This window comes from Megascapheus bottae, chromosome 1 (assembly GCF_031878675.1).
Source record: "Megascapheus bottae isolate mThoBot1 chromosome 1, mThoBot2.hap1, whole genome shotgun sequence".
NCBI lineage: Eukaryota > Metazoa > Chordata > Mammalia > Rodentia > Geomyidae > Megascapheus > Megascapheus bottae.
In genome coordinates this window covers 3,163,562-3,707,979 of record NC_143509.1, presented here as the reverse complement: position 1 = coordinate 3,707,979, position 544,418 = coordinate 3,163,562, and the positions used below count along the sequence as shown (strand labels likewise).

Sequence of the window (544,418 nt, the reverse complement as noted above, 5' to 3'; positions counted from 1 at the left end):
GTTAGCCTGAGACAGCAGCTCTGCTTCAGAACAAAACAAGAAGGCATGAGCTGAGGGACTGGCATGTGTCATCCTCTCTCCTCAGCAAGCTGAGATCTGAGGATTGAGGCTCCAGGCCAACCTGAGCAGGAAAATGCCTGAGATGCTGCTCTCTAAATGACCAGCAAAACAGCCAGAAGTGGTGCTGTGGCTCACATGGTAGAGCTCCAGCCTTGAGCAAGATAGTTTCGTGACAGCGCCCAGGCTTGTACAGTCAAGCCCCAGGATCGACACCCCACAAAGATGAAAATATACAACAGGGAAACCCAGAGCCTTGGCAGCACACATCTGAAATCCCAGCACTAGGGAGGCTGAGATAGGGGATCATGGATTGGGAATGAGCCTAGGCTACATATCCAGCCCTGTGTCACAAGTAAACAAGTCAATAAATTAATTTCACATCTCTGCCTAGATGGGTCTCTTCCAAGAGCAGACCGCCTGACTTTCCCCAAACTGAAAACAAGCAAAGACTTCTCAGTGTTGAACAGTATCTACTCAGAGCAACCAAAACAAGAACTCAATGTCTGTCAACACCCTGGTTACGGGGACCATTGGTTCTGATGGAGACCAGAAGGTTTAGCTTCTCCAACTTTTCTTCCTCTTGTTTAGTTTGTGTGGTACTGAGGAATCGAACACAGGGATTCATGTGGGATAGGCAAGCACTCTACCACTAGGCCACACTCCCAGCTCCCTCCTCCTTCTCTTCTTTTTTTTTTCCTTCTCTTTTTCTACCTCCTCCTTCTCCTTTTTTGACCTTTGAGACCCTTGTCTCCAATTAGCCAGCAAAAAGTATTGAAGTAGAGGTGTGGCTCAAATGGTAGAATCCTAACCTTGATAAAAATAAAGCCTAGGAAGAACATGAGGTCCCAAGCGCATTCCCCAGTACTTACATTTTAGTAGGGTTAGTTACATAGCTGATACATGAAAGAATTAAGAGATAATTAAAGGGTTGGGGTTGGGATGTAGCTCAAGTGATAGGGTGTCTGGCTAGCAAGTGCCAGGCCATCAGTTCAATCCCAGTTAAAAAAATAATGTAAAAAAATAGTAATACTTACGTTGGCTGAGCATGGTGGTATATGGTTATAATGTCAGTAGGTGGACAGGAAGATGGTGAGATAATGAGTATGAAGCCAACCTGGCATACGGCTAGATGCTAGCTCAAAAAAAAAAAAAGACATAAAATAAACAAATGAATCTGGGTGCTGGTGGCTCACATCTGTAATCCTAGCAACTCGATGAAGCTGAGGTCCGATGATCCAGGTTCAAAGTCAGACTGGGCAGGACAGTCCAGGCAACTCTTTTGTGTGGGGGTGGGTGGGTTGTGGGGCTTGAATTCAGGGTTTGAGTGCTACCCCTGAGCCTCTTTGCGCTCAAGGCTAGCTCTCTATCACTTGAGCCACAAGTCCACCTCCACATTTCTTGATGGTTAATTTGTGATGAGTCTCACAGTCTTTCTTGCCCGGGTTGGCTTCAAACTGTGATCCTCCAATCTCAGCTTCCTGGGTAGCTGGAATTACAGGCATGAGCCACCAGCATGTGGCTGCGACTCTTGTCTCTAATTACCAACCAAATAAAAGTGAGCCTTGAGCACAAAAGTTCAGGGACAGCAATCATCAATCACAATAGAAATAAAAAGTAAGGCAAGGTACCAATGCCTCATGCCTAAAACCCTAGCTACTCTGGAAGCTGAGATCGGAGGATCACAGCTCAAAGCCAGCCAGAGCAAGAAAGTCCATGAGACTCCTATTTCCAATGAACCCCCAGAAAACCAGAAGTGGCACAGTGGTTCAAAGTAGTAGCATGCTAGCCTTGAACATAAAACCTCAGGATGAGCATGCTCGACACCCAAGCCTCATGACCAAAATTAATAAATGAATAAGGACAAATGAATAAAGAAATGAGTGCAAGTCAAAATGAGCATGCAATGGCTTGAGTCTACCTCATCCATACAGCACTTTGGCCCCGCTTTCCACTGCTAGCACTACCAAACGTAAAGAATGGAAAAGAAGCTTGTTATGGGCAATGGCAACAATACACCCATCTGACAGGGTGGGAAACTGAGGCCCAGAGACCAGCTGTGCTGCCTCCCCCAGATGTTCCAGCCCCTCAGGGAGGTCTAACTGGAAACACCTGGCTAGCAGCCACAGTCTCCCCCACATCTCTGTTGTGGTTGCCCTGGAAACTGCAGCCAATGGAGGCGCCCATGCAAATGAACCCTGGCGGACAATAGGCATGCAATATGCAAATGAGCGTGGGCAGCCAATAGACATGCAATATGCAAATGAGCACAGGCAGCCAATGGGGCATTACCCGCGCTAAGGCCTGAGGTAAGTGGACAGACACATGCAAATGAGCCCCAAGGCTGGTCGTGGGTTACCTCAATGGGAAACTTCTCCTGGGGTTTGGCAGTTACCCACACACTGAGCCAAAAAACAAAGCCGCAGCAGGTGTGTGAACCGTTGGTGGGGGAGGGGAGCCTAGGCAGGCCCCCTTCCACATGCCCTGCAATCTTATTCTTGCAGGGGTAGTCTCCCCAATATGCAACCCTGAACCCTAGGTTTTGCATAAGGGTGCAGAGAACCAGAAAAGGCCACACTGGGGGAAAAAGGGGGAGTCCTTCAGAGTTTAGTGTTGCACCCTCTAAGTTGCTGTGAAATCCACAGCCCTCAAAGACCCTCTGGGATCTGTCAGTCTGATGTTGGCCCTACTTTCCTGGGGACAAAGGTCACAGCAATAACCTTTGACCCACTGGAAATGGAGGGTTGCATCAACCTTTGACCTCCACTCAAACTTATGCCAAAATGGTCAAACTCTGAGCCTCGGTGTGTAGGTGTCCAGGTCACCACTTGAATTCTATTGAAATTTACTGTCCGCCTGCCTGGAGGTTGGCCTAGTGGTAGAGTGCTTGCCTAGCATGCAGTAAGACCCGGGTTCAATTCCTCGGTATCACATACATGGAAAAAAGCCAGAAGGGTGCTGAAGCTCAGTTGGTAGAGGTCTAACCTTGAGAAAGCCCAAGGACAGTGCTCAGGCCCTGAGTTTGAGCACCAGGATTGGACAAAAAAAAAATTATTGTCCACATGGAAAAATGCCTTTTCTTTTCTTTCGTTTTGTTTTGTTGCTTGGGCCTGAGTGCTGTCCCTGAGCTTTTTTGCTCAAGGCTAACACTCTATAACTTTGAGCCACTGCTTCACTTGTGGTTTTTTTTTGAGTGGTTAATTGGAGATTTGAGTCTCAAGGGGACTTTTCTGCCCGGACTGGCTCAGATCTGAGCCTCCTGAGTAGCTAGGATTACAGGTGTGAGACATTGGCACCTGGCCTTGGAAAACTGTTCAGTGATCTTGTGCTGTGGACCTACTGTGTGTCAGGCACCCAGCTTAGCCATAGTGCCTAGCAGTGAGAAAAGCAGACTACTGTGCTGCAGGAGCTAATGTGTTAGTGAGAGGGACCGGCAAAACAGGACAGGGCTGAACATGATAGCTATACCTGAAATCCTAGGATTTGAGATGCAGAAAAAAGAGAAAAGAGAAAAAGGATGGCCTATGGGTACAGTGCACAGAGCCTTGGGTTCAAGTCCTCTTAACCACATAAATAGAAAAAGCTGGAAGTGGGGCCGGGAGTTTGGCCTAGTGGTTAAAGTGCTTGCCTAGCATGCACGAAGACCCAGGTTTGATTCCTTGGTACCACATACATAGAAAAAAGCCCGAAATGGTGCTGAGGCTCAAGTGGTAGAGCTCTAGCCTTGAGAAAGTCCAAGGACAGTGCTCAGGCCCTGAGTTCAAGCCCCAGGACTGGCAAAAAAAAAAAGACAGCTGGAAATTGTGTGTGTGTGTGTGTGTGTGTGTGTGTGTGTGTGTGTGTGTGTGCGCGCGCCACTACTAGGAATTGAACTCAGGGCCTGAATGCTTTCCTTTAACTTTTTCAGCCAAGGCTGGTATTCTATCACTTGAGCCACAGCTGGCTTTGAACTGAGATCCTCAGATCTCAGCTTCCTGAGTAGCTAAGATTACAGGAATGAGCCATTGACACCCAGCAAGAGCTGGCATTTATTTATTTATTTTTAACTTTTTTTTTTTGCCAGTCCTGGGCTTGAGCTCAGGGCCTGAGCCCTGTCCTTGGACTTTCTCAAGGCTAGAGCTCTACCACTTGAGCCTCAGCACCACTTCCGGCTTTTTTGTATGTATATGGTACCAAGGAATCGAACCCGGGTCTTCGTGCATGCTAGGCAAGCACTTTAACCACTAGGCCAAACTCCCCGCCCCTTATTTTTAACTTTTAACCCAGCATTCACAAGGCCCTTGGTTCAATTCCTAACACCAAAGAAAAGACACACTCTCTCTCCTTTCCCCACTCCCTCTCCCTAACACACACAATTGGGAGCAGAGCGAACAAGGCAGAAGGAACTTAAGACCTGTACAAAGGCCCTGAGGTTGAAACATGATGGGAGGAGGCAGGTGTGCATTTTAGCCACAGGGTGTTAGAGACAGAGGTGGGAAGCAGAGATCCTGTGGGTGTAAAAGAAACTAGGAGACATGATCTAAGGGAGGTATTTACAAACGCCTGCAGGGGAAACAGACTCGAGCTGCGAGCTCCATAAGGGAGGGGAAGGGAATAACCCACTTACAGGCCAGTATTCCACTCACAACTTTCCCCAAGACATCCAGCCAACAAAGGGCAGTCTCTGGATTTATCCCTGTGTGTACACTAGCGTTGCAGGTAGAGAAAGGAAGAGAAGGGAAGGGAAGGAAAGGGAAGGGAAGGGAAGGGAAAGAAACCCCGGCACTGTGTTCAAGCCCTGATACTGGCGCACACACACACACACACACACACACACACACACACACACACACACACACAGAGTCATTTAAGTAGATATTTCTGGTGCCAGTCACCTTGAAAGAATGGAAGCTCTGAGACCTGAGATCTTGCAACAAGATAATGAAGGAATTTCACTGGAGAGCATTTGTGGAGCGCCATCGAGGCTGGACACTGGGGCTGTGGCTGAGACAGGAAGAAGGAAATCTGACGTGGTTTTGGAGCTCTGAGGGAAGAGCGCTAGCTAGCTTCCCAAACCCCAGGCTCTTGGCTCCATCCCCAGCTCTGGATGTGGGCAGCGGGGGACTTCAGGAAATCAGGCTGAGTATGGCAGCGCATACCTGTAATCCTAGCCCTCAAGAGGCAGAGGCAGGATCATGAGCTGGAGGCCTCAGAAGGAGAGAGAGAGAGAGAGAGAGAGAGGAAGGAAAGAAGAAATGATGAGGCTAGGAGTGTGGCCTAGTGGTCAAGGGCTTGCCTAGCAAGCACGAAGCCCTGGGTTCGATTCCTCGGTGCCACATAAGCAGAAAAAGTCAGAAATGGTGTATGGCTAAAGTGGTAGAGCTCCATCTTTGAGCAAAAGAAGCTCTGAGTTCAAGTCCCAGGACTGGCCAAAAAGAAGAGAGAGAGAGAGGAGAGAGGAGAGAGGGAGAGAGGAGGGAGAGAAAGAGGAGGGAGGGGGAGAGAGAGAGAGAGAGAGCAGCAGGCAGGACCCGGCCGGAGTTTGACCTAGTGGTTAAAGTGCTTGCTTATTATGCACTAAGACCCAGGTTCGATTCCTAGGTACCACATACATAGAAAAAAGCCAGAAGTGGTGCTGAGGCTCAAGTGGTAGAGTTCTAGCCTTGAGAAAGTCCAAGGACAGGGCTCAGACTCTGAGTTCAAGCCCAGGACTGGCAAAAAACAAAACAAACAAACAAACAAAAATGATCCACCAACAAACAAAAAAACCCCAGCAGGATCCTATCTGAAACCACAAATAGTGCAAGAAGGATGAAGGATGGGGGCGTTGCTCAAGTGGTAGAACACCTGCCTAGCAAGGACCTAGGCAATGAGTTTAAGGGCCAGTACAATAAAAAACACACAAAAAAACCCCAAAAAGTACCAAGTGCCAGTGACTCACACCTGTAACCCTAGCTACTCAAGAGGCTGAGATCTGAGCATCATGGTTCAAAGTCAGTCTGGGCAGTTCTGGGGATTGAACTTAACACCTGAGCCTTGGGCTTTATCCTCAAATGTAGCACTCTATCCCTTGAGCCTCAGCACCACTTCCGGCTTTTCTGTGTATGTGGTACCAAGGAATCGAACCCAGGTCTTCATGCATGCTAGGCAAGCACTCTACCACTAGGCCAAACTCCCAGCCTCTTCATAAGAGTCTTATTTCCAATGAACCACCAGAAAACCAGAAATGGCGCTGTTGTTCAAATGGTAGACCGCTAGCCTTGAACACAAAAGCTCAGGGAAGCTGGGCAAGGTGGCTCATACCTGTAATCATAGCTGCTCAGGAAATCTGAGGATTAGGGTTCAAAGCCAGCTCAGGCAATAGAAAGCCCAGAGACACTTATCTCCAATTAACACTAGAAAACAGGAAGTGGGACAGAGCTCAAGCCAGAGTTCAGGATCCATGATCCCACCCCCCCCCAAAAAAAGTAAAAAGTAAAAAAAAAAAAGGCAACAAATGGGCTGGGAGCATAGCCTAGTGGTAGAGTGCCTGCCTCAAGCACTCAGTACCACATACACAGAAAAAGCTGGAAGTGGTGCTGTGGCTCAAGTGGTAGAGCTGTAGTGTTTTTTTTTTTTTTTTTGCCAGTCCTGGGCTTGAGCTCAGGACCTGAGCACTGTCCTTGGCTTTTCTCAAGGCTAGAGCTCTACCACTTGAGCCTCAGCACCACTTCCAGCTTTTATGCTATGTATGTGGGTACCAAGGAATCGAACCCGGGTCTTCGTGCATGCTAGGCAAGCACTCTGCCACTAGGCCAAACTCCCTGCCCCTAGAGCTGTAGTTTTGAGGAAAGCCTAAGGACAGTGTCCAGGCCCTGAATTCAAGTCCCAGGGCTCCCCGCCCCCCCCCCCAAATAAAGGGCCCAGAGTGTGGTCTAATGGTAGAGTGCTTGCCTAGCATGCACAAAGATCAGGGTTCAATTCCTCGGTACCACATACAAAGAAAAATGAAGTGGTGCTGAGGCTCAAGTGGTAGAACTCTAGTCTTGAAAAAGTCCAAGGACAGTGCTCAGGCCCTGAGCTCAAGCCCGGGACTGGCGAAAATAAATTAATTAAATGTAAAAAAGAAAAAGAAAAAAAGCAACGAATGTGCTGGATAAGATGTAGAGAAAGAAAGAGGAACTGGCACATTTGGAGAACACAAATTCATACAGCTATTATGGAAAACAATATGGAAGTTCCTCAAAAAGCTAAGAATAGAACTGCCATATGATTCAGCCATACCAATCCTAGCCATATAACCAAAGGAAATGAAACCAACACATGAAAGAAATATCTTAGCAGCCTGTAGCAGTACATGCCTGTAATCCCAGCTACTTCAGAGGCTACGATGAGAGAATCACGATCCAAGAGCCAGGAGTGAGGGTGTGTGTGTGTGTGTGTGTGTGTGTGTGTGTGTGTGTGTGTGTGTATGTAGAGCTTGAACTCAGAGCTTGGGTGGTATCCTTGAGATTTTGTTCAATGCTAGTGCTCTACTACAGCTCCACTTCTGGTTTTCTGGTGGCTCATTCGAGGTAAGAGTTTCACAAAGATTTTCCTGTCTGTGCTGGCTTTGAACTTTGATCCTCAGATCTCTGTGTCTTGCGTAGCTAGGATGACAGGTGTGAGTCAACTGTCACTTAGCCATGTGAGAGCATTTACTAGGACTGTGTATAAAAGACAGAGCATGAAAAGCACTGGAGGAGTGCTTCAAGTGCTAAGAATTAAAATCCCAATAACTCCAAGAAGTTAACGACCAAAAATACCATTTATATTAGCCACAGTAGTAACCTAGTTGAAGAGTCCAATAAGATGAATAAATAAAGAAAATGTGGGGCGGGGAGTTTGGCCTAGTGGTAGAGTGCTTGCCTAGCATGCACAAAGACCTGGGCTCGATTCCTTGGTACCACATACTTAGAAAAAGCCAGAAGTGGTGCTGAGACTCAAGTGGTAAAGCTCTAGCCTTGAGAAAGTCCAAGGACAGTGCTCAGGCCCTGAGCTCAAGCCCAGGACTGGCAAAAAAAAAAAAAAAAAAAAGAAAGAAAAAGAAAAAGAAAATGTGAAGCTGGATGTAGGTGGCTCATATCTATAATTCTAGCTGCTCAGGAGGCTAAAATTTGAGAATCACAGTTCAAAGCCAGCCAGGGCAAGAAAGTCTATGAGATTCTTACTTTTAACTAATGACCAAAAAAGCTGAAGCAGAGCTGTAGCTCAGTGGTAGAATGTTAACCTCAAACAGAAAAAGATCAGGGATAGCACTGAGGCCCTGAGTTCAAGCCTTGGGACTGGCACAGAAAGGAAGAAAGGAAGGGGAAGGAAGGAGGGAGGGAGGGAAGAAGGGAGGGAGGAAGGAGAAAAAGGATAGAGGCCTAATGGGGCACCTACCTGTAATCCTAGCTATTCAGGAGGCTGAGATCTGAGGATTGCAATTCACAGCCAGCCCAGGCAGACAAATCCATAAGACTCTTAGCTCTAATTACTGAGCAGTTAGAAGTATCGCCAGATGTGATGGCTTATGCCTGTAATCTTAGCTGCTCAGGAAGCTGAGATCTGAGGATAAAGGTTCAAAGCCAACCAGGGCACTAAAGACGGTGAGGCTCTTATCTCCCATTAACCACTAGAAAACTGGAAGTGGCCCTGTGGCTCCGGTGTAGGGTGGTAGCCTTGAGCTGAAGAGCTCAGAGACAGCATCCAGGTGCAAGAGTTCAAGCCCCAGGACCAAAAAAAATGTTAGAAGTGGAGCTGTGATTCAAGTGGGAGAGCCCAAGCCTTGAGCAAAATAGCTAAAGACAACACCCGGGCCCTGAGTTCAAGCTGCAATACTGGTATACATGTTGTGTACTGACGGACTTTTCACTCTGTGCTTTCATTGCATGGAAACCCCATAACTTCCAGTTTTCAGCACTGACACTAGCTTGGAGCCCTCAGGGCTTGGTCTGGACTTCACAGGACTCTCGGTGGACAGCCCAGGCTAGATGTGGGCTGCTGGAGCCCCCTAGTGTCTTATGTGGAAAAGAATTGTTAGGATTGGAGCTGGGTAACAGTACCCACTCCACTTAGTTCTTGGATAGAAAAGAAGGAAAGAAAATGAGATTAAGAAGATAGGAAAGAGAAGAGAGGATGAAAGAGAAAGAAAGAAAGAAAGAAGAAAGGAAGGGAAAAGAAAAGAAAGGAGGGAGGGAGGGAAGGAAGACAGACAGACACAGAAGGAAGGAAGGAAAGAAAGAAGGAAAGAAAAAAAGAAGGCCAGGCACTTTAGGCTCACACCTATAATCCCAACTACTCAGGAGGCTGAGATCTGAGGATGGTGGTTCCAAGTCAACCTGGGCAGGAATTTCTGTGAGAAATAAAATTTAAAAAAGATAAAAAGGATGTAACTGGGCCAGGAGTTTGGCCTAGTGGTAGAGTGCTTGCCTAGCATGGACCCAGGTTCCATTCCTTGCTACCACATACGTAGAAAAAGCTGGAAGTGGTGCTATGGCTCAAATGGTAGACCTCTAGACTTGACAGTGCCCAGGCCCTGAGTTCAAGCCCTAGGACTGGTCAAAAAATATGTAACTGCAATCCCTCTACATAGTACCCTTATAATAATAACTTTTTTGTGTGTGGGTCATGGGGCATGAACTCTGGGTCTGGGTGCTGTCCCTGAGCTCTTCAGCTCAAGGCTACTGTCCTACCCGTGAGCCACAGCTCCACTTCCCATTTTCTAATGATTAATTGGAGATAAGCGTCTCACAATCTTTAGTGCCAGGGCTGGCTTTGAACCTCGATCCTCAGATCTCAGCCTCCTGAGTAGCTAGGATTACAAGTGTGTGCCACCGTGTCCGGTCTCCTCCTCCTCCTCCTCCTCCTCCTTCATCTTCTTCTTTTCTGCCAGTCTTTGGGCTTGATCTCAGGGCCTGGGCTCTGTTCCTGAGTTTCTTTCGTATCCTTTTCCAGGGCTTTTTGCATGCTAGGCAAACACTCTACTACTAAGCCACATTCCCAGCCGGTTTTTTTTTTTTTTTTTGGCTGTTATTTAGTTAAGGAAGAATACAAAGCTGGTTGCTGTTGGCTCACGCCTGTCATTCTGGCTGCTCAGGAGGCTGAGATCTGAGATAGCAGTTCAAAGCCATCGAGGGCAGGAAAGCCTGTGAGACTCTTATTTCCCATACACCATCAAAATAGCCAGACGTGGAGTTGGAGCTGTGACTTGAATGGCAGAACTCCAGCCTTAAGCAATATATCCTCAAAGACAGGGCCCAGACCCAGCATTAAAGCCCCAGGACAGACAAGGGCCAGCGCCTCATCTAGGGGCGGCCACCACCCGAAAATCCCAACGTTGATTGGCTGCCTTCCCTTTTGGCCCCGCCCTGGAGCCCCCATTCATGGGTGGGCCATTCTTCACCCTTCATGTTCATTGGCTGAATCGGAAGCACGTATTTCCAGCACAGAGCTCTCATTGGGTAGCCTCCTGCACCCGCCCCTTAGGGGCGGGGCTAAAGTGAAGTAAGCCTTCAAGCTTCGTGTACTGAGGCTGTAGAGAATCTCCATTCCGGTGGTTTTTAAAGAAAAAAAAAATGGGATCATAGCGGCAGTCCAGGGACGGAAGTGGGGCGCACTGAAGCCCTCGACTCCCACACGTTTGGTCGGATCCCGGCGGGAGCGCGGAGGCGCCGTCGCGCGCGTGACGTCACAGCTCCGCGTCATCACCAGGTGCCGCGCGCGCGGCCAGCGGGAGCCGCGACCTCCGGCGGGGCGGGGAGCGGCGCGACGATGCTGTCCTGGGTGCGGGCGGCGGCGCGAGGCTGCTTGCGGCCCTGGGGATGCCGGGTGAGGCCGAGGACTGGGCGGGGGCGGGAACGGGGTCGAGGGACGGACACGGGGAGTCTCGGGGTCTCACTTCCGTCCCCCCCCCCACTCCGCTTGCTTGCAGGGCTTGAGCTCCGCGGTGGAGGAGGCCGCGCGGCCGGCCGAGGCCCTCCAGCCTGAGACGAGTGCGGGTGAGGCCGCCGGGAGCCGCTCGAGATCGGGGGGCGGGGGGCGGCGGGATCGGGGGTGGGGCTGTGACCTTTTCCCTTTGACCCGCGGCCGCGCCAGGTCTGTCGGATCCCGTACTACGCAAGTGCGAACTCCCGCTCCCCTCGCACCGGAGGCCCTTGCAGGCCTGGGTGGAGTCCCTGCGGGGATACGATCTGGAACGCGTGGGACTGACCGAGCTGCACCCTGATGTTTTCTCCACGGCGCCCAGGTGAGCCCCGGGGGGGGGGGTGCAAGAATCGTGGGGAGGGGCTTGCAGGACCTACGATCAAAGTGTAGCTTTTGAACCTCAGTTTCCCCACCTGCCAAAGCGGGTAGGGGGTGATGGTTGTACCTGCCTCAAGATCGGGTGTGGTGATTCACGACTGTGATCCCAGCACTCAGGAGGCTGAGGCCAGCGTGGACCTGGAAAGTGAGAAACAGCCTCATAGCAAGGAGCCAAAGCAGCGGGCCTGGCGCCGAGGTTTACATCCACTTGAGAGGCTGGGATTGGGAGGATCTTGAAGTTCAAGGCCAGCCCTGGCAAGAAACAAGTGTGAGAGACCCCATATCATTAGAAAGTTAAGTCTAGTAAGGCATGGATGTCACGGCCAATCCAGGCAAAAATAAATGTGACTATCTGATCATCAAAGGGGCTGAGGACAGGACAGGCACAGGTGGCTCAGGCCTGTAATCGTAGCTACTCAGGAGGCTGAGATCTGGGAATCATGGTTTGAAGGAAGCCGGGGTACAAAAGTCTCTTGAGACTCTTCTCTCTGATTAACCACCAGAAAACCAGAAGTGGAGCTGTGGCTTAAAGTGGTAAAGTGCTAGTCTTGAGCAGAAAAGCTCAAGCCCCATAAATGACAAGAAAGTTGAGTAGTGTACCATTCTGGCAAATGCTAGGCCCTGAGTTCAAATCCCTCATTGTTATTACCAGTCCTGGGGCTTGAACTCAGGGCCTGGGCACTGCCCTTGAGCTTTTTCAAGGATAGCACTCTACCACCTGAGCCACAGTGCACTTCTGGCTTTTTTTTTTTTTTGCCAGTCCTGGGCTTGAGCTCAGGGCCTGAGCACTGTCCTTGCACTTTCTCAAGGCTAGAGCTCTACCACTTGAGCCTCAGCACCACTTCCGGCTTTTTTCTATGTATGTGGTACCGAGGAATCGAACCCGGGTTTTCATGCATGCTAGGCAAGCACTTTAACCACTAGGCCAAACTCCCGGCCCACTTCTGGCTTTTTCTGTGTATGTCATAATGAGGAATCAAACCCAGGGCTTCGTGAATGCTAGGCAAGCACTAGGCCATGCTCCCAGCTCCTCATCATTTTCTTTTTCTCTCCCCACTTTGGAGATGGGATCTTTTTACCAGGTCTACAAATCCTGAGCTCAACTGATCCTCCCCTTCACCCTTCTGAGTGCTGGGGCTACAGGCTTGTGCCACCATGCCCTGTCGGACTCTGTCTTAGAGGGTCTCCCTTGGCTGGTAGTGGTAGTGTGAGGTGGTAGGGATGGCAGACCCTCTAGGGCCCTGAGGTTCATTTTATGGGGTGCGTCCTGTGGGAGGTTCCTTTTTCTTTTTCTTTTTTTTTTTGCACCAATCCTGGGCTTGAGCTCAGGGCCTGAGCACTGTCCTTGGACTTTCTCAAGGCTAGAGCTCTACCACTTGAGCCTCAGCACCACTTCTGGCTTTTTTTTTTCTATGTATGTGGTACCGAGGAATCGAACCTGGGTCTTCATGCATGCTAGGCAAGCACTTTAACCACTAGGCCAAACTCCCGGCCCTCCTTTTTATTTTTCATTTATGTATTTTTTTGTTGGTGTGCTTGAACTCAGGGCCTGGACACTGTTCCTGAGTTCTTTTTTGCTCAAGGCTAGTGCTCTATCACTTTGAGACACAGGTTCCACTTCCGGTTTTCTCCTGGTTCACTGGAAATAAGAGTCCCACAGACCTTCCTACCTGGGTTGGCTTTGAACTATGGTCATCAGATCTCAGGCCCCTAAGTAGCTAGGATTACAGGTGTGATTTTGCAGCCCCTGGCTTGAGGGAGGATTTTAATGAGGGTAAGCTTCTCGTGCTTTCTGCTCATCCTCAGACTGGACGTCCTCTACCAAGTTGCTGTGTGGCAGAGGAACTTCAAGAGAATTGTGAGTATCCTGGAAAAGTTGGGTAGCATGGAGAACTACTGGGAGGGCGGGGGGGGGTGTCTGGGAGAGCTGAATACATGTCCCCAACCCGTCCGTGTACAGCTGCAGTCAGTGTTTAGTGTGTGCCTTCCTGAAATCCACAGCTCACAGGAGCAGTGGGGCCAGCTGGGAGATGAAGGAGCTAGTGTGTGCAGTAGACCTGTGGCAGGGGCTGGAATAAGACTGGCCTTCGGCCTTGCGTAATGTTATAGTACAGGTGTGGACAGCTTTCTCCACGCCCTCCCCCTGCGAGCTCTGCTGCTCCTGAGAACCTGTATGAGTATCTTTTCTCGCTGCCCAGCCATGTGCCTGTCCATCTCCCTTGCTCTCCTCCTCCTCCTCTGCCTGGTAACCCCAGTGCCATCAGTCTTGTAAACCTGACCCCTCCCGGCGTTGCCCCCACAGAGCTATGCAAAGACCAAGACGAGGGCTGAGGTGCGGGGCGGGGGCCGCAAGCCCTGGCAACAGAAAGGCAGCGGGCGAGCTCGGCATGGCAGCATCCGCTCCCCTATCTGGAGAGGAGGTGAGTGGGTCAGGCAGAGCCTGGTGCCTGGCACCAAGTTCTTGCTGGAGCCCAATTTGGTCTCAAACTCCAGATCCTCTTGTCTCTGCCTCCTGTGTGCTGGGATTATAGGTGTGTACCCTTGCACTTGGTTTTTACGTTGCTTAGGCTAGTCTTGAACTCCTGGGCTCAAGCAGTCCTCCTAGCCCAGCCTCCCGAGTGCCAAAACCCCTGGAGCCACTGAGACAGGCTTCTCACCTACTTCTGCTCCTCTGTCCCCTCAGGAGGCATCGCCCATGGCCCCCGAGGCCCCACGAGCTACTACTACATGCTGCCCATGAAGGTGCGGGCCCTGGGCCTGAAGGTGGCCCTCACCGTAAAACTGGCCCAGGTGGGTGAGGTTGCCTGGAACCCCGGCTTTTGGGTGCGGTTCTGGGCTAGGGCTCATGTGGCTGCTCTTCCTGCAGGATGACCTGCACGTTGTGGACTCACTGGAGCTGCCCACCTCGGACCCCCAGTACCTGAGGGAGCTGGCCCGCTACCGTCGCTGGGGCGACTCCGTGCTCCTGGTGGACCTGTGAGGATGGGGCCCCTGGGGTTCAGGGCGGTGGCCCAGGCCTGCCCTCCATGCCACAAGCCTCACCTCCTGGCCTCCTGTTGCAGGACTCACGAGGAAATGCCCCAGAACATGGTGGAGGCCACCTCCAGGCTGAACAGCTTCAACCTGGTCCCAGCTGTAGGTGAGCAGGTCCCAGGCCCTCTCCATGCCCAGGCTAGAGCCCCATCCAGGCTCCAAAAGCCAGGGGGGGCTGGTGCACAGCTGTAGTCCCAGATACATGGGAAGCTGAGGCAGGAGGTGTGGCTCTGCTCCTGCCTAGCAGCTGCCACACAGATTCCCAGCTCCTGAGTTTCTGCCTGGCCAGGCCTCCTCTCTCCTCTGTCACTAGAGGGCGCCCAGCGTGCCCCAGCCCACTTGGCTGGCACTGGGCAGGGGTGGAGAAGGTTGCAGACTCTCCCGAGGCTTGTCTCCTCCCATGCCTTTCTACCTGCCTGGTTCCCAGTTTATCCAGGTCTGGGGGCAGCCAGTGTGCTGGTCCCGGTGGGCGTGGCCAGACAACTGGCCACACCCACTATGGTCACACCCACCACTGCCGTCCCCTCCATGCCCATCACAGTCTGTCCCCCCCTCCAGGCCTGAACGTGTACAGCATGCTCAAGCACCAGACCCTGGTCCTCACGCTGCCCACCATCTCCTTCCTGGAGAAGAAGCTGCTGTGGCAGGACTCGCGTTACACGCCCCTCTACCCCTTCCGCCTGCCCTACAGCGACTTCCCCTGATGCCCACCTTGCCGCACTCTGCCATGCACTGAACGGGCCAGGCCAAGGGCCCCAGCCACGCCCCCCGGTGTGGAGAGTCCTGGGAGCCGCTGCTCTAGCTCAGCGTTCAATGGGGCAGGGGTGAAGCCCGGCGCCGGTGCTCTGGCCTGTAATCCCAGCTATTCAGGAGGCAGAGAGCTGAACATCGCTGTTCAAAGCCAGACCAGGCAGCAACATCTGTAAGACTCTTAACTCCATTAGCTACCAAAAAGTCGAACATGGAGCTCTGGTTCAAACAGCAGAGCACCAGCCTTGATCCAGAAAGCTGGAGGCCAAGTGGGGGGAAAACACAGGCTCCCGGCTGCCTTGAATAACCCACTGGGGCTCACCCCCTCGAGGGGGCACCGCTGAGCACGCCTGTAGCCTCTGCCCAGGGGCTTGCTGACTGCCTTGATGGCACCTCCAAGCTGTTTTGTGGAAAATGCCGGACTGAGTATGCCCCGGCTGAGTCAGACCCAGGACTTGGGCCTCTGCACTTCATCCTCTTGGCACTGTCACCACACTTGACTCCTTCAGGCCAGCCGGAGTTGCTCTGCCAGGATTTCCCCTAAGAACACACCCAGAAAAGCCACTAAGCAAGTAAACCTCTCTATACCAAACCAATGTCTTGGTACCTTTTCCGTGTTCAGAGTCAGAGATAGAACCCAGGGCCTTTGCACATGCTAAGCAAATGCTCTACCATTGAGCTACATCCTGGCCCCCTCAGTCCCAATTCTTAAGTCTACTGGTGTTTGCCTGCTTGGTGAAAACAATTTTAGTATATTTAAGAAGCTAGGGCTGGGAGTTTGGCCGAGTGGTAGAGTGCTTGCCTGGCATGCATGAAGACCGGGGTTCGATTTCTTGGTACCACATACATAGAAAAAAAGCCGGAATTGGTGCTGTGGCTCAGGAAGAGCTCTATCCTTGAGAAAAGTCCAAGGACAGTGCTCAGGCCCTGAGCTTAAGCCCAGGATGGCCAAAGGACGGGGAGGGAAAAGCTATATAAAGTGATTTCAATTCAACATGTCAGTTTTAATTAACTTATTATTATTGTAAGTGACTGGGCTTGAACTCAGAGCATGGATTTTTTTCGCTCAAGGCTACCACTTTGAGTCACAGTGCTACTTCCAGCTTTCTAGTGGTTCATTGAAGATAAGTCTCAGACTTTCCTGCCTGGGGTGGCTTGGAACAGTGACCTTTAGATCTCGCCTCCTGAGTAGCTAGGATCACAGGTGTGGGCCAGGTGCCTGGCTTTAATTCACTTTTTTTTGTTTTGTTTTTGCCACTCCTGGGCTCAAGGCTACTGCCCTTCCCCTTGAACTACAGTGCCACTTCCCGATTCAGTTTTGTTTTTTGCCAGTCCTGGGCGTTGAGCTCAGGGCCTGAGCACTGTCCTTGGACTTTCTCAAGCCTACAACTCTATCACTTGAGCCACAGCATTACTTCTGGCTTTTTTCTATGTATGTGATACTGAGGAATTGAACCCAGGTCTTTGTGCATGCTAGGCAAGCACTCTACCATTAGGCCAAACTCCCCGTCCCCGATGGAGCTTTTAAAATAGCCACATGAGACTTCAGCAACACGATTTCTTGGAGAATCAGCCAAGCCACGCACCGTGGCGTGCAGCTTCGTAGGAGGCTGAAGAGCACATGAGTTCATCTGAATAAATTCAGAAATGAAGCTTCCCAGAACTGCGACATGTAAACCTGAGGGAAGATCACCGCTGCCCTGGGCCGGGTCCTGGGGCTAGAGGCATCCCTGGAATGCGGGCTTGCGTCCAGAACTCAGCTAAGTTAAACAGTAAGGTCACTGGAGTAGCCTCAGCTGGGCTGAACTCTGAGGTGCTGTGACCACTGGGCCCATGAAGGCACCACAGCCCAGAGGAACAGCCAGCCCAGCCACCACGACGTGCACAGACACATTCTCAAGTGCAGAACTTTAAGGAAACCCGAGCCCATGCCCACACAGATTTGCAAAGAATGCGTCAGAACTCATTTCTCCACACTTAAAAACCACTTCTCCACCTGAAGCCATGCCCAGATACCCAGAGTATCAGAAGTTACCTAATCTTGGCGTGGAATGGGTGTTTTGTATCATGCTTGTAGTCCTAGCTGCTAGGGAGAGGCAAGCTGAGATGGGAGGGTTGCATAAGCCCAGGGGTTGCAGCCTGAACAATGTAATGACCCTGTTTCAAGTAATAGCTTAAGGGGTAGATCAAAAGGCCCTGGGGTCCCAGCACCCCAAGACAAAGCAATTATAGGATGTACAAAGGGCTGTTGATTGGGCGGATGGGTGATGAGACTGTTGTACTAAACTGTACAGGTGGCCCACGCTTGTAATCTTCACTACCTAGGACTCTGAGTTCTGAGGATCACAGTTTGAAGCCAGCACCATCAGGAAAGTCCATGAGACTTTCTCTTCAATGAAATCACAGAGAAAGCTGAAAGTGGCTCCGTGGTTCAAGTGGTAGAGCATTAGCCTTGAGCAAAAGGAGCTCAGGGACAGTGTCTAAGCCCTGAGTTCAAGCCCCAGGACTGAGCAAAAGAAATAATCATGATTAGTACCACCAACTGAGCTTAGATAACAGACTTGCTGTCTTCTGTCTTCAAGGCTACAAGTCTAAATTGGGTGTTGACCTCTTTTCTTGCTCCTGGTGGGGTGTGTGTGTGTGTGTGTCTTAGGGCTTGAACTGAGGGCCTGGGGCACTGTTCCTGACCGTCTGTGTGTTCAAGACTAGTGCTTTACCACTTGAGCCATAGCGCCCACTTCTGGCTTTTTCTGAGTTTCTTGGACATGAGTCTGACTTTTTCTGCCCAGGCTGGCTTTGAACTGCGATCCTTAGGATCTGAGCTTCTGAGTAGCTGGGATCACCAGTGTGAGCTACTGACAGCTGGCTCTCCAGTTCTTTTTCATGCCTGTCACCTTACATTGCCTTTTTTTTTCTTCTTCTTCTTCAAGGCTAGAACTCTACCACTTGAGTCACAGCACCACTTCCAGTTTTTTCTATGTATGTGGTACCAAGGACTCAAACCCGGGCCTTTGGGCATGCTAGGCAAACACTCTACCACTAGAACAAACTCACGGCCCTTTGTAGCTAGGATGATGCGGATGCCACCATACCCAGTTTCTGTGGAGATGAATGTTGGATTTTCTTTTTTTTTTTTTTTTTTTTGCCCAGGGCTGAACTTGAACCTTGGTCCTCCAGATCTCAGCTGCCCAGGTAGCTAAGACAACAGATGTGAGCCAGGAGTGGCGAGCTGCTTGATTTTGAGGCAGGACCTAGCATGCTCAAGACCCTGGGCTCCCTCCCCAACACAACCAAAGAAAGCAAGCTGGGCTGGATGGCTCGCACTTGTACCCAGCCTCTCTTGAGGCTCAAGACTAAAGCCTGAGGCCACCTGACGTACGCTGTAGGGTGACTGAGGAAGTGGCTTTCCCCACCCCACCCTCTGGGCCTCACTGCCCTAGCAGAAGGAAGCCAAAGTCTCAGCCTCCTGTAATTGACTCCCAGATGGGCCAATCACCAACAGCCCTAGCTTTCTCCTAACCCCTCCCCTCTGCCATTCCCTTAAACCCTGGGATCAATAGGAGATGTGATGAGGAATGGAATTACAATGAATGTGATCCAAAAAACAATGGCAGCTAGAGCTGAGTTCAGCATTGGGCAGAAGACTAAAAAGCTAGCCACTCAGGAGGCGAGATCTGAGGATCATGGTTCAAAGCCAGCCTATGAGACTCATTTCCAATCGACCTCCAGAAAACCAGCAGTGGCGCAGTGGCTGAAGGTGGTAGAGCGCCAGCCTTGAGTGAAGGAGCTCAGTCAGGGATAGTGTCAGCCTTGAGTTGGAATTCCAGGAAGCGTGCACGTGCACACGCGCACATGCGCACACACACACAGGACCCAGTGGAAATGATTCCAGGTATAGAGAACTACGAGGCAGCTTGAGTGCAGGGCGTGACCTGCAGTGGGCCATCCCGTGGCCTGCCTGAGACTGCCTGGCACCAGGGAGGAAGCCTGGCCCTTCCTCCAGGCTGCAGCATTGGGCTGGGCAGTGACAGCCTGGGCGATGCCCCTCCTTCAGCCCAGGCTGCCTTACTATCCTATCTCAGCCCATCCAGGGGCTCAGACCCCCAACCAACACCCCAACCTTTGATTCTTTTTCCTTTTTATTTTTTGCCAGTCCTGGGCTTGAGCTCAGGGCCTGAGCACTGTCCTTGGACTTTCTCAAGGCTAGAGCTCTACCACTTGAGCCTTAGCACCACTTCTGGCTTTGTTCTATGTATGTGGTACTGAGGAATTGAACCCGGGTCTTCATGCATGCTAGGCAAGCACTTTAACCACTAGGCCAAACTCCCCCCCCCCATTTTTTGTCAGTCCTGCAGCTTGAGCTGAGGGTCTGGGCACCGTCCCTGAGGTTCTTTTGCTCAAGGCTAGAGCTCTACCACTTGAGCCACAGCACCACTTCTAGCTTTTTCTGTGTATGTGGTGCTACTCAGGAATTGAACCCAGAGCTTCATGCATGTCAGGCAAGCACTCTAAACCTCATTCCCAGCCCTCAAGTCCCATTCCTGGCCTCCCAGAATAGTTTAAACGTTCATCGTCAGCCGGGCGCTGCTGGCTCGGGTCAGGTCCTCCCCACTTAGGAGGCTGAGATCTGAGGATTGTGTTTGAAGCCAGACCAGGCTGTGAGACTCTTCTCTCCAGTTCACCAGTCAAAAACTGGCCATGGAGCTGTGGCTCAAGTGGTGGAGCACTAGCCTCTAGAGAAAGAGCGCAGGGACAGCACCCAGGCCCTGAGTTCAAGCCCTAGGACCACCCCCTCTTCCGCACAGACACACATACAGCTCCGGGGACAGCGTCCAGGTTGAGTTCAAGCGCCAGAACACACGCACACACACGCACACCCCTGTGATTCTGGTCTCATTGCTGGGTCAGGGACAGTGTTCAGGTTGAGTTCAAGAGCCAGAACACACACACACACACACACACCCTTGTGATTCTGGTCTCATTGCTGGGTCAGGGACAGTGTCCTGGTTGAGTTCAAGAGCCAGAACACACACACACACACACACACACACACACACCCTTGTGATTCTGGTCTCATTGCTGGGTCAGGGACAGTGTCCTGGTTGAGTTCAAGAGCCAGAACACACACACACACACACACACACACACACACACCCCTGTGAGACACACACGCACACACACGCGCGCACACACACCCCTGTGAGACACACACGCGCGCACACTCACACCCCTGTGATTCTGGTCTCATTGCTGGGTCAGGGACAGTATCCAGGTTGAGTTCAAGAGCCAGAACACACACACACACACACACACACACACGCACACGCACACACACACACACCCCTGTGAGACACACACGCACACACACACACACACGCACACCCCTGTGATTCTAGTCTCATTGCTGGGTCAGGGATAGTGTCCAGGTTGAGTTCAAGCTCCAGAACACACACACACACACACACACACGCACACACACACACCCCTGTGAGACACACACGCACACACACACACGCACACCCCTGTGATTCTAGTCTCATTGCTGGGTCAGGGACAGTGTCCAGGTTGAGTTCAAGCTCCAGAACACACACACACACACACACACACGCACACACACACACCCCTGTGAGACACACACGCACACACACACACGCACACACACACACACGCACACACACCCCTGTGATTCTGGTCTCATGGCTGGGTCCCTGGCTTAGCGTCCAGCCGCAGGGGCGCAGCCCGGCCGCGCGGGGGCGCTGGCGGGCCGCGCCGGGACCAGACAAGAGGAGGGAAGAGGTGTGTGCGGGGGGTGGGGGGGATCTGAGCTGGAGGAAAATCCGCCTCAGATAGGGGGCCCGGGGTGAGTGGGGGGAGTCGGGGCTTCCCGGAGCCCTCTGGGGGCTGGCAGGCCCCGACGTTCTCGGCCATTTCACCCAAGGCCATTCCGGGGCAGGGATGCATTTCCCACCCGCGCCCCCCCATCCCGGAGCCGCCCCCCCAAGAAGCAAAGATCCCCGTGGAAATTCCTTCGGAATAACCGGGGCGGCGGGGCGGCGCTGACCCGCGGAGCCTCCCTTCCCCTTCTGCAGCCCGACCTCCCCGGCCCCTTCGCTGTCTCTGCGGCAACCGTGGCGGCGTCGCACAACAGGAAGCCTTCGCCCCGGCCAGCGGCCGAGGCCCCCCACGCCCCAGCTCTGCGGCCTCGTCTCACACCGTCCCTAGGGCTGCCTGAGTTTCCCTACGCACGGTAGCCTCTCCAGAGCCCCCTGTTCTCCCTCTGGGGCCCAGAGCGCAGCTGTGCCTCAGTTTCCCCGCGGGAGCGTGCGACGCAGCAGGGGGGGTTCCACGCCGGGTGATCGTGAGACTTCCTTTTTTCCCCGCCCCCCCAGGGCCGAAAGCGGAAGCGAGGTTGGGGGGCCCGGGGGGGGGGGCGCGGGGACGCGGCGTGGCGCGCGGCCTGCAGGTGTCGGGACCTGCTCGCCTCGCTTCTCTGGAAATCTCCCAGTCACCCGGGCGGGACGGGCGCATCCCCAAAACGACCCGGGTCACCCGGCCCCGGACTCTGATCGCCTCAAAGCGCGCGGCCTCAGTTTACCCTTTTGCGCAGTGGACGCGGCGGGGGGGGGCGGGCAGCAGGGGCGCAGGGGGAGGTGGCGACGTCCAATTCCGGAGCTGGGAGTTGGGTGACGGGGTGGGGGGTGTCGGGGTCCGCAGGCCCCTCCCTCCCCCCCTCCCTCCCCCGGTTGGTCCTCGTCCGCCCCCCTCCCGGTTGCTTCAGGTTGGAAATTCCGGGGCTGCGCGCGGGGCTCCGGGGCAGCGGGGCAGGACCACCCCCGGCGGCCCGGGCACCTCTGGCTCCGGAAATGCCGGAGCCCTCGTTCCGGAGGGGAAGGCGCGAGGTTTCCGGGAAAGCGGCTGCACCGCCCCCTGGCCCCCGGGGGCCGCGGGCTATAAAGGCGGGCGCGCTGCTCCCCGCGACGCGGCTCGCCCCGAGCGCAGCGTCCCGGCCCGCGCGCGCCCTGCCCGGCCCGGCCCTGCCCATGGCGTCCCCCGGACCCCGGCCGCTGCTCCTGGCCCTGATCGCCGCTCTGCTGCCAGGTGAGCCGGGATGGGGGCGGTGGGGGGCGCGATGGCGCTCGAGGACCCCCGCCCTGTCCTCCTGACCCCCCGACAGGCCACTGGGGGGTGGCGTCTTGGCAATTTGAGCAGCTGCCGTGGGAAGGGAGAGGGAGTGGGGGGGCCACGGATTGCGAAACCCTGAGTTCGCATCCTCCCTTGCTGGTCTGGGCTGTAGATTGCCCTTTTTTGGGGGGCCGGTCCTGAGGCTTGAACCAGGTTGCCCGGGCGCTGTCCCTGAACTGCTCGTGCCCACCGCTAGCGGTGCTACCACTTGAGCCACAGCACCACTTCCTGCCTAGTCTGTGATTCACTGGAGATGAGAGTCTCACAGACTCCCACCCGGCTGGTTCAAACCACCATCCTCAGATCTCAGCCTCCTGGGTGACCAGCCTGAGCCACGTTTTGAGCCACCATGCCAGGCACACTGCTAAGCCACAGAGAGGAGGGGTCCCCAAGTACAGGCACTGGGCTCCTTCCCCGGGGGAAGTCCAGGCAGGGAAATTCCAGAAGTGATTGACTTCAATCATGGGGCCAAAAGCTGAGACATGGGGCAAGCCATGACACCCCAAGCTTGCCCTCCCCACAATAGCCCAGCTAGAGAAGGGGGAGAGTGGATGGAAATGGGGACCCCATGGTACTGTCTTCAGGGCCCCACTCTCCTCCCTTCCCCATCTTCCTGCCATTCTTGGAAATTTTCGCCTTGAAGCAAGTTTCTGGAAGAAGAACAACAAAACAAACTTCCCAGCCTGAAAGTTATGCATGGCCCGGGGTTGGAACCTTTTGCCAAGTGCCTGAGTTGACTCCCTTGTTTGTACTTGGAATCTCTGGACTCACTTTCCCTGCCGCTTGTATCTCCCTTGCCGCCCACTGGTACTTTGCATCGCTCTGCAGCCACCAGGGAAATCTGATTGAATCTGTTGAGGTCTCTGTTTTCTTGCCCTCCTCTCCTGCTTAATCATTCCTAACAAATCATCTCCAATTGTGACCAGACTTTCTGTAGCAGCTTCTTAGCCAGTGCCCATGCCTCACGTCTACCCATGGCTCACGTCTACCATCCTGATTAGTCAGGAGGCTTGAGGTTTGAGGCTTGAGGTTTGAAGCTAGTCTGGACAGGAAAGTCTTGTGAAAGTCTTTATCTCCAAAATCAACCACCCAAAAGCCAGCATTGGAGGTGGGGCTTAAGTTATAGAGCACTATCTTTGAGCATAAAAGCTCAGGGACAGGGCTTAGTTCCTGAGTTCAAGTCCTAGGACACACACACACACTCATAAGGAATAGTAGCCCAAGACTCTAAACTACTCACGTTGAGTTATTATCTGTAATGGCTAGATAAAGCTAAAACTTTGGTTTGTCAGGAATGCAAGAAGCTGGATTTGCTGGGGGTTTGTGAGGTGATCTGTTGGCAGAGGGTTTAAGGACAGCTGTTGAAATGAGTTTGTCACAGCCACTGTGACTCCGTAAGAAATGCATCAGAAGTCTTATACCTACCCTCACGTGTGTTTTGTGAAAGAAGAAGTGACTTGAGAAATGCCTTCTAGCGACTTTTAGTAGAAACTGTGTTGGTCACAATTTCGTTTGTGGTGTGTGTGTGTGTGTGTGTGTGTGTGTGTGTGTGTGTGTGTGTGTAACTAGGACTTCAGCTTTTGGATCTCTGGTAGATTAGAGATCCCACCCCTTCCCTTCTGTGAAACAGAACTCGAGACTCCCCCTTGGTGAACATCCAATCTCTTAAGTCATCTAAGGACAAGGAATTTGGGGGGAGTGGCCAGGGTGGGTTTCCACAGACTTTTCAGCCTATCTTTTGCTACATGGCTAGGGATGGAACACAGGGTCTTAGCACATGCCAGGCAGACTGTACATGGAGCCACTTCTAGCCCTAAGGGACAGCTCTTTATCATGGCTAGTACTGCCTACGTGACCCCTCTTAGCTTCATTTCCTCCTTTCCCCGTTTGTTCTCTAGAGTCCCACTATCCTGCCTCAGGACTTTTGCATGTGATGTTCTTTTGCTTGAAATCCACTTCCCCCTTCTCTGAAAGTCCAGCCTTTTCCCATCACTCAAATCTCTGCTCAAATCTGTCACTAAGCCATAAGCCTCTCTCCCTGTTTTGTTTTTACCAGGGCTCCTATTAACATCCGTTATTAATTATCTTGTTTGCTTATGACTCTATCTATTGGTCTGGCTCAAGACTGTGTGCCAGCAGCCAGTCCAATCACGTCTGTTAACAGATGTGTCTGTCTCGTTTTGTTTTAGGGACCAGAAGTGCTCAGATATCCACTTCGGTATTCCCCCAGAGCCCCATCGTGCCCCGAGGGGGGTCTGTTGAGCTCAACTGCAGTACCTCTTGTGCTGTGCCTAACATCTTGGGCCTGGAAACACAATTGTCCAAAGTGGAGCTGGACTCTGGGGTCAACTGGAAGCTGTTTAAACTGAGCGAAGTTCAGGAAAACAGCAGCCCCATATGTTTTGCTGCTTGTCACGATGTCCAGGTGTCATCTCAGGCCACCATCACCGTGTACTGTGAGTTGCTGGATGGGAGTGGAAAGGATGGGAGGGGATGGAGAGCCAGGCAGAGGCTAAAGGTTGGCAGTCAGTTGGAAAGTCCTCTGATCATTTAGAAGCCACTTCAAATCTCTTGGGGTTTGCCACACTCTGTGGTGTGTGTGTGTGTGTGTCTTGCTAGAGGTAGGTAGCAAGCCTCTGCTATGGGAACCTGTGCTACAAAGCTGTACTTCCACCCTGAGGCATGCCCTGGAGTCAAGCCACACTGACCACGGAGCCAAGGAGCTATACCCCAGCCTCAGGGCCACGCCCTCAAGCTAAGCCTTGCCCCTACCAAGGAGCCAATGAGTTATACTTCATCACTGGACCACGCCCCCAAGACAAAGCCACGCCCCCATCACCAAGCCCCATTCTATTGTAGGGCCACTCCTCCACTATTAAGTCACGCCCTTAAGTCAGAGCCAAACCACTGCCAGTGAGCCTCGTCTCCCAGCCACACTGCAGTTCTGTCTCAAGGGCAAAACTTTACCAACCCCTCCATTTGTACAGGGCCAGTGAGAGGAGCAGTGGTTTGAGTGTATGGGGAGTAATATACAACTGTATAAAAGTACAAGGACCAGCCTGTTGCCAGGAAGGAATGAGCGCCAAGGTGTGTTCAGATGACTTTCAAAAGAAAAGCAGTCAACTTTGAGGAGCATGTCCCTTGCTGCATGAGGGGGCAGCGGCAGACAGATTGGGGGGAAGCTGCATCGGTTAATGCAGGAGCCTGAGAAGAAAAAGAGGAAAGAATGAATTCTACCTGCAATCTCAGCTACTCGGGAGGCTGAGGCAGGAGAACGGTTTGACTTTGGGAGTTGGAGACCAGGCTGGGCAACATAGCAAGAATCTAGGTCAAAAGAGGTTAAAAAAAAAAAAAAGCCTGGCACCACTGGCTCTTTCCTGTAATGCTGGCTACTCAGGAGACTGAAATATGAGGATTGTAGTTCAAAGCCAGCCTGGGGAGGAAAATCTGTGAATCAGTGAAACAGAGAAGTGGAGGTGTGGCTCAAGTGATAAAGTACCAGCTTTGATTGTTGAGTAAATAAAGCTCAGGAACAGCACCCAGGCCCTGAGTTTAAGACCCAAGACCAGTGTATGTGTGCATCCTTGTACACACACACACACACACACACACACACACACACACACAGCGCCCCTGACCGTGAGATGTTCCAGATTGTGATTGATTGTGGAAGGATCCACAAAGAGAGGAGCAGACAAATATTTGAATAACAGAATAAGCAGGATTTAGTGATGGACTGAAAGTCCGGATCAAAGAGCAGCTGGGAAAGATCACAGCCTCCCCTAAGTCTTGCTTTTTGTTTTTGTTTTTGTTTTTATTTTTTGCCAGTCCTGGGCCTTGAACTCGGGGCCCGAGCACTGTCCTTGGGCTTTCTCAAGGCTAGAGCTCTACCACTGCAGCCACAGCACCATTTCCAGCTTTTTTCTATATATGTGGTACCAAGGAATAGAACCTGGGTCTTCATGCATGCTAGGCAAGCACTCTACCACTAGGCCAAACTTCTAGCCCTTTTGTTGTTGTTGTTTTTTTTAATCAATGGTGGGGTTTGAACTCTGGGCCTGGGCATTGTCTGTGAGCTCTTTTGCTCAAGGCTAGTGCTCTGCCAATTGAGCTACAGTGCCACTTTCAGTTTTCTGGTGGTTCATTGGAAACAAAAGCCTCAAGGACTTTGGTGCCTGGGCTGGCTTTGAACCATGTTCCTCAGATCTCAGCCTCCTGAGTTGCTATGATTACAGGCATGAGCCACCAGTGTCCCTTTCTCCCCTAAGTCTTACTTGAAACAGAACTAAACTCAGGGCTTCTGGGTCCCATTTGTGGGGCTGGAGTTTAAGGGACCTCAAATTTTACTTGCGACACCTTATAGACTTAGATTTCAGTGCTCGACCTCTGAGAGTTGCCTTGGCAGCTTTCTGTGTGTGTCAGCCTCATGGACTTCCCTGCCTCGGTTGACTTCAAACCACAGTCCTCAAATGTCAGCGTCCTGAGTAGCTTAGGATTACAGGCGAGAGCCAGCAGCACCTGGTTCCCGAACCTCTCAAGTGGATTAATTATGTTTTGACCTCTAGAAGCACTATTTTACAGCTCAGGAAACTGAGGCTCAGAGAGGCCAGGTCACACAAACACAGCAATAGGCATTATTGGGTAACCTTTTGGGGCTTGTGTATATGTGGTGCCGGGTATAGAACCCAGGGCCTTTACATGCAAATACCCTACCACTGAATCTCAAGCCAACCTTCAAATGCCTTTTTGTTTGTCTGTGTGTGCATAACTAAGATTATAGGTGTGAGCCACTATGCCTGGCCCTTCAGTTTCTTTCTAAACCCATGCTTTCTGGACTACTTTGATGTATTTTTTTTTTTTTTGGACCAGGTTCCAGATTCTTTTCTACTTGTCAAACACTGTGTCAGTGAATTAAGAATGTGTTGGTTTCCTGAACAAATACTTAGAGCCCACTCACCATTTTTCCCTTGAAACTCTTGGCATTCTTGCATGCTGAGGTGATGTGTTCTGTTTGAGGAAAAAAAACAACATCTTAAATTCCCAGACAGGTGTGGACTGTCTGCACCAGCCAGGAGGTTTGGCAAATTGAAGGGACTCACTTTCTCCCCTCTCCCTTTCAGCGTTCCCAGAGAGTGTGGAGCTGGCTCCCCTGCCCCCCTGGCATCCAGTGGGCCAAAGCCTCACCCTGACCTGCAGGGTGAAGGGCGGGGAACCTCGGCCCAACCTCACGGCGGTGCTGCGCCGCGGGCAGGAGGAGCTGAGCCGGCAGCCTGTGCTGGGGGAGCCGGCCGAGGTCACAGCCACGGTGCTGGCCGGCAGAAGTGATCATGGTGCCAATTTCTCCTGTGCCACGGAACTGGACCTGCGGTCCCAGGGGCTGGGACTGTTCCAGAACACCTCGGTCCCCAGGCAGCTGCGAACCTTCGGTGAGGCATTGGGACAGGGTGGGCTTGGAAGGGCTGGTGGGGGGGGGCCGGGGCAGTTCCTGGGTTGAGGGTAGGGAGAAGTCATGCTTGGCTTGAAGAAGTTTCTGGAAGGAAAATGTCTTTAGCTATGGGATGAGCTGCTGGTGTCTGCAGGATCTCCTTAAAGGGTGTATGACATCTCCAGGGAAGAGAATCTTCCAGAAAGCAGCTGAGCAGGCTGCAGCAAAGGTCTCTGACCATGCCTTCCGTTTCTCCCCAGTCCTACCCATGAGTCCCCCGCAACTTTCCATGCCTGGGGCCCTGGAGGTGCCTGTGGTCCTGGAGACGGGCACCTTGCAGCCCCTGGACTGCTCTCTGGGTGGACTGTTCCCGGCCTTGGAGGCCCAGATACACTTGGAGCTGGGCGGGAAGAGGCTGAGCTCCACCACCACCTACAAGGAGGACTCTGTGTCAGCCACCACCATCATCAAGGTGACCGCGGACCAGGAGGGCCCCCAGAACCTGCTGTGCGTCGTCAGCCTAGGGAACCAGACGCGGCAGAGCCAGAAGACACTGACCATCTACAGTAAGGAGGGGGCGGAGCGTTTGGCGGAGGCGTGGCCTACAGTGGGGCGGGGCCTTCCTGGAAATGTAGTCCGGATTGGGTGGTGATTATTGAAGGCGTGGTCTAGAGTGGGCAGGGCTTTTAAGAGGCACAGTCTGATTGGGCAGGACTTCTTGGAGGCTGGCCTGGAGGGGCGTGGTCTACGGAGTGGGCGGGACCGGACTCTAGAGGGAGCCGGGATTGGCAGAGCCTGCACCGCAGGTGTGCTTCTTGTAGGGGCGTGGCCTGGGTCTGGGGCGTGGCTTTGTGGGTGTGGCTATCCATAGGGTTGGTCTTGTGGCCAGGGGCGGCAGCTTTCTATAGGGCAGAGGACCGAGGACGGGGCGGGGCTCACTGTGTGCCGCACCCCTAGGCTTCCCTGGTCCCAACCTGACCCTGAGCCAGCCCGAGGTGTCGGAAGGGAGCCTGGTGATAGTGTCCTGTGAAGCTCCTTCTGGAGTTTGGGTGAACCTGAGCAGTGCCCCAGCCCAGCCACCGTCCTCCAAGGCCCAATTCCCGATGAACGCCAGCGCCGAGGATCACGGACGTCGCTTCTTTTGCTCTGCTGGCCTGGAGGTGTCCGGGAAGTTGTTGTACAAGAACCGGACGGTGGAGCTCCGTGTCCTGTGTGAGTGGGGCGCCTGCAGACAATGAGCCCCTAGCTCTCCCGGGCCCAAGCCCTCCAGCCCTGCCACACTCCTCCAGTCTTCTGCCCTTCCTCTTGCATTGTATTTTTTTTCTCCCCCAGATGGCCCCCGACTAGATGAGAGTGACTGCTTGGGCAACTGGACTTGGGAAGAGGGGTCCCACCAGACTCTGATCTGCCAAACTCGGGGGAACCCAGTCCCCCAGCTCAGCTGTACGCGGACACATGATGGAGCTCCACTGCCCATCGGAGAGCTGAGGCCGGTCAAGCGGGAGCAGGCTGGCACCTACCGCTGTCGGGCAATGAGCTCCCGAGGGGTGGTGGTCCGCGATGTGGTCCTGACAGTGATCTGTGAGTATCTGAGTGTGCAGAGCTGGGCACGGGTGGGTATGTGGGGCCTGCTTCCCCTCTTAACCCCACCTCACCCGGCCTCTTCCCTGCAGACAACCAGAATAACTTAGTGGTCATCATCTTGGTGGCAGTGGCAGTCATCTTGAGCATGGTGGTCATGGGAGTTTACCTTTACAACCGGCAGCGAAAGATCAAGAAATACAAGCTACAAAAGGCTCGGGAAGCCTGGGCGATGAAACAGAGCACACAAGCCCCACCTCCTGGTGCCCCGCTCATGCCCGGGACCCCCTGCTCCACTGTGGTGTTGAACTGAACAGAATAGTGGACCTGTGTGTGTGTCACTTAGCCACAGCGACTCCTCAGGGTGACAGGGGCCGTGGCCTCCCAATGCAAGCATTTGGAGTTAAGACAGCCGCACCCCTCAGGGCCCCTGGAGGCCTCACAGCTCATCTGTAGCTGGGAGACTAAGTCAAAAGGAGAAGTCGGAACTGGAAGCCGACCTGGAAACTTGACCTGGATGGGCAGGAGACAGATGGGAATGGAGATAATGTAAATATAGCCACGTGGGCCCTACAGCCAGGAAGCACTGTAATCACCTTCTATTGCATATCTTAGGGCCCTGTGGCCCAAAGGCAGAATGACCCCAGGTGGAATCTCAGATGTCCAGTCTTCCTCTGACCCATGCTAGCTCAAACCCTGCTCTCTGTTGATTTGTCCCCAGATCTCCACGATCATGTATTTATTATTTTGTAATATTTTTTTTCTTACTATTTATTGAGTACCTTCCATGGAGGCTAGAAAAATGTACCAAAGTAACACAAATTCCGGCTTTTATGGAGAACTCAAATCTGTCAGAGCTGGCCAAGTCCATTTGTACTGACTGCAGCAACTACACAAGAGTATCTGGTTTTAAAAAATAAATCAATCAAGTGCCTGTGGCTGAGGCCCTGTCATTCTAGCTACTCAGGAGGCTGGAATCTGAGAATCACAGTTGAATGCCTGCCCAGGCAGGGAAGTATGTTAGACTCCTGTCTCCAATAAATCACCAAAAAGCTGAAAGTAGAGTTGTGGCTCAAAGTAGTAGAGTGCTAGCCTTGAGCAAAATAGCTCAGGGACAAGCACTGAGGCCTGGAGTTGAAGCTGCATAACTGACTGAGAGAGAGAGATCATATAGAGCTAAATGAATGGAGTCATTCCATTGACCTAAGCTGCTTGGTGGAAGGAGAGGTGGGCTTTATTTTATTTTATTTTTGTCAGTCCTGGGACTTGAACTCAGGGCCTAGCCAATGTCCTTGAGGCTTTATCAAGGCCAGCACTCTACCACTTGAGCCACAGCACCATTTTCTGCTTTTCCAGTATATGTGGTACCAAGGAATTGAACTCAGGGCTTCATACATGCTAGGCAAGCAGTCTGCCACTAGGTCACACTTCTAGCCCCTAATTTTTTCTTTTCTTATTTCTCTCATTCTTAAAAATTAGGCCTGATTCTGTGGGGCTCACACCTATAACCCTAGCTACTCAAGAGTCTGAGATCTGAGGAACACAATTCAAAACTAGCTTGATGCAGGAAAGTCCTTATGACTCTTACCTCCAATTTAACCAGAAAAAAGCTGAAAGTGGAGCTGTGGCTCAAGTGGTAGAGCACCAGCCTTTAGTGAAAAAAACCAAGTGAGAGCAAGACCTTGAGTTCAGGCCCCAGTTCTGGCGCACACACACATCAGACACAAAAGCACTTGGCTTTGCAATGGTTACGTGCTCAGTCACTACTCCTAGAGCCCTTCCTGCTCCCCTTTCAGCCCTGGTACTTTCAGCCATCTTCCACACTCACATGCATCTCTTCCAGAGTTCACAGAGCCTGAATCTGGGTGCCCATTGCCTGGCAGCTCAAGTGTGGAGTCCCAGGAAGTGGCCTGATCTTGCCTATTTCCATCCCAGTCGGACCCACCTTCAGGAGAACTCTGAAATTCCACTTTCTTCATGGATCAGACCCTCAAGCAGTGGGGGTTACCCCTCTCGCAATCTCCACCCCAGCGCTGGACAATTTTCCTTGGGGCCAATAAAGGTTTTTTTATCAGTCACAGTTTGGACTTCTAGTTCTTTCTAAGCTGTTTGGTGGAAACCATTGATGGCTCACTTCCTCTCTTCAGAAAAGACTGCTTGGGACCCGGAGTTTGGCCTAGTGGTAGAGTGACTGCCTAGCATGCGCAAAGCACCAGAAGTGGTGCTGTGGCTCAAGTGGTAGAGCTCTAGCCTTGAGAAAAAAACCCTCAAAGACAGTGCTCAGGCCCTGAGTCCAACCCCACGATGGCAAAAAAAAAAAAGAAAAGAAAAAGGCTATTGACTGACCCAACCCTAAAGCTGACACGCCAATTATTTTTTTTAAATAATTATTTGGGGCGGGGAGTTTGGCCTAGTGGTAGTGTTTGCCTAGCATGCACGAAGCCCCAGGTTCAATTCCTAGGTACCACATACATAGAATAAAGCCGGAAAATGGTGTTGAGACTCAAGTGGTAGAGCTCTAGCCTTGAGAAAGTCCAAGAACAGTGCTCAGGCCCTGAGCTCAAGCCCAGGACTGGCAAAAAAAAAAAAAAAAAAAAAAAAAAGTAAAAAATAATTATTTGGGAAAACCAAAGATCCTTAACCAGGAAACTGCAATACTATTTTTGGCTGAACCCAGGATCTGGAGTGGAAGGGTGTGTGTGTGTGTGTGTGTGTGTGTGTGTGTGTGTGTGTGTGTGTGTGTGTGTGTGTGTGTGTGTGTGTGTGTGTGTGCCTGTGTATGTGTGTGTAGGGAGGGGCTGTTCCAGGATTCCAGCACTTCTTATGGGGCCTCTGGTTCCTCTCAGGGTCGGGCGGGTCTGAAAAGGTGGGGCTCCCGGCCTCTTTATCTCCAGAGCCAGCCCCAGCACCCTGGCTCTGGGCCCCTCAGTGCAGGCTCAGCCATGCGGCCTGTCTTTCCGTGGCTCCCTCTTTGGCTAGTGGCTGCCATCCCGGGTCAGGGGAGCAGTCAGGACCTCCAGGATGAGCAGAGGTATGGAGTGAGCCCCCCTGCGTCCTCGGGGACCTCGGTGCCCTTCTGGGTGCGTTTGACCCCTGAGCTGGTGGCTGTGCCTCCTGGGGACTCGGTGTGGCTGAACTGCAGCCACAGCTGCCCCCTGCCGGCCACGTCCAGCCTCCGTACCCAGCTGAGGCAGGGCCAGGTGCTGCAGGGCCCCGGCTGGGCATCGTATCAGCTGCTGGAGGTGAGAGCCTGGCGCTCCAGCGTGGACTGCCTGGTCACCTGCGCGGGACAGACGCGAGAGGCCACGGCCAGGATCAACGCCTACAGTGAGGATCAAGGGTTCGAGGCCCGGGGAGGGCTGGGGCGAGGGGAGGAGGCGGGGGGGGGGGCCTGACGGTGGTGCCCGCGGGCTCCCCCCTCTCTGCCCGGCCTCAGAGCCCCCGCGCAGCGTGATCCTGGAGCCTCCGGTGCTCGTGGGCCGCCGCTACACCCTGCGCTGCCACGTGACGCACGTGTTCCCCGTGGGCTTCCTGGCGGTGACGCTGCGGCGGGACGGCCGCGTCATCTACTTCGAAAGCCTGGAGCGCTTCCAGGGTTTGGATCTGGCCAATGTCACCTTGACCCACGTGATCCGCGCGGGGCCCCACGACCTGTGGCAACCCTTGACGTGCCACGCGCGCCTCAGCCTCGACGGCCTGGTGATCCGAAGCAGCTCGGCGCCGGTCGTGCTGTCCTTCCTCGGTGAGCCCCCCCCAACACACACTGGTGGGGGGACAGGGGGGGGAGCAGGGGGTCAACCTGGCAGAGGCACCGGTGGCGACTTCTCACCTCGGATCCTCAGGTTGGAGCCGCACCTCCGTGGCCTTGGCCTCCACCTCCGTCGTCGCCATGGTGGGAATTCTTCTCGGCGTGGGCGCCGCCTTCCTGTGCAAATACCTGGCTCTGGGGCCGGGGGCGTAGGAGACGGGTGTTCAAGCCCGCTGAGCGGGAAGAAGGCCGCTCCTCCGTCAATAAAACCTTGATCTCCAGTAGCTTGGGCTCCTTTATTTACTTGTCTGTTTATTTTATTATTTTATTTTTTTTTTGGTTTGGGTTCAATCTCTGAGTTTTTGTTTTGTTTTTCCCCCCACTCAAGGCTCCACTGGAGCCAGCACAGTTCCGCTTCTGGCTTGTTTGGTGAGGGACTGGAGGTAAGACACTCCTGCACTTGATTGCCCAGCCTGGCCTGGAGCCATGGTCCTCAGATCGCAGCCTCCTGCGGAGCGAGAATGACAGATCTGAGCCACTGGAGCCCCCCACACTTTTTTTTTTTTAATTTGGGGCTCTGCTTTTTCCAAATTCCCTGTTTCTTTCAAGGCACCCGAGATGGCCATGTGGGGGCCTGTAATCCCAGTGACTCAGGAGGCTGGGTTCTGAGGATCGCGGTTCGAAGCCAGCCAGGGCAACAAAGTGGGTGAGACTCCTATCCCCCATCCGTCACAGAAAAAGCCGAAGGGGTTCCGTGGCAAAAAGGACCTCAGGGACGGTGTCCGGCCCTGGAGCTCAGGACTGACGAAAGGAACCAAAAAAACCCACGTGGGGTCTCAGACCTCCGCCCGCTTTTCCTCGTGTGCAGCCCACGTAGTAAAACTTCCAGCGGCCTCGACGTCGGGAGCCGCAGAGCCCAGCGGCCGCCCCGCCCCCGGCCGGGGAAGGCGGGCCCGTGGGACGTCTCCTCCGATTGGCTCTGCCGCTACGCGCAGCAGCTCTGATTGGACACTAAGTTTCCTCTCCCCGGCCCGCCCACCCCCTCCACTCTACTCCCAGAGCTACAACCCTTGGGGAGGGTGCGGGGGGGGGGACGAGGTCACGCTTGGGTGGGCAGGAGGGGGCTCGTGAGGGAGAGGATGTGAGTACCCAGAGGAGCCGTCCGGGCAATGGCAGCCCCGGCGGAGATACCAGACAGCGGGTCCACGCGGGGTGGCGATGCTTTTTGGTGAGTCTCAGAGCCAGATAGGCATCTGGACGGGTGGGGAGGGAGGGAGGGAGGGAGGGAAGGAGGGAGGGAGAGCCAGATGCTGGAACCAGAGTGTTGTCACAGTCGCTTTCCGGGTCTCGCTGGGATGCTGCGGGGATGGGGGCCGTTTGTGGAGAGGGGCGGAGCGAGTCCAGGCCCCCCTCCCGTCCCCCCCACCCCAGGAAGGCGCGGGCTCACCCTCGCCGAGAGAGACGCACACATGCCCGCTGCACGCTGGGTAAACGCGGACCCCCGGGGCTCAGCCGACTCTCACGGTAGACGCCTGCGAGCCACGGCGCGCGCGCACACGTGTCCCCGGGTCCCCGACTCGCCGGCATCGGGGCCCCGCCCTCCTCCCCGCCCCCGCCGCCGTCTCGTGCCGGAGCGAAGCCGAGCCGGAGGGGGAGCGAGGGGACGCGGGTGGCAATCCTCAGCTCGGATCCGGAAGGTCCGGAATGGGGGGGTCAAGGGAGAAGAATCAGTGGAAGGAGGCGCCGCCCCCCAAATCCTCCTCTAGAACTGCCCTTCCCGGGTGCGGTTCCTAGGAGCCCCCAAACCAGCCCCCGCCCTAAGGGGCGCTGGTGGGCGGAGCCAAGCACAGGGGGCGGAGCTCGAAATACAGCGCGAGAACCGAGCATCGGAACCCAGGGGTCGGTGGAGGGTGGTTGGGTGGGGACACCCGGCATCTCCCCCCCCACCTCCGCGCCGCCCCCAGGAATGACTGCAGACGACCGGGCCGACCTCCAGCGTAGACCCCGGGGCTTGGCGCGCTCCCGCCGGCTCGATTTCACCAAGGCCTCGGAGCCCCGCACACACGCTCGCCTCCCGCCCGCCCCCCATCCCTCCCTCCCCGCCGCCTCTGCCGCCGCCCCCTCCTTGGAAACCAAGTTACCAACGTTTAAACCAATCCCCGAGCGCAAGTCGGCCTCCCCCACACTCCACCCGCCGCGCCGCGCCGCGCCGTCCTCCAGCCCGGCTCGTCACTCGCGCTCCCCTCGCCTCCTGCGCTTCCCCCCACGGCGGCGGCGGCGATGCCAGGGCCTTCGCCAGGGCCGCGCCGAGCGCTACTCGGCCTCTGGGTTACCGTGGGCCTGGGGATCCTCGGCCTCTCAGGTAAGACGAGTCCGCCCCGGCTCGGGTGGACCAGGCGGAGGCGGAGTTGCCGGACCCGCGGGGCAGCCTCAGGCCCCTCCTGGCTCCGCCCTCTCCGCGCTCCCACGCTTCGGCCCCCACCTGAGCCCAGGTCTTCCCCCTAGTCCCCTCTCTCCCCCACCCCCTTCGAGATGCAGGTGCTTTCCAGCACCCAGCCCGCGCCCCGAGACCGCCTGGCTCTCCTTCCCCTCCCCTCCCGATCCGTTCTGCACCTCGGTGCACCGACTGGCATTTTCCCTCCTCGCGATCGGCGGAGACCCCATCTCAACACTCAGGGAGCGGAACCGAAGTGGAGTTCCCGCTCCACTGGGAGCCCTGGCAACTGCGTCCCGGGGTTGTTCCATACGTCCAGTTCCAAGTCTTCTTTCCACACTTTTCACCTAGGTTTGGGGTCCTCCTTGGTCTGTGACCCGACTTCATCTCTCCTTTGCTTGCACCCCGATATCTCTCCCCCCTCTCTCCCTCGTTCTCCTGGCGAGGTGCCATCATCTTAAGAATCGGTTTGCGTCCCATCCCCCACCTGGAATCGCCTATCTTGTGGCTCCGTGTGTCTAAGACCCCCCACACACACACACTTTTCCTCTCCCCTGTCCCCCTCCCTAGTGTTTTTCCCACCCCTTCCTTGGAGTCTCTTGGAGATCACTCCCCTGTGGGGAGCCCCCAGATATGGCCTGGGTGATGGCTAAGGTCTTGGGGAGCTGGGCCCCTCCCCAAGCTGAGCCCGCGTTTCCCCGGGCAGCGGTCGCGCAGGAGCCCTTCTGGGCGGACCTGCAGCCGCGAGTGGCGCTGGTGGAGCGCGGGGGTTCGCTGTGGCTGAACTGTAGCACCAATTGCCCTCGGCCGGAGCGCGGCGGCTTGGAGACCTCACTGCGTCGAAACGGCACCCAGAGGGGTTTGCGCTGGCTGGCGCGGCAACTGGTGGACATCCGCGAACCGGAGACCCAGCCGGTCTGCTTCTTCCGCTGCGCGCGCCGCACGCTCCAGGCGCGTGGGCTCATTCGCACTTTCCGTGAGTTCCGGGCGGCCACGAGGCTACTTCACTAAGCTTCCTCCCCTCCCAGGCCCCACCCTGGGGGAGGAGGGGGCGCAGGGCTCCCCTTAGGCTCCACCCCCCAGATCCCCACGCCCTCCTCTCCAAGCACCGTACCCACCCCGCCTCAGTCTCCCTAAATCCCAGCCTCCCTCCACCCCCTCCTTGCAGAGCGACCAGATCGCGTGGAGCTGGTACCTTTGCCTCCCTGGCAGCCCATAGGCGAGAACTTCACCCTGAGCTGTAGGGTCCCCGGCGCCGGACCCCGGGGAAGCCTCACGTTGGCTCTGCTACGGGGCACCCAGGAGCTGATCCGTCGTAGTTTTGTGGGGGAGCCGCCCCGAGCGCGGGGCGCGGTGCTCACGGCCACCGTCCTGGCTCGGAGGGAGGATCATGGCGCTAATTTCTCCTGCCGGGCAGAGTTAGATCTGCGGCCGCATGGCCTGGGATTGTTTGAGAACAGCTCAGCCCCTAGAGAGCTCCGAACTTTTGGTGAGTTGGTAGAGAGGCCTCCCCAGCCCCCCAAATGGGGTGGGCTTGGTGCGTAAGGCAGTGCGCCACGAGCCCGTCCGACTGCTCGGGGCTGAACCTCAAGCTCTGTTCTCCCCCGCCCCCAGCCCTGCCACTTGACCCCCCGCACCTCACGGCTCCCCGACTCTTGGAAGTGGGCGCAGAAAGTCCGGTGAGCTGCACTCTGGATGGACTGTTTCCAGCCTCAGAGGCTGAGGTTTACCTGGCGCTGGGAGATCAGAGGCTGAATCCTGAGGTCACCCCTGAGGGGGACGCCCTGAGGGCCACTGCCATCGCCACCGCTGGCGAAGAACGCGAGGGCATCAGGCAGCTGGTGTGCAATGTGACCTTGGGGGGCGAAAGCCGCGAAGCCTGGGAAAACGTGACCGTCTATAGTAAGAGCCAGTGGGGGGCGGGGGAGTGCGAGAGGCGCGAGAGGGGCGTGGCACTTGGTGGGCGTGGTCGAGAGGCGGGACACTTATTTGCCGGCAGCCAATGGGAAGAGGGAAATCTGAAAGGGGCGTGGCAGAAAGGGTGGGCGGGGCCTGCCCTGCGGACTCCAGTCAATGCTCCCACGCAGGCTTCCCAGCGCCCCTCCTGACGCTGAGCGACCCCAACGCACCCGAGGGGAAGGTGGTCACTGTCACTTGCAGTGGCGGGGCTCAAGCGCTGGTCACGCTGGAGGGAATTCCAGCTGCTGTCCCGGGACAGCCGGTCCAGCTGCAAATAAACGTCACGGAGGACGACGACAAACGTGACTTCTTCTGTGGTGCCACCCTCGAGGTGGACGGGGAGACACTGAGCAAAAACCAGAGCGCCACGCTTCGCGTCCTGTGTAAGTCGGTGCTCACCCCTCGCCCCTCCATCCCGGGTGACTCCAAGGACCTGCCGGGGGTCTCTGACCCTGTCGTGGATGGAGGGGATCCTTGCAAAAGAGCCTCCCGTGTCCCACGTCCCTGCCCGCAGATGCTCCCCGGCTGGACGACTCCGGTTGTCCCAGGAGCTGGACGTGGCCCGAGGGCCCCGAGCAATCGCTGCGCTGCGAGGCCCGCGGAAACCCTGCGCCCTCCGTGCACTGCGCGCGCCCCGACGGCGGGGCCGTGCTGGCGCTGGGCCTGCTGGGGCCCGTCACCCGCGCGCTGGCCGGCGTCTACCGCTGCACGGCCGCCAACGCCCAGGGCCGGGCGGTCAAGGACGTGATGCTGACCGTGGAGTGTGAGTAGAGGCGCGGGGCGCGCCTCCTTCTGGTTCTCTGTCTGGGAACTTAAGTGTAAGCATCAGAGAGGACGTGGGGGAGGGGGAAACAGTGTGTGTGTGTGTGTGTGTGTGTGTGTGTGTGTGTGTGTGCTGGGGATTGAACTCAGGGCCTGGGTGCTGCCCCTGAGCTTTCACTTAAGCCTGGTACTCTACCACTTGAGCCACACCTCTGCTCCCAGCCTTTTGGAGGTTCCTTGGAGATAAGAATCAACAACTTTCAAGCCCTTCGCAGTAGCTCACACCTGTATTCCTAGCTACTCAGGAGGCTGAGATCTGAGGATCAAGGTTCAAAGCCAGCCCTGGCAGGAAAAGTCTTTGAGACTCTGATCTCCAATTAGCCACCAGAAAACCGAAGTGGCGCTGAGACTCCAGGGGTGGAGCGGTAACCTTGAGCTGAAGAGCTCAGGTCTAGAGTTCAAGTCCCATGACCCACAGAAACAAAACAAAAATCACCGACTTTCCCTGAATTAGAACTTTGATCTTTAGATCTCTGGCTCCTGAGTAACTGGGATTTACAGCCACCGGTGCCCAGCTAGTGTACGAGTTGAATTTAATGCCTCATGTTTACTAGGCTGCAAGTCTAATCCCCCCCTTTTTTTCTTTGCTTTAGTTACAATCATTAATTTTTTTTGCAAAAGGTCTAGCTCCTCCCTCCCCCAGTTGCTTCTGTGGAAGTAATAGATTACAGATATGGGAAAGCACGTCTGGATTCTTGGTTGAGATGGGATCTGGTTTATTTTTTATGGTGGCTGGCCTGGAACCTCAATGCTGTGAAAATCCACTTTCCACATAGTTAGGGTTACAGAGGTACACTGCCATGCCAAGCCTTTGTGCAGGATTTTAGGGATGGGAAGAGGTTGGTGACCAACTGGACTTGGGCAGGATCTTGGGAAAGGGGAAAGCTGTCCATAGACTGGGGCGTGGCACCTGGGTGGGGTTTTGACAGAGACAGAATGAAGAGGGTACAGGACTAATGGTAAAACTGGAAAACAAGGAGACACCCCCTCTCCTTAGACGAGCATACCCTTCCTCATGACCTTGGGATAAAGCAAAAGGATTACTACAGACAAGAGATGGATCTCAGCCTGGTACAGCTGGCTCAAGTCTGTAATTCTTCCTACTCACGAGGCTGAGACCCAAAGATTGTGGTTCAAAGCCAGCCTGGGCATGAAAGTCCATGAGACTTTTATCTTCAATTAACCACCAGAAACCCTGAAGTCAAAGTGGTTAGAGTGTTAGCCTTGAGCAAAAAGAAGCTCAGGGACAGTGCCTAGGGCCTGAATTCAGGCTCCAAGACTGGAGAGGGTGGGGTAGATCAGTTTCTAAAACCCTCAACCCTCTTGTAGATGCGCCTGCTCTGGACAGTGTGGGCTGTCCGGAACGCATTACCTGGCTGGAAGGCACTGTAGCATCGCTCAGCTGTGTAGCACATGGTGTCCCACCACCCGACGTGAGCTGCGAGCGCACCAGCAAGGCGGAAATCATCGAGGGGTTCCAGCAGGTCACCCGGGAGCACGCGGGCATTTACCGCTGCGAGGCCACCAACCCCCGAGGCTCTGCAGCCAAAAATGTGGTGATCACCGTGGAATGTGAGCATCGGAGCTCTGAGTCACCCAGGGGCCATGCCGTCCATCCAGGGCTTCCTGGCGGTCCCCTGAGCCGACCTCTGCCTTCTTTGTTTCCCAGATGGTCCTAGTTTTGAGGAGTTGAGCTGCCCCAGCAACTGGACCTGGGTAGAAGGGTCTGGGAAGCCGTTTTCCTGTGAAGTGGATGGGAAGCCAGAGCCTCGCGTCGAGTGCATAGGCCCTGAGGGTGCCAGTGAGGGAGTGGCACTGCCCCTGGCATCCTCAAATCCTGGTCCCCGAAACACTGGGAACCCTAAAAAATTGACACCCGGGGTCTATCTGTGCAACGCCACCAATCGCCATGGCTCTACCGTCAAAACAGTCGTCGTGAGCGCGGAGTGTGAGCGGGGCCCAGATGGGCGGGGAAGTAAGAGGGGCCCCCCACATCCAGGCCTCTCTCTGACGCCTCCCTTCCCCCCCCCACCCCATGGCTTTATTGTAGCACCGCCGCAGATGGACGAGGCCAGCTGTCCAAGTCACCAGACGTGGCTGGAAGGGACCCAGGTGACCGCGCTGGCCTGCGCCGCCCGGGGCCGCCCCTCCCCACGGGTGCGCTGCTCCAGAAATGGCGCCGCCCGGCCTGAGCGCCTGCGCGTGTCCCGCGAGGACGCGGGGACCTATCAGTGTGTGGCCACCAATGCCCACGGAACGGACTCCAGGACCGTCACTGTGGGCGTGGAGTGTGAGTGAGACCCACGCGGGATGGAGGGCTGGAGGGGACTCCAATCCTGGCAGAATCCGGGGGGGGGTTCTGGGGTGGCTCACACCTGGCATCTCAGCTACTCAGGAGGCTGTGATCTGAGGATCGCGTGGAAAAGTCCTTGAGAATCTTGCCTCCAGTTAACCGAGCAAAGTGCTTGAAGTGGGGGTGTGGCTCAAGTGGTCGAGCGCCAACCTTGAGTGAAAAAGCACGGGGACGGCGCCCAGGCCCTGAGTTCAAGCACCCAAATTGGAACAGGATGAAAAGACAAAGGAAAGCATCAGGGCGGGGGACAGAGGCGCGGGACCCTGCCTGCTCCTCCCATTCCATGAGAACAAAAAACGTTTATCCCAAGGGGCTGCGACGGGAGGCCCCATTTCCGCCTGCCCATCACCGGAGCTTGGCCCTGGGCACGACTGATCACCCCCCCTCCTACCTTTTGCCCCCCTGCAGACCGGCCGGTGGTGGCCGAGCTGGCCGCCTCTCCCCCGAGCGTGCGTCCCGGCGGGAACTTCACCTTGACCTGCCGCGCTGAGGCCTGGCCTCCCGCCCAGATCAGCTGGCGCGCGCCCCCGGGGGCGCTCAACCTCGGTCTGTCGAGCAACAACAGCACCCTGAGCGTGGCGGGCGCCGTGGGCAGCCACGGTGGGGAGTACGAGTGCGCAGCCACCAACGCGCACGGGCGCCACGCGCGGCGCATCACGGTGCGCGTGGCCGGTAAGTGGGAACGGGGGCGTGGTCGGTTAAGTAGGGCATGAGGGGCGGGGCCTCGGTGGGCGGAGCCTGCGTCGGGGCGGGGCCCGCATTGGGCCGGGTTGGCGTGGGCGGGGCCAACAAGGGGGCGGGGCCTCCGGAGTGCACTCTGATTGGGCCTCAGCCTTCAAGGAGGCGATCCAACTTGATGGAGGTAGAGATCCTGGAGACCGGAGGGAGAGGGGTCTGGAACTAGTGGACTGGACTCATCCGTATGGGTCTAGGGGAGTCAGGAGTTCCTATTCCCGGGCTCACACCTGTAAGTCGAGCGGCTCAGGAGGCTGAGATCCATAGGATCCAGGTTCTAGGCCAACCCGGCGGAAAAGTCCGTGAGACTCTTATTTCCAAGTAAGCAGCAAAATGTCAAGCTGCAGGCACTGGCCCGAGTGGAACACCAGTGCGGCTGGCCACACATGCACACAATTATATTCCCGTGGCAGGTGCCTGGGTCCGGGTTGGCTCAGAGTGGCGGCGGGGTGCGGGGAGCCCCGATCGGTGAGGGTGTCCCCCCTCCCCGCCCCCCAGGTCCCTGGCTGTGGATCGCCGTGGGGGGCGCGGCAGGGGGCGCGGTGCTGCTGGCGGCCGGGGCCGGCCTGGCCTTCTACGTGCAGTCCACGGCCTGCAAGAAGGGCGAGTACAACGTCCAGGAGGCCGAGAGCTCGGGCGAGGCCGTGTGTCTGAATGGCGCAGGCGCAGGTGCCGGGGGCGCAGGCGCAGACGGGGGCGCTGAGTCGGGGGGCGCAGCCGAGTCCCCGGATGGGGGCGAGGTCTTCTCCATCCAGCTGACATCGGCCTGAACCTGCTCCCCTCTCCCCGCGGGCCGGGGGCCGCCCCCCACCGACAAACACGGGGGTGCTTATTTATTGTGGTATTTATTCGACTTCAGGGGCCTCACCCCCCATTTTCTACCCATCCCCCCAATAAAGTTTTTATAAAGGATTTTTGTGGAGTTTCTTTCTGCGGCATGATGGATTCCTGGGCTCAATTCAGGGTGGAACAGGATCACCTGGGTGTCAGTGGTTCCCAGCCACTTGGGAGGCTAAGATCTGAGCATACAGGTAGGAAGTCAGCTGGGCCAGGAATGCATGTGAGACTCTTACCTACAATTAGCCACTGAAAAGCTGAAAGTGGAGGTGTGACTTAAGTGGTAGAGCGCCAGCCCTGAGTGAAAAAGCAAAGAAACTTTTACTTTTGGAGGTCTCCTGTTCATGGGACTCACGCCAGCCATCCGAGTGCCTGGTGAGCTGCAGTCTGTGCTGTTTGTGACACATTTCCTGCAATCAGGAGTCCCTTGGGGAGGGGTGGGGATCCAGCCTTCCTCCTCCCTGCCCAGCTCTGCCCTTTGACTCTGACTTTCTGGAGGAGGCAGCTGTTTCCCAGGGCCTGGTTCCTGGCAGGACAAGGTCATCTTGCCAAGATGATGAACAGCAGGAAGAATAAACACCAGCCTCCCCCCGCCCCCCAACGGGGATGCTTAAGCCCTATGGGTGTCAGCCTTGGAGCTGTTCCTTCTGCCAGGCTCCGTGGCTCACACCTGTAATCCTGGTTTATCAGGAGGCTGGCAACTTGAGGATTAGAGTTTAAAACCAGCCCAGGCTGGAAAGTTAGTGAGACTCTTCACCTCCAATGAACTACTCAAAAGCCGGAAATGGAGCTGTGGCTCAAGTGGTAGAGCACCTGCCTTGAGTTAAAAAATTGTAGGACACTTGGTGGTTCTGTGGCCGGTAATCTTAGCTACTCAGGAGGCTGAGATCTGAGGACTGAGGTTCAAAGCCATCCCCCGGCACAAAAAGGACCTGAGACTGGAATTAACCTCTAGAAAAAATGGGAAGTGTGGCTTGGCTCAGGGTAGGGTGGTATCCCAGGGGTAGGGAGGTGGCTTTGAGCTACAGAGCTTAGGGACAGTGCCCAGACTGAGTTCAAGCCCCATGACCCACAAAAAACCCACAAAAACAAAAAAACCTAAGAATAGACCTTCCCTACGATCCCGCCATACCACTCCTGGCATCTATCCTGAGCATCATAACCCAGGATAGGATAAGGACACCTGCTCAGCCATGTTCATCGCTGCACTACTCACACTAGCCAAGTGATGGAAACAACCCAGATGCCCCACCACAGATGAATGGATCCAGAAACTGTGGTACATATATACAATGGAATTCTACATAGCCACAAGACAAGAAAAAACAACTGCATTTGCTGAGCAGTGGATGAAACCATAGCAAATCATGTTGAGATAAGTCAATTCCAAAGGAACAAAAGGCGTATAGTCTCCTTAATATGTGCATATTAGACCCAAACAGTACAAGAGTGATGACTCAATATTGGGACGCCCAAGGTTATTGACACGGTCTTGGAGATACAAATATAACTACATAGTCATAAAAACTTATGATGGGATATATATCCTATAGACATTATAGATATGTATCTATGACATACAAGCTCTCAGCTTCATTTTGATTATGTTCTGAAATTTATGTGCCAGTGATTGCATAAAGATTCCCTTCTTGAATACTTGTTTGTTAAACATGACATTTGAAATATGATGTAAAAATCAGCATTAATAAAATCTTTTAAATAAAAAAAAAATGCTGGAGGCCGGGAGCTGGCCTAGTGGTACAGTGCTTACCTAGCATGCATGAAGACCCAGGTTCAACTCCTCAGTACACATAGAAAAAAGCCAGAAGTGGTGCTGAGGCTCCAGTGGTAGAGCTCTAGCCTTGAGAAAGTCCAAAGACAGTGCTCAGGCCCTGAGTTCAAGCACCAGGACTGGGAAAAAAAAAAAAATGCTGGGACAGCACCCAGGCCCTGAGCTCAAGCCTCAGGACCTACAAAAATAAATAAAACCCCCAAACATGCTTTCTTTAAAGGGCTTACCCCTGTCCCACCCTCAAGGCCTTCTCCAACATGTATTCACCCCAGTGCCTCAGTTTACCCCTAGCCCAGCTTGGCTTTTCTGATGGGCCCTTCCTGATTCACAGCAGACAAAAGGATGAGCCTGCAACCCTCATGGCACACTCACCATCTCCCCTCTGCGCCACAGCAGAAGGAGAGCAGCTGGGGGACCTCCCCCACTCTCCCTGCTCCCTGAAAAGCAGGAACACTGGCCCTGCATCAGGAAATGGGCCCCAGGAAGCTCCTCCCTCACTAGCAGAGCTGTGAGAAGACTGCAGCCCAAGATGAGAATAGGAAATGGTATTTGAAGGCAAAACAGTGTTGCGTGCCAAGGACAAAGGCATGAAAACACAAATGATGAGTGGGCCCCCGACCCCCCACATCTTCTCACTCCACTCCTATTGGCTGCTTCCAGGCTCCCAGAAACCCTCTGGGCACAAGTCCCAGTCTACCCCAGGGCCTTTGCATTGACCTTTTTCCTGAGGAGTCAAAAGCTCTGTACTAAGCTGGGCACTGATGGCTCACGCCTGTAATCCTAGCTACTCAGGAGGTTGAGATCTGAGGATCAGGGTTCAAAGCCAGCCCCAGCAGAAAGGTAAGTGATATTTAGCTGCAAAGACCCACTCAAAAGCCCCAGGACCAGCAAAACCCACACAGTTATAGCTCTGAGAGGCAGATCAGCAAGAAGTTGGCTAGCTAGTGCGGTGTGAGTGTGTCAGACTGGAGTGAAGGTGACACTGGGGCTGTGTCCCCACAGTGACAAATGAGCGCCAGGTGTGACAGGAGGGTGACATGGTTCCCCACAGAGCAGGGAACACCTGTCCCTTTGACACACCTTATGCAGTTTTTGGCAGTACTGGGATTTGAACTCTGGGCGATGAGATGGCTAAGCCGGTCCTCTATCACTTGGGCCATGCCTCTACGTCTGGCTTTTTGCTAACGGGAGGTAAGAATGTCAAGTTTTGTCTACCTAGGCTGCTTTCAGAGCTCAGCCTCCTGAGTTGCTGGGAATACAGGCGAGAGGCACCAGGGGGAGACCACACGAACCTCCACATTTTATCCTCCAGTCGGAGCCTCCCGAGGGCCAGGACGTTTGTCTCCTGTCTGAACCACACGTGGCCTCCCCTGCCAAGTCCACTGGTAATGACGACAGTGAAGGATCTCTGCTCAGACATTTCCTTTATTTGGGGCCCCGCAGGACCGGATGGTGAAGGGGAAGAGCTGGGGGTCCTGCCGCCCCCCCAGAGGCCTGGCTCTCCAGCCTGGGAATCTAAGTGGGAAGTGACTGAGGGCAGATCCGCTTCCGAGGAGTTCTGCCCTCTCTCCCCTGGGAGAAACTGAGGCAGGACCCACTCAGCCGGGTGAACAATTAGGCTTCCTGAGTGGGGCCTGGATGGGATCCTACAGACACCCCACACCTGCCACACAGACGCTTGGCCTGGACACTTTTCCGGGGCACCAGCCAGCAACTGGAACAACGCGTACCATATTTCTTGTACCTGGGATTGGGGGAAAACCAAGAAGCCATCATTGTGTGTGTGTGTGTGTGTGTGTGTGTGTGTGCGCGCGCGTGCGTGCGTGCAAGCGCGTGCCAGGGACTAGGCACTGTCTCTAAGCTTTTTCACTCACGACTGGCACTCTACCACTCGAGCCATAGCTCCCCTTCCAGCTTTTTGCTGGTTCACTGGAGATAAGAGTTTCATGGAGGACCTAGTGGTAAAGTGCTTGCCTAGCATGCATGAAGCCCTGGGTTCGATTCCTCAGTACCACAGACACAGAAAAAGCCGGAAATGGTGCTGTGGCTCAAGTTGTAGAGTGCTAGCCTTGAGAAAGACCAAGGACAGTGCCCAGGCCCTGAGTTCAAGCCCCAGGACTGGCAAAAATAAAATAAAATAAATCTGGGTGTGGTGGCTCACACCTGTAATCCTAGCTACTCAGGAGTCTGAGATCTTAGATCAAGGTTCAAAGCCAGCCCGGTTACAAAAGGACCTGAGATTCTTATCTCCAATTAACCTCAAGAAAATAGGAAGTGGGGCTTGGCTCAAGGGGTAGGGCAGTAGCCTTGAGCTGAAGAGCTCAGGGACAGCGCCCAGGCTGAGTTCAAGCCCCATGGTCCATGGGAAAAAAAAAAATTCATGGACTTTCCTGCCCAGGCTGGCTTTAAATCCTGATCCTGAGCTTTCAGCCAGCCTCCGGAGCAGCTGGGATTACAGGCATGAGCCTGGCTGAAAGCACCACTGGGGATGCAGCAGAGCTTCCCTCCAGAAACCAACCCAGGGAAACCATTTTCCCAAAGAGGAGGCTCCTTTCCTCCCTTCTTTCACTCTGGGCAAGCACAGATTCCATGTGGGGCCCCCACTCCCCCAGTCCATGCTTGAAGACCTGATTCCACAGGCGTTGCACAGGGGTGTCCCATCTTCCGCATCTCTCCACAGTGGAGTCCTCTGGGTTCTACAGGAAGCACAGCGTCGGGGTTCTGGAGGGTCAGAGGTGAGTGAGAATTAAGGTTAGGGTTAGGGTAAATTTTTTGGGGGGGGCAGAAGGGGATCTGTGAAGGGTTGGGTGGCTCTGGGCCAGCCTTGGGTGTTGTCAGATCAAAAATGGGGAGCGCCGAGAAGGGAGACAGATGGCAGAGCTGTGCCAGGGAGGAAGCCGGGGGTGGGGTGACTCAGCCCAGGGGGGGATGTGCTGTTTGGCTAAATGAGGAAGCACCATGGAGAAGGGGGTGGGGAGAAAGACATGGATGCTGGGAAACTGTTCCATTCTCCCCCCCCAAAAAAAATATTTATAGCTCTCACACTTTAGGACTCACCCAAGATCTCACTGCCTCCGTGGCTGGGCTCGGGGACCCTGGCTGGGCTGGGGAGGGGTTTTTCAGCAAGGTTGGTGCCGGCCAGGCTAGAGGAGAGACAAAACATTAGGAAGGGAGGGGGGTACAGGAGAGAAAGCAGGGATCCACATCCTATTCCCCCAAATGAAGAGAATTATCCAGGCATTATCCAGATAGCTGATGTCCCTAAAGTCTGGCTTGGCGCTCTGCTAGCGCAATAATATTGACACAAGTATGGTAGCACACTCGTGTAATCCAACTCTCAGAAAGGAGAAGAAAAAACAATTTGAGGCCAACCTAGGCTATATGGCAAGACCTTGTTACAACCAAACAAACATAAATGTTATTTGAAGCTCAAATTGTTTTTTTCCTACATCTTTGCCACATGACTCTGGCTTCCTCCTGTGTAAAATGGGTTTCAGGGGCTTTAATGGGCCCATCGCTTGTTAACTGACTGGAGATTCCTCAAAAAACTAAACAAAGAAAACAAACAAACAAAAAAGAAGCAAAGATCTTCCCTACAACCCAGCCATAGCATCTATCCTGAACACCACGAGTCAGGATACCAAGGCATGAGATTCACAGGAGTCAAGTCGTGAGAACAGCCCAGATGCCCTACACTAGATGAGTGGATGCAAATAATGTGGTTGGTGTATCTACAATGGAATTTCATATGGCCACTAGAAAGAATGACATGATGTCGCTGGCAAGGAAATGGACAGATGTAGAACCAATCACATTATATGAGATAAGCCAAGCCCAGAGAGGAAAAATGGCACAAGTTTTCTCTTATCTGTAGAAGGCTAGATCTAAAATACACCCAGACATGATCAATTTTACAGAATCCTAGGCAATCACACACACAGAGATCAAAGGAGAATATTCTTAGGAGAGGAACACAAAGGCACAATGCCTATGTGCTTCTAATTATACAAAATAATATTTAAGCAAGGTGCCTGTGGCTCATGCCTGTAATCCTAGCTACTCAGGATGCTAAGATCTGAGGATCACAGTTCAAAGCCAGCCATGAAACTCTTGTCTCCAATTAAATCACTAGAAAAACAGAAGTGGCGTGTGGCTCAAGTGCAGGGTGGTAGCCTTGAGCTGAAGAGCTCAGGGACAGTGCCCAGGCCCAGAATTCAAGCCCCATGACCGGAAAAAAATAAATAAGAATTTTAAAAAATTGAAAAGAAAATAATAATAATTATGGTTCAAAGCCAGCCTATTTTTTTTTTTGCCAGTTCTGGGACTTGAACTCAGGGTCTGAGCACTGTCCTTGAGCTTTTTCAAGACCTAGTGCTCTACCACTTGAGCCACAGCACCATTTCTAGCTTTTTCTATGTATGTGGTACCAAGGAATTGAACTATGGTTTTCATGCATTCTAGGCAAGCATTGTACCACTAGGCCAAACTCCTGGCCCTCGGGGAAGGAAAGTTTATGAGACCCTTATCTCCAAATAACTGTCAGAAAGTGGCATTGTGGCTCAAGTGGTAGAATACTAGCTCTGAGGAAAAAGAGATCAGGGATCAGGCCTTGGGTCAAGCCCCAAAACAAATGAACAAAAAGAGACAAAGAGGGACCGGGAGTTTGGCCTAGTGGTTAAAGTGCTTGCCTAGCATGCATGAAGACCCGGGTTCGATTCCTCGGTACCACATACATAGAAAAAAGCCGGAAGTGGTGCTGAGGCTCAAGTGGTAGAGCTCTAGCCTTGAGAAAGTCCAAGGACAGTGCTCAGGCTCTGAGCTCAAGCCCAGGACTGGCAAAAAAAAAAAAAAAAAAAAAAAAAGAGACAAAGAAATGTACTGTTTCCCTGAATTATGCAATATAATCCCTCTGTATATCACCTTTATACTAACAACGATGACAACAAAAAATAACCCAAAGGCTGGAGATGTGTAGAGTGCTTGCCTAGCATGCATATGCATAAAGCCCTGGGCTTGATTTCTTAGTACCACACATACAGAAAAAGCCAGAAGTGCAACTGTGGCTCAAGTGGTTGAGCGCTAGACTTCAGCACAGAGAGACTCAGGGATAGAGCTCAGGACATGAGTTCAAACCCTAGGATTGGCCAAAAACAACTGAGAGCTAGAAATATGATTCAAGTGGTAGAGCATCAAGCATGAAAAAGAGCATGAATTTCCTGAGTTTAAGTCCCAATAATGGGACAGAAAAGAAAAGAAAAAGAAAAAAGAAAAGAAAGGGGGGGGGGAGGAAAAAACAGTAAGGCAATGGTGGCTTATGCCTGTAATCCTAGCTACTCAGGAGGCTGAGATATGAGTTTCCTTGCTCAAAGCCAGCCTGGGCAGGAAAGTTCATGAGACTCCAATTAACCACCAAAAAAAATCTCCAATTAACCACCAAAAAACCCCTCCAGAAATGGCGCTGTGGCTCAAATGGCTGAGTGTTAACTTTGAGCAAAATGTTCAGGAGTAGCACACCCAGGCCCGGAGTTCAAGAACCAGGACTGATCAGAAAAAGAAAAAAAGCCAGGGACTAGGAGTGTGTCCTGGTGGTGGAGTGCTTGCCTAGCATGCACGGACACCTGGGCTCGATTCCTCGGCACCACATGCGTAGCAAAAAGCCAGAAGTGGTGCTGAGGCTCAGGTGGTGGAGCTCCAGCCTGGAGGAAGCCCAAGGACAGTGCTCAGGCCCTGAGCTCAAGCCCAGGACTGGAAAAAAAAAAAAAAAACAACCTTAAAGTCTACAGGAGGCTTTTTCTTTCTTTCTGCCCCCCCCAAACACTGCATCAATTGCTTATTTATTGATTTATTTAGTGCTGAAACCGAGGAGCGAACGCAGGGCCCGAGCTCCTCTCGAGCTCCGGCTCACGGGTGGGCGCCGCCGCCTGGGCCTACGTTCTATCTCCAGCTTTCGGTTTGGTTCTTTTCCGTGGTTCTCGTGGACGCGTCTGCCCGGGCTGGCTTCGAACCTCCGCCCTCCGATCTCAGCGTCCCGAGCGGCCGGGATTACAGGTGTGAGCCACATGCTCCGGGCAGCCATTTTATGTTCAAGACTTGCACTCTGCTGGATGTGGGTGTTTCTGGGAATGCTGCGCCCCTCTTCGGGGTGACGGGGTCCGGCCCTACCTGTAGGTAGGCGAGATCTGCAGGCTGCGGTCCGGGTGGAGCTGGAACGTCAGCGTCACCCCTTTGAAGTCGGGGTCCTCCTTCTCGCTGCCCTGGCGGGGGTGCGGCTGCTTCCGGGGTCTTCTTGGCGACGGCGCCCGGGGCTGCTCCGGGCGGCGGCGCTTGGGGCTGGCCGTGCTCAGCGTGCTCTTGGAGGCCTGGGCCATGGCCAGGGGCCCCAGCGACCCCAGGCCCATCGGCTCCCAGCAGGGCCCCAGGGCCTGGGCGCTGGCGATGGGGGGCAGAGCCAGCCCCTCTTCTGCCTTTCGGAGGAGGCGCAGCAGCGAGCCCTGGCAGGGAGGCCAGAGGGACCTGGGGGGGCGAGGGGCAGGGGCCAGGCTTACCGTGTGTGCGGGAGCGGGAGCGGGGCTGCAGGGTCTCAGCCCCCAGGGATCGCCCGTCCCCGGTGGCACCTGACAGGCAGGGCCCCCGCCCCGCCCCCGCGGGCCCGGCCATCTTCGGCCCGCTGGATCGTGCAACGATTCCCTCCGATCCCGTCCAGGCCTAACGCGCGCGGCGGGATCTGAACCCGGAGCCGCCCCGACGCCCCCGGCCCGCGTCCTGCCCGGATCCATGGGTTACCCACGCCCCACACCGCGTGACCCCCGACGGGCGCCGGCGAGGCCGTCCCGGCGTGCCACCCCCCATGCGCGCTGAACCCCTCCAGCGTCCCCGGCCCCCCCCGGGGGGCCCCAGGGCCCAGGCCCGCGACCCCTGGGTAACCCCGGGGGCGGGGGGGGGGAGGCGATCTGCGGGCAGGGGTGGGGGTCGGGGTGGCAGGGCCGCGCCCTCCCCCCTCCTGCCCGCCCTCTGGTACCTGCATCTCAGGGGTGGCGGCTCGAGCGGCGCCGGGGGTCCCGGGGGCGACTCAGGGTCCAGACAGGGCGGCGCCAGCAGCTCCCTCAGCAGCAGCAAGCGGGGGTCGCACCCGGCCTCCATGGCCCCAGCCGCCCCGCCCCGCCAATGGCGAAGGGCGGCGATGGGCGCCAGCTGGGCGAGGCCGCGCGGGGGCGCCGCGGCGGGCGGGGGGCGAGGGGCGCCACCTGGGCGGGGCGCGGGGGCCGCGATCGCGGTTTCGGGGTGGGGCGCGGGCGGGGGGCCGAGCCCAGCCCCCCAAGGACACTCACAGGCCGGAGATCTGCGACAGTTTTTATTGCGGCTCAATTTGAGCCCAAGCCTTTGCGCACGCCCCTGCTGTCAGAGGCTGGGGTCGGGGGCCGAGGCGCCCCGGCCGGGGCCCTGCGCCCCCCACCCGGGCTGGCTCCGTGCCCGGCCCGGTCCCCGCCGGCCAGGCCGGCCGTGCTCTCCCCGCACGTCCCGTGGCGCCCCGGCCGCGTCAGTGGGGCTTGGGCACGTGGCCGTCCACGTAGAAGTTCCGCGTGATCCGGGGCAGCGTGAACTCCGCCCCGTCCAGCTCGCGGGTCAGGACGATCTGGCAGCCCAGCCGAGAATTCTCCTGGAGCAGAGGCGCCATGTCCAGCATGTCGTCCTCCCTGCGGGCGGGGCAGCGGTCAGCGCGGGCGCGGGGACCCGAGGCCGGCGGCGGGGCCCCCACGCGCTCACCTCTCCTCAGGGGGCGGCAGGAGGTCCAGGTGGGCCGCGCTCACGTACACGTGGCAGGTGGAACAGGCCAGGGAGGCTTCGCAGGCCCCTGGGGCGGGAGTGGAGAGAGCAGGTGATGGGGCCGCGGCCGCACCCCTGGGGAGCCCGTGCTGGGCATGGGAGCCGCGGGCTCGCAGGGGCTCCAGCCTGGAAATCTTCACCCCCCGGGTGGCTGAGCTCAGAGGACCCGGGTTTGAAGCCCCATGGGGCTGGAAGTGGAGCTGTGGCTCGAGTGGTGGAGCACCATTTTGAGGACAAAAAGCTAAGGGAGGGATGGCGATGCAGCCCCGAGGTAGAGTGCCGGCCTCGCATGCAGGAGGCCCTGGGTTCGATTCCACTGAAAAAGGGGCGGTGTGACTCGACTGGGAGAGTGGCTTTGTGCCAAAAGAAGCCAAGGGCAGTGCTGGGGCGCTGAGCTTAAGCCTGGGGCTAAGAACAAACCAACAAATGAAAAACATTATGGGACAGGGTCCCAGCACTGAGTTTGCACCTCAGGATAGGCAAGCAAACACTCACACACACACCCCCAAAATAAGAGTCCAAATTCCTTCACTCAGGACCTGAGATCTACTTTTCCCTCTATCACTGGATTGCTTCCTTAAAAAAAAGGGGGGTGCAGAGGGGGCAGAAGTGTGGCCTAGCGGTAGAGTGCTTGCCTAGCATGCACAAACCTCTGGGTTCAATTCCTCGGTACCACACATACAGAAAAGCTGTAAGTAGTGCTGTAGATCAAGTGGTAGAATGCTAGCCTTGAGGAAATGCAGCTCAGGGACAGTGCCCCGGCCCTGAGTTCAAACCCCAGGACTGGCAAAAAAAAGAAAAAAAAATTAAATCCAGGCACTGGGGCGGCTCATTCCTGTAATCCTAGCTACTCAGCAGGCTGAGATCTAAGGATCATGGCTCAAAGCCAGTCCGGGCTCTAAAGTCCTTGATATTTTTATCTCCAATTAACCACCAGAAAACTGGAAGTGGCCCTGAGGCTCAAGGGGGCCCAGAGTCCAAGTCTCATGACCGACAGGGAAAAAAAAAAAAAGACAAGACAGGGCTGGGAGTTTGGCCTAGTGGTGGAGTGCTTGCCTAGCATGCATGAAGCCCTAGATTTGATTCCTCAGTACCACGTAGAGTGAAGCCCGGAAGTGGAGCTGTGGCTGAAGTAGTAGAGTGCTAGCCTTGAGCAAAAGCAGCTCAGGGACAGTGCTCGGGGCCTGAGTTCAAGTCCCAGGACTGGCCAAAAAAAAAAAAAAAAGGACAGGGCTTTGAAGACAAGGCTGCAGTCAAGTCAAGATCTTCCCATCTCAGCCGATTACAGAAATAACTTCCACAATCAGCTCCAAATATAACCCTGTATATCACAATGAATATACCAAATTCCCCATGTGGGGCCTTTGCTCTCTGGTCTGTAGAGCCTAGAATGCTCTTTTTCTCCACTGACTCAATTTAACTATCCACAGACACCCCTCCCTCTGTTTCTTTTCACCATTTATTGCCATAAATAACCCTGTTTATTACTTTTTGGTGTGCTGGTACTAGATTAGCCACAGGTGAATCCCTGTGCCTGGCTTCTAAGTAACATACACTCTTTCTCCCTGTTTCTTTCTTTGGGTCCTAGACCAGGCCTTAAACCAGATGCTTTTTGTTGTTGTTAGTCATGAGGCTTGAACTCAGGACCTATGCTCAAGGCTAGTGCGCTGTTATTTCGAGCACTGGTTTTACGGTGGCTCATGGGAGATACAGTCTTCACAGACATTCCTCTTGGTCTGCTCAGGCTGCCTTTGAACCATAACCCTCACAGCTCAGTCTCCTGAGTAGCTAGGATTACAAGCGTAAGCCACCAGTGTTCAGCTTACCTGACTTTTTTGTTCACTGGCTAGCATTCTAACCCCAAGCTGAGCCACGCTTCCAACCACCCCAGAAGTCATTTACCTCCAGGCTGACCTGCCGTCTTCTGTCTGCAACAGGTGCCAGGTGCTAAGTATTATAAATAATTTCATCCCACAGCCACTCAATGGGAGAACAGAGAAATCACCTGGTTTTAAAATAGCAAAGGCACTGGTGGCTCAGGCCTGTAATCCTAGCTACTCAGGAGGCTCAGATCTGTTAATCATGGTTCGAAGCCAGCCTGGGCAGGAAAGTTTATAAGACTCTTATCTCCAATAAACTATCAAAAAACTCAAAATTTTGAGGCCGGGAGTGTGGCCCAGTGGTGGAGTGCTTGCCTAGCATGCACAAAGACCTGGGTTCGATTCCTCGGTACCACATACATAGAAAAAAGCCAGAAGTGGTGCTGAGGCCCAAGTGGTAGAGCTCTAGCCTTGAGAAAGTCCAAGGACAGTGCTCAGGCCCTGAGCTCAAGCCCAGGACTGGCAAAAAAAAAAAACAACTCAAAATTTTAAGAGTGCTAGCTTTGAGCAGAAAGGCTCAGTGACAGCATCTAACGCCCTGAGTTCAAGCCTCACAATCAACTAAGTAGATAAAAATTAAGTCAATACAATAAAAAAGCTGGGGAAAGAGGCCCAGAGAAGCTAAGTACCTAGCTCAGAGTCACACCACTGGTAAGAGGCACCATGTGAGCACAGGCCACCTGCCTCACAATCAGGTTCCAGCCTCTAACCTGGAATGCTAGCTGCTCAAATTCTAGAACAGAAGGACCCAACAGGAACTTCCAATATTCCTGTTCCCCTTTACTGATTAAGTCAGGCTCCTCTACTCTCACAACAAAAATACTCTGAATGCCAGGCACTGGTGGCTCTGATCTGTAACCCTCGCTACTCAGGAGGCTGAGATCTAAGGACTGAAGTTCAAGGCCAACCTGGGCAGAAAAGTCCATGAGACTCATCTCCAATAAGGTACACAGAAAAAGCCAGAATAGGGTACCGTGGCTTGAGTGGTAGAGCACTAGCCTTGAGCACAAAAAGGCTCAGGGATAGTGCTCAAGCTGTTGAGCCCCACCCCCCACAAAAACCCCAAACCAACACAAAGAACGGTGGATGCTGGTGGCTCGCCCCTATAATCCTAGCTACTCAGGAGGCTGAGATCTGAGGATTGGGGTTCAAAGACAGCCTGGTATGAAAGTCTGTAAGACTATCTCCCATAAATGACCAGAAAACCGGAAGGGACACTGTGACTTGGGCTGAAGTGCCCAGGCTCAGAGTTCAAACCCCACAACTGACAAAAAACAAAACAAAGCAAAAAAAAAAAAACCAAACAAACCCCAAACCCACTTCTGTATATTTCCTGGTAGCTCTGCCTTCCCCACTGAGCACAGCATAATCACATGTTTACTGGTGAGATTTTTTTATTTTTATTTTTGCTAGTCCTGAGGCTTGAACTCAGGGCCTGAGCACTATCCCTGGACCTTCCTCAAGGCTAGAGCTCTACCACTTGAGCCTCAGCACCACTTCCAGCTTTTTTCTATGTATGTGGTACCGAGGAATCGAACCCGGGTCTTCGTGCATGCGAGGCAAGCACTTTAACCACTAGGCCAAACTCCCGGCCCCTGGGGAGATTTTTTTAAATTTAACTTTTTTTTTTTTTTGCTGGTCTTGAGGCCTGAACTCAGGGTCTGGGCACTGTCCCTGAGCTCCCTTTGCTCAAAGCTAGTGCTCTACTACTTGAGCCACAAGGCCACTTCCAGTTTTCTGGTGGTTAGAGATGAGTCTCTTGGACTTTCCTGGCTGGGCTGGTTTTGAATCATGATATTCAGATTGCAGTCTCTCCTGAGTAAGTAGAATTGCAGACATGAACTACCAGTGCCCAGGTTCTTTTATATTTTTACTGGTAATTTTAGTGGTTACTTAAGAGATGGAGTCTCGGGACTTGTTTTTTGTTTTGCTTCAATGGCAAAACTAGGATTTCACAGTAATCCTCTGGATCTCAGCCTCTGAATTGCTGAGATTGCAGTCATGAGCCACCAGTGTCCAGGAATTATCATCCTCACAGAGGCCTTGTCTAGCTCATACAATGCTACTGAACATCCAGTAGGTGTTTTTTGTTTGTTTCATTTTTTGCTAGCCCTGGGGCTTGAACTCAGGGCCTGAGCACTGTCCTTGGGCTTTTCTCAAGGCTAGAGCTCTACCACTTGAGCCACAGCACCACTTCTTTTTCTATGTATCTGGTACTGAGAAATTAAACTCAGGGCTTCATGCATGCTAGGCAGTCACTCTACCACTAGGCTACACTCCCCGCCAGCAGTAAGTTTTTTAGTATCCACCCAAAGGTAGCGTGGATGAGTGGCTAAAACGAGCTGGATTTCAATTTAGATTTCCCATATGGTTGATTTTGGACCAGGTCTACTGATGCTGGGGCTTAGTTTTTTCATTCCTAAAATGGAGTTCATTTCTATTTAAAGTTGATATGAAGATTTAGTCAGTTCATACCAATCTCAAATCCTGTTGTCCTGAGAGGCAGCCAGTGTGAATTAAATTTCCCAGCTCACTGCGGGACCAGAACAAGGGAGAGAACAAAACCCTGACAAGTGCTATGAGGACAGTAAAATACTACGCTAGGTACTGTGTGGCTCATACCTGTAATTCCAACTACTTGGCTGGTGAAGATCCAAGAATCACAGCCCAAGCTCAAAAGCAAGCCTTATACCTCAATGAGCCAGGCATGGTGGCTCCTATCTGTGACTGCACGAAAGAAGGATGGTGCTAGCAGGCTAGCCCCATATAAAAAGCAATACCTTATGTGAGATATACTTGGACTCAAGTGAAAGAGTTCTTGCCTGGTATGTGCAAAGTCTTTTTTTTTTTTTTTTTTTTGTCAGTTGTGAGGCTTGGGCTCTGGGCCTGGGAGCTGTCCCTGAGCTCTTTAGCTCCAGGCTACCACCCTATCCCTTGAGCCACAGAACCACTTCTGATTTTCTAGTGGTTAACTGAAGATAAGAGTCTCACGGACTTTGGTGCCTGGGCTGGCTCTGAACCGTGATCCTCAGATCTCTGCGCCAAGCTAGCCTGTGCGAAGTCTTAAGCTCAAACTCCAGCAATACCAAAATAGCAACAAATACTAAAAATAACGATAGGACTGACTTAAATAGGCTGAAGCAAGGGCCATTTTCTGAGAAAGTATATCTGATGAACACAACAGGAAATGCAAAGGTCCTGAGGTGGAATGACTAAGCTGCTAGATACATGAAGAAAGTCACTGTGAACCCCAGCACTCAGGACTCTGGCTCAGGGACAGAGCCCAGGCCACAACTAACTCACACGCACGCACATGCGCACACGCCCTGGGGAGGGGGCTGGGCAGCGGAGTCCGCCATGTGTTTGGACTTGCTCTGGCCGCCCTCCACCTGCGGATCCGTGCTGTTTTGAACGCGGGGTGCAGGGTCTCCCCCTTCCCCGTGGCGGGCCCCTACCTTCCAGGTCCACCCCGTGGCGCTGGGCCAGGTGAAGCACATCGTCCCCGACTCTACCGCTCGCGGGGATCCGTCGTCCTGAGCGGTCTATGAACACCACGTTCACCCTGGGGACAGGCGGGGTGCGGATGGCGGCGTGGGGGCGGCGCCGGGGCCTCGCGGCCGGGGGCGGGGCGGGGACGTCGGGTCGGGACGGCTCCCCCCCCCCGTCCCCGCCCCGCCGCACTCACACGTCCCCCGGCCGCTCGGGGCCTCCTCCGGCCGCCTCGCCCGCGGGTGCAGAGCCTGGAAGACACGGGAGGGTGAGCGGGGCCCCGCGGCGCCCGGAGCCGGGCCGATCGGCCCCGGGCGCCCGAGTACCTGCGGTCCCCAGCTTCCTGGTGGCCTCTGGGGCCGCCGCGTCCCCGGACCAGCTCCACCGGGAGCCCCTGGCCGCCCGGAGCAGGAACCGGGCATTCACGCCGCCTCGAGCCATGGAGGCGGCCATGACAGGCGTCACGTGACCGCGCCGCCGGGCCTGCGCAGTGCGGAGCCGGGGCGGCCCGGCCCGTAATGTCTGGAGTAGCCGCGCGGGCCGCGTCCGGCAGGGGAGGCCCGCGGGGGTCACCCTGGACCCCCGCCCCGTGCCACGGCCCCAAGAAACCAGCCAGCGGAGACCTCTTTAAAACCGTTTACTTACAAACTTTAATTCAGCAAAGGTCTCTGCGTGGACAGAGCGGGGAAGGCCGGGAGGGGCGGGCGCCAGCTCCAGGGCGGCCTCGGCCGGGGCGGAGCCCAGTCCCCAGGCCAGAGACGTTTGGTCCTGAGTCAAGCTTTGTGGGGAGCCTGGCGTCTGAGAGGCTCTGGCCAGAGAAGCCGGGGGCCCAACTTTAAGGCATCAGGAGGTGAGCAGGCATGGGAGGGGGGCGGGGTACTGGCCGAGTGGGCTCTGGGGACAGGGGGACACCGCCTCGCCCGCGGCGCGCCCAGGGGAGCAGGGAGGAGCCGTTTATACTGCCAAGTGTGGACGGAGCCCCGGGCAGGTCGGAGTCCTTGCAGGAAGTGGAGCTGGGGAGGGGCATCCTGATGGAATTAAAAAATCATAAAAATTATAAAAGAAAACCGAAGTCCACTGTCAAGGTTAAGAGAGGCCAGACGGTCTCTGACCCTCGCGGGAGGTGAAGCAGGTCTCAAGGCACTCGAAAGGCCGAAACACAGGAGTGATGAGGCCGGGGACACCCCTGAGCGCCGGGCACAGGAGGCCCAGGACGGAGAGAGCAGGCGGTGCTTCTCTCTTAAGGCTGCGGGGTTTCTGCGCGGGGGCAGGCCCAGATTGCATGTCGGCTCCCCAAAGCCCTCCGCTCCTTGGTCTGTACAGTCTTTCCGGAGATTTCTCTTAGTATTGGAAGAAAACTGGGGAAGGGGGAGGGACATCCCACAAAAACCCAGGAAACCCCAAAAGCGCTGTAGGGAGGCCCTTAGAAAATCCGCTTCCGCTTCAGGTAGGAGTCTGCGTAGTGGCCGCCGAGGCCCTGCGAGTGCTGGCCCACGTAGCTGCCCTCCGGGCTGGGCTCGGGCGAGGGCAGCAGGTGGGCAAAGCTGCGTTTCTGGCCGCCCAGTGGGGTCTGGAGACAGAGCGAGAGGGGCTGTGTCAGGGACTGCTGGGGGGCCAGGGGCTCCACAGCCCTGTGCCACCCCACATCTGCCTGTACCTTCAGCAGGGGGCTGTGGCCATTGGGCCCCGGACCTAGGCCCAGGAGCCCTTCACTGGAGCCCAGCGGGGAGGATCCGACGGCCTGGACAAAGGGGAGGGAAGCGAAGGTGTTACTCTTGGGGCAGGGAGCTTCTTCACACGGGGCAGACTTCATTTCCCTAAGCCTCAGTTTCCCCATCCAGGGCTGATGGGGCAGGCAGGGAGGGGAGGCCAGAAGTGTGGCCATTTTCTATAAGGTGGGCAGTTGGGACCCCTGGCACCCCAACCTGGGCTGGTGTTCCTCCCCCAGCATCCTGGCTGCCCCCCAGAGAAAGTTGCCTTCTCACCTTGCTGAGGTGGGTCTGCTTGAGGCCGGCCTGCAGGCCGCTGGTGAAGTAGGAAGTGGGGGAGCCTGAGTAGAAGTGAGAAAGAGGGGCCCCGCCTCCTCCGCCACTCCGATCTCCAAAGCCGCTGGGTGGGGGGGACATCTGCAGAGAGGGGATGACTGAGGCCACTGCAGCAGCCCCCCCAGACCACTCTGGGCGAGACTAAAGAGAGCTGCCAGCTCTCCCTCACGGGCTGGACGGAAATGGTGGGTCTCCTGTGGGCCACTGACAAACACTTGGGGTCCACTTGTGAAGCCACTGAACCCTTAGGGAGCAAGCAACCAAAGAAACCACCCACCATGCTGCAGAATGGTGGGAAAGGAAAAGCAAAACTTGTCTGCAGCTGTGGCCCCGGTAATTCAAAATGAAGGAACTCTAGTTCTCCAACAGAGTCTCCACAAAGGGATGCGGGGTTGGGGGGAGGGGTGAGTCCCCGAACATGGCCAGATGCACAGACAGCCCCTACCTTGTGCCGGCTGGGTCTGTGAGGCCCGAGAGCTGGCTCCCGAGGGTGGGGGAAGAGCCGCCGAGGTCCCACGTCCTGAGAGGAAAGGGACAGGTGCAGGAGAGGCGAGATTCAGTGCCAGTGTCACCCTAGCTAAATTCCACAGCCCAGCTGGCATCCTAGACCCATGCCATGCCCCCTCCTGCCCCGGGCCCAGAAACAGGCAAATTCAGTCTTGCAGCTGTAATAGAACACCACCAGATGTGGCCGCCCATGCCAAGGCCAGGTGTACCTGGCCAGATATGGCTTCAGGGAAGCCTTCAGGGAAAGAATCGGGGGCCTCCGGGCCACTGTGTAAAACAGGAATCGCTGTGGGTGAGTATTAGAAACTCCTTCCTTCCTTTCTTCCTTCCTCTCTGCCTCCCTCCCTTTTTTCTTTTTATTGGCACTGGTATTAAAGCTCAAACTCAGGTCCTGGACACTGTCCCGTAGCTTTTTGCACAAGTCTGGCTGTCTACCACCTGAGTCACACACCTCCAACCTTGGGCTTTTTGCTGATTGGAGACAAAAAGTCCCACGGACTTTAGATCCCTGGCTGGCTTGGTTGAGATCTGACGATCTCAACTTTCTGAGCAGCTAGGATTAGATTACTGCTTAGGCGTGAGCCACCCACCCACCCAGCCGGTATTCCTGTTTGATTTCACTGACTTCCTTTACTCAGCTTCCTTGCAAAGCCAACGCTCTACTTGAGGCATGCTGCCAGCATGCCTTTTTTTGGGGCCAGCCCTGAGGATTGAGGTTAGGGCCTGAGCCCTGTCATTGGGTTTTCTTGAAGCAAGAGCTCTACCACTTGAGCCACAGCACCACCACTTCTGGCTTTTTTTTCCTGTGTATGTGGTACCAAGGAATTGAACCTGAGTCTTCATGCATGTTAGGCAAGCACTCTACCATTAGGCCAAACTCCCAGTCCCAGCATGCCTTTTTGCTGTTTATGTTACATGGAGTCTGTGGACTTTTCTTCTACAAGCCCATTTCAAACCATGATTCTCCAGATCCTAACTTCCTGAATAAGATCACAGATGTGGGCCACATAGACCTAGATAAGTGTGTATTTTTTTTTTTTTTGCCAGTCTTGGGACTTGAACTCATTGCCCAGGCAATGTCCCTGAATTTCTTTTGCTCAAGGCTAGCATTCTATCACTTGAGCCACAGAGCCACTTCCAGCCTTTTCTGTTTTTGTGGTGTTGAGGAATTGAACCCAGGACTTCATGAATGCTAGTCAAACACTCTACTACTAAGCACCATTCCCAGCCCTGAAAATTATTATTTTTTACAATATATTTAGTGTGTCGGCACTGGAACTGTGACCTGCATACAAGGCCAAGTGCAGATGTTATACTCCACATTCTACCCTTGACCCTGGTCCTAAGGCTTGAACTCAGGGCCTGAACACTGTTCCTTGAGCTTCTTCTTTTGCTCAAGGCTAGCTTTTTACCAGTTGAGCCACAGCGTCACTTCTGGCTTTTTCTGTGATTAGTTGGACATAAGAGTCACATGGACTTTCCTACCTGGACTGGCTTTGAGCCTTGATCTTCAGATCTCAGACTCCTGAGTAGCCTGAATTACAGGCGTAAGCCCGTGGCCTGGGGCTAGAGTGTTATACTTGATATACACGTGGCTGTACAAAAAGTTCTGGCTGCTCAAAAAGCTGGGAGCCTGTGGCTCATGCCTAGCTACCCAAGAGGCTGAGATCTGAGAGCTGCTACGGTTTGGATCCAATTCAGGCAGAAAGATCTCTCAAAATAAGATCTCCAAGTAAGCAGCAAAAAGCTGGAGTGGAGGCATGGTTCAAGTGGTTAAAGGCTTGCTAAAGGCGAGCCTCAGCGAGAATGGATATCAAGCCCATAAGACTTCAAGCCCTAGTACCTCACCCCACACAACTAGGTGGAACTGAGGGGACTGGGAGATGAGATTTTAGTGGTGGATTATTTGCTTATTAGCATAGACCAAGTCCTGGGTTCCAACCTCAGCAACTGCAAAACAGACCAAGTATGGCACGTTGAGACTTAGGGATTTCGGGTTTTGGAGTAAGGAAGCATGCCCTGCACTGATTTGGAGCAAAAGCCAGCCAGCCCTGCATACTCACCGAAGGGTAGTCGAAGCCAAAGCTGTCAGCCAGCCCTGGCTCTGGGGGCAGACGGGAGCTGGAGAGGGGGCTGAGCAGGCGGGACTTGACTGGGAAGGCTTTGCTGCTGCCCCCTCCACCCGAGGAGGGGGTATTGGGTGTGGGGGCCTCGGGTGGGCGTCGGCCTCGTGCCCCGCCCCCCCAGCCCCGGGCCTCATTCCCTGCCAGGTTGCTGGCAGGAAGCAGGCTGTGGAGGTTCAGGTAAGGGTTCAGGGGGATCCGGTAGTCCTTGGGGGGCTCCCCCAGCAGCGACACCTGTGATGAAACGGTCAGATTTATAAAGGTCCCAAGCAGAGGCGGGGTAGGGTGGGGTGTTCAGGCGGTGCTTTACCCCAGCAGGCGCAGGCAGGGAACCACTGTCCTTCTGCAGGCCTCTGACACCTGGGCCGCGGAGCCCCACAGGGGCAGGAGGTGGGGTGAGCTGGGTGGCCGGGGGACCCAGGCCCATGGTGTCCCGGTCACCCCCGGAGGGGCCCAGAAGCGGTGGCAGCAAGGGAGGCAGCTTTCCTCGCCGGGGTGGCAGCTCTGAGGGAAGACTTCCCCCTGTAGAGAGAAGGGGGGGATGAGCCAGGGGCCAGCCGGCCACCTCATACCTGGTCCTGCCAGTGCAGGAGGGCGAGAGGGGGAGTTACCTGCAGACAGTTCCCCAAGGAGGGGGCTGGCGGGCTGGGGGCCTTGCTGGAGGGTCCCCAGGGGTGAGTCTCCTAGAATGCCAGGTTTCTAGAACAGAGTGCAGTCAGCTGGAGACAGCCAGGTGTCCTGGGCAGCAGATGGGGGCACGCAGCCCCCACATGCATGCCAAGCACAGAGAGAGCGCCCACCCACTCCCCAGGGCCTCAATTCCAGACCACCACCACCACCACCATCAACACACAGACACACAGACACACAGACAGACGCACAGCACCCTGCATTCTTGCTTTTGGTTTTTTTTTTTTTACTGGGGGTCCTAGGGCTTGATCCATGAACTCGGGGCCTCCTTTGCTAGGCCTCACTGGTGACACAGACAAGGACCCACTGCAGCCGCTTTAGGTCTGTGCCACACCATGGCCCAGGCCCACAATTTCAGTTAGGACAGCCAGGTCAACAGGAAGTACAACCACACAGGGCAGTAGTGGTGTGCATGTGTTGTTGGGCCCTGGGTGGGTCTGAGGGTCTGTGTATGGGTTAAGTGGAGGGGATTGGGTGCGCTAGAGGCTGAAGCAGGCCAAGGGGCGTGGCCTACCTTCTGAGCCTGGCTCTGGGTCTGGCTCTGCAGGGCGAGCTGCAGCAGCGCGGTGGACAGGGCAGGCCCGCTGAGCAGTGGCATGGCTGGGGGGGCGCCCAGGAGGCCTGCAGAGATACGGAGAGCTGGGTGCTGGCCCCACCCTTCACCCATGCCTGCTGATGGCAGCAAACAGACCACCAGGGGATTTGCGGCCATACTGGCAGGGGAACTGTTTCATCTCCACCTTTCCTCTTGGGTGCCAGCCTCAACTTACCCTGCTTGCCGCCGGCGGCACCGTGCAGCAGGGGGTTGAGTAGCAGCTGGAGGGATGCAGATGGGCCCAGGTTGCTGAGCAGTTGCAGGATATTGGGCTCGGGCAGCAGCCCCTTGCCCCGATTGAGAGCCTGGGTTGGGAAAGAGAAGGTGGCTTAGCGAGGGCTCACAGCCACAGTGGCGTCTTGGGGGAGCTCCCAATCCCACATCCACTCACCGTGGCCTGGGCGGCGATGAGTGCAGCCAGCATGCTGCGGCCTGGAGGGCCAGGGGCACAGAAGGACACACGCAGGTGACTGCCCCCCAGGGACAGGCCATCCGCCCGCTGCTGGGCTTCCTCAGCCATCTCGGCCGTCTCGTACTCCAGCACCGCAAAACCCTTCAGCTGTCCGTCCTGGCCGCATGCCAGCTGCAGGGGAAGTGGTCATAAGCCCAGGGTGCATGGCAAGACCACAGGGGCCACACTGGGACTCTGGGTGACGACCGTCACCCCTCTGGATGGGAAGGGGGCACCATTTTCGGTTTCCAGCCCCGCTTCTGCATCCAACCATCCACCTAATCCTAATGACTGCCCTCCATCAAACTCATATTTCGGGGGAGGCAACTGAGAAGTGAGCATGCCCACAGGGCCACGGGGCCAGCAGGAAGCAGAGCCAGGCCCAGGGTAGTTCCTCTGGGCCTGGTGTTTGCTGCCAGGAACGGGGTAGGTGGTCAGAGTCCCAGCACAGAGCAATCAAAGCCAGATAAGACGAGTGTGTCCACGCCCCTCACGAGCAGTCTCCACGTGCTTGTACCCACAGAACTCCACCAGGATCTGGGTCAGAGGTACTACAAGATGGAAACGGATGGGGGCTGGCCTAGCTAATGCTGCACACATCCTATGCAGACAATGCGGTGCACTACCAGGCCCTGGTGGCTCGGCCTCATCATTCTAGCTACTCAGGAAGCTGAGATCTGAGGATGGAGGATCGAAGCCAGCCCTGAGCAGGAAAAGCCATGAGATTCTCATCTCCAATTAATGACCTAACAGCCGGAACTGCAGCTGTGGCTTGAGTGGAAAATGGCAGCCTTGAATGGAGGGAAGAAAAACAAAAAACAAAAAGCCTGTATTCCTGTCCCCAGGGATCATGATATATAACAAGGCACAAAGTGCAGGACCCCAAACACTAGGCATGGTGGCATATACCTCTCATCCCAATACTCAGGAAGCAGAGACAGGAAGATCACAAGTTCAAAGCCAGCCTGGCTGCACCGTGAGCCCTTGTCTGGGACACTATTAAAAAGTGACCCACATCAGCTCAGGCTGCCCCATGAAATGGACTTGTCACCAATCTAGGGAACCCACCTCCTGGTTTTCATGGTGTTTAGGGGCTTCAGAGTGTGGGTGGGGGAATCCTTTCCTGTCCCAAGTGATTCCTAAGTGACAATATGATTTGGGCTGTTAGGGTCTCGCTATGTTGCCCAAATTCACCTCACATTCTTGGGTTTGTGTGATCCATCTCAGGAGCGTAACGCTGTACCAGGACCCATGCACAGTGCACACACGGGCTGAGGACTGCCTAGTCCTGGCTCTAAGATAGAATACCCCACAGCCATAAAAGAGGAAGGAAGGGCTTGTATCTGAACACAAAGCCACACTGGACACAAAGTCCATGAGACTCTTATGGCCAATAAAATCTATTCATAGGGGCTGGGAACTTGGCCTAGTGGTAGAGTGCTTGCCTAACGTGCACAAAGACCTGAGTTCGATTCCTCAGTACCACATACACAGAAAAAAAAGGCAGAAGTGGTGCTGTGGCTCAAGTGGTAGAGCCCTAGCCTTGAGAAAGTCCAAGGACAGTGCTCAGGCCCTGAGTTGAAGCCCCAGAACTGGCAATAAGTAAATAAGTTCCAGATTTCAGAGCATCTCCTAGGTCATTGTGGGATCAAGGACAAGCAAGGTCACCCAAAGAAGGGGGAGGGGGCAGAAGAAGGGACGGATGACAATTTACACTTGGCCTTTCAGGACACACAGAATTGTTTGTTGTTTTCTTTTGCTGATCCTGGGGCTTAACCTCAGGGCCTGGGTACTGTCCCTGAGCTCTTTGGCTCAAGGCTAGCACTTTACCACTTTGAGCCATAGCACCACTTCTTGTGCTTTGGTGGTTCACTACAGGTAAGATTCTCAGAGCCTTTCCTACCCAAGCTGGGTTTGAACCACGACCTTCAGATCTCAGCCTCCTGAGTAGGTAGGATTACAGGCATGAGCCACCAGTGCCCAGCTGACACAATTAATTTTGAACTGCCTTGATGACCCATTCACAAAACAGTGAGAACCACTGGGATAGCAGGCCTGGTCTTCTAATACCTGCTTAGTGTATGCTGTTTTTCTTGTTTCTTCTGCTGTTGGGCCTGGCTCAGCAAACGTTCTACCACTTGAGCTACATCCAGCTTTTGAAATTCTCTGTATTTATTTTAGAGCAAAATTTTGTGTGCTCCCCCCCCCAACGAAAACTTCTCAGCAACTTTGTGATACAGTAACACAATTAATGAAAGTTGACTGGCTTGAGACTATGTGGCCAATGAACCAGAGTCAGGGGCCCTCCTGGTTGCCTTGGGCTCCTCCCCACCCTTGGAGAAAATAAAAATCTCCAGGACTCCCAGCTCCCAGCCTGGCATCCGCCATCGCCACCATGGCAAGTAGGACAGGCCCTATGCCTGGATCCTAACACAGAAAACAAGGCCAGCAATCAGATCCTCCGGGTGGGGTTGTTATGAGGACGGAGGTTCTCCAGGGGGCAGGCCCTACCATCCGAAGTAGGGCCCCAGCACATGCAGAGTGTCCTGGCCAAAGCCTAGTTTCATCCATAAAAAAAAAAAAACAAAACGCGGCTGGGAGCATCCTAGGGCCTTTGCACATGCGTAAACTTGCCCCTTGCTGAGCTTAAAGCCAAAGCCTGGATACACCTTTCTATTTTTGCCTATCTTCTGAATAGACATACTTGGGGGCCAAAGAGTGACCAGAGTCACAAGACATCTAGATGGGGGGGGGGGGGGTCTAAGGTTCTAACCTGCCTGCCTGATTCTGTGGACCAATCTCTATTCAGTACACAAGGCCTGGCTGCACTATTTGGAGGTGTGTATATGGTATAAGGGGCAGGGGAGGTGTTACCTAACATCTGGTGGTCCCCAGATGTTTCATAAATGTCTGATGAGGGGTTGGGGTACAACTTAGTAGCTCAGTGGTAGAGCATTTGTTTAGCATGCACAAAGCCCTAAGCTTCCAACACCAAAAAATATGCAAACAATAAAACAGCAATTGGCTCCCACCTGTAATCCAGACTCTTCAGGGACTGAGATCTAGAGGATCACAGCTTAATGCTAGCCTGGGCAGTCAAAGACCTTGAGACTCGATCACAAAATAAACAGCAGAAACCAGGCGAGGTGGCTCAGGCCTCTAATCCCAGCTACTCAGGAGGCTGAGATCTGAAGATTGCAGTTCAAAGTCAGCCCAAGCACTAAAGTCCATGAGACTCCTATCTCCAATTAATCACCAGAAAACCAGAAGTGGACTGAAGTTCAAGGGGTGGGGGTGGGGTAACCTTGAGCTGAAGCGCTCAGGGACAGTGCCCAGGCTCACAGTTCAAGTCCCACGACTGACAAAACTAAATAATAAGATAAATAACAGCAGGGCTGGAGGTGTGGCTCAAGCAGAAGACCACCAGCTGTGCAAACTAAGCCCAAGTGGTATCAGCAAAAAATCAGTCCCTCATAACCAGCAGAGAGCTTGTCTCAAAAAATAAATAATAATTAGCACTAAAATAGGGCTCTGCTTGGTCATGAGGACGGGAGGGGAGCCATGCGCGACAGGGAGCGCCTGTCATCCCGAGAGGGAAGGCTCGGATGACTCTACTGTCACTAGAGAGCTGCGGGGCGCTCCGCTTCCGGGAGCCCTTGGGCTCGGCGGGGCTGGCTGCGAGCCCGGACCCTCCGGGCGCCCCGACCCTCCGGGAGCTCCGATCCTCCGGGGGCCCCGATCCTCCGGAGGCCCCGACCCTCCGGGAGCCCCGACCCTCCGGGGACCCCGATCCTCCAGAGGCCCCGATCCTCGGGGAACCCCAACTCTCCGGGAGCCCCGATCCTCCGGAGGCCCCGACCCTCCAGGGAGCCCCGATCCTCCGGGGGCCCCGATCCTCCAGGGAGCCCCGATCCTCCAGGGACCCCGATCCTCCAGAGGCCCCGATCCTCGGGGAACCCCAACTCTCCGGGAGCCCCGATCCTCCGGGGGCCCCGATCCTCCGGAGGCCCCGATCCTCCGGGAGCCCCGATCCTCCGGGAGCCCCGATCCTCCGGGGGCCCCGATCCTCGGGGAGCCCCGACCCCCCGGGAGCCCCGACCCCCCGGGAGCCCCGGCTCACCTGGCAGAAGGTGGGCGCGTGCACGGCGGAGAGCGCCCGGCGCAGCGCGTCCGCGTCGCTGAAGCCCGGCGGCAGGCGGTCCACGCAGAGGCAGCGCGAGTGCAGCAGGGCGGGCGTGAGCTGGCCGGCGTCCGTCCAGTGCACGTAGAGCGTGCGCGGGCCCAGCGGCTTGCCCAGCAGGTCCGACTTGGCCCGCGCCGCCGAGTCCTTCTTCATGTACTCGGCGAAGCCGTAGCCCTTGGAGTGGCCGGTGCGCTCGCTGTACACCAGGAAGCAGCGCTCCAGGCTGCCGAAGGGCCGCACCAGCTCCTCGAACTGCGCCTGCGTCAGGCTGGGGGGCAGGTTGGCCACGCACAGCAGCGCGTCCGTGGGCTGCAGCTGCACCGACAGCTCCCGCTCCCGCAGGTGGCTCTGGTGGAAGGCGCCGATGGCCGACTCGGCCTGCTCGCCGTTCAGCAGGGTCACGAAGGCTGCGGGGACGGGAGCGGGTCAGCCATCCCCATCCCGGAGGCCAAGGACCCTGCATCTGCTCCCGGCACCCCCCAGAGCCGGGGTGGCAGCCCACGCCCAGGGTCCCAACCCAACAGTGGAGGTACAGAAGGATCCTGAGTTCTAGGACATTCCAGGGAGGGAGTGTGTGTGAGTGTCATCTTCCCAACACTCGGGAAATGGAGGCAGGAAAATCTTAAGTTTGAAGGCAGGCTGAACCACATCATGAGATCCTCACTCCAAAAAATAAAGTATGGACCGGGAGTTTGGCCTAGTGGTTAAAGTGCTTGCCTAGCAGGCACAAAGACCCGGGTTCGATTCCTCGGTACCACATACATAGAATAAAAGCCAGAAATGGGGCTATGGCTCAAGTGGTAGAGCTCTAGCCTTGAGAAAGTCCAAGGACAGTGCTCAGGCCCTGAGCTCAAGCCCAGGACTGGCAAAAATAAATACAATAAAGTAAGCTGGGAGCCAGTGGATCAGGTCTGTCATCAGAGCTACTGAAGAGGCTGAGATCCTGTCTGAGGATCATGGTTTGAAGCCAGGGGAGCCAGGAAAGTTCATGAGACCAATAAAGCATTAAAAAGTAGAAAATGGGGCTGGGACTCAAGTGGAAGAGGGCTAACCAGAGAGAAAAATTGCTGTAGTCATAGGGCCCACGCCCTGAGTTCAAGCCCCAGGACTGTCACAGATAAACAGACTCACACCTGTCATCCTAGCTACTCTGGAGGCTGAGATCTGAGGATCAAGGCTCAAAGCCAGCCCCTGCACAAAAGGACCTGAGACTCTTATCTCCAGTGAACCTCTGGAAAACAGGAAGTGGGGCTTGGCTCAAGGGTAGGGTGGTAGCCTTGAGCAAAAGAGCTCAGGGACAGCGCCCAGGCTGTTCAAACCCCACAACCCACAAATAATAATAATAATAATGAAAACATAAATCTAGGGAGCCCTACCGCACACTGTCCACTCCATTCATCCAGGCCCAGCCTGGTGACCTAAATCACCTCCTCCTCTGCTACCTCCCACAGCTGCTTCTGGAAACATGAACCGCAAGACTCCAATCCAGGCCCCTGAACTGCCTTTCCCTCCAAATCCCTGCTCAAGCCTGACCCACCCTTCCTGACCTGAGCATAAACTTCACATCTCCCACAAGGCCTCTCCTGATTGCTCCAGATCTCTACTCTGGCCACACACTGTACTTTTATTTTTGCCAGTCCTGGGCCTTGAACTCAAGGCCTAGGCACTGTCCTTGGGCTTTCTCAAGGCTGGTGCTCTTGAGCCACAGTGCCACTTCCTGTTTTTCTATGTCTATGGTTCTGAGGAATGGAACCCAAGGCTTCATGTAGACTAGGCAAGCACTCTACCACTAGGTCATGGTCCAATACCTTTTTTTTGTAGCTTTTGGTCCCAAGATCCTTTTCTTAAATCATTTTGGTCTCTGAGAGAGGGGTCCCCTAGCACAGCCCAGGTTGGTCCTGAACTTACAATCTTTCTGCCCCAGCCTCTGGAGTGCCAGGAAACAGGGGTGTGCCACCATGCTTGGCACGTTACCTTTACATTTGGAGCCAACGCCAGACATGGTCCTGGCACTCGGTATGTAGTAAATGCTCAGTGAGGATTTGTTGAAAGATGGCATGAATGGAAGACATCATTCAACATCTGGACCCCCTAAATACGGGCTCCACATTCACAGATTAGCCAACGGTGGGTTCAAGGCACTGGGGAGAAAGGGGACGTGCCTGCACGTCATTAGACTATATAGTAAAAGAGCCAGGCATACAGTATTATCATTGGATTAGCTACGCTAAGTCACACAGGAGTGCTGCAGTGTTGAGAGGCTATGCTGAGCTCCCTCCGTGCCGGGAGCCCCAGAAGGGGCCTGTGCACACTGAGGCCCTGTACCTGGGACCTGGTAAGAATATGATTGGCTGATTAGCTGGTTACTCATTACACAGTCACAACACTGTCCCCTCCTTGTCACCCGACACAGCCTGTGTGGACAGACCAGAATTCGAATATGAAGTGTCTGTACCTCCAAGATCTCAATCACTAACTTTGCCCTATAGGCTGTCAGGGAAGATCTTTAACACTTGGCACAATGGCTAACGGGCCCAGACATACACTGAGGGCCTCGCACAGTGGCCAATTTCCTGGTTCTATGCAGGAGGTAGGCCTATAAGCCAGCAATGACAGCCAAGAGTGCATGGTGCCATGATGGCTGGCAGAGGAGACGGCCCAGAACCTGCCAGAACACATCTTTACAACACAATGCTAGGAGGGGTGGGAGAGTGGTTTTGAGGGGAAAGGATCAGGGACAGAATGAGGTTATGCAAAGGAATTAGGAGAGGGGGAGAGAGGGGGAGAAAGAGCGAGAGAGAGCGAGAGAAAGAACGCGCGCGCTGGTGAATCACTGTTATCTTAGCTACTCTGGAGGCTGAGTTCTGAGAACTGCAGTTCAAAGCCAGCCTCAGCTAAGTCCCTGAGAAACTTTTTTTTTTGTTAGTCATGGAACGTGAATTCCGGGCCTGGGCATTGTCCCTGAGCTCTTCAGCTCAATTCTACCCCTTGAGCCACAGTGCCACTTCTGGTTTTCTAGTTAATTGGAGATAAGAGTTTCCTGGACTTTCTAGTCCCCGAGCTGGCTTGGAACCGTGATCCTCAGACCTCAGCCTTGTGAGTAGCTAGGATGGCAGGTGTGAGCCACCGCTCTCGGCTCCTGAGACTCATGATCTTCAATTAACCCACCAAAAAGCCAGAAGTGGAGCTGTGGCAGAGCACCAGCCTGCCCTTGAAAGCTAAGGGACAGTACCCAGACTCTTCTGAGTTCAAGCTGTAGTACCAGCACACACATAAAAATAAGACACATCATGGGAACGAACAGAGCTCAGGTGACAGCCAAGGGAATGGAGGGGTTGAGGGCTGAGGCCTAGATGTAAATGTTGGGGCGGGGGGGAGCCACATGCCCAGGGTAGAACATGTGGGTAGCTCCAAGACTAGCTCTGGTGACTACTGGGATGGACGCTTACGAGATGCAATATGACCCCTCCCACTTCCAGGCACTGTCATCCCCACCTGCCCAGGCCCACCCCACCACCCCACAAACCTGTCCCTTTGTATTTGTCCACAAAACAGTACTTGAGCTCATAGTCGCTGAGTAGGTCATGTACTTCCTGCAGAGACAGAAGCCAGAGCACACAGAGTTACCAAGAGATGAAGGAACAGCGAGGCATTTCCTCCAGGTGGACCAGCTACCAAGGCGGTAGATGACCGATCCCACTTTCCAAACAAGGAAACTATGCTTCAGCAAAGCCACTGGACCTGCTCCTGGCCGTTCAGGCCATCATTGGCAAAGTACGATTCAAGAGGCTGGCTGAGAGTTCAAGCCCCAACACTGACAAAACAAACAGACAACAAACAAGAGCCTGGCTGAATAGTCCGGGGAGTGTTGGCACTCACAACTGTAACCCCAGCTACTCTGGAGGCTGAGATCTGAGGATCGACATTTCAAACCAACCTGGGCAGAAAAGCCCCGGGAGGCTCTTATCTCTAATCCCCAAAAAGCTAGGCTGGAGGGGTGGCTCAAGTGGCAGGGCACCAGCAGTGAGCAAGAAAGACCAACCAAACCCTGAGTTTGAGCCCTAGTATTTGTAAAGAAAGAGAAAGAAAAAGTCTGGCCGCATGCTGCTCCAAAAGCAGGCCTTTGGGGAAAGTTGTTGAACCTGTCTGACTCTTATTTACAAGGCTGTTTCCTACAACTCTACAGCTAAATATTAACAAACCCATGTTGCAGGAAAAGGAAACTGAGGCTCAAAGAGGCGAATAAATATGCCCCAGGCTGGACAGTGGGTCAGAGCCACAGAAATACTATCCAGTGATAACTGATTGGAGAGGGCCAGTATATAACTGTGTCTCTGAATTCCCTCTTGTTCCTAGCAGAGGGCTTGGAGATGAAGACACTGGGGCAGGGAGAATCCATCTATCCATCCATGTGTAGATTTGTAGATGCCATTTCCTGGGTCCAAAGTGCGTGGGGAAGGGCTAGATAGGCATGGGGGGGGGGAGAGGGAGAGGTGAGCTCCCCGGAACACCAGTCTCTGCCCCTAGATCTGAGGTAGGGTGACAGGAAACCTCCTCTTCCCAAATCAATCCTGGGCCTTCCTTGAAGCTACAACTTCCGGCTCTGCATCTTAAGAGAGGTGAATCGAGGCAGGGGGAGGGCTCTAATGCAATCCACACCTCCCAATCCGGCAGTCCATTCACACAGCTTCCTCCCCCCCCACCCTCCCACCCCCCCCCGCCCCGTCCCCGCCCCCCTCCCAGGCCAAAGCTCCGTCCTCTGGTCTCACCCAAGCCTGAGGTCGCCCCTGGCAACGACTCCCCAGAATCCAAAGTTGGTTTCGTCCTCCACCGTGGCTCCGCCCCCTCCCCCCACCCCGCTCTTGGTCTCTCCCGACTCCGCCAGGATCCCGCGCTGGGACGCCCCCCCCCCCGCCCCGCCTGCCGCGCGCACGCGCACGGCGGTATCCCCGCCAGGCTCCCACGCCGCTCCCCCGTCGTCCCCCCCCAGCCATACCTGGTTGGTCACGTCCCCCGGGAGGCCTCGGATCAGTATCTTTCGGCGGTTACGGAACTGGCGCTCGGTATGTTCCAGGCGTTTCTGGATCTCTTCTGGATCTAGAGGCGGCAGCTCTTCTTCGGGTGCCCGGCGTTCCGCAATATCGTTGGCTTCTCCTTCGGCCCCAGGCTCCGGACTCAGCGGGGGCCGGTGAGTAACGGACACGTCCGCCGCCATCTTGGGAAACCCGGCGCCTTCTGGGACCAGCGAGTCAAGGCGGAGCGGCATAGAGCGGCAATGAAGGCGCGCGCTCCGATTGGCTGCCCAAATCCCCGCCCTCCCCTCGTCCCCCGCAGCCTATTGGCTGAGGCTCCGCCAGCCTCTCAGCCTTCGAGCTACGTCAGCAGCGCCACAAGCTCCGCCCCCTTCCGTCTCGGGCCCCGGCCATTCAGTAATTGCGCGGTGCGGTGAGAACCGTGAGTAGGAAAATCGAGACGCTGAACACGGAAGTGTAAAGGATTTTATTGATGGGGAGCTGGAGTCAAAGTCCTTGCCCGGTCCTTGGCCCCGGATCCCGGCGTCCCGCGGCTACGCTCGAGGCGCCTCCTCCGCCTCTGTCTCTGGCGGGGTCATCGTCGTGAGGGGTACGGAGGTGCCTCGCTTCGCCACGGGGTAGCTGCCGCTCCGTGTTTTCGATCCCAAGGCGTACATCAAGGCCATCCCGACAATCAGCGCCCCTAGGACTGCTAACACCGTTAAGACGATGTTGACCGGGGCAGGATTGCGTTCTGCACAGAAAGGCACGGAATGAAAATGTGGGCTTCTCTAGACCAACAACCCCCCACCCCATCCCCGCTCCCTCCTCCTACTTTGACCTACCCCGAACGTCAATCTTCACCGGCAGCTTGGCCGAGCCTATTGGACTCGTTGCCTGGCAACAGTAAACGCCACTATAATTTAGCCTGACAAGGAATGGAATTCCAATGAGCACCACGTTCCCAGAGTCTTCCTGCACACACTGCAGCCTAGGGGCCGGATTGCCTCCGGCCTGGCACCGCAAGACCTGAGTCGTCTTCTCTATCCACTCCAAGTGTTGGGGACACTTGTCCCGGTCAATCTTAGGACCATCTGTGGAACCACCATGCAGTCAGACACCGAACACTTGGAAGAGGCAACACAGACAAGGGAAAATCAAGTTGTTCTAGTAGGATGGAAGGGTGAGGGATTCGAACAAATATGAGTATATCAGGAGCCTATGGCTCACGTCTGTAATCCTAGCTACTTTGGGAGCTGTAACTTTGAGGTTTCCAGGTTTAAAGTCAGCCTGGGTAGACAAAGCCCGTGAGACTTTTTTTTTTTTTTTTTGTCCATCGTGGGACTTAAAACTCTAGGCCTGGGCACTGTCCCTGAGCAATTCAGCTCAAAGATACCGCCCTACCCTTGACAAGCCCCACTTCCCGTTTCCTAGAGGTTAATTGGAGGGAGATACTAGTCTCAAGTCCTTTTGTACCGGGACGGCTTTGAACCTTGATCCTCAGATCAAGCCCCTTGAGTAGCTAGGATTACAGGCGTGAGCCGCTGGGCGCTCCTGGGTGCCCCAGGTTAAGAGCCTCAGGTTCTTTAGTGCCCGGCTGGCTTTGAACCTTGATCCTCAGATCTCAGCCTCCTGAGTAGGTAGGATTACAAATGTGGCCCCTGAGACTTTTCTCCATTTAACACCAAAGACCAGAAGTGGAGCTGTGACTCAAGTGGTAGAGCTAAGGGACAGCGCCCAGGCCCTGAGTTTGAGAACCAATACCGACAATAATCTGACCAACTCACACAGGACAGACAGCTGGACAGTCGCGTTCTTATGCAAAACTACCCCATCCACCTCAAGAGTGGCACTACAGAAGAAGTGGCGTCCGTCGTCGCTCTCAGTGGCTTGAAGCTGCAGCTGGGCCGGCTGCCCCGGCGGCAGGACCCCAACCCCATCCAACATGACCTGGGCTCGCGGTCCGGCCATGCACGTCACGTTCACTGTGGACCTCTCTGCCACCGTGGTTGCACTCAGGTTCAGAAAGGGTCCCAGAAAGCCTGTAGATGGGAGGACATAGACAGGAAACTTACTATTGGCATCTGTCTCGACTACTCCTTTGTAGACTAATCTAATGTGGGTATGAGCCCCCGCTCCAGCTACAGGTCAGCCCCCCCACCCTCCCAAGTCAGCGCCCTCCATCGCGCCCCTCATTACACTGCTGTAGAAGCTTCACCCCAGGTCTCCACCCCTATCCCATAGAGGCCTCTCCCATCCAAGTATTCATCCCTGTCCAGAGGCCCCTCTTCTAGCAGGGGCCCCACCCCTCATCCCACAGTGGCCCCGCCCTCCCAAGCCTCTGTCCCTCATCCCACAGAGGCTCCGCCCTCCCAAGTCTCCACCTCTCATCCCCCAGCGGCCCCTCCCTCCCGAGCCTCCGCCCTTTGTCCCACAGAGGCTCCGCCCCTCACCCCTATTGCCCCGCCCCCCAAGCCTCCGCCCCTCATCCCCCAGCGGCCCCACCCCCCAGCCTCCGCCCCTTGTCCCACAGAGGCTCCACCCCTCGTCCTCAGCGGCCCCGCCCTCCCAAGACTCCACCCCTTGTCCCACAGAGACTCCGCCCCTCGTCCTCAGCGGCCCCGCCCTCCCAAGCCTCCGCCCCTCATCCCCCAGTGGACCCCCTCCCAAGCCTCCGCCCCTCATCCCCCAACGGCCCCGCCCTCCCGAGACTCCACCCCTTGTCACACAGAGGCTCCGCCCCTCATCCTCAGCGGTCCCCCCTCCCAAGCCTCCACCCCTCGTCCCACAGAGGCTCCGCCCCTCGCCCCACAGAGGCTCCACCCCTCGTCCCCAGTGCCCCGCCCCCAAGCCTCCGCCCCTCATCCCCCAGCGGCCCCGCCCTCCCAAGACTCCACCCCTTGTCCAGCAGATGCTCCGCCCCTCATCCTCAGCGGCCCCGCCCCCCAAGCCTCCGCCCCTTGTCCCACAGAGGCTCCACCCCTCATCCCCAGTGCCCCGCCCCCAAGCCTCCGCCCCTCATCCCCCAGCGGCCCCGCCCTCCCAAGACTCCACCCCTTGTCCAGCAGATGCTCCGCCCCTCATCCTCAGCGGCCCCGCCCCCCAAGCCTCCACCCCTTGTCCCACAGAGGCTCCACCCCTCGTCCCCAGTGCCCCGCCCCCAAGCCTCCGCCCCTCATCCCCCAGCGGCCCCGCCCTCCCAAGACTCCACCCCTTGTCCAGCAGATGCTCCGCCCCTCATCCTCAGCGGCTCCGCCCCCAAGCCTCCGCCCCTCGTCCCACAGAGGCTCCACCCCTCGTTCCCAGTGGCCCCGCCCCCAAGCCCCCGCCCCTCGTCCCCGCAGGCTTCACCGCCCCCCCCCCCAGCTGCAGTGGTCTGGGTCCGCGACCCCACTTACTGTAAACAGTCAAGTTCTTCCAGGCCTGGCGACTCTGGCCCCCCAGGGTCACCCTGCAGCCGACCCGGCTGGGTCCCTCGTGGTGGGCCCGAGCTGTGGCGGTGGCCGTGGCGGCGAGCGTGTCCCCGCGGCTCGTGACTGTGGAGTTCAGCCTCTGGTCCCCCAGCATCATGAGGACCTGGGCCTCCGACGCCGGGAAGAGCCCGTCCAGAAGGCACTGCACCTGCCTGGACGACCCCACCTCCAAGACCTGCGGGGCCTGGAGGTGCGGGGGACCCCCAGGCAGGGCTGGGGGGCACAGGCATGAGCTGAAGGCTGCAGGGGCCCCCGCCCCTCAGCCAGGGACCCCTGCTCTGCAGGTGTCTTCCAGCCTAGCTCGCTCCTACCCCAGGACCCCTGCTCCCTGGCTCCCCTCCCGGCGGCTGCCTTTCCCATGAGGACCTCAAAATCACCACCCAGCCTCTGCAGTCCTCCCTCACCGAAGGTTCGCAGCTGCCTGGGGACCGAGGTGTTCTGGAACAGTCCCAGCCCCTGGGACCGCAGGTCCAGTTCCGTGGCACAGGAGAAATTGGCACCATGATCACTTCTGCCGGCCAGCACCGTGGCTGTGACCTCGGCCGGCTCCCCCAGCACAGGCTGCCGGCTCAGCTCCTCCTGCCCGCGGCGCAGCACCGCGGTGAGGTTGGGCCGGGGTTCCCCGCCCTTCACCCTGCAGGTCAGGGTGAGGCTCTGGCGCACTGGATGCCAGGGGGGCAGGGGAGCCAGCTCCACACTCTCTGGGAACCCTGGAGGAAGAGCATTGAATAGCACTGGGAAGTTCCTCCTGCAATCCTCCCACCCCAGACCGAAGGGGAGACAGGGTGTTCTGGCACAGATCTGTGAATTTGGCCGTGTCCTTGCCCTCATTCTGCTAATGAGCCACACCCGAGCCTGTGAGCTCCAAGTGGATACAATGGGCCAGAAGTGTTTGTCATTAGCGGCAGAATATTTCCTGTGTTGTCAGGCACCCTGCCAGAGTTGGGGCTCAGAAAACCACACCTCAGCCCAGTGCCTATGGCTCAGACCTGTCATCATCTAGCTACTGAGAAGGGTGAGATCTGAGGATCCTTGTTTGAAACCAATGGAGGACTCACCTCTAAGTAACCACCAAGAAGCCAGAAGGGGAGTCAGATGCAAGAATTTCCAGTTGAGTCCAGCCCAGGCATGGAAAGGAGGAAGAAAACTTCGCATTTTCCTTCTGCCCTATATAAGTTTCTGAACAATTTGGGGCTGAGAGCCATATTCTTCTGAGTTACCCCATTCTGTGACTTGATTGAACCCACTTCCCTTTGGTGTGCCGATAGAGGGACTTGAACTCAGAGCCTTGTATTCACGCTTGGCTTTTCATGCTCAGCTTTGCCCCCCCCCTCAAAGCTGGTGCTCTATCATTTGAGCCACAGGCCCAGTTCCAGCTGTTTGCAGATTATGTAGAGATAAGACTTTGGGGGGACATTAGTTGTGGGGCTTGAACTCTCAGCTGGTACCTAAGCTCTTCAGCTTAAGGCTAACACTGTACCATTTGAGCCACAGTGCCACTTCCAGTTTTCTGGTAGTCATTTGGATGTATGAGTCTTAAGGACTTTCCCTCCCAGTCTGGCTTCAAACCCCTGATCCTTAGATCTCAGTCTCCTGAGTAGCTAGGATGACAGGTGTACCTGCCTGCCTGTCTGTCTCTGTCTCTCTGTCTCTGTCTGTCTGTCTCTCTCACACACACATACATTCACATATATACATAGGTCTATGTCTAAGTTCTGAGTTGAGTCCAGATCCAGTCCTACCAATATCTCACTCCCCCACCCAGTGAGAGACACCAAACCATCACATCCACTCACGAAACACCGTGATTTCAGAGGCTGCCGTCAGCTGAGAGCCATGACAGTATCCTGAGCAAATGACCAGGCTGCTGGCAGTGATGTTGCTGAGCTGGAAAGCCGTCCAGCCCACACCATGGCCTGCGGACACCTTCGTGAAGGACGTCTCCAGGGACAGGAGCTTAGGTTGGGGACACTCGGTGCTGCAGTTTACTACCACACTCCCTCCAGCAAGAAGCACTGGGTTCTGGGGTTCTACCCTCAGAAGGAATCCCTGTGCCAGGTCTCCTTGGGGGAACATGAGGGAATTTAGTCATGGATTGAGTACCCATAATCCACCCTGCACAGTCCTCTTTTCCTGCCCCGCCCCCAAAGAGAGAGAGAATGCTCACAGCCAGGCAGCAGAGGAAGATAAAGGGTTGATAAGGGAAAGCTGGGCACAGTGGCTCACATCGTAATCCCAGTCAATCAGGGCCCCCAAATTAGTGAAATACCCCCATCCTAAATCAGTAAGTTGGGCATCAGAGGGCATGTCTGTCATCCCAGCTAGACAGCTGTAGATAAGTGGATTGTGGTCTGAGACTGGCCCTGCGCGACATCTGGGGGAACCCTCTAAAAATACTAAAGCAGGACAGGCTAGAGGCATGGCTCAGAGTCCCTGCACAGCGAGGGTGAGCTCAATCCTCAGTAATGTCAAAATGACAAAAGTGGTAGCCGGGTGTGGTGGCTCACACCTATAATCCTAGCTACTCAGGAGGCTAAGATCTGAAGGATCAAGAGACAGGGCCCAGGCCCCAAGTTCAATCCCCACGACTAGGAGAAAAAAAAAAAAAGCTAGAAATTTCTCTTGGGAGACCAGGGGAGCCCCTTGGCAGACTTAAGCCAGCAGGAAGGAATCGGGGTGGCAGATTGTGCCCGTACTTCCCTTTCTCCATTTCTCCCCTTTGATTCCCCTAACCCTGAACCCTGTTCCGCATGCCACCTCACCTAGGGTCAGCAGACAGCAGAGCCACAGCTGAAAGGCGACCACGTTGCAGCGGGGCTTGGGGGGCAGCCTGCAGGCCGCCATGGCTGAGAGGCGGTAGGAGGAAGGGAGGGACAGGAGGGGAGGCTATGTGGGGAAGCAGCAGGAAGAGGGGCGGAAGCCGTGGTTAGGGTTGCGGAAGTGAGGGCACTGGCTGGCCCTGGCATCTTTAAGGGCTGAGGCTGTGGTTCTCCCCCCGCCTCGCAACCTGCCAGGTGGTGTAAGACGGGGACCCCTCGTTAGAGACAAACGGCCTCACATGCACAGATGTTCCCTCAAAGTCATGAAGCTGGCAGTTGGTTGCCTTGGTTCTCATTACCCAGAAACCCTGGGTTTGGGCGGGGAAGGGGGGGTGAAGTGAAGGTGAGAAACTTCCTGAACTTTAGCACAGGATGACCTTCTTAGAGGAAGTTAGTGGGGAGGGAGGGGGTGTCTAGGACAGATTTTGGGTTTCTTTTGTTGTTGTTGTTGTTGTTTTAAATTCAGGTTTGGGGCCAGGAGTTTGGCCTAGTGGTAGAGTGCTTGCTTAGCATGCACAAACACCTGGGTTCGATTCCTCGGTATCACATATGTAGAAAAAAGCCCGAAGAGGTGCTGTGGCTCAAGTGGTAGAGATCTAGCCTTGAGAAAGTCCAAGGACAATGCTCAGGCCCTGAGCTCAAAGCCCAGGACTGGCAGGAAAGAGAAAAAAAAAAAAAAGGTTTCTTGGGGCACAGTGGCTCTGGCCTGTAATCCTAGCTACTCAGGAGGCTGAGATCTGAGGATCAAGGTTCAAAGCCAGCCCAGGCAACAAAAAACATGGGATGCTTATCTTCAAGTAGCCTCTAGAAAATGGGAAGTGGGGCTAAAGTTTAAGGGGTAAGGCGGTAGCCTTGAGCTGAAGAGCTCAGGGACACACACACACACACACACACACACACACACACACACACACAGTGAAGTTTCCTCTATTTTTCCCTTCCAGTTTCTCATAAGGCATCTAGCCTTGCTACCAGGGCTGGCTTCAAACTTTGGAGCTCAAGCCATCCTTCTACTTCAATTCCCCTCACCTTCCCCCAGAAGTGGGGATTACATGTCTGTACTACTATACCCAGGGAAAGGTGGGATTCAAAGGTAGCATTTCAAAATGGCAATGCCAGGCATACATAACGCTAGCAGGTTTGTGTGAGATGTTAGCATTCCGGGAGGAGGCCGGGAGCGTGGCCTAGGGGTAGAGTGCTTGGCTAGCTTGCATGAAGCTCTGGGTTCAAGTCCTCAGTACTACATACACAGAAAAAGCTGCAAGTGGTACTATAGCTCATTTAGCAGTGCACTAGCCTTGAGCAAAAAGAAGCTTAAAGACAGTGCCTAGGTCCTGGCCCTGAGTTCAAGACCCAGGACTGGCAAAAAAAAAAAAAAGAGAGAGAGAGGAGAGAGAAAAATAGTTTGGGGAACTCAGGTGCCGATGGCTTCCACCACTGGTGGGGAAGGGCCCCATCCTCCCCCTGAAAGATGCCAGGCCTCGTGTAAACTGCTGCCTCACTTCTGCAACCTTAACCACCACTTCTGCCCTCCTCCCTGCTTCCTCACACAGTGCTCTACTACTAGAGCCACAACACCACTTCCGGCTTTTTTTGTTGTTGTTGTCGTTGTTTTGCCAGTCTTGGGGCATGAACTCAGGGCCTGACCTCTGTCCTTGGGCTTTTTCCTCAAGGCTAGGACTCTACCACTTCAGTCTCAGCACCACTCCCAGCTTTTTTCTGTGTATGTGGTACCGAGGAATTGAACCCGGGTCTTTGTGCATGCTAGGCAAGCACTCTACTACTGGCCTCTGCTTTGTTCTTTCAGACAGGATTTTGGTCTATAACCAAGACTGTTCTGGAACTCATAATCCTGGGATTACAAACACACCACCACACCTGGCTCAAGATTATAATTATTAATTTTGTTTTGTGGGTCATGGGGCTGGAACTCGCGGCCTGCACGCTGTCTTCAGCTCAAGGCGACCACCCTACCCTTGAGCCAAGCCCCACTTCCCAGTTTTCTAGAGGTTACTTGGAGATAAGAGTCTCAGGTCCTTTTGTGCCCGGGCTGGCTTTGAATCTTAATCCTCAGATCTCAGCCTCCTGAGTAGCTAGGATTACAGGCGTGAGCCACCATGCCCAGTCTCAAGATTATTTTTGTGTGTTGTAATACCAAGGATTAAAGCCATGGTAGGCTTGTTCTGTCAGGGAGCCAGATACACAACCATTGAATGAAAGAGCCCGTTGGACGGTGCCCAGGCCCTGAGTTCAAGCCCCATGACTGACCAAAAAAAATTAAGATGTGGGTCTTGCTAGGTTGCCCGGGCTGAGAGCCCTGAACTCTTTAAGATTAAGCGCTTTTTCGGATACACGTGTTGGTAAGTTGCAAGCTGGCCTCTGACCTGAGAGGTAAGCCCAGGCTGATCTTCAACTCAGGAGGGCCAGAATTACAAGCACAAACCACTGCACGCGGCCATGGGCTTCAGAAGTGCACAGATGTGTATGACTCAAGCAGCAATGCGACAACCAGGTTAACAAAATGGAATGTTTATTAACTTTTTGCCATTCTTGGGGCTTAAACTTAGGGCCTTGGCACTGTCCTTGGGCTTTCTCCAGTGCTCTATCTCTTGAGCCACAGTACATGTCTGACTTTTTCTATATTTGTGATACTAAGAAATGGAACCCAGAGCTTTGTGAATGCTAGACAAGCACTATACCACGAGGGCACGCTCCCAGCCCTGTTATTATGAACATTTCCGTTCACGATGTACATCCCCACCCCCAGCACTCCTCCACATCAGTCCTATGAGGTAGAAAATATGTAGAGGTCTCTCAGAACACAAAGGGAAGCCTAGTCAAGTCCTTTCTAGGGGGAAAGTGTCACCCAAATATTTTGGACATTGAACGAGCTGTTATTGAGTGCCTTCTGTGTACCAGAAACTGGTCAAGTTGGTAATATAACTTTTTTTCGTGGTATTTGGGGTGCCGAGGATGGAATGCAGGGTTATCTTGTATGCTAAACCTATGCTGTGCCACTGAGTTACACCTCAGCCTAGCTGCTAGTTTAGGGGTACACAGAAGTTTAACAGTTGGATTTGGCTGGATCCTGGTGGCTCCCATCTGTTACCCTAACTACTCAGGAGGCTGAGGTTTGAGGATTGAGGTTCGAGGCCTGCCCAAGCAGGGAAGTCTGTGAGACTCTCATCTTCAACGAATCACCAAAAGGTCAGACATGGAACTGTGGCTCAAATGGTAGAGGGCTAGCCTTGAGAAAAAAAAAGAAAAGAGAAAAAAGTCAGGGCCAGCACCTAGGCCATGAGTTCATGCCCTAGGACTGGCAACACATAAAAATGCAGTCAGTTTACAGATGTGGAGGTCTCCAGACAGAGGGTCCAGAGGCTGGGACCCTGAGATGCTGTCTGGGTGCTGACCTGGCCTTGTACTTCAGCACACACTGAACACGGAAGGAGCCTGGGCCTGGTACTTGTCGTGGGCCATCTTGAGGATAGGGATGAGGTTCTGGAAGGTAGGGCGGTAGGAGGCCACCATGTCCCAACAGTTGGTCATGAGGAGATAGACCTGGGAAAGGAGAATGGAGGGATGGGGTGCTGCTCCCCCCGGCTGGCTTATGTGGAGTGGGGGGGGAGGGGAAGCACGAATTGGGGTGGGGTGGAGAATCTGTCTCACCTCACTGGGGCATCTGTCAGGCCGCGGCAGCCTCTCTCCTCGTTCCAGCAACTCGGTGAGTCTCAGCACTGTCATCTGGCCTTGGGTGAGGCCTATGAGCTCGATGAACTTCTACAGATGGAGAGATGACATCGCCAGGGTGAGAGACGCCTGGGTAGAGATTGGAGGCCTGGAGTTCTCCACAGTGGGGGTTCAAATCCCACCTCAACACTTTCCCAGTTGCATGACTAAGGTTCTATCCAAAAACCATTTTTCTTTTTTTTTCCCCATCCTCACACTTGAACTCAGGGCCTGAGCCCCGTCCTTGGACACTTGATGCTTAAGGCTAGCGCTCTACCACTTAAGCCACAGCACCCCTGCTGGCTTTTCTATGTATGTGGTACAGAGGAATCAAACCTGGGTCTTTGTGCAGGCTAGGCAAGTACTCTACCACTAGGCCAAACTCCCGGCCCCCACTAATCAATAATTTATCTTCAATTAAACACACACACACACACACACACCCCAGAATTTAGGATTAAGTGCTGCTCTTGATTCCAATCTCCAGAAGCTGGGGCTATAAAAGCATTCCAAATAACAGAATCTTCTCCTGGCTGGCCCACCCACAGAGGGCGATCTGGCCAATCACTGTGGCTCATAACTGTTCAGTGATTGGTTAGCAAATGCACATAAGAACTCTGCTGGGCCAATCAGAGTAAGCCATGGAAATCACAGCCAGAAAAAGGAAGAAAGGGGCAGGGCACCAGTGGCTCAGACCTGTAATCCAAGCTACTCAGGAGGCCGAGATCTGAGGATCACAATTTAAAACCAGTCTAGGCACAAAAGACCATGAAACCCTTATCTCTAATTTATAACTAGAAAATGGGAAGTGGGGCCGTAGATCCAATCCAGGGGTAGGATGGCAGCCTTGAGCTGAAGAGTTCAGGGACAGTGTCCAGGCCCAGAGTACAAATCCCATGACGCACCAAAAAGGAGAAAGGGTCACTGTGGCCACAGAAAAGGCTCACCCTGGGCCAGGAGGGTAGCCTAGTGGCAGAGTGCTCACCTAGCATACATGAAGCCCTGGCTTCCATGCTTCAGTACCACATACAAAGAAAATGCCAGAAGTAGCGTTGTGACTCAAGTGGTAGAATGCTAGTCTTGAGCAAAAGAAACTTAAGGACAATGCCCAGGCCCTGAGTTCAATCAACCAGGACTGGCAAAAAAACAAACAAACAAAAACAACTCATTCTGTTTGCAATGCTATAAGTCCTCGTTTGGCTGGGACACAGTTCAGTAGCAAAGTGCTTACCTAGCAAGTGCAATGTCCTGGGTTTGATTCCCCAGTACCACAAAAAAGAAAAAAAAACATCCAAACAAAAGAAGTTTGGAGCCTGTCGAAACCAAAAAGCTTGAACTATAAATGATTCATGTTAAATACTGGCGCTGTGAGGCAGCTGCTAAGATGGAGAGAGCTCTTGTTTTGTTTTCTTGGTACTGAGGATTGAACGCACCTGCTAGGCAAGTACTCTACCACTTGAGCTACACCCCAACTCATTATTTTGTATTCTGCAAGATAGGGTTAAGCTATTTTTTAAAAAAAATTTCTTTTGTCCAGACTGGCCTCAAACTCTTGATCTTACTACCTCACTTTCCAAGTAGGAGGCTTTTCACACCTGGCTGTGGAGCGATATGACTTGATTGTCCTAATGTCCCTTTCCCCTGGGTGGGGCTTGGTGCTCACCGAGGGGGGACTCTGGCTAGCATCACAGTAGGTCAGCAGCTCATAGAGTGTCACCCCGAAGGACCAGACATCAGATGCGTAGTAGAACTTACACTCCTTGAGGCACTCTGGGGCATACCTGGGGAGAGGAGGGGCGGGCCTCAGGACTGGAGGGTGTGGGAGTCCAGCTGAGGCTGGAGCCCTCCTGGGGCAAGGTGGCAGTCCCAAGGGAAGGTCGACCTGGGCCAAGCCCAGGTGGCTCTACCCGCCCCCCCATTAAGTTTCTAGGCCCCCCCTAGTATTTTAGCTCTTCCTCAGTCTCCACCCTGCTATTCCAACTGACACCTCCCCCTTGGTCACCCCCTTGGTCACCAGAACACGGGGCTGTCCCCATCCTCGCGCACGCGGTAGTACTCGTGGCCTTCAGGCACGGCCTTGGCTAGGCCAAAGTCCCCGATCTTGACCAGCCTGTCGTTGTCCAGCAGCACGTTGCGCGCAGCAAGATCTCGGTGGATATAATGCTGGGCGTGCAGGTAGGCCATGCCCTAGGGGTGGGGCAGGGCAAGTCAGGGTCTGTGGGGCTGGGGGTGGGGGGGAGTGGGGTAGCGATGGGTGGCAGGGTCTGAGCAGATGGCCAGGACGACAGGGCGACAGGTTGAGTCTATAAGTAAGTACCAGGTCAAGAGGGAGGAGGGGATTGCAGGTGGAGCCAGAGAGCAAAGGCAGATGCAGAGAGCCGGGTGGGCGTGGCCAGGGTGGTGGGCGTGGTCTGCCTTGTGGGCGTTACTGTGGTGATGGGCGTGGTGAGATCTGTGGGCGCTGTCCTGCGGCAGTGGGAGGAGCCAGTGCGGTGGGCGTGGCCAGGCAAGTGGAAACCAGGCCCCAGAGGGACAGGAACCAGTGTTGGGCATTTCAGAAGAGGGGGCGAGGAGGGGCAGGCCTAATGAGCAGGCTCAGGCTGGACAGGACTGCCCGGGGTAGGCAGAAGCAGAGGTAGCAGGTTCTGCAAGCAGGAGCGGAGCCGGCCCACCTCACAGATCTGCTGGGCGAAGAGCAGCAGCTGAGCCAGCCCGACGCTGTGCCGGGGCAGGTAGTCCCGGAGGCTACCCAGGGGCACGTACTCCATGACCAGCTGCACTGACTTCTCACCTGGCATGGAAGGGGCCAGGGTGGAGAAGACAAAATCACCACCCACCCAAGAACCAGTGTCAGTGTGTGCGGGAGTGGTCCTGGGGCTTGAACTCGGGGGACTGGAGAGAGAACAGTCCCATGGAGCCAGTCGCTGGTGGCCCATTCCTATAATTCGATTCCTCGGTACCACATACATAGAAAAAAGCCGGAAGTGGTGCTGAGGCTCAAGTGGTAGAGCTTTAGCCTTGAGAAAGTCCAAGGACAGTGCTCAGGCCCTGAGCTCAAGCCCAGGGCTGGCGGTAGCCTTGAGCTGAAGAGCTCAGGGACAGCACCCAGACCCAGCGTTCAAGCCCCATGACACTGACACACACACTGACACACACACACACACACACACAAAGGTCTCAGGCCCGGAGCATAGTGGTCGAGTGCTTGCCTGGCATGCATGAAGGCCTGGGTTCAATTCCTTGGTACCACATATACAGAAAAAGCTGGAAATGGTGCTGTGGCTTAAATGGCAGAGCCCTAGCTTTGAGAATGCCCAAGGACAGTTCTAGGCTCAGAGTTCAAGCCCTAGAAATGGCAATAATCATAATAATCATAATAATAATCATAAACGTCTCATGGACTTTGCAGTCTTCAGATCTCAGCCTCCCGAGTCACTAGGATTTAGGATTTACAGGGATGCACCATCAAAGCCTAGCTGGACTTCATCCAACTGTAAAGAAGCCCGCCTGGCCACGCCCACCCGCGTGTCTTGATATTCTCATTGGCCAGAAATGACCTGCCCACCAGCTCGGCGGGGCCGCCCACCTTGGTCCTCGCAGCAGCCCTTGTACTTGACGATGTGCTCGTGGTAGAGTGTGCGCAGGATGTCGATTTCTCGCCTCCAGCCAGAGTGGAGTTGGGGGCCGCAACCGGCCTTGAGGGCTTTCACGGCCACCATCTCCCCAGTGCCATCGTTGGTGGGGTCATAGCAGTACAGGCTGACCTTGCCAAAGTGCCCCTGGGCCAGGGGGAAAAGAGTCATTCCTAGCCTGGATTCTCAGGCCAGGCCTCTGGAACCATCCATTTTGGAAGTCCTGTGCCCCACCCAGTCCTGCGATGGGGTGGGGGGGGTCTGGGACTCAAGGCCCTTTCCAGTTCACCTGGGCCTCCCTTGGAGCTCAGGCTTTCCCAGCCACAGGTCAGAGACCTTGGCATCATCTCCAACCCTCCCTCATCAGGACCAACTGGGCCCGGCCCTTACCTCGCCCAGATCCCGAATCTTTTTCAAATACCGCTTGTGGAAAACCGTGGGGTCCGAGGCGGTTGAGTCCGGGTTCACAGTAGAGATATCCACTAGATCTGTAAAAGCCACAGTGTGGGGAGAAGGACCTCTAGCCATTTTCCAGGCAAACTCACACTGGGGAATCACAAGATGGGTTTCTCCCCGCCCTAGTCCGGCAGCCCAAATGTGCCTCTTATATGGAGAGCTCAGGGGCTGGCGGGGGTCCCCAATCCTGTCCCCATTCCTCAGGGTCCCAGCACTGCAATGAGGCTCACTGTGAGGCTGCAGCCGAGTGAGATCTCGCAGGATGGTGCGGAAGGATGGTCGCTGGGCCGGTTCGTAGGTCAGGCACTGGCTAGTAAGTGTGGCTAGCTCAGGGGTCGAGGGCTTGGGCAGCTGGTGTTGCTTCTGGTAGAAACACTCTTTCTACATGGCAAGGGATGTGGTGGGGGGAGTATGAGCACCCCATTTGTGACTCCAAGGACCTGGTTCTGTTTATTCCCAATGTTTCCAAGAGGAAGGGGAGGCCCTGAGAGCCTTGGCTTGCACCCAAGTTCACCCCTGGGTCCTTACTGTCCTGGTTTCTACCCACCCCTGATGCATGCTGTGATTTTTTATTGTCAAGGTAATGTATAGAGGTGTGGCAGGTACATTCACCAGGTAGTAGGTGCATTACTTCCCATGTTTTTGGAACTCTGGTCCTAGATGCTGTCCCTGAGCTTTTCAGCTCAGGTAGGGCTACTGCCCTACCACTCAAGCCACAGCGCCACTTCCGGTTTTCTTGTGGTTAATTGGAAATAAGAGTCTCACAGACTTTAGTGCCCAGGCTGGCTTTGAACTGGGATCCTCAGATCTCAAGCCTCCTGAGTAGCTAGGATTACAGGCGTGAGCCACCATGCCTGGCTATAGTTGCCTTTTCTTACCAGGCTCAGTGGCCTAATTCTGCACTTTTGTTTTTTGGTACTTGGAGCAGAACCCAATGTCTCAGGACTGCTAGGCAGGTCCTCTACCACTTGACCCACATCCCCAACCCTTTTGCTTATAATTTTTCAGTAGGGTCTTGAATTTTTTTTTTTTTTTTTTTGCCAGTCCTGGGCCTTGAACTCGGGGCCTGAATACTATTCTTGGGCTTTCTCTATCACTAGGCCAAACTCGCGGCCCAGGGTCTTGAATTTTTGTTGTTGTTGATCAAGGGGCTTGAACTCAGGGCTCTTTTACTCCAGACTAGCATTCGACCACTTTGAGAGCCAGAGCCACTTCTGATTTCCTGATGATTACTTGGAGATGAGAATCTCCTGCCTGGGCTGGGCTCTGAACCACGATCCTCAGATCCCAGCTTCCTGAGTAACTAGGATTTCACTGGGGCCCAGTTGGGTCTATGAGATGTTTTGCCCAGGCAGAACTCCCTACTTCTGCCTCCTCATTACCCGGGATTTCAGGTGTGAACTGCCACACCTGTCCAGCCATTCTACATTAAATAAAACCTGAGGCCAGGCAAGCCTCGTGCACACCCTAAGGTCGGTCTTCTCTCTGCCCTGCCCACTGCCCATGCTGAAGCCTACTGCTTGCAGGCTCTGTGTCTTGGCCTCTACTGATTTCCTTGAAAGGTAAGGACAAAGCCAAGAGCTCAAATCTGTCATCCTAGCTACTCAGGAGGCTGAGATGTGAGGATCGCGGGTCAAAGCCAGCCTAGGCAGGAAAGCCCTTTAGACGCTTTATCTTCAGTGAACCACCAGTAAACCAGAAGTGGTACTGTGCTCAAAGTGCTGGAGCGCTAACATTGAATGAACGAGCTCAGAGATAGTACCCAGGCCCTGAGTTCAAGCCCTATGATTGATCCCCCCCCAAAAAAAGTGATGAACCCCAAGAGATGGAGGCCCAGGAAATGGCGCTGTGGTTTCAGGAGTAGGGCAGTAGGCTTGAGCTGAAGAGCTCAGGGACAATGCTCAGGCCCAGAGTTCAAGTCCCATGACTTGGAGATGCAGGGATGCACGGATGTACCTCAGAAGGGCCACGGCCCTGCAGGGGGGCCTCCCCATCAAAGCAGATCTCAAGCAGCGTGGCCCCGAACCCCCACTTGTCGGCTGCAGTGCTCAGGCTGTTGACTCCACTGGTCAGACATTCGGGAGCCGTCCAGGGTATGCGCTCAATGCGTTCTGGGGACCAAGGTCAGAGGTTAAAAGGGGTCATGGAAGGAGTAGGGATACCCTATCCCTGAGGCCCGCTGTGCTGGGGTACTCACCCTCCCTGGAGAGGGCCCCCAGGCCCACACCGGGGTCACTCAACTTGATGAATGGGCTGGTGCCCTCTGCCAACCCTGGCCGGGCTAGTAAGATGTTTCGGCCACAGACATTACCATGAACCAGGCTCTTGTCCTCCTGGAATGGGAGACAAGAACAGGAAGGAGTGACCACCGGGGAAATGGCACAGACCGTGTCCCCAAACTCAACTGGCATTTACGTGCAAAAAAGAGCACATCAACACTTGTCATGACGGGATGCCTACACTTTCTCACTGCAAGCTAGCACTAGCACTAGGAAGCTGAGTCAGTGGCCGAGGTTCTCCAGGGACCAAAGGCCAGGAAACCCCATTACTAGTCCCACATGTGTGCCAGGCACCCCCCTCCCCTCTGCCCCAGGACCTTTGCACTACCTGTACAGTGCTGGGATTATAGATGTGTGCTACCAAATTTGGTTTATTTTGAGATAGGGTTTTTCTAATTTTTGGGGGGTGGGGGGGCTGGACTGGCCTCCAACTGTGATCCTCTCATCTCTGCCTCCCAAGCAGCTGGGATTATAGCAGTGAGCCACCATACCTAATGTACAGTACGTCATTTCTAGAAGGGACTTGGACATGCATGGGTCCTGGAACCCATAGAGAACTAATGAATGGTGAGTGAGTTGTCCTTGTCTCTTTCCACCCCATATCCCAGGTTCTGGCTTAGGGTGTAGCTCAAGTGGTAGAGAGCCTGCCAAGCAAGTGTTGAGGCTCTAGGTTCAAGCCTCAGGACTACCTGCCAGTCCTGCAAAATTCCAGTCGTCCAAGTGGTAGAGTGCTAGCCTTGAGCAGAAAAGCTCAGGGACAGTGCCCAGGTGCACACACAGTTCAAACCCCAGGACCCACACAAACATCAAATCAAATAAATAGAGACAGCAAAGGCCAGATACCAGCTCGTGGACTAGGGCTGTGTCCTGACCTCCCCCCCCACAACGCCCAGGCTCGCTGGCCCCTCCTGACTTAGACATTACCACCCACAGACCATGTACCAGGTAGCTGAGGGCACTAGCCAGCTGTTGGGCCACCACCACCTTCCAGGCCATGGGCACGTGGCCCCGCTCTCGCCGCAGCCACACATCCAGGGGCCCGTGTTCCACATACTCCGTCACCATGATGTCTGCAAAGATCCAGCTGCTCCAGGAAACTCCCTTCCCCACCCCCCTCTCTCTAGGGCCCAGGGGTTGGGGTAGATGTAGGACACAGAGGTTTAGGAGAGACTCACGGGGATGGAGAGGAGGGATGACTCTATTCTTAGGGGGTCACGCTATGGCAAGACTAAGATTGGAGAGCTGATGAGGGCGAGGGTAGAGAAGACAAGGTGGAAGATGGAGACCGGGTGGAGCCAGCAATCAGGGTGTAAGTGGAAAGCTGGCATACAGGTGAGGGAGGGCCAAAGTGTATCTGGGATTAGGATGTCAGGGGTGGGCTATGGAGGGAAGGTCAAGGTTAGCCCAGAGTCAGGATTCAGGCCATGCATGAGTAATCAGAGGGGCTGGGGTGTGACTCAACGACTGTGTGCGTACAAACCCTGGGTTCCAGCACACACACACACACACACACAAAAGAAGTTAGGAGTAGGGGTTCAGCCAGGGAAATGGGTATGTCTAAAAGGCGGTGGTGGGCGTGCATGGGGTTCACTCACTCTCGGAGCCACGCACACAGACGCCATGCACAAAGGCCAGGTGTGAGTGGGAGACCTGGCTCATGAGGCTGGCAGTCTCGTAGAAGGCCTGTGAGGACAGGGCAAGGTCACAGGCTGCAAAGCCCACCCTTCCTGTCCCACTCCCCTCCCAGGACACACGTCAGGGCTCGCAGCACACTCTCACCAGGGCAATGTCATGGTGACTGGGGTCCAGCACTTTAAGGACCACGCGAAGCTCCTGACCACGGCCCCCAAATGGCTCCAGGGAGATCCCGCTGTCCACTTTGTCCTCCTCCTCCTCCTCTTCCTCCACAGGGCCCCCCACACGTAGGAGGCCCTCGTACACGTTGGTCCGTGTACCCTGGCCCAGATGGGAGAGCTGTGGGAAGTGGTACAGAATATAACCTTAAGGCTAGCTGCACCATAAGCAGCAGCCAGGGCCCCCCCTCCGCCCATGGTTCAAACCATGCCCATCAGCACTTCATGTCATGGGAAACCCGCGATCCAGCCTTAGAACAAGCCCCGCCCACCAGAGCAACCGCATCCTTTGAAACCCTTGGCCCCGCCCACCAATGTGGATCTCATAGCCACGCCCACCCGGGGCCTACTTCCCTGCCTAGGCGCGCTCCTCCTGAAGGCCCCGCCCACCGGGGGGCCACACCCACCCGAGGGTTGTATCCCATTGGATCCGGTAGCTTCGCTGACCCCGCCCACCCAGTTAGCCCCGCCCGACCCTGGTGGCCCCGCCCACCACCGCCACACACACCTGGGTGATCTCGTCCTGATGGACCCGGTGGAAGCTGAGCTGGCTGAGATTAAGCGGCTGGCTGCTGGCCCGTGACCCCCGCATGATGAGGAGGTTGGAGATTTCTAGGGGCAGAAGCGAAATCCCAGACAGGGGCTGGCTCAGGGGGAAAAGATGCCAGGCGCAGGCCCTGGTCTTCACCCTCCTCACCTACCTCCAGGTCGGGGCAGGCAGCAGCGGCGCAGTGGGAAGCAGTCCTCGCCAGCCCGCAGGGCACAGCCCTGCAAAGCCGCGCGCAGCTCCCCGATGCTGGCAAAGGAGCGGCCCCAGCCCTCCAGCACAAAGGTTCCGGCCTCTTGCAGGATGGGGAACTTCCGGAGGCGCAAGCCCCGCACCCCGGATGCCTGAGGTGGGAAGAAGGCCCAGTGAGCAGAGGGCCAAGCCAACAGTGTGCCCGGCCACGCTCCAGTCAGTGACCCAGGCCCACCGAGTCACGCTGGGCCACTGTGAGGATGAGGCGGTAGAGGTGGTTAGTGCTCCAGTGAATGAGATACAACCCATCTTCCGGCCGCAGCTTGGCTTGCACAAACGGATCCCTGAAGGGGAGCAAGAGGGCCCAATGAAGAGGAGGGGAAGGGACAGGAGCTCACACCTGTAACCCCAGCTATTCAGGAGGCTGAGATCTGAAGACTGAAGGTTCAAGGCCCAATGAGCCACCAAAACCCAGAAGCAGAGCTGGGACTCCAGCGGTAGAGCTCTAGCCTTGAGTGCAAAAGACAAGCAAGAGCATGAGACCCTGAGTTCAAGCCCCAGGCCTGGCGTACACACAATCCCACGATAACCAGAGCCAAAACAGGGCTGGAGGTGTGGCTCCCCTAGGGAGTGTGCCAGTCTTGCAAGCGTCCGGCTCCGAGTTCAATCCTCAGTATCACACAAAAAAGCACAAGTGACAGTAAAAGCTCCTGGACAGGTAGGCAATGCCAATCACAAACTGAAGACACAAACACAAGCAGTTAAATATGCAAGGAGACGGGGTGACAGCTCCAGAGTAACACTTGCACAAGGATATGCTACCACACCCCGCTCACACTCACAAGCCCTCAACAAGCACGTGCGTGCAGGCCTGTGTGTACACAAATGTGTATAAGATATGGTATGCATGTACAAGTGTGTACGTGTGTGCACGTAAAGGATGCATGTGTGTGCATGTGAGAACCCTACACACCTACAGTTGCCCAAATGTGGGCATGCATGCGGACACATGGGTGTTCACCTTTACACACTCACAGACACACACGCAATTCCTGGAAGCACCTGCATGCATGTGCAAACAGTGTGCAGTAAGGACATGGAGACACACACACGGAGCTGACATTCACAGACAAGCCCTGCCCTGAGGCAAGTGCCGACCACGCCCCCGGCCACGCCCCCAGCCCCGGCCACACCCCCTCACAGCAGCGGTCCGTGAATGCCATCCTGTATGCTCATCAGCAGCCGTGGTGGTGCCACCTCGTGGCACAGGTAGTGGCTGGAGTCGGCTGTCAGGCGGAAGTAGCCGTCCACCAGAGCCACAAAAGACAACGCACTGGCCCGGGAAAGTAGGCTCAGCTCCTGCAAGACCAGGAGGAGGTCAGATGGGCAGCGGGGAGCAGAGCTGCACCCACGGCCCACCCCACCCGGCTGTGGCCCAGGGCCCCACCAGGCACTGGTTGTCTTGCCGGTGGATGCTGACACGGGTGTCTTTCAGCACCATGTGGGAGATGTCTTGGAAATCACAGAAATAGGTCCAGGGCGGCTCCCAGGGCCTGCCCACCACCTGCTCTCCTGCCCGGTGGGCTTTGCCTCTCTTCCCCGCCAGGTGGGCCTGGGAATTCCTGCTGCTGCCACTGTCACCCTTGGAATCCTGGGAACTCAGCACCTGGGGTACAGACACGGGGAACGAGGCCTGTTGATGTATTCCTTTTGTTTGCAATAAGGTCTTGCTATGTTGCCCAGGTTTCCCTTGAACCATTTGTTGCGTTTCTGTTTTGTTTTTCCTATGCCGACAGTGGGACATGAACTTGCGGGGCGTGGGTTCTTGCTCTACCACTTGAACCACAACTTCATTTCTGGCTTTTTGGTGGTTCACTAGAGATCCAATCCTGTCCTGGCTTCAAACCATGAGCCATTAGATCTCAGTCTCCTGAGTGGGTAGAATTTTAGGAGGGAGCTACTGAGGTTAAAAGTTTTTTGTAAAGGAGCTCCCAAGGGCTGGGGAGTTTGGCCTAGTGGTAGAGTGTTTGCCTAACATGCATGAAGACCTGGGTTGGATTCCTCAGTATCATATACATAGAAAAAGCTGGAGGTGGTGCTGGGGCTCAAGTGGTAGAGTGCCAGCCTTGAGAAAACCCTCAGGCCCTGAGTTCAAGCCCCAGGGCTGGCAAAAAAAAAAAAAAAAAAAAAGTAGCTCCCCAAAGTGGGTGCTGGTGGCTCACACCTATAATTCTAGCTACTCAGAAGGCAGAGATTTGAGGATTGTAGTTTGAAGCCAGCCAGGCCTTAGGAAGTTCATGAGAATCCGTGAAATTCAAAATCTCCAGTGAGCCAGCAAAAAGCCAGAAGTGGGGCTGTGACTCAAGTGGTGGAGCACCAGCCTTAAGAGAAAATGTTCAGGGACAGCTTCCAGGCCCTGAGTGTTCTGTCTGTCTGTCTGTCTGTCTCTCTCTCTCTCACACACACACACACACACACACACACACAAGCTCCCAGGCACAGATTGGCCCTGGGTGGCCTGCCAGGGACAAATGGGAACCCCTGACCCTGGGAGCAAGAAGCATCGTCCGGCTCACCTCGGCCTGCACCGGCCGCCACTGGATGCCCCCCACGCCGGTCACCAGCACCTCGTGGGTGGGGGGCCCGAGGGCTGAGTCCGGGTCGGGGTCCTGGGCGCCCTGCCCGCCGTCCTGGGTGTAGCAGGGCGCCCCGGGGGCCTGGGCCTGCACCTGCAGGTGGCGGGCGGGCAGGCGCTCGGCGCCGAAGCGCGGCGCCAGGCGCTCCAGGGTGGCCACGTACTTGACCATGACCGCGTGCGCCGACAGCTGGCGCGGCTGGAAGGTGCGCACGAAGCGGCGGAACACACTGCGCAGGCGCAGGCGCGTCAGCGCGTTGTGCTGGCGGATCTGCTGGCGGAAGGAGCGCGGGATGCAGTCCTTGAAGCTGCGGGGGACACGGGGACACGGGGTGTCAGGGGACTGGAAGGGCCCGGCAACTCCGGTTCCAGGCCCGTCCCAGGCAGGGAAGTCGATGTCCAAAGAAGCGGGGAGTGGAGGTGTGGCTCCAGCAGTGGAGCAGCCCACACTCAAGAGCTCAAGGCCCTGGGTTTCAGCTCCACTTGGGGTTCTTTCATTCTTTTTTTTATTTTTTGTCAGTCGTGGGGCTTGAACTCAGGGCCCAGCCACTGTCCCTGAGCGTCTTTTGCTCAAGGCCAGCAATCTACCACTAAGTCATTCTGAGGAATCAACTCAGGGTTTCATGCACGCTAGGCAGGCCCTCTGCCACTAAGCCATGTTTCCAGTCCCAGTTCTTTCATTTTATGATGATCAGGAAAAGGCACAGCTCTGGACACCAAGTCCTTCCGTGTCCTCCCCATCTGTCCCCTCTTCTCTGTCACTGGCCTGCACCTGCTACCAGTAATGGCATAGAGCTTTCTATTTCTTCTCTCCTTGTCTTCTCCTTCCTTCCTTTCTCTCCTTCCTTCCACACCGTGGCTCCTCCCAGCCCCCTGATTTGAAAATCATCTCCCTTACTAACTCCGTGTCCCCACTCCATTCCCAGACACCTGATCTCCTTGGCCACGTCCTCCAGAGGGACACCACGGCAGAGAGAGAGATGACAGAGGTGCAGAAAGGCCATGCCCAGGCTTTCATTTTTAAAGTGGTGGATCTCTTCCTCGTTAGTCAGCTCCCACAGGCTGACGACATCATTCACAAATTCATGCTTGCCCTGAGGATGGAGAGAAAAGGAAGTGTGAGAACGGTCTTACTCTCTATAGCTACAGAACTTTAGTTGCTTGGCTCTAGGCATTTTGTAGAAGAAGAAGTCACCATTTCTTTTCTTTTTTTGGGGGGGAGGTCAGGGGGTGAACTCTAGGCCTGGTGTTGTCTCTGAACTCTTCAGTTCAAGGCCACAACCCTACCCTTGAGCCACAGCCCCACTTCCTATTTTCTCGTTATTAATTGGAGATAAGAGTCTCATGGCTTTGTAGTGGACAGAGCTGGCTTTGAACTGCGATTCTCAGATCTCAGCGTCCAGAGTAGCTAGGATTACAGGAGTGAATCACCACACCGGTAAAGTCACCATTTCTAAGAAAGGTGAAATATACCCTTAACAGTTCAATCTTGTGCCTGTGGCACACATCACTAATTAATCTTGTACCACTGAACCCACACTCGTTTTTACTTTTTAAAAAACCTGGCTGGGCGTGGTGGCTCACACCTATAATCCTAGCAACCCAGGAGACTGAGATCTGAGGATCGCAGTTCAAAGCTAGCCCAGGCACTAAAGACAATGAGACTCTTTTTTTTTTTTTTGCCAGTCCTGGGCCTTGAACTCAGGGCTTGAGCACTGTCTTAGGACTTTCTCAAGGGTAGAGCTCAACCACTTGAGCTATAGCACCATTTCTGGCTTTTTCTATGTATATGTGGGACCAAGGAATCAAACCTGAGTCTTCATGCAAGTTAGGCAAGCACTATACGACTAGGCCAAACCCACGCTAAGACAGGGAGACTCTTATCTCCAATTAACAACAAGAAAACAAGAAGTGTTGCTGTGGCCCAGGGGTAGGGTGGTAGCCTTGAGCTGAAGAGCTCAGGGACAGCACCCAGGCCCAGAGTTCAAGCCTCATGACCAATAACAACAACAAAATGAACTGATAATAATCAAATTTTTTTTTTCTTTCTGGGGCTTGAACTCGGAGCCCAGCCCGGGCGCTTTCCTGATCTTCTTTTTGCTCAAGGCTAGCTCTTTGTCAGTTGAGCCATAACACCACTTCCAGCTTTGTTTTTAATGCTTATTTGGCACTAAGGAACCGAACACAGGGCTTCATGCATGCTAGGCAAGCACTCTACCAACTAGGCCACATTCCCAGCACATCAAATAATTTAAAAACTATATCTTGCTAAGTATTTCAGACTGGCATCAAACTAATGATTCCTGTGCTTCCACCTGCCATGAGCCTATCTTTGGAAGACACCACATGCCCAGAATCAACCCAAGCTCTTTTGCTGTTCAGGCAGCCAAAGAATCCCAGATGACATGAGCTGAAATGGATTCAAGATAATGAATTATAGCAGGACCTGGCCACTCTTTAAACGGTTCCTAAATTCCTACAATCTCACTTCCCCATCCCTGCACACACCTGCTCAAAGAGGTACTCAAACGAGGCTGAATCCAAGACTTGTAACCCCTGCTCTGCCCGTTCTGGGGGTGCTTCAGCCCCAGGGAATCCACAGCGGTACACAGGAGGCTCCTGAGACTTCAGGCCATGCCAGTTTCGGAAATAAAACCTGCAGGAAGGGAAGGGATATAGCTGGCCCGTGGCCAGACACAGAGGGCCAAGCCTTCCCTCCAGCCTTACCCACCTCATTCGGAATAACAGAGTCATATCTGTGTCTCTGGACATGTCCAGGGTATGGTTTGGGGGCAGCCAGACTCCAGCCTGGGTATCGAAGAGGGCAAAGAGATGGAAACAGGGTGGAGTGATGCCTGGGATAGGAAAATAATGAAATCAGAGCCATATTTGCTGCCATCCTCCCTGAGATCCCCCATACTGGCCCTCCATTACCTGCTCCCTAGGTCTCCTCTCCTGTTGCACAGAGGCAAAAGAAAATGCAATGTTAATCATGCCGTGCCAGGCCTCATGGAACTACAATTCCCAGCTTCCCTTGCAGCTAGGTTCATGGCCAATGGAATATGGGTAGGAAAAAAACCAGACTGATTTTAATTTTTTTTTTCCTGTTCCTAGGGCTTGAACTCAGCCTGGGTATTATATCTGCCTTTTTTTTACTCAAGGAGAGCATTCTATCACTTGAGCCACAGCACCACATCTGGTTTTTTCTGAGTGGTTTATTGGAGATAAATGCTTCATTAACTTTCTTGTCTGGGTTGGCTTCAAATCATCCAGATCCTCAGTTCACAGCCTCCTGAGGTGTTAGGATGACAAGGATAAACCACAGGACCCCAGCGAACTTGGGTTTCTTTATTCGGGAGGAGAGGGAGAGGAGAGAAATGTGCTGCTTATTTCAGCAGTGAAATACATGCTACAGGAACACAATTCTAGAAATAACAGCAATTTGCCTGTAACTCTTAACACCAAAGAAATATCCACCTAGGGGCCGGGAGTTTGGCCTAGTGGTTAAAGTGCTTGCCTAGCATGCATGAAGACCCGGGTTCGATTCGTCGGTACCACATACATAGAAAAACAGCTGGAAGTGGTGCTGAGGCTCAAGTGGTAGAGCTCTAACCTTGAGAAAGTCCACAACTGACAAAAAAATCCATATATATATATATGCATATATGCATATCCAATTATGACCTGCTGTCAAAGGGCGCCTTTGATGTACCCTGTTCCAGACAGATCTGATCTAAGGTTTCCAAATACACGCCTCAAATACAAGTCCTATAAGACTCATTTCTCAAGTCCTGGGGTTAAAGGACTGGTCCCCCGTGTGATGAAATTAGGAGGGTGTGGAGCCTTTAAGAGGCGGGGCCTTGCAGGAGGTCTTTAGGTTATTGGCAGCCTAATGTCCAAGAAATTGTGGGACTCTGATCATTTGTCTCTCTGCTTTTTGACTATGGGGAGGACAGTTCTGCTCTGCCACAAGCCTCTGCTGTGACATCTGTCTCAACCACATGCCCAAAGCAACCAAGTCCTACAAAATGGTGAACCCCAGTGAAACTTTTCTCATTGACTCACTCCGGCATTGGTGTGTGTGTGTGTGTGCACCTGTGTGCTGTTCCTGGGGCTTGAACTCAGGGCCTAGGCGCTGTCCCTGAGCTTTTCTGCTCAAGGCTAGTGCTCTATCACTTGAGCCTATCTCCTCCATTTCCAGTTTTTTCAGTGGTTCATTGGAAATAGAGTCTTGGGAACTTTCCTGCCTGGACTGGCTTCAAACCACAATCGTCAGATCTCAGCCTCTGGAGCAGCTGGGACAACAGGTGTAAGCCACTGAGACCTGGCTAAGCAACGATTTCCTGTGAGAGAATGCTGTGTCACACAATTTCTGAGCTCCCCATTTCCTTCCGAGAAGGCCAATCCCTCAGCCCCCGTACTCCAGCCGGCTTCTGTTAGCGTGCCTTGGTTTTTGTTCCTACTTCTCCTTCCCACTTCTAAGAATGGACACCAGTTACCCTGAAGCTACCCCGCTTCCTTAAATACGTGGAGTTCCCTGGGACTCATGGAGTAGTTCCCTCAGCCAAGTGGTTTGGAGGAACTATCAAGGGGCCTTTGTGGTTTCTTGCTACTTCCCTGACAGGGAACCAATTCCTCCATGATGAAAGGCCCACCCTTTCCTTAACATGAATGCCCTCTGTGGGGTATTAAATGGGGGAAAAGATGGCTAGAGGAAGGAAACAATGCTGGAGATGAATGAAATGACACATATCATCATTAGACTTCCTGGGGCTTGAACTCAGGGCCTGGGAACTGTCCCTGAGCCTCTTTGTACTCAACACTGATTCTCTACCCAGTGAGTCACAGTGCCACTTCTGAGTAGATTATAGGAGATAAGAGTCTCATGGACTTTCCTGCCCATGCTGGCTTCAAACCTAGATCCTTAGATCTCAACCTCCTGAGTAGCTAGGATGACAGGTATGAGCCAGCTGGACTGACTTCTACATGCCGACGCTGGAATGTTAATCTCGAGTGATCTTTGGGAGATCACCTGGATCCAAGAGGCCGGGGCCCCCAGATTGATAGTCCTAGCTTTGTAAGAAGTAGAGGAGGAGGTCTGGAGCGGGGCCTAGTGGTAGAATGCTTACCTAGCAGGCACAAAGCTCTGGGTTCAATTCCTCAGTACCACATACACAGAAAAATCTGGAAGTGGTGTTATGGCTCAAGTGGTAGAACACTAGCTTTGAGAATGCCCAAGGACAATGCCCAGGCCCTGAGTTCAAGCCCCAGGACTGGCAAAACAAACAAACAAAAAAGGAGCAGAGCAACCAGGCACTGGAGTTTCATGACTGTAATCCTAGCTACTCAGAAGGCTAACTATTGAGGATCACAGTTCAAAGCCAGCCCAGGCACTGGAGTTTCATGACTGTAATCCTAGCTACTCAGAAGGCTAACTATTGAGGATCACAGTTCAATGCCAGCCCAGGCAGGAAAGTTCATGAGACTTTCTTTTTTTTTTTTGCCAGTCCTGGAGCTTAAACTCAGGGCCTGGGCACTGTCCTTGGACACTTTTTTGCTCAAGGTTAGCACTCTGCCACAGTGCCACGCCCGGCTTTTTCTGTGTATGTGGTTCCAGGGAATTGAACCCAGAGTTTTGTGCATGCTACCACTAGGCCATGCTCCCGGTCCCTTCTGAGATTCTTATCTCCAATGAACCACCAGAAGACCGGAAGTGGGACTGTGGCTCAAAGTAGTATAGCGCTAGCCTTGAACAGAAAAGCTTAGGGACAGTGCCCAAGTCCTGAGTTCAAGCCCTGTGGCCAAGAAAAAAACAACCAACCAAAAATAACTCACACAAATAAAGACTGGGGCGTAAGGGCGAAGTAGGGACATGAGTTTGAACCCTGATATGCACCCCACTAAAAAAGCAGAAAGCAGAAGAGAGACCTAAACTATAGCATGCCCTACTATGATGTACCAAGAGTCCACCCCCCTACACACACCTCGGTTAAACCATCTGAAACCGCAGAATCATGACCCCAAAATTAATGTCTCCTGTTTATTTTCTAGGCCTTGTACAGTTCTTCTGCTACCCTCAGGACAAAGGTGTCACTGCGAAAAATCCTTCCTCCATCATACCAGGGAAGGTAAGATCCAGCCCCCCACCCGCCTTCTCTCTATCTCTCCCATCATTTCCCAGCATCTCTTGCATGCCAGACTGTTCCCTGGACCACAGCCAAAGAGCATGAGTGAGTGAGCTTTCAAGCCTACTCATGTCCTTCTCAGCTCAGAACCCTTCCTCACTCTGAATAAAATCCAAAATCCTCCCCACAGATTCACAATGCCCTACATAATCTCCCTGGCTGCCTCCTTTCTCCATTCCAGCCTCAGAGGCTTCCCTTGTGTACCTGGCAAATTATGACCCCAGGGCCTTTGCATATATTGTTCACTCTGCCTGTACCATCTCCTCTTCACCTATTGTAAGAGCTTTTGTTCAAACAAATGTCTCCTCCAATAACCCTTCTTGGTACTCCAATTCCTGTTCTCTCAACCTCATTTATTATGTTTCCTGTCATCTTCTCGCTTTGTGAACTGGAGCTGCTGGATAGGCCTGGTGGTACACACCTGTAATCCCAGCTACTGCAGAGGCAGACACAGGATAGAGGGTGTGAGGTCAGCCCAGGCAAAATTAGCAAGACCCCAACCGTGCCTGTCATCCTAACTATCTAAAAGGCTGAGGTCTGGTGATCACGGTTCAAAATCAGCTTAGTCAGAAAGTCCATGGGGCTCTGATCTCCAATGTACCATTAAAAACACTGGACATGGGGCTGTGGTACAGGCCTTGAGTGAAACATGAAAAGAAAAGAAAAAAAAAAAAAACCTGGAGCTGGCACAGCAGTTGTGCATTCTGGGAGACGTGTGGGGCCTTGCCCTACCCACCTCTTCCCTGGCCCATGTGTGACTCACCGATTTTGTGTGCGATCTGAATACAGATGTCCTCTGCAGTCAGCAGGGAATCGTTGAAGGTGACCCAGGGCTCCCCACCTGTGGGTCCAGCCCAGTGCAGCAGCACCTTCACCCCTCCCGCAGCGGCCATGGCTTGTGTGTCCTCAGCAGCCTGCTTGCTGGCCTTGCCTGGGAATCACCGTGGACACCTCAAGAGGGAACAGAGGATCAGCTGCCAGGCCTCCCTTGCTGGATGGCTCTACCATTTGCATATACCTGTGTAGGGGACCGAGGGGTAAATTCGGGGCTCCCTCAGCCTATGGGACCTAAGGTATCTAGTGGAGTCTCCTCCCTAGCATGGATGTCCACATTTGATTGACAGCGTTGGGTTGGGGCTGGAGCTCTGATTCCTGCCAGCTATGCTAACATCAAGCTCTTCCTCTTTTCCTTCTCACTCTTTGTCTCTGTCTCTCTCTCTCGTGGTTTTGGAGCATAACCCACCAGTGCCCTGTTCCTCTTTTCTCTTTCTTTTCTTGCTGGTCCATGGCCTTGAATGCAGGGCCTGGGTTCTGTCCCTAAGGTCTTGTGCTCCAGGCACTATAGCACTCTACCACTTGAGCCACAGCTCCACTTCTAGCTTTTTTAGTGGTTCATTGAAGATAAGAGTCTGATAGACTTTTTTCCCCTGGTTGGATTTGAACTGTGATCCTCAGATCTCAGCCTTCTGAGTAGCTAGGGCGACAGGCATGAATTTTATTTATTTATTTATTTTTTTTAAGGATACCTGGGTTCAAGTGATCCTTCTGCCTCAGCTGCCTGAGCAGCTGGGACTACAGGTGGACACGAGAAAGCCCAGGATGAATGCTCCCTTCTGTGGATAAATTTGCACCAATATAAGAATCCACTCTGTGGTTAGAGGTTTGACTCTGAAATAAAATAAAAATGAATTAAGAAAAACACAAGGTGATGGTGGCTCATACCTGTAATCCCTGCTATACAGGAGGTTGAGATCTGAGGATCCAAGCTGGAAGCAAGCCAAGGCAGGAAAGTCCAAGAGACTCTTGATCACTCATTAAGCAACAAAAAGCTAGAAACAGAAGCATGGCTTAGACATAACCCTCAGGCCCTACATCCAAGTCCCAGATAGGCAACAAAAGGAGGAAGAGGAGGAGGAAAAAAACCACTCTTGTGCTGTATGGTGGTGTGTGCCTATAATGTCAGCACTGAAGAGGGAGACACAGTTGGATCTCCAGTTTGAGGCCATGCTGGGAAATATGGTAAGATCCTGCCTCACCCCACCTGAAGTCCACTCTGAACCAACCTTCCTGAAGTAATCAGGCACTGCTGAGATGGGGATTATACTGCAGATGTTCCTGGGTCAACTCTGGCAACTCACTCAGCTGCTCTGGTCCTGTTTGCGGGCGTGGAGAAGAGAGGGGTGCAGGGTGGTGGTGTGGGAAAAGAGCCATCCCATCTCTCCACATGGTTCTGCGTGGAACACCTTCAACACAAACAAACAAAGGTGACCCGAACCAGAATCAAATCACTAACAGAGCGGGGTGGATGCAGCGGGGAAGAGGCCCTGGGGGGGTGGTAAGCTCATTAATGCAACCACGGCATCCATTCATTCGTTTTGGCTTCAGTAGCACGGTGGGCTTTGCTTTCTGTCCGTCATGGCTTCGCTCGCTCTACATCTCCAGTCCCTTCGGCTTTCCCTGTCCAGCTTGGCTCCTTTCCCAGGCGCCCAGCAATCCAGGGCTGTTGCTGGGTTATGGCAAGGAGCTGGGGAAGTGGGGAATGTGGGCCTGGAAAAAAAACTACGACGTTATTGGGGTGCCTGCTACAGAGAACTGTGGAGAAGAGGGAAAAGCTCGACGGCGGTGTGCAGCCGGCGCGTAATCAAAGCTGGGGAAGGATCGGAGGGGGGAAACGTGCGCCCCCCAACAAGGGAGTGAACCCCTCCAAACGCGCCAGCCCCGGGCGGTGACTGCGGGGCGCCCGGGCTGCACATCCGGACCCGGGGCTCGGGGCCTCGCGCGGCGCTCGAGCGCTCGCGGGCCCGCCATGCGCATGCTCCCCGCCGCCTCCCAGGCGCGCCCCCCGCCCGCTCCACACTCACCCTGCGCGGAGGGGGCTCGGGCCCGAGCCTGCGACCCCGCCCCACCGCCGCCGGGAGCTCCTGGCGCCAGGCCGCCCGGACGCCGCTTCCCATTGGCTCCCAGGCGCGCGCATGCCCGCGGAGCCGCGGCCCCATTGGCCGCGTCTCCCAGGAGTGCCGAGCGGATTGGTGGTGACGTCGCACAACCCCCAAAGGTGATTGGTCTGTCTGGAAGCCGGAAGCCACACGCGGCTCGTGATTGGCTGTCAGTGTGCGGGCGGCGATGTGGAAGAGGATGCCCTCTAGGGTGGGCTGCGGGCGGTGTGGTTGGGTCGGTGAGTCGATCCTCACCCGCGCGTCCTCCACGGATCTGGCTCTTCGGGGCTTTGGCTGTCAGATCCCAGCTGCTTTTGAGAAAGTGAGCTCGAAGCTGGGCGCCACTCTTGGAATCTTAGCTACTCGAGATCGGAGGATCGCGGTTCAAAACCAGCCTGGAGTCGTGGCTCAAGTGGCAGAGCATCAGCCTTGAGCCAAGTAGCTAAAGGCCCGTGAGTTTCAGCCCTAGTCTAAACTAATGTTCCCGCATTCTCTATTATTGTACATAATAACCGCCCTGCCCCCCCCCCCAGCTTCTTGTCCCTTCCGAGACCTCACATTGATCCTCTCCGTTTCTGAGTTACCCTGCACAGCAGGGGCTGCGAAGTCACAGAAGAACTCCAGAAGATCTGCTTCTGAACTCAAGTGGCTGGGGGAGGAGCGGGGAGGTGCATAACTGTACCAGAACTTAAACTTTGCCCCACCCCAGGGCCTCCAGTTCTGGCATTTTTGGCTAGTCCCCAACCACTTGAGCCACAGCTTCAATTCTGGCTCTTTGATGTATTAATTGGAGATAAGGAGTCACAAGGACTTCACTGCCCCAGCTGGCTTTTAACCTTTGATCCTCAAAGCTCAGCCTCTTGAATGGCCGCGTTCTGACATCCAGCCTTAAGAAGCTTTTTTTTTTTCAGAGTGCTGTTTCTGGATGGTTGCTGGCAGAGGCTGCCTGGCTTTCCAGCTACAGGATACTGGGGAAGCTGAAGCAGAAGGAATTCTTGATCCTGGGAATTCTTAGCTAGCCTTAACAACATAGGGAGACTCTCTGCAATAACAGTCAGGTATCTGTGGCTCACACCTGTAATCTTAGCTATTCAGAAGTCTGAGATCTGAGGAGCAAAGTCCAAAGCCAGCCTAGGCACAAAAGACTGTGAGACTGTTTATCTCTAGTTAACCACCAGAAAACTGAAAGTGCACTGTGGCTCAAAGTGGTAGAGCACTACCCTTGAGCGGAAGAGCTCAGGGACAGGGCCCAGGCCCACAGTTCAAGCCTCAAGACCAACAACAACAACAAAATGGAGGGCTGAGGGCTAATGCCTGTAATCCTAGCTACTCAAGAGGCAGATCTGAGGATCATGGTTCAAAGCCAGCCTGGAGCTCTGGCTTAAGTGGTAGAGCACCTGCCAAGCAAGCAGGAGGCCCTGGGTTGCATTTCCAGTACAAAAAAAAAATGTTAAATTATAAGCCACAAATCGTCTGGGCCAAGAAATAAAACAACACAAGCACAAGTGGCTCACACCTGTAATCCTCAGGAGGTTGAGATAGAAGGTTCATAGTTCAAAACCAGCTCAGGCAAGAAAGTCTGTGAGTGTCCTATCTCCAATTAACCAGTAAAAAGCTAGAAGTGGAGCTGTGGCTCAAATGATTCAGTACCAGCTTTGTTCAAAAGTTTTCAGGGACAATGTCCAGGTCCTGACTTCAAGAACCAATACAACAACAAAAGCCAGGGGTCTGTAACTCATGCCTGTAATCCTAAGTATTCAGAAGACTGAGATTTGAAGATCATGATTTGATGTCAGTATCAACAGGAAAGCCCATGAGATTTTTCTCCAATTACCAAAAATACCAGAAGTGGAGCTGTGGCTTCCATGGTAAAACACAAGCCTTGATTTAAAAAAAAAAATGCTCAGGGACAATACCCAGGGCGACTCTAAGTTCAAGCCCTAGGGCTGGCACAAAAACAAAACCTGCTAGGAGCTGTGGCTAAGATCTATAATCCTAGCTACTTAGGAGGCTGAGATCTGATGATCGAAGTTAAAAGCCAGCCTAGGCAGAAGAATCTTTTTTTGTTGTTGTTTGTTTGCCAGTCCTGGGGACTGAACTCAGGACCTAAGCACTGTCCTTGAGTCCTTGGGCTTTTTCAAGGCTAGAGCTCTACCACAGGACCACTTCTGGCTTTTTCTATGTATGTGGTACTGAGGAATCGAAACCAGGTCTTTGTGCATGCTAGGCAAGCACAAATTCTCATGACTTTAGTGTCTGGGCTGGCTTTGAATCAAGATCCTCAGATCTCAGTCTCCTGAGTAGCTAGGATTACAGGTGTGAGCCAGCGCACAGGGCTCCATGAGACTCTTGTGGGTGGGGGGCGGTTGTCATGGGGCTTGAACTCTGGACCTGGGCATTGTCCCTGAGCTCTTCAGCTCAAAGCTACCACCCTATCCTTGAACCAAGCCCCACTTCCCATTTTCTAGAGGTTAATTGGAGATAAGAGTCTTAGGTCCTTCTGTGCCTGGGTTGGCTTTCAACTTTGATCCTCAGCTCTCAGCCTCCTGAGTAGTTAGGATTACAGGAGTGAGCCACCACGCCCTGCCTTCCATGAGACTCTTCAATAAAACACCAGAGGGCCAGGAGTTTGGCCTAGTGGTAGAGTGCTTGCCTAGCATGCATGAAGACCCAGGTTCCATTCCTCGGTACCACATACATAGTAAAAAGCCAGAAGTGGTGCTGTGGCTCAAGTGGTAGAGCACTAGCCTTGAGCAAAACAACTCGGAGACTGCATCCAGGCCCTGAGTTCTAGCCCCAAAACTGACAATAAACAAAACACCTGGGCTGGGAGCATGGCCTAGTGGTAGAGTGCTTGCCTAGCATGAATAAAGACCCAGATTCAATTCCTCGATACCACATACATGCAAAAAGTCAAAAGTAGTGCTGTGGCTTAAATGGTAGAGCTCTAGTCCTGTGAAAGCCCAAGAACAGTGCTCAATCCCTGAGTTCAAGCCCAAGGACTGGCAAAAAAAAAAGAAAAAAAAAAACCTGCAGTGTTGGGCTGGGAGCATGGCCTAGTGTGCCTGCCAAACTCCTGGCCCGGGGGGGTCACTTTTTTTTTTTTTTTTTTTGCCAGTCCTGGGCTTGAGCTCAGGGCTTGAGCACTGTCCTTGGACTTTCTCAAGGCTAGAGCTCTACCACTTGAGCCACAGCACCACTTCTGGCTTTTTTTTTCTTTTTTTTATTGTAATTAGTAAAAGGGTTACATGATATTTGCCAGATAGAAGGTGCATTAATTCACATACATTGATAGCCTTTCACACACTTCTGGCTTTTTGTAAGTATGTGGTACCAAGGAATCGAACCCAGGTCTTCGTGCATGCTAGGCAAGCACTCTACCACTAGGCCAAGCTCCTGGCCCCTCAGCTTCTAGTTTTAAATCAACAAGACTTTTCCTCTGCTCCTACTTCCTTGCTTCATTTTTCCTCTTAAGCCTGCATGACCCCCAACGTTGTGTGCATGCATGTGTGTGTGGACAGATAGACACTCAGCTCACATCCTTTTTGGTAGTTAAATGGAGGTAAGAATCTCCTAAGAGCTGGGCACAGTGGCTCATGCCTTTAATTTTAGCTACTCAGGAGGCTGAGAGCTGAAGATCACAGTTCAAAACCAGACTGGGCATTAAAGACTGTAAAACTTAGCACCATGGGGCCGGGAGTTTGGCCTAGTGGTAGAGTGCTTGCCTAGCATGCATGAAGACCCAGGTTCAATTCCTCAGTACCACACACATAGACAAAAGCCGGAAATGGTGCTGAGGCTCAAGTGGTAGAGCTCTAGCTTTGAGAAAGTCCAAGGACAGTGCCTAGGTCTTGAGCTCAAGCCCAGGACTCGGGGTGGGGGGGGAAACATCACCAGTTAACCACCAGAAAACTGGAAGTGGTGCTGTGACTCAAGGGATAGTGCAGTAGCCTTGAGCTGAAGAACTCAGGAACAGTGCCCAGGCCTAGAGTTCAAGCCACACCACCGACAAACAAACAAAACCCTCCCATACGGGGGCTGAAAGTTTGACCTAGTGGTAGCGTGCTTGAGTAGGATGCAAGAAGACCTGGGTTCGATTCCTTGGCACAACATACATAGAAAAAGGCAGAAGTGATGTTGTGGCTCAAGTAGTAGAGCTGTAGCCTTGAGAAAGCCCAAGGACAGTGCTCAGGCCCTGAGTTCAAGCCCCAGGACTGACAAAAATTTTAAAAAGAAAAGAACCTCAGCACGGCACTGTAGCTCATGCCTGTAATCCTAGCTACTCAGGAGGCTGAGATCTGAGGATCAAGGTTCAAAGCTAGGTGAGGCACAAAAGGACTCTTATCTCCAATTAACTTCTAGAAAACAGGAAGCGGGGTTTGGCTGAAGGGTAGGGCAGTAGCCTTGAGCTGAAGAGCTCAGGGACAGTGCCAGAGCTCAAGCCCTATGAAAGCATCTCCCAGATTTTTCTGCCTGGGCTGTTTTCCAACTGGGATGCTGCGATTTTTAGCTTCTTTATTAGCTGGGATTACAGATATGAGTTCCTGGCAGGAGGGTGAAGTTTCTTAGTGCAACTATTCTGTTCTAGAATGTTAGCCCCAAGAAAGAGAGAAAGGGTCTGTTTCTTTGCTCAGTTCCTGGAATTATGCCTGGCAATCAGGAGCCACTGAAGACATGCCCTGGCCACTGTCCTTTGTGTGGCGGAAGGGCTGGCCACGGCCTTCCGGCCCAGACTTCCTCTTCAACTGCTGGCTCCCACCAGTGCTCAGAGGCAGGAAACAGAAGGTGCCAGAAGCAATAGGCTGCTCTGATGACCTGAGGCCAGGCATTGGCTCAGGATTCTGACAGTGAATCGTTAGGGGAGGGGGGGCATCCACCCAGGGAACTGCAGGAAATATTAGGTGCCATAATTCATGACAATAACCATGATAATAAACCCAGTAATAATAATAAAAAACCCCACAGGTCACTCTTAAGTAGAGGGGGACACGAGCTTGGCATTTAGTACAACGAAGTGGCTTCTCTTTTTTTCTTCTTTCCTTCCTCCCTCTCTGATTTTTTTTGTTGTTGGTTTTTTGGCTCAAGGCTAGCACTCTACGATTTGATCTACAGGTCTAGTTGTGGCATTTTTTTTTTTTTTGGACAGTTTCCTGGTAGCTTAGTCTCACCGACTTCTGCCTAAGCTGGCCTTGAACCGTGATTCGTGTATCTAAGCCTCCTGAATAGCTAGGATGGCAGGCCTGAGCCCATGGCACTGGGATCCTCGGATGTTTTTGCTTTCTTCTTCCCATGACTGACCCTCAGCTTCACTGGTGCCAAGGGCTCCTCCTTCAAGCTCTGCCTCCTGCCCTGCCCTCGTTCTTTCAAAGCAGGGCTGAACCCCCAACACCCCTCACACCTGATACTGGAGGAGAGACCATGGAGCCGAGGAAGACTCGGCTCTTCTAGAATTTCCTGGTTTTAGACCTGGCCAGGGCTCTGCAGGCCCCACAAACCACCAGGGCCTTAAGGGGATTTCCCAGCTTGGGGACTTTCCATGTGACAAGGGCCAAGTAGGATGGTTGGCTGTATTTCAGGACAGAGGGAGTTCCCCTGAATTAGCCAGCAGCTCCCACCAGACCTGGGGAAAGCCAGGAGCTGGCAAGTTACAACAGATCCCCTGGGTGGGTTTTACGAGTGGGAGAGGTGAGCTTACAGATAGCTCTCCCTTGTATCACAGGGGAGTCAAAAGTTTCCTGGGACTCTTTCCACAATCCCGTCCCACTGGACACACGTGTGAACTGAAAGCCCCTGGGAAATTTCACACGGGCAACCCGGCAAGGAAAAAGCAGGTACGTGGCCAAAGACTGGCACTGAAAAACCCACGATGAAATCTCAACTCTGCCACTGTGCGACTCTGAGCTGCAACGGAGATCTTGGGAAAGAGAAGCAGGAGGGGCTTGTGTCTCAAGGCTATGTAGTAAACTATCTCAACAAAACAAAGCTTGGGCCCAGCTACTGTGAAGGCAGGTTAGAAAAATCATGGTTCCACACTAGCCCTGACAGCTGATAGACCCCCATCACAATCCACCAGCGATATGGTGCTGTACACCTGCCACGTCAGCTATTTATGAAGCATAAACAGTCCTGCAGTCCCGTGGTACACAATGGCTTGGACAAAAAGCAAGAAACGAACACCCAAAATAACTAAAAGCAAATAGGCTGGAGGTTTGGCAAAGTCCAGGGTGAGTGGTTATTTATTTAAACATATTCCTCAGCTAGGTGCCAGTGGCTCCTGCCAATAATCTTAGTCACTCTGTGCAGCCTGCCACTGCCACCTAGTGGTAGTGCTCAAGACCAGCAGGTCTGGTGGCTCTTTCATGTATTGCTTTGGCAAAGGTTTCCTGAGGGCCTACTGTGTGCCAGGCTCCCTTGCCTCCCATGTTAGGAGAGAATCTGTTTGAGCCTTGACGGAACCTCTGGTACATGGGGGAAAGCTTAATGCACCAGTCAGCAAGGAGAGGGACGTGGTGAGAACTAGGACTGGGCCACTCTGGGAGATGGGGTTGAGCTGTGGGTTCCATGACAAGTCTTTCCTGGACATGACGAACTCTTGGAGCAGCGGCTGGGGGGTGGGGAGGAGATAGAGTCCCAGGCCCAGAGTTCAAGCCCCACGATTAACAAGGAAAAAAACAAAAAAAAAAAAAACACCAGGGTGAAATCTGAGGATTGTGGTTTGAAGACAGACCAGGCAGGAAAGTCTATGGGTCTCTTGTCTGCAATGAACTGAGAAAAAGATGGAAGTGGGTTGGCTGAAAATGTGGTAGAGTGCTTGCCTAGCATGCATGAAGGCCTGGGTTTGATTCCTCACTACCACAGACACAGAAAAAGCCAGAAGTAGTGCTGTGACCCCAGTGGTAGAGTGCTAGCCTTGAGCAAAAGCAGCTCAGGAACAGTGCTCGGGCCCTGAGTTCAAGCCCCAGGACGGTCAAAAAATAAATAGTGCCAGGCATGGTGGCTTAAACCTGTAATCCTTGCTATTCAGGAGACTGAGGATCATGGTTCAAAGCCAGCTTGGGCAATAAAGAACAGGAGACTCTTATCTCCAGTTAATCACTAGAAACGGGAAATGGTGCTGTTGCTCAAGGGGTAGAGCAGTAGCCTTGAACTGAAGAGCTCAGGACAGTGCCCAGGCCCAGAGTTCAAGCCCCACACCCCCCCACACACAAAATTAATAATAACATAATAAAAAATAAATGGCAGAAAATATAAAGTTTACATGGCTCAGTTGAGCGTGAGTAGGCTGGGAAGAAAGGGTGTCAGGTATGAGACTTGGAGCCCTGTGCCCTGCAGGGAGCACAAGGGCTTTGGCCCTGAGAAGAGGGATTCAGGGAGGTCCTGGGGACACTGCCCTGACTCAACCTCACAGACGCCCTCTGGTGGCTGCCTGGGGGAGGTGGCAACAGGCTTTAGGAAGTAATGGGGACCCCTGGTTTGCAAGACCGCAGATCCCCTGTGGAGGTGTGGTTGGTGTGTGTGTGTGGGGGGGTTGTGGGGAGGGGGAAAGAAGGGACAGTGAGCCAGGGGGTTCCTCTGACGCAGTGGCACCTGGAAGAAAACTGGTGGTGGAACAGCATGGAGATGGGAACTAGGCAGCAGCAAGCCCACCGAGTTCCACACCTGCCCCCCACAAAGGAAGGGCTGTGCCCCCATGAGCATCTGACATCCTTTATTAGACCATTTCATAGAAGAACGGACAGCAGAGGGACCGTGACGTGAAGACCCACAGTGCTGGCCCCTTGGCTGGCACACACACCCCAACCCAGAGGATGGGCCTGACCACCTCTGCCCCTCCCTGGACCCCCAGGCCTTTGGCATAATGCTGATGGGGCTGCAGGCAGTGAGGCCCCTTGACTCAAAGCAGACACTCTGGGGGAGGGGGAGGAAGGGGTGCCCTGGGAGTGGGGCTGGGAGAGCAGCGAGGGGAGGAAGCTGGGAACTGGGGAGACTATTTTCATTTTTCTGAAAAGGGGTGCAGGAGGCCCTCAGGGAGGCGCCCGCTGGTGGCAGTGGCTGGAGGGGAGGTCAGGCGCTGACATCTTTCTCGTCACCTGGTTGGGGGGCGGTTTCCAACACTGGGTCCCCGGGGCCCGCCTCCTCCCCCTCCTTGGCCTCGCTGGACTTGGAGTTGGGGACCCAGAGGCCGGAGTCGATGCAGCGTTGCATGTGGTACTTGGCTTCCTGCAAGGGGAAGGACCAGGGGGTGAGGCAGGCCGGGCACACCTGGTGGCCCAGAATCTGTGTCCTGGTTGTGATGTGCAGCACGGCAGGCAGTGATCACGCAGGCCACGGAGCCCATGTGTGGGCTTGAAGGAAGGAATTTGTCTTTGGTGCTAGGCATTGAACCCAGGATACACCAGGCAGACATTTGTATCCTTGCCCAGAAGCAGAGCTTTCAAATTTTTAATTCATTTCAATTTCAAAAGGAGTCAGAGCCAAGCACAGTGGCTTGCCTGTAATCCTTGCTACTTAGAAGGCTGAGATCTGAGGATTAAGGTTCAAAGCGAGCTTGGGCACAAAAGGACCCAACACCCTTATCTCCAATTAACCTCTAGAAAACAGGAAGTGAGGCTTGGCTCAAGGGTAGGGTGGTAGCCTTGAGCTAAAGAGCTCAGGGACAGGGAAAGCGCCCAGGCGGAGTTCAAGCCCCATGACCCACAAAACAAACAAACAAACAAATAAATAAAATAGAAAATGAAAGGTAGCCAGGCATTGAGTTCTCACACATGTAGTCTTAGCTACTCAGGAGGCTGAGATCTGAGGATTGTGGTTGGAAGTCAGCTTGGGCAGAAAAGTCCCCAGGAGACTCATCTCCAACAAATTATTCAAAAAAGCCAGGAAGTGGTACTACGGCTCAAGCAACAGAGTTCAAGACTTGAGCACAGAGGCTCAGGGACAGCGCTCAGGCCCTGAGTTCATGCTCAAGACCAGCAAAAATAAAAGATAAAAAAATAAAAAACAGCCAGGTGCCAGTGGCTCACACCTATGATCCTGGCTACTCAGGAGGCTGAGATCTGAGGATCGAAGTATAAAGCAAGCCTTAGCATGAAAGTCTGTGAGATTCTTATCTCCAATTAACCACTGGAAAATGGGAAGTGGTGCTGAAGCTCAAGTGGTAGAGCGCTTGCCTTGAGTTGAAGAGTTCAGGGACAATGCCCAGGCCCAGAGTTACAGCCCCAGGGCCGACAAAATATACAAACAAATAAAAATAAAAATAGTAATAATAAAACATAAAATAAAGGTGGCCAGGTGTTGCTGGCTCACACCTGTACAATTGCAGATACTCGAGGATATGAGATCTGAGGATCAAGGTTTATAAGCCATCCCAAGCAAGAAAGTCCAGGAGACTCTCAGTTAACCAGCCAAACATCAGAAGTGGAAAGTGGTCCAATTGGTAGAGCACCACAACTGTAAAAGCTACGGGACAGTGCCTAGGCAAAGTTCAAGTCCCAAGACCAGTACCCAGGCCGGTGCCAGGCACACACACTGCACTCCCACCCCTCCCGGCACACTCGGAGGCCAGAAGACGGCTACTCACACTGGGGTCCATCTTGCTGATGGCGTCTTGGAGCATCTGCACGTCCTTGACGTCAAAGCACTTCTGCAGCTCCTGAGGGGGCGTGGGCCAAAGATCAGGGGTCAGGGCCTTGAGACCCACTGAACTGCCTGGGACCCCCCCGACCACCCCCAGCCTTGGACACTCACCTCTGGGAGGGACTCGTAGACTTCCACGGGGTCCAGGCCACCGGGGCCCAGGCGCTTCTTCCGCTCCTCTGCCTCGTACTCCTTCATGGCCTTCTCGATGCGCAGCTTGGCGCGGCCGCGCACGCGCTCTTTGAAGGCAGACAGCTCATCGTTGAAGCCCTCCATGTACTGGCGGTCTGCCGTCTGCGGAGGATGGGGTGCTTACTGAGGGACCAGGGACCGCCCCTGTCCCGAGTCTCAGTGAGGCAGCTGCTTTCCTAAGTGTCCGAATGGGAAAAAAAAAGACACCCCAAACAACCGTGCAGATGCACTTACTCCCCCAAATCGCAGCCACGGGCAGATCTCCTGTTGCTCCAGGTTCAAACTCTGGCAGCCAGCTTGTCACGTCTCACCTGTCCCCCAGCACGGAGGCTGAGTCCCACTGAGGACCCTGATCTGTGGAGTACGGGACCCCCTACCTTGATCTTGGTGAAGAACTGCCGGAAGCAGGCCCGCGGGTCCACCTTCAGGCTCTTGGCTAGCTCCAGGATGAACTGCATGACAATCGTTTGGTGGGCCACCTGCTCCATCAGCGCACATTTCTGCCAGGAGGAAGTGGCGGGAGGTCACCAAGGGCCGCTCAAGAAGAGGCAGTATCCCAGCAGGGGCCAGCCCGGCACGGGGCTCGGCTCACCTCCTCCACTTCGAGGTCAATGCACCAGATAACCAGGTAGTTCGCTGTCTCCTCACACACCAGGTGTACGTTGTCCGACAGGTATTTCTGGCTGTCGTCCCAGCGGCGGAGCATGCCTAGGGAAGGACACGGGGAAAGTTCTAGAAGGGCCTGCCCTCCCTGGCTTCATCTTCCATTCTTGGGGGACCCTTTCCTCCCCACCCCACTCACCAAAGTGCTTGATCTGCTTCTCGTACTTCTCCACGAACGTCTTGTGTTTCTGCTCTCTCACCTCCTCCGAGTCCTCCTCCGCCTTCTCAGGCTTGGTATTCACCATGCTCTGTGACAGGGCGAGAGGGGGAGTGGGCTGGGGTCCGGCTGCGGGGCGCCGGGTGCGCGGGGGCGGGGGCCGCGGCCGCCGCGCCCATCCCGTCCACGGTGGAGCTGGTGGCGACGCCATGTGCATCAAGGTGGCGGGAGCGTGGGCGTGGGCCTTGGGGCAGATCAGAGGGGACCGGTGGGGTGCTTCAATAACTGCCCCCCGCCCCCCGCTCACAAAGCCCGGGGTCCCCACCCCGTCCCACTCAATTCTTTCAGACAGTGCTGAAGGCAGCAAACCCAAAGCCTGCACCTGTTAGGCCCAGCTAGTCCCGCCCCCCACCGGGCCTGATTGGACCCGAGTGGTTCCCACGCCCTGCCCCGCCCCTCGAGGCGGGGCTTCCCGCGCATGCGTGCCGGCCCCCAGGCCCCTCTGCCGCCGCGCCCACCTTGCTGAAGCCGTCCTTGCTGAGCGTGTCCACGTTCCAGGGCATGCTCTTCTCCTTCTTGCGCATCTCGTCCAGCTTCTGCTCCCAGCTCCGCTCCTCCTTGCGCAGCTGCTGTGCCTCGGCCTGCAACCGCTCGAGCTCTGCCTGGCCACCCTCGGCCACCTCCAGCTCCTTCAGCTTCCGCTGGCACTCCGCCACCTTCCGCTTGCACTCGCGGCAGCCCCGGTCCAGCTCCTCCTTCTCCTTCTGGAACTGCTCCATGCGCTCCACCCGAGCCTGCGGGCACGCGGGACCGCATCACTCCTGGCTCCCGCCAGGTCCCCATTCTGTCCCAAATCCTTGGTGGCTATCCTGGCTACGCGCCAGGCCAAGGCCTGCCACCGTGTCAACTACCTCCTCTTGTAACTCCAGGGCCTTTGCATTAGCTACTCCCATGTCACCAAAGGCCACACCCATCTCCTGCCTGCCTCCTCCCTGGGCTCTGCCCCGTCCCTGGGATTTCATTTCTACCTGCTTCTTCACTTCTGTCCACTCCTGGCCTGGCCAAGGACCATGGCAGAGGCCATTCAGCTCCATCCACCTGCCTGCTGTCCACCCCTGCAAGCTGCTTCCCCAATCCTCCTCTACCAGCTATCCGGACCCCAAGCCACTGGTGGGCAGCCCTACCTTCATCCTATCTGGTCCCAACCAGCTCTCTCCACCACTCACCCCTGCTTGGCCCCAGCTGCCCTCACTACCCAGGGCTCCTGAGTGAGCACTAAGAGATACCCGGCTTCAAACCCTTCCCGCTCCAATCTGCGCTTGTAAGACACTTGAGGGGTCTTTGAGACCTGACTTAAGGTGGGGTCATGTGACAATCCCACACCAGGAAAAAGGCAATGTGCTGATAAAACCTGCAGCCTCAACTCCCAACTTAGCCTGCAGTAAAGCTAAAAAAATCTCCTGATGTAATGCTATTTTATAACGCAAGGTTATTACAACAAAGTGTTCAACCCCTCCTGTTATTTATTTCATTCACACAGGATCTCCCAAAATCGCCCAGGCTGCCAGGAAACCCTGGGTTCAAAGGACCCTCCTGCCTCCACCTGACAAGTAGCTGGGAAGCCCAGAGTGTACTACCCTACCGGGATCTCATGTGATTTCCTGACCACTGTAAAACATAAAAGTTTATTAAAAAGAGAATAGAGGGGCCGGGAGTTTGGCCTAGTGGTAGAGTGCTTGCCTAGCATGCACGAAGACAAGGGTTCCATTCCTCAGTATCATACATATAGAAAAAAGCCGGAAGTAGTGCTATGGCTCAAGTGGTAGAGCTCTAGCCTTGAGAAAACCCAAGGACAGTGCTCAGGCCCTGAGCTCAAGCCTAGGACTGGCCAAAATAAATAAATAAATAAATAAAATAATTACAAAATAAAAAATTCAAAAAAAAAAAAAAGAAAGAAAAAGAAAAAGGAAACGTCAGAAGTGGTGCTGTGGTTCAAGTAGTAAGTGGTAGAGTGGTAGCCTTGAGAAAGCCCAAGGACAATATTCAAGCCCTGAGTTCAAGTCCCAGGTCTGGCAAAAAAAAAAATAAAACAATAAAAAATAAATCGAGCAAGATAGCACACAGCAGAGGTACCAGCTAACTGGGAGGAAGAGGTGGGAGGATCACAGTGCAAGTTCAGTGTAAGCAAAACCCAGACCCTATCTGAAAAGTAATGGAAATAACTACAGCTTAGAGACATGGCACCCGAGGTTAAGGCTATGACTTCAATGCCAGTTTAAAAAAAAAAAATCTACCAGGGTCAGGCACTGGTGGCTCTTGCCTATAATCTCAGCCACTACTCAGGAGGCTGAGATCTGAGGATGGTGGTTCAAAGCCAGCCTAATTGACCACCAGAAAACTGAAGGAGCACTTTGGCTCCTTGAGCAAAACGAGTGTGCCCAGGCCAGAGTTCATGTGCCATGATCAACTTCAAAAAAAAAAAAAAAAAGCCACTCATGGAATTATCCATTATCACAAGGCAGCAACTATGTGCAGTAGGAGCAAAGGAAATATTGGAATGAAACCTTCTAGGTAGGGCAGCCCCTACCCCCAGAGGTGGCCACTGTCATTCCCAGCTACCCAAGGGGACAGCCTCTCTCTGGGGACCAATCTGAAGACAGCTTAGCTCCCTGGAGTGCTCAGCTCTGTTTCTGCCTTCTGACAAGGGCGTGTCACACAGCAGCCAGCTCAGCTGCCATCAGGCAACCTAGGTTCACTCACTCTGGACCTTGCTTTGCCTCTCTGGGAACTGGGGCTGCCAGAAGTGCTGAAAGAGACTGAACAGCACACGTGGTTCGGACATTACTCAGTGTCTCCTGGCCAGCCCTGAGGCCTTAGTGGCTATCACTGACTACTGTGCTTTCTGAGCCCAAGGGAGCAGTGAGACCCCTTGAGCCTAGACAACTCCCCCCACCCCAAGTCAGACAGAGCCCGGCCATGGGCTTATGTCACTCAGGAACCTTCTTGATGTTGTCTGTGGGTGCCTTGGCTGAGCTTTGGGATGGCAGGAAGCTGCCAACCTGCTGGGCCCTTGCTGGATGGCCTCCACTCTCCCCAGTGTCCTCTGAATGACCGCCAGGGACACCAAAGCCAAAAGAAAAAAGGCCACATGGAGCTGGGGGTGACAGCAGTCTCCAGAGCCCAGACATTAACTGGGGGGGGGGGCGTGGCTGTGGCACACAGGGCAGGGCAGAAGCTCCAGGAGGAAAAGGCTGCTACAGGTGTCATGGTCCTGCCTTCAACATAGGGAAACTGAGGCTCATGGAATCTCAGTGATACACCCAGAAAGAGCCATAAGAAACCACTGATGTGGCACTGATGTGCCAGGGGCTCACGCCTGTAATCCTAGCTACTCAGGAAATTGAGATCTGAAGCTGGCGGTTCCAAAGCTGGCCAGGGCAGAAAAGTCCCCTCGAGACCCATATCTTCAATTAAACACTCAAAAACCTGGAAGTCAGAAGTTGGCTGGGCACCGATGGCTTACACTTGTAATCCTAGCTACTCAGGTAGAGTTATAGCATAGAACACAGAGAGGCTCAGGACAGCATCCAGCCCCACAACTAACAACAACAACAACAACAACAACAAGACCACTAATGGTAACAGAGAGCAGAAGAGGGGGCTGGGAGAGATTCCCTCTTCCCCTTTCAGTCCTTCGCAATTTTTCTTTCTTTTTTGGGGGGTACAAGTATTGGGGCTTGAACATAAGGTATTATCCCTTAGCTTTTTCACTCAAGGCTGGTGGCTCTACTTTCAGCTTTTTGCTAGTTAACTGTAGGTAGAGTCTCACAGCTTTTCCTGCCCAAGCTGGCTTTGAACCATGATCCTCAGAGCTCAGCCTCTTGAGTGGCTAGGATTATAGACCCTAGTCAGCAGCCCCTGCTCCATTATCCTTTCATTCTTTAATTAATTTATTATTTATTGCTAGTCCTGGGGCTTGAACTCAAGGCCTGAGCAGTGTCCTTGGGCTTTCTCAAGGCTAGAGCTCTACCACTTGAATCACAGAACCGTGTCTAGCTTTTTCTGTGAATGTGGTATCAAGAAATGTGCATGCTAAGCAAGCACTCTGCCACTAGGCCCACAGCTTCATTTCATCCTTGAAAGGATCTCAATCTGGGCCCGGAAGTGTGGCCTAGTAGTAGAGAGCTTGCCTAGCATGTATGAAGACCTGGGTTCAATTCCCCAGAACATACATAGAAAAGCTGGGAAGTGGTGAGTTCAAGCTCCAGGATTCGTCCCCCCCCAAAAAAATCTCAATCTGAGGAATGACAAAAGTCCATGAGACCCTTCTTTCCAGTGAACCAGTGCTGTGGCTCAAGTACCAGAGTGCTAGCTTTGAGCTGAAGAGCTCAGGGACAGAGCCCAGGCCCCAGAGTTCAAGCCACACACACGGCCGGGGACCAGGAACTGCTGGTGGTAATGCTAGCTTAGGTACTCAGGAGGTAGAAATCCAAGGACTCAGTTTTAAGCTAGGAAAATCCGTGATACTCTTATCTCCAATTAACCACTCCCAAACTGGAAGTAGAGCAGTGGCTCAAAGTGGTAGAGCACTAGCCTTGAGCACAGAGGCTCAGAGACAATGCCCAAGTCCTGAGGTCAAGTGCAATGAGTACACTCCCCCCTCCCCCCACAAAAAAAATCTATAATCTATAATACCCAAGTTTCAGGAGGCTAAGACAAGAGGATTCTGAGTTCAAAGCCAGCTTGGACTTCCTGGAGACCCAGACTCTCACACTGGCACTGAGAAGTTCTGAGTCACTTCACATCCTGAGACAAGAAAGGGCAGAGCTGAGTTTAGAACCCAGCTCTGAAGGTAGGCTGCAGTACTGGGGCCACCTGCCTCCCTATGGGAGCCTCAACCCCAGACCAGAAGCTGTACCTCCCACCAAGGAAGGGGAGGCCATACCCGCAGAAAGACTAAACTATTGTCAGGCAGTAGTAAGATTAACCTCTTTATGTGACACAAATAGATATTCCTAAGAATAGACTGCTGAGATCTACTTAAGTATTAAATATTCTACGATGAAATGTTATACACAGCATGACACAGAAGTATGGGAACTTTCTTTCTTCCCACACTCCAGTGGTTTGCCCAGGAGACTTTGGCTTCCAAGGTAGGCCTGGGGGAGGAAGGGGGTGCATGGAACCAAGGCACACTCAGAAATGGAAGTGGAAAAAAGACCTTTATAGGCATTTCTGGGTTGCCACAAGGAAGGAGGATACAAGAAATTCCTAGCTGGGCACTGGTGGCTCACACCTGTAACTCTAGCTACTCAGGAGGCTGAGATCTGAGAATTGTGGTTCAAAGACAGCTAGGGCAGGAAAGTCTGTGAGATTCTCATTTCCAATGAACCACCAGAAAAGCAAAAGTGGAGCAATAGCCTTGAGCAAAAGAGCTCAGAGACAGTGTCTAGTCCCTGAGTTAAAGCCTACCAACCCACATAAAAAAAGAAATTCCTAACTGGAAAGTTTGGAGAGGTTTATGTCTTCCATTTGAATATCATGGACATAAGCACTTGATTTGGGGGAACAGGAAGCTGGATAACTGGGTCATCAAGCCATTTCATTAGTCCCTGAAAACTGCTGGATATAAAGAAGGGTGGTGAGATATGGATCACCCAGACTTGTGGGGGAGGGGGAGTATCTGTCCTAGTTACATCGATTTTTCTCTTTCTACAATTAACCACTAGAAAACAAGAAGTGGTGCTGTGTGGTCCAGGGGTAGGGTGGTAGCCTTGAGTTAAAGAGCACAGGGACAAGAGTTCAAGCCCCACGACCGACAAAAAAAAAAAAGGAAGGAAGAAAGCAGTAGTGATTTTGGACTCAGACCAAGAATCTCTGAATTAAATTTGGACAATCTGAATGCCAGGGACTAGCACATCGAGTTAGAAATGGAAGGGAAAAGCAAGGTGGATTTGCGGGGTGGGGTCCCTGGCTTGCTGGAGGTCAGTGACAACTTCCAGTGATGGCAAAGGAAGATGGTTTTGGGGGTGGGCAGCGTTGGGGGGGGTCTACAAAACTAGGCAGGAGAAGAGGCTCCGGTCGGGGGCGGAAGTTGGATGGGCGGGGTTTCCTGGAATAATGGGAAATAGGGTCCACAGGAGATGAGGCCAGAGGAGGGGCTGGAACTCCATGCTACCTCAGGATGGAGCTGGTGGCTTTCGAAACCTCACGTCCTGGGAGGGGTCGAAGGGGGTCATGGATGGTGGTGGGGTGTGTGTGTGTGTGGGGGGGTGCTGGTATCACAGAGCAGGAAAATCTTGAGATAGGACCCCAAGTTCCTTGTTAGATCCGGACCAGGAGTAAGATCTCTAAATGAGAATCCTGGATCCAAAACCCGGGGAAAACAGACGCTAGTACTCTAGGGGGATCCCCCCAATCAAAAGCGAGTCCCTGAGCAGGATAAGGGATCGTCTACAATGTGCAGGTCTGACTCCCCCAGAAAACATCCTGGGTGTAAGTGAAAGGTCCCTGGGATTGCGGGGAGCGGTGGGGGGGGTCCCCCACGTCAAAGCTGAGCTTGTGAGTCTAGGTCAGAATAAAATCCCCTAAGTCCCTCGCCAGAGAGCAAAGGGGGGACCCCTGAAATGGAGAACAAGGGTCTCAGGGACGCCCAGGCAGGGCTGGGCGAGAGAGGGGGCCGCGGCGGGGGGATCCCTGAGGCGAATCGAGGGTCATGCAAATCCCAACAGAAATGCCCAGTGTCCGCCTGCGGGGGCCCCCGGGCGGGGTGAGGAGCGGGGTCCGGGAGGAGGGGACGGGGAGGGACGGCGCGCACGCTCTACCTGATGCCGCCAGCGGAAGAGGCTGGCCGTGTCGATGTTGGGGTGCGTCTCGTCCTCATCGTCGGACACTTCGATGTGGTCCCACACGCTGTAGTCCACCATCTTACCTCAGCGGCCCAGGCCCCGCTCAGGTTCCGGTATCGGCGGTGGTGGCGGCGGCGGCGGCGGCGACAGGGGCGGCAGCAGTAGTGCTGGAGCCTCAGGCTGCGAAGCCCCGCCTCTTCCGCTTCCGACTGGACCCCTCCACACACGCGCGCCCCGCCCATCCCTCCGACGTCACGTCCTTGGTAACGGTGCCGGCGGCCCTGGCAACCAGGCCCGCCTTAAAGGGCCCTACGCACGTGTCACGCAGCCCCGGGAATTCCCGCCGAAGCTCCGCCTCTTTGAGTCCGGGAAACACGGCGAGGCACCTCAGGGGGACCGTGGGTGGTCGCCCCCACCTCCAGCTCTCTTCATCTCCCGCCACCACTCGTGGAGGACGGGAGGGGCGCTTGCCGCGGCCATGGCGTGGAGTGTCAGAGGAGCAGGGGAGGAGGATTGTCCCCCTTAGCTGACGTCTCCGCGACGTCAGCCCCGGCCCACGGCGGGGGGCGTGGCCTCGCCAGAAGACACGCCCCCATCCCTGGTCCAGGGGGCCGGGACCCCGCGTGGAGGAGGCTGGGCGATCGGATGCAACTGGACCCTAGGGCCGGACCCAGGAGGGCCCACTCGGGACAGGACACACCAGCCGGGCCCCAGGGCCGCGATGGCGGCTCGGCCCTGGGAGACCGGTGATCCCCAGGCTCGGATCGCAGCCTCCGCTCCCGCCCCCAGTTCCTAGAGGCTCGTGGGCGAGAATCTGTGCTCACTCACCTGTGGTAGCATCGCCCGGAACACCCCCGCCACCCACCCCTCCCCTTCCCCAGCCTCAGGCCGGCGCCTGCCTCCCCGCGTGGCCGCGGGGTGTCGCTCCTGTCCAGCCGGCGACCGAGGATCCTGACCCGGGACCGGCTCCGGGTGAGTGGAGGTGGGGAGGGGGTGTCGGGGAGGTCAGAGTCGGGGGGGGGGGCTGCCCTCGTCGTCGCGTCGCCATCGGGGTGATTGTCCTTCCAGCCCCTCCCTGCTCGTCTGGGGACCCCAGCACCACCGCAGAGGCTTGGGGAACCCTATGATTACTCCAAGTTTTGGGGGGAAACCTCGGCGGCGGACTCCAATCCTGAGAGAACGGGACCTGTGGCAGCCCAGGGGCTCGGATTACGTCCGATTAACGGGGTGCTCCGCTGGGAAGGGGTGTGTGTGGGGGCGTTCTGGGAGGAGCTTAGGCCTTAGGGGTGCCTCTTCCTGGGGTGTCCAGGAGCGGATGTTTTCGCGGGGGGAGGGGGACTCGTCTAGAGGAAAGGCCTGCAAATGGGGGAGGGCGGGATTCCCCCATCACGGAGCAGGGGGGAGGGGGCTGCGGGCCCCGGAGCGCCCTCCGGGCTGTCGCCTCTCACCACCCCCCTCCACACACACCTCCCCATTCAAACCCGGGAGTGGGCGGGGGAATCCCCGTCTCCTCCCTCTCCCCCTCCCCGCACACCAGCTGCGGACGGGGCCCCGGCTGGGCACAGGCGCGCGCACGACCTGCACCCCGCGACTCTCACCACTGCGCGCGCGCGCACTCACACACACGCCGGTGAACAAAGGGTCCGGACCCCCCCACACACCCCCCGGCCGCCCAGGCCGGGGCGAGGCCGGGGCTTCCTCCTCCCTACAGCCCCCAACCAGGTAAGCTTCGGGGTGCGAAGTAAGATGCGGAGGAGGGGGGGCGGCGCTCTCCCACGGCTCTCTCCATCACTAAGCGTTTTAAGGGCTTCCTCCTCATCCCCCCTCCACCTCTGGGATTGGGGTGTGCGTGTGGAGAGGACCCCGGATGGCCAGGGTTCCCGGCTTTACAGGCTGGAGCTGCCTGTGGGTCCCCCCCCCCCCCGCACTGGGTGTTCGGCCCTGGGGCCCCAGAACCCCCTGAGTTGCTGCTGTGCCCCCCTCCCCGCCGCCCGTCAGTGAGTGCACCCCTCTTGATTCTGCGGGGTGGGGGTGTAAGGAGGGCTGGGGATGCGGGAGGGGGGCGCCCGGGCTTCTGGTACACACACACCACAGCCACACACGCCTCCGAAGCTGCCGCAGGATGGGCCGGGCCGCTTTGCCTCCGCCGAGCCTCAGTTTCCCAAGTTGCAGTGGGTCAGCCGGCGGAGAGTCGGGGAAGGTGAGGGCTCCCTTTCATCCCACCCTCTCTCTCCTTGCTCGTTTCCTGCGTGTTTCCCAGGTACCTGCTTTGTATTCCACGCACTGTGGCCAGACCATCAGGCTGCAGCAACCAACCAGACCAGCAGGGATACCCAACCCGCAGGATCCCTGCTGGTCGCCAAGATGAGTGGATAAACAAGAGCCCCATGATGTCAGACGGAGAAAAACCAAAGTTCTGTCTCCAGGCAGACTGGGGGGGGGCACCGGGGAGGGGGAGCATAGGGACTGGAGAGCGGGTGAAATTTGTTTATTTATTTATTTGGCTTGGGCCTGGGAACAGTCTCTGACTGAGCGGCCTTCTTCTTCTTCTTCTTCTTCTTCTCTTCCTCCTCCTCCTCCTCTTCCTCCTCCCCCTCCCCTTTTGGCCCTTCCTGGGCCTTGAACTCAATGCCTGGGCCCTGTCTCTGGGCTCCTTTTGCTAGAGGCTAGCACTTTACCACTTGAACCACAGAGCCATCTCCAGCTTTTTCTTTTCTTTCTTTCTTTTTTTTTTGTTGGTCATGGGACTTGAACTCACCTCTGGCTTTTTCTACTATTAATTGGAGATCAGAGTCTCATGGACTTTGCTGCCCAGGCTGGCTTCGCACTGTAATCCTCAGATCTTTGCCTCCTGAGTAGCTAGGATCGCAAGTGAAAACCTTCAGCTTCTGGCTCTCTCTCTCTCTCTCTCTCTCTCTCTCTCTCTCTCTCTCTCTCTCTCTCTCTCTCTCTCTCTGTCTCTGTCTCTCTGTCTCTGTCTCACAAGCTTGTAATGTAGCCCAGCCTGGCTCTTCAGCCATTTTTCTAGCCTCCCCAGACCCAGCAGTAAACCATGTTTCTGAGACCTGTCTGCCAGCTGCCTTCACGGGTTGAACTTCCCCAGGACTTGGGCACACAGTGGGACCTCAATCCATGTTGAATAAATTGAGAACTAGCTGAGGCATGGCTCAGCAAGAGAGCACCATCAAACAGGAGACCAGGAGTTCAAACCTAGTAATTTAAAAAGAAAAAAAAGAGGGGGGAAGGAAGATTAAATTCCGACTATATTCAGAAAGCAAAGTGTCAAGAGCCAATCCAGGGGTGAGTCTCCAAATGTCCTTAGGCTTCTAAAAGTGAGGACCAGCTGGAGGGCGTGGCTAAGGTGCAGGGGCGTGGCTATAACGTAGGGGCGTGTCTTAAGTGGTGGGGGTGTGGCTCCATTGACAGACTGCCCGCCCCTCCCAAAGCACTGAGTGCAAACCCCAATGCTAGCCAAAACAAAAACATTAAATGAGCTGGGTGTGGTGCCTCACGCCTGTGATTTCAGTGGCTGAAATCTGAGGATCAAGATTCAAAGCCACTGGGCTGGGAGTTTGGCCTAGTGGTTAAAGTGCTTGCCTAGCATGCACGAAGACCCGGGTTCAATTCCTTGGTACCACATACATAGAAAAAAAGCCAGAAGTGGTGCTGAGGCTCAAGTGGTAGAGCTCTAGCCTTGAGAAAGTCTAAGGACAGTGCTCAGGCCCTGAGCTCAAGCCCAGGACTGGCAAAAAAAAAAAAAAAAAGATTCAAAGCCAGAGACTTTTGTCTCCAATTAACCCCCAGAAAACCCCAAATGGCACTGTGGCTCAAATGCTAGCCTCGAGCTGAAGAACTCAGGGACAGAGTCCAGGCCCAGAATTCAAGCCCCACAACCGACAAAACAAAACAAAAAACGCTAAATGTGAGGGGAGTACGCTAGTACTGACCTGTGCTCTACAGCTTGAGCCAGACTTTCACTTCCTGCTTTTAGCCAGTTAATTGGAGATGAGAACGTCACAGATTTTTTTCCCCCCTCAGGCTGGCTTTGAACCAGGATCCTCGAATCTCAGCTTCCAGAGTAGCTAGGATTACAAGTTGAAACCACGAGCATCAGGCTACATACAAACAAATCACTACCTAATAACTAGGAGTTCGGAGAGAGTGTGATTACCAAATTACAAGGCCTTGGGTTTGAATCTTACCATCCAAAAATGAAACAAAGCAAGATGACTGAAGCTGTGATAGTAATAAAAGGCTGGGTCCATGACAGACAAAAAAAAAAGGAAAAGGAAAACAAGGCTCACTGCTTAGATGAACAAGAAGTCATGCTTAAATTTGTCTTCAGGGCCGGTTATCGGACAACTAAGGAAGATCAAAACATGAAGAGCAAGCCAGGCACAGAGGCTCACGCCTGCAATCTTAACTACTCAGGAGACTGAGATCTGAGGATCACAGTTCAAAGCCAGCCAAGGCACTAAAACCTCTGGGAGGCTCTTATCTCCAATTAATCACCAGAAAAACAGAAGTGGTGCTAAGGATCCAGGGATAAGACTCTAGCTAGCCTTGAGCTGATGAGCTCAGGGACAATGACCAGGCCCAGAGTTCAAGTCCCAGGACAAAAAAAAAAAAAATCCAGGGTTCCATGGCTTTTGAGTGGCTGAACAGAGTTTTGAATTCAGAACCTTCTGCCTCAACTTCAAATGTGCCACCAAGCCCAACTCAGAACATGCTTTTTTTTTTTTTTTTTTCAGAACATGCTTTTTTAGCGTGTAGTACTGAAATTTGAACTCAGGGCCTCAGTGTTGCTAGGCAAGTGCTGTACCATGGAGTTACCTGTAATCCCAGGTACACAGGAGACAGAAGTGGCTTTCCTTGAGGGAAAGACCCCATTTCAATCACTGAGCCGAGGGTGGTGCGTCACCTCTGTGTCACACAGGGAGTATACACCAGAGGAGCTAGGGCGGCCTATGTAAAAATCCAGGCCATATCTCAACAATAGTTCAAGCAAAAAGAAAGGGGTTCAAAGGCCAGTGGCTCACTCCTGTAATCTTAGCTACTAAGAAGACTGAGATCTGAGGATGGCAGGAAAGTCCGTGGACTCCATGGCTCAAGTGGTAGAGCAATAGCCTTGAGAAGGACTGGGAGCAGGGTAGAGTGCCTGCCTAGCATGCATGAAGCCCTGGGTTTGATTCCTCGGTACCACATACATAGAAAAAGCCAGAAATGGTGCTGTGGCTCAAGTGGCATAGTGCTAGCCTTCAGAAAGAACAAGGACTGTGCTCAGGCCCTGAGTTAAAGCCCCAGAATCACAAAAATAAACTAAATTAAAAAAAAAAAAAAAGATTGCCTGCCTGACAAACTCAGATCTGAGTTAAAACTTTACTACCACAAAAAAAAAAATAACAAGAAAAAAGTTCTGCGTGTGTGTGACTGCACAAGTGTGTGAAAGCTTGGTGCATCCATATCCCATTCGCATGCCTGAATGACACATTCCTTAATCCCTGATTCCCAAGGACCTGAGAACTGAGGCCTGGGACAGCTCTGGACGGGGAGCCTGGCTGTATGAGAATGGTGGGGGAGGGGCACTCCAGGCTGGGCTGGTGGCTGACCACATGGATTGGGGGGAGGGGGCGGGGAATGGCCTCTTTCAGACTGAATCTGGTGCCAGCTGCCCAGCCTAAAGTGCAAGTGCCATCTGGACCTCTTTCCAGCCAGCTTGCTGTCCAGAAAAGAAAGGTAGATTGACTAGTTGCCTGAAGTCGATTTCTCTCCCCTGGGGTTTCTTGGCCTTCTAGCCTGCCTGTATCCCCCTTATGTGGGATATCCACTTTCTGGCTTTTTGCTGGTTCACTGGAGATGAGAGTCTCACAGATTTTCCTGCCCATATTGGCTTTGAACCAGGATCTCAGCCTCCTGAACAACTAGGATTACAGCCATGAGTCTTGGGTGCCCAGCTCTTTCCAGTGTTTTAGGCCCCACTTCCACATTCTCTGGGATTGTTCCCAGAAATCTGGTGCCGCCTCCCCATACTGCAAGGTGCTGTTTACCAACTCACTTCCACCCACATGAAACTGAAGTTCTAGCTACTGCAATATGACAAGAAAAAAAGTACAATAAGCCAGGCCTGGGCAGCTCACACCTGTGATCCTAGCTACTCAGCGTCTGAGGATCTGGGTTCCAAGCCGAACCAGGCAGGGAAGTCTGTGAGACTCGACTCTTCAGTGAACCACCTAAAAGCCAAGAGTGGAGCTGCGGCTCAGCGTGGTACTCGAGCAAAAGAACTCAGGGACAGCGCCCAGGCCCTGAGTTCAAACCTAGTACCAGCACGAAGAATAAAGAAAAGCATAGTACGGTGAGGAGACATTAATGTGTCGGTTGTCCTAGCTATTTAGAAAGTTGAGGCAGAAGGATCACTTGACCATGGGAGTTCCTGATTAGCCTGGGAAAACCCATCTCAAAACAGAGAGTGGCTCCAGTAGTAGAATGCATTGCCTAGCATTGCCCAAGGTCCTGTGTTCAATGCCCATACCTGCAAAAGAACAAAATGGGGGAGGGGGGGAGGAGGGGGAGGGGAGGAAGGGGAGTGCTAGCCTGGGGCTCCAAAGCTCAGGGATCAGACTCAGGTACCAGCACATACTGGTTCCACACAGAGATACCATTCTAATGTGAAGCAGACAATACACATCATAAATAGTTGTAGAGAAAACAAGGAAGCTGGAAAAAAACAACTCAGAAGCCCTGCAAAGGCTGGTAACTTGATTATCAAGAGTACAGCACGCCAGGGGGGAAAAGTGGAGAAAGCGCTGGAAAAGATGAGGTGGAAAAGATGCAGAGACCTGCAGGGCGTGTGAGAGACCTGTGGCTCATGCAGCAGCCAGCGGGAACCGCTCAGCTCATGCAAAGGCCCTGAGGCTGCAGCACCCTCGAGGTGTGAAGAAGCCTTTGCCAGGAGATCAGCGCAGGGAGACGGGGGGGGGGGGGGGGAAGCTCATCCCTCCGGAGAAACTGAGGCTCAGAGACCTGTCCACACAGCAAGAAAACCCCACATCGCTCGGGTACCCGGATGTGAGGGTAAAGTGAGGCGGCCCCGGCGGGCGCCGCCGCCAGCCGCCGCGTCCCTGTCTGTCTGCTGCTATTTCCACGCGTCCCTGTCTGTCTGCGTCCCCCCATCTGCGCCCCGGCCCCCGCACCGCGCAGCTATTTCGGGGTACAGACATTAAAAAGAAGAAGAAGAGCCCAACACAGCTCGGAGGAGCCGCTTCCCCCGGCCCCCGGCTCGGACCACGCGCAGCCGGCCGCCAGCTCGCGGGGACTCCCGGGCGCCGCCGCCGCGGGGATCCCCGGGGCGGGGGCGCGGGGGCGATCGGGCCCCCCCAAGCGGCCGAGCCCGGCACTGACGCGCGTCCCGAGCCCCGCCGTGCGTCAGCCGTCGCCCTGGCAACGCGCCGGCGTCGTCACCGCGGGCAGTGCGTCAGCCGCTCGCTGACGTCACGGGGGCGGGGCGGGGGATTCCGGGCGTCGCCGGCAGGGGGCGCCCCCTCCCTCCAGGGCATCCACCCCAAGACGCCTTTGCTTTGGCCCTGCAGGTGATCCTGGCCCGGGCCGACATGACCCCCGCGCCCGCTGGGACCCGCTAACCTGGCGGGATGAAGAGGAGTCGCAGCGCGGTGTCGGTGGCCGGGCTCGGGGACGAGGTGCGGGGGGCGGGGCCTGGGCGGGGGGCGGGGCTTAGATGGGAGGGCGGGGCCTGGACGGGGAAGACAGCGCCCTCTAGTGACCGGGCCCCAGCTGCCTCCTGAGATGCTCAGCACGTGTGCCTCAGTTTACACCCTTGGCCTCTTGGGGCTGCTTAAGGGGAGAGACAGGAGAGGGGAAGGAGCCCGTGAGTAAGATCTTGAGGGTCTCCTAGGTGGGGTGAGGCCTCTTTAGATATGAAGGGTGGAGCGAGACACTTTCGGAAGGGGAGTGGCGTGCGGGGCTCACATGGAAGAAACACGATGGAGACAGGAGCCAGCCTGGGGGGCTCACGTCTATGAGCCTAGCCACTCAGGAGGCTGAGATCTGGGGATCCAGTTCGAATCCAACCAGGGTGCATGAGACGCTTATGTCTAATTAATCATCAAAAAGTCAAAAGTGGTCGTGTGGTTCGGGTGGTAAAACTCCATCCAGCCTTGAGGCGGGGGAAACTAAGCACAGAGCCCAAGCCATACCTCCACCCCACCCGTGTCCCCCCACAGAGGCCCCGGGAGACCCCTGAGCCCGGCTGTGCCATCCTGCTGGGGGCCGACCTCCGCCGTCCTCGCCGCCGCCTGTCCTCCGGCCCGGGCTTGGGCTGGGCCCAGCCGGAGCCCTCCTCAGACAGCGGGACCCGCGTGCCCCCTCGGCCCACCACGCTGCCCTTGCAGATCCCGCCTCGAATTTTCATCAGCAGGTAGGCAGGCGGGCTGGAGGGTGGGGGTCCGGCCTGGGAGTGGGGTGAAGGCCGTGGATCAGCTTGGTTACCTACTGGCAGCCATGAGCCCTTTCTAACCTCCAGCTGCGCTCCCTGCTCTTTTGTGTTGTGCAAAAACTGAGCAGAAACTTCTAGATTCTGACGGGTCAGGCTGTGGCGGCCCTGTGGGCCTGGTGAGTCAGGCTGCAAAGACGCCTCAGGTAACCAAGCTCCTGAATCAGGGCGTGCCTGGGGGAAGGAAAGGGGCTTAGCTCTCCCGTGCCCTTAGGGTACCTCCAGATTCACAGGGCTTCGACCTCCTGAGGAGCTGGCGTCTCACCAATCTTGGGGGCGCATCAGTTACTTTGCCCTGCTGGGGCGATTTTGGAAGGAGGGTCAGATCTGAAGAAAAAAAAGTCTGAGTTGAAACTTTTCCTTCCTCTGGGAGAGATATAATTTAAAAAAACAAAACAAAACCCAGAACAATCCCAGAGCCTTATCATTATACTGTCCGTTCTAGGTGATTTCTCATCTGGGGTCTTCTTAGGGCACCAGCCTCTGCCTGCACCCCCCCCAGCCCCCCTTCTGTCCAGGAATGGATGAGTCGGAAAACCAAATAGCTGAGCTGGTCCTGGCTGCTGGCCTGTCCCTCTTCTCGCTGCCCTCCCCTGGCCGCTGCTTTCTGCAGCTCCAGTGCCACCCCCAACATTGTACACTAATGGAGGGTTCTGCATGACTCTTCCTGATCTGGGGGGGGGGCAGAGGGAAGGGAGAAGTGACGGTCGTGTCATTCGGGGGCGCCGAAGGTGCACCTTCCCCCCTTCCCCTTCCTCCAACCTCTCTCTGGCTCAGAACCAGCTAGGTCCATCTTGGGGCTCAAATCACAGCTCCAAGCAGGAGCCTTGGCCCTCAGCCCCCGCCCCTCCTCCATCCTCTTGCAAATCCCAGCAGTGGCCTGGCCCCCCCCACATTCGCGCCGGCACCCCCTATCCAGTCATCCAGAGCTCTGCTTCCATTTTCTGAGAATTTGGTTCAAGTGAGGACCCGTGGGCAGCGCCCCCCACCCCCAAGCCGGGGATGGGGTTCCATGAAGGAGAGAGGATGTCTAAGTTTGGGCCTTGGGGATACCCCGCGGTTTGTGGGGGGCCCCCATTCTTGCTCTGCATTCGCCCACACTTACCAAGCCCCCTACCCCAGGGAGAAAAGTGGCTTTGGAGGTTGGAGACTGAAAGGTTTTTTGTTGTTTTGTTTTTTAAAAGAAAGAAAATAACAGCGCGAGGAGGGGCAGGGGAGGGCGGAGGGGGGCTGCCCTGCCTGCCCTCTCGGGAGCCCGTGGTGGGATGGGGGTCACACGGGTGGGGAGGCCTCGGACGTGCGCCCCGGGGCCATCTCGTGGCAACACTGACCGGTGTGGGGAGGAGGAAGGGCCGGGGGACCCCCCTCCCGAGCACCCCCAACCCAGAAGCCCCTGGGGCCGGGCCGGAGCCCGGGGTGCGGGGAGGGGGAGGGCGCGGATCCCGCTGGCTCTTGGCTCGCTCGCCCGGCGCGGCGCTGGGGGAGGCGGGGAGCGTGAGTCACGGCGACTCCGGATTTAGGTGCCGGAAAAAGGGGAGGGGGGGTTCATGCCGGGCGGGCGGGGACCGCGGAGAAGAGGCTCGGCTGTTTACGCTGCTGAAAAGGGCGCCCAGGCGCGGCGCCCCCGCGTCTTGCCTCAGTTTACCAACTGCAAGAAGCGGTTTTGGAAAGACCCCCCCCACCCTCCCAAAACAAAACAACCAAAAGAGCAGCTATACCTAGAGCAGGGGGCGGGCCAGCCGCGGCACCCCTCCAGCCCCCACCGGGGGTGTCCTCCGGGACTCTCCAGGGAACCAGCGACGCCCCCAGGCCGCCCAACGCGCGGCAACGCGCCGGCCACACGGACGCCGACCTCGGCCCGCGGTGGCGATTCAAGCCCCGGCCCCCAGGCCCTAGGCATGGACCCCCCCCACCCCCCCACTTCCTATGGCGAGGTGAATGCGCGCGCACATCCTCCCCCCCCCCCGCCGGGCCGAGTCCGCGCACGTGCGCGCGCACCTCACCCCCTCCCACCCCGGCCCGGAGCGCAGCCCCGAGACGCGCGGGCAGACGGCGCCCGCCGACCACGTGCGTACCCACACTTCCAGCCGACGTCGAAAACAAGACACCCCGGGGCAGGCCCGGGCCACGTGCGCGCCCCGCCCGCCCCGTCCGCGCCCCGCCCTCCGCCCGCCCCCCTCCCCCGCCGCCGCCGCCCGGGCAGCGCCACCCCGTCCGCATCCCGGGCCCGCTCGGGGTCGGAGGGGCGCCGGGACCCCTCCCCTCCTCGCCTCCCCAGCCCCACCCCCGGGGGTGGGAGGAGGTGGCCGCGCGGACGCGGCCGGCCCCCGGCTCCGCCCCCCGCCGTGATGGACGGACTGACTGACACCCCGGCAGCCACTCCCGTGTCTTCCTCGCGATCGGATTAACCGCTTAACTCCTTGGTGACCGGGGTCGCCGCCGCGCGGTCCGGGGGAGGGGGGGGAGAAGAACGGGGTGCTCTGGAGATCTCGGGGTTGCAGCGCCCCCTTCCCTCCCCATCCGTCCCCGCCGAGGAGAGCCCCCCCTCCTCGCGTGGCTCCCCCCTCCCCCGGGCCGGGCGGGGGAGGGGAGGGGGCGGCGCTGACAGCGCGGAGGGCGGGCGGGAGGGAGGGGCGGGACGGGGCGGGGGAGCCGGGGCTGGCGCCGAGCGGGGCGCGGAGCGCGGAGAGCGCAGCCGGGCTCGCGCCCCAGCATCCCCCCCCTCCCCTCCACGGGCCCCGATCGGACACCGCGGCGCCCCGGCCCCGGGGGTTGGGCCGGGGAGGGGGGCGATCGGCCCCACGAGCGCCCCCGGGTCGCCATGGCCCCCACGAAGGCCGGGCGCCCCCGCGGGGCCGGCGCGCGGCGGAGCTGAGGCGCAGCTCGGAAAGGCCGGGGGCGCCGCGGGCTGGGTGCGCTGTGTGGGGTAGGGGGGGACCGGCATCATGGAGCCCCCGGCCGCCCCTTCGGAGAGGAGCCTGTCTCTGTCCCTGCCCGGGCCCCGGGAGGGCCAGGCCACCCTGAAGCCGCCCCCCCAGCACCTGTGGCGGCAGCCGCGGACCCCCATCCGCATCCAGCAGCGCGGCTACTCGGACAGCGCGGAGCGCGCCGAGCCCGAGCGGCCGCCGCACCGGCCCATGGAGCGCGCCGACGCCGTGGACACCGGCGACCGGCCCGGCCTGCGCACGACCCGCATGTCCTGGCCCTCGTCCTTCCACGGCACCGGCAGCGGAGGCGGCGGCAGGCGGTAAGACCCCGGCGGGGCGCGCCCGGCCCCGGCGCGCACGGAGCGCGGCCGCCCGCGGGCGGCGCTAGGCGGCGTCGGGGGGACCCGCGGGGGCGGGCGGGGGCGGGCGCGGGGCCCGGACCGGCCCTCACCTGTGCCCTGCACCGCACCGGGGACTCCCTGCCGCGGCGAGCTCTGCGGTCCGTGGAGGTCTGGTGTGTGGAGTTACCAACCTGCAGGTGGTGTAACGGGTCCGCGTGGTGAGGGGCAGTGGTCAGCGCTACTCCGGTGAGACCTGGACTTTTTGGGGGGACCTTAGAGGGCGCACACAGTTTACTCCAGACTTGGGGTGCTTAGGGGTGCATTTGAGGTCTCGCCTTGCAGAGAGCTGGGGTCAGAAATGCAGCTTTGGGGGTGCACTGTCTCGGGGGTCCCTATGTCAGAGCGGAGCCCCTTTTCTGAGAGCCGGTATGTCGGGGGGTTCTCCGTTCCCTCCCCTGCCTTGGGCAGGGAATGGTCCCTGTGTACAGAGAGAATCGGTGCCTGTTTATTTGGGAGAGTGACATGGTTTGTGAGTGGGTGTGTGAACTGGGGGTGCTCTCCCACACATATACACTCACGGGCTTTGCTATGTGTTCCCTGTTCCAGCCTTCGGTGACAGTGACAAGGTGACTGTGTGACACAGGAACCCTGTGTTCCCGCACCCGAGTTGTGTTGTTGACGCCGAGTCCCATGGCGTTGGGGGGGGGAGGTTGTGTGACAGACAGCAGGATCCAGTGTTCCTGTGATACCACGACTCTCCATGTGTGACAGTGAGATGGGCCATTGGTAGCGGCGATCATGTCTGTGTGTGACAGGATGAGGGGTGGATTGTGACAATGGCCGTGTCCTCATGGGATGTGGTCGTTGGGACAGAGCGGCTGTGTGTGTTTCCAGAACAGAGGTTGTGAAACTGTGCTGTCTGCATCTCTGCCGACACTGATGTGTCACTGGGACTGCGTTGATTGTATCAGTGCGATTGTCTCTGGGAGACACTGTGACCATGCTGTCACCGGTTCTGAGCCAAGTTCTCTGATGTGGGGGGGGTGAGGATGTGGGTGACCCCCCCCATGTCAAGCTCACTTAATGCTGTTCCTGAGGGGGGGGTCTGACGATATGCACCCCAGTAACGTGGCTGATTGGAAGTCCTGATCAGTGAGCGTGCAGAACACAGACGTACATAGTCAACTCTTTCTCAAAGAGAACTAGAAAGAAAACTAAAGGAAAACAGAGCTAGAATCAACAGGAAATGCCAGGACCAGAGGCAGCCGGCCAAACTGGCTCCAGTCACTGTCCTGAGAGACCCGAAGGGGGTGGGGTGCTAGGAACAGGGCCTGATTCCCTTTTAAGGCCCTAGGGACTTCCCTACACCCCCTCTGCTCCCCTGCCCCCCCTCAGTGCTGTCTCTCCAGAGACCTGCGTTGAGTGGTTATCATATCAATGCTCTCCTATCTTTTAATGGCTTCACCGTCAGCTTCCATGCATTGGGTGAAACATCGCTGCTTTGATAGATGGGGAAACTGAGGCCCAGGAGACAAAAAAAAAAATCTCCATCTACTTCTTCCTCAAAGCTTATGCAGCTAGGAACAAACTGGGATTCCCCCCAGATCAGGTCAGGTTTTGCTTGGTACCTTACCTGTGTGTCTTTGCACACACCTTAGCATCCTGCTTGTTTGTGAGGGTGGAGCTGTTGTGAGTTCCAAATATGTGCACAGGGCTTCCACACTGGGAGAGCTGCCCTTAAAGGAGGGGAAGAGGTTGGCATGGATGCTGGCAGGTCAGACTGGGAATTAAAAACAGGAACTTCAACCACATCCCTGCACCGAGCTCTGTTTCGGGTTCTGTGACTGGGACTGAAGTGGGCTGTGGCTGAGATGGGGGGGCGTTTGGGCCTCTGCTGCCAGCCCCCCTCCCCCTGTACCCCAAGCTGAAGGAAGAGGAAGTCAGTCTGAGAGGCCTCTCTCCTGGGGCTGGCATTTCTCCAAAACACCAGGGTTCCAGAGCCTGGCATGGTAGTTCACGCCTCTAATCCCAGCTCCACAGGGAGGCACAGGGAGGGAGGAGCAAGATCCAGGCTGGCCCTGGACAGAAGTTCAGAACAAACCAAAAGGCTGGAAACTGGGCCAAGAGATAAAGGGCCTGCTGGGTCATTACCAGGCCCTGGGGTCATTAACCCCCGGTAAGGACCCCCAACAAAGAGGGGTTTCTAGCACTGCATACAGATGCAATCCTGGGTCTCTCCACCTCCGAGCTCCCTTCGCCTCCAGAAATGGGGTGCAGCCAACCCCGATAGCCGAGTCCAAGGACACCCCCTCCTTCCAGCCTATCCCCAGGCCTCCGTTTCCCCTGTGGTGGGATTCAGGGCACCCTGCGAGGCTGAGTCACGGTCCGGAGGACCCACCGTGGGACAGGCCCGGGGAAGCGGGGTGCCTGCATTGGGGTACACAGCCAGCGCCCGCCCCCTGGCTCCCCCAGCCCTTTGCCGGGGCCGGGGCCGCGGGCGAGCGCGAGGGGCGCGGGGCTGTCCCCGGGCGCGTGGCGGAGGGGTGGGGGTCCCCGGGGTGGGGTGAGGGTCCCCGCGGCGCCCCAGCCCCTCCCACGCCCGCCCCGCCGGGCGCGCGCCCCCTGCCGGCCGGCGCCGGGACTGCAGGCGCGGCGCGCTGCGTCCCCACCTGGGCCGCGGTGATTATTTCATGGCTATCGAGCGGCGGCGGCGGCGCGGAGGGCGGGCGCCGGGCTGGCCGGCCGCAGGCGGCGGGCGGTGGGGTGGGGGAGAGGGGGGGGTGCGGTTCCCCCCCTCCACCACCCCTACACTCCCGATCTGCAAGCCCTGGGGCCGTGTGCCCTGCCGATCCCGGGGCGGGGGGGGGGGGTCCCACCTGGACCTGATTGACAGCTGACCTGGACCTGATTGACAGCTGAGTGCCCGCCCCCCCCGCAGAGCCGTCCAATGGGAGGCTCGCTCGCTGTGCGGCCCCGCGGCCCCGCGCTGGCCCTCTCTGGGCCTTTTGCCACCGGGAAGACGAAGTTGGGGTGAATGAGGAGTGCCTCCCTCCCTCCACCCCCCCTTCCCCAGCCTGCGGTGAAGCCGGACAGCCGGGAGCGGGGAGGACATTTCCTTCAAGTGACATCAGCGGAGACAGAGGTCTCAAACCACAAACCCTGCCCCCTCCCATCCCCCGCTGTTCTTTTCCACTGGTGACTTGGACTTCGGGGCTCCGCGGAGCTGCAGGAGCCCCGGCATGGATGTGGGTCCCCAGGCTGCCGGAGGAAGAGGTCAAGGGCAGCCGCTTGGCCCTTGCACTCGCTCGCTGTCTGCACCCCGGGCTCCCCTGGCCTGGCAGAGCCCCTCATTCTTTCGATTCTTGCCATTTGGGTGTTCTCAGACTCGTGTGGCAGGAAGCTAAAATAACACACACCGCCGTCTGATAATTATAGACAGTGACGGGGGGGCTGGGGAGATACGAGAAGGATCCGAGGTCAGGCAAGGCTTCCCCGAGGAGCTGACATTTGAGAGACCTTAAAAAAAAAAAAGTGGGGAGGAAGAAATGCTATCTGAGTCGGTTTCATGGAAGAAGGTGCCAGCCAGTGCAAAGGTCCTGCGGTAGAAATTTGGAGCCAGAAAGATGAATGTGCTTAGGACAGAAATCAGCCAGGGCCAAGAAGATGGAGACAGGCCAGTTCATAGGCTGAGGTGTGAGAAAGCATTAGCCAATGAAAAGGTCCCCCTGCCTCCTCCTGGGCTGCATCCTCAGCCCCCAGACGACTCATTCACTGGTTTTCAAAGCAAAGATTTGACCCAGGGTGTTGCTAGCTAGCCCAGTCTGGCTTTAAAATTGTCCACCCTCCTGTGACAGCCTCCTGAGGACTGGGATTACAGGTGTGTCCCACCACACCTGTTAAAGGCCAGAAATACAGCTGGTCCCTTGATACAAGATGGGTTCCAAACCCTACCCCACCCCCGCTCCTTCTAGAAGATGACCTAGACCCTGCACTGCCTCTAGGAACACCTGATACCTGGAATTGCTGTGTAAATACTTGTCTTACCATATTGTTTAGGGAATAAGGACAAGAAGGGGGAAATATCTCGACATGTTCAGGACAAAATTATTATTATTATTATTATTATTATTATTATATCTTGTTGGTTGTGGGGCTTGAACTCAAGGCCTAGGTTTTTGTGCTCAAAACTAACTTCCCATCACTTTGAGCCTCAGCTCCACATCCAGCTTTCTAGTGGCTCACGGGAGATAAGAGTCTCATGGCTGGGCCGGGAGTTTGGCCTAGTGGTAGAGTACTTGCCTAGCATGCACGAAGACTGGAGTTCAATTCTGCAGTAACACATACATAGAAAAAAGCCGGAAGTGGTGCTGAGGCTCAAGTGGTAGAGCTCTACCCTTGAGAAAGTCCAAGCACAGTGCTCAGGCCCTGAGCTTAAGCCCAGGACTGGCAAAAATAAAAAAGAGTCTCATGATCTTTCCTGCCTGGGTTGGCTTCGAACCACAGTCCTCAGATCTCTCAGTTTCCCGAGTAACTAAGATTATAGACATGAGTCGCCTGCAACCCAGCAAAATAATTATTTTTGAGACATGGTGTCACCCTGTAGCCCAGCCTGGCTAAGAACTCCAGATCCTTCTGTCTCACCCCCCACCCCCACCCCCACTGTAATCCTGGTTACCTGGTTGAAGTTTGGAGGATTGCTGTGTGGGGCTAGCACAGACAGAAAGTTCCTGAGTTGCCCCCCACACCAGCCCCATCCCACCTTCTTATTCATTATCCTAGTTCCTATGGGAAATCAAACCTGTCACCAAAACAACACACAGAGATGGGCGCCAGTGGCTCACGCCTGCAATCCTAGCTACTCAAGAGGCTGAGATCTAAGGAGCATGAATTGAAGCCGGCCCAGGCAGACAAATCCATGAGACTCTGATCGTCAATTTACCACCAGAAAGCTGGAGACATGGCTCAAGAAGTAGAACCACCAGCCTTCGGCAAAAAGAAAGAGGAGATGGGAGTGTAGCCTAGTGGTAGAGTGCTTGCCTAGCATGCCTGAAGCTCTGGGTTTGATTCTTTGGTACCACATACTCAGAAAAAGCCGGAAGTGGTGCTGAGGCTCAAGTATCATAGTGCAAGCCTTGAGCAAAAAGTGTCCAAAGACAGTGCCCAGGCCCAGAGTTCAAGCCCTAGGACTGCAAAAAAAAAAAAAAAAAGCAAACAGGAACCCGAGGTCCTGAGTTCAAACCCCAAGACTGGCCCAAGACAACCAGAAAAATAGTAGAAGAAAAGGTTGGGGGCCTGGTTTAGCGGTAGAGTATTCCCAGTACTGTCTGGAGAAAGAAAAAAACAAAAACATTCAATCTGCCAGCGGTGGAATCTGGAAAGAAAAAACCACCGGCCATGCACACAGTACTTACACAGGCATTAACATTGCATGAGGAAGGCAATTAGGATTTAAAATGACCAAATCTACCTTGGCCATTTCATCAGGGGTAGATAATGAAATAAAGGCTGTTAGTCCTGGCTCAGTGGACTCATTGGAGATTGACCTTGAGATAACCTTGGACCCATTGTTTCTTTCCAACACTTTCTCTTGTCTATACCTTCTTGAAAGGAATCGTAACCTTTGGTGGGTATTTTGTGATGACAAGTTATATTTTGTTTTATCTTTTTTTTTTTGGAGGGGGGGCCTATTAGGTTTTGAACTCACCACCTTGTGCTTCTTAGAGAGACACTATACCACAGCAGACATGCCCTCAGCCCTTTATAGCTTTGGTTCTGTCAGGATAGACTATACCACTTGGCCTGTGGCCAGTTTGAAATCATTGGCTTGTGCGTCCCCTATAGTTGAAATTATAGACATGAGCCACTGTGCCTGGCTTATTTGTTGAGATGGGGGTGGTCTCACTTGTTTTTGTTTTTGTTTTGTAGCTGGAATGACAGGAGAGAGGCACTCAGGGTGTTGAGTCACACAAGAAGCATTCCAGCTAGGATCCTGCATCTTCGTGGTTGCTATTATCTGTATTTGTAGCTCAGGTTTAGTGTGTTTATTGTGTCCTCAAACTTCTGAGCCTTCATCCATGAGGGGAATATTTGTGTGTGTGTGTGTGTGTGTGTGTGTGCATGTGCGTGCACACGCGCGCGCGCACACACACACACTCTAGTCCGGGGACTTGAACTCAGGGCCTGGATGCTACTGTCTCTGAGCTGTTTAGCTCATGGATAGGATTTTACTCCTTGGGCCGAAGTTCTGCTTCCGGCTTCTTTTGGTGTCTGATTGGAGGTAGGAGTCTCACGAATTTTTTGCCAAGACTGGCTTTGAACCACAATCCTCTGACCTCAGCTTCCTGAGTAGCTAGGATTACAGATGTGAGCTAGGAGTGCCCAACAGGAGGGGAGGGGAGGGGAGGATGGAGTTTTTGTTTTTGTTTTTTCTAGTCCTGGGGCTTGAACTCAGGGCCTGAGCACTGTCCTTGGACTTTCTCAAGGCTAGAGCTCTACCACTTGAGTCACAGCACCACTTCTGGATTTTTCTACATATGTGGTATCCAGGAACTGAACCCGAGTCTTCATGCATGCTAGGCAAGCACTGTACCACTAGGCCAAACTCCCAGGCCCACAGACTATTCTTATTGTGCCCATTTTACAGCTGGGAAAACTAAGGCTTGGTGAAACGAGGTGACTTGGCCAAGACCAACTGGCTAAGGAGTGCCAAAAGTCAAAGGCCAGACTCAGGCCTAGGTACCCTGACTCTGGGAGCCCTCAAATAGATCCACCCTCCCCCTACTTCAAAACAAGCTTTACCACCCCACCACCTCCCCCAAGGAAGTTCCAGATACCTGGAACTGTGACCAGATTCAGTTCAAGATTCTTGGCCTCTCACCTCGCCTCATTGGTGAACGTGGGTCAAAGTATAGAGGGAATGCAGAGACACACTCGGGGCCCCAGAAAATCCTCAGGCATGTCTTCTGCGGGGACCCCATTCTAAAGGATGACAGGTCTGGCTGGCATTTGTGGCTCACACCTGTAATCCCAGCTACTAAGGAGGTTGAGATCTGAGGATTGAGGTTCCAAGCCAGCCTGGGCAGGAAAGTCCATAAGACTTGTATCTACAAGTCACCACCAAAAATAAGAGCCAGAAGTCGAGCTGTGGCTCAGGTGGTAGAGTGTTAGCCTGGAGTGAGAAAGCTCAGGGACAGCGCACCCAGGCCCTGAGTTCAAGTCCCAGGACCAACACACACACACACACAGAAATCTCAGGGCCTCTAAAGAATTTCAGGACTGGGGACGTTGTAGAGGCTGCGGGAAAAATTAAGAGATTCCCCAAGAATTGTGGGTGCAGCTCAGATTTAGTAGGGGGGCTTTCTGAGGAGCTATGCAGAAAGGCATGGTCAGGGGCTCTGAGGAACCCTTGTTTTTTGGGGGGTGCTTCATCGGAGCCCTGGGGGGGTGCCCTGACTGTTGGGGTGACCTGCTATCTTAGAAATACTGAAGACACTTCCTGGAAAAGGGGTTCATCTTGAAGCTAGGGCAATTTTCCAGGGTCTGGACGCCCTCTGGGTCTTTTGGGGGGGGCAGTGGATTTGGGGGTGCCCCTGGGCTCTGTAGGGATGGACTGTTTAGACACAGGAAGGGCAATGTGGGGTTTGTGGAGACGTCTGGGGGATGGTGGGTGCGGTGAGGGGCTCCCCTGAGGGCTGCCCGGGCTTGGGGGCGCCCTGGGGTCCCCCAGGAGTCCTCCTCGGCCTGGAGGGCGCCCCAGGCCCGACGGGCCCCGCCCCGGGGGCGGCCCCAGAGCGAAGCCGGAAGGGCCGAGGCGGCCCGCGGCGGGGTGCGGCCCGCGGGCCCCTGGGCTGGGCGGGCGGTGCGGCTGCCCCCGGCCCCCCGCGGCCATGGCGCGGCCCCGCGGCCTGGGCCGCATCCCCGAGCTGCGGCCCGCGGCCTTCCCGGAGGCGGCGGCGGCGGAGGACGAGGCTTTCCTGCCGGAGCCCCCGGCCGCCCCGCGCGCGCCCCGCCGGCCCCGATCGCCGCCCTCGTCCCCCGTCTTCTTCGCCTCTCCATCCCCAACTTTCCGCCGGCGACTGCGGCTCCTCCGCGCCGTCCAGGACCCCGGCCGCCCGGCGGGGGCCAGGTAAGCGCCCGCGCGCGCTGGTGGGTTCGAGGCCCGCCGCGGCGTCGTGGCGCGCGCCGGGGATGGAGCTGGGGGCGCGCGCCTCGCGCTTCCTCCTCCTCACCCGGTCCGCCCGGCCCCCCACTTCCCGGGCACACCCCGCTTCGGGGGGACCCGAGGCCCTGCTGCCGCCTGGGGTGACTGTAAGGCGACAGAAGGGTCGCGGAGGGTGGAGATGGGGGGGCAAGGCCCGAAGGCCAAGTTCAAGTTCCCCGCCTGGCAGCTCCGGGCTGGCTCGGGGCGGAGGAAGCGCGGATCGGGGGTGACCCGGGCGGAGGGGGTGACGGGCCCCGAGGCCACATCCGGCCCGGGTCGCTGTGCGTGTGTCCCGGAGGTGGCACCGGCTGCTCTCCTCCGGGGATCCCCTGGACGCTCAGGACCCAGACTTGGAAGGGGTGGCGACCGAAGGGGGAGCAGCGTTGCGCCGCAGCCCCGAGGGGCGCCCCCGGTGCCCGGTCCCGTTCCGGTCTTCCCGCCACTTCCAGAGCCCCGCCCCTCGGCCGGTGACCCCCCCATCCAGCGTCCCCCCCTCGTCCTCTCCGCCCTCCGCCCCGCCGGGGCGCGCGGGCGATCGGGGACCTCCCGCAGTCCCGGCTCGACGTCAGGGCGGGGAGGAGGGAAAGGCGGGGCGGGAGCCCGGGAAACCGGAGCTGGGGCGCCCGGGGCGTCTCCGGGGGACACGGGGGGGGGTGGGGGCGGCGCCGGCGGCCGCTGCCATCCCGGGCCCGAGCCCAGCGGGCCGCACAACCCGGTGCCGCCGGCCCCATGCGCACCCCGACGGCTCCGGGTCCCCCATGCGCTCCAGTGCCGCTGCGCCCCGGGTCCGGCCCCGACCCCCGGCCCTGACGCTGCACCCCGGGCCCGAGGCCTTCACCCACTTCCCCGGAAGCGATGAGAATCCCCGGCACCGGCACCCGCCGGGCAGATCCGTCAGGTGGGTGACCCGCGCCCTCTTCTTGGTGACCTCCAGCTGTTGGCTGCGCCGGGTGGGTGGAGAGGGAGCGAAGGGGGGGAGACCAACCTGAGTGTCTTCAGGGAGACCCTGCCTCCCCTCAGTGGCTTCCAGGATTTGCCTAGGCCTCCCCTCTACCCGAGTCATTCAAGAGGGAGTACTGCTTGGGGGCATTCTCCACGTGGACGCCCCCAAAGTGGGTGTCTCCATGCCTTCACCGTCTCCCCGAAGCCCTGGCAGGGGCCGCTCACCCTGGCTGTAAATCTAAGCCTCCAACGTCACCTGGGCTCCACTCCCAGGCGGGTGGCTTTGATCCAGGTCCCTATGCCCTGAGCTGGGCCTTGTCACCAGCCCCTCCTACCCCCCCACACACACACCCGGAGCCGGGCTGGGAGCAGGGAAGGGGGGTGGTGGCCTGCCGGCCTGGAGAGGATCTAGGACCAGCTGGACAGAAGCAGAGGCAGGGCTTGACCTGTTGGATTCTCGGGGATCTTCTGCCCCCCCTCCCCTCCAGTACCCAAACCTGGTTGAAGATACCTGGCAGCCAGCCACCTGATCCAACACACACACACACACACACACTGCCACACCCACAAGCAAGCAGGGTAAGCGGGGTCAACCCCGTGTTTATACTAGGTGTGGGCTTCCCGGCCTAGTCCAGGCACCGATAGAACCCAGTGACCCACAGGTAAAATAGATCACATAACCCGGGCTTTCCCTCCCCCTCCCCCCACCACACACTTCCGGAAAATGGTCACCTGCAGGGGACACACAGCACACAAGAATGCTCTTCCTACACGCTCAGCCATCAGAGCCAACCACAGCCTTCCCACACCCCCCCCCAACACAGGCACATAACTCTACACACACTAGTTGTGTACACACGCCCCCTCCTCCTCTTCCTGGACTGATCTACACACCTACACCCCGCCCTCAGCCACCCAGACTGGTCACCCCGTGCCACAGGCCGCCTGGCAGACACATGCCAGCACCAGCCGCTCACCCTGTGACCTTCACAGGGCAAATGCCAGGCCGCCCTGGCACCTTGTGCCAAGGCAGTCAGGTGGAGAGGACCAAGGAGACAGGGAGACACACTCTGCCTGGCCTGCCTTGTCTGCCCAGGGGGGCGGTAACACCCGGTGACTGAAGATTGTGATTTAGAGGCTGCTTGGTAGCTTGCCAGACTGTCCTGAGTTTATAGGCAGCAGGTGACTCATTGGTCAGCCAGCGATCCTCAGATCTCAGCCTCCTGCGAAGCCACTGGCTCCCCAGCTCCTCTGTGTGTCTTACAATCACAAGTCCCCATACCTTGTAGTGTCCCCAGCCTTGCTTTCCCTCCCAGAATCCCCAAGGTACATGTGCAGACTTGCTCCCACACCTCTGTCCTCCAGAGCCTTCATCTATGTCGGCCTGAGACTTCAGTGGCCAAGGCCTGAGAGCCCCCAATGTGGTTTGTGGCTTTATTCCATGGAGACATCCCAGGCTGTCAGCGGCCCAGGGGTCCTGGAATCCTTGGGGAGGCAAAACCCCCTGTCTCTTTCCACTCTTAGGTGGCAGTTTGACAACTCCCCCAACTTCTAGTCCTTGCCTTGTTCCACTCCCCCACCCCCAGCCCAAGGGACATTCAGTGCAGAAACACAAACAGCTCAGCCCCAGGGAGGGCCCTGTTCCATCCGGGCCTCTGGGCTCCTGCTTACGTACGTGCGTGCATCACGTCCTATCCCGTGGGGCCAATGGATCTGCCGCCACAGAGGTGCAAGCTCGGCACCCTGGAGGCCTGCGTTCTTGGCTCCCTCAACTGATTTCTATGATGGGGGGTGTATTATATCGGTATGTTCTGATCTCTCGTCTCCTGGTGATTCTCCTTGGGGTCCCCCAAAACTCCAGGCTGGGCCTTGAGAGGTAGAGGACTGGTGGCAGGAAAAACCCAGGCAGTGTGTACTGTAAGTGTTTTGTTTTGTTTTTGTCAGTTGTGGGACTTGAACTCTGGGCCTGGGCGCTGTCCCTGAGCTCTTCAGCTCAAATCTACTGCCCTACCCCTTGAGCCATAGCCCCACTTTGGGTTTTCTGGTGTTTAATTGGAGATAAGAGTCTCACAGACTTGTTAGTGCCCAGGCTGGCTTTGAGCCTTGATCCTCAGATCTCAGCCCCCTGAGTAGCTAGGATTACAGGAGTGAGCCACCAAGCCTGGCTATTCTTCAAATGTTTTGCTCGTGACAAGCACACAGCAAGAACGGGACCAGCTGTGTTGAGCCATGCCTGAAATCCTGGCAATTCAGAGAAAGCCAGCCCGGGGAAAAGTACAAGACCCTATCTGGGAAAAATAAAATGACAACAATGAAATCTAAACACACACACACACGAGACATAAGTGAAGTGGAACCATTTTCCTAGCAAGCACAAGACCATGAATTTGAAGACCCATATCTGGAATATCCCTTATGACATAGGATCAGTAATTCAAGGCCAGCTTTGACAATATAGAAAGCCCCTGTCTCTGACTGGGAGTTTGGCCTAGTGGTTAAAGTGCTTGCCTAGCATGCATGAAGGCCCAGGTTCAATTCCTGAGTACCACATACATAGAAAAAAGCCGGAAGTGGTGCTGAGGCTCAAGTGGTGGAGCTCTAGCCTTGAGAAAGTCCAAGGACAATGCTCAGGCCCTGAGCTCAAGCCCAGGACTGGAAAAAAAAAAAAAAAAAAAAAAAAAAAAAAAAAAAAAAAAAAAGCCCCTGTTTCCAAACAAAGCCACAACTCAAACACCTCAAGAAGAATCAGCATTACAGCTTGAACATCGCTAAGTCAAAAATGTGGTAGGGTCCAATGTCCAAAACTAACCTTAATGCCATGTGGATACCGCAGAATTATTAGTGGCCTTTGGGTCATTTTGGACATATATACGCTTTTTGTGCGTGAGTTGTTTATGAAATGAGTACTTTTGGATTGAACTTGGGGCCTGAGCGCTCTCCCTGAGCTCAAGGCTGCACTTTACCAGTTGAGTCACAGTGTCACTTCCAGTGTTTAGTGGTTCATTGGAGATAGTCTCATGGACTTTCCTTCCCAAGCTGGCATGGAACCAGGATCCTTGGAGCTCAGCCTCCTTCCTCAGCTAGGATTATGGGCATTAAGCCACTCGTACCCGACGATGAGGGTTTCTTTCTTTCTTTTTTCTTGGCATGGGGCTTGAACTCTCTGGGCCTTAGTTGGGCGGACTTTGAACGCCATCCTCAGACCTCAGCCTCCTGACTATCTAGGATCTATCTAGGATTATAGGCGTGAGCCACCATGCCTGGCTTGCTTTTATTTATTTATTTATTTGCCAGTCCTGAACTTAGAACTCAGGGTCTGAGCACTGTCCTTGAGCTTTCCTCAATTCCTGAAGACTCAAACCTGGCTCCTCTTGCATGCTAGGCAAGCACTCTACCACTAGACCAAACTCCAGCCCCACCTCCTTTTTTTTTTTAGACAAAGTCCTAGCTGGGTATGGTGGCTCACACCTGTAATCCTAGCTACTTAGGCTGAGATCTGAGAATCGAGGTTCAAAGTCAGCCCTGCAGACTCTTATCTCCAATTAACCACCAGAAAAACAAAGTGGTGCTGTGGCTCAAGGGGCAGGGCCGGGAGCCTTGAGCTGAAGAGCTGAGGGACAAGGCCCAGGACCAACCAAAAAAAAAAAAAAAAAAAAGACAAGGTCCTTTCTATGTAACCCTGGCTGGCCTAGAACTCAGGTCCACCTCAGCTTCCTGAGTGCTGGGATTACAGGTGCCACGGTGCCTGACTTTCCATTCCTTTTTAGGGCTGAGTAATAGCTCACCATAGACTGTGTGAGGTTTGATTATCCACTCCTCCTTCTGCAGACATTTTGATTGTTTGGACCCCTTTGGCATTTGTGAATTGTGCTCCTCTTTGGGTATATTATTCTTAGAATTGGAATAATTCTGCTTAATTTTAGAGAAACTGGCAAACTCCCACAATGCACTGTTTCCTTCCTTCCTTCCCTCCCACCTTCCTTTCTTTTTTCCCTCCCTTCCTTCAGGGAAGGTTTCCTGCATGCTAAGTCAGTACTGTACCACTGAACCATCCTCATACCTTGAAGCTCTGCCTCTACCTACAAGCCACACCCATCACATAAGCCACGCCCCTGTTTCTGAGCCACCATCACCTCTCCCCCCCAACACTCCAAATCTTTTTTTTTTTTTCCTCCATTGGCTGTGGGGCTTGAACTCAGGGCCTGGGCACTGTCCATGAGCTTTTGCTCAAGGCTAGCCCTGTGCTACTTGAGTCACAACACCACTTCTGACTTTTTCCTGTGTATGTGGTACTTAGAAATCAACCCCACAACTTCATGCAAGCACTCTACCACTAAGCCACACTTTCACCCTGTGCATAGCTTTTGTAGGCAGAAACTTTGGGGAATCCTCACTTCAGTGGGGGGTTTTGATTGTTGATTTGTTTTTGTTTTGTCTGGTGATGTTGTGTGACTTTCTTGCTTTTGGTGCTATTGGAGTTTGGACTGAGGACCTTTCTCTCTGCAAGGCAGGTGCTCTACTACCTGAACCACACCTGCCAGATGCCACTTTGCTGGTTAACTGGAGATAAGAGTATTGAACAGTAGGGCACAGTAGCTCACGCCTGTGATCCTAGCTACTCAGGAGGCTGAGATCTGAGGTTCTCGCTTCGAAGTCAGCCTGGGCACTAAAAGAACGTGAGACTTTTATCTCCAGTTAACCACTAGAACCAGAACTGGCGCTGTGGCTCAAGGAGTAGGGTGGTAGCCTTGAGTCCAAGAGCTCAGGGACAGCGCCCAGGCCCAGAGTTCACACACACCCCACAACCTACAAAAAAAAAAAATATTAAATATGTATGCCAGCACCAGCTTCAAACTTGGTTCGTTAGATGTCAGCCTCTGAGTAGTTAGGAAAAAAATTCCATGGTTTGATTCTTTCCATTATTGCTCAAGGTCACCTTTGATAAAGCTGGTGTTCAGGTTTATCTTCATGATAACACACTTTCTTTTTTTTTTTTTTTTCTTTTCCTGCCAGTACTGGGGCTTGAACTGAGGACCTGGGCACTATGTCTCAGTCTTTTTTTTTTTTTTTTTCTTGCCAGTCCGGGGGCTTGAACCTAATTAGGGCTAGGCTCTGTCCCTGAGCTTCTCTGTGCTGACTGCTAGGCCTCTACCATTTGAGCCACCGTGCCACTTCCAACTTTGTGTGGCTTACTGGAGATCAGAGAGTCTCATAGATTTTTCTGCCCTGGCTGGCAGAAAAAGCTGTGATCCTCAGCTTTCAGCCTCCTGAGTAGGTAGGCATCTAGGTATGAGCCATCTGCACCCAGTAAAAAATAGACTTTTGTGAAGTAAGTAAGTTTTGTTGTGTGTTTTAAGGGCAGGAAATAGGATGTCCCTGGAAAGATGGAAAGTTTGCTGTGGTTAGAAAGGAGACTGTCTGAGAAAGTGACATTTGAGCAGAGACCTAAAGGAAGTCACTGGAATCTAGGGAGCAGGGAGGAGGCTGCTGTTAACTAAAGCAAGGTGGGTGGGAAGAGAGGGGGAGTCCTGGGGGCTAGACTTGGGGGAGGTCCGGGTCTGGACTGAGGGACTGCAGGGGGACTTCCTTTACACTTTTGTGAGGTGGAAGCCATAGAAAAGGGAGAGCTGGGGTGGGGGGACTGGCGCTGACTTACAAAGTGCTCACTGCCTATGGGGGGAGGAATACATGGGGTGTCACAAGCTGAAAAGCTTGAGTGGGGGGACAGCAGGGCCTGGCCAGGAAGCCGGGAGACATGGGGGGGGGGATTTGGATAGATTCTGGCAGCCGAGATGACCTGAGGTCCTGGGGATGACCGAATTCTTGCCTCGGACTTGGCTCGCCTCTCGTTTTTTTGGGGGGGTGGGGTGGATGGGGGTTCCTGTGTGACTTTACAACCCTCCTCACCCCCTTCTCTCCACCTCCCAGCTAACCGTGCTGCCCTCCCTGAGCCTCCTCTTCTCCCTCACCCCCTGCAGCTACGAGGGGGAGAATGGGCCGACGCCTTCGCCGGGCCGCAGCCCCCTGGACTCGCAGGCGAGCCCGGGGCTCGTGCTGCACGCCGGGGTCGGCGCTGGCCAGCGCCGGGAGTCCTTCCTCTACCGCTCGGACAGCGACTACGACATGTCCCCCAAAACCATGTCCCGGAACTCCTCCGTCACCAGCGAGGCGTGAGCACCTCCCCCTGCAGCCAACAGCCCAGCCAGGACTCGGGGGGGGGGCCCCCACCCCTTGACCCACCTGTGCTGGCTTCCCAGAGAAGGGAAAGCCCCCCCTGCTGTACGAGGCCTGTTCTGGGGGAGGAGTTGAAGCCACGCCCACCATCCGCCCTCCCATTGGCTGTTCTAGACCTTAGCCTTACTTTAACGCCCCCTTCTCGGATTAGCCACGCCCATCACCCTTCTTGCCATTGGCTGTCCTGCGCCTGGCCCAATCCTAGCTTAGCCACGCCCACCATCCGTCCTCCCATTGGCTGTTCTAGGCCTTGGCCTTACTTTAACGCCCCCTTCTCGGCTTAGCCACGCCCACCATCTCTCTTGCCATTGGCTGCCCTAGGCCTGGCCCTACTTTAACTCTTTTTTTAATTTGGTTTCTTTTTGCTCGCCCTGGGGGCTTGAACTCAGGGGTTGAGTGCTGTTGTCCCTGAGCTTTTGCTCAAGGGCTGGCACTCTACCACTAGCCACAGGGCCACTTCCAGCGTTTTCTATGTGGTATTGAGGAATTGAACCCAGGGCTTCATGCGTGCTGGGCAAACACTCTACCACTAAGCAACATTCCCAGCCAATTCTCCCTTCTTGACTTGGTCCTGCCCACCATCCCTCTTGCCATTGGCTGCCCTAGGTTTAGCCCTTATCTTGCCTCCTTTCTCGTCTTAGCCCTGTCCACATCCTTCCTGTCCATTGGCTGTCCTGGCCCTGGCCCTACTGTAACTCTCTTCTTCCCACCCACCATTCCTCCTGCCATTGGCTGCCCTGGGCCTGGACCTACCATAATTCTTCCTTCTTGACTTCTCCCAACCCAGCCATCCTGATCCTCACCCCACTCATGCCCTATTGGCTGCCTAGACCTGACCCTGCTTCAACTATGTTGTCCTTCAAAGAGGGATTCCATATTCTAGTCCCCTCCAGACCTTCTCTAGCCTTCCCCACTTCCTGTTTCTCCCACCAATCCCCACACACCCCAAGGTAGCTCCTTTCAGCATCCCGACCCACACTCCCCCCAACCATTTTCCTCTCATCATGGGCTTGGGGAGCAGCCCTGACATTATGATGTCTATCCCTGGGGTGGGGTGCTGTGCTGCTTCTCTGGTGATGGTGACCTGTCCTGGCCCTTGATTTTCAGGCATGCTGAGGACCTTATTGTTACACCATTTGCCCAGGTGAGACCTCACCCTTTCCCCAAATGGCTCAGGAAGGAAGAGGCTTCAAGTCTCCCCTAAATATATGGTACAAAGGCCCAGCCCAGACTCTTTCCAGTGATATCTCTTATTTGCTGTCCCCTCTGCCAGGTGCTGGCCAGTCTCCGTAGTGTTCGAAGCAACTTCTCGCTCTTAACCAATGTGCCCATTCCCAACAACAAGTAAGTAGAGGCTGGGCCTGTGATCCTGAGGTCCAGTAAGTCCAACATTCAGCCCTGCTGGGTGACTTCAGGCTGGCATGTGGCCTCTGAATCTTTGAGCATTAAACACTTCCTTAGTTAGCCATTGCAGTTTAAGTGGGTGGGGGTACAAGATAAGAGGCCAATTTTTTTTTTTTTGCCAGTCTTGTGGTTTGAACTCAGGGCCTGAGCATTGTCCTTGGCATTTCTCAACAGTAAGCCTTTTACCACTTGAGCCACAGCACCACTCCCAGCTTCTTTGTATGTCATACCAAGGAATCGAACCTGGGTCTTTGTTCATGCTAGGCAAGCACTTTACCACTAGGCCACACTCCTGGCCTAAGACATCAGAGCTTTTCCAGATAAAGGCTGAACACCCCTGGCTCACACCTATAATCCTAGTTGCTCAGGAAGCTGAGATCTGAGGATGGCAGCTCAAAGCCAACCTAAGCAGGAAAGTTCATGAGATGACTACATCCAGTTAATCAGCACAAAGCCGTAGCTTTGTAGCTGTGGCTCAACTGACAGAGCACCAGCCTTGAATGAAAAAGCTGAGGGACTTGGTGCCCAGGCCAGTTCAAGCCCCACTACCAGTACCAAAAAATAAAAAAAGAATCTGGCTTTACTGCATTGAGCCTGTTCCTTATTTGTAAAATGAGTTCGCTGTAGGCAGTGTCAGTGGCAGGATGTCTGGGACACTGGATCCTCACAAAAAAAGGAGAAAAGCACTATTGTTCGTGGAGAAGGGAAGGCGGGGATCTGTTAGCAGACTGACATTGAAGCCCCATTTCTTTGCAGGCGGTCCCCGCTGGGTGGTCCAACCCCTGTCTGCAAGGCCACACTGTCAGGTAGCTACGCCTAGGGGGTGGGAAAGGGTGCCTCACCTCCATGGCTGGTTAGTCCCCTTCCCCAACACCCCACTCACCTAATGGTTCCCATCATCACAGTGTGGGGTGTTTGTGTGAGGGCTCTTGTCTGAGGACTCTCTGGGTCACCCCTCTGGGCTCTCTGTTCCTCAGAGGAGACATGCCAGCAGTTGGCCCGCGAGACGCTGGAGGAGCTGGACTGGTGCCTGGAACAACTGGAGACCATGCAGACCTACCGCTCAGTCAGCGAGATGGCTTCGCACAAGGTAAGCGGCTTCACGGGGGTGTGGGCGTGGCCTACACCTGCATCACTGGTAGGTGGAGCCAATATGGGTGGAACCGTGGGCGGGACTAATTCCTCCAAGATAACTTATTGGATGATCCCAACTGCTGGGTGGAGCCAGTTGGGTGGGGCCAACGTTATGGTCAAGGTGAGTCCTAAGGTGGATCATTGAATAGAAAGTGTCAGCCATTGCATAATGTGGGCAAGCCAACTATTGCTTGGCAGTTTCAAAAGCCCCTGGAGAGTGTGACTTCCTACAGCTGGACCTAGTTGTGAAGTGGCTTGTACTCTTGGTCCAGTCTGCGGTGTGCATGGGAGGCTGTGAGGCTATGTAGGTGTTGTCTTAGAACCCAACACTGGTGGATTTTTTGTTGTTGTTGTTGTTGATTGGAGGGCTTGAGCTCAAGGCCTGGGCATTGTCCCTGAGCTCTTTTGCTCAAGGCTAGCATTCTACCACTGGAGCCACAGAGCCACTTGTATGTATTGAGTGGTTCATTGGAGATTAAGAGTCTCCTGGGGACTTTTCTGCCTGGGGCCAGCTTCAAACTGCAATCCTCACATCCCAGCCTCCTGAGTAGCTTGGATTACAGGTGTGCCAGTATCTGACAACACCGGTTCCTTTCAGGCAGGTTATGAGGGGTGGTGTGCAGGTGTGGGGCATATGAATGTATCCAGCGGTTATGCCGTGCTATGAGTATGCTAAATGTAGCACCTACCAGAGAGAAGTGGTTGAGCAGGTGTGAATTGACTTCAGGTTCAAAACTGAGTGTGTAATCTCACTTGCTACTCTGTGTGTGCTTGCGGTACCTCAGAGGTCAGTGCACAGTTTCTGTGTACAACTGTGCAGTGTGCATTGCACAACTCCAGGGGGGCACCATTCAAAAGCAGGCAGTAGGAGTGATACTGCTCGGAATGTGTGAGCGGGTACCCATCAGGAAGCCAGGGTACAGGTGGAGATATCTTGTCTGAGAAATGCTAATTTGTAGGAAGGAAGCTTGTCTGGGATAATGAGGCTAAGAGGGTGAATCAGTGAGATTCTGAATGCAACTGGTGTAATGGTGTGTGAGTGTGTCTGGCTGGGGGTTCCTGTGTGGGAAAGGAGTGTGTGTGTGTCAGTATTGTGTCTCTGTGCTCAAATATGAACCTGGGTGCTGAACCCAGGAGGTGTTCCATCTCCTGGCATACCTGTGTGCGGGTGTGTGTGTGTGTGTGTGTGTGAGTGTGTGTGTGTGGACTGGCAGGACTTGGCTATCTGTCTGCATCAGGATGTATATTGGTCAGTCTGTCAGTCGCATGTCACACATTTGTGTGTCTTATCGTATCTACTATGTGATTTGGGGGGGGTGTAGAGGTATTTTCACAGACTTGTGGAGGCATCCTTTCTTCTCCCTAGCGGCCTTTTCTGTTTCTTTGCTGAGACCCTGGTCTCTGATCTTTTTTTTGGTCAGTCGTGGTGCTTGAACTCCGGGCCTAGGCGCTGTCCCTGAGCTCTTCAGCTGAAGGCTAGCTCTCTACCATTTGAGACACAGTGCTACTTCTGGTTTTCTCATGGTTAATTGGAGATGAGAGTCTCACATACTTTAGTGACCAGGCTGGCTTTGAACCATGATCTTCAGATTTCAGCCTGCTGAGCCACCAGGACATGGCTCTGATCCTTTTTTTCTGTGGGTCATGGGGCTTGAACTGGCCTGGGCACTGTCCCTGAGCTCTTCAGCTCAAGGATATCTCCCTACCCTTGAGCCAAGCCCTACTTCCCGTTTTCTAGAGGTTAATTGGAGATAAGAGTCTCAGGTCCTTTTGTACCCGGAATGGCTTTGAACCTTGATCCTCAGATCTTAGGCTCCAGAGTAGCTAGGATTACAGGTGTGAGCCCCCGTGTCCAGCTTGCTCCTCTTCATCTATTTATCTATATCTGCCTGCCTGTCTTTCTGTCCGTCGGATCTATCCACATCCATCCATCCATCCATCATTCATCTATCTATGCATTTGCTCATTTATGCATTTATCTATCTGTGCATTATCATCAGCCTACCCATCTATCTATTTATGCATCTATTTGTCATTGATCTGTGCATTTTGGTGTTGGTACTGTTGCATGAACTCGGGGCCTGAGCATTGTCCCTGAATGTGTTTTTTTATTTTTTCTACTCATGGCTAGCCCTCTTCCACTTGAGCCACAGATCCACTTTCTGTTTTCTGTTTTCTGCTGGTTAATAAGAGATAAGAGTCTCACAGTCTTTCCTCTAGTGCTGCTTCAAACCATGAATGAGCCTCAGTTCTCCTGCTCAGTAACTGGGATTACAGGTGTGAGCCACTGAAAACCTGGCTTCCAGTGTCCCCTTTAACACCCCCCCCCCAGCACCACCTGACTTCACATGCAGTCGGCCAGTGCTGCAGTGAGCGCGCGCTCGTGCACACACAGACACACACACACGGGCACACACACATCCTGCAGCTGCCTCCCCCCACCCCCCGACTCCTGTCCTGCGACCCCGCCCCATGGGCAGGTGCCCTTGGCTGCCCCCAGCCTCCGCTGTGGGGTGGCCCATTAGGGCCAGGGCCTGGCAGATCATGTAACCAGGACTGCCGCCGGGAGCCCGGAGGGGAAGGGAGCCCCCAGCCTTGCTGGGCCGGCCCAGGCCCCTCCGTGGCTCCCCATTCCACTGCCCCCACCTTCCCAGCCCCCACCTCTCCTAGTCCCTGTGGCTCTTGCCTTCCTCCCCACACACACAGCCTAAGTCTAGCCTGAGCGTTTACCAGCCCCGAGGGGGGCTAAGCCTCCAAGATGCCCCTGGTTGATTTCTTCTGCGAGACCTGCTCCAAGCCCTGGCTGGTGGGCTGGTGGGACCAGGTAGGAGAAAGGAGGGGCAGGGGGTGAGGGCTGATGTGTGCAGGCGTGTTAGCCTGCACATTTAACACCGATTGTGTGTGGCCCAGGGCTGGGCGTGGATGGCTCCTTCTGGGGACGAGGGATCTCTCATTGGATTTTGGGGGACTGTAATAGTGTCCCCAAGCCTGGGTCCTGTTTGCAGCCAGTTGGCTTTAACCCTGATCTTGTATGTTCGACCATGTTTACCAGCCCAGGGGTGCCTGGTACTTTGGTGGGGTTTTATTGGGGGGGGGAAACATATGACCCTGGGTGTCAGTCACTGCTTTGTTATGTGTACACTTTGGTTTGTATGTGTCTGGGCTGTGTGACCCTGTGTAGAACGGGGTGGGGGGGGCAGCCTGGGTGCCATGTGTGTATATGTGTGTATATGAGAGAGAGAGAGAGAGAGAGACAGAGAGAGAGAGAGAGAGAGAGAGAGAGAGAGAGAGAGAGAGAGAGACAGAGAGAGAGAGAGAGAGAGAGAGAGAGACAGAGAGAGAGAGAGACAGAGAGAGAGAGAGACAGAGAGAGAGAGTTCTCTTAGGAGAAACGATTGTGTGATCATTGTAGCTCAGGGTGGGTGACTCTTTCAGTGGTCCCTCCAGCTGCCCAGGATGGAGTCTGTTTGTGCCCTGGGGATGTTTGGCAGAGCCTGGGGGAGGGGAGCCAATGCCCTTCCTTCTCCCAGTGCAATGTCACAGCAGAGGCCTGTGTGGTGTGGCGGGGTGGGGGTGGGGGGACCGGGAGGACCCCAGGCTCCTTTTTCCATATACCCCCTTCATGTGCATCAGGAAAAGGGGAATCTGGGGAGGACCCCCCTCCCCAACTGACCAAACTGGGGAGGGGGGCGTCTCCTTGATTCATTATTTCTTCTCCATGCTACAGACAAGTGTCTTCCTTCTCCAGAGCTTGGAGGCCACATGGCTTTATTCCAAACTGGGCTAAGAATAAAGGTCAGGGCTTCAGGGACTGGAATCCTGTGTCTGACAAGAAGGCGTAGAGGCCAGGGGTAGTCCTGGCAAATCAAGGGTTAAGGGCCTCCAGGCCTAAGCCCCCCCTCCCTCATTTCCCCAACTCAGCAGCTGGTTGGAGAGGGAGTTGCTAAGGAGACTCACATCACCATGACAACGGGAATCTCCTGGTACCCTATTGGTTCTCTGTTAGGCAGGAGCCCCTCCCCTCCACAGGTGCCTCCTCTGGCTCCTCCTTGAGGGGCATCAGTGGGAGGAATCCCTCTTTTCCTCAGGCAAGGAGGGGGTGTGCTGATTCTAACCTCCCAACACCTGGGGATCCCCATCTGTGGCCGGAAGGAAAAGAATGGTTGGGCTATGGCTGTGTTTAGTAGCCTGGCAGAGGGGGGGAGGTCTCTGGAGAAATCTGAGCAACTCCAGGAGCCTGTTTTGATGAGCTAAGATGTATATAAGACCCACACTCAAACACACACAATGATCACTGCACCCCACCATCCCTCCCAAGTCACCCATTTTTCCCTCTTGGCCTTAGTTCAAAAGGATGCTGAACCGGGAGCTCACACACCTGTCGGAGATGAGCAGGTCGGGAAACCAAGTCTCAGAGTATATTTCCACAACCTTCCTGGGTGAGTGCTGGGGGCAGGGACACTTTGAATCAACTTTTCTAATAACCCAGGTCATTCTGCTCCAGCAATGAAACAGTTTGTGAGACTCTTAACACCCCTTTAACAGGGGGAAAAAAAAATTGGAAGAGGAGTTGTGGTTCAAGGGGTAAAACCACCAGCCTTGAGTGAAAAAGCTGAGGAACAGCACCCAGGCCTTCAGTTCAAGCCATACAGCTGGGCATGGTGAAACATACCTGTCATTCCGGACTCTAGACAAAGCAGACATGAAGATCTTGAGTTGAGATGCTAAGTTTCCAGCTAGGCTGTGCTATATACTAGCACCTTGATTTCAAAAACAACAAAAAATTCAGCCAAGACCTCCAGACTTCAAAAAGAAATAAAGCCGGCAGCTGGGGGCGTGGCCCTAGTGGTAGAGTGCCTGCCTAGCATGCAGGAAGCCCTGGGTTTGATTCCTTAGTACATCATACACAGGGGGGGGGGGGAAGATGGGTATGGTGGTATACACATAGCTACACAGGAGGCTGAGATCTGAAGATCACAGTTCTAAAGCCAGCCTGCACACTAAAGTCTATGAGACTCTTATCTCCAATGAACCACCAAAAAACCAGAAGTGGCACTGTAGCTCATAAGGTAGGGTGGTGGCCTTGAGCTGAAGAGCTCAGGGACAGTGCCCAGGCCCAGAGTTCAAGTCCTATGACTGAAAAATAAAGAATCTGGGTACCAGCAATACAGGCCTATAATTCTAGCTACTGTAGAGGACCAATCAAAGCTAGCCTTGGCAAACAAATCTAAGAGACTTTTACTCCAATTAACCAGAAGTGGAGGTGTTGCTTAATGGTAGAGCCCCAACTTTGAATGGAAAAAACAGTAAACAAGACCATGAGATGGAATTCAAGCCACTTTACTGGTACATACACACACAAAAAGCCTAGGGCTGGCGCCGGGAGTTTGGCCTAGTGGTAGAGTGCTTGCCTTGCATGCCCAAAGACCCGGGTTCAATTCCTCAGTACCACATAAATAAAAGAAAGCTGGAAGTGGTGCTGAGGCTCAAGTGGTAGAGCTCTAGCCTTGAGAAAGTCCAAGGACAGTGCTCAGGCCCTGAGCTCAAGCCCAGGACTGGCAAAAAAAAAAGCCTAGGGCTGCGAGCGTGTCCTAGTGGTAGCTTACTCACCTAGCATGCATGAAGCCCTGGGTTCCATTCCTCGGTACCACATACACAGAACAAGCCAGAAGTGGTGCTGTGACCCAAGTGCTAGAGTGCCAGCCTTGAGCAAAAAGTGTCCAAGGACAGTGCCAAAGTTCAAGCCCCAAGACTAGCAAAAAAAAAAATAGTAATAAACCTGTAGGAGATCCCAAAATATAGAATTCCCCAACTGCATGGAACTCCATACAGCAACCCAAACTCATTAGAAATTTAAGCTCCCCTAAATCCCCACCACCACCACCAACTACTCAGGGTCATGTCACTCTTTTTATTTTTTGGCCAGTCCTGGCCTTGAATCAAAGGCCTGAGCACTGTCCTTGGGTTTTCTCAAGGCTAGAGCTCTACCACTTGAACCACAGCACCACATCTGGCTTTTTTTCTATGTATGCGGTACCAAGGAATCAAACCCAGGTCTTCGTGCATGCTAGGCAAGCACTCTTCCAACTAGGCCAAACTCCTGGCCCCCATGTCACTCTTTTTATTCATCACTAAATAGCTGATAAAAGTATTCAGAACTGGGTATGAAGTTACATCCCCTGTGAATGCCAGAACCAAGCAGGCAGAAGCAGGGAGGATCCTGAGTTCGAGTCCAGGCTGGGCTACATATTCAAGCCCTTGTCCAAGCTATATGAAGAGTTCTGACATTTCAGACAATGTCTGAGTGGGATTCTGTGTCAACTGTTCCCATCAGGGAGGGTGTGGCATTCCTTAAGAGTTCTGAGGCGTCAGCCAATGGGAGTTTGCCATGCAAATGACCCTTAATAGGCCCTGTTATTGACTGGTAGCCTCAGGTCACAATAGGTAGTTCTTCTGGGGTTCAAAAGCTCTGAAGGCTGCAGAACAGCCTGGGGCTGGCTCCCCAGGCTGGCTGGTGCCAATGCAGGGGGCCATGGACCCCAAGACCCTCCTTTCTTCCCTTCTCCCTCCCATGCCCCCTCCCACTGGCACTCTGAGCCACCCTGGGGCTGTCTTCCCTGGCCCAGAATATACCACAGATATCCCAGCCACGCAGCCATGGGTGTCCCTGGCACCCCCACCCCATTTCCAGACTAACCCTTCCGATTTGGTGCCACACCTGGCAGTTACCCCAGGGCCCCCACTCCAGTCCTCCATCTCCCAGAAAAACCCACATCATGACACCGAGGAGGGTATGGATTCTGAGGACGTGGTGAAGGGCTAAGGGGTGGGTTGGGGGGTACAGGGCGGGTACACAGGCCTGCCCCCTCACCCATTTGTTTTGAAATACTTTACAGACAAACAAAATGAAGTTGAGATCCCATCACCCACAATGAAGGAGCAAGAAACCGAGGAAATGCCCTCAAAGAAACCTTCCCAGCACCCCTTGCCCCCCGTGCCTCAGTTCCAGCCCATGTCTCAGATCACGGGAGTGAAGAAGCTCGTGTATAACAGTGGCCTCAACAACACCGGCATCCCACGTTTTGGGGTGAAGACGGACCAAGAAGAGCTCCTGGCCCAAGTGGGTGCAGAGACGGGGGTCTCTCCTTAATCAGGTTCCCTGGAGAAAGAGATGAGGAGGCCAAGGGAGAGGTTAGAATGACCAAAGAGGTGATCGCCGTGGCGCCACTCTCAGGTTCAGGGGGTGCTGATATTGACCATTGGAGGTACCCCAATTTGAAACATCCTGATACATGGACTAGATGCTGTCCCCCTTTTTTTTTTTAACCAAGGCTGGTGCTCTACCGCTTGAGCCATGCTCCATTTCTGACTTTATGGTGATTAGGGACCTTGGAGACGTGAGTGTCACCTCTCTGAGCTTCGGGTACTTCGACAGTCAAATACGATGGAGCACTGGATAGATGACTGCTGAAGACAGCAGCTGTGGGTTGGGCATTGTGGTGCCTTCCCCGCTGAGGAAGACAGATTGGGAGGTGTTCAAGGCCAGCCTGGGTTACATAGACTTGTCTCCATAAAGAAAAGACAGGAAGCTGGGCGCCGTGGCTCACACGAAAGTCAGTGAGACTCTGCCTCCAATGAATCACCAGAAAACCGGAAGTGGCGTTGTGGCTCAAGTGATAGGGTGCTAGCCTAGGCCCAGAGTTCAAGCCCCACGACTGACCAAACATGGAATAAATAAATTTCTGACGAGTCCTTTCCACAGATGAGGGCTCCCGCCAGCTAGGAGAGGGTCCCCCCCGTACCCCGACCCCCTGTCTGCTTCTGACCTTTGACCTCCATATCCGCCAGGAACTGGAGAATCTGAGCAAGTGGGGTCTGAACATCTTCTGTGTGTCTGATTATGCCGGAGGCCGCTCTCTCAGCTGTATCATGTACACCATATTCCAGGTGATGGGGGCAGTGGGGAGTGGGCAGGGATCAAAGGGCACAGGACAGGGCTGGCAGAGGTCACCGCCCTGCACCTGGTGGTCCCCAGGAGCGGGACCTGCTGAAGAAATTCCGCATCCCTGTGGACACCATGGTGACATTCATGCTGACCTTAGAAGATCACTACCACACAGACGTGGCCTACCACAACAGCCTGCACGCAGCTGACGTGCTGCAGTCCACGCATGTGCTGCTCGCCACGCCTGCACTGGATGTAAGTGTGACCAAGGCCCCCCCCCCACACACACACACCTCCATGTCTCCCACACCTCCATCTCTGTGACTTCCATGTCTCAGCCCATTTGTCCTTCTGGTCCCTTGGTTTTCACCTCCCTGCTCATCTATTCTGGATCATATTCATTTTTCTCTCCTTGGTTTTGGTTGGGGTTTTTGATCCATCATGGGATTTGAACTCGGGGCCTGGGGCACTTATCGCTGACCTTTGTAGCTCAAGGCTAGCACTCTATCACCTGGAGCCACATTGCCACTTCTGGCTTTTGAATGGTTCATTGGAGATGAGTCTCTGTTCTGGCTATCTTTGAACTATAATCATCAGATCTCAGCCTCCTGAGTAGCTGGAATTATAGGTGTGAGCCACAGGCACAGGGAGGTTTTTGTTTGTTTGTTTGGCGGTCCTGGGGCTTGAACTCCAGGCTTGGGCGGTGTCCTTGAGCTCTTCATCTCAAGGCTACCACCCTACCCCTTGAGCCACAGCACCACTTCGGTTTTCAAGTGGTTCATTGGAGATAAGAATCTCAGGGTCTTTGGTGCCCAGGCTGGCTTTGAACCACGATCCTCAGATCTCAGCCTCCTGATAACTAGGATTACAGGTGTGAGCCACAGCGCCGGCTTCTGAGGAGTTTTATTGGGGATGAATCTCATGCATGACCTTTTCTGCCTGAACTGGCGTCAAACTGATTCTCAGATCTCAGCCTCCTTAGTAGCTGGAATTTCAGGTGTGAGCCATTGACACCCGGCCTTCTATTTATTTTATTTTTGAGATAAAGGGTTCCTAGGAAATTCTGAAGCTGGCCTGAAATTCACTTCCTGTCCTCTGGCCTGTACTCAGGCTTCCTGATTCATCTGGAGTCTTCTAGCTTCCTCTGGCCCTCTCATCCCCTGTAGCTGTCATCCCTTTCTGTCTGTCTGATTGACACTTCCTGCCCTTAGGCCGTGTTCACAGACCTGGAAATTCTGGCGGCCCTCTTTGCCGCTGCCATCCATGACGTGGACCACCCAGGCGTCTCCAACCAGTTCCTCATCAATACCAGTGAGTGGTCCTCTCTTGGAGGTGGGGTTGATTGACAGATATTGGGGGTGGAGCCAGTTGGTCTGTGGGAGGAGCCTGCTGGTCTGAGAGCCCAGGGATTGGCTAAATGGAAGTGAAACTGGGCAGGCTAAGGGTGGAGCTAGGAAGACTGAAGAAAGATCTGGCAAGGTAGATGATGGGAGGAATGACCAGAAAGGGGCGGGGCTGGCCATGTGGGCCTATCCAATCGGGGTATGCACATCGAATTTGGGGCGTGGCCAGCACTATAGGGCAACTACCTGATTGGGTGGGACTAGCACTGTGGGTGGAGCTAGCAGAGTGGACAGACCGGAAGTGTGGGGCTTACCTTGTGGGGCAGCGGCAGCTATGTGGGCGGGGCCAGCCTTGTAGGGCAATCGGCTGGGCGGGGCTAGCGGTGTGGGCGGGTCATACCTGGACCGAGCCAGCCTGGCATCCACCGTCTGGGCTCCAGATTCAGAGCTGGCGCTCATGTACAATGACGAGTCGGTGTTGGAGAACCACCACCTGGCCGTGGGCTTCAAGCTGCTGCAGGAGGAGAACTGTGACATCTTCCAGAACCTCAGCAAGCGCCAGCGACAGAGCCTGCGCAAGATGGTCATCGACATGGTGGGCGGGGCTTGGGGGCCAGGGCGAGGAGGGAGCAGGGGAAGGATGCTTGGAGACCCAGGAGGGGCTGGAACCCGGAGAGTTCTGCAGAATGAAAACCTCTCCAGGCCTGGGTGGGATCCAGGTCCCCATCTCACAGACACACACACACACACACACACACCCTTTGTCCACAGGTGCTGGCCACAGATATGTCCAAGCACATGACCCTTCTGGCGGACCTAAAGACCATGGTGGAGACGAAGAAAGTGACCAGCTCAGGGGTTCTCCTACTGGATAACTACTCTGACCGCATCCAGGTACCCACACCTGTCTATGAAACACCCTAGGTCTGCCCAGACACTGAGCTCTACCCTTCCCCTCTGCTTTTATCTTCCATCTCCACTCTACTCCCTCCCCCTCCTTCACCCCAAGCCCTTCTCCCACTCCCTATCGTCAGGTGAGACATAGGATAGCCTGAGACACCCCCTCTCCCATGGGGCATGGCCTCTAAAGTGCCTCCCCTCCCCCACCTCCCGAAGGTCCTTCGCAATATGGTTCACTGCGCCGACCTCAGCAACCCCACCAAGCCCTTGGAGCTGTATCGCCAGTGGACAGACCGAATCATGGCTGAGTTCTTCCAGCAGGGGGACCGGGAGCGAGAGCGTGGCATGGAGATCAGCCCCATGTGTGACAAGCACACGGCATCGGTGGAGAAGTCTCAGGTATGCGAAGTGCAGGGAGACAGGGCCGGCCCACCTGCCTCCTGTTGCACAATTTTCCCTGGTTGGTTTAAACCTTCTCCACTGAAGGACAATGGTTCGGAGCCTCTGATAAGGAGATCTTTTACCAGATACTGCTAAGTCAGTGTTCTGAAATGCTACTTAACTGGACATGGTAGTGCAGGCCTATAATCTTGGGCAGGGGGGCAGGGTTGAAGCAAGAAATTGATAATTCAAGGTCAATCTGGATTATATAACGAATGCCAGACTGCCTGTAACCCTAGCTAACTACTCAGGAGGCCGAGATCTGAGGATCATGATTTGAAGCCAGCCTGGCCGGGAAAGTCCAGAAGACTTTTTTTTTTTTTCTGTCATGGGACTTGAGCTCTGAGCCTGAGCGCTGGCCCTGCATTCTTCAGCTCAAGTCCTAGCCCCTGAGCCACAGCGCCACTTCTGGTTAATTAGAGATGAGTCTCATGGACTTTCGTGTCCATGCTGGCTTTGAACCGAGATCCTCAGATCTCAGCCTCGTGAGTAGCTAGGATTGTAGGCACGAGCCACCTTGCCTGGACAAGACTCTTTATAAAATTCAATTAACTACCAAACATGCAGAAGTGGTGATGTGGCTTAAGTAGCAAAGCACTAGCCTGGAGTGAAAAAACTCAGGGACAGCACCCTAGACCTGAGTTTAAGCCACAGGCCCAGCACGCGCGCGCACATACACACACACACACACACACACACACACACACAGCCAAAATGAATATCTATGATAAACTTGTAATTATTTGTGTAAGATTAGTTGAAACACAGTTGTTAGATCAGATAACAGAACGTTGGTTTTGTTGTTTTAGCAGATTTATCTGTAGCCTAGTGTGTCTGGCCTCAAGTTTGCAATCCTGTTAGAAGCATGGAGGGGGTGTGTGTGTCTGTCTGTCTGTCTGTCTGTCTGTCCGTCCGTCCGTCCCCTGGCCCTGAGCATTTTTGCTCAAGGCTGGCACTCTACTACTTGAGCTGTGCACAGCTCCTCTTCCACATTTTTGGGGGGCTGGTTGTTTGGACAAACACATCTCATAGATTTTCCTGCCCAGGCTGGCCTTGAGCCCTGACTCGATGATCTCAGCCTCCTGAGATGACAGGTGCCCCACCGGCTGCCACCTCAGTGCCCCCCCTCTTCTCCTCTAGGTGGGCTTCATCGACTACATCGTGCACCCCCTGTGGGAGACGTGGGCAGACCTGGTACACCCCGATGCCCAGGAGATCCTGGACACTTTGGAGGACAATCGGGATTGGTATTACAGCGCCATCCGGCAGAGCCCGTCGCCACCCCCGGAGGAGGAGGAAGCTGGGGGCACCGGGCACCCCGCTGCCCCCTTGGATAAATTCCAGTTTGAGCTGACGCTGGAGGAGGAGGAGGAGGAAGAGGAGGCGGTGGCCGCCCCCTCGGACACGGTGGAAGCGTGTGCTGCCCAGGCCCACCCGGGGGTGGACGCCGTGAATTCCACCCACGGACCAGCCTCGGCCTGCGGCCACCACGCCACCCAGGACGCAGCCACGAAGCCAAGGGAAGCTGTGGGCAGCGGGGGCCCCCCGAATTTGAGGACCCCACCCACTGCACAGGAGGCCCCGGGCCTCGCGGGCCTCCCCTCCACGGCGGCCGAGGCGGGGGCCCCGAAAGACGACCGGGCTGCCAAGAGGGCCTGCCGGGCCTGCTCCACGGGGACCCCCGAGGCGGCCTCGGGCCTCCCCCCGGCCCCCGGCGGGTGGGACCCCACCTGAGCCCGCGCCCCCCGGGGCGCCCCCGCACCCCCACCCCCACGCCGCCCCTCCCGCCCTCCTCCTCCTCCTCCTCCTCCTCCGCCACCCCAAAGACTCATCGCCCCCCTGAGAAAAAAGAAACCGGAAAAGTGGGGGGTCCTCGCTTTTCTTCGTTTCCTCCAGGCCGCCGCCACCCCCACTCACAGAGCCTTTGGATGGAGGTGGGGGCCCCCCAAATACTGGAAGGGGTTTTATTTTTTCAATATTAATTGTAACATTTTTTTAAGAAAAAGAGAAAAAAAGAAAAAAAAAAGAGAGAGAGAGAGAATGAAACACGGCAACTGTAGACCCCACCCTCCCTCCCTGACTCCCCAGTTCCTCTCTCTGCCCCTCTCCCCAACCTCCCCCCCCCCCCCCCCCCCCCCCCCCCCCCGGCCCCCTAGTCTGTCTTCCTTCTTGCTGGGCTTCTCTAAGAACCCAGACATAGATGAAGGCCCATCTCGCAGATTCTGATCTTGGGGGGAGGGCTCGGTGGGGAGAGCGGCCCCACTGAACCCCGGAGTAGTCTTCCACCTTATGTTTTTTTTAACCACTCTAGCCATAGGGAGCAGGAGTCAGGGAAGCAGAGGCCTGCCAGCCTCATGCTTCAGATCTGGGGAGACCCTGACAACCCCCCACTCCTCACGTCTTTCCATTGCCCCCCCCTACCCCATTCACTGTTCAGGAAAGGGGGGTGCTGATCCACCCACACGCTCCTTCCAGCTGCTTCTCCTCATGTTTCTGCCTTAAGGGGACCCCCGTGGAAAGAGGAGACCTGGAGGCAGTGGTCCCCCCCTCTAACCTGAGGCCAGGCCAGGCCCAGACTCCCCATCCCAGTACCCCCTCGTGCCCTCCTGAACCCCTCCACATGGACCCAGCCCCCCCAGTCTTTGCCCTAGGAGGAAGCAATAACAATATGTATCCCCAATACCCCTGTCCTTGGGCAGTCTTCCACCCTGGCACCAGAGTAATCCTTCTGTTGTCCCCCAACTTTGCAGAACCCAGCCCCTCCCCCCCAGCTATCCCTGAGCAATACAACACTCAAGGCTGTTTCTCCAAGCCATGGGGGGAGCATTGAGAAGGAAAGGACCCCCCCACCCCTCACACCTTCATTTCATTCGACTGTCCTCCCAATTCTGTGCACATGGTACTGTAAACCTTCTCCGTGTCTCCACCTCCTTCATTCCGTAATGTTGCACAGGGTTCTTTTTCTTTTTTGTACATATTCTATAAAGTTGGTTTGTAAATTATTTTTCAGAGGCAAAAAAAAAAAAAAAGGAAAACTAAACTCGCCTCTCCCTAGCTGACCTGGTGGGAAAGTGGAATGGGGTCCCCAAGAGGGAGGAACCCCTCCACACACACACACACACACACACACACACACACACACTCCTGATGTATAATACACACTGTACCATAGTCCCAGGAATGAGAAGGCAGCTCACCGCACCATCACAGGAAGTCATTAAAGAGGAACAAGGCCGTACCCCCAGCCAGGGGCAGCTCCAGGGTGGGGGTACAGGATCTCCCCAGTGCTGTTCTGCTGGGTGATCCATTTTCATGATCAGTCAATCGGTCTGTGGATTGATACGGCTCTGATCTTGTTACCAATTAAACCCAGGCTTTCACTGACGTGTGTGGCTCCTGTGATTTGACTCTCCACCTTACTGAGGGGGTGTCTCCCTCCAGGGGAGCTTCCTGGGTTTGGGAAAGGAGGTTCCTTCCATTTCTGGGGAACTGGTTTGTGAACTTGATTTTATCCTAACACAGGCTCAAGGTTATTCCAAGGAGTTCACCCTGTGCTGGGAAGATCTGAACCCAGGATCCTACACATCATAGAAAAGCACTCTATCACTGAGCTGTAGCCCCAGCCCAAGCAGGCATCAAATCAGGATCCTCAGACTTCAGCCTCTTGAGTGGCAGCTAGGATTACAGGTGTGAGCTACCAGTGTCTTGGGTTTTTCTTTTGAATTTCTGGAGAAAAACTCCAAAAATATGGGCTAGATATGGTGATGCATACCTGTAATCTCAGCACCCAGGAGGCTCAAGCGGGAGGATCAAGATTTGAGGCCAGCCTACAACACAAAGCAAGACTGTGTCTCAAAAAATAAATAAAAATTAAAAAATAACGGGCCAAGAGCATGGCCTAGTGGTAGAGTGCATGCCTGGGTTCAATTCCTCGGTACCACATACACGAAAAAGCTGAAAACAGTGCTGAGGCTCAAGTGGCAGAGCTCTAGCCTTGAGAAAGCCCAAGGACAGTGTTCCTGCCCTGAGTTCAAGCCCCAGGACTGGCAAAAAAAAAAAAAAATAGCCAGGACTGGCTAAATAAATAATTTTTTATTTTTTATTTTTTGCCAGTCCTGAGTCGGCCTGAGCACTGTCCTTGGGCTTTCTCAAGGCTAGAGTTCTACCATTTGAGCCACAGTGCTACTTTTGGCTTTTTCTATGTATGTGGTACTGTGGAATCAAACCTGGGTCTTTGTGCATGATAGGCAAGCACTCTACCACTAGGCCAAACTCCCAGCCCTTCCCCCAATTTTTAATATTAAAAAAAAATCCAGTAGCCCAGGAACTAGCCTAGATATTAGTATGTACAAAGTTCTTCTGGTTGAACCTGACTGGCTATCATAGCCATACTCAAGAAGAGTAAGGTCCAACATAGTCCCAGAAGAGAGAAGCTGCTGCAAAAGTAGGTAAAAGTTTCCAGAACCTATGCAAGAAGCAAAGGCAAGACTCCAGATAATTACACTAAGGCAGAAAGGGCACTGGGTTGCGAGTCAAAAGGTGACATTGAGAGGTGGCTGGGCAGCTCAGGGTAAGTGGACCTGGAGTCTCAGTTTCTCCAAGTGTTAAGGGGTAGATACGATTGTCCCAAAGTTCATGTGAAAATACAGTGCCTGTGACACTGTGTCAAAAGCCAGTATGCCATGTACTCATCTTGCTCTTTTCATTCACCCCAGACAAGGACAAAGGTGAGGAGGGGAGATGTTGCAGCCAGAGGCTGGCCTGCACACTGTGTGATCTTCAGCAGAGGTGATCTGAGGCTGCCTGTTTAGTTAATATGATATCCCGCTGTGTTACCCAACTCCAGAGCAAAGAGAACGTTGGAAGTAGGCATCAGTAACTCTGTAACCCTAGCTACTCAGTAGGCTGAGATCTGAGGATCCTGATTTAAAGCCAGCCCTGGCAGAAAAGTTTGGGAGACTTTTTTTTTTTTGGCCAGTCCTGGGCTTGAACTCAGGGCCTGAGCGCTGTCCTTGGACTTTCTCAAGGCTAGAACTCTACCACTTGAGCCTCAGCACCACTTCTGGCTTTTTTCTATGTATGTGGTACCGAGGAATCGAACCCGGGTCTTCGTGCATGCTAGGCAAGCACTTTAACCACTAGGCCAAACTCCCAGCCCCAAGGGAGACTCTTCTTAACTCAAACGAACCACCAAAACACCAGAAGTAAAGCTTTGGCCTCAAGTGGTAGAGCACTAACCTTGAGCATAAAAAGCTCCAGGACAAGCTGGGCGTGGTGGCTCACGCCTGTAATCCTAGCTACGTAGGAGGCTGAAACCTGAGGATCGCAGTTCAAAGCCAGCCCAGCTGGAAAGAACATGAGACTTTTTTTTTCTCTGTTGGTCTTAGGGTCTTGCACGCTGGGCCTGGGCACTGTTCCTGAGGTCTTCAGATCAAGGCTACCACCCTACCCGTAGAGCCACAACACCACTTCAGGTTTTCTAGTGGTTCATTAGAGATAAGATTCTCACTGTCACCGTTCCCGGCTATAAGAACTTGAGACTTTTACCTCCAATTAACCTCTAGAAAATGAGAAAGGAAGTGGGGCTGTGGCTGGAGTGGTAGGGTGGTAGATTTGAGCCGAAGAGCTTAGGGACAGCGCCCAGGCCCAGAGTTCAAGCCCCATGACTGACACCTCCCCTCCCCCCCAAAAAAAAAGCAGGCCAGGAGTTTGGCCTAGTGGTAGACTGCTTGTCTAGCTTGCACAAAGATCCAGGCTCAATTCTTCAGTATTACGTACATAGAAAAAAGTCAGAAGTGGTGCTATGGCTCAATGGTAGAGCTCTAGCCTTGAGAAAGTCCGAGGACAGTGCTTAGGCTCTGAGTTCAAGCCTCCAGGACTGGCAAAAAAAAAAGTGCTCAGGCCTGGAGTTAAAGCCCCAGGAACAGCAGAATCAAAATGGATAAAATGGAGCTGGGTGTGGCGGCTCACTCCTGTAATCCTAGCTACTCAGGAGGCTGAGATCTGAGGATCAAGGTTCAAAGCCAGCCAGGGTACAAAAGGACCTGAGACATCTCCAATTAACCTCCGGAAAAAGGGAAGTGGGGCTTGGTTCAAGGGTAGGTCAGTAGCCTTGAGCTGAAGAGCTCAGGGACAGTGACCGAGTGGAGTTCAAGCCCCATGACCCATTTAAAAAAAAAAAGAAAGAAAAAAGGTGGGTTTGTCAGGAGGCATGCTTGGGTGTGTAAGCCCTGGAGCGCCCTCTGTAGACCGATGAGGGAGGTGCTATAGAGCAAGGATGGCTGGGAGGAGGGACAAAAGAAGGCTCCATGCTATGATTGGCTCAGGATTTTGTCATTCGTAGAGAAAATAGCCAATGAGTAATGAAGGGCGCTTCTGGACTACTCCCCCCCTCTCCTGGGTCTTTAACTCAGGGCCTGGGTGATGTCCCTAAGCTTTCATGGTCAAGCACTCTACTACTATTAGTGCTACCCCTCCACTTCTGGCTTTTGCCTGGTTCATTAGAAATAAGAGTGGTTAATGAAATAGAAGTCTCGCAGACTTTTCTGCTCAGACTGACTTTGAACGGTGATGCTCAGACTTCTGCCTCCTGAGTAGCTGGGTTTACAGGCCTGCTAGGCCTCTTGATTCTGGGGGCAGAAGCCTTCTAGCGATAGGAGTTTCTGAGAGGTGGATTGCAATGTCCTGGAGGAGAATTAAATGACCCACCCTGGCATCTACTTTCTTAGGTGAATCCCTAAGTGGAACTTCCTTTTTTTGAGATTAACCTGACTTCAAACTACCAGATCTTAAGGGGTCATCTAACATCTTTGATTTTTGTGGTTCATGGGGCTTGAACTGGGCCTGGGCACTGTCCCTGAGCTCTTCAGCTCAAGGATGCCGCCCTACCCTTGAGCCAAGTCTTACTTCCCATTTTCTAAGAGTTAATTGGAGATGTCTCAGGTCCTTTTGTGCCTGGGCTGGCTTTGAACCTTGATCCTCAGATCTCAGCCTCCTGAGTAGTTAGGATTACAGATGTGAGCCACCACCCAGCTTCTAACATCTTTTTATCAGTGAATCCTCCCCCTACACACACACCCACACCTGCACTGGTTCTCACTTTTTTTTTTTTTTTTTGCCAGTCCTGGGCTTGAGCTCAGGCCTGAGCACTGTCCTTGGACTTTCTCGAAGCTAGAGCTCTACCACTTGAGCCTCAGCACCACTTCCAGCTTTTTTCCATATATGTGGTACCAAGGAATTGAACCTAGGTCTTTGTGCATGCTAGGCAAGCACTCTACCACTAGGCCAAACTCCCGGCCCCTGGTTCTCACTTTTTTCTTTTTTTTTTTTTTGCCAGTCCTGGGCTTGAGGTCAGGGCCTGAGCACTGTCCTTGGACTTTCTCAAGGCTAGAGCTCTACCACTTGAGCCTCAGCACCACTTCTGGCTTTTTGCTATGTATGTGGGGTACCAAGGAATCAAACCCAGGTTTTCATGCATGCTAGGCAAGCACTCTATCACTAGGCCAAACTCCCGGCCCCGGTTCTCACTTTTTTAAGGGGATCCTGATATCATCACCCTTTGAGGGGGACCCCCTAATATCCCTCCTGTTGCTGGCACCAGCAGAGCCTTTTCTTCCTTTTACCAGGAAAACTGGCATCACCCCTTCTTCTTAAGGGGAGAACTTGATATTCCTTCCTGACAGGACCCCAGAGCCATTCCCCCCACCTTTTTCTTTTTTCTTTCTCTTTTTTTTTTTTTTTTGGTGAGTCATGGGGCCTTGAACTTGGCCTAGGTGCTGTCCCTGAGCTCTACAGCTGCAGGCTACCACTTCTCATTTTCTAGAGGTTAATTGGAGATAAGAATCTCAGGTCTTTTTGTTCCCGAGCTGGCTTTGAATCTTGATCCTCAGATCTCAGCCTCCTGAGTAGCTCGGACTACAGGCGTGCGTCACTGAGCCTGGCCATTCCCCACTTTTCTCAAGCCTCCACAGCATTCTTCCTTCCTGAAAAGAAGCCCAGCCTTGCTCTCTCTCTTCCTGAGGTTTTCCAATGTTGTTATTTCCATATCCTGTAGGGATCTAGCACCCCTTAACCTCCCTCCTCAGGACAACCTCTCCTCCCAAATCAAAACCTGCTAGGTTTCATAATCCCCATAGGAACCCCCCAAGCCCTTTCTGAACTCCTAGAATCCCCAAGGTGTGGTTGCTCAGTTCAGTTCTAAAAGTCAGGAGAGGGGAAGAAGGAGTTGATAGAGAAATTGAGTCATATGTCACCTGTAAAAGCAGACAAGAAGCCAGAGGCTAGTAGCTCATGCTTGTAATCCTCGCTCCTCAGGAGGTTGAGATATGATCTGAGGATCGCGGTTCAAAGCCAACCCAGGAAGGAAAATCCAAGAGACTCTTAGCTCCAATTAAACACCAAAAACTCCCTGAATGACTGTGCAGTTCTATTTGATTTATAAGATACATCGTTTGCTTAGGTGTTTTGAAGATCCATTTGGAAAAAGAGGAATAAAGCTGTGATTTCATTCTTTTCACCAGACAACCAGAAGGGGGCACTGCACCCCTACTGGAGGGTTCGTCCTCAGTAAAAACATAAGGCTGGAAAGCAAGGCTTCAAGCCCTGGCTACTCAAGAGGTTGCGATCTGAGGATAACGGTTCCAAGCCAGCCTGAGCAGGAAAGTCCATGAGGCTATTATCTCCACTAAAACTACCAAAACTCTGGAAGTGGGACTGTGGCTCAAGCTACCACAAGCACCAGTTATGAGCAAACAAGGCTCCCAGGCACAGAGTTCAAGCCAAAAACAAAAAAAGAAAAGACAGGTAAACCAAACATTCAGACACACACACACACACACACACACACACACACACACACACACACACACACACGTCCTAGACAGACTTGTATTTAGTCAAGCTACTTTTGCCTCATTTCTGTGATACAGGGGTCACCTTAGGCTGAGAAAGCACAGTCCATGTACAAACAAACAACAACATAGCTCAGTAGAGCTGCCTCCGGCCTTACCCTAAAGGTATCCAAAGTCCACAGATAAGGACTGGATGCCAAACTTCAGGATTCTAACAGGACATCCAATCAGCTCCACTCCAGCTCCAGACACAATGCAACTGCCTTGTTCAAATGCACCCTCAATTGCACTTAAGGTTTTTGGGTTTTTTTTCTTTTACTAGTCCTAGGGCTTGAATTCTCAGACTAGGCACTGTCTCTGAGCTTCTTTTGCTCAATGCTAGCCCTCTACAACTTGAGCTACAGCCGCACTTGTCTTTTTCTGTTTATGTGGCACTGAGCAGTCAAACCCAGGGTTTCATGCGTGCTAGACAAGCACTTACCACTAAGCCACAGTCCTCACCCAGGGGCTATTTCTAGAAGTTCCTACTCTGAACAAAGCCTCCCCCTCCTTTACTCTTTGAGTGTGGGGAGGGGGGAAGGGGAGAGAGAGAACATTGGACTTCGGGTTTGAACTAAGGGCTGAAGCCCTCAGTTTTGCCAGTTGTAGGCTTGAGCTCAGGGCCTGAGCACTGTCCTTGGGATTTCTCAAGGCTAGAGCTCTACCACTTGAACCACAGCACCATTTCTAGCTTTTTTTTTTTTTTTCCTATTTATGTGATACTGAGGAATCAAACCCGGGCCTTCGTGCATGCTACGAAAGCACTCTACCACTAGGCCAAACTCCCAGCTCACTTGTTTGTTTTTTTTTTTTTTTTTTGCCAGTCCTGGGCTTGAGCTCAGGGCCTGAGCACTGTCCTTGGACTTTCTCAAGGCTAGAGCTCTACCACTTGAGCCTCAGCACCACTTCTGGCTTTTATCTATGTATGTGGTACCGAGAAATCGAACCCGGGTCTTCATGCATGCTAGGCAAGCACTTTAACCACTAGGCCAAACTCCTGGCCCTCACTTGTTTTTTCTTTGTTGTTTTGTTTTGTTTTGTCATTCGAGAGGCCTGAGCACTGTTCTGGAGCGCTTGTTCCATCAAGGCTAGTGCTCTACCACTTTAAGGAACAGCTCCATTTCGGGTTTTCAGGTGGCTAAATGGAGATAAAAGTCTCATGGACTTTCCTGCCCAGGCTGGCTTTGAACTAGGATCCTCAGATCCCAGCCTCCTGAGTAGCTACGATTACAGGTGTGAGGCCCCAGCTCATGGCAGCAGTGGTTATTGTGAGAGTCCTGCGCCTGGCCTGCAGTCCTCCTGAGATGACTGCCCTTCCTCACTTAAAGTCTTGCAACACTTTGCCTGATGGAATCAAATTACCATCCTCCTGATCTCCTTCTCAGTGGCTCAGATTATAGGCTTGAGGCACAGTGCCAAATTCCACCCCTTCTCCCCCTCCCCTGTTTCGAGATAGGGTCTTCCTGTGTGGCCCATACTGGACTAGAACTTGAAATGCTCCTGTCTCTGTCTCCCAGCACTAGGATTACAGGCACAGGTCATCACACCTGGCTTTGGTTTGTTGTTTTTTTGTTTTTTTTTTTTTGGCCAGTCCTGGGGCTTGAACTTAGGGCCTGGGCACTGTCCTTGGGCTTTCTCAAGGCTAGAGCTCTACCACTTTAGTCACAGCACCACTTCCAGCTTTTTCTATGTATGTGGTTCTGAGGACTCGAACCTGGGTCTTCATGTATGCTAGGCAAGCACTCTAGCACTAGGCCAAACTCCTGGTCCCACTTTATCCTTTTTTGATAGAAATCTTAAGACAAGGGCCAGAGAGCTTCAGGGCTTGGGGATAGAAGGTACCATGTTTCTTCTGGGACTAGGAAAAAGTCAAATGTTTCCTAAATTCACAGAGAGGGCCAGACAATTCCCTGAGGCCTCACTTCATATTACTTCTTCCTGGGCATGGTAGCTTACACCTATAATTTCAGCACTCAGGAGACTGAGACAGAAGGATTAAGTGTTCCAGGTCAATACTAACTACTCATGAGGCTGACATTGAAGGATTTTGGTTTTAAGCCAGACAAAAACCCATGAGAAACTTATCTTCAAATACTTGGCAAAATAACCAACAGTGACAGTGTGGCTCAAGAAGTAGCCTAGCTACTCAGGAGGCTGAAGACTCCAGTTCTAACTCAGCCCAGGCAGGACAGTCCAAAAGATTTTTTTTTTTCCTTTTTTTTTTGTCAGTTGTGGGGTTTTGTGCCTGGGCACTGACTCTTGAGTTCTGTTCAAAGCTAGCACTCTATCACTTTGAGCCACAGCATCACTGTCAGCTTTAGATCATTGGCAGTTAACTGGAGATAAGTGTCTCCTGGACTTTCCTGCCCTGGCTAGCTTCCAAAGGTGATTGTCAGATCTCAACCTCCTGAGAAGCTGGGATTACAGGTGTGAGCCACCAGAGCCCAGCCCATGACTTGATTTATTGATTGCCAGACCAGGAGTTTAAACTCAAGAGCTTGGGCACTGTCCTTGAGTTTTCTCAGGACGAGTGCTCTCTCATTTGAGCCACAACACCACTTCTGGTTTTTTCTGCATATGTGGTACCAGGGAATCAAACCCAGGGTTTTATGCACGCTAGGCAAGCACTCTACCATTTGGTCATGTTTCCAGCTTCCCCAAGAGACTCTTATCTCCAATTAATCATCAAATAGCTAGAAGTGGAGTTGTGACTCAAGTGATAGTATGTCAGCTGTGAGGGAATAAAAAAAAAAAAAGAAAAAAAGCTCAGGGACAGTGCTTAAGCACGAAGTTCAAACCCCAAGACTGGTACCAGAAAAAAAATTTAAAAAAATGTATAAACTGCACCGGGTGTACTGGTGCAAATCTGTCTGAATCCCAAGCAGCTGCAGAGGTAGGAGGATCACTAGCTCAATAACAGTCAGGGCTGAGTCTGTCAATAACAAAAAAACTGCATGACAAGCAGGAAACAACCCAGCGGGGTTTTTGGAGAGGTGACAAGGCGTCACCGGTGTTCCAGCTGCTGAAGCTGGCCAGATTGTGTGGCTTGGCTAGGAGGATACAGCCGGCCTTACCTCGCCTGGTGGGATGAAACAGAGGCCTGAGGGTACGGGCCCTGGAGCCCCGGCCGGCCCGGGTCTCATGCCCGCAGCTGGAAGACACTAGTTAGTTTGTTCTTTATTTTCATTGGAAAGTTACAGGGTTACCTATCAACAAAATGACACCAGGGGCCTGGTGGTCTGGCCGGTCCTGGGCTTCTAACATGGGTCCTGAGGACCCTCCTGGGTCCACGGGGACCGAACCCATCACCCCCTGGCAAGATGTGAAAACCCAGGGGACCTGTGCTGGGGAGAGCCTGGCCCTTCCCCTGCGCCCCGCCCCTCAGGGCGTGGCCGACAGCCCCTACTGGGTTATCATTGGCGCAGAGGCGTCCCAGGTCCCGCCTCAGTGGGTGTTGATTGGCTCTGTCTTCTGTCCGTCTTTGCAGAATAAAAAAAAAAAAAAAAACAACGAAAAAAACCAACCACCCTCCTCCGCCCGGCCTGTGGGCGGGGTCAGCAGGTGCAGTTCTGCTGGTCCACCTGTTTCCGGCAGGGCTCCATGGTGACGGCCACGCCCACGCCGCTGCGCCCGGAAGTCATGTGCGTCACTTCGCTCCAAGAGTCCGTGTCCGGGTCGTAGCACTCCACGCTGTCCAGGAACGTGTGGCCGTCGTAGCCTCCTGCGGGTAGGGCAGAAAGGACAGTCACGGGAGAGTCGCTGCTAAGGTCCCGGGCCGGGGACGGCGGGACAGGGGAGACAAAGACCTGGGTAGACCAGGGTGGATGGGTAAAGTAAACGGGGCCCGGGTGGGGCGTGGCTCTGACAGGTGTTCACTGAGCATGTGTGGAGGGTGGAGCCCTCTCTTCACGGGGGCGGGGCCTGCGCTCTTGAAAGGAGAGCCCTGCCCCCAGGGGCGTGGCCTATGCTCCGCGTGGGCGGGGCCTCCGGTGGGCGGGGCCTGACTTCAGGAGGGGCTCCTGTGCTCCAGGCCCACAGGGCAGCGGCCTCCCCTTCCGGGGATGGGGGCTCCGCGCGCCCCGGGCCCAGGGTCTCACCCAGGACGTAGATTCTCCCCTGATGCACGGTGATCCCCAGGGCGCTGCGCCGATGCTGCATGGGGGCCACGAAGACCCACGTTTCCGTCTCCACGTCGTAGCGCTCCACGCTGTTCAGTTGGTCCTGGCCGTCGTAGCCCCCGGCCGCGTAGATACAGTTGTGCAGTGCGCAGACTCCTGGACGGCAGGGGTCAGCCGGGGTCACTCGGGGGCCCGGCCCAGGGGCACCCACCCAGCCGCCACCCTCTCCCCTCCTCTCGGAAGGAGAGCTGGGGCCGGTCCTGGGGCTCGATGCCAGTGAGCCCGGCACCTGGGAGGCCGGCCTGGATTACCCACCACCAAAACATGAAAGTGCGGCGCGGGCTGCTGCGGCGGCCCGGGGCTGAGGACGCCTCTCCGGCTCGGCGGGGATGGGGTGGTGGTCCTGGAGGCCCCCGCCCCGCCGCCCCGCACACCTGCGCCGCTCCGGATGGTGTTCATGGGGGTGATCATGCGCCACGCGTTCCTCTCCGGGTAGTAGCACTCGGCCGAGCTCAGGCGGTTCGTCCCGTCGAAGCCCCCGACCGCGTAGAGCAGGCGGTTGAGCACGGCCACACCCACGCCGATCCTCCGCGTCAGCATCGGGGACACCAAATGCCACTCGTCACGCTCCGGCTCGTACCTGCCAAGGACAGCACGGCAGCGGTGACACCAGGAACCGGACCGCCCCAGGGGCCCCAGAACCCCAGTGTATAACATTTTAATCCTCACGTCGGTCCTCCCCACGGAGAACCAGGTGGGGAAACTGAGGCTCACCCGTCAGTGAGTCAAGGAAACTCCCCCAGGTCTCTTGGACCCCCAGTAGCTCAGTCACCCCATCTCTGGGCCTCAGACCGAATGCCACAGGCTTGAGGACTGCCCCCCCCCCCAGCCCCACGATGGTACACATCTGGGGTACACCATGTCCCTCACTTTACACATGACAGATGCAGGCTGGGAAAGGTCAGGTGGCACAGTCCGGGAAAGCAGAGTTCCATAGGATTTGGCAATTGGCTCAGAACCCCAATTCTAACAAGATGTCTACAGCTTGGGTCGTTTTCCTCGGTGCCAGGATCAAAGGTGGAGGTGAAGCCCAGGGTGGTGCTCCTGCCTGGCATCCTAGCTAGTCAGGAGGTTCAAAGCCAGCCCAGGCACCAAAGACCAAGAGATTCTTATCTCCAATTAACTACTAGAAAACCGGAAGTGGTGCTGTGGCTCAAGGGGTAAGGCTGAGCCCAGAGTTCAAGCCCCATAACCACCACCAACAACAAAAAGTGGAGGTGATCACATATTGGGATCAGAACACACCTGCGCTCCAGGACTTAGTAGTGGTGTCCCTGCCTTTCTGGAAAGTGCCCTGCTCAGGTGACAAGGCATTCATTCCACCGGCCTGTGCACAGACCACATGCATTTGGCACCTGTTCAGTTTCCTCTTGTCCAGGCCTCTGCCTCCTAGCCCCACAGCTCCAGGTTCTGGCAACTCACTGGCTGAGGAGTATGCCTCCTCAGGTTTTCCGAGAGCACTATACTGGGCTTTTGAACGCAGGGTCTTGCACTTGCTCAGCCTGTGCTCTATCATTTGAACCATGACTTCAGTTCTCCTTTTTGCTGATTATTTTGGGAATAGGGCCTCCTAGACTTCTCTATGTGGGCTGGCTTCAAACTTCAGTCCTCCAGATCTTAGGCTCCTGAGTGGCCAGGAGTCATCAGCCACGGGCACCTGGCATCTGCTTTCTTTTGTGGTACTGGAGATTTAACTCAGTACTTCCTGCTTGCTGGGCAAGTGCTTTACCACTCGAGTCACATCCCCTGGCCCTTTTTGCTCTTTTTAATTTTTCAGGTAAGGTCCTGTGCTTTGGCTTTGTCAGCCTTGGACACGATCCTCTATCTCCACCTAACGACATCATGTTAGGTTTTGACATAGTTACCTTGCACCATCTCATTGGCATATCACACCAAACCTCTCCAGTGTGCACAAAGCCTTGGCAGGCTGGGGTCAAGATCGAGGAGGGCCCCCCCCTCCTGCATCCAAGGGGGAGACTCCACCCGTGGTCCTCGAGGGCTGGTAGGTGGCGGGCCAGGGCCTACCTCTCCACGCTGTTGTGGTGGATGCAGCCGTGGGACCCCCCGACGGCGTAGATGTGGCCGTCGATGACACCGACCCCGATGCGGTTGCGCGGCACGCTCATGGGGGCGCAGGGCGACCACTGGTTGGTCATGGGGTTGTAGCAGTCCAGGGCGCTGGAATCGGTGTTGCCGTCGGGGGAGTTGTTCCGGCCCCCGACGGCGTAGAGCAGCCCCCCGACCACGCAGCCCGCCAGGCCGCTGCGGGGCACCTGCAGGTCGGCCAGCCGTAGCCAGGTGCCGGTGCAGGGGTTGTAGGCCTCCAGGTAGCTGAGCGACTGTCGGAAGTAGCCGCCGGCCGTGTAGATGAGGCGGCCCACCTTGGGCGCCCGGCAGGGCACCACGGGCGTGGGCTTGTGCAGCGTGAGCTCCTGGAAGATCTTCACCAGGTAGTCCTTGCAGCGCGAGTCTGCGCGCAGGATCTCGCACTTCTGCAGCTGCATCTGCAGGAAGTGCGGCGTGAGCGAGTGGCAGCGCACGGCGCGCAGCAGGGCCTGCACGTAGAAGCGGCGGTGCTCGCAGTCGTACTTGACCCAGTCGATGCAGGCGTGGAACACCTCCGACTCGCAGCGCACGTTCAGGTCGTCGCGGCTGATGAGCGTCACCAGCTGGCAGTGGGTCAGGTTGAAGAATTCCTCCTGCTTGGCTACCTGGGGGCGGGGAGGGGGGTTTGGTGGGATGGGACGCCCAGGGGTCTGCCTCTGCCTTCCCCAACCTTGCCTGTGCCATCCCCGGCCTGCCTCTGCCTTTCCGGGCCTTGCCTCTGCCTTCCCCGGGCCTTGCCTCTGCCTTCCCCGGGCCTTGCCTCTGCCTTCCCGGGGCCTGCCTCTGCCTTCCCGGGCCTGCCTCTGCCTTCCCCGGTCTGCCTTTGCCTTCCCCGGCCTGCCTCTGCCTTCCTGGGCCTTGCCTCTGCCTTCCCGGGCCTTGCCTCTGCCTTCCCGGGCCTTGCCTCTGCCTTCCCGGGCCTGCCTCTGCCTTCCCGGGCCTTGCCTCTGCCTTCCCGGGCCTTGCCTCTGCCTTCCCCGGGCCTGCCTCTGCCTTCCCCGGCCTGCCTCTGCCTTCCCTGACCTTGCTCTGCCTTCCCGGGGCCTGCCTCTGCCTTCCCCGGCCCTCCCCAGGTCAGACAGCCACCACCCAGAAGTTCCTGCCCCAGGGCTCTAGGCTTCCTCCCCTGGACCTCACCCACCAAGCCACATTAAATTAGTCAATGCTATGAGACCATCATTTCTTCCCTTCTTGTGTTGCTGGGCTGGGACCCTAAGCTTTCTCCCCATGCTAAGTCAATAATGCTCCACAACTCCAGATTTCAAGCTTTAACTTCAAATGACTACATGAATTTTAAGGAAGAGTATTCAGAGTTTTATGGGCTATGGGCTTGGGGTAAGGTAGTCTGGGCATACAGTGTCACTTTTTTTGTCTGTGTTTTATGCCAGAACTGGAGCTTCAACTCAGAGCCTCCAATTCAATTCAATTTTAGCTTGTCTTTTTTTTTTTTTTCTTTTACCAGTCCTGGGGCTTAAACTCAGGGCTTGGTTGCTGTCCCTGAGCTTCTTTGTGTTCAAAGCTGACACTCTACTACTTGAGTTACAGCGCCACTTCCAGGTTTTTCTGAGTAGTTTATTGGAGATAAGAGTCTCAGGGTGCCAGGAGTTTGGCCTAGTGATAAGAGTGCTTGCCTAGCATGCATGAAGACCTGGGTTTAATTCATCAGTAACACATACACAGAAAAAAAAAAAAAAAAAGCCAGAAATAGTGCTGTAGCTTAAGTGGTAGAGCTCTAGCCTTAAGAAAGCCCCAGGCCAGGGCCGGGACTTTGGCCTAGTGGTTAAAGTGCTTGCCTAGCATGCGTGAAGACCCGGGTTCGATTCCTCGGTACCACATACATAGAAAAAAGCCGGAAGTGGTGCTGAGGCTCAAGTGGTAGAGCTCTAGCCTTGAGAAAGTCCAAGGACAGTGCTCAGGCCCTGAGCTCAAGCCCAGGACTGGCAAAAAAAAAAAAAAAAAAAAAAGAAAGCCCTGGGCCAGTCCTCAGGCCCTGAGTTCAAGCCCCAGGGCTGGCAAAAAAAAAAAAAAAAAAAAAAAAACTGAGCTCAGTGGCTCATGCCTGTAATCCTAGCTACTCAGGTGGCTGAGATCTGAAGACCAAGGTTCAAAGCCAGGCAGGGCACAAATGAACTTGAGACTCTTATCTCCAGTTAACCTCTAGAAAACGGGAAGTGGGGGCTTGGCTCCAGGGTAGGGAGGTAGCCTTGAGCTGAAGAGCTCAGAAACAGTGCCCAGGCCAAGTTCAAGCCCCATGACACCCCCCCCCAAAAAAAAGTTTCATGGACTTTCCTGCCTGGGTTGAATTCAAACTGCAATCCTCAGATTTCAGCCTCCTGAATAGCTAGGGATACAGATGTAAGCCATGGGTGCCAGGCTTAAACAGCTTTTTCTGCTCAAGGCTACTACTCTGCCACTTAAGCTGCACCCCTAGCCTTAGGGGTAACTTAAGTCTATAGGATTCATTTTCCCAAGCTGGCTTCAAACTGTGATCCTCAGATCTCAGCTTCTTGAGTATTGAGGTGAACATCTGTCTACTAGAATCAAAATTGCAATCTTTCTGGCAATATGAAGGAAGAAATACTGCACCAGCCAATGACGGGAAGGAGGTTGCTTGCTGGATCCCCGGCCTAGGGGCTTGGGCAGCAGGTATACCACCAGAGCGTTTTAGGACATCTGGTCGACCCCAGTAGTGAGAAGGATAGCAGGAATCTATCCATCCTTGAGAGAAATAAAGCTCAAAGCTGCATCCACAGCAGCTGGCCCACAGCCATCATTGAAGAAAGCACCCCCAAACCCAAGACTCCTGAAGGCCTTGGGCCTGGAAGGTTGGTTCTTTCCCAAAGGATATGGGCTTCAAAATTTAGTGTATGGCTGGGAATGTGGCTTAGCGGGAGAGTGCTTCCCTAGCATGCATGAAACCCTGGGTTGTATTCCTCAGTACAACATACACAGAAAAGGTTGGAAGTGGTGCTATAGTTCAAGTGGCAGAGCACTAGCCTTGAGAAAGGACAATGCCCAAGGACAGTGCCCAGGCCCTAAGTTCAAACCCCATATTGGGGGGAAAACCAAACACACACCCACAAAAAAAAAACCAGCATAAAACACTTAAACCTTGGGCCGGGAGTTTGGCCTAGTAGTTAAAGTGCTTGCCTAGCATGCATGGAGACCCGGGTTCGATTCCTCGGAACCACATACATAGAAAAAAGCCAGAAGTGGTGCTGAGGCTCAAGTGGTAGAGCTCTAGCCTTGAGAAAGTCCAAGGACAGTGCTCAGGCCCTGAGCTCAAGCCCAGGACTGGCAAAAAAAAAAAAAAAAAAAAACCCACAAAACACTTAAACCTTGAGCCAAGTACTCAGTAAACACTTTTAGGACTGAGAGCCAACAGCGCTCTGTAATTGGAGGTGTGCTGGGGGCGTGGTGCTATGACTGGGTGGGGCGGGACTCAAGGGCTCTGTAATTGGAGGTGTGCTGGGGGCGTGGTGCTGTGACTGGGTGGGGCTCTACTCAGGGGGTGGCTTTTCTCAGGGGTGTGGCCTTTGCTAGGCCAGGGATGGAATTCAGGGTCTCCAGAAATCTAGACTGAGCTTCATCCCCAGCTCAAATAAACCATATGTACAGTCTGAACATCTCTTACCCAAAAATGCTTCGGATTCGACGTGGATTTTTTATTTCTTTCTTTCTTCAGATTTTACAATATTTGCATATACTTGGAATGCCTTGGCAATAAAACTCTCAGATCCAGTGACAAAGTTCCAGGCCATCTCTCTTTTATAGGCAAATCAGCAGCAGGCAGCCAGCCTGAAGCTAACTTTCTGCATTAGTATTAGAACCCACAGCACTGGTGGTTCACACCTAGAATCCCAGTTACTCTGGAGCTTGCGATCTGAAGATCCTAGTTCAAACTTAGCTGCAGACTCTTATCTCCAGTTACCCAGCAAAAAAAAAAGAAATGGAGCTGTAGCAAAAGTGAAGGAGCTTGAGATTTGATGACAGCCAGTGACAGGAGGTCAGGTGTGGAATTTTCCATTTGTAGCAGGGTCCCATATTGGCTTCTGGAATACTTCTAATTTGGGGGTTAGGGTTACTTAATGGGGCACTATCACCTCAAAAGTGCAGACTCTACTTTCTGTCCTCTCCAGAAGCAGGGCTCACTGACAGGTGTTGGTTTGTTGTTTTTTTTTCTTTAAACATCTCCCCTATTACCTTTTTTTTTTTTGACAACTTCCTTATCTCAAAAAAAAAAATGAAAATGAAAGCAAAGCATGATGGGGGAGGGGGCAAGGCTGAGCAAGTCTCGAGGTGAATGGCCTGTCATGGCTGTTTAGCACATCTGATGACTGCATATTCTACACACCCCAGAAATGGGTTTCAGGGCACAGGATTTTGCTACCACATAGCCTGGGCTGGCCTGAAACTCTTGTCTTCCTGCCTCTCCCTCCCAAAGGCTGAAATTACAGGCATGTACTACCATGTCCATTTTTTTTTTTTTTTTGTCAGCCATAGGCTTTGAATTCAGGGCCTAGGTGCTGTCCTTGAACTCTTAGACTCAGGACTAGCACTCTACCACTTTGAGCAGTGGTCAGTTGGAGATGAGAGAATCTCACAGGTACTTTTCTGACCCAGCTGACATCAAAGGGTGATATCAGCTCAGATTGGAGCCTCGCTAGTGGCCAGAGCCACTGAACCCAGCTGGCCCCAGAAATGGCGAAGTCTAACTTTCTATGGCTACTACCCAGGAGTCCCTCTGATGTGTGTTTCATTCTCAACCTTCACTGCTGGTGAAGGAATGCGGGGATCACAGGGGAGAAGGGACATCATCTTTGTATCCTGGGTCATTTTTCTTTTTGTCCATCAGGGGGCTTGAACTCAGGGCCTGGGTGCTGTCCCTGAGCTTTCCTGTCCAAGGCTAACGCTCTACCACAGCGCCACTTCTGCTTTGCTGGTGGTTTGTTGGAGATAAGGGTCTCACAGACTTTCCTGCCCGGGTGGGCTTCAAACCTCCATCCTCAGATCCGAGCCTCCTGAGTAGCTGGAATGACAGACACTAGCTGGCCCGGGGTCTAACCCACTGTGTCCCCCCAAACCCCTTAGCCCTGGCACCCTGGCTTCCTGGCTTACCTCTCCGAAGTGCATGTAGATGTATTCCCGGGCCCGCTGGTGCAGCTCGGTGCAGCCGATCTGCTCGGCGAAGTTGGCGATGCCGATGGCATTGCTGGGGTCCAGCTGCTGGACCAGGAAGTCGCTGCAGGCCCGCACGACGCTGTCGATCTGGTACATGACAGCCCCGTTCATCACGTGCAGCACGCACTTCTCCCCCATGGAGATGGACGCCGTGTAGGCGAACTCGATGAGCTGCTCCATGACTTTCGGGTGGATACCCTCGATGGATACCACCTCCATTCCCTGCTCGCGGAGCCCGTTGGTGAACATGGCCTTGAACACGGGGCTGGACGAGGCCAGCACCACCTTGTGAGCCATGAACTGGGCAGCCGGAATGTTCTCGTACTTCACCTGCAGTGTCACGTCGCACAGCTGCTGGCTGAGGCGCAGCTCGTTCATGATGCTGAAGGCCTGCTTGGTGTGGTCCTCTAGGGTGTAGCTGAAGGTGCGGTTGCCGTCTTGAGACGGGGTCACCTCCGCCTTGCACTCGGTGGAGGCGTACATGGTGGCGTCCCCGGACCCCTCTGGGCAGTGAGTGCACAGGAATCGGCTGAGGGCTCCAGCCCCACTAGGCTTGGGTTCAGGCTGCATGGAGTACCAGGTGGCCAGGCACAACATCAGCAGTGACACTCAGGGGCCTGGAGGAAGGAAGAGGACAAGGGCTGGGGTCAGGGTCGGACCTTGGAATTGAGCCCGCCACCTGCCAATGGGTCTAAAACCATCTGTCATTTCCCAGTCCATCCAACTCCTCTACAGCCTGCAAAACCCGATGTTAAACAGCTGCCTCGCTCATCCACCTCTTCTCTGTTCCACCCAGCCGGCCATCCTTTCCACCGGGGAGCCCAGCAAACTCCTTCCTTTCTTGGCCTCACTCACAGTTAAGAAGCACACAAGCGTTGCTCTGAGCACCGCAAGGAGGACTGGTAAAACAGAGGAGCCCTTTGTCTGCCCTACTGAAGGTGACTCGGTGGAGCAAAGACCAGAGGAAGAGGAGAGCTCAGGGTTAAGAAGAACAGGAGGACAAGCCCTGGGTCCCGGTGTCACCTGCGGGTGGTGACGGGGAATTCAGCGCAGGGACCATCAGGAGCAGATCCTTTTGTTTTGTGTCAGCAGGCAGAGGACTCATAGCCTGTGCAAAGGTCCTGCAGGAGGCCCCTCCAGTTTGAGCCTCCCCCCTTTATTTGGGGGTGTGGATGGGTGCCCAGCCCAGCCAGAGTCACCTCCGGGCTGTCACCACGTGTCAGGAGGAGACATGGCATCCGAGCCCGGCGTCGGCGGACTTAGGGCCCCCACCCCCGGCCCGGGCGCGGTACCTCTCCTGGATGCCCTCCCCCGCCCCCGCCCCGCGGTCACCGGCGCCGCCCCCCCACCCGACGGCGCGCATGCGCGGTGCGCCGAGGCCTTCCGGACCCGGCGGGGGGGAGGGGGAGGCCCTGCGCCCCAGGCGCTGCCCCCCGCCATGGCCGCCCGGGGACCCCAGGCCCCCGCGGGACCGGCGCCCCGGGGGCCTCGCCGGGACTCCCGCGGCTCCCCGGCCGCCAATCAGCCTCCTGATCGTTGAGGAGGGCGGGGGGGGTGCGGGGCGCGGGGAAGGGAGCGGGGCTCGGCCGCCCCCCCCCCCACCCTCCCCGACCCCGGGCCGCCGCGGCGCGGCCTCCGCGGGGCGCAGCCCGGGCCCGGCCGCCGCACTCACCCCGCCATGGCCGCGCTCGGCTCCGCCTCCGCCGCCCCGGCCCGGCGCCTCCATCGCCGCGGCGGGGGAGGGGAGCGCGGTCACCGTGACTAAGCAGGCGCCCGCCGCCCTGTCACAATAAGAGTCCCGGTGGCGGGGACGGGGGAGGGGGAGGGGACCCGGACGGCCGGGGGAGGGAGGGGCGGGCGAGGGCGGCGGCCCGGGACGCGGAGGGGTGGGGGTCTCCAAAGTGGGCAGGGACGGGGGGGGGGGCCAAGGGGTGGGGACTGGGCTCCTGGGGGAGGGGCGTGCCGGGGGGAGGGGTCACAGCCGCGCGGAGCCTGACCCCCGCCCCCTCCGCGGCCCCGCCCGGCATCCGGGGCTCTGACCCCCGCCTCGGGTGGAGCTGGGGTGCCTCTTGGGTTTACTGGACTCTCCGTCCGTCCCGGGACTCGAACCCGCGGCCCGGCGCTGTCCCCGAGCCTCTGCCGCGCCCGGTGGCTCCCCGGGGGTCAAGGCTTTGGTGCCGCGCTGACTTCGAACCCCGATCCTCGGATCGCAGCCTCCTGGGTAGCTGGGATGGCCGGCGGGCCTGAACCGTCTCCAGGCCGCCCACAAACAGCCGGCTGGGAGCTGTGGCTCGAGGGGTGGAGCGCCAGCTCTGGACCAAAACGGCCTCTTGTGGGTCGTCAGCCTCTGCCCCGGGACAGACGCTCACCAGAGGGGCCCTGCATGGCAGATCTGGGGGCTCCTCGTCCTCTAGGGGTGCAGACCCCTCCTGTGTGGGCCCCGGGCGCAGACCTGGCGTCCTAGCTACTCCGGAGGCTGCGTCTCCAGATCACGGTTCAAAGCCAGCCGGAGCAGAAACTCCAGCGGCATTCAGCTCCAAGTTACGTAGCAGAATACCTGATGGGCGCTGTGGTTCCAGTGGTGGAGCGCCAGCCCAGCACGCAAGCCAAGCAAGGGCAAGGCCCTACGGGTTCCAACCCCCAAGTCAGCAAATGAAAGTGCCTGGAGACACGGGCGAGGGGATTCGGAGTGTTCAGGGTTCTGGCTGGCTGTCTGGGGTTCTTGAGGGGCTGAAGTTTCCTCTGTGCTGCTGGTGGTCATGGGGCTGAAGTTCCAGACCTGCCCAGGAGGCAGCGCCTTCGCACACTTGAGGGGAGGCTCACGCCTGGCACCTTGACTAAGACAACCTGTACCTCTCAAAATCCAACGAGCAGGCCTGACAGCCCGTGGTAGATGCGGATCAGAGATACCCTGGCGCAAGCGCAGGAAGGGGAGGCAGCACAACAGGTAAAACCCTGCCCACACATCCCTCCACACAACCCAGGCTTGTGCGTAAGCGCCAAATCCATGCTGGGAAATACCATTCAGAAGGAAAAAGGAGCCAAACAGGATGGGGATATAGCTCAGTGCTTGCCAAGTATTCCAGAAGCCCAGAGCTACATCCCAAGCCAGAAAGACGGAAAGAAGGAAGGAAGGAAGGAAGGAAGAAAAGAATAAGCAATCAAGCAGGCAGGCAGCTGGGAAACTGGATGATGGTGATTCACACCTGTAATTCTAGGTATTCAGGAGGCTGACATCTGAGGATCACAGTTCGAAGCCAGTCCAAAACTCTGTGAGACTCTTTATCTCCAATTAATCACCCGTAAACTACAAGTGACTCAAAGTGGTAGAGTGCTAGCTTTGAGCTCAAGAGCTCAGGGACAGTGTCCAGGGCCAAAGTTCAAGATCCATGACAGAAAGAAAGAAAGAAGTACGTGGAAGGAAGGAAAGAAGGGAAGAAGGAAGGAACAAAGGGGAAGGAAAAGAAAAGAAAGGGCTGGGAATGTGTCTTAGTGGTAGAGTGCTTGCTTAGCATGCAGGGGGACCTGGATTCGATTCCGTGGTACCACATACATAGAAAAAGCTGGGAGTAGTGCTGTGACTCAAGTGGTAGAGCACTAGGCCTTGAGAAAGCCCAAGGACAGTGCCCAGGCCCTGAGTTCAAGCCCCAGGACTGGTAAATAAATAAATAAGCAAGCAAGCAAGCCAAGTGTCCATGGCTCACCCCCGTAACCCTAGCTACTTTGAGTAAATTGTGTACGCAACCATTTCCGAGCTGTAGCAGTGAGAAAAACCGAAATTTAAAAAAAAAAAAGAAAGAAAAGAAAACTAAATGGGAAAAAAAAAATTAAACAACGACTATTAAATGTGTGTAAAAAAGGAAGGCATACTTACGCTTTGGCCCTTTTTATTTTTCCCACAGGAAAGTTCTAAAATTTCCCTAGGCGTCCTCCCCAACCACCCATCCACAGCAATAGCAATTCAAAAAAGGGAGTGGCCTGCTTTTTAAAAAAATTTTTTTTATTTAATATGCATTAAAAACAACAATCCCTTCTTAAGTTCCTTTTCCTCGAAGTCATGGCACCCAACAATGAAAGCAGAAGAGCCATGTCTCTTCTCCTGGAAGATGGAGAGTCACTCAGTGGGGGGGCTATTCTGGCAGGGAGCCAGAACAGCATCTCAGCCTCAGGGGAACGTGGGGGGTCCCATGCACGTGGCCAGTGTGGGGGAGCAGCTGGTGGAGCAATGCCCTCCCTTCCCATCTTCGCGCCCTCCTTGCGGTTCGGAGATCCGCCGACAGGTGGCGCGCGGGACCCTCAAGCCGAGGCGTCAAGTGGGGCAGGTCTGGGAGTTTGGCCTAATAGTAAGAGTGCTTGCCCAGCGTTCACGAAGACCCAGGTTCGATTCCTTGGCATTCCAGATACAGAAAAAGGCTGCAAGTGGTGCTCAAGTGCTGCTGTTGAGTTTCCTGGCCAGGGCCAGTGGCTCGCTGGTGGGAGTTTCTTTTTTTCTTTTTCTTTCTGTTAGTCCTGGGGCTAGGACTCAGGGCCTGAGCACTGTCCTTGGGCTTTCTAAAGCTACAGCTCTAACTCTTGAGCCACAGCACCATTTCCAGCTTTTTCTATGTATGTGGTACTAAGGAATCAAACCCAGGTCTTCGTGCCTGCAAGGCAAGCACTCTACCACTAGGCCAAACTCCTGGCCCCTGGAGTTTCTTCATCTGACAACTTGGGGTGAGAAAATAACTCTAGGGGAGTATGAATAATAAACTATATTCATTCTTTGTGTGTGTGTGTGTGTGTGTGTGTGTGTGTGCAAGAGAGAGAGAGAGAGAGAGAGAGAGAGAGAGAGAGAGAGAGAGAGAGAGAGAGAGGATATTCTGAAGCTCAATCTCCAATCTCAGGGCCTGGTTGCTGTCCTTTTTGGCTCAAGGCAGGTGCTCTACCACTTGAGCCACATCTCTACTTCTGGCTTTTTTGCTGGTTAGCTTTTTACTCAGGCTGTCTTTGTATTGTTTTATTTTTTCAGTCACAGGGCTTGAACTCTGGGCCTGGGCTCTGTCCCTGAGCTCAGCTCTACCATGTGGAGCCACAACACCACTTTCTCAGGCTGGCTTTGAACCAGGATCCTCAAATCTCAGCCTCCTGAATAGCTAGGATTATAGGCCAGCTTTCCTTCACTTCTTGATGGCCTTTGACTTCTCCACCAGGGTCACAGGATAGCTATGAACCCCTGAGTCAGGGAAAGTCCCTCCTCTGCCTGGGAACAATCATGGTTCCCACATCATTTAGAGTAAAAGCCAAGGCCTTCCTTCCCACAACCCACAAGGTCTTGCCCAACCTGTCATCTTCTCCCCTTCTCTCCCTCTGTTGCTGCTTCAGGCACACACACACACACACACACACACACACACACACACCGCGATCCTTATTCTTCAACACTACACATATTCCTGCCCCAGGACCTCTGCACTTCCTGTTTCCTCATCCAGAAAAACTTTTCCTTGAGGTGTTCACATGGCAGTGACATTTCCAACTGACATTTCACCATCTCTATGGCAGTCTGTCACTGTAAGGTCAGGGGAATTCTCTGCATTATCTCTCCCTCCAGAACGTCAATTCTAGAAAGGTGCAGGGTGTTTTTTGTTTGTTTTTCTTTTCTTCTTTTTCTCTGTACAGGCCACTATTGTGGGTTTAAACCTTGGCTATCATTTCCTACAAATTCCTTTATTAAAAAAAAAAAAAGTAAAAACTCTTGGGTTGGGGGGGCTGGGAATACGGCTTAGCTGTGGAGTGCTTGTGTAGCATGCCTGGATTCGATTCCTCAGAACCAGGCACACAGAAACTGGTAACAAAAGTCTTGGGGATGGGGTGGGCGTCCGTCGGGGGCTGATTCAGGGGCCCGGATCCCGGGGACCGTGGGTACCCCGGGGACTCCCCGTGCTGGTGGTGGAGCCGCTGGTGTCCCCTGCGTCGCGCTGGGGCGACGATCGCTCGCTGCGGCTGGAGCTGCGGTCCAGGGCCAGGGTGAGGCCGTGGCGAGGCCCACGGGACGCCCGGGTGGCGCTGCCCGACGGCAGCTGGGAGCTGCCGGGGGACCCCGCGTGGCGGCGGCAGGGGCGCCGGCCGCAGCAGAGCAGGCGCAGGAGCGCGCGTCGGAAGTCGCGGTTGGTGAGCGTGTAGATGATGGGGTTGAGGAGCGAGTTGGCCATGGCCAGGCCCAGGAAAGGGTCGGCCTGCAGGAGCACGGGACAGGCGCGCGCCGGGCACGCCACGTCGAGCAGCAGGAGGAGAAACAGAGGCAGCCAGCAGGCGGCGAAGGCCAGGAGCACGGCGCTGAGCGTGCGCAGTAGGGCCAGCGAGCGGGGCGCGCGGGCTGCGCGCGCCGCCGTCGGGGTCCGCGCGGCTCCGGGCCGCGCCGTGCGCAGGCGCCGCGCGTTGGCGCGAACCTGGCAGTAGATGCGCGCGTAGAGCGCACAGATGGCCCCGAGGATGGCCAGGAAGGCCAGCACGCAGAAGAGCACGTAGGCCTTGGCGTAGAGCGGCAGCACGGTGGAACAGGCTTCCAGGCGACCCAGGCAGTTCCAGCCGAGCGCGGGCAGCAGCCCCAGGAGCAGCGAGACGCCCCAGGCGGCCGCGGCCAGCGCCAGCGTGCGCCCCTTGCCGGCGGCGGGCGCGGGACCCCGGCGCGCCATGGTGAGGTGACGTTCCAGGGCGATCGCCAGGAGACTCAGCACGGACGCGGCCAGGGCCACGAACACGCCGCCTTCCCGGGCGAACCAGAGCGCGGGCGACAAGCGCAGCGTGAGGGGTCCCGAGAGGAGGATGTTGGTGGCGTAGGCCGCCCCGGCTAGCAGATCGGACAAGGTGAGGCTCCCCAGGAGCAGGAACATGGGCGCCTGGAAGCGCGGGTGACGCCCCAGCACCAGCAGCACCGCCAGGTTCTCCAGCACGATGAAGGCGCACACGGCCAGGCACACCGCGGCGTCGGCGCGCAGCCCCGCGCCGGGCTGGTAGCGCGCCCCGCGGAGCTTGCCCGTGTAGTTGTAATGCAGGACGATGACCTCGCTCACCGGCGCCGGCCGCAGCAGCCCCGGCTCCATGGGCCGCCCGACCCTCAGGCTGCGGGGAGGATGGGGGCAGGGTCAGAGCGGACGACCCCTCCCCCGATCTCCACCCCCCCCAAAAGAAAGGAGTGCCCTCAACTGCCTGCGACACCCCCCCTCCGCGCAGGGGGAGGGGGTGCCTTGGAGAAGTTGTGTTCCTAGTTTATATATCCCGAGGCTTGGGTGCTGTCCCTGAGCTTTTTCAGTCCAGGCTGGCGCTTTACCACTTGAACCACAACTTTTAGCTTTTTTTTTTTGGCTGACTTATTGGAAATGAGAGTCTCACAGAAAGCCAAGAAGCCAGGCGTCATGGCTCACGCCTGTAAATCCTAACTATTCAGGAAGCTGAGATCTGAGGACTCCTGGGTCGAAACTAGCCTGGGAAGGGAAAGTCTGTGATATTCTTAATCTCCACTAAATTACCCAAAGTATATACATATATATATATAGATATATATATATATTTTTTTTTTTTTTTTTTTTTACAAAGTCTGAAAGTGGAGCTGTGGCTCAAGTGGGAGGGTGCTAGCTTTGGCACAAAGGTCAGGAGGAGAGTTCATGTCCTGAGTTCAAGCCTCAGAACTGGCACCAAAAAGAAGAAGAAGAAGAAGTAGAAGAATCTTAGGGACTTTCCTCTCCCAGCTCGCTTGGAAGTGAGCCTCTTGTACATGGGATTACAGGTGTGAGCCATTGGAGCCTGATTTAAGAGGGTTCTGCATAAAAGAGGGTGCTCATGAAACTGACCCACAGTAATAACAAGGTGACACACAGCCCCATTAAAAGTATACTAATAACACCCGGCAAGAATATCTATCTAGATGTGTACATTCCAGATGAACATACAGGAGTATGTGCATACACAAACACAACCAGGCACAGAAACAGACACAAATACAGAGATAAAGGACCATGCAAGCCAGGCGTGAGTGGCTCAGGCCTGTAATCCTAGCTACTTGGGAGGCTGAGATCTGAAGATCACTGTTCAAAGAAGTGTCACTGTGGCTCAAGTGGTAGCCTTGAGCTGAAAAGCTCCGGGACAGTGCCCACGCCCAGAGTTCAAGCCCCATGACAGACAAAAAAGGGGGGAAAAAAAAGGAAGACCAGTTGCTGATTTACTAATGGCTCACACCTATAATCCTTCTTAGAGGCTAAGCACAGAAAACTGTTCAATGAACCGCAAAAATAAAGTAAGAATGGAGGCATGGCTCAAATGGTAAATTACCCACCCAGCAAGATTGAGGGCCTATGTTCAAACAGAAAAGAAAAAAAAAAAGAGGTTTGTTTAAACTTAATGCAGACCTTTGCCAAATTTAAGAAGCAAATATATTCTGTATTCACACATGGACAGACAGATGGATACAGAACCAAAGACAATAATTCAGTCACACCAGGCCTGTCACACCCAGTGACACAGGCCATAATTTCACAGCCTCTACCCACATCCAACTTGGGGTTCAGCACTCCACACTGCACCCCCCCTCCCGGTTATACACAAGGCCTTTTCCTGCTAAAAAACAAAAAAACCCTGTGAGAAAGCTGGTTTTACCCACCCATTTTACAGCAGGCAGGGAGGGAGGAGGGCAGACAGATAATGCTTCATGCAGATATGGCTGTGACCGAGTGACACACTTGTCACCAGAAGTAGGATGCAAGGTGGGCCTGAGTTCACACCTGTCATTCCAGCTACTGAGGAGGCAGAGATTAGAGGATCACAGTTCAAAGGCAGCGCAGGCAGGAAAGCCTGTGAGACTTTTTTTTTTGACAGTCCTGGGCTTGAGCTCAGGGCCTGAGCATTGTTCTTGGGCTTTTCTCAAGGCTAGCACTCTGCCACTTGAGCCACAGCACCACTATGTATGTGGTACCCAGGAATCGAACCTGGGTCTTCATGCATGCTAGGCAGGCACTCTACCACTAGGCCAAACTCCCGGCCCCTATGAGACTTTTATCTCTGGTGAACCACCAGAATAGAATGCCTGCAGTGAAGCTGTGGCCTTGAGGAAACTTAGGACTAGCACTCAGAACCCTGAGCCCCCCAAGATGGCACACAGTGGATTTCAGGGCTTTTGGGGATGGAGTAGTTGAGAGGCAGAGTGTTTTGTCCAGGTTGGATCAACTCTGACTTCCATTCTCAGCGGGACAAGCACACCAAGTAAACCCAAACCACAAGAAAAAGCCGGCTTGGTCACCGGCTCACACTCAAGCCTTGGTCACCGGGTCCCAAGGGAAAAGGGACTTTTCAACACATTGCCTAGGGCAGGGAGAGCCTAAGCAGGTTCAGGGGTTAACAGAGGGACAGACACCGGTGGAGGGCCCTGGGATGGGATCACCAAACACTCAGGGGTTGGAGGGACAGAGTCCCTCATCCTAACCAACCTGGTGACAGAACTGAAGGATCCTAACTTTGTCCAAGAGGAGCCCCAAATCTGGCCCCCAAGGTAAGGGGTTCCTGTAAAAAGGATGGTGAAAGCCCAATAAGCAGCCAAGCTGTGTCCATGCGGGGAGACCTCCCGCCCCGGCCGAGCCCTGCGCCCCCCAAGGTCCAGCTGTCGACACTCACCCCTGCGCCCTGGTCCTGCGCCCTGGTCCTGCGCCCTGGGGCAGCCGCAGCCTGGAGCGGAGTGTGCAGCTCCCGGGGTGGGGGCTGAGGGGCCGGAGCTGGCTGCGGAGCGATCGCCAGCGGGGGGACCCTCCCCTTCCTCTTGGGGTCCGGGCACTCGGCCCGGGGCTGCCAGTCTGTGCCACCCGCCGCGGCACCGGAGAGCGCCGGGCGGCGACTGGCACGGGGAGCCCTCGGCTTCCCCATCGGTCGGGCCGCGGTGGGAGGACCCGCAGCCGGGGCGAGGGCGGAGGGCGGGCTCTGCCTGGGCCACTTCCCACCCGGGAACGCGCAGGGGTCACCCAGCAGCGCAGCCCTCCCCAAGGGTGGGCGGAGGACGTGGGCCAGAGGGTGACTCGGGTCCCCAGCCCTGCCCCACGGCGCCCCAACTCCGGAGGGGGAGGACCAGGGGCGCAGGCAGGAGCCCCAGGGGAACGTGGGGTCCCCACAGGAGAGTCTGCCTGGACCCCCGCTTAGCTGGCATTGTGGTCCCGCCTGACTGTCAAGCCGGTGCGCCCCACAGGAACCCCGGATTTGAACGTCTCCTGGGTTGGTGCCAGTCAAGGCTGGCATCCATGGCTCCCGCCTGTAATTCCGGCCACTCAAGGAGGCTGAGATCTAAAGACTAAGGTTCAAAGCCAGTCCAGGCAGGAAAGTCCATGAGACTCTTATCTCCAATGAACCAGCAAAAAGCCAGAAGCGGTGCTGTGGCTCAAGTGGTAGAGCACCAGCCTTGAATGGAAAAGCTCAAGGACAGCACTCAGGCCCTGAGTTCGAGCCCCAAGACTGGCACACAAAAGGTATGGATCTGGGCTGGGAGTTTGGCCAAGTGGTAGAGTGCTTGCCTAGCATGCACGAAGACCGGGGTTCGATTCTGCAGTGCCACGGACATAGAAAAAGCTGGAAGTGGTGCTGTGGCTCAAGCGAGACAGCGCTATCCTTGAGAAAGCCCAAGGACAGTGCTCAGGCCCTGAGTTCAAGTCCCAGGACAGGCAAAAAAAAAAGTATGAATGCATTACTGAATGCCTGTCTTCCTTCCTGGGTGTCCCCCTCCGTCTCAGGCATGTGTCTGTCTGTGGTCGCCATCTGGTCGCTCTCCCACGCTTCCCTCTGACCTCCAGGCAGAGAACCCAGTCCCAGCTGGCCTGTCCCCGCCCTCCCTAGGTTCCCAGGAGCGTCCTGGTGGCCCCCAGTTCTTTCAGTAAAGGGGGAACCCCAGGCCAGACAATCCCAATTCACTAGAGTCCAAGTCCAACTGCACAGCGAGGTGGGCCCCCCAGGGGTGTTTTGTTTGTTGGTTGTTCTCTGTTATCTTGCCTTTGATTGGTTCACTGGAGATCAGGAGAAAGTCTCCTGGACTTTCCTGCAGGGCTGGCTTTGAACTGCCATCCTCAGATCTCAGCCTCCCTGAGGGGCTAGCTTGAACCGCCTTCTTTCCCAGGGATTTTGAGGGGTGAGGGGGTGTCCCGATGGTGGGGGGGGAGGGGGGAATCAAGCCACCCAGCCCAGGTCACACCCCTAAGGGACTTTCTCTTCGCCCCACACACACCCAGCTCTGATCTGAACCAATCACAGACACAAACCAGGGCAGCCCAGCCAACGGGGTCCTGAGGGGAGCGTTCACTCTTTAATCTCACTTAGAACCTAAGCTAAGCACCCTAAAGATAGGGCATTGCCTAGCACCCAGCTGGGCCCTGTCTGGAACCCCATAATGACCTCCTGGGTGGGGTGGTGACCTTTTCACAACTCCCAGGCGACAATCACACCTCCTGAGCTCTTCTGGGCACCAAAGGACCTCAGCTCTGCCACTTCTCAGCTGCTGTGTGCGCCCCTCCCCCACCCCGAGTGCCTGCACCTCTTTTTTTTTTTTTTGCCAGTCCTGGGGACTAGACTCAGGGCCTGGCACTGTCCCTGAACTTCTTTTTTTTTTTTTTTTTGCTAGTCCTGGGCTTGAGCTCAGGCCCTGAGCACTGTCCTTGGACTTTCTCAAAGCTAGAGCTCTACCACTTGAGCCTCAGCACCACTTCCGGCTTTTTCTATATATGTGGTACCGAGGAATCGAACCCGGGTCTTCATGCATGCTAGGCAAGCACTTTAACCACTAGGCCAAATTCCTGGCCTATCCCTGAACTTCTTTTGCTCAAGGCTAGCACTCTACCATTTGAGCCACAGTACCCCTTCTGGCTATTACTGTGTATTTTGTACCAAGGAATTGAACTCAGGGCTTCAGCCTGCTAGGCAAGCACTCTATTACTAGGCTACACCCCTGGCTTCTCCTCACCCATTCTGAATGAATCTACCTGGAAAGCAATTCCCCACTGCTCACCTCCTCCCAGGAGCCTTCCCTGACTGAACCTTTCCTCCTTCTTAAAGGGCAGTTAGCATAGTTCAAATTACCTTGGTCAAGCCAGGCTGTAGATCTGTGGCTCATGCCTATAATCCTACTTACTCAGGAGGCTGAGATCTGAAGATCTCAGTTTGAAGTCAGCCTGAGTAGAAAAGCCCTTATCTCTAATGAACCACCGTGAAGTCAGAAGTGGCACTTGGCTGGGCTCAAGGGGTAGAATGCTAGCCTTGAGCAAAAGGGCTCAGGGACAGCACCCAGGCCCTGAGTTCAAAACCAAGGATAGACTAAATAAATACATACAATAAAACAAAATAATCAAATAAAATAGAATATAGATAGTCACACGGCCCACTCCCACAGCTGTAGTAAAAAAAGTTGGAACTCCACAATTGATCTACCAATTACGTCTGCATCCCAGTAGCAGAATGTGTGGGGTCCAGGCCCCACCCAACCCATGGCACCCCATCTCCACTTGCACCTGGTGATCTAGTGTCCCCCCATCCCCCACAGTGCTCCTGCTGGAACTTGTGTGCCCCAGGCCTGCCTGGGCTGGCACACCTGCTGGGCAGGTTCCACTGGCACAGCCAGTGCCCACAGCGGTCACCCCACCCAGTCTGCACCCACTTCTGTGGCAGAGCCTTGTCTGTGTCTCCTAGACCAAGGAAATGTCTCCTGGAACTCTCCTACTCCCTTACCACCTTACCACCCCCCCCCCAATATGTCCTGGGAGCTAAAGGGCAGCTGCAGAGTCTTGCCCCCAAGTTTTACAGCCTGAGCTTGAGATCTGGAAGCATTAAGCCAGACATCAGAGCACACAGACTTTGGGGGAGGCCTCCAGGTAGAAGCCCAAGGGCCAACTCTGGTTCCAAATCACAAAGCCTGTCTGGTTGGAAGTGTGACCTAGTGTGCTTGAGTAGATGTAAGAAGACTTGGGTTTGATTGCTTGGTACCACATCCACAGAGAAAGCCAGAAGTGGGGCTGTGGCTCAAGTGGTAGAGCTCTAGCCTTGAGCCCAGGACTGCATGCTAGGGCTCAACAAGGCAGTACCTAATATTGTAGCTATTTACCAGAAAGTTTCCTTAAGTGGAAAAGCAAGTTACTAGTAATGTAGTTCAACTGAATGATACTGTTTCTTCTCATAGATAAGAAAATTTAAATCCAGTTGCTGGCGGCTCATACATGTCATCCTAGCTACTCAGGAGGCTGAGATCTGAGGATTCTAGTTCAAAGCCAGCCCAACAGGAAAGGACATGAGATTCTTACCTCCAATGAACCATCAAAAAGCTGAAAGCAGAGCTGTGGTTCAAGTGGTAGAACATTAGCCTTGTGTGAAAAAGCTGACTGACAGTGCCTAAGCCCTGAGTTCAAGCCCCAGGCCTGGCAAACAGACAACATCCACACAAGACATTGGAGAACAGACAGAACTCTGCAGCTTGGAGAAGGGGCTGAAAGTAGGGGTTTTTTTGGGGGGGAGGACAAAAAGGGACACAATTACAGACAGAAAAACTATTGAATTAGACAGAAAAACTCATACCAATAAAAAAATGAAAGGGGCCAGGAGTTTGGTCTAGTGGTAGAGTGCTTGCCTAGCATGCACGAAGACCTGGGTTCAATTCCTCGGTTCCACATACATAGGAAAAAATGCCAGAAGTGGTGCTGAGGCTCAAGTGGTAGAGCTCTAGCCTTGAGAAAACCCAAGGACAAAGCTCAGGCCCTGAGCCCAAGCCCAGGACTGGCAAAAAAAAAAAAAAAATATATATATATATATATATATTATGCCAGGGAAGTGGGGCTGTGGGGCTGTGGCTCAAGGGGTAGGGTGGTAGTCTTGAGCTGGAAAGCTCAGGGGCAGTGCCCAGGCCCAGGATTCAAGTCCCATGACCACCACCAACAACAAAAAGTATGCCCATAAACTCACTCTGGATTTCATAGTGGAATCACCTGGTACCCCACAAGCGAATGCTAGGTGCTGGGTACTGCTGAGGGTTCACTGTCCCCCTGGTGGTGGGGACAATGAATCTCACTTTTTCGCCCTCATTGGCTCCAATCTATAATCCTCAGACCCCAGCCTCCTGCGTAGCTGGGATTACAGGTGTGAGCCAGCGTGCCCTGTTAACTTCCAGCTTTTTCTATGTATGTGGGGTACCGAGGAATCGAACCCGGGTCCTCGTGCATGCTAGGCAAGCACTTTAACCACTAGGCCAAACTCCCGGCCCTGAATATTTTTTTTTTTTTAATTAGAGATTCCAAAAGACTCGACAAAGAAGAATCTTCAAGGTGGGAGGGGAAAGGCATATTGAGATGGTGAGAAGAGGACCCTGCCTTTTCTAAAGGATGAATGGATCTAGAACATAGCCCCACCTCTTTCTTCTCTCACTCTGGCAGTACTGGACCAGGAAAATCCCCCAATGGGGAAATCACAGCTCATCCATACACAAGTGCCTGCTGTGACAGCTGGGGTTAAATGGAAGCCAAGGAATATATGCATGAAAACAGAATTACTTCTCAGTGAGTTATCACTCTTCAACCCCCTTCCTGCCCACTCCTAAGGCTTAAACTCAGGGCCTAAGTGCTATCCCTAAGCTTTGTTACTCAAGGCTAGTGCTCTACCACTGGAGCCACAGTTTCAATTCTTAGCTTCCTGAGTAGCCAGAATTACAGGTGTGAGCCACCCGTGCCTTCCTCTACATACAAATTTCTTGTAACGTGTTTAGCACATCCCAGCCAAGCACAATGGTTTATACCTTGAATCTCTGCTATTTGGGGTTTAAAGTTCATATGGTTTCAAGGGTTTGTAGTGAATATGGACAAAAAGTTATTGAGATTTCATCTCAACAATTTAGCTAGACTCAGTGGTGAGTTTCTGTCATCCCGCCACTCTCCAGACACAGATAAGTAGGATTGCTGTCCTGCACGGAAAGCAACCCAAGACCCTATGTAAAAAATAAAAGCAAAAAAGGACTGGGGGTGTGGCCAAGGTGGCAAAGCACCTTTCTAGCAAGAGTAGGACCCTGAGCTCAAGCCCCTGGATCACAAAAGAAGGAAAAAGAAAGTTCTGTATGTGGTCTGGCTCAGATCTAACTACTAGATTATCTTCACATAATGGCTTTTCAATAGCTCTTTGGATACAGAATTTACATATCATAAAATAGTCACATTTAGGGGCTGGGAATGTGACTTAGTGGTAGACATGAAGCCCTAGGTTCAATTCCTGGGTATCACATACTCAGAAAAAGCCAGAAGTGGTGCTGTGGCTCAAGTGGTAGATCACAAGCCTTAAGCAAAAAAGAGTCCAAGGACAGTGCCCAGGGCCTGAGTTCAAGCCCCAGGACTGGCAAAAACAAACAAACAAACAAACCCATAGGTAGAGATAGTGAAGTCAGCTAATTCCTACAGCTGCACCAAAGATTTCAGTGTGGAATTTCATTGGCCCATCTCAGATCACGTGTGCAGCTCAGGGCTGTCTTGACTGGCCAGGATGGAGATTGTGGGTGTGGTGAGTGAGCCTCGCCTCCAACCCTGGTCTGAGCATTTTCCTGAGAAGTCCTGGCACCACATTGTTTGTTGCCAGCCTGGCATGGGAGGGCAGAAAGCCAGGTGCAGCTGCAGGGCTTGTGGGCTGGGTTTCTGAGAGATGCCTCTGGGCCATCACGTGAGGCCACTGAGTCACTGGCTGCTTAGGAGACTCTGTACCCACTCAATGGCTGAGTGGCTCAATTTCTTCTTTCTTCTTTTCTTCTCTTTCCTTCCTTTGTGTCAATCCTGTCTTTGAACTCTGGCCCTGGGCAGTGTCTCTAAACTTTTCTGTTCAAGGCTACATGGCTACCACTTGAGCCACGGTGCCACTTCCAGTCTTTTTGAGTGGATAATCAGATGAGTCTCACAGGGATTTTTCTGCCCTGGCTGGCTTTGAACCAAGATCTTCAGATCTCAGTCTTTTGACTAGCTAGAATTACAGGGATAAGCTACCAACATCTGATATGAGTTCATTATTTTATTTTATTTCTGGTACTTCGGCTTGAACTCAGGGCCTAAGCACTGTCCTTGGGCTTTTTCAAGGCCTAGTACTTCACCACTTGAGCCACAGCACCATTTCCAGCTTTTTCTATGTATGTGGTGGCAAGGACTTGAACCTGGATCTTCGTGCATGCTAGGCAATTACTCTTACCACCAGGCCAAACTCCCGGCCCAACAGCTTTAAGTCATGTAACATCAATTTAGTGAGCCTTTTTTCGGTTTTTTGGACAGTTCTGGGGCTTGAACTCAGGGCCTGAGCACTGTCCTTGGACTTTCTCAAGGCTGGAGCTCTACCACTTGAGCCACAGCGCCACTTCTGGCTTTTTTTTCTATGTATGTGGTACTCAGGAATCGAACCAGGATCTTCTTGCCTGCTAGACAAGCACTTTACCACTAGACCACACCCCTGCCCACCCCCCACTTTTTTTTTTTTTTTTTTTGGTATGCCAATCCTGGCGATTGAGCTCAGGGCCTAGCACTGTCTCTGAGCTTTAGTGCTCAAGGCTATCATTTGAGCCACAGTTCCACTCCTGGCTTTTTAGTGGTTCATTGGAGACAAGAGTCACAGATTTTTCTTGCCGGGGCTGGCTTTGAACCATGCTCCTGATATCTCAGCCTCCTGAGTAGCTTGGTCGAGGCATGAGGTACCAGTACTTGGCTCTGTATACCCTCTGACACAGGAAATCCTCATGATAGTGAGGTTGACTGAAGGAATGAAAAGTACATTCTTTCTGCTAAATAGGCAGAAAGTGGTCAACCTTGTTTTCTAGAACATTCCATCACAGAACCTCAGAGTAAGAGTATATTTATTCCTTTTTTTTTCTTTGTGGTATAGGGGATTGAATGGAGATCTTCTCACACCCATGGTTTTGAAGATGCTTGAGAAACAAGCCTGGATGGCTCCAGGACATCGAAGCATTTTGACAAGGACAGTTGACATACCGTGAGAAAGAGCCTGTCTGTATTCATGTTTGTTTTAAGCGCTTGTCATTTCTTCCAGCAGCTGCACAGCCTGGGAAGAGTTGGGAGGGCGTGATTTACTTCACCCAGGGCCATGGGAACTGACTGGGTGGAGACACAGAAGCATTTTTGGAATGGCTGAGAGGATGCCAATCAAATTCAGGAGCAGGCATCATAATAGGAGAGTCAAATCCTACTTTATGAAAGCCGCTTACGTGCTCGTGTGTGTGTGTGTGTGCTGGTCCTAGGACTTGAGTTTTTTTTTCACTCTAAGCTGGAGCTCTAACACTTGAGCTACAATTGTACTCCTGTTTTTTTTTGTGATTCATTGGAGATAAGAGTCTCTGGGACTAGAGGCGGGAAGCAGTATTTCATGCCTGTAATCCTAGCTACTCAGGAGGCTGAGATCTGAGGACCTCAGTTTAAAGCCAGCCTGGGTACTAATGCCTGTGAGACTCTTATCTCCAATTAACCACTGGAAATCAGAAATGGCACTGTGGCTCAAATAGTAGAGCACTAACCTTGAGCTGAAAAGCTGAGCTCAGGGATAGCGCCTAGGTCCAGAGTTCAAAGCCCTATGTCTGAAAAAAAAAATTCTCTTGGACTTTCCTCCTCTGTTTTGTTTTTGTTTGGTAGGTCATGGGGCTTGGACTTTGGGCCTGGGTGCTGTCCTTGAGTTCTTTAGCTCAAGGCTAGGACCCTACCCCTGGAGCAACTGTGTCATTTCCAGTGTTCTAGTGGTTAATTGGAGATAAGAGTCTCCCAGTGTTTACTGCCTGTGCTGGCTTTAAACTGTAGTCCTGAGATATCAGGCTCTCAAGTAGCTAGGATTACTGGAAGGCATGACCATCTTGCTTGCCCTCTGACTGATTTTGAACTTGGGTTATCAGACTCTTCCTCAGTTCAGATACCAAGACCCCAAGGTGAGATTCCACCTGCTGATTTTGAGCTGGGCAGGTTGGGGGAGAAGGTGGGAGGAGGGAAGGAGAGCACATCAGGAGGTAACTGCCTTTTCTGAACTTTTTCCTCCTCATATTTGGCTTTTCTTATCCTGCCACTTGAGGATGCCTTTTTTGTGGCTCAGAGGGTCACCACCATGGGGTAGGGCTTTACTGAACTCTAAGAGTCCCTCATCTTGATGAACACAGCATAGGGATGAATTCAGCTCATCCTCCAACATCCTTGAATACATAACTCAGATGTTTAATTGTTTTTTTTTTTTTTTGCCAGTCCTGGAGCTTGAACTCATGGCCTGAGCACTGTCCTTGGGCCTTTTCAAGGCTAGAGCTCTACCACTTGAGCTACAGCACCACTTCTGGCTTTTTTTCTATGTATGTGGTACCTAGGACTTGAACCAGGGTCTTCGTACATGCTAGGCAAGCACTCTACCACTAGGCCAAACTCCTGGCCCGTGTTTAAATTTTCTTTTTAAAGATTTATTGGCTGTCTTAAGATAATTGACGTGTTGTAAAGCACACACGTATTAAATGAATGTATAACCTGAAAGTGAAATTAACCTGACACACCAAAGCTATTTATTCTCTATCTCTCTGCCTCTTTCTCTGCCTCAAGGTTAACTAGACAGGCAATCCTAGCACTTTAGCCACATCGTTTTGCTTGAGGGGTGTGTGTGTGTGTGTGTGTGTGTGTGTGTATGTATGTATGTATGTGTGTATGTGTGTGTGTATGTGTATGTATGTATGTGTGTATGTGTGTGTGTATGTGTGTATGTATGTGTGTGTATGTGTGTGTGTGTATGTGTATGTGTGTATGTATGTGTGTGTGTGTATGTGTGTGTGTGTATGTATGTGTGTGTATGTGTATGTGTGTATGTATGTGTGTATGTGTGTGTGTGTATGTGTGTGTATATGTGTGTGTGTGTGTGTGTATGTGTCCTGGAGCTGGAGCTTAGAGTCTGCGCACTCTCACTTAGCCTTTTCATTCCAGGCTGGCGCTCTACAGCTTAGGACACAGCTCCACTTCCAGCTTTTTATAAGAGCCTCAGGGACTTTGCAGTCTGGGCTGACTTCAGCTCCTGAGTAGCTGGGATGACAGGCGGGAGCCACGGGTGTCTGGGTGCCAGGATTTCTCTCTTATTCCACGCATTTGGAACAGAGGCACCGAGGAGGAGGAGCTGACCACAAGGGGGTCGCACCTAGATTGGGGCCTAGATTGAGGTGGGAGGGTGCAGGCCCGGAGGGTCGCTGTGAGGCGGGAAGACAGCCAGTGCCAGGTATGGGGGGAGAGGCGCGGCGACCCAGGGAAGTCCGAGGGGGCGTGGCCACGGCCCTGGGCGGAGCCTCCTCCAGGTGGGCGTGGCCCGGAAGGGCTCAGGGGTGGTGGGCGTGGCCTCGCGCTGTGCGCGCTCTGATAAGAGACTGAGGGGCTCCCGCGGGCCTGGGCGGCGTGATAAGGCGCTCGGGCGTAAGGGGGCGGGGCGGGGCGGGGCCTGGGCCGGACGCCTCCCAGCCTCCCGGGGCCGGGCGGGGCGGGGCAGCCTGCGGGCCACGCCCACCTCCTTCCGGGGGCCAAGATGGCGCCGGCGGTGGCCGCAGGGACAGAGGCTTCTGCAGCAGCGGCGGGGAGCGCGGGCCACCGGAGCTCCGCGGCTTCTCCCGAGTAGCGGCCCCCGCTCCCCGGCGTCCCGGCCCGCGGGTCGCCCTGGTCGCCGTGGTCCGCCCGCCGCCCGCCCTCCCGGCTCGTCCATGAACTCCGTGTCCCCGGCCGCCGCGCAGTACCGGAGCGGGAGCCCGGAGGACGCGCGCCGGCCCGAGGGGCGCAGGCCACGGGGTCCCCGAATGCCGGAGCCCAACGGCCTGGGCTCGCCCGGGGCCGCCCCGGGGGAGCCGGACGAAGTGGACCGGTTCAAAGCCAAGTTCCTGACGGCCTGGAACAACGTCAAGTATGGTGAGGCGGAGGGGGTGCGGGCCGCCGCCGGCCCCCGAGCCCGCGGAGGGGCCCCGAGCCCGCGGAGGCGCGCACCTGGCGCCGCCCGCGTCGGCCCCGCAGCCCCGCGGCCGCGCTCGCAGGCCCCGCCCGTCCCCGGCTTGACCTTGGCTCCCCTTTCTTGCGCCCGTGTGCCTCGGTTTCCCCTCGCTGTAAAATGGGTGCACTCACCCGAGTCCCCTGAAGTTCGTCCCTCCCCAAGTTCCTGTGCTCACGGATTAGGGACTCTCCCCCCCGCCCCCCGTCTTCTCCGTTCAGCGGGGTGTCTGTGCCCATTCCACAGACGGGCAGAGTAAGGACTCGGTTCCTGCGGCTCGGGGATCCGTCTTGATGTGTGTGCACGGTGTGCCAGGCCTGGGTCCTGGACTCAGGGCTTGGACACTGTCTGTCTCTGAGCATTCTTTTCACGTGTGCTCTATCACTTGAGCCACACAAGCTCCACTTCCAGCTTTTTTTTTTTTTGGTGATTCACGTAAGGCTTAACCTGCCCAGGCTAGTTTCAAATCACAATCCTCAGATCTCAGTTTTCTGAATAGCTAGGATTACAGGGGTGAGCTACCGAGTCTCTCTGCAAGCCATCATTTTGTTGTGTGGTCCTCCCTGTGTCCTCCCTCTCCTTCCCCTTCCTCCCCCCACCCCACATACCTCTTCCTCTGCAGGCTGGGCAGTTAAAAGCCGGACGAGTTTTAGTAAGATCTCCAGTGTTCACGTCTGTGGCCGCCACTACTGTTTTGAAGGCGAGGGTAAGCAACTTGGGTCGGGAACAGGGTACAGAGGGGAACATTCCTGAGGTGACCCTGGAGGCAGCTGATAAACTTGGTCTTGCAGGTGACATCCAGCGTTTCCAGAGGGACTTCGTGTCCCGTCTGTGGCTCACCTACCGAAGGGACTTCCCACCCCTGGCTGGAGGCTGCCTGACCTCCGACTGTGGCTGGGGATGCATGCTACGCTCGGGGCAGATGATGCTTGCCCAGGGCCTGCTACTGCATTTCCTGCCCAGAGGTGAGTCAGACAGGTGAAAGGGTTGGTGTGCTAGCTTAGTGGCTGTCATGTGTTAAAAATAAGGAGGAAGTGGCACTGTGGTAGGTGTCCTTAAGCTAAAGAACTCAGGGAAAATGCCCAGGCCAAGAGTTCAAGTGTCACTACCAATCAAAGAAAACAAAGATTTGTTGGGGCTGGGAGCATAGCCTAGTGGTAGACTGCTTGTGTAGCATGCATGAAGCCCTGGGTTTGATTCCTCAGTACCACATGCACAGAAAAAGCCACAAGGGTTGCTGTGGCTCGAGGAGTAGAGCACTAGCCTTGTGAAAGCCCAAGGACAGTGCTCAGGCCCTGAGCTCAGATCCCAGGACAGGCAGAACAAAAAAAAGAAAAAAGATTCAAGAAGTAAGTGGTTTCAAGTGATGTCCCAATTGTATGTTTTAAGAGCCAGGTATGGTTTAGCATACCTGAATTCCTGGCACTTGAAACTGGAAGAGAGTAGATGTGAAGGTTCAAGGATAGCCTGGGGTAGATATGGGCCTCCTATCTCAACATAAAATAAAAGGCTGGGCTGGGCACAGGTGCCTCATGTCTGTAATCTTAGCTATTCTAGAGGCTGAAATCTGAGGATCTTCCCCCTGAAGACTCTTATCTCCAGTTAACCTCTCCAAACTGGAAGTGGCATGAGGCTCACGGGATAGAGTGCTAGCTAGCCTGGAGCAAAAATGCTCTGAGATAACGTGGTGCTGTGGCTCACGCCTCCTAGCTACTTTGGAGGCTGAGATCTGAGGATCAAAGTCCAAGACCAGCCTGGGTACTAAAGTCCATAGAACTGTTCTCTCCAATTAACCACACTAGAGAACCAGAAGTGGGGCTTTGGTTCCAGGGGTAGGGTGGTAACCTTGAGCTGAAGAGTTCAGGGACAGCGCCCAAGTCCAGAGTTCAAGACCCAGGTTCAGTGCACAGGAAAAAATAAAAAAGGTTCAGGCAGTGTGAAAATTATAGTTCCATTCAGGGTTTTCTAGAGTATCAGATCATTTATGAAAGCCAAGAGTGGTTGTATACGCCTGTAGTCCCAGCTACTCAGGCGGCTGGATCTGAGGACGAAGGTTCCAAGCTAGCCATGACAGGAAAGTCAGTGAGTTATCTCCAATTAACCAGCAAAGGGCCAGAAGTGGGGTTGTGGTTCAAATGAGAGAGCACCAGCCTTGAGAGAAAAATCCAAGGGACAGCTCCTAAGTCCTGAATTCAAATCCTAGTTCCAGCATGCACACACAAATACTGTGGCGCTGTTATACACCCTGGCCTTGTTTGTGTATCTCATTTCCCCCTTAGACTGGACGTGGGCAGAGGGTTCCGTCCTGGCCCCTGCCGAGCTGTCCGCATCAGCCTCCCGAGGCCAGCCTCCAGGTCCTCCCCGCCGGCTGCCTTCTTGCTGGGCCCAGGGTGCCCCCGAGCTTGAGCAGGAACGTTGGCATCGGCAGATTGTGTCCTGGTTCGCGGATCACCCCCGGGCCCCCTTCGGCCTCCATCGGCTGGTGGAGCTTGGGCAGAGCTCAGGCAAGAAAGCAGGGGACTGGTATGGACCATCGCTGGTGGCCCACATCCTGAGGTGAGATCGGGCTGGGAAGGGGGAGCCCCTGGGGAGACTCAGGCCCTGAGGCTGACCCTTCCTTCCTTCCTTCCTTCCTTCCAGGAAAGCTGTGGAGAGCTGCCATGAGGTCCCCCGCTTGGCAGTGTACGTGTCTCAGGACTGTACAGGTAAAAGAGGGCTGTGACCCTGGGTTCCGGTTCCAGTTCCAAGGCAGGGGCAGACTCGGGGTCCCCAGTGCAGCAGGAAATGGACTTAGGGTGCCTTCTTCTACTCCTCCCACCACAAGTTGAGGGGTTAGCCTAAGGTCAGGGAGCTTGAACTTGTGGCCCGGGCCCTGGCCCTGAGCTCTTTTTGCTCAAGGCTAGCACTCTACCACGTTGAGCCATAGCACCCCTTGCACTTTTCTGGAGATGAGAGTCTGGTGAGCTTCTCTGCCCAAGCTGGCTTTCACCTCAGATCCCCAGATTTCAGGCTCCCGAGGTGAGGAGCTCGGGTTACAGTGGGAGTGGAGCCCCAGGCTCCTTTACCATGATTATCAGCAGTCAGCTCTTCCTTTCTCCTTTCTCCTCTTTCTGAGTACATTCCAGGCCTGTACTACCATCCCCATCCCGGGGTCTAACCTTGGGTGCTAACCCTGAGCTTTTCTGCCTGCTGCTCTACCAGCAGAGCCACAGCTCTACTTCGGGCTTTTGGGGGATTAATTGGAGATGAGTTTCAAACTGAGATCCTCGAAACTCAGCCTCCCGAGCAGCTAGGATTTCAGACGTGGGCGGCTGACACTCAGCCATGTGGTTTTACTCTGCGGACATCGCAGACATATTCTGAAGTGTGGCCTCTCCTTTCATCAGTGTCCTATTAGTGAATGATTCAAGAAAAATGCTTACGGCTCAGCTTGTGAAACATGAGTTATTGTGTGTGTTGGTACTGAGTGTACTGAGAGTACTTTTATGTTTGTTCTGGGGGCTGGTCCTGAACTCAGGGCCTGTGTGCTGTCCCTGAGCTTTTGGGATCAAGGCTAATACTCAGCTTTTTGTTGATGTTGGTTGTGGGACTTGAACTCTGGGACTGCACGTTGTTCCTGAGCTCTTCAGCTCAAGGATACCACCATGCCCCTTGGCCTGGGCATTGTCCCTGAGCTCTTCAGCTCAAGGATACCACCATGCCCCTTGGCCTGGGCATTGTCCCTGAGCTCTTCTGCTCAGGGCTACCTCCCTACCCCTGGAGCCCCTACCTCATGGGCTTTTCCTTCCTAGGCTGATGAGTTATGATTCCCAGATCTCAGCCTCCTGAATAATAGTTAGGATTCTAAGCACGAGCCACTGGCTTTGCTCTTTTTTTTTTTTTTTGCCAGTTCTAGGTCTTGAACTCAGGGCCTGAGCACTGTCCTTGGGATTTCTCAAGGCTAGCACTCTACCACTTGAGCCACTGCACCACTTCTGGCTTTTTCTATGTATTTGGTACCTAGGAATCAAACCTGGGACTTTGTGCATGCTAGGCAAGCACTCTACCTCTAGGCCAAACTCCTGGCCTCTGGCTTTGCTTTTTGAGTCAAGATCTCTATGTAATCCAGATTGACTTTGAACTCTCAAACCTCCTGCTCAGCCTCAGTTTTGGGATTACAGGAATGCAGCACGATACCTGGTTTATAACATTTAGAAGGGCTTTTTACATCTAAGTGTTCGTGCAAGCATGCAGATTCACACTTCTCCAAGAGTCTACCTCATAGGGGCCCCAAAGGAATTTAGGGTACTGAGAGGAGGAGGGACGCTGAGAGCGGTGTGTTCATGGAGGAGGGAGGAAGGCAAGAGAGACACGAAGACAAACCCAGATTCGTTTAGTAATCAAATGCTTGCTGTTTTCATGAGAGGCAGCTGGAGGTCTGAGACTGACTTGGGAAGGGTGGGGGTGTGGCCTAAGGGGGCGTGGCTCCACCTAGAGCTTTTACCTGAACAGCACAAAGCTTGCTTTGTAACGTTATCAAGGTCACCTCTGGGCCTCAGTTGGCCTGTCTGAAATGGGGCTACCCACACTTATCAACTGTATGCCCCTCGATTACCTGGGGGACTTTGGGGACAGGGAAGAATAATCTTTGCTGGTGGTGACATTTCTTTTGTCTGCTAAGAAAGTAGCACAGATAAGGTTGCGCCCTGAGGTTTGAGTCCCACACTCCAGGCGCAGGGCTGGCAGGGTGGATTTGGTGGTGACCCAGGCCAGTGAAACACACCCCTGTCCCTGCAGTGTACAAGGCAGATGTGGCACACCTGGTGGCCAGGCCTGACCCCACGACCGAGTGGAAGTCTGTCATCATTCTGGTGCCCGTGCGGCTGGGTGGTGAGACGCTAAATCCCGTGTATGTGCCCTGTGTGAAGGTAGGTTCTGCCTCCTTCACCTGCAAGCCTGCTGAGCTTGCAGTTCCGGTTAAGATTGTTCATTCCCCCTGAGTCTCATGTTACTGTCCCCAGGGCCTTGGGCACCCTCGTCTGTGATCTACTCAAGAGCCACCCTCCAGCTCTAGGCTTTTTGAGATAGGATCTCAGTTCTCAGCTCAGGGTGGCCTCGAACTTGCTGTGTAGTCTGCACTGACCTCGAATATTCTCTTGCCTGTATCTGGGACTGAGAATGGATTGCTACCACATCCATCTAATGGATGGTTTTTATTGAACCTTTATACAGCACCTACCGTGTGCCAATTGCTGTGGAGGGTGCTGGGATTTGGGGAAAACCAAACAAGCAGAAATGTCTGACTTTTCCTGATGTGAGGTTCAGGGTCATAGCAGTGTGCTTGGAACATCTGAGATCAATCTCAGAGCTAGTAGCTCACAGCCGTAATTCCAGCTACTCAGGAGGCTGAGATCTGAGGATCACAGTTGTTTTTTGTTTTGTTTTGTTTTTTTGCCAGTCCTGGGCTTGAGCTCAGGGCCTGAGCACTGTCCTTGGACTTTCTCAAGGCTAGAGCTCTACCACTTGAGCCTCAGCACCACTTCTGGCTTTTATCTATGTATGTGGTACTGAGGAATTGAACCCGGGTCTTCGTGCATGCTAGGCAAGCACTTTACCACTAGGCCAAACTCCCAGCCCGATCACAGTTGGTTTTTGTTGTTGTTTTGGTTTGGTTTTGTGGGTCATAGGGCTTGAACTCAGCCTGGGCACTGTCCTGCAGCTCTTCAGCTCAAGGCTACCATCCTACCCTTGAACCAAACCCCACTTCCCATTTTCTAGAGGTTAATTGAAGAGTCTCACAGTCTTTAGTGCCTGGGCTGGCTTTGAACCTCGATCCTCAGATCTCAGCCTCCTGAGTAGCTAGGATTACAGGTGTGAGCCGTTAACAGTGATTTTTATTTTTTGGCTCTGAGATTGGTCTAGCCAGCCCCAGAAGTACCTGTGAGACTCATATCTCCAAGAAACCACCCAGGAAAAAGCTGGAAGTGGCTGCCTCAAGTGGTGGCACATATGCCTTAAGCACAAGGAGGCCTAGGGCCAGTGCCCAGGCCCTGAGTTCAAACCCTAGGACCGGCAAAAAATAAAGATCAAACATTTGGGGCTCGGAGTGTTGCCTAGTGGTAGAGTGCTTGCCTAACATGCACAAAGACCTGGGCTCAATTCCTCAGTACCACATACATAGAAAAAGCCAGAAGTGGTGCTGTGGCTAAAGTGGTACAGTGCTGGCCTTGAGAAATTCCCAGGACAGTGCTCAGGCACTGAACTCAAGCCCCAGGACTGGCCAAATAATAAGAATAATAAATAAAAATCAAATATTTGGGCTGGACACAATGGTTCATTCCTGTAATCTCAGATACTCAAGAGATAGATTAGTAGGATTGAATTTGTTTTTTTTTGGGGGGGGGAGGTCATGGGGCCTCAGTACTGTTCCTGAGCTCTTCAGTTCAAGGCTATCACCCTTCCCCTTGAGCTTCAGCCCTGCTTCCCGTTTTTCTAGAGGTTAATTGGAGATAAGAGTCTCAGGTCCTTCCGTGCCCTGGCTGGTTTAGAACCTTGCAAGAATGAATTTTGAGGTCCACCTTGGCAGCAAATTGAGATACCCATCTCTTTCAGTAAGCCTGGTACGATGGTATCTGCCTGTCTTCTCAGCTTAAAACAGAAGCAGAGCCCTGAGGGCTGGTGGTGGAGCTCAGCTCAGGTGGCCTAACATCTGCCTTGCCAATCAAGGCCTGTTAAGGGTTTCATTCCCATCACTGAACAAGAAAAACAGCCCCCACTTTAAAAGGCAGGTAAACTGCCCCAGTCCAGGACTACAGGGCTAGCAAGCCCTCTCCCCCAAGAAGCAAATACAGAAGCGTTCCCGCAAGAACAAGTTCTAGAAGCTGGAAAGCCTGATTTTCTTTCTTTTCCTTTTTTTTTGGTCAGTTGTGGATCTGAACTCAGGGCCTGAGATCTGACCCGCAACTCTTTTGCTCAAGGCCCTACCACTTGAGCCACAGGATGGCTCTGGCTTTTTCTGAGTAGGTGGTGAGTCTCATGGGACTTTCCTGTCCTGGCTGCCTTCAAACTGTGGTCCTGAGCGCTTGTCCTAAAGTAGAACGGCGGCCCCAGTGGAACAGTGTGTGTTTGGCCTGATCAAGGCTGCCCCATTGTGTCTTGGGTTCCCAGGTAGGCTCAGTGTTTGTTGAGTGACTGATCAACCACATCAGCCCTGGCCTGTTTCTCCCTGCAGGAGCTGCTGAGGTCTGAACTGTGCCTGGGCATCATGGGGGGCAAACCCCGCCACTCCCTCTACTTCATTGGCTACCAGGGTAGGCCCCGCCCCTGATACATCGTGCCCCCCCCTCCCCGCCTTTCCCAGCCCCTCCTCAGCTTACACCTGTCCCCCTCCCCCCACAGATGACTTCCTGCTCTATCTGGACCCCCACTACTGCCAGCCCACCGTGGACGTCAGCCAGGCTGACTTCCCCCTGGAGGTGAGAGCGGGGCCACCTGAGTGGGACTGGAGGCACAGGGAGGGACTGGGGACCCTGAACCTCCCTCTCTGCCCTCAGTCTTTCCATTGCACCTCACCCCGCAAGATGGCCTTCTCCAAGATGGACCCCAGCTGCACCGTGGGGTTCTACGCCAGGGACAGGAAGGAGTTTGAGCGGCTCTGCTCCGAGCTGACCAGGGTGAGAAACAAAAGTGGGGTTCGGGGCAGGGTTGACAGCGAAAGAGGAACAGGCGCCCCAGCCCGGCGTAGCCGGGCCCTCAGGAGGAGCGGGGGTTCAGCTCAGGCCTGGGCTTCGCCGCGCCCTGGGGCCGCCAGCTGTGGGCGGCGTCCTCCGCCGGCACCGCACTTCCCAGCGGTTCCCGGGGCCGACGCTCATTGGCCAGCTCGGACCATGTGATCCGCGCAATGCCTGCGGCCGCAGGGCTGAAAGCACTGATTGGCTGCGGGCTCAGTCTCCGCCCCTCGCCCCCCCGCAGGTGCGCAGCTCCTCCCCGGCCTCCGAGCGCTACCCCATGTTCACCGTGGCCGAGGGCCACGCGCAGGACCTCGCGCAGGACCTCGGCCTGGACGACCTCGGCGCCCCGCCCGCGCCCCGCCCGCCTCGCCTGGGGCCCCTCAGGGCCAAGCGGCCGAGCGCCGAGGACTTCGTGTTTTTATAGTGGGAAGATGCGAGACTATTTATTTTTTTATTTATGGCCCGGCCCGCGGCCCGGCCCGGGCTGCGCGCAGCCGGCGCCCACTCAGGACCTGCCTCACGTACTGTAGCGAGCACTGGACGGGCCGGGCCCGCCGGCCCCCGGAGCCCCCGACGCAGGGGGCTGCGGCCTAATAAAGCTGTTGAACTCGATCGTGTTCGGGGTGTGCGTTCCAGGGGCGCCCTCAGGGGTGTCCCTTGGGTCCCCGCTGTTTCCTCCCCTTTCGCCCCTGCTGCCGGAAGTGCAGGCGTTTGGGGTTGAGGCCGAAGGCCTGCAGTCTTTGGTGGCTGAACTCGCGGCCACCAAGCGTCACCGTGGGGCCCAGCAGACGCGCCTTCTTGCTCCTCCGCCGCTTTTGGGGTGCTGGCTTCATACTGGGTGACCGGGGGGCCTCCTCTTCCTGTGCCGGGGGGCTCTCAGGCCGGGGCCGCTTCCCACTGGCCCCATCAGTACCCGACAGCTGTGCCTGCGGGCCAGCTGTGTCCATCTGTGGCTTTCCTGTGCCTTCTGTGGGTGTCTCAGTCCTAGTGGGGGAACATCAGAACTCAGCTGGGCCGGGCTGTGGCTCTGCACATGTCCCCCTTTTCAAAGAAATTCCTTAACTTGGAGCCTAGCGCAAGATAAGTGGGTTCTCTACTGCCTGAACCACTTCCCCAGCCTCCTTTTGCATTTTTGGCTTTGGTATTTCTAGTATGTTCTCCAGAACAAATCTCAGACCCCCGATCTGCTATAACCCCCCACCCCACTGTGATTATAGTTGAATGCTACCATGCCTGGGTTAACCTGCAACTGTGAGCTTCCTGACTGCCTTAGGAGCAGCTGGGCTCACAGGCCTGCACCACCACAGCTTTCTCCTGCTTTAAGCACTTAACAGGGGTGAGCCGGCAGGACCGCCCAGCCCGGCCCCCATCCATGCTTACTCCTCCTGGCAGAGCGACTTGAAGATCTGCCTCTTCTTCCAGGAGTTCTGGGCTTTCTGGCTATAGGCCCGCTTGTCCTGGAGCTCCTCATGCTCTGACCTGCGGGGTCCCCAGGACACAGTGGTCACCAGGAGTCCTGGGCTGGGCTCAAACCTGGAGCTCTCAGCCCAGCCATTACCTGTACATGCAGGTCTTCTTGAGCGAGCACCAGCGGTTCAGCTCCTTGTCATCTGCCGCCAGGATCTGCGGGGAGGGGGTGGACCCCAGCTCTGAGCCCTCCGTCACCTCAACACTGACACAGGGCAGGGGTAGGCTGTCATTGGTTCTCTTAGAGATGGGGAAACTGAGGCTCTGGTGGTTAAAGCACTTATCCAACCTCACATGGTTGGTAAATTACCCAGCCTAGACTGGATCTCAAGGCCTGGCCACTGTCCCTTAGCTTTTGCTCACTTGAGGTTGGTACCCAACACCTGAGCCACAGCCCCACTGCCAGCGTTTTGGGGTCAGTTGGGGGTAAGAATCTCAGGGACTTTCCTGCCTGGACTGGCTTTGAACTGCGATCCTCAGGATCTCAGCCTGCTAGTCCCCTGCCCCTCCAAGCCCCGACCTCCTCGGTGCTGAGCCCGAAGTCGCAGGGGACAACAGCGCGGTACTTGAAGCGGCAAGGCAGGTCATCAATGATGTCCTCATAGTCCAGGCGGTAGTACTCGTCTAGGTACTGCTCGAAGGTACTGTCCCCTGCATGGAGGGAGACGGAGGATCGTGGTGCTGCTCCTAAGCCTGCACAGGCCCTCCCATGGCCTCCCAGGCCTCACCGGGGTCAAACACGGGCTTCTCCTGTCCGACAGCTGCAGCAAAAGCTGACTTGCGTTTCTTCTTGCCAGTGGCAGGGGCCTCCCGCCTCTTCTTGCGGGGTTGGTGCGGATCGTAGTCGGCATCCATCTGCAAAACACACGGGTCTCCCTGGGCCTGTCCCGGGATTCCCCGATGCCCCCCCCCCCACCCCGTTGATGGCACCTACGTTGAAGTCGGGGTCCTCGCAGTGCGGCTCCTCCTGCCTCCAAGCCCCATCCCACGTGTCCCAGTTCCAGTCATCTGCTTGAGCCAGAAAGGTGGGGTGAGGGGTGACGGCCAAAGACATGGGGCCCCACCCTCTGCACCCTGAAACTGGTATCTGGCTATGGTCACCTTCCAGGCCTTCCTCTTGCTCGAACTGTGGTTTCTCCTCCTCCGCTGTGCCGTAGAACTCATCTCCGAAGCATTTCTGCAGACCAGTCTTGGGGTGAGCGTGGCTCAGGAGGACTGGAGGCTACTCCCCTCTTTTGCACCTGGCTAAAGCCCCAGCTCCTGAAAGGGGTGGGGGGCACCTGCCATTGTGTCCCCTGACCCAGGCTACCAAGGCTTCACTTCTGGCTTTTGGGTTGATTACTTGGAAATTAAGAGTCTCACGGACTTTCCTTCTCAGGCTGGCTTCAAACCTCAGTCCTCAGATCTCAGCCTCCTAAGCAGCCAGGATTACAGGCGTGAGTCCCTAGCGCTGGCCTTGCACTGGGTTATTAATTGAGCATGTATTCTATGCCCAGCCTTGGGCAGCGCCTGTCTCCTTCTCCCTCCTACTCTTCGTGACACCAACTATCTCCACTGATGAGAAACCACAGCTCCGGGCTGAGAGGAGTGGCACCCCCCCCCCCCCAGTGTCTACCCAGGATCCTCCAGGGTTTCCCTGGCAGGGTCGAGGGCCTCTCTGAGGCTCCCACAGCACCTGTTCTCCCATGCAGCCCGCCTTTCCTGTTGCCATGGCCTGCTGGCTCAGAAAAAAATTAAAAAAAGCTACAGCCGAGCACTGGTGGCTCACGCCTGTCATCTAGCTACACAGGAGGCTGAGACCTAAGGACCGTGGTTCAAAGCCAGCCCAGGCAGGGAAGTCCAATTACACAATGGTGGAAATTCTTTTTTTCTGCTCTATCCCATGATCCTTCAATTCTCAGCCTCCCCAAATGTTCATGATAGATAGAAATATTTAAGTGTATCGGGACAGAATCCCATATGAAACTGGGGACCCACTGCTCCCTAAAAACACAACAACTAAACCTTGGGGCAGGCACCTCTTTACAACAGCCCGAGGAGTCCCGCTTTCACAGGCAGAGAGGTCAACACACTCCTTGAGGCCACACAGCCAGCACTCAGCCTGACTGCAGAGCCATGGCCCCGAGGCCTGGACACAGGGACAGCTGTACCTGCATGAGCTGGTCGTGCCTGCTGGGGTCAAAATCATCCTCGAGATCCTGTTCCTCCAGACCCAGCGTCTCATTGCCCGTCACCTGCCTCAGTTTCTCCAGTTTGGCTAGAATCTCCTTTCTCTTCAGGTTCTTCAGCTGCTTCAGCTCCTCCTGCTTTCTGGCTTTCTCCTAGGGGAGGGAAGAGGGTCATGGATGGGTGGGGGATGCTCCGTCCCTCCCTCCTTCACTCCCTCCCTCCCCATCCCACCACCTACCCTCTTCTTCCGCTCCCTTGTCTCCTCTCTTTTCTCCTTCCTGCGTTCGTCTTTGCGGCGCACTGAGGAGGCGATGTTTCGTGGGAACGTCTTGACCTGGGGGTGGCGGGGGGGTTGGTGGAGGGGTCCCATGAATGAACTTGGCTCCTCTGGATAGAGAAATGTGGGGGCCACCATCTCCCACACCCCTAAACCTGCTCACACACCGAGGCAGAGTCCGGCTCCTCGAAGCGGAAGTTGTACTTATGCTCAAAGTCTTCCTGCTTCTTCAGGAAGAGCTCACCCTCATCGGAGGAGTCATCTACAGCCAGTTGCACTGGGGGGCCGGGGACCCTGAGGGACAAGAGGGGCATGGCTGGGATGTGAACAGGAGACCCACTCGTTCACGCCTGGTACCGGAAGTCCCATGACCATAACAAGGTACACGCTGCTGTTAGCCACTTTAAATGTATGGGGGACAAAAGCCGGGTGTCAGTGCCACAGCTGTCGTCCCAGCTACTCAAGAGGCTGAGATCTGAAGATCACAGTTCAAAGTCAGCCAGGGCAGGAAAGTCAGTGAGAAGCTTAGCTCCAATGAACTGTCGAAAAACCAAAGCAGAGGTGGGGCCGTGGCTCAATGTGGTAGAGAGTTAGCCTTGAGCAAAAGAGCTCAACCGGTGCCCAGGCCCTCAGTTCAAGACCCACAATGGACCAAAAAGTAATACAAGGGGCTCTTTGGCACTTGGAAAGGTGATACAAGATAAGCATGGTAGCTCACCCTTCTTCCTCCTCCTCTTCCTCCTCCTCGTCCTCCTCTCCCTCCTCCTCCTCATAGCGCTTATTGAGGATGTAATCCCGAAGGAATTGCTCCCCCTCCTCCAGCTCTGGGTTGTTCCAGTATTCCTTGAGGTGCTCCTGAGCACAGGAAGCGGAGACAGGACCCAGGTCACAGGCAGGGTAAGAGGAAGGACCAGCAAGGGTACCCAATGGGCTTGGGAACCGAAAGTTCAAGTCCAGGCTAGCAAGGATGCAATTAGCCACCATGTTACAGACGAGAAACTGAGGCTTTTTTTTAGCTGCTTTTAGTACCAGGGCACCCTGAATAGTGAGCACATATGCCACCACCTGGGCTATGCTTCAGCCTTGGACGTGCCTTTGGCTGCCCTGTCATAGGTCCGCTTTCTTGCAAAGATGTTGGATGGGATAGAATGAGAGAGCTTACCAGTTCCTTCATGGACTCGGGGTTTGGAATCTCCTTCTGTCCCTTCAGCCACTCAACATAGTCAGCCTCTTCTTGAGCCTGGGAAAAGCCAGGACTGAGGGGCTGCAGGACGCCAGCCTCCCTCCCCACTCTATCCAGCCAGGCCTCAGAACCCACCTTTTCCTCCTGGCTTTTAGTATGTCTTGTCAGTAATCCAGAGCCACCTTCCCCAGCGCTGTCCTCATCCTCACTGTCCTCCACGAATGCTCGGAAGCTGCTCGTGACAAAAAAAGGAAAATAAACAGCATTAGATCAGGACCTGTCAGGACCCCAAAATTCACCATGGAGGGCCAGCCCTGAGCATACCTCTCAAATCTATAACAGTAACCCCATGGAAGAGATGAAGCAGACACACGTGATTCGACCCTCTCTTCCCCCCCACCCCCCGCCCTCATCCTATGTCACTTCCTGGGCCAGGCTCACCTTTCCTTGAGCTGCTTCTGCTCTTCCACATAAGTCTCTGACAAGCCTTGCTGTAGAGGAGAGATTGATGTGGGCCTCAGGCCAGGCCCAGCGGTGACCCCCAAGCCCTGGCCCCAGTCCTCACCACACCCACCTTGAATCTCTGCCCAGAAGGCTCCCCATCGGAGTTCTCCTCATCCACATATTTCCTGTGCAAGGGAATGAGCTTGAGTCACCACGACTCACCTTACCCTGGCTTGACAATGGGCTTACTGAATGCTCAATGTATTTCCTAACACCTGGGGGTTGGGGGACCTTTGAGTGTATTGGGGAGGTCGCTGAGCCTCTTGAATTCCGGGTTTCCCTTGATTCTATAGAATCTTGGGCATTTTTTTTTTTCTTCTCTGTGCCTAACCTGGGGCCTAGGCACTGTCCCTGAGCTTTTTTTTAATTGCTCAAGGGCAGCAGTTTACCACCTGAACCGTAGCCCCAACTTCTGGCTCTTAGAGGTTAACTGGAGATGAATGTGACAGACTTACCTGCCCCCACTAACTTGAAATAGCAACACTAAGATCTCAGCCTCCTGTGTAGCCAGGATTGCAGGCGTGAGCCACTGGCTCCCACTTTGGGTTTTGTTTGTCTTTTATACCTCTACTCCTAAGGTCTCCCAGGGTCCTGGGCAGGTCAGAGGCTTGCTCCTCACCCTTCCTTCTCCAAGATGACCTTCCTCTCATAGTCCCTCAAGTACATGGGCTTCACTTTCTTCTGCTTCTCAGATGCCCCTCCATCTTCCTCGCTCTCCGAGGATGAAGTCGATGAAGCTGGAGGAACCGCCAAAAGAGATGCCATCACCCACAACCTCCCTCTCTGCCCCTGACATGGAACCCCCACGGGCAGGGCTGAGTTCAAATCCCCTACCCTCCATTTCCCAGTAAGAGCAGGTCACACTTTCTACAGGGCCAAGCCTGTACAGAGGGAGAGAGAGAATGTCTCCGACTTGGACTGGCTCCATTTGGGACCTTTCAACTTTCTGATGGTATTGAAATGCACCACAGGATAAAATTCCTTACATAATCCCATCTGAACTCCTCTGTGGCCCTCAGTGTCACCTCTTCCACCAGAACGCAGCCCCACCCATTCCCCATCCGAGGGGAGCACCTGAGATGGACCACCCTCCCGCTAACAGTCCCTGAGGTAACAGGATTAAATCAGCCCCCCCCCCAACCCAGACCTGTTTTCTGATAGAAGGTGACATCTTTCTGATAAATGCGGGGGTCCTTCTTCTTCAACAGGGAGAGGGTCCTATAAAAGTCTCGCTCTTGCTGGGGGTCAAATGCCTAGAGCAGGAAAGGGGGGCCCGGGCAGCATGGGATAACCTGGGGCAGGTGGGGGGGCAGGGGCAGGTGTTAGGGAGAAGTAGGGGTCCTGCTGCATGCGGTGAACCCAGGCCTGGGCTTCGGGGAGAGGTGCTCAAAACCACTGGGGTGGGCGGGGACGACCACCAGGTGGGTACAGAACGAGGGGGGGCGGCCGGGGATGGTGGGGGGGCACGGGGGGTGGGGACGCCCGGCTCGGTGACACTGGTTTGTGCCTCAGGGCCCCGGGAGGGCTGTGGGGGCCGGAAGTTAAGTCGCACCCCCACCTTTTTACATGAGGGGGGGCTGGGACGCCGGGGCGGGGAGCTCACCACGCGCTCGTCGCTGGAGTCGGAGTCGGAGCTGGAGCCGCCGCCGGCCCGGTCCCCGTAGCGATCCTTCACTGCGGGGGTAGCCCGGGCGCCCGCACGTCAATCAAGGCCCCCCGCTTCCCCGGGGGGGGCCCCCGCCGACGCAACCGCCCCCCGCACTCACGGCGCTGCAGCTCCTCCCGCTCCCGGTAGCGGCCGTAGCGGGCGGCGAAGGCCGCGTTCACCCGCAGAGGGGACGAGCCGCGCGGCTCCGGCATGGCGGCGCCGGGCCCCAGCGCGCACGCGCCGAGCCCTCCCCGGCGAAGGCGTGGCGACCGCTAGCCACGCCCACCGCGGCCGCGTCGAGGGTGCGGTCACGTGGCTGGCGTCTGGCCACGCCCCCTCGCTCTTCCAGTCCCACTTTTGCCTTTGGACCCAAGTCCCTGCCACGGAGGCCGCGCCCCTCCGGGGAAGGCCGCCGCCGCCGCCCACCCTCCCCACCCTCCCCCGCCCGCCCGCCCGCCCTCCCTCCCTCCCTCCGGGGCTCCCGGCACCCAGCTGACATCTGGGGGCCCTTGCTCCACTCGCGGTTTCCTGCCTCCCTTCCGTTCCGACTGAGCCAACCGCTGCCCCACCCAGCGCACTCACCCGGGCGCCCTGGGAATGACCATCTGTCTGTCCCCTCCTCCCCTGTCCCTCCGCACCCCCAGCACCCACGATCCGCGACCCCCGCACACGCGGTGCCCCCCCCAAAAACCGGATTCTCAAATCAGAAGCCAAGCCGCCGCGAGAGATCCAACAGAAATCTTAATTTAATGGGTAAAAACGTTTAAGTTAGCACACACACTTTCTTCCAACAAGCTTAATAAATAGGATCTTTTTTTTCTTTTTTTTTGTCTTTTCATCTCTGTACAAGAGACTGGAAAAGAGTTTCCCAGCCAATATGAAACGAACGCATTGCTACTCTTTTTATTGATTTGTTACGCTCCCGCTCCCCCTTCCCCCCCATGCCCAAAGCAGGGCGCACCCACACTTTCCAGACTTTCCTTGCCCGCCCCAAGCACAGCCAGCCAAGGTCACCAGGTTCCAGAAAAATCCCTGGGGACGGTGACCTCACTCTACGGCTGGGGCTTTAAACGAGAAACTGAACCGTTCAGGTGGCCGTGGGCCTGTGTAGGAGCCCTTTCCAATCCAACACACCCAAAAGGGGTGGAAAAAAAACCAAAATGAGAAACGTCCCCCCCAAAAAATACACACGGCACGCCAGAAATCAACACCAACAATGCCACACCGGGCTCCTCCTTCCCCCCCCAATCTGGGTTAGTGTTTCTCCCCTGATTTCCTGCCATCACCCAGTGGGGTCCCCCTGATGGACAAGGGGGTGTCCCTGGGTCACAGTGGGGTCACCGTGTGCTCTTGCAGAATGTCCCACAGGTGCCGGGCCCCGCTCTGCCGGGCCAGCTCCAGGGGAGTGAGGCCCCGGGCATCCCGGTGATGGAGATCCGACTCGGGTGCCAGGAAGCTGACCACGGCGCTGTGGCCCTCCCGCACGGCCAGGTGGATGGGCAGCGCCCCGGTGGCATCGGGCACGTTGACATCGGCGCCATGCTCCACGAGGACCTTGAGGGTGTCCAGGAAGCCCGTGCGGGCCGCGTCGTGGACGGGACAGGTGCCCGAGGCGTCCTGGACGTTGGGGCTAGCGCCTTGCTTCAGAAGCTCCAGGGCGATGGCGGGGCTACCGAACATCATGACCTACGTGAGAGTGGTGAGTCAAGGGCGGCCGGGGCAGGCACTGGAGATGGACGTGGCTTCAGCAAAGATGGGGAGAAGGGGGGACACCCCTCTGTGAGGGTCCTCAGACAACAAGGTCTATTGGGAATGCTCTCATGACCTCTCTCTCTCTCTCTCTCTCTCTCTCTCTCTCTCTCTCTCTCTCTCTCTCTCTCTCTCTCTCTCTCACACACACACACACACACACACACACCCCAGGCTGATGGCTCCTTTCAGAATGCAGAGAGACCCCTAACACAGAAAACAAATAAAAATCTCAGATCTAGAGTTGTGGCTCAAGTGGCAGAGTGCCAGCACTGAGGAAAAAGCGAAGTGAGAGTGACGCGCTGAGTTCACACACACAAGACAAGGGGAGGGAGGGAGGGAGGGAGGGAGAGAGCAGCTCTGGAAAGTTTCAAGGAACGGAACCAGAAACCCACCACTCTGCCCCCCAAGTATGAGAAATCCCCAGAATATCTTAAAAATACCCTCCATGAAGCTGTAAACTGCTCCTCCCCCCAAAAAAAATAAAATTGCCAGTCTTCTTAAGGGAAAAGACACGCAGAGAGGGTGGAGACGTGAAGGGCCTCTCTACACTGAACAGCCCCTTTACTATCTTGAGAGGACCCCCTCGCTCCCCCTTCATAGGGGCCCCGCACACAATAGGACAGTGTGTTTTGGGGGACACCCCACAAAGACATCAGGAAACCGCTCAGCCCCCAGAAATGAAGACCGACGCCCCACCTAGTAAGCAGATACCTCTCAGGTCACACACACAGACACACAGACACAGACACACACACAGACACGCACACACCCTTCCCCCGGGGAGGAGGAGGGGGAGGAGATACGAATCCTTCCATCCAGAAACCGGATCTGCACTAAAAGCCCTAGGAAACCTGAACTGTCCCCAAGGAACGGGATGGAGAGGGGGTGACAAAGAAGCGGAACCCCCAACTCGTGGGCGGAGGGGAGGCAGTGGAAAAACAACCCCCGAGAAGGTGGATCCGGCAGACAAGGGGCCAAGGCCTCCCCTCCCCCGCCGGCTACCTAACCCCGGGGTCCGCGGGGGACCAGGCCCAGGGCACCCCGTCGCCAGAGGGCGGACACCGGTGGGCGCCGGGGGCTGAGGCGGGGTAGGGAGGCGACGGGAAGGATGCGCGGGGTCCCGGCCCCGGCCCGGGCCTCGCCCCGGCCTCACCTGCAGCGCCGTCTGGCCGAAGCGGTTGAGGGCGTCGGGGTGCACCAGCTCGCGGTGCAGAAGGCGGTGAACCTCGTGCACGTCGCCCCGGGCGGCGGCGCCGCTCAGCCGGTCCCCCGCGCGGACTTCCTCCAGCAGCATGTCGCCCCCGGTTGGCTCTGCGAAGATCCCCCTCCAGCCCGGACACCACCCCCGGTGAGTGCAAGGTGGGGGACGGGAACCTCAATCGATCGAGAATCTGCTTCGGGCTCCCCGGGACCTCGGCTACGATGCCCGCTCGCCAGCCTCCGGGCTGCCCGGGCGACGACCCCCCGCTCCTGCCACCCCACGCTCCTACCAGCGGCTCCTCCCTCCTGTCAACCCCAAGAGGGGCTGGAAACCAGGCCCAGCCCCATCTCGGGCCCGCCCGCCGAGCCCGGCCCGGCGCCCGCCCCTTGGGGGCCGGCGCTCCCCGCAACTCACCTCCCGCCTCCTCCTTCTCCTCCTCCACGGGCGGAGTCTACACTGAGTCTGCGCCGCGGGGCCCGCGCCGCCGCCTCCGCCTCCGCTGCGCCCGCCCACGGGGCGTGGCCTCGAGAGGGGGCGTGGTCGTCCGGAGAGACCACGCCCCCCGCGCACCGCCTCTTTTTTACGTGAAGCGGAAGTATTTTCTTTCTTAAGTCTTTTCTTTTTTGGTACTGGGGATCGAACCTAGGCTATTGCATTTGCTAAGCAAATGCTTTGCCATTGAGCCACATCCTAACTCCATAAGCATTATTTCTTTAAATATATGTGTATGGTTTTTTGTTTTGTTTTGTTTGCCAGCCCCGGGGCTTGAACTCAGGGCCTGAGCACTGTCCTTGGACACTTTTTGATCAAGGTAGCGCCCTGCCACTTGAGCACAGCACCACTTCTGTTTTTTTCTGACTATGTGGTAGCGAGGAATCGAACCCAGGGCTTCGTGCCTGCTAGGCGAGCACTCTACCACTAGGCAAAGCTCCCGGTCTTCATTATTTCCTTAAAGTTTTATTTTTTATTTTTTAAGGATTCCTATAAAATTCCTTTGGAACAGCATGCAGGAACTAGTTCACGTTGTTTATCTGAGCCTGCGCGCTCCCGGCCACGCCCCCGGCCACGCCCCCGACACCGCCCTTTGTTTTCTTACAAACTCGCCACTTTGTTACCAGTGCCGCTGCGGGCTCGGCCGGGACCTGCCCACCGCCCCGCCCACTTGGCCCGCGTAGCCAATGAACGCGCGTCACCGGGGACGTTTCAAGCGCCGGCGCGGGCGCTGCGGCTTCTGATTGGTTAGTGCGTGGCGACCGGTGGACCGCGGACCCTGGCGGTTTTTTTTTTTTTTTTTCCCCAGTTTAAACTCATTGCTCGGGCGGGAAAGAGAGGAGACTTAACTGACTCGGGGAGAAAGGTCAGACCCGGAGCAGAACCGGCTGCTCCCAGACGGGCGCGCCCGGGGAGGCCGGGAGGCAGGGGTGGGATCTCCCAGTCTGGGGTTCTGTGTCCTTCACTCCCACCCCCCCCCCAATAAAATTATGTGAAACGCCTAGGCCGCGCTGGGTGCTTTATTTCATTCATTTCATTCTCGTCCCTTTGCCCTGCGCTAGAACAACGCGATCATTCTACCGATAAGCAGCACACACACACACAAATACTAAAAGGAGAAGGAAATCAAGATGATTATAAAGGCCCCAGGGCTGCCATGTGGTGAGTACCCGGCCACACCGATTCCAGTTTTCCCTCTGCCCCAGAGTCAAGTGGCTATGGGGGAGGGGGGTGGAGAAGCTGCAGGGAGGTGTGTGTGTGTGGAGAGGGGAGTGAGCCGAGATGCAAAGGTCCTGTGGTACTAGAGGAGGAATGGAGGAAAGGCCTGGAAGGGAGGTGCTGGTGGAATGAAGTTATTGCAGATCAAAGCCGAGAGGACTGTGGCGACCTTTGACTTTTATGATCCCGGAAACAACCAGGCCAAGGCCCAGAGCAGCAAATCCTGACTTAGAAGACTTAGAAGTGAAGGTTCCCTCTGGTGGCCAGGGGTTGGAACAGGAGGATGGGGCAAAGGAGGCTGGAGGTGGGGATGGAACCAAGGATGAAAATGACTGCCCTGCACCCCCCCACCCCAGATCTCCCAAATGCACAGTGATGGAGCCTGAAAAACGGACACGTGTTATATGCTTCCCTCCTCCTTTAAGCCTTTGCTTAAACTCCCTGCCACTCCCTCAGTCCCCAGCCAAGAAGAACACAGGCAGCAGCTGGATTTCTTTTAATGACACTCTGAAAATCCAGGGTGGCTGGCTGGCTCAGCAGTTATGAAGGAAGGGGACCCCAGGAGCCCCCTCCCCCTTAAGGTAGGTCACTGCAAGAAGGCACTGAGGAGAAGGCTGCAAGCCCCTCTGCTACTTCATATAAAAAGTAGGGTAGGGGAACCAGATCACCCCTCTCTGCCATGCGTAGGGGAAGGGGATCAGGCAGGAGCTGAAAGTGGGTACCCCTCAAGGGAGCACAGACACACACACACACACACACCCCTCCATCATGCCCCTTCCTTCCCCCAACTCTGCAGCCAGGCTCAGAGAGGAAGGCCTGATATGGAGGCCCACTTCTCTCTCTCCCTTCTAGCTTGTTCGAAGTTGATAATCTGCAGGGGAGGAAAAAACAAGGAGGGACCATCAAAGAATGAAGGAAGAGGGAGAAGGAAAGATCCTGAACTATTAAAATAGGGAAACCAGGAGAGGGCATCTGGGGCAGAAAAGTCTGTGAGGTTTTTTTTTTTTTGCCTGTCCTGGGGCTTGAACTCAAGCCCTGGGCACTGTCCTTGGACATGGTCTGCTCAAGGCTAGTGCTCTGCCACTTGAGCCACAGCACCACTTCTGGCTCTTTCAGTGTATATGGTTCTGGGGAATCACACTCAGGGCTTCATGTATGCTAGGCCTGCACATTACCACTAGGCTACGATCCCAGCCCCTGTGAGGTTATCTCCCATCAACACCAAAAAGCTAGAAGTAGAGGTGTGGCTTAAGTAGTAGAGCATCTGCCTGAGCCAATAAAAACAACAAAAAAAGAGGCCCTAAATCAAGCCCCGGTACCAGCACAATAACACATGAGCGTGCTTGCACGCACACACGCACACACGCACACACACACGCACACACACACACACACACACACACACACACACGTCGTGTTTTGGTCCCTTAGGATCAGAAGCCTTGTGACTGAGCTAAAGCAACCCAGGTTGGAGGGCACAAAGGTGCAAAGGTCTTACCTATGGCACCAGTGATATCCTTGAAAATATTTAACAAAGCTCAAGATAGTGTAACTATGGCTCAAGCTGATTCTGCAAGCAGCAGATGGTGTGCTGAGAGGTCGGTCTCTTCTACAAACCTGACAGCTACTAATCCCATTTTCAAGATGTGTAAACTGAGGCCCATGGGGGAGGGGACTAGCTCTGGGTTACTAGCCCTGAGTCCCTTCTATCTGGTGAAGGGCTGCCTTACCCCCACTCTGGGTAATGTAGCGGACCCACGGCAGCGCCTGGTAGCCACTTTTCTCGATGATTTTCATGTAACGGACCTGGAAGGGGATAGGAAAATAGGGGATTCGGGATTGAGGCGTGGTGAGAGGTAAATCCAGAAACCCATGTGGCACAAGTTTGGGGAACGCTGGTGTCAGGGTCGTGAGGAATGAGGTCATGTGACAGAGATAGAAAGGAAAGAGGTAAAGCCCGAGCATGGTGGCTCATGCCTGTAATCCTAGCTACTCAGGAGACAGATCTGAGAATCTCAGTTCAAAGCCAGCCTGGGCACTAAAGACTGTGAGACTCTTATTTCCAATTAATCTCTAGAAAATGGGGCTGAGGCTCAAGGGGTAGGGCAGTAGCCTTGAGAGGAAGAACTCAGGGGCAAAGCCCAGGCCCAGAGTTCAAGCCCCATGACCCACCCAAAAAAAAAGAAAAAGAAAAAAGAAAAGAAAGAGGTAGCAGGGTGTGGGAAGAGAGACAGGCGCAGGGCTCTGTGGCCTGTAATCCCAGTGACTCAGGAAGCTGAGATCTGAGGGTCACTATTTGAGGTCAATCCACGAGACTCTTTTTTTTTTTTTTTTTGGCCAGTCCTGGGCTTGAGCTCAGGGCCCGAGCACTGTCCTTGGACTTTCTCAAGGCTAGAGCTCTACCACTTGAGCCTCAGCACCACTTTTGGCTTTTTTCTATGTATGTGGTACCAAGGAATCGAACCCGGGTCTTCGTGCATGCTAGGCAAGCACTTTAACCACTAGGCCAAACTCCTGGCCCCTCCACGAGACTCTTATCTCCAGTGAATACCAAAAAACCAGAGATGGAGCTGTAGCTCAAAGTCCTAGAGTGCCAGAGCCATGAATGGCAAAAAAAAAACCTCATGGACAAGTGCCCAGACCCTGAGTTCAAGCCCCAGGACTGGCACCAAAAATACAATAAATAAAAGGGAACCAAAGACAGACACAGTGTGGCAAAGGAGGCAGCACATTCTTCAGGTGTGGGGTGGGGGGAGGAAAAAGATGACCCAAAGTAGTGGGGGCTGGGGTGGAGGGGATCCAGGCCAGGGTGAGAGGATGAGGGGATCCAGGCTCACAGCACCAAAGGTCTCAGGGTCTGGCTGGGAGTTTGGCCTAGCGGTAGTGTTTGTCTAACATGCACGAAGATCTGGGTTCCATTCCTCACTACCACATACAGAGAAAAAGCCAGAAATGGTGCTGTGGCTCAGGTGGCAGAGTGCTGGCCTTAAAGAAAAGCCCAAGGATAGTGTTCAGGCCCTGAGTTCAAGCCCCAGGACTGGGGCAAAAAAAAAAAAAAAAGGTCTCAGTGTCCCCATTGACAATTTGGGGACATGAGGACAGGGGCCAGGGAAATGAGGTGATTGAGCTAAGATACTGGACAGGGGGCCCAGGAGTGGAGGCTTGGGAGAGGAAGCCCAGGACAGGGGGCCCAGGAGTGGCTCTGTCCCACCCACCTCACCTGGATGCCGGAGACAGTGAAGTAAGGAATCTCAAACTTGACCCCGATGGGGGGCCGGCCTTCCACCTCCTCCTTCTCCACGCTGGGGAGGCCAAAGTGGGCCCGCATCAGGTACTCCTTGCCTCCCTGAGGGTACAAGGGGGACATCAGAACTCATGGCAGGTGGGGGGGGGGGGGCGGAACCTCCCTGCGCATGCGCACGCCGGCTGGTCGCGCTGTGGCCTCTGCGCATGCGCACACTGGCTGGTGGCCTCCCCGCACATGCGCACACCAGCTCCGTGGCCACCCTCCCCTCCACGTGTCATCCCTCACTCACCGGGAAAGACTTGATGCTCCAGATGACCACGTTCTTCTCGGGTACGTACTTGGCGCTGCCCACGCTGGTCTTGAAGCGCGGGGAGTCGGCGTCGCTGGGCACGGGCACCGCGATCTCCACGCCATTGGCCACCGACTGCTTCTTGAACTGCCCCTTGGCCTGGGGACAGGGCGTGGGTCACCCTGCTCTCGCCCTACCGTCTGCACACAGTGTCTCAGGGCCAGAGACACTGGGACAGAGCCCAGGGCCTCGCGTGGATGTGTGTGGGGAGTGTGGGGGGGGATCTCCCTTCTATTAAGCTGCACCCCAAGCTACTCTGCCAAGGCCTTTTGTGTGTACTTGTGTGTGTGCTGGATCTGGGTCTTGAACTCATGGCCTGGGCGCTGTCCCTGAGCAATTTTGCTCAAGACCAGTATTCTAATACTTGAGCCACAGCCATAGCCACTCATTGGAGTCTCACAGACTTTCCTGCCTGGACTGGCTTTGAACTTTGATCCTCAGATCTCAGCCTCCTGAGCAGCAGAGGTGACAGGCATGAGCCATGGGCGCCCGGGTCCTGAGTTGTTAGTAATTGCCTCTCACCTTGACCATGATTTCCACCCGGCTATGAGAAAACTTTTCAATGACGGATTCAATCCAGATCAGAGGTTTGACCTGCAGGAAGGAGGAGAGAGGAGTTCTGGTTCCGTCCGACTCTGATGCCACCCTCTTCCTGGCTTCCCTGGGTCTCACCTGCGTGCTGAGGCGGTAGGACATGAGTTCAAAGTCACCGTCAGGGGGGATGAAAGAGATGGTGCGGTCATTGTCAAAGCGAGAGAGCCGAACGCACTGATGGAACTTGACATCTTCCAGCTCCACAGACTTGTTTTTGCTGCCTGAAACTCAGAGGCCAGCAAGCAAAGTGACCTGGGGGGCCCAGCCCAGGCCTCCCATATCTGCTTTTCCCTAACCATGGCCCCCATCAGCCCATATGACAGATGAGGAGATGGAGGGAGAAGACCCCAAAGAGTTGTGAGCCCCTGATGGCAGAATGTTGTCAATCTGTCTCTTTCCACTAGAACGTTGAGACTACCTGGTATGGTGGGACATGCCTGTAATCCCAGCACTTGGATGTAAAACCAGGAGGCTCAGCAGGGCATGGTGGCTCACGCCTGTAATCCTAGCTACTCAGGAGGCTGAGATCTGAGGATCACGGTTCAAAGCCAGCCTGGGCACTAAAGAATGTGAGGCTTTTTATCTCCAATTAACCACTAGAAAACCAGAACTGGCGCTGTGGCTCAAGGGGTAGGGCGGTAACCTTGAGCTCAGGGACAGCACCCAGGCCCAGAATTCAAGCCCTACGACCGAAAAAAAAAATATATGTACTTATAGGCAAATCGGGAGTTTGACAGAAGCAGAGAGCAGAGCCAGGTGCCGGTGGCTCCTAACTTCTCAAGAGGCTGAGATCTGGAGGATAGAGGTTCTTCAAAGTGGAACCCCCACCAGAAGTTCAATAATGAACCGACCTGCTGCAGTACCAGTCTTGATCAGCAGGGGGCACTTCCCACTTATTTCAAAACAGGTGGCAATCATGTCCTCAACAGTCTCATTCACGTTGGGGGGGGAGGGGTGGCCTGCAGTTTTCTCTGTCTCTGTCTCTCTCCCTCTGTCCTAGGGCTTGAACTCAGGGGTTAGGGGCAGTCCCTGAGCTTTTTTGCTCAAGGCTGGCACTCGGCTTCTTGAACCACGACACTTCCCATCTTTTGATGATTTATTAGAGATAAAAGTCGCTCAGACTTGCCTGCCCAGGCTGGCTTTGAACCCATGCTCCTAGATCTCAGTCTCCTAAATAGCTGGGTTTGCAGGCCTGAGCCATCAATATCTATCTGCAATTTCTTCTGTGTGTATGTGTGTAGGGGCGAGGAAGGTGTCCTCAAACGCCCGCAGAATTCTCTGACTCCCTTTGTATGTTTAGTAGGTATGGTGGGGGGCGGGGGGAGGTCCCCCTAAATCTTACGGCCAGTGAGCTCAAAGAGCACTCGGTCATTGAGGCCCAGACGAAGCTCAGGCATTCCAGACAGAAACACCTTGAGCTTGATAGTGCCCACGATCTCGCTCAGTAGGACGCTGCCATTGGCATTGACCTGTGGGTGAAGGGGGGGGGGGTGAGGACCAGGTGTCTTCCCCTACCATTCCAGGCCACAGGGAGGGGGATGTGAGAGGGGGGAGGGGCTCACCAGCAGGTTGACAGATTCAATGACATCAATGAAGACTTCGTTCTTCTTGTACTTGATGCCTTCTGAGCGCCAGGACACGGCGTTGGTGACCGTGGGAGGCACACGTGACTTGCCCGTCTCCAGTTTGTTGCTCTGCTGCGTGATGTACCTGGCCAGACATCATGGGAGACTAACGTCTAGAATCGGGTCACCTTGGTGTGGGGGGGAGGGGCTGTCACTTAGGAAGGTCTGTCCCATTTCCGTTCAACTCACTCCTGCAGGATCTTGCTGTCTGTGGTCTGGGGGTACCCGAAGTCCATGAGCTCATCCAGCAGCTCGTAGACAATCACAAAGTTGTCCCGAATACTCTCCTCTTCCAGCTCCTTGAAATACTCACAGAAGACCTGGGGGTCCCCCAGAAACAGAAACCCCACACAGCAGCTTGTGGCTGTGGGCTCTGCTTAGCCATGCACACACAAGCGGGAGGACAGTGGTAATGGGGTGTCTGTTCACACAAGCTAACAAAAGAAGTGAAACGGGCCAGGTCTGTGCTGGTGGCTCTCGCCTGTCATCCCAGCCGCTCAGGAGGCTGAGATCTGAGGACTGCAGTTCAAAGCCTGGCTTCCAGGGGCCAAGAACAAGGCCTAGTGGTAGAATGGTTGCCTAGCATGCATGAAGCCCTGGATTTGATTCCTAGGTACCACATACACGGAAAACCCAGAAGTGGTGCTGTGGCTTAAGTGATAGAGTGCTAGCCTTGAGAAATCTCAGGGACAGTGGAGGAGAAGGAGAAGCAGCCAGGGTTGGCTCACGCCTCTAATCCTAACTACTCAGGGAGGCTGATATCTGAGGATAGAGGTTCAAACCCAGCTGGGGTGCTAAAGTCCATTAGACTTTTTTTTTTTGCCCAGGGCCTGAGCACTGTCCTTGGACTTTCTCAAGGCTGGAGCTCTACCACTTGAGCCTCAGCACCGCTTCCAGCTTTTTTCTATGTATGTGGTACCGAGGAATCAAACCTGGGTCTTCGTGCATGCTAGGCAAGCACTCTACCACTAGGCCAAATTCTGGGCCCCCGAGACTTTTATCTCCAATTAACCACTAGAAAACTGGAAGTTCTGCTGTGGCTCAAGGGCAGGGTGGTAGTCTTGAGCTGAAAAGCTCAGGGACAGAGCCCAGGCCCAGAGTTAAGCCCTGGGAAAAGAGAGAGGGTGGAGTTGGGGAGGGAGATAGAGAGAAGATAGTGTGTCTCAATATATAAATAAACAAAACGATCTGGGCCCAGTGGTTCACACCTGTAATCCTAGACTGCAATTTGAATCCAGTCCTGACAGGAAAGGCTGTAAGGGTCTTATTTCCAATTAACCATCAAAAAGCTGGACCTGAGGTATGGCTCAAGTAGTACAGATCCAAGAAAGAAGGTGGTATTGTTTCAGTTTGCCTGTTTTGTTGTTGTTTTTTTGCCAGTCCTGGGGCTATGGACATGGGCACTGTCCCTGATATTTTGTGCTCAAGGTTGACCCTTTATCACTTGTGTCACAGCACTATTTCCTTTTCAAAACTGGTTAACTGGTGATAAAAGTCTCACAGACATTCCTTGTCTGGGCTGCTTTGAACCTGAATCTTCAGATGTCAGCCTTCTGAGAAGCTAGGATACAGCATGAGCTACTGGCAGGTGGCTGTTGGATTTATTAAAAAACCAGTTTCTCATCACAAAGAGGGGTAGTGATTCCTTACAGGTCACACAGCCAAGAAGAAAGCTGCAGGGTTGGATCCCAAGTCCTCTTGGCTCAGAGTGGGGCTTATATACCATCCCAGGGATCCCCCATGGCTGTTACCCAGAGAGGAAAAAGACCTCTAAAGCACAGATGAGAGAAGCAAATGAAGATTCACAGATGGATGTTAACCAAAGAAAGATCAGAAAGGAGATCTTCTGAAAGAGTTGGGCATAACAGGTAGACAGACACAGCAGCCAGCCAATGAGAAACCAGGACTCACCTCCACAGTCTTGTAGAGGAAGGAGTAGACCAAAGAGGCGTTGGCATTCTTGAGCGTGGTGGCCACCACTGGGGTGGGGAGGGCAGCAGGTGAAGGAAAAGGGGTATTTCCTGGGCTCCCATAGAATGCACCCTCCACTGTGGGCACTGGCCTCACCCCTGTAATCCCAACTACTCAAGAGGCTGAGTTGTGAAGATCACACTTCAAAGCCAATCCAGGCATGGAAATCTGTGTGTCTTATCCCCAATGAATCACCAAAAAGCCACCAGTGGAGTTGTGGCTCAAGTGATATAGCACTTGAGCAAAAAAAAAAAAAAAAAAAAGACAACAAAAAAGGAAATAAAACCTCTCAGAGACAGGGCCCAGGCCCTGAGTTCAAACCCCCAAGACTGACACCCACAAACAAATCAAACCCTCAGCCTCCACTCTGTCCCCTGCCACCTTCCCCATTTGTACCCACAATCCCTTGCACACCCCCAGGACCCGAGCCCTCTGGGGCTGGATACAATAGAGGTTGCTGTGTTTGATCCATAGGAAGTGAATGCGGCCATAGCTGAGCAGCGGGGTGAGGGCGCCCTCCTCCTCCTTCTGCATGAGCAGCGGCATGAAGCGTTCGATCTCACTCATGGGCACATCTCCTTTGTAGTTCCGGCTGATCAGGGGCTGTGAGGTGGGCAGAGAGGAGGGGTTCCTCTCACAATCACCATGAGACCTCTGAAGATCTAACAGGACCCTAACTTTCTAGCTGAACAGCTTGGACAAAAGGTTTAGCTCTGTCTGCCTCAGTTTCCCCACTGGTGCCTAGGCATGGTTTACAAACAGCCCAGGCATCCAGGGCCCTTGTGGAGACCAGTTCCTCCTCACTGTGGCACAGGGCAATGTTTAGGATCCGGGGTACTTACTTGATAGACTCTATCTCAAAAAACGCTCCCCCCACCCCCGCACCAATCAATCAGTCACACATGTGCTATGGTCACATCTAATTTTTCCAGATTGGAGTGATTGTGGTTGTAACCTATTTTGGTCAAAAGCAATCCAACCAGTTTTGACCTAAAGGACCAAGCTGGGGAGACTGGCTTGCTTGCTTGCTTGCTTATGTAGCTAAAACTAAGGGCCTAAGGGCTGTCCCTGAGCTTTTCTGCTCAAGACTCTACCACTTGAGCCGCAGCTCCACTTCCAGCCTTTTGCTGCTTCATTGGAAATAAGAGTCTCACAGACTTTCCTGACCTGGTTGGTTTCAAACCCTGATTCTCAGATCTCAAGCCTCCTGAGTAGCTGGGATTGTAGGTGTGAGACAATGGCCTCTGAGGATTCCTTTTGAACAAGGCCCCTAGGCTATGTGCCCTGGGCTCCCGTGATCTGACCCTGGGCCTCCAGCAAGGCTGGGATGACAGGTGCAGCAGTGTTTTCGCTCAGTCTCAGGAGCAGGAAAATTACACTTTCACCTGCTCCGTCACCACAGCCATTAGAAAAGAGAACTTCAAAGGCAGGAAGGGCAGTGAAGCAGTGCGTGGGTCCTGCTGATTCTGGAAGCCATAGCCCCTTTATTAGATGCCTTGGGTTGGCATCACAGCTAAGCTGCACACTGAGTGCCACTTTTGGTGGGTAGGAACTTTTCTTATACAGGGGAAACTGAGGCTTATGCCCGAGGCCCAGGATTTGTGATTACTGGAGCCTGGATTCCTCACAGGGGCTCTCCAAAGATTGCTGGGGTGGGGGAGGCAAGGGGCGCCCCTGGGTTCCAGGGAGCATGGCCTCATCTGTCCGTCCCCCAGTCCCTCACTCAGCCTCACCTTGCCCTTGACGTCCAGGATGAAGACGGCCGAGGCCGACATGGTGGCAGGCGGAGGACCGGGAGGCGGGGACGGAGCGGCTCAGCTTCCTTCTTCCAGCGGAAGCGCCCGCGCCCAGGTGAGCCCAGGTGAGGGCGTCTTAAAGGGGAGGCGGCCAGGTGAGAGGCGTGGCTGGCCGACGCGCTGGGGGAGGCAGAGGCGGGGAAAGCCGCGGCTGGGCGGGGGTTGGTTCCGCTGCGGGGTGTCTGAGCTTGCTTTTTTCCTTTTGTTCAAGGCTGGCTGCTCAAGCATTGGTGTGTCAGCTCCTCAGCCTGCCCTCGTTTTTGGTGGATCCCTGGAGATAAAAGAGTCTCATGGACTTTTTCAGCCCGCGCTGGCTTCGAACTGTGATCCTCAGATCTCAGCCTCCTAAGTAACTGGGGTTACAGGCGGGAGCCACCGGGCGCCCGTCGAAGAACTGTGGATAAGAGATCATCGCGTAGCATTCGTAATGTGGAGTAGTTCAGAATACGGGTACTGAGCTGGGGGGTAGCTGGGTGGCAGGAGCGCTGGGTTCCATTGAAAACCGAGGGCGGAGGAGAAGAGGATGGGGAGGAAGTGTGGTGAGGAAGGAAGAGGAAGAATAAAAGGAAGAGAAGAGCACAGGTACCGGTTTTGATGGTACTGGAGCTTCAGCTCGGGCTTGTGCTTGGCGGACAGGCGCGCTCCAACTGGAGCCACGCCCCTAGGCTGAGGCCACGCCTCCTAGCTCTGCAATCACCACCCCTTGCAGCTGACCACGCCCCTAATATCGCCACTGAGCCCACCACTGTAGCCACGCCCCTAGTACTGAGGCCACGCCCCTAGCGCTGGAATCACCACCCCTTGCAGCTGAGCCACGCCCCTAATATCGCAGCTGAGCCCACCACTGTAGCCACGCCCCTAGCGCTGAGGCCACGCCTCCTAGCTCTGCAATCACCACCCCCTGCAGCTGAGCCACGCCTCTAACATCGCCGCTGAGCCCTCCACTGTAGCCACGCCCCTAGTGATGGAGCCACGCCTACTACTACCGAATTCCCTCCCCCTAGCAACAGACCTGCCCTCCCCCCCGCAGCACCGGAAGTTTGCCCATCAGTGAAGCCACGCCCCTCTTACTGGAAGTCACGCCTCATCCTACTGGAACCACGCCCCCAGAAACCACGCCCCAGCCCCTTCGCGCTGGAGCTGTGCCCACCACTGGAGCCCCGTTCTAACCCTCGAGGCTCCGCAGGAGCAGGTGCTGGGTTTGAGTCCTGACTCCACCCTGCCACTGGTGGAGAGGCTGGGCGTGGTGATTGTTCTGTCCCGGGCTGATAACATGCGCGGTGCAGTCGCGTGGGTTCCTCTGCTGACTTCTCAGAACGCCACCTGCTGCCGCATTCACCCCACCTGCACTTTCCACGCATGCTCCGTGCGCATCAGCCGCTGCGCGGGGCGGGAGGGGGCGGCGGGCGAGGGCGGGGGCAGAGGGGGCGGGCTGGTCCCTCTAAGACGTTTACTGCAGGGGAGGTTGGGGAATCGAAAGAAAACTTCAGCCTCACCCCACATGCTACATGCTTTACAGAGGCCGGGGAGGGTGACGAATGGGACAAGGCAGGGCCCCCAAACGCCTCCAAGGGGCCTGTTGTCTCCTCCAGGCTCCTTTATCAACCCTGAAAGGGACAACTTGAGGGAGGGGGGAGAACCAGAAACACTTGCTACTTCTCATGGGGGTTTGTTTCTTTTTGCCAGTCCTGGGATTTTAATTCAGGGCCTAAGCACTGGCCTTGGGCCAGTTCAGGGACATTGCCAGAGCCCCTGAGTTTATGCCCAAAACTGGCAAAAAGAAACAGAAAAGAAATGCAGAAAATAGATGGTGCTTGCAAGTTTGCTGAGTTTTGTGGGTTTGGTTTGGGGTGTATGCGTGTTGATGCTGGGGGCTTGAGTTCAGAGCCTGGGTGTTGTCCCTTAGGCTTTCTTGTGCAAGGCTGGTGCTATCCCACCTGAACCATACCTCCACTTTCAGCTTTTTTGGTGGTTTGATTAGAAATGAAAGCTTCACAGGACTTTTCTGTCCAGGCTGGCTTTGACTTTTAATCCTCAGATCTCAACCTCCTGAAGAGCTACGATTATAGGTGTGAATCACCAGTACCTGTCTTTGGCCATGAGTGTTTTATCTTCTTACTTTTGCCTCCCAAGTAGCCAAGATTACAGGCATTCATCACCACGCTTGATTTACCTAAGATTGAGCAGGTGTGCATTCTATACAGACCTATACAGAAGTCTTATAGTGTCCCAGGCTCAGAACCATGTTTTAAGTCAGAGAAAGTCGACACTGCCCAGAATTGGGTCTGTGATATTCATACAATCACTCAGCTAGGACGAGGCAGAGGCCTAGGAGTTTGGCCTAGTGGTAGAGTGCTTGCCTAGCATGCACAAAAACCCAGGTTCGATTCCTCAGTACCACGTCCATAGAAAAAAGCTGGAAGTGGTCCTGAGGCTCAAGTGGTAGAGCTCTAGCCTTGAGAAAGTCCAAGGACAGTGCTCAGGCCCTGAGCTCAAGCCCAGAATTGGCGGGGGTGGGGTGTGGGGAAGCAGAGCTAGAGAATCGCAGCCCCAGGACCAATGCTTGTCTAGAAGACCTGGGTTCGATTCCTTGGTACCACATACATAGAAAAAGCCAGACGTGATGCTGTGGCTGAAATGTAGAGCTCTAGCCTTGAGTAAACCTCAGGACAGTGATGAGGTTCTGAGTTCAAGCCTTGGACTGTGGAAGAGAGAGAGAGAGAGAGAGAGGGGGGGGGGGGAAATCCCAGCCTGGGTTTATCCCATCTCTGCCCATTAGGGGGCAGGCGCCACATTACTACCAGTTTCCTGTTCCAGAGGGAGTTGCAGGGCACAGCCAAGGCAGGGCTGAATCTTGAAACCATCCCTCTCCTGAGGCCTTCAAATGGTTTCAGGCAGTAAACAGAACCCCAAAAGCCTGGGCCCAGCGCCCTGGAATCTGAAACTCAAGGCTTGTTTGAAAAATTCATGAGCCCCAAAGTTTCAGTGAAGGCCAGAGAACAGAAGAAAGTCTTGTGTCTGGGCTCTGCCCAGCCCGCCCTACCCCAGCTGGCAGCTGGAACCACCCCCGGTTCCTCCCAGAGGCAAAATTCTTGGTCCAGTTCAGCCTAAGTGTTCTGTCTGCTCCTCATGCCACTCTCACCCTGCCCCAAGAACATTGCTCCTGCTCTCACACCTTTCATCCATGGCTCCTCATCTGGAGCCTGTGATTCTTCCTGACCTCAGCACAGGGTGCCACTTGAACCCTGTGCCCCAGACTTGTTGACTGCACTACTTCTAGTTCCCCTCTCTGTCTCTCTTACTCCTGGCAAATGACACCTCATTTCTAATTTCTCCTTTTCAGATTCATTTTCTCTTAGCCTCTTTGGGAAGTGTGGTCTGACTTTTAAATCCACATCTAGGGTAAGTTACTAGCCCTCTCGGCTTTCCTACTGCCTAGATCCCTCCGGGGGCTTGAACTCACATCCTGAGTGCTGTCTCTGAGCTTCTTTGGCTCAAGGATAGTATTGTTGCCATTTGAGTCACAGCACCAGTTGGAGTTTTCTGGTGGTTCATTGGTTTTCTGCTGGTTCCTGCTCAGGCTGGCTTTCAGCCAGGATCCTCAGATCTCAGTCTACTGAATAGCTAGGATTAGATGCCTGAGCCCTACCAGTGCTCGGCTTGCTTCCCCCCCCCCCCCCCCCTCTCTCTCTCTCTCTCTCTCTCTCTCTCTCTCTCTCTCTCTCTCTCTCTCTCTATTTCTCTCTATTTCTCTCTCTTTCTTTCTTTGAGGTGTTCCTGGGGCTGGGTCCCAGGACCTCACACAAACAGCTCAGCACATTGAGTCACAGGCCTGGCCTTTTTCTTCATTCCCCAGTTGAGTGCTCGGGGCTGGATTGTTCCATTTGAAGCTGTGAACAAAGGCAACAAAGGGCAAAAGTCAAGTTCTCACATTCTCAACCCACCCAGGAAACCACAATTCTGCCTTCTGTCGCCTGGAAGCCCCTCCCCGGCAGTCACTGCCGTGGTCAGCTGGCATCAGCGGATGAAACAAGTTTGTTCTAGAACTTCATAGAAAAAATGATCTGGTCTATTTCATTCAGCGTTATAGGTTGTTCTCAAATCCACACCCACTGTTCTGTGTATCAGGTCGGTCTCCCCATGCAGCCCAGTCTGGCCTGGAGCAAATGGGGAACCCCCCCCCCATCCTACTAAATAGCTGGGATGACAGGCCTGAGTCACAGCTCCAGGCAACATGAGTTGCTGTGGAGAGAGGCCTCACTTTGTAGCCCAGGCAAGTCTTGAAGTCTGGATCCTCTTGACTTCACTTCCAGGTTCTTTTTTTTTTTTGGATCCTGTAGCTTGAACTGGCCTGGACGTTGTCCCTGAGCTCTTCAGCTCAAGGCTATCTCCTTACCCTTGAGCCAAGACCCACTTCCCGTTTACTAGACGTTCATTGGAGATAAGAGTCTCAGGTCTTTTTGTGCCTGGGTTGGCTTTGAACCCTGATCCTCAGATCTCAGCCTCCTGAGGAGCTAGGATTACAGGCGTGAGTCACCCCACCCAGCTTCCAGGTTCTTCAGTTTGAGCTGGTCTAGTGGATGTGCAGTGGTGTCTCATTGAGATTGCAAAAGAAAAAAAATACATATATCTTATGTAGATACATTGATAAATATTATATGCAATATAAATAAAATATAGCATATATTATGTAAATATAATGTATAGACATTATATGTAAATATAATGTAACTACATAAACATTATCTTTTTTTTTTTTTTTTTTTTTGCCAGTCCTGGCCTTGAGCTCAGGGCCTGAGCACTGTCCTTGGTTTTTTCTCAAGGCTAGAGCTCTACCACTTGAGCCACAGCACCACTCCCGGCTTTTTTCTATGTATGTGGTACTGAGGAATCCAACCCGGGTCTTCGTGCATGCTAGGCAAGCACTTTAACCACTAGGCCAAACTCCCGGCCCCCTCTTTTTCTTTTTTTTACAGTGCCGATCAAGGCTGCCTGTAACCCCCAAACAAGTCCACGTCATATACGCAACCCTGCAATGGTTTCCCCAGGGTTAGAGGGGGTTGAACAAGGACTGAATTTTCAACTTCCTTCCAGTGACACTGCACCTTGATTTCTTATTTTTGCTCATTTTCATCCATTGTTATAACATTTTCTGACTTTTTTTTTTTTGGCCTGGGAACTGTGCCTGAGTTTCTGTGCTCCAGGCTGGTGCTCTACCGTCGGAGCCAACGGTTCACTTCCAGTTTTATACTGGTTACTCGAAGAGAAGAGTCTCATGGACTTCTCTACTCCAACTGGCTTTGAATCCTCAAATCTCAGCCTCCTGAATAGCTAAGGTTACAGGAATGAGCTACTGGCACGTGGCCAAATTCTGAGATTCTTGCCAGCATGATGAATTAAAACATGACATATTGGCGGGTGCTGGTGGCTCACTTCTGTAATCCTAGCTACTCAGAAGGCTGAGATCTGAGGATCATGGTTCAAAGCCAGCCTGGGCAGGAAAGTCCAATGAACCGCTAGAAAACCGCAAGTGGCGCTGTGGCTCCGAGCTGTACAGCATTAGCTTTGAGCAAAAAAAAAAAAAAAGCTCAAGTTCAAGCCCCACGACCAATTAAAAAATGAAAATAAAAGCCACACATTTTGTTGTGCGTTTACAGGCCGGGTCCGCGCCCAGTGGTCTGACACGAGCACAGAGAGTGGAGCGAACGAGTGAATGAATCTCACTCAGGTCAAGCTTCGCCTCGGAGCATCACGCTCACCTCTGTTTCCCAGCTAGAAACAAAGGTTGGGCTCCACCCTCCGGCCCGCCCCACCAGAGGCCACGCCCACCGGCACAACTCGGCTCCGATTGGACCGGGGTGCTCCGGGGCGTGGTCTGCCCCGGCGGGTGGGCGTGGCCGGGCCCGGGGCGGGGCGCTGCAGCCCGCCGAGCCTCTCGCGGGCCGGGTCTGGGGTCGCGCTGGCTGGGACTCGGCTCCCCGCCCGCCACGGTCATGGAGGACGATCGGAAGGACGGAGCCTACGGTAGGGTTGGCGTCCGCACCGGGCTGGAGGCTCGGGTCACGAGGGACGGGGACTTGTGCGACCTTAGGCCACCCCGGTGCAGCCCGAGGCCCCCTCCGCCCGCTCGCCTTTGCATCCCGCGCGCCCCGCTCCAGCCCGGTCCCCTCTGACTCCGGGTCCCCGGTCTCCGGCTCTCCCGGGGATTTGGGCCGGGGCGCACAGCGCATGCTCCGCCCGCGGAGGTCCCGTTATCTTGGCCGCCCAGATGGCGGGCGGGGGAGGGGAGGCCAGGCCAGGCGGTGGGGCTGGGGAAAGGAGCCGGGCCTCGACCTCCCCCCGACCCCTCCTCCTCCTCCAGCTCTCTCGGTCTCCGCTTTCCTCCTACCCTCATCCCCGCCACTTCCCTATACCTTCCCCAAGGGGAGATCTCGGGCTCTGTACCCACATGGGGAAACTGAGGCTAGACAGGGCCAGACCCAGCCCTGGGGTAGGAGCTCATCCGGTCTAGCCAGGACTTGGGTAGGGCGGAAACCGGGGCGCCTCTGGTGAGAAGGGGGAGGAAAGAAGCCGGAAACAATTGGGAAACTTCCCTGCCTTGTGCAAGGAACTGGGGGTGACCGCCTCTGGTTTTCGGGGGTCCATCCGAGTGCTGCCCCTCCTTGAGGCCCCGACAGGGGACGTCACCCCTCGACGCTGGGGATGGGGTCGGGATGCGGCTCCACGGTGCTAACCTTTCCCCCTTGTTCCCATGGGGTGTGTGTGTGGGGGACGTGCTTACTCAATTTCTCCTTTCTCTTCTCGATTTTTGGGTTCCCAGGACCCAATTCAGCTGCAAGGTTCAAGCGGCACGGCCCTGAGCACAGGGCCACGTTGTCCTCCCCACCCAACCCATCCACACCCCCACCCCCCACTCCACCTCCTGGGTGACAAACTTCCTGGAGGCTGTTAGGCTCCAGGGCCTTGGGGAGGGGGCAGGAAACTGCTGGAAAAGAACGAGAAAAACAAGTATGCTAGCAATGTACCTTCCCCCCCCACACACACCCCTAATTCCCCCGGGGGTACTGTGCCCCCCCCCCTCCAGGGGCATCTGGGAGTGAATGATGGGAAAAGCCGGGAGCCCCTCCCTGTTAGGCCCTGTCAGGTTGCTTGAAGCTGTCTGCCCAGACTTTAGAGGGGCGCTCTGGTTCTTGGTTTTCCATCACCCTGGGGAGGTGGCTTGGTGCTGTCCAGTGTCTTGGCTGTGGCCGTCTGTCTCTGTACGAGTCTCAGCTTGGGGTTCTGGACATGGCATTTGGCTGCTCTGTGGTCCCCACTTGAGGAATCTTTGGGGTCTGGCCGGGAGAGCAAACTAGATAAGGATGGCATGATTCAGCTAGGCTTCCATTTGCCCAAGGAATGGATTTGAGCCAGGGAGGGGATTAAACAAATACTCTCAAAGCCCAGTTGAGTTGATCCAGGAGACAGAAACAGAGCCTGGCTGCCTCGATGGGTCCACAATCTTATGGATGGGAATCTTGTCATTCAACAAATTGTCCTCTGGGGTGCTGGAGCAGGAACCCAGGGCTTTGTGCATGCTGGGTGCATCGTACCTTGTCTGCATCTCATCAGGGTCCCCATCAAAAAGTACTTGATGAGCTGCTCACAGGCAAAAATCCAGCAGTTGGGGACACAGCAACAGATGAAGCAAAAAATCTGCAAGATGGCTGGGAGTGGACGGGAGAATCTATGTGTAATTGTAGGTTGTTTTAAGGTTGTGAAGCAAAACCAGGACACAGGCTTGTGGAAGACTCCTAGAGGTTTATTTTAAGTGCCTGAGGGCTGGAGTTGAGCTGGATGGTGGGAAGACTAGATGGGAGAGAGTGTTTCGGGAAGACTGAATTGCAAACACCACACACCATGGCTTCATTATTTCCCTCCAGGAGACTTCAGCCTTCTCCTGCAGCCAGCCCCTCACCTCCTCCACTGGTTGACTTCCAGTATTGGAGATCTGTTGGACTCCCCCTAGATCTCGCCTGTAATCCCAGCTACTTAGGAGGTTGGAGAACCAAGAGCCAGCCACCTAGAGTTATTGAGACCCCATCCTGATCAACGAGCTGAGTGTGGTGAGGCATGCCTGTAGGCATGTTTATGAGAGGCGGTGCGGATGGTTGCTTGCTGAGAAATAACTGGAAGCAAAGTGAGTATGGCTCATGTAGTAAAGCACCTGTCTACCAAGCATGAGGCTGTGAGGTTCAAGAACCAATACTGCCACAAACACAAAATAAACACCTGGGGTCTTCCCCAGGAAGTTGTAACTGTGTAACTCTAGATGAAGGAATAACCTCTCTGGTCTGGAATCCCATCTTTGTTTTGTATTTTTTGTTTTTCTTGGAAGACTTAAGTGCCCTCCTGGAGCCCATTTCCCCCCCCCCCACAATCCCCTCCCCAGCAGATTCTTGTTGGTTAATATGAGGACAGGTCCAGGCTCTGACACAAGCTGTGTAACTCTAGGTGAACGAATGAATAACCTCTCTGATCTGGAATCACATCTTTGCTTTTGGTCAGTCTGGGGCTTGACCTTAGGGCTTAGACTCAGTCCCTGAGTTTTTGTGCTCAAGGCTAGCCCGCTAACATTTAGAGGGGCAGCTCTACTTTCCATTCTCTGGTGGTTGTCCATTGGAGATAAGAGTCTCACAGACTTACCTGCCTGGGCTGGCTTTGAACTATGAGCCTCAGATCTTAGCCTCCTGAATAGCTAGGATTGCAGGCATGAGCCACTGACACCCAGCCATGGAATGGCATCTTTGAGTCAGGTGAACCATACTCACTTGTGAGACGATTCTTTTTTCTGTGGTGTGTGTGCGTGTGTGTGCACGAGTGTGGGTGACAATTCTGGGTCTTGAACTCAGGACCTGGGTGCTGTCCTTGAGTTTTTTTTTTCCACTCAAGGTTAGCTCTCTACCACTTGAGCCACAGCCATTTCTGGCTGTTTGGGTGATGGGTGATTCATTGGAAATAAGAATCTCACAGGCTTTCCTGCCTGGGCTACCTTTGAACTGCAATCCTCAGACCTCGGCTTCCTGGGCAGCGAGGGTTACAGGTGACTTGCTGTGTGCCTCAGACCTAGGGCTTAGCAACTTCCTTCCTCAGCCTTCGGAGGCCTGGGATTACAAGAGGGTGTCACCACACGGGTCTGATGGGAAGCATTTTACACTGCGGCTGCAAGCCCCAGGTGCAAAGGAGGTCTCGTTGGCTGGTGACGCAAAAGCTCTGGCTTTTCCATGAGCCCTGTGTAAGGCAGGCCCCGGCTGCAGTGGGCAGAGTTTCCTGTGCAGATATTCTGAGTGGAGAGGAAGGCAGTGCCTCCAAAGGAAACAGGAATTTCAGCTCTGAGTGTCCGAAGATGCCAGGAAAGGGTACTGCCTTTTTCTCAGCCTTCTCTTGGCTTAAGCAGTAGGGGGAAAGGATTCTGGAACTCTACAAACAGTAGATTATGACCCTGTACCACCATCACCACAGAACAGAAGAAAGCAAAACAAAAACAAAAACACAATAGTGATATTAGATTAAAAAGCTGATTTCAGGGGCCGGGAGTTTGGCCTATCGGTAGAGTGCTTGCCTAGCGTGAATGAAGACCCGGGTTCGATTCCTCCATACCACATACATAGAAAAAAGCTGTAAGTGGTTCTGTGGCTCAAGTGGTAGAGCTCTAGCCTTGAGAAAAGTCCAAGGACAGTGCTCAAGCCCTGAGCTCAAGCCCACAACTGGCAAAACAAAAAACAACAAAAAAGCTGATTTCAATGGTGTCACAGCTCACTCCTTCAATCCTAGCTATTTATAAGATACAGATCTGAGGATCATAGTTCAAAGCCATGCCAGGCAGGAAAGTCCCAGTGAGACTTTTGGGTTTTTTTTTTGTCAGTTGGCAGTTGTGGGACTTGAACTCAGGGCTTGGGCACTGTTTCTGAGCTCTACTTTGAGCCACAGTGACACTTTCTCGGTTTTTGAGTGGTTAATTAGAAGTAGGAGTCTCAGGGGGAAGTTTTCTGCCCAGGATGGCTTTGAACAGTGATGCTCAGGTCTTAGCCTCGTGAATAGCTAGGATTAGCGGCGTGAACCATGGAGCCTAGCCAGGATTTATTTTTATTTTAGTTTTTTTTTTAATTTTTTGAGGACACTCTAGCAGGAACCCCATCCCTGACCCCTCCCCTTAGGAGTTATTTTTTAAAAAAAGATACTTACAAGTTTCCTGCCCAAACAGGGACATAAATAGACTAAAGTCTAGAAGGGCTTACTCTATTTTGCCTCAGCCTTTCAAGTGTAGGGCGTACACTGCCAACACACACTAGAAGATTTCATAGCGTGTCACTCTGGGGTGAGGAGGGGTGCAGAATGCTTGCAAATAGTTATTTGGCCCAGAGAACTAAACTTTTTCATGTAGTTCAATTTTTTTTTTTAATTTTTTGCCAGTCCTGGGGCTTTAACTCATGGCCTGAGCACTGTCCTTGGACTTTCTCAAGGCTAGAGCTCTACCACTTGAGCCCCAGCACCACTTCCAGCTTTTCTATGTATGTATTTACCAAGGAATCGAACCCTGGTCTTCTCGCATGCTAGGCAAGCACTCTACCACTAGGCCAAACTCCCTGCCCCAACTTCCAGCTGTTTTTATAGTTAATTAGAGATAAGAGTCTCAGGGAGGGGCCAGGAGTTTGTCACAGAGTGACATGTACTACAAGTTTGAGGCTGGGGAGAGGCTCTGTACTGAGCTTGCAGAAGACCCAAGGTTCCATTCCTGAAAGCTGACAGGGTGACAGGGTTAGAGGACCGAAGTCTAACGCTGCTGAGTGCTGAGCAGAAGGATTTGAGAAGAGGAAGTTCTTACCTTCCCCCCTCCTCCCAGCCCCCCAGGACATGAGGGTTCAGGTCTGCTGGTGACACGCAGTGTGATTTGTGGGTGGACTGAACTTTTGTCTTGGTCAGCTTGTACGTTTGCCTAACTTAGTAAGTGATCATTTCCTTCCTCGTGAAGGATTCATTCATCCTCAACTGTGGCCCTTTTTTTTTTTTTTGGTACCAGTTTGGGGCTTGAACTCAGGGCCCAGGTTACCGTCCCTGAGTTGGTTTTTTGTTGTTGCTATTTTTTGTTTTTGGTGAAGACTGGTGCTCTGTCACCTGCACCACAGCTCCACTTCTGGCTTGTTGATGGCACATTAGAGGTAAGAGTCTCTTGGAGTAGCTGGGAATGTAGCTTAATTGATGTCTAGCTTGCATGAAGCCCTGGTTTTGATTCCTCGGCACTACATGCAGCGAAATAGCTGGAAGTGGTGCTATGGCTCAAGAGGTAGAGCTCAAGGACAGTGCTTAAGCCATGAGCTCAAGCCCTAGGACTGGGTGTGGGGGGGCGCGGGGAGGGGAAGAGTCTCATAGAATTGCCTGCCTGGGCTGTCTTTGAACCTTGATCCTCAGATCTCAGCCTTTTGAGTGGATAAGATTTGCAGGCATGACCCACCAGCAAGCTAGTGCCTGGCTTGTAAGCCAAATTCTTTTTCCTCCTCCTCCTCCTCCTCCTCCTCCTCCTCCTCCTCCTCCTCCTCCTCCTCCTCCTTCTTTTTTGGCCAAATACTTTTGTTCACCCTGGAGACCCTGCAGGGGACAAAACAGACTGTCATTGAGCCTTTAGAGATTTTACTGGAAAGGCAGACACACAGCAATAAGATAAATGAGGGAAAAGAGAATATGGCTAAGGTTCTGGGGATAAAAACAAAAATCTCACGTAAGCGGGAGTGATTTGGGTCTGGTGACAAGTTTGAGATTTAAAATAGGGAGAATTAAGCTGGCACCAGTGCCTTGCGCCTGTCATCTTAGCTACTCAGGAGGCTGAGATCTGAGGATCGTGGTTCAAAGCCATCTTGGGCAGGAAAGCCCATGAAACTCTTAGCTCCAATTAAGAATCAAAAAGCCAATAATGGCACTGTGGCTCCAGTGGTAGAGTGCTAACCTCGAGCAGAGAAGCTCAGGGATAGTGCCCAGGCCCTGAGTTCAAGCCCCAGGACACACACACACACACACACACACACACACACACACACACACACACACACAATAAAACAGGTAGAATCAAAGAAGGTAACCCTGTACAGATGACTAGAGAGGTCAGAAAGTGGAGCTGGTAAGGAATGTGGTTGGCAGAGACCAAGTGTACAGGCCTCGTGGTAGAATCATAGACGATAAGGAGGGGGCTGCCTGGGGCAGAGTGTGTAGAGAGGTTCTGATGGTCTTGGAGAGGATTTGGGATCTTGTTCCTAGACAGATGAGGACCCCTGAGCAGACTGATGCGTTCATTTAGCTTTGAGGATTCAGATAGCTAAGTTCTGGGTAAAGGCCCAATTACTGGAGGTTATCATCTGAAGTGGAAGTCAAAGGCAGCCTTAGGCAAGGTCTGCAGCCCTTTAGGACCTGAGTTCTCTTAGGGAAAAATGGCTGGTGTGTTCTGTAGGTACTCTTACCTTTTGCCAGTTTGACCTGGAACCTATGATTGTCAAGTGGGATTACAAATGGGCACTCTTTTTTTTCTTTTTTTTTGCCAGTCCTGGGCTTGAGCTCAGGGCCTGAGCACTGTCCTTGGACTTTCTCAAGGCTAGAGCTCTACCACTTGAGCCTCAGCACCACTTCCAGCTTTTTTCTACGTATGTGGTACCGAGGAATCGAACCCGGGTCTTCATGCATGCTAGGCAAGCACTTTAACCACTAGGCCAAACTCCCGGCCCCTGTTTTTCTTCTTTAAGGTTCTGTGCCTAGATATTGTTTGTCCTCACGCACGTCAGAGATGTAGATGTCAGGAAAAGCGGTGACTGTGTGTGGACTGGCTGTATGGGTGTGGCTTTGTCCTGCTGTAGTTCTCTTAGGACTTGGCTGTGGTTCAGAAGCTGTGGGGGTTGGGTGGCATTTGATGTCTTGGCAGGAACACTGTGACTGGGTAGCCTGTGCCATTCTCCTTATCTCCCATGGCCACTGTGCTGGGTAGTGGACCAGGCCTTTTGTCTAGCCAGACCAGGGACCCAAGGTCACCTCCCCTACCCCAGCCATCCCACCCTCCACCCCCCCTCCCCTCCCCCCACCCCTACCCATTGCCTCTCTCAGGATCTTCTGTGGCTCACACACTGGATGAGATAGAAAGACAGTTACGGAGCCTGGAAATTCCTGTTGCAAAGCCAGAAGGCCATATCTGATTATGAGCTCCATGGGCCCCGCCAAGACAACACGGAGATATATATATATAAATATTCTCTTGGTCTGAGGCTGTGCCAGGCTCCTACTATAGCTCCTCCTGCCTCAGCCTACCTAGTGCAGGGAGTCTAGGTGTGCAACTCCATGGTCAACTTTCTCTCACTGTCCCTTTATGAAAAGTTTATTTTTTTGGCTAGGTGCTGGGGGCTCAGGCCTGTCGTCCTAGCTACTCAGGAGTCTGAGATCTGAGGATTAAGGTTCAAAGCCAGTCCAGGCAGGAAAGTCCATAAGACTCATCTCCAGTAAACTACTCAGAAAAATCCAGAAGTGACACTGAGGCTCAAGTGGTAGAGTGCCAGCCTTGAGCATTAGAGCTCAGGCACAGCGCCCAGGCCCAGAGTTCACATCCCATGACTGACGCCCACCCCCTTCTCCCCCCCTGAAAACAAAATAGAAGAGAAAGAAAATTCTGAGTGATGAGCTGGACTTCAGAAAATAAGTGGTGTCTTCCCTTCGGGTGCCAGTTTGTCAAGCCTCAGGTCCGTGTTTTCAGGTGGGGCATCCTCTGTATCCACTGCAGAAAAGAGAAAGAACTTGTGGGCAGAAGAATGGCCCCCAAAGATGTTTTGCTTGGCATTTCCACAACCTGAGAAGGGACTGGTATGGCCACAAAGTGGGGTTCCGGGTGGGGCTGAGGCTTTAGAGATGGGCTGGGAGGCCTGGCTCAGCTGTAGGAGGCGTGGCTGGAGACGGGGCGTGGCTTGCTGGGATGGACTGGAGGTGGGGCTCAGCGGTGGGGCGTGGCTTCTCATAGGGCGGGGCTTGGCAGCAGGGGTGTGGTTCAGGGGTAGGGGCGTGGCTCTGATGGGGTGTGAGTCTGTGGTGGGTGTGGCTTGGCTGTGGGCAGGGCCAAATGTCAGACCACCTGCCTAGTAAGCCAGGAGTTTGGCCTAGTGGTAGAGGGCTTGCCTAGCATGCACGAAGACCTGGGTTCGATTCCATGGTACCACATACATAGAAAAAAGCCAGAAGTGGTTGTGTGGCTCAAGTGGTAGAGCTCTAGCCTTGAGAAAGTCCAAGGACAGTGCCCAGGCTCTGAGTTCAAGGCCCAGGAAAAGATGGATGGGGGCTAAGGATCGAGGTTCAAAGCCAGCCTGGGCACTGAAGTCCGTGAGACTCTTATCTCCAGTCCACCAATCCACTCTTATCCATCAGAAAACCGGAAGTGGCACTGTGGCTCAAGGGGTAGGGCGAGAGCTCAGGGACAACACCCAGGCTCCAAGTTCAAGTCCCATGACCGACAAAAAAAAAAAAAGTTGGAGTAAGGAGCAGTCTCTTAACCTAGGATAGAATGTCCCTAGTATCAGGACATTCCAGAGATTCCACGAATAATCAGATGATCTGGAATCCAAGAACAGAGCCTGGCCAACACTGAATTACCGAGATAAAAATTAAGTACCTGGGGGTGGGTGGGGCTCAGTGGGTGGACAGAGGCCTGAGTTCTGTCTCCAGAGGCATCAAATAAATTAAAAGAAGAAAAAAGGGGAGAAGAGGGGAATGTTTATTAAATGTCCAGTTATTGGAATTTTATATTTCATTTTTGCCAGTCCTGGGCTTGAGCTCCGGGCCTTGGATTTTCTCAAGGCTAGCGCTCTACCATTTGAGCCACAGCGAGAGCCACTACAGCCTCTTGTTTATGTGCTACTAAGGAGTCGAACCCAGTGCTTCATGTGTATTAGGCAAGCACTATACTACTCAGCCACACTCCCAGTGCCTCTTCTTTCTGCCTTTCCTCCTTTCTGTCTTTCCTTTCCTCGTTCCATCTTTGTCCATCTTTCTTTCTTTTCTTTTCTGTTTTTTTTTTTTGTTGTTCAGATGTTTTCAAGTGGGATTAACAAAATGATGTCAAGGTTTATTTATTCAAGAGTAGTGGTACTTTCCTATCATTTCTGCTGCTCAGGAGGTGGAGGCAGAAGAATGGAAATGCCAGCCTGGATAAAGTTAAGAGATTCTACCTGGAAAACCCAAACTAAAAATACCCAAGCTAAACAAACGGACTAGGCGCTTTCCCACCTCATCCCTTTCGCATCAGTAATTTTTCAGACAGTGTCTTATGCTTTTGCCCAGCTCTATCCTGGACCATGGTCCTCCTATCTTTACTGCCAGAGTGTCTAGAATTACAGATGTGTGATACATCATGCCTCGCATATTGCCATTGCTTTGACATGGAGTAAGCCCAGGCTGGCCTTGAACTCAGGATCCTCCAAGCCAACACTTTGGTCTTCTTACCATACAGTGAGATTGCCGAGACCCAGCTCCTTATCCTTCCGGCTCCAGTGATCAGAAACCATTAACATTTACCATGCCCCTTTCTTTATCCCCAATCAACTGAGGTTAATGGGTGCTAACGGAACCCATCAGAGGATGATACTGTTAGGGTCCTGTCCCCCAATATTAGGGTCCGTGATCAAAGGAACGAGTCTGACACAAAAGTGGAAGGGCTGTCCTAATCTCACAGGCTACTTTTTTTTTTTTTTGCCGGTCCTGGGCTTGGGCTCGGGCTCAGGGCCTGAGCACTGTCCTTGGACTTTCTCAAGGTTAGAACTCTACCACTTGAGCCTCAGCACCACTCCCGGCTTTTTTCTATGTAGGTGGTACCAAGGAATCGAACCCAGGTCTTCGTGCATGCTAGGCAAGCACTTCTACCACTAGGCCAAACTCCCAGCCCCTTCACAGGCTGCTTTTATAGGCCACCAGCCATGTGGTTGGGCTGGCCATACACAGGTGGCCAATGGAATTCAACATAATTGATTGATGGCTGGAGCAACCACTGACACCTTTGCTGTTTGAACGGCCCTTTGGTCTAGGAGGGCTTCTGGTGCACTGCTTTGACGACAAAGGAAAGGGAGGGAGTTTCTTGGCAGGCGAAGGGGGTAGGGTGGGGGAGGAATTCTGGTAACCACCTGGTTAAGCTGTTCTCCTAATCTGCGCTCTGTTATTAGGGAATTTACAGCCCCCAGCTTGAGTCCAGCACTTCGTGAAGATGGGAAATGTCTATAAGGAAAGGAAGCGAGGTCTCAAAGGGGTCTCTCTATTTTAAAGGGAAATCTCGAGAGGGGTCCCTTCAAATGCCAGTGCTCTCTCTGCCATAGAGCCGGGCCCAGTGCCAGACCCAGGCTGGGTCCGTCTCCATGCCTTTGCCCTTCTCTCTCACAGAAGAGGAACTCAGTCCGAGCTTCTTCCTTGTATTCTGCTTTCTCTTGCTTGCTTGGCCCTCGTCATGTTCTGCTCAAACACCTTCTTCCTTCCCTGGCTCCCAAACTAGGGGTGATCTGGCAAAGCTGCTTTCCTTCCTGAGCCTTGGTTTCCCTGAAAATGTCATGCCATCAGCATTCATTGTGTGTGTGTGCGTGTGCGCTCTGGTCTTAGATTCAGGGCCAAGGTGCTGTCCCTGAGCCTTTTTGCTTCCAGCTTTGTTTTTGGTGGGAGAAGAGAGCCTCTCGGCCTTTCAGATCTCAGCCTTCTGAGTAGCTGGGATTACAGGCGTGAGCCACCAGTACCTGGGAACCCGAGGGCCTCTGCTTTCCAGGCAATCTACCACTTCAGCCAGTTGTTTTTTACATCAGTGGATATCTTGAAGGCAGACGTCAGAAATTTCCAGTTATTTATTACATGTCTCCTTCCACCTTGCCCTACTGACCTTCCTGTCTGTAAATATAGTCTCCTGTGTTTTCCTTCTCATATATATATATATATATATATTTTTTTTTTTTTTTTTTTCTTACCAGTCCTGGGCACTGTCTGTCTCTGATCGTCTTAAGCTCAAGGCTAGCACTCTACCACTTGAGCCACAGTGCCACTTCCAGCTTTTTGGTGGTTTATTTATTTTTGCCAGTCCTGGGGCTTGAACTCAGGTCCTGGGCACTATCCTTTGAGCTTTTTCATGGCGAGAGCTCTACCTCTTGAGCTTAAGCCCTTCTGGCTTTTTCTGTGTATATGGTACCAAGGAATCAAACCCGGGTCTTTGTTCGTGCTAGGCAAATTTCTACCGCTAGGCCATACTCCTTGGCCTTTTTGGTGGGTTATTGGATACAGTGTCTCATGGATTTTCTTTCCCAGGCTGATTTTGAGCCATGATCCTCAGATTTCATTCTCCTAAGCAGCTAGGATTACAGGTGTGTGCCCACTGGCACTTGACTCAATCCTTTTAGATTTTTGGTTTTGTTTTTGTTTTTGAGACCTGGTTGCCCATGAACTATGTACATAACTCAAGCTACTGGTCACAGTTTTGAGTTTATATATATATTGCATGATTAATCGGTATGGAATTTTGTTTTGCTGTGTGTCAAGGTGGTGTTACATTTACTTTCTTTCAAACAGACTTCAGGCATACTGAAGGAAAAGATTTATGCTCTCTTTTCTTTGTAGACTGAAAGTTCCACCTTTTTCCTACATTAAAAATTTTCAAGTAAAAATACAAAAATTACTTTTTTTTTTTTTTTGCCAGTCCTGGGCTTGAGCTCAGGGCCTGAACACTGTCCTTGGACTTTCTCAAGGCTAGAGCTCTACCACTTGAGCCTCAGCACCACTTCTGGCTTTTTTCTATGTATGTGGTACCGAGGAATCGAACCCGGGTCTTCATGCATGCTAGGCAAGCACTTTAACCACTAGGCCAAACTCCCGGCCCCTACTTTTTTTTAAAGTTATACTGAGGATGGAGGTCAACGCTGCTATATGCTAGGCAAGTGCCCTGCCACAGAGACACAGCCTAACCCTCACAAATTAACATTTTAAACTCTCTTTTCTGTTTTGTTCCTGTAATGGGACTTGAACTCAGGGCCTTGTTGCGGTCCCCTTAGCTTTTTCATTGAACACTGCTGGCACTTTGCCACTTGAATCACTGCTCTACTTCCTGCTTTTTGGTGGTTAATTGGATAGAAGAGTCTCCTGAACTTTTCCTGCCCGGGCTGGCTTGGAACTATGATTTACTCAGATTTCAGCCTCCTGGGTAGCTAGGATTACAGGTGTGGCATGAGCTTTTTTTCCCCATTCATTTTTTTCCCCCGGTCGTGGGGCTTGAACTCTGGGCCTGGGCATTGTCCCTCAGCTCTTCAGCTGGCCTCAGACCACTATCCTGCCATCCACAGCCCTTTCCACCATGCCACCATGCTCAGCTTGTTTGTTGAGATGGGAATCTTGTTAACTTCTTGCCTAGGCTAGCTTTGAACTTTGAGCCTCCTCATCTCCCTCTCCTGAGCAGCTGAGATTACAGTTGAGTGTCACCATGCCCAATTTTGTTTTGGGGATTGTATCTGAGGTCACATCTATAGCTTCAGCTCTGAGCCTGCATCTCCAGCTAAGGAAGCTACACTGTTTAGATAATTAGTCGGGGGAAGTCTCTCCAGGGAGTAGTATTTCATAGAGGCCTGAGGGCAGGGTGTCCCGAGGAGTTTATCCAGTTGAAGAGTTTCTACTCAATGGGATCTGAATAGCTAGTGCAAAAGCCTTGAGGCAGAGTGGCAATCTTGAGATTGAGCCTTCAGGCCAGTGAGGCTGGTGGGAAGCCTGGCCAGGGGAGAATGGGAGGTGAGGGTAGGAAGGTGGTAGGACTGATGGTGCTGTATTGATCCTGGTGTGAAAGTGGGCTTTTCTTCTAAGCCCAATGGGAGCCAGGGCAAGTTCTAGGCAGAGGAAGGAAATGGCTTGTTTGATATGGTGACAGTTATGGAAGGTGAGGATGGCCAAGGAGCTTAGTGGAATGGTTTGCCTGGAAGTCTGTTTCGACCATGGATGGTTGTACAGACAGTGGGCTTGAAGAAAAGGAAGGGCCGACCTCCCAGGCTCCTGGTCCCAGGTTTTGGCAAGCTGGTGGTCGGGGAAGAGCCTCAAGCCTGGAAGGGTGAGGGCACAGCTCAAGTAATGGGGGCGTGGCTCAAAGTCCTGGGGGGCGTGGCCAAAGCCATAGGGAGGGATTGGAGCCCCTAGGGGCGTGGTCAGTGCAGTGGGCATGGTCAACGCCACTGAGAGGGACTGGACCCCTAGGGGCGTGGCCAGCCCGATAGGCGTGGTCAACGCCACTGAGAGGGACTGGAGCCCTAGGGGCGTGGCCAGCCCGATAGGCGTGGTCAACGCCACAGAGGGACTAGAGCCCTAGGGGCGTGGTCAGTGCGATGGGCGTGGTCAACGGCACTGAGAGGGACTGGAGCCCTAGGGGCGTGGCCAGAACAGTGGGCGTGGTTAACTCAAGTATGGTGGAGATACTGGGGATGCTGCTCAAAGGTACAGCACCCTACCTCGCAAGGGTCAAGCCCTAAACTCGGTCCCCAGTGAGTAGCAGCGCACGCACACACACACACACACACGCACTCACACGAGTTTGCTGGTGATTTCCTGAGCCACCCACCCGTGCACACAGATGTCTAGCTGGGGGCGAGGCAGCGAGAGGGCCCACACAGTAGGCCGTCTGTAGGGGTGGCGCCGAGGCTCCGTGACCCCGCAGGGACGGCGTCGGTGAGCACAGGGGAGGTCTGTGTCTGCGGCCAGCCGGCGGCTCGGGGGTCACTCTGGCCTTCCCACGGGGACAGGGGAGTGAGTGAGCGGCCTCGTCTGCCTGCAGTCTGGAGCGCTCCTCCACGGTGGTGCGGCCTGTCCCGAGCTGACCCCCAGGGCCGGGCTCTACCAGCCTGCCCCGTCACACCTGGCGTGTGTTTCCTTTTTTTCATGTTTCTGTGGCACTGGGGCATCAGCTTCACGTCCAGCTTTTTCTTTTTGGGGGGAGGGCAGTTTTTAGACCTTTAAGCCTGTGCCTCGGTTTCCAGACCTGCGCAGGGGAGCCGGGGGTGGTGGTGGTGGTGGAGGGGCGGGAGGGGGGTTCGCTGGGCTGCCGGGGCCCCCGGGGCGCCGCCGCAGGTGGGATGGGAGGGGGGGCTGGGCGGGGAGGGGCCGCGGCGAGGGCTAAATCGGGCCTTGGGGTGAGTGGCGGGAGCAGCTGCGGGCCCCGCCCTCCCCTCCGCCCCCCTCCCGCCCCTCCCCTCCGGCTCCCCTGCTCTGGGGCTGGTCTGACCGGTTTGGGCCGCCCCGCCTGGCACTGGGCTGGGCGGAGCCACCGGCTGTCGCCTGCCGGGGTCCGGGTGTCCTCCCGGGGGACACCGGCTCGCCCAGACCTGGGGACCCCGAGGGCGCTGGACATCCGCAGGGATGGGGGGCGATCGGCAGCATTACTACGGGAAGCACGGTAGGCCCGCGGCGTGACCCCCCTTCCTGGCCCCCCCGCACCCCGGGACTGGCGGAGAAGGGGGCCCGAGGGGCGGCACAGCCCCTCCTGCGATCGGAGCACCCCGTCTGCTGCTCACGGTCGCCCCCTGTTCCCGCAGAGGGGCTCTTCATCGTCCCACTGTGAACGGACCCAGGTCCCCCTGGCCCAAGGGGGAGTTCTGTACCCACTGGGGGTGCCTGGGTGTGGAGGGTACCCCTAACCAGGAAGGTCCCCGGGGCATCTGGCGAGAGCCCCAGACTCTCCATACCCCCCACTCCCAAGTCCTCAGCCTCGGAGTCACCCACTTTATTCTGCTGTCTTACAGGAACTCCCCAGAAGTACGATCCTACCTTCAAAGGACCCATTTACAACAGGTAAGGCCTTCCCTGCCATTCCTGGGGTGTAGAGGGGCTGGGGGGGGTTACCGGCTCATGGCTATTTCCACCTCTCTCCCCATCTGCCCTCCGGCTAACTGGTGAGAAATAATATGCATCTAGCCACAAGGACTAATTTGTTTAATATACAAAGAGTCTTTACAAGTGGGGTTTGCTTGGTTGGTTTTTTTGGCGTGGAACTCAGAGGCCTGGCAGACTAATAACTGTGGCTTCTACCACCCGGCTACGCCCTGGTGTTGCCAATGTTTTCTTTACTTCTCTTTTCTACACCCTTTCTCCTAACCTTCTTTTCATCGTCCGTCGTGGTTGTCCTCCTCCCCTCTCCTGTCTTCGTTTTTTTCTCCTCCATCCTTTTCCTATTCTGTTATCTCTTTTTTTATTATTAGTATTTTTTGTCACTCCAGAGGCTTGATGTCAAAGCCTGGACACTGTCCTTGAGCTTCTTTGGCCATAGAACCACTTCTGACTCTTTCTGTGTATGTGGTCCTGAGGAATTGAACCCAGGGCTTCATGCGTGCTAGGCAAGCACTCTACCACTAAGTCACATTTCCAGACCTCCTTCCCTTTTTTGGGGGGAGGGGGAAGTCCTGGGGCTTGAACTTAGGGCCAAGGCGCTAGTGTTCTGCCACTTGAGCCACAGAACCACTTCTGGCTTTTCCTGAGTATGTGATACCAGGCAAGCACTCTACCACTAGGCCAAACTCCCAGCCCCATTTTTTTTTTTTTTGGTACCTGTACTGAAGCTTGAACTCAGTGCCTTGATGCTGTCTCTGAGCTTTTTTTGCTCAAGGCTGGTGGCACTTTACACTTGACCCACAGCTCCACTTCCGGCTACTTGGTGGTTTATTAGAGATAAGAGTCTCACAGGGCTGGGAATGTGACCGAGTGATAGAGTTCTTTCTTAGCATGCATGAAGCCCTGGGTGCCGTTTCTCGCTGTCACATACACAGAAAAAAAAAAAAAACGGAAAGTGGCACTGTAGCTCACATGGAAAGGTGCTAGCGTTCAGAAAGCCCAAGGACAGGGCTCAGGCCCTGAGTTCAGGTCCCAGGACTGGCAGAAAAAACAAACAAAAATTCTTACTGACTTTCCTATCTTGGAATGTGTTCAAACTTCCATCTTCACATTTCAGCCTCCTGGTTGGCTGGGATGACAGACTTGGGCCACCGCCATAGGGTTCCACATAGCATTTAAGCTATCAGAACAGGGAATAGGTAACCCTTTGAGCTCAGGAAAGTGGATGCAAATAATTGTCACCATGCCACCCCCATGGGGCGTGGCCTGACGCTCTCCCCCTCCTTCCCCAGGGGATGCACGGACGTCATCTGCTGCGTGATTCTCCTGCTGGCCATCGTGGGCTATGTGGCTGTGGGTATTATAGGTTGGTAGGACTTGGCGCTGTCTCTGGGGTAGGGCTGCGCTGAGGAATGGCGCGGTCTCAAGGTCCTGGGGTCTCTCCACAGCCTGGACTCATGGGGACCCTCGGAAGGTGATCTACCCCACGGATAGCCGGGGCGAGTTCTGTGGACAGAAGGGCACAAAAAATGCGTGAGTCTTTCCCCCACCTCGGGGCCTGTGGGGTTGGGGCGCCATGGGTAGAAAGTAGGGATAGTGAACACAAGAGAAAAGGTTCTGGGCTTTCCCCGTTGCAGGTCATCTACTCGTTCTACCAGTGAATTCTGATTGTCTTTCTCTTTTTTTTTTTATTTGTCAGTCCTGGGCTTGGGCTCAGGGCCTGAGCACTGTCCTTGGGCTTTCTCTAGGCTGGAGCTCTACCACTTGAGCCACAGCGCCACTTCCAGCTTTCTCTGTGTATGTGGTACCAAGGAATCAAACTCAGGGCTTCGTGCATACTCAGGGCTCCGTGCATACTAGGCAAGCATTCCACCACTAGGCCTTGCTCCCAGCCCTATGGTTGTCTCTTAATATCTGGTAAAGACTGATTCAAGGACCCCTTGCAGAAACTAAATTTCTGGGGTGTTCAAGTCCCTTATGTAACGTAATGCAATATTTGGACCACCCACATTTTTCAATAAAGTTTTTTTGGGGTGCTGGTGCTGGGGCTTTAAATTCTTGTCTGGATTTTGTGCCCCAAAGCTAGCACATTACAACTTGAGCCAAATATCCTCTTTCCCACTTTGTGCTGGTTTGTTGAACATGAGAATCTCAAGGACTTTTCTGCTTGGGCTGGCTTTGAACTGCGATCCTTAGATCTCAGCTTCCTGAGCAGTTTGGATAACAGGCATGGATCACTAGAGCTCTATGATTTTTTTTTGGTGGTGCAGTGAAGATAAGAATTTTGTGGAGTTTTCTGCTGGGTGTTGATTTTAAACAGAGATCCTCAGACCTGGATCTAGATGGATAGACTTTAACTTATCTCTAGATGAGTTGATACCAAATAAACACAGTGTAAACCATTGTTGTTACATTGTATTGTTTAAGGAATCCACAAGGAAAAGAAGCTTGTACAGTGTTAAAAGAATGTATGTATGTTTTGGTTGACTGATTATAGTTGATAAGGGGAGTTAGCCAGAGCCCTGAGGTTTCTAGGCAACGTTTCTACCCTTGGACTACATTTGCCAGCCAGTCTTGTTGTTGTTTCCCTGATGCTTTTTATATAGGGTGGTTTGAGAATTCTTGACGCTTTCCATTCTTCAACCCTAGGAATAAGCCTTTCCTGTTTTATTTCAACATTGTGAAGTGTGCCAGCCCCCTGGTCTTGTTGGAATTCCAGTGTCCCACTCCTCAGGTATCCTGTCCCCTGTTCCTTTCCCCCTTCCAATCTCTTCCAGATCCTGTGCCTGCCCCCCCTTGTCTTGTCCTGTCTGTCCTCATCCTCCTTCCCTTTCAGATTTGCGTGGAACAATGTCCCGACCGCTACCTCACATTTCTCAGTGCACGCAACTCCAAACACTTTGACTACTACAAGCAGTTTTGCGTTCCTGGATTCAAGAACAATAAGGTGAGGGATGCCTGACCTGGGGGCCCAGGCTGAAGCTTACACAAGACATTGGGACTTGAACTCAGGGCCTGGAATACTGTCTCTGAGTCTTTATTGCTCAAGACTAGCGAGCCACAGCACCACTTCCAATTTTTTCTGTGTATGTGGTACTGAGGAATCGAACCCAGGGCTCCATGCGTGCTCTACCCCTAGGCCACATTCCCAGCCTCTCCATCTTTCTTTTGCCAGGGGGTGGCTGAAGTGCTGCGAGATGGTGACTGCCCTGCTGTCCTCACCCCCAGCAAACCCCGTGAGTGTGACATGGGTGTGAGGGAGGGGATAGAGCAGGGGACACACGCCATGACACCTTTCTCTCCCTGTGTTCCTTCCAGTGGCCCAGCGCTGCTTCCCGGCCATCCACGCGCACAAGGGCGTGCTTATGGTGGGCAACGAGACCACCTACGAGGATGGGCTCGGGTCTCGGAAAAACATCACGGAGCTGGTGGAGGGTGCCAAGTGAGGATAGGCGCCTGTCAGCCCCCCACTGGGGTCGCCGTGTCCTGGGTGGCCAGCCTGCTCAGAGACAGGCAACAAGGTCTGAGCTTCCTCCATCTTCCTGCAGGAAGGCCAATGGCGTTCTCGAGGCCCGGCAGCTGGCCATGCGGATATTTGAAGATTACACCGTGTCCTGGTACTGGATTGTCATGTGCGTACGAGGGGCTCTGGCTGCGCCCTGATGCCCCATCTGCCATGCAGTGGGGGAGTGGGCAGACCTGCTCACACCCCTATTTTGTCCCCCAGAGGCCTGGTCATCGCCATGGTGTTGAGTCTCCTCTTTATCATCCTGTTGCGCTTTCTGGCTGGCATTATGGTCTGGGTGATGGTCGTCATGGTGATTCTGGTCCTGGGCTATGGTATGTGGCCCTTCCCCTTCCAATGGGTGGCAAAATTGCCATGCCTTTTGTTGTAGCAATGGACGGACACAATTTTTAAGCCATAAGGGGACACTGGTGTCTCACTCCTACAATCCTAGCTTCTCAGGAGGCTGAGATTTAAGGATCTCGGTTCAAAGCGAGCCTTGGCAGGAAAGTCTTTGACACCTTGATCTCCAATAAAATATTCAGAAAAAGCCAGAAGTGGCACTCTGGCTCTAGGGGTAGCCTTGAGCACAGAGGGACTCACGGACAGAGCCTAGGCCTTGAGGTCAAGCCCCAGGACCAGGAGAAGAAAGAAAGAAAAAAAGGGAAAAGAGAGGCAATTGATGTTTACAGGCTTAAGGCTTTACTGGGAGACAGACGTGCCAGGCTGCTCTAAGTGGGAATGGAGGCAGCAGGTGGAGAGGTGTGAGCAGAATTGAAACAAAATCTTAGGGGGCAGTCATATAGCTCATGTGGCAGTCACGTTACGTGGACTGTGGGAATGCAGAGGTTGTGTGGGGGAGGAGTGGATTCCGAGAAGGAAGAGTTGCGATGTGGTCTACAAGAATTTAGAAGGAGAGCAGTGAGCCTATCCCAACTGGGGCAGGAATTTGTCTTCATACTGGAAAACAATACAGCCTCAGGAAAATAGGAACTGAACTGATTTTTTTTTTAATGTTTTATTTATTTATTTATTTATTTAATTTATTTTTTTTGCCAGTCCTGGGCTTGAGCTCAGGGCCTGAGCACTGTCCTTGGACTTTCTCAAGGCTAGAGCTCTACCACTTGAGCCTCAGCACCACTTCCGGCTTTTTTCTATGTATGTGGTACCGAGGAATCGAACCCGGGTCTTCATGCATGCTAGGCAAGCACTTTAACCACTAGGCCAAACTCCCGGCCCCTGAACTGATTTTTATAAACAGGTGAGGACACAAGATGGAGACTTAATAAGTTAACTGACCTTAGAAGTACTGGCTCATGGGCTAGGAATGTGGCTTACCTAGAATGCATGAAGCCCTGGATTCCACTCCTCAGTACCACATACACAGAAAAGCTGGAAGTGTTGCTGTGACTCAAGTGGTAGACTGCTAGCCTTGAACGAAAGAAGCTCAGAATGCAAGCCCCAGGACTGCCAAAACAAAAAAGACACACGCAAAAGAGACATCAGCAACAACAACAAAAAACAAACAAAAAATGCTATTTAGAACTGTGGACAGGCATAAATACTCTGGCCCCAGCTGGCCAGGTGTTCAAATCCTGGCTCAACTACTTTCTGACTGTGTGCCCTTGGGCAAGTGATTAAAGGCTTGGTGGGTCTCATCTACTCCTCTGAGTTACGGGCTTCATTCCTGTTTATTCTGAGGAAGGCTAAGAGAGGGTGATAAGGTGATGGATAAGATCGGGGAAGAGCCTGGAGAGCCAGAGGTGTTGCTCTCAGGGTGTGTCACACCGTGATTGCTCATTTATACTCTGAAAGGATAAACACCTGGGCTACTCACGCTGCAGACCAGATCTCCAAATGTTTCCTGCAGCTTCTGCCTATAATCCCTGCCTTCAAGTGATCTCTGCACACAGTAGGTAGAGAGAGAATGACTCCTAGTCCTAAAGATTACATAAAGAGACCATATCTCGGAAATAAATTGGGCTGGGAATGTGGCTTAGTGGTAGAGCGCTTGCCTAGCATGCACGAAGCCCTGGGTTCCACTCCGCAGTACCAAATACACACAAGAAAGCTGAAGTGGTGCTGAGGCTCAAGTGGTAGAGTACTAACCTGGAGCAAAAGCAGCTCAAGGGGCCGGGAGTTTGGCCTAGTGGTTAAAGTGCTTGCCTAGCATGCATGAAGACCCGGGTTCGATTCCTTGGTACCACATACATAGAAAAAAGCCGGAAGTGGTGCTGAGGCTCAAGTGGTAGAGTTTCTAGCCTTGAGAAAGTTCAAGGACAGTGCTCAGGCCCTGAGCTCAAGCCCAGGACTGGCAAAAAAAAAAAAAAAAAAAAAAAAAAAGCAGCTCAGGGACAGTACCCAGGCCTTGAGTTCAAGTCCCAGGACTGGCATAGACATTCATGTTAATACTGGATTTCCTCTTTCTTGTTTTATTCTTCTTCCTCCTCTTTTGTTCTTTTGGCTAGTCCTGGGGCTTGAATTCTGTTCCTAGTATTGTCCCTGAGCTTCTTTTGTTTAAGACTGGAGTTCTAGGGGCCGGGAGTTTGGCCTAGTGGTTAAAGTGCTTGTCTAGCATGCACGAAGACCCAGGTTCGATTTCTTGGTACCCCCACATATATAGAAAAAGCCAGAAGTGGTGCTGAGGCTCAAATGGTAGAGTTTCTAGCCTTGAGAAAGTTCAAGGACAGTGCTCAGGCCCTGAGCTCAATCCCAGGACTGGCAAAAAAATTTAAAAAAGACTGGAGTTGTATCACTTGAGCCACAGTTCCAATTTTTTTTTTTTAAATTAGTTTATTGGCGATCAGTCTCACAGACTTTTGGGCCTGGACTGGCTCTGAACTGGAATCCCCAGATCTCAGCCTCCTGAGTAGCTAAGATTACACGTGTGAGCCACCCGTCTCCATCCTCCTCCTAGCATGGGGTGGGTGCTGTAGGCTGTTATTTCTGTTCTGTTCTCTTGGGGCAGTTCTATCAGTTTTGCAAGGTAGTAGGGTGCGGGGGGGGGAGTAGATGATGGACTGAGGTTTGGATTTTGTGCAGGAATCTTTCACTGCTACATGGAATATTCCCGACTGCGTGGTGAGGCCGGTTCAGACATATCTCTGGTGGATCTTGGCTTCCAGACAGATCTCCGAGTGTACCTGCATTTACGGCAGACATGGATGGCTTTCAGTGAGTTGCAGCGCTGGTCCCTCTGTTATACAATGAACCACTAGAAAACTGGAAGTAGGGGCCGGGAGTTTGGCCTAGTGGTAGAGTGCTTGCCTAGCATGCATGAAGACCCGGGTTTGATTCCCCGGTACTACATGCATAGAAAAAATCTGGAAGTGGTGCTGAGGCTCAAGTGGTAGAGCTCTTGCCTTGAGAAAGTCCAAGGACAGTGCTCAGGCCCTGAGCTCAAGCCCAGGACTGGCAAAAAAAAAAAGGTAACTGGAAGTAGCGCTGTGGCTCAAGGGGTAGGGCCGTAACCTGGAGCTGATCAGCTCAGGGACAGTGCCCAGGCCCAGAGTTCAAGCCCCATGACCAAAAAGAAAGAAAAAAAGAAAGAAAGAAAAAAGTCTTGGGGTAGGGGAGGGGGTGAGAGAGGACAGTGCCGGATGGGGTGCCCGGTAGCTCATCTTCCCCTCCACCCCCCTTGCAGTGATTATTCTGAGTATCCTGGAAGTTATTATCATCTTGCTACTCATCTTTCTCCGAAAGAGAATTCTCATCGCCATTGCGCTCATCAAAGAAGCCAGCAGGTGCAGGGCCCTGAGGGTTTGGGGGACCCCAGCTGGGGTTGGCACCTGGGGACAGTTCCGATCTGATGCCTGCCTCTCTTGTCTTCCCCAGGGCCGTTGGGTACGTCATGTGCTCCATGCTGTATCCACTGGTCACCTTCTTCCTGCTGTGTCTTTGTATCGCCTACTGGGCCAGCACTGCTGTGTATCCTTCCTGATAAGCCAAGGGGAGTGGGTTAGGGGCGGGCTTCATGCTGTGGGCGTGGTCTAAGCGATCGGGGCGTGGTTGGGCACTCAGGGGTGTGGCTCAGCACCAAGGGGCATGGCTCAATGGTAAGACAGTCAGACTAGCAAAGGATTAAGGCCTGGAATTCAAGCCATAGTACCATTCTTCCTTAAAGAGAGAAAAAAAGGGCCAGGAGTTGGCCTAGTGGGAGAGTCCTCACCTATCATGCATGAAGTCCTGGATTCGATTCCTCAGTACCATATACATTAAAAAAAAAGCAGAAGTGGTGCTGTGGTTCAAGTGGTAGAGCACTAGCCTTGAGAAAGCTCAAGGACAGTGCCCAGGCCCTGAGTTCAAAACCCGGGACTGCCACACACACAAAAGAAAGGCAAGCTGGGCCCTGGTGGCTCACACATTTAATCGAAGCCTGGCCAGCAAAGTCCTTGAGACTCTTATCTCCAATGAATCACTCAGAAACTGGAAGTAGAGCTGTGGCTACCAGTGGTAGAGCACTAACCTGGAGCAACAGAGCTCAAGGACCGAGCCCAGGCTCTGAGTTCAAGCCTCATGATAGGGATGGGGAGGGGGGAACTTGACTATAAGTTATGTGTAGCTTTTGGGGGGGACAGGGAGGTGGTCGGGACAAGGTTGGCACCTAGTGGGAATATGGCTTCTGTAATGCCCTGGAATCTTCAGCCTCAAGGTGTCAAGTTCCTTAATGGCCCAGCTTTCTGTCCACTTCTAACGAAGCTGTCTATAAGATTTTCGATGACACCTCCTGTCCACTTGTTGGGAAAACCTGTGACCCTCAGGTGGGTGTCCCTAGAGAGGAGACCGCTGCTGTTGCCCTGTCAGCCCCCTGGTTAATTTGAAACCCCTCGTTCCCACCTGGAGGTTATGCAGCAATTCACAGGCTGGTATTATAACAGTGCACTTCCATACCCAGCCTGAGACTACACCATTTCCTTGACCTATTTGATAGCCCCTCCTGCTTTAGTCGTGTTCCTGAGCCTCCAATTCTGCGCCTTCCATGTGATTCCTCTCCCACCTACCCACCCACCCACCCCCCAAAAAAGTGAATTCCTGGTCTCCCTGTATTCTCACTTGGCACTGTGTTCCTCCCCAGAACTTCCCCTCCTTGAATGAGTCCCGTGTCTGTCCCAATGGCCGCTGCCAGTTCGCCTTCTATGGCGGTGAGTCCGGCTATCACCGTGCCCTGCTGGGGCTGCAGATCTTCAATGCCTTCATGTTCTTCTGGCTGGCCAACTTTGTGCTGGCGCTGGGTCAGGTCACCCTGGCGGGGGCCTTTGCCTCCTACTACTGGGCCCTGCAGAAGCCAGAAGACATGCCCGCCTTCCCGCTCTTCTCTGCCTTCGGCCGAGCACTCAGGTAGCACCGGGTGGAGGACAGGATGGGGTTGGAGGAGTTTTCTGGCTCCGCCCTTGACCCCCGGCCTCGGTTTCCCGGCAGGTACCACACGGGATCGCTGGCGTTTGGCGCCCTCATTCTCGCCATCGTGCAGATCGTCCGAGTGCTGCTCGAGTACTTGGATCAGCGCTTAAAAGGTGCGCGCCGTGAGGGCGGCCGCCTGCCATTGGCTGTCACTGGGGGAGGCGTGGCTAAATGGAAGATTACTATTGGTTCCTGCTGGGAGGGTGGGCGGAGCCAAAGTAAGGCGCACTGTGATTGGCTTCTGCTTGTGTGGGGGGGGGTGTGGTTGAAATGTGGGGCTAAAGGGCTTCTGTGATTGGTTCCTGACCTGGCAGGTTCTCTTGAGAGACCCCTGGATGGATTCCTGCTGCTGGGAGGGGGGGGTCCAAGAATCCTGGCCAACCATTGGTTCCTTTTAGATGGGCAGAATTAAGGCTAGTTTTTTTTGTTTTTCTTTCTTCCACCCTTCCAAGGAACGTCTGGGATTGGGCTTAGTTTAGGGGTGCTGCCAAGCTGTTGGCAAGGATTGGCTGTTGATTCAGCCTGGTTCATCTTGACTGGGCTGAATCTTAGGGGCATGGCTGAAACTTTTCAATCAGCTCACTGTGGGTGGGGCTAAGGCCACCAGATCAAGTTTCTTTTTCCTGTCTCCCTTCACCTAAGGGGAGTTAGGGGGTGAGCGTATGTGTGTGTGTGGGGGGGGGTGGTTACTTGGTCCAGAGAAGTCTCTTTAACCTCTGCATCCCTTTCAGCCGCAGACAACAAGTTTGCCAAATTTCTCATGACCTGTCTCAAGTGTTGCTTCTGGTGCTTGGAGAAGTTCATCAAGTTCCTCAATAGGAATGCCTATATCATGGTGAGGGGGACCTGGGACCTTGAACTTTCCCACCAGCTAGCCCCTGTTGGGCCTGAAGACCTCCTCCCTCTTTTTCCCCCCATCACCCATCAAGTGGGCCTGTTCCTTCGTCTTCCCCTTCAGATTGCCATCTATGGCACTAACTTCTGCACATCAGCCAGGAACGCCTTCTTCTTGCTCATGAGAAACATCATCAGGTCGAGGGGTGGGGTGTGGGTGGGTGTCTCCTCCTTGCTTTCCTTCCTCCTTCAGTCCTTGAATCCACAGTGACATCTGTTTCTCCCTATCCCCTGCAGAGTGGCTGTCCTGGACAAAGTTACTGACTTCCTGTTCCTGTTGGGCAAACTTCTGATTGTGGGCAGCGTGGGTAAGTGGCACCATCTAGCTTATTGCGAAGTCTGGGATCTGATTGAGCTTGCAAAGTGTGGTTCCATCAGAATTTCACGCTTACGTGGCAGGATGTGACATGAAGAGCACTTAACCACTTTGGTTTCCTCCTCTTCTCCAGGGATCCTCGCTTTCTTCTTCTTCACCCACCGAATCAGGATTGTGCAGGATACGGCACCGCCCCTCAATTATTACTGGGTTCCTATCTTGGTATGAATCTCTGGGGACACATCAGAGTCTGGGGAGAAGGAGCTGTTGTGATTCACCTGCCTTCCTGTAGGCATCTGGGGAATGCAGATCTGAGGAGTTGAGTTGCTTAGTTATTAAGGGTACAAATTACGGTGTGCCTGTTATCTTTCAGGTCTTTGGTTGGAGTTATCTCTTCCTTTAGGGGCTTTACAGTTTAGAGGAAATGGCCACTAATTAAAAATGATACTGGTTTTGGGTATGGTTCGTGCATGCCTGTAATCACAGCACTGGGAAGGCATAGAGGGGAGGATTGAGAGTTTGAGGCCAGCCAGGACTAGGCAATGGGAGACACCGTCTCAAGAAAAAAAGAGAGAGGGAGAGAGAGAGAGAGAGAGAGAGAGAGAGAGAGAGAGAGAGAGAGAGAGAGAGAGAGAGAGAGAGAGAGAGGGAGAGAAGAAAGCCATACACTGGTGCCTTAGCTTTGTAATCCTAGTTACTCAAGAGGCTGTGATCTCAGGATTGGGCTTTGAAGCCAGCTCAGGAAGAAATGTCCCCTTGAGACTTTTCTCTCCAATGAACCTCTCGAAACCTGGAATTTGGTGTTGGGGCTCAAGGTGGGAGAGTGCTAGCCTTGAGTAAAAAAGCTCAAGGAGAGTAGCTAGGCCCTAGGACCTGCACACACACACACACACACACACACACACACACACACACACACACACACACAGAGAGAGGTGGGGTTGAGCCAAAGGGAGGTGACAGGGCCATGGAGAAGCTATGTGTCATTCAGGAATGAATGGTGTGGATCCCAGGTTCCAGTGACCTAGATTTTTATCTCACTTCCTGTATTTGCTACCAGTCCCAACATGAGTAACTGGTCAAGTCATTTAATCTCTCTAAGGTCCACTCAGCTTCAGTCAATAACTGTGAATCAGGGAATGGTAGGAGATGGAGTAGTTCATGTGATGGCAGCTGGGTGTGGTGGCTCTCCAGCTACTTGGGTGGTTTGAAGCAGGAGGATCTCAAATTGAAGGTCAGTTTTGGCAATGCTAGCCGGACCTTATCTCAAAAACAAAATAAAAATAATAATAACAACCACAACAAGTGGGTAGCCTGAGGAAGTAAACACCCAGTACTCGAGTTCAAATCCACAATGCAGCTGGGTGCTGGTGGCTCATGGTTGTAATCCTAACTACTCAGAAGACTGAGCTCTGAGGACTGGGGTTCAAAGGCAGTCCAGGTAGCAAAGTCTGTGAGAGCATGAGACGCTTAGCTCCAATACACTGGCAATGCCTTCCCCCCCCCAAAAAAAAATAGAAAAGAAAAAGTGGGGGCTGGGAGTTTGGCCTAGTGGTTAAAGTGCTTGCTTAGCATGCACAAAGACCCGGGTTCGATTCCTTGGTACCACATACATAGAAAAAAGCCGGAAGTGGTGCTGAGGCTCAAGTGGTAGAGCTCTAGCCTTGAGAAAGTCCAAGGACAGTGCTCAGGCCCTGAGCTCAAGCCCAGGACTGGCAAAAAAAAAAAAAAAAGAAAAAGTGGAGCTGTGGCCCAAGTAGTAGTAAAGTGCTAGCCCTGAATGAAGAAACTAAGGAAAAGGACCTAGGTCATGAGTTTAAGGCCTAATACCAGTGTAAGCACAATAAAAGGGGGATGTTGAGATGGGAACTAGACTTAGGTCAGGATACCAGTATGTGCAAAGGTCCTGAGGTTGAACTAAACAAGCTACGTTAAGTGGATGATGGGGGTTCCTCCTGGAGATGGGAAGTTAGGGTATTACTCCAGAGGGCTAGACAGCAGTAGAGTGCTAAGATCCTAGCTTAGGAAGGACAGGGTGGCTGAGGGTTTCTGTGGGCAAGAAGTGGGGAGGAAACCAGCCCTTTTCCTTGGCTTAGACGGTGATCATTGGCTCCTACTTGATTGCCCATGGGTTCTTCAGCGTCTATGGCATGTGTGTGGACACGCTGTTCCTCTGTTTCTGTGAGTGACCCCCTCACCCCAGCCCTGACACCTTCAAGGAGCCATGTCCCCAGGCCTTGGCTGTCCTGTGTCCTGGGGTCCCGGCATGTCTTCCGTACTGCACTCCGGGTTGGTTCCTCCCTCTGAGGGGCGGGGTCCACCTGGCCTAGCTGCAGCTGGACTATTGGGGACCCTTGGATTTGGGAAGTTTTCTGACTTTGTTGGGGTTGGGGCACCTGTGGCTGTTACTAACTCTGATTTCTCCCTCTGCCTTTTTTTTTTTTTAAATCCTTCTTTCTTTCCTCTGTCTTGTTTCTTGCCTCTTCCGGTCTTTCTTCATGTCTGCTGGCTTCCCCATTCTTCCCTCCCTGTCTCTCTTGTCCCTCTTCCTTTCCTGGCTACCCCATTTTCTCCCCTGCCGGTTGGTTCCTGGGGGCCCAGGTGAGGACCTTGAGAGGAATGACGGCTCTCAGGAGCGACCCTACTTCATGTCGCCCGAGCTCAGAGACATCTTATTGAAGGGGAGTGCGGAGGAGGGCAAGCGGGAGGAGGTGGAGGAATAGAGAGAGACAGAGAGAGAGAGAGAGAGAGAGAGAGAGAGAGAGAGAGAGAGAGAGAGAGAGAAAAAGACTGATGTCCACCTATTTGTGAATGGGGGGTCCCGTGGCCTCTCTTTGGAGATACCCCCCCAGGGTAATGCATGCAAAGGGCAGAGGGGGGGAGACTTTGTGGCTTGGGGGGATTTTGTGGCCTCTCTCTCTGTGCCTCGTGTGTCTTGCATTCTAACCCACTGATGCTTATCTAATGGCCCTCATTCTCCATGTCCTGTCACCGGAGGGTCCCCCCTGTCTCCATGGGGCCTGGCTCTCATGCCATCCGCTCTGTGGCCTTTCTTTCTAGTGGAGGACCTGGAGAGGAATGATGGTTCAGCAGAGAGGCCTTACTTCATGTCTTCCACTCTCAAGAAACTCTTGAACAAGACCAACAAGAAGTTGGCTGAGTCCTAAAGGCCAGGGCCTGTCTCACCTCTCTTCTGGGGAGGCTGATTCCCCCGCTCCCCACGCTCCCCAAGGGTGCTCAGAGGGCAGCTAGGTCAGAATCCCCGCCTCCGTCCAATGCCCCCCAGCCCATCAGACTTCACCTGATGCCCTGTCACTGCCTCGCGGTGCCCTCTGTCTGGTCCAGTTTCTGGGCACCTGCTGGATTTGGGGCTGTTCTTCCCCACGCCCACAAGCACTTGGGACTTTTTACAGTAGCCAAAAGGGACACCATGTGTCACCCCGCCCCAAGCCCCTTCTGGTCCGGATGGAGATGAATCTGGTGGAGTGCCTGCAATGGGACGGTGGCTCCATCTCTGCTGGCTCCTGCACTGCTTCCTGTCTTCTATGCCATGGATGGGAAAGACTGAGGAGGAGGAGCTGCTGGGACAAAGCTCCTCCCACAGTGGCCCAAGCCCCTCCCACTGCAGCCCAAGCCCCGCCCCATGTGGTCCTGACCAAGCCCCATCTCCACTGGCTGAACAACTCCAACTGGCCCACGGCCCATCTGATGCATTTCTGGAGTATTTTTTAACCTGGACCTGCATTAAAGGGTCGATTAGCTTTTCTTCCAGCAGCTTCCACAGCTGAATGGAGATGAGATGCCCCTTAGTGCCTTCATAGTTTCCTGGCCAGCCAGGGGGTAGCCGGCTGGAATGTGTGTGGGGATAGTAGAGAGGATCTGACTCAACAGGTGTCATGGGGGGAACTGGAGGGAAGGAGAGGAGTGGGGGAGCAGGCTTGATAGCCTGGCCTAGCAATGGATGTGTAATGGAAATTCTGGGCCGGTTGGCTTGGCTTGTGAGAGGCTCAACTTCCCCTCTTCCTTTGCCTATTTTCCACACTGCACTCTTGGTTAAGAAAAAAATGGTCTGGCTGGGTGCTCGTGGCTCACTCCTGTAATCCAAAATACTCAGGAGGCTGAGTATTCAGGATTAAAAAGCTGGAGCTGAGGCTCAAGTGGTAGAGGACCAGGTTGGAACAGAGAAGCTAAGGGACAGTGCCCAGGGTCTGAGTTCAAGCCCCGAGAGAGAGAGAGAGACAGACAGACAGACACACACACACACACACACACACACACACACACACACACGCCTGCCCAAGGGAGAACCCTCTGCCTGTTCATCTCAAAACCCAGGGGATCCTTTTGCCAAACTAGTCATATGTCCTTTGCCATATGCTAGGGTCCCATGGGGAGACTCCCTCAGCCTGCCAGGCCCTTCTCTCACCATCCCTGTGTCTAACTGCATACAAACCCTTAATAAAGTGCCTCTTGTACAGCTGCAGGCCTAGTGTGTGATGCCTGGGTTGCCCGCTTCCATGATCTGGGATGGTTTTTGCAAAGGGAGAGGGGGAGGGGGCAGGAAGCCACTGTCTGCCAGCCTCCAGTCACCTGCCATGCAGGCAGTTCGGATTTCTCCTGGAGGCGCCTTGGAAACAAGTGTTCTTTATTAGGCCGGGATCCCTGGAGTCCCAAAGCAGACCTGTCCCGCCCACATCCCCAGTCATGTGTCCTGGATGGTCCTCCAGGATCCTCTTACCTGAGGCCCCATAGGCAGGCTGGCTGCCTGTGTGCTGCTGCCCCCTGCTGCCCGAAATTGGCATTGCCTGCTAGCCATTTGTCTCAAGATGGTAGGTACTAAGTTAGCTCTCTGCCTTTCCCCTGTAATCTCTCTTTTCTTTTCTTTTGCCAGTCCTAGAGCTTGAACTCAGGGCCTGAGCACTGTCCTTGGTCATTCCTCAAGGCTAGAGCTCTAGCACTTGTGACTTTTTCTATGCATGTGGTACAAAGGACTTGAACCCAGGTCTTTATGCATACTAGGCAAGCATTCTGCCAGTAGGCCAAACTTTCGGCCCTGTAATCTGTTTGTAAGTAAGAATTTGTAAGGATAAATTAAGAAAGCTGGGTCCCAGGGACTCAGGCCTGAATGCCTAGTAGCTCAGAAGGCTGAGATCTGAGGATCAAGGTTCAAAGCCAGCACAGGCAGAAAAGTTGGTGAGATGTATTTCTCCAAGTAATCACCAAAAAGCTTGAGACACAAACAGTTCTACTCAGAGCATCTAGCCACTATATATATATATATATATATATATATATATTTTTTTTTTTTTTTTTTTTTTTTTGGTGAGTCATGGGGTTTGTACTCGGCCTGGACACTGTCCCTGAGCTCTTCCGCCCAAGGTTACCACCCTACCCTTGAGCCAAGCCCCACTTCCCATTTTCTAGAGGTTAATTGGAGATAAGAGTCTCAGGTCCTTTTGTGTCCGGGCTGGCTCTGAACCTTGATCCTCAGATCTCAGCCTCCTGAGTAGCTAAGATTACAGGTGTGAGCCACCATGCCTGGCTCAGCCACAATATTTTTGGTGTTCATTCTGGGGCTTAGACTCAGTTTGTTTGGTACTGAGGAACCAAACCCAAGACTTCATGCATGCTAGGCAAGCACTCTACCACTAGGCCACATTCCCAGGCATTTCCTGTGTGTGCTTTTAGTTGATCTTCTCTCACAGAAATGGTCAGGTACCAACTGCCTCGTCCTTCCTTCCAAACCCCCTCTTCTGACACTCTTTTTATTTTGCCAAGGATGGAAAAAGCAGACCGGTCTGGCGACTTGGCCAAAACTCACTTCGTTTTAGGGTGCAGAAAGCATTGAAACCTGTTTTCTAGTTTGCCTTCAACACAAGTTTAACTGGATTTGAAAATCTCATCTTTTCCATCTTTTCCACCAACCTGCAAAGTAGCTTCTGACCCCTCCCACTTCTACATCCTCAGCCCTGCTCGGCCATCACTCACCCAGACAACCAGCAGTCCTACCAAGCAGCTCTGTGGCTCCTGTGCCTTCCATAGATATAGGCCTGGCACCCATATATATAGTCTTCTATAGGTCCAGCACCCATGGCTCACACCTGTAATCTTGGTTACTTCAGAGGCTGAGATCTGAAGATTGCAGTTTGAAGCCAGCCCAGACAGAAAAGTTCCCTTGAGACTTTTATCTCCAGTTAGCCATGCAAAAAGCTGGAAGTGACACTGTGGCTCAAGTGGTAGAGTGTTAGCCTTGAATATAAAGAGGCGCAGGGACAGCACCTAGGCTCTGAGTTCAAGCCCCACAACCACCACCAACAACAATCATTTCAGGAACTTTCCTGCCTAGACTGCCTTTGAACCTCAATCCTCAAATATCAACCTCCTGAGTAGCTAGGATTATAGAAGTGAGTCACCAGTATCTACTTTCCTGCCCCTGTGTGTGTGTGTGTGTGTGTGTGTGTGTGTGTGTGTGTGTGCATGCATGGGCAGATACTGGAGCAAGTCTTGTTTGTCAGAACTAAGGATAAGTGGAAAGGGAGGGGTGTGGCACATAGTTCAGCATTTGTCTAGCCAGAGAACAGAGACAAGAGAGAGTGTGCATGTGGAAAGTTATAGCCAATTTCAGGTGGCCTAAAAGCTGGCAGTGGGTCTGTAATTCCCCACAAAGCCTGTGTCCTGGGGACAAAAATGTGCCCACAGAGTGGACTTGCATTTACTTTTTTTGTTTTATTTCCAGTCCTGGTGCATGAACTCAGGACCTGAGCACTGGCCTTGGGCTTTCTCAAGGCTCAAGCTCTACCACTTGAGCTATAGTATCACTTCTGGCTTTTTCCTGTGTCTGTGGTACCGAGGAATCGAACCCGGGTCTCTACCACTTGGCCAAACTCCCGGCCCTTTGCATTTATTTTTTGTTTGTTCTTAGGGATTGAATTCAGGGTTTCACATTTACTGGCAGGTGCTCTGCCATTTCACCCACACCCTCAACCTTTCAGCTTTTGTTAGTTTTCAGATAGTCAGCCGCAGACACAGGGTCACATTCATTACGACTGGCATATTTACTGAGATGGGGTCTTGGACTGGGATTCTCTTTGCCAGCAGTAACTAGCCTCTAAAAGAGCTGCTGCTGCTCCTCCTCCTCCTTCTTTTTTGCCAATCCTGGGGCTTAAATTCAGGGCCTGGCCACTGTCCTTGGACACTTTTTGCTCAAGGCCAGCACTCTGCCACTTGAGCCACAGCGGCAATTCTGGCTTTTTCTGTGTATGTGGTTCTGGGGAATCAAACCCAGGGCTTCATGCATTCTAGGCAAGCACTCTACCATTAGGCCACACTCCCAGCCCTCTAGCAGAGCTTCTCACAAACAAGACCAGGCAGTGTGAAACCAGAGAAATAAGTTAAAAAAAAAATTTTGCTCTTCCTGTAAGCGTCCTAAGGTGACTTGTGAAAATGGTTTGCTACTCTCTAGACCCAGAAAACCCCACAAAATCATGCAAGTCAGGAGGCTCAAATCTTCATGTTCACGTTAAGAACCCCAGAGAAACAGCCCAGACCATCAGGGGTATGCATAGCCGAAAAGCAACGAAGTATCTGAAAGACATCTAAAACTTTAAAGAAGCAATGTGTGCCATTTTGGCGTTATAATGGTGGAGTTGGTAGGTGTGCCCAGGCCAAACAATGGGGTTGGGCACAGGGCCAGTGGCCCAAAAGGAGTACTGAATTTCTGCTGCACATGCTTAAGAACGCAGAGTAATGCTGACCTGAAGGAAACAGAGGGCCGGGAGTTTGGCCTAGTGGTTAAAGTGCTTGCCTAGCATGCATGAAGACCCAGGTTCGATTCCTCGGTACCACATACATTGAAAAAAGCCGGAAGTGGTGCTGAGGCTCAAGTGGTAGAGCTCTAGCCTTGAGAAAGTCCAAGGACAGTGCTCAGGCCCTGGGCTCAAGCCCAGGACTGGCAAAAAAAAAAAAAAAAAAAAAAAAAAAAGGAAATAGAGACTCCCTGGTTATTGAACATGTCCAGGTGAACAAAGCACCGAAGATGCGCTGCCGAGGGGCCGGGACTTTGGCCTAGTGGTAGAGTGCTTGCCTAGCATGTACGAAGTCCTGGGTTTGATTCCTTGGTACCATACACATAGAAAAAGCTGGAAGTGATGCTGTGGATCAAGTGGTAGAGCTCGAGCCTTAAGAAGGCCCAAGGACAGGGCTGGGAGTTTGGCCTAGTGGTTAAAGTGCTTGCCTAGCATGCATGAAGACCCGGGTTTGATTCCTAGGTACCACATACATAGAAAAAAGCCGCAAGTGGTGCTGAGGCTCAAGTGGTAGAGCTCTAGCCTTGAGAAAGTCCAAGGATAGTGCTCAGGCCCTGAGCTCAAGCCCAGGACTAGCAAAAAAAAAAAAAAAAAAAAAAAAGAAGTTCAGGGACAGTGCCAGGCCCTGAGCTCAAGCCCAGGACTGGCAAAAAAACAAAAACAAAAACAAAAACAAAAAAAAAACAAAGAAAGCCCAAGGACAGAGCTCAGATCCTAAGTTCAAGCCCCAGGACTGGCAAAAAACAAAACAAGATGCGCCGCCAAGCTTACAAAGCCCATGGTAGGATTAAACCATACATGAGCTTCCGGTGCTACAATGGAAAGCCCTGGTCCTTACTGGAAAGGAGCAAATGGTTCCTAAACCAGAAGAGGAAGTGGCACAGAAGAAAAAGATATCCAAGAAGAAACTGAAGAAACAAAAACTCAGGGCACGAGAATAAATTTAGCATAAAATAAATGCAAATAAATGAATGTTGGTTATCATTTTATTAAAAAAAAAATCAAAGCCAGGTGTGGTGGCTCTCCTCTGTAATCCTAGCTAATCAGAAGGCTGAAATCTAAGGATCAAGGATCAAAGCCAGCCTGGGCACAAAAGGACCTGAGACTCATCTCCAATTAACCTCTAGAAAACAGGAAGTTGGGCTTACTCAAGGGTAGGGCGGTAGACTTGAGCTAAAGAGCTCAGTGACATTGCCAGGGCCAGGGGTAGGGTGATAGCAAGCTGAAAAGCTCAGGGTCAACACCTAGGCCAGAGTTCAAGCCCCAAGCCCTCCCACCCCCCAAATACACAAAATCAAAAGCCTGGCCAGGCAGCAGTGGCTCACACCTATAATCCTAGCTACTCAGGAAGCTGAGATCTGAGGATCATAGTTGGAAGCCAGCTAGATAGAAGTCTCTGTGAGAGTCTTACCTCCAATTAAACACTAAAAATCAGTAAGTGGAGCTGTGCCTCGAAGTGATAGAGTGCTAGCCTCGTGCACAAAAGCCCAGGGACAACACCCAGACTCTTAAGTTCAAGCTTCACATCTGACCCAAAAAAAAAAGAAAAAAAATCATCACACGCCAACTAGTTTTCTTCAACACCATGCAAAAGACTTCTACATTGTTTTGTTTTTCGCTTTTTAGTCGGGCTCGGGGCTTGAACTCAGGACCTGGTCACTATCCCTGAGCTTCTTTTGCTCAAGGCTAGCACTCTACCACCTGAGCTACAATGCCACTTCTGGCTTCTTCCCTGTATGTGGTACTGAGGAATCCAACTCAGGGCTGCATGCAATCCAGGCAAGCACTCTACTCCCAGGCCATGCTCCCAGCCCCTCTCCAAGGAACTGAGCAATTTCTAGAATTCACTTAATCCTGGCTCCTCAATGGAGAAAGCTTCACAGATTTTATTAATTTACTGATGCTAAATCTGGAATGTAGGGAGAGCGCCATGTTAGCTAAGTGCTCTGCTAACACGTTTCAACCTTACTCAGATTATATTGATGGAAAACCTTTACTATCAGCCAAGGCTGTTTTGGGCCCTTTTGGCAGATCTGCCTTCAGGGGGTAACAGCCCCAATCGCTCTTTCTCCAGCAGCATACAGGTGATCATCCCAAATCTGGAAACTAGAAAGCATTTTAGCTCTGCCGCTTGGGAGCGCTGTTCCCTTAGGATTATGCATGTCAAAGCCACTTTTGGTTGTTGCCACTAGTCAGTCATCCTGGCCTGGGTGGGCCATCAAACACCTTCCTTCACTTGGCTGAATTTTGTCTGAGCACACCTCATCATTCATTTTTACCAAACTTCAAACTCTTAGATCTGAGACATAGTGAGTAAAAAATAACCATAGCCAGATGCCAACCCTTATAGCTTTTATTTATGTGGAAAAACCAACCATTTGCCTTCGCAGCTAAACAAGAATGCTAAGGAGGGAGGGAACCCGCTGGCAACAAGGTGAATTGTTCACAGTACCCAATCTATAGGCTGTGCATACGTGACCCCTCAAAAATCGTGTGGGGTATGGCACCGCGACACCGCACTCAGTACCCGAGCCTGTGGAGGCAGAGGCAGAAGTGACGAGGAGGCGGCTAGCCCGGGCAACGGGAGGAGCTGACATCTGCAAACTGCAGGGCTGCCTCTCGCCAGGCCGCTGGATCTAGCAGACGCGTGCTGCGTCCTGGCGCTGGAGCTCGGGGCCCGGGTGTCTGTTCTCACCGCTCGAGCCGCAGCTCCGTCGGCGGCTCCTCGGTGGTGGACTGGGGATGGAGAGGCTCGCGGCCCTTCCCGCCCGGGCTGGCTCGGCAGCCCTGTGATCTCCGCTGGCCTGGGCCTCGCTTCCCCCGGCTGACACGGAGGGTCCCGGAGGCGGCGGCCGGGCGTCCCCGCCCCGGCCGGCTCCAGACCCGGGGCTTCACCGACGAACTGGAGCTCGAGTCCCAGCCTTGACTTGCGGCTCGGCCCGGCGGGTCCTCGGCGGACACATCCGGCGGACGCCGTGCGGCCCGCCGGGGAACGAGCCTCCGCTGGACAGAGCCGCCGCACGTGCCGTGCACACGCGCACTTCCGCCAACGTCCGAGTGACGTAAGACGGAGCCGGCGCAGGCGCACTGACGCGCAGACGCCTGTAGGCCCCGCCCCTCACCCTGCGTCACGAAACCGCCATTGAAAAAAAATAAAGCGGGAGGGGGGGTCTTACCACGTGACGTAAGGCCACCAATAGATTGAAAGGAAGATTGCCAGAGTCCTTGTCACGTGGGGAAGGGATTTTTTTTTTGGTAGTCGCTCCTGTCACGTGACCAAAGCAAAGCCGCGCCAAGGGGGCCGAACAGGGACTGACGTCATCCGCTACGCCACGCTGAGGTTCGAGTCGCGTTCTCAGGCCACGCCCCTCCCACCCCGCCCCTGCTTCTCTTTTGGTCCCGCCCTCCCAGTTAGGCCGCGCTTGCGTCAACCCGCAGCGTGAAGCCGCGGGGGGGCGGAGCTCCGGCCGGTCACGTGTCCCCCGCACCTCCCCGGCGCGCGCTCGCCCGCCCGCTCGCCCCCGGCCCCGGCTCCTCCTCCTCTTCTCGCCATTGCAGTTGGATTCGGCCGCCCAGCGCTGTACCGCGTGGCTTGTGAGGGGAAGACCCCCGGTGGGCTGTGACAGGAGGGCGGTGACGGCCGCCGCGGTTGGGGAAGGGGGTCGCCGACAAGGTAAAACGTCAATGTGGCGGCGGCTGGGCCCGGCTCCCCGCTTCAGCCCCTCCTCCGTCCGTTCTCCTCTTGCGCGGGTTCCCGGCTGCGGGGTGACGGTGACAAGGATGCTGTCGTCCGTGTGCCGTAGCCGTCGTCTCCGTTTGGTCCCCTCGGCCCCGACCGTCGCATCCTTCCCCTCGTCTCCGGGTTTCGCCAGCCTCTCTCCCGCGCTCGGCCGTTAACTCTGGCCCCATTGTGCCAAGGAAACAAAATGGCGGCGCGGCGGCGGCGGCGGCGGCGAGGGCCCCGGTGCGCGCGCATCCGCTCCCCCCCGACGTGGCCCCTCGGCCCGCGGCGGTGCCTCTCGTGGGGGGTGCGCGCGCTCCGGACCCGCGGCCGCCGCCTCCCCCGGGCCGGGCTTTTGTCTGTTGCTGGGCCCCGCGCACGCGCGCACGTGCCTGGCGCACACACCCCCCTCGGGTCGGTCCGGAGCATCCCGCGGGCGCCGGCGGGGATCGACCCCCTCTCCTGCCTCCTCCTCTTTGTCCCAGTCCGCGCTCCCCGCGTGTTCCTGGAGGGTCCCAGGTTCCCGGGGCGGGAACCGGCTCCTCCTTTGTGCTCGCCAGCGTGGACGGACTTGACCACCACCGCCACCACCCCTTCTCCCTGGGAAACCCTCCTTAAGTCAGCCTGCAGAGGTCTCCCGATCCAGATCCAAACTCGCGAGGGTTGAAACTTGCCCGTGTCTTCGCTCCTCACTGATCTTAAGTGTTTCTCCCGGGTTGTTTGGTATTGACACACTCACCCCCAACGGGGATGTGGCGCCAGCACCGAGGATCCACGGATCTGCCGGATTGAGACCCAAATGCGGGTGGCGTGCAACGTCTTTTCGACCTTGATGTCCAAAAGTAATGGATGGAGACTCGAGCTCTGTGCTCTTGTTTGCTCTCTGCCTGGATGATGGACGTGGGTCATGGATAATCTTCCCGTATCCCCCTTGTGCCATGTCCAGAACGCGGGGGAAAGTTAGCGGTTTTTCTCAGTTTATACGAGATTGCGGTCAGGTTCTCAAGATTGGCATGGTTGCTGTCAAATTCTTATCGGTGTATTCAAAGCTGCTGACAAGTTGCTGTTTCTGTAACAGCAACAGTGGGCAGCCTTTTTATTTATTTATTTTGCCAGTCCTGGGACTTGAACTCAGGGCCTGAACACTGTCCTTGGGCTTTCTCAAGGCTAGAGCTCTACTACTTAAGCCACAGCACCACTTCTGGCTTTTTCTATATATGTGGTACTGAGGAATCAAACTCAGGTCTTCATGAATGCTGGACAAGCACTCTTATCAACTAGGCCTTATTTTTATTTCTTTACTACTGTGGACTAACCTCAGGATCTTAGGTTCTTAAGTATTGGTGATTGGGAACCTCCACTGTCCTGCCTTCCCGTGTGGCCTGAGATCTAACACAGCCACTTGGGGCTTTGAATGAAGTGTGGGCACCACAGTTTGATTCACAGCTGGCAAGGGTCAGAGGAGAGGTGTCAGGACCTTAACAAGTGCTCCTGCCCTTATCCTTTGATCCACCTCTCAGCTGTTTCTTGGCTTAGTGTAGCTTGCATCCTCTGGGATTTGGGAATGGAATCTGTGTAGGTCCTTTTGCTGTCTGAAGGATTCTAGTGGAGATTGGAGGCTGGGGAATCACTGCCAGGCTGAGCCTTGCCAGCACTTGGCATTTACTTATCAGTTTCCCTATCTTCTGGGAACTTGGATCAGCCTGGGGCTGAGAAGTGCCTAGTTTTCTGCAGATTTTGTTTCTCCTTTAGTTTCTTCTAGTATTAGGGCTCCATAGGCTGGGATTTCTGTACATGAGTCTAAGGCTGCTCCTTATTTTTCTTAAATTATTTTTGTCACATACCATGTTGACAAGAACAGCTAAAGATCTCACAGATGTGGGTTTTTTTTTTCTTATATCTTGCCTCTTATTTTTGTTTGTTTGTTTGTTGTGGGACTTGAAACTCTGTGCTTGGGCACTGTCCTGAGCTCTTTAGGCACAGTGCCACTTCTGGCTTTCTAGTAGTTAATTGGAGATAAGAGTCTCACAGTCTTTAGTGCCCGGGCTGGCTTTGAACAGTGATCCTCAGATCTCTCTGAGTAGCTAGCTAGTAGCTAGGATTATAGGCATGAGCCACTGCAACGGGCCCCTTGCCTCCTTTCTTTCATCACCTCCAACATTCTTTTTTTTTTTTTTTTTGGTCAGTGCAGGGGCTTAAACTCAGGGCTGAGCACTGTCCTTGGTGCCAGTTCTGGGCCTTGAACTCAGGGCCTGGTCACTCTCCTTGGGTTTTCTCAAGACTATAGTACTCTGCCCCTGAGCCACGGCACCACTTCCTGCTTTTTTCTGTTTATTATGGTACAGAGGAATCGAACTCAGGGTTTTTTGTGTGCTAGGCAAGCTCTATACCACTAAGCCCACCTCCAACATTCTTTTCCTTCCTCATCCCTTGAAACTTTTTTTTCTTTTTGCCAGTCCTGAAGCTTGAACTCAGGGCCTGAGCACTGACCCGGGACACTTTTTGTTCAAGGGTAACACTCTGCCACTTGAGCCACAGCACCACTTTTGTTTTTTCCTATATATGTGGTACTGAGGAATGGAACCCAGGTCTTCATGCATGCTAGGCAAGTACTCTACCACTAGGCCACACTCCTGGCCCCCCTTGAAACTTTTGATACACGCCATCACTATGTTGCCCAGGCTGGCCTTGAACTCGAGTTTCAGGATTTCAGGTACGAACCACCACACTCAGCAGTCTTTTTCTCAATTCACTGGATTAGGCCTCCAGGTAGAACCAGAAGCCACCAGTGCTGGAAAAAGCCTGTCAGTTGACTGCTTTACTTTGGGTAAGCAGTATATAGCATCTTGTTTTTCTCAAGGCATTAGCAAGATATGGAAGTTAGAAATGTTTACGGGATAAGGGCTTTAGAAGTTTTCTTTGGGCTGGGGCAGTTTTCTCTTTTTTTTGGCAAGTCCTGGGGCTTGAACTCAGGTTCTCAGCACTCCACCTGAGTTCTTTTGGTCAATACTAGCTTTACCACTTAAGCCACAAAGCCACTTCCACCTTTTTTTGTTTATGTGATACTGATGAATTGAACCTAGGGCTTCGTGCATGCTAGGCAGGCACCCTACCACTAAGCCATATTCCCAGCCCTGACTCTATAGATTTTTCCTGTCTGGGCTGACTTTGAACTGGAATCCTTAGACCTCAGCCTCTTGAGTAGCTAGGATAGTAGACATGAGCCACTGTCACCTGGCTTTCCTTCTTACTCTATTTTTTAATTGTTACTATTTTTTTTTTTGTCAGTCCTGGTGCTTGAACTCAGGGCCTGAGCACTGTCCCTTGGGCTTTCTCAAGGCTAGAGCTCTACCACTTGAACCACAGCACCACTTCCGGCTCTTTCTAATTATGTGATATCAAGGAATCAGACCCAGGTTTTTTGTTCATGGTAGGCAAGGACTCTACCACTAGGCCAAACTCCCAGTGCCTCCCTGTTACTCTTTTTACCTTCCTTTCAGTTCCTCGTCATCTTTCCTGGCCCAAAGGGGAATGATTCTAGTCCCTAAGAAACTTGAGTTTATACTTCTTGGAATTGTTTATTCTACTAGATTTTGTCAGCAAGTTTTTTCACCTTGCACAGTTTTGAGAGAAGGTTAACGTTACCTAGTATTAGAATGTGTGACTCCCAAACTTGCAATGTCCCCTCTTCCCCCCGCTAGTCTTGGGGCTTGAATTCAGGGCCTGAGCACTATCTTTGGGCTTTCTCAAGGCTAGAGCTCTATCACTTGAGCCACAGCACCACTTGCAGCTTTTTCTAAATATGTGGTACCAAGGAATTGAACCTGGGTCTTCTTGCATACCATGCAAGCACTTGACCACTAGGCCAAACTTGAGGCCCCTGTGTTTATTTTGGAGACGGGGTCTTGCTATATAGCCCAAGCTGAACTAAAGCTGGAGGTTCTCTTGTGTCAACCTCCCCAGTGGTGGGGAGTATAAATCTATGTCACCATGCTTGGTGAATCTTTAAGTGCATGCGTGCATGCAATGGTCCTGGGGCTTGAACTCAGGGCTTGGGTATGTTCCTAAACATTTGTGCTCAAGATTAGCCATTCTACTACGTGAGCCACAGTTTCACTTCTGGCCTTTTCTGTGTATGTGGTACTGTGGAATCCAACCCAGGGCTTCATGCATTCTAGGCAAGCACGCTGCCACTAAATCACATTCCAGCCCTCCCTGTGTTTTTGTTTTGACCAAGACTAGCATTTTTTTGGGGGGGGTGAGGATGGTGCCATAGGGCGTGGGCATTGTCCCTGACCTTCTCAGCTCAAGGCTACGGCCCTACCCCTTGAGCCATGGCCCCACTTCCCATGTTCTAGTGGTTAATTGGAGATGAGTCTGTAGTGCCCATCTTTAGTGCCCAGTGCCTGAGCTAGCTTTGAACCTTGATCCTCAGATCTCAACCTCCTGAGTGGCTAGGATTATAGGTGTGAGCCACTGCACGTGGCTAATGCTAGCATTCTTACCCTGGAGCCACAGCTTCCCTCCTGGCTTTTTGGTGGTTAATTGCATGTTGCTGACTTCCCTGCCTGAGATCTCAGCCTCCTGAGTGAGCAGCACAGTGAATTTTTGAATCTGAGAAGGAAAAGGAAGGGAATAGGATTTTCTAGCTTCTCCAGATTGGTGTTAACTTTATCATACCAAACACCTAGGCAGAAATGATTATTGTTTCTTATGGTTTGGAATTAGAGGTTAGAGACAGTGCCTTGACAGGAATGGTTGTTTTTTTGTTGTTATTGTTGTTGTTGTTGTTGTTTTTTGTAGGTCTAGAGGCTTGAACTTGGCCTGGGGGTCTGGGCACTGTCCCTGAGCTCTTCAGCTCAAGGCTACCACCCTACCCTTGAGCCAAGCCCCACTTCCTGTTTTCTCCTGGTTAATTGGAGTCTCAGGTTCTTTTGTGCCTAGGCTGGCTTTGAACCTTAATCCTCACATCTCAGCTTCCTGAATAACTAGTATTACAAGCTTGAGCCTCTAGGGATGGGACATTTTTTGGGGGGGGGTGGGATGGGGTGGGGAGAGATGGTATTATTGGAGTTTGAAATCAGGGCCTCATATTAGCTAGTAAAGGGCTAAACTACTTGAGCCATGCCATGGCAGCCTAGTGTAATGATTTAAAAAAAAATTGCTAATGATATTAAAATTTGTTACCACTTACTAGATTTTTCTAAAACACACTGTAGATGATCCATTGTAAGAAACCTTTACAGGTTTACAAGTATCTGACGTGTTCCATGTCTTGTGAGTGACGTCCAGTTGAAATATATTCGTATATTTATTGCTTCTCCTAAAATGTCTAAATGAATACACTGAAAGTATAGCTCCCTGTAGTTTTGTTTGTTTCTGGTTAGGGTTGGAACCCAGGTATGCCTCAGGCGCTGTCCCAGTGTGCCAAATCTGAGCCCTTAAAATGTTACTCTGCACAAAATAAAGCATACATTCATTGTGGAAAAGCCATTTTCTTGTGAGCATATATGATCACCAGCAATCATTTAGTTACAAAGTTAAATTCATGTAGAGCCTTTCATTATTAACATGTAAAATTTTACTCTAGATTTATTATTTTATTATTATTGTCAGTTGTGGGACTTGGAACTCCAGTCCGGAGTGCTGTTCTTGAGCTCTTCAGCTCAAGGCTAGCCCTGTGCCACTTTGAGCCACACACTACCTATGGCTTTCTAGTGGCTAATTGGAGATAAGAGTCTCTCCAACTTCCATGCCCAGGCTGGCTTTGAACTGTGATCTTCAGAGCTCAGCCTCCTTAGTAGCTAGGCTTACAGGTGTGAGCCACCAGCACTGGGCTTTAGATTTTATTATTTATTCATTTATTTATTGTGGATCATGGGGCTTGAAATCTGGGCCTAGGTGCTGTCCCTAATAATTTTTGATGATTTGTGGAAAGGGGTTCTCTGGCATATGGGAGTCCATGACAGTTTTTTTTGAACCTGCCAAACACCTGTGTTTATTTTCATGTGGGTTATGGTTCAAGCCTCAGGGGTAAGGTGGTGTTTGGGTACTTATCAAGCTTTTCTTGGCCACTCACTTTGTAATGTCCATTAATCTAGATGTCTAGTTTTAGAGAATGAAATGTTACTGGTTGAGTTTGCTCTTCATTGATACACTTGGATTTCATGCAGGTTGAAACTGCACATTTATAATTCATTTAAAAAATATTTAAACTGGGCTGGGAGCATGGCCTAGTGGTAGAGTGCTCACCTGGAATGCATCTGAAAACTGGAGCGCTACCCTTGAGCAAAGAAGTTCAGGGACAATGTCCAGGCCCTGAGTTCGATCCTCATGAGTGATTAACAAAAAAGAAGGAGGAGGAAATCGTAAGGCTAGACCTGTGGCTCAAGTGGTAGATTACCAGCCTAGTAGCTTAAACACTAGTACTACCTGCCCCTCCCGCCCCCCAAAAATCTTAAGTCACTAGAGCCTGGCAAAATGTCTTAGAGGGGACACTTTATGTTTGTGGGTAGGCCACAAGATTTTTTTGTTTGTTTGTCTTCCGGGCTTGAACTCTGGGCTCGGGCACAGTCTCTGAGCTCTTTAGCTCAAGGCTACCACCCTACTCCTGGAGCCTCAGCCCCACTTCCCATTTTCTAGTGATTAATTGGAGATAAAGAGTCTCACTGACCGGGGTTGGCTTGGCTTTGAACCGTGATCCTCAGATCTCAGCCTCCTGAGTAGCTAGGATGACAGGTGTGAGCCACCGTGCCTGCACCACAAGATATCTTTAGAGGAGGGAATCAGTGTGGACAGTAATTATAGCCCATTTCTTCTTCTTTCCTCCTCCTCCTCCTCCTTCTCCTCCTCCTCCTCCTCTTCCTTCTTTTCTTAAATTTCTGGTCCTGGGACTTAAACTCAGGATCTGGGCAGTGTCCCTGAACCAGGGCTTTATGCATGCTTGGCAAACATTCTACTACCACTAAGCCACATTCCTAGTCCCCCTTCTGACTTTTTTTTTTTTTTAATGTCAGCCGTGGGGCTTGAACTCTGGGCCTGGGCACTGTCTCTGAGCTCTTCAGCTCAAGGCTACCACCATATCCCTTGAGCCACAGCAGCACTTCCGATTTTCTGATAGTTAATTGGAGATAAAAGTCTCATGGACTTTAGTGCCCAGGCTGGCTTTGGACCAAGATCCTTAGATGTCAGCTTCCTGAGTAGTTAGGATGACAGGCTGAGCCACCCCACCTAACACTCCCTCTCTCTGATGTTCTTGAAGTGGCAAGTACAAATAGTGGTTGGATTGATGGTGGCCAGGGCTCAAGAGGCAGGGGATTGGAAGGCATTGCGACTGAACCAAGAATAGGAGAGTTGCTTTGGGCTATTTATTTACTTACTTATTTTTTGGCCAATCCTAAGGCTTGAACTCAGGGCACTATCCCTGATGCTCTCTTTGCTGAAGGCTAGTGGTCTACCACTTGAGCCATAGCGCCACTTCTGTTTTTTACTGTGTATATGGTACTGAGGAACTGAACCAGAGCTTCATGCGTGCTAGGCAAGCACTCTACCATTAGGCCACACTCCTCGTACCATTTTTTAAAATTTATTTATGCTTTTTTTTTTTGGCCGGTCCTGGGGTTTGAACTGGGGCTGAGCACTGTCCTTGGACACTTTGCTCAAGGCTAGCACCCTGCCACTTGAGCCACTATGCCACTTTCAGGTTTTTCCGTATATGTGGTACCAAGGAATTGAACCCAGGGCTTCATGCATGCTGGACGAGTACTCTACCACTAGGCCAAACTCCTGGTCCATTTCCAGCTTTTTCTGTGTAGTTTATTGGAGCTAAGAGCCTTCCATACTTTTTCTCCCAGACTGGCTTTGAACCGTGATCTTCAGATTAGAGTCTTCTGAGTAGTTAGGATTACAGGCGTGAGGCATCAGTGCCACACTTTTGTCATGCAAAGGAAAACTTCTTTAATTATCATATGTTACGTTATGTTTTTGTGAGTGGAAAGACTTTTCTCTCATGCTGGGAATTGAACCAAGGGCCCTATGCATGCTAGGCAAGTGTTCTACCACTGAACTTATATCTCCGGTCTGTGAGTTGGGGGGGCAGGTATGGGGGAAGATGGGAACTGGACTTAAAGCCTACCACTTACTAGACATGCTTTCCACTATGTTCCCAGCCCTTTTACTTTAAGTTACTTTTGGGTAAGGGTTTCTAGTTTTTGCCTAGCTGGCCTGGACCTCAGTCCTCCCATTTAAGTTTTTCATCGGGTTGAGATAACTAAGTCCATACTACTATAATCTAGCTGTTGGATAAGATGGGCATCTTGATAATTTTTTGAGGGTGTGGGGTCATGGGGCTTGAACTCTGGGCCTGGGCGCTGTCCCTGAGCTCTTTAGCTCAAGGCTACTGCCCCTACCCCTTGAGCCTCAGCCCCACTTCTGGTTTACTAATGGTCAATTGGAGATAAGAGTCTCGCAATCTGTCTTTAGTGCTCAGGCTGGCTTTGAACCTTGATCCTCAGATCTCGGCCTCCTAAGTAGCTAGGATTACAGATATGAGCCACCATGCCCAGCTAGCTGCTTCTTGATAATTTTTTGTTGCTCTGTCCTGGAACTGAGGTCTTCCCATCTCTTATCTCCTGAGTAGGTCAGATTATAGTCACAAACTAACACACCTGGCCTTATTCTTGCTTTGTAACAAAGTCCATGTTGGCCTGAGGATTCTTCTGTTAGCCTCCCCAGTGCTGAGAGAGCATGTGCAAATTACCATGTTTGCTTTAGAAAAAATATTTTGACTTCAAAAATAGAGGAAGAGTCTCAAGGCTAGCAGTCTGCCATTTGAGCTATAGCACAGCTTCTGGCTTTTTCTGTATATGTGGTACTGAGGAATGGAACTCAGGGCTTCATGCATATTAGGCAAGCACTCTACCACTAGGCCACACTCCTGGCCCCTGACACGTTTGTTTGTTTTTCTAGCAGCAAGTGCCTTCCTCTTCTCTCTTAGAGAGAGATCAACAAAGCACAGGCACAGCACAGGCATAAGATTTTGTGGCATAACCTCAACTCTGTATCCTGCTGTGGGTTGATTGTTTCAGGAACAAATAGCAAGATCTGATCCCTGCATGTTTGAACATCCAAAAACACAGGGAAGGCCTGTTTAAGATTCTGCTTCCAGTCTGTGCACAGGGGCTGTGCTGCTGCCATCCAGGATGTAGTCATGACAGAGGTCACAGGAGCAGCTGTTATTCCAAGCATGTTAGCAGGAGATAGTGGAGGGTTATGTTTAAGGTGGGATCCACGGGCTTCTCTCATAGCACTGTTACTCCATAAAATTCTCTGGGAAGCGTTTCTGCTCTCTCGTGAAGACTCCTAGTCAGTTTGTGACTAGTTAATGTTCAAGGCTGGGGTTTGGATAGCAGATCTGGGCTCATATAGAAACAGATGAGGCTGCTTTTATAGTCTTGCAAAGACAGAATTGCTCCCGTTTTTTAAACAATGGTTTGAGTGGAGATAATAATTCTTTCCTTCTCTGGCCAGTGCTGGTGTTTGAACTTAGTGCCTCAAAGTTGCTTGGCTTGCTTGGGTAAGTAGTACTCTGCCACTTGAGCTGAAGGTGTGCCTGCAGCCTTATTTATTTATTTCCTTTTTTGATACAGGTACTGGGGCTTGAATTTAGGATCTTGTGCTCATGCTTGGCTTTTTTCGCAAAGCTCTACCAGTTGAGCCACACCTATACTTAGGCCTGTAATCCTAGCTACTCAGTAGGTTGAGATCTGAGGATCAAGGTTCAAAGCTAAGCTTGGTCAGGAAAGTCTATGAGACCCTTATCTCTAGTTGATTAACAAAAGCCAGAAGCAGAGCTGTGGTTGAAGTGGTAGTGCTAGCCTTTCGTGAAAAAGGCTCAGGGACATAGATAGGCCCTAGAGGCCTATAATCTTAGCTACTCAGGAGAAGTTAAATCTGAGGATTATGGTTCAAAACTAGCCCAGGCAGGGAAGTCCATCCACGAGACTCTTCTCTATTTAACCACTAAAGGTCTATGGAGCTGTGACTCAACTTGAGCAAAAAATCTCAGGAACAGCATCTAGGCCCTGAGTTCAAGCCTCAAGAGTAACACACACACACACACACACACACACACACACACACACACACACGGATTTGTCTGCCCGAGTTCAAGCCTCAAGAGTAACACACACACACACACACACAAGGATTTGTCTGCCCGAGCTGGCTTCAAACTGATATCCTCAGATTTCCATCTCTTAGAATTACATACATGAGCAGCTAGTGCCTAGCTTCCTCTAGTCTTCATCTGTGGTGGTGGTGGGGAGGGGTGAGACTGCCCATGAGCCTCTGGGGCTTGCTAAATCATTCGATAGATGATGGAGTACACACATGCATCTTGGTGGCTGGCTGCTTGTGTTGATAATTGTATATAGCCCACTGACAATGTTGTTAATATCTAAATGGCCCTTGGCAGAGTAAAACTCCCTACTCCAGGGGAGGGGGATGTTGTCTGGATCTAGTCTGTTGGAAATGGGTCTGGGATGAGTGTACTGGAGGCAGGCCATTGAGCCTAGTATTTGTCCACTGAGTCACCTCAATGGTTCTCAGTTGGCCTGCCTGTCAGAAGAGAATGATGGCAGCTTGCCTGCTGTCTCTAAGACAAGCCAGTGAATGTGGCAGATTGAAACCTACCTATGTATGTGTTCACTAGAGGCAAGGGCATGTTTGGTGGAGTGATTCTCATTCTTAATTCCCCAGCATGGAAGGGCGGTTTTCTTTTCTTTTTTGTGGGTCGTGGGGCTTGAACTCTGGGCCTGAATGTTGTCCCTGATCTCTTAAGCTCAAGGCTGCCGCCCTACCGCTGAGCCACTTCAGTTTTCCAGTGATTAATAATTGGAAATAAGAGTCTCAGAGTCTTTTGTGCCTGGGCTGGCTTTGAACCTCGACCCTCAGATTTCAGCCTCCTTAGTAGCTAGGATTACAGGCATAAGCAACCCTGCCCAGCTGGAAGGGCGGATTTCTATGGCTCTCCCATCCTTGCCTGGTAGGCACTGTCCTTAGGATCCCTGCACCTAGGGGTGAAGTAGGCCTCCTTTTTTCTCAGGGCCTGAGCCCTGTCCATGAGCTCTTTTGTTCAAGGCTAGTGTTCTACCACTTTCAGCCACAGCTCTACTTCTTGTTTTTGGATGCTTAGAGGGAAGACTTCAATGGGCTTTCCTGCCTGACAGGCTTCCAGTTGTGATCCTCAGACCTCAACTTCCTGAGCAGCTAGGATTAAAGGAGTGAGCAGGGTAGACCTGCCCCCCCCCCTTTTTTTTTTGGCCTGTTCTGGGAATGAACTTAGGGCCTGGGCTCTTGTCTCTGAGCCTCTCTGTATTCAAGGCTACAGTACCACTTCTGGCTTTTTCTGTGTATATGGTAATAAGGAATGGAACCCAGGGCTTCATGCCTGCCAGGCAAATACTACGATTAAACCACATTCCTAACCCTTAAGGGTTTTTTGTTTGTTTGTTTGCTTTGTTTTGTTTGTTTTGCTTTTGTGTGTCTGTGTCTGTGTCTGTGTGTCTGTTGGTTGTGGGGCTTGAATTCAGGGCCTGGGTGCTATCCCTGAGCCACAGTGTCACTTTCAGTTTTCTGGTGGTTCAATGGCAATAAGAGTGATAGACTTTTGTGCCTGGGCTGGCTTTGAACCATGATTTGTAGATCTCAGCCTCCTGAGTAGCTAGGATTGCAGGCATGAGTCACTGGCCTGCCTGGCATTTTTTTTTTTTTCCCAGTCCTGGGGCTTGAACTTAGGGACTGGCACTGTCCATGAGCTTCTTTTGCTCAAGGCTACTACTCTAGCACTCCACTATTTAAGCTACAAAGCCACTTCTGGCTCCTTCTTTTCTTTTTTCTCTCTCCTCTATTTTTTTTTGGGGGGGAGGGTGTTGGTCATGGAGCTTGAACTCTAGGCCTGGGGTGCTGTCTCTCTGCTCTTCAGCTACCTATCGCCCTTGAGGCACAGTGCCACTTCCTGTTCTCTAGTGGTTAATTGGAGATGAGTCTCACAGTGCTCAGGTTGGCTTTGAATCGAGATCCTGAGTAGGTAGGATTATAGGCCTGAGCCACCACGCCCAGTTAAGCTTATATATAAAATTTCATTATTATTATTATTATTATTATTGTTATTGTTATTATTGTCAGTCTTGGGGCTTGAACTCAGGGCCTGAGCATTGTCCTTGGGCTTTCTCAAGGCTAAAGCTTTACCACTTGATCCACAGCACCACTTCCAGCTTTTTCTATGTATGTGGTACTGAGGAATTGAACCTGGGTCTTCGTGCATGCTAAGCAAGCACTCTACCACTAGGCCAAACTCCTCACCCTCCTTAAGTTTTTTTTTGTTTTTGATTTAGCATAGTTTAATTGCATGGGGGAGTTTCATTGACGTTTCCATTCGTACATACATTGTACCCCATCTCCCTCACTTCTGTCCCAGAGCTCTGCAGCTCAAGGCTACCGCCCTACCCTTGAGTCAAGCCCCACTTCCCATGTTCTAGAGCTTAATTGGAGATAAGAGTCTGGGTCCTTTTGTGCCTGGACTGGCTTTGAACCTTGATCCTCAAATCTTAGCTACTTGATTAGCTAGTATTACAGGTGTGAGCTACTGTGCCCGGGCTTAGGAGTATCTTTATGGGCTTATGTATTCAGGTAAAATTTAACATATTGAATTTGTTTTAATTATGTTTTATGAAAATGATGATATATATGAAACAGGTGTTAAGCATTCTACAATGAGCTTATAATTGTAGCCTCGGTTGTGCTGTTGACATTTAAGTCTACTTATGTTGTTCAGGTTAGGCTCTGTTCATCCTTTTGGATAACTGATTGAGACAGGATCTTGATGTGTATGTAGACTGGCCTGTCTCTTTACCTTCTGGGAAGTGAGATTGCAGGCTGGGACTCCATCACAGGTGTGTACCACCATGCCTGGCTGTGGTCCTCTTTCTATTTGAAGTGACACACAGACTTTGTCTCTGCCACTGAATGTCCTGAAGCTGCTCCACAGAGAGCATTGTTGGGCTTTTCCCGGGTGTCCCCTGCCACAGTCTATCATTGCTCTCCTGAAGTTTTCTTGTTCATTAATTATTATTTTGCTATTCTAGAATTTTATATAGCTGGAAGAAGTATTCTTTTAGGTTTGTAGTTGTCTCAGCAAAGCCCTCAGAAGTTAGCTGCCATGTCCTGTGTGCTATTAAGTGTGCCTGGGCCCACCTGGTGCAGTTTCTGCTTGAGGGACCCTTCCACAGCCCTCCAGATGCAAAGGTCTTAGCAGCCTGGAGCCTTGCTTGTGGAGGCTGGCCATTCCTAATTGCAGTAGAGGCAGGCAGATGGAGGTGGAGCTGTGTCCTTAGTGCAGCTCAGACTTCCAGTTCCTTGGCAGACCAGGGAAGCATTTCCTGCTGTAGGGCATGCTGTATGGCCAACTCTTTGGAAACAAGGGACTCATCTGCCTTGGCTGGCATTCCCAGCATTGAACTGCAGGTCATGGAAGAAACAGGATGTGTGTGATAAATACTTGTTGAGTAGGATGGACACCAGTGACTTTTTCTGGTAGTCATACTCAGAGGACTGAGGTCTGAGAAATTGCAGTTTGAAGTCAGCCTGTGAGACTCTTGTCTCCAGACCAATTAATCACCAAAAAGCTGGAAGTTGAGCTGTTTGGCTCAAGGTACAGATACTCAGGGACAGGGCCCTGAGTTCAAGCCTTAGGGACCATGTACTCAAAAAAAATTGGAGTAGATTGATGAGACCAACAAAGATAATACAGACAAGGTGGCAGTTAACCACAGCTGACTTCTTCCACCATTTGCTCAGTAGTATTTCATGTCCCTGGCTGCGGGTAGTTTTCTGAGCTTTGACTTAAATTTATGTCATATGGAAGGGAAGAAAGCCTGTCATGGAACTTTTCAACTAGACATCAACTAGACATTTCCCAGCCTCAACAGCTATGAATTTTTTTTTTTTTTTTTTTGCTGCCAGTCCTGGGCTTGAGCTCAGGGCCTGAGCACTGTCCTTGGATTTTCTCAAGGCTAGAGCTCTACCACTTGAGCTTCAGCACCACTTCTGGCTTTTTTTTTTTTTTTTTTTGATATGTATGTGGTACCGAGGAATCGAACCCGGGTCTCTGTGCATGCTAGGCAAGCACTTTACCACTAGGCCAAACTCCCAGCCCCCAGCTATGAACATTTATAAGCCTTTGTATAGGTTGTGTCAAGCTGATAGAAAGGAAAGCCCAGCACTGATAGCTCACATCTGTAATCCTAGCTACCCAGAAGGCCAATATTTGCCTGGAAAAGAGAGTCCAGCCAGGGAGGGAAAGTCCATGAGATTCCAATTAATAAGTAAAAAAGCAGATGTGGTTCAAGTGGTAGAATGCAAGCCTTGAGTGAAAAAGCCGAGTATGAGAGAAAGTCCCTGAGTTCAGTTCCCAGTTCAGGCACACACAACAGAAGGCCTTGAGACACAACATAGCATCATTTGCTTACTATCCTGCCCTAAGGAAAACAAATGTAATGCAGCCTGCATGTGGCCGTGCCCCCCCTTTACTTGCAGTTTAACTCTCAGCAGCCTAGTGATGTAGACCTTGTCAGAATAAATGTTGCCACATTGGAGGACCCATGGGATTTGTGCTACCTGCTTGATGTGGACCTGTTTAGTTTTCTTGGTCTGCTGCAGAGGGTAGCACACAGGGAAGTCCACGGGAACTGTCCTGGCCACACGGGTAGTGCTGCTCATCACATAGTTCCATGTCTGTGTGGAAGGTCCCACACTGTCCCAGTGTGAGTCATTTGTCTGTCCCATTCCATGTTCTTCCTCTACCAAACTCCCTTTCTCTCTCTCCTTCCTTACTGTATCCTATGATTAGAAGTTATGGTTTAATGTAGAACTTGGAAATTTGCGATTCCAATTCCTGAAACACTGTGGGAAATGATAGTGTTGAGCAACTATATCAGAGTTTGTCTTCAAGGGGCCCAGAGGGTAGCCTAGAGGCAGAGTGCTTGCCCAGCATATACAAAGCCCTGGGTTCGATTCCTTCGTACCATATATACAGAGAAAGCTGGAAGTGGTGCTGTGGCTCAAGCAGTAGAGAGCTAGCCTGGAGAAAACTCAAGGACTTGAGTTTAAGGACCTCCTCAAAGGCTCACCCCTGTAATCCTAGCTACCTAGAAGGCCAATATTTGCAGTTTGAATCCAGCCTGGAAAAGAAAGTCCAGTAAGGGAGGGAAAGTCCATGAAATTCCAATTAATAAGCAAAAAGGCAGTCCTGGGGGACTGGGAAAAAAAGAGTTTGTCGTCAAAACTCATGCCTTCCCATGTTGAGTATCCAGGTAGCTTGTGAGTAATGTAGATGGGAAGGAATGGGCCTCACCAGATATGATTATGGGGAGGCAGACAGATTCATGGGGTGCATATTAATGTAGATGGGCTTCATTGTGGACGCCTGAAGAGTTCAATGTGGCCAGGCTGTTCATACTGGGTGGGAATTGAATAGATTGTTGTCTGCATGTTATTTGGAGAGCAGATTTGTAATCTCGGCTCCTTTTGTCCTGAAGACTTGTAATTTCCAACATCCCAGCCACCTCAAAGTAGAGCCCCAAAATTTATGCACTTGATGATGATGATGATGATGATATGTCTTGTCATGAGGGTCGGCCTTTCTATGGAAGCCTTTTTATGTCGTTCATCTCTTTTTTTTTTTGCCAGTCCTGGGCTTGAGCTCAGGGCCTGAGCACTGTCCTTGGACTTTCTCAAGGCTAGAGCTCTACCACTTGAGCCTCAGCACCACTTCCGGCTTTTTTCTATGTATGTGGTACTGAGGAATTGAACCCGGGTCTTCGTGCATGCTAGGCAAGCACTCTACCACTAGGCCCAACTCCCGGCCCCTGTCGTTCATCTCTTATACCTGCATCACTCTCAAGACTCAGAGACCAAGATTAATTTTGTTGTTGTTGTTTTTTTGTTTTTGTTGATTTTGGGGCTTGAACTCTGGGCCTGGGCTATCACCCTACCCTTTGAGCCAGAGCACCACTTCCAGTTTTGTAGTGGTTAATTAGAGATATGAGTCTCATGGACTTTAGTGCTTGAGCTGGCTTTTTTGAACTGTGATCCTCAGATTTCAGCCTCCTGAATAGCTAGCATTAGAGGCATGAGCCATCTCGCCCACTTCGCCTGGCATTGTTTTGTTTTGTTTAGTTTTGCTTTGTTTTGACAATAGGTGAGTTCAGATTCAGTGTCACACTTGCATGGCAGTTCTGTCAGTTCTATCACTTGAGCCACACCTCTACTTGCTAGCCATGCCTCTGGCCCCCAAGCACCAAGAGAATTAGTACCCAGAACTTTTTTTTTTTTTTTTTGCCAGTCCTGGGCTTGAGCTCAGGGCCTGAGCACTGTCCTTGGACTCTCTCAAGGCTAGAGCTCTACCACTTGAGCCTCAGCACCACTTTCGGCTTTTTTCTATGTATGTGGTACTGAGGAATTGAACCCGGGTCTTCGTGCATGCTAGGCAAGCACTTTAACCACTAGGCCAAACTCCCAGCCCCTACCTATAACTTCTTTTGGAAACTAGTTAATATATTTGTGCTATGCATCATTTTGCTCTTTTTCGTTTGGAGTTGGGAGTAGAACCAGGGCCTGACACTGTTCTTCAACCCAGCCCTAATTTGTACTTATGCATATTGACACACATGGAGTTTTGGGGTATAATCAGTGGACCCTGAATTTGATCCAGGCACTGGCAAGTTTAGACATAGAGTCAGACCTAGCCTTTGCAAAGCAGATGTTTTCATTTAAGGAGGTTGTGATTTGTTACTCAGTGTCTTGGCTGGGCAGTGGTTACTTACAAATAGAGATGTGTCCTGCTGTGTGAACACATCCCTCTGTGAGGGAGCGCCTGTGGTGTTTTGCTGCCCATAGCTGTGCTGGCAGTGCCCATAGCTGCTAATGTTTCATTCATTCTGAAATATTTGAGACTGAAAAGATTTTCTGGTCTTATAGATAGTTGAAGTATTGGTAACACCAAGGAAATCTGTCAGAATTTGAAAAGATAAGCAAAAGTGATTTCCGGACACTACAGAGAAAGAAGCAAAAATGGTAAGAACAATTTTTCTTTGACTGTAGATATTTCTTCATTTATATATACAAAGATGTTTATAGCATTTCCCCAAAATGTTTTAACCCCCGTTCCCCCGTCCCCCCTTGCTGGTTGTGGGGCTTGAAGCCTGGGCCTGGGCACTGTCCCTGAGCTTTTCAGCTCAAGGCTAGGACTCTTACCACTTTGAGCCACGATGCCATTTATGATTTTCTGGAGGTTAATTGGAATCTCTCAAAACTTTTCTGCCCAGGCTGGCTTTGAACTGCAATCCTCAGATCTCAGCCTCCTGAGTAGCTAGGATTACAGGCGCAAGCCAAGGCTGGCCTGCAGTGTTTAATTCTACTGTCATTTACTATTAGGCTTTTTTTGGGGGGTGGCAATTGTGGGACTTACATTCCAGGCCTCACTAGGCCCTATCTCTGAGCTTCTGCGCTTAAGGCTAGTGCTCTACCACTTTGAGCCACAGCTCCAGTTTTGGTTTTATGGTGATTAATTGGAGCCAATAATCTCACAGGCTTTTCTGCCTGGGGTGGCTTCGAACCCTGATCTTCAGATCTCAGCCTCCTGTGTTGCCAGGTGTGAGCCATAGGCCCAGGCCATTAGGGTGTTTGAATTATAAAGCAATATCTGTCAAATAATTCAGATACAGTAGTTCCCCCCCTTATCTGTATCTCCACTGCCGGCGGTTTTAGTTACGTGCCGTCTTCCATGGTTTGAAAATGTTAAATTCCAGCATAGACAATTCCTAAATTTTAAATTGCACGCCATCACAATGCCTGCGTCATTCACCTCACTTCATCTCATCACGTAGGCCTTGTATCAGCACCACTTCATCACGAGGAGAAGAAGGGTGAGTACAGCACATTATTTTGAGAGAGAAAAGCCACATTCACATAGCTTTTATTACAGTATTGTTAGAATCGCTCTGTTTTATTAGTTACCGATTCACTCCTGGTGTGCTGAATTTACAAACTGAACTATACAGTTGTGTGTAGAGGAAAAACATAGTCTATCCTGGGTTTAGTATTATCTGCAGGAGTCCACTGGGAATCTTGGAATGTACCCCCACGGATGAGGGGGACTCCTGTAGTATGGAAATTAGAGAAACCTATACAACGTTGTCTCTCCCATCCTTGGAGAGCGCAGCTAAGTTTTGGTGTCTCCTTCTGAGTCTCTCTCAGTGGGCACGCTTACAGTCTTATGTGAATGATGGTGCCTCATTTGGAGCTTAAGCGATAAGTGGTGGGTTGCTTGCTCTCTTTGCATCATTTTTAGTGTAGTTTTCACATTTCCAGCGTCCAATGCGAATTTTTGTGAATGACGATCGCCATGTAATGGCGAAGCATTCTTCGGTGTATCCGACGCAAGAGGAGTTGGAGGCAGTGCAGAACATGGTGTCCCACACTGAGCGGGCCCTCAAAGCTGTGTCCGACTGGATCGATGAGCAGGAGAAGGGCAGCAGCGAGCCCGCGGAGTCTGACAACATGGACACGACTCCTGACGATGAGAGCAGAGAAGGGGCTGGGTAAGTGTTTGCCAGGGCAGGGGTCAGCGTGGAGTTTCCTGAGGAGCTCCAGCTTCTCTGGGTACACCTGTCACTGCTGAACCAGACTCTGCTTGTCCCTCAGGGAGCAGAAAGCAGAACACATGACCAGGACCCTCCGGGGTGTGATGCGGGTTGGCCTCGTAGCCAAGGGCCTTCTGCTAAAGGGAGACTTGGATCTGGAACTAGTACTACTCTGTAAGGAGAAGCCTACGACTGCCCTCCTGGACAAGGTGGCGGACAACCTGGCCATCCAGCTCGCTGTGAGTGACCACAACTAACAGACTCAGGGCTGAGGCAGTGGGGGGCTTATGGAAGACATGGGGCTGAGGATGGGAACTAGCCTGTGTCATGTATCAGTTGTTGGCCTTTGCCCTTCTCCTGTATATTCCCTTTTCACAGGTGGCAGGCATATGCCACAGAGCCACTGCACATTTGTGGTGAGTTACCTGTTGGCTACCAGAGTGTGGTGCCCAGACACTGCCAGCTAGTGAGGGTCCTGTGCCCACTGTGCACCCTGCTATACAGAATCAAGGGTGTTTTGCAATTAATATTTATTTATTTGCCAGTCCTGGGCTTGGGCTCAGGACCTGAGCACTGTCCTAGAATTTTACCATTTGAGCATCAGCACCACTTCCGGCTTATTTCTATGCATGTGGTATTGAGGAATCGAACCTGGTCTTCGTGCATGGTAAGCAAGCACTCTAACACTAAGCCAAACTCCTGGCCCCTATGTATTCTTTCTTTTTTTTTTTTTTTTTTTTTTTTTTGCCAGTATTAGGGCTTGAACTCAAGGCCTAGGTGCTGTCCCTGATTTTTATGCTCAATCCTAGCTCTCTACCAACTTGAGCTACAGTGCCTCTTCTGGCTTTTTTCTGAGTAGTTTACTGGAAATGAGAGTCTTTCAGACTTTCTGCCTGGACTGGCTTTGAACTGGGATTCTCAGATCTCAGCCTCTCTGAGTAGCTGGGATTACAGACATAAGCCACTGTTGCCCAGCTCCAGAAATATTTTTTAAAGGCCATGTATTTGTTATAGTCTAAAACAATGGCCTGTGACATGTTGACCATTTCTTACACTAGACCCTAGGTCAGAAGTGTTGTGGGTTATTTCTTTTTCTTTAGCTTACATTAATTATTTGGAATTTCATTGTTACTTTTCCATACTTGGCATACCTATAACACATACATATTTACAATCTGTTCAGTCTGATTAGTTGCAGTCTGGCTCCTGTCTCTCAATTTTCTCCACCTCCACACACATTGGGCCCTGAATTCAGAGCCTCTGCATGCCATTGACAGGAGTTAGTGTGTCGGGATGGTCACCCTGGATCGGCCAATAAGATCAGCAAAAGAAGAACTCTGAAATGTTCATCTCAATGGAAAAAAGTTATGGGGGGGGGTTGGCCTGGACACTGTCCCTGAGCTTCTTTGTGCTCAAGGCTAATGCTCTACCACTTAAACGCCTCGGCACCATTTCTGGCTTTTTCTGAGTAGCTTTATTAGAGAGAAGAGTTTCACAGACTTCTGCTTGGGCTAGCTTCAAACTGTGAGCCTTGTATGTCAGTCTCTCGAGTAGCTAGGATCACAGGTGTGAGCCACTGGCATCCACCTAAGAAAAACTTCTATCTGTGAGCATACATTTCATCACATGTGGTAGTGAGGATTAAGGCTGGAAACAAATGTATTATGCCAGATACCTCTAAAATGCTACAAATGTGATGCAAATATACCTTTCTTTAGTGGTGATTTCATTTTTACCATTGCCTATAAAATATACATTAGGGGAAGCAAATTGTTATAAATGATTGTTTCTTTTTGTTTGTATGTGCTGGTCCTGGGGATTGAACTTGGCCCTGGCACTGTCCTGAGTAACAAGGTGTGAGCCAGAGGCAACCTACTTAAAATGATTGTTTTTTGCAGTGCCAGGGATGGAGCCAGTGGCTGCGCTCTACCAGTGAGCTGCATCTCCAGCCCTTGGTTTTGCAAGACTATGGTCAGGTTGTCTGTGAAGTTGCTGTGTTGGCCAGGCTGGTCCCAGACTCGTGACCTGCCTTAGTCAGCCTGCGCGTGCTGTGGTGTAGATGTTTCTTTAGGAAGAACTTTTATAAAATGAGAATAGCTTAGTGTTTAAGCATTTTCAAGACTCTATAGATAGCTTTAAAAAAAAAAAGTGGGGGGGCCGGGAGTTTGGCCTAGTGGTTAAAGTGCTTGCCTAGCATGCATGAAGACCCGGGTTCGATTCCTCGGTACCACATACATAGAAAAAAGCCAAAAGTGGTGCTGAGGCTCAAGTGGTAGAGCTCTAGCCTTGAGAAAGTCCAAGGACAGTGCTCAGGCCCTGAGCTCATGCCCAGGACTGGAAAAAAAAAAAAAGAAGTGGTGGGGTGTTGTAGAGAGGGGTACACTGGTACTGGGACTTGAACCCAGCTTCCTGAGCTCTGTTCCTGAGCTTGTTTTGCTCAAGGCTAGCACTGTACCACTTGAGCCACAGCTCCACTTTTGGCTTGTTTTGGTAGTTTAGTGGAGATATAAGTTTCACAGAATAGCCAGGAGAGGTGGCTCACTCCTGCAATCCCAGCTTACTCAGGAGGCTGAGATCTAAGGATCGAGGTTCAAAGTTAGCCAGGGCACTAAAAAGTCCATGAGGCTCTTATCTCCAATTAACCATCAGAAAACTGGAAGTGGTGCTGTGGCTCAAGGGGTAGGGGAGTAGCCTTGAGCTGAAGAGCCCAGGCCCAGGGTTCACATCCCAGGACTGACAAGAGAAAGGTTCACAGACTTCTGCCTAGGCTGGCTTCCAATCATGAGTCTCAGATCTCAGCCTCCTATGTAGCTAGGATTATAGGTATGAGCCACCGCCGCCTACCTATGTCCCTTCACTCAAGGCTAGTGCACTACTATTTGAGTTGCAGCTCCACTTTTGGCTTTTTGGTGCTAATTTAAGAGTCTCGTGGCCCTTTCTACCCAGGCTAGCATCATACCTTGATCCTTAGATCCCCACCTCAGTAGGTAGAATTTCAGGCGTGAGCCACTAGTGCCCAGCATTTTACTGGTTCTTGACAGCAGATTTTTCTTTGATGATTTTTGGCATCAGAAACTTGGAAATGGGAAGACTAGGAGAATAGGTGTACTCGAGATCTATGAGGGAGGCCCCGGGGTGCACGGGCATGTTCAGAACTGCCTCTCAGCCTAAAGTTACCCACTTAGGGTGTTGATCACGTAGAATTTGGGGAATCCTAACGTAGATTTTCCCATCCATTTGTTCAGCTTCATAATGTGAATGAGAAAGCTTAAGTTTTCTTCAAGTCATTTGGACCATCATATAGAACAGAGAAGGCAGGCTCGTGGACAAGCATTTAAGCATTTGTGCACGGCCGGTGTCCATTGGCTGCTGCTCACAGCATAGAGCTTGTTGTGATGGCTGTGTATTTGCCTCGCCCTGCACACTCTGCTTCCTACTCTCCAGTTGAGGTGTTCCTGCAGCCTTGTCACATGAGCATGTGAAGTCCATAAATTGTTGCCTTCTTGAGCTAGGTGTGGTGGTGTAGTACCAGCTCAGGGGATACTGAGGCAGGCAGGCAAAAGGATGAGTGCCGTGCCATGACAGCCAGGCTCAAAAAACAAAAACAACTTTTCAGTATTAATTGATTTATTGAAAGTTATTGACTATTAAGTAGATAGACAAAGGAAGATTCACACATAGTCTCAATTCTATACACAGTTCCTTCTTACTATGTTGCCCAGCTAGCCTTGAACTCATGAATCTTCTTCCTCAAGTTCTGAGTGCTAGTATTACAAGGTGAGCTATTTTCATTGGCTTTCCTGTTGGCAATTTCTTCTCTTCCTCCCCCAACCTCTTCTCTTTTGTTGGTCAGGGGCTTGAATTCAGGGCCTGGGTGCTATCCCTGAGCCACAGTGTCACTTTCAGTTTTCTGGTGGTTCAATGGCAATAAGAGTCTGATAGACTTTTGTGCCTGGGCTGGCTTTGAACCATGATTTGCAGATCTCAGTCTCCTGAGTAGCTAAGATTGCAGGCATGAGGCACTGGCCTGCCTGACATTTTTTTTCCCCCCCAGTCCTGGGGCTTGAACTTAGGGACTGGCACTGTCCATGAGCTTCTTTTGCTCAAGGCTACTATAGAACTCTACTGTTTAAGCCACAAAGCTACTTCTGGCTCCTTTTCTTTTTCTTTCTTTTCTCTCTCTCTTTTTTTGTGGGGGGATGTTGGTCGTGGGGCTTGAACTCTGGGCCTGGGGAGCTGTCTCTGTGCTCTTCAGCTCAATGTTACCTATTGCCTATTGCCCTGTCCCTTGAGGCACAGTGCTACTTCCTGTTTTTTAGTGGTTAATTCGAGATAAGGGTCTCATGGACTTTAGTATCTGGACTAGCTTTGACCTTGATCCTCAGATCTCAGCCTACTGAGTAGCTAGGATTATGGGTGTGATCCACAGCTCCTGGCTTCCCCCTCCCTCCCCCCCCCCCCATCCTGGGGCTTAAACCCAGGGCCTAAGTGTTGTCTTAAATTTGTGGCCTGGAGACTGTCCCTTAGCTTTCTGAGTCAGGGCTATCACTTTGCCACTTGAGTCACAGCTCCACTTTAGGCTCTTTACTGATTAATTGGAGATAGACCTTACCTGCCTAGGCTGGCTTTGAACCTTTTTTTTTTTTTTTGGCCAGCCCTGGGCCTTGAACTTAGGGCCTGAGCACTATCTTTGGACTTTTTCAAGGGCTAGAGCTCTACCGCTTGAGCCTAGCACCACTTCCAGCTTTTTTCTATATATGTAGCGCCGAGGAATCGAATCCCGGTCTTGGTGCATGCTAGGCAAGCACTCTACCACTAGGCCAAACTCCCGGCCCTCCCTGAGCTTCTTTTGTTCAAGATCAGCACTCTTCCACTTGAGCCCACAGCGCCATTTCTCTGCCTTTTCTGTTTATGTGGTACTAAGGAACCCAACCCAGAGCTTCATATATGCTAGGCAAGCACTCTACCACTAAGCCACATTCTTCCCCACGTTCCCCCCCTCCCCATATGGGTGTTGAACTCAGCGCATGGGTGCTTATTATCTGAGTTTTTTAGCTCAAAACTAGCACCCTACCACTTTGACCCATAGTATTACCTCTAGTTTTCTGGTCGTTAATTGGAGATAAGATTTCAGCCTCACCAATTTTCCTAGACTTTCTTGCGTGATCTGGCTTTGAACTGTGATCCTCAGATCTTCACCTCCTGAGTGGCTAAGGTTACAACTCCATTTTCGGGTTGGACACTGTAGTTTTGCCTAGTTACCTAGTTTTGGCTACTTCAGAACTGCTGGGCTCATGATCCTCTCTTTCAGCCCCCTTGACTAGTCGAGATCACTGCATGGAACACTTCCCCTTTTGTGTTTTAGACCTCTTGCTAGAAACAGCTTACCTTGCTGTATGACTTAGTGGTTCCCTTCGTGTAGTGCCTAGAAAGTGCTCCGAGTTGTAGTGTGTTAGTTAGGTCCTGAAGGCTGGCTGGGCACCACTGCATCAGGTCACCTCTCCAGCAGATGACCTCTGCTCTAGAAAGCGGCAGAGCCAGCCAGCGTTATTGATGGCCTGCAAAGTGTTTTGAAAGCTGTATTTTCTTTTCCAGACGGTAACAGAAGACAAGTATGAAATTCTCCAATCTGTGGATGATGCTGCAATTGTGATAAAAAACACAAAAGAGCCTCCATTGTCCCTGACCATCCACCTGACATCCCCTGTTGTCAGAGAAGAAATGGAAAAAGTATTAGCTGGAGGTAGGGAGGCTGAGACCAGCTGGCAGAGTTTTGAAACCTTGGAGTTGCCTCACTGGTCAAATGTGCTATTCAGTTTTAGACTGCTTTGATCAGAGTGTTGGTATAGCTCTGACCATTTTGACTCTGAGATCACATCTGCCTTGGTCTCCAGCCCTCGGAAGTTTAACCGATGGGAGGCACTAAAAGTGAGTAGCACTGTTCAGAGAGGAAGGCGCCATTGTGCTTCTCTAACTTAAGACTTGCGTGTTCTCAAACATGTTTGCAACTTGTGTCCATGTTGAACTATTCTGTTAATGGAAAGGAGTGTCCCTGGTTTTCTTCTGGTTTTGTAATTGGTGATCACACCCTGATGGCCTGGGCATGAACATAGGAGTTGGTGGTCAACCTGTGCTGCAGGCGAACTGAGGGTGTCTTCCTTTGTCCCCTGCCACTACCGCTCTGTCACCCTGGGGTCTGAGAAGCCAGGGTCTCATACAGAGGTTTGTATAAGGTTTGAAACTACTGCATACTTGTCCATGTGGATTTTTGTCCTTCAGATCCTAGTGCTGCATTTGTGATTTGCCAATGCAGCCTGGGCCCTCTTGGGCCCCCTCTCAGGCCTTATCCAAATCCCTGATGGACAGGTGGCAGAGCAGACATGCACCCCAGCAGTGCTGCAGCCTAGGCTGATGTCGCCCCCTTGCCGCTGTTGATTCCCTGTGGCTCTCATTCCAGTGCGAATGACCAAAGCCCTTGTAGCTTATCCATGTAGGGACGCTGGACCTTTGACCAACAGGACTCTCTCTGTCAAGGGCTGGGGTAGGGCAGTCCCGCCTGGTGGGCGGAGGTGGTCCCCTTGGCCGCAGACTCCTCCGGGGATGGCTGTGGGAAGCAGAGAGGGAGTTCCTTTCCGCTCCCCCCACCTTTTTTTGTGTTTGTTTTTCCTATTAAAAATTCTAGCCTAGCTCATTTATGGGGAGAAAGCAAGGGAATGGTGTATTAGAAGATAGGATCCGCCTATCTCTTCCCCTTCCCCACGGGTTATTCCTTTTAGAATAACTTCTCACATTTGATATTTTTCTTTTTTCTTTTTCTGTTTTTATTTTGTTTTTGTTTCTGTGGGGGTTTTTTTGTTTGTTTTTTGTTTTTTTGTTTTTTTGTGGTTTTTTATTTTTGGAGGGGGCCTCCAATTTTTTTCTAATTTCCTCTCAGGGCAGAGTTGATTGCACTCTAGCCTCTCCTTCCCTGACCTAGGGTGGAGACGAATGCAGATTCTGGGAGACTGAGCTGCCCTTTAGAAAGCTGCCACTTCCCCTTTCCACCTGACAGAACCCCTTGGTCAAACTGTGCCTTGTCTTCTTATTCCATCCATGAATAGAAACGCTATCAGTCAACGATCCCCCGGATGTTCTGGACAGGCAGAAATGCCTTGCTGCCTTGGCGTCCCTCCGACACGCCAAGTGGTTCCAGGTTTGCATTTTGTTCTTCTCTTTGTCTTTTGGTAGAAAATTTCTAAGTTTGAACGTGGCTAACTTTGACCATGTAGTTTCTGTATAACATTGACCATAGCCGTGCCCATCTTGTTAGCACCTGCGGCCGTGCAGCTGCTAAAGGAGCGCACTAAACCATTTGGACACCCCAGGAGGCTCGAACTAGCACAGGTGGGCTGCTGCTGCTTTGCCTTGAGTACACGACACTGTCTGGGCAGGGAGCTCGCAGCTGGCCACACCCTTGGTGGTCTTGCACACCTGCTTACCCTTGGCAAAGCAGCACTGTGAGACTTGTCTTGTTCATGTTTGCCTGGTGCCTGGAGGTGCCTCTGTGTAAAAGGCCCATGCTTTATTCTTCCAGGCCAGAGCCAACGGGCTGAAGTCCTGTGTCATTGTCATCCGGGTCCTGAGGGACCTGTGTACCCGTGTGCCCACCTGGGGACCCCTTAGAGGATGGGTAAGGCACCTCCCAGTTGGGGACACAGGGCGGTTTGTGCAGAGGATTCCCCCATCCCAGGAGTCCTGCGTGGCGCTGGGCAGGCTGGCTGCTCTGGGGTGTGGTTGTCATTTGTCATCAGAGCAGCTGGTTGGAGAAACACTACTGCATGAGACCTGGGTGCTAAGAACAAGGCTAGCACCTTTGTGGGGGCGCACAGCTGAATGGGGAGCCGAGGAGGCTGGCTGCTTACTAGAGTGGTGTGATCTACTCTGTAGCAAGGCGCTTGTCTGACTTCTCAGCCAGGAAAATAGCACCCATGGCCGGCCAGCGCTGCTGGCCAGTTGCCATGTCCTTACAGCCCGCTCTTACGAATGGTTTGGATGTTTGTAAATGATTACATTTTAATATAATTACCGAAATACATCCTCTGCATGCCTCTTGGCCCATAGCCTAAAGGATTTCATGTCCTTTTAAGAAATAGTCTGCCTGTCCCTGCCGAAGTATACTGTGTTTGGCTGTGACATTACCAGGTGGCTGTGACTCCTCCACCCACACAGTAGTAGTGGCTCATTGTCCCTCTTGCCTTTTAGCCCCTGGAGTTGCTGTGTGAGAAATCCATCGGCACAGCCAACAGGCCAATGGGTGCTGGCGAGGCCCTGCGGAGAGTGCTGGAGTGCCTGGCGTCAGGCATCGTGATGCCAGGTTGGGGCCTTGTGCTTTGCCAGTGGCAGGGAAAGGACAGGGATCAAGGCCCTGTGGCCGACTCCTCTCCAGGCTCCTAACTGGGTTAGGGCAGCAGCAGCAGCCCCGTGTCCCCCTAGGGCAGAGCATGTGACTACCCTCTTGCACCATCATATCCAGCCCTGAGCCGGGTCCGCAGCCCTGATTCCAAGGGCGGACCCGGGGGCAGTGGTGACCCACTCCCACGTGGCTTTTCTTGCTCTGAGACACAAGTGGATTATTTCTGTCAAGGGCTGGACACTGAGTGGGTCACCGAGCTCGGCGTGTTTTCCAGAGCTGGGTGTGGATGGGGCGTGGGGGGTAACGCACCTGGTTCCCTCAGCCAGCAGAACTCTTCCAAGATGCTAAAAGATAATCCTCTGCATATCTTCCTTGTTTCCTGCCTTCAGATGGTTCTGGCATTTATGACCCTTGTGAAAAAGAAGCCACTGATGCTATTGGGCATCTAGACAGACAGCAACGGGAAGATATCACACAGAGTGCGCAGGTATAGTCGTCGCCATTGCCAGTGTGAGCCCTCGCCCAGTCTGCACTCACTGGCTCCTAGTTCCGTGACTGGCTATTCTCAGGGCAGCCCCTGGATCGCAGTGCAGGCTCAGGTCGGGGACAAAGGCGAAGGCACAGATCTGATACAGGGTGCCCCAATCTGGGCTGCTTCTTTCCCCTGGCGCATGCGTGGTGGTTGTCTGCCCCTCCCTCTGCCTGCCCGTGTGCCATGTTGGCACGAGGACTGTTTTGGGGCTCTTCCCCTGCAGGCTCACCACGTGGCTCCATGTGGCAACCAGTCCCCAGGTTGGGGTCTCCTGTATTGCTCTCCAGGGGGGGTGGTCACAGGCTGGCCCTCCCCCACAGCAAGGCTGGGCCCGAGCAGTCAGGCCCTGCTGCAGCTGTCAGGAAACCCCTTGCTGATGTAGGGGAGACCATTAGCGGCCCCTCAGAAAGCAGTAGTGAGCACACAGACCCAGGCCGCTGGAGCTAGGCATCCGAGTCAGATTCTTCTTCCCCCCTCAGCACGCGCTGCGGCTCGCTGCGTTCGGCCAGCTCCATAAAGTGCTGGGCATGGACCCCCTGCCCTCCAAGATGCCCAAGAAACCAAAGAACGAAAACCCAGTGGACTACACCGGTACGTGCGCCTGGTGCTGGGCGACAAAGCCCTCTCCTGCGTCCCTGCCTTTGGTCTTAGCTGTTCTGTCCTGGTCTCTCCTTTCAGTTCAAATCCCCCCCAGCACTACGTACGCCATCACACCCATGAAGCGCCCCATGGAGGAGGACGGAGATGAGAAGTCCCCGAGCAAGAAGAAGAAGAAGATTCAGAAGAAAGGTGTGTGGGGGCAGCATGCCGGCCTTCCACTCGTTGCCAGCTCTGCCTCTAGTTTTCTTGGACACAAAAGCTTGAGTCTTCTTAAAAGCTGCTGTGAGCGACGAGGTGCCGCAGTCCCGTGTCCTGTGTTCTCCCGGGGTTGCTGGTGGGGCGTGGGCCGCACATTCCTCTACTCTCTTCTGGCAAAGGACCCTGGAAGTCTCACCCCGAGGTGTCTTCTTCTTCCCCCAGAGGAGAAGACTGAGCCCCCCCAAGCCATGAATGCCCTCATGAGGCTGAACCAGCTAAAGCCGGGGCTGCAGTACAAGCTGATCTCCCAGACGGGCCCCGTGCACGCCCCCATTTTCACCATGTCAGTGGAGGTGGATGGCAGTTTATTTGAGGCCTCAGGGCCGTCTAAAAAGACTGCCAAGCTGCACGTGGCCGTTAAGGTACAGTCTTCAGGGGAAAGGCAGCGGAAGAGCCGCTTTCCTCTGTGGGGAGGAGGGTGGAGCAGGGGTGTGGTGGGCCGAGCCGAGTGGTGAGCACAGTGAAGGGATTAGACTTTAGCGCTGTTGAGTCATGCGTGGCCAGGCCCCCTTCAGAGGCCTGGGGAGGGGGAAGGACATCATGAGAGTGGTCAGTCCCGGGGGGAGCCCGTGTCCACCCACCTCACCGGCTCTGTACCCTCCAGGTGCTACAGGACATGGGCTTGCCAACAGGTGCTGAAGGCAGAGACTCTAGCAAGGGGGAAGACTCGGCAGAGGAGACTGAGGCAAAGACTGCTGTGGTGGCACCTCCCCCCATGATGGAAACATCTTCCAACCCCAATGCGGCCTTCTCCGCAGATGCCACTGCCGAGGTGAGCTCATGGTAGGCACTGGAGCGGCCACTGGGGCAGTGTAGAGCCCTGCAGTGGGGAGCTGTCCCATCCTCGACAGTCCGTCCCTGAGTGTTAGCGGGGATGGGGGGGCACAGACGGACAGGGCCTGTCTTGGTGCTGTCAACCTCCCTTTGTGCTGCAAATCCTGCAGCTGAGTATGTTGGTTTTCTTTTTGTCTTTTCCCTGAGAATGTAAAACAGCAGGGGCCAATCTTGACTAAGCATGGCAAAAACCCCGTGATGGAACTCAACGAGAAGAGGCGCGGCCTGAAGTACGAGCTCATCTCAGAGACAGGCGGCAGCCATGACAAGCGTTTCGTCATGGAGGTGAGCTAGTTTTCGGGATGGTATGCCTCTGGGCCCCTGCAGCGGGCTCCCCCACAGCCCCGCCCCTGGAGGAGGCTCTGCATCCGCTCCCCGTGTGTCCACAGGTCGAGGTAGATGGTCAGAAGTTTCAGGGTGCTGGTTCCAACAAGAAGGTGGCAAAGGCTTATGCGGCTCTGGCTGCACTTGAAAAGCTTTTCCCTGACGCCCCCCTTTCTCTGGACGCCAACAAAAAGAAGAGAACCCCTGTCCCTGTCAGAGGTGGACCCAAATTTGCTGCCAAGGTACTGCTTCTCCTTTACCTCCCTCTGGCCTGGCGGGGTCCTCCTGTGAGGCTGAGGGAGCCTCACCTGCCTGTGCTCTCTTGTCCAGCCCCACAGCCCTGGCTTTGGCATGGGGGGACCCATGCACAACGAAGTGCCCCCGCCCCCCAATCTCCGAGGCCGGGGACGAGGAGGCAACATCCGCGGGCGAGGCCGGGGACGAGGCTTCGGTGGCGCTAACCATGGAGGCTACATGAACGCTGGTGAGGGCAAGGGCTTTTGTCTTGCATGTCCCCTGCTCGTGCACTGTGGGAGCAGGCTGAGAAGCTGGAGGGGGGCGGGCTAAGGCGGCCCCCTCCATGCTGGGTTGTGTCTGCTCTCTTGCAGGGGCTGGGTATGGCAGCTACGGTTATGGCGGCAACTCGGCAACAGCGGGCTACAGTAAGTGTGCGCTTCCGTGTCTGTCCACGTGGGAGGCAGCCAGCGTAGTTGTGGGCCTGAGTTAGGGCAGGGCGCCCGTGAGGCTTCCTTGAGGCTCAGAGCCACCCGCACCTTTTTGCGGGGTTCGGTCGGTGAGCCCTCTAAGCCCCCACCCCGCCAGCGAATCCTTGGTTCATATGTGCTAACACACCAACCAATCAACTCATGTGCCTTGCGAGTTCCTTAGACGTCCAAATTTGCCATTTCTCTGCTGTATGCCGTGCAAAGCACCAGTCTTGGCGAGTGCACCTTTCCTGTCCCAGCACCGCCATTGTCCTGAGAAAGAGCCTTCACTGGGGGCCACAGGAGCAGAGAAATCTAGAACATGAGTTCAAATGTGGCGCTCTGTGCCCTTTTTCAAAAGAATTCTAATTTCTTCTCTCTGCTCTGTCTCCCCCTTTTGTAGGTGACTTTTTCACAGACTGCTACGGCTATCATGATTTTGGGTCTTCCTAGAGCGTCTAAAAGTATTGCACACAAAATCAACTTTTTACTCCAATTTCTTCCAACTCCAAAACCCAAAGTGTCCGTGCTGTGTCCCTGTGCTTCACTGGGTTTCTCAACCGTGCTTTCCACCGCAGCTTGTCTGAGACTCTTAGCCTGCAGAACTTAAGACAATGGCAGTTTTTATTGTGATTTGCCTTTGAACCTTGGTCATTTTGAAGTTCACACTAAGTGGAGAACACTTTCCCAGAGAATGTATTTCTGTGCACACTAGCACAGAACTGTAGAGCCAGCGCTGTAGAGCATCAAGGCAAAAGCCCACCTGTGCTTTTCATAGAAAGCATTCCTTTACTCAAAGAGACAGACAGTAACACGTTTTAATCTACCTTTGTCTTAATTTACAGCAGGTTTTATATGAATTTTTAATCTTTTAACCAATTCCCACCCCTGGTTGATGCCTTTGACAGTGATGAAAACGATTTCCCCACACTGATCCAGAGCCGGCGACTTTTTTCTTGGTATCGAGCCTGAACAGCGCCGGGAAGGCGGGGATTATGCACTGGGCTGAGGTCATACCTGCCTTGTTTAAATGCTCTGGTGGGCTTCTTGTTCGGGTGTGGTATTTTGTGGCTGGTTTGGCTAGAGTGGACTCTCAAAGGTATCAAAACTGCTTCCATTACCTGTGCGGGAGACAGACGAGCTTCAAAGGGTTAGAGAATGTGAAATTTTGCAAGTCCTGGTCACAGCTGCACGCGCAAGGGATTCTGGATGCTTGACTTTTGACTCTTTAATGGGGCTTTAAAAAACAAAACAAAACAAAACAAAAAAACACGCTGCAAGAGCCTGGTACATTCCTGACTTCCCAGCGGCAAGCCGGCTTTGGTTCCTCTGGGGCCTGGCAGCCCCTCCTCCCAGTGTGCAAAGGTTCAAGGCTCCCCCTCGAGGCCCCTCTGTCCCGCTCGCAAGCATTGGGTTGTCTGGTGGGTCGCCTCAGTTACATTAGCTGTACAGCCTGCCTCTGTCTTGACTTGCAAGATTTTGCATTCATTCAGGCAAAACTGGCCAAAATGGTTACTATGTGTGATTTGTTCCCAAGGTTTGAAACATTCAGTGAGACTTTTTAAAACTTGGATTGCATGATGTATTTTTTTTTAGAACGTTATTGTTTGAGAATATGTCTTTTTATACCAGGAAATAGTTATCCTGAATGACGTTGAAACTCCTCCTCCCCTTTATTTTTTTTGAATCAATACATGTTAAAGTAACGAGCCCTCGGTACTTGCGTCTTCATTCATTCCCGGCTTCAGGCGGACGCTCGGTGCAGGATGCTGGGGAAGCTGGGGGGGGGGGGGGGCTGGGGTTGGGGGCAGGAAGGGGAAGGGGGGGCACTGAGGCTCTTGTCCACCCAGCCTCCTCACTGAGCCTCCGAACATTTGCTTTCTTGCACTGTGGGACACGTCCTCCTCCTAGGTGTATATTTTGTGATTGGGGAGGGAGGGAGGAGGGAGGCTGCCCAGAGAAAAAGGTCACATGTGCAAACTGACTGGTCCCCCCCCCCCCCGCTGTGCCAGTGGCCCATGACATGGCAGGAAATGGGGCACACTTCTCCAGGGGATGGAAGGCATGGGAGGATTGCTGAACCCTCTCCCCCACCCCATCCCTAAGGTGTGGGATCCTCAGTGCTCAACCTGGGGCAGAGGGACAGACTAGGCTGTGTGGGACGTCCCTCCCCCTCCCACTCACCCTGGCCCTGGCCCACTGTGGGCCGAGGGGCCTGTGTGCCCAGGCCCTGAGCTCGGCAACCCCTGCTTGAGTGCTGGGGAAGGCCAGGCCAGGCCTGAGAGCTGCCCCATGGCCTGGCCAGGTTGGCTTCAGCTTTGCTCACTCTCAGACTTCCCCAGCCATGCCTGACATTGCCAGCAAGGGGCTCCCTGGTACCATGGGGGCTGCAGTTGGCCTCTCCCCCCGCCCCCCCCCAAAGTCTCTGGCAGGGTGGAGGTGAAAGCCTAATGACCAGATGTGGGGGTCTTCCCGTGAGCTCAGCTCTGCTGGTGCCCAGCATCTGTGCTGGGGGGGGGGGGGGGACAATAAAGGGGCCTTGCGTAGCAATCCAGATATCCAGTCTCATTCTGGGGACCCCCTCTGTGTCCTAGGTCATGTGTTTTTGTACAAGTAACATCCGGGAGACACCCACGCTTGATTGAGAAGTTTCAAATTGCTCTTCCGAGAACCAGGCCGGACCGACCACTTGGTCTTTGCAGGACCGTGGTGGTTTTAGAGGCCTCGTTATGGAACATCCGGGGTCCCCGGCCTAGGCCTGCCAAGCCCGTTCCCACCCAGCACACAGCGGAGGAGGTGGGGGTGGCTCGCTGCTTCTCTGGGGCTTTGCTTTTCCTGTCACCGTTGGGGACATCTGGGTAGCCGTCAGCTAGTCCTGAATGTCATCCGCGCTCGGAGCCCATCTCATTGTAATGTTGACATCTGCTGCTGCACAGCTGCTGTGGTCGCTGCTTGGCAAAGACCCCTTGTTGTCACCAGCTGATGGGTGAGTGGAGCCGAAGGCTGCGCCGGTCTGCGGCACGCTGCCTTAACCAGCAGAGCTGCGGCTCTGGTGTCTTCCTCGCTGTCTCCGGGCAGCAGTTCGCTCGCGTGTGCGCGGGTCAGCTTTCAGGGCCCACAGCTGCCACCTTCCTTTCCCTCCCCTCCCCCGCCTCCCAGATCCTCTGCCTGACCCCCTGCCTCCCTGTTTAGGTCAATTCTACAGCAACGGAGGGCATTCTGGGAGTGCCGGTGGTGGTGGCGGCGGGGGCGGTGGTGGCTCCTCTGGCTACGGCTCCTACTACCAAGGGGACAGCTACAGCTCACCAGTGCCCCCTAAGCATGCTGGGAAGAAGCCACCGCATGGGGGCCAGCAGAAGCCCTCCTACGGCTCCGGCTACCAGGCCCACCAGGGCCAGCAGCCGTCCTACAACCAGAGCCAGTACGGCAGCTACGGCCCGTCGCAGGGCAAGCAGAAAGGCTACAACCACGGTCAGGGCAGCTACTCCTCCTACTCCAACTCCTACAGCTCCCCGGGGGGCGGCGCCGACTACAGCTACGACAGCAAATTCAGTGAGTCGGCCTCCAGCCCAGAACTGGGTGCAGGACGTGGTTGGGTGGGGGGTGGGCACATAGTGCTGGCCTGCCAAGACCACTTCTTGGGAGGATGCTGTGGAGGGAGGCAGTGTGTGTCCAGTCCCTTCTCCGTGGTGGAGTAGGTGGTGCACACGTGTCCTCGTGACAGCAGGGAGGGCTACCAGCCAGGGCCAGGGCACGGTCGTTCCCTGGGCTCCATTTGGAGCCTGGTACTTACACAGAGGGCTGGCATGTGGCATGGTGAAGCAGGGACACGTGCAGAGGTGCTCCCCACTGGGCCCTGGCCCGCCCCCACCTTGCCTTCCCCTGGCCTAACTGTGCGTAACTTCGCTCTGTCCTAGACTACAGTGGTAGCGGAGGTCGGAGTGGCGGGAACAGCTACGGCTCAGGCGGGTCCTCGTACAACCCTGGCTCACATGGTGGCTACGGCGGAGGCTCTGGGGGCAGCTCTTCATACCAAGGCAAACAAGGTGGGCCATGGCCGGAGCAGAGGGCATGTGGGCGGGGTGCCCTGACAGGCTTGCAGCTTCTGAGCAGGGCCCACCAGAGCCAGCTGTTATCCCACCACTCAATACCTACTTGAGGTGGCCAAGACACGCGGGGCCACTGAGTGGTGATCCCGGCGTGAGCTTGTGTGGAGTGATGGTCCAGGGGGCCCTGGGTTCTGTGATGAGGCGGTCACCACTGGCCACGGCTCCTACCCTCTGGGGCTGCATTGACACACACACATACACATACACACACACACACACACACACACACACCTTTCAGGGTGTTGGTGACAGACAGCTTGGATGACCTGTGAAAGATACTTAGCCAAAGCAGGTGCCCTGGGGCTGCTGCCCCCCCCCCCTTTAACTGCCCCGTCTCTTACAGGAGGCTACTCGTCACAGTCGAACTACAACTCCCCGGGGTCTGGACAGAACTACAGTGGCCCTGCCAGCTCCTACCAGTCCTCACAGGGGGGCTACGGCCGGAACACAGACCACAGCATGAACTACCAGTACAGATAAAGCTCCCGGGCTGCCTCCTGTACCTTCTGCACTTACGCCCTCAGCCCATCCGAAGATTCAGTTTCATGCATCACAGTTACCACGTCTGCCGGCCTGCAGGCGGCCCCACCCGTCCACGTTGCCGTGTCATGAGGAGCAGTGGCTCCCGGGCCTGTGCTGTGACCCGCATTTTGCCGTGTTTGGGACTCCGTGTCTTCAGTGGTTTGTTAGTTGCCATTACAGTCTCGTCTGGTAGAGTTCTGCGTTCTTGCGTTGAGCATCCCTCTGTCTATTTACACTCGGTGTTAGCTTTGCCTTGGTTTGTCTTTAAATAGTTACAGAAGGGATGCCTCATCTGTTAATGCTTTTGTGAAGTGAGTTCAATGAGCTTTCTGTATTTTAATGCTTTCGTGTTTCAGTTTTATATAAGTGAAGATTTTATTTTAAAAACCAGTGGGAACGAGTGGGATTTTTTTTGGGGGGTGGGGTATGTCTGGCTCATTCAGGCAGTACATCTGAACTCAGAAGAATGTAGACAAATAAAGAAAAACGAAACGGCACTGTCTCAGGCCTGGGTGTTTGACCCTCCAGTGAGTTGGGTGATGGGCAGCTCGCTCCACTCTGTTCCCGCTCCGGGAAGCAGGGTGGAGACAGCAGGACGGTCCCTGGTCACCAGAGAGGGTCCAACTCCAGGCCTCCAGACATCTTTATTCTGAGGTTGGCAAGGGCCAGCTCCCTGCCCACTGGGGGTCTTTTTACCCTCATGTCCCACAGGCACCACAGCTCCGCTTCTGGCAGCATGCGAGCAGCCCGAAGGCTGGAGCTGTGGGCATGCTTTATTTTCTGCTGCTCAAACACTGCCAGCCAGCTATGCTGGCAGTGGGGGGCTGGTATGTGACACAGTTGTGGGTGGCCCCACCACACAGGGGCTTCCAGTGGGATCTGGAGCTCTCTACAAGTGGCAGAAACTGGGTCTAGTAGTCTGGGGAAGATTTGTCTCCTGTTGAAATTCTGCAGTGTTTGGGGGGCCTGGTCACAAGTAGAGGTGCTCCAGGCTGCTTATGGGGAGAGGCCAAGGATTGTGCTGCTGGACATTGCCTGTGGCGACATGGAGAGGAGCCCGGAGTCTGGCTGCTGGCCTTCACCTGTGGATGTCATGGCCATCATCCAGCCTGTCCGAGAAGAACCTGGCACCTCAACCTGAGCCCCCAGGTGACCCGTGGAAGCCTGATGCGGGCTGTGCTCCAGACTCTTCTGCCCATGGAGCCCATGCGAGGTGCATGGGAGAGGGGAGCACCGGCCTTCTTGGATCCACAAGAGAAGAGGCTCTGTGCTTCCCGCCTGGTGTAGCAGAAGCCCCGGAGACCAGCGAGTCAGTCCCTGGAGAGTTGGAAAGAGGGTGTGGCTGCGTCAAATGAGACCAAGAAGCGGCCCGCGTGGGAGGTCTAGTCTGTGAGAGCCAGCATTTTACCCAAGTGACCCATATGGGACAAGCGGGTCCCTGCTGCCACGGAAATGGACACGCCTGTGAGCTGGGACAGGAAGACGCTCCTGATGGTGCTGGTGTGTTTGGATGAAGATTCCGGCTGGAGGAGGGGTTCTGTGTTACCCACAACAAACTCAGCTGGAAGACTGCAGCTACACTCTACATTAGAGTCCCGAAGGCTTCAGCTCTGCCTTGCCAGAAGGGGTGAGATGGCACACTCTGTGACTCAACAGCGTCCCCGGGGCTTGGCTCCAAGGAGCAGCTGCAGAACACAGTCCTCCAGGCACTCCTTGTGGACCCCCAGGTTCAGAGGGCGCTGTGGTTCGCGTGGCCTGGGGCACTCTCAGCACCCAGGCCTCATCGCACCAGGATGGCATCTGTCACCTTGGATAGAGAAAGCCTGTGGGGTGGCCCTCTGCCTCCCTGCCTGGTGCACTTGCCTGCATCACCTGCTGTCCTGTGTCTTTCCGTCACCTGTGCAGGTCACCAGGAACCTCCGCGGGAAGAGCAGGGGGCCACAGTTGTCCTCTGGAGTTGATCGTGACGAGGTACTTGCTGAGTAAGCCTTGGGGGTCAGGAGCAGGGCGCCAGGCACATAAGACCCAGAGGGCCCGGGACCCCTGTGAAGGAAGAAGAGGGACTCTGGACTGATTCTGGGGGAAGGGGTGCTAGAGTTGTGACCAAGACTAGCCAGGACCACTTGAGTCACGGGGGTACAGACCCAGGACTCCTACCTCCTTGACTGGGCAGTGCCAGTAGGGCTCTGCCTGTTTTTGGGCTGGAGTCTAGTCTGGCCGGGGGGTCACCACCTAGCTGCCTGCTTCCTCTCTGCCCTGGCAGGGAGATGCACTCAACACTGACCGTTCCCGTGCAGTGCGTGAGGCCTGTCCCTGTCCCGAAGCTGCATCCGGGGCCTCTGCAGTGGGCGACGCCTGCGCATTCAGTCTCCGTGTGAAGCTCCTTCCATGCAGCCGTGCACATTACCCGCCCGAGACCTCCGGACACAGTTGTGGGCATCGGCGCGCCCAGCCTCCATGGAGGCCACAGTGCTCAGTGCCCCTTCCCAGAATAAACGGAGAGTTCACGTGTCTGCTGTCTCATTTTCTCACCGTGTTTATTTTCCACTTAACTTTGACATTCGGTGGAGTCCTGGCCTGGTGAGTTCCCTCACAGACCCTCCAGGCCCCGGGGGTGGGGGGTTATGGGGCGACTCCTGTCCCTGATGGTCAAGAGATGGTTTGGAACTCCATGCCTGGGCACTGTCTCTGAGCTGCTCTTTTGCTCAAAGCTCGCCCTTTACCACTTGAGCCACAGCACCGCTTCTGGCTTTTTCTACGAATGCGGTACTGAGGAATCAAACCCAGGGCTTCGCATGCTAGGCAAGCACTCAACCACGAGGCCACACTCCCGGCCTCACAGATGGCTTTTAAGTCACCGACCCGTTGTCTTGCCAAAATCTCCCTTGAGATGGCACCACGACCTCAGCCTTTGTGGCACAATACTTTTGTAGATAGCGGAAAGGGGCGCTCCCCATCCTCTGAGGGATAACCAAGGCAAACATGTCCTCCCCGGCTCCTGGGGCCATCACCCAAATCCTGTGTGCCAGGGGCGTATTTATGCTTAGGTGGCCTGGAAAGTTCCAGACCTTCATAGTTGGCCTCTCCAAGCTAGGAGAATGGGGCCTCCGCGGGCTCCCCCTTGGAGGCATGTGCAAACGTTGGGTTCCTCTGGGCCATGCCTCCCCTCTGGGCCCTGCCCGCCCCAGGAGCTCTGCAGCACAGCGGCCCGCCCCCTCCGGGTTGGCTCCAGCACCTCTCCTGATAGGATGTTTTCCCAGGCTCCGCCCCCTGGGTGCTGCCCTAATAGGGCTAGGCCGCAGGCTCCGCCCCCGTGAAGTGCTTCCCTGGTAAGCGCCTGGAGCTGTCCGTCGTGCTGAAACGGCCCTCAAAGGCCACCTCCCTTACAGCCTGCTGCCACAGCCTCCTGCCCTGTGCTTCCCGCGCCACAGACTACGCAGCAGAGAGACACCCCATCTGGGAAGAATAAAAAAAACCCAAACAATCCTCTTTCCAAACTTGTCATCTAGGATGGCCACTCCAGGGAAAGGCTTTTGTGCCTGGCAGACGGTCCCGGATGTTTTGGACTATACACTCCACCTATTGAGACGGGGTGATTACTATTTGTCCTTATTGTTCTGGAACTTCAGTCCTTATATCCACTTCCAGAGTACCTGAGAGAACAGACATGAGCCATCATGCCTGGCTTATTCATATGTTTTGGTTTTTTTGACGGTTATGGGGCACTGTCTCTGAGCTCTTTTTTACTCAAGGTTAATGTTCTATAACTTGGATTTTTTTTTTTTTTCGTTTTGCCAGTCCTGGGCTCGGGCTCAGGGCCGGAGCACTGTCCTTGGGTTTTCTCAAGGCCAGAGTTATACCACTTGAACCACAGCACCACTTCTAGCTTTTTCTAAGTATGTGGTATTGAGGAATCCAACCTGGGTCTTCATGTATGCTAGGCAATTACTCTACCACTTGGCCAAACTCCCAGCCCCGTGTTCTACCACTTTGAACCCCAGCTCCACTTCCAGTTTTCTGATGTTCATTGGACTTTTGTGCCCAAACTGGCTTTGAACCACAATCCTCAGTTTCCTGAGTAGCTAGAATTACAGGCATGAGCCACTATTGCCTGCCTTCCTATTGTTTTGAACAGATTATATGTAATTTGCGGGAATAAGCCATAGTTACAACAGATTTTCTTCCTACAAATGCCTCTTTGAATGCTTAAATTACCAAGTTACTTTCCTACTAACCCATCATAAGTTGAAAATACAAAATATGGCCCAATCTAGTGTAAACATATACAAACACCCACATTGACCTAGAGGTAGGCAGAATCATCTAACATAAAGGCTATTTTATAAGATATGGAAAATGTCATGTACATAGATCCCAAGGCATATATATATATATATATATATATATATATATATATATATACATACATTTGGCCTAGGCGTTGTCCCTGAGCTCTTCAGTTCAAGGCTACCACCCTACCCTTGAGCCAAGCCCCGCTTCCCATTTTCTAGAGGTTACTTGGAGAGTCTCAGGTCCTTTTGTGCCCGGGCTCGCTTTGAATCTTAATCCTCAGATCTCGGCCTCCTGAGTAGCTAGGATTACAGGTGGGAACCATGGCGCCCGGCAAGGCAAAGTTTGTATATATTAAGCAAGCATTCTTCCCTACATTTTAATTTGGTGGGGGGCACTTGCTAGACAGATGGTTTTAACATTTGAGTCCTGTCCCTTAGCTTTTTGGGTAAAGGTTAGCACTCTACCACTTGAGCCACAGCTCCACTTCAGGTGTTTTGGTGGTTAATTGGAGATAAACGATTCATTGAATCCAGGTGCCAGTGGCTCACACCTGTAATCCTAGTTACTCAGCAGGCTGAGAAATGATGCCTTTGATACCAGCGCAGGCAGGAGAGTCCTTGATGAATTGAAATTGCCAGACATGGGCCCGGGAGTTTGGCCTAGCGGTTAAAGTGCTTGCCTAGCATGCACAAAGACCCGGGTTCGATTCCTCGGTATCCCACATACACAACCAAGCCGGAAGTGGCAGAGACGAGACACAACCAAGCCGGAAAAGTGGCAGAGACAAGACTGCGACGGCGACAGAGAGCGAAAGAAGCGAGCTGAGCTGAAGTGAACAGAGCCCAACCGAGTGGTGGCCGGAGCGTGCGGGAGCGAGCCGGGCCGGAGCGAGCGGGGCCTGAGCTAGAAAGGGGGGCCTAGCCGGGCCGGAGCGAGCGGGGCCGGAGCGAGCGGGGCCAGAAAGAGAAGGGGGCCAAAAAAAAAAAAAAAAGAAAAAAAGAAATTGCCAGACATTCAGAAGTGGCACCTGTGGTTCAAAGTGGTAAAGCACTAGCCTTGAGCAAAAATACACAAGCATAGTGCTAGTTCAAGCCCCCCCACACACACACATAGAGTCTCATGATTACTGAGAAGTGATATACAAAATGGTTATAGATGTGGTCAGGTAAAATGTACATTTGGTCAATGTATTTTATATTTTTGATGGGTTGTATTTCTAAAATGTCTTATTCTGAGAAATTGGCATTCTTAGCTCTTATTACTGACCAAGAGGCTAAATGTGTCCATACAAGCAAGGCCTTCTTGTCTGCCTGAAGCAGACAAGTTCAGTAGGACAGTTCTCAGCTGGGTGGAGGTATTCTGAAACAATGGCGCTCTCTACTGGCAGCTCCTTGACAACTACATTTCCAACAATAAACATTCGATACCGTATTACATATTATGAAGATGATTTGTTGTTGTTGTTGTTGAAGATGGGGCTTGACCTCTGGGCTTAGCTGCTGTCCCTGAGCTCTTTAGCTCAAAGCTACCACCCTATTCCTTGAGCCACAGCCCCACTTCTGGTTTTCTAGTGGTAAATTGGAAATAAGAGTCTCCCAGACTTCAATGCTTGGGCTGGCTTTGAGCTACAATCCTCAGATCTCAGCCTCCTGAGTAGTTAGGGTTATGGGTGTGAGCTGCTATGCCTGGTGAGGATGATTATTAATGGAACACACGCAGAGATCAGTAAACCTTCCTTATTCCTGTGCAGTAGAGAGACTGGAAGAGTGTGAAATATACATGTATATATGTGTACATGCACACTTTGGGAATTAATCATTGAAAGCAAATGCTATGTCTTCACCTTCCTATTTTTACTTTTCTTTTTTTCTTTTTGTCAGTCTTGGGTTGAACTCAGGCCCTGAGCACTGTGCTGAAGCCCTGGGTTAGATTTCTCAGTAACACATAAAAAACTGAAAGTGGTGCAGTGGCTCAAGTGGTAAAAGTGCAAACATGGAGCACAGTCAGGGACAGGGCCTAATCCCTGAGTTCAAAGCCCAGCACCTGCCAAGAAAAAAAAAGTGTAGAGAGGAGGAGTTACCATGTCACAAATCAGGCAATGGGTGTATTTCTTCTTTTGGATACTTCTAGCATGATGGGATGTTATTGCGATCTGTACATACTTTGTGAATGAGTAATTTTGACTTAGCATGTACTAGGTGATAGGCTCTTAGGTGAAAGGAAAAACAGCAAGACAAAAACCAGGGTCGGCCCTGCTCAGTGCTGGTAGCTGTGCCTGTAATCTTGGCCATTCTGGAGGCTGAGATGGGAGGATGGGAGTTCACAGCCCGGGGAGTCGGCCAAGCCTGGGAAATTATTATCTTCAACTAATCACCCCCCCAAAACCCCAAAACTGGAAGTCGAGGTACGACGGAGTGGTAGGTAGGGCGGTGGTTTTGAGGCCTTGAGTTCCAGCCCCGGGACCAGCACCCTAGAACGTAAACAAGTCAAGCACCGATCAGCAACACCTGTGCCCTCCCTGAATCTCTGCCTGGGAAGTCAGGGGCTCCACCTCCGCGGGGAGGGAATGCGCGCGGTCGCCCGTTGCCATGGCGCCCGGACGCTTCCCCGCCCCGGCCACGCCCCCGGCCACGCCCCTCCGCCGCACGGCCGGCGCCCGCTTGGCCCCGCCCACTGCGCCTCTCGGCCCACGTGGTTCCGGTGATCAAGATGGCGTCCGCCGCCCCGGCTTCCACGGAGTCGGCCCCGCGGATCTTTCGGCTGGTGTCCGAGTGCAATCGCTCCCGGGCCCGAGCAGGGGAACTGCGGCTGCCGCACGGGCCGGTGTCCACTCCGGTGTTCATGCCCGTGGGCACGCAGGCTACCATGAAGGGGATCACCGCGGAGCAGCTGGACGCCCTGGGCTGCCGCATCTGCCTGGGCAACACCTACCATCTGGGGCTGAGGCCGGTGAGCGGAGCGGCGGGGGCGGGGCCCCGGGCCGGGCTGGGCCCCGGGCCGGGCGGGGCCGGCCGCCCTCGCGCCCACGCCGCGCCTGGCTCCGGCCGGGCTCGCCCTCGCCCCGGAGCCGACGCTTCCACCCTCCCGCCCCCTCGCAGGGTCCTGAGCTGATCCAGAAGGCCCGGGGTCTCCACGGCTTCATGAACTGGCCCCACAATCTGCTGACGGTGAGCGGTGACGGGTTCGGAGGTCGTGGATGCGTCTTGGGGAGGGGGGTGAGGGTCGGTCCACCATCTCTAACCCCTTTGACAGCTCTGGGATGGGGGTTCCCTCAGGACAGCGGAGGCTTCCAGATGGTGTCCCTGGTGTCGCTGTCCGAGGTGACTGAGGAAGGCGTCCGCTTCCGCTCCCCCTATGACGGCAAGGAGACCCTGCTGAGCCCGGAGAGGTCGGTGGAGATCCAGAACGCGCTGGGTGAGCGGACACCCGGGGGAGGCCTGGGCCTCCCGGGACAAAGATTTTATGTTTTATTTTTGTATAAAATGTGTCAACAGTGCCCTTTCCACGGGTGTCCTCCCCTCCATCTCCTGTCCTCTTACTGGTTGCTTTGCTACTGTTATCAATTTGTTACAGATCCCTGCAGAGCTTATTTCTATAGTTTGAGTGTACTCTGTGTTTTCCCTCCATGAGAACACCGGTGATTCCCGTCAGTAATTCTAGCTACCCAGAAGGCTGTGATCTGAGGGGTCGTGGTTCAAAACCAGCCTAGGCAGGAAAGTCTGTAAGACTCTTACCTCCAATGAATCACCAAAGAGCCAGAAGTGGAGCTGTGGCTCAAGTGGTAGAGGGCCAGCTGTGAGGGGGTGGGTAGGGAAAAAGAAAGCTATGGATTAACCCAGGCCCTGCGTTCAGGTCCCAGGACCAGTACAATCCACCTGTTTAAACAGGTTAGGATGGCTGCCTTGGAGTCAGCCATATGTGGCAGGCACTGCTGGGGTTCACGGTGTGCCCAGGTAGTAGGGACTTCTCCAGTGACAATGCCCTGCCTCGCCCTCAAGGCTCAGACATCATCATGCAGCTGGACGATGTGGTCAGCAGCACTGTGACAGGCCCACGCGTGGAGGAGGCCATGCACAGGTAAGCTGCTGTATGGTTGTGGGAGAGGATACGGTCTGTCTACTTCAGCGAGCGCCCAGGGCTCATGACCAGGGTTCCCTTGCAGATCAGTGCGCTGGCTGGACCGGTGCATGGCAGCCCATCAGCGGCAGGACAAGCAGAATCTGTTCGCCATCATCCAGGGTGGGCTGGATGCCGACCTCCGGACCACTTGCCTTGAAGGTAATGGAGCTGGGTGTTGTTGACACCAGGCCTTGTGCATCACAAGCCTGCACACAGGCCAGGCGCAGGGGTGCTGCTTCGTTAACGAGCTGGGCACAGTGGCTCAGGCCTGTCATCTTAGCTACTCAGGAGGCTGCGATCTGAGGATCATGTTTCAAAGCCAGCTCAGGCGGAATGTGCCAGGAGATTCTAATCTCCAGCTGACCACCAAAAAGCTGCAAGTGGAGCTGTGGCTCAAGTGATAGAGCATTATAGCCTCGAGCAGAAAAACTCAGATAGGCCTAGGCCCTTAGTTCACGCCCCGGTATCAGCACATTCATGCAGCAACTAAATAAAGCAGAGGAAGCAGAGGAGGCTCTGGAGTGGCCTGTGTTTGGAGAAAGTGAGAAAGTGCTTGGTGATTTTTCCATAATTACCTCGCCACGTACCAAATTCTGATTCCATACTAATCATTTGAGTTTTTTTTTTTTTTTTTTTTTTTTTTTTTGCAGAACTAGGGTTTGAACTTAGGTCTTTTAACTTAAGCAGGCAGCGGCTATGCCATTTAAACCATGTCTCCAAAAAGCCTGGCTTTTTTGTAGGTTATTTTAGAGTGTAGTGTACTTTTTCTACCTGGGCTGTGATTCTCTAGATCTCACGTTTTTGAGGAGCTAGGTCTGCAGATGTGATAAGCAACCTGTGTGCCTGGTTCTTCTGAGCCTTAACAGCCATTCTTTTTTCTTGGGCTTGAGCTCAGGGCCTGAGCACTGTCCCTGGATTTTCTCAAGGCTAGCACTCTACCACTTGAGCCACAGCACCACTTCTGGCTTTTTGCTATGTATGTGGTACCGAGGAATCGAACTCGGGTCTTCGTGCATGCTAGGCAAGCACTCTACCACTAGGCCACACTCCCTGCCTTGACAGCCATTCTGTACAGTGGGAATAAACAGGTTTCTAAGGTTACTGATGGGGAACCTGAGCCACCAAGTATTTCTGTCACTTACCCTAGTTCTGCACAGCTCACCTGTTCTTACCTGGGGTTTAACTGTTTCAGTAAGGAGCTCAGGACTCCTGGGATTTGGTGGCAATTGTACATAATGGGGATAAAAACTAGCTGTGTCAGGCCACTGACACTTGGCCACCATCTGTCTGTGCCCTCAGAAATGACCAAGAGAGATGTGCCTGGCTTCGCCATTGGGGGCCTGAGTGGGGGTGAGAGCAAGGCTCAGTTCTGGAAGATGGTGGCGCTGAGTACCTCGAGGCTGCCGAAGGACAAGCCCCGCTACCTGATGGGGGTGGGGTATGTTGGGGACAGTGCCTTACCTTGGGGGGTGGGCGGATCCCACCCACCCCCGGGTGCTATGGGGGGGGGGGGTGAGAAGGAAATGGCTCTTCCCTGAGGGTGGCTTTAAATGGGAACCACTGTGGGTGGGGAGGTCCACCTTCACTGGGCCCCCCGTGGTTGCACCCCCTGCCCCTCATTAGCTACGCCACGGATCTCGTGGTCTGCGTGGCCCTCGGCTGTGACATGTTCGACTGCGTGTTTCCCACCCGGACAGCGGTGAGACCCTGGGCCTAGCGCAGGACTGTGGGAAATGGGGGTGGGGGAGGGGCCGGGGTGATGAAGACGCCGATGACCCTTCCTCTCCCTTTTTGCTGTCCCCCCCACCCCTGCAGCGCTTTGGCTCTGCCCTGGTTCCCACCGGGAACCTGCAACTGAAGAAGAAGCAGTATGCCAAGGACTTTGGCCCCATAGACCCGGATTGCACCTGCCCCACCTGCCAGAAGTAGGTGAGGAAGTGGGGGGCTGGAGGGCTTCGGGGTGGGCCCCGCTCAGCCCCTGCCTGTTCCCCCCCCCCCCCCCGCCCCGCTGCAGGCACAGCCGAGCGTTCCTGCACGCCCTGCTCCACAGCGACAACACCGCTGCCCTGCACCACCTGACCGTCCACAACATCGCCTACCAGGTGGGGCGGGGACTCCAGAGGGCGTGGTCTATCGGGGGCGGGGACTCACGGGGGCGTGGTCTCCCGGGGGCGGGACTCCAGGGGCGGGGACTCACGGGGGCGTGGTCTCCCGGGGGCGGGACTCCCGGGGATGGGGACTCCCGGGGAGAGCTCGTGACCACGCCCCCCCTCTCCGCAGCTGCGGCTAATGCGCGCCATGCGGGCCAGCATCCTGGAGCAGCGCTTCCCTGACTTCGTGCGGAGCTTCATGAGCACCATGTACGGCGACCGCAGCCTCTGCCCCGCCTGGGCCACCGAAGCCCTGGCCTCGGTGGGAATCACGTTGAACTGAGCGGGCTATGGGAGGGGGAAGTTGGAGGAGCTTGGAAGAGAACCGGGATACTTTTGAAGGTTGTTTGTACTTTTTTTAAAGTAAACGTTGGAATTCTAACTAGCTCGTGTCTGTTTTCTTGGGGAGGTGACCTGGGTCTCCCTCATGGCTGATGTGTCATCTGCCCACTGATGAAAAGTAACTCCACAAGCCAGGTGCAGTGGCTCAGACCTTTAAGCCTAGCCACTCAGGTAGTGGCCGTGACCTGAGGCTAGAGGTTCACAGCCAGTCCAGATAGGAAAACCTTGTGGGTCGCTTATCTCCAATTAACTAGCAAAAAGTCAGAAGTGGAGCTGTGGCCATCCTTGGGCACAAGAGTTAAATAACAGCAACGTGGCCCTGACTTCAAGCCCCAGTAAAAAGTAACCACACAGAACTGGGATGAGGAGGCTCTGCCTTTTTTTTTTTTTTTTTTTGCCAGTCCTGGGCTTGAGCTCAGGTCCTGAGCACTGTCCTTGGACTTTCTCAAGGCTAGAGTTCTACCACTTGAGCCTCAGCACCACTTCTGGCTTTTTTCTATATATGTGGTACCGAGGAATTGAACCTGGGCCTTCGCGCATGCTAGGCAAGCACTTTAACCACTAGGCCAAACTCCTGGCCCGAGGCTCTGCCTTTAATTCCAGGTACTTAGGAGCTGGAGTGTGGAGGCATGTGGTTAGAGGCCAGCTGGGAGATACAGTGTCCTTCCAATTAGCAAGCTGAGGGCAGTGGTGTAATTTTTTTTTTTTTTTTTTTGGTCATGTGGCTTGAGCTCTGGGCCTGAGCACCATCCATGAGCTCTTCAGCTCCAGGTTACTGCTCTACCACTTGAGCCACACCCCCATTTCCGGTTTTCTGGTGGTTAATAGGAGATAAAAGTCCCATGGACTTTCCTGCCTGGACTGGCTTTGAACTGATCTTCAGATCTCAGCCTCCTGAGTAGCTAGGATGACAGACTTGAGCCACCTGCCCCTGATGTCAGTCTTTAATCCCAGCTACATAAAATAGGCAGGGGAGACTGGTCCTAAGCAAAAATCACAAGACTTTATCTAAAAAACAAAAAAAGGTCAGGGGGACATGGCTCAAATGGTAGAGTGTCTATTAAGTGTGAAGGTTCAGTTTAAAAGTCAGTATCCTCATGAAGAAGATAAAATAACCAGCACGGGCCAGAGACCTAGAAGGAAGGGAGAGAATCTAGTAGCAACAGGTGATGGAACGGAGCCAGCACTTACCTGTGGGAGTACAAGCAAAGCCCTTTTCCTGTGCCTCAGGCCTCCCAAGATCCTCAAGTGCGTACTCAAATCATTTGCTGTTGGCAGGAATAGAAACAGATCCAAGGAAGGGAAGTAGTTTGCCCAAGGTTAACATCAAGAAATTACAGCTAGGAAGTGGCACTGTGCAAGGGGTAGGGCAGAAGCCTAGAGCTGAAGAACTCAGGGATAATACGCAGGCCGAGAGTTCAAGTCCTACAATGGGGCCAAAAATCCCCCCCCCAAAAAAAAAACAAACAAAAAAACAAGCTTGAAGAAATTACAGCTGTCCAGGCGCTAGGTGGGTCACTCCTGCCACTGATGATCCAAGCCAGCCTGCGGGAAAGTCTGAGCTGCTTTTCTCCAATGGAGCACAAGTGGAGCTACGATTTAAGAGTGGCAGAGTGCTAGCCTTGAGCACACACAACACACACCTGCACTTGACCACTGGGCCACATCCTTGGCTCAAGGCCTAACTACTTCTTCTTCTTGCTAGTCCTGGGGGTCTGAGCACTGTCTTTGGGCTTTCCTCAAGGCTAGTGCTTTACCAACTGGAGCCACAGCATCACTTCCAGCTTTTTTATATATGGTGCAGAAGAATCAAACCCGGGTCTTCATGCATGCTAGACAAGCATTCTAACACAAGGCCAAATTCCCAGCCCCTTATTATTACTATTTGTTGGTCGTGGGGCTTGACCTCAGGGCCTGAGCACCGTCCTTGGGCTTTTCTCAAGGCTAGCACTCTGCCACTTGAGCCACAGCATCACTTGCGGCTTTTCTATAGATGTGGTTCGAAGGAATTGAACCCCGGTCTTTGTGCATGCACTCTATTACTAGGTCAGGCTCCCGTCCCTCCTCCCCCAAGGTTCAACTCCTGTCCCTAGGACACACCGTGTTGCTTGACTCAACTTCAGAGGGTCTTTGGACTGACTCTGCTTTCAGAGGCAGGGATTAAGGTGCAGGCAGGGAATTAAGATGCATTCTGGGATTGGGAGTTTCTATAGAAACCAAAAACTCACGAGTGACAATCACCAGGTCCCACCACGAGGTGTCGCCTTGCGGCGAGCCTGGTGGTCTTAACCTGTACTTCAGGAGACTACCATACCACACTCACCAGTCACAATGGGAGTTTCTTCAGAAGACAGTAACGTACTACAATCACCAGTCAGAACGAGAGTCCCTTTGACTGACAGATACAGTTCTCAATCAGAGTCAAGATTGGAATGTGGAAGCTCAGCCTCTTTTGTCTTATTGGCTGTCGAAGCAAAATGACATGTATCTGGACCAATAGAAAAATTTTAGGGAACTAGGTAGCGTCAAGTAACAAACCAGAGTTTGAGGATCGATCTCTAAAATCATTGGCTCTATTTCAGACTGGCGGTTATTTCTACCAATAAACGCATGGAACTCCCTAGTGGGCGGAGCCACCATGTCTTTTCCTGAAACACCGCCTCCCTGGCCTTGACAACTCGGTTTCCATTCCTACTGGCTACCCCAGAAGAGTGACAGTTCTATCCTCCAATGAGATCGTGAGACGGTCCCTCGGAGGAAGGCTTATTCAGCTGCAGCCAATGCTTCGCTTTCATTGGCTCACACGGATGAGTGGCAGTAGTATAGACCAATTCACGGTGGTTTTGGGGCGCAGCCAATCCGCCCCTCGGGGCCGGGGCGGGGAGGTCGCTCCGGTCGGGTGTCTCCTGAGAACCGGATGAGGCGGATGAGGCGGCGACCGTGAGGCCGAGCCGGGAGCGGGCGTCGTCGCGCCGAGTCCCGGAGACGGGTTGAAGGTGGGAAGCAACGGCCACTGACGTCTCGGGAGCCGGGTCGTTGAGGAGAAAGTCGGGGAAGGTTAGGACCGGCCGGGAGCGCCGGGCGCTCGGGGGGGCCGGACCGCCGGCGCCATGGGCAACCGCGGGATGGAAGAGCTGATCCCGCTAGTCAACAAGCTGCAGGACGCCTTCAGCTCCATCGGCCAGAGCTGCCACCTGGACCTGCCGCAGATCGCCGTGGTGGGCGGCCAGAGCGCCGGCAAGAGCTCGGTGCTCGAGAACTTCGTGGGCCGGTGAGCGCGGGCGGCGGCGGCGGCGGCCTAGGGCGCGGAGGGCGGGCGGCCTGCGCGGACGGCGTCACCGCGGCGGCGCGGGCGGGCGGGCGGGCGCCGGGGCCGGGCACCGGGGAGGCGGGCCCTGCCCGGCGGGGGGCGGCGACCCGGGGGGTCGCGCCGGACACCGGGTCCCCGCGTTCAGGACTGACGAGATCTGTGTCGTTGTTATGGTTTCTCCCCTCCCCGTCCCCCCCACTCCCTCTCGGGAGTCAGGGTGAGATCGGCTGTGCCCGCGTTTCGGGGGGAACCCTTGGATCTCTGCATGGCGGCTCGTGGATCTCCCCCGCTCCCTTCCCCAGCCCCACCCTCGCGCCGTTCTTGCTTGGTTTTCCTACGGATACCATTTGGCTGTCCATCTGTCCAGAGCCGCTCGGAACCGTCCCCCGCTGCCTCCGGCTGGCTGTCCCCGAGTGACCTCTGTCTGCGGTCGGGTCGTCCATCTGTGCCCCCTTACAGACTTTCTAGAGCTTGGAGGGGTGTGTGTTGGGGGGGGGGTTGTCCTTGTATCTGATGGCCCTTCGCTGGCCTCCGCTGTCAGACTGGCTGGCCTTCAGGGGCCAAGAGGGGAGAGAATCTCACTCGTCTGGATTTCCTAGGCTGTCTTCTCACTGTCCTCCCTGTCCTCAAAGCTGGCTCCTTTTCTTACAGAGTGAATCCACCCTTAGTGTCTGCCCGTCTCTCTACTGGCAGTCTCTGGCTCTGTCTCAGCTCTCTTCTGGTCATTCCTGACCAAAGAATGGAGGGAGAGAAAAGAACTCTGAGAGTAAGCTCAGCGAGAACTCACTCCTGACTCCTATCACACCATCCCAGGGTCTCTGTGATCAACTGGAGCTGGTACATGGGCCTCTTGCCTGGTCGGGCCTGGGTACCAAGAGCTGGGGTTCAGCACTCATTCTGTTGGGCATCTGAGAAGCCTTGCTTGGTCCCCAGGCGTCTAGCAGGCAAACGCTGCTTCTCCAGGGCTGTTCCTGGGATTCAGGAAGTGGATGAATGAGCCCTGTCCGGGTTGGTTCACCCCTCGCCCTTCCCCCTTACTGCCTGCCTTTCCCTCCCTCCTGGGCGGGCTTCTCTGTTCCAGGAAGTCTTGCAGTTTGTGTTGGTGTGCCGGCCAAGTGATAACACCCCATTGCCTGAGCCATGGTTTCTCTTGGTAGTTATTGGTTGTGAGGTGACATTCACACTGCAGCCGCAGTCAGCTATTTCTTGTGGGTGGCACCATTAGCCTGGGCATCCAACCTTGCTCCGGCCTTCCCACAGCCCTGGGGTTTTTCCTCCACCTCTTTTCTGTGCCAGCCACACTGCCTTGTATTTACTGGGGCAGAAAGGTGCAGGAGGAAGGCAGCTGGGCCTGGCTGCACAACTGCTTTCCCTCCTGGGCATGCTTGCCCCGTGGGCATCGCACAACTCTTGTGTTTCATTTGCCTGTGTTCTTGTACTGGTTCTTTGGTTGTCCAAACCTCCACATCCAGTGATGGCCCTGAACAAGAATGGAGAAAGGCTACAACGACGCTGTGCATCGTCCCCCCCAGTGGCACTGTGGCTCAGAGTCATAGAGTGTGAGCTTTGAGAGAAGAAGTGCAGAGACAGTGGCCAGGCCCTGTGATCAAGCACCAAGACTAGCAAAAATTAAAAAAGAAGTGCTCCCTTGCGTTTGGCAGAGAAGTGTATGTCTGTAGTCCCTGCTACTCAGGAAGCAGAGGCACAGAGATCTCTTGAGCCCTTGGGCTAAGCCAGGAGAAGAGCCACAAGCAACCCCAAGCAAGTACCACTCCATAAGTTCACACACACAAATTGCTTTAAAAAAAATAATGTTTTCTTGGGGCCAGGAGTTTGGCCTAGAGGTTAAAGTGCTTGCCTAGCATGCATGAAGACCCGGGTTCGATTCCTCGGTACCACATACATAGAAAAAAGCCGGAAGTGGTGCAGAGGCTCAAGTGGTAGAGCTCTAGCCTTGAGAAAGTCCAAGGACAGTGCTCAGGCCCCGAGCTCAAGACCAGGACTGGCAAAAAAAAAAAAAAAAAAAGTTTTCTTTGACTTACACCCGTAATCCTAGCTATTTAAGAGGCTGAGATCCTTGGTTTTTCTCAAGGTTAGTGCTCTATCACTTGAGCTACACCACTTCCAGCTTTTTTCTATATATTTGTAGAATCAAACCCGGGTCTTCATGCATGCAGGGCAAGCACTCTACCACTAGACCAAACTCCTAGCCCAGTCCTTGAAACTTTTATCTCCAATAAATGACTCAGAAAAGCCAAGGGGGTACTGAGGTTCAAGTGGTAGAGTGCTGGCCTGGAGCAAAAGAAGCACAGGGACAGTGTCCAGGCCCTGAGTTCAAGCACCTGGACTGGCAAAAAACAAACAAAAACCAAAAAGCCTGTTCTTTGAGAAAAGCTTAAGTTTTTTTTTTTTTTAATTTCTTAATTTAATCGAATGCAGGTGAAACCTCAGACAAGCCTCACTTCCTTTTTCCTTTTCATTATGTAGTCCAGGCAGGCATCGAACCCCAGATCCTCCTTGGGTCTCTGGAGTGGTGGGGTTACAGCTGGGCACTGCTGTGCCTAGCTGGGCCTTGGAATTCCACTTTCTGGTTCCTTCTGAGCATTTGGCCAAACGGAGCCAGCGCTGAGAACCTTGCTTCCTTCCTCAACAATATACACAGAAGGCAGCTTAATGGCTTGGAGGGTGTGTGTCATGGGCCTGGGGACAGGCCAGGCGCCTGAGGGCTCTTGGCTTTCATTGCCTCTTCCTTGTGGATTATCTTTCTTTTTTCTTTTTTTAATTGTGAGGATTGAACTTGGCCTGGGTGCTGTCCCTCGGCTCTTTGGCTCACGGCTGGTGCTCTACCACTTGAGCCACGGCGCCACTTCTGATTTTTGGTGTTTAACCGGAGATAAGAGTCTCATGGACTTTTGTGCCTGGGCTGGCTTTGAACCATGATCCTCGGATCTCAGCCTCCTGAGTAGCTAGGATTACAGGTGTGAGCCACCACACCCACACCCACCTTCCTTGTGGATTTTCTTTTTTCTTTCTCTCTCTCTCTCTCTTTTTTTTTGGTCGTTGTTTGTGGGACTTCAACTCTGGGCCTGGGTATTGTCCCTGAGCTTTTCAACTCAAGGGGTGACTGCCCTACCCCTTGAACCACAGTGTCATTTCCTTGTGGATTTTCTTTCTTTCTTTCTTTCTTTTTTTTTTTTTTTTTGCCAATCCTGGTTCTTTTATTGTAATATATAGAGGGGTTACAGTTATATTCACCAGATAGTAGGTGCATTACTTCTCACACATTGATACCCCTTCCCATGTTTTTGTCCCCATTTCCCTCCTCCCACCCCCTCCCAGTCCCAGTTCTTAAACTCAGGGTCTGAGCGTGGTCCTTGGGCTTTCTCAAGGAGAGAACTCTACCACTTGAGCCACAGCACCATTTCCAGCTTTTTCTATGTATGTGGTACTGAGGAATCAAACCTAGGTCTTCATGCATGCTAGGCAAGCACTCTACCACTAAGCCAATCTGGTCTTCTCATCGATTTTCTAAGAATGCTAGTCCAAAAGGAAAGGGGCCTATTAAAAATCCAGATTCCATATCATTGGAAACTTGGCTGTCCTGTGTTTGGTCGGCTGACTTTTGGGGCAGTAATCTTGGCGAAATAGCTCAGTGGCTTCTCACGTGCAAGGTTCCAATCAAGAAGTGGGAGTAGGGGCTAGGCGAGGTGGCTCACGCCTGTCATCCTAGCTACTCAGGAGGCTCCATCTGAGGATCAAGGTTCAAAGCCAGCCCAGGCACAAAAGGACCTGAGACTTATTTGCAATTAACCTCTAGGAAATGGGAAGTGGGGTTTGGCTCAAGGGTGGGGTGGTAGCCTTGAGCTGAAGAGCTCAGGGACAGCGCCCAGGCCGAGTTCAAGCCCCATGACCCACCAAAAAAAAAAAAAAAGTGGGATTGGGGGCTGGGAGTGTGGCCTAATGGTAGAGTGCTTGCCTGGCATGCATGAAGATCCGGGTTCGATTCCTCACTACCACATACATAGAAATGGTGCTGTGGCTAGCCTTGAGAAAAGCCCAGGGACAGTGTTCAGACCCTGAGTTCAAGAACTAGGAGGGGAAGAGAGAGGGGGAGGGAGATAGGAAGGCAGGATGACTGAGGATTGAGGACAGCTTAGACTGCACAAGAGGTTCTATGTCAACCCCTCACTTCCACCTCCCAGAAAAGAAAAAAAAAAGCAATTTCTGCTAGCTCGGTTTAACTTTGAGGTCATGTGCTAAGAGAAATGAGTCAGAAAGGACAAACAAACCCAGAGCCAGTGGCTCAGGCCTGTAATCCATGCTGCTCTGGAGACTGAGATCTAAGGATCTGAGGAAGCCAGTCAGCTCTGGAAGGAAAGTCTGAGGGACTCATCTCCAGTGAGCCACACAGAGCCAGAAATGGAGCTGTGGGCTCAAGTGGTAGAGGGCTAGCCTTGCACAAAAAAGCTCAAGGACAGCGCCCAGGTTCTGAGTTCAAGCCTCAGGACTGGATGAGTTAATGGTTCACTGACCCGTTCCCTAGCTCTACTAGATCATCAGAATGTCCTGCCTGCTCTGGAAGCCTTGGAGTTTGAGACTCCTGGCTTGTTGTCCTTGAGTCAGCAGAGACACCTTTAGAGACACTTTAGTGCTTCACTTCCTCTGATCTCTGTCCTTTTGCCCTAGGCTAGCCCCCCTGGGGAGTAGGGGCCGAGGAGTGCTTTCTTACTGCCTTTGTGCCTGTGGAGTTCAGGTTCCTGCTTGGACACCTTTTAGGTTGGGCTTGGCTATGTGAGCAACTTACCCTTTTGTGCCTCAGTTTCCCAAAGAGGAAGATACCCGAACCCCTGCCTAGGGATGTCAGGCTTTGAACTGGAAAAGGAGAAAAGTGGTGGGAGATGATAGGAGTTACAGAAAAGAAAGGCTAAAGGAGAAATCAGAGACAGAGAGGGGGAGAGGGAGAGAGTTTATGTATGTGCGTGCGCACGCACACACATGTAAGTTTATTTCTTTCTCCTCGTACTGAGGTTTAAACTTAAGGCCTTGATCTTAGCTTTCTTGCTCACAGCTGGTGCGCTACCACTTGAGCCAGACCTCCAGTCTGACATTTTGCTGATTATTTTGGAGACTCATGGGCTGGCTTGAACTGAGATCCTCTGGAGTAGCTAGGATTACCGGGGTGAGTCCTCAGAGCTCAGCTGTAGTACATCTTCAACTGGGAAGTCAGATGACATTTCACATTGGAGCAGAGACTTGAAAAAGGCCAGAAGAAGACTGGGGAGAGCAATCCTGGCTTGAGGAATAGCCTGTGCAAAGGTCCTGTGGGGAGAAAAGGAGGTCCCGGAGGAGTTGGAGTAGGGCTTAGCGCTGGCGTCCCTCAGCCTTGGGGGCCAGGAAGGGATCTGAACCAGGAGAAAACAATCCAGGGCACCTCTGTCTTTCCGGACCTACTCCAGGCATCTGAGCATGCCCTCCTGGTGGGCAGCTTAGCCCTGACTTCCTCAGAGGGCAGATTCTGTACACCGGTAGGGGCCATGTGCCATTCCTCCAAGGACGAATGCATCCTCAGCTGTACTGACGTTGGCTGGCGGTGGGGAAGCGCCTTGGCAGGGCCATGTCGAGTGGGCGTGAGCCACTGAGCCTCCTAAAAGCTGGCGTGTCCCCGGTGGATCTTGGGTGTTGAGACCACTTTGGAAATGATGTGCTTGGTTTCTGCTGGCTTTCCTTTTGGGCAAAATCAAATCAAATCACATCGTCTAGAGTACAAAGATTGTTTGTAGGTGTCCAGGGATGTGGCTGGTTCCATATTGTCACATCCCAAATGAATGGCCTTGCTTGACTGGGCCTCAGTGTCCCTGGCTGGGAAATGAGCTCACAATAGTTTCTGTTCCCACTTAGCCATCAGAAAGTTGGGAAGTGGAGTTATGGCTCAAGTGGTAGAGCACCAGCCTTGAGCAAAGCAATAGAAACTCAGAGCTAGTGCCCAGACCCCAAGTTCAAGTCCCAGGATGGACATACACACAAAATAACGAGAGACTTTACCTGAAAAATAATAAAAGCGTGAAGGGCTGGTTGGTGCGGGTCAAGTAGTAGAGCACCTGCCTAGCAAGTGTGAGGCCCTGAGTTCAAATCCTAATTCTACTCCCTTCCTCTCTCCTCACACGTGGGAGGCGGAGAGCAAACAAGCCAGGTCATGGAGGTTCTCTCCTTTGGTGGTTTTGGCTTGGTGTGGTTTTGGATTGGGTTTGTAAGGTGAAGTAGAAATAGTATGATTTAAGGCTAGGCTGTCCAGGTGAGTTTTGGGGGTGCCATTGCTCTGAAGACACTGACTCTCAATAGTTCCTGAAATTGAAACCCCACTGTGAGCTCTCTGGATCCCTGCAGTGAGGCGAGGCAATGGCCTAGCAGGTGATTCTAAATGTAAAGAGTTTGGGATAAGGAGCTGGGCCCCGGAATGGAACCCCATTCCTTCATTTGCATTTGGCCCTAAGCCACCCCTGCCAAGCTTTTGCCCGATTTGAATGAAAATGCTGAAATTATAGGCTCCTCAACAGCTGGACAAAATGGGTGCATCCACTAAGCCGTCGTTTACTGGGGCAAAGCCAAGTGCATGCTGTAATTAGGCCCTTTATTGTGTCAAAGCTTTGAGAAAAAACGCAGGCAATAATGAGGTACTTACAGGGCATTAGCTGCAAGCCTGAATGAAAGGAAGAAAAGTTGCCCGCCTCCCAAACAAGATGGCTCACGAGAGAAAGGACTCCCCCTTCGTGGTGCGTTTGGGGGTTCTCTACTGGGGGAGTCGCCATCAGCGGGAAGGGGGAGGGGTGGAGAGCTTTTTTAAAATGTTTTGTCCTGCTGTGTTTCCGGGACAGGTGGGGTGGGCAGGGGTGGGCCTGGCTGTGTGGAATGGAGCCAAGTGGTAGACATGGCACTCAAGGACAAGTGCCAAAACCCACGGGTGGGACTGGGTTTTTTGTTGTTGTTGTTGTTTGTGCCAGTCTTCGTGCATGCTAGGCAAGCACTCTTCCACTAGCCAAACTCCCGGCCCACAACTCTTGTTTTCTTGGGCGGGTCCTGGGCCTTGAACTCAGAGCCTGGGCGCTGTCCCTAAGCTTTTTTTTTTTTTTTTTTTTTTTTTTGCCAGTCCTGGGCTGGGGCTCAGGGCCTGAGTATGGTCCCTGGATTTTCTCAAGGCTAGAGCTCTACCACTTGAGCCTCAGCACCACTTCTGGCTTTTTGTTATGTATGTGGTACTGAGGAATCGAACCTGGGTCTTCATGCATGCTAGGCAAGCACTTTAACCACTAGGCCAAACTCCCTCCCGGCCCTGTCCCTGAGCTTTTTGCACAGCTCCACTTGCGGCTTTCTGTGGTTGATTGTAGATCTTCGATCCTCAAATCTCAGCCTCCCGTGTAGCTAGAATGACAGGCATAGCCACCAGTGGCTGGCCATGGAACAACTTTGTGGTTTTGTTTTTTTCTTTTTGTTGAAGTGGGGCTGTGGTAGGGAGGTAGCCTTGAGTCGAAGAGCTCGGGGACAATACCCAGGCCCAGAGTTCAAGCCCCACAACCCACCAAGAAAAAAAAAAAGAGCCAGTTTTCCACCTTGTGGTAGTTGCCTCACACCTGTAATCCTGGCTACTTAGTAGGCTGAGATCTAGGGATCGCAGTTCGAAGCCAGACCAGGCAAGAAAGCTCAGGGACAGCACCCACGCCTTGAAATTTAAGCCCCAGGACCAGCATGGACAGACAGACAGACACACACACACACACACACACATACACACACACACACACAGAGGCAGCATTCATGAGAGATTTTTCTGTGTTGCTACATTGTAGCAATAGCTCAGAGCAAAAGGCAGGATGGGTCCCAGGCCGCCCCAGTGACAGGCAGTAGTGTCTTCTGCTTGCCATGTTCCCGCATTCCCAAGGAGAAAATAAGAGCAACTTGTGCACAGACCTGAGGTTTTGAGTGGGCAGGCTTGAACCCAGCACTTTGGCCTTCGTGGGTGGCCTCAGCCTAGACCCGCTGGCCCTTGCCTGGCCCCTGGCTTTGTCATCTTTTTCAACCTTCCCCCTGGGCTGGGAGCGTGCTTTGACATATTTCCTGTGCCAGGCCCCGAGGCGTTGTGTTTGTTTTTGTTGGGTGGTAGTGGGGTGAGGGTTATTAGCTGGGTGGCAGGTGTTGACATTTTGCTTGCTTCTCAAGTCTTTGGGACTTGAACCTCCACATCTGGCTCTTTCCCTGTTCATGATTGGTCATGGTTGGTCCCAAGATACCTTTGCCTGTGTTTCTGCCTGGTGGTGGTTGGCTGTTCCCATGGTAACCACAGTAGTGGGTTAAGAGGAGATACCAGGATTGAGCTGAGAGCCCAGGGTCTGCCTGAGGGATGGGCTGAAGAGTGTTTCTGCCCCGAGCTGTCTCCTGTGAGTCCTGCTTCCTGTATGGGGGCCCGTGGCTGTGGTAGGTGTGGGCACCATTGATTCTCTGGGTGGAGCCCACACTGTGGCTGGACTGCAGTGGCTCAGGCCTGCAATCTGAGCTGCTCAGGAGACTGAGACCTGAGGATCACAGTTCAGTGCCAGCCTGGGAAATGAAACTTCATGAGACTCTTCTCCAATTCACTACCAAAAAGCCAGAGCTGTGGCTCAGGTGGCAGAGCGCCAGCCTTGGTTGAAAAAACTGAGAACACCCTGGTTCCTGAGTTCAAGCCCCAGTACTGGTAACTCCTGCTCAAACCTCCAAAAGCAAAATTGATCAGGCATTGATTGTGGGTCAAAGGCCAGGACCCCAGGGACACCCTGGCACCCCTGAAAAAGAGCCACTTGTCCCCTGATGCATTTTCCCAGCCTCCTTTAGGGCTTGCCAGGCTGGCGGGTGAGCCATATGACAGAAACCAGTCGCAGCTGCCGGCCACCTGCCCGTGGTGGTACACCCTGGCACAGCCAGGCCAGCCCTAGAGGAAGCCCCCGAGGTGGACGGGGGGACACTGTCTCGTCTGTCCCGTCTGTGCTGGCCACGTGACTCCATCTTCCCTGTTCATAGACAGGGTCTTGCTGGAGGCTGGCACCTGGCCAGCCGCGTGCCCACGGAGTGCTGCCAGCGTGATGGACAGACAGGGCTTCCCTACAGTTCTGTGGTGTCTTGCAGTATAGCCCAGGCTGGCCTCGAACTCGCCACCATTCTGCCTGCTGAGTGCAGGGGTCACAGGCACATGTGCCCTGCCTAACAGTTGCATCTCTGCCTTTAGAGCTGCTCTTTCCTATATGGCCGGCTGTGGAGTGCAGGGACCCAGAAATGAAGCCTGCCGTGAGCACCCCCAGCTGTGGCAACGATCCATGGTTGGTGTGTCTTCTTGTGTTACAACATGAAGTTCCCCCAACCTGGCAGAAGCCAGACACACTCAAGCCCAACTACCAGCTATCTGTGTGTGTATGTACATGTTTCTGTACGTGTGCATACACACACGCATGCATGCCCATCCCAGGATCTGAACTCAGGGCTGAGCAATGTTCCTGAGCTTTTTTTTTTATTAGAGAATTTATTAACGTTGATTTTTTCATCATATTTTAAATGACAAGTTTAACAAACATGTGTTCAAGGAGGGAATCTCTATTTACAATCACTGGGTCCTGAGGTTTTTCTTTTTGCTTAAGTCTTGTGCTTTACCACTTGAGCCACACTTACACTTCTGGCTTTTCGCTGGTTACTTGGAGAGAATTTCACGGACCTTCCTGCCCTGGCTGCTTGTGTAAATCCTCAGATTTCAGCCTCCTGAGTAGCTAGGATTCCAGGTGAAAGCCTCTGGCATCCAGGTGGAAACTCTTTAGTTTTTGGTCGGCTGTGGGGCTGGAACTCAGTGCCTTGGTGTTATCCCTGAGCTTTTTTGCTTAAGGCTAGTGTTCTACCATTTGAGCCAGCCACAGTGCCACTTCTCGTTTTCTAGTGGTTTATTGGACGTAAGTTTCATGGACATTAAGTAAAGCATTTTACTACTTAACTGAAAAAATTAATTGCTCTGGAAGGAAGCTCATGACGTAAGGGATTCTCAGCAGATTGTGTTCTTGTGCAGGCCTCCTTCCTCTTCCCTCTCCTCCCTTCTCCTCCCTTCTCCTCCCTCTCCCTGCTTTTCCTTCCCATCCTCCTCTTCCCTTCCCTTTCTTTTCTCCTTTTTCTTTCTTTCCTCCTGGGGTTTCAGGTGGACACCGCTGTGCCCAGCTCTTCTATTTTTCTGCGTCAGTGTGCCCTATCTACCCAATGCTGGTGTAACTATCAAGAGTTCCCACCCCTGGGCAACTCCACAGCCAGAGTCTGTGGACTGTCATCCCAGTGATTCAGGAGGCAGAGATCGGGAGAATGGCAGTGTGAAGCCAGCCGTAGCCAACAGGGAGAGCTCAGCTGTCAATCAGCAAGCCAGGTGTAGGGGTGTATGCCTGCTATTTCAGCTACATGGGGGTTAGGTCCACGATGGTCCACAACACCCTCTTCCAAAGAGTAGCTAATAGATCAGGTGGCTCGTGTCTGTAATTCCAGCTGCTTCAGGAGTGGAGATTAGAAAGGATCTGGATTCTAGGCTGGCCTGGGCAAAAAGTCACAAGACCCCTATCCCAACCAGTGAAAAGTTGGGTACAGTGATGTCACCTGTGGGAATTATAAAAGGCCAAGGTTTAAATACCAGACTCTACTTGAAAAATACCTAAAGCTAAAAGGCGGAGGGTGTGTCTCAAGTGGTAGAATGCCTATCTAGCAAGCTGGTAGCTGACTTGAAACTCCAGGACTGCAGGAGAAAAGAAGTAGGTGTGGGGAGTACTTGTGCCAGGTGTGTGTGTGTGTGTGTGTATCTGTCTGTCTGTCCTGTACTAGTCACAGCTCATCAGTTTTTCTCACCACATCCCCTTTCTGCTGCTGGATCTCTTGTGGCATTTCCTGGCCACGCCTCCTCCTCCCCACCCTCCAATCCAGGCAGTGCGCGCCTTGGCCACGCCTCCTCCCCACCCTCCAGCCCGGGCAGTGCGCGCCTTGGCCACGCCTCCTCCTCCTCCCCTCCAATCCAGGCAGTGCGCGCCTTGGCCACGCCTCCTCCCCACCCTCCAGCCCGGGCAGTGCGCGCCTTGGCCACGCCTCCTCAGCACCTTTGGTCCCGCTGTGCCGGTCTGGGCCTGCTCTTCCTGACCTTGGCATCAACAGAAAGTGTCTCACTTGGGGCTTATCTGCCGTTTTCTCACGGCTAGCCCGCGGCTGTCCGTTGGTGCAGAAGGTCACATTAGAGATGCTTCCCTTGTCTTCTGCCAGTCTGTCAAGAGTCCAGGTTGTCAATGTTGGTGGATTCATCACTGGCCTGGGAAACGGCTGTCCTGGACTTGGTGTCCGTCAGCTTTCTCCTGAGAGGCTACTGCTTCCTTCTTCGCATTTTCGGCTTTATAAGACTCCCTCCCTCCCTCCCCCCCTCCCTCCCCCCCTCCCTCCCTCCCCCCCTCCCTCCCCCCTCCTGGGACTCAACCTGAGTATCTGATCCATTCTCTCGTTGGCAGGTGTCCTATCACCTGAGCCACACCTGCAACCTCCTCACTTTCTCATTTTCTGGTACCTTTCTACTCAGCCTTTTTTCTTTTTCTTCTCTTTTTTTGCCAGTCCTGGGCTTGGGCTCAGGGCCTGAGCGCGTCCTTGGGCTTTCTCAAGGCTAGAGCTCTACCACTTGAGTCATAGCTCCCCTGCTGGCTTTTCTATGTATGTGGTACCGGGGAATCAAACCTAGGGCTTTGTGCATGCTAGGCAAGCACTCAGCACTAGGCCACACTCCCAGCCTATTCTCAGTCTTTAAACTGTATGAAATCTCTTAGTTGTTTTTCTGAACTGTTCTGGTCATTCTCGAGTTTATTATATATACATATATATGTATATATGTGTGTCTATATTATGTATGTTCACATTTATAATCCTAGCTACTCTGGAGACTGAGATCTGAATATCAAAGTTTGAAGTCAGCAGCCCTGTAGAAAAATCATCAGAAACTGGAAGTGGAGCTGTGGCTCAGGTTAGAGCATTAGCCTTGAGCCTGAGAGTTCAGGGATAGGCCCTAGGTCCTGAGTTCAAGTCCCAGGACCAGCACACAGACAAAACAATTGCCAGCCTCCCCGGACACAGTGGCTCATGCCTATAATCCTAGCTACTCAGGAGGCTGGGATCTGAGGATCGAGATTCAAAGCCAGCCCGGGCACTAAAGTCCATGAGACTCTTATGCCCAATTAATCACTAGAAAACCGGAAGTGGGGCTGTGGCTTAAGGGTAGGGAAGTAGCCTTGAGTTGAAGAGCTCAGGAACAGCGCCCAGGCCCAGAGTTCAAGTCCCACAACTGACAAAAAAAAATAAAAAGCCAGACTCTGTCCCACCTCGGGGCCTTGTCACATGCTGTTGCCTGTCTCTGGTCTGCTTTTCCCCTCATGTAGCTCTGCGGCTCACTCTGTCCATTTCTGCCCGCTCCTCTATTAGATGGGGCATGACAGCTGGTGGAGCCTTCCCCTTGGGTGTGCCCTGGTCTTGGCACGGGGCTGGCTGGAGGTGACCAGGAAGTCCAGCTCCCTCCCTGTGTCAACTTCCAGCCTGTCTCCACCTCAGCCACTGCTCACTCATCCAGCAAAGGGGTCACACCCCCACCCCGCTAGGGCCTGGGGGCTGCAGGTGAAGGTGTCACCCCTCCCCTGGGGACTGGAAGCTGGAGCTTAACATCCGCATGCTCACAGAGGTGGAGGGGCGGTGGGCAAGGGCACCCCTGCTGGTTGGCACACACTGGGGATGGGAGGGGGGAGGGAATCCTACACTTCTTGTTTTCCTTTGTCTTAAATGTCTTTTTGCCAGTCTTGGGGCTTGAACTCAGGCCCTGGCACTGTCCCTGAGCTTCGATTGCTCAAGGTTAGCACTCTACCTCTTGAACTGCAGCACCGCGTTTTCTGGGTAGGGGGTACTAAGGAGTAGAACCCAGGGTGCTTCCTGTATGCTGGACGAGCACTCTACCACTAGGCCACGGTCCCAGCCCCAGCTCCTCATTTTAAAGTGCTCCCTTCCGTGGGTTTAGTACCCTCACACGCTCAGTGTTCCCAGCAGACTGTCTGATTTCAGGTACTGTAATCTCTCCCAACCCCGTCTCCATGAAGCTGTCATGGGGACCAAGGCCTCTGCCAAGTGCTGATTCACTTCTGTCTCTGAATCCCCTCGCTTAGAATGTTGATTCTTCATGCTCTAACAAGTACCCTTGCTTCTTCCTTTCCCCCCTTCTCCCTCCCCTCTTCCCCCCTTCCTCTTGAACCCAGGGCCTCTCACTTAAGCTCTCTGCCACCAGAGCTCCTGCGTGCTGGGATTCCAGGCGCGGGCCGTCACACCTGTGCGTTCTTCCTTCTCATGGCCTCGTTATATTGTATGGCTCTGTGGTGTGGCCCAGCCATCTGTCCCTCCCTGGACCTCTCAGCTGTCATGCCCAGCTGTGTACAGAGTCGGCGAATGTTCGAGTCGTCCGTCCTGGGTGTTGAGTGCGAGCCTGGAAGTGGAGCTGCTTAGGGTTTTCCTCCACGCTCCCAGGAGCCTGTGGGACGTTCCGGCTTCTCCACATCCTTCCAGATTTGCCATTGGCTTTTCCTGGTTAGCCAGCTCCTGTGTGGAGTGGTTTTTATCTTGTTGTGGGGTTTTGCATTTCTTTTGTTTTTGGTGGGTCCTGGGGCTTGAACTCTGGGCCTGGACGCTGTCCCTGAGCTCTTCAGCTCAAGGCTACACCCCTGCCCCTTGAGCCACAGCGCCACTCCCCATTTTCTAGTGGTTCTTTGGAGATACGCGTCTCAGGGACTTCAGTGCCCAGGTTGGCTTTGAACTGCGATCTGACATCTCAGCCTCCTGAGTAGCTAGGATGACAGGCGCGAGCCACCATGCATGGCATTTTCTTTTTCTTTTGTGGTGCTCCTGGCACACACCTGCTAGGCAAGTGCTCCACCACGTAAGCCACATACCACACACACACACACACACACACACACACACACACACACACACACGCACACACAATTTCTCTCGTGGCTGGTGCTCCACCACCCAAGCCAAACCTCCATCCTAGTCTTTGTGCCGTTTAATTGCCTCTGCCTCCTGAATGCTGAGTGTTGCTTTCTGCCAGGGTCTGGCCTGTTCGTGTGTCCTGGAGAACGTGCTGAAGCACGTGCATGAGGCAGGAATGTGTTTTTGACTTGCTGGGCAGGGTGTGGGGTGCAACTCCGTGAGGTCTGGCTGGTTTATGGTGTTATTCCTGGGTCCCATTTCCTTATTGATCTTTCACGGGTGCTACTGAAAGCGACGTCTCCACTGGGCTGGGAGATCTCCCGTGATAGTGCTCTGAGTTCAATGCCTGGTACCCCCTGAAAAAAGGATTACCCCCCCCAAAAAAAGGAAGTAAAAGGAAAGGGAGAAGAGAAGGAAGGGTACAGTGGCTCACGCCTCATCCCAGCCACGCAGGAAGGAGGCTAAGATCTGAGGATGGCAGTTGGAAGCCAGCTTGGGCACGAGAGTCTGTGAGACTCTCTTCTCTAGCCAACCACCCCAAAATGGTTCAGGTTGTAGAGCACCAGCCTGGAGCACAAAAGCTCAGTGATAGAGTCCAGGCCTCGAGTTCAAACTCTAGACAGGTGCGTGTGCGCACACACACACACACACACACACACAGAATGGGCTGAGAGAAACAGCCAATTGAATAAAAGCAGCTGGAGACTTCTGTTCCTTGTTCCTCTCTCTGCCCCCCCACACCCCGCCCCCACAGCAAGCAGCAGGGGACAGCTAAGCCTCCCAGAATTCTTACCTGAACCCTGAGAGTGCAAAGGAAGTCTTAAGTTGTCAAAACACTTGAAGAATCTGCAGCAGCCATTCAAAGGCCCTGAGGCAGGGACATGTGGCTGCTTTTGGGGGGTGGAAAGGCTCTGCGGGAGCCCTCTGCAGTCCTGGAGGGTTTTGAGTGGAGGTCAAATGTGACTTTCTGCTCTCCATAGTTTAATTGTAGGGCGTACTATGTCTTTTGCACACTGTGAACTTTGCAAATCCTTCCCAAGTCTCCCCAGGGCAGGTGGTGTCATGGCCTTATCTGATAAGGAAACTGAGGCATGCAGGTGGCCTGATCTGGGAGATAGTCCTCCCTGGACCGGGCAGGACTTGAATTCCAGCTGGGCCTGAGCCAAGGTCACAGGCTGCCCCCAGCTGCTTCCTCACTGGCCCGGCGGGGGGGGAGGGGCAAGCAGGTGCCACTGGGTCTCTGCACCAAGGGCTGGACTGGCTGTGGCCACTGCTGGGTTCCTGCTGAGTTGCTGCCAGGCTGGGAATGTGGAGGCCCAACAGGTGCCAGCCTGAGCCTCAAGGCTCCTCATCTGAGACGGTGGCCTGGCTGGTCCTGTCCTTTCAGGGGCAGGGTCACCTGCTGAGAGCCTGGCCCTGGGCTCTGGAGAGAGCTAGGGTTGGACAGGAAGCAGGAGCTCTCCTTGTAGTGGAAGTGGTCGGGACAGATAGTTGAGCTGGGGGTCAGGCCCCTCCAGGAATACTGCAGGAAGGAGGAGGGGCTCAAGGCCAAGGGAGCAGCCTGTGCAAAGGTCCTGAGGTAGGATCAGTCATAGATGATGTGAGTGGGGAACATGGAGGAGAACAGAGTGAAGGAGAGAAAGCTGGGTGCCCGTGGCTCATACTTTTAATCATAGCTACTCAGGAGGCTGAGATCTGAGGGCTGAGGTTCAAAGCCGGCCCAGGCAGGAAGTCTGTGAGAGTTGTTTTTTTGGTTTTGTTTTCTGCCAGTCCTGGGGCTTGAACTCAGGGCCTGGGCGCTGTCCCTGAGCTGCTTTTGCGCAAGGCTAGGGCTCTATCCCTTGAGCCACAGGGCTACTTCCAGCTTTTTCTGTGTGATACTGAGGAATCGAACCCAGGATTTCATGCATGTTAGGCAAGCATTATTTCCGCAGCAGAGAAGCCATGAACCAATCAGTGTTTGCTGGCACCTGGCAGCTCTGTGAGGGGCAGCAGAGCATGGACAGTGGAGGCCAAGGGCCAGGCATGAAATGATGGCACTGGGACAGAGGGGAAGTCAGCAGAGTGGCCACTGGACAGGGTGGGGGCAGGGATGAGCGGTGCCTCGAGTGGATGCCCAGCGCGGGGCTGGCTGGGTACAGTGGAAGGCTGGCATCTGAAGTTGAGCTGGGGTTTGGGGATACTGGGGAGGGGGACAGGTGCCCCCCCCCCGGTGAATGACCTCACAAGTGTGGGGTGACGAGGAAGGGACCCCAGCCCAGGGCTCGCTGGCACCTGCCATATCTAGCTGTACAGGTGAAGGGTGGCCTGGCTTCTTCCTCCTGGGGCTCCTGGGTGGGCGTGGCTTCCTTCTGGCCCCGCCTCCCAGCCTCAAAGGGTTCCTAGGGAGGCCTTGCTCCCTGTTCAAAAGATAGTAAACAAACAACCTGGCTTTCTGACCTGCCCCGGGTGCCAGCTCCTCCTCACCCTTCCTCCCTGTCCCAGAGACATGGTCAGTGGACAACTCAGAGTCAAGCTGGGTGCCTGTAATCCTAGCTACACAAGATCCCAGTCCACGCAGGAAAGTCCTGAGATTCTTGTCTGTCAATGAACCACCAGAAAACCGGAAGTGGGGCTGTGGCTCAGTGATAAAGTGCTCAGGGACAGAGCCCAGGCCCTGAGTTCAAGCCCCATGACCAACAAAAAATAAGGCTATCTAGATCTCTGAGTCAAGCTCCACAGGGTGAAGCGATGGCACCCGCCCTGCACTGTGGACAGGGGACATCTTCCTCCTGGCAAGTGGCTGAGCTAATGTCCACAGAGGGTCAGAGACCCGCGGGGGGCCACACAGGACCCAGGGTCTCTGGCCCTCTGGTGTGTTCACTGAGCACCTACTCACTCCCAGATTCTGTTCCACATACATGTTGGCGGCCAGGTGCAGAGGCAGGAGGGGCAGGACCAAGCTGTGGCTGTGGCTGGCGAGGGCGCAGGGGGCAGGGGAGTGGGGGAGGGTTTCCTGGCATAGAGGATGGGCCTTGCAAAGCTCAGAGGACTTTGGGGAACGGGGAACTTGGGCTGAGCATGTGGCTTCTGTAAGAGAGACCCTGCTCGCTTTTAGAAAGACTGGGAAGGTGGCTAGAGTGCTTGCCTAGCATGCATGAAGACTTGGGTTCAATTCCTCAGTACCACATACACAGAAAAAGCTGGAAGTGGAGCTTTGGCTCAAATTGTAGAGCACTAGCCTCAAGTGAAAAGAAACTCAGGGACAGTGCCCAGGCCCTGAGCTCGACTCCCAGGACTAGCAAAAAAAAAAAAAAAAGATTATGGGCAAGGTTGCAGATGGGGTCCGTTACATTTAATTGAGCATCTACTGTGCCTTTCTACGCTTGGGACAGAGGGAGGACCCTGAGATGGACCCGCTGAACTGACCAAGGAACCCAGAGCAGAGACGCGAGGAAGCCAGGCACACAGCACAGAGGGGCTAAGCTGAGCCTGGAGGAACCAGCAGATGTGGTGTCCAGGACATGAGCCGGAGAGGGGGTGCGCAGGAGGAAGCTGGTGGCCTGTGGGGTGTGGCTGGGGTCATGGAGGAGGAAGCAGACCCAGCTTGAACATCACGTCCACTTCCAGCGAAGTGGGTCGTCCGTGTTCCCAGCAGGGCTGTGGAGAAGGCATTTCCAGAAGGCCCCTCCTCACAGAGCCCCTGGGAGATTTGGTAGCATATTTTGGGGGCCATCCAGGCCATGGGGTGGGTCCCCAGCCTGGCAGGTGTCATGGTGGGCCGGCCTTGTCCTGAGCTCCTCCCTCCCTAGGCTCTGTCTCCTCTGCACCCCCTTCCTCCCATCCCCCATCCCAGGGCCAGAGTTTCTCTTGGGTGCCACTGTGGCTCTGATTGTCCCTTGTCTGGGCGGGGTGCCGGGGAGTCACCATTGTCCTCCTGGTGCCTGGCGCCCTGAGGGAAACAGCAAATACCAGTCATCTAAAGTCCATGTTGGGGCGCGGCTGGGAGCAGCATGGGTGAGCCCCCAGGCTCAACCCTCTGCACCCCCCAAAAGAGCCTCATGTACCCTCAGAGGGAACCCGTGGGGTTCAGTCTCTGTGCTGTGCGCCCAGCTTAGCAAGCCCACCTGAGACAGCTTGTGACATCATGGGGGGATCCGTGCGTGGCAAGTTCTCAGCTCCTGGTTAACCACTCCACGACTGTCAGCTCCTTATTTTGGGGGGGGTAATTGTTTGGGGTGAAAGACACTGAGCCTTGGTTGGGTTGGGTTGCGTTTGTTTTCTTCCATCATAGACCACATTTTCCTTTCAGTGTCTTTTGTTTTCTCCTCTTGTGGAACACAGAAGGAAGTTCTACACCAGATCTAAGGCTCATTCCTTCTTATGTGTGCAGCTGTATTTATTTACTCACCTTACCCTGCTGAGGGTGGAGTCCCCGGCCTTGACCACACCAGGCGCACACCCCAGAGAAATCACCCCAGCCCTGTAAAAGCTCTTCAGATCAGAGATCCGCGCGCGTGTGTGTGTGCGTGTGTGTGCGCGCGCGCGTGTGTGTGTGTGTGTGTGTGTGTGTGTGTACATGCACGTGCACAGCATGCTGATACTGGGGCTTGAATTGAGTTTCTCCTCAAGGCTGGCATCCTCCCACTTGAGCCACAACTTCATTCTTACTTTTTGGTGGCTTGTTGGGGATAAAAGTTTCACACACTTGCCAGCCCAGGCTGGCTTTGAACTGAGATCCTCAGATCTCAGCCTCCTGGGTAGCTGGGATTGTAACTAGGTCCTAGGTCACCATCCCCTACCTGTCCCCCTCTCCCAAAGTGCAGGGTGAGCGCTCTATCACCAATCTTTTTTTTTTGTCCATCGTGGGGCTTGAACTCTTGGTCTGGGTGCTGTCCCTGAGCTCTTCAGCTCAAGACTACCACCCTGCCCCTTGAGTCACAGCCCCACTTCGGGTTTTCTAGTGGTTAATTGGAGATGAGAGTCTCAAGGACTTCAGTGGCCAGGGTGGCTTTGAACTGTGATCCTCGGCACTCAGCCTCCAGAGCAGCTGGGATGACAGGCGTGAGCCTCCGGCACCCAGCGTCTTCGTGCTTCAGCGCATGCGTGCACTGTCACCGCACACCGTCCTGTCTTCCCCGGAAGAAAGCACTCTGCTGAGGACTGGCGCCAGAGACTCGTTGTACTGGTTCAAATTCAAGTACACCCCGTGAGTCAGCCAGAGAAACACGGCCGTAAGGTTGGCAAGAGGCATGTGTGGGATCCCCAGAGCAGCTTCCTCCTTAGTTAATTCATTAACTAATTAGTTCTTTTATGATGACCTTCATCATCATCAGTTTTTGTGGTGCCGGGGAATACATACTGGTCAAGTGTTCCTACCTCTGGGCTATATCTCTAGCCCTTTTCTTTTTGTTTCTATCTATTTTTTACATTTTGATTTCTTGGTTACTAGAAAGGTGACTCTAGAGGGGGTTACAGTGAGCATAAGTCCAATCATGGGTATATGTCTTTATTTTTGGCTTTGAACTCAGGCTGCATGCTCAGCTTGTTTGTTCACTGCTGGCACCCTGCCACATCAGCCATCTCTCCAGGCCTGCTTTTTGCTGATTATTTTGGAGTCTTATAAGACTTTTCTGCCCAGGCTGGCTTTGAACTACAATCCTCAGATCTCAGCCTCTTAAGTAGCTAGGATTATAGGTGTGAGCCACCAGCATTTGGAAAAGGGTTTTTTTGTTTGTTTGTCTTTTTTTGGTACTAGGGATTGAACTCAGGATGTTGCAGTTGCTAGGCAATCATTTTGCCACAGAGCTACCTTCCAGCCCGGGCATTGTTCCTTAATGATGCCACATTCAGGAGAAGCCATCTAACTCTGGGCTGGGGGATGGGGAGTAGCTGAACCACGCTAATGTCCATGGGAGGAGAAAGAATGAATTTCACCATCATCCGGCAAGAGGCGTTGTACCCCTCATGCTGTTCGCCTGCTGCTGTCACCATAGGCACATTCCTTCGCCTGCTCTAAAATGACGAGTCCAGGCATGGTGGCTCACGCCTGTAGTCCCCGCCATTCAGGAAGCTGACATCGGAGGATCCTGGTTCAAAACCAGCCGGGATAGCAGAGTCTGGGAGACTCGTTTTATCCAATTAGCCACCAAAAAGCCAGAAGTGGAGCTGTGGCTCAAAAGGTAGAGCATCAGGCCTTGCGTGGAAAAAGCTAGGGGAGAGTACAAAGACCACAGTTGAACCTGGGTCCTGTTTCCAGAGGCAGGAAAATGGTGTGTTCAAGACCAGCCTGGACAAAGATAAGGAGATAAGGCTCAAACTACAAAGGACTGAGGGTATGGTTCAAGTAGCAGCATGGGTTTGATCCCCAGCACCCCCAAAAACAAGTAGCTTGTGACCACAGTCTTCTTCCTGCCTCAGTCTCCACCCCATCCCCTCCAATGGAAGAGTGACCCACCGCCAGGACAGAGGCTGACAGCACAGGATGTGGGTGGGTGGCGTTGTGTGGTGGCAGGAGGGCCCCAGGCTCTGGGCCTGGGGACTATGATGTAATGACAGGAAGCGTCCCTGGTGTTTAGCACAGCTCTGCCGCCCTGGAGGTCAAGGAGACCGGAGTGTAGGAGAGGTTCTGCCCTCGAGGGTCCAGCATGCGGCCCTGACGTGTCCTTGACGTGTCCTTGACGTGTCCCTGATGCGCCTCTCCTTTCCGGCTCTCCCATCTTCCTACTCGTCCTGGTTATTCTCACTCAAGCTTGTGCCCATGTTTGTTGTGGCTGTTTGCTTCCTCGATTGCCTCCAGTTCTACCCAGTGCCCTCCCTCCTCCTGCCCCTCTCACCCCTGCCCTCACCCCTGCCGTGGTCTAACCTTCATCTGGCTGTGACTAAGTTCCATCAGATGGTCCTGCCCAATGCCCAGCCCCCCCAGGACCCCCAGCATCGCTCAGCTTCACCCCACTGGCCTCTCCACTGGAGGCTACTTCTGGAGCTTCACAGCCTAATTTTGCTGCTGGCTGGCAGTGCCTTCTACCCCCCCACCCCCCCCACACACCCCGGAGCCTCTGGATTCTATGGCCGCCATCAGATTGCAGGCCAAGCTGTCCTGTGGGGACTGGCCCTGCCCTGCACATATAAGAGGAGGTGTTCTCACAGTGTGCCAGCCCTGGGGCTCGAACTCAGAGCTTCCCAGTGTTCACTTCCCAGAGATCAGAGTCTCATGGACTTTTCTTCCAGGGCTGCCTCCGAACTAGGATCCTCAGACCCCAGCCTCTTGAGTAGCTAGGGTTACAGGCCTGAGCCACTGGTCATAGGCTAAAAAGACACTTGTTGTTTGAAATGAGTTCTGTGCTGAGCAGACAAGATGCTCCTACTCAACCTTCCAAATAGCTGGGACTACAGGCATGCCACGCCTCGCCGGGTCTGCATGAATTCTGGACAAACTATCTGATGCCCAACCTTACTTAAAATTTCTTGAGCCTAGAACCTTTCTTCCATTTCATTGTTGTTGTTGTTGTTTTTTCTTCAACCCAGAGTCTTTCCTCCCTCCTTTCTCTTCCTAATCTCCTTTCCTCCTCCCTTTTTTTGAGACACAATCTTGCTGTGAACTCTCTCTCCTTCTCTGTCTCAGCCTCCTGAGTGCTGGGATTATAGGCATGTATCTGCACCAGGATGTTGTCCTTTTCTTGATGCTGTAGGGTGTTACTTTCTTTTTTGTTTGTTTTTGCCAGCCCTGGAGCTTGAATTCAGGGCCTGAGCACTGTCCTTGGGCTTTCTCAAGGCTAGCACTTTACCACTTGAGCCACAACACCACTTCCGGCTTTTTCAGTGTATGTGATACTGAGGAATCAAACTCAGGTCTTTGTGCATGCTAGTCAAGCACTTTACCACTGGGCCAAACCCCCGGCCCTGTAGGGTAGATTTTGAGTCTCCAACATTGCTTCAACCCATGTATGTGCGGGGCAGGTTATATATAGCACCTAATATCTAGGGTATGTGTACATTTCCACAAGAAAATACCCTCCCTCCCCTCCTTCCTTCCTCCTCTTCTTCCTTTCTTTTCCTTCCACTTGCAGTTTCATTACTTTTTGCTTTACTTGGTTTATCATTTTGGACAAGAATGTCATCATTGATTGTCATGAGCTGTTTCCCTTTTATTTTTCCTTCACATTGTGCATGTGGCACTATAATAATTTGAAATAAATAAGACTTTTTTCCTTGGAAGTACTGGGTTTGAACTCAGGGTCTCACTGAACTTGCTGATCTTCTCGGTGGGCAGAGGATTGTCAAGGAGAAGGCCCAGGACTGAGCTGGCCAAGTCCTGCTTGACCTCCAGTCCAGTCCTTGTCCTGCCCCTGGGGCCAGAGGAACCCCCTGGGCCTCCAGCTGAGGCTGGGGGCCTGCGTAGGTTGGCAAGACCGAGTTCCGCTGAGCAGTCACACTTCCTGTCCCTCCAGCCGGATGCCTGAGTAACTCCTGTCCCTTTCTGCCCCGCAGGGACTTCCTTCCCCGAGGTTCAGGAATCGTCACCCGGCGGCCTCTCATTCTGCAGCTCATCTTCTCAAAAACAGGTACGGTGTGGCAACCACATCAGGAAACCATCCTGCGGCCTGGGTGTTCCTTTGAACTGGCCTGTCCCACGTATGCAGGAAACCTGAGAACAGCTCAGTGAGCAGTGTCACCCCCAGGGGCCTCAGCTGTGACCAGGCCACCAGGTGCCATAATTGCTTTTCGTCAGGCCGAACTGCTCGATTGCACAGCCTTGTGCAGTGTGCACCCTCCTGCGTGGCCGCACAACCAGGGAAAAAAAAAACCTTTCCTACACGTTCGCTAAGGCCCAAATTTCTTTCATAGCTGGTTTCACAGATGGAACCCGGCCCCGGTGTCTTCATCCTCTGGCTCCGCCCAGGGGCGGGGCTTCCACTGCAGATGACTGCGGATTGGCCCAGCAACTCCTCACTGTGAGCTCTGCCATGTGATTGGTTTCAGCTGGGCCAATGGGCAGCTTCCTCTGGTACCAGGCATCCTGCCTTGACTCCTGGCTACTAGGGAAAGCGTGCCCTAGGTGGGTGGAAAGGGAGCCATCACGGCCCAGGTCCTGGACCTGGCTCTTTTTTGGGAGGGTTTGACGGGGGGTCTCTGCTCCCCCACTGTGTTTCCTTCCTCCTGCACAGTGAGAGCCCATTCGTTACTAAGTGGCTCTGGCCTATGTTATGGCTACAGCCAGGGTTGTATATTTGTTGCCATCTTGCTGGGGAACAGGTCAGCTGGCTTCCTGCATTGAAAGATTGCTGCTGCTGTGGTGGTGGGGTACAGAGGGGCTCCCCTGTCACCCCCACCCCCCTCATGATAATCCTCCAGCAGTAGACCACTGAGCAATTGAGCAATTCCTCACGGCTGACTGGGGCGTGCTACCAGTCTGCCACCTGTCCTCCCAGGGGGAAGATGAGAGAGACTGGGGGTGAAAGCAGGAGAAAGAAACTCCCTGCCCCCATGAGGAAGTGACCTCGGAGCTGAGGGTGCCTCCTTCCTGCCAAAGCCACTGTGTGTGGCCAGCAAGGCTTAGTGGGGGCCTGAAGCTCCCCCTTGGGGGTGGTGAGAAGCACATGCCTGGGAAACCCAGGCTAGGAAAATGATTCTTAGGGACCAGGGGGTACTGGTACTGCCAGGCCACGCCTGAGGGGCAGCAGGGGCCAGGGGCACCTGCACAGGACCAAGCACGTCGATGGAGATGGGGACACAGTCATTTTGTCTCTACTGGGGAGAAAGGAGGTGCAAGTCCCAAGAGTCTCGCGCAGGGGGAATGTACCAATGCCTCCCCCCCCCCACACACACCCCTCAGTACCAGTGCTCCACCACCAGGTGCCCACCGGCCTGGTCTGTGGGGGTGGCAGGGGTGGAGTCTTTGGTCCTGGCATGGAAGCCGCTTCTGCAGAGCTGGGCTAGGGGTGGCAGAAGGCTGTGGGGGGCCAGGGGCAGCACAAGCCTGGCTCAGCCCTCTTGAGGGGCAGGGGAGGTCCAGGCACCACAAGACAGTGCAAGAGACAGCCCCACATAACACATGCCAGGCTGGGGGCCCAGCCACCTCCTGGAGGTTGAAAGTTGCTCATCCTGGCTTTTCTCACTTACTGGCCAGGGTCTCAGGAAGTTTTCCTTACTGTGCCTCAGTTTCCTTATCTGGAAGTGGGGGGTGACATGCTCTTCTGTCTCAGCCACATCTCTGGCTTACCACGTAACTGTCACCTGGCACCCTTCTTCCATGGCCCCCAGTACCTCTCTCGTAGGGGCTCGGCTTGGAACCATGGCCCCAGCTGGAGCACTTTAAAAATTTCCCAGGGTGCCGTGAGTTTGGTCTAGTGGTAGAGGGCTTGCCTAGCATGCAGGAAGACCTGGGCTCTATCCCTTAGTACCACATACATAGGAAAAGCCACAGGTGGTACTGTGGCTCAAGTGGTAGAGCTCTAGCCTTGAGAAAGCCCAAGGCTGTGGTGGCCCACGCCTGTAATCCTAACTACTCAGGAGGCTCAGAGCTGAGGACCATGTTTGAAGCCAGCCTAAGCAGGAGTCTGTGAAACCGCAGCCACCAGGAGGTTTGGAGCGAGTGACCCGTGGTGAGCCCTGCTCTCCTCAGGTCACCCTTGGACCCTCATAAACCATGGGTTCTGGAGCTTTTCCCTTGTGAAATGTGGATGACAAGGCCACCCTTGACCTTGACCTTGACCTTGGGATGTGATTGCCTGGGGCTGTCCTCCATCTCCTGCTTGGTGACGGTGGCTGCTCTGTTCCCGGTCCCCTTCTGTAGCAGCATTGTCCTGCCCGACCCGGTGCCCGGCCTGACCCTCACCTTGCTGTGTATCCTTCCCTCACCCAGAGGGAAGAGGGCAGGGGTCACCCCTGCCCCGTGGTTCCCGCCCACCCTGTCAGCTCCCTGGGAGACTAAGACAGGAGGAGCACTTGAGCCTGCAAGCATGGAGATTGGCCTGAGTAACATGACAAGACTTTGTTTTGTTTTTTTTTTAAAAAAGCTGGGTAGGGTGGCGCTCACCTAAAATCCCAGCACTCAGGGAGGCAACAAGTTCAAGACTCGCCTGGGCTACCCAGGAACACCCTGCCTCAAAAATAAAAGCAATAGTTGGGGTGGTCAACGCCTAGCATGCCTGCTAGGATGACAGGTTTTGGGGGGCAGAGCTTGTCTCTTTCTGCCATGGGGACTCAGTATGCTGTTTTGGGCCTTTGCTGGCCTCTGGTAGAGCCATACCATGTGGGCCTTCCTTCCCCGGTATTTTCCTATCACCCATCCCCTCTTCCTTGAGTCCTGCTGGGGTAGCTGGCTCACCTTGCCTGGGAGGGTTGGGGGGGTGAGGCTGGGCTGCCCCAGGCTGTGGCTTACCCTGCAGGAATGCCCCAGGCCCATGACCTGCTGCACCTACAGAGGGGCCTGTAGGCGGGCTCTATTGACTGGGCCGCCAGACCTCAAGAAGGTGACCTCAGGAGGTCACCCGTCATCTCTGATCCCAGCTATGAGAGGGTCAAGCCGAGGATCACAGTTCAAAGGAAATGATTGTTACTGCTATTTGTACTCCGGGCCTGGGCGTTGTCCCTGAGCTCTTTAGCTCGAGCCCAGGGCTCTACCCCTTGAGCCACAGCACCACCGGTTTTCTGGTGGTTAATTAGAGATAATAGTCTCTCGTTCTTTATTGCCCAGGCTGGCTTTGAACAGCGATCCTCAGATCTCAGCTTCCTGAGTCGCTAGGATAACAGATGTGAAGGGCCTGGCTCCTTTTGTTAAGTACTGGGAATGGAACCTTGGGCCTCTTTCACGCCAGGCAAGAATATCCTACACTGAGTCTTTTTACTTGCACCCATCTTCCTTCCTTTCTTTTCTCTCTCTCTTTCTTTCTCTCTTTGTTTCCTCAGGGCCTGAGCAATGTCCTTGGTCTTTTTCAAGGTTAGCGCTCTACCAGGTGAGCCTCAGCATCACTTCTTTTTTTTTTTCCTATGTATATGGTACTAAAGAATCGAACCTGGGTCTTCCTGCATGCTAGGCAAACACTCTACTGCTAGGCCAAACACCCTCTTTTCTTTATTTAAATCTTTTCCCCCTTCTTTCTGTTTCGTAGGGCTTGAACTCAGGGCCTGTGGCTGTCCCTGAGCTTTCGCTCAAGGCGGATGTAATGCGCTATCACTTGCACCACAGTGTCACTTTTGGTTCACCGATGGTTAATTGGAGATAAGAGTCTCAAGGACTTTCCTGCTGGGCTGGCTTTGAGCCACAATCCTCAGATCTTTGCCTCCTGAGTAGCGGGATGACAGGTGTGAGCCACCAGAGCCCAGCCTTTAAGTTTTTTTTTCTTTTTTCCTTTTTTTCCAGTCCCGGGACTTGAACACAGGGCCTGAGCACTGTCCTTGGACTTTCTCAAGGCTAGAGCTCTACCACTTGAGCCTCAGCACCACTTCTGGCTTTTTCCTATATATGTGGTACCGAGGAATCGAACCCGGGTCTTCATGCATGCTAGGCAAGCACTCTACCACTAGGCCAAACTCCTGGCCCCATAAAGAGTACATTTCTTTGGGGACATTGTCACCCGCTTTTTCTTTTGAGGCTGCTGGGGTGGTTTTGAACTTGGGATCCTCCTACCTCTGTCTCCTGAGTAGCTGGGATTATAGGCATGTACTCCCATGCCCAGCCTTCTACTTTCTCTTTGAGAAGGGGGATGCTTAACGAAATAATCCCAGCACCGGAGCTGGGAAGGGGGTGTTCGTACCGGCACCCACAGGGGCTGGCGAGTGTGCTGTGTGACTTTTTGTGAGAGTAGCTTGCCCTCCCTATGGTCTGTCTTGTTCACACAGCCTTCTGCCACCACCCCCTCCTTGCCATATTATGCTGGGGTTCTGTGCCTTCTCAGTGTTCCAGCGTGAGTCTTAATCCCCCGAGGCATTACGCAATCCCTGTTGACATACCCATTTCACAGCTCCAAAGGCTGAGGCCTGGCTCCCCCTCCTCCCCAACTGCAGATAAACTCATAGTGTCCTGGGGCCAGGAGTTTGGCCTAGTGGTTAAAGTGCTTGCCTAGCATGCATGAAGACCCGGGTTCGATTCCTCGGTACCACATACATAGAAAAAAGCCGGAAGTGGTGCTGAGGCTCAAGTGGTAGAGTTCTAGCCTTGAGAAAAGTCCAAGGACAGTGCTCAGGCCCTGAGCTCAAGCCCAGGACTGGCAAAAAAAAAAAAAAAAAAAAAAAAACCTCATAGTGTCCCTTGACCTCTGTACCCTCAGGGGCTGCAGCCCATGGGTTTAGTCCCATGAGCTCGATGAAGGGCGATATCACTCCACTGGGGAAGGAGGCCAAGATGCAGTCAGGGAAGGCTGCCTGGAAGAGGCGGTAGCTAGGCTGGCACCCCACATCCCTAAGGGAGTGTGGCCTTGCTACATGGCCATCCCCACACTTGGAGCAGAGGAGAAATGAAGCTCTGAGAGGGAGCAGGGGAATCTATTCCATTTTTAGTGGAAGAACAGCCGTGAGTTTCCTCCTGCCCCTGTGGACAGGCAGGGCCTGTCCTTGGGAGCCGTGTCAGCTGATAGTGAGGTGTAGGGCTCGGGAGGGGGAGCCTGCACCCCATGGAGCGGGTATCCATGCTGTGCAGAGGTACAGGTCAAGTCCTTTTGCTTCCCTGGGCCTCAGTTTCTTCATCCTGGAGATGGGCTTTAGAGATCCACTTCTGAGGACCAGGAGAGAGGGCACTGGGGCTGGCTCAGGGCCTGGCACAGGGCCTAGAAGCTCCTTCCTTCCAGTTCTGATGGCACTTCCTCCCCTGCCTGGCGTCTACTTCCGGTTCCTCTGACCCTGGGCCCCTGTCCCTGGCCTCCGAGGCAGCTGTCCGTGGCTGGGCCATTTCTGTGGCCATGTCTCCTCCTGGTGGATGCCTGTACTGTCAACCGGGTTTCAGTGACCCTGTTCTCTGGCGTGTGACTTGGCCTCCCCCGTCCTTTTTTCAAATGATCACAACAGGCGCTGTGGTCTCTGAGCCTTGGGGGCCCCCCGCTGCCCCAGCATCTGGCTAGACAGAACCAGCCACAGAAGCCTAGGAATGCGCATGCTCCAGTTTTGTGTCCCAGCTCTGTGTTTGAGGTCTTATGTTCACTGCCAGACACCCCCACGTCAGCATATGCACTCAGCGGCCTGCCAGAGCTTCTGATGGGCTGGCGTCCAAAGAGGGGTTCCCCTGAGTTTGCAGAAGGAAGATGGAGGGGCCTGCACATGGGCTTTGGCCAAGCCAGCAGGGACACAGTGCCTTGATGGCTTCTTCCCTCCCTTCCTTCCTTCCTTCCTTCCTTCCTTCCTTCCTTCCTTCCTTCCTTCCTTCCTTCCTTCCTTCCTGTCATGGGCTTGAAATCAGGGCCTGGGCATTGTCCCTAAGCTCTTTTGCTCAAGGCTAGTTTTCCAGGACTTTGAGTTGGAGATAAGATTCCCACCAGGATTTCTTTTTTTTTCTGCCTTGCGAACTTTCAGGGACTTTTCCTGCCTTGGCTGGCTTCGAGCTGAGGTCTGAGGATCGCAGTCCTCAGAGTAGCTAGGATTGCAGGCTTGAACCACCGTCCCCCAGCCCATCTCCTGTTTTTTTAACTTCCTGCTATGGAGATGATATGCAAAGTGGCTTCAGTTACATGAGTCGGGTAGAGTACATTTCTTTTGGGACACATGGCCTTGATGGCGTCTGAAAGGACCAGGGGTCACCCCACTGGGACTGTGGGTTCTCTTTCCTTTTGAACATGACCTAGGGCATAGGACTGGATGCTCTGTCAGACTCTAAACACTGACGAGCAGGACTCGTGCCCAGGGCAGCTACCCACACCTGCCAGCCCATCCCCAGCTCTGCAGAAAGACAGACAAAATGAAAAGAATGCACATGGCTTCCATCCGCCTTGGTTGTCCTGCTAACACGTGGGAGCCAGGCATGGCGGCACACGCCTGCCACCCTGCACCTGACAGGCTGAGGCAGGAGGATGGTGAGCTCTGTTCCAGCCCGGGCTGCGTCTCAGAACAACCCGGCAAGGCCTGGAGTCTACTCCACAGGGACTGCGGCTTTGCCCACACAGGCTAAGCATCCAGGCCCTGGTGCCAGGCTCTGAGCACGCCCCACCATTTGGGCCTCTCCCCTACCCTTGGCCCTTTTACTGGACTGAATTGTCAGGCGGGGTCTCGTGCTTTTGTCCTGTCTGCCTCCTCAGACTTCGGTCCTCCTGTCTGTCTGTCTGTCTGTCTGTCTATCCGTGGCTTCCTGGGGGGCTGCTCTGACCCATCACAGCTTGCTGCTCAGGAGACATGGGCTCCCATGACCTCACTCCTCGTGACTTCTGCCTTCTGAGTAGCTGGGATTACAGGCGTGTGCTACCTTACCCAGCCTTTCTTCTGTGTCTCCGGTGCCCCACCCTCCCCACGCTTGAGCCGAGGGTTCCTGTTTTCCACCTGAGCACCTTTCTTTTCTTTTCAGAATATGCCGAGTTTTTGCACTGCAAATCCAAAAAGTTTACAGACTTTGATGAAGTTCGGCAGGAGATCGAAGCAGAGACGGACAGGGTCACGGGGACCAACAAAGGCATTTCCCCGGTGCCCATCAACCTGCGAGTGTACTCGCCACATGGTAAGGCCACACACGGGTGGGGACCCGCCAGGTGCGGGAGAGTCTCTGCTAGGATCTGTCCACTCACAGAGAATAGGCATCCACCAGCTTTTCTTCCCGTATCCACAGCTCTAAGGAGATCTCAGGCCAGGCAGGCCGTGGGCAGGGGTGGAAAATTGGCAGGACCCCATCGCAGTGAACTGGGCAAAATGGGATGGGCCAACAGTCCCAGCTTCTTGGGGGGATTGAGATCAAGGCTAGCCCTGGACAAATACCATGACCCTGAGTCTGAGAGTTAATTAGAAGCAAAAGATGGGCAAGGTTTAAGTGGTAGAGTACCTGCCTGGCAAAGGCAGACTCTTGCAATGCCAAGGGGTTGGTAGAATGCTTGCCTATCATGCACAAAGACCCGGGTTTGATTCCTTGATACCACATACGTAGAAAAAAAAAAAAAAAGCCAGAAGTGGTCTTGTGGCTCAAGTGGTAGAGGTGTAGCCTTGAGAAAGCCCAAGGACAGTGCCCAGGCCCTGAGTTCAAGGCCCAGGATTGGCAAAAAAAAAAAAAAAAAAAGGAGGGGGAGGAAGAGGAGGAATGCCAAGATGGCTGACACCTGTAATCCTAGCTACTCAGGAGGTTGGGATCTGAGGATTAAGGTTTGAAGCCAACATAGACAGAAAGCTTTTAGTGAAACTTTTTTGTTGGTTGTGGGGCTTGAACTCAGGACCTGGGTGCTGTCCCTGAGCTCTTTTACTCAAGGCTAGTGCTCTCCCACTTTGAGCCACAGTTCTACTTCCAGGTTTTTGGTGGTTAATTGGAGATAAGAGTTTCATCGACGTTTCCTGGCTGGCTTTGAATTAAAATCAGATCTCAGCCTCCTGAGTAGCCTGGAACTATAAACATGAGCCAGCACCCAGATCTTCAATAAACTACTCAGCAAAAGCCAGAGGTGGTGTTGTGGCTCAGGTGTAGCGTTGCTATCCATGAGCAAAAGAAGCTCGGGGACGGTACCTAGGCCCTGAGTTCAATCCCAGGACTGACACACACCAAAATAACTGCACTGCCCCCTCTGGGAACGTCAGCTGGCCTCTTGCCTGAGTCTCTGACCCCCTCCCCTTCTGATTTCCCACCCAGTGTTGAACTTGACCCTCATCGACCTCCCGGGCATCACCAAGGTGCCGGTGGGGGACCAGCCCCCCGACATCGAGTACCAGATCAAGGAAATGATTCTGCAGTTCATCAGCCGGGAGAGTAGCCTGATTCTCGCCGTCACGCCAGCCAACATGGATCTGGCCAACTCGGACGCCCTGAAGCTGGCTAAGGAGGTGGACCCCCAGGGTGAGCGCGCAGCCCCACGCCACCCTCCCCTTCCAGCTCCTGCACCCCTGAGCTACACATTGCTGTAGGGAGAGGGCAGCGCCTGTGGGCGTCCCCCCACTGCTTCCTCAGACACCATTTGCGGGGCGAGGGAAGGAGGGGAAGGGCAGTGCTCAGCTGTGTTAGCGTTGTGCTGCTGTAACCGCAGCGAGAGTCCACTCTTAAGTCCCCTTGTGTGAACCCTCCACTGGCCTCTAGCCCTCCCAGCAGGCCCCACTGCTTAAAGGGCCACAGCACCATCCCGTAGCGCTATCCTGAGAACCATGCCTTTAGTGAGTGAGCATTTTAAAGACATTTAAGTTATAAGTGACAATACCAGGCACTCCCAGGCCTAGCTGAGAATCCAGACCCCTTTTCTAGCATCTACTTGAACTTTTCTCCTAGCTTGGTCTCCTTCTGTCAGAATGAAAGAACCTGTACTCCCTTATGGGGGCTGGGCTGGTAAGGGAGAGTGGTGACTTGACCAGAGCAGGCCGGGGCAGTGACGTTAGGGGAACTGCGGTGCCCCCTGGCCAGGGTCATGTGGCATCAGACTCCTCAAATGACCATTGATCCAGCACATGTTAATTAACGTAGAAGCCAGATCCAGCTTTGGCCCTGGGCATGCAGCAGGGTACAAAATCGACATGCCAGGGAGAACATTGATTCCTTGGGGATGGGTACTCGGGGGCCCCTGGGGAAGTCAGGGTGCAGCCAAAGGAGACAAGTTAAAAAAGAGGCAAGGCCGGGAGTGTGGCCTAGTGGTAGAGTGCTTGCCTAGCATGTGTGAAGCCCTGGGCTCGAGTCCTCGGTATCACACACACAGGAAAAGCCGGAATGGCGCTGCAGCTCAAGTAGTAGAGTGCTAGCCTTAGGCAAAAGAAGCTCAGGGGCCAGTGTTCGAGCCCTGGGGCTGGCCAAAAAGTATTTTTAAAAAAGGCAAGGAAGCAAGAGCGAGGGGCATGCAGTGGTAGAGCTCCTGCCTAGCAAGCCCTGAGTCCCAAGCCTTGTACTTGCCGTGAATTGTGCAAGCCAGAGACACTGAGTTCGAGGGCAGCTCTGACAGCTTCCTCCTTAGGAGAAGAAGGACTCGTGGCTCCCAATCCCACAATAGAATGTCACCATCAGGGAAGAGTCTGCCAGCACACACCAAATGACCCAAGTGACCACGCCATGTCCCCAGGCCATGGAGTGGTGACAGTAGTGATTGGGGCCCAGGTGGCAGGGAGTCAACAGCCTATGCTCCTTCCTCAGGGCGCCCTCTGACCTCATGGCGCCCTCTGACCTCTGCTCCTTTCAGGCCTTCGGACTATTGGCGTCATCACCAAGCTGGACCTCATGGACGAGGGAACCGATGCCAGGGACGTCCTAGAGAACAAGCTGCTCCCCTTAAGACGAGGTGTGTGGTAGAGATGGCAGTGCTGCGAGGGGGAGCGGGAGGGTGGAGGGTGGAGGGTGGAGGGTGGGCATGTGCGCATGCGTGTGCATATGTGCGCATGCGTGTGCATGCATGTGCATATGTGACGATTTTGATCGTCAAATCTCAGCCTCGTGAGTGGGGGGATGACAGCCATGAGCCAGCATCGCCCAGCGCATCCCGCGTTTCCTAGCACTGGGCTCTGGCATGGATCCAGGCCCCCAGCGGGCCTCCCGGCACAGCCCCTGTCCTCACTCTGTCCCCCAGGCTACATTGGCGTGGTGAACCGCAGCCAGAAAGACATCGAGGGCAAGAAGGACATCCGCGCGGCCCTGGCGGCCGAGAGGAAGTTCTTCCTGTCCCACCCCGCCTACCGGCACATGGCCGACCGCATGGGCACCCCGCACCTGCAGAAGACCCTGAATCAGGTAAGCCCGGGCTTGGCATGGGCATGCGCAGTCGTGCAGGCTGCTCAGCGCAATTTCTTCAGCCTAGTCCTCTTAGAATGCCACCCTTTGAGTCGGTGGCATAGTGTTTACCCAGTGGCTACCGTTTCCCATGAGGCTATCATTGCCCCTGCTATCTCCACTGGCACTGTAATTATTCACTCACATGCCTGGAAAGTTTGTCAACAGTTCCTGCGGTCTCCAATGACCTGAGTGAAGGTCACCCAGCCTGACCCAGTGGTAGGAGCACTAATTAGCGAAAGGGAGAGCACAGGAGGCCCAGCCTAGCCTCTGAAGCAGACTCCTGACCTGCTATTCCAAGCCTCCTTCCTCTTGTCCGTCCGTGGAGACTGATAACCGTCCCCGCTTCCTAGAGCCCACGTCCTCAGCCATCATTCCACCATGTGAAAGACCACTCAAGCCAGCCACACGGGCATTTGCTCGCTTTCGCACTGCTCTGTATGTAGGGAGGCACCAGCGTGCTCGGTGTCTGGTCCTCAGTACCGCAAAAATAAATGGGCATGATAGAATGCTTACCTAGCATGCACGAAGACCTGGGTTCGATTCCTCAGTACCACATACACAGAAAAAGTTGGAAGTGGTGCTGTGGCTCAAGTGGTAGAGCTCTAGCCTTGAGAAAGTCCAAGGACAGTGCTCAGGCCCTGAGTTCAAGCCCCAGGACTGACAAATAAAAACTTGAACAACTAAGTAAATGGGCAGATAAAGAGGTTCACACCTAAGCCAGGCAATAGTAGCTCAGGCACGTAATCCTAGCTACTCAGGAGGCTGAGATTTGAACTGTAACGCTCAGTTACAGTTCAAATCCAGCCCAGGCAGTAAAGTCCGTAAGACTTTTCTCTAAGAAACTAAGAAAAAGCCAGAAGTGGTGTGGTGGCTCAGGTGGTAGAGCACTGGCCGTGAGCACAGAGTCTTAGGGGACAGTTCCATTCTCCCCTCCAGTTTCCCCGGGCTCCCATGTTCATCTTCCTTCTGTCAGGGTCCTGAAGTGAATCCAGCCCCTCTGAAGCCCCTCTCCCCCCTGATCCACAGATGGTGGCCGGGCGCCTATGAGTAGGTGTCCCCAAGATGTGTCACCCTGACCCGTATCCTCCCCCCACCCCTGCCTGCACAGCCCCGTGGCCCTGTTTCATCCTGTCCAGGGCGGGCTCTTTCTGCTTCCGCCCTAGGCTGTGGGGTGTGCTGGCGTTGGGGTGGCACTGGAAGGAGGCCGGCCCCACGGGGGCCCCCAGTGCCCTCGCTAATGCCCGTCCTGTGCCCTGCAGCAACTGACCAACCACATCCGAGAATCACTGCCGTCCCTGCGCAGCAAGCTGCAGAGCCAGCTGCTGTCCCTGGAGAAGGAGGTGGAAGAGTACAAGAACTTCCGGCCCGACGACCCCACGCGCAAAACCAAAGCCCTGCTGCAGTACGTGTGCCCTGCCCACCCCAGAGTGGCACAGGGGATGGACGTCCATCCGTTCCCTGGGTTTAGGGGCAGGAGAGAAGCAAACACAAGCCAAGCCTGCTCTCTTACCCCTGCCATCTCAGCCACTCTGAAGTCTGAGGCAGCAGGGGTACTCGAACCCAGGAATTTAAAGCCAGCTGGGCAGCATAGAAAGAATAAAAAGGGAGACACCAGTGCTATAGTGCTGGCTCCTGTGAAGGCTGAGATCTGAGGCTTCCCCAGGCAGATAAATCCCATTCTTATCTCCAGTGAGCCACCAAAAAGCCAAAGTAGAGGGATGGTTCAAATACAGCACCCAGGTTCTGAGTTCAAACCCCAGTGTATACACACACACACACACACACACACACACACACACGAATAATATTGTGACATTAGGCTTTGCGTGTGAAATGTCATTAGCAGCTCTGTTGCTTTGTTTTCTTGAAGATTGAGGTAAGGCTGCATTTTGGGACTACTGTCTTTGACCTGGTAAAATCTAGAAGCATCTTGTCATGTGATGGGCTTATGTGATGGGCTATGAGGTAGGCATAGTTCCCATCTACCCATTTTCCACACAGGAAAACTGAGGCCAAGAAGAACAGCACTGCCCATCCGAGGCCTCACAACCCATCACGATTATAGAGAACCCTCTTAAATGGGCCAGGGGAGGTGGCAGTGATCTGGGGGTCCTCTAGGGAGCCGGCCTTTACAGTCCACCATCTGCCAAAGTAGTTTGAACCTCAGGACAGAGATAGCAGAGCTGTGACCCCTGAAGGTCACCTGCAAAGCCTTTTTTGTGGCTTAAGGCTTCCTTACGTTCTACCACTTGAGCCACAGCTCCACTTCTAGCTTAATTTGGTGGTGGTTTGTTGGAGATATGAGACTCACTAACATTCCTGCCCAGACTTGGCTTCGAACCACAATCCTCAGATCTCAGCCTCCTGAGTAGCTAGGACTACAGACATGAGCTCCACTGTCCAGCTTGACAATGGCTTTGTCTCCACTAGGATGGTCCAACAATTTGGCGTGGACTTTGAGAAGCGGATCGAGGGTTCCGGAGACCAGGTGGACACGCTGGAGTTGTCCGGAGGCGCCCGGATCAATCGCATCTTCCACGAGCGCTTTCCTTTCGAGCTGGTGAAGGTGAGTATGGGTCCTGGGGCCGACTGCCTCCTCCGTGCTGGCCTAGCCTGGCATGGTTGGGTTGCAGCATGGCTGGGACGAAGGGTCCCCACCGGCTTTCTTCACAGAGAGGCGAGCGGAGTCAGAAATTAGCCAAGTGTGGTGGCTTGTGGCTGTATTCCTAGCTCAGGAGGCTGAGATCTGAGGATCACAACTTGAAGTCAACCTGCGCAGAAAAATCCGGGAGATCCCAATTAACCACCCAAAAGCTGAAAGTAGAGGCATGGATCAAGAATGCCAGGCTTAGTGGAAAAAGCTAAACAAGAGCATGAAGCCCGGGCTGGGAGTTCAGCCTAGTGGTAGAGTGCTTGCCTAGCATACATGAAGGGTGGGGTTCGAGTCCCTCTGTACCACATACACAGAAAATGCCAGCAGTGTTGCCGTGGCTCAAGTGGCAGAGCTCTAACCTTAAGAAAGCCCAAGGACAGTGCTAGCCTTGAGCTGAAGAGCTCAGGCCCAGAGTTCAAGCTCCACAACTACAACAATAAAAACGTGCAAAGGTGCTCAGTGATAGAGCGTTTACTGAACATGCGCCAGGCCTTGGCTTCTCTCTCCAGTCCCACAAAAAAAAGAAAAAGAAAGAAACCACTCTGAGTGATTAGTGATGGGCGGGGCTCACAGGATACAATGACACCGTTTCTTTTTGATTACCAAGAGTGGGCTACACACTTCTGATCCCCAAATTATGGGTGACATCCCACAATTAAGGGTGAGAGTCCATGCAGTGTTTCTGTCAGGCTCAACCTGGTGCACAGAAATTTTTATTTTTTTAATTTTTTTTGCCATTTCTGGACCTTGAAGTCTGGGCCTGGGCACTGTCCCTAAGCTCCTTTTTTTTTGGGGGGGGGGTGGGGGAGGTCATGGGGCTTGAACACTGGGCCTGGGCACTGTTCCTGAGCTCTTCAGCTCAAGGCTACTGCCCTACCCCTCGAGCCACAGCCCCACTTCCCATTTTCTAGTGGTTAATTGGAGATAACCACATTCCTTCACATTCCTTAGAGCCCCGGGCTGGCTTTGAACCTGATCCTCAGATCTCAGCCTGCTGAGTGGCTAGGATTACAGGGGTGAGCCACCTCGCCTGATCCTAAGTTCCTTTCGCTCAAGGCTAGTGCTCTAGCACTTTGGGCCACAGCACCACTTCCAGTTTTTGAGTGGTTAACTGGAGATAAGAATCTCATGGACTTTAATGCCAATGCTGGCTTTGAACCACGATCCTCAGATCCCAGCCTCCTGAGTGACGTGAGTCACCAGCACCCAGCTCCAGAAATCATTGTGAAACAGTGCCTGGGAGATGTTAGGAGGCTTTGAATTCCAGTGAGAAGCAGGGATCCCCTTTCTGCCTGGCGAATCTGCCTGGTGGGACCCTGCAGAGAACTCCACGTGTCCCTTGTGTCTTTTCAGATGGAGTTTGACGAAAAAGATTTGAGACGGGAGATCAGCTATGCCATTAAGAACATTCATGGCGTCAGGCAAGTTCCATGGCAATGCCCTGCCCCCCCGCAGCCCTCCCCCCTCAAGCCAGTTGGGCTCCCCCAAATCTTATGCCTGCCCCACTCCCAGTCGGGAGGCCTTCAGTAGGCTCTGGGGGTGATTTTCTTAGCTTTCACTGTTTGTGTGGGTCCGGGGGTGTTGATGCTGGGTGGGTTTCAGTCCTTTGCGAGGCGAGGGGGTCCCAGACCTTGAGGTTTGCCTTTTGTCCACTCTGATAAATAACCCTGGAAAGTCGGCCATGGATTTGCCTGAGGCCGGTGGGGACAGAGTGAAGTCCTCTCGGATCCACTTCTTGTCCTGGCTTCATTATCTGGATCCTGAGTCACCCCTAGACCCCCGTCCCCAGCCTGAGGGTTGGCGGGGTCCAGCCCGGGGGGCCCCTCTGGCTGACCTTGCTTTGTCTCTCTCTGATTTACCTCCCTGCCTGCTGGGTTGGGGCGTTTTCTAGGACGGGGCTCTTCACCCCGGACTTGGCGTTCGAGGCCATTGTGAAAAAGCAAGTGGTGAAGCTCAAAGAGCCCTGTCTCAAATGCGTCGACCTGGTTATTCAGGAGCTAATCAATACCGTTAGGCAGTGTACCAGTAAGGTATCGCACCTGGACAGCACCCACGGCGGCTTGGTACCACGTCCCAGGGCCTCGGTGCCAAGACTCGGGAGTCTCCAGGGCACCCTGGCTCCCAGAGCTGTCCCGACAGGTGGACAGTGGATAGGCCTCCTGGGACCTGATACCAAGCCTGGCATGTGTTCTGGTGGAACTGGGCTGGCTGTAGCTTTTGCTGCTTTCTGGGAAGCATAGAGGGTCCCCCCGCCACCACCCCAACCTTTCTGGCTATCACCGCCTTTCTTGACAAAGTGCCCAGCAGCTTCTGGCTTCTTTAGAACCGGCCCCCTTTCTGTCGCCACAGCATTGGCACAGTTTGGATGCCAGCAACATAATGAATGCTCGGTGACCACCCCTTGGCAAAACCACCTGGGCTCCCAGATTAGCCTGGCCAGCTCCACCCCCCTCCACCTCCGCTTCCGGGCTGCCCACCCTGGCTAGCCTGGCGCCTTGTCACCCAAGCGGGCACCACATGCCCTGTGGGGCCTGCCCGGGAGGCCGGACCTGGCTCTAGGATGGCACTGCTCTGTCCAGCAGCCAAAGTGCTTCATGGTGGGCAGTCTGCTTGTATGATCTCTGTGTCCCCAGCGCTCGGGGCTGGCAGGGCATTTGTGCTTGCGCCTTCTGTGTGAAGTCTGGAAATAGCTCCCATTTGCTGCTTCATTAAAAAACAAATATATATATGTATATATATATATATATATATGTATATATATATATATGTAATAAGGGGAAGGAGGGAAAAGAAAGCAACCTAAACAGGCACTAATTGGCCTCTGCCCCCCCAGCATCGCCCAATGTCACCCAATGTCATAGATTGGATTGTGCTTGTGGCCTCTGCATGCCTTTGCTGCCCCTGGGGGCAGCCACATCTTTTTGGCAGTTGCCTAAACTCACCAGATTCCCCCCTCCCACCCCGGGCCTCCTTGAGCTGAAGCAGCTTCAGGGCAAATGGGGGCTCAGGCTTCACCATGTGCATACTAACCAGCCGATTTCTCCTTTCTTGTCTCTCTGTCTCCTGTCCTGTGTGTGTGGCCTGCACGGCCCCTGGGTGTCTTTCCACCTCGTTCCACCTTCTGCATGACCCAGGACGGGGCTCTTCACCCCCGACATGGCTTTTGAAGCCATTGTGAAAAAACAGATTGTAAAACTCAAAGAGCCAAGTTTGAAGTGTGTTGACCTCGTGGTCTCAGAACTGGCCACAGTCATTAAAAAATGTGCCGAGAAGGTAACAGGTTTTGTTCTTTTATCGCCTCCGCATCAGTCTCCCCTCATCCCCCTGTCGTTCTGGAACATTCTGCCTCGGTAGGAACCCCCTTGTGTGGTCAGGTTTGTCTTCTGTTTCAGCTTAGCTTCAGCGGTAGAGGAAGGAGGGGCTGTCACGTGGGCCCCTATTTGCACCTTTGACATAACCAGGATGCAGGAAATTTACAAAACGTAATTGCTCACTCCTGGAGCCCTGAAAGGCAGATTCAGGCTGGGCCAAGTGTCTCATACCTGTAATCCCAGCTATTTCGGAGGCAGAGAATGGGAGGTTTGCCGTTGGAGGCCAACCCAGGCAGAAAGTTAGGGAGAACGTCTCAGCTCAGTCAGTAAGCCTGGTGAGGTTTTGCCCAGCTAGGAGGGAGGCACAAGATAGGAGTATCTGAGTCTGAGGCCTGGGGGGTGACCGAAGAGGGGGGATCCTATTAGAAAAACAACTAATGCACAAAAGGGTTAGGGATTCAAGTGCTAAAGTGCTTTCCTGTCAAGTAAGGCCCTGAGTTCAGTTAGCATTGGTGGGGGGCCCCCGCAGGGGGGGGGAGTGCAGCCCTTACCAGTGCAAGCAGAGCTATGTGTTCTGAGGCTGTCCTTAGACATTGGTGGACTGGACCCTAAGGCCAGGATCAAAGGTGGGTGTGGGGGGTGTTTGTTGGCTGAGTGGGCACAGGCCGTGCCATATCCAGGAATTGCCCTCCAAGAGGGTCCCTCCGAGGCTGAGATGGCCCAGATTCCCTGCGCTCATGCAGCGCTGGGTGGGGAGGGTCCACTGGGGGCCACACACACACACACACACACACACACACACACACACACACTCTCGCTCGCTCGCTCGCTGTCTCTGCCACCCTCGCCTTCCTTCATTCACTGGCTTGCAAAGCAGCACTGCGCATGCATGGGTCCCTCTCCATTTGCACCCCCTCTCCTCCTCCCTTCCCCCCCCACCCCATTCCTGTCTCCCAGCCTGAGCAGCCGGGAGACCGGAACAGTGTGGGGTCTCGGAGCCTCCCCTCTGTGTTTCTCCGGGCTGGGACACGAGGACCTTGCCAACGCGGCCCCTCTACTTGCCCCCCAGCTCAGCTCCTACCCCCGCCTGCGAGAGGAGACCGAGCGAATTGTCACCACGTATATCCGGGAGCGAGAGGGGAGAACCAAGGACCAGGTACCGGCGCTCTCTTCTCCTTTGCTTTTTCTTTTCTTTTTTTGGTGGGTCATGGGGCTTGAACTCAGGCCTGGGCGCTGTCCTGAGCTCTTCAGCTCAAGGCTACCACCCTACCCTTGAGCCAAGCCCCACTTCCTGTTTTCTAGAGATTAATTGGAGATAAGAGGCTTTGTAGTGCCAGGGCTGCAACCTGACCTAGTGGTGCCCTGGGGGCGTGGCTGTCTGCTGGGGGTGTGGTCATTGGTGGGCGTGGTCCGGCGGTGGGCGGGGCTCTGGTAGGGCCTGGCAGGCTGTTGGGCTTCAGCATCATGAGGTCCCAGCATTGGGGCAGGAGATGGATAAAGAAGATGCATTATAGTTGTACGGCCCCCTCTTCCCCCAAATTCCCGTCATATGCCTTTTACAGGTTGACCCCACCCAAGCTTCCAGGCCCTGGCACCTGTACTCCTCACCTGTTTGCAGTGTCTTGGATGAGTCTATAGTATGCCCAATACCATCTCATCGACAAAATCCAAATGAAAGCGCTGCAAACATGGTTCAGGTGGTAGGGTGCTTGCCTCACATGCTAGAGACCCTGAGTTCAATTCCCCATACTGGGGGAAAAACCAGGAAGACTGCCCTGTCTTCATTTGAGTCAGTCTAGGCTCCCCCCAGGACCCCCCAACAACCTCAAGGATCCCAGTGCCTTGCTCATTTTATCCTTGAGGGTTCTGCAGCACAGAAGAGGGCGTAGGGGTCTCGTGGGACATCGGAGCCCCTGTTCCCACCAACCAAGCTCACCCTGGGTGGAACAAGACAAGCCGAAGCAGTGGAGGCCTGTTGAAAGTGGAGTGATGCGTGCGGGGAGCACACTTATGAAAGGGCATCTGTGTGGGGACCAGTGCTCTGGTGCTGGGATTGAACCCAGGTCCTTACAGGGCCTCCGTTGAGCTCCATCCTGGCCCTGCTTTACATTTCATTTTCTGAGACAGGATTTGCTATGTAGCCCAGGCTGACCTTGAACTCAAGACCCTCTTACATCTACCTTCCCAGTAGCTGGAATTACAAAGTGTGTCCTACCACTCCCAGCTTCACCTTAATGTTCTCATCTCACCAAGTGATCTTTGTGGTTGTTGTGGCTTTTTTTTTTTTTTTTTTTGGTACTAGGGCTTGAACTCTGAGCCTGGCTGCTGTCTGTCCCTTAACATTTTTCACTCAAAGCGGGCACTCTACCACGTGAGCCACAGCTCCACTTCAAGTCAGCCCTGCCCAGGCTGGCTTTGAACCTCAACCCTCAGATCTCAGCTGCCTGAGTAGCTAGTTACAAGGGAGAACCAAGGGAGAGCCACTGGCAGCTGGGACGGCCTCATCTTCAGTTCCCTCCCTACAGTGCTCCACATCCACCCTACCCTGGCAGGCTGAAGTGGGTGGGGCCAGCCATTGCTAGCTGCCCTCTGCCGCCCCCTGCTGGCAAGTGGAGGCTCTCCTTTCCCGCTGGTCCATACTCACTGTGACGCTGGCTCTCCCCAGATCCTGCTTCTCATCGACATCGAGCAGTCCTACATCAACACAAACCACGAAGACTTCATTGGATTTGCCAAGTATGTACTCCCGGGGCAGTGCTGGCTGGGCAGCGCATGCGCACACACACACACAAACCCCTCCCACCCCAACACCCGGCTCCAGGGCAGGCAATGGAGCTGGGAATTTCCTCACAGGATCTCTTGTCTGTCTGGGTCTCTAGGGGAAGCCCAGCTACCCATGTCACTGGCTTTCTGCAGATTCATTGAAGGAAATAAAGTAGTCCTGTGGTCAGAAAGGATGAGGCGGGCCACAGCCATGCCCTTTCCCTGCAGGACATCTCAGAGCCTTTCGTGGGCCAAAGGCTATTTGGCTCAAACTCAGCCCTTTCCCAGTCAGACCATCACAACAGCCCTGGGCCTAGGCACTGCTGTTCAGGGGCTCTGCAGCTTCCAGGAGGGATTTAAAACAGAACCTGCTGAACGATAATAGACATTCCTGTAATTCTAGTGACTCAGGAGGCTGGGGTCTGAGGGTCGTGGTTCGAAGCCAGCTTGGATAGGAAAGTCTGTGAGGCCAAAGTGGAGCTGTGGCTCAAGTGGTAGAGCGCTAGTCTTGAGCAAAAAAGCTCAGGAATAGCACTGAGGCCCAGAGTTCAAGCACCAAGACTGGCATGTGTGTATGCACACACACACACACACACACACACACACACATGGGAAAAAAACAAAACACCTGGACCATGGCACCTGGATACGGCTGATCTCTGGTTGAGGCAGGATATAGGTAAACAGATTCACGCCTGTCATCCTAGCTACTCAGGAGGCTGAGATTTGAGGATCATGGTTCAAAGCCAGCCAGGGCACAGAAGTCCATGAGACTCTTATCCCCAACTAACCATTAGGAAACTAGAAGTGGTGCTGTGGCTCAAAGTGGTAGAGCGATAGCCTTGAGCTGAAGAGCTCAGGGATAGTGCCTAGGCCTGAAGTTCAAGCCCCAGGACTGACAAAAATAACAACAATAATAATAACATTCAGTCAGGCACAATGGCTCAAGTGAACAGTTCTAACTACTTAGGAGATAGAAATCAGAGAACTGTGGTTTGAGGCAAGACTAGGTGATAAGCTTATAAGACTGTGTCACTCAGTAGCTGGGCACAGTGGTACACGCTTGTCAGCCAGCCACATGGGAAACGTGGCGGCAGCACTTAATGGTGTGCACCTGTCGTGGCCCGTGGACCTGGAAGCACAAATAGGAAGACCACAGTCCAGGCCAGCCCGGGCATGAAGCAAGACCCCCATCTGGAAAACAGCCAGAGCAAAAGGGGGTGCAGATGTGATGCAAGCACTGCCTCGCGGGTGTGTGGCTCTAAGTTCAAACCCCAGTACTGCCAGATGAAGATGATGAGGAGGAGGAGCGGGGGGGGGGGTAGTAGTGACAGTGATGGTGGTGGTGGGTGGTCTGCGATTTCATTCTCCATCCCATCAGCCCAGCTTGGTCATCGCCCAGCTTATTCCAATGGCTTCTGCAAGGCCCAGGCAGTTAGTACAGGGCCCTGGGGCAGAGGTCGATGGCTTCTGGAAGGAGTTGGGCCACTTTGGGTGCTGGGACGAGGCTGGTGGCCTACGCTTGGGCTGGAAATCCCAAGGCAGGTGGAGCTAATGAGCGTCTCTCTTGTGCTGGCCACATGGGAAGTGAGTGGAATGACTGAATGACTGACTGAATGAATGAAAGCATCCTCAGAAACTCCTCTCTGAGCCCATGTGAGCCCAAGGCCCTGGCTGACCTGTCCTTGCTGGGTCTGGGGTTGGGGCTCACCCAGGCCAGATTTGGGAGGAGCAGCTCCCCACCACCACGTTCCCAGCCACCAGGTGTCCATGGCAGAAGTCCTTGATTGGTTTGGTCCCCTCCTCCTACCCTGGCATCTCTCTTCTCATGCCTCCCCCACCGTTCCTTCTCACTCTGTCTCCTGTTTTTCCCTTGACCGCTCTCCTCTTTCCTCTGGATTCCGGGGCCTCCCCACTTCCCCAGCTGCTATTATCCCGAGGAGCTGGTCACTGGGTGGGTATTGCCTGCTGTGTGCCTCTCCGTGCTGTGTGAACAGGGGCGCCGCGGCTGGGTGTCCTCATGCCCGGCTACATAGCAGTCTTGTCAGAACCAGTCCAGTGCCAGGCCCTGGGCTGGGTCATCAGAACAGACTCAGGCAGAAGACTCAGAGAACAGAAGCCAAGTGGAAGCCCACAGGAGTCTTCCCCATGACCGGAAGCCGGAAGCCACGCCTCCAAGAGGGTGGGCCAGGCTGAGGGCAGGAGGTTGTCTTCCCTCCCAGGATACCTAGCACTCTACTTAGGTCTGTGCAAAGGGAGAGGAGCCAGCAAGCCCTTCAGAAGTAGGTCATCCCAGGACCTCCCTGGCCCCCAGCTGTGCAGGCCACCTCACCACACCCTGCTGTCATCCTAGCTGCTCAGAAGGCTGAGATCTGAGGATCATGGTTCAAAGCCAGCCTGAGCAGGAAAGTCTTCAAGGCTCTTATCTCCAATAAACTACTCAGAAAAGCCAGACGTACCACTGTGGCTCAAAGTGGTAGAACATCTCTATCTCTCTTCCTCCCTCCCTTTCTCTTCCCCTTTCTCTCCTCCCCTCTCCTTCCCCCTCTCTTTCCTTCTCTTCCTCTTCCCCCCTCTCCCTCCCCCTCTCCCCTTCCCCTTCTTCTCCCCTACCTTATCCAACAGACAACTTGAATTTGAAGGCCAACCCCAGAGGCAAATAGCAGAGGAATGAAACCATGCTGCTTTGCTTTATTTCATAATGTTCTGATACCGTGTCCAGCTAAAGCAATAAGATAAGAAAATATGACAGCTAAATCATAGAAGTTAAAATTGTTTACACTCAGCGATACGATTGTTGGAGCAGAAACTATATTAGAATCAGAGACAGGAGCAGTGGCACATGCCTGGCCCTCAGCAAGAGGCAGAGACAAAAGAATAGAGTCCAAGAGTAGCTCCAGCTTCATAGCAAGTGTTAGGCCAGCCCTGAGCTACTGTGCAAGACCCTGCTTCAAAGGGGGGGAAAAAAAGGGAAAGGAGAGAAGGGAAGGAGGGGAGAGAGGAAATAAGGTTACTGCACACATAGAGCAGTAGCCTTCATCTGGACTGCCCATGTTCTATTGGTGAACTGGGATGGATGGGGGTGTGGCTTATGGCTGTGGTCTGGGGCGGAGCTTGTGGTTGTGGGCGTGGCTCTGCGGTAGAATGCTTGCCTAGCATGTGCATGGCCCTAGGTTTCACCCTTAGCACTCTACAAGTAAAAATAAAGAGGCGGGGGAGATGGAGGGCAGTAGACAAGAACCTTGTAGAAACTCCGCTTCACCCTGGCAGTGGGCAGAAAGGTGGTATGTTCTACCACTCGCTCGGTCCTTGTGTTAGAGCTGCTTACAGCCTGGCATTGGGATCAGAGACAGGACTCAGGCGTCTGCTCAAGTTTCCCTGGGCCACGTGAGTCTGTGGCTTCTGCGCCCCTCTCTTGAAGCACCAGCTTTCATTGACTTACACAGACAGCTTCAAACACAGGCGTGCAAATCCTCAGCTTAGCCAGATCGGTTGGCTTCTTCCGCGTGCCCAAACTTGGCCTCAGACCCTGCTTTGCATGCAGAAAGCATCTGTCCCCTGGGGAAGAACACCCCAACCCGGGCCGCCAGGGCCCCCAGAGCCCCAAGGCCCTCATCACCTGCACCTCTCATCCTCTCTCTGCTTTGGTTTCAGTGCCCAGCAGAGGAGCACGCAGCTGAACAAGAAGAGAGCCATCCCAAACCAGGTAGCTGCGGGGCTCTGTCCCCCACCTCTACCCTGGGGGTGGGAGGGCACTGCGGTAACCAACACCCTCCCCCTGTTCTTGGCATGGGCAGTGCCTTGCCAGTCCCCTAGCACCAGGCTGCCCACTGCCTGCCTCTGGAGTCCACTTAATGTCTGCCTTTCTTCTGGAACAGGCTGGCGCTCTGGAAGCCTGGGGTGGAGGGAGGGGTGATTCCACATTCAGCCCTGACATCAGAGGCGAAGGCTAGGCTTGATCTTCAAGGCAGAAGTGTCCAAGGGTCTGTAAGGAAATTTGGGTTTCCTAGCTCCTGTCCCAAGGATCAGAGCCTGTAGCTGGAAGCCATAGTCAGCTCAGAGAAGGCTGGGGTTGGCCTTGAGACCTTGGCTTAGTAGAGGCCTAGTTATGGCATTAAAAATGCCAGTGTTAAGAGTTTTAAGAGATAACACCAGCTTTGCAAGATTTCTGCCACTGATTCCCTCCCCCAACCCCTTTTCCACCTCAGGCAGGATGGGGGTGGGGGCTGGGACCTGGCTGTTTTTATCTTGCATGATTCTAGAGCCAGATAGAAAAGAGAATGTAACCGCTGCATGACTATAATTGTTTTGGGGGTTTGTTTGGTTTGATTTTTTTTTTTTTGCTTGCCTAGGTAATAATGTTATGTTGTTGCTTTTTCTTTTATTTTTGTGAGATGATAATGAATTAAATATTAACACCATGAATATAATTAATAGCATGTAATTTTTTTTCTTTTGCTGTTTTTTTTTCCTCCCTGCTCCTCTCTTCTCCCATTGTTGTGCTTTTTCCTGCTTTTTCTCCGTCCCCTCATGTCCCCCTTCATCTCTTTTACTCCGCCCACTTGATTTACCCACAACCCTAACTTTGCATTCTCAAAGGGGGAGATCTTGGTAAGTACCTGCTTAGTGTGGTAGCAAGCTTTAGAGATTTCCAGTAGTGACAGAGGCCCTGCCTGCCCTGTAACAGTCCCTTTTTCCAAAAATAACAACAAAAAAAACTTTTTTCCAAAAGAATCAAACTAACCCCAATGTCTGTCAAATTTACGCATTCATCCTGGTTGTCTGTTGCTCTCATAAATTTGCTAACCTTACCGCCATCGTTGTGGAAGGCCCTGTCCTCCGGCTGACTCGTGAAGGGTCAGCCTTGGTATCCTGTAGTTTGAGGGCTGGCAAATGCACAGCAGACGCTGCCCCCGCCTCCCCTCTGCTCCCTGGCCGTGAAGCTCAAGCGCTACTGGAACACATTCTCATTCTTGCCTCTGCCTCTCTGCCTTCTGACTCCAGTGCAGACATCACTTGCTGATCAGAGCATGATTTTCATTTGCCAAATGTGCTCTTTTCCGCCTGTGCACCTGTCAGTCAAGGCCGGGGGACCCAGTACTCCCCCTTTGTGCCTTTCTCCCATTGTACAGCCCCGGCAGACATTGCTAATCAACCCGAGCCCAGCATCCTTTACTCATAAGCCTCCACCACTCCCCGTTCTGTGGCCAGTGTGACTAACGGATCTAGGTATTTTTTTTTTAATTCTCCCCTGTGATGCTTCCGTGACAGGAATGACTAAATCAACCGTATTTTTATTTGTTTTTTAAGTTGGATACTGCCACTAACCCTCCGTGGTAGATGTTATCCTTTGCCAAGGACAGACATCACTAATTGATACTAGCTTTTTTTTTTTTTCCTGCCATGTCCCCCCATTTTTACCACAGTGCTCTGGGCAGCTTCACCGGGGTCGGTTGGTGAAGCCCTTTTTGTAAAGGGTATTATAGTCTCCATCTTTGCAACACTTCCTTGTGGGATGCCCAGTAGTGACCCATCTTTAAGAACTGATCCTGTCCAAGCTGTACCCCCTTCCCCAAGACATCCTCCCACTGCCAACCACCGAGGACTGGACAGGCCCCACCCCTGATCCCTCAGAGACCTTCTGGAACCTCCCGGGTCTTTTCGTGTGCAGACAGGGCCCGCTCATGAGCCCAGGGCCAAGCTGGCAAGCAGGTGGGAAGTACAGATCTGCCTTAGGCTTTTCTCCCATTGCCCACATCCATTCCCCCCCCCCCCCACCTCCCAAAGCCCCTTGAATTTGAGCCCTTGCCTGCACCAAACAAACAGACCACAGCCATATCATTCTTTTCCTCCTAGATTCCCCCACCCTTGCCACAAAGCCAGCCCTGGCCGCTAGGGGGCTCCGTGTTCCCTGTACTTGACTGGGTTCACTGCTTCCAACCATTGCTCATGCTGCCCCGGGCCCTTCCTCCTCCTTCTCCTCCCCCCCCCCCACCTTGCATGCCTTTCCCAACCTCCACAGGCCTCAGGGCCCTCCCCCCCACCCCAACTTCCTCCTTAGCCCAGTCCCCTAGAGATGTACCCCAACCTGCTGCTCCCCACAAAGGAGCTGTACCCCTCACATAGGCAGCTCCCTAAGTGGCTTAAAGGGGCCTGACCTGCACCCTGAAGCCTGGCTAGCTGGCTCTGAACACCCCTAGGCTCAGATAAAAGCTGGCAGGCCAGAGTCCTGAGGGGCAGTCAGGCTGCCCACGAGTGGGCAAACTACACCAGATGCCAGGGCCCCTGGTTTCCTACTCCAGTGTCACCTGTGGATGAATTTGATCCACTCTACGACCCTCTGCCCTCCCGGGCTGGGCCATTCCGGAAGCTGGGCTCCTGCTCGGCCTGTGGATTCTGAGCCCCCAGCTTAGTCACCCATCTGGGGAGGAGCCTGGGACGGAGGGCATAGTTGGCAGCCAGAGCAGCCTAGAATAGCCAGCATGAGTTTGTCAGCCCGTCCTTACGGGACATACATGACCTTGCTGTGGCCACCAGCTTGTCCCTTTTGCTGGCTAGGTCTCTTGTCCCTGTTTCTTGTCATGAAGGGAGGAGAAGTTGTCGTGAGGGTGGCCAAGGGGAAGGGGTAAGCAATGCTATCCCCATCCCCAACCTTCCTGGCCTCTGTCACCAGGTAGCTACTGTCACCACGGAGAGAGAGCGGGCAGGGGCTGAGGGCTGGTGTGAAGGGTTGCCAGGCCTGGGCTGGGGGTGGGGAGGGCAGGTTAAGTAAGCAAAGTGAGGCAATTCCTGGGAATTGCCTGCCAAGAAGACATCCAGGCCCCAGACTGACCCCGGAGGCCCCAGCTCAATGTCTCCTGCCTGATCCCACCCTGAAGCGACAGGAGGGGGGGAGAACAGCTGTTCCCAGCTGGGCTGGCCACACACAGGCTGCCCTGCCTGTGTTACCCCCCTCTCGTGTTCCCAGTCCAGAGAACAGCCCCATCCCCAGGCTACCTGCCCCTAGCCTTCAGGTGAGTCCTGGCACAGGCCTGGCTTTGGCTTCCACGCAGATGACAGCTGTGTCTACACAAGCCCTACCTTTGAGGCTCCTTGCCCTGACCCAGAACGTTATTCAGGGACTAGGAGCGTGGCCTAGTGGTAGAGTGCTTGAAGCCCTGGGTTCCATTCCTCAGTACCACATACACAGAAAAGGCCGGAAGTGGTGCTGTGGCTCATGTGGTAGAGCTCTAGCCTTGAGAAAGCCCAAGGACAGTGCTCAGGCTCTGAGTTCAAGCCCCAAGACTGGCAAGAAAAAAAAAAAATGTCCTTCAGCACAAACTGCCATCACTAGCCTGGAACGGGATCCTCGCCTCCTTATGGCCTCTTTAGTGTCCTCTGGGCCACCATCTTTGGCTCATCCCTGGAATGCTAGCTGCTCAGGAGGCTGGGATCTAAGGATGGCGGTTCAAAGCCAGCCCAAGTAGTTAATCGCCAATAATTTTTTTTTTTTTTTATTAAAGCTGGAAGTGTATCTGTGACTGGCTTTGAGCAAAATGAAGCTTAGGGGTTGCACCCATGTCCTGAGTTCAAACCCCAGGACTAGCACAAAACACAAAAACCACTGGATGATCTGGATGGCCCCTCTAATGACAGCCATCTGTGGGGATGCCCAGTAGAAGGGAGGGCTCACCAGAGAAATAGAGCTGCTCACAAGGCACACGGCCCCCCAAACACAAGCCCCAGACCCCTACCCGGGGTCCCCTCTTCCTTCCCCAGGCAAGCATCTGCTTCACCTCTGTGTTGGCAGAGCCAGCCTTGAGCACAGAGGAGCCCACAGGATCCAGATTCCCCAGTCCACCTCTATGCCAGGGACTCGCTCTCATGTCTGTATGTCTTATCTGTCTGCACACCCACCTAGGCACCTTCCAGGTTTCCAACTGGGCACGCTTGGGGTGAGGCGGGTATGTGGCTTGGAGCTGGAGCTGTGTGCCACCGTCCCTGGCTTTCCCCGTCTTGCTGTGGGGGCGAGGGCACGGGTTGCTGTGCTGGAGAGGGGGCGGCCGGGGCATCGGGGTTCTGGCCCCCACTGAACCACGCCATGTCCTCCAGGTGATCCGCAGGGGCTGGCTCACCATCAACAACATCAGCCTGATGAAGGGGGGATCCAAGGAGTACTGGTTTGTGCTGACGGCTGAGTCGCTGTCCTGGTACAAGGATGAGGAGGTGAGTGGAGACCGGGAAAGGGCAGGGCGGAGCGTAATGACACACACCCGCCATCCCAGCACGCGAGCGGCTGAGGCCGGAAGATGTAGAGGCCACTGTGTGAGCCCAGGCCTGGCACGGCACCTGCCCTCTGGCTGCGGCCCAGCCTCTGTCCTGGCATGCTAGCTTCATAATTTTCAGAGCAAACGAAGCCACACTTCTTTGGGATGACAGCTTGTCGTTGTTCGGATCGCCCACAGGGGGGCGCCGTCTCCCTCTGTAAACTGGCACCCAGGCTGCATTAGTGTGGGCAGAGAAGGCACTTAGGTGCCTCCTCAAATCCCCTCAAGCTTGGTGGCCGTCTGCTGCCATGCTGACCAGCAGGATGACCAGCGCCTGGGCTCTGCCTGGCCTGCCACCACCTTCACACATTCCCCTGCATGGGCCAAGTTGCTGCCCCTATGATCCCTGCAGGCATGTGCTCGTGTGGGAGACTGGACAGAAGAGTGAATGTTTTGCAAGCTCTGGGGAAGGTGATTGTCTTGTCCCTGCCTGGCTTCCAGCATGTACTCAGTGGCTTGTCCTGGTGACCCCCCCTCCCCTCATTCCTCCTGCTTTGGAGAGACTTCCCCACCAGGCGCCATGAGAGAGCAGTGATTCGGACACAGGGCCCTGGGCCCGCTCTGGGTCATGGAGTAGCGGGCAGGTGACCTGGAGCCTCTTGGAGCCGGAGTGCTTTGCCCGGAGTCTGTGGTCCTTGGGGTGACATGGCAGGTGTCCTTGGAGACAGGCCAAATGCCTCTGATTACTTCTAAGGCCATTCCACCCAGCTGTAGCCCTCAGGGTTTGGGAGAGCATTGTGTGGCAGGCAGGGGCCCAGGGGAGGGGGGGGCCAGCGAGGAGGCAGGTGGTGATTTGTCATGGCCCCGGGGGGCGTGGTCTGCGTGTCTGTAGCCCCGCCCTGTGGGAAGCTCACAGCCCCAGAGAGGCTGCCAGTGGAGGGAGAGCAGCCTCATCCCTCTCCTTCCAAACCCATAGGCCTGCCAGGAAGCTGGGGATGGGCCATGCCTGGTCCCCCTCCCGACCCAGGCTGGTGTGATTAGGGGGAGGGGGTAAGGTCCTTCATCTCCACATCAGGCCACACCCCCATCCTAGCTGTAGGAACTTATGCCCACGGGGTGCCCCACCAAGGGCCACTCTGAAGTCCGCCTTAATGAGGAGATTCTACTTCCAACAGCCCGATGGGGTTGGAAGATCACGGGCAGACACAAGCAGATGTGTCCCCGGCCTCTCCCGCCCCCAGGAAACTCTGGTCCCCATTTCTTGCTTCTCGAATATGGCCCCGGGGACCAGGTGGGGCTGGCCCTCTCTGTCCCAGAAGCTGTGGGCTTGCTGGGAGGCCTCTGCCGAGACTATCCCAGGTCCAGGTGGCACCCCAACATTGAGAATCCCCGGGGTTTTCTGTTGTTGCTTATTTGGATGCTCGTCCATGGGCCTCAACTCGGCCTCGTGCTCTCCCTGAGTTTTTGTGCTCAACTACTTGAGTCACAGCTCCACTTCCGGTTTTGGGTGGTTCGTTGGAGATAGACGTTCCTGCCCAGGCTGGCTTTGAACCACAGTCCTCCCATCTGAGCCTTCTCAGTGTCTAGGATTGTAGGTGTGAGGCATCCGTGCCTGGCCCCTGGGTTTTGTCTCTAGCACACCCCTCCCCCCCCCAAAAAAAATTGAAGACTATTCTGCCCCTCCCTTTTGGTGGCTCCGAGGTATTGGAGGGGGGAGGTCTTCTGGCAAAGGGGCTCTTTGTCACCCCCACCCCTGTCCACACAAGCCCAGTCTTAGGAGTGTTTTTCTTTTGTACCCTGAATTGGATCCCTTGGTGTGCCTCCGCATCCAGGGATCAAAAACAGGACCTCGACCCCTGCCTGGGGACCCCAGACCGGAAGCGCAGGGGCCCGTGGCCACATCCTGAATGGGGCCCTGTGTGTGTCCCCCACACAAAGCAGGCTGAGGTCAGGAGGGGCAGTGTGAGATTTTGTGGTCTCCTCCACCACATCCCATCCGGGGCGCCCCCCCAGGGGCAGAGAAGCCCAGGAGAGAGGCAGGACAGGACGGCAGGATCTCTTTATTTTCCAAAATGAACATGGGGACATTTTCATCTGCTGGGCCGGGTGAGGGGACCCCCCCCAACACACACACACACACACACACACACACACACACACACACACACACACACCCAGCCCCAGGCCTCCTCCGCCCTCTGCCTCTTCTTCCCACCCAAGCCCTTGTGTACTCCAGAACCTTCTGTGCCAGTCTTCGCCCCTGTTGCAAAGGGGTTTGGGCAAGATGCCACTTACCTCTGTCTGGGGTCAGCTTGGCTCCGGGGGTGCCAGGAAGGGGCTGCTGGGGGGGTGGGGGCTCATTCTGATGTGCATGCCGAGCCCAGCCTAACCAGTGTGCAGACTACTGTACACATCACAGCCTCCTGAACAGGTAGTCTGAACACTGGGATGGCGGGGCCGGCTATCTGTCCGTCCATCAGGGGGTCCCCAGGGTGGCCCTCGTGCTGGCGTGGAAGCCGCCCCAGCCACCACCGCCGTGTCCATCCGTCTCTTCTGACGTGGCGAGGCAGGCTTGCATCTGGAGAAAGTTGTCGATTTTCAGGAAATCCAAAGGCGGGGGGGTGGGGAGACAAGGAGGGAGGGGGGAAGGGTTGGGGTCCGTGGGTGGCCTCTGTATAGGAGGAGGACGCGGGGGGCGGGGGGGGGGTAGGATGGGAGGAGGGGAGCCTGCCTGCCTGCCTGCAGGCCGCGTGCGGTGTGCGTGCGTGTGTGTGCGTGCGTGTGTGCCTGTGTGTGTGTGTGTGTGCCTGTGTGTGTGTGTGTGTGTGTGTGTGTGTGTGTGTGTGTGAGGCTTGTGGGCCCCAGGCCGCAGGAAGGCAGCCGCAGCGTGTCCTGGGCGGAATTACATTCTAAACATTTCCAGATGTGGCGTCTCGCGCCGTCTGGAGGCATGGCCTGTGACTCAGTGACTTGGCTTAGCTGGGTGGCTGGAAGCTTTCTCCCTCCTGACACCGCGGGGCGGGGGCTGCTGAGGCCCCTCTGCAAACGTCCAGACTGGGGGGGAGGGGAGCTCCTGCCAGGGCCCCTGGCTTGTTCCAAGCCCCCTCCCCCAGAGGTAGGTGGGACCAGGCCCTGCATTCCAACACTGTGCCTGTGACCACGGCCTTCTTTGGCGGCCCGCCCTCCCCTGGGCTCAGCTTACATTGGGCAGGAATAGGCCTCCCTCCCTCCATGGCTGCCTGGCCCCTCGGCCTGGGTCCTGCCCTGGTCCTGGCCCAGTCCAGAGCGCTCATCCTGGAGCTACTTCTAACAGAAGCAATAAAAGCTCCTGAGAAGCAAGCACCGTGGTATATGACTGTCAATGTGTCTGTAATCCAGCAATCAGGATTACAAGTTCCAGGCCAGCCAGGCTCCACAGGGAGAGTCTATCTTTAAAAAAGAGGGAGGGGTGGGTGCCCATGGTTCACCCCTGTAATCATAGCTACTCAGGAGATCTGAGGATTGCGGTTCAAAGCCAACCTGGACACTAAAGTCTGTGACACTCTTATGTCTCACCACCAGAAAACCGGAAGTGGTGCTGGGGTTCAGAGTGGGAGAGCTGAAAAGCTCAGGAACAACATCTAAAAGTCCAGAAGTGGTGCTGTGGCTCCACTTTTGGTGGTAGAGGGCTAGCCTTTGGCAAAAGAAGCCCAAGGACAGTGCCCAGGCCCTGAGTTCAAGCCCCAGGACTGGCAAAAAAAAAAAGCCAGGTGCTGATAGCTCATGGCTGTAATCCTACCTGCTCAGGAGGCTGAGATCTGAGGACCTCAGTTCAAAGCCAGCCCGGGCACTAAAGTCCATGAGATGCTTATGTCCAATTAACCACCAGAAAACCAGAAGTGGGGCTGTGGCTGAAGGGGTAGGGCGGTATCGTTGAGCCCAGGCCCAGAGTTCAAGCCCCACAACTGACAAAAAGAAAAGAAAGTCGGAATGAGGCCGGGAGTTTGGCCTAGGGAGAGAGCTCTTGCCTAGCATGCACAAAGCCCTGGGTTTGAGTCCTTGGTACCATGTACACAGGAAAAAAAAACCAGAAGTGATGCTGTGGCTAGCGCTTCACCCCTTAATAAGCCTAAGAGCAGTGCCTAAGCCTGTGTTCAAGACCCTGGACTGGCAAAAAAAGAAAAAAAAAAAGAAATATTCCAGTGGCAAGTATTCCACTCACCGGCCAGCCAGTATCCTGTCCTGACCTCCCAAGGACATCCCAAAACAAAGGGTAGCCCTGTCCATGAACGGGGCAGGGTTTGTCAAGTTAAAAACTACGTGCAAGCCAGCCTGGGGATGGCTCACGCCTGGAGTCCTAGCTACTCAGGAGGCTGAGATCTGAGAATCTAGGCTCAAAATCAGCCTGGGCACAAAAAGATCTGAGACTCTTATCTCCAATTAACCTCTAGAAAACGGGAAGTGGGGCTTGGCTCAAGGGTAGGGTGGGAGCCTTGAGCTGAAGAGCTCAGGGACAGTGCCCAGGCCGAGTTCAAGCCCCATGACCCACAAAAAAAAAACCCCAAAACCACGTGCAGGTGTAATATGTACGTGCAAGGAAGCGAGCAAGCAGAGTTACAGAAGCAGAAAATAATGGTTTGTGAGAGCATTGCCTGTTACAGCTCAGCTAGAGGTCGTCAGTCCTTTAAGCAAAACAATTTCCGCACCCATTACGGGGGATCCAGCAGAAGCAGGGTCATATTCCATACTGTTCCAACTTTCCATTATTTCTGGAATTTCCAGGTGACAAGCGAAAACGTTTGCAAGCTAAGTGTAGAGGTGGTAACGAGGTAGTTGTGCTGTTTCCTTCATTCCTCTCTCTGTTTTGTCAGACCTGGGGCTTGGCCTCTGCCACTTGAACCACAGTGCCACTGAGGGTTTTCTGGTGGTTCACTGGAGATAAGGGTTTCTCAGACTTTTGTGCCCAGGCTGGCTTTGAACCTCGATCCTCAGATCTCAGCCTCCTGAGTAGCTAGGATGACAGGCGTGAGCCACCAGCACCCAGCCCATTCCTTTCTCTTAAGCAGGTTTATGGGCAAATTTCATGAGGTTACCCGCTTGCAGCCATTATGGGCAGGGGCACTTCTGCAGCTGTCCCTGGATCCCTGGATGTCACACACATAGTGGGGGGAGGGGGCGGGAGATAAACAATTGTGAGCAGACCTGGGCGATGGCATTCTGCTGATGCTGCTGAAGGATAGAGGTACATGCAATTTTAGGACCTGAAGATCTCAACAGTTACCCTAGATGTGCAAAGGCCCTGGGGTGAGAGCCTGGGCTGGTCCTTGCTGTGCCCTCTGGCCTGGAGTTCTGACCTCCTCTCACTCCACCCTCAGGAAAAGGAGAAGAAGTACATGCTTCCTCTGGACAACCTCAAAATCCGCGACGTGGAGAAGGGCTTCATGTCCAACAAGCACGTGTTTGCCATCTTCAACACGGAGCAGAGGTGAGCGCCCCCTGGAGGCCTGGGGGAGACCGGTGCAGACGGCCAGCTCCTTCCCGAGCTTCCTCAGCTGCGCTGCGCTGCTGTGTGGCAACACACACCTGTCAATAGGAGGATCGCTGTCCAAGCCAGGCTGGGCTTCCCTTAGAAAACACCTACCCTACCTCGTGGGGTCTGCGTTGAAAGCCCAGCACCACACAAAGCAGGAAGCTGGCGTGGATGGTTTAGAGGGGTGGTGGGGCTAACCCCGGGCAGAGGGGGGGGCGCCCTCTGGTGGCCGAGGGAGGAACATCTCATGGAGGGACTGCTGGCCAGCAAGGAGAGGCGGCGTCTGCTAGATGACCAGTTCCTGTTGGGTGTGAGCTGCTTTGGGTAGCTCAGTGGGGACAGCAGGCAGTGCCGGGGAAGGGGGCCCAGGCGGGGTTAATTCTGAACTAGGACTGAGTGCTGGTGGAGGTATGGCCCCGGGGGAGTCTTCAGCAGTCAAGCTGGACGCCAGTGTCTCATCTGTCATCCCAGCTACTCAGGAGGCTGAGATCCAAGGATCGAGGTTCAAAGCCAAGCTGGGCAGGAAAAGCCATGAACCACCTAAACAGCCAAAAGTGGAGTTGTGGCTCAAGTGATAGAGCGCCAGCCTTGAGCTGGAAAGCTCAGGTCCAGTATACCTGGAGTCTTGAGTTCAAGCCCCAGGACCAGTACAAAAAAGAGAAAAGAAAAGCAGTTTGCACCCAGTGTGGCCTTCTGGGAGGCGGGGCGGGAGTGACAGAACCCACGGCCCAGGGTCTCCGTCTCCCTGCCAGGAATGTCTACAAGGACCTGCGACAGATCGAGCTGGCCTGTGACTCCCAGGAGGACGTGGACAGCTGGAAGGCCTCTTTCCTGCGAGCCGGGGTCTACCCCGAGAAGGACCAGGCAAGAAACGGAGGCCCAGCCGGCCCAGGGCAGGGAGGAGAAGGCTCGTGGCAGTTGGGCACCGGGTCCAGAAGGTTCTCCAGCTGAAGCCACAGCCTGGGGTATAGATGGGGGGGGGGGTTGTGTCCCTGCTGTTCTGGCCTGGAGGTGGCCCGGGAAGCAGCTCCTGCCAGGGTCAGGCAGGCTCCCTGGGGCCACCAGTCCTCCTCACCACGCATGCTCCCTCACAGGCAGAGAACGAGGACGGCGCCCAGGAGAACACATTCTCCATGGACCCGCAGCTGGAGCGGCAGGTAGAAACCATCCGCAACCTGGTGGACTCGTACGTGGCCATTATCAACAAGTCCATCCGCGACCTCATGCCAAAGACCATCATGCATCTCATGATCAACAATGTGAGTGCCCCCCCTCTCCCCCCCGTGTGCCGCCCCCGAGAACCTGGCCTCAGGGGCACCACCACAGAAAGACCTGTACTCTTTACCTCAGGCTCAAGCTTACTTGTTTAGGCTGGTGCTCTACCAGCTGAGCCATGCCTCCAGTCCGGCTTTTTGCTGGTGAATTAGAAGATGGTGTCCTGCAGACTTCTGCCTCAAACTGTAACCCTCCAGGTTCTCAGCCCCTGGGTAGCTAGGATTCCAGGTGTGAGTCTCCAGGGCCTGGCTGATCTATATCAGGAATAACTGAGGAAGAGCTGGATGTGGTGATTTACACATGAGTTCCAGGCCAGCTTCAGCTCCATAGCCTGTCTCTCAGAAAAGCAAGTAAATGAGCAGAGAAGAGCTTGGAGACAATGCCCAGCCCAGGGTTCAAGCCCTAAAAAGAGAGTGCTTAAAAGAAGCGCAGTTAGATAATACACTAGGAGAAAACAAGCAGGCCAAGAGTTTGGCCTAGTGGCAGAGTGCTTGCCTAGCGTGCATAAAGAAGACCTAGGTTCCATTCCTTGGTATCACATACATAGAAAAAGCCAGACGTGATGCTATAGCTCAAATGGCAGACCACTACACTAGCCTTGAGAAAACCCAAGGACAGTGCTCAGGCCCTGAGTTCAAGCCCCGGGCCTGGCAAAAAAAAAAAAAGGAAGGAAAGAAACAAGTACTGGGAAAGATCAGATGATAAGATGGGAGGAATGAGATCTGTGACCTTGGGAGGTGGTGGGAAGGTCATTTGAGCACATTGTGACGGGAGGTGGATTTTTGTCTTTATTTAATTCTGGTTCTGGGTTTTGAACCCAGGGCCTCAAGCATGTTAGCCATGCAGTCTTGCCAGTGAAGCCGTGGCCTGGTCCATACAGACTCTACAAGAAACACCAAAGCTGTTTGTTTTGTGCCACTCCCAGGGCTTGAACTCGGGGCCTCGGATGCCGTCTCTGACCTTTTGTGCTCAAGGCTGGCACTGTACCACTTGAGCCACAGCACCACTTCTGACTTTGGCTGGTTCCCTGGTGATTAGAGTCTCGTGGACTTTCCATCAGCTCTCAGCCTCCTGAGTAGCTGGGATGACAGCATCTGCCTTCATTTTTTTTTCCCCTGGGGTGCTGGTGTAGAACCCCAAGTGTCATCCTACTGGGCACCCACTCTGTTGCGGCGGCCCCCGCCCCACCCGGGCTTCCCCGCTGACGCCTGTGCCTCCCCGCAGACCAAGGCCTTCATCCACCACGAGCTGCTGGCCTACCTGTACTCCTCTGCCGATCAAGGCAGCCTGATGGAGGAGTCGGCCGACCAGGCGCAGCGGCGGGACGACATGCTGCGCATGTACCACGCGCTCAAGGAGGCGCTGAGCATCATCGGAGACATCAGCACCAGCACGGTGTCCACGCCCGTGCCCCCGCCCGTGGACGACACCTGGCTGCAGAGCTCCGCCGGCCACAGGTCCTGGGGCATGGGGAACCTTCCAGAAGGTTCTAGATCAGCAGCATGCCCGGCTGGCAAGGATGGCATGGGGTGCCTCGGGGTGGTGGCCCCGCTGAGAATGAGGGGGTGCCACGTACTTGAGATAAGGACCCCGGGCTCGCTGGGCCGGGCTGGGCTGTGGGGATGGGTGGGGGCCCAGGAGGCCCAGGTGGGGGGGCAGTGCTGGGTGTGGCCCCCTCTTCCAACACCCTTCTTCTCCCTCCTGCAGCCCCACACCCCAGCGGCGGCCCGTGTCTCACCCTCCGGGCCGGCCACCTGCGGTGCGGGGCCCCACGCCAGGGCCCCCCCTGACGCCCGTGCCCGTGGGGCCTGCCGCCTCCTTCTCTGCACCCCCAATCCCATCCCGGCCGGGACCCCAGAGCGTGTTTGCCAACAATGACCCCTTCTCGGCGCCGCCTCAGATCCCGTCTCGGCCCGTGCGCATTCCCCCGGGCGTCCCCCCCGGAGTGCCCAGGTAAGCCAGCCTGCACCCCACACCGCAGCCTGCACCCCAGGGCCCTCACCACCTGCCTCCCGCTCCCCTACCCGGCTCCCCGGTGAGGAAACTGAGCCCCAGAAAAGCCCAAGTCCTTTAACCCTTGTCAGTGCGGTCAAGTCAGGGTAACGCCGGGCTGCTGGTTTGTCTTCTAACTCGGGGGGGCCATGCAACAGCTGGGGGGGCACGGACAGGGAGCTTGCTTTGGGGGTGGCGCGGGGCGCTGGCCTTTGCTCTGCTTCCAGCCTCACTGCCCCCCCTCTGTCTGTCTCTATTCTCTTTGCAGCAGAAGACCCCCGGCCGCGCCCAGCCGGCCCACCATTATCCGCCCAGCCGAGCCTTCCCTGCTCGACTAGGCTGTGTGGGGGCGCGTTGTCGGGGTGCAGGAGCTTCCGTGGTCTGGGCCCCTCCACTGCCCCATGCTGGGACCAGGCTCCTGGGATTGGGGGGGACCTCCTTCCTCCCTAGCCTGGCCCCCATTTCTGTCTGGACACCGCACTGAGAAGCCCCAGGCACAGGGTGCTGGGGCTTTGCACTTTGGGGGCGTGGTGGCAGCGTGGGGGCTGGCCTGTGCCAGGGCGCCGTCCTGAGGGAAGAATCCAGGCTGGCATGGCGGCTCTGCCAGGCCTCAAAGGCTAGGGAGGCCCAGGTAGAACAGGGAAGCTGGACTACCAAGGCCCTGAGACCTGCAGGGGTTTTGGGGGTACGGGACTATGCCCACCTCCCGTTCTTCCCCCGGGCCCCGCACAGCCATGGCTGCTCTCCTGGCCTGCGCTGTACATGCTGCCTCGGCTGCCAGAGGTGCCTTTGCCAGCCCGGGAGCCCGGGCTGGCCTTTCCCCGCCCTCAGCCCCCCTCTTCTTCCTGGGCTCTTTGTGGGTGGGGAAGAGGTGTGGGGCCCCTCCCGGGGTGGGCTCGGGGCAGCCCTCTCTGAGCAGAACTTAGGCTCACTCCTCGCTCAGTTTCACCACTGTAAGTGCCTGCGCTCTGTATCCTATTAATAAACTAAATAAAGGGAAGAAGTTTCTGGTGGCTGCTGTGTGGGCCTTTTGTGTCAGGGGTGGAACTGAACCTCTCCACCTTGTGGCTGGGGGTGGGGGACTGAGCTCTGGGGCTGCTTGCTCTGGGAATGGGGGGTAGCTCTGCGCCTTCTCAAGAATGGGGAACCCATAGCCTGACCTCCATGCCACCCCAACAGCCCAGGCCCAGCTCTTACACCCCCCCAAAAGTCCCTTTCCCCCCCTCTCCCTCCCTCTCGGAGGGCCCAGGCCTCGTGCGCCAGCGGAGACATGGTCAAACTTTGCTTTCTGATTTGTCTTTTTGTGCCAGGCGACCACCTCCATCGGCTCCCGCCAGACCTTTCTTCTGAGCTTCGTGGGAGACACCCACCCAGTCCCCCCAACTGCCTGGCTGCCCCTTGGGGGGGGGGCAGGTCTGTCCCCTGCAGCCTGTGTCCTCCCCTCCCCAGCCCCAATCAACAGGCCCTGTGATTTTCTGACCATAATTTATTGACTCCAGTACTGGGCCGGATGCTTCTTTGTTCTTGGAGGCAGAGCCCCACCCCCGCCAGCCCCCTGCAGAAAGACAGGGTGGTCCTGCCTGCCCTCCTCTTGGAGTTCTGTTACCAGACCCCCCCACACCCACTCCCCCAGCTGCCCCCCCACGGGCCCCTCTATCAAATAAAGTGACTATCCCTCAGCTCTGTCGCCATGTATCCTTCCCGCCTCCCCCAGTCTAGGAGAGAAGGAAGGTGGCTGGAGATAGGGGACCCCATAAGTAGGCACTTCTCCACACTGGCCTGGCTGGGGGGGTGGGGGGAGGCCTCAGGGAGGGAAGACTTGATTCGTCACCTGGAAGACTTGAGCTAAGGCACATTTTCAAGTAAGGGCCAGAACTGAGCACTGGTGGCTGTCACCTGTCATCCTAGCTACTCTGGAGGCTGAGATCGGAGGATCACGGTTCTAAGTCAACCCAGGCAAGAAAAAAGAAAAAAAAAAAAATCCATGAGACTTGTATCTCTACTAAACTACAAAAAAAAAACGGGGTGGGGGGGGGAGCTGTGGCTCAAATGCCCGGGCCTTGAGTTCAAGCACCAGGACTGCACCAGGACTGGAACCAAAAAGAAAACAAAGGGATAGCATTAAATTCACACAGCTTGCATTCCCACACTGCCACCCCTATCATGCAGCATCTAGAAAATTCAGCCTGGTGCTGGAGGGCTGGGCCTGCCCTGCCTGGGAAGGGAGGCCCCGAGGGGCCTGTGACCCCTCCTCTGCACAGCTCCTCCTGCGGTAAACTAAGTCAGGGTCACCAAGCGCCACATGCCTGCTACGCCCTCTGGCTTTGTCCTCAGTCCTCCAGGGCGGGGGCTACGTGGGCACCGGGCGCTTGTCCTGGAAGAAGCGTTTCAGCGTGCATACTTGCAACGCGGCTACCAGCAACAGCACTGCCATGTTGACCGCTGACCAGAAGTTAACCCGCTCCAGGTTGCCCTCCTGCAGGTTACGGTCCCGTGCCTCGAAGGCCCGCAGAAGCGTCAGCATCTGGATGCTGCGTTCCAGTCTCGTCCGCATGGTCTCGATGGATTCCTGCAGAAGAAAGCGCAGGCTTCTAAAAGCGGGACTCCATGTTAGGCAGGAGAGCCGATAGCACCGTCTCCCCTTCCACCTGGTTCCCCCTCTGCCACTCACTGGCTGGGTGACCATTCCTGAGCCAGTGAACCTCTCTGGGCCTCAGTTTCTTCTGACTGCGATGGGGAACGGAACCCAGTGGTGGAGCAGAGGTTTAGCATGTGTGAGACTCTGGGTTCAAATCCCAGCACCAAAGGGGGGAAAAAAAAACCCGCTAAATAATTTACTATCAACATCCAGTTGCTAAAATATTGAGACCAATATGAATTAAGTTTGAACAAGATTTATACTTAGAGATGAGTTACTGTTTTAACTGAGCTGATATTAAAATCAAGTTGGGGAAGTTGAGTCCTGGGGGGGGTCGGGGGTTGGAGGAGGACCCCAGCCAAAGATGGAGGGTAAGCTGTAGCCTAACCTAACCTGGCCATGCACTTTTTTTTTTGCCAGTCCTGGGCTTGAGCCAGGGCTGGGCACTGTCCTTGGGTTTTCTCAAGGCTAGAGCTCTACCACCTGAGTCACAGCAGCATGAACACCACTTCTGGCTTTTTGTTCCCTATGTCTGTGGTACCAAGGCATCGAACCCAGGTCTTCGTGTGTGCTAGGCAAGCACTCTTACCACTTGGCCACACTCCTGGCCCCTGGCCATAAACTTTCAGCCTCCCAGTGCAGGGATTACAGGTGTGGACTACAGTCAGCCCCTAGGTGCACCTTGATGTCCTCCATCTTGACAGCCAACATTTCTTCAGGTTCCACAGCCTCTTCCCAGCCCTCCACCTCCTCCTCATCTTGTAAGCTGTCAAAGATGAGCTCAAAGAACACCAGTTTCTCCGCGATTGTACTGAAGGAGTTGTCAAAGCACAGCCTGTAGTCCCCAGTCTCTGTAGGCTCTACCCTGAGCAGACAGACACATAGACATGCCTGAGGGCCTGGCCAGCTGGCCTCTAGGGCAGGCAGGACGGTAACCCGAGGCCACTGGGGAGTGTCAGGGCTGTAACCAAACCCAGGTAAGGCAGCAGGACTTAACTCACGTGTGCACCCCGTCAGCCTTGCGGGACTCACTGACCAACAGCACGCCCTGAGGACTCTCCAGCGTGAAATCCACGTCCAGGCCAGCGCCTCCGATCACCTGGGGGGCAGGTAAGAGTGGGAGGAGAGGTAGGGGTGGACCAGGGGAGCCTGCCAATGATGGCCAGGTTTGATCCAAACTTCACTGATCCACATAAACCAAGGGCCTAGCTGAGCCCTGACACCAACACCTACCACCCAGGTCTTGCCTACCAATTGTCCCAGAGCCAAGCTCCGCCCTCATTGGTAAAACGCCAGTGGATTCTTGGCATCAGACCACGCCCCCGCGCAAACTCCTGGAAGGGTTTTGCCTAGCCACGCCCTTTATTAGGCACCGCCCAAATGAGGCCGAGACGCCTAATACAACTATTGAAGGAGGTGGCCCCGCCCCATTCTGCATCTGGCCACGCCCACCCGAAGTTTCTTCTGAATGGTTCCTTGTCCATGCGGTGTGTCCCGCCCTTCCGGTTGTCTCACTTTAGCCCCGCCTTCCTCATTCACTGTCCTAGCGCGAGGCCACGCCCCGTCCGAGCTCGCTCCAGTGCACTCAGGCGCTGGCCCCGCCCCTTCCGCCCTCCCAGCAGCCTGGGTCTAGCGCTTAGCCACGCCCTTGCCCCCAGCTGGCTCCCGCACCGGGGACCCCTCTACCTGGTACTCGGTTTCAAGGCTTGCATTAGCAGGCGCAGACTGATAGAAACATTGCTTCTTTCCGGCGGGCAACAGGAACGTGAACTCTCCATCCTGAATTGGCGGAGGTCCCGCCTCTCCCACATCAATTGGCGGCAGTAGTAGCCATAGGGCCAAGGCTAGCGCCGCGCCGGCCGCCATCATCCGGGTCACCCTCTGGTCTGCTAACAGGCCGCGGTTCCTTTAAGGTATTAGTCTCGCCCACTTCTACACCTGGGCGAAGCTCATTGGCTACCGCTTCTGTCTGTTGTCCAAATGCCGCGAAAAGAAGAATGAAGGACCCCCCGACATTACAACATGCCCGGGTCAATGCCTGATGTGCCTAGAAATGGTCTACCGTCTAGACTTTCTTTTTCAGGACGTCTTCCAGTTCTATTTTATAGGATTGATGGGTGATGGAAATTAAAAGGTTAAAAGAAAATGACAAAAAAAAAAAAGATCATCTTTTTCAGGCAATGGTTAAGACAGCTAAGCACACTGCGCATGTCAGACCTTGCACAAGCCAGCCTGGGCGGGGCGGTTTAGCGTTTGCGCTGGGCGTGGTCCTGCTGGGGACCCGTAGGGCTCGCCTATATAAGGGCTCGGCTGGGGCGTGCAGGAGGCGGAAGTCATTGGGAGTTGAGGCTCCTTTGTGGTTTGGGGGCCTCTCCGGCTTCGTCGCCCCGCACCCTGCCTTCCCGTTGGGTGTCATATCCGTGTTGTGGTCCGTCAGCTGGGGTACGGGCCGCCTGGCCCATCCTGAGCGATGACCTCCGGGCCTTTCCTGGGTCTGGAGCCTCCGAGCTAGGCTGGGCGGGTTAAGAACGACGGATGGGCGTGGCCCTGAGGAGGATTGGGAGCTGCGGGCCCCAGCCTGTCCCTCGAGGCCGTCCGTGGAGTGGGGCGGGCGCGGCGGGGCCTGGCGCGCCAGTCATGGGTGTTCATTCGGGGCTTGGCCCTGTCTGCCGTCCTGACAGAAGCACGGGGGCCGGGGGCGCCCTGGGCGAGGCAGACAGATCCCCGTCTAGATATCAGAAAAGACGGCTTCCTTCAAAGACAGGCTCTGCTTCAGCAGCTGGGGCCATGCCTCGCCACACGACACCGGCCACGGAGGCCTTTTGGGAGCCAGCTCACCGGTTTTTGTGTGTGTGGGTCCTGGGCTTGAACTCAGAGCCTGGGTGCGATCCCTAAGCTGCTCTCCTCAAGGCTGGTACTCGATCACCTGAGCCATAGCACCACTTCTGGCTTTTTGGTGGCTAGAAAAAGCTGGAAGGGGCCGGGAGTTTGGCCTAGTGGTTAAAGTGCTTGCCTAGCATGCATGAAGACCCGGGTTCGATTCCTTAGTACCCCATACATAGAAAAAAGCCAGACGTGGTGCTGTGGCTCAAGTGGTAGAGCTCTAGCCTTGAGAAAGCCCAAGGACAGTGCTCAGGCCCTGAGCGCAAGCCCAGGACTGGAAAAAAAAAGAAAAGAAAAAGCTGGAAGTGCTTGATGCAGTCAGTGGCTCAGAAAAAGCTGGAAGTGCTTGATGCAGTCAGTGGCTCAGGCCTGTAATCCTAGCTACTCTGGAGGCTATAAGATCTGAGGATCGCTGTTCAAAGCCAGCCTGGGCACTAAAGTCCATGAGACTTTTATCTACAATTAACCACTTAAAAAAACGAGAAGTGGGGCTGTGGCTCAAGGGGCAGGGCCATAGCTGTGAGCTGAAGAGCTCAGAAACAACACCCAGGCCCAGTGTAGTGCTCAGGCCCTGAGTTCAAGCCTTGTGATTGGCAAGGGAAAAAAAAAAAAAAACAGGAAACACCCATAAAATCGACCCTTAAGAATCCTCAGTGCCCACAAAAGTGAGATCCATGCCACCCTGGGAACCTCAGGTTTTCCAAATTGCCACATTTTGTTTGTACCAGGACTTGAACCCCAGGCTTCATGCTCTTCATCAGCTTGCTTGCTCACAGCTGGTGCTCTGTCAGCTGAGCTACACCTGCAACCTTGGTTCTTAGTGGTTCGTTGGAGATTAGAATCTCCTGGACTTTCCTAGCTGGCTTCAAACCTTGATCCTTTGATGTCAGCCTCCTGAGTAGCTGGGATTACAGGCGTAAACCATTGCTGCTGATTTGTGCAGCACATGCCAGGTAACTTATTCTTTTCTGTCTCTTTTTATTATCCTAGAAGGTATGAAGTAATATTTAGTTGTGTTTGATTAACAATGTTGCATAGCTTGTGCACTTGTTGGCTATTTGTGTGACTCCTTTAAAGAAATGTCTATTGAAGACGGTTGCCTGTTGTAAATGTCTGTGGTTGAGTTGTCAAGGGACATATATACATATACATATACATATATATATATATATAATGTGTATATATAGGTGCGGTTAGCTCACGTCTTTAATCCTCCTAATCCTAGCCACTCAGGAGACTAAAATCTGAGGGTCCACGTTCAAATCCAGCCCAGGCAAGAAAGTCCATGAGACTGTCATTGAACCATCTGAAAACTGAAAGTGGCTCTGTGGCTGAAAGTGGCAGAAGGCTAGCCTTGAGTGAAAGAGCTCAGGGACAGCATCCAGACCCCAAATTCAAGCCAAAAGTCCAGGAACAGCATCCAGGCCCTGAGATCAAGCCCCATCACCACCACCACCAACAACAACAAAAGACTTCTTTATGGAAGATAAAGACTCTAGGCGCTGGTGGCTAATCCTAGCTACTCAGAAGCTGAGATCTGAGGGTCACGGTTCAAAGCCAGCCCAGGCACAAAAGTCTGTGAGACTTTTATCTCCAGTTAACCACCAGAAAACCAGAAGTGGCGCTGTGACTCAAGTGGTAGAGTGATAGCCTTGAGCTGAAGAGCTTAGGAACAGTGCTCGGGTCCAGAGTCCAAGTCCCATGACCAGAAAAAAAAAAAGTTGGGGCTGGGAGCATGGCCTACACAAAGCTCTGGGTTCGATTCCTTGGTACCACACACACAGAGAAAGCTGGAAGTAGTGCTGGGGCTCAAGTGGTAGAGCACAAGCGTGGAGAAAGCCCAAGAACAGTGCCCTGAGCTCAAGCCCCAGGACTGGCAAAAAAAAATAATTTCCTGCATATCAGCCCCTCTGCCTGGAACACCTGTCCCCCTGTTCTCTGCGGGACCCTGTCACCACCCCCCACCCCACCCCCCGCCACATCCCCTTTCCCATCTGGAGCCGATGGTTCACCCCGACCCACCCAGCTCCAGGGAGCTCATGACACCAGATGCTGGACTACACCAGCGAAGACACTCTCCCAGTTCCCCTCTGTACCCCACATGGAGCCCCCAAAACGGACAGAAGCGGGATGCAGGGCCTTCAGATCAAACATGTCATGGCTCATGGCATCCCAAGTACTCTTAGAGGAAGACAGTTTCTTCAAGTGTGAATGGTGAATATTCTTAAACCACCTTGACCTAATGTAATTCACATTCGTACACTGTAATTCTTTTATTTATTTTTCCAGTCCTGGGGCTTGAACTCAGGGCCTGGGCTTTTCTCAAGGCTAGAGCTCTACCACTTGAGCCTCAGCACCACTTCCAGCTTTTTTCTATGTATGTGGTACCAAGGAATCAAATCCCAGTCTTCCTGCACGCTAGGCAAGCACTCCACCACTAGACCACGCTCCCAGCCCCGTATAGATTGTAATTCTATGTACGTATTTCCAGGGAAGGTAAGATTTCAGAGGAGCTGCGTGTGGTGCAGCATGCCTGTAAGCCGAGCTATTGGAGAGATGGATGAAGAAGGACCATGGTCTCCAGGCTTGGAAAAGTTAGCAAGATCCCCTATCCCCCTTCTCAATATATACTTCACCTGTTAATCCCAGCTACTTCTGAGGTTGAGCTTGAGAGGCTCATAGTTTGAAGATAGTTTGAGGCAAAAAGAAAAACTGGAGCAAAACCCCATATCAACCAAGAAGACAAGCACAGTGGTGTATGCCTGTAATCACAGACATGAGGGAAAAGCAAGGAGGGAGACTTCAGTGTGAGATCGGCCAGCCTGGTATAAAACATGAGACCCTGTCTGAAAGGTCATTAGAGCCAAGAGGCAGATGGCTCAACTGTGAGTACCAACCCCAGTATTACCAATGAGCCAAATAAGTCAGTCGGGCATGGTGGTATATGTCTGTAATACCAGCAGTGCAGCATAAATAGCAGGATTAAGGCTTGAGTCTGGCTGGGCAAACAGCTTGAGACCCTAAAAAGCAACGAATGAAGAAGGTAGGGGTTAGCACGCAAAGACTCAAATTTCAATCCCCAGTACCACAAAAACAGTAACAAAGGGCTGAGAGTTTGCATGAAGACCCAGGTTCGAGTCCTGCATATCACACATACATAGAAAAAGCTGGAAATGGGCCAGGAGTTTGGCCTAGCGGTAGAGTGCATGCACGAAGACTCAGGTTCCATTCCTCGGTACCACATACACAGAAAAAAGCCAGAAGTGGTGCTGAGGCTCAAGTGGTAGAGCTCTAGCCTTGAGGGAAAAGCCCAAGGCCAGTGCTCAGGCCCCGAGTTCAAGCCCCACGACTGGCAAAAGCAAAACAACAACAAAAAACACTAACAGAAAAATAGCTATGCTTACTAAATCAGCCATTCCAGGACAGGCATGCAGTTGAAAGAAGAGCTGGGGGCTGGTGACTCCGCCTCCAATCCCAGCCGCTCAGGAGGCGGAGATCTGAGAAGTGGGTTTGAAGCCAGCTTGGGCAGGAAAGTCCATGCGACTCTCCAATAAAGCCCGAAGTGAGGTCGTGGTTCAGCTGGCAGAGCTCCAGCCTTGAGCACAAAAGCTCAGGCACAGTGGCCAGGCCCTGACTTCAGGTCCCAGGACTGACTCCCCCCAAAAAGCAATAAAAAGCCCCCCATTCCCTCTCCCAGACTCTGCACCCCAGGTCTGCCCATGGCTTTGGGGAGCGGGCGGGGCTGGCCCCAGGACCGCTGGAGCCCCAGCTCTGTGCAACTTCCTGACCGCGAGCAAACACTCAGCCCTTCCCGCTTCTCTTTTCCCCCAGCGCTGGCCCCCGAGAGCACTTGGCAGAGAGCCCCGGACCCCACAGTCCAACCCTGGAGGACACCATGCAATGGACGGTCCTGCTTCTCGCGGCTGGTGAGTTCCTCGACCTCCTGACACCCCAGCCCCAAAGGCTGCCGCCCCCTTCGTGAGGGTGTTAGAGGAGATTGTGCATTCCCGCCTGCCTGCTTTCCTCTGGCTCAACCGGAGCTACACACCTCAGCCCTGCGACGTGGCTTTACCTGTTGAGATGAGGAATTGGGGAACATATTGGCCCAGGTTGCCTTCAGACTAAAATCCCCCCCACCCCATTTTCATCTGCCATTTACTCTGCCCTGCCCTTCTTCTGGACTTTTTCCATTTAGAAAAAAAAATCATTCATTCATTCACTGCTATGTGGGGGATGTGGCCCGGGTTTCTCATTCCCTAGGCCACCTCTCTACTGTAGGGCACTGCCAGCTGCCCTGATCGGTTCTTGAGCATTCCATGTCCTGAGCCCTCAGCACACCGGGCCCAGCTTGCACGTTGCCTCTTCCAGGAAGCCCTCGGGGCTTACCACAGTTCACACCTCCTTGTTTCCTTCTCAGGTGCCCAGGGTGGGTAGAACAGACATGTCCTCCTCCACTGACTGGGCCTGGGGCCACACAGCCCTCTGGGCTCCTGGGCCAACCCCCCCCTTCCTCCCTGCAGGTGCCCTAGCTATACCCGCTCCATCCATCCTCCTGCTGCCCCCCTACCCCAGCAGCCTCGACGACCCCATCCTCATCGCCTGCACGGCCCCCCAGCACTTCGTGGGGGCCAACTTCACGCTGTACCGGAGGGAGCAAGTGATCCAGGCCCTGCAGGCGCCCACGGACCAGCCAGGGGTCACCTTCAACGTGAGCGGGGTCCCCGGAGACCCTGGGGGCGCCTTCCGCTGCCAGTACGGCGTGATGGGGGAGCACGATGAGCCCCAGCTGTCCGACCTCAGCCAGCCCGTGCAGGTGACCTTCCCAGGTGAGACCCCCCCCTCCCCGCCGCCCCCCCACTGCTCCCCTCCCTCCTTTCAGCCAAACTCACAGCCAGTGTACCCTCTCCCTATTTTACAGTAAAGGAAACTGAGGCACAGGCCATGCCAGGTGTGCTCAGATCACATGGCTAACGATAGACCTGAGGTGCCAGCCCCCTCCGAGGCCTGGGCATCAGATCCCCATGCTCTCATGCACACTCATGCTTCATCAACACAGGGTGTGTGTGTGTGCGCGCATGCATGCGTGCACATACATACACACACATGTGTCCATCCTGGGTCCATGCTGGGGCTTGAACTCAGGATCTGGACCCTGACCCTGAGCTTTTCTTTTCCTCAAGGCTGGTGACCCACAGCTCCATTTGCAGTTATCTGGTGGTTAATTGAGTCTCACAGACTTTAGTGCCCAGGCTGGCTTTGAACCGCTGTCTTCAGATCTCAGCTTCCTGAGTAGCCAGGATGACAGGCGTGAGCCACCAGTCCCAACTCACTTGAAATTCCTGAGCCTCTACGAAGTGCCAAACATGGTACCAGGGACAAAGTCTCTGCCCCCTGTCCACTGGAGTTGGGAACAGGGGCTACAGTATGGAGTCTGCCAGGAAAGAGCGAAGCATTGGCAAAGGGTGACGTAAGAAGCTGAAACAGAGTGGGCAGTGCAGGCCTGTCTGAGGTAATCATGGCAACATGGTGATGCTAGCCTGTAATTCCAGCCTTCAGGAGGTCCAAGCAGGTAGACCCTGAGTTAGATGCCAGGCTGGACCATAACAGTGAGACTCTGACTCAACTTTTTACCCCTAAAAAACAAAAATAAAAAAGTGCAGAACAGAAAGAGGTAGCCAGGAGGATACCTGGGATGAGAGCACTGCAGGCAGAGGAAACAGGCAGTGCAAAGGCCCTGGGGCTGGAGCTGGAGTGTATCTCCATCAGAGGAGCCCCTGAGGGCTGCAGCTGAAGACCCTCCCTGGCTGGCGCCTATAAGCAAGCAGGAAGGTGTGGGAGGTGAGGGAAGGGCTAGTAGGGCTGGAAGAAGGATGGCAGCTTTGTAACTAGGTGCGCTGGCAGCCATCCTGTCTGCCTGAGGGTTGCCAAAGCCCAAAGCCGCCTGCACCTCAAGATGACAGGGCCTCTGTGTCCTCCCTTCCGCTCCTCCATCAAAGGCTCCCTTCTCTCACTGTGGCCTTGTGGTCTTGGAGAGGGGTGTGGCCACCCCGCTCCCAGCCCAGATGCAGGAATGGACAAGGAAGGCCCCACGGTTGGGAGACCCAACAGCTCTCCCTCTTCCTCCTCCCTTGGGTGGGGTCAGAGCATCTTCTCCTGGAGTCCCGCCCACCCCACTGAGAGACTCTGATTGGCTCAGAGCTTAACCAGGCGTGCTCAGTCCCTCCAGAGACTCTCTCATTGGCTTAGACCATTGCTACACATCTCTGAACCAATTGCAATGGCCAAGGGGCGGGAATATGCTAATGAGACAGCTCTAAGGGTTGTTAAAGTCTCTCATTGGCTCAGAGCACAGCCACTTGTTTATCCTAGAACCAATCGCAATGACCAGGGGAGGGACGATGTTAACTAGCACCAGTCAGTTATATAGTTTGCTAAGTTCCCGGGTCCAGGCATGCTCTGAGAAGGTGGGGTGGGGTGGGAGGTGTCTATCAGGTGAGGGCTGCTGGGAAAGGGGGACCCTGGTGGGAAGGGGATGGAGGTCAGGATCTATGGCCTACCACATTCTCTCCCTCACCCTGCTCCTCTTTCAGTGCCCACCTGGATCCTGGCACTGTCCCTGAGTCTGGCTGGAGTCCTCCTCCTCCTCGCAGGGCTGGTGGTCGTAGCTGTGGCCATCAGGAAAGGTAACGTGGCAGCGTGTGGCCTGCCTGCAGTGCGCCAGGCCCATCTTTGCACAGCATCCATCTTTTTTTTTTTTCCCCCCAGTCTTGGGGCTTGAACTCAGGGCCCGGGCACCGTCCCTGAGCTCCTTTTGCCCGAAGCTAGCACTCTACCATTTGGGCCACAGCACTACTTCTGTCCTTTTCTGTGTATGTGGTACTAAGGAATTGAACCTGGGGTTTCCTGTATGCTAGGCTCCCAGGTCTGCATCTCCGTCTTCTACAGCAGCTTTATTGAAACGGAATTCACTATTTTAAGGCATCCAATTCAGTTCATGCCCATTTTTCTAGGAGATGGGACAGAAAGTTCTTACTCCAAAACTTAGCAGAGGCCGGGAGTTTGGCCTCGTCGGAGAGTGTCTGCCTAGCATACATGAAGTCCTGGGTTTGATTCCTCAGGACCACATACACAGAAAAAGCTGGAAGTGGTGCTGAGGCTCAAGTGGTAGAGCTCTAGCCTTGAGAAAGTCCAAGGACAGTGCTCAGGCCCTGAGTTCAAGCCCAGGACTGGCAAAAAAACCAAAACAAAAAACCAAACCAAACCAAACCAAAAACACACTTGGAAGTGGCACTGTGGCTCAAGGGGTAGAGTGGTAGCCATGACCTGAAAAACTCAGGGACAGCACCCAGCCCCAGAGTTCAAGTCCCATGTGTGACAGATAAATAAACTTAGCAGATAATACATCTTCCAGAAGTGAGATAAAAAGTGGGGGGAGGGCTGGGGGGGGAGGGGAAGGAAATGGAAGCAGTATCTCTCTGTATGCCATAAAAGTCCTTTATATAGGACTCCATAATGGAGCAGGGAGCTGTTGGCTCATGCCTGGAATCTTAGCTACTCAGATCAGGCCAGGCAGGGCAGAAAAAGTTGTGTGATTCTTAACTTCAATGAACCCCATAAAAACTGGAAGGGACATTGTGACTCAAGTGGTAGAGCACGAGCTCTGGCCAAACAAGCTCAGGCCCTGAGTTCAAACCTTAGGATTGGTACAAAAGAGAGGCAGAGGAAGAGAAAGAGAGAGAGAGAGAGAGAGACAGACAGACAGAGCGCGCACTTGCTAACAAATACCAATTTTTTTCTGATTGCAGTGAAAATCAAAAACGTGCAGAAGCGAAGGTGAGGACCCCCTCCCCTCCCCTCCCCTCCCCTCCCCTCCCCTGCCCTGCAGAGATGGGCGTGAGTGTGTGCCCCCCTCCTGCCTGGGTGATGCAGACTCCTGTCACCTCTGAAGCTGTCTTGGCAGCAGGCCCATTTTACAGAGGACGCCTCTGAGGCTCGGGGTGTGGCTGCAGCCAGTCTGGATGTGTCCATGCTGGAGGGCAGGGGAGGGGCTGGGGAGTGCCCGGGGTGCTGGTGGTGGTGGCCTGGACTGAGGACTTTGGTTTGGGGTAAGCAAGTGTCCAGGGGGTTGGGGTCAAAGGCTCATTTTTTTTGGGGGGGGGAGAAGGGTTCTGGTTAGGGGGGTCAGGATGTTCTAGAACAACTGGGCCACCTTTGTTCCGTTTGCAGGGAACGAGAATCCTGCTGGGCCCAGGTGAATTTCTCCACCACAGGTTGGTGCACGGCATCTGCCAATGCGGGGCCCCTTTACTGACTCCTCCAGCCTCAGTCTGCAGGTCACTTCCTCCAGGAAGCCCGCCTTGATTTCCTCAGCTGGGGAGGGTGTGTGTGGGGGGGGGGACCTATGCTTGCTACTTGCACATCTCTGTCACTGTGTCCCTGTGTGCGCCCTTTGGTGGAAGCACAATTCAGTGATCCATGGGGTGCTTGTGGCTCCATTGTTGGTTCCTCAGGAAGATGGCGGCCACTAGGGGGGGGCGCCTGACATCTCCGCTCCGCCTGTTCTATTATTTTATTTTATTTTGCCAGTCCTGGCTTGAGCTCAGGTCCTGAGCACTGTCCTTGGGCTTTCTCAAGGCTAGAGCTCTACCCCTTGGGCCACAGCACCACTTCTTGCTTTTTCCATGTACGTGACAACCAAGGAATCGAACCAGGGGTCTTGGTGCATGCCAGGCAAGCACTCTATCACTAGTCCTCTATTTTTTTTTTTGTGCCTGTCCTAGTGCTTGAACTCAGGGCCTCGGCACTGTCCCTGAGCTCTTCCACTCAAGGTTGGCGCTCTACCACTTGAGCCACAGCTCCACTTCTGATTTTGGGGTGGTTCATTAGAGATAAGAGTCTCACTGACTTTCCAGCCCTGGCTGAGTTCTCAGATCTCAGCCTCCAGAGTAGTTTGGGTGACAGGCAAGAGTAGATGCCCCGAGACAGCCTTGTTCCCTCCCCTGTGACAACAGCCCCCAATCGTGGCTTTCCTCTGTTTCAGACATGTCCTTCGACAACTCTGTCTTCTCCATCTCCACGGTGAGTACCTCTTCCCATCCCGGGGGCCTCACTGCTGATCTGAACTGGGGTACAGTGGGTGGGGGCCACCTCAGAGATGTGAGTTGCTTGCCTTAGAGCTCAGAGAGTCAGGGAAAAGCCCAGAAATCGGGGGTCCAGGAGAAATGTCCCGGGAACTTGTGGCTTTCCGACTAAGCCCAGAACTCGCTCTGAAGATCCCGGATGATGAGAGGCCACATTCTCACTGGGGGCTGCTGTGCCCTGTGGGTCGCTCTGCACACACCTCACAGAAAGGCCACAGAGGACCCAAGAGGCCTGATGCCATTTTGGGGGGTGCCCCCTCAGAGATTGGTGACAGTCTCATGCAGTCTGCTCCTTTCCCGGCCCTGAGATGGATTTTTTTTGTACACTTCTAGATTTTTCTGTGTATGAGGTACTGAGGAATTGAACCCAGGGCTCAGGGCTTCATGCATGCTAGGCAAGCACTCTACCACTAAGCCACATTCTCAGCCCCCTTTTCCTTTCCTTTTGAAGACTGTGTAATATTCCACCGCATCAAGGGACCAAGTTTTGTTGACACTGGTGTAGGTGGACAGACAGCTGGGCTACCTCCACTTCTTTTTTTTGTTTTACCTTTTGGCTGATATATAGTTGTGAAAATATCTTGGGTTTCTGCTTTCAATTTCAGTTTTGTTTTTGTTTTTCCTTTTCTGGTGCTGGGAAATGAAGCCAGGTTCTCAGAAAAGCTGAGCAAGCACTCTTTTGTTGTGAAACATTCAAGACTCTGCTTTTATTTTCTTTTTCTTTTTTTTCACCAGGCTTAGGGCTTGAACTCAGGGCCTGAGCACTGTCCTTGGGCTTTCTTAAGGCTAGAGCTCTACCATTTGAGCCACAGCACCACTTCTGGCGTTTTCTGTGTATGTGGTAGTAAAGAATCGAATCCAGGTCTTTGTGCATGCTAGGCAAGCACTGTACCACTATGTCATGCTGCCATTTCCTGCTCCTGAGCTTTTGTGCTCAAGGCTGGTGCTTTTCCACTTGAGCCACACATCTCCTTTTGGCTTTTTTTTTTTTATGGTACTTCACTGGAGATGAGAATCTCATGAGCTTTTCCTGCCCAACGGGCTTTGAACTGTAATCCTCAGATCTCAGCGTCCTGAGGAGCTGACTAAAAAGGGCTGCCACTTTGAGTGTACCCCAGAAGTTCTAACAAACATTTGGTCTGAAGAAGAGGCAGCCACTTTGGTACCAGTTGTTTCTATATTTCTTCAAGCCTCATAGTGACCCCAGGAGGGACGTCTGAGGCCTAGGGGACTCCTGGGACCTCTGGGGTCCAAGTGATAGATGGTCCAAGAGTGGTACTAGAATTCTCTTCATTTTTCAGAAGGGGAAACTGAGGTGGGCGCTGGTGGCACACATCTGCAATCTTAGCTACTCAGGAGGCTGAGATCTGAGGATCATGGTTCAAAGCCAGCCAGGGAAGAAGTCTATGAGATTCTTTATCTCCACTAAACCACCACCAAAAAACAAAAACAAACACAAAACTGGAGGTGGAGCTATGGCTCAAGTGGTAGAGTGCCAGCTTGAAGAACAAAAAGCCCAGGGTCAGGGTCCAGGCCCTGAGGTCAAGCCCTGGTACTGACAAAGGGAAACTGATGCATTCACCTGACCTCAGACTACCCAGAAGAGATGCTCCTGGACTCTTAATCCTGGTCCTCTGATCTCCCCATTTAGCAGACAGGATGGGAGAAGAAACCTCCCATTCAGCATGTGGGGTCTGAGAGTGGTGGGACCACAGACCACTGGAAATATGGGGGAAATTCTCAGTTCTGACATCCCAAATCACCTGAGCATGTTTTCTTCCATGAATTCAGAAAATGACCTCAGACGATGCAGTGGCCACTTTGGATGCTCACCCGGACAACTCTGGACCCCGAAAAAGACCAACATCTACATCATCCTCACCAGAGCCTCCTGAGTTCAGCACTTTCCGGGCCTGCCAATGAGACTGGGGGGGGGGCTTTCTGCAGCTCTTTCTTTCAAGTTGCCCCGGCAGAACTTGGGAGGACATGGGGGACTCCAGCTGCTGCTTTCTCAGGGAATTGAATGGGGGATGTACCAGGGGTCCCCTAGTCTCAGGACCTTCCTTAATGATGGGAGAGAAGAGCCCTCCAGGTCTGGAGGGCGGACAGAAAGCAGGGAGAGCCTGTGTGGGGGTCCCTACTCATCAAAGCCACCAGGAAACCATCACGATGATGCCTCTGCCTCTCCAGCTCTCAGTTTCTCTATTCCTATTCGCAGCTGACTGGGTTTTGTGGATGTTCTGTGTGTCTACTCCATGGCAAGTCTAAGTTATTAATTACATCACGTGATGCAAAGTCCCGGGGCTTCGATGGGATGTGATCTTCAAGCCTTGGCCTTCTGAGGTCCAAGGTCCAGGAGTGGCCTGTGGGTATCAGCTCACCCCTGTGGGGGAGGCGCCCATCCCGGGGATGGGGGTGCAGGAGGCCTTTGGTGATACAGAGCGGGGCTTCTGCATTGAGGAGGGCTGAAGTTGGGATGATAAAGGGGTGGGGGATTGGGAAAAACGTTGGGGGGATCCAGATAAAGGGAAGAGCTTTAGAAAATGGGAACTGGCCACGAACCCCTAGCGGCCTCCAAAAGGGATGGGTTGAGCAACAGCGCAAGGGGCTGCCGTCACTGGTTGGACTCGAAGACCAGCCCCACGGGGAGCAGGGAGAGGAGAAAGGGGAAGACCCCAGAAAACAGGAAGAAAGACTGGGATGGGTAGAACGCAAAGGCACAGGCCGGCGGGGGCGTGGCCACGGGGCGTGTCTCCAGCCATGGCCACGCCCCCGGACGGATAAGCCTGTCAATCTGTTTCCTTCACGACCTGCACCAATAGAAAGGCTTGGGGGCGGGGCCTCGCAGTTAAGCGGCCACGCCCCCGCGGGCTGCCTCACAAAGCCGGGCGGGGCCGAGGGGCGGAGCCTAGGCTCGGGCGTGCCCATTGAGCAGGGCTGCCCACCGGCTTGGATACACCCGAGGCGGGGAATCCACCTGAAGAAGGGCGGATCCCTCGGTGCCGGGCGGAGCTTAGCGAGGGGAGGATGTCGTCTGCGAGGCGCTCACCGACCTCGACCCTTCCGGAACCGCTGCACTGTGTTACAAAGAGAGGCCATTGGCGCGACGCCGGCCTAGGGGCGGAGTTCAGATTTGGAGGGCGTGTCCTCCCAACAAACCCCGCCCCATGACGTAGGCAGCGCCCTGCCCACTCGGAGCACTCTCGGGACCTTACCCGGCGCGGCCGTTCGCTCTCTGCCTCCGGATGGGGGCGGGGCTTAGGCCTTCTAGGGGGCGTGTCGCGCGGCCTTAGCAACGCCCCCTGACGCACGCTCCACCCCGGACGTCCCAGCGCCGCGGAGCCACCTCACAAAGCGGCGACCTTTCGCGCCGGCCCCGCCCCCTGGGCGCCCTCGCTGTCTCCCGGCGCCCGAGTCCGCCAGCAGGGGCCGCTGCGCCACCGGGCCGAGCCGCGGCGGCGGCGGCGAGGCGTCGCGTGGCCGGCAGGTGGCGCTGCCCGGTTCGGCCTCAGCCTGCGCGGCGGCGGCGGCGGCCTGGGCCCGGGCGCGGCGGCGGCGGCGGCGGCGGCGGCGGCGGCGGCGGCGCGGCGGCGGGGGTGGCGGCAGCGGTGGGGCCTGGAGCCGGATCTAAGATGGCAGCGGCGGCGGCGGCGGTGGGGCCGGGTGCGAGCGGCGCGGGGACAGCGGTCCCGGGCGGCGCGGGGCCCTGCGCGACCGTGTCGGTGTTCACCGGCACCCGCCTCCTCACCATCGGCGACGCGAACGGCGAGATCCAGCGGCACGCGGAGCAGCAGGCGCTGCGCCTCGAGGTGCGCGCCGGCCCGGACGTGGCGGGCATCGCCCTCTACAGCCGTGAGTGCGGGGGCCCGGGGCCGGGGGCCAGGCCGCGCGGGGGCCGCGCACGCGGCGGGCCGGCTGGGGAGGCGGCGCGCAAGGGAGAAGCCGGGGGGACCCGGGGGGTGCGGGGACCGGAGGAGCAGAGGAGGGCGTGCGTGGTGGCCGGAGGATCGCGGCTCCCGGAGGAGGAGGAGGGAAGCGGGAAAAAATAAAAAGTGTGAGATTTGAGAAGGGGCGCCGGGCTGGAAGTGTGTGTGGGGGTCGCGAGGGGAAGGGGAATTCCGAGGGGGGCTGGGATCGGGTGTGGCCGGGGTGGCCGGGAGGGAGGGAGTGGTAAGTGCGGGGCATCTGGCCATCTCGGGGACCCCCCGCCCTCCCCACCCCTCCACGGACTTGTTGTAAGCACTGCTGGGAGTGGTTTCCAGCTGGGGGATGTCCGAGAGGAAGGCTCGGCCTGCAGGACACCCCCATCCCCGGCTGGGGTGCCGGCCTCCGGGGCCCCGGGGTGGAAACGTGGAGGGGAAGGCGGCTCTGGGACGGCCGGTCCTCGCCACGCGCTCCGCCGCCGCCGCCTTCTCTTGGGGAGGGGTGGAGGCGGCGTGAAAAGAGGAGGCGTTCTCCCCAGCGGTGACATTCCGGGGTGTGGGGCACCGCACGTGGGCCTGGCAGCCCCCCTTCTGGTTACGCTGTCCTCCCCGGATTCCTGCCGCCGCTCAGTTTGCTATTCTGTTTCATTCGGCTTTTGTCTCCCGGGATTTCTGGGCCTTTACTGGCGTGGGTCCCCCGGGGGGATTTGGCGGTGAGGAGGTGACTTTTTTTGGGGGGTTCGGAAGCGAAGCGGGGTGTGTGTGAGCGCGGGGCCGTCGGCTCTCACGGGGCTCTCCCGCCCTTCCCCTGACTCCCTAAGTGTGGGGGTCCCCTCCGGGCTGAGGCGAAGCTGGGGTGTGCGAGAAGCTACTTCTCCCCGGCTTGGGGCCCACACCGAACCTCAGCAGGACCCCAGCTCATCGTGGGCATCAGTGAAGGTTCAGCTTCTCAAGCTCACTCTGAAATAAATAAATAATAACTTCTGGGCACAGGCCGAGGGCTGCACTTCTGTAGTCTCAGCACTCGGAGGCAGAAGGAAGGATATGGAGGGGAAAAGGCCAGTTTGGGCTCCATAGAGACTGTCCAGAAAACTTAAGTGTGTGTGTGTGTGTGTGTGTGGTCCTAGGGCTTGAACACAGGGCCTGGGTGCTGTCCCTGAGCTTTTATGCTCTAGGCTGGTGCTCTACCACTCCAGCCACAGCTTCACTTTCCAGGTTTTTTGGTAGTTAGAGATTAGAATCTCAGGGATTGTCTTGTCCAGGATGAGTTCAAGTTTGGATTCCCAGATCCCAGCCTCACGAATAACTGGGATTACAGGTTATGCGCAGCCAGGACCTGGCATCCTGTTTAAACATCGTTTTTTAAAAAAAGATAAATTTCGATTTATGGAATTATTTGTAGTATCGTTCCCAAATACCCCACTCCCATTTCCTTTATTCTCACCATGCTGTGCCAGGAGGCCTCTACATTCCTCACCCTCCCCCCCCCATCAGTGGTCTTGCTGGTCAGGGCACTGCTCCTGAGCTCTTTTGCTCAAGGCTAGCATTCTATCCCTTGAACCTGAGCTCCACTTCCGGCTTTCCTTTTGATGTTTCATTGGAGATCAGTGTTTCTTGGAATTCCAGAGCTGGCATTGAACTTTGATCTTGGGATCTCAGTCTCTTAAAGTAGCTAAGATTACAGGCCTACGCTAGGCTTGGTGTTTTGTTTCACTGGTAATAGTCAAGTGACTGGGGGCTTGGCAGGGGTGAGGCAGGGGTGTGTCTCCATACTTCACTCACACACCAGCCATGAGGAAGAAAGAATGGTGGAAATGTGAGCGTGCTCGAGTTCCATGCCACGGTCTGCCGAGATAGAATTCACAGAGAAATTCTCAGTGGGAGAAGTCAGTGTTCTCAGGGGAAAAAAAAAATATAACCTCAAAGGAGGGGAGGAATTTCAACCTCTCTCTGCTGAAGTCAACAGAGCAAGAAAGGTGCTCTAGGGCCCCCAGAGTTTGGTATATGAAGTTCTCAGGGCCGTCAGCGTCACTCACCACATTAAGGCTGGGACTGTAGCTTAGTGGTAGAGTGCTGGCCTAGCATGCATGACCCTGGGTCTTACTCCTCAGTACCACATACACAGAAAAGTGCTGGAAGTGGAGCTGTGGCTCAAGTGGTGGAGTGCTAGCCTTGAGCAAAACAAGCTCAGGGACAGCGCCCAGGAAAAGAAAAAAAAAGAGCAGCAGGTGTGTTGTACCCAATCCAGGTTGGAAGTGTGAAGTGAGAGAGTTTGGGGCCTCTCCTTTGTCTCAGAGCTCTGCTCTTTTCATTCATTCATTCATTCATTCATTCATTCATTTATTTTGTCAGTCCTGGGGCTTGGATTCTGGGCCTGGGCGCCTTCCCTGAGCTCTTCAGCTCAAGGCTACCACCTTACCCCTTGAGCCACAGAGCCACTTCCAGTTTCCTAGTGGTTAATTGGTGATAAGAGTCTCAGAGTCTTTCATGCCTGGGCTGGCTTTGAACCTTGATCCTCAGATCTCAGCCTCCCGAGCAGCTAGGATTACAGGCGTGAGCCACCTCACCCGGCTGGCTCTTTTCTTTTTTGTTACAGTATTGGGGCTTGAACTCAAGGCCTGGGTATTGCTGAAGGCTGGTGCTCTACCACTTGAGCTATAGTTCCACTTCCAGCTTTTTGCTGTTTAATTGGAGATAAAGGGTGGGTGTGGACTCTCCTGCTTGGATTAGCTTAATATGATCCTCAGATCTCAGTCTCCTTAGTAGCTAGGATTATAGGCGTGAGTCACTGGCACCCAGCAGGGTTTTTATCTTTTCTTACAATTGTGGACATTAGCTTTGGGGCCTGTTTTTATCTAATGTTAGCAAGATATCATCCTGAGATTCTTATTTATTTATTTATTTTCCTCAGTCATGGGGCCTGGGAGCTGTCCCTGAGCTCCTCAGATTGAGGCTACTGCCCTACCCTTGAGCCACAGCACCACTTCGAGCTTTTTCTATGTATGTAGCAAGGAATCAAACCCAGGTCTTTGTGCATGGTAGGCAAACACTACCTCTAGGCCACACTCCCAGCCCCCTGAGTCTTGATTATCTCCACAAAGACTATTTTCATGGGCTCATCTCAGACCCTGCCACCTTTTCAGCTGTGGGACGCTGTCTGGGTTTCCTGTGGCGTGGCTAGGTGCTAATGCCGGACAGGTATGTGACACCCCGCCCCCACACCCCACCATGTTTTCTTTTTTTTCTTTTGGTTGGTTGTGAGGCTTGAACTCAGGGCCTGAGTTCTTTGCTCAAGATTGGGAAATACCACTTTGAGCCACCGTGCCATTTGTGGTTTTCTGGGGGTTCGTGGAAGGTGAGAGCCTCGCCCACTGTCCGGAGGTGCATACAGCCTGTAGGAAAGGCCTGGCCTGGTCCAGCCACTCCAGCAGAGTCGGGGTGGTAGTGGGGGGCAGCTGGGCAGGCTGCGGCTTCCTCTTGGAAGCAGGCTGCTTGCAGCTTCTGTCGGGATTGGCTTGCTTCTCTTTCTTCCCACCTTTGGGGCCTGACTTCTTTGTCTGCACAAGGTTGGTGTCCTAGGCCACTGGAACCGCGGGGTGCGGGGAGGGGGGACAGGCAGGGTCAGTGTGTGAACCAGAGGCTTCTGGGATTGGGGCTAGGGGCAGGGAAGCCTCACTTTCCTCCCCCTCACTGTCTGCCTCCTTGGGGCACCAGGAACATGTGGGCCAGGTGGGGAGGGGGGGTAGCACAGGCCCTGCCTGTGTACCCCACAAGTTTCTTAGAGGACTGCGATGTCACTGGGGTGACCCAGCAAAGAGCTGGCATTTCTTTTCTTTTTGCCAGTTCTGGGGCTTGAACTCAGGGTCTGAGCGCTGTCCTTGGACTTTCTCACAGCTAGCGTTCTACCACTCGATGAGTCACAGTGCCACTTCTGGCTTTTTCTATATATGTGGTACCGAGGAATTGAACCCAGGTCTTCATGTCTGCTAGGCAAACCCTCAACCACTAGGTCAAACTCCCGGCCTGGCCTTTCTTTTTTGTGTGTGCTGGTCTCGGAGCTTTTTTTTCTGAAGATTAATAACGCTCTACCACTTGAGCCTCAGCTCCACTTACAGCTTTTTGCTGCTTAACTGGAGATCAGAGTCTCACAGACTTTCCTGCCTGGGCCATCCTCAGATCCCAGCCTTCTCAGTAGCTGGGATTGTCATGACGTCTGGCAAGAGCTGGCTTCTCTGGGCTAAACCCCCCTCGTCGTGGGGCCACCAGGTGTGTTGTCCCCCAGAGGTGGTTGGGGGGGTATAGAAGCTTCTTAGTTGGGAAGAGCGGCCATGGCTGCTGGCGGCCTGGTCCTGGCCCCCCTCAAGTGAGACCCCCACCCCTGCAGTCATCTGGTCCTGTCTGTGGGATGGACTGTGTGTCCCAAAGGAGGGTGTTCTTCCTGGGCAGGGAAGGCCCCTGGTGTGGGCATCCTGGATCCTGAAGTCTTGGGGTGCAGCTGGGGTGACAAGAAGTGAGGTCAGCAGAGGGGCCCTTCCTGTGGGAGCGCTTGGCCAAATAGCTGCTGTCGTTTTGCCATTTACTGAGCATTTACTATGTGCCAGGCTGTGTACAGACTTTGCAATCCCAGACAAGCTCACCTTGGGGGTGAGCAGGGGAAGGACGCAAAACCTGGGCCTGAGGGCTGCATGAAGCTAGCTGCCTATCGTTATAGTCAGAGCTAAGAGCCGGATGCAGTTTTAAGGGGTTGGAAAACAAAATTCACAGGAACTGGTGGCTCGGGCCTGTCATCCTGGCTACCGAGTATAACAACTGAGATCCGAGCATCGCAGTTTGCAGCCAGCATTGGCTCCACTTAACCAGCAAAAAGCCAGTGTGGAGCCGGGCTTGGTGGCCCACAGACTCTTATCTCCAGGTAATCACCAGAAATGGGGAAGCGGGGCTGTGGCTCAAGGGGTAGAGCCGTAGCCTGCAGCTGAAGAGCTCAGGGACAGCACCCAGGCCCAGAGTTGAAGCCCATGACTCAAAAAAAGGAAAAAAAAGCCAATGGGGAGCCGTGGTTCAAGTGCTAGAGCGCCATCCTGGAGTGAAAAAGCTAAAGGATGGCCTTGAGTTCAACTCCCCCCCCCACAAATGACACATGTGTACACACACACACACACACACACACACACACAGTATTCACCCCTAAGCCATCAATGCCCCGCACCCCAATACTTTTTGTTTTAACTAGTCCTACAGCTTCTTTTGTCCCTGAGCTTCTTTTGTTCAAGACTCTCTCACTACCACTTGAGTCACAGCACCACTTCTGGCTTTTTTCTCTCTATGTGGTACTAAGGAATCGAACCCAGGTCTTCATGCATGCTAGACAAGCACTCTACCACTAGGCCACACTCCCAGCCCACTTTAAACTATTTGCTTGCTGGCACTTAACAGCTAAGCTTGCAGACCCCGGTGTGAGGAGTGAGGCAGGCAGAAGCAGGGCGCACTGGGGAATCTGGCCCCAGCCAACTTTTTAAGTCAGACCAAAATTCCTAAATTTGTTTTGAGCAGGACGTGTTCTTTTTTGGGGGGAGAGGGTCATGGGACTTGAACTTTGGGCCTGGGCGCTGTCCCTGAGCTTTTCAGCTCAAGACTGCCACCCTACCCTTGAGCCAAGCCGTACTTCTCATTTTCCAGAGGTTCAATGGAGATAAGAGTCTCAGGTCCTTTTGTACCCACCAGGTTGGCTTTGAACCTTGATCCTGGGATCTCAGCCTCCAGAGTAGCTAGGATTACAGGCGTGAGCCATCGTGCCAGGACATATTCTTCCCGATGGCTTAAGTTCCTGGGCTGGGAGCCTGCAGTTGAGGGCCTTAGGTGTATGTTGCTCCTGGTTCCTAAAAGCCCTGGAAATGAGAGGTTCCAATTCCATTTCGCTAGTGGAAAAGTGCGTGGACCTGACCTTCCTTTACGGTGTGTGTGTGTGTGAGTGTCAGTGAAGGAAAGATGGCCAGGACTCAGCTTATCTGCATCCAACAGACCCAGAGTAGCAGCAGCTACACAAGACAGCTATCACACTCAAGTGTGGAGCTGGCAGCTCGCCTGTCTCAGGTCCACTCCTAAGATGAGGTCTTTTCCTCGTGGCTCAGCTTGGCTGCTGGAATCCAGCCATCACATTCTGACTTCCAGACAGTAGGATTAAGGGCAGGCTAACGGAGGGGAAGCTTGCAGTGGGTACAGGTATCTTCTAAGGAAGGTTCTGAATATTAGAACAGCCAGGTAGGGTGACTCAAGCATGTCATCCTAGCTCCCTACTACTGAAATGTGGAGAGAAGGGAGACAAAGATTTGCCAGTCTGGGCATAAAAGTTCTGAGACTCCATCTCAACTACTGGCTGGATATAGTGGTATGTGCTTAATACTCAGGCTAAGCAGAAGCACAAAGGCTGGGCTGGGAGATGTGCACCTGTCACTCCTACTGACCCCAAAAGCACTGTTGAGGCCAACCATGGCCCTACCTCGAAAAGGGCAAAAAGAGGCGGGAGGCATGGCTCAAGTGGTAGAGTCCTTGCTTAGCAAGCATGAGGCCTTGGGTTAAATATCCCAACCCCACAGTGTCTCAGGGCACTTCTGCTTCCATCCCGTTGGTTGTGATGTACACCCATCACTGCTAGCTACAAAGGAGCCTGGAAAATACACACGCCCCCCCCCCCCCCACCCCAGCCATGTGCTCTGCCAGATTCAAGGCTGTTTTTGCAGGGAGAGTTAGCTGCATGGTAGTGAGATGTGCTTAAAGGCTGGGTGTGGACACAGTGGCACCACTTGGCAGAGGTTCTGGAGAATGGAGGCATTCAAGTAGGAAACAGGCCTGGGTGCTGGTGTCTCACTCCTGTGGTCCTAGCTACTCAGAAGCTTCAGATCCAAGGATCATGGTTCGAAGTTAGCCTGGCAGGAAAGCTTATGAGACCCTTACGTCCAATGAAAAAGGAATAAAGCTGGAGGCAGAGCTGTGGCTCGAGTGGTAAGCACACACACTCAGGAGCTGTGCCCAGGCCCAGTTCAAGCCACAGCATCAACACACACGTACACACACACATGTTAAGAGGAAAATGGGACACAGGGTTAGATTGGAGTCACTTGTTCCAAGAGAAAAGGGTCTTGCCATGTTGTCCTGACCACTGTGAACCTCCTGAGCTTAAGCCATTCTCCCTGAAGAGTGGTGACCTCGACAAGTGTGTGCCAGCATGTACAATGCAATAAAATGGTCTTTTTCTTTTGGCCTGGGTGCTGTCCCTAAGCTCCTTTTTTTGCTCAAAGCTAGTACCCTCCCACGTGAGCTACAGCTCCACCTCCAGCTCTCTCTCTGATTAATTGGAGAAGAAAGTCTTAAGGGCTTGCGTGTCCAGGCTGGCTTTGAACCTCGGCCCTCAGATCTCAGCCTCCTGAGTAGCTAGGATCACAGGTGTGAGCCACCAGTGCCCGGCTTGGAGTAATTTTTTTTTTTTTGGGGGGGGGGTCAGTCCTGGGCTTGAACTCAGGGCCTGAGCCCTGTCATTGAGTTTTCCTCAAGGCTAGAGCTCTACCACTTGACCCTCAGCACCACTTCCGGATTTTTTTTTTTTTAATCTCTGTGGTACTGAGGAATCGAACCCGGGGCTTCGTGCATGCTAGGTAAGCACTGAAGCACCACTAGGCCAAACTCCTGACCCTGGAGTAATTTATTGAACCCGGATTTCCTGCAGGTATAGGTGTCTCCCTTTATTGGGCCCGGCTCCTACCAGGCCCAGAGTTTGAGCCCTTTCCATCCTTCTCCAGACCCTCTGCCCTGCCCTGTGGCAGTGTAAACATGCTGGAAATGTAACTGCTTTTCGCAGTCGGTTGATCTGCCTAAGCTGCCATTTGGGTACAGACAACTATGTTTCAATTTGCTGGTACTAAAGTTACTAGATTTGCTGCAGAGTGCTAGGTTAATAGCAGGGTCCGCTGCCTGCTGGGGAATGTGCTGTCACCTTCCTAAAATGCCAGGAATGTGCAACTTCCTTACAGCCCCAAAAGTTGGGCCCCCAGAAGTATGTGCCTCCAGTGGCCCCTACTCTGGCCGCAGGTTGCTGGACCTGGCCTGTGGATTAGGCGGGTGGGGGTTGGGCAGGCCTCACCGGAATGCACGGATGGCTGGAGTGCCAGGCCTTAGCCCTGCTTGGCTTGGGCAGCCGGTAGGGGAGGCTCAGAAGACCCCTCCTCTCTGTAGCAAGTGGGTTCCTTTTCAGGGGAGCCTGCTGTACACTTAGGACTTGCTGGAAACTGGGGGAGGTGGCAGCTCTACCTGGTGGGAGCACAGGAACTGAGGAGAGGAACAAACAGGTCTGGCGAGAGGCGAGACCAGCACAGAGCGAGAGCCTCAGTATGCCCCGTGGATGGTCCCAGAGCTCATTATTATTATTATTATTATTATTATTATTATTATTATTATTATTGGTGGGTCCCCTGAACTCGGCCTGGGCGCTGTCCCTGAGCTCTTCAGCTCAAGGCTACCACCCTACCCTTGAGCCAAGCCCTACTTGTTGGAGATGAGTCTCAGGTCCTTTTGTGCCCAGGCTGGCTTTGAACCTTGATCCGCAAACCTCAGCCTCCTGAGTAGCTAGGATTACAGGCATGAGCCATCGCGCCCAGCTATATTTTATTAACTAGTTAATTTTTGTGCTGCTCCTTGGGCTTGAACTTAGGGCTTAGGCTCTGTCCCTGAGCTTTCTTTGCTCAAGGCTAGTGCTCTACCTTGTTAGCCATGGCTCTGCTGCCAGGTTTTTGGTTTTTTTGTGGTTCATTGGAAATAGGAATCTCATAGATGCCGGGCGCAGTGGCTCACGCCTGTCATCTTAGCTACTCAGGAGGCTGAGGTCTGAGGACTGGGGTTCAAAGCCAGCTTGGGAACTAAAGTCTGTGGGATTCTTATTTCCAGTTAACCACCAGAAAACCGGAAGTGGTGCTGTGGCTCAAGGGGTAGGGTGGTAGCTTTGAGCTGAAGAGCTCAGGGACAACACCCAGGCCCAGAGATCAGATCCAGAGTTTCCTTCTCTAGGCCGGCTTCAACCTAGCATCCTCAGATCTCAGTCTCCTGAGTAGCAAAGCTGACAGGTGTGAGTCACCAGTGCCTGGCTATTTTGCTTTTTATTTACTTTTGTTTGCAATGCTGAGCTTGGAACCCAGGGCCTCGAATGCCAAGCAAGTCAAGGGGGTTGATGGCTGGGCTGCACCCCAAGCCCTTGGGGCTCCCGGAGAATGAGTGCCGCTGTGCACGCCCTGGGTCAGAGACTCCTTCCCTTTGCCTCCCTGACAGTGGAGGGGGGTTGAGGGCAGTGTTGAAGATGAGGGACTTTAAGGTATTTCTCCCCATCTCTGAGGGTCCTGTGCCCTGGGACTGAGTGAATTGGAGGGGCCATCCCTGGAGAAGAGTGATGTCGACATGGGGAGAAGCTAACCTAGCCCCCCACTTCGAACTCAGCCCTCTCCCACTTGGTTTCACTTCCCAGCCTTTTCTGCTTTATTTTTTATCTTTTCTAGTAGAATCTTAGGCTTTTGCCTGGGGCCATCCTGGGGCTTCTACCCTCCTAATGCCATCCCCATATAGCTGGGGGGAGAGAGGCAGGCCCCTCCCCTCCCAGATTCTTTGTTGATAATGGAGTTTTGCTTTTGTGCCCAGTGTCGTCCTCTTGTGTGTCTGGGACATGGCTCCTCCGTGCTGCCTCGGTGCTCGCCTAGTGATGAGTACCTGCGCTGGGAAAAAGGGGTCAGCAGATCGAGAAGGAGGGGACAGGGAAGCAGAAGTCGCAGGCCTGGGCTAGCCTCCAGCTTCAGCTTCTGCTCCTGTGTGCCTCAGTTTCCTCTGCGCACACTGGGAATGTGGACAGTATTACTTTAGGAAGCCGTGGCAGGTGGCACGCTGACAGCACTCAGGTGCTTAAAATAGCACCTGGCACCCATGCTTCCTGGCTGGCAGGAGACCTGCCGAGAGTGAACTCGTGGGCCTGGCATGGCCAAGGGCACTGCATGCCCTGCCCCCTTCCTGCCCCCACCAGGCCTCCTCCAATCCCAGCCTCCTTGTAGCCATGAGGATTCGAGGTGGCCCTGCTGTTGGTTGCAGGTCCCTGGCCTGCCATGCTGGTGCCCCCTGCCCCCTGCAGGGTTGCCCGCCTCTCTGGGTCATAGCTGCTACTGAGTTGAGGAGCATGAACTGTGCTGTTCTGACCTCGTGACCTTGGCCACATGACCTTTCCCTTGTGCCTCTTCCTTCAACCTCAGAGGCTTTGATTGCAGTTGATGAAATGGCAGAGGGTGTTGTTTGCAGGGCTGGCACCAGTGCCAGGCACAGCTGTTTTACCAGTCTTGGTGCCCCCCAGGACACCTCAGCTGTGCCCCGCACCTGCGACTTAAGATTTCTGGATGAAGAGTCCAGAGGCCTTGCCTCCACCCTCTGCTCCCCCAAGACCAGCTGTGTGAGGAGCCTAAGCTCTGGGACTTCACCCTGGCCTGGCAGAGCCGGGCTCAGAGGAGCACCACACCCCCATTCCCAAGTCCAGGCCACGCGGGCCAAACCTACCCTAGATGGACCCTGGCCTGCTGGTGGTAGTTCAGATGGCGGTGGGGGGGGTTGGGGGGGCTCCTTCGCTGAGAGGCCTCCCTCTTTATTCCATCTTTGTGTCTGGGTTTAACTGTGTCGCAGGGCTTTGTGCTCCCCGGGATGAGGTGGGGTTTCTTTTCAGTGGTTTTCTGTCTAGAAACCTGCTTGACAGCCTGGGTCCCCCCTCTGTCCTCCCCCCCGTCCCCCTTCTGTCCCCCCCCCCAGGCTGCTCTGGCTGCTGCTAATGAGAAGAGAAGGCTGCACACAAGTAAACAATTCCAGACAGGCTGGGGCCTCCTGCGGACCCAGGAGAGGCATTCCAGCCATTTCCTCACATTCTTGCGGCTGCTGTGAACCACGCTGGAGCACCCAAGTTTCTGTTCTGTGCCCTGGGAGGGGGTGGGCGGCAGCCCCCAGTCTTAGCTTACAAATGAGGAAACTGAGGCACCAAACTAAGGCAGTGGGCAAGAGTCGGGATGTGAACCCCAATGCTTCTTAGCTCACCCACTAACCCATACATCTCTTTGCTTCCCTGCCCCCCCCCTCCATCAGGACACAAGCTGGTCAGTGTGGTTCTCCCAGGAGTCTGGGTCCTATGTCCCCTGTCCCTTGTCACCACGTTGGTCCCAGCCGACTGGGAAAATTCCCAGCCAGGCTCCTGTCTCCTGTGTCATTGTGATTTCCATGCTACAGCCACTTCCTCCCCTCCCCCCACCTCCGGTTCACATCTGGAGTCACATCTGGAGAGGCAGCCTTGGGGCCTCAGGGCAGGGGGCCATCCTAACTCAAACATCCTGTTCCCTAGGCCAGTGAGGCAGCGGGGCCTGGAGAAGGAGCCGCTCTTCCTGTGGCACTGCCGGGCTCCTAGCTGGAAGAAAGGCCACTTAGGCGAACATCCCAGGGGAACTGTGAGGCCCTGGGGGCTGGGATGGGACTTGAACTGGCCCTGGGCCAGCTGAGCCGCCTTGAAAGTGGGCCTGGAGGGGCTTTGTGGGGCCGAGGCAGTGATGAGAAGTCTCAGCTGTGGAATGCCCACTTCCTCTCCGGGAAGAAAGGCTGGCCGGCCTGCCAGAGGGTGGTTGCTTTGACCCCCCCCTCCCCTTTTCTACAAATACCCACTAAGCTCTTGGCGCCCAAGCCCTGGGCACATCTGCTGTCCTTTTGTAGCCCACAAAGCCGGGCCTGGCAGCAGCTGATTAGCAGGGACCGGGAGACATTTGCATGTAATTGCCCCAGGCCTTCCTTTCCGAAAAGCCAGGCCCTGCCTTTGTCTTGTCCTTCTGTTCTTGGGGTTGCCCTGCAGTGGCGCCCTGCAGGGGAGGCCAGCGCCAGGCCTGCCTGGGCATCTGAGCCCCTGGCTGATTTGGTGAGCTTCAGAGCGCTCGGGGTGAGAGGCCTTTCTCCAGCCCGGGGTCGCCCAAGAGGTGTGGGGGGGGAGCAGGGCGGGGGGGCTCGAGCTTCCTGCAGCTGGTCTGAGACTCTGCAGTGGCCCTTGGTGGTCTGGGCCCAAGCCTGGCGGCTTCAGGTCAGTATTAGAGTTAGCAATATATTAGGATGCCAGACGCTTCTGGGGTGCCCACCCCCACTTTAAGAATTCAAACCGGCACCGAGGGCCCAGCTTGTAATCTTAGTTCCCTGGGAGGCACAGAGTTGGAGGATTTGGGTTTGAAGGCTGGGAAACCTCTTTGCAGCCAAGACCTAGGTGGTGTGGTGAATGTCTGTCCTTCCGGCTACAACAGAAGGGTAAATAAGGTTGCTGTCCAGCTGGCCTGGGCATGCAAGACATTGTCCCCCAAAGAAAGCAAAAGTGGCAGGGGTGTGGTTCAATTAGTAGAGCACCTACTGGCCCAGTAAGCACAAAGCTGTAAGTATCACCAGCCCCCCTCCTCCACCCCCTGGCAGGGCGGCCCTTGACATCAGACCTCCCTCCCAGGGTAACTGTACCCTGGGGTAACTTTACACGCACACTGGGGTCACCCTGAAAGCCTGAACTCCTCTCTATGAAACTTCCAATGAAGAACAAGGCAACTTTCCTAGCAGGATTGGGCGCGTGTGCGCATGTGTTCACACACAAAGCTGTACTGTCGATCACGTGACTCGGTGGTGGGGCCCCCCCCCTCGGCTGGGAAGACAGACCCTCGAGGGGCTTCTGTCAGGCTGGCCAGGTATTGGGGTCCTGGGACTGGCTTGGTGTCCACAGTGCTTCTTAAGGCTCCCTCCAATCTGCGGTGACCCCACCCTGCCACGGGGGAAGCAATGGCTCGTTTTGTTTTTCTCGGCAAGTGCCAAAGCGTGCTCAAGCTTGACCACTCTGCCGGGGCAGGCTGACCCCAGGGCTGGCCCAGGTGCCCAGCCTGGAATGCCAGTCAGGCCCTCCAGTAACCTGACCCCCCCCCACTACCATCACACCTCCTGCAGCCCAGCTCTGCTTACTGCAGGAGGGAGGACCAGACTGGGGGGGGGGCAGACCTCCCCCCACCCCTCGCTGGAGAAAGTGGCTTGACAGGAAAAGTTGCTACACCCCAGGGACCTCTCCCCCTAGGGCTGCAGAGCCTGCCTGCTTCTAAACAATGGGAGGCCAGCGCTGGAGTCAGCCCCTCCCCTCCCCTCCCCTCCCCTCCCCTTGTAAAGTCTCCTGTTTGTAATCCCAGGCTGCTCCTGGCTTGGTTCTGGGGGGCCTTGGCAGTGTCTTTTTCCAAGCCTGTCTCTTTGTAGTTATTGGTTTAATCTTCCTGCATTTGTGCAGTGCACCCCAGGTCCCATCCCGTTCCCCCTCTGGGATGGAAGGTTCTTTGGAGTGTGTGTGGGGGGGCTTATTTCTCAGGCTCCCCAGGCCAGCACATGAGCCTGACCCCCTAGGCTCCCACATCCTGCCACCGCCCCCTCTGTACTGGGGACCCCACTCAGGCCGGCAGCCCATGAGCCGTCCATGTGTGTCCAGAAGCTCTGGAGCAGGCCAGCGGGGCTTGGCGGAAGTGCTAGGGACCTCTGTGGGAGCAGGTGGCAGGCAGGGAGGGGACATGGCTGGAGGAGGGAGGGGCAAAGGCCGGGCAGCTGGACTGGACATGCTGGCCAGGCTTGTGAGCCCTGAGTGACTAAGAGTCCAGACAGGAGCCACTGGCGCCTGGCCTGAGAAAGGAGTCTCCTGCCTCACTCAGTTCTCTGATGGGGTAGAGCCATAGCTGCACCCCACTGGACAGCAGAATGGGCACCAGTACAGGAGAAAGTCTATGAAGCTGGACAGGGAGACTCCCTGGCCGGCCGGCCAGCGTCTCCTGCTCTCTGTGGCTCCCTCTTCTCCCTTCATGGTTTGTTGTCGTCTCCTGCCCAGGCTGGGTCAACCAGGTCCCCACAGTGCCCATGAGCCAGCCCCTCACCTGGGCATTCTCTCTCTGCCACCCGCTCATTCCTGTAGGATGGGGAGTGGTCCCCATAGTGAGCAGAGGTGGGTGGAGAAGGGCTTCATCCCAGCCCTGCATCTGCACATCTGCCTGCGTACCTTGTAGGCCACACCTGGCCTTTTGCCTGGGTTTGTAAAGTTTCATTGACACACAAGACACTCATTTTTGGGGCTAGGAGTATGGCCTGCTAGTATGCCCTAGGTTCGAATCCTCAGTACCATACATACAGAAAAAGCTGAAAGTGGTACTGTGGCTCAAGTGGCCTAGGGACAGTGCCCAGACCCTGAGTTCAAACCCAAGGACTGGCAAAAATAAACACACTCATTTACTTGCCCCATGCAAAGAATGGAATCATTGCAACATTAATCTTGCCCATAAAACAAAAACAAAAAATAAATTCGATTTCTATTCTCCCCCCTCTTCTGTTTTTGTGTTTTGTTTGTGTTGGTCGTGGGGCTTGAATTTAGGGCCTGGATGCTGTCCTTGAGCTTTTCTGCTTAAGACTAGCCCCCTGCCACTTGAGACACAGCTCCTCTTCTGGCTTTTCAGTGGCCAACTGGAGATGAGTGTCATGGGCTGGCTTCGAACTTGGAATATCCTCAGATCGCAACTGCTTTAGTAGCTAGGATTACTGGTGTGAGTCACTGTCACCTGGCCCTCCTTCCCCCTGGATCCCAGGGGCTTGTGCGATCTAGACAAGCTGTTTCCCTTCTGAGCTGCATTTACTCTGGCAAAGCTGAAAATAGTTCCTGTCCGGTCCTTTGCAGAGAAAGTTGGCCAAGCCTTCTGTGGGATCACAGGGAAATCCTGGGGTGCAGTAGGAGGGGTGACCCTGGAGCCCCAGTATTCTAGCTTCCCCTACATGCCTCCCCTCCCCCCCCCAGACCCCCGCAATTGCCGGATGACTTTGGAAAAGATCCTGAACTTTTGGAAGCTGTGAAGACAGTGTGCATTTGTCCCGGTGGAACATCTGGGTGGGGAGGCGGGGCAGACACAAATGCCTGAGTCCGGACTTCAGGGCAGGGCAGGGGGAGGCTGCGTCAGGATGGGGGGTCCTCTGTGTGTGTGGGGGGGTCTGCTTCTGGTGTTTGTGCAATGCTGGGTGGCAAGCCTCGTGGCCACCAAAAGCAGACTGAGAAGTCCGAGGGGCCTGGTGCAGCGGTTGGTGGTTTGGTTGGCGGGGATTTGTTTTGCATCCATTTGTGCCCATCAGCAATGTGAATGCCCATCCAGCGCCGCCTGCTCCCCACGGCCAAGTGGCTGCAGCCACAGGTGCTGTGATTGCCCAGCCGGCGCCAGGCTGCACAGGGGCACCTAAGGCAACCAGTTGGGTTGCCAGGCCGCCTGGCTTGTAAACAGGCCCTCCCTGGCTCTGCTCTGCTTGCCAGATCGCCTTTTATCTCCTGGCCCAGGAGGGGCGTGGACACAGGAGCCATTCCTTCCCCGACCCACTCACAAAATGGGGGTTCTGGTCCTGCCTGCATGTGCACCCTGCTCCTAAGAGCTTGCCCTTCTTGGGGTGCAGATTGTGTCTGGAGGGGGGAGTGCCCAGGCCTGGTAGGTATTTGTAGGCCTCTAAAAGTAAATCATCTCAAGTGTAAAATTCAATGGCATTTAGCATATTCACAGTGTTATGTAACTATGACCTTTATATAGTGCCAAAATCCTGTCATCACCCCAGAAGGAAACCCCACACCCCTGAGCCCTGCTCCCACACTTGCTTCCCATACCCCCAGCAGCCAGCTCGGCCCCTCTGCCTCCTCTTCCCAGGGCCTGTGAGCAGACTCCTTAACTGTGTGACCTTTTGTGTCTGTCTGCCTTCTTTCTCTGACCTTCATCTGGGTTACCACAGGTGTCCTGACTCTTCCAGTCCAGAGTTAAACAACAGGCCTCAAAAGTTTGTATCCCAGCCCTTACCTCCCCCCGCCCTAATCTAATCCTGGCTGCATAGGAGGGTGAGAGGGAGGATCCAGGTTTGAAGCCCTTCAATCTGTGAGATTCCATCTCTAATTAGCCAGGAAATAACTGGCTGGAATTGTAGCTCAGCGCTGGCCATGAGCTAAAAAAGCTAAGGGAGATCATGAGGCCCTGAGTTTAAACCCCAGTACTGGCACAGTACTTGGCCGTTTTGCCCATATGCTACTGTTTTGTTGGTGGTGGTGGTGGTGGGGCTTGAACTGGGGGTCTGGACACTGTCCCAGAGCTCTTTTAGTTAAGGTTAGTGCTCTACCGCGTTCGGTGCCACTTCTGGTTTTCTGGTGGTTCGTTGGAGGTACGAGTCTTACACACTTTCTTACCCAGGCTGGCTTCAAACCAGGATCCTCAGATCTCAGCCTTCTGAATAGCTGGGGTTATAGGGTTAAGCCACCAGCATGGAGCTGATGTTTTGTCTTGAACTCAGGGCCTGGGTACTGTCCTTGGACTTTCTCAAGGCTAGCACTCTACCACTTGAGCCACAGTACCACTTCTGGCTTTTTTTTTTGTGTGTATGTGGTACCAAGAAATTGAACCCAGAGCTTCATGCATGCTAGGCAAGCACTCGAGCTGGTGCTTTTGAACCCTGGGACCAAATGATCTTATTTGCCCTCCTCTTGTAATTTTGATGATGTCATTTTGTATGCCTTTGTCTTTCATTGTTTCTACTTTTGGTTTCACAGCTAGGAATCCATTGCCAAATCCGAAGGCTCAAAGCTTTACCCCTGTGGTTTGGTTTCTAAGAGTTGATAGCTTTGGCTCTTGCGTTTAGTTTGTGAACCCCTGGTAAATGAGCCCAGGGTCACTGTGGTGTGAGCCAGGGATTTAGTTTCTTCATTTTCCAGGTAGATATCTAGATAGGAATTGTCCTTTGCTGAAGAGACTTATTCTCTCTATTCAGTGTTCTTGGCATCCTTGTCAAATCAATTAAGCCTAAATAGGAGGGTTTATTTCTGGACTCTGATTCTATCCCACTGACTTGTTTGTTCTTTTGCCAGTTTCATCCCTTCGCAGTACATTTTCAAATTGGGAAGCATGACTCCTCCCACTCTGTTGTATTTCTTGATCATGTTGGCTATCGAGAGTGATTGGAAACTGTTTTATGTGATGAGTTCTGATGTTTCCGTGCAATCCTACAATGTATGATCTACCTTCTTAGAACAATTTAAATGGGATTTTCTTGTTTTATTTAGAAATTTTTGTGTCGGTCCTGCGACTTGCGTTCAGGGCCTTAGGTGCTGTCCCTGAGCCTTTGTGCTCTACCACTTGAGCCACAGCTGCATTTCCTGCTGCTTTGTAGTTAATTGGAGATGAGAGTCTCATAGATTTTCCTGCCTTGGTTGGCTTTGAATCATGATCTTCAGATCTCAGCCTCCTGAGTAGCTAGGATTACAGGCGTGAGCCACCGGCCTCTGGCCTGGAGAGGCTTTTAAAGACCCTTTCTGTCACATCAGGTTGCTCCATGTCCTGCCACTCATTTTCTGTTGAGCTGTTCTGAAGGGACAAGGATGGAGAAGATGGCTCATGCCTGTAATCCTAGCCATTCAGAAGGCTGAGATCTAGAGGGTCGTAGTTTAAGGCCAGTCAGGGTAGAAAAGTCCTTGAGACCTTTTCTTTTTGGCCAACCCTAGGTCTTGAACTCAGGGCCTGGGCGTTGTCCCTGAGCCTGTTTTGCCCAAGGCTAGTGCTCTACCACTCGTGCCACAGCATCACCTCCAATTTTTTCTGTATATGTGGTACTGAGGTACCGAACCCAGGGCTTCATGCATGCTATCCACAGGTACTTTACCACAAAGCCACATTCCCAGCCCCCTTGAGACTCTGCGAAATAACCAGCCAAAAACCAGGCTGGAGTCTCTGCTCAAGTGGTAGAGCACTAGCCTGACAAGCTCAAGACCTAGTGAATGCAGCAGTAAATAATACTATTGGTAAGAGTAATACTAATAGTAGTGGTGGTAAAGGCCGCAGTCTCCAGCCGTCCCCTGTAGCATAGGAGGACCAGAGCTGAGGGTGTGGTGACTGGTAAGGGAGATAATTCGGGGGGGGGGGGGTGACTAATGAAGCCTGTCCCTGATCTTGTGCCACAGTCCTTGTCGATCTTCCTCCTCCTCCCTCCTCACTGGGCCTGAGGGACCCAGGAGAATCTGGGGGTTGCAGTGGGGTGAAGCAGGGGACAGGTAAGCCAGCAGGGTGCCACTGCTGATGCCCGGGGGTCCTCTGCCCCGCAGATGAAGATGTGTGTGTGTTCAAGTGCTCAGTGTCCCGAGAGACCGAGTGCAGCCGCGTGGGCCGCCAGTCCTTCATCGTCACGCTGGGCTGCAACAGCGTCCTCATCCAGTTTGCCACTCCCAGCGGTAGGTGCCCCGCCCCGCCCAGCCCGCGCCCCACCCTCCCCTACGCTCCCACAGGCCTGGGCTGTGTCACGAGACAACAACCACCACGTCTGTAACCCCAGCTCCCCGGGAGGCTGGGATCTGAGGATCACGGTTCAAAGCCACCTCGGGTAGAAAGTCCCTGTGAGGGGCTGGGAGTTTGGCTTAGTGGTAGCGTGCTTGCCTAGCATGCACGAAGACCTGGGTTCGATTCCTCTGTACCACATACATAGAAAAAAGCCAGAAATGGTGCTGAGGCTCAAGTGGTAGAGCTGTAGCCTTGAGAAAACCAAGGACAGCGCTCAGGCCCTGAGTTCAAGCCCAAGACTGGCAAAATAAATAATTAAAAAAGAGAGCTAAGGATGGCTTGGGTCAGGAGTTGACAGGTACATTGGGAAGAAGGATGGTAGAGATGGCTGGCTAGCATATTTAATGTTCTTTCGGGTTTTTGCTTGCTTGCTTGTTTTGTGGGTCATGGGGCGTGACCTCAGCCTGGACACTGTCTCTGAGCTCTTCAGCTCAAGGCTACCGCCCTACCCTTGAACCAAGCCCCACTTCCCTGTTTTCTAGAGGGTAATTGGAGGTAAGAGTGTCAGGTCCTTTAGTGCCTGAGCTGGCTTTGAACCCTGATCCTCAGATCTCAGCCTCCTGAGTAGCTAGGATTACAGGTGTGAGTCACTGCACCCGGCCAGGGATTTTTGGGATTTTTGGTTTTGAGACAGGGTCTGGGCTGGCCTTGAACTCAAAAATCAAAAGCACTCTGCCTCAGCTTCTGAAGTGCTGAGATTATAGACCTATGGTGCCATACCAGGCTTCCCTTTACCTGGACATGGTGGTATATGCCTGTAATCCCAGTTACTTAAAAGTGAAAATGGAGCATTTGTGATTAGAGGCTCTCTCTGGCAAAAGCAAGAGACCCTATCTGAAAAAAAAGCATGGGTTAGAGGCATGGCTCAGGTGGTAGGGCTTCAGCCTTTGAGAAAAAGGTAGCAACCTTTTTTGTGTGTGGGTTTTTTTTGTTTTTTGTTTTTTGTTTTTTGCCAGTCCTGGGCTTGAGCACCGTCCTTGGGCTTTCTCAAGGCTAGAGCTCTACCACTTGAACCACAGCACCACTTCCGCCTTTTTCTATGTATGTGGCACTGAGGAATCAGATGTAAGTCTTGGTGTGTGCTAGGCAAGACTTTACCTCTGGCCAAACTCCCGGCCCCCACAAGACAGCGAGTAAGCTTGAGTCTGAGTCTTAGAACACCCCCCCCGGCAGAGAAAAAGGAGGCCCTGGCCTACCAAACTAGCACTAGGCCTTAAGTTTTAAACCCGAGTTCTGCCAGAGGTGTAGGGGTGGGGGTGGGGGGTATGTGAATAAATAAACTATTATTATTTTTGCCAGGCCTGGGGCTTGAACTCAGAATCTGAGCACTGTCCCTGGACTTTTCTCAAGGCTAGAGCTCTACCCCCTTGAGCCACAGCACCACTTCTGGCTTTTTCTATGTATGTGGTACTTGGGGAATCGAACCCTGGTCTTTGTGCATGCTAGGCAAGCACTCTACCACTAGGCCTAACTTCCGGTCCCAATAAATTGATTTTAGGGGACCATATAGCATTTCCTCTCCCAGGCAGGGTGACGGCGGGTCCCTAATGTACTTCTCTGGGTACGTGGACTTTATCCGTCCTATGAAATGTTGGGGTAACTCCCTGTGTGCACTGCCATAAACAGACCCCACCATTGGCATCTGGGGTTGGGCTCAGGTTTAGTTGGTGGGGTTCTGAGGCCTGGGACCCCTGGTAAGCTCTACCATGCTGTTTTTTGGGGTGGGGCAGGCTGCCCTCATGGCCCCATCCTGGCTGCCAACTTCCCGTGTCCCCCAGTCTGAGCAGTTACAGGAGACAAGAATTGTCAGTCACTGGGGCTCTGGGTAGACAGAAACCCCCCTCCTGTCCAGGTCACCCCTCTCTCCCCCCCGGCCCTCCATGGTGCCAGACACCTGGGCGGTGACCCGGCCCCCCACTTTCAGACTTCTGTTCCTTTTACAACATTCTGAAGACGTGCCGCGGGCACACGCTGGAGCGCTCCGTGTTCAGCGAGCGGACAGAAGAGTCCTCGGCTGTCCAGTACTTCCAGGTAGGTGGGCACCCGCCCTGGGCCCCCCGTGCCCGGTGCCTGCCCTGGCTGCTCTGTCCCTTACTTAGCTGCATAGCCTCGGGCAGGTGCCCTCCACCTGCTGGGCCTCAGTTTCCTCATCTGTGAAGCGTGGAGATGGAGAGGGTTGCTGGAAGGATCTGAGTGCGGGTGAAGCTCAGATCCCCAGGCCACAGCCGTAGCCATGTCCTGAACCCGCACTGTGTGCCAGGCCCGGCCTGAGTGCTCTTACGTGCCCGGAAGCGCTCGGCCCCTCCCAACAACGCGAGGAGGTAAGTGCCGTTATTGTCCCCATTTTACAGATGAGAAAACTGAGGCTCAGAGAGGTTAAGTGACTTGGTCCAAGTCACACAGCTCTTATGCAACAGAGCCAAGATGGGAAGCCCAGGTCTGCCTGATGCCAAAGCCTGTGGCCCTGCCCAGGTGCCACGCTGCCTCCCGATCGCCTGTTGTTTTACAGAGAGACACCGCACCTCACCTGCCTGCCTGGCGCTCTGAGCTCTGGGGTTCTGTTCCATCTGTTCCTCTTCTTCTTTGGGGCCCCGTGATGGGGCAGGTGGCCCCAGATGCGATAACCCCACCGATGGCCAATCTTGCCATCTTCTGGGTGGCCTCCTCGTCCAGGCAGCGTCTCCCTGTGTCCTTCCGCGCCGTGACCGGCGGCAGTGTGCCATCGCGGGTGGGGGGGGCCGCCTTCGGGCCCCCCCAGCTCCCTCTCCTCGGAGCAGCGAGCAGATGCCAGCGGGCTCCGGGCCTCCCGAGGGAGGTTGTGCCCGAGCCAGCCCCGTTGCGTGCCCTGTGCCATCGCTGTGTCTCTGTTCCAGTTCTATGGCTACCTGTCCCAGCAGCAGAACATGATGCAGGACTACGTGAGGACCGGCACCTACCAGCGCGCCATCTTGCAGAACCACACGGATTTCAAGGACAAGGTGAGGGGCGGGGCTCCAGCCCCAGTGGGAGGGGTGCTGCCACTGCCATCAAGGCCAAGGCAAAGCCCCGCCCCTCCTCTCCTGTGGCAAGCCCATTCCTTAGCTCCTATGCCCACCTCCTTACTCCCTTCCTCTCCTCGCCATTTGTGGTCCTTGGTGATACTGAGTTTGAACTTAAGGACGTGTCACAGTTAAGTGCACTACAACAACCATGCTCTTTTCCTCCTCTTTTTCAATTTTTCTGCTCACAGTTGGTGCTCTGCCACTTGAGCCATGCCTCCAGCCAGGCATTGTGCTTATCTCTTTAGAGATGGAGTCTCTGAAACTTTTCTTCCTGGGCCGATCTCAGACTTGACTCATCCCCCACCTGGTCTTTCAGAGACCTCTAAGTAGCTAGGATTCCAGGCAGGAACTTGTCGTGCCTGGCTTCTCTGGTTATTTTTGAGGTAGGGACTTGATTTTTGTGGAGTCTCAGCTTTCTCAGTAGCTGGGGTAATTAAGAGGTGTACGTTGTTGCACCCAACTACTGGTTGAAACGTGCATGAGGGTCCCTCAAACTTTTTTTTTTTTTCTGGTGCTAGTCTGGGGCTTGAACTCAGGGCCTGGATGCTGTCCCTGCTATCAGATTACCACTTGAGCCACAGCTCCACTTCCAGCTTTTTGGTGCTTCACTGGAGATAAAACTCTCAGGGACTTTCCCGCCTGGACTGACTTTGACCCTCTATCCTCATATCTCAGCCTCTTGAGTAGCTAGGTTTATAGACCTGAGCCACTTGGCACTTGGCTTTGTGTTTTATTTATTTATTTATGGTGGGTCATGGGGCTTGAACTTGGCCTGGGCTCTGTCCCTGAGCTCTTCAGCTCAAGGCTGCCACCCTACCCTTGATCTAAGCCCTACCTCCCATTTTCTAGAGGTTAATTGGAGATAAGAGTCTCAGGTGCTTTTGTGCCTGGGCTGGCTTTGAACCTTGATCCTCACAGGATTACAGGCGTGAGCCACTGCACCCTGCTTTATGTTTTTAAACAAAATAGAAGTTCTTTTTTTTGTTGTTTTTTGTTCTTTTTGCCAATCCTGGGCTTAAGCTCTGGGCCTGAGCACTATCCTTGGACTTTCTCAAGGCTAGATTTCTACCACTTGAGCCTCAGCATGGCTTCTGGCTTTTTTCTATGTATGTGGTACCGAGGAATCAAACCCGGGTCTTCGTGCATGCTAGGCAAGCACTCTACCACTAGGCCAAACTCCTGGCCCCACAAAATAGAAGTTCTTGTGCATGATCCTTTGTAAGTTTTATGTCCCCTTAATGTGTCTTTGAACATACACTTGTCCTCCTTAGCTCTGTTGAGTTGTGATTGTGACAAATATTGTGAACCCTTGGGGTTCACAAAATTGTTTTTCCCAAGAGACGGCCTCCCTTTTAAAAATATATATATTTTTAATTTTTTGTGAACGTGGTACCAAAGAATCGAGCACAGGACCTCATGCATACCAGGCAAGCACTCTGCCACTAAGCCACATTCCCAGCTTTAGAATGTCTTTGAGGACAGCCACAAATATCCAGCTGTAGATCAGTGCTGAACTCTGGATGCTTGATTCAACTTTCCCATAACACCTCCAATAGACACACGCCCTTTCCATGCATCTGAAATGCTCACTTAAGCACGTCAGCTGAGTGCCTATAGCTCCCACCTGTCACCCTCACTCCTCAGGAGGCTGAGAGCTGGAGATTGCAGTTCAAAGCCAACTTGGGCAAGAAAATCAGTGAAACTCTACTCTCCAATTAACCACCAAATAGAAATCTGGAAGTGGTGTTTTGGCACAAGAGGGTAGAGCACTGGCATTGAGCACAAGATCTCAGGGACAGCGCCTGGGTCCTGAATTCAGCCCCAGGACCGGCAAAAAAAAAAAAAAAAAAAAGCACATTAATGTTTACCTTGCCTTTGGGGTGTCATTGGCTTTTTTGACGGCTTGTTTGCACAAAGTTAAGGGAGGGGAGACAGCATCACAAGACGGTATGCAAAAATTAAAAAAAAAAATGTGTGTGTGTACGTGTGTACCAGGGCTTGAACTCAGGGCCTCATCCTCATGCCTCATGCTCTCAATCAGCTTTGTGTGTGGGGGGGGAGGGGTTATGGGGCTTGAACTTTGGCCTGGGCGCTGTCCCTGAGCTCTTCAGCTCAAAGTTACCACCCTACCCTCGATCCAAGCCCCACCTCCCATTTTGTAGAGGTTAATTGGAGATAAGAGTCTCAGGTCCTTTTGTGCCCGGGCTGGCTTTGAACCTTGATCCTCAGATCTCAGCCTCCTGAGCAGCTAGGATGGCAGGTCTGAGCCACCGCACCCAGCCAATTGGAGGATTTCTATGTGATACTTGCACATGTGCACAGAGCGTGCTTGGAGCAGTGTCCCTTCCTCTCCTCCCTGGTCTCCCCCCTTCCCTTTCTCTAAGTGGATTCAGTATGTGTTCTTTTGTGCCAGTCCTAGGGCTTGAACTCAGGGCCTGGGCACTGCCTCTTAGCTTTATTGATCAAGCTTGGTACTCTACCATTTGAGCCACAGCACCGCTTCCAGCCTTTTTTTTTTTTTTTTCCTGGTTCACTAGAGGTAAGAGTCTCACAGACTTCCCTACCTGGGCTGGCTTTGAACTGCGATTCTCAGATCTCAGCCCCTGAGTAGCTGGGATGACAGGTGAACCGCCAGCACCTGGCTTTGGTGGCATTCGGCACGTGTGCCGGGTGTGGTGATGGGTGAGGGTCACACATGTCCACCTCCCACGTGCGTGTCATTTCCTCAGATCGTTCTCGATGTTGGCTGTGGCTCTGGGATTCTCTCCTTTTTCGCTGCCCAAGCTGGAGCCAGGAAAATCTATGCAGTGGAGGCCAGTACCATGGCCCAACACGCTGAGGTCAGTGTCACACGTGTGTCCCAGCCTTCATCTGTGACCTCCGTGTCCCCGGAGGTGCGAGCAGGTCCCTGCCCTCCCCTGCTCTGAGGCCCATGGTCTTGCAGTGAGTGCCTTGCTGGGCCTGCGTGGAACCCCCGGAGGGGTCCTGGGTCCTTGTCCCATAGAGACGCCCCTCGCCCTGTGGCCAGCTGGCGTGTGCTGAGCTGTGCCCTGCGCCTGCGCACCCCTGCGGCCGGCTCAGGTGACTTGGCGGTCGCTGCCCCCAGTTCCCCCTCCTCTCTTGGGGTGCCCAGGGCCAAGGCAGGCTGTGACCCCGCCGCCCCCCACCCGCCCCCCCCAGGTGCTGGTGAAGAGCAACAACCTGACCGACCGCATCGTGGTCATCCCCGGCAAGGTGGAGGAGGTGTCGCTGCCCGAGCAGGTGGACGTCATCATCTCCGAGCCCATGGGCTACATGCTCTTCAACGAGCGCATGCTCGAGAGCTACCTCCATGCCAAGAAGTACCTGAAACCCAGCGGTGAGCGCTGGGGGGGGCCGGGCGAGGGAGGAGGCCGGCCGGCCGCGCGGGGCGGCGCCTGCAGAGGCGCTGGGGACGTGGATGTGCGCGTGCGCCGGGTGGCTGTGGCTCCCGTCCAGCCTGTGTCCATGGCGGGGCGAGTCCACCCCTCCGGCACGGGGCCCAGCCCGTGTGGCGACTCTCCGTGGCGGGCCGGATTCTGCCCAAGCTCTTGGGCTACAGGGGAGCTCCCTCTCGGATCCGCCATTAGTGGAGGCAAGTGTCCGGCGGCTGCTGCATCTCAGGCGAGGCCACTCCTTGCCCTGGATGGGTGACCCCAGTGGCTGTCGCCCTGGGACCCCAGCCAGCCCGTGCACCCTCTGTTAAAGCAGCCCGGTATCCTCCGCTCCTGTCCTGCCCCTTGGCCCTGGTGACAGGGACAGGTGATCCCTTCCTGGGGTTTTTTGCTGAGGCCGTGGCTTCCCCAGAAATCAGTGGCTATGGAGTATGTGCACTGTGGAGATGTCAGCTGAGCCCCTTCGTGGGCAGACTTGACCGATTTTACTCATTAAAGTGTGTGTGTGTGTGTGTGTGTGTGTGTGTGTGTGTGTGTGTGTGTGTATCTCATGGACTTCTCCTGCTCAGGCCTGGCTGGGAACTATGATCCTCAGTTCTCAGCCTCCTGAGTAGCTAGGATGACAGGCGGGACCGCCAGACCCTGGCTCCATAGTGGTTTTTTGGAATGGCTGCATAGACTCAAATATAAAAGAGTAGAAAGGCGCTTTCAGAGTTTGGCCTAGTGGTTAAAGTGCTTGCTTCGCATGCACAAAGACCCAGGTTCGATTCCTCAGTACCACATACATAGAAAAAGCTGAAGTGGCTCAAGTGGTAGAGTTCTAACCTTGAGAAAGTTCAAGCCCGTGAGTAGAAAGGAGCCCTCCTGCTAAAGGCTTGAGGGTCACCAGGCTGAAGCTTCTGGAAGCTCAGTATGGTCCTGTGCTTTGTGCTGCCCTGAAGCCAGCACCCCTCCCTTCCCCACCCCCAGGAAACATGTTCCCCACCATTGGCGACGTCCACCTGGCACCCTTCACGGATGAGCAACTCTACATGGAGCAGTTCACAAAGGCCAACTTCTGGTGAGTGTGCCCGGTGAGCCGCCTCTCCTCACCCTCCTCACCCTCGGGTGGACCAGGGCCAGCTAGGAGGGAAGGCAGGGTGGCTCTGCTGCCCCTGCCATCCTGCCACTGGTGACCTTTCCGGCTGGGGCGGGGGCCCTCTGCAGGTATCAGCCATCTTTCCACGGCGTCGACCTATCAGCCCTTCGAGGTGCTGCTGTGGACGAGTATTTCCGGCAGCCTGTGGTGGTAGGTATCCCCCCTTTCCGTTTCCTCACTCTCCCCACTTCCATACTCCCTCTCCCCCCCCCCCCCCCGCTGTAGATTGCCTGTTGATGGGGAAATTGACCCTTGGTGAACTGATTTGATTTCAGTCACGGAGATTTTCGTTTTAATGGCTGCTTAAATGCCTGATCTTTAGAAGTAATGACCATTAACAAAGCCAAGGGTCAGAATGTGCTCCTGTAATCCTAGCACCTGGGAGATAAAGGCAAAAGTATCTCAAGTTCAAGGCCCATCTTAGTTAGTATAATAAGTCCTGGTCTCAAAGCTGTGGGCTGGTGGCGCAGGCCTGAAATCCTAGCTACTCAAGAGTTTGATATTTGAGGATCATAGTTTGAAGCTCTGGCTTTTTACACTGTTTTTGTTTCATTTTCAATGGAAACTACATTTTTTTTTTTTTTTTTGGTCAGTCATGCAGCTTGAACTTGGGACCTGGGTTCTGTCTTTCAGTCCTTTTACGCAAGGCTAGTGGCTCTACCACTTTGAACCCCAGCTCCACTTCCAGTTTTTGAGTGGTTAATTACAGACAAGAGTCTCATGGCTGGCTTTCAACTGTGATCCTCAGACCTCAGCCTCCTGAGTAGCTAGAATTACAGGTGTGAGCCACCAGCAGTTTTTTTTTCTGCCAGTCCTGGGGCTTTAACTCAGGGCGTGGGCACTTTCCCTGAGCTGCTTTTGCCCGAGGCTGACGCCACCACTGGAGCCTCAAGCATTTCTGCCTCTTCTTTTTTTGAGTAGTTGATTGGAGTTGAGTCCCTCGGACTTTCCTGCTAGGACTGGCTTTGCACTGTGAGCCTCAGATCTCAGCCTTTTGAGTAACGACTATTACAGCTTAGCCAAAAGTGCTCAGATGTTTTTGTCGGTCATGGGTCCTGTATTCAGAGCTTAGGTGCTGTCCCTAAACTTTTGTCACAGAGACACTTCTTCTTTTGGGGGCGGGGGGTTCCTGGGGCTTGAACTCCTGAGATCTTCAGTTCAAGGCTACCACCCTATCCCTGGTGGACGCTGTCCCTGAGCTCTTCTGCTCAAGGGTACTACCTTACCTTTGAGCCAAGCCCCATTCCTGTTTTCTAGAGGTTATAAAAGTCTCAGGTCCTTTTGTGCCCGGACTGGCTTTTGAACCTTGATCCTCACATCTCAGCCTCCTGAGTAGCTAGGATTACAGATGTGAGCAACCAGTGTACAACGTTTTTTTTTTTTTTTTTGCCAGTCCTGGGACTTGAACTTGGGGCCTGAGCACCGTCTTGGGCTTTCTCAAGGCTGAAGCTCTACCACTTCTGGCCAGGCAGGCACTCTTATCACTAGGCCAAACTCCTGACCCTCTCCTCTTTTTTTTTGTATTTTATGTTTTGGGTTTGTAGGAAACGTAACCCATGGTCTTGGGATTTGACCTCCAGTTCCTTAGGTACATCTCCAGCTGTTTGCAAACAACCCCTCACAAAAACTTTTTAAAGTAAGCTGGATGCAGTAGCTCATTTCTGTAATTCTGGATACTCAGTGGGAGGCTGAGATCTTAGGGTTCATTATTCACAGGTAGCCAGTTCAGGCGGAAAAGCCCACAAATTTCTGTCTCCAAAGTAGTCACATTCAGATATAAGTACATTCTTGCTAGCCAAGCAACCCGAGTATATGTTAAAGGCCTAAGTTCAAATCTCAGTTGTGTGTGTGTGTGTGTGATGGCTTGCAGCAGCATCTGTGGAATGTAGATGTGTTTCTGTTGACTCTTGATTATGGCGTCTTGATCCCTTGGTAAAGCCTCGTGGTTATGCCTCATTAACTGAACGTCAGCGTAAAGAACCATAGGCAAAAGCCGGACGCAGTGGCTCAGACCTGTAATCCTAGCTACTCAGGAGGGTTATGGTTCAAAGCCAGTGTGGGCAGGAAAAAGACTTACATCCAGTGAGCCACTAAAAGGCAGAAGTACAGCTGTGGCTCTGAGACATGAGCACAAGAGCTCAGGGACAGCATTCAGGACCTCGAAGCCCTATGGCTGATGAAAAGACAAACAAAAAAACACTCCAAAAACCCTACAGAAGCTGTGCTCAATGACTCAGGCCTATAATCCTAGCTGTTCAGGTGGCTGTGATCTGAGGATCACTGGGCAAAGCCAACCTGGGCACTGAAGTTTGTGAGACTCTTACCTCCAATTAACTACCAGAAAATTGGAAGTGGAGCTGTGGCTCCAGGGATAGGGTGGTAGCATTGAGCTGAAGAGCTCAGGGACAGAGCCCAGGCCCAGAGTTCAAAGTCCCATGACCTACAAAAACAAAAACAAGACTGGTAGTTTGGCCTAGTGGTAGAGTGCTTGCCTAGCATGCATGAAGCCCTGGGTTTGATTCCTTGGTTACCACATAAAAGCCAGAAGTGGTGTTGTGGCTCAGGTGATGGAGGGCTAGCCTTGAGCTAAAAGAATCTGAGGGACACTTCCCAGGAGCTCAAGCCCCTAAATTGGCAAAACAACAACAAACAAACAAACAACAAAAAAACCCAAAACTCTACAGAAAATCTCTTTATTACTGTCTTTCCAGGCGTTCTTTGTCTTTAAATCACCTTGGTCCTTTTCAGCATGTGAGATATTTGGTAATAGTCTTTACCTATTGTTTGCCTGGCATATTTCCCAATTTCCCTCTAGGATAGCAGCCCATAACCATTTGGACTCAGGTTCCTAATGAACTTCTATTTATATGTGTCCTCATTGATAGCTGTTTAAAACCCCCCACAAAACCCAGGAAAGACCTAGCATAGTGCCTCAAGCCTGTTCAAACTACCTGGAGCTAAGACTGGGGGATCACAGACTTCAAGGCCAGCCTGGGTAGGAGAGTTCATGAGATTCCATCTCTGCATGGTGTGCAGCGCTTCCCCCTCACCGTCTCCTGTGACACAAGGGAGTACAAGTAGGAAGATTGAAGGCCTGACCTAGGCATAAAGTGAGGCCCCATTGCAAAAGTAACTAGTGCACAAGGGACTGGAGACCGAGCTCAAGTGGTAGAGCATTTGGTCTGAGTTTGCCCTGAGTTCAAATCTCCCGGTCCTGGGGCAGGTGATGGAAGCACTAAGCGATCCTTTAAAAAAGTCAAGCATAGCCTAGCACGGTAGCTCACGCCTGTAATCCCAGCTACTCAGGAGGCTGAGGTCGGAGGATCAAGGCTCAAAGCCAGCCAGGGCACAAAAGAGCCTTAGACTCTTATCTCCAACCAACTTCTAGAAAATGAGGAGTGGGGCTTGGCTGGCGGGTAGGGTGAGGTAGCCTTGAGCTGAAGATCTCAGGGACAGTGCCCAGGCCCAGGTCAAGCCCCCTTAAGCCCCCCCCCCCAAAAAAAAAGTCAGGTGTGGCAGTGTATTCCTGTAATACCAGGTATTTGGGAGAAGAAAAAGGGGTCACTGTCCTAGCCCAGTTCAAAGTGATTTGTGAGACCCTATCTCAAAAACAGACTTAAGGGTGGGCTGGTGGCTCACACCTGTGATGCGAGCTACTCAGGAAACTGAGGTCTGAGGACTGGAGTTTGAAGCCAGCCTGGAGGAAAGTCAGTGAGACTTTTTATCTCCAAAAACCTACTCAGAAAAAGCTGGAAGTTGCACTGTGGCTCAAGTGGTAGAGCGCTAGCCTTGAGCACAAAGAGGCTCAGGGACAGCACCTAGGCCTTGAGTTCAAGTCCCAAGACTAAGCAGATGGGCTGGGGGGCATGGCTCAAGTGGTGAGGGCTTGCCCAGCATATGTGAGTCTCTGAGTTCAGTCCCAGTACCAAATAAATAGGTGAATATGGGAGGCTGAAAACAGGAGTAGAGCAGTTCTAGGCCTGCCTGGGCAGAAATGTTCACAAAGACTTGTCAGTGCTTTACTGACAGTGCATGGAGGAGCAAGTATTACAGGCTTTTTTTTCTTCTTCTTTTTTTTTTTTTTTTTTTTTGCCAGTCCCGGGGCTTAGACTCAGGATCTGGGTGCTGTCCCTGAGCTTTTCAGCTCAGGCTATCACCTTGAGCCGCAGTGCTATTTCCAGTTTTTTTGTGGTTAATTGGAGATATGAGTCTCACAGACTTTAGTGTCCCGGCTGGTTTTGAAATGCAATCCTCAGATCTCAGCCTCCTGAGTAGCTAGGGTCATGGGCTTCAGCCCCCTCGCCTGGCCTTCTGACTTGGTTTTTTTGTTTTTTGTTTTTTTCAGTTGTGGGGCTTGAACTCTGAGCCTGGGCACTGTCCCTGAGTTCTTCAACTCAAGGCTACTGCCACCCTACCACTTAAGCCACAGTGCCACTTCTCTGGCTTTTAAAAAAAAAAAAAAATTTATGTATATGGCACCAAGAAATCAAACCTGGGTCTTTGTGCATGCTAGGCAAGCACTCTACCACTAGGCCAAACTCCTGGCCCCCACTATAAGGCTTTTATCTCCAAACTTAAGCACTATAATTCTAGCTACCCTGGAGGCCAGGTCCTGAAAATAAAGATTCTGCTTCTACGCAGGCAAATCGGAGAGGCTCTTATCTCAGTTAACCAGCAAAAAGCTGGCAGTGGAGGTGTGGATCAAGTGGTAGAGAGCAAAAAAGTTGAACAAGAGCTCCATGCCCTGAGTTCAAGTCCCAATATTGGTACACAAATTCCAGTGTAAACCGCTGGATTTTGCCAATCTCTTTCATGTTTTCCTTGCTAGAAGATAGCTGGAGTCCTCTTCTTCTTTGCCTCAGCCAAATGGGCAAAGTCTTGGCCTTGAGGATGCCTTGGCTGGGATTGCATGTGCAGCCCAGCCGTTAGTATTCTGAAGAGCTGTGCAAGTTCACAGTCAACCTCGTCCAAGCCCCGCCCCAGGACCTGTCAGTCAACATGCTTAGCCTTTTCTCCTAGGAGCCCCAGGCTCCCACACACACGCAGCTCAGGCTGGCCGAGGGCACACAAACCCGTCATCCCATTTCCCTTCACTTTCTGGTTTGTGTGCTCCTAGCTGCTTTGTCAACTCTGAGCCCTCCTCTTTCTCTCAATGTTCCCCTCCTTTTTTTTTCCCCTGGAGGTTGCTAAACCAAGGCAACTTGTTTTGTTCCTTCCCCAAGGGGAAAAAAAATGTGGGACAGAAAAAGGGCTACTCTCCATGTTATTTTACTTCTCAGTGGGACATTGGCCTCCACAACCCTGAGTGCGTTCGGCACTTGATTATTTTTCCTTTGCAGTCTGTGCAGCTTGTGGGCTTCCTGGCAGGAGCTTCAGTCTGAGTAGAAAGTCTCCCTCTGCACCCCAGTCTAGCATGCTGTTGTTGCTAACCTGCTTACTGATTTCTCTTGAAGATCCTGATCTCATTCTTAGGCACAGGCAGTTGATAGAGGAACTGACATTACTAATTAGTAATTAATTAGGAATGGGTATGCACCCATGGGTCAAATGCCCAGAAATGCCCAGAAATACCCCTGACCTGCTTTAATCTGCTTTTCCTTTTCCATGGCTGGCCTAGAATTATGATCTTCCTATTTGTTTATTGTGGGTCATAGGGCTTCCAGTTGTCTGCTTCCCCTTGTGACTCATACTCTTTTTTTTGTGGGGGGTCGGTTGTGGGACTTGAACTCTGGGCCTTGGGCACTGTCCCTGAGCTCTTCAGCTCAAAACTACCGCCCTACCCCTGGAGCCACAGCCCCGCTTCCCAGTTTTCTAGAGGTTAATTGGAGATAAGAGTCTCAGGTTCTTTTGTTCCCCGGCTGCCTTTGCACCTTGATCCTCGGATCTCGGCCTCCTGAGTAGCTGGGATTACAGGAATGGGCCACCGTGCTGGTGAGCACTTGTCATTTTGAGAGCTGACCCCTCATTCCTTTCACTACCTTGGCTCAGCCAGTCCTCCCCTCATGTGTGAGAAAGGCAGTCTGGTTGAGCCATTTAGCCAGATGATATGGCTGAGGCCATGACCAGGCTGAGAAGGAGAATCAGATCTTCCCTCTGCCTCCCTGGCCTCTGACAAAAGCCAGGTTATCCTTCTGTCTCTCCCAGGATACGTTTGACATTCGGATCCTGATGGCCAAGTCTGTCAAGTACACAGTGAACTTCTTAGAAGCCAAAGAAGGAGATTTGCACAGGTACAGCAGGCCGCACCCCTCCTCCCTGGGCCTGGGTCTGTCCGCTGAAGGTCAAGGCCAGCACTGACCCACGGCTACCTGCTGTCCTAGGGCAGAATGGGGTGGGGGGGCACCTGGCCTCTCCTCTCCTCTCCTCTCCCAGAATCCTGTTCGGCCTCCCTGGCAAACCTCTGCCTTTGCCTTGCAGGATAGAAATCCCATTCAAGTTCCACATGCTGCACTCAGGGCTGGTCCACGGCCTGGCCTTCTGGTTTGACGTTGCTTTCATCGGCTCCATGTGAGTGCGCAGAGCAGACAAGTTGTCCTGGCCCCTCGCGGCTCCCTGCGGCTGCAACCCCGCCAAACCCAGCTGTGGGGGCTGGGACATTGGGGTGCCATTCCCCAGCTTCTTCCTCTGTCCCATCCAGTAGCCAGTGTCTTCAGGCAAGAGACCATGGTGTGTGTGGGGATTCCCTACCCCATTCTGAGTACCCCTCTCTCTCAGTCCTGTTGTCTCTTGTCATACAGGCACCCCGTGACCCCGTGGGTACATGTGTAACCCCCCCCACACCCCTTCCCCCCCACCCCGTGTGTGCCTGGGCCTGCCTAGGGGCAGGAAGTTGGGGGCAGGCTAAAGGCATGCAGGGTGGTGGCAAGCATGTGCCTGTTTCTACCTGACAGAATGACTGTGTGGCTGTCCACGGCCCCGACGGAGCCCCTGACCCACTGGTACCAGGTCCGGTGCCTGTTCCAGTCACCGCTGTTCGCCAAGGCCGGGGACACGCTCTCAGGGACATGTCTCCTTATTGCCAACAAAAGGTGTGCGCTGCCACCGGGGGTGGGGTTGGGGTCCAGCATCCTCTGGGGTCCTTGTGGCCCCCGTCACCTCACAGCCCCCTGCCTGCCCCCCACAGACAGAGCTACGACATCAGTATTGTGGCCCAGGTGGACCAGACGGGCTCCAAGTCGAGTAACCTGCTGGATCTGAAGAACCCCTTCTTCAGGTAGGAGTGCCCCGCCCCCTGCCCCGCCCCTCCCGACCAGCCACGCCCACCGCCAGCGCCCCGCCCACCGCCAGCGCCCCGCCCACCCGCGCCCTCCTCGCTCGCCCGCCCGCCGCAGGTATACGGGCACCACGCCGTCGCCCCCGCCCGGCTCCCACTACACGTCCCCCTCGGAGAGCATGTGGAACACGGGCAGCTCCTACAACCTCAGCAGCGGGATGGCCGTGGCCGGTGAGTCCCCGCCCCCGTCCCGTCCCGTCCCCCCCGCCGCTCCTGCCCCCCCGCCCCCGCCCGCCCCTGACCCCCCTCTCCGGCGCAGGCATGCCGGCCGCCTACGACCTGAGCAGTGTTATCGCCGGCGGCTCCGGCGTGGGCCACAACAACCTGATTCCTCTAGGTGAGTGGGGGCCGGGCGGGGGCCGGGCGCCGTCTGCCTCGCTGTGTGGCGGGTGGGCCGGCAGGCGGGGGGTGACGCCGATGCCCTCTCCCGCCCCTCCGCCCCCCTGTCGCCGTGCAGCCAACACGGGGATCGTGAATCACACGCACTCCCGGATGGGCTCCATAATGAGCACGGGCATCGTCCAAGGTAACGGGCTGGAGGGGCCGGCGGCGGCGGCGGCGGGCGGGGGGCTGCCGCCTCGCCTGCGCGCGCTCACGCTGCGGGGGGCCGGGCCGGCGCGGGGGGCGCAGCGCCCCTCAGTGCCCGCGGCCTGCCCCACAGGCTCCTCGGGCGCCCAGGGCGGCGGCGGCGGCGCCAGCGCCCACTACGCCATCAACAGCCAGTTCACCATGGGCGGCCCGGCCATCTCCATGGCGTCGCCCATGTCCATCCCCACCAACACCATGCACTACGGGAGCTAGGCGGCCGCGCCGCGCCGGGAAACAAGTGACGCCCGCCCGGGCGACGCCCGCAAGCCCTCCGTGCCACGGGGACTCGGACTCTTTTCTACTCACCGTCGCCGCCCTCTCCCGCCCCGAGTGCGCGTGGCTGCCACGTTTTACACCAGACCACGTCGGGGGAGGGCCTTCCCCCTCCTGCCCGCCCTCCAGCCTGACCTGGCCCCGTCAGGATGTATTGGGGTGCCAGGCCCCCCTCCCCCCAGCTCCGCCTGGGGAGGGGGCGTGGGAGGAGGGGATCGGCTGCCCCACTCCTGTCCCCTTGTCCCCTTGTCCCCGTGGGAAGGCGGCCTCAGCCCGGCGGGACCTCTCCTCCAACTACCAGGCCACCGTGGTCACCATGGGTGTGACATGCTGCTTTTTTTAGTTTTATTTTTTTACGAAAAGAACCAGTGTCAATCCACAGACCCTCAGAGCCCCGGCCGGCCGGGCGCAGCCAGCAGCCCTGTCCCCAGGCTCCGTGGGGAGGGGGAAGAGGGACCCCTCCCCACCAAAGGGTTCACCTCAGTTGAATGTACAACCCATCCCGCTATCTGAAGACCCTCCGTCCCCGGCCTGCCGCCTCCTCCTCTGCTGTCCTCTCCACTGAAAGCGGCCCAGAGGGGAGGTCCCCACAGGCCACCAGGCTGGTGGGACCTCAAGGATGGGTCCTGGAAGGTGTCCTTTCCCCCCAGCTTAGGCCTGTGCACTCCTCCACACTCACGCTCCAGTCCCGACCACCATGATGGCATTTTGGTCCCTCCCTTCCCGGGAAGAGACCTTGCAGGGACCCCTTCCCCAACCCCCACCCCACACCCTCCCAACAAAAAAGCAAAATAAACAAGGAAACATGTTTCAGCACAGGCAGTTTTCTTCTTCTGCCCCCTCATTCCCAGCACCCAGCCTCTCAGAAGCCACTGGGGCTGCCCTTCAGTGCCTCCCTGGGCTTGGTGGAGCCAGTCAGGGAATGCACAAGGCCAGAAGCAGGCCTGGGGAGAGGGCCGGCCCAGGCCTCCCCACACGTCTCCTGCTCGGCTGCTTTGCCCCTGCCTTTATACAAATTCTCTGGATCATCTTTGCATAGAAAATAAAAGTGTTTGCTTTGTAAGAAAAGTCTGGAGAGTAGCAGAATGGTCTCAAGGGGTCCATGGAGTTCCAGATTGCCTGTCAGAAACAGGCCCAGCGACTTCTCCTTAGGTTCAGCCTGAACGAGTCCCAGGAGCATCCCCTGGGGAAGGAGGCCACCTCGCCTTCTAGGAGGTGGCCATGGAGCGGGGCAAGGTGGAGAGCAGCAGGACATCAGGTGACAGTGATGCGGCTGCTGGTGGTGGTGCCACGGGCTCTGGGGGCAGCGGCTGGAAGAAGTAGAACTGAACAGGCAGAGCCCTCCGGTCAGTGCACAGCCAGGTGCAAACCCTCTCCCTTCTGCCACCACCTCCAAGCTGTACCTTACAGCCTGTGGCCAGGAGGGCGTGGAGAAGCACCACCGTGGACAGCAGCGCCACAGCCACCAGCCGAGTGTCCTCTCGGACTACAGGCCAGAGGGTGAACACCAGCCCAGAGGCGGACAGTGCCAGAGCCAGGGCCCCGAAGGACCACTGAAGCCATGGCACAGGGATGAGCCACAGGACCTGGGGGGAGACAGGAGGCTGAGGAGTGGGCCAGGTGGGCGCCCCAGCTCCGCCCCCTCCCCACCGCTGGCCTTACTCACCACAGTGGGGATGAAGACGAAGAGGGAGTAGCCATAGATGCTCACCGTCTCGAGAAAGGTGTATGGCCCCACGCGCTCGCGCACATTCTGGCGCCACCGTAAGAAGCCCCACAGTGCCAGGGGCACCAGCCATGCGTAGCAGTAGATGGCAATGCCTGCCACAGTCACTGGGGTAAAGCACCAGTCAGCCCCCGTCCCCAGGACCCATGGCCACGGGGAGCCAAGCCCGCCCATCCTGCTCACCCTTGTGGAACTGGGGGCTGTAGTGGATGGAGGGGTCTCTCCTCTGTGCCAGCACCAAGGTCAGGTTGCCAGTGATGGCCAGGACAAAGGCCAGGGTGGCGCAGATCCAGAAAGGGCCTGTGTGAGGGGCGGGGTGGGTCCTGGGGCCAACTCCACGCCCCCCACACTCTGCTTTTGCCTCATCGCGTTGGCAAAGCTCTACTGCTGGGGAGCCGTGGGCCTGAGCCCCACTCACCCTACTTTGGGCTTTTCCAGCCCCCTCTTGTCACCTGCTGTCCACCTGCACACAGATGGGTTCCTTGACCTGTACCCTGGGCCTCTGCCCCTTGTCTAGTCTGTCAGTAAACCCTGCCTCTGCCTCTACTTGGGCTTCTGGTCTCACTCTCCATGGGGTCAGAGGGACCCCAGTAACCCCTTCCCAGGATCCTACTCACAGCAAAGACCCTGTTGTGTGCAGCCCAGGCCTGTACCCAGTCCAGGACCTTAGCCCTCCACCTCCCCCCGCCCCCCAAGGCCAGCATGGCTCTCTCCCAAGCCCCCACAGCAAGCAGAGCTGGAGTAGTGCCAGGATCCAATCACACCAACTCACCATAGAGAAGGTGACTCACCATATAGATCGGGCCGATGGCGCAGATGGTGCCTCACAAAGTTGTGGCTAGGTCGGGGCATAAGGGAGCCTCTGATCCGGTCTAGGACCTGGAGAGCATAGCAAGGGGCCAGCCTGGAATCCCACTCATGGCTCTTCCCTGGATCTGAGGGTTTCTTCTCCAGCCTCTCCCTCGCCTTAGTGCCCTGAAAAAGCTCTCACAGGCCCTGCAGATTGCGTGTGCGTGTGTGTGTGTGTGTGTGTGTGTGTGTGTGTGCGCGCGTGTGTGTGTGCGTGTGTGTGTGTGCGTGTGTGTGTGTGTGTATTTTTCCTTGAACTCACTGTGTAGTCCGGGCTGGTCTCCTACTCAGGATTCTCCAGTCTCCACCTCACAGCATTGCATAGACGCCATCATAAATGCCACTCTAGGCCTCTGACCTATTCCCATGGCTTGAGAGTCCCTTTCCCTGCTCAGCCTGCCACCAGTGTCCCAAGGCTGGCTTCCAGGCCTGCCACCCCCTCATTCTGAGTACTGCATTGCTTTTTGGCTGCCCCTTCTCTAGCCTGGGGTGATCACCAGGGCAGGTGGCCTGGGGTCCCGTGGTCCCTGTGTATGTTCGTTTTCTCCCCCTAAAACCTTGCTGATCCGCTTCACCCTTGGAATCAAACACCCAACACCTTAACAGCCCCCAACTGGGCATGGGGGCACCATCTGTCTTCCCAGCTACTTGGGAAACAGAGGCAGGAGATTCTCTTGAGAATCTCTTCAAAATGGCTCAGAAAGGTTATATATAGGTCTGGGAATTTAGTCTAATGGTGCTTGCCTAGCATGCACAAAGACCAGGGTTCAATTCCTCGGTACCACATACATAGATAAAAGCTAGAAATGGTGCTGTGGCTCAAGTGGTAGAACTCTAGCCTGGAGAAAGCCAAAGGACAGTGTTCAGGCCCTGAGTTCAGGCCCTAGGACTGGCCAAAAAAGTATCTATATATACATATAGATAGATATCTCTCTCTATGTAGATATATGTATGTATAGCTGGGAGCTGATAGTTCTCACTGGTAATCCTAGCTTTTCAGAAGTCTGAGATCTGAGGACTGTGGTTTGAAGCCAATGAGGGCAGGAAAATCTGTGAGACGATCTCCAATAAAACACTAGGCACTGTGACGCACAGTGGTAGAGCACTAGTGTTGAGCAAAAATTCTTGGGCGGGACGGAGTTCACACCTTTGTTCAAGCCCATGAGTGACCAGAAAATTTTATATATAAGTATATGCATATATAGTATATACATATAATATGTAATTGTGCTACCTACTACATAATAATACAGGCAAAAAGGGTATGTATAAACATGCATATGATGTATTTGGCACAGGCATATATATATATGAATATATAACATGCATATCTGTATAATATATTCATACCCATATTGTGTGACTGGTCTCTTGTGACCTCCCTTCTGTCTCTCTGTCCCCCCCTCAGATTCAGCGGCAGCCAGCCTCCTGGATTGTCCAGGCCTCCCCTTACCTACATATGCTGCTCTGGAATGCTGGGAAGCTCTTGCACTACCTTCCTTCCAACACCTTGACCCAACACCACATGCGGTGCATCCTTGTGTTTCCCCCCAGACAGTCACCACAGCTGAGACAGCTCTTCTGCTAGGCTGGGTAAGAGGAGCTTGTTCTGCAGCTGCCACCAGCGCCCAGTCCCAGTAAATGCCAATAAGAGCTGAACCCAAAGTGGGGCTCCCTCCGGGCCCCTCCCAATAGCATCTTGGGCCTCACCTGACTGGTGTCCACATCAAAGAAGCTCTGGTAATAACCGAAGGTCCAGAATCCCGGCGGGGGCTTCTCTTCCTGTAGGAGCTGCACAACAGTTACTTTGAGATCCGGCCTCTAGAGACTGGCTCGGCCGGGGGAGGTCAGGAGACAGGCAAGGAGCGCTTAGGGGACTCACCGCTGTTTTGTCCCCTTCCTCCTCCGCCTCATCCTCGGCCCCGTAGCCAACACCAGAGCCCACGGCCACAGTCACATGATCCTGTGGACTCAGCCCATCACTTCTGGTGGTGACTGCGTCTGGGGTCTCGGCCAGAAGATTCGTGGCTTCCTCGAATTCTACAGCAGCGAGGGAATATAAACAGGCATATTTGGGGGTGGGGTGGGGGGTGGCGGGGACTGGAGACAACTCGGCTTTCTGGGGTCATCTTATTCAACTTCCTGTTTGGGGACGTGAGAAAGGGGGAGGCGTGTTCCTGGTGGCTGTGGATTTGCAATCGAGGGGTTCTCCCGGGATGCGCTCAGGCCTCGGGGCCCGCAGGCGGTGTGACTGACGCGAGGAAGCTTTGGGGATGGGGGGGTCTCACTTCCGGGTTGATTCCGGGGGGGGGGGGTCAAAGTTCACGGCCGATGCGGGTTCTCCTTAAACAGGCCTTGGAAGCCGCGTGGGAGGCTCGGGCCAGGGGAGGCGCGGGGGCTCCCGCCACGTCGGGACCGCACTCACCGTGGAAGGCCAGCTCGTCGGCCGCCGCCATGGTCCTTCAGGGGCGTCACCGCATCCCGCTCTGAGGACAGAGGCGGATCAGGCCCTGCCAGGCCGCGGACCACACACACACGGGGGCTGAAAGTGGCTCCCCAAGGCCCGGGTGCACCCCGCCCTCTCCACCTGAGCTGCCTAAGGCGGCGTGGCCGGAGCTCCGTGCGCATGCGCGGCCCGCCCACCCGTCAACGTTCCGCCCCCGGTGCGCGCCGGCAACATCCGGCGACGGTCCGGCTTTCATTTCCTTCCGACCAGATGCCATATCCGGCGACTTTGGCGTCTGCGCAGAAGAGGCCGTCCGGACCTTTTATTTCGGGGACGGGCTGTATTTCTCCGGAGAGGGGACTCCCTATCCGGAGGAGCATGGCGGCCGCCGCGCTGAGGAGATTTTGGTCCCGAGGACACGGAGCGGCGTCGGTTGACTCGGCGGCGTCGAAGCCGCGCGTGTGGGGCCGGCTGGGTGAGTAGCGGCGGCGGGCGGCGGTGGGGGCGGCCGCCGGGCCTGAGCGGCGCTCATGGCGCTCCTTCCTCCTCAGTTGCCTGGGCCCGCGCGCTGATCCGGGACTATGCGGAGGCGTGCGGGGACGCGGCGGCGGCCGCCCGGGCCCGGCCGGGATGCGCGGCGCTCTACGCGGGGCTGCTGGGCGGCGCGGCGACCTGCTGCGCGCTAGCGCCGAGCGAGGAGGACTTCGAGGAGGCGCTGCTCGACGCGTCCGGGTCGCTTCTGTTACTGGCGCCGGCCACGCGCAATCGGGACTCGGAGACTTTCGTGCAGCGGCTGCTGTGGCTGCGGGGCCGCGGGCGCCTGCGCCACGTGAACCTGGGAGTGTTCTCGCTCATGTACGAGGCGCCCTTCGACGCCCAGGCTAGCCTCTACCAAGCCCGCTGTCGTTATCTGCAGCCCCGCTGGGTGGACTTCCCCGGCCGAGTCCTGGATGTCGGGTTCATGGGGCGCTGGTGGATCTTGGGGACCCGGATGCGCGATTGCGACGTCAACGATGACGAGTTCCTCCACCTGCCCGCTCACCTGCGCGTGGTCGGGCCGAACCATCTGCGTTCCGAGGTCAACGAGCGGCTCTTCGACGAGAAATACCGGGCAGTGGTGCTCACCGACGACCAGGTGGATCAGGCGCTGTGGGAGGAGCAGGTGCTGCAGAAGGAGAGAAAGGACAGGATCGCCCTGACCGAGGCCGACTCGCTAGTGCAGCCCCAGGTGGCTCAGTGATTCCCCCAGGAAACCCTGGCAACTTCCTGGGCCAAGGGGTGCAGCTGGGGTGACTGAGAACAGTTCTAGGTGCGGATTCCAGGGGCCTCCTCCGTCTTTTGCTCGGTAGCTGAAGCTAATTCAGAGCCTTACTGTTTTAGAGCAGGGGATGATGAGGGTTTTTCCAAGTGGAATGAGATTTGGTGAGCCTCGGGTCCCAGGTTCCACCCTCAGCTTTCTTTACAAAAACAACAGGAGCCTATATGTAATGTTATATACACGTATATTATTTTATTTATTTCCACAAGTACTTGCAGGTGGGGGTTGCATCTTGACATGTCCATCTATGTGCCCAGTGTGTCTCCCTCCATCAAAGTAACCCCCCCACACACACACTTGTCCTTACTCACCTCAGTTTCCTAGTTTCATTTTCACCTTTGTTTGAGGGGGTTTTTTTTTGGAGACAGGATCTTGCTGTGCAGCTGAGCTAGCTCTGCTTCACCTCCTGAGCGCTGGGATTATAGGTGGGCATCACCATGCCTGCATCTTCAGGCCTTTATGGGTTCCCCAGCAGACAAATCATATTGGTCAGATGAGTCTGAAATGCCCCGAAGACCATTTATATTTTCTTTATGCTTTGTATGTGTGTATATTTGATTTTTTGAGATAAGGTGTCTGTGGCATCTAGGCTTGTCTCAAACTAACTCATGGCCTCAAATGAGCCTTTACTAGAGATCAAAACTGGCGTGACTGCGTGTGAGAGGAGAAACTTGTTTTGCACAGCTACCTGATCTTAGTGAATATGCAAAGCCAGTGATTGTTAGTGGCTCATCGTAATGTGGAAATCTTTATGGATGGTAGATTCTGTTCATGTTGTACTTCAGAGACCCTGAAAACAGGGCTACGCAAGGAAGAAACCAGGGGATGTAGGTGGTATTTAGCTGGATTGTGATTGTAACTTTTAAGCAAAGGTATTAGGAGGATGAGACTGCATATGCCATCTACGTAATTAAAACTGAGATGAAACAACTGTCTTGCTGTGATTTATTTTTTGTTTCTGTCATGCTGAGGATTGAACCTAGACTTGACACATGAAAACACATCCACATTGCTGAGTGCTTGTGGCTCATGCCTATAAACATAACTACTCAGGAAGCTGAGTTATGAGGATTGAGGTTCAAAGCCATCCCAGGCACAAAAGGACCTGAAACACTTACCTCCAATTAACCTCTAGAAAACAGGGAAGTGGAGCTTGGTTCAAGGGTAGGGCGGTAGCCTTGAGCTGAAGAGCTCAGGGACAGCTCCCCAGCCAAGTTCAAGTCCTATGACCCACCCCCCCCCCAAAAAAAAAAACAAAATGTGAGTTGTTTTGGCTAGTCCTGGGGCTTGACCTCAGGGCCTGGGCACTGTTCTTAAGCTTCTTTTGCTCAAGGCTAGCACTCTACCACTTAAGCTACAAGGCCAGTTCCCGTTTTTTCCGTGTATGTGGTTCTGAAGAATCAAACCCAGGGCTACGTATGCACTCTACCATTAAGCCATATTCCCAGCCCAAGTGTGGAGCTGTGGCTCAAGTGACACAGTGCCAGCTTTGAGTGAAAAACTAAGAGACAGTGCCTTCACTCTGAGTTTAATCCCCAGTGCTGGCACAAAACCAAATGCGTGTTACTGATTAGGTTAAACATATCCTCCCTCAGCTAGTCTCAAAGTCCTCTGGTATGTCCTTGGTGGGAAAATATTTCCGGCTGTGTTGCTTGGGACGACCAGCAGAGGGCACCAGAGCCTTAATGAGGAATCAGTGCCTCTGCCTTGCTGCTCAAGTGAAGCTAGCAGGCCCCTTAATTGCATGCATGCATTTCCCACACTTGTGCCTTGCATATGCAGTTTTACCTGGTTTTCAAGGGAGGTTGTCCCTTTGAGAAGACCCCCTTCCTGGGAGGGGCAGGGCCACCTATTTAGTCCTGGAAGTTTGTCCTAACACAGTAGTACAGATATGCAGTAAAGCCAGGTTCAAGGATACCCTCAGCCCAGAATTTGCATAGAACCTGTGCATGCCCTCCAAAGACTTCCAGTGCATGTCTGCACACTTGTCAAGGTTTTCCTGGGCCCGTGCTGCCCTTGAGAGCCAGAGCCTGCTTAGATTCTATGCCTGACTCATCCTACCTGGTCTTTCCCTGGGTTACCTGTGTGTACAAGGAGGCACCTCAAGACTTCCATTCGCTTCAAGCTTATGAACCAAGTGCCTGAGGTCTTCAGTGAGAACTCACTCCCAGTCAATCCTCCCTCCACTTGGTCATGTGGCAGCCGGTCACTTTTTTTTTTTTTTTTTTTTTTCCAGTCCTGGGCTTGAGCTCAGGGCCTGAGCACTGTCCTTGGACTTTCTCAAGGCTAGAGCTCTACCACTGGAGCCTCAGCACCACTTCCGGCTTTTTTTTTTCTATATGTGGTACCGAGGAATCGAACCTGGGTCTCCATGCACGATAGGCAAGCACTTTAACCACTAGGCCAAACTCCCGGCCCAGCCGGTCACTTCTGTTGGATCAAGCAGGAAAACCAGACTGGAATGCATGGCTCAAATGGCTAAGCACAGGACCTGGGCTGGGTACTGACACCGAAGTCTTCCCTCAAGCCTAGTGCTCTACCCCTTGAGCCACAGTGCCACTCTGGCTTTTGATGAAGATGAGCCTCATGGACTTTCCTGCCTGGTTTATTGGACTCAGCTCTCAGCCTTTTGGACAGCTGGGAAGACCAGGGTGAGCTACTTCCTGACCCAAAGTAGCATGGTTTGGTTTGGTTTGTTTTGTTGGCCAGTCCTGGGGCTTGAACTCAGGGCCTGAGCCCTGTCCTTGGCTTTCTCAAGGCTAGAGCTCTACCATTTTAGTCATAGCTGCACTTCCGGCTTTTTTCTATGTATATGTGGTACCGAGGAGTCAAACCCTGCTCTTCCTGCATGCTAGGCAAGCACTACCACTAGGCCAAACTCCCAGCCCCACCCGGATGCATTAAAAAAATTTTTTTGGGAGCCAGACATGGTGGCTCATTCCTGTAATCCTAGCTATTCAGGAGGCTGAGATCTGAAGATCAAGGTTCAAAGCCAACTCAAGCACAAAAGGACTTGAGACTTGTACCTCCAATTAACCTCTAGAAAATGGGAAGTGGGTTTTGGCTCAAAGTAGGTGGGTAGCTTCGAGCTGAAGAGCTCAGGGACAGTGTCTAGGCAGAGTTCAAGCCCGATAACCCCCCCCCCCCCCGAAAAAAAACATGGTGGTTATGGGCCTTGAACTGGAGGCCATCAATTGAGTTATCAGTGCCCTGCTTGGATGGGTGTTTATTTAACCTTTCCCCTACACAATAACCTCTTGTTAGTTTTTTTTTTTTGAGGGGGGGCCGGGGTGCTGTACTGGGATTTGAACTCATGGCCTAGGTGTTATTCCTGAGTCTTTTGTTCAACCTCTAGCATTCTACTACTGAAGCCACAGTTCCACTTTAATTGTTTTGGTGGTTTGTTGAAGACTCTCACAGACTTTACTGCCAAGGCTGGCTTTGAACCATGATCCTCAGCTCAGCCTTCTGAGTACCTAGGATTTCAAATGTGAACCACCAGCGCCTGGTCCCCTTGTTTTTTGTGCTGACTGTTTTTTGTGCTTTGGCTAGAGGCTGAGTATACCAAGCTATCCGAGTCTGTTCTTTGTAGTAGACACCAGAGGGCACTAGAGAGCCACCTTCACCCTGGCTGGAGCTGTGAGCTGCTTCTTCTCTTTTTTGATTGCCAGTCCCGGACTTGAACTCAGGGGCTGAGCACTGTCCTTGGGCTTTCTCAAGGCTAGAGTCACAGCACCACTTCCCACTTTTTTCTATGTATGTGGTACCAAGAAATCGATCCTCGGTCTTCATGCATGCTAGGCAAGCATTCTACCACTAGGCCAAACTCCAGCACTGCCATTTCTTCTTGAAACCTCTGGCCTGGGAGAGGGTTGATTTGGAAAACATCTGTGAGAGAAGGACTAGTTAGACTTCTTGCCAGTGATGTAAAGCCCAGAGTTCTGTAATGTTGTTTTCCTTAGAATTAATGATAGATTTCCCACCCACCCCCCACTTTGGGGGTTTTGTCCAACAATTATTAGGCTAGCATATTGCCCCCAAAGTAGTGAACTACATTTCCAGCTGGATCATCCATTTGCAGAGTTGAGCTTGGCTGTAGAAGCATCTGGGAGAATACACCCCAAGTTCTCAGCAGTACTTATGTAAAAACACTTGTGTAAGAATTACTAGGGCGTGGCTAGAGAAGTCAGGGGCCCAGAAGATGTTGGGATTGCTTGGCATGTTCACTTTCCACTGCTATCGTAAAATACCTGAGTCTGGGCTGGGAATGTGGCTTAGTGGTAGAGTGCTTGCTTAGCATGTATGAAGCCCTACGTTTGATTCCTCAGGACCACTTAAATAGAAGAAGCTGGAAGTGGCACTGTGGCTCAAATGATCCTTGAGCACAGAGAGGCTCAGGACCAGTGCTCAGGCCCTGGGTTCAAGCCCCAGGACTGGTGGAAACGAAAACAATAATAATAATAAACCTGAGGCCAGGTACTTCATGATAGAAGTAGCTACATCTGGATGCCAGTGGCTCACACCTGTAAACCTAGCTACTGAGGAAGCTGAGATCTGAGGGTCACAACTTAAAGGCAGAAAATTTGTGTGCAGCCTTAGAGGGGAGTGACACTGACCTGAGCCAGGGTGGGGCCCCACTTCCCCTGGGAGAAGGATCCAGCCTTGTGTTTCTGCAGGGAAGTTCCAAGAACCCTCGATCAGGGCCCACCTTTCCAGTTCCTCCAGTTCAAGGCTGAACAACTGGTTCCACAGTTACCTAGGGGCCATCTACTGGGGCTCAATTTCTGTTTTAGGATGAGGTCAGAGGAGGGAGTACAGGAAGGAGGGTAGAGCTGGAGTGGCAGAAGAGGAGAGAGGGGGCTGGATGCCAGTGGCTCACACCTGTAATCCTAGCTACTCAGGAGGCTGAGATCTGAGGATCAAGGTTTAAAGCCAGCCCTGGCACAAAAGGATCTGAGACTCTTATCTCCCATTAATCCCTAGAAAACAGGAAGTGAGGCTTGGTTCCAGGGAAGGACAGTAGTCTTGAGCTGAAGAGCTCAGGGACAGCACCCAGGACGAGTTCAAGCCCCATGACCCCCCCCCCCCACTCACACACAAAAAAGTGGAGTTACTTAGACTGTGATTGACACTGAGAGATGATTTTTACCACCCAAGGGGTCATGGGAGGTGTATCTGAAGCCATGTTGGTCACAACTTATGCTAGTTCATTTTATGTTTTTGTCAGGAAATCCCTAAAGCTTGTTTATTCTTGATCTTTTGTTGGTCCTCGGGCTTTTCTTGTTCAAGGCTAGTGCTCTACCATTTTGAGCTTGGTTTTTAGGTTAATTGCAGATACAGCCTCATTGCCTTTTGCTGCCTGGGCTGGCTTAACCCCTGGGATCATGAGGCTGGCCATTGCGTGGTGGAGTGCTCACCTAGCATGCACGAAGACCCAGGTTCGATTCCTTGGTACCATATACATAGAAAAAGCTGGAAGTGGTACGGTGGCTTGAGTGGTAGAGTGCTAGCTTTGAGAAAGCCCAAGGACAGTGCTTAGGCCTTGAGTTTGAGACCCAGGACCTGCAACAACAACAACAAAAACCCCTGTGGTGCTCCTATCTCAACCTCCTGGATAGTTAGCATTATAGACATGAGACACCAGAACCCTGCTGTTTTGTATTTTTTTTTTTTTATTTTGGCAGTATTGGGGTCTGAATTCTACACTCAGCATTTACCGAGCAGGTGCTCTACATCCTAAGCCACTCCTCCTACTACTTGAGGCACTTCCTATCTCATAAGCCATGCCCCTACTCCTGAGTGATTTTTCCTGCCCTTAGCCCAGGGAAGAAGGCTCTTAAATTTGTTTAAAAGGTTTTCATGTTATTTATTCAATTATTGTGCATTGGGGACTCATGTCTGGAATCCTGGCTAGTCAGAAAGCTGAGACCTGAGGATCACTGTTGGAACCCATCCTTGGACAGGAAAATCCAGGAGTCTCTTCAATACACTTACCAAGTGGGAAGTGGAGTTGTAGTTCCAGTGAGAGAGCTAGCCTTGACCACAGACGTTTAGGGACAGCGTCAAACCCTGAGTTCAAGCCCCTGGACTGTCACCCACCCACTCACCCACATACATACCCACATGCACACCTGATAATTTGAGACATCATTATGTTAATGATCTATTTTACCCTATAAATTTCATCAGAATGGCCTTACATTAATGACTTTGTATAGATTATATTAATTAATGTTGTCTTTAACATCTTTCCTCAGTAGAGATGATAGTACCATACAGTGTAATTTTACATGATACAATTTATATGACACAATAACTGCCTAGAAGTTGAGTTCTGGTGGCTCATGTCTATAATGCTTACTATAGAGGAGGTTGAGATCTGAGGATCACAGGGGTTTTTGTTTGTTTTGTTTTTTGTTTTTTTGTTTTTTTTGCTAGTCCTAGCTACTCAGGAGGCTAAGATCAGAGGATTATGCTTTGAAGCTAGCCCAGGAAAGTCCCTTGTGAGACGCCAATCAACCCTTCAAAAATGGAAGTGGAACCGTCACTTAAAGTGGTAGAGTGCTAACCCTGAGCAAAAGATGTTAGGGACAGTGCCTAGGCTCTGAGTTCAAGTCCTGTGATTTAACAAAAAATAAAATGAAAACCAAACCAACTTCTTGGAAATAGTTCGAATGCTGAAGGAAGTAGGAATTTATTCAGCCATCCTAGGTATATTGCTACATATTTACAATATATCCAAAATACTGAAGAGCAAGCATTCCTTTTTTTCCCCTGCTATTCTCCAAATTTACAGGAAATGTAAATCCATATTGGAATTAATCCCAATTATGGCTGATTGACTCAGTGTTATGTTCTGGGTGTTTAAGGATGAGGCACTAGAGGAAGGCTTTGTGTACCCTGTACACACACACACACACACACTATCGAGTATTTAGTAGGGTGAAGCCTTCATTGTGTCCTCGCTTGATATTCCTGGTGATTAAAATTGCATCTGGGCTGTGAGGGTGTAAACAGCTCAACTGTAAAAGGACACGAGTGACCTGTGAATTACATCCTTAATGCTGGGGAAAATGGGGCAGTATTTTTGCCACTTTAAACTGCTGTGAGCAAGACACCTCATTGTTTGAGGTTGCCTAGGAGATGTGAAGGGAAAAGGTTAGGCCGGGACCAACAAAGAGGCAGAGCTGGAAAAAAAGCCAGGCTGGAGAGAAGCGGGGATGGGTGCTGTGGTCTGGTAGGGCCTTTCTTTGGGCGTGCTTGTTTCAGATGTCTAAATATTTTTCTATTAGAGGCCTAGTTCTTCAGCGGGGAGGCTGCGCCGTGTCCTTGAACTTCTTTGTGTGTGCATGATGGGAGTTCTACCAACTTGAGCCACAGCTCCCCTGCTGCCTGTGTTACAAGTTCAGGGGAGAAAAGGATCTCACGGACTTTCCCGTCCGGCTGGCTCGGAACAGTGACTTTCAGATCGCAGGCTCCCCAGTGGCCGGGGTCACAGGCGCAGCAGCCACCAGCTCCTGGCTCTCCGGGTCTCCTGGCGTGGAGCTGGTTCCCAGGTAGTCCCACCTGAAAACGTCCAAGTCCCTCCCAGTCCGCTGGGCCTTTTATCTTCCTTCCCAGAGATGGCGAGCTCCACAGCAGCTGGGCCACGGGCGCAGGCCCACACACATTTGCTAAGCTAATTAATGGCACTGGACGGGTTCTGCAGAGAGAAGGCGGCCGGGGCGGAGCCCGGCCAGGCCTCGCTGTCCAGGCCCAGATCAAGGCGCCTCTTAGGCTCGCCCTTGGCCAGCTCTCGGCCTCACGAACGGCCTCTCCCGGTGGACACCAAGACCACCCAGGTCCCCTCCCCAGGATCCCGTCGCCGCCGCAGTGGCAACCGCTCTGCGCATGCTTGGCCGAGGGGTGGCGGGGCGCGCGTTCCCCAGGCAGTCGCCGCGTGTGCGCAGGCGCAGGGTTTCCGGGGCGGGGCCTGAAAAGAAAGGTGGTGCGTCGCCCGCGAGGGTCGTCTCCAGGCCCCGCCCACGTCCCCTGCGTCCGGGGTGGCGGCGCGTGCGCACTCGGAGCGGAAGGGCGTGCCGGCGCGCGCACGAGCTGGGTCGGGCGGCGGAAGCCACCGAGGCTAGCCTGTGGCGGGGAGGGTGGCGGCGGGTGCGCGCGCAGCGGCGGCGCGGGCGGCGCGAGGGGGGGGCGGGCGGGCGCGCGCGCCGGGCTTTTTTTTTTTTTTTTCCCCCCTTCCCCCCCTCGCTTTTGCTCGGCGTCGGCGACGGCTTCTTTGTTTCGTGAGGAGAGGCGAGACGCCCACTCTGTCCCCGGCCCCGCGTGGAGGGTTGTGGGCGGCGCCGGGAAGGCGGCGGAGCCGGCAGCTCCGGGTAAGGAACGCGGGCCCGGGGCGGCCGCGGGGCGGGGGGGAGAGCGCGGGGCGAGGCTGGCGGGGACGGTTTGAATGGAGCCCGGCGGGCCGCGGGGAGGGGGAGGGGGCCGCCCGCGCCGGGAGCCGGGGGCCGGGGTACGGCGGCGCCCGAGGGTCACGAAGCCCCGCCGGCCGCCGTGCGCGCGGCGAGGGCCGCGGCGGGGTCGGGAGGCCGCGGCGGGGTCGGCGGGCCGCGGGGCCGCGTGGAGGCTGCGCGCTCGCCGGGGTCGTGGGACAGCGCTCGCCCCCGCGGCGGCCCGCTCGCGGCTCGGACTCCCCGCTCTCTTCCCACCTCGGGGGCCGCCGCCGCCAACAATGGCCTCCCGGACCCGGTCGCCCTTCTGGCGAGGTGGCAAGGCCGGCCGTGGGGAGGCCGAAGCCTCGGATGTGTCCGGCGAGGGGCCTGGGCTCGGGGGCCGCTTGATGGGTCCACCAGGCCTCGAATAGTATACAGAAAAAGAAAATTGCATTATTGCAGATTTTTTTTAAAGGAAAGGGAAGTAAACTCCTCCCCCATCCGTTTGCAGAGAGTGACTTTAAACATGTTTGCTCAAAAAGAGGAGAGGGGGTCGGCAGCCAGGAGGGGAGGGCGGAGGGAGGGGGGAGCGGTCGACTCCTGAAAGCATTATTTGTGTGTGTGTGTGTTTTGTGTTGTTTTTTTTTCCCCTCCTTCCCTATTGATTTTCCAGATTAAAGCTTCTACTTAAAAACTAGTCTTCTCAGGCAAATGTTTGGTGCTGGTTAAGAAGACGTGAATTCTTGATACTCTTCCTCCTTCCCCCCCTTCCCAATAACTCCCTAGAGAAAGTAGAAAGAGAAAGGGCCACCTCAGGAATATGGAGCCAGTTTTCACTCTGAATTGACGGTGTGGTTTTATGTTTTTATTGTGGTCTTTGGCCATCAGAGATGTGAGACCTTAGGTTAGTGGCTTAATGTCACTGGCTGTCTTAGCGGAAGAGACTCTGACTTTGGGAAGGCAGGTAATGTGGGTTCTGTCCCATCTTAACTACTCAGGAGGCTGAGATCTGAGCCATGAGGGTTGGAAGCCAGCCCAGGTAGAAAAGTCCGTGAGACTTTTATCTCCAATTAAGCACCAGAAAGCCAGAAATGGAGGAGTACATGTTAAGTAAGCGCTCTACCTCTGAGCTGGTCAGTTTGGTCTTCACAGTCCGCCCTGTGAAAACTGTGTGTATTTAGGAGCCCTGGGACCTGGAGGTCATACAGGCTGTCTGTAGGAGGAGGCCTTCATTCAAAATCAGGGAGGATGTCCTAGTACTTTGTACTTATTACTGAACTCCATCCACAGCCCTAGGCTTGTATTTCCCGCCCCATGTTGGAGCAGTTATTGGTCCTCTTTGGGGCACTCACTCCTTTGCCTTTACCAAGTAGCTGTCACTCTCAGGGCCATCAGAGCAGGGACCATGTGTAGGCCTGGCATATCCTGATGAGCAACCATTGTTGGAAGGAATTAAGAGTGTTGTTGGGAGGTTAAAGTGAGCAGTTGTGTAAAGAAATTAGCACAGGGATTGCAACCTGCCAATGCCCTCTTTGACCCATGTAGGCCAGTTTTTGCCAAGCTCCATTAATGTTCTCTTGTGGAGTAATATGGTTTGTGTCAGGTGGCATGAGGGGTGCTAGGTCTGGAATCACACCTCTGTAATCCCTTCTCGTAGAGCCTGCTGTAGAGCCTGCTGTAACCTCACGTAAGTAAGTCTCCCACTGGTTGGCTCTCCTATGAAACAGATATGAGCAGGTGCCTGTTCACCTTTGTGGTGGTTGCCAGGAGTTGATAAGACAGAATGGCTGGGCACCTGTGGTCAAGCCTGTTGTCCTACCTACTCAAGAGGCTGAAATCTGAGAATGTCTGTTCAGAGTTAACATGGGCAGAAAAATCTGTGAGGTGGTTTTTTTTTTTTTTTTTTTTTTTTTTTTTTTTGCCAGTCCTGGGCTTGGGCTCAGGACCTGAGGAATTGAACCCAGGGTGTTATGCATGCTAGGCAAGCACTCTACCACTAGGCTAAACTCCCAGACAATCTCCCTCTGTGAGATTCTTGTCTCTAATCAGCAAAAACTACACTGGAAATACAGCCCAAGTGGGAGAGCACTAGACACGAGCCAAGAGTCTTGAGGCACAAGAGTTCAAGCCGTGGTACAAGTGTGTGTGTGTGGTGTGTGTACATGAAATCGGAGGTTAGTATGGACTTATTTATTTATTTATTTATTTATTTATTTATTTATTTATTTTGTGGGTCATAGGGCTTGAACTCTGGGCCTGGGCGCTGTCCCTGAGCTCTTCAGCTCAAGGCTACCTACCGCCCTACCCCTGGGCCTGGCTGTAGTCCTGGAGCTCTTCAGTTCAAGGTTACTGCCCTGCCCTTGAGCCACGGCCCCACTTCTCTTTTTCTCAAGGCTTTGTAGTGTCTGGGCTAGCTTTGAACCTCCATCCTCAAATCTCAGCCTCCTGAGTAGCTGGGATGACAGGTGTGAGCCACTGTGCGTGGCAGCATGGGCACTTCTTTCTGTTGTTGTTTCTGGGGCTTGAACTCAGGGCCTATGTGCTCAAGATTAGTGCTCTGCCACTTGAGCCACAGCACTGCTTTGGATTTTCTGAGGGTTAATTGGTGATAAGTCTCACCCTTCCCTGCCCTGCATGGCTTCAAACTTCCATCCTCATTTTAGTCTCCTTAGTAGCTGGGACTACAGGTGTGAGACACTGGTCCCCAGCTAGCATGGACATTTCATTGGTTAGTTTTATTTTCCTTCTTTTTTTTTTTGTGATGCTGAAAATGGCACCTAGGTTTTGGACAAAACGTCCTTCCCCAGATCATGCATACTAAATTTCCTATCATAATTTTATCTTGTAGTCTAGACTAGTATCGTATTTTTTATCCTCCAGCCTCAGCCTCTCAAGTAGCTGGAATCAGAGGTGTTCCTCACCACACCCAGCTTGTTTTGTCTTATTCATTTATTTATTTTGTTTTTGGTGGTACTTGGATTTGTTCTCAGGCCCTCTCATTTTGTGTCATTTTGTTCTGTCATTTGAACATCACTATGCCTTTTTCTACTGACTATTTTGGAGACAGAGTCTCATGGACTTTTCTGCCCAAGGCTGGTCTCTACATCATGATCCTCACAGATCTCAGTCTCTTCCATAGTATTGTAGGTGTAAGTCTGCTGTGTGGGTGCTCGTTTGTGTGTGTACATGTGTTTCTGTACCTGTGCTGCACCCTGAACTCAGGACCTTGAAATTAAACTTGGCTCTCTGCTCAAGGTTAGTGCTCTACCACTTGAGCCACAGCTCCTTTTTTTTTTTTTTTTTTTTTTTTTGGTGGTTAATTGAAGATTAAGGATCTTACAGACTTTTCTTGCTCATATATATCTTGGAGCCACAGTCTTCAGATCTCAGATTCGTGAATAGCACCTGGCTTCTTATTTTTCTTTTAGGTTTTTTTTTTTTTTTTTTTTTTGGTTGGTTGGTTCTGGAGCTTGAACTCAAAACCTAGGCAGTGTTCCTTAGCTCTGTGCTCAAGGTTGCTACTTTGAGCCACAGCCCCACTTCCTGTTTTGGATAGTTCATTGGTGATAAGAGTCTCAGATTTTCCTACCTGGGCTAGCTTTGAACCATGATCCTCAGAGCTCAACCTACTTTGTAGCTAGGATTACAGGCATGAGCCATTGGCACCACGCCTGATTTAGGTGGGGGGGGGAATCCATGCAGGGCCAGGAGTGTGGCCTAATGGTAGAGTGCTTGCCTAGTATGCATGAAGCCCTGGGTTCACTTTCTTGTTACCATATACACAGAAAAAGCCAGAAGTGCACTGTGGCTCAAGTGACAGAGTGCTAGCCTTAAGCACAGAGAGGCTCAGGAATAGAGTCTAGGCTCTTGAGTTCAAGTCCCATGACTGCCCCCCCCCCCAAAAAAAATTAAAATACCTAATAAGAAAACCATGTTCTTCCATTTGCCACCTGAAGTCATTTGGAGTCCAGCAATTGGCGTGTTTAGGTAACATTGATATTGCGTTTTTTTTTTTTTTTTTTTTTTTTTTTTTGCCAGTCCTGGGCTTGAGCTCAGGGCCTGAGCACTGTCCTTGGGCTTTCTCAAGGCTAGAGCTCTACCACTTGAGCCTCAGCGCCACTTCCGGCTTTTTTCTATGTATGTGGTACTGAGGAATTGAACCTGGGTCTTTGTGCATGCTAGGCAGGCACTCTACCACTAGGCCAAAGTCCTGGCCCCTCTTGCGGGGTTTTGAGTAGGGGTGTTGACATCAGAGCCATGGCATGGGCAGTAATGTACATGCAGGTGTTCGTTCACACGTTATTTGCATGCCTTTGTGGGCCCTCACAGCATTGCCAGCCCTTAACCACACCTATGTATCCAGGCCTTTTATCTATTGTGGGGGAGCAGGAGGGAGTGGGCATTTGGGGTGAATGTCTGGTGATGCCATTTTTTTTTTTTGCCAGTCCTGGGCTTGAGCTCAGGGCCTGAGCACTGTCCTTGGACTTTCTCAAGGCTAGAGCTCTACCACTTGAGCCTCAGCACCACTTCTGGCTTTTTTCTATGTATGTGGTACCGAGGAATCGAACCCGGGTATTCATGCATGCTAGGCAAGCACTTTAGCCACTAGGCCAAACTCCCGGTCCCGAGGTGATGCCATTTATTATGCAAGAGATGAAGCTGATGTCCAGGAGTATTTCTTTGTCCAGAAACTCTCAAGCGCCTGACCTTGATGCCTGGTCTTGCTGCTTTCTGTCCTCCGGCCCCAGAGAAGTGGGGCTCCCTGTGCCTGGCACATAGTAAGTCTTCCGCTGTGCTGGCTGCTTTCCATCCAGTGATTGGGGCTGCCAGTGGCACATAGGGAGCGATTCACTTAACTAGAGACGCCCAGTGTGGAGGGGGTCCCGGGCATAGGCCTGCTGGGGCCTGATCCTGGCCTTAGTGGAGGTCGGAGACCAGGCCTGGTCTGCTTTGCTCACATCCAGCCTCCTCCTCGCAGAAGGGGAACAGTAGGCATGCCCAGTGGTTACAAAGATTAAAAACAAAATGGCCCTGTCTGCAAGTTGTGCTACACCATTGGTGTGAAGCCGAGGGTGTAGCTCAGTGCTGTTGGTACCCACCACCTTCCATCACCTGTGCTGCGAACAGGAAACAGCCTACACCCGCTAGGATTGCCACTGCGCTCTAATGGACAGCCATCGGTGGCATCTTTTGCCCTGTTTTGTAAGGTGCTTTTCAGGGAACTACTGCATTTCTTTTTCATTTTTTCTTTTTTGGTTGGTCATGGAGCTTGAAAGTCTGGGCGCTGTCCCTGAGCTCTTCTGCTGCTCAAGGCTACCTCCCTACCCTTGAGCCAAGTCCCACTTCTGGTTTTCTGCAGGTTAATTAGAGGTCTCACAGACTTCAGTGCCTGGGTTGGCTTTGAACTGTGATCCTCAGATCTCAGGTAAATCTGAGTAGCTAGGATTACAGGCGTGCCCGCCCTTGGAAGATGGAGGCCAGCCTGGGCTCTGTAGTGAGACTGTGTTTCAAACAGTAAGAAAGGAAAGGCTGGGAGTGTAGCCTAGTGGTAGAGTGCTTGCCTAGCATGCATGAAGCCCTGGGTTTGAGTCCTTGGTACACCTACATAGAAAAAGCTGGAAGTGGTTCTGTGGCTTGAGTGGTAGAGCCCTACCTGAGAAAGTCCAAGGACAGTGCCCAGGTGCTGCATTTAGGCCCCAGGACTGGCCAAAAAATATGTAAGGAAGGAAGGAAAGAGGGAAGGAGCGCAAAGAAAGCTGGAGCTGGGGAGGCAGGGAGGAGGGAGGAGTAAAGAAGGGGTTAGTGTTAAGGCTTGGGCCTTCCTACTACCCTTGGAGCACTGGCTGATTTCCCCTGTCCAAGACTGGGTTTTGTGTTTTGCATGTGTCCTTTCTGGGAACAGTGTGAATTTTGTTCCATGTGTTCAGCAGCCTCAGAAAGGAGGGTGGGCTTGATCGAATAATGACAGTTTGGAGTTGTTTTGCCAGCTGGTCATGCCCCACTGGCACAGGAAACAGGTGGCTGTACGACAGTTTCTGCCTTACCTATGACAGTGGGGAGGGTGCAGGACCTGTTCCAGCCTGCCTTTTCTTGTGTGCATGTGCAGATGTGCGTGCGTACGTGTACCTGTGTGTACCTTGAGCTCAGGTCCTGACCCCTGGCCCTGAGATTTTTTGTTCAAGGCTGGAGCCCTGTCACTTCAGCCATAGCTCCATTTCTAGCTTTTTGTTGGTTAATTAGAGATAGGAGGCTCATAGTCTTTCCTGCCCAGGTTGGATTTGAACTGCTATCCTCAGATCTCATCCTCCTGAGTAGTTAGGATTACAAGTTCAAGCCTCATGAAATAAATAAGGCAAGCCAGTACTGGGCTGTGTGTCCCTCCTCCACCCACTGTACCCCCGGATGGCTTTCCGTGGCACTGGATGGATGTGTCTGGAGCAAACCCCTCTCGCCGCAGCCCTCTAGGCTGGCTGCCCGTTGCCTCTGTGGTACTGTACACTTGTTTGTTTTCCTTAATGTTGGGGATGGAACCTAGGATCTGGAGCACCTAAGCTAGGCCTCCTCACTGAGCTATGCCCCCAACCATGGTTGTGATGTTGGATGGCACCTCGGGCCTTTGTGCCTCATAGGAGTGACAGGGCAGCCTGTTCCCTTTGAGGTCACTTCAGAGTTTATGCCAATGCAATGATGTAGGCTGCAGCCAGCCCCTGCACCACACAGCCCAGGCTTGGGGAATGGTGCTGGAGGGCCCACGCCACCTCCCCCATGCTTGGCCCCACACATCTCTTCTGTGTGGTTGTTCCAGACTTGGGTTCTTTGTGAGAAGCGGTAGTAGTTGGGACAGCGTTTCCTCCCTCCTGTGAGCCAGTCCACATTACGTGAGGAGGGGGCATGGGAAGCCTTGATAGCTAGCTGGTTGGTAGCAGGGTTTGACCTCTGAGTCTGGTGCTAACTAGACTGGCACTCTACCACTTGAGCTATGCCCTCATAGTGTGGAGCTGGTGTCTCAAGGACTTTTCTTCCTAGGCTGGCTTTGAACTCTGTTCCTATGGATCTCAGCCTCCTGAATGGCAGCATCAGTGCCCTGCTTTATCCATTGTGTGTTTTTCTGTTTTGTTTTTGGCTTGCTGGTGTCAAGAGCTTGTGTGTAGTGCCCTTGCACTACACAGCTCTTGGTTTTGTTTTTGAGGTGTGTGTGTGTGTGTGTGTGTGTGTGTGTGTGTATGTGTATATGCATGTGTTTATGTGCAGGTACTTGAATTCTGGGTCTGGATGCCATTTGAGTCACAACTCCTGGCTTTTTATAGTGCTTTAATTTTTTTTTTTCCAATCCTGGGCTTGGGCTCAGGGCCTGAGCACTGTCCTTGGACTTTCAAAACTAGCACTCTACCACTTGAGCCTCAGCACCACTTCCAGCTTTTTTCTATGTATGTGATACCGAGGAATCGAACCTGGGTCTTCGTGCATGCTAAGCAAGCACTCTACCATTAGGCCAAACTCCCAGCTCCTGCTTTAATTTTTTTTTTAATTTTAAATTATTATTACAGAGATTGTTATACAGACGGGTTACAGTTTTTATAAGTCAGGTAAAAGTATGTATTTCTTAGTCCAGCGCCGTGGCTCATGTCTGTAATCCTAGCTAACTCAGGAGGCTGAGATTTGAGCATCCTGGTTCAAAGCCAACCCGGGCACTAAAGATCTTGAGACTCTTACCTCCAATTAACCACTAGAAAACAGGAAGTGGTGCTGTGTCTCGCGCAGGGTAGGGCAGTAGTCTTGAGTTGAAGAGCTCAGGGACAGCACCCAGGCCCAGGGGTAGGATGGCAGCCTTGAGCAGAAGAGCTCAGGGACAGCACCCAAGCCCATGACTGTCCCCCCCCCCCAAAAAAAGTATACATTTCTTGGTCTGGGTGCTGGGGCTCACACCTGCTCAGGAGGCTGACATCTGATGATCATGGTTCAAAGCCAGCCTAGCCAGGAGCCCATGAGACTGGGTCAAAGTGATTAAGCAGAAGAACTCAGGAACAGTACCCAGGCCCTGAGTTCCAGTCCCCACCAAACCAAACCAAAAAATAAAAATATCTTCCTTTGTTCTCACCGTATGTAAATATCTAGAGTCCTGTATAATTTATCATGTCTGTCCCAGTGTATATTAGATCTGGCTTCTGCATCTGAGGAGAAACATACTCTGGCTTTACCTCGCTTAATGTGATTTTTTTCTAGGCTCATACATTTGCAAGTGATATAATATTCTTTTTAATGGCTATGTAAAATTCCACTGTGTAGACTTACCACATTTTTTGGACCCACTCCTCTATTTTAGGGCATCTGGGCTGTTGTGAATAGTGCAGCAAGTGTCTACCAGTAGACCAAACTCCCAGCTCCCTGTGTTTAGGCGAGTTTGTGGAGCCTGCACTGATAGCAGACATGTCCTTTTAGCTCAGATCTCCAGCAACATTTGTTGCTGTTCAAATTCCTGATGCAGGCTGATCTAACGTGGTGAAATGGAATCTCAGTTGTTTTGATTTGCATTTCCTTTGTGGCCAGGGATGATGAGCATTTCCCCCTGTGTTTCTTTGCTATTCTTACCTCTTCTGAGAAGTTTTTTCTTAGCTCTTTTGCCCATTTCGTGGAGAAATGAGTCTCACTGATTCTCCAGCCCAGGCTGGCTTCAAATGGCGATCCTCAGGTCTCAGCCTCCTGAGTGGGGTGGAGGACTGGCCTGAGCCACGGGAGCCTCACTGTTTTGTCTTTTTTTGGGGTAGGGAAGTCATGGGGCTTGAACTTTAGGCCTGGGTGCTGTCCCTGAACCCTGAGCTCTTCAGCTCAAGGCTACCACCCTACCCCAGGGCCTGGGTGTTGTCCCTGAGCTCAAGGCTACCGCCCTCCCCTTGAGCCACAGACCCACCTCCTGTTTTCTATTGATTAATTGGAGATAAGAGTTTCTTGGCTTTGCTCAGAGACTGAGCCGAGGCCCAGATTTGGATCCTCAAGACCCACCAAAAAAAAAAAAAAAAGAAGAATCTCATGTTCTTTAGCGCCTGGCCTAGCTTTGAACCGTAATCTTCAGATCTCAGCCTCCTGAGCAGCTAGGATGGACAGCCATGAGCCACCACGCCCAGCATTGGATATTTGTTTCGTGGGAATCTTTTCACCTTAGTTAATTCTTTTTTTTTTTTTTTTTTTTTTTGCCAGTCCTGGGCTTGAGCTCAGGGCCTGAGCACTGTCCGTGGACTTTCTCAAGGCTAGAGCTCTACCACTTGAGCCTCAGCACCACTTCCGGCTTTTTTCTATGTATGTGGTACTGAGGAATCTTCATGCATGCTAGGCAAGCACTTTAACCACTAGGCCAAACTCCCAGCCACCTTAGTAAGGAAATAAATGGTTAGTATAAAGGAAATAAATGGTTATTGTGTAAAACACCAACAATAGCAAACAGCTGGCCAGGAGTTTGGACTAGTGGTAGATTGCTTGCATGAAGACCTGAGTTCAATTCCTCACTACCATATACACAGAAAAAGCCAGAAGTGGTGCTGTGGCTCAAGTGGTAGGGCACTAGCCTTGAGAAAGCCCAAGGACAGTGCTCAGGCCCTGAGTTCAAGCCCCAGGGCCTGCAAAAAAAATAAAATAACAAGACAATAGCTAGTAGCTATGAGGTGGCAAGTGTGAGTTTCCCAGTCTGTGACTGCAGAGAGCTAGTAGGGGCCATTTGCTCTGGGCTGACTCCAGTGTGGGGTTAATGTGCAAAGTATTTTTGGTCGCTGTTGGCTGGGCCCATGCATGACTTTCTTCTGTACTGTCTTGATTCATTGTAGATTGTCCTTTGCGTCGTGGTGCGGGGTGTGACTGCCTCTGGTCTCAGCAGTGTCAGTGTCACCTGCACTTGACTCGCTTCTAAGAGAAACTGACATACTGTGACAGGAGTGACTTCAGGGAAACTGAACGTTTGTCAGATTGCCTTAGCTCTCAGCCTTTAGATTCTGGGCCCAGAGTCCTTTCACTTCCTGTCACATGCCCCTGGCTACCTGCCTGGTTCCCAGGCTGGTGTTCCCTTCTGGATGCCCCAAACAGCATGTCTGGGCTCCTCGGGGCCATGTCCATCTGTCTTGGCTTCCAGACAGAAGCACGTGCCAGGGTTGTGCTAGTGCTCGCAGCCTGGCTCCCACCCGAGAGGCCACCTCACCCTTACTGGCGTAGTTTGTGTAGTTCCTGGCCAGTTGCTTCTCCCGCCCATTGAGGCAGCTTTCAGGAGCCCAATGCCACCTGGTGCCATAGCTCAGGCTGCTTTCTGTTACTCTGGCCAAAGGCACAGGTGAGGTAATTATAAAGATGAGATTTCTTTGTTTGGCCACAGCGTGAGGGCAGGACTTTCCTGTGGCGTTGTTCCCTAGAGGGGAAGGACTGCTAGGGTCTAGTCCTGGCCTCCAGCAGGCTGAGCCAGCCCTCTGCTGCAGCCTATCAGTCATAGCCTTAGCCCCCAATGTTTTGAGGGGAGTCAAGTGACCCGGCATGTAGCTCTGTGTGGCCTTGGACTCTGTGTGTGTTCTAGGATGGTCTCAAATTCTCCAGCCTGTAGTGCTGGGATGGTAGGTGTATGCTCCCATGCCGGTTAGGCTCTAGTTAGTGATACTCCAGCTTCCTTTCACAATGAAATCTTCAATCCATCCACAAAGCTCCGCCCTCATGACCCAGTCACCCCTTCCCCTAGCGGAGCCCAGAAGAGGTGTGCTTCCTTATGACTCAAAGGGATCTTGGCTCAAGATCCTGTTTCAGCCTTCCTGGTACCTGGACGTAGGGTGTCCCTGAAGTTCAGGATTGCTGTGTTCAGGATTGACTTGGGGCTGACCCTGTATCTGCTCTGCTGAGGTTCAGATTTTCTTTTCTCTGCTCAACCTCATGAAACTGGAACCAGAAGTTTGAACTTTTGATGAGCTACACAGGAGAAGATCTTTTATCGAAACAACTAGCTAGGTGCCAGTGCTCATGCCTGTAGCCATATTAGGAAACGGAGATTTGGGACTGAAGGTTCAAAGCCAGCCTGGGCAGACAAATCCAAGAGATGATCTCTAATTAACTAGCAAAAAGCTAGACGTGGAGGTGTGTCTCCAATGGCTGAGCTATGAACGGAAAGCCAAATGAAACAATAGTTATTTTTGTTTGTGTTTTTTGCCAGTCTTGGGCTTGAACTCAAGGCCTTGGCACTGTCCTTAGGATTTCTCAAATCTATTGCTCTACCACAGCACTATTTCGGCTCTTCTGTGTATGTGGTATTTAGGAATTGAACCCAGGGCTTCATTCATGCTAGGCAAGCACTCTACCACTAAGCCACGTTACCATCCTGCTAATATTATTTTTAATCGAAGGAATGAACAAATAGATATATTTTTTTCTTGCCAGCACTTGGCTTGAACTCAGGGCCTGAGCACTGGCCTTGGGTTAGAATTCTACCCTGAGCCACCGCACCACTTCTGGCTTTTTTCTATGTATGTGGTACCGAGGAATCGAACCTGGGTCTTTGTGCATGCTAGGCAGGCACTCTACCACTAGGCCAAGCTCCTGGCCCAGTACAAAATGCTTCTAAACCCTTTCTTGCTTGCTTACTTTCTTGCGTTCTTTCTGTGTTTTGTTTTGTTGTTTTTGTTTTTTCTGCCAGTCCTGGGCTTGAGCTCAGGGCCTGAGCACTGTCCTTGGACTTTCTCAAGGCTAGAGCTCTACCACTTGAGCCTTAGCACCATTCCGGCTTTTTTCTATGTATGTGGTACCGAGGAATCGAACCTGGGTCTTCATGCATGCTAGGCAAGTACTTTAACCGCTAGGCCAAACTCCCGGCCCGTTCTTTCTGTTTTTAATGCAGTAGTAGGAATGAAACCCTGGGCCCGGCGTTCGTGAGGGGAATTGCTCCTTACACAGAATTTGTCTGTTGAACCACAGGTACCCAGGAATATTTGGGGGGCAACGGAAACATAAACCAGATTTGTGGTGAGCCTAATGAGAGAGGGCAGTGGAGTCATTGCAGTTTGTGTCCTGAGGGTCTGGCAGGGCTGTGAACCCCAGGCACACTCACTGCCACTTGGCCAAGCTAGAGTCCATGTCCATGCTGCAAACAGATCTGACTTCAAAATGCCTGATAATCTCTTAGCTTCTCCAAAAAGAAATGGGGAGAAAGAAGCTGGTAGTCAGGGCCCCTGTCACTGTTTTCTGCATGATTCCCATAGGACTCTGTGGTCCTCGCGTCCACAACCCCAGCCGACTCACACTCTTCTCAGCAGGGACCCACTGTCTGCAGCTCCTGTGAAGATGTCCACTCCAGACCCACCCTTGGGCGGAACTCCTCGGCCCGGCCCTTCCCCAGGCCCGGGCCCCTCGCCGGGAGCCATGTTGGGTCCTAGCCCAGGCCCCTCACCAGGCTCAGCACATAGCATGATGGGGCCCAGCCCGGGCCCTCCCTCTGCAGGACACCCGCTCCCCAGCCAGGGGCCCGGAGGGTACCCTCAGGACGGCATGCACCAGATGCACAAGGTAGGAGTCTGCGCTGTCACCTGCCCCCTTCCTTCCTTCCTCACCCAGCCCTCGGCGGAGCATGCAGCCTCCCCCAGAGCCTCTCTGGAGACTGGGAAGAAGGACACCTCATTGGCATGGCTTGGTGTGGCTCAGTCCCCACCCCAGGGTCCCTTCCCCTACGGGCAGGCCAGTCTCTGGTCCTGAGCGCAAGAGCTGCTTGTCTGGGGCCTCCTATTCTCTATGGGAACTTTGGGAACCATTTTCTTTCTCAGTGAAGAAAAATGCCTAGGTCCTCGGAGGAGGCTCAGTGTGTGTGGTGTCCCCCGTCCCGCCGCATGGCCGCCTGCCTCGCTGTAGAGCAGGCTCTGGGCACCTCTGCTCATCCCTTGCCCTGCAGCGCTGCCTTCGCCAGCAATTCTGACCATTCCTTTTCCTTTCTGTGTCCCTGAGGGAGCTGGAGGAACTATCTCAGATTTTTGGAGTCTGCAAGAAAAGCTGACTTTCTGGTCAGGCCATCCTGTAGCCGTGGGTGTGGGAAGAAGCCTCATCCCGCCCCCCAGGTGGCATTGCCAGCTTCCCCCTACCTCCAGGACCGTCCACCTGCTTGCCCTCTGTCCCACCAGGTGCGGGGGTGGCTGTGTGCTTGGGCTCAAAGCCACCCCTTCAGCTTTGGCTTTTGCCTGACCTTGCACCCCCACCATGCCAGGCTTTCCAGGTCTCCGGCCTATGGAGGGACTTCCCGCCCCGGTCCCTGTGTTTCTGCAGCTCAGGAGTAATGTGTCTTAACTCTTCCCTCCTGGAGCGTTTTTGGTCCTACACACCTGGACTCCCCTTCCCTCCTCCCTTCTGCACCTCGCTTAGCACCTGTGTGAGAGGCCCGTCCAGCACCCTGCTGAGGCTGGCATCCATGCTGCCAGGGCATTCTGCGGGCACTGAGCTCCTGCTCCACTGGGCAAGCCTGTGGTCAGCTCTTCCTCCGTGTTACGGTGTGCACAGAGGCCCAGAAACAGGGTACTTGATTAGCAGCTTGGTCCATAGAAGTCTCAGGTCTCCAGAGTGGCCTTGGCCAGTCATCATGCCCCTTTCTCTGCTGAAGTGCCTGCTGCCCAGCGTTGTCCTGGTCTCCAGGGCCTAGGCGGGCTGCAGCTAGTAGTTGCTGGCCCAGCGCAGGGACAGCTGTGGGGGCATCCACTCTCGTCCAGCTTGTATCACAGCCGCTGCAAGTCCACCTTCCTGTGTGGTCCACACACTTGCGCAGCACCTCCTTTCCTCTCCTGGCTCCTGCTCCGATTCTAGGCTGCAGGATCTCTGGCAGCCTTGGGCTGGGCATCTCTGCCTAAGCTCCTTGGCATGTGGGGGCTTAGTATTTGCAGGGTAGTGGTGGGTGGACGTTTGGTGACCGTGACCGCCTCTGTCTCCCTTGCTGACCGTGCCTTGTCCTTGTCCCTCTCGCAGCCCATGGAGTCCATGCACGAGAAGGGCATAGCGGACGACCCACGCTACAACCAGATGAAAGGAATGGGGATGCGCTCGGGGGGCCATGCAGGGATGGGGCCCCCGCCCAGCCCCATGGACCAGCACTCCCAAGGTGCTGTTGTGGCCCTGAGATGGTTTTTCCCACTGGGGCTTCTGCAAGTGGATCTGAGAGGGTGGTGCGGGCAGTGAGTGAGGAGGCCCTGCCAAGGCCGTCGGTGGGGCTTGGTGGGTGACGTGGGAGGAAGGCTGTGGTGGCAGGCGGAGTTGATGGCCAGTGCAGAGCGTAGATGGTTACCCGTCCAATGTAGCTTAGGGCTGCGAGCTTGTTACATAGCTGGGCTGGGTGTCACCTGACGACCTTCCTGGGTGTGCCAGGGCACGTGTGGGGCCTCCCTGTCATTGGGGCAGCAAGCTGGGCTCCACAGGAATAGGACTGGGGAAAGCCAGCCTGGAGAGCGCATCCATATCAGCCACCCGAGACCTAGGCCGCACCCACGGTCCTTCACGCTGTTGGACGCTCTTGTTTGAATCAGGAGAATGGGTTCCCCATATCATCTTGGAGTAGGAGGTGGTGTGGGTGCAGCAGAGTGAGTCTCTGCAAGCCACACGACTGAGTGTCTCTGTCTGGCTGTTCTCTGCAGGCTACCCCTCCCCGCTGGGGGGCTCTGAGCACGCCTCCAGTCCAGTTCCAGCCAGTGGCCCATCCTCTGGTCCCCAGATGTCATCTGGGCCAGGAGGGGCCCCGCTAGATGGTGCTGATCCCCAAGCTTTGGGGCAGCAGAACCGGGGCCCAACCCCATTTAACCAGAACCAGCTGCACCAGCTCCGAGCTCAGATCATGGCCTACAAGATGCTGGCCAGGGGACAGCCCCTCCCCGACCACCTGCAGATGGCCGTGCAGGGCAAACGGCCGATGCCTGGCATGCAGCAGCAGATGCCAACACTACCTCCTCCTTCAGTGTCCGCCACAGGCCCCGGTCCTGGCCCTGGCCCTGGCCCCGGCCCGGGTCCTGGCCCAGCACCTCCAAATTACAGCAGGCCTCATGGTAAGTAAGACCTGCCACCACTGCTTCCCAGCCTGGGGTGAGGGTGGCACGAGCGTGGGGGATAGTGCTGGACAGTCTGCTCCTGTGCTGCTCTAGCAGGCAGGTGCTTCTGCAGCCCCCCCCACGCCTGCAGCTGGGGACCCTGGGGACCCGATGCTGGAGTGGGCGTGGCCTACAGCTGCAGACCTGAGGAGTCAGTATTGACTGTCCATTGTCCTATGCCTGCAGGGATGGGAGGGCCCAACATGCCCCCTCCAGGACCCTCTGGTGTGCCCCCTGGGATGCCTGGCCAGCCCCCTGGAGGACCACCCAAGCCCTGGCCTGAAGGTAAGCTACCCTCTGTCTTAGTGGCTCACGCTTCTCTGAGAGTCTGAGTTTTAGGATTTTTTTTTTTTTTTCTTTTTTGCCAGTCCTGGGCTTGAGCTCAGGGCCTGAGCACTGTCCTTGGACTTTCTCAAGGCTAGAGCTCTACCACTTGAGCCTCAGCACCACTTCCAGCTTTTTTCTACGTATGTGGTACCAAGGAATTGAACCCCGGTCTTCGTGCATGCTAGGCAAGCACTTTAACCACTAGGCGAAACTCCTGGCCCCGAGTCTGAGTTTTAGGGTACGCATCTGTTGGGATTGAGGCAGTGGACAAAATGGATGGGTTCCCCTCTGAGATATGTTTGGGTCACTGAGGAGTAATCAGTAGCACTCGATTCTCATGGAGCTGGAGCACAGTTGTTCCCTTACCTGCAGGGACATTTCCTAGACCAGTGGGTGCCTGTCACCAAGGGTAGGAGTGAGCCTTTTCCTTCAGCCCTAAGCTTCAAATGAGGGCTTTGTGCTGGCCTGGCAGCCGCTCTACCACCAGAACCACACGTCTAGTCTGTTATGTCTTTTTTTTTTTTTTAAGCACACATGTGATAAGTTATTAGAGTTTGAACAACTAATAGCAATAAAAAGGAAATATAAAAACTAATAGCAATGTGGTATCATCAATTGTGACTGCCCTCCACTTTGGCCTGGTGCAAGGGGAGCTGAGCACACTCATGTGAGGAGGTGAAGGGGGGGACAGCACCCCAGATGCTGGGGCACAGCCACTCAGAACAGCATCCACTAGAACTCTTAAGGAATGGCTTGCTTCTGGAATTTCCCATGGAATATTTCTGGACCGGTGCTGACCTCAGGTAGCTGGAATGGCAGGAAGTGACCCCGCTGCTCAGGGGCTGCCTCGCTCAAAGCGTTGCTCGGAGGCTGAGGTCTTGAGGCGTGCAGCCTGAGGCCAGAAGGAGTAGAGCTGTCTGACAAGCAGCAGTGGTTCTCATGAGCATCCATACTCGAGAGTCTGCACATTTCCACCCTGAAATGGCCTCTGTAGCTCAGCCCCGTGCCCCCCCACCTTGTCTCTTCCCAGGACCCATGGCAAATGCTGCTGCCCCCACAAGCACCCCTCAAAAGCTGATCCCCCCGCAGCCGACAGGCCGCCCTTCCCCGGCGCCCCCTGCTGTGCCTCCCGCCGCCTCCCCAGTGATGCCACCACAGACCCAGTCTCCCGGGCAGCCAGCCCAGCCCGCGCCCCTGGTTCCGTTGCACCAGAAGCAGAGTCGGATCACCCCCATCCAGAAGCCCCGGGGCCTCGACCCCGTGGAGATCCTGCAGGAGCGTGAGTACAGGTGAGCGCCAGGGTCGCCCATGCCGCCCTGCCGGTACTGCTGGCACTTTGTCCCCTTCTGGTGCATCTACCTGGCTTGCTGTGGTCTCCATGCCTGCATATACTTGCGGCCTCCTGGAGGGACAGGCCCTTCAGGAGTGCCCACAGGTGCCCCTCGCAGACATGGCTCTCTCATTGCTTGTCTTTCTGGTTGCTGTCAGGCTTCAGGCTCGCATCGCACACCGAATTCAGGAACTTGAAAACCTCCCTGGGTCCCTGGCTGGGGACCTGCGAACCAAAGCAACCATCGAGCTCAAGGCCCTCAGGCTGCTGAACTTCCAGAGGCAGGTGGGTTGGGTGCTGCCCTGGTTCTGCCTGGGCTCAGGCAGCCGTGCCTGCTTTCCAAGGGCGAGCGGCCCACACACCTCCTGTGAGGACGGTGGTGGTGGAGGCCCAGGGTGGGAGCGGCCTCGTGTACGGGGCGTGCAGAGCTGTCCTGTGCAGCACCGCGGTCCCCTCTTCCTGCAGCTGCGCCAGGAGGTGGTGGTGTGCATGCGGAGGGACACGGCCCTGGAGACGGCGCTCAACGCCAAGGCCTACAAGCGCAGCAAGCGGCAGTCCCTGCGGGAGGCCCGCATCACGGAGAAGCTGGAGAAGCAGCAGAAGATTGAGCAGGAGCGCAAGCGTCGCCAGAAGCACCAGGTGCGACCCGGGTGTGCTGGCATCAGGGACCCTGACTGACACAGGCCTTGTTTGGGCCTGGGCACCAGCAACATGTTGATAGGCAAAGCTGAGTAATAGGGCAAAGCCAGGGGAGGATCATACCCCGTGTCACTGTGGAAGGTGACGGGGGAGAAGGTGAAGTAGGAGCAGGGGTTGGAGTTGCCGTCCTGGACAGCAGCTTTGCCTGGGAGATGAGGCCTGCCGGAGGGGACAGCGTGGGCCGAGAGCTTTCCACAGAGGTGGAAAAGGCCCTGGGGCTGGAATGCGCCTGTACTTTCTCTGAGAAGCAAGGCTTACTGTAGCCAGCATGGGGTGAGTGACAGCCACCGATGGAGGGAGTGACAGGCAGGCTGTGGGCTGTGAGAGGGACCTGGGGTTCTGTTCTCAATGAGCAGGGAGGGCTGGGGCAGAAGAGGCACGAAGTGACCAACTGCACAGGGCCATCAGGAGACCAGCCAAGGCTTTTCTTTCCTGCCAGTCCTGGGACTTGAACTAAGGGGCCAGTAGTGCTCTACCGCTTGACCCCAGCACCACTTCTAGCCTTTTCTGAACAACTTATTGGAGATAAGAGTCTTCTGTCTAGACGGCTTTGAACCAGGACTCTCAGATCTCAGCTTCCTGAGTAGCTAGGATGACAGGCCACTGGTGCCTGGCTTTCCTTTTTTTCTTTCCTTTTTTTGAACAATGAATACTTATCGCTGGCATAATTTAATGTTCAAAAATGAACTCACACATTCATTATTAACTGCCTGATATTTATCATTGCACCTTTTTTTCGGTTGTGTTTATTGATTTTATTAAATTACTAATTGAAATAACACATGGATTTTTTTCTTTTCTTGGCTGGTCCTGTGCCTTGAACCCTGGGCCTGGATGCTCTCTCTAAGCTCCTTTTGCTCAAGGCTAACATGGTGCCAGCTGTGTGTTTAATTGGAGTCTTACTGACTTCTCTGCCCAGGCTGGCTTCAAGCCAGGATCCTCAGATCTCAGCTTCCTGAGTAGCTTGAATTATAGGTATAGCCACCAGCACCTGGCGACTTCCAGCTTTTTTGCAGTTTAGTAAGAGTCTCTCAGAATTGTCCTCCCTGACTTTGAAAAGCAGTCCTTAGATCTCAGTTTCCTGAGTGTGTAGGACTACAGGCCTGAACCCCTGTTCAGGCTAGCCTGGACCTCTCTGTCGTGAGTGCCAGGGTGACGAGCCTTCTCCACCACACGTGGCTGGACCATGACCTGTATTTGGACTAGAGCATTTGCCAATTGTCAGTGATGATACCACCGTGTCCGTCTGGGGAGATGAGGCATGCTTTTAGCATACTCAGAGATTTTTCAAAACTAGCATTACACCGGTGGGCACTCAAGCCTGATAGTTCCTTGAAATTAGTTGTGACTCTGTTGGCTTACAGTGCCATGCACACACAGTAAGGGGGCTCAATGCGCCCTCCCTGGACCAGAGGGCGCTTGCGCTGCACTGGGCCAGCACTGGGTTTGTCACTACAGGCCGAAAGCAGAACCCACAAACAAATACTGTGCCTTGGTTCTGTGGACTTTGTTCCCTTGTCTTTATCGTGTCAGCTCTGGGCCTGAGGACCCAGCCTCTGCACGGGTCAGCAGCGGGCATGCACTCAGCTGCCCAGCTTGCTGTGTGCACGGTTGTGTGTCTTGGTCTCAGTGAGCTCTTGCCGTGCTTTCCTGCAGGAATACCTCAACAGCATTCTCCAGCACGCCAAGGACTTCAAGGAGTACCACCGATCCGTCACAGGCAAAATCCAGAAGCTTACCAAGGCTGTGGCCACCTACCATGCCAACACCGAGCGGGAGCAGAAGAAAGAAAACGAGCGGATCGAGAAGGAGAGGATGCGGAGACTCATGGTAGACATGTCTTCTTGCTGGATCCCGGAGTGGGGCATGGCAGCTCCTGTGCACAACGCGCAGGGCTGACTCACGTGGGCCGGCCAGGCCATTTGGACGGTTTTGGCTGGCAGCTAGGGGATGAGGTCTTACCTTGTGTGATAAGGCTTGGCCTAGGCAGTGGGCCAGATGGGATTTGGGGAATGTTTTGGGCTCAGTGCTGGGCTCACAGTGTGCCTGGGTCCAGCTGTGCTGAGCGTGGACACTGTCGGGAGGGGTGCTGCCCTGTTGCAACGGGGCTAAGGGTCGGGTTCTGGTGCCCACGAGCAAATCTGTCTTACAGACCAGCTCCCTCCCCCTTTTGTAGGCAGAGGACGAGGAGGGCTACCGCAAGCTCATCGACCAGAAGAAGGACAAGCGCCTGGCTTACCTCCTGCAGCAGACGGACGAGTACGTGGCCAACCTCACTGAGCTGGTGCGGCAGCACAAGGCCGCCCAGGTCGCCAAGGAGAAAAAGAAGAAAAAGAAAAAGAAGGTGTGTGGGCCTCACAGAACCTCCACCACCCTGGGTTGCCATTGCTCTTTGGCCAAGTGGCCTTGACTTTAGGGGTCAGGCCATGACCTTGTCTCTTTCTATTTCCAGAAGGCAGAAAACGCCGAAGGACAGACACCTGCAATCGGCCCCGATGGTGAGGTGAGGATGCGGGGGTTATTTGTGGGCCTGCCAGCCTTCCCGAGAGCTGCTCCGAGTCTAGAAGAGGGCAGGCGGTCCACTGTGCAGTGCCAGGCCTCAGCTGCCTCCTGAGCCCCAAAGCCACAGTCAGCTGAAGGCATGAGTGCGTCTCCCCGTTTGGAAGAGTGGGCTGGGGTGTAGCTCCGAGCTGGAGCACTCGATGAGTATGTATAAGGGCCTGGCTTCAAGCCCTGTTGCTCACCCCCGAAAGAGTTTCTACATGGTCCTTTTCGCCTATTGATTTCTTTTCCTAAGCCTTTTTGTTGGTGGTAGTGGTGGTTGTGGGCTTGAACTCTGGGCCGGGGCACTGTCCCTGAGCTCTTCAGCTCAAGGCTATATTGCTTTACCATTTGAACCCCAGTGCCACTGCCAGTTTTCTGGTGGTTCATTGGAGATAAGAGTCGCCTTTGTACCTTGGCGGGATCTAAACCTCAATCCTCAGATCTTAGCCTCCTGGCTAGCTAGGAGTACAGGCGTGAGCCATTTGAAGATTAGATGTGCAGGTGACAGCTCCCCATCTCCTCACTGAATCAGCACTGATTTCTGTAGAGGGAGGTGTGCTTGAGATCCTAGCCCAGCCCTCACGTGTGTCCAGCTGCAGCGGTGGTGCCTGTCTGCCCAGCTTGTTGTGAGCAAAGCAGGAGGCTCCCAGGAGCCTCAGAGATCCAGGCGGGTCTGGGCAGCATGGAGACCCCATCCCCACACAGAAAACGGCTTCCTCTAACATCCCTACAGTGCTCTGTACAGTGTCGCCCTACTGGCTCTAGCAGAGGGCCCTGCAGTCTGCCCCCGGGCCCTAATGTTGCTGACAGGCTGAGGTCTCATGTGTCATCCCCTCTGTGTGCAGCCCTCATGTTTCCTAGTGATTTCATGAACTTACCTGTGGAGGCAAGAGGCCCCCCGAAAACAACTCTAGAGTTCCAGTCCTTCTCAACCACACGGGCGGTGTCATGGGTCTGTGGCACCACAGCTGGAGTTGACTTTGGTCTCTTCATGTCAGCTCCTCCACTTGACCTCAGGGCCTGGGCTCTATCCCTGAGCCTCTGTGCTCAAGCATAGTACTCGACCACTTGAGCTATAGGGCTACTTCCAGTGTTTTCTGTTTATATAGTACTGAGCAATTAAACCCAGAGCTCATGCATTCAAGGCAAGCACTCTACCACTAAGCCACATCCCGGCCCAAAGAGATAACTCTTATCCTGAGATTTCACGTTTGTGAGTCTACTGGGTGAACTTCCACCCTCCACTGCCACCACTGCGCTCTGCATGCAGCAGTCCCTGTCACCATTTTCCTCGAGCACTGTCTGCCTGCTCTAGAGACGGGCTTCTACCTTAGTTTAATCATTTTGATTATTCATTTTGGCCAGTCCTAGTCCCTTGATTCCCGTGGGGGTGCTAGGGATTGAATTTAGGGACAAGTACTTGGTAAGTACCTATTTTGCTTTATTTTTCAGAGGATATCTTTTTCTTTCTCTTTTTGTGCTGGTCCTGGAGCTTGAACTTAAGGCTTAAACACTGTCTCTGAGCTTCTTTTGCTCAAGGTTAGCATCTACCACTCGAGCCACAGAGCCACTTATGGCTTTTTCGAGTAGTCTTTTAGAGATAGTGTCATGGCCAGGCCCTGGTGGCTCACGACACTAATCCTAGCCACTCAGGAGACTGAGATCTGAGTGCTGTGCTTCAAAGCCGGTCCCAACAGGAGAGTCTTACGAGATTATCTCCAGTTAATCTCCAGAAAATGGGAAGAGGATCTGTGCCTCAAAGTAGCAGACCCGGGCCGGGAGTTTGGCCTAGTGGTTAAAGTGCTTGCCTAGCATGCATGAAGACCCGGGTTCGATTCCTTGGTACCACATACATAGAAAAGAGCCAGAAGTGGTGCTGAGGCTCAAGTGGTAGAGCTCTAGCCTTGAGAAAGTCCAAGGACAGTGCTCAGGCCCTGAGCTCAAGCCCAGGACTGGCAATAAATAAATAAATAAATAAATAAATAAATAAAACAAAACATGTATTAAAAAAAAAAAAAAGTAGCAGACCCCTAGCCTTGAGCAAAAAGCTCAGGGACAATGCCTGAGGCCTGTGTTCAAGCCCCATGACCAACACCCCCCCACCCCCCACCGCCAAGAAGAAAAATTGAATAATTTTGGGGATTGAACCCAAGGCCTTAAAATGCTGAGAAAACTCTACTGTTGAGCTACATTCCAGCCTAGAGCATAATTTGACAGTCTCATTATGGTAGCCCAAGCTGACTTCAAACTTGAGTTTTTCTTGCCTCTGTATTCCAAGGGCTGGGCTTGCAGGCCTGCACTCCCACACCCGGCTTCCATCCTGTGGGTTACACATGTAGTATGTGGTTCTAGAAATCGGAACTGGACATCGGCCCTGGAGAAGAATTGCCATGCACACCAGTGCTACCCGCCTCCCAAGGAGCCATTCTCATTTGATGCAGCCATTTGGGAGAAAAAAGCAGATTATAAGAAACAAAAATGATCAAAATTTTTAGAGCCATAGGGAGTGGTGCACCTATGCAATTCCAGCATTCAGGAGGTTGAGGCAGGAGGCAGTTGTCCCTTCAGTCCATCCAGGATCATATAGTGAGACCATGTCTCAAAAAACAAAATTAGAACCAAAGCAGAAATCTAGAAAATAGCCAAAGAGCGGGAAATAAAGCACAATGAGGCCAGGCTCGGTGGCTCACACCTGTAATACTAGCTACTCAGGAGGCTGAGATCTGGAGATCAAGGTTCAAAGCCAGTTTGGGCACCAAAGGACCTGAGACTCTTATTGAGCTTGGCTCAAAGGTAGGGCAGTAGCCTTGAGCTGTAGAGCTCAGGGACAATGCCCAGGCCTAATGCCCAGGCCCAGGAGTAGGGTGGTAGTCTTAAGCTGTAGAGCTCAGGGAAATTCCACCCAGGCTAGTTCAAGCCCCATGACCTACCAAAAAAAGGCGGGGGGGGGGGGAAGTTTGGCCTAGTGGTAGAGTGCTTGCCTAGCATGCACGAAGACCTGGGTTCAAATCCTCGGTACCATATACATAGAAAAAGCCAGAAGTGGTGCAGTGATTCAAGTGGTAGAGCTCTAGCCTTGAGAAAGTCCAAGACAGTGCTCAGGCCCTGAGTTTAAGGCCCAGGACTGGCAAAAAAATACCATAGAATCATAACCTGTTTGTACAACTCAACAATAATTAAAAAAAAAAAAGCACTACGAGTGGTAAGAGGGTGTGTGATATGATCCAAATTGCAGAAGTTCTGCTGGCTGGACTCAGCTCACCTTTCTCCCTTGTAACAGGTGGGAGAGAAAGGCAGGCATTTTAAGCTGAGCACAGCAACTGACACTTGTAACCCTAGCTGCTTGGGAGGGGGAGAGCTCTTTGCAGTCAGCCCGGGCAGGAAAGGTGATGAGACTTCATTTCAACCAATGGGTAGGTGCAGCAGTGCAGGCCTGCCGTCCCTGCTGAATGACACAGGGAAACAAGGACGACTGCAGTCCAGGCTAGCCTGAGTATAGAGCAAGACCTGGGAAACATCCAAGGCCAAAGGAGGCCTATTGGTTTGGCTCCACAGAAAGTGTTAGGCTCTAGGACCAATTCCCAGAATGGAAAAAAAAAAATGAAATTAAGAGGGCACTATTTTTTTTTTGGGGGGGGGTGAGTCAAGGGGCTTAAACTCCGGGCCCGGGCACTGTCCCTGAGCTCTTTAACTCAAGACTACCCCTGGACCTGGGTGTTGTCCTTGAGTTCTTACCCCTGAGCCACAGCCCCACTTTCCATTTTCTAGTGATTAATTGGAGATGAGTGTCTCATGATCTTTAGTCCCCAGACTGGCTTTGAACCGTGGTCCTCAGATCGTAGCCTCCTGACTAGCTAGGATTACAGGCATCAGTCACCATACCCAACTTTTTTTTTTTTTTTTTTTTTTTGCCAGTCCTGGGGCTTGAACCCAGGGCCTGGGCACTGTTCTTGGACACATTTTGCTCAAGGCTAGCACCCTGCCACTTGAGCCACAGCACCACTTCTGCCATTTTCTGAGTTTGAGGTACCGAGGAATTGAACCCAGGGCTTTGTGCATACTAAGCGAGCACTCTACCACTAGGCTACACTCCCGGCCCCATTTTTTTTTTCTTTTAAATTGGGACGGGGCTTCACACTGACTTATTTTTGCTCCAGGCTGGTGTTGTATCATTTGGTCTGCCATTGGCACTCCACTCCTGACTTTTGCTGGTTAATTGAAGATCAGAATCTTTTGGACTTTTCTACATAGACTGGATTTGAACCATGGTCCTCAGATCGACACCTCTTGAGTAGTTAGAGTTAAAGGCCTTAGCCACCAGTGGCTGGCTAAACGGCATTTTCTTTCTCACCCTCCTCAAGCCTTGCTAGTCCTCCCCAGAGACAGACAGACAGTGGTGCACACTGGATGTTTTCTCTGGCCTTTTCTATGCAGCAGCCATGAGGCATTATGTGGCTCCCATCCGACCAGGGTCTTATTTGACATTCCAGCTTAGTTCATGTGTTTGGTGCTGGTTGTTTCTAAAGTTCCCTGCAGAAGGGGCTGCTGCCTGCTTCTGTGAGCATGGTCACCAGAGCCACGATCCCCCTCAGGCAGCACGCACACCCCGCATGCTCCCTACCCTTCCAGAGCCTTCCCACCTCTGGCCCCTTGCCTTGTAGACCATTGTTTCCAGTCCAGACATGGTTTTTAGGTGGTAGATGCTTTAGAAAAGCCTCCTCCTCAAGGGATGTGGTTCTCTTTCCTTGCTGTCTTTATGTGTTTGAATATTATTCCTCATTTAACTGTATGTATGTATGTATGTATGTATGTATGTATGTATTGTATGTATTGTGGGTATGTATGTAGTTTGTGTTGGTCTTGGAACTTGAACTCAGGGCGTGGGCCCTGACCCTGAGCTTTTTATTTGTTCAAGTCAGGTGTTTTACCCCTAAGCCATAGCTCCACTTCTGGTAATTTGGTGGTTTAATGGGAGATAAAGGTCTCACATACTTTCCTTACTGGGAAGGCTTTGAACCATGCATAACAGACCTCAGCCTCCTGAGCTAGGATTACAGGCGTGAGCCACTGGCACCTGGTTTCAGTGTTTATGATTTTTTTTTTTTTTTTGCCAGTCCTGGGGCTCGAGCTCGCAGCCTGAGCACTGTCCTTGGGCTTTCTCAAGACTAAAGGTCTACCACTTGAGCCACAGCACCACTTCCGGCTTTTTTTCTCTGTACGTGGTACCAAGGAATTGAACCCGGGTCTTTGTGCATGCTAGGCAAGCACTCTACCACTAAGCCAAACTCCCAGCCTGGTTTCAGTATTTATATAGGACACTTCCTGTTTGCAGGGATATGTTCCACTGCACGGAGAAGCTGTTGTTGGTTGGCTGGTTGGTTGATTTGGAGATCTTCCTTTGTAGCTCTGCCTAAACTGGCACTGAACTCCAGATCCTGCCTCAGCCCCTTGAGTGCTGAGTTAGGGGCGTGGCCTCCATGCCTGGCCCCAGCACCATAGTTCCTCTGCTTTGTTGGCTGGTGGCTGGCACGGGAATCTCATTGCTCAGGTTGCCTTTCCTAAACACTGCTAGGTGGGCACCGCCACAGCAGACTGCTGCGTTCTGAGTGCTGGTCTGGAGCACTTTTATCCCTGAGGGCAAGGAATGCTGTCTCTCTGAGGGTAGGCCATGGTGCTGAGGAAGTTGCTTTATTTTTAAAATATCCCATGGTGAGGCATGAGGCCTGTCCTTAGCATGCGTGAGGCTCCGGGTTCCATCCATAGCACCAATGACAAAAGACTGGAGTTAGAGAAGACACCAGGAGTTGGAAAATGATGATTGTGGGTTGTAAGAATTATAATAATGAAAATGGTCATAAGTGATCTGAGCTGCGCCAGATGATCTAAGAATTCAGTGCAGTGCCTGTCCACATCTCAGCATCATTCCTCACAGATGGAAAAAAACAATCCCAAAATTTGTATGGAGCCATAGAAGGGCCAGAATAGCCAAAGCAATCCTGGGGGGGGGGAGGGGTTGGGCAGGGAACATTGTTGGTGGTGCCAGAGTTCCAGATTTAAATTTTACTACAGAGCCATAGAAACAAAATGAGCTTGTTTTTTTTTGTTGTTGTTGTTGTTATTGTTTTTTGCCAATCCTGGGCCTTGAACTCAGGGCCTGAGCACTGTCCTTGGGCTTTCTAAAGGCTTAGAGCTCTACCACTGGAGCCATAGCACCATTTCCAGCTTTTTTCAATATATGTGGTACTGAGGAGTCGAGAGTCTTCGTGCAAGCTAGGCAAACACTCACCACTTGACCAAACTCCAGGCCCCAAAATCAGCTTTTTAATGGCAAAACATACCTGAAGCCGGGTGCAGTTTCTCAATCCTGTAATCCTAGCTGCTCAGGAGGCTGAGATCTGAAGATTGAGGTTCAAAGCCAGCCCGGACACTAAAAACTGAGAGACTCTTATTTGCAATTAACCACTAGTAAACAGGAAGTGGCCCTGTGGCTCAAGGGGGCTGAAGAGCTCAGAGACAACACCGAGGCCCAGAGTTCAAGCCTCACAACCGACAACAAAACAAAACACCTGAGAACTGTTGGGACAGAGTAGACGACCCACAAATAAGCCCATATACCCACTGCCATCTTGACAAGGGAACCAAACATTACTTGGAGAAAAGGAGATATTGCAGCCAGGCACGGTAGCTCACACCTGTAACCCTAGCTACTCAGGAGGCTGGGATCTGAGGATTGCGGCCAGCAATCTGAGGAAGCCAGCCTGGGCACTAACGAGCGGGAATTAACCAGTAGAAAACGGGAAGTGGGGCTGTGACTCAAGCGGTAGGGCAGTAGCTTTGAGCTCAAGACCTCAGGGACAGCACCCAGGCCCAGAGTTCAAGTCCGACCAAATAAAATAAAAAAGGAGGCATGAATGGTGTTGGGAAACTGCACATCCAATTTCTGAAGATGGAAGCCCAATCCCCACCTGTCATCTTGACCGATACAAACACAGTCGATGGAAGACTTCGGTGTAGACCTGAAACCCAGAAACTTCCACAAGAATGAACAGGAGAAGCAATTTAGCAGCACAGTGGGGCCTCCATTTCCTGGGCAGAACCCAGGGGCTCAGCAAATAGGAATGAGAATTGACAAATGGGATTGCATCAAGCCAGAGTGTCTGAATAGCAAAGGGACATAGTTACTAAGCTAAAAACACGGCCTGCACAATGGGAGGTCTTTTACAGCTATACACCCGAGAAGGGCCTAGATCCAGAATATACAAGCTTAAAAATTGAACCCCTCCCCTCCAAAAAAGAAAGCTGTGGCCATGCATTAGTATGTCCACTGAATTTAATACGAATACATGCTACATGTGTATGTTGATCTATGAGATAAAATGTTACTTTGTAGCCTAGGCTAGTTATGAACTTAGGGTCTTTTTGCCTCCATTACCTGAGTGCTGGGATTATAGGAATGTATCACCATACCCGGCTTGTTTGCTTATTAACATACTGTACAATCCTCTTTCCATATCCTTGGGGGACAGTTCCAGGTTCCCCACGAAAAGGAAAATAAGATTATGTAGTTTGTGTGTGATGTACCCACATTCCCCTGAGATGTTAAATCTTCTCTGGGTGACTTAGAATCTATTGACAGTGCACTCTACCTGTATTATAAATTCATACTTACATTGTCAATATCGTGTTCATGCGGTTTGCCCTCCACCCCCCCCCCCCCCACTCCCTGTTAATTGTGTCTCAAACTTTTCTGCCTTGGCCAGCTTCAAACTTAGACCGTCAGATCTCAGTCTCCAGAGTAGCCAGGATTATAGCTGTGAGCCCCCCGCCTCCTGCAGTGCTGTGTCTCTGAGGCCCAAGACAAAGGTTCTGCGCCTGGCCAGTACACTGCTAGATATAGAGTTCCGTGTTCTGCCAAGCCCTTGCACAGCAGGAGAGCTACTGTACAGTCACCGGCTCCACCCTGCCCTGCTGTCTCTTTCTGGGGCGTGGACTGGGGGTTTGGGGGGGTGGGGAAGGCAGGATGACTCCCAGGAGCTCACAGGTGACTCTTTTTCAGCCTCTGGATGAAACCAGTCAGATGAGTGACCTTCCGGTGAAAGTGATCCACGTGGAGAGCGGGAAGATCCTCACGGGCACCGACGCCCCCAAAGCCGGCCAGCTGGAGGCGTGGCTGGAGATGAACCCTGGGTGAGTTAGGACGCAGAGGTGACAGTGGTGCCTTGCTGGGATCTGGCATCTGTGGAGGGTAAGGCTGTGGCTGGCACTGTGCCCGGGCCCCCCGGCTCTCAGAAGACTTGCTCTGAGGCGCTGCTGTTACTTTCTAGGTATGAAGTTGCTCCCAGGTCAGATAGTGAAGAGAGTGGCTCGGAAGAGGAGGAGGAGGTAAGAGTCCCACGTGGAGCCCTTCACCCCATGTGTGTCTGCCCCAGCCCTCTCCCCTCCATGTGCCTTCACCTTGCACTGGCTGGGCGTGGTGTGACGGGTAGCTGAACCCCAGGCTTGGCTGAACGTGGGTTGTTTCAGAGCTGTGCTGACCTCTCTCCACACTGCACACACGACTCTTTCCATTTTCAATTAAATTGATGATATGTAAAGTTCATCTTCTTGGTTGGAATAGCCAATCAGAGCTCCACATCTGAGAGTGGGCTCTGGATTAGCCCATTTCCACCAGCTGTGTGTCCATTAACTGAGACTCTCTGTGCACTGTGTGGCCCCAGCCTGCATCGAGCTCTGGGCCCCTCCCTCAGCTTCAGATGCTTTTGGCTTTCCCATCCTCACTCAGCACCGTTCCTCTCAGGACATCGGGGATTCGCTCTGTATTAGGCAACTTGGCATACAATTCAATCCGGGCTCCACACTGACGAGGTTTTGAAAGAGTTACTTGTTTTTTCTGCCAAGCAGAGTGGAGGGTTTTGTTTTGTTTTTATTTTTTGCCTGGGACTTGAACTCAGGGCCTAGGTGCTGTCCCTGAGCCTCTTTGTGCTCAAGGCTAGTACTCTACCACTTGAGCCACAGCACCACTTCAGGCTTTTCCTGCGTATTTTATTGGAGATGAGAGTGTCACAGACTTTTGTGCCTGGGCTAGCTTTGAACCATGATCTTCAGATCTCAGCCTTCTAAGTAGGTAGAATTGCAGGCGTGAGCTACTTGTGTCCGCCTCAACGTATGGGTTTTATTTTTTATTATTATTTTTGCCAGTCCTGGGACTTGAACTCAGCGCCTGAGCTTTTCTCAAGGCTAGAGCTCCATCATTTGAGCCCTAGCACCATTTCCGACTTTCTCTATGTATGTTGTACTGAGGAATCAAACCCAGGTCTTTGTGCATGCTAGGCAAGCAAGCACTACCGTTAGGCCAAACTTCCAGCCCCAATGTATGTTTTTGAAGTAGCCACCCATATTTTGTTTTTTGTTTTTTGTTTTTTTTTCCAGTCCTAGGCTTGAGCTCAGGGCCTGAGCACTGTCCTTGGACTTTCTCAAGGCTAGAGCTCTACCACTTGAGCCTGAGCACCATTTCTGGCTTTTTTCTATGTATGTGGTGCTGAGGAATTGAACCCGGGTCTTCATGCATGCTAGGCAAGCACTTTAACCACTAGGCCAAACTCCCGGCCCCTTTGTTGTTATTTTTAAAGTCATCTTTTAGTGCTGAGTGTGGAGCTGGGGCCTCGTGCAGGGCAGGCGTGCCTCCCCATGGAGCAGTTTGCACCCCTAGTGCAAGGGAAGTGCACAGCTCCGGCTTCTTTGAGGATCACAAGGATTCTGTCCTGCTGGAAAAGCTCTCTCCTGCCTAGAGCCAGATAGCTTGTGTGCCTCCCTAGCCCCTGACGCCCTCCCCACCTCGCGTGCACATATCCACCAGAACATCCCTGACGCGCGCGCTGCGTGTGGCTTCCTCCTTCCTCCATGTGGCATGCTGTTCAGGCCCGTCACGCTTCGTGAACTCTAGTTCACTGGTGGGCAGCCTACGCGCTGAGTGTCTGCCAGTCGGTGGACAGTGTTTTCATTCGTGACTGTGGCAAATAGCGCTGTGCACATGCAAGCATACCTGTGTGGATGGACATGCATTTTCGTTTCTCTTGGGTAGATACCTAGGAGTGGAATTGCTGGGTCACATGGTAAGTGTATGTTTATCTTTTTAAGAAACTGCCAAACCATTTCCAGAATGGCTGTGTCATTTCACAGGTGCCAGTTTCCCCGTGTCCTCACCAGCACGTGCGTGGTCTTGTGTGTCCTTTTGGTGGAAGCCATTTTAGTGGCTGTGTGGTCTGTCTTTGTGCTTTCAATTTGCATTCTCCTCCAGCCACTAGTGTGGAGTGTCTTCTCATATAGTTATGAACCATTCATATAATATGCAAATCTGTGCAAATCTTTGCCCATTTTTAATTAGATTATCATCTTACCAAGTCATTAAGTTCTGTATTAAATCTAGATACACATCTTGATGCAGTATAAAATGTGCAATATCTTCCCCCTGTGTGCCTGAATAAGCATTTAATGATGCCTTTCTTTGGACTGTCAAATCAATTTAATGTTGGTGAAACAAATTCATGTTTTTGTTATTTCTGTGACTACGTTGTGCAAAAGGGTTAGAATTCCATAGTGAGGGTATGAGTCCAGTGCATCTTGATCATCCTCACCCCTTCCTTTTTTACAACATGTTGTTGTTGTTGGTTTTGGTTGTGAGGCTTGAACTCGGTTCCTGGGCTCTGTCCCTGAGCTCTTCAGCTCAAGGCTAGTGTTCTACCACTTGGGCCACAGAGCCATTTCTGGTTTTCTGGTAGTTGATTGGAGATAAGAGCCTCACAGACCTTTGTACCCAAGTTGGCTTTGAACCAACCATGATCCTCAGATCTTTGCTAGGATTACAGGTGTGAGCCACCTGCGCTTGGCTCCCCCCCCCCCCCAAGACAGGGACTCAAACTTGGTATCTAATGCTTGCTTTTTACTCACTGGCTGAGCCATGTTTCAACCCCCAACATCTCTTTCTTTAATGAAAGATGCTCCTGCTGTTTTAATTACAAAATGTTTAGAGCACCTGTAATCCCAGCTACTCAGGAGGCTGAGATTTAATGATCATTGTTTGAAGTCAGCTCAAACAGGAGCATCAATGAGACTCTTACCCCGAAGTGTCCACAAAAAGCCAGAAGCGTATCTGTGGCTCAAATGGCAGAGTGCCAGCCTTAAACGTAAAAGCTCAGTGATAACACCTAGGCCTAGAGTTCAAGCCCAAGACCCAGACCCTCTCCCCCACCCCCTCCCCCTGCTTAAAAAAAAAAAAAAAGGCTATAAGTCCCTTTATCATTAACTAACCAGCGAAGAGCCAGAAGTGGAACTGAGGGTCAAGTGACAGATCAGTAGTCTTGAGTGAGAAGCTAGAAACAGCACCCAGACCTGAGTTCAAACCCCAGGCACTGCATGAAGAGGTGTATGAGTGTGTGCGTATATATGTATATATTTATCCACACACACACACTTGACCCTGTGCTTTTGGTGGCTCGTGCCGGGGACCTTAGTCTGTGTAGAGGCTGAAGTAGGAGGATCATGATGGGAGGCTGACCTGGCCACACATTCAGACCCCAGGTCATTGTCCAGGCTGGTGTAGTAAGCACAGTTTCTGAGCTCAAACTGCTTCCAACAAAGAAAAAAAATCCTTATTAAGTTTATCCCCTCCCCCTTTTTTTTTTTGCCAATCCTGGGATTTGAACCCAGGGCCTGGGCACTGTCTTTGGGCTTTCTCAAGGCTAGAGCTCTACTACTTGAGCCACAGCACCACTTCTAGCTTTTTTCTATGTATGTGGTACCAAGTAATGGAACCTGGGTCTTCATTTTGCTAGGCAAGCACTCTACCACTAGGCTAAACTCCCAGCCCATGAAATTTATTCTTACTGGGCACCATTGTCTCAGGCTTATAATCCTAGCTACTCAGGAGGCTGAGATCTGAGGATCATGATTCAAAGCCAGCCTGGGCACAAAAGTCTCTGAAACTCTTCTCCAATTAACCACCAGAAAACCATAAATAGCTCTGTGTCTCAAGGGGTAGAGTGGTAGCCTTGAGCTGAAGAGGTCAGGAACAGTGCCCAGGCCCAGAGTTGAAGCCCCATTACTGACAAAATATGGGGTGGGGGGAAGGAAGGAAAGAAGGAAGGAAAGGAAGAAAGATAGATTGATTCTTGGGGGTCTGGAGTGGGTGGTTAGGTCATTGGAGGAGCGCTTGGCATAACAAGTACCCTGTGTTCTGTCCTCTGCAATGCAAAAACAGAAAAAGGCAAATAGCAACCACAAAGCAAAAGTGAATTTACTATAGATCTTGTTTTAGCCTAGCCTTAAAAAAATATATGTATGTATGTATGTATGTATGTATGTATGTTTCTTCTGCGCTGGTCCTAGGACTTGAACTCAGGGGCTGGGAGGTGTCCCTAAGCTTTATTGACCTAGCTAGCACTTCACCACTTGAGCCACAGCTGTACTTCTGGTGTTTTGAGTAGTTTGTTGGAGACAAGAGTGTCATGGACTTTCTTGCCCGGGCTCCATGCTCAGATCTCAGCCTCTTGTGTAGTTCAGACATGAGCCAGCGGCACCCGGTGTCAGCCTGGTCTTTTTATGGAAGGTAGATTTTTTTTTTTTTGCCGGTCCTAGGGCTTGAACTCAAGGCCTGAGCATTGTCCTTGGGCTTTCTCAAGGCTAGAGCTCTACTACTTGAGCCTCAGCACCACTTCCACTTCTGGCTTTTTCTATGTATGTGGTACCGAGGAATCAAGCCCTGGTCTTTGTGCGTGCTGGCAAGCAGTCTAACTAAGCCACATTCCTGGTTCTGGTTCTGTTAACTTTTGTCTTCTTAGAAATTATGTATTTCATTTATGTAACAGGATGAAGACTGAAAATTTTGGAGGGGGCAGTTCTGGGAATTGACCTTGTGCTTTGCTAGATAAGTCATTTACCACTGAACCACGCCTCCAACCTTTTTTTTTTTTGCTGCTTATTTTTCAGACTGTGTCTCACTTCCTGCCTGGACTCATGACTAGCTAACAGTCTGCCTAGTTTAGAATTTCTGTCTTAGCTATAACAACAGGAGCACCCAGCTCTCATTTGAGGTTTTTTTAGTGGACTTCTGTGTGTTGTTTGGCCTTGAACCATTATCCTATAGCTAGGATTTAAGGTATGAGCCACCAGTACCCAGTGTAAAGTTGTTTTTATTTGTTCCTTATTTTTGTTAGAACCCCATATTCTGGAGTGTTGATAGATATTGTTTTCATTGTTTAGTTTGGTAATGAAGGCTGTTTCATTTTATTTTACTGGTCTGTCCTTGGATTGCCGATGGGGTACTACTTTTCCCCTGGTGGTTGAACTCGTGGCCTTGTGCTCTTGCTTGTCTTTTTTGGCCATGACTAATGCACTGCCGCTGGAGTCACATCTCCAGGCCTTTTCTTTTTTTCCTTTTTATGTGACAGTGTCTCTCATATGTCTCCTAGATTGGCCCTGAACTTGAGATTCTTCAGTTTCACCTTCCAAGTGCCGGAATTTGGCACAGTAATTTTTCAATTAATAATTCAGAACTACAGGTGTGGGCTCAAGTGGTGGAATGCTAGTTGTGGGTAGAAAAGCACTTGAGCCACAGTGCCACTTCTGACTTTTTTCCATGTGTGTGGTACTGAGACTCAAACCCAGAGCTTCCTGTATGCTGGGCAAGCACTCTACCACTAAGTCATATTCCCAACCCAAAATACTAATGTTTTTTAATCTAACGTATCTCCATTCCTCTTTTCCTTATGCTGTTACTGTCATCTGTGTGCATCTGTGTTGTATACCCAATAACATCATCTTAAAATTGTTTTTAATGTATTTCAAATTTCTATTCATGTTGGAGGATGGCAGAAATTACAGTCAGAAGTCTTTGGTTTAGCTGGACCACTGGTGGCCCACGTCTGTATTTCTAGCTATTTAGGAGGCCGAGATGTGAGAATTGTAGTTCAAAGCCAGTCTGGGCATGATAGTCCATGAGATTTTTGTCTCCAATTAACCAAAGAAAACTGCAAGTGGAACTGTGGCTCAAAGAAACTACCCATGGACAGTGCCAGGCCCTGAGTTCAGGCTCCACAATTGAGAGAAAAACAAGCCTTGTTTAAGCAGGGGAAGAATTGGTGCAGGAAGGGGAGGTGTACGGAATGAAAGTGCAGTCTCGGGTATCGTGCCTTACGCATGGTCTCTGGTTAGCCTGGTCTCTGGTTAGCCGGGGCGTCTTGTTACACGGAAGGCATTTTGTACCCCAGGGGTAATTGTCACAAGATGCCTATCACTTCTGTTCTTTCTGGACCCGACCCCAACATGAATAAATCCTAGTTCTTGGGACCATCTTAAGAATCTGAATCTTTGAAACTGCTCTGCTGCGGATCCTTGAGCGCCGTTCCTCGTGACCAGGATTAGAAGTCACCTGATTCTCTGTCACTCAGGACGGGTGAAGCTTTCGTTCCGTGCAGTTTCATACGCAGCTCCATTTAGAAAGAGACACAGGAGGTCAGGGCAGAAAGTGGGGTATGGTTGTCTTGTGGGAGTCGGTTCCTTCCTGGCTTGCCATTCTTGGTCACCGATGATGAATAATTTTCCATCTCTGCAAAACGGAATTTTCAGTAAAGGATTCTTGCCCGATGGAAGTTCCAGCAAGGGTTTACTTAACCTGACGTGAATAGGAAAGAATAGAAAACTACAATAGATTTTTGTTCCCCAGGCAGGAAGTGGGAGTTAAAGATGCCTTATAATAAATGCTTTATGCAGTCTTATCACTAATATGATTGCAGAGAGGAAATAACAGAACACCAGGAAAGGCTTCTTCAAGTGAATTTGAATTTTGTTTTTTTGCTACAATGTCTTGTCAACTCTAACACTGTTTTATTGGTTTGGTTTGGTTTGGTTTTTTTGTGGGTCATGGGGCTTGGCTTGAACTAGGCCTGGGCACTGTCCCTGAGCTCTTCAACTCAAGGCTACCACCCTACCCTTGAGCCAAGCCCCACTTCCCATTTAACTGGAGATAAGAGTCTCAGGTCCTTTTGTGCCCGAGCTGGCTTTGAACCTTGATCCTCAGATGTCAGCCTTCGGAGTAGCTAGGATTACAGGCGTGAGCTACTGTGCCTGGTAACACTTTTATTTCTGGAGATTGACTCCAAGGCCCTGTGTGCTAAGTATGTCTTGTACCTGGAATGGAAGCTCCCTTCTAGCCCTCTCCAGCGTGGTTTCATGTAAGCCCTGTCTGTCTGTCTCTTTATTGTGGGTTTTTTTTTTTTTTTTTTTTTTTTTGCCTATCCTCTGGGCCTTGAACTCAGGGCCTAGGCACTATCCCTGAGCCTCTCTATGCTCAAGGCTGGTGTTCTACCACTTGAGCCACAGCACCACTTCCTGCTTTTTCTGTTTATGTAGTACTGAGGAATTGAACACAGGGCCTCATACATGCTGGGAAAGGACCTTACTACTAGGCCACACTCCCAGCCCCCAGCTCCCAGTGTTTTTACCATCTTCATCAAATTTGAGAAGCTTAAAGCTTTATCATGTGGAAATTCTGTTTTTTTGTTGTTGTTGTTTTGTTTTTTTTATCTTATTAGTCCTGGGACTTGAACTCAGGGCCTGACACTGTCCTTGGCTTTCTCAAGGCTAACTCTCTGCCACTTGAGCCACAGTACCACCTCTGGCTTTTTCTGTGTATGTGGTGCCAAGGAATTGAACCCAGGCCTTCATACATGCTAAGCAAATGCTCTACCACTAGGCCAAACTCCCGGCCTTATATTTCTTGATTTATGCTTAAATAGGAATTTTTACCGATCTCTGAACATATTGACCAGAAATTTGGATAGATTGATAATTACATTTACTTATGCTGGTTTGAAGAACATGGGTGAACAGAGGCCAGTTCTTTTCAATTCTCTCCCTTTCTCCCACCTCTTTCCTTTCTCATTTTCCCTCTTTCTGTCTGCCTTATAGCCAGGCTGAATTCTGATTCCATCCCCCATGGGCTGGGCTGGCCTCTCCTCTCCTTTGCTTGTGTGTGGTTCCCAGGTGGTCTGCATTCTCACCATCTCCTTAGGTCTCCTCAGGGCTGTGGTCTTGCAGTGTGTGTGTGCTGCCAATGGCGAGTGTGCTGTATCTTCCGTGGCCATGGAGAGTACATTGTTTTCTCTGCGCACACGCAGTTTTGCCTCTGTGGAGTTCCTCACTGCCCCCACCGCTGCTGTGGGTGGGCAGTGTCTCTGCTGCCCATCCTGTCCCCCTCAGCCCCACTGCATGTGATGGAGTCCGAGCAGGGAGATGAAAGATGGCTCTGAGCAACATGCTTTTCCCCCTTGGAATTAGGCCAATTTTGTTGTTGTTGTTGTTGTTTGCTAGTGCTGGGCTTGAACTCGGGGCCTGGGCGCTATCCCTGAGAATTTTCTGCTTCAGGCTAGTAGCCATTCCAGCTACAGCCCCACTTCTCGCATTTTTTTTTTTCTTTGAGTCGGGGTTGGTTAATGGAGAGTCTCGCTGACTTTCTTGCTTTCAACTGCTGTCTTCAGATCTCCACTGGCACCCGGCTTCTTACTTATTTATATTTTTCTGTCTCTTTTTTTTTTTTTTTGACAGTCTGGGGCTTGAACTCAGGGCCAGGCACTGTCCATGGGCTTTCTCAAGGTTAGTGCTCTGCCACTTGAGCCACCGCACCACTACTCACTTTTTCTGTGTATGTGGTCCTGAGGAATTGAATTTGGGTGTCCGTGCATGCTAGGCAAGCACTCTACTGCTAGACCAAACTCCCGGCCCCCCATTTTTTCTTTTTCACTCAGTACTAGGCCTTGAACTCTTGTTTGGCTTTTAGGCTCAAAGCTGGTGCTCTAGTACTTGAACCATTTTGCAGTCCCTTTTTGAAGATGAATGCTTTTTAGGCTGGCATTCCTTTGCTCACCTCCTGGACCTCTGAAACGGTCGCTTTTGCCAATTTTGCCCAAAGTCAAATGTCTCCTTTCAGGCAGGGAGTCCCCTGCTCACTCTCAAATTGATATTTCACCCCTATAAAATTCCAGTCTGATCTTGTTCATGGGGAATGTCTGCGGGGCCACCCCCTGTCCACTCCACATTACCACGGGATCTGGAAGTTACCTTGTGTCACCCCCGCACATCCTGCATCCTGTTCAGGATTTCCTAACCGGTTAAAGGCCGTTCTTTTCAGCTCGTTAGCTTGCAGTTCCATGATGGGCAGGGAAACGTGCCCTCCTACACAAATAACGGGGCGCTTTACTGCCAGGAACGCACATTCTTGCTGATTTTACCCGCGTGTCACACGAGTGCTCTCCGCTGCTCAATAAGCATAGAAAGGACAGCTCTGGGGGCAGTCCACTCACTTACTGTCCATGTTGTAGGAGAGCCGTCGGCTCCCTCCTGTGCTGCAGCCTGGGCAGAGGCCACTGCGGGGTGGCTGACTGCCGGGCATCAGTGAGAATAAGCTGGGAAGCCACGGAGCTGAGGGATGGCCCAGGTGTCACGTCCTTTGGGCGTGGCAGGCTGGGGTGGGCGCTTCTTTAGGAAAGCTGAGAAGCACACTTCCAGGGAGGCCCTGGCAGACGTGTAGAGTCTAAGCCACCCGGAAAGGCGAGGGGCGCCCCAGTGCGTGGGCTGAGCCCAGGTCACCCGCTCCTGTCTTGGTAGGAGGAGGAGGAGGAGCAGCCGCAGCCCGCACAGCCCCCCGCCCTGCCTGTGGAGGAGAAGAAGAAGATCCCCGATCCCGACAGCGATGATGTCTCGGAGGTGGACGCCCGGCACATCATCGAGTAAGCTGGCAGGACAGATGCCTCCAAACGCTGTTGGGCTTCCCACGTTCATTGGTCTCCTCGCTGGCCGACGGGCTTCGGCTGGTGAACAGTGGCTGCTCTGCTGAGCTTGGCAGGCCGCTTCCACCTTGCGCATGTGCACATGGCTCGTGGCGTGCTGGGTGCCTTGGTTTTCTCACTGAGTCATTTCTCATGGACCTGGTCCTGGATCCCTGCACGACAGGGCCCCTGCTCACCCACCCATCTCCTGGTCCAGGTGGTGGCGGTGCTTCTGGTGCTTTTCCCAATGTGGTTACGGGGCAGGCGCTGGCCTCGTGACTGCTCTGCTAGGTGGTGACAGGCTGTGAGGAATAATGGACGAGGGGTATGATGGTATGATTACACACGCCATAGTGCCCCGTTCTGCAGTCCATATTCGGAATTGCTCCCAGTTAAAAGTTGTATGTGAGGCAATGGCACTGTGGCTCAAGGGCTAGCAGGCCCCATGACACACCTCCCCCCCCCCCCAAAAAAAAAAAAAATACGAGCATTTCTGATGTTCAGATTTAGGATGTTGAGTCACAGAGGTCTATACAAATATTTCAAAATCCAATGAACTCCCAAATCATAGCCGCTTTTTTTTTTTTTTAAATGCAGTCAGGGGGCATCTACCCCTTGAGACTAAGTGCCACTTCTGGCTTACTAGTGGTAAATTGGATAAGTCTTGCAGTCTTTAGTGCCCGGGGTGGCTTTGAACCTCGAGCCTCAGACTTCAGCCTCCTGAGTAGCTAGGATTACAGGCATGAGCCACTGCACCTGCTCATAGCCACTTCTTTTAATAAGGGACCCACTTTTTTCTTTTTTTTTTTTTTTTTTTTTTGGCCAGTTCTGGAGCTTGAACTCACTGTCCTTGGGCTTTCCTCAAGGCTAACACACTCTACCACTTGAGTCACAGCACCACTTCTGGTTTTTCTGTGTGTGTGTGTGTGTGTGTGTGTGTGTATATATGGTACCAAGGAATCGAACCCAGGTCTTCGTGCATGCTAGGCAAGCACTCTACCAGTAAGCCCATGCTCCTGGCCCCTAAAGAATATTCTTTTGGGGCCAGGAGTTTGTGTAGGTAGGATTACAGCCAGCTTCCCGTGAGACTTTTTTTTATGCCCAATTAACTAACAAAACGTTGGATTGGAGGTGTGGTTCACATGGTAGATTGTGAGACAAGAGCAAAAAGTAAGGCCCTAAGTTCAAGCCCCAGTACTGGCAGCAATAAGAGCAGTGTGGGTAGTTGGATCCTCCGACTGCCAAATAAACATGGCTCTGGGGTTGTGTGCAGCTGCTTGGTCGCTGTACGCCGCCCGCAGCGCGTCATCTCCTGGGGGGTCATGTGTCCTCACTGGGCCCTTCATCTCCCCCCCAGGAATGCCAAGCAAGACGTCGATGATGAGTATGGCGTGTCCCAGGCCCTTGCTCGTGGCCTGCAGTCCTACTATGCAGTGGCTCATGCTGTCACCGAGAGAGTGGACAAGCAGTCAGCGCTGATGGTGAATGGCGTCCTCAAACAGTACCAGGTGAGGAGAGGCGGAGCTCGGTGCTTCTGGGGGGAGGACCGCTGTGTGCCAGGCACCGTGCCCGGAGCACCGTATGTGCTAGCATCTCAGGAATGCTGAGCCCGGAGCCCGAGGTGTCGCCATTTCACGCTTTGTAGAGGTTGAAGTGTGTAAGGCCACAGGGCCTTCCCTGGACACACTGCCACGCCGAGCCACCCTGTGGTCTTTGGCTATGTGCTGGCTTCATCACTGCAGTTTCCCCGAGGCCTGATAGCTTGTGGAGCCAACGTGTCATTTGGGTTTCCCGAGCTTCCCCTGCTCTTCAGGGCATAAACCCCCAGTACCCCTCACCAGCAGGGCACCCTCGATTACACGGCAGTGATTGTGGCACCGAAGGCCAAGCACTGGGTCCCCGAAGGTGGGGACGTAGCTCAGCAGAGCTGCTACCTGCAGTGCCCTCCCGGTGACAGCGCCACACTTGTGTCCCTGCAGATCAAGGGCTTGGAGTGGCTGGTGTCCCTGTACAACAACAACCTGAACGGCATCCTGGCGGACGAGATGGGCCTGGGCAAGACCATCCAGACCATCGCGCTCATCACGTACCTCATGGAGCACAAGCGCATCAACGGGCCCTTCCTCATCATCGTGCCTCTCTCGTGAGTCCCGCCTGCCCCAGCCTGCGCGGAAATGAGTCCCGCTGGGTCTGAGGGCCACACTTCTCCCCAGCGGCTGGCCTGGTGGCGGGGGCCTGCCCGTCGTGCCAGTGGCAGCTTTTGCAGGGTGTCTTTGATGTCCCTTTGTTCTTGACAAGCAGCCAGTTTGGGGGTAGCAAGTGACAAGAACCTCCCTGTGGAGTGGTAGGGTGTGGCTTTTGTGGTCATCTAGAGCAAGCACTGCTGCTGTGTGCTCCCGGGGCCCCCGAGACGTGACACAGACCCGAAGGTGTGTGGTGTCTGGTCCCCAGTAGCACCCCAGAAGTCATTCTCCCCTCTCAGGCTTTGGTGGTCTCTGCCCTCCAGCAGGCCACGATTCTAGTCGCTGGACACCCTTTTCCAGAGGAACCCCAGCCACAGAACGGCTCACTTGCCCAGAGCTGGCTCCCGTCATCCTCCATCTCTGAGCCGGTGTGTGGGCCTGTGACTGGCCTGGTCCGGGAGTGCAGGCCCTTCACATGTGCCAGGCAGAATTCAGGGGTCTGCCCTCAGTTGGGAGTGTGCCTGCTGGCATGCCCCACATAAAGAGATGGTTTATACAGTGGACCGGTGTCTTGAGGGAACCCCACTCTCCTCTTCTCCAGAAATTAAGAATAGCTGCCATGTCTGAGTTGCCCACTCGAGAGCCGCGTGTTGCTACTGTTCCGTGTCAGTGCTCTGGTGGGGTTCTGCTCGGGGTGCTGGCTGGGGATGAGCACTCGCCGAGTTTGTGGAGTGGGTGGGACGGATCTTTCCAAGGCTAGACTCTGGTTTAAGAGAAGGCTGCCAGCAGGCTGTCCCCCAGGATGGTCGTGGGGCTCGGCGTGGACTTGTCCCTTAGTTCCTCTGGGCTCTCCAGAAGTCTGAGTGGAGCCTGCGCACAGGGCCAGGAAGCGGAGGCTGCGCCCTCGGGTCCTCTACCTGTGAACATACTTCATATGCCAACCTATCAGCTGCCATCGGTCTCTCCACCCATGCCAGCTTTGCCCCTGGGAGCCTCTGCCAGCCCCGCCACGGGCATCATAGGTTCAGGGTCCTTCCTTAGCCTCTACCTGATGGCCAAACTCCAGGCTCATCTCCTCTTCCTGCCCCAAGCCGTGGGTCTGTCCTCTGGGCGTCCGTAGGATGACCTCTGAGGCATCATGGTGGCAGAGCAGACAGCGGGGGCAGCTGAGCCCCCCACAGCTGTGGAGCCACGCAGAGCATGTGGCCTTCTCCACTCAGCCTGTGCCAGTGTCTTGCCAATGTCTTCACTCCGGTGTCTACAGAAGCCCGGCCTGGGGTGGCCCCCACAGAAGGTCCAGCCACAGCTACAGAGCACATCTGGGTGGCCCTCAGCTGGCCTCCTGCACTTGTGACCACCGTGTCCGCCTGAGTAGGCTCTCCCTCACTCCTCTGCTCCCCTGTTGTTCTGTCCCCTGCAGTGGAGAGAACCCCGTGATGACCCAGGAGGTCTCACCGTCCTCCGTGCTCCCCACGCTGCCTCCTTCCCCTAGCCACTGACGGCCGCCCCGCCCCTCCTTGCGCCCTGCCTTGGTCGTGAGAATACCGCACTGCCCTCCCACTGCCCGTGCCCTCCCCGCTGGCTTCTCGTCATGACCACTGAATGGGCAGCAGTAACGTTTGGCTGCAAATCAGCCCTTTCCACCTCCACTCCAGGAGCCCCGTCCTCCAGGCTGGAGCTGGGATTGGGTCCACTGAGGTTCTGTGGCTGTCTGGGAAGTGAGGTTCGTGGCCTCGGTACCTCGTTGGATTGTGGGAGCCAGTGATCGGGGAGCCTCGAGCCCCTCCCGGCCCTCCCGGGCTGGGCTCCCTCCTCACAGCCATAGCCTACACCTCTGTGGAGTAGTTTTGCTCTGCCAGATGCTCATGAAACGCGCCTTCCTCCTGAGCCCAGCCCTTTGTGCTTTGTTAAAATTTACTTTTTGGTCATGGGACTGGAACTCAGGGCTTGGGTGCTGTCCCTGAAAGCTGAAGGCTAGTACTCTACAATGTTGAGCCACGGCTCCATGGTAAATAAGATCCATTTCTATTCAGTCGTAATCAAGTGCTTGTTTCTTTTATGGGTGTATGGGGATTTGAACTCAGGGCCTCACACTTGTCAGGCAGGCGCTCTATCACTGAGCCATGTCCCCAGCAGGCCCCCTGCATTTCTTGTCACTCTGAACTCTCCCTATCACGGGCTAGGAAGCTTGTCCTTCCCGTCCTGCACTGTCACTGCCTGTCTCCTCACCCTGGGGCTCAGCCTGGAGTCTGGCTTGTCCCTGTGTTCCAGCCTCCACGAGCTCAGCCTCGTCTTGCCTGCCTACTGTGTCCTGTCCTTCCCTGGTCTGGAGGCATCTATGACCACTGAGGCCAGCACACAGCCACGGGATGGTCTCCACCAGAAGCCTATCCCCTGCAGCCCTGTTACTCCCTCTGCTTCTGGACACAGCTGGCTGTGTGCACTGTGCTATGTCGTGTGCAAACTGGAGCTTTCCTGTGTTTCCTTGTCCCATCAGGACGCTGTCAAACTGGGCATATGAATTTGACAAGTGGGCTCCCTCCGTGGTGAAGGTGTCCTACAAGGTAGGTCGTGGTGCCAGGCGGCCTCTGGGGTACGGGTGTGGATGGGGAAGAGAGCGAGACGGACAGACAATGAAGCCCCCCCCCCACACACACACTTTACACACACACTTGACACATACCCATGCCGTTCGTGCAGCTCATTCTGTTGAGGCATTTTGTTTCTGTTGAAGTGCTCCTTTTTTTTGAGCTGGTGCTCAGGCCTATAATCCTAACTGCTCAGGAGGCAGAGAGCTGAGGGTCGAGGTTCAAAGCCAGCACAGGTCGGAAAGCCTAGGAGATTTGTCTCCATTCAACCACCAGAAAACTGGAGGCCGAACTGGGGCTCAAAGTGGTAGAGCACTAGCTTTGAACACACAAGCTCAGGGACAGCACCCAGGGCTAAATTCAAGCTCCAACCACCCCCTCCCCACCACCACCACAAAAAGAAAAAAAGTATGAGGCCTCGGTGGTTCATACGTATTAAACGACGTTCCAGCGTTCTAGTTTGAGGCCAGTCCAGGTCCGAAAGTCTGTGAGACTGATCTCCAGGGAACCAGCAAATATCACTTGCCTTTTATGAGCAGTGGCTCACGTGCTAGAGTGCTAGCCTTGAGAACGAAGGCAGCTGAAGAACAGTGCGCAGACCCAGGGACATGCACCAGAGAGAAGAGCTGAAAGCCTCCACTGTAGAAAGTGGTGGTTTTTGAAGTCTCTTTCCATTTTTATGTAATTGTTCTGTGAGTGTTGCCTGGGTTTGAACTCGAGACTTGGTGCTGGCGCTGACAGGCCCAGCCCCGCCCCCCATCACAGTGACACCCAGCTTCTGGTGGGTCTCTGAGAAGGGCACGCGACAAGAGCCACAGAAGTGCCCCATTTCCAGCCCCGGCTCTGAGTCACCTGCTTCTGGTCCTCTCAGGGCTCCCCGGCAGCGAGACGGGCTTTTGTCCCCCAGCTCCGCAGCGGGAAGTTCAACGTGCTGCTGACCACCTACGAGTACATCATCAAAGACAAGCACATCCTCGCCAAGGTAGCGCGCGGCACCCCCACGTCCGGCCACCCCGTGCCTGGCCGCCTCGGCACACGTGGCCCCACGTGGGTGCCACACTTTCCATGCCCCGGGCCACCCCTCCCCCCCGACTCTGAGTGACCTGCTGGCCTTGGGATGGGGGTAGGAGCCTCCATGGCGGTCCTGTGGCCTCCTCACCGGTGCTCCACCATGCTCCCGCCTCCTCGGGAGACTGAGGCCGTGAATCTAGAGGCTCCCACATGGCCTGCAGTGTAGTTCAGGCAGTAATGGACCTCCTTTGTGAGGCTGTCCACAGCCCGGCATGAAGCCCCGCAATTCCTGCTCCCCTGGTGTTGGCTGGGCTTAGGGTAAACTGAGGCAGGCAATAGTGTTGTGGAAGCAGAGTCCTCTCCCTGTTCCTGAGCATCCTACAGTCACAGCACATCCCCCGTGCGTGGCACTGCCCACAGGTGGCAAGAGCTGGTGGCAGGGGCGCGTGGCAGGGCCGTAACGCCGCCTTCCCCTTCTTCACGTGGCTGCAGATCCGCTGGAAGTACATGATCGTGGACGAGGGCCACCGCATGAAGAACCACCACTGCAAGCTCACGCAGGTCCTCAACACGCACTACGTGGCCCCGCGCCGCCTGCTGCTCACGGGAACCCCGCTGCAGAACAAGCTGCCCGAGCTGTGGGCTCTGCTCAACTTCCTGCTGCCCACCATCTTCAAGAGCTGCAGCACGTTCGAGCAGTGGTTCAACGCGCCCTTCGCCATGACCGGGGAGAAGGTGGGTGCGGAGCGCGTCCTGACGGGGTGTGGGCTGCCTCTCCCGAGGCCTCTCCAGGGACTTGAGGCCTTTCCCTGAAGGCAGCAGTGAAGTCCTTCGTGTCCGTGGGTGTGAGTAGTGTCCCTCCCGATGGGAAGGCCATGCGGGACACGTGGGCTGCGAGGACCTGGGCGTGGCTGTGGAGTTTGGCACGTTCCATGGGTGGGCTCCATGTGCATCGAGGCTGGCGCCCGTCGTCCACACCAGAGCGGCCGGGCCCAGGACAGGCCGCAGCCACCCAGGCGCCCCCCAGATCTTGTGGTCAGCGTGAGCCACTGCTGATTTCCCTGCCACTGCCCCTCCCCGGCAGCTCCCCTGCTAAGGGAGAAACTGAGGCCAGCCTCACGATGCCAGCAGCCACGAGGAGATGCTTGCTCCGGCAGTGGTGTCTAACACTTGTAATCCTAGTCACTCAGGCTGATATCTGAGGGCCAGGGATCAAGGCCAGCCTGGGCAGGAAAGTCCATTAGACACTTCTTCAATAAGCTACTCAGGAAAAGCCAGAAGCTCCGTGGTAGAGCGATGGCCCAGGGAGAGAGCCCAGGCCCTGAGTTCAAGCCCCACGACTGACCAGAAACACTTGTTAGTGGGGATTTGTTCTCCCCGCCCACGTGGGGCCTCCGGGCGTCAGGGTGTCCCTCGGTCCTCTCGGTGGGACCTCCGTCACAGGCCTGGCCAGCCTCGCGTTTGGCCAGTAGTCTATGCCGTGGGCTGCCGTGGTTCCCTGTGGTCGGTGAACAGCGCGGGCTCCCCTCCCCGCATGCGCGCCCGCCGGAGGGCGACGCGGCTCACGCACTCCCATGCTGCAGGTGGACCTCAACGAGGAGGAGACGATCCTCATCATCCGCCGCCTGCACAAGGTGCTGCGCCCCTTCCTGCTGCGGCGCCTCAAGAAGGAGGTCGAGGCCCAGCTGCCCGAAAAGGTAGGCAGCTCGCCGGAGCTGAGAGCAGGCCAGAGGCCGGGCCAGGGCCTGCCCGCCTGGTGCCCGTGTGGTCAGCCTTGCCCTTTGATTTGCTGGGCAGGGGCCATGCCTCCTTTGCCCCATGTCTCCCTGGGCCCCAGGAACTCCTTATCACCCTCCCACTCCTGGTCAGAGTGCCCTTCTGAGACGGGGCTTGGACTCGGGGTTCCATGGGACTGGGCATGGGGCCCCAGTCCTGACCGCCCCTTTTGCCTTGCAGGTGGAATACGTCATCAAGTGCGACATGTCCGCCCTACAGCGCGTGCTCTACCGGCACATGCAGGCCAAGGGTGTGCTGCTCACTGACGGCTCTGAGAAGGACAAGAAGGTTGGCACGGGGGTCCCGCTCCCCCTTCTGTGTCCTGGGAGGGGAGGTGGGGTGGCATGGGCTGCCCCTGGGTTTGGGAAAAGATGTCATCTGTTGAGGGACACAGACCTGCTTCTGTGTCCTGTGCACCTGATGTGTTGATCCCCAAGTGGAGATGAGGGAGTGCTCTGAGATCCCCGCTCTCCTCGCCGGACTGGAGGCACCCTGAACTGTGGCGCTGCCTTTTGGGGGGTTACTAGTTGGAAATAATCTAATAGGGACGGCAGTGTGGCCTAGTGGTAGAATCATTGCTTAATATGCATGAAGCTCTGGGCTCTATATTAAGTGCTGGGTCCTATTCTTCCGTACCACACACACAGAAAAAGCTAGAAGTGGTGCTGTGGTTCAAGTGGGAGAGTTCTAGTCTGGAGAAAACTCAAAAACAGTGTCCAGGCCCTAAGTTCAAGCCCTAGGACTAGCAAAAAAAAAATAGAATCCCATAGATTTTCCTGCCCAGGTTGGCTTTGAACTGCAATCCTCCTTTCTCAGCTCCTTGAGTAGATAAGAATATAGGCGTGAGACACTGATGTTCTTCGGTTACTGTGGCCTTTTTAAAAATTTTTTTTTAATTTTAGAGGTGATGTATAGAGGGGCTACAATTTCATGAGTCAGTGTTCTGTTTCCTCTGTCTCTTCTAGCCCCTTGCTCTGTCTTTACCCAGGAGTTAGAAAGCTTACTCTCATCAGTGTCCAGTGAATTTATGGGCCTACTTTTTTCTTTTGTCGTCACTTGTGAGGCTTAAATTCAGGGCCAGGGCACTGTCCCTGAGCCTGTTTGCGCTCCAGGGTAGTGCTGTACCGCTTAAACCACAGCACTACTTCTGTTTTTTTTTTGTTGTTGTTGTTGTTTTTCTATTTTTTTTTATTGTAGTTAGTAAAAGGGTTACATGATATTTGCCAGATAGAAGGTGCATTAATTCACATACATTGATACCCTTTCACATGTCTTGGTACCCATTTCCCTCCCCCCCCACACCCCCCACCCTACTTCTGGTTTTGAATGGTTAATTGGAGATAAGTTTCATGGGGCTTTTCTTCCTGGGCTTCAAAACATGATCATCGAATTTCAGCCCTCTGAATAGCTAGCCACCCATGCCTGGCTTAGGACCTATTTGCTGTTTTTTTTTGTTTGTTTGTTTGTTTTGCCCATCCTGGGCTTGAGCTCAGGGCCTAAGCACTGTCCTTGGACTTTTTCAAGACTAGAACTCTACCATTTGAGCCTTAGCAAACCACTTCCCACTTTTTTCTCTGTATATGGTACCCAGGAATCAATTCTGGGTCTTTGTGTATGCTATGCAAACTCTATGCCCTTTTTTTTTTTTTTTTTAATTGTCTGGTGGCTCACGCCTGTAATCCTAGCTACTCAGGAGGCTGAGATCCAAGGATCATGGTTCAAAATCAGCTCGAGCAATAAAGTCTGTGGGACTCCTATCTCCAATTAACCACCAGAAAACCAGAAGAGGCGCTGTGACCTAAAGAGTAGGGCATTTGCCTTGACCTGAAGAGCTAAGGGGCAGCAACCAGGCCTAGAGTTCAAGCCCCATGACTGTCAAAAAAAAAAGAAAAAAAGTGTTTTCAATTGCTGGTAATGGAGATCGAACTCAGTGTCTGGCGAGGTGATTCTTCAGATGGTTCTCTGCTGCTTTGGCTGCACCAGCTTTTTGCTGCTTACCTTGGAGATGGGATCTCATGGACTGTCCCGCCCGGGCTGCCTTCAGTCTTTAATCCTTTGGATCTTAGCCTCCTTGGTAGCTAGGATCATAGGCATGGCCAGCCGCTTTCTCTGAATTTGATTAGTATGCATCAGTTGTGTGAGAGGGGGCTCACTGGGACATTTCCATCTGTGTATAAATCTGGAGCTGGGTACCAGTGGCTCACCCCTGCCACACTAGCTACTCAGGAGGCTAAGATCTGAGGGTTGCAGTTCAAAGCCAGCCTGGGTAGAACAGTCCTTGTGAGACTCTCGTCTCCAGTTAACCACTCAAAAACTGGAAGTGATGCTGTGGCTCAAAGTGCTAGAGCACTGGCCTTAAGCACAGAGAGGCTCAGAGACAACACCTAGGCTCTGAGTTCAAGCCCCACAGCTGAACAAAAACAAACACAGATGAATGCTGACAGCCTGCATGCACCCTCTGCTGTCCCCCCGCCCCAGCTTTTATTTTTAACTCAGTACCTGGTGAGGTACTTGAATAGATGGTTCTCTACTACTTGAGCCACAGTTCCACTCCAGCTTTTTGGCTGATTAGTTTGGAGATGGACTCACATGGTCTTCCCTGCCCCAGCTGGCTTTGAACCACGATCCTCAGGTCTCGGCCCCCTGGGTAGCTAGGATGACAGCCTGAGGCACTGGCACCGCTGTGTCCCCTTCGCCCTCCCCTGGTTTGCTGCCCCCGCTCAGCAGGCGAGGCCCCCATTGCTCCTAATTGGTCCCCTCTGGGCGCCCTTCCCCCCACGTCCATGGCGCCTGGAGGCCAGACCCCATGGGACACTCATGTCCTCCACAGGGCAAAGGCGGCACGAAGACGTTGATGAACACCATCATGCAGCTGCGCAAGATCTGCAACCACCCCTACATGTTCCAGCACATCGAGGTGCGCGTGCGCGTGTGCGTGTGTGTGTGCGTGTTTCCCCACAGACAGACTCAGGTGTGGCAGCCCCTGTCAGCCAGCCTAGGAGGATAGGACTCCATTTCCAGTGGCCTCACAGGCACTGTCCTTGGCTTCTCATGTGGATGCCTAGCGTGTGTGTTGTTACTCTGGTCCTCCCAGAAGAGACAGCCGTTGGCATTCTTGCGTCTGTCTAGGGTTGGTGTCTGACTCTGTGCCGTGATGCACCATGGCCAGCCCCATGGAACACTGTCCTGATAGCACTGACTCCTCTGGCCCCTCTTGTCTCTTTGCAGGAGTCCTTTTCTGAGCACTTGGGGTTCACTGGCGGCATCGTCCAAGGGTAAGGAGCTCCCCAAACCAGAGCCAGGCCATGTGAGGACTTGGCTTGCGTGTTCTCCCCCCCCCCCCCATCACCCCTCTCCCCTTTTTGGCTTTGGTGTTGCTCCTAATGTTTGTCTGATAGTCAAGGCCAAATATTTAGGGCTCTATAGACGCCAAGCCAGCCTCTAGTAGCTCACATCTGTAATCTTCACTGCTCACCGGGCTGAAATCCGAGGATCACAGTTCAAAGCCAACCCAGGCACACAAATCTGTGAGACTCTTACCTCCAGTTAACCAGCAGAAAATGCCACAGGTACTGTGGTTCAGGGGGTAGCGTGCTAGCCTTGAGCACAGAGAGGCTCAGGGACAGTGCCTAGGCCCTGAGTTCAAGCCCCAGTACCGGCAAAAGAAAAGAAAAAGGCTGGGCAGGGAGTTTGGCCTAGTGGTAGAGTGCTTGCCTAGCATGCGTGAAGACCTAGGTTCGATTCCTCAGTACCACGTACATAGAAAAAAAGCCACAAGTGGTGCTGAGGCTCCTATGGTAGGGCTCTAGCCTTGAGAAACCCAAGGACAGTGCTCAGGCCCTGAGCTCAAGCCCAGTACTGGCCAAAAAAAAGAAAAAGAAAAAGGCCAGGAGTTTGGCCTGGTGGTAGAGTGCTCGCCTAGCATGCACGAAGACCCAGGTTTGATTACTTGGTACCACATACATAGAAAAAGCTGGAAGTAGTGCTATGGTAGAGCGCTACCTTGACGGAAGTCCAAGGACAGTGCTCAGGCCCTGAGTTCAGGTCCCAGGACTGGCAAAAAAAGAAGTGAACAATATGGAGGTCTGACTGGAATGGTAGAATGCCAGTCTTTTTTTAAAAACTGGTCTTGGGGCTTTGAACCGTCCCTGAGCCTCATTTACTCAGGGCTCGCACTCATGTGAGCCACAGCACCACTTGTGGCATTTTCTGCTTATGAGGTACTGAGGAGTGGAACCCAGGGCTTCATGCACTCTACCACCAAGCCGCATTCCCAGCCTAGCATGACAGTCTTGATTGGACAAGCTAAGGGAGAGCAGTTAGACACACACACACACACACACACACACACACACACTGCCCCACACTCTGGACAGCTGCCCTGTGAACTGACACCCACGCTGCCCACTGGTGAAGCGCTCTCCTAAGTCAGTGCTCATGCTTTTTTTTTTTTTTTTTTGTGGGCCTGGCTGCTGCCCCTGAGCTCTACCGCCCTACCCCTTGAGCCGCAGCCCCACATGGAGTTTTCTGGTGCTTAATTGGAGATAAGATTCTCAGGGACTTTAAGCCGCATTCACAGCCCTAGGTCCTCTCCTTCTGTGCCTGGGCCATGCCCCCTACTTGTTCTTCCCCTGGTCTCCACTGTGTGCCGCCACTGGCTGACATGGAGTCTTGTCAACTTGAATCCTGAGCTGCCATCATACCTTAATGGCCTCTCGTGGAGCTGAAGTTTCCAGGCTTGAGCAGCAGACCCTCTTGCATTTTTTTTTTTTTTCTGGTAGTGGGACTTGAACTCCAGGCTTGGGTGCTATCTCTGAGCTCTGAAGCTCAAAACTATGCCCTACCCCTTGAGCCACAACCCCGGTTTTCTGGTGGCTAATTGGAGCTAAGAGACTCAAGACATTCATGCTCAGACTGGCTTTGAACCACCATCCTCATGGCTCAGCCTCCTGAGTAGCCAGGATTATAGGCCTGAGCTACCAGTGCCGGCTTTTTGACTACCCATCTCAAAATCCTCCTGCCTCTTCCTTTTAGGTAGCTGGGATTACATTCAGGTGCCACTGTGCCCTGCCTTACAGAGTCTTCTTGATAAGTGTGCGCATTTTATAAACCCTTGAGGGCTGGGTGCTGGTGCCTCATGCCTGTCATCTCACTTTCTCAGGAAGTTGAGATCTGAGAATCATAGTTCAAAGCCAGCCTGGGAAGGAAATCTGTGAGACTGGAGCCAATTGACCATTACCCACCCACAAAAAAAAAAAAAAAAATCTGGAAATGGAGCTTTGGCTCGGTCTAGTAAAACAGTGAGCTTAACAATAAAAACTCAGGCACAGTGCCCACGCCCTGAGTTCAAGGCCCCCAACCACCCCCCTAAAAAAAAACCTTGAGTAATGCATGCCACACACCTGCTGTCCTGTGCTGTCCCTAGCCTGTGTGTCCACACACACAGACTATGGGCGCGATGGCAGACAGACGGGGTTCCCAGCCACGCCTCCTGTAGTTCTCGCGTGATGAGGCCAGGTGACCAGTGCCCGGTCCTGCTGGCGACATGGCGCCAGCCGAGGTGGCTGATGACGCTGCCCTTCTTCTCCCCGTCTCCACCAGCCTGGACCTGTACCGAGCCTCAGGCAAATTTGAACTGCTCGACCGAATTCTCCCCAAACTCCGTGCCACCAACCACAAAGTGCTGCTCTTCTGCCAGATGACCTCGCTCATGACCATCATGGAAGACTACTTTGCCTATCGCGGCTTCAAATACCTCAGGCTGGACGGTGCGTTGGCGAGCACTGGGGCGCCCCTGCTCCTCCTGCCTTCTCCTCTCACGTCCCATCTGGGCCCTCTTCTCATCCCCACCAAGGCAAGGCTGTCTCGCTTGACTGCGGGCAGCGCAGCTGTACTTCCTGTGTCACATGGGCCTTGTGCCAGGCATGCCCTGGAGTGGGTTATCTTCCCCGGCAAAGGCAGCAGGGCCTAGGCAGGGAAAAGCACATGTGAGCATCGGGACAGGTCCCCGAGCCGTCCCGTCTGGTGTGGACGTGGGCCTGTGGTCCTTCAGCTGGCTACCCAGGAGGCATCGCTGGTTCTGATCTCCCCGAGTAACAAGGGGAAACTGAGGAGTACAGTCTGGCTCCTCTGGGGCTCGGCAGCCCGTGTGCTGTCGAGGCAGGGGCAGCGGCAGCGCCAAGCCCCTCGCAAGCGGGTCTTCCCATAGCCACTGGCCACCTGCACTGAGGCCCCTGTGCCTTTTTATGCTGTGCAGCGTTGATAGCACTCGCCACTTAGCCCTGGCATTCAGGTTGCTTCTGCACTGCTGGTCACGAGTGTCCTTCCCCCCGCCCACAGGCAACATGATCGGTGGGAGAATCCTAGTCCACTGGGCAGTGGTTCAGATGGCCATTGTCCCTTCTTCAGTCTCTTGTTAGTGCCGGTAGAGGTCCTGTCCAGACTGGTGCCTGCCTGGGTCCTGGGGCTGGCAGGGTTTGGCTTTCAGCAGCCATCATGCACCGAGCCCTCCCCCGCAGCTCTCCCAGCAGCCTCTGCACACACCGGCCTGGTGTAGCTCACCAGGGGGGGTGGGTGGTCACGAGTGACTTGGCATAGTGGCTCTGCCACTCACCCGCTAACTCCTGCTCCCTGTGCGCAGGCACCACAAAAGCTGAGGACCGGGGCATGCTGCTGAAAACCTTCAACGAGCCCGGCTCCGAGTATTTCATCTTCCTGCTCAGCACCCGGGCCGGCGGCCTGGGCCTTAACCTGCAGTCAGCCGATACTGTGATCATTTTTGACAGTGACTGGAACCCCCACCAGGTAAAGTCACAGCTGCTCTGGGGACCAAAGGGACCAGGAAGCTTGGAGACACCACTGCTCTGGTGCTTTTTTTTTTTTTTTTTTTTGCCAGTTAGGGCCTGAGCACTGTCCTTGGACTTTCTCAAGGCTAGAACTCTACCACTTGAACCTCAGCACCACTTCTGGCTTTTTTCTAAGTATGTGGTACCAAGGACTCGAACCCAGGTCTTCGTGCATGCTAGGCAAACACTCTACCACTAGGCCAAACTCCCGGCCCTGCTCTGGTGCTTTCTATCCAGGCTGATAGGGAGCAGAATGGAGGTGTGACTGCTGCGCACCTGATTCCACTGGTCTGCTTTCTTGTTTTAAAAAATTCATTAAGGGGCCAGGAGTTCAGCCTAGTGGTAGAGTGCTTGCCTCTGTGCATGCACAAAGACCTGGGTTCGATTCTTCAGTGTCACATACACAGAAAAAGCCAGAAATGGTGCTGTGGCTCAAGTGGGAATGCTCTAGCCTTGAGAAAGCCCGGGGACAGTGCTTAAGCCTTGTTCAAGCCCAGGCCTGACAGGCAAAAAAAAAAATTCATTGAGGAGCTGAGAGTTTGGCCTACTGGTAGAGTGCTTACCTAACATCCATGAAGACCCAAGTTTGATTCGTCGGTACCACATACATAGAAAGAGCCAGAAGTGGTGCTGTGGCTCAGTGGTAGAGCTCTAGCCTTGAGAAAACCCTGGGACAGTGCTCAGGCCCTGAGCCCAAGCCAGGACTGGGTTGGGGGGAGGGGATCATTGATTGCTGGGCAAGGTGGTTCACACCTGTAACCCTAGCTACGCAGGAGGCTGAGATCTGAGGCTTGCGGTTCAAAACCAGCCCAGGAACTAAAATGTCCAGTGAATCACCAAAAAGCTGGAAGTGGCATTTTGGCTCAAGTAGGGCAATAGCTTTGAGCTAAAGAGCCCAGAGATAGCGCTCAGGCCTAGAGTTCAAGTCCCATGACTGCCCCTCCACACCCCCGCAAAAAAAAATTTCAGTGTAACCTAGTGGTAGAGTGCTCGCCTAGCATGCATGAAGCCTTGGATTTGATTCCACAGCACCCTGTGCTCAGAAAAACCCAGAAGTAGTGCTGTGGCTCAAGTGGCACAGCACTAGCCTTGAGCAAAATGTGTTCAAGGAGAGGAGTGCTCAGGCTCTGAGTTCAAGCTCCAGGACTGGCACCAAAGGAAAAAAAAAAAAATCCTTTGAGGCCAGGCGTGTGGCCTAGTGGTAGATGAGTATTTGCCTAGCACGCACGAAGACCTGGGTTTGATTCCTCAGTACCACACACAGGGAAAGGCGGAAGTGCTCCTGTGGCCAAGTGAAAGGGAGCTAGCCTTGAGGAAGCCCAAGGACAGTGCTCAGTCCCTGGGCTCAAGCCCCAGGACTGGAAAAGGAAAAAACTTCCTTGAGATGGGCGATGTATGCCCACCTGGTAGTCATAGGTAGCCAGGAGGCTGAGATCGGGGGTCACAGGTCAGAGCCAGCCCGGGAAAGAAAGTGTGTGGCGCTCTTTTCCCAGTGAACCACCAGAGAGCTGGAAGTGCAGCTGTGATCAAGCGGTAAGGAGCAGCCAGAAGGCTCAGGGACAGCACCCACGTTCTGAGTTCAAGCCCCATGAGGGGCCGATACAAAATGAGCAATAATTCCTCGAGCTGGGTAGCATTGGCCCTTATACCTGTAACCTTAAGAAGCCGGGCACTGTAGCTCATGCTTATAATCCTCGCTACTCAGGAGGCTGACATCTAAGGATTGTGATTCACAGCTAGCCTGGGCACTAAAGTCCGTGACTTTAATTGGACTAAAGTCCAATTAACCACCAGAAAACTGGAAGTGGCACTGTGGCTCAAGGGGTAGGGCAGTAGCCTCGAGCTGAAGAGCTCAGGGACAGCGCCCAGGCCCAGAGTTCTACTTTTTTTCTTTTCTGTGCATGTGGTTACTGAGGCATAGAACCCAGGTCTTCATTCATGCTAGGCGGGCACTCTACCATTAGGCCATGCTCATGGCCCCCCAAAAAGGTTTTTAATGAATAATGAGCTGGGTGCTGGTCGCTCACTCTTGTAATCCTGGCTACATAGAAGATTGAGATCTGAGGACCCTGGTTCAAAGCCAGCCTAGGCATAGAGACTAAGATGGGGTGTTTAGTTTCCCATTCACCACCCAAGAAGCTAGAAGTAGAGCAGTGGCTCAAGTTAGAGCACTAGCCGTTTTGTGGGGGAGGAAATCTGCTGGGTGCAGTGGCTCACACCTGTAATCCTAGCTACTCAAAGAGGCTGAGATCTGAGGATTGTAGTTCAAAGCCATCCTGGGCACTAAAGACCAGGAGATTTTATCTCCAATTAATCAGTAGAAAAGGGGAAGTGGGGCTGTGGCTCCATGGGTAAGGCGGTAGCCTTGAGCTAAAGAGCTCAAGGACAGGGTCCAGGCCCACACCCAGAGTTGAAGCACCAGGACACACAAAAAAAGAAGAAAAGAAAAATCTCCAAGACAATGCCCAGGTTCAAGCTCTATGAATGAAATGTACACACAAAAGAAAAGTTCCTTGGCATGTGGGCTAGGGTGGCAGAGAAGCTGGACATTTGCCTGGCATGCTTGAGGCCTCTGGTTCATCTTCAGCACTGCAAAAGAAGTCATTCAGAATAAAGAAACTGTAGACGTGGCAGTGTGTCTCAGAGTAGTAAAGAGCAGGCCTGGAGCACATGGTTCAGAGACTGCCATAGGTCCCACATGAAAGCCTCGTGGCTGATCCCACCCCCAAAAAAGCAACGTTACTCCTTGCTCTGCCCATAATCCTACTAAGGAGGCTGAGATCTGAGGCTCTCCATTCTAAGTCAGGTTGGGCAGGAAAGGCTCTTATTTCTACTTAACTGGTTACCAGAAACCCAGAAGTAGGGCTGTGCTTCAAAATCATCCTAGAGTGCTAGCTTTGAGCAAAAAAAGCTTAGGAACAGTCTCCCTGACCCTGATAAACCCTATGACTGACCGCCCTCCCACCCCCCCCAAAAAAAATCCCTAGTCAAGTTCCAGTATCTCAATACCTGTAATCGTAGTTAACAGGAGGCTGAGACTTGGAGGATGGCATATACTTTAAAAAAAAAAAAAAAAAAGTCCTCAAATTAGGCCGGGAATGTGGCCCAGTGGTAGAGTGCTTGCCTCGCATACACGAAGCCGTGCTTCGATGCCTTGGTACCACATACACAGAAAAGGCCAGAAGTGGTGCTGTGGCTTAAGTGCTAGCCTTGAAGCCCAAGGACAGTGCCCAGGTCCTGAGTTCAAGCCCCAGGACTAGCAAAAAGAGAAAAAAAAAAAATCCTGAAATTGCTTAATCATATCCTGGAACACACCCCTGATCCCATCACTGTCTCGGGGGTACAGTCATCTTAGACCTGCTTTGTGAGCACACCCACAATTTCCCTGTGTATCCCAAGACCTGTGGCTGTTCTCTCACCCTGTTCTTTCCTGGCACCCCATATGGGTTCCATTGGCAACAGCAAAACCATTTCCCATAAACGACTCAGAAAATGCCAGAAGTGGCACTGTGGCTCAAGTGATAGAGAGCTAGCATTGAGCACACAGGCCCAGGCCCTGAGTTCAAGCCCCAGGACCAGCACATAATGAAAAGAAAAAAAATGATGCTAGAGCAAAGTAAGCAGAGAAACTGAGGCCTTGAGTTCAAGTCCCCACACTAGCACCGAAAAATGTATTGCTTTTTTTTTTCCTTTGCAATGATGCAAATGGCATAATCCACTTTGCCTACAGCTCCCGACCCTCAGAGGCCCCAGCCCGGGGTAGCCCTGCCATCCCCCCTGCAACCCCTCGGCCTTCTCAGGACACCTGTGAACGAGGCTCAGGCCAAGTCAGCCTGAGAAGTAGGACTGGGCACAGAGGGGCATGCTCCTCAGATCTAGAAGCTTCTGCACAGCTGGTCTCCCGCGGTGGTCACGCGTGTCCTTCCCCCACCCACAGGCCAACCTGGCCCATGGGAAATTCGTGATCAGGGACCATTGTCCCTTCTCTGGTCAGTCTTGGCGTCAGTCCTGTACGGGCTCTCGCTCGCCTGGTGCCAGGGGCTGGCAGTGTGCGGCCTTCAGCAGGGATGGCCACTGTAGGCAGGACACACGCATCTCGTCTGCAAGCCATGAAAGGGCCAGGCGGGGCAGAGCGGCACTCCTGGGCTCACTTTTAAGGGCAAGGCCGTGGTTGAGCTACCAGCTGTGCCCCCTTGGTGCAGCACGTAGGCTAGACACAGGATCTTGGCACCTCTGTGCCCGGCTCTAGCAGCAACAACAAAAACAGTGGCGCCGGCGCCAGGCTGTGTGTCCTGCACAGCACAGCCCAGGAGTGCAGAGCCCGCAGCCAAACATGGCTCGTCCCCGTGCTGCCACAGGGCCCTCGGCGCGGTGCCCAGAGCCGACCTCGAATGGAGAATGGGGTCGCTGACCAGTGTGGGCAGCCCGGCCCGGCCCGGCCCTGACCAGCCGCCCTCCCCAGGACCTGCAAGCGCAGGACCGCGCCCACCGCATCGGGCAGCAGAACGAGGTGCGCGTGCTGCGTCTGTGCACCGTCAACAGCGTGGAGGAGAAGATCCTGGCGGCCGCCAAGTACAAGCTCAACGTGGACCAGAAGGTGATCCAAGCCGGCATGTTCGACCAGAAGTCGTCGAGCCACGAGCGGCGCGCCTTCCTGCAGGCCATCCTGGAGCACGAGGAGCAGGACGAGGTGAGCGCCGCGCCCGCCCCCGCCCTGCGTGAGTGGTGGACGCATGAGCTGTTTCATTTTTGGTTTTGTACTTTTTTTGCACTTTTTTTTTTCCTTTTTTCCTTTTTTCTTTTTTTATTTTTTTGCATCCCTTCGGAGTAAAGGGAGTGTGGGCTGAACGGAAAGAGGATGAGAATTGCTTTCCCTTTGAAGTGGGGGTATTTTTTTTTTTTTTCGAAACTGCTGGTGACGACGCCGGATTGACAGCCCTGGAGACTGAAGTCCTCTATTTATCCACAGAGCAGACACTGCAGCACGGGCAGCGGCAGTGCCAGCTTCGCCCACACTGCCCCTCCGCCAGCGGGCGTCCCCCCCGACTTGGAGGAGCCACCGCTAAAGGTGAGGGGGTAGCTCAGTCTCCACGCCCGCTCAATCCTCGGCTCCTCGCCGACACGGCCAGCAGGGCCCGCCCCCACGGAGCGTGCCGCGCGTGTGCGTGTGCGTGTGTGTGCCTCTCGCGGCCCGGCCCCGGGCGCCAGCTCCTTTCACACGGTCGCCGCCGCTCACCTCCGAGCCCGGCCACCGGCTAGCCCAGCCCGCAGCAGCCACACTAAAGCCACAATTGCCGTCTTGTAGGAAGAAGACGAGGTGCCGGACGACGAGACCGTCAACCAGATGATCGCCCGGCACGAAGAGGAGTTCGACCTGTTCATGGTAAGCGCCTCCGCCAGGGCCTCGGGGGTGTGCCCGCCTGCCGCCGCCGCCACCACCACCGTCCACGCATGTCACGCGGTGGCACTCTTCCTGGAGGCCCAGAGCCAGGCCCACCCTTGGTGTGGCCAGCCTCCACCCCATCCTCCCGGGCCAGTCACGCGGGCAGCGCAGCCCCTGTGCCCGTGGACGGCCCGGCCTGCACCTCGAGGCTCGCTTGTTTTGGTTTTGTTTTGGAGGGGGGCAGCCTAGGGCTTGAACCTTGAACTCAGGACTTATCCATTCTAAGCAGATGCTCTCCCACTTGAGCCGCAGCTCCATTTCCAGCTTTTTGCTGTTTTGTTTTGTTTTGTTTTTTTAGGGGGGGTGATAGGAGTCTCACAGCTTCCAGTTGCCATCCTCAGATCTCAGCCTCCCGAGTAGCTGGGACCCCCACAAGTAGCCCCGGGCGCATAGTAGGCCTGTGCCTTTGTGCCTCCCCAGATCAGACACAGAGGTCAGGTCAGCTGAGACCGCATGCAGTGTCCAGGGCCCTTGCTCCACTCCCTGCGCACGCGCACTTTCTGGGTTGCCCCACGCTGACGTGTGTCTCCCTCCGCGGCCTCAGCGCATGGACCTGGACCGGCGGCGGGAGGAGGCCCGCAACCCCAAGCGCAAGCCGCGGCTGATGGAGGAGGACGAGCTGCCGTCCTGGATCATCAAGGATGACGCGGAGGTGGAGCGGCTGACCTGCGAGGAGGAGGAGGAGAAGATGTTCGGCCGTGGCTCTCGCCACCGCAAGGAGGTGGACTACAGCGACTCGCTCACCGAGAAGCAGTGGCTCAAGGTAGACGCCTGGCAGCGCCACGCGGGCGCGGGGCGGGGAGCGCGCGGCCGGGCCACTTCCCGGCCCCTCAACAGAGCCCCGAAGACCGCCTCCAGGGGTGGGACCTCCCCGGCAGGCACCGGGCAGGGCTGGGATGGACACCAGGAATGTGAGGCCTGGGACGCCCTGAGGAGCACAACCCGCAGGGCTGCTGCAAGGTAGCCACCTTGTGCTCCATGCAGCTCCTCTGTCGCTTCGTCACCTTGCGAGCCCCCTTGGCCTGGGAGGAGTCTCCCAGTCCAGCCCATCGCTGTTCTCTCAGCTCCCTGTGCAGCGGGGCTCCAATACTAGGGCGCCATGCTAGTGCTCTGTCTGCGCCCCATCTTTATCCAGTAACAACTATGGCTACGCAAGCGTGCATAGGTGTTTGGGGTGGAGTGGCATTGCTAGAACGAGTGGTCACACCCTGGCACCTCTTGAAGGACACTGAGACTTCCCTGCCAACCACCCTGCCCCCGACGCCCCATCTAGTCCCCATGGGTTACACTTCCTTTATCTGCAGACTCCAGTGGCGAATGTGTGCTTGTGCGCCTGCGTGGTTTGCTCTTCAGGTTGAGTCCTGCCCCTGCCAGGCCCAGCCCCTACAGGGCTGCGGTTCCAGCTGTGACACACCCAGTGCTACTCACGCTTTTCCCATGTGCTGACTTGGGGGGGGGGGTGCTTGAACTCAGGACCTGGGTGATACTCCTTAGCTTTCTCATTCAAAGATGGATCTCTCCCCCTTGAGCCACAGCTTTTGTGGGGGGGGGGGTCATGGGGCTTGAACTCAGCCTAGGCGCTGTCTCTGAGCTCTTCAGCTCCAGGATACCACACTACCCTTGAGGCAAGCCCCACTTCTGGTTTTCTAGAGGTTGATTGGAGATACGAGTCTCAAGTCCTTTTGTGCCCAGGCTGGCTTTGAACCTTGATCCTTAGATCTTGGCCTCGAGACTAGCTAGGATTGCAGGCGTGAGCCACTGTGCCCAGCAACAGCTGGTTTTGGTAGTACTGGAATTTGAACTCTGGGTTTTGCACTTGATAAGCAAGCATTCAGCCACTAGAGCACCTCCTCTGCCCCTTATTGACTTTGGTTAGCTTTTTAGCTTTGAGGCAGCATGTCACATGTTTTGCCCACTGTTCTTCCTCAGACCACTGTCCTTTCCCCCCACCCCCCCACATGTGCCACTGCATGGGACTTAGGGACCGGAAGAATGGTTTGCTTTCGCAGTATGGGGCAGGGCAGGCCTGGTTTCGGAAGTCAGGAGCACTGCCCCTTGAGCTACACCTCCAGGACTGTGCTTGACTGAGACAGGGTGTGAGTAGCCTCTCTGGGCAGGCCTCATGCCATGAGTGGCTGACCACTTCCCAAGTGGCTGTGCTTACAGGTAGGGCCACCATGCCTGCCTCGTCTTGTAATTTACTTGTACTACTTTAAATAAGGTTCTTGTCACAGGGCTGTGCTTTACAAAGGCTTTCTCCCATTTGGGAGTGTTCTCTTTACACCTTCATGGTGGATATTTGTTTTGTTTTTGCCAGTCCTGGGGTTTGAACTCAGGGCCTAGGTGCTGTCCCTGAGCTTCTTTTGCTCAAGGCTAGCACTCTACCACTTCAACTGCAGATTTGCATTTATTGCTTCTGCTTTGATGTCATATGCAAGAAACTATTGCCAAAGACAAAGTCACACCACTTCTAATCGTTTAAATTTACATTTTATACGTGGTGTGAGGTGGGGGGGAGTCTGTGGCTGTCCCCCACATCCTGGCTTGTTAGTGGAATCCAGCCGTGAGCTCAGAGCAGGCCCATGCTTCTAGCGGGTGTCCCGGCTCACTTCACTGTATGGCACACACGGGCCACGTAGCACAGCAGGAAAGCCTCCCGCACTGTCTAGAAGCAAGAGTTTACACAGGGTGTGGGCAGGGCTGTGCCCCAAGGCTGCTCCCAGCCCTCCCGCTCCCCCTCTCCCTTAGCCATTTACACTTGCAAATAGCCCATTTCCAAAACTGGGTCTGAATCTGGGGGTCTAGATAGGCAGGAACTTGAGAGAGCAGTGTGTTAATCTTGTATGAAGCAGCGCCTGAGTCTCCCCGTCTCCTGCCCGCCACACAAGCTTCCTGTTGTGACTGTGGCCCGTGCCCCCTCCCCACGCTCATCTCACTGCTACCCGCCCAGCATGTACCCCAACCCCGCAGAGCCACCACACCTTTCCTCCCCACCACAGCTCCTGCCTCTGCGGGAGGACTCGCCGTCATGTCCTCAGCCTCTAGCCCAGTGCCCAAGTCAGTCTTGTTTCCCCCTTTCTGGACCATAAACTCAGGGTCTGGCACTCGACTTGCTTGTTCTCAGCTGGTGCTCTACCATTTGAGCCATACCTCTAGTCTGGCATTTTTGGAGCTGGAGTCTCAGGAACTTTTCTGTGGTCCTCAGTCAGATCTTAGCCTCCTGAGTAGGTAGGATTGCGGTATGCTGGCCCACGCCATGAGTCTTTTCTGGTTTGCAAGCTTCCAAGCCACCTGGCTTTAGAAGTAAACCACCATGGGCTGGGAGCATGGCCTACTGTTCCTCGTAACATACACAGAAAAGGCCAGAAATTGTGCTGTAGCTCAAGGCCAGTGTCCAGGCCCTGAGCTCAAGCCCCAGGACTATGAGTCATTATCATGTGCCAGTGGCTCGCATCTTTAACCCTAGCTGCTGAAAAGGCTGAGATCAGGGTGTTGTGATTCAATGCCAGCCTGGGTAGGAGGGCAGGAGAGTTTGTGAGACTCATCTTCAGTTAACCCCTAGAAAAATGGAAGTGGCACTATGATTCAGCATGTAGGTAGGTGCACTAGCCTTGAGCAAAAGAGTTTAGGGGGGCCAGGAGCATAGCCTATTGGTAGAGTGCTCGACTAGCATGCATGAAGATCTGGGTTTGATTCCTTGGTGCCACATAATTAGAAAAAACCAGGGTCCCAGAACATGGCCTAGCATAAATGAAGCCCTGGGTTCAATTCCCTGGAACCACATACACAGAAAAAGCCAGAAGTGATGTGGTCGGTGGCTCAAGTGGCAGAGTGCTAGCCTTGAGCAAAAAATGTCAAAGAGTTCAAGCCCAGGACTGGCAAAAAAAAAAAACAACCCAGAAGTGTTGCTCAAGTGGTGAAGCGCCAGCCTTGAGCAAAAAGTGTCCAAGGCCCTGTTGAAGCCCCTGATCATTTTTTTTTTAAGGCCTGGTGTGGCTTAGTGGTAGAATGCTTGCCTAGTGCCTCAGTACCTCTTACACAGAAAAGGCTGGAAATGGTGCTGCGGTTAAAGGAATTGAGTGCTAGCCTTAGGCAAAAGAAGCTCAGGGACAGTGCCCATGTCTTGAGTTCAACCCCAAGACTATCCGACAAGAAAAAAAAGGCCAAGTGCCTTTTCACACATTTAACCCAGCTTCTCAGGAGGCTGGGATCTGAGAATTAGTTCAAAGCCAGCTGGGGCAGGAAAGTCCCTGTGAGTTTTACCTCCATTTAACCCCAGCAAACTGAAAGTGGTGGTGTGGCTCAAAGCAGTAGAGCCCTATCCTTGAGTCAAAGAGCTTAGGGAAATCTGGGTGCGTGGCTCACGTCTGTCATCCTAGCTACTCAGGAGGCTGAGATCTGAGGATCAAGGTTCAAAGCCAGCTCAGGCACAAAAGGGCCTGAGATTCTTATCTCCAATTAACCTCTAGAAAACAGGAAGGGGGCTTGGCTCAAGGGTAGGGCAGTACCCTAGAGCCGAAGAGCTCAGGGACAGCACTCAGGCCCAGAGTTTAAGTCCCACAACCAACAAAGAACCCAAAACCACCTGCAGGGCTCTACCTGGCCCTCACCGGTTTACCCTGTGCGGCAGCCCAGTGGAGCCTGCCTTGGCTTGGCATAGTGAACACAGACGGACCTAGTGACGGCTAGGCAGGCGTGAGGTGAGGGGACCAAGCTGGGCAGGCATGGCAGATCGCGGGGATCCCCATGCAGTGGCCCAGGGCTCCCTTCCAGCCCTGCCAAACACTTGGTCGCTGGCGGCAGGGGGGCCTAGGTGGGGGCGCTGCTGGGCCCGTTTGCTTGAGTGTAGGGGCGCAGGTTCTGCTCAGGGGCGGTCATGGCTGTGGCTGGCGGGGAGGCTGGCCTGGAACTCCCAGCCCCGGGCTGGCGAAGGTGGGCCGTGCTGCGCGCTCCCCGCCGGGCTGGCCCCGCGGAGGCCTGCACTGGGGCCGGGTGCTGGCTGCCTATTTCTCCACTGTTGACCCTGAAGGCCATCGAGGAGGGCACGCTGGAGGAGATGGAAGAGGAGGTCCGGCAGAAGAAGTCCTCGCGCAAGCGCAAGCGCGACAGCGACGCCGGCTCCTCCACGCCGACCACCAGCACGCGCAGCCGGGACAAAGATGAAGAGAGCAAGAAGCAGAAGAAGCGCGGGCGGCCGCCGGCCGAGAAGCTATCACCCAACCCGCCCAACCTCACCAAGAAGATGAAGAAGATCGTGGACGCTGTCATCAAGTACAAGGACAGGTAGGCGGGGCGGGCTGGGCGTGCAGGACCAGGAGCAGCGCGCCACGACGTCATCACGTGGGGAGAGGGCGTGGCCAGTAGCGCCACGCCAGTCAGGCAGGATGGGCTGTGCTCCTGGCTCTGTTTCTAGTGTCGGTTGGGCCCTGTCCTCAGTCATGGAGGCAACGCGTGGCCTTGGCCTCATATTGGTCAATACCGTCCGGATCATATAAACCGTTTTCAAGGAATAAAGTGTTAGTCTATAGCAGCTATCCCTGGAGAGTCTAGCACATTCTTCCAGCAAGGGCAAGTGTAAACAGCGGGCAGGTGGCCTGGCCGGGGCTCCAGCTTCTGATCATCTTGGTGCTTTGCACTGGCTGGTGCCGGTTGTTCGGGTGCAGTTCACGGTGATAGCGGGATGACACGGAAGCTTCAGGAAGGAATGTGGGAGAGCCTGGTTGCTCTTCTAGCCACGTGTGAGAGGTGTAGGGTGCTGCTGATTGCAGTTTGCCTTTAAAACGATTTCCTTGCCAGTGGCTTAGTCCCCTGCACAGAAGCTGTTATAAGCCTGAGCCCTGAGGATAGAAGTTCCAAGAAAGGGGACACTCCAGTTTGCAGGTACATATGAACACGGATGAGCTCATGTCAGGGACAGCACTGAGGCAAATGCCCCAAAGCTAGCCAGCGGAGGAGTGGAAGACTGGCTTCCTAGACAAGGAGCACTGATGCTGGAAAGCAGCCTAGAATGTGGCCGACTTCCGTGGTGCTGGGTGGAACCTGAGGCTTTGCACGCACTGTGGGGCACCACACTGCACCAGCTCACGGCTCTTCCCTGCTCCATGTGAGCCTCAGCTTCCTCTGCTCTGTGGAGAGCAGGCACTGTGTCTCCCACCATGTGCATGGGGCTTTGACATGGCGTTGTGTAGAGCCCACAGTGGGGTGACACTGGGCCTACAAGACACCAGGCGCGTCAGTGCAGCCACACAGCCTTCTCCACCGACCTGTAGGACTGAGGAGTTAGACCTCGCTAAGATTGGGACCATGTGTTTTCAGTCAGGCCCCAGGGCGCACACCTGTAATCCCAGCCGCTGAGGAGATCCGAACATCAAGGCTTGACGCCAGCCTAGGCAGGAAAAGCAGTCAGACTGCCCCTACCACCAGTTAAAAGCAAAGTACAAGGCTGAAGGGATGGCCTAAATGGTAGGGCACCAGCTGGGAGGGGAGAATAAGCAAGTAAGAGCATGAGGCCCCGAGTTCAAGTCCTAGTAATGCACCCGACCCCCCACCTCCCAGAAAATGATTGGAAAACGCTGGAAGTGGGGACACAGGGTCGGTACTAGCAGGGACAGGCAGTTGTCATGGAGGCCGTGGGGTCCCAGCCTGACTCCCACTTAGGGGCAGATGGCGGAGCCCCGGCATCTACCACACCCCAGGCCGAGGGCCTTGGAAGCCGAGCGCCCCTGCCGACGACGGCGGCCCGCGTGGGCCTCGGGGGTTGTTGTGGCTGTGAGCGGGTGGAGCGCTGTGCGTGACACGCGAGCCCGGTGCTCGAGGCGCAGGCCTCGCGTGGACCTGGGGAGGTGGATCTGCCCGCTGCAGCCCCTCGGGGGCCGCCGCCCGCCTCCACCGGCGAGCCCTGTGACACCCGGCGGCGCCGCAAGTCCATCTGGACGCTGGTGACGCCTTGTCAGGGCGCGAAACCCAGTGCTGGAGTCTCCCCTCCCACTCGCGCCCAGGCCCTGGCGTGGTCACTGGAAGGCGGCGCGGTTTGTGAAGTGCTCAGGCACACACCTGGCGGCGGCTGCGCATGCGCCGTCCACAGCTGGGGGGGCGGAGGGCGGGGCGGGGCCGGCAGCGGCCAGGTCTGGCGTGAGCTCCTTTCCGGGAGGGACGAGGAATCCCAGGCGGACATTGAAGCTGCTTCTCTGCGCGAGGAGGCCGTCCCGGGTGGCTCCACGGCCCCCATGCCGGGCACATGGCGCCAAGAGCCGGGGCTCACCGCCGTCGCCTGGGATTGCTCGGGGGTTGTTTTAACGGGTGGGGTGCCTGGGAGGGTCTCGGGTTCGCCCCCACCCCGTCACCCGCAGTGCCCGCCTTGTTGGTGCGGTGTTGACCCCGTGGCTGTGGAAGGGCCGTGGCCCGTCTCTTAGCCTTTTGGTCCTCCGGCTTTTGGGAAGTCGAGTGGGGTGAGGCTCATGAGCTTCCCTACCCGCGCTGGCACTGCCCACATCGCAGCCCCCTGCCGAGCAGGACGTTACGTCCCGGACATCGTGGTGCACCGCGGGCTGCGGCCGGCCCGGGCCGAGCTCTGGGGATGGCGCACGCCCAGCGTCCCCACGCTGGACGGAGCTGCCTCTGCCCCGGGCGGCCGTGACCCCCGCGCGGGCTCCGCGCCCGCCGCCGGCCCTCCGGCGAGGCCGCTTCTGCTGTGTGTCTTCCATGCGCCCTGAAACACGGGGCCCGGGACCGCCTCAGCCGGGCTAACCCCGGACCTTTCCCTGCGGGGCTGTGCCGCCCCGCCCGCGCCGCTCCTAGGCCACAAAGGAAAGACCCGGAGGGTTCCGCGGTGGGGACTGCAGTGCCCCGCCCCGCCCCGCCGTGTCAGAAGTGGGTCTCCAGTGAGGCGGGCTGTGGGTTTGAGGGCGCTGCCCTGCCCCACACTCGGAGCCAAGGCTGCGTGCGCGCGGGGCGCGGCTGCCCGCCACGGTCCTGGCTCCGGGCCCAAGTCGTGGGTGAGCGGGGCGCGGGCTGGGGTGACGCGGCTCCCTGTCCCCGCAGCGGCAGCGGGCGGCAGCTGAGCGAGGTGTTCATCCAGCTGCCATCGCGCAAGGAGCTGCCCGAGTACTACGAGCTCATCCGCAAGCCCGTGGACTTCAAGAAGATCAAGGTGCCGGGCCGCCGGGGCGGGGGGTGGAGGGGGGCGGATGGGGCGGCCGCGGCGCCCCTAACCTTCCCGGCCTCCCCCAGGAGCGCATCCGCAACCACAAGTACCGCAGCCTCAACGACCTGGAGAAGGACGTGATGCTGCTGTGCCAGAACGCGCAGACCTTCAACCTGGAGGGCTCGCTGGTGAGCGCCGCGCCCGGCCCCGCCCAGGCCCCGCCCCGCCCGGCACTCGGTGCAGGCCCCGCTCACGCTCACCCCCACTTCCCCCCAGATCTACGAGGACTCCATCGTGCTGCAGTCGGTGTTCACCAGCGTGCGGCAGAAGATTGAGAAGGAGGACGACAGCGAGGGCGAGGAGAGCGAGGAGGAGGAGGAGGGCGAGGAGGAAGGCTCGGAGTCGGAGTGTGAGTGGGGAGCGGTGTGAGGGGTCGGGTGGCCGGGGCGCCCCGCTCACCGCCCCGCTCCCCGCAGCGCGCTCCGTCAAGGTGAAGATCAAGCTGGGCCGCAAGGAGAAGCCGCAGGACCGCCTGAAGGGGGGGCGCCGGCGGCCGAGCCGGGGGTCCCGGGCCAAGCCCGTGGTCAGCGACGACGACAGCGAGGAGGAGCAGGAGGAGGTGAGGGCCCGCCGCGCCAGGGCTGTTGAGTTGGGGAGGGGGGAGGGGACAGCCTCAGTTTCCCTCATGGGGCGTCTCCAGAAGGTGCGGGAAGGGGGGAGGGCACGGGTCCGGGCAGTAGCGCTTACCTCCCGCCCCGCCGCCCGCCCTCCAGGACCGCTCAGGAAGTGGCAGCGAGGAGGACTGAGCCCCGACATTCCAGAGCTGCAGCCCGAGCGCGTCCCGCCCGAGCGAGCGGGCGAGCGGAGCGGGCAGCCCTTAGAGTACCGGTAGCGGCAGACGTAGTTTCCCACGCGGGACTGTGTAGACACGCGGGACTGTGTAGACAGCGCGCTTCCATATTTATGCGGCACAGGACGTGGCCGCGCGCGGCCTCTGTGGGGCGCGGCGCTGGCTGCGGGCGCGCAGTTGGGGTCACGGTAGTAGCGGGGTGCATGTGCGTGGCCTCCCCTCCTCCACTGTTCCTGGGGGCCAGCAGGGCGCCGGGGCGGCCGGCGGGGTGTGTCAGTGTCACTGGATGTCAAACAGTAATAAATTAAACCAACCTTCCACGACCGCTGCCCTGCCTGTCCTTTCCTAGCCACGTGGGCATCAGAGGCTGGGGCGTGCACTTGGGGGGGTGCAGCGGTGCACACTTGTAATCCCAGCCTTAGAGGCTGGGCCAGGAGGGTCCCCAATCCCATAAGGAAGACGTCCTTGCGTTGGTGGCCACGTGCCCTGCCCTCAAGTGCCCTGGCGAGAGCCAGAGGTGCTGGCAGCATGGCCTCGTGCAGACAGTGCACATTTCTACCACGCAGGTGTTCTAAGGACACAGGACATGTGGCTGTGGGGTGAACTTGGGCTGGAGGCACCTGGCCTGCTCCCCAGAATTGCCCTTGGCCCAGGGACAAGGTGCCAGCGTGGACACTGGCCATGCAGGGTCGTCCACTGTAGGCCCTGGCACTGTCTGCTCTTCCTCTGTGCCACGCTGGGAGGAACAGGGCCACGAGGCCTGCGCTTGGGGACACCACTGTTCTTGGGTGCTGAATGTCCCCAGGGAGTGGTCGTAGCTTCTACCCTGAAGGACAAAGATCCATGGCAGTCGTGGCCAGCCTGGACCCTGCCACAGGTATGCCGCCATGGCGCCGTCCTGGCTGCTGCTTCACCCCATGCCTTCCACAGATGCTTTTCTTTTGGGGCTTTTTTGGGTTTGTTTGTTTTTTTTGCCAGTCCTGGGGTCTGAATTCAGGGCCTGAGCACTGTCCTTGGGCTTTTTCCTCAAGGCTAGCACTCTGCCACTTGAGCCACAGCTCTACTTCAGGCTTTTTCTATGTATGTGGTACCGAGAAATGGAACCCAGGTCTTCATGCATGCTAGGCAAGCACTCTACCACTAGGCCAAACTCCCGGCCTATTATTATTATTACTATTATTATTATTATTATGTTTCCTTTTTGGTACTGGGATTGGAACAGGACACCACGGTTGCTGGGCACATGCTTTGTCCCCAGCGCTTGCAGGGCTTTCACACAGCACCTTGGACTCAATACCACACGATGAGTCTAGCGCACGGAGCCGTGCAGCAGAAACCTGCATGGCGACCAGGCAATTCCCCCAGAGGTGCCGGACTGCCTAGTGCAGGCAAAAGCCAAGCCGCTGCCCAGCTCAGCCCTCAGCCCTGTACCACCACCACCATGAGGAAGGTCAGAACGCCTCCCAGCCGCCCTGACCCCGCTGCCCAGGCAAGATCCAGGACTCTTCAGAAGCACTTGTGCATTGGCTTAGCAGCATCTGCTCTTTCTAGCTCCTGTCTTGGTCTCCAAGATGATTCCTGCACAAGACACTAGCTCCCTCCCAGGGTTTTGGCACCAGTGAGGTGTCTGACCTGATACCCCAGGATCCCACAACCCAGGTCAGCTGAGGACACCCCCCAGCAATCCACCTGCACCCCCACAGAGTCTCTGAGGCATCCTCTCTGCCCGCACCCTCAAATTCCTGCATGCTGTCCCAGAGCTACTCAGGAAGTTGAGACCTGAGGAGCAAGGTTCAAAGTCAGCCTGGGCAGGAAAGTCCCTGGCACGAATCTCCATTGAACCCCCAAAAAAGCCTGACGTGGCACCGTGGCTCAAGTGGTAGGGCTTGAGCCTTGAGCAAAAAGTTCAAGGACAGGGCCGGAAGTTTGGCCTGGTGGTAGAGTGCACGAAGAGCCAGGTTCGATTCCTTGGTACCACATACGTAGAAAAAGCCAGAAATGGTGTTGGGGCTCAAGTGGCAGAGTGCTAGCTAGCCTTGGGGGGAAAAGCCAAAGGACAGTGCTCAGGCCCCAGGACTGAATTCAAACCCCAGGACTGGCAAAAAAAATAAAATAAAATTTAAAACCACATGGCAAAGTGGATGCCTTGAGTGCCAGCACTTGGGCTGGCAGGGAGCAATGGGGGTGGCATGCCCCCCCCAGTAACGCAGCCAGGCCACCGGGGTGCTGGGCAGGCAGTGGGCCTCCGGGTACAGTGGGTACAGGGAGCAGCACTGCACAGGAGGCAGCCGGCCTAAGGCTGTGGATCCAGAAGCTGAAGGCGGAGGCCTGGAGGCCGCATCCTCACCGGGAGGAGGATTTGGGGCTCAGAAGGGCCGGGGACTTGCCAAGGCACAGCTTGCATCGCCACTGGGGTCCCATTCAGCCTCACCTTCTCCTAAGCCCCAATCGCACCTCTGGTTTGCCTCCTTCACTGCTCTGCCATCAGACCGGAGGGGGGGAGGCCCAAGGACAGGGCGCCCGGCCTCTCAGCAAGGCCCAGGGGTTTCTTTTGGGGGTTCTGGGGATAAAAGTCAACCTGGCTAGAAGGCCCCCCCTCATTCAAGCTACGCCTCCAATCCATGCTTTCACTCTTGCAGATGGGGTTTCATGCAGCCCTGGGGACACCGCCATCCCTCCACGCCCCCCACCCAAATAGCTTTGATGACCAATCCAATACCGCCAGCTCAGGCTGTGACGCCCTGACCCTGAGCTCAGACTCGGTCTGAGCGCTGTCCCTCCGCTTTCTTTGTTCAGGACTGATGCTCTACCACTCGAGCCACAGTTCCACCTTTCTTAGGTGGTTCAGTCGACCTAAGAGTCTCAGACTTACCCGCCCAGGCTGGCTTCAAACCACGATCGTCAGATCTCGGCCTCCTGAGGAGCTGGGAGGACAGCCACCCAGGCTTCTTTTTTAACAATGGCGAGGACATTATTTTTTTTTAAAAAAGGAGCCCACATCAGCAGCGTGGGCACCCACACGCGTGCACCTCCCATCTTTCTCCAGAACTTTCCAGCTCCAACCTTACCCCGGGTGGTGAGACACACCCTTCCCCACGCTGTCCCCTCATCCCTCCTTGGGGACATGTCTCTCTGCCCCCCACCCTGACAATGACACCTGTGAGTTCCCATGGCAACACGGAGCCTCCAAGGTTCACCGCCCTCCGCCCTCCCTTCTGCCGCCAGAACTTTCCAGCTGCATCCCCTCAGCCAGCAGCATCCTTTCCCCGGGGACTTCTAGTCACCCAAGTCAACCTCCATCAATCCACCCTGGCCTAGCTCTGTGGGGGGAGGAAGTAGGGTAACTGTAGTCAGAACAATCGGAAGAGGGCTGGTGCTGTGAATCAAGCACCTGCCTAGCAAGTGTGTGATCCTGAGTTCAAACTCCCACACCGGCCTTACACACACGGAGAGCTCCCACCTCCCACCAGGCCCTGGCACACACCGATGCCACACCTGGGCAGGACGTCCCGCCTCCCCCTCCCTGGCACACAGCCCCATCCCAGAGACAGCGGCCCCATTCCCAGAGGAAAGAATGCTCTCATCTCTGAGGCTCGGCAGAGCTGGCCTGAGGGGCCTTGGCTCCTTCACCCGCCACTGCCCACCGGATCTCAGCTGCCCTGACCGTAGCTCGAAGCCATGCTGAAAGGAAACTTCCACAATCAACACACAGGCCCTGTCCCCCCCCCCCCCCCATTAACTCAAACCAGAAGCTACGCGGGTTTCTGCCACAGAGAGCCTGGGCCTTCTTAACCAGGAAGATGCAGGAGGAGTTGCCAGGGTGGTGGTGACTGTGTAGAGGGTGTGGCCCAGCCTCTGCCAGGTGTCCCTGTGTCCCCTTTCGTCATTCTCACAAGGTGTGGGGGGGGAGGGGTGCTACAGGTACTCCAGCTGCAGGGCACAAGCTTGGGGCAGCCCAGCCAGCAAGGCCAGAGCCCTGAAGCCTCCAGAGGCAGTCCTGGAACCCAGGGCCACAGGGACATGGCCTGGGGTAGGGTCTTTGCAGAGCTAGTTCGGCCTTCCCCAGGTGGCCCTGACCTGCAGTTGTAGCTGAAGCAGTGGGGGTCAGATCCTTCCTGAGAAGCCCAGACCTGCTGCAAGTGCATGCGCACAGTCCAGCTCCTGCAAGGTTGAGATCACTCCCCTCCTTATCCTCTCTCACACACGGGCAGATCCCACACTAAGCTTATTTCTTGTGATTTCTTTTTGGGTGGGTCATGGGGCTTGACCTCAGCTTGGGCGCTATCTCTGAGCTCTTCAGTTCAAGGCTACCGCCCTACCCTTGAGCCAAGCCTCACTTCCCGTTTTCTAGAGGCTAATTGGAGATAACAGTCTCAGGTCAAGTCCTTTTGTGTCCGAGATGGCTTTGAACCTTGATCTTCAGATCTCAGCCTCTTGAGTGGCTCGGATTACAAGTGTGAGCCACACTCCAACTCTTGTGATTTCTTTTTTTTTTTTTTTTTTTTTTGCCAGTCCTGGGCTTGAGCTCAGGGCCTGAGCACTGTCCTTGGACTTTCTCAAGGCTAGAGTTCTACCACTTGAGCCTCAGCACCACTTCTGGCTTTTTTCTATGTATGTGGTACCGAGGAATTGAACCCGGGTCTTCATGCATGCTAGGCAAGCATTTTAACCACTAGGCCAAACTCTTGGCCCTCTTGTGATTTCTTTTTTTCCAATCCTGGAGCTTGAACCCAGGGCCTGGGTACTGTCCCCGAGCATCTTTTGTTCAAGGGTAGCCACTGGTGCTGGTGCTGAGTTACTTTTATCTTTTTAGTATGGCACGGCAGGAGTTTGGTCTCCTGGTGGTTGTGAGATCTCCTCCCTGGGCAGAAGAACCAATGCTGTAGGCTGCCTTCCTTGCAGGGAAGGAGAATTCTCTCGCCCCAGGGTCTGTCTGGGTCCAGTGACTGCCAAACAGGGCTCAGGAAAACCCTGCCTGCGGGCAAGGAGCCGGGCTTCTCAGCTCCTCTAGAATCCCCGTGCTAAACACATTCCGTCTGGGCTCATTTCCAGGGGATCCCTCCAGGTTTTGTGGGTGCAAACAAGTGTCTCACAGGTGCTGGCTCCCCAGGCCGCCTCAGCCTTTTGCAAAGTTACCCTTCTGTTTCTTACGCCCTTTCTCCAAAAATCAGTTGTGTCCAGACCCCAAGTGTTTGTGTCAACTGGTGTGCGGTGTTTTTGCTCTGAATTCAGCCAGGCACGGGAATCCACACCCCCACGTTCCAATCACTTGGTTGCACCCCTGAAGGTTTTGCAGCTTGAGGTTTATCAGGAGACTTGGGAAGAACCAGGTAAGCGCCACGGGGATCTGAACCTGTGGCCGGGAAGGAAAGCCTTGGTGCCTTCCGTGTGTGTTTCCCGCTCGGCGGGGCCCGGGGCCGCGGGGGTTAACGGCCGCTCCGTCCCAGGCGCCGCCCCCGAGGTGCGGACTTTTGAAAATCACCCCACCGCAGGCCCCGCCCCGCGAGCCCCTCCCCGCCCGCCCGCGTGGAGGGCAGTCGCGGGCCGAGCCGGGCGGTGCGGAGCCGACGGGACGTGGACGGACGCGGACGCAGCGGAGATGCGGGCCTGGGACGCGGCGCTGCTGGGCGCCGCCGCGCTGCTCCTGGCGGCGGCGGGGGCGGCAGGTAAGGCCGGCTCGGAGCCCGCACCCCGCGGGACCCCCGCGGGACCCCCGCGAGTCCGTCGGTCGTGTGTAGACGCGGGCCTGCCTCGGCCGTGCCCCTGGGCGCCGGCGCCGGCCGCTGCCCGCGGGGTCGCGGTTCGGGGGGGATGGGGCGTGGCTCCCCAAGTCCCCACAGTCGGGGACCCCTGGCAACCCTGACGCGGAGGGAAAGGGACCTCCACTCCTAACCCAGGGCTTCTCCCCACTCGTTCTGGGGGCGAGGGTGACCAGACCCAGCGCCCCAGCCTAGGGGTCCCCTCGGATGTGACCCCCGCGCCCCTTGGGCTTTGTGCGCGGGGCCCCACCCGCCTCGCCTCCCTCCAGGAGCCCCACGCGGGCTTGGCCCGAGGCCCCGCCCCTCGCCGAGGCCCCGCCCCCACCCCGAGTCCCTATTGGATCTGCCCCAAACACGCGAGCCTCGAGCCACTCCCCTCGTCCAATCGGGGCGGCGAAGGGCGGGGCCTGCGGGCGGCTGGGCGGGGTCGGCCGGGACGGCTGGGAAGCCGGGCCTCCCCTCCCTCCGGGATGTCCTCCAGGCCCCTGTCACCAAAAGTGGGGACGCGTCCCCCCTTCCCCCGCCCGACTCGCGCTGGGACCCCACGAGGAGGAGCGCGGCTGACCCGAGAGACAGCACTGCAGGCCGTTCCCTCCCCGCGCCCCTTCCCTTCCACCACCAATGCATGTGGGGCACAGCAGCCCTGCACACCCGTGCTGCTGAAGGAGGCGCTGAGCTTCCTTTCCTGGTTTCCTGGAGCCCCGGTGGCCTGGACCGCAGACCCCTCGCCTGCCTCCACCATCCCAAACCAGACTGCGCTTTCTTGAGATGACACGCTTTCAGAACTGTCCTGTCCCTTCCTCCTTCCTGCCGCCATCCACGCGCTGACTTCTGGGCAGCTCCTGCTAGATGCTTCCCTTGCTTGGCGTTTGGGGGTGTGCAGACGCCCCCTTTCCTTCCCACACATATATCTGTGTCATATCCCGTGGGGTTCTGAAGCAAAGCCCGTTGTTGCTGGAAAAGTAGAATGGGCACGGGACAGGGACAGGCCGCCCCATCCTAAGTGACAGGTGACAAGAGGTTACCACATCTCTGTGGGAAAGAACACCGCATTTACTGATTATTGGGGTGCTGGGGCTGGAAGCGAGGGCCTCAGGCACACTGGACAAGCATTCTACCCAGAGTACAGCCCCTGCCTCCTTTGTGTCCTGACAGACAGGGCTTCAGTCTGGCGCTCAGCCTCCTGTGGAGCTGGGAACACAGGGGTGCAGGCCTGCCCATGGTTCATTCCTCCCTCCTCCCACAGAGGAACCTGCGTCCTCCAGGAAACCATTCTTCTCTACGGTTTTCATTTCCCTGTACACACCAGCTTCAGAAACATGCCACAGAAAACACTGAAAGCTCTGACCACATCATTTGTGTGTTGGGGGGGGGAGGAAGTAGTGGCTTCTCCTTTCTGATTTCGATAACCTTCCTGACTTGTCATTTGTAACGTGCGCGATCGGAGGGCCAGGGTTTGTTCTTGTTTTGAGACAGGGTTTTCCTTGTATTCCAGGCTGGCCTCAAACTGTCCCACCCTCCTGTCCCTTGTCTCCCAAGTGCTGGAATTCCAGGCATGCATGGGCACACATCGGCTAGTGTCCCCAGCATGAGGAGATGTGGAGATCCAAGCTCTAGTTTGGTTTTTGCTGAGGTTCAAATCTTGTTATGAAAGAACAAGAAAGATGCAATGTCTTTTGAGTTGTGCTGTTGGGAATAGAACAATGACATCCGTTCCCCTGGCCAGGAAGGGCTGTGCTCTAACCCCCAGAAGCCCTCTTTCCTCAGCTTTGTCCCTATCAGCCAGGCTGAAGCTCTTAAAATTTACTCTTAAAAACAGTGGAAGGGGCTGGGAGTGTGGCCTAATGGTAGAGTGCTTGCCTAGCATGCATGAAGCCCTGGGTTCTATTCCTCAGTACCACATGATCAGAAAAGGGCAGACGCGGTGCTGTGGATCAAGTGGTAGAATGCTAGCCTTGAGCTCAAGGACAGTGCTCAGGCCCTAAGTTCAAGCCTCAGGACTGAGCCAAAAAAAGACTCTGTGGCTCTTGTCTGTCATCTTTCCTATTCCTAGAGGACTCTTATTCTTTGGCTCTGAAAGGTCTGGCATTTCCTCACCTGTGGAGGTAATCGCAGTGGACCACTGAAAACTGGGCTGCCGGGGTCTGATGGATGCTCTGCCTCCAGATTTTTATTTCTTCCTGAGACAGTCTGGTGGGCTGGCTTCCGTTCCACCTCAGGATCCCCTCCTTGGTATTGCCTGCCCATACCCCCAGCTCAGCTTGAGCTTCCCCTTTTATTTCTGAGACTTCAAGAACCCCAGCAGCCCGCGTGTGAGTGAGGGTGAGTCACTTCCACCCTTCAGCACCTCACCATTGGGCCTGGAGTCGAAGGCCTGGCCACGCAGCCCGCCCCAGTCCAAGGCCTCTGGGTGACGCATTACTCACTTCTAGGGTTGGGCAATAGAACTTCCGGTATCCTGTGAGTACCGCTGATACCAAAGCTTATCTCCCTCCCTCCCTCCTTTCCCCCTCCCATCCCCTGGTGTCACCTGGATTCCCCACTGGGGCCACCTGTGCCTTGTAAGTCCACCCCTGAATCTCACCTACTTGCATCCTGACCCTGGACCAGATCAATACGTGGAACCTGGAAGGGCTGAGTTTCCTTTCATTCCCCCCTTACCCCCCCCCCCTATTAAGCCCAGGGCCTCTCTGAGGCTAAGCAGCTGCTTTGTGTGTAGCCAGAACTGTCCCCCACCCCCAGCCCGGCTTCCTTTGTAATGTACAACCGACAAACTATTATTAGCACGTATTAAGTGACCAGCTCTGGGACTTGTATGTTTGGTTTGTTTGGTGTGAGAGATCTCTCTACATCACCCTCATTGTCTGGGTCTTGTCTGGACTGCCCAGGAATTTATGATCCTCCTGCCTCAGTCTCCCAATGCTGGGATTATAAACTTGCATGAGCACACTGGGTTAGTGCATTGCATTTTGACCGGTGTCTGTATACAGGTCCGGACCTGGGCTCTGTCTCTGAGCCTTTTTACTCAGGGCTGCTGCTCTACCATTCAAGCTACAGCCCCACTTCCAGCTTTTTGGGGGTAGTTAATTGAAGATCAGTCTCCTAAGTAGCTGGGATTACAGGTGTGAGCCACCAGTTCCGGCCTGGACTGTCACTTTGCATGGGGTTTCCCTACTGCCCCTCCCAGCACAATCTAGCCCCACTAACAGCCCTGCTCCTCTCCAAGGGCCACCACCAATGTGGTATTTACCATAGAAAACTCCGTCTCCAGGTACTGGAGTGGGAATGAAATGCAGAGAGAATTCTGGGGGGTGGGGGGCAGAACCCCAAAGCTCCACAGGCTGATGTGTGTCGGTGTGAGGGCTTTATGGCTGAGTGGTAACCCATCGCAGAACTGGCCAGAGGAGGTGCATAAGTATTAGAGATGTCACACACAGTTGACAGATCTGCCCTTTTGAGTTTCCCGGGACAGGGGACACTTATGTAAGGCAGGCTGGCCTTGATCCTCTTGCTTCATTCAACCTCTTGAGTGTTGGCAGGCAAATCCTAACAGCCCCGCAGCCTGGCTGCCTTCAAGCACATTAAAAAAAGCTGGGGGGGAGGGAGGGAGGGAAAGGACAGGAGTCTGGCCTAGTGGTAGAGTGCTTGCCTAGCATGCACAAAGACCCGGGTTCGATTCCTTGGTACCACATACTTAGAAAACATCCAGAAGTGGTGCTGAGGCTCAAGTGGTAGAGCTCTAGCCTTGAGGAAACCCAAGGACAGTGCTCAGGCCCTGAGCTCGAGCCCAGGACTGGAAAAGACAACAGCTGGGTACCAGGGCTCTCTCCTAAAGTGCTCAAGAGGCTGGGCACGCGCACACGCATGCGCACACACAGGCATGCGCACACGCATGCGCACACATACACACGCACGCGCACACGTGCACGGCCAAACCCAGCCCAGGAACCGCCAGGAGCTCGGGGCGCCTCCCACGGCCACGCAGGGGCCGCGCTCTCGTGGTCTGCTCAGGTGTGGACACACAGGTCACACCCACGAATCTAAAACGGAGGCATACGCGTCCGTCAGTGAAGCGGCTCGTGTGGCTCCTGTTCTGAAGGCCGAAGAACCCACCCGGGGCGGCGCCGCGGCCTCCGGCGCCCGCGGGCAACGCGGCGAGGCCCGCTGCGCGGCCCGCTGCGCATGCGCGCTCGGCCCGCGGCCACGGAGCGATGGTCTCGCGAGAAGTGCACTGGGGCCCGGCTCGGCTCCCGGGGAGACGTGGTCTAATCACACAATTATAAAGCACACGCAGGACACCGGGCAAGTCAGGCCTGCTTTATTCTATTTATTTATTTATTTATTTATTCGCCAGCTGTGGAGTCTGCTGGAGACGAGAGCCTGAGGGCTGTCCTGCCCAGCCGGCTTCAAACTGTGATGCTCAGGTCTCGGCTCCTTAGCCGCAGGGATGGCAGACACGAGCCACCGGCACCCGCTCCTTAAGATTCCTAACCTCCGATTAACCACCAGAAAGCAGCAAATGGAGCTGTGGCCCAAAGGGGTGGCCTGCCAGCCTTGGGCACAAAAGCTCAGGGGCTGTGCCCAGGGTCTGAGTTCAAATCCCCTTCCCCACTCCTCCCCCCAAAAAGCATATGGGTGGAGTTGCAGGGACAAGAAGGCGCGCACGTGTGTGTGTGTGTGTGTGTGCTGCAGGCTGTGTTCTGGAGGTCTTCGCTCGAGCCTGGTACTCCACCACTTGAGCCACAGCTCCACGTCAGGATTTGGGTCTCATGGACTCCCAGTGTGGCCTCAGATCTCAGCCTCCTGAATAGCTGGGATTTCAGGCCTGAACCCTGGCTCCCGGAAGCCTACGGACCGTGGCCCTAAGGAAGCTGCCCTGCCCTCCCCTTCTCTCCTAGCCCCAGACAGATGCAGCCAAAATGAGTTCCAGTGCCGAGACGGGAAATGCATCTCCAGACGCTGGATGTGTGATGGCAGCGCCGAGTGTCCCGATGGCTCAGATGAATCCCAGGAGACCTGCAGTGAGTCCTCTAGTGACACCGGACGCATTATCGTCCCTCCTCCCTCGCGTGCTGGGCGTGGGGGGATCCACGGCTTGGCATGCCACTTAGGGAAGAAGTGGCAGCGTTCCCAGACGCCGGGATTCTAGGCGAGCCCCTCTGCACCTGGCCCTGTGGTCCCTGGCTCTCGTGTCCCGGTTTTCCTTTCCCCACTGCTGATCCTCATGAAGCCACGGCCCTTCCCTGAAGCGGAATCCCGTTGTCTTTGACAGCCTCTGTCACCTGCAAAGCTGACGACTTCAGTTGCGGAGGGCTCATTAATCGCTGCATCCCTGGTTCCTGGCGATGTGATGGCCAGGTGGACTGTGAGAACGGCCTGGATGAGCAGGGCTGCGGTGAGTGGCACACCCTGGCGCGCCCCGGGGCCGTGTGTGTCTGTGGTGAGCTTAGTAGCCCAGGAGGGGTGCACAGTTTCTTCCAGCCACTATCTTCTGCTAAACCAAGCTGGGTCTGTAATCCCAGCACTCAGGAGCTGGAGGCAGGAGGACTGCAAGTCTGAAGCCAGCCTGGGCTTATGTAGTCTTAAAATGAAATAAGTGCCTGTCATCCTAGCTACTTGGGAGACTTGACAACTGAGGATCCTGGTTCGAAGCCAGCCCAGGCTGGAAAGTCCAGGAGGCTCTTATTAACCAAAGAACCCCCCCCCCAAAGAAAAAAAAAAAGCCAGCAGAGCTGTGGCTCCCTGAGTTCAAGCTCCAGCATCCCTGAACCCATGCCAGGTTTCCCCTACAGATTCAGACCCAGATCAGGCTTCGTTTATAAGCAGGGCACAGCAAGCAGGGCTGAGGTGACAGGGTGTGGGTGGCATGGGGGGGCACCAGCCCTCAAATCCCAGCAATAACTTAACACAATGGCAGCCTGGAGTGCGTGTAAGCTGGACCTCACCAAGTCAGTCTGGCTCGGGGAAAGGCCGGGGTTCTCCTCTCGGGCCCCTCCTGGGGCTGGAACGCGGGTCTCGGCGCTGGCCGGCTGCTCCAGGTCGGGGAGGGCCTCCCGGGCGGCCGGGGTGGCTGACCGGCCGGTCCCCGCGTCCGTCCCCGCAGGCCCGCGGGTCTGCGCGGCCGACGACTTCCGCTGCGGGGACGGCCGCTGCCTGGCGCGGCTCTTCGTGTGCGACGGGGACCGGGACTGCGCGGACGGCGCGGACGAGCGCGGCTGCCCGGCCTCCACCTGCGGCCCCGCGCACTTCCGCTGCAACTCGTCGGCCTGCATCCCGGAGCTGTGGGTCTGCGACCAGGACCCGGACTGCGACGACGGCTCGGACGAGTGGCCGCAGCGCTGCGGGGCGGCGCCGCGGGCCGGGCCGGGGCCCTGCTCCGCCCTCGAGTTCCACTGCGGCAGCGGCGAGTGCGTGCACGGCGCCTGGCGCTGCGACGGCGGCCCCGACTGCAGGGACAAGTCGGACGAGGAGGGCTGCGGTACGGACGGACCGACGGCGGGGCGGGCGGGGGTCCCCGCCCGGGGAGGGGTCCCCACGGCGCCTGAGACCACCCCGCCTCCCCTCCAGCCATGACCACCTGCCGCCCGGACCAGTTCCGCTGCTCCGACGGGTCGTGCATCCACGGCAGCCGCCAGTGCGACCGCGAGTACGACTGCAGGGACATGAGTGACGAGCTCGGCTGTGCCAACGGTGAGCTCGGGCCCGCGATCCCCGGAGGGGGGGGGCGGGGGGCGCCGGGACAGCGATCCCCGGACTCGGGGGGACGGGGGGCGGCGGGACAGCGATCCCCGGACTGGGGAGGGGGCGGGGGCGCCGGGACAGCGATCCCCGGACTGGGGGGGGCGGGGGCGCCAGGACAGCGATCCCCGGACTCGGGGGGACGGGGGGCGGCGGGACAGCGATCCCCGGACTGGGGAGGGGGCGGGGGCGCCGGGACAGCGATCCCCGGACTGGGGAGGGGGCGGGGGCGCCGGGACAGCGATCCCCGGACTGGGGGGGGGCGGGGGCGCCAGGACAGCGATCCCCGGACTGGGGAGGGGGCGGGGGCGCCAGGACAGCGATCCCCGGACTGGGGGGGGCGGGGGCGCTGGGACAGCGATCCCCGGACTGGGGGGGCCGCGGGCGCCTCCTGCGCGGACAGCAGCAGGCAGGCATCGGCTCTGTCATATGGAACCCACGCCGAGTGACCCCCGCGTCTGGCTGCCTTTCCAGTCCAGTTCCAGGCAGAGAGCGTTCTGGAGCCTGGCACCACCGGCTCGGAGGCTGAGATCTAAGGAGCGCTGTTCAAAGCCAGGCCAGGCAGGAAAACCCATGAGATTCTTCTCCAAACTATCCAGAAAAAGCTAGAAGTGGTGCTGTGGCTCAAGTGGTAGAGTACTAGCTTTGAGGCTCAGGGACAGTGCCCAGGCCCTGAGTTCAAACCCCAGGATTGGCACGCGCGCCCACACACGCACACACATACACACAATGTACAAGATGCTCATTAAATACTCAATTTAGTTGATGTGCTGCTGTTGCTTCTGCTGCTGCTGCTTCTTCTGTCTACCACTCGAGCCTCAGCACCATTTGTGGCTTTTTTCTATGTATGTGGTACCAAGGAATTGAACCCAGGTCTTCATGCAGGCACTCTACCACTAGGCCACACCCCCAGCCTGGCTGCTTATGCTTAACCATGCTAGATACTGCACTTTGGACCTTGGGCCTGGTTGGCAGGTGCCTGGTTCTCTTTAACTGTGCGTGTGAACGGTGTTCAGTATATTTACATTGCAGGGCACTGGAGCAGCCACCTGGAATCCCAGAGCTCTGGAGGCCATGGCTCATTTGTGCATGGGCAGACTGTAAAACTAGAAAGGAAAACAATTACAGTAATGGCAAAATTGGTTCACTTACCACTGCCTGCAGAACTCCCCATTTAGCTAAATGGAAATTCCGCTTCATTAAACATTAACCGCTCCTCCTCCCCCTCCTCCTCAGTCCACCCCTCCTGCCCCTTCCCATGTCTGTGAATCTGAGGTCGTCCTGCAAGAAGAATCCATGAAGTCTTTGCCTCTGTCTGGCATGGTTCACTTCAAATAGTGCCTTCAAAACTTGTGTCCTGGGGCTGGGGGCATGGCCTAATGCTAGAGTGCCTTTCTAGCATGCACAAAGACCCGGTTCGATTGTTCGATACCAAGTACATAGAAAAAGCTGGAAGTGGTGCTGTGGCACAAGTAGTAGAGGTCTAGCCTTCAGAAAGCCCAAGGACAGTGCTCAGGCCCTGAGTTCAAGGCCCATGACTGGCAAAACACACAAAAATTTGTGTACTGTAATGTGTGAGAATTTCCTTTTTTGTTTGTTTGTTTGATCATAGTTTTACCAGTTGAACCATGCTTCCAGTCCAACTTTGCCTTAACTAGAATGGAATCTCATTGACGTTGCTGCTTAGGTTGGCTGAGTGAGTGTGTGTGTGTGTGTGTGTGTGTGTACGTGTCCTGGAGTTTGACTTCAAGGCCTCCTCAGCTGTCTGTGAAATTTCATGCTTAAAGCTAGTGCTCTACCACTTGAGCCACAGCACCACTTCCGGTTTCTGGTGGTTGCGTGGAGAGAAGAGTCTCCTGGACTGCCAGGCTTCTAGCTGTGATCCTCAGCTCTCTCAGCCTCCTGAGGCAGGCCCACACACCCGACACGTAGCTCGGTTGCATCTGTTCTGTCTGATAAACTGATAAGGGGGGATCTTGTGGGGTCTTGTGCCCTGAGCCCCCCCCCATGACCCTTCTCTTGGCTTCTCACAGTGACCCTGTGCGAGGGTCCCGGCAAGTTCAAGTGCCGCAGCGGTGAGTGCATCAGCATAGACAAAGTGTGCGACTCGGCCAGGGACTGCCGCGACTGGTCTGATGAGCCCATCAAGGAGTGTGGTGAGTCCTGACGGTGGGCAGCCAGGGAGGGGACTAATTTGTGGCGACTGTGGGGGTGAGGGGCCTCCCACTGTAGCTGCTTAGCTCCCACCCACCCTCACCTCTATGGGGTGTCAGTTCCTGGTGAGAAAGATACACATGGGAACCAGATGCTGGTGGCTCACACCCGTCATCCTAGCTACTCAGAAGGCTGAGATCTGAGGATCACAGTTCAAAGCCAGCCTGGACAGGAAAGTCTATGAGACACTTATCTCGAATGAATCACCGGGAGACGGAGGTGGAGCTATGGCTCAAAGTGGTAGAGCCTTGAACAAAAAAAGTCAGGGACAGGCCAAGAGTTTGGCCTAGTGGTAGAGTGTTTGCCTAACATGCATGAAGACCCGGGTTTGATTCCTCAGTATCACATACATAGCAAAAGGCTGGAGCCTTGAGAAAGCCCAGGGACAGTGCTCAGGCCCTGAGTTCAAGCCAAGGGCTGGCAAAAAAAAAAAAAAAAAGTCAGGGACAGCTCCCAGGCCTTGAGTTCAAGACCCACAACTGACCAAAAACCAGGGTTGCTAGAGTAAGAAAAGCATATAGTATGTGGGGGGGAGGGCCAGCCTTCGGGTGGAACCAGAGGCTTGCACAAGTTAGGCAAGCACTCCCCCACTGAGCTTCACCCCAGCCCAGGAACCATTTGCATGGGTTCAGTTCAGTGGTGTTGAATGCATTCTTGAGGGTGGGGGTGGGGTTTCATGGAGGTGGGTGGGGCTATTAATAAGGGGCGTGGTTTGTGGGAAGAGGGTATGGCCTAGTGACAGCAGGTGCGGTAGTGTTGGCATGGCTCTGTGGGCTAGGTGGGATTGGTGGGCATGTCTCTGTGGTGGAGTGTTTCTTAACACCCCCAAGGCAGAAGCACCATGGAGAAACAGCCGTGCATTCACACTAACCACCCCCTAACTTCCTTCTGTCCCCATGAGTGACTCAGGGGCCTCCAGCCCCTCCCTCAGGGCCCTGGCACTCACAGTTCCCCTTCCTGTTGCTCGGAGGACTCACAGGTGAGGTCTCAGGGTCACCAGCACCTGTCCCCCGGCCCTCCTCCTCAGGGGGAGAAGTGTGATGTGTGAACTCACTTAAGTGTGAAGTGTGCGGTTTATAAGAGCGCTGCAGTGCCGCCAGGTGGCCAGCAGGGGGCCGGTGGCGTGACCGCTCCCTGTCCCCTCTTCTCCACCAGGGACTAACGAGTGTGCAGACAACAATGGAGGCTGTTCTCACCATTGCCAGAACCTCAAGATCGGCCACCAGTGCCTGTGCCCCGACGGCTTTCGGCTGGTGGACCAGCACCGTTGTGAAGGTGATTGTCCTTCCTCTGCCTCTCCCCACCTCCTGTTGCATGCGTTGAAGGCAGCCTCCTCTCTCCAGGCTGTGATAGGAGCTTGTGGGTGGGGCCTTGCAGGCAAGCCTGGCCTTCAAAACCTGGGATCAGCTGGCCAGGTCCCTGTAATTCGAGCTGCTCAGGAGGGAGGTGAGGAGGACTGAAGTTCCAGGCCACCTGAGGCAAGAAAAGTTCATGAGAACCTATCTCAGCTGCTAGCTGAGAGTGAGAATGTGAGCCTCTCATCCCACCTGTTCGGAAGGCTGAGATTAGGAGGATCGTGGATCGAGGCTCGACAGGGGCACAAAAGCTTGAGAGACCCTATCTCAAGAGAAGAATCTGGGAGCGGGAGTTTGGCCTAGTGGTAGAGCGCTTGCCTAGCAGGCACAAAGACCCAGGTTCGATTCCTCAGTGCCACACACTTAGAAAAAGCCAGAAATGGTGCAGTGGCTCAGTGGCAGAGTACTAGCCTTGAGGAAAAAGCCTAAGGATGGTGTTCAGGCCTTGAGCTAAAGCCCAGGACTGGCAAAAAAAAAAAAAGAAGAATCTGGGTGCTGGGTGTCACCCAGCTATGATGTGAAGTATAAATGGAAAGAGCATAATCTAGGCTGATGCTGGCCAAAAAAAGGCAACCAGAGCAAAAAGGACTGGCGTATAATTCAAGTGGAAGAGCACCTGTTCAAAGCTAGTCCAGGAAGAGGAGTGTCTGATGCTATCTCCAGCTTAACAGCAAAAAAGCCAGGCTGGAGGCATGGCTCAGTAGTAGAGCATCAGCCATGTGTAAGCCAGCTGAGCGTGAGCTGGAGGCCTTGAGTTCAATGAAGCACCAATACGGTGGTAGAGCCTTGCCTAACATGCCCAAGGCTCTAGGCTCCACCTCAAGAACCTCTCGATACCCTTTTGTCCTGTACCACTTGTAGACATTGATGAGTGTCAAGAGCCAGACACCTGCAGCCAGCGATGCGTGAACCTGGAGGGCAGCTATAAATGTGAGTGTGAGCCTGGCTTCCAGATGGACCCCCGCACCAGAGTCTGCAAAACCGTGGGTGAGTCCTGGGCAGATGTGGGCTGGGGCCTTCCATGGGGGAATTGGCTGAGCACTGTCACCTGACTACTCAAGGGGGGGGGGGCAGGCTGAGAGTTTGAAGATCCAGGTTCAAAGCTGGGATCAAAGTTAGTAGCAAAACAGTTTGTGCGACTCTTGTCCCCAGAATGACAAGCAAAATGCCACTGGGTGGCATAGGTCTAGTGGTAGAGCACCACCTGAGAGCGAGAAAGACCACTGAAGAGTGTGCGGACCTGAGTTTAAGCCCAATTACAGGCAGAAAGGAAAGGAGAGGCAGATTGAGGACACGGAATGAGCAAGGCAGGGCAAGCAGACTTAAAATTCACCAGGTGAATCATGGTTAGACTGGGAGGGACCTTCCTTCCAAGGTGAGCCAGGCCTAGGCGTGAAAATAGCACTACCCATTTCTTTTTTTTCTTTCTTTCTTTTTTTTTTTTTTTTTTTTTTGCCAGTCCTGGGCTTGAGCTCAGGGCCTGAGCACTGTCCTTGAACTTTCTCAAGGCTAGAGCTCTACCACTTGAGCCTCAGCACCACTTCCAGCTTTTTTCTATGTATGTGGTACTGAGGACTCGAACCCGGGTCTTCGTGCATGCTAGGCAAGCACTCTACCACTAGGCCACGCTCCCGGCCCCCAGCACCACCCCGTTTCTGGGGACATCCTTCCCTTGGCTTTCTCGCACCCTGCAGCGGGGTCCCCTCTGCTGTCCTGACCCCCCACTTGCTTCCCCAGGCTCCATCGCCTACCTGTTCTTCACCAATCGGCACGAGGTGAGGAAGATGACGCTGGACCGCAGCGAGTACATCAGCCTCATCCCCAACCTGAAGAACGTGGTGGCTCTGGACACCGAGGTGGCCAACAACAGAATCTACTGGTCCGACATCTCCCAAAGGAAGATCTACAGGTACAGTGGCTCCTGCGCGCTGCCCCATCCGGTGGACCAAGGCCTCGGGCCCCGCCCACAACCTCCGCCGATTGGCCAAGCTCGGGCCCCGCCCAGTGCACCCGGCTGACAATGCGTCAGGCTCCGCCCACTCACCTAGTCCCGCCCACTCCCGCCTAGGATTGGCAAAGCTGAATTAGCCTAGTGCCCCGCCCACTTACCTTGCCCCGCCCGCCGCCCTGAGCCCCGCCCACTGCTGCCCATGATTGACGCCCTGCCCCGTCGTTCCCTCAGCGCCCAGATCGACCGCGCGCCCAGCGCCCCCAGCGCGTCCTCCCACGACGCCATCCTCAGCGCCGGCCTGCAGGCCCCCGACGGGCTGGCTGTGGACTGGATCCACGGCCACCTCTACTGGACCGACTCCGCCCTGGGCACTGTGTCCGTGGCCGACACTCAGGGCGCCAAGAGGAAGACGCTGGTCCGGAAGAGCGGCTCCAAGCCGCGGGCCATCGTGGTGGACCCGGTGCACGGGTGCGTGTCCACACCGCGAGGGGGCGGGGGTGGGGGGGCCGAGGCCTGGGGTTCTCCTGGCTGCAAGCAGGTTTTCAAGAGATACCCACGGCCACACTCTCAGCCTTACGATCCACAGCGGCCGAAATGTGGGCGGCGGGACGCTGGGTGTCCAGCAGTGGACAGATCCACGACACGGTGTGGGGCGCTGGGTGCCCAGCAGTGGACAGATCCACGACACGGTGTGGGACGCTGGGTGTCCACAGTGGACAGATCCACGACACGGTGTGGGACGCTGGGTGTCCAGCAGTGGACAGATCCACGACGGGGTGTGGGGCGCTGGGTGTCCAGCAGTGGACAGATCCACGACGGGGTGTGGGACGCTGGGTGCCCAGCAGTGGACAGATCCATGACGGGGTGTGGGGCGCTGGGTGCCCAGCAGTGGACAGATCCACGACGGGGTGTGGGACGCTGGGTGCCCAGCAGTGGACAGATCCACGACGGGGTGTGGGTCGCTGGGTGCCCAGCAGTGGACAGATCCACGACGGGGTGTGGGACGCTGGGTGCCCAGCAGTGGACAGATCCACGACGGGGTGTGGGGCGCTGGGTGCCCAGCAGTGGACAGATCCACGACGGGGTGTGGGGCGCTGGGTGCCCAGCACTGGACAGATCCACGACAGGGTGTGGTACCTGGAATATGACTCAGCTGCAAAGGGGAGGAAGATGCCAACACATAATACAGCTTTTCCCCCAGTCCTGGGCTTGGGCTCAGGGCCTGACCACTGTCCTTGGACTTTCTCAAGGCTAGAGCTCTCCCACTTGAGCCTCAGCACCACTTCTGGCTTTTTTCTATGTCTGTGGTACTGAGGAATCGAACCCAGGTCTTCATGCATGCTAGACAAGCACTCTATCTACCACTAGGCCAAACTCCCAGACCCTATAAGTTTTTTTTTTTCTAAGCCACGGGCACAGTTGGCTCCTGTGTATAACCCTAGCAACTTACAAGGGTGAGAGCTGAGTTCGATAGTTCAAAGCCAGTCCACGCAGGAAGGTCTGTGAGACTCTGACCTCCAACTAGACACCAAAAATCCTGAAGTAGTAGATGGCCAGCCAGGAATAAAAACGCTGAGGGACAGTGCCCAGACCCTGAGCTCAAGCCCTAGCACCAGCACAAAACAAATAACCCGTTTTCATCCAAAATTAGACCCCAGGGCCCCATGTGGGCTCTCAGCTCCTTCCTGGCTCTCTGTGGTAGTGTTCAGACAGGGTCTGAGTTCAAAACTCCACCTGTCATCCTCATCTTGTCCCTCCTTCCTAACAGCTTTATGTACTGGACAGACTGGGGTACCCCTGCCAAGATTGAGAAGGGGGGCCTCAACGGTGTGGATGTGTACTCTCTGGTGACAGAAGACATCCAGTGGCCCAATGGCATCACCCTGGGTATGTATGCAAAGAGCCAGGACATGGTATGGTGGCCATGTGTTCCCATACCAGCTCTGGGATCCCCCTGAGGTTGCTTCTGTGGGGAGCAGAGTAGTCTTAACACAAAGGATATATTTACCCACCTCAAAACCACCAGGGTCCTAGAATTTTCTAGAACTTTCTAGAATCTTCCAGAAATGTCTGGCATCCATTTGGTGACCATTCCTTATTCACCTGTGTGTCCTAGATCTTTCCAACGGCCGCCTCTACTGGGTTGACTCCAAACTGCACTCCATTTCCAGCATCGATGTCAACGGAGGTCATCGAAGGGTCATCTTGGAAGATGAGAAGCAGCTGCCCCACCCCTTCTCCTTGGCCATCTTTGAGGTGAGACCTGGGGACCTGAGGAATTCATAGTTAGCTGTTTGTTCATTTTCACTAAATCTGAGTATACCCTGTCATATTACTCAGCATTATAAAAGAAAATGCTAAAACAAAATGTAATGGGGACAGATCCTGAAGACACATTATGTACCATCCTAGCGACTCGGGAGGCTGAGGTCTGAGGTTCGGGGTTCAAAGCCAACCTGGGTAGGAAAGACCATGAGACTCTTGTCTCCAGTTAACCACCAGAAGTGGCACTGTGACTGAAAGAGAGTGCTATCCTTGAGTAAAAGAGGTCAGGGACAGCGCCTACGCCTTGAGTTCAAACCCCAGGGCCTGCATAAAACAAATATGATAATCCAAAACTGGCAAAAAAAAAATCTTAACAAGATCTTATATTTTATATGTATTTTTACAACTGTTCCATTGGCTAATTGAGTTTGTGCTGTGTCACCTATGTAGGAGAAAGTATTTTGGACAGATATCATCCGTGAAGCCATTTTCAGTGCCAATCGCCTCACTGGCTCTGATGTGAATTTAATAGCCGAAAACCTCCTGTCCCCAGAAGATATTGTCCTGTTCCACAACATCACACAGCCCAGTGGTAAGAAGGACATTTAGGGGCCGGGAGTTTGGCCTAGTGGTTAAAGTGCTTGCCTAGCATGCATGAAGACCCGGCTTCGATTCCTCGGTACCACATACATAGAAAAAAGCTGGAAGTGGTGCTGAGGCTCAAGTGGTAGAGCTCTAGCCTTGAGAAAGTCCAAGGACAGTGCTCAGGCCCTGAGCTCAAGCCCAGGACTGGCCAAAAAAAAAAAAAAAAGGACATTTATTTAGAGGGGGAAAAAAAAATTAAGTTTGCCATGGCTATGGAATTTTCTAGAATTTTCTGGAATGTTCTGAGCATAGCTGGTGATAGGCTCACCTGGACTTCTTTCACCTCCTACCTTTAGGAGTAAACTGGTGTGAGCGGACATCACTCCCCAATGGTGGCTGCCAGTACCTGTGTCTACCTGCCCCTCAGATCAACGCACACTCCCCAAAGTTCACCTGTGTCTGTCCGGATGGGATGTTCCTGGCTAAGGATATGAGGAGCTGCCGCCCAGGTAGGGCTCAGCCCTGCTTCGTGCCCTGTTCTGTTTTTGGTGGTGGTGGTGGTGGTCGTGGGGCTTGAACTTGGAGCTTCGGTGAGCTCTTTTCCTCACGGCTAGCACTCAAGCACTTGAGCTATAGCACCACTTCTGGTTTTCCGAGGAGTTTATTGGAGATGAAGAGTTTCCTGTCTGGGTTGGCACGTACCTACAGCTCTGCTTTTACCCCCTCCTGAGCCTGTCTGCTCCTCTGTCCAGTGACAAAGAGAGGCCCCTGTAAAAGCCAGGCTCCAATGTCTGACGCCTGTAATCCCAGCTACTCAGGAGGTTGAGCTAGGAGAGTTATTACTGGTTTGAAACTAGCCAGTACAGGAAAGTCTGTGAGACTCTTGTCTCCAGTGAACCACCAAAAAGCCCAAAGTGAGTTATGGCTCCAATGGTAGAGTGTTAGCCTTGAGCAAAAAAGGTCAGGACAATGTCCAGGCCCTGAGTTCAAGCTCCAGGACTGGCATGAAAGAAAACAGAACAAAATAACAACAACAACAACAACACAACCAAACAGACTAGAAGTGTAGCTTAACAGATAAGCCTTGCCTGCCTATCCCAAGCACAAGGCCCTGAGTTCAAATGTCAATATTGCCAAAATACAAAGATAGAAGAAACTACAGGGAGCCGGGCGAGATGGCTCCCGCCTGTCATCCTAGCAACTCAAGAGGCTGAGATCTGAGGATCAAGGTTCAAAGCCAGCACAAAAGGACCTGAGACTCTCATCTCCACTGAACCACCAGAAAACCGGAAGTGGCGCTGTGACTCTCGTGGTAGAGTGCTAGCCTGGAGCTGAAGAGCTCAGGAGTTATTTCTTGTGAGCGGAGTTTCCAGGGGGTCTCTGGCACTGGATTCAAGAATTGCTCATTTCTGCAGAGGCCGAGCCTGTACGAAGCACCCAGGGGCCAACCACTGCCGAGACTGTGCTCAGCACTACGACAGGGAAACCGAGGCCCAAAGACACCCAGCCGCCTTCCCGCACTTCCTCGACACCAGTGGCCACAGCTGAGCCCAGCACCTTGCAGCCTCTGACCGCCTCCTCTCAAGGTGTGGCTGGGCCTGGGGTTCTCATGGAGGGAGCTTGAGGGGGGGGGGGTCAGGGTGGAGTGCTGGGGCCTGGCACAGGCCTGAACTCATGGCCCTCCCCACTGTCCCTCCTGAGTTTTGTTCAAGGCCTCACCACAGCCTTGCACTGGTTCACTGAGTGTCATGGACTTTTTTGCCCTGACTGGCTCTGAACTGCGATCCTCAGATCTCAGCCTCCTGAGTAGCTAGGATGACAGGCGCGAGCCACCAGTGCCCAGACACAATGGTTTTTGTGTGTTTTGTTTTTGTTTTTCTCCCAGTCCTGGGCTTGAACTCAGGGCCTGAGCACTGTCCTTGGGTTTTCTCCAAGCTAGAGCTCTACTACTTGTATGTATGTGGTACCCACGAATCAAACCCAGGTCTTTGTGCATGTTAGGCTACCACTCTAGCACTAGGCCAAACTCCCGGCCCCTAACCAGGCTGGCTTTCTTCTCATTATTCTCTACACAATGTGGGGAGCTTCCATTTAGTGATGCAGACGTTGCCCTGAGGTGATCCGCCAGGGGGTGCAGGCCAACTGCCCGGGAATGGACTTGCAGAGCTTTTTAGCCAGGAAAGAAAGAAAAAATTGAAACGCAAACACACACAGACCAGCACATCAACAAGTTCCAGGGCTTTCCACATCCCCGGACTCAGTGAAAAGCAGTTGAAAGAAAAATAGTTGCAGCACGCACCGGTGGCTTGCTTACACCTGTAATCCTAGCTACGCAGGAGTCTGAGGATTGTGGTTCAAAGCCAGGCTGGGTAGGAAGGTCCAGGGACTCCATTAATCACCCCACACCTGGAAATGGAGCAATGGCTCAAGTGATAAAGCACTAGCTCTGGACAAAGAAAGCCTGGGGCAGCAGCCAGGCCTTGAATCAAGCCCCAGTGCCCCGCACCCCGACCCCTACACACATGCAAGCATGGGCACACACACACCAAGCTGTCTCTTTAGCGTTTTTCTTTCCTGACAGCGCCCAGGGGCGGCTCTGCGGCTGTCTGTGAGGTGCATGAGTCCCAGTGGGAAGTGCGTGCAGACGCAGCAACCCTTTAGGCAGGGAGGGACTGAGCCGTGGGCCTTTGGTAACTGAGGAGGGGACGCCGGGCCCCACCTCCCGTAGGAACGGAGGGGTCCTGTGCGCATGTGCGAGCCAGCAGCCCCCCCCCGCACACCCCCTAGCCGCCCCGCACTCCTGCCTGGGATCTGGGCCTCACCTGTCCTCTCCGCCCGCAGTGCAGGGAGAAGCGGCCGGCAGAGGCGTCGCGGCGGGGCAGCGGCAGGGCGTGGGCTCCCTGTCCATCGTGCTCCCCATCGGTAAGTGCTGGCGGGAGGCGAGGCCGGGCCGGGCCCCCTTCCCCGGTGCCCCTCCAGTTCCGCCCCCTTAGCGCCTGCGAGCGATCGAGCGCCTCCTGTGGACGGAGTCTGCTGCCCCGCAGGCCCGGGCCGCGGCGAGGGCAGGGGCGGGGCGATCCCGGCCGGGGGCGGGGCGGGGGCGGGGCGATCCCGGCCGGGGGCGGGGCGGGGGCGGGGCGATCCCGGCCGGGGGCGGGGCGGGGGCGGGGCGATCCCGGCCGGGGGCGGGGCGACCTCGAGCGCCTCCTGTGGACGGAGTCTGCTGCCCCGCAGGCCTGAGCCGCTGCGAGGGCAGGGGCGGGGCGAACCCGGCCGGGGGCGGCAGAGGAGGAGGGGTGTCGGCCTCCTGACGCGCCCCTCCCCCCCGCAGCCCTGCTCGTCGTCCTCTGCTTCGTGGCCTTCCTGGTGTGGAAGAACTGGCGCTTGAAGAATATAAACAGCATCAACTTCGACAACCCCGTGTACCAGAAGACCACGGAGGACGAGGTCCACATCTGCCGGAACCAGGACGGCTACACCTACCCCTCGGTGAGCACTGGGCACGGAGCCGGGGGCGCCCGGCCCGGCCCTGGGCGCGTGGGTTTAAAAGGGAAAGCCAGGCGAGGGGCGTGGCCATGGCGGGGCGTGGTGTAGGGTGGGCGTGGCTATAGAGGGGCGTGATCAGGAGTGTGGTTGGGTGTTGGTGTGGCCAGGGCTAAGGGCGTGGCCGGGGGCAGAGTGAGGGTGACTGTTGGGGGTGTGGCTAACAGGTGTGACCAAATGTAGAGTGTGGGCTTCTGCTTGGGGCGTGGCTAACGGGCGGGGTGTGGCTTAGAGCTGGGGGCGTGGCTCAGTGGTGGTCCTCTGGCCTAGCCTGCTTGACAGTCCTGGGCTTCCCATCCCAGCACGGGGCACGAGTGTGCACACACACACACACACACGGCTAGAGGCCAGCAGTGTGTGAGGGAGGAAGCTTCTGCTCTGGGTCATCCTAAGTAGGGCTGGCGGTGACGTCTACTCCAGGCTGGACTCACTGTTTCCGGCGTTTTCCCCTCTGTTGACAGAGACAGATGGTCAGCCTGGAGGATGACCTGGTGTGACCAGCAGCCGGAGCCTGGCCCTCCCAGGGACATGGTCCCTCTGACGGACAGGACGTGCACTTTCTCCCCGGCAGGGTGACCAGTGTCCATCTCCCGGTGTCAAAGGCACCGAGCTGCCTGTCTGCCTGCCCGTTGTTTTTATTTATTTATTTCCCCTTGGCCGGAGGCAGGACGGGCAGCCGGCCGCCACCCCGCCCCACGCCAAGAGGACTCGGTCTGTCTTGCTTCACAAGGAAAAGAAGCCAGGATGTCTTGGCGAGTTTCTGGAAGATTCGGCCCTTTCCTGCGCAGGAAGCATTGAAGGACGGGGGCTTGGAACGTGTGACCCTCAGGAGCAGGCGCCGGGCACTGCCCTGTCCACCTGCGTCCACCACCTAAGCTCAGAAGTCCATGTGTTTACCTCTTAGCTGCGAGCCTGGCCGGGCAGTCAGCTTGTCCCCGCCTGGTCACCCCACCAGCCTCAGGTGGGGATCAGCCTCAGGTTGCAGAAGGCAGAAAGATGACCTTGGCATTGGATGGGGCGGGGAGGGGGGTGTGGGGTGGCCACTGCTGTCCAGGCCAGTTCGTTCATTCACCAAAACTTGGATATCATCCTCTCCCTCATCCCCAGGAAGAGCCTGAGTCGTGGGTCACCCTTAATATTTACAAAGTGCCTGAGTCCCCAAAACCAAAACCTCCCCCCACCTGCCTGCTGCCTCCTCCTGCCTCGACTCCTTGCACTTTTTCTGTTCAGGCCAGGACACTGTGTATAGTGGACCTGGTGTCCTGACCTTGCACTGTTTTCTGTCACATGTGGCTCAGGTACCCCAATTTCCTTTTTCTGTGTGCGCATGCGTGGTGTGTGTGTGTGTGTGTGTGTGTGTGTGTGTGTGTGTGTGTGTGTGTGTGTGTTTCCTGGAGTGCTGGGGTGGGAACCTTGGGTTTCTTGTCTGCTAGGCAAGCACCCTGCCACCGAGCCATTACCCCCAGCCCCTCTTTCTTTGCCTTTCTTCTGTTGCTGTTGCTCGGTGGGGAAGATGTGGAGGCACGAGGTTTAAACTCAGGGCTTTGTACTCCCTAGCTGGGCCCTCTATCACTTGAGCCACACCCCTTTTTGCCTTCATTGTTTGCCTAGGACTTTGCATTTATGTCTCAGGTCAGTGTGGACTGTAATCCTCCTATTTCTCTTTCCATATGGCTGGGACAATATGGCACCGCCAGCACCCAGCGTTTTCTTGGTTGAGATGGGGCCTTTTCACCTGGGCTGGACTTGAGCTTGGACCATTTCTGTTCTCTGTGCCTCAAGTAGCTTGGCTTAGAGGTGTAAGCTACTGCACTTTTGGGTTTTTGGGGGTGTTAGTACTGGGGCTTGAAGTCAGGGCCTGGCCACAGTTCTACCTCTGGCTTTTTGATTGACTGGAGATAAAGAATCTCATAGGCTTGCTTTCTTTCTTGGCCAGGGCCGCCATCAAACCATGATCCTCAGAGCTCAGCTTCCCGAGTTACTGGAACCACAGGTCTGTGCTCCCAGTACCCTGCTTTCTTTCCCTCTGTCTCTCTCTCTCTACTGAGAGTTGAACTCAGGTCCTCTCCCACTCAGCCACAGCCCTTCGATTGTGTTTATTTTATGTAAGTCTCATGTGGCTAGGTTGGAGTCACAGTCCTCAAGTCTCCATGTCCTAAATGTGGGAATGACAGCCATGCGCCTCCTTTATGAAGCAATAAAGGCCAGGTGGCGCTCACAGGTGAAACGAATCTGCCTGTTATTCTGCCACTCGCTCAGAGGTTGGGAAGCAAGAGCTGTATCATCACCACGAAAGTCACCATGGCCTGGAGAGTGGAAACCCAGAGCCGTGCAAAGCCACTACACAACGAAAAAACACTGGGCGCCACCCCCCAGAAACCGTGCACTTTGTACCTTGGTTGTAACTATTCACACACACATATATGTATGCGTATAAATCTATTTATTTTTGCCTGTGACCTTCCCCCGGGGTTGCGCGCAAGGACGCCGTGTCTGAGTCGTGTGTCTGTGGGGGTGGGCACCGCTTTGGAAACCACTGTACAGATGTGTTTTTATAGCTGGAGGGTCTTCACTTGATCGATGATAAATTTCGTAAATTGAGCCATCTGGCTAAAGCTGGAGTTTTCTTTTCTTCTGTTCTCTCCCTCCAGACTGGGCTTCCCCCACAATGTTCAGGAAAGGACATGTTTCCGGAGCTGAGCATGGACTCTGGGGAGAGGGGGAGAGAGGAGCGTGATTCTGGGGGGGCGGTGAAGAGGCTTGGCTAGGGGCCTCACTTGGGGGCACAGCCAGCTCCCCTGCTCACTTGCTAAACATTCACGGATGCTTACTGTGCGCCAGGCTGGCTCTAAACATTTGGTACAGCAAATGTCGGGCATTAAATACGAAGGAGCCTGGGCAACTGATCCTGGCTGGGCCTCAGTTTCCCCCTTGTGGAGGAAGGATTGGCTGGGCTTCCTGACTGGGGTGCACGGGCCTGCCATGTCTCCCTGTGACCGCACGGTGGCACCCGACTCCCGCCTTCCTCCGTGCTGGGAGGCGCTGGCTCAGATAAATGGGGTAAATGGCAGGGTGGCCACAGGGCAGGGACGGGGAGCCTGACTGGGTGGAAGGAGCTGGAGGTGATGGAAACTTTACTGTGCAGGGGGCAAAGTGACTGTAGCCTCAATTGTTGCTGGAACACAGGTCCTGAGTGCTGTCCCTGAGCTGTTCCACTCAAGCCTGGTGCTCTACCGCTTGAACCACACACCATGTCCGGTTTTCTGGTGGTTCAGTGGGGAGATGAGTCTCATGGACTTTCCTGCCCTGGCTGGCTTTGAACCGTGATCCTCAGAGCTCAGGCTCCTGAGTAGCGGGTGACAGGCGCGAGCCGTCAGCTAGCTCTTCACTTAATACCCCCTGGCTTCCACTCCCAGCCCCTCAACACAAAACTTGGGTTCACTGCGCTGGTTGCTGCCTGTGTGAGCACAGGTCTCTGCGTCCAGATCTGCGGTGGGGGCTGGGCTCCCAGTTTAGAAACAAACAACAAAAAAAGCAGGGGCATCACCCCAATTTCGGGGAAAAGCCCCAGGGTACAAGAGGCACCTGTCCACCCCACCTCCCCACTCAGGCCAGTGAGGAGTTGGTTTCCCAGTGGTGGGGCGAGCCCTCCCCCCTCCCCAGGGCACCACAAGTCACAGCTGCCCCGTGGTGACTCAGCCTGGAGGCCGGGGGTGACCCAGGGCTGTGGTGGGCCCGCTGCAGCTGGCCAGGCCTCTCAAGTGTTTTGGGGGGGTGTCAACACCCCTTCCCTCCACTGATGCCTGTGCAGACCAAGGGTTAGCAGAGGCAATGGAGGCTGGGGGTGCACTCAGCTTCCCCCCCACACAGATCTTTGGCTTCAGGGGTTCAGACACTCCCTGCCCAGGGCAGGGCAGCTCAGATTTCAGGCTAGCTTCCTGTCCACCCGGAGGGATCCCCTCCTCCATTCTCAGCCCTCCGCCTCCCTCAGGCCCAGTGGCCTGGAAGAGGGAGAAGGAATTTGGGGTAAACAGGGAGCCCCCCACTGAGAGGAGGTCTTAGATCTGGGGTCTCAGTTGGCTGGGAAACTCCTTTCCTTCCACAGTGGATTGCAGACCTGGCTTGATCACTTCTTGCACACGTATGTTCATGGCATCAGTGCAAATAAACGACCCCCCTACCCCCCGGCCCCCCGCCCGTGTGGCTCCCTCGAGGCTGGAGGTACAGGAGCTCAGATTAAAGCCTCAGCTCCACCAGCAACCAGATGCCAGGCCAGAGAAACCGGGACCTCCCAGAACCAGGGACCTCTGGCTTCTCAGGTAACTCATAAGGGGTATGGGGGGGACTGAGCACCTCAGTGTGGCACAGTCACCCACAGACTCCAGTCACAGAGCCTTCAGAGCACTCCACCACTAGGCCAAACTCCTGGCCTTACTGTTCACCTCTAAACCACGGAGCACTGTGGGTTCAAGTCCAGCCCAATGCCCCATGCATCCTCCTCTCCACCCATGTCACAGGGGGTGCCAGCATCACAGCCCGGCGAGCCGTGGGGTCTCCAGACCTGAGGTCACACTCAGTGCAGTGGCGGGGCTGGGGGTGGTCAGCCATGGTCCCAGGAGTTGGTGGTGGCTGGGCCATGCCAAGTCCAGGAGGGGGGGAGCTGCTACGGC

General features: G+C 54.1%; 29 protein-coding genes across 64 annotated transcripts; 16 read left to right on the top strand and 13 right to left on the bottom strand.

Annotated features, from left to right (window-relative positions):
* The first annotated feature begins 10,537 nt into the window (after positions 1–10,537).
* On the top strand, positions 10,538–15,715 carry Mrpl4 (mitochondrial ribosomal protein L4). 2 transcript variants are annotated; one of them, XM_090337556.1, is made up of 9 exons: positions 10,538–10,866; positions 10,970–11,036; positions 11,134–11,284; positions 13,147–13,198; positions 13,643–13,760; positions 14,024–14,082; positions 14,207–14,316; positions 14,403–14,479; positions 14,932–15,715. In XM_090337556.1, the coding sequence occupies exons 1-9, from the start codon at positions 10,810–10,812 to the stop codon at positions 15,075–15,077; spliced, it is 837 nt and encodes a 278-aa protein (XP_090193682.1). In that variant the 5' UTR covers positions 10,538–10,809; the 3' UTR covers positions 15,078–15,715. The 2 variants fall into 2 exon arrangements, with proteins under 2 accessions (XP_090193682.1, XP_090193679.1); XM_090337553.1 differs by having other exon boundaries at positions 14,024–14,130.
* A 6,399-nt stretch (positions 15,716–22,114) lies between these two features.
* Positions 22,115–31,389, top strand: Icam1 (intercellular adhesion molecule 1). Of its 2 annotated transcripts, none has more exons than XM_090336945.1 (7): positions 22,115–22,221; positions 24,495–24,761; positions 27,426–27,731; positions 27,991–28,296; positions 28,688–28,942; positions 29,063–29,311; positions 31,155–31,389. In XM_090336945.1, coding segments are annotated over exons 1-7 (1,443 nt in total). In that variant the 5' UTR covers positions 22,115–22,163; the 3' UTR covers positions 31,157–31,389. The 2 variants fall into 2 exon arrangements, with proteins under 2 accessions (XP_090193071.1, XP_090193061.1); XM_090336935.1 differs by having other exon boundaries at positions 29,404–31,389.
* An 864-nt stretch (positions 31,390–32,253) lies between these two features.
* On the top strand, positions 32,254–33,334 carry Icam4 (intercellular adhesion molecule 4 (Landsteiner-Wiener blood group)). The gene is made up of 3 exons (XM_090335597.1): positions 32,254–32,638; positions 32,748–33,053; positions 33,154–33,334. The coding sequence occupies exons 1-3, from the start codon at positions 32,254–32,256 to the stop codon at positions 33,270–33,272; spliced, it is 810 nt and encodes a 269-aa protein (XP_090191723.1). The 3' UTR covers positions 33,273–33,334.
* A 1,968-nt stretch (positions 33,335–35,302) lies between these two features.
* Icam5 (intercellular adhesion molecule 5) lies at positions 35,303–42,266 on the top strand. The gene is made up of 11 exons (XM_090336488.1): positions 35,303–35,421; positions 36,200–36,469; positions 36,662–36,982; positions 37,108–37,395; positions 37,581–37,835; positions 37,967–38,215; positions 39,604–39,846; positions 39,944–40,222; positions 40,325–40,564; positions 41,036–41,299; positions 41,861–42,266. Exons 1-11 carry the CDS (start codon positions 35,340–35,342, stop codon positions 42,130–42,132), a joined length of 2,763 nt encoding a protein of 920 aa, XP_090192614.1. The 5' UTR covers positions 35,303–35,339; the 3' UTR covers positions 42,133–42,266.
* Positions 42,267–45,593: 3,327 nt separating this feature from the next.
* Positions 45,594–51,163, bottom strand: Zglp1 (zinc finger GATA like protein 1). The gene is made up of 5 exons (XM_090337590.1): positions 51,010–51,163; positions 50,154–50,504; positions 47,049–47,134; positions 46,619–46,712; positions 45,594–45,735 (listed from the first exon to the last, which is right to left on the bottom strand). The coding sequence occupies exons 1-5, from the start codon at positions 51,129–51,131 to the stop codon at positions 45,606–45,608; spliced, it is 783 nt and encodes a 260-aa protein (XP_090193716.1). The 5' UTR covers positions 51,132–51,163; the 3' UTR covers positions 45,594–45,605.
* Fdx2 (ferredoxin 2) lies at positions 51,164–57,732 on the bottom strand. Of its 2 annotated transcripts, XM_090337611.1 has the most exons (5): positions 57,511–57,729; positions 57,381–57,435; positions 57,151–57,257; positions 51,756–51,843; positions 51,164–51,685 (listed from the first exon to the last, which is right to left on the bottom strand). In XM_090337611.1, the coding sequence occupies exons 1-5, from the start codon at positions 57,635–57,637 to the stop codon at positions 51,529–51,531; spliced, it is 534 nt and encodes a 177-aa protein (XP_090193737.1). In that variant the 5' UTR covers positions 57,638–57,729; the 3' UTR covers positions 51,164–51,528. The 2 variants fall into 2 exon arrangements, with proteins under 2 accessions (XP_090193737.1, XP_090193730.1); XM_090337604.1 differs by having other exon boundaries at positions 57,381–57,732.
* Positions 57,733–57,810: 78 nt separating this feature from the next.
* Raver1 (ribonucleoprotein, PTB binding 1) lies at positions 57,811–73,011 on the bottom strand. Of its 2 annotated transcripts, XM_090336654.1 has the most exons (13): positions 72,775–73,011; positions 71,305–71,371; positions 67,716–68,185; positions 63,536–63,727; positions 63,320–63,449; positions 63,064–63,170; positions 62,471–62,558; positions 62,170–62,381; positions 61,800–62,093; positions 59,675–59,749; positions 59,170–59,310; positions 58,842–58,925; positions 57,811–58,754 (listed from the first exon to the last, which is right to left on the bottom strand). In XM_090336654.1, the coding sequence occupies exons 1-13, from the start codon at positions 72,991–72,993 to the stop codon at positions 58,608–58,610; spliced, it is 2,226 nt and encodes a 741-aa protein (XP_090192780.1). In that variant the 5' UTR covers positions 72,994–73,011; the 3' UTR covers positions 57,811–58,607. The 2 variants fall into 2 exon arrangements, with proteins under 2 accessions (XP_090192780.1, XP_090192770.1); XM_090336644.1 differs by having other exon boundaries at positions 57,811–58,925.
* A 251-nt stretch (positions 73,012–73,262) lies between these two features.
* On the bottom strand, positions 73,263–79,124 carry Icam3 (intercellular adhesion molecule 3). The gene is made up of 7 exons (XM_090336961.1): positions 79,026–79,124; positions 78,060–78,326; positions 76,668–76,973; positions 76,189–76,476; positions 74,578–74,832; positions 73,636–73,884; positions 73,263–73,544 (listed from the first exon to the last, which is right to left on the bottom strand). Exons 1-7 carry the CDS (start codon positions 79,105–79,107, stop codon positions 73,345–73,347), a joined length of 1,647 nt encoding a protein of 548 aa, XP_090193087.1. The 5' UTR covers positions 79,108–79,124; the 3' UTR covers positions 73,263–73,344.
* A 2,723-nt stretch (positions 79,125–81,847) lies between these two features.
* On the bottom strand, positions 81,848–103,527 carry Tyk2 (tyrosine kinase 2). 4 transcript variants are annotated; one of them, XM_090336393.1, is made up of 28 exons: positions 103,452–103,527; positions 102,654–102,833; positions 102,313–102,356; positions 102,117–102,203; positions 101,354–101,541; positions 97,137–97,260; positions 96,914–97,061; positions 95,336–95,499; positions 94,347–94,713; positions 93,218–93,436; positions 92,972–93,129; positions 92,006–92,114; positions 91,733–91,922; positions 91,540–91,643; positions 90,958–91,152; positions 90,774–90,861; positions 90,121–90,248; positions 89,097–89,232; positions 88,856–89,010; positions 87,130–87,280; positions 86,834–86,931; positions 86,398–86,590; positions 85,484–85,602; positions 84,826–84,998; positions 84,475–84,592; positions 82,752–82,862; positions 82,496–82,643; positions 81,848–82,329 (listed from the first exon to the last, which is right to left on the bottom strand). In XM_090336393.1, the coding sequence occupies exons 5-27, from the start codon at positions 101,481–101,483 to the stop codon at positions 82,509–82,511; spliced, it is 3,513 nt and encodes a 1,170-aa protein (XP_090192519.1). In that variant the 5' UTR covers positions 101,484–101,541; positions 102,117–102,203; positions 102,313–102,356; positions 102,654–102,833; positions 103,452–103,527; the 3' UTR covers positions 81,848–82,329; positions 82,496–82,508. The 4 variants fall into 4 exon arrangements, with proteins under 4 accessions (XP_090192519.1, XP_090192510.1, XP_090192536.1 ...); XM_090336384.1 differs by lacking the exon at positions 102,313–102,356 and having other exon boundaries at positions 102,117–102,258; XM_090336410.1 differs by lacking the exons at positions 102,117–102,203; positions 102,313–102,356; positions 102,654–102,833; positions 103,452–103,527 and adding an exon at positions 97,340–97,360 and having other exon boundaries at positions 101,354–101,423.
* A 7,690-nt stretch (positions 103,528–111,217) lies between these two features.
* On the bottom strand, positions 111,218–121,230 carry Cdc37 (cell division cycle 37, HSP90 cochaperone). Its single transcript, XM_090337350.1, has 8 exons — positions 120,996–121,230; positions 114,690–114,965; positions 114,154–114,262; positions 113,944–114,059; positions 113,729–113,851; positions 113,271–113,453; positions 113,104–113,175; positions 111,218–111,746 (listed from the first exon to the last, which is right to left on the bottom strand). Exons 1-8 carry the CDS (start codon positions 121,095–121,097, stop codon positions 111,591–111,593), a joined length of 1,137 nt encoding a protein of 378 aa, XP_090193476.1. The 5' UTR covers positions 121,098–121,230; the 3' UTR covers positions 111,218–111,590.
* Positions 121,231–121,533: 303 nt separating this feature from the next.
* LOC150068008 (uncharacterized) lies at positions 121,534–130,186 on the top strand. The gene is made up of 5 exons (XM_090351661.1): positions 121,534–121,991; positions 128,606–128,713; positions 129,257–129,450; positions 129,751–129,845; positions 130,044–130,186. Exons 2-5 carry the CDS (start codon positions 128,666–128,668, stop codon positions 130,184–130,186), a joined length of 480 nt encoding a protein of 159 aa, XP_090207787.1. The 5' UTR covers positions 121,534–121,991; positions 128,606–128,665.
* Positions 130,187–132,437: 2,251 nt separating this feature from the next.
* Pde4a (phosphodiesterase 4A) lies at positions 132,438–163,472 on the top strand. Its single transcript, XM_090337744.1, has 15 exons — positions 132,438–132,772; positions 147,914–148,105; positions 149,277–149,313; positions 149,443–149,513; positions 150,330–150,379; positions 150,551–150,663; positions 155,053–155,146; positions 157,604–157,827; positions 158,556–158,654; positions 158,743–158,907; positions 159,864–159,963; positions 160,436–160,590; positions 160,767–160,889; positions 161,112–161,294; positions 162,477–163,472. Exons 1-15 carry the CDS (start codon positions 132,471–132,473, stop codon positions 163,068–163,070), a joined length of 2,502 nt encoding a protein of 833 aa, XP_090193870.1. The 5' UTR covers positions 132,438–132,470; the 3' UTR covers positions 163,071–163,472.
* Positions 163,473–173,378: 9,906 nt separating this feature from the next.
* On the bottom strand, positions 173,379–183,445 carry Keap1 (kelch like ECH associated protein 1). 2 transcript variants are annotated; one of them, XM_090336846.1, is made up of 7 exons: positions 183,362–183,420; positions 182,545–182,712; positions 181,627–182,306; positions 176,428–177,113; positions 174,777–174,982; positions 174,322–174,498; positions 173,379–173,945 (listed from the first exon to the last, which is right to left on the bottom strand). In XM_090336846.1, the coding sequence occupies exons 3-7, from the start codon at positions 182,284–182,286 to the stop codon at positions 173,779–173,781; spliced, it is 1,896 nt and encodes a 631-aa protein (XP_090192972.1). In that variant the 5' UTR covers positions 182,287–182,306; positions 182,545–182,712; positions 183,362–183,420; the 3' UTR covers positions 173,379–173,778. The 2 variants fall into 2 exon arrangements, with proteins under 2 accessions (XP_090192972.1, XP_090192965.1); XM_090336839.1 differs by lacking the exon at positions 182,545–182,712 and having other exon boundaries at positions 183,362–183,445.
* A 3,665-nt stretch (positions 183,446–187,110) lies between these two features.
* Positions 187,111–188,784, bottom strand: S1pr5 (sphingosine-1-phosphate receptor 5). Its single transcript, XM_090337338.1, has one exon. The coding sequence runs from the start codon at positions 188,769–188,771 to the stop codon at positions 187,563–187,565; it is 1,209 nt and encodes a 402-aa protein (XP_090193464.1). The 5' UTR covers positions 188,772–188,784; the 3' UTR covers positions 187,111–187,562.
* Positions 188,785–201,364: 12,580 nt separating this feature from the next.
* Atg4d (autophagy related 4D cysteine peptidase) lies at positions 201,365–209,860 on the top strand. The gene is made up of 10 exons (XM_090337042.1): positions 201,365–201,602; positions 202,301–202,384; positions 202,470–202,643; positions 203,958–204,234; positions 204,319–204,383; positions 206,455–206,585; positions 208,889–208,967; positions 209,056–209,132; positions 209,211–209,330; positions 209,629–209,860. Exons 1-10 carry the CDS (start codon positions 201,401–201,403, stop codon positions 209,809–209,811), a joined length of 1,392 nt encoding a protein of 463 aa, XP_090193168.1. The 5' UTR covers positions 201,365–201,400; the 3' UTR covers positions 209,812–209,860.
* Positions 209,861–209,887: 27 nt separating this feature from the next.
* Positions 209,888–216,858, bottom strand: Kri1 (KRI1 homolog). 2 transcript variants are annotated; one of them, XM_090336743.1, is made up of 19 exons: positions 216,754–216,858; positions 216,591–216,661; positions 216,135–216,240; positions 215,607–215,724; positions 215,058–215,112; positions 214,925–214,974; positions 214,619–214,715; positions 214,463–214,540; positions 214,019–214,155; positions 213,468–213,594; positions 213,262–213,357; positions 213,005–213,175; positions 211,956–212,031; positions 211,789–211,865; positions 211,583–211,709; positions 211,375–211,505; positions 210,946–211,010; positions 210,768–210,866; positions 209,888–210,371 (listed from the first exon to the last, which is right to left on the bottom strand). In XM_090336743.1, exons 1-19 carry the CDS (start codon positions 216,845–216,847, stop codon positions 210,032–210,034), a joined length of 2,115 nt encoding a protein of 704 aa, XP_090192869.1. In that variant the 5' UTR covers positions 216,848–216,858; the 3' UTR covers positions 209,888–210,031. The 2 variants fall into 2 exon arrangements, with proteins under 2 accessions (XP_090192869.1, XP_090192877.1); XM_090336751.1 differs by having other exon boundaries at positions 211,789–211,862.
* Positions 216,859–217,363: 505 nt separating this feature from the next.
* Cdkn2d (cyclin dependent kinase inhibitor 2D) lies at positions 217,364–220,057 on the bottom strand. Of its 3 annotated transcripts, XM_090337654.1 has the most exons (3): positions 220,003–220,057; positions 219,541–219,712; positions 217,364–218,321 (listed from the first exon to the last, which is right to left on the bottom strand). In XM_090337654.1, the coding sequence occupies exons 2-3, from the start codon at positions 219,679–219,681 to the stop codon at positions 217,962–217,964; spliced, it is 501 nt and encodes a 166-aa protein (XP_090193780.1). In that variant the 5' UTR covers positions 219,682–219,712; positions 220,003–220,057; the 3' UTR covers positions 217,364–217,961. The 3 variants fall into 3 exon arrangements, with proteins under 3 accessions (XP_090193780.1, XP_090193785.1, XP_090193790.1); XM_090337659.1 differs by lacking the exon at positions 219,541–219,712 and having other exon boundaries at positions 220,003–220,047; XM_090337664.1 differs by lacking the exons at positions 219,541–219,712; positions 220,003–220,057 and adding an exon at positions 219,084–219,223.
* Positions 220,058–221,779: 1,722 nt separating this feature from the next.
* On the bottom strand, positions 221,780–230,935 carry Ap1m2 (adaptor related protein complex 1 subunit mu 2). 2 transcript variants are annotated; one of them, XM_090337164.1, is made up of 12 exons: positions 230,818–230,935; positions 229,531–229,687; positions 229,025–229,092; positions 227,303–227,433; positions 227,051–227,198; positions 226,831–226,957; positions 225,567–225,715; positions 225,417–225,488; positions 224,835–224,993; positions 224,519–224,644; positions 223,029–223,104; positions 221,780–222,169 (listed from the first exon to the last, which is right to left on the bottom strand). In XM_090337164.1, exons 1-12 carry the CDS (start codon positions 230,857–230,859, stop codon positions 222,147–222,149), a joined length of 1,278 nt encoding a protein of 425 aa, XP_090193290.1. In that variant the 5' UTR covers positions 230,860–230,935; the 3' UTR covers positions 221,780–222,146. The 2 variants fall into 2 exon arrangements, with proteins under 2 accessions (XP_090193290.1, XP_090193300.1); XM_090337174.1 differs by having other exon boundaries at positions 225,567–225,709; positions 230,818–230,934.
* A 5,857-nt stretch (positions 230,936–236,792) lies between these two features.
* On the top strand, positions 236,793–265,746 carry Slc44a2 (solute carrier family 44 member 2 (CTL2 blood group)). Of its 4 annotated transcripts, none has more exons than XM_090336791.1 (22): positions 251,158–251,323; positions 251,670–251,718; positions 253,047–253,120; positions 253,203–253,287; positions 254,404–254,488; positions 254,591–254,701; positions 254,930–254,990; positions 255,073–255,196; positions 255,303–255,386; positions 255,482–255,594; positions 258,302–258,433; positions 258,903–259,002; positions 259,094–259,186; positions 259,935–260,019; positions 260,334–260,596; positions 260,678–260,772; positions 261,391–261,494; positions 261,618–261,691; positions 261,791–261,861; positions 262,003–262,091; positions 263,966–264,050; positions 264,471–264,900. In XM_090336791.1, exons 1-22 carry the CDS (start codon positions 251,287–251,289, stop codon positions 264,590–264,592), a joined length of 2,136 nt encoding a protein of 711 aa, XP_090192917.1. In that variant the 5' UTR covers positions 251,158–251,286; the 3' UTR covers positions 264,593–264,900. The 4 variants fall into 4 exon arrangements, with proteins under 4 accessions (XP_090192909.1, XP_090192901.1, XP_090192917.1 ...); XM_090336801.1 differs by lacking the exon at positions 264,471–264,900 and adding an exon at positions 264,930–265,746 and having other exon boundaries at positions 251,159–251,323; XM_090336783.1 differs by lacking the exons at positions 251,158–251,323; positions 264,471–264,900 and adding an exon at positions 236,793–236,904 and having other exon boundaries at positions 263,966–264,357.
* A 7,443-nt stretch (positions 265,747–273,189) lies between these two features.
* On the top strand, positions 273,190–310,882 carry Ilf3 (interleukin enhancer binding factor 3). Its single transcript, XM_090337731.1, has 21 exons — positions 273,190–273,347; positions 290,433–290,528; positions 291,341–291,379; positions 291,825–292,054; positions 292,158–292,335; positions 297,692–297,839; positions 299,197–299,288; positions 299,670–299,765; positions 300,338–300,449; positions 300,878–300,975; positions 301,500–301,611; positions 301,699–301,809; positions 302,041–302,240; positions 302,483–302,650; positions 302,860–302,997; positions 303,102–303,278; positions 303,367–303,520; positions 303,645–303,698; positions 306,933–307,292; positions 307,658–307,786; positions 308,193–310,882. The coding sequence occupies exons 2-21, from the start codon at positions 290,526–290,528 to the stop codon at positions 308,327–308,329; spliced, it is 2,736 nt and encodes a 911-aa protein (XP_090193857.1). The 5' UTR covers positions 273,190–273,347; positions 290,433–290,525; the 3' UTR covers positions 308,330–310,882.
* A 4,481-nt stretch (positions 310,883–315,363) lies between these two features.
* On the top strand, positions 315,364–319,310 carry Qtrt1 (queuine tRNA-ribosyltransferase catalytic subunit 1). Of its 2 annotated transcripts, XM_090337317.1 has the most exons (10): positions 315,364–315,613; positions 315,763–315,831; positions 315,940–316,078; positions 316,663–316,741; positions 316,827–316,942; positions 318,083–318,221; positions 318,407–318,482; positions 318,599–318,708; positions 318,798–318,885; positions 319,064–319,310. In XM_090337317.1, exons 1-10 carry the CDS (start codon positions 315,374–315,376, stop codon positions 319,214–319,216), a joined length of 1,209 nt encoding a protein of 402 aa, XP_090193443.1. In that variant the 5' UTR covers positions 315,364–315,373; the 3' UTR covers positions 319,217–319,310. The 2 variants fall into 2 exon arrangements, with proteins under 2 accessions (XP_090193443.1, XP_090193451.1); XM_090337325.1 differs by lacking the exon at positions 319,064–319,310 and having other exon boundaries at positions 318,599–318,712; positions 318,798–318,873.
* A 2,840-nt stretch (positions 319,311–322,150) lies between these two features.
* On the top strand, positions 322,151–382,888 carry Dnm2 (dynamin 2). 13 transcript variants are annotated; one of them, XM_090336523.1, is made up of 22 exons: positions 322,151–322,546; positions 345,095–345,168; positions 352,092–352,241; positions 353,352–353,555; positions 354,874–354,972; positions 355,258–355,418; positions 356,720–356,862; positions 357,891–358,026; positions 359,467–359,534; positions 361,248–361,386; positions 362,494–362,580; positions 364,090–364,160; positions 366,112–366,141; positions 367,842–367,893; positions 368,787–368,798; positions 372,279–372,392; positions 377,788–377,897; positions 378,695–378,806; positions 379,037–379,201; positions 380,442–380,674; positions 380,925–381,170; positions 381,478–382,222. In XM_090336523.1, the coding sequence occupies exons 1-22, from the start codon at positions 322,386–322,388 to the stop codon at positions 381,545–381,547; spliced, it is 2,637 nt and encodes an 878-aa protein (XP_090192649.1). In that variant the 5' UTR covers positions 322,151–322,385; the 3' UTR covers positions 381,548–382,222. The 13 variants fall into 13 exon arrangements, with proteins under 13 accessions (XP_090192649.1, XP_090192648.1, XP_090192702.1 ...); XM_090336522.1 differs by lacking the exon at positions 361,248–361,386 and adding an exon at positions 360,005–360,143; XM_090336561.1 differs by lacking the exons at positions 361,248–361,386; positions 381,478–382,222 and adding exons at positions 360,005–360,143; positions 382,520–382,888 and having other exon boundaries at positions 322,152–322,546.
* On the bottom strand, positions 382,879–385,750 carry Tmed1 (transmembrane p24 trafficking protein 1). The gene is made up of 4 exons (XM_090337599.1): positions 385,534–385,750; positions 384,849–384,946; positions 384,529–384,712; positions 382,879–383,778 (listed from the first exon to the last, which is right to left on the bottom strand). Exons 1-4 carry the CDS (start codon positions 385,714–385,716, stop codon positions 383,560–383,562), a joined length of 684 nt encoding a protein of 227 aa, XP_090193725.1. The 5' UTR covers positions 385,717–385,750; the 3' UTR covers positions 382,879–383,559.
* Positions 385,751–389,764: 4,014 nt separating this feature from the next.
* C1H19orf38 (chromosome 1 C19orf38 homolog) lies at positions 389,765–398,108 on the top strand. The gene is made up of 8 exons (XM_090350520.1): positions 389,765–389,773; positions 390,562–390,656; positions 391,303–391,556; positions 393,321–393,413; positions 394,536–394,563; positions 394,957–395,000; positions 395,771–395,808; positions 397,662–398,108. The coding sequence occupies exons 1-8, from the start codon at positions 389,765–389,767 to the stop codon at positions 397,791–397,793; spliced, it is 693 nt and encodes a 230-aa protein (XP_090206646.1). The 3' UTR covers positions 397,794–398,108.
* Positions 398,109–399,479: 1,371 nt separating this feature from the next.
* Positions 399,480–434,729, top strand: Carm1 (coactivator associated arginine methyltransferase 1). Of its 3 annotated transcripts, XM_090336824.1 has the most exons (16): positions 399,480–399,722; positions 417,990–418,115; positions 420,146–420,252; positions 421,095–421,199; positions 423,992–424,102; positions 424,443–424,620; positions 425,645–425,735; positions 425,882–425,963; positions 431,958–432,043; positions 432,231–432,320; positions 432,704–432,841; positions 432,937–433,026; positions 433,145–433,257; positions 433,346–433,423; positions 433,544–433,612; positions 433,748–434,729. In XM_090336824.1, exons 1-16 carry the CDS (start codon positions 399,503–399,505, stop codon positions 433,885–433,887), a joined length of 1,824 nt encoding a protein of 607 aa, XP_090192950.1. In that variant the 5' UTR covers positions 399,480–399,502; the 3' UTR covers positions 433,888–434,729. The 3 variants fall into 3 exon arrangements, with proteins under 3 accessions (XP_090192950.1, XP_090192955.1, XP_090192942.1); XM_090336829.1 differs by lacking the exon at positions 433,544–433,612; XM_090336816.1 differs by having other exon boundaries at positions 433,544–434,729.
* Positions 434,730–434,751: 22 nt separating this feature from the next.
* Positions 434,752–439,229, bottom strand: Yipf2 (Yip1 domain family member 2). The gene is made up of 8 exons (XM_090337547.1): positions 438,948–439,229; positions 438,405–438,562; positions 438,233–438,313; positions 436,465–436,552; positions 435,857–435,973; positions 435,614–435,780; positions 435,351–435,533; positions 434,752–435,272 (listed from the first exon to the last, which is right to left on the bottom strand). The coding sequence occupies exons 1-8, from the start codon at positions 438,976–438,978 to the stop codon at positions 435,156–435,158; spliced, it is 942 nt and encodes a 313-aa protein (XP_090193673.1). The 5' UTR covers positions 438,979–439,229; the 3' UTR covers positions 434,752–435,155.
* A 77-nt stretch (positions 439,230–439,306) lies between these two features.
* Timm29 (translocase of inner mitochondrial membrane 29) lies at positions 439,307–441,208 on the top strand. Its single transcript, XM_090337582.1, has 2 exons — positions 439,307–439,443; positions 439,520–441,208. The coding sequence occupies exons 1-2, from the start codon at positions 439,347–439,349 to the stop codon at positions 440,206–440,208; spliced, it is 786 nt and encodes a 261-aa protein (XP_090193708.1). The 5' UTR covers positions 439,307–439,346; the 3' UTR covers positions 440,209–441,208.
* A 7,319-nt stretch (positions 441,209–448,527) lies between these two features.
* Positions 448,528–515,656, top strand: Smarca4 (SWI/SNF related BAF chromatin remodeling complex subunit ATPase 4). Of its 6 annotated transcripts, none has more exons than XM_090336333.1 (35): positions 448,528–448,658; positions 460,982–461,234; positions 462,672–462,804; positions 463,334–463,738; positions 463,967–464,065; positions 465,138–465,396; positions 465,596–465,722; positions 465,903–466,076; positions 467,793–467,966; positions 468,313–468,480; positions 468,589–468,639; positions 476,737–476,867; positions 477,005–477,062; positions 486,342–486,460; positions 487,857–488,007; positions 488,479–488,642; positions 491,180–491,246; positions 492,142–492,252; positions 492,774–493,016; positions 493,865–493,978; positions 494,238–494,345; positions 496,888–496,974; positions 497,286–497,332; positions 499,659–499,825; positions 500,698–500,861; positions 505,365–505,592; positions 505,872–505,970; positions 506,208–506,285; positions 506,890–507,108; positions 511,366–511,628; positions 514,386–514,494; positions 514,575–514,676; positions 514,765–514,897; positions 514,965–515,107; positions 515,262–515,656. In XM_090336333.1, the coding sequence occupies exons 2-35, from the start codon at positions 461,013–461,015 to the stop codon at positions 515,292–515,294; spliced, it is 4,950 nt and encodes a 1,649-aa protein (XP_090192459.1). In that variant the 5' UTR covers positions 448,528–448,658; positions 460,982–461,012; the 3' UTR covers positions 515,295–515,656. The 6 variants fall into 6 exon arrangements, with proteins under 6 accessions (XP_090192459.1, XP_090192448.1, XP_090192470.1 ...); XM_090336322.1 differs by having other exon boundaries at positions 448,529–448,658; positions 460,985–461,234; positions 486,339–486,460; XM_090336344.1 differs by having other exon boundaries at positions 448,529–448,658; positions 486,339–486,460; positions 511,375–511,628.
* A 5,237-nt stretch (positions 515,657–520,893) lies between these two features.
* Positions 520,894–540,335, top strand: Ldlr (low density lipoprotein receptor). Its single transcript, XM_090337738.1, has 18 exons — positions 520,894–521,004; positions 525,996–526,118; positions 526,370–526,492; positions 527,201–527,575; positions 527,665–527,787; positions 529,869–529,991; positions 531,205–531,324; positions 532,266–532,391; positions 533,142–533,313; positions 533,587–533,823; positions 535,124–535,242; positions 535,472–535,611; positions 536,071–536,212; positions 536,562–536,714; positions 537,621–537,791; positions 539,047–539,127; positions 539,537–539,694; positions 540,210–540,335. The coding sequence occupies exons 1-18, from the start codon at positions 520,938–520,940 to the stop codon at positions 540,243–540,245; spliced, it is 2,589 nt and encodes an 862-aa protein (XP_090193864.1). The 5' UTR covers positions 520,894–520,937; the 3' UTR covers positions 540,246–540,335.
* Positions 540,336–544,418: the final 4,083 nt, after the last annotated feature.

Coding starts and splice junctions, on each gene's coding strand:
- Cdc37 (XM_090337350.1), bottom strand. CDS start 121,097: ATGGTGGACTACAGCGTGTGGGACCACATCGAAGTGTCCGACGATGAG. Junction 114,263..114,689: donor GCAAGGACGGCTTCAGCAAG/GTGGGCGCGGCG, acceptor GCCCTGTCACAG/AGCATGGTGAATACCAAGCC. Junction 111,747..113,103: donor TCAGCAAGATGGACCCCAGT/GTGAGTAGCCGT, acceptor TTCCCCTTGCAG/GAAGCCAAGTACCACATGCA.
- Slc44a2 (XM_090336791.1), top strand. CDS start 251,287: ATGGGGGGCGATCGGCAGCATTACTACGGGAAGCACG. Junction 251,719..253,046: donor AAAGGACCCATTTACAACAG/GTAAGGCCTTCC, acceptor CTCCTTCCCCAG/GGGATGCACGGACGTCATCT. Junction 255,595..258,301: donor GATTCTGGTCCTGGGCTATG/GTATGTGGCCCT, acceptor GATTTTGTGCAG/GAATCTTTCACTGCTACATG.
- Yipf2 (XM_090337547.1), bottom strand. CDS start 438,978: ATGGCGGCGGCCGACGAGCTGGCCTTCCACG. Junction 438,314..438,404: donor AGGAAGGGGACAAAACAGCG/GTGAGTCCCCTA, acceptor ACTGTTGTGCAG/CTCCTACAGGAAGAGAAGCC. Junction 435,781..435,856: donor CAGCCCCCAGTTCCACAAGG/GTGAGCAGGATG, acceptor GCTTTACCCCAG/TGACTGTGGCAGGCATTGCC.
- Zglp1 (XM_090337590.1), bottom strand. CDS start 51,131: ATGGAGGCCGGGTGCGACCCCCGCTTGCTGCTGCTGAGGGAGCTGCTG. Junction 47,135..50,153: donor CAGATCTCGCCTACCTACAG/GTAGGGCCGGAC, acceptor TCTCTCCTCTAG/CCTGGCCGGCACCAACCTTG. Junction 45,736..46,618: donor TGCAACGCCTGTGGAATCAG/GTCTTCAAGCAT, acceptor CCCCAATCCCAG/GTACAAGAAATATGGTACGC.
- Tmed1 (XM_090337599.1), bottom strand. CDS start 385,716: ATGATGGCGGCCGGCGCGGCGCTAGCCTTGGCCCTATGGCTACTACTG. Junction 384,947..385,533: donor GCCTTGAAACCGAGTACCAG/GTAGAGGGGTCC, acceptor CCTGCCCCCCAG/GTGATCGGAGGCGCTGGCCT. Junction 384,713..384,848: donor AAGGCTGACGGGGTGCACAC/GTGAGTTAAGTC, acceptor CTGTCTGCTCAG/GGTAGAGCCTACAGAGACTG.
- Ldlr (XM_090337738.1), top strand. CDS start 520,938: ATGCGGGCCTGGGACGCGGCGCTGCTGGGCGCCGCCGCGCTGCTCCTG. Junction 526,119..526,369: donor TGAATCCCAGGAGACCTGCA/GTGAGTCCTCTA, acceptor TGTCTTTGACAG/CCTCTGTCACCTGCAAAGCT. Junction 533,824..535,123: donor GTGGTGGACCCGGTGCACGG/GTGCGTGTCCAC, acceptor CCTTCCTAACAG/CTTTATGTACTGGACAGACT.
- Cdkn2d (XM_090337654.1), bottom strand. CDS start 219,681: ATGCTGCTGGAGGAAGTCCGCGCGGGGGACCGGCTGAGCGGCGCCGCC. Junction 218,322..219,540: donor TCGGCCAGACGGCGCTGCAG/GTGAGGCCGGGG, acceptor ACTCTCACGTAG/GTCATGATGTTCGGTAGCCC.
- Raver1 (XM_090336644.1), bottom strand. CDS start 72,993: ATGGCGGCGGACGTGTCCGTTACTCACCGGCCCCCGCTGAGTCCGGAG. Junction 71,372..72,774: donor CGGGGGACGTGACCAACCAG/GTATGGCTGGGG, acceptor CTGTCTCTGCAG/GAAGTACATGACCTACTCAG. Junction 62,094..62,169: donor CCCTGCCTGCGCCTGCTGGG/GTAAAGCACCGC, acceptor GTTTCATCACAG/GTGTCGCTGCTGGGGGAGCC.
- Tyk2 (XM_090336393.1), bottom strand. CDS start 101,483: ATGGCCGCTGCGGGAGGGGTGAAGGTGCTGCTGCACTGGGCTGGACCC. Junction 91,153..91,539: donor ATCAGGACGAGATCACCCAG/GTGTGTGTGGCG, acceptor CACTTCCCACAG/CTCTCCCATCTGGGCCAGGG. Junction 85,603..86,397: donor GGGCTGCTGCGAGGACCAAG/GTGGGCGGCCCC, acceptor CTTCCATGCCAG/GTGAGAAGTCAGTGCAGCTG.
- Fdx2 (XM_090337604.1), bottom strand. CDS start 57,637: ATGGCCGCCTCCATGGCTCGAGGCGGCGTGAATGCCCGGTTCCTGCTC. Junction 51,844..57,150: donor CCACGGGGTGGACCTGGAAG/GTAGGGGCCCGC, acceptor CTCCCGCCCCAG/GGGCCTGCGAAGCCTCCCTG. Junction 51,686..51,755: donor CTGCCGCCCCCTGAGGAGAG/GTGAGCGCGTGG, acceptor CCCCGCCCGCAG/GGAGGACGACATGCTGGACA.
- Atg4d (XM_090337042.1), top strand. CDS start 201,401: ATGAACTCCGTGTCCCCGGCCGCCGCGCAGTACCGGAGCGGGAGCCCG. Junction 202,385..202,469: donor CTACTGTTTTGAAGGCGAGG/GTAAGCAACTTG, acceptor TTGGTCTTGCAG/GTGACATCCAGCGTTTCCAG. Junction 204,384..206,454: donor CGTGTCTCAGGACTGTACAG/GTAAAAGAGGGC, acceptor CTGTCCCTGCAG/TGTACAAGGCAGATGTGGCA.
- LOC150068008 (XM_090351661.1), top strand. CDS start 128,666: ATGAAGAGGAGTCGCAGCGCGGTGTCGGTGGCCGGGCTCGGGGACGAG. Junction 129,451..129,750: donor CCTCGAATTTTCATCAGCAG/GTAGGCAGGCGG, acceptor GGGTACCTCCAG/ATTCACAGGGCTTCGACCTC. Junction 129,846..130,043: donor GGGGCGATTTTGGAAGGAGG/GTCAGATCTGAA, acceptor CCTTCTGTCCAG/GAATGGATGAGTCGGAAAAC.
- S1pr5 (XM_090337338.1), bottom strand. CDS start 188,771: ATGGAGCCGGGGCTGCTGCGGCCGGCGCCGGTGAGCGAGGTCATCGTC.
- Carm1 (XM_090336816.1), top strand. CDS start 399,503: ATGGCAGCGGCGGCGGCGGCGGTGGGGCCGGGTGCGAGCGGCGCGGGG. Junction 420,253..421,094: donor CGGCTGTCCAGTACTTCCAG/GTAGGTGGGCAC, acceptor TCTCTGTTCCAG/TTCTATGGCTACCTGTCCCA. Junction 425,736..425,881: donor TTCACAAAGGCCAACTTCTG/GTGAGTGTGCCC, acceptor GGCCCTCTGCAG/GTATCAGCCATCTTTCCACG.
- Mrpl4 (XM_090337553.1), top strand. CDS start 10,810: ATGCTGTCCTGGGTGCGGGCGGCGGCGCGAGGCTGCTTGCGGCCCTGG. Junction 13,761..14,023: donor CTCCCCTATCTGGAGAGGAG/GTGAGTGGGTCA, acceptor CTGTCCCCTCAG/GAGGCATCGCCCATGGCCCC. Junction 14,317..14,402: donor TCCGTGCTCCTGGTGGACCT/GTGAGGATGGGG, acceptor CTCCTGTTGCAG/GACTCACGAGGAAATGCCCC.
- Keap1 (XM_090336839.1), bottom strand. CDS start 182,286: ATGTTGTGCCTGGCCACCTGGTACTCCATGCAGCCTGAACCCAAGCCT. Junction 174,983..176,427: donor CACCACAACAGCGTGGAGAG/GTAGGCCCTGGC, acceptor TGTCCTTGGCAG/GTACGAGCCGGAGCGTGACG. Junction 174,499..174,776: donor CACCATCCGGAGCGGCGCAG/GTGTGCGGGGCG, acceptor CCTGCCGTCCAG/GAGTCTGCGCACTGCACAAC.
- Timm29 (XM_090337582.1), top strand. CDS start 439,347: ATGGCGGCCGCCGCGCTGAGGAGATTTTGGTCCCGAGGACACGGAGCG. Junction 439,444..439,519: donor GCGCGTGTGGGGCCGGCTGG/GTGAGTAGCGGC, acceptor CTTCCTCCTCAG/TTGCCTGGGCCCGCGCGCTG.
- Kri1 (XM_090336743.1), bottom strand. CDS start 216,847: ATGCCGGAGCCGCGCGGCTCGTCCCCTCTGCGGGTGAACGCGGCCTTC. Junction 213,176..213,261: donor CAAGGGAGCGGAAGAAGAGG/GTAGGTGGTGGG, acceptor TCCCTCCCCTAG/GAGAAAGCCAGAAAGCAGGA. Junction 210,867..210,945: donor AAGAAGACCTGCATGTACAG/GTAATGGCTGGG, acceptor GGGACCCCGCAG/GTCAGAGCATGAGGAGCTCC.
- Icam3 (XM_090336961.1), bottom strand. CDS start 79,107: ATGGCGGCCTGCAGGCTGCCCCCCAAGCCCCGCTGCAACGTGGTCGCC. Junction 78,327..79,025: donor CTGCTGTCTGCTGACCCTAG/GTGAGGTGGCAT, acceptor TGTTCCCCCAAG/GAGACCTGGCACAGGGATTC. Junction 73,885..74,577: donor TGTCCAGCTGTCTGTCCTGT/GTGAGTTGGTCA, acceptor GTGGTTCCACAG/ATGGTCCTAAGATTGACCGG.
- Icam4 (XM_090335597.1), top strand. CDS start 32,254: ATGCGGCCTGTCTTTCCGTGGCTCCCTCTTTGGCTAGTGGCTGCCATC. Junction 32,639..32,747: donor GGCCAGGATCAACGCCTACA/GTGAGGATCAAG, acceptor GCCCGGCCTCAG/AGCCCCCGCGCAGCGTGATC. Junction 33,054..33,153: donor GGTCGTGCTGTCCTTCCTCG/GTGAGCCCCCCC, acceptor TCGGATCCTCAG/GTTGGAGCCGCACCTCCGTG.
- Dnm2 (XM_090336523.1), top strand. CDS start 322,386: ATGGGCAACCGCGGGATGGAAGAGCTGATCCCGCTAGTCAACAAGCTG. Junction 353,556..354,873: donor TAAGGAGGTGGACCCCCAGG/GTGAGCGCGCAG, acceptor TGCTCCTTTCAG/GCCTTCGGACTATTGGCGTC. Junction 361,387..362,493: donor TTAAAAAATGTGCCGAGAAG/GTAACAGGTTTT, acceptor CTTGCCCCCCAG/CTCAGCTCCTACCCCCGCCT.
- Pde4a (XM_090337744.1), top strand. CDS start 132,471: ATGGAGCCCCCGGCCGCCCCTTCGGAGAGGAGCCTGTCTCTGTCCCTG. Junction 132,773..147,913: donor AGCGGAGGCGGCGGCAGGCG/GTAAGACCCCGG, acceptor CACCCCCTGCAG/CTACGAGGGGGAGAATGGGC. Junction 155,147..157,603: donor TATTTCCACAACCTTCCTGG/GTGAGTGCTGGG, acceptor AATACTTTACAG/ACAAACAAAATGAAGTTGAG.
- Ap1m2 (XM_090337164.1), bottom strand. CDS start 230,859: ATGTCGGCCTCGGCCGTCTTCATCCTGGACGTCAAGGGCAAG. Junction 229,093..229,530: donor CAAACACAGCAACCTCTATT/GTATCCAGCCCC, acceptor TCCCCACCCCAG/TGGTGGCCACCACGCTCAAG. Junction 224,994..225,416: donor GGGTGGAAATCATGGTCAAG/GTGAGAGGCAAT, acceptor CCCTGTCCCCAG/GCCAAGGGGCAGTTCAAGAA.
- C1H19orf38 (XM_090350520.1), top strand. Junction 391,557..393,320: donor CGTGCAGGTGACCTTCCCAG/GTGAGACCCCCC, acceptor CTCCTCTTTCAG/TGCCCACCTGGATCCTGGCA. Junction 395,001..395,770: donor GGTGAATTTCTCCACCACAG/GTTGGTGCACGG, acceptor CCTCTGTTTCAG/ACATGTCCTTCGACAACTCT.
- Ilf3 (XM_090337731.1), top strand. Junction 301,810..302,040: donor GAAGAAGATTCAGAAGAAAG/GTGTGTGGGGGC, acceptor TTCTTCCCCCAG/AGGAGAAGACTGAGCCCCCC. Junction 307,787..308,192: donor TTCATACCAAGGCAAACAAG/GTGGGCCATGGC, acceptor CGTCTCTTACAG/GAGGCTACTCGTCACAGTCG.
- Smarca4 (XM_090336322.1), top strand. CDS start 461,013: ATGTCCACTCCAGACCCACCCTTGGGCGGAACTCCTCGGCCCGGCCCT. Junction 467,967..468,312: donor AGAGGATGCGGAGACTCATG/GTAGACATGTCT, acceptor CCCCTTTTGTAG/GCAGAGGACGAGGAGGGCTA. Junction 488,008..488,478: donor GCGTCCTCAAACAGTACCAG/GTGAGGAGAGGC, acceptor GTGTCCCTGCAG/ATCAAGGGCTTGGAGTGGCT.
- Qtrt1 (XM_090337317.1), top strand. CDS start 315,374: ATGGCGTCCGCCGCCCCGGCTTCCACGGAGTCGGCCCCGCGGATCTTT. Junction 315,832..315,939: donor GGCCCCACAATCTGCTGACG/GTGAGCGGTGAC, acceptor GGGTTCCCTCAG/GACAGCGGAGGCTTCCAGAT. Junction 316,943..318,082: donor CCGGACCACTTGCCTTGAAG/GTAATGGAGCTG, acceptor CTGTGCCCTCAG/AAATGACCAAGAGAGATGTG.
- Icam5 (XM_090336488.1), top strand. CDS start 35,340: ATGCCAGGGCCTTCGCCAGGGCCGCGCCGAGCGCTACTCGGCCTCTGG. Junction 39,847..39,943: donor TGTGGTGATCACCGTGGAAT/GTGAGCATCGGA, acceptor TTTGTTTCCCAG/ATGGTCCTAGTTTTGAGGAG. Junction 40,223..40,324: donor AGTCGTCGTGAGCGCGGAGT/GTGAGCGGGGCC, acceptor GCTTTATTGTAG/CACCGCCGCAGATGGACGAG.
- Icam1 (XM_090336935.1), top strand. CDS start 22,164: ATGGCGTCCCCCGGACCCCGGCCGCTGCTCCTGGCCCTGATCGCCGCT. Junction 27,732..27,990: donor CAGGCAGCTGCGAACCTTCG/GTGAGGCATTGG, acceptor GTTTCTCCCCAG/TCCTACCCATGAGTCCCCCG. Junction 28,297..28,687: donor GAAGACACTGACCATCTACA/GTAAGGAGGGGG, acceptor CCGCACCCCTAG/GCTTCCCTGGTCCCAACCTG.